Below are 576716 nucleotides of genomic sequence, written 5' to 3'. Positions count from 1 at the left end.
TGTGATTCCTCTCCTTTAGGTTTCTTGGTAACAAGATCCGAGCGATTGTTTTTCTTGATGAACAGTAAACTCACAGACACTTGAATATTGAGGAGATCAAATTCCTACCGCTTTCAGATTGAGTTCAGACAATAGTTTAGGCTAGAAACTGATCAGCATATGGAAAAGATGAAATGTTTTAAAAGAAGTATTTGGGGATTTGGGGTTTGGGTTTTTGTTGAAAACAACTCAAAGTGTAAACAAAGCTTTAAATCAGGGCAAAATATTTCTTATTAGGGCTAATTGGAAGCTTCATAAGGACCACAAACAATTCTTCTTCCCACTCTTATCCCCAAAATAAGGTGTCAATTTGACTGGACCCTGTTTTGACGGGGAAGGTGCCGTATATCAAAGCAAACCAGGAAAGTCATCTGTGCTTGTAATTCCTGTTCGCCAGGTAGTGTAGCTGGGGAGAGGAGGAGGGTTTGCTTTATGCCTCAAAGTGCCTCCTTAGCCTGCCGTTGCCTGGTGGGGTATTGCCCAGAGGGAGCTGGCATTGCATCAGCTCTCGTGCATGGTCATTGCCCTCTGCCTTTCCAGTTATTTTTCCAACCCAGCAAGCAGCTCTTGTTCTTTCACACATAATACTCGTGTCACTTTAATTTTGAGCAACGTATTTATGAGTATACATACCTGTCGTAATGTCTGATGGATTTTTTGTCTCTCAATATCGTGTTGCACAATATGCTATACTAGTTGTCAGCAGTTTTTTATGTTTGAAGATGTTTACATTGGAAAAAAAATCAGGATAAAATGAAAGTAAGACTGTTAAATTGCTCAGTGTTTTAGTCTTTCTCTCTGGGTGAAGATCCTTAGTGGTGTAATGTGTCTGCAATCCATTAGAGGCCAGCTACTTGGCTATTATGTTAAAGTATATTGAAGCCAGTGGAGTGATGCTGCCATGCTCTGGTGGAGGATCTCGTCTGCTTTTTGCCATCATTTGCTCTGCTGAGCTGAGTAAATATGGCAATTTCTTTGATTGTCAGTAAGAAGGTCACTTTTACTCCTCAGTTCCTCCTCGTCCAGTCTAATTCAATCATCAGTTCTAACTTTCAAACTTTTTCTCTTTAGATTTGACTCTTTGGCCAACGAAAGGAAAAAAAAAAGGTCAGCAGTACATATAAAATGTGTACATTGGCCCATGGGAAACAAAGGCACTGCTTTTTCTGCTGCCAGTAGCAAACAAGGGATGCTGCTGCTGCCTTTGACTTGCTAATCCAGATGCCTGTGGCCCATGTATAGTCCTATGAAGAGCTGCCTTAAATCAAGACACAACTTGTAGACAAGGCCAAAACCGATGTCTCTACATGGAGAGCCACATTGTCTCTCCAGGGTTCCTTGTAAGAGATTCAGTTGCCTAAATATAGGTTTCCAGTGTTGTTTTATGAGCCCTAGATGGAGTTGTTTGGCCTTCAACTCTCATCCCAGAAATGTGGGGATTTCCCCTGGGTCTCGTGCCATATCTGCTAGCTATATCCAGATGTTTCGAATGCTCTAAGACACTTTTATTTTGGTTGGTGGTTTTTGGTTTTGTTTTGGGTTTTTTTTCTCCTTGAATATTAAGTCTTATGTTTTTGCAGGTTTTGATACAATGGTCCCTCACCTGTGTGTAATATTCCTATAATCTTCACAGGTGCCTACAATCATTCTTGCCCCTGACTTCAAAGCCCATGTGCTCTGCAGCTGTCCCTCTGCGTCTTCTCTGACTCCCTTTGCGTTCTATATAGAGGCATATTCCATACAGCATTGCAGGATGCTTTGCAGTCTGCATCTGGTGAGCACAGAGGAGGCGAGCGTGGCAAGGTTAATCCTTTTCCTGCGCTCCTTATTGAGCAATTAGGCCACTAAAAAAGATCTTGTTTACAGATACGGAAAGAGGCTGTAACTTTCTAGGTCTCCTAATAAATTTCTATCCATCAGGAGACAGCCGGAGGCAAGTCTGGAGTTTTAGCAGTGGCTAATTTGTAGCTTCACTCTTGGGATAGGAACAGAATTCTAAAAGTTCTCAATACCAAAGCAATTTGTTTAAATCCCTAGTCCCCAAAAATGAACACTTGCTTTAAAAAGCTGTCTGAAAATGAAATCCCTCTCTATAGCATCCATCCTTGATAGAATTGGAATTCTTGACAGAACTGGTAAAATTTACCCAGCATGCCTCTCTGTGGGTGTGGATTTAAATTTGGCAAAGAGAGGCAGCTGTGGTTCTCAAAGGGCTGTTACAAAGCTGGCTTCAACACTGCTGCACCTTTTTGGTAAGACTTTTTAGCTCTTAATGTGAAATTTTCTATATTTGGGCTGAAAGTTGATCCATTTTCACGTGGTATTCCTATAAAGACTCGGCATACTGGGTAGTAATTAATGAATGAGTTGTAACATTCTGTGTACTTTTTACAGGACGTAAAAGCAATACTTTGTTATCCTGTCTATAAATTTTCATCTCGTAAGGTGGTGTTCCCTAGAATGATTATTTTGAATATCTTCTAGCAAATGCTGAGTACATACGGTGTGTTCTAATCCTGCGCACTTTCAGTGGAGGACCTCAAATTGATCTGTTGACTAGAAAGTGGATTTAGTGTCTGATTTGAAGCAGCTGCGTATTTAACTCCGGAGGAAGAACAGTAATGACTAAGGGTTGTTATCAGCTGATTGTTAGCGAGTGGTTTAAGGGAAATGAGGTTTTGGAGTGCCAGTCACTTTTTCTGTGGGCTGCTTTCCATGTAGCATTTGGCACTCTTGCTGGCCTTTGCTACCGAGGTGTTCCATGTACAGCTGGTGTCAGGTGTGAGGTATGTTGGCAAGATGGGGGGTACCTTCTATTTTATGTGTTGTTTCTATGCCTAAAGTCCTTTAGCAACCTCAAAGCAGCACTCTCGCAGAGTATGTTAATATAAGGTATTTATAAACTGATTAAACCCTGCTTCCAAAGTTGTTTTAGAAGCGTTATCAATGGTGATATGTAAATAAGGAAGCGACCAGAAGAACAAGAAGCCCAGCTGATTTCAGTTTAGTATGAAAGTACTACTAGAAACGAGGAGGGGGCATAGTTATTGCTGGGAAAAGGACAAAATGGTTAAGAAAAATAATGGTAGCTATATGTGCTGTGAAACACAGACTAAAAAAAAAAAATTGCTTTTATATTTTGGGTTTTTTTGTTGATGGTTTATTGGTTTTATAATGAATCATGCAGAAATACAAGAGAGAAAATAACAGCAAAGACCTGCAGTGAAATACTGTGGAGATTTATAATGCTGTGGAAATGCACAAGTGCTCAAATATAATGCATTGTCCTGTTTTGATTGGAGGTTCATGGCTACAACCTGGTTTATCTCCTTACATTTCACACCATACTCTGCAGAGTATAAAAATGACTGTGCGTTTTGCTCGAGCACATTTGCAATCCATCTTGTAAAATATAAAATAAAACCCAAACCAACCTCTCTCAGCTATGGGAATACTCAACAGTCTCATTAATTTTCAGAAGTCTCCATTGGGACATCATTTTCTTTTATCTTCTAACAAATAGCCTATAGAATCATATGCATCTTGTGCTGGTTTGGTATTGAGTGTGCTATACTTATATATTATTTAACATTTTGGCCAAGTTTTGGTTTTATGAACAATTCATCTTCTTCTGTGCATTTCTGCCCTTGTGATTAATGAAGGTTACCAGCCTATGACTGCAAAGTGCCCTGGGTTCTCTGCCTTACCTAATCCTGTTTAAGTGCATTTTGGTATAATTTTTTCTAGTCTTTCCTTTGAGCTAATAACTCAGAGGTACTGAATGATGTCTTCACGTTACATATTGCTATGCCAGTGTCCATAGGGAAGCTACAAAGCTCATTGATGCTGTCACACCCTGTATTTATTGTCAGAAATTCTGGTAATGCAAAGAGCCTGGGGTCAAAGGGGCTACAGCTTTTAGTTTCTATTTACAGGGATTCTACTAGATTTTCTGATTTATTGACTTTTGTGATCAGTTTGACAAATGAAGACATACTGGAGCCATACAAGAAAAAATACCATCAGTTTTATCCTGAACCTTTGCTGGTGTTAAGGTGTTGTGTAATAGTCTGCTCTTCAGCTATTCCCTAGTTTCAACAGGAGAAAATAATTAGTGTTTTGAGACTAACCTCCTTAGGCTCTTTTTTTAATGGACTATGAGAAGTATATTTGCCTAACTTTCATAGCTCAGAATTTTCAAAGGATTAGTCAAAATAAAATAGACTATGCCTGTATAAAATAACATCTCCAGTGAGTACTTTGAGTACTGCTGAACCTTTCAAGAATGGTGATTATGGGGGGCTTTTTTTTTCCTAAGTGCAGATGTGGTTTTTAGGGTGGTGGGTGGGTTGTTTTTGCTCCCTTTGAGAGAGTTCGGCAGTCCCTTCAGTCCCAATATGTTTGCTGCTGAGTAGGAGATGTCCACGAGTTCCTTGTCTGTGTTTCTCCCCTTCCAGAATGAACTATCAGGCTGGTGCTAAACTGTAAAATAGTGTGTAAGCCCAATTAGGATAGATTTCAGCTAGGGCTTATTGGTTAAATAGCGGGAGAGACAGGTCCAGATTGTACTTCTCTTGAGTGAGCTTGTGCATCTCACTTAAAATGGATGCAACTAATTGATCTGTGCATATTGAGAACTGGCTCTGTGCTTTAGCTTGACAGCTTCACAGGTCTGGAGGAGCTGGATGGTCTTTGTGAATCAGCTGCAGAGAGTGGGGAGGGGTTCATTTTGATATCGTTAGCTGTCGGTGTTGCTTTGCGGAATACTAAAATGACAGGGAGTAATCCATTGGCCATTGCATACAACACGATGGCCATGCAAAGCGTAGCACTTTGCCACTGCATGGTTTTGCTTTCCGTTCCTTGTTTTTTGTATCACCAAAACACATGCGAGCACGCACCCCCCCACTCGTGCACACACATGAGGTCTGTGCCTGTTTTATGAAGCTGTAGGAAAATGGCTCAGTAGTGGTTCAAGAGTAGGTGGAAATGCATACATCCACAGAAGCATCTGGTAGGAAGATGGGAGTTGCAGCCTTTTCATTTTATAGGTAAATTCTTACACTCTCACTTTTTTTGATCAGTTAAAAATAAATAAAAATAATAAACTCACGCCACTGTGTGAGATGATGTTCAGAGCAGCATAGACTGTTCTAATGACTGATTTCAATAATAAAAGACAACAGGAGACTAAAAGGTGCAGTGCAGGAAGCTGGGAAACACGTTGCTTTCCCCAGAGGGTGTGCTTAGCTTTGTGCCTTTGATCACTTGAGAAGTATCATTAGAGTGCAAAATGGCAGGCACTGGGGAACATTGCGGCAATTATCATGTGATAGTTAAAAAAAATATCAAAAGAAGTCTGAACTTCTTTGGGAGTTTTCTCCCATGAAGGACTGATCTGAGCTGAAGGGTAAGATGCTCTAATAGATAAAATACAGAAGCTCCAGTGGGACTGTTCTTCAGATATTGACTCCCAAGTTAGCTCTGGTACAGAACAGTCTGTACAAAACAGACTATATTTACAAGTTCAATAAATCTAATCTGTGTACGCACTTTATCATTACTTTCTATTTGTACTGCAGCAGCACCTGCAAGCCCTTGTTGCTCAACTAGATCCCACTGTGCTAAGAACTGTACAAACAGGGAACAAAAAGACAGCCCATGGAACAAGAAAAGGCCAAGAAAGCCTTTAGACAATGAGGCTGCAACATAGTTGTTGGCACTTGGAAAATAAAGTATTTGTCTAATGCCTCGCAAATCACTATACAAATATTGTCACAGCTTATTATTACATGCTGTTATGGAGTGGGTTTGTATTTTTATTTCTTAGTTCTTCAAGAACAGAGGAATTTAAATGGCAGCGTTTTTCAGTAGCGCTGTGGCAATACAGAGCCAGCATTTCCTTTGCTGTGACCTCAAAGGAAACCACCTTTTCAGTCAGAGAAAATGCTGTTGGTTGGCACAGCAGGCCAGATGAGTTAACATTTGTATACATTTCTGGTGTGTCCAAACGCCTGAATGTAAAGCTGGCAGTGAAGACAATTTCCATATTTCTTCTCTAGACAGCCAAAATCTCCGTGGTGAATCATGCCAATTCTAGCAAGTAGAGGTATGTGTGTTTGTAGGTGTGAATAGGCGCATGAGCTAGAGATTTTCACCCAACTTCAAGCCTTAACTTCAGTGTTCTGAAAGCATATTGTATGGCGTTGAGTAAAAAGGCGAGGTTGCTAATAGAGCAAAATGCGAGCCTTCAATGTAAGACAAGAAGACTGCTGACTCAGAGCTGCTTTATGTATAAACTGTCTAGATAAAACCGGTGTGAGTACCTAACTAAAGTGGCAATCTTGTGGCACCTATATTGTCTTTGTACTGCATGAATTCCAGTCATAAGCACAGCTTTTAAATATGCCTTTTACTGTCTTACCAGAAGCTGCATCAATTGTGCTTACATGCAACATCCTTAACATAAAAGAGAGCAGCTAAAAAGAGAAAAGTAACCTGATTTGTGTGTGTGTGTGTATGTGTGGTTTTAAAGTTCCGGTTGGACATGTATGGAACACATCGTGTTGTAATGTAGCAAAATAAAGCATTTCAAGCAAATCATCATCATCAACCACAAGAGGCTGCCCGCACAGCCTTGGCATTTCCATTTTCTGCTCATTTTCTTTTGTTTGTATTGGATGTGTTGCCTGTTTTCCTTAGTTCGTAGATGTCTCGCTGTGATAGGAGCTTGGAGAGCAGCAAGCACAGCCCATTTTCAGAAATATTGATTATAATGAAAGAGGAAAATGTAATAAAATGATCTAGTTGCCACAGGCTCTGCAAATGATTCCATCAGACCTCAGAATTGTTTCTTCTTTCACTAGTCCTCCACTATATCCCTTTCTTTTGGTAGCCACTTAAACATTATGGGGTTGGTGGCATATGTAGCCACATAACACTTGCCTCCTGGCTTACTTTGCTTGACTGAGGAGACATCCTGCTGTAGAAACAGCATTTCATAGGGAAGAACTGGAATCTCTTTAAGCAGTGATACTGTGTTTAGGTTGAAAGGCCAGAGGGGTTTGTGCCGACACCAAGGACTATTTCCACTTCATTTTTGTTTTTCTTGACACTTCTAAATGGCAAATACATGCAGTTGGTTGATATATAATGAACTTTAAAAAAGCACGCTCCAGTGAACAGAAGAAAAATAGGGATTGTTAGTTATGGAGGTATCGTGCATGTCTTATAAGCACCCAGGGGAGAGGCAGAAGACTACCGTGTTTTCCAGACCTCAATTGTAATAGCAAGTCACTTGATTCTCTTGGCTTCGCTGCTGCCTTCTGGCAATGGGATGTGATTCCTTTCTTTGCTTTTGGTAGTGGGAAGATACATGTGCCCTAGATTGGGAGTTTCTCTTCTTAATTTATTCCCGTGCTTGTTCCTATTACCCACAACTTTTGAATTTTTGCATTTTACACATGAACTGGCTGAAATCTGCAGAGGTCTTTAAACACTGAGCTTCTATTTTGTTGTCTAACTTACCATATCTTTCAAGGGGGAATTAATTGCTGCAGTATCTTTATGGACATGGTACTAAACAATTTGCCCAAAGAGACATAGGAAAATATAGTGAGCTTTCTCCAAGCTATTATCTCCTAACTGAAGGACTCGATCACATTTCACCACTCACAGTGTTCTAATAAGTCTTAAGTCATTAATGTTTTTGAAAGATCTTGTAAACCTCTTAGGAGCAGAGCTTTGCGAGTAGAAAATGCTTTTTTATTCATGAACTTCTGAAACCTTTTCTGCTTCGAATTTATTTTATTTATTTTTAAAGAGACACAGAGAATGCAACAGAAGGTGAAGCTGGGTATTTACAATCTTGGGATTTCAGTGTAATCAAGGAAAGGAAAGAAATAGTAAAACACAGTATCTTTCATGTGACAGAGGGTAACAGTGAAACTAAACTGAGTCAAAAAGGTAAAGAAAAGCCCCCCCAAAATTCCAGGTTCTTTCAATCTGAAGTATTTTCATGTGAATTCACTTTCCCCTGCCAGCTTGTTATGGCTGTAAGACCCACGTTTGATAGTTTCCTTCAATCCAGAAAACATAGCCTTTGCCATTTTGCACCTTCTACATTGGAACAGTTGAAAGAAAAGGGGATAGAAGCTTGGGACTGCTGGTTTTGGAGGATCTGATGAGAGCAAAATAAAGGAGACTGTGAGAAAAGCCTGCAAACCCAGAGTTTATAGTAAAACAGGAACCAACACAAACATACCCACAATCTTTGGAAGGTGGAGAGGACATAATCCTAAATCTTGGGAAAGCTGTTTTTCCTCAGCATTTCTTACTTTGGTGCAGTTTGCTATAACCTGTGCTTTTAAAACAGTTTCAGTGTTTCAAAAATGAACTCCAGGATGCCTTCTGTAACACAAAAGGAGACTATAAGAGCAGCAGCAGCCCAGAGTACAGTGAGTGGCTGCCCTTCCTCAGCCATGGCAGCCTGCAATGGAAAGAATTCATAGGAAAACATGGTAGGTGCGATTGGTACTACCTTGGTTCTTTAAAGATATTTTTTTCTTTAAGCCTGTTGGGTTATTCTTCAGTGTATGAAGTGGTGAGATGCAGACTGCTGCAGATTCTCATTTGGTGTAAATCAACACTGATTTCATGTGGGAATGCTCATTTGCAGTAACTGCAGGTAGGGGTTTCACTGTGCAGAGATGAAATTATGGGATGAAATTCAACTCCACAGTAATATTTTTCAACACTTACATTTTGGGAGCCATCAAAAGAGAGTGAACAGTCAGAGAAAGAAAAGCCAATTAGAAAAATTGGATTCAGGTGTGAATGCCTCCACCTCATACCCCAGTATTGGCTCATTCCCATTTATTGCTCTAAGGCAAACCAAGTGACTTCAAGGTCACTTCAGCGTGTGTAATATACAGACTCCAGATCAAATGCTGGATGGCAGTTTTGGACAGATTGGAGAATGTACCAATCTGCCAATTGAGCTTTGTCCTTTCCCAAGTTTGTCATTGAGAACAGATTAGCATCATTTATTAAAGGCTTTGAAATAGATCACATTGCAGTTAACTTCCAAAGTTCCAGCACCTGCCTGGAGTGAGCTTTGTGCTGATGCTTGCCTGTTGGATTGATTTGTGCCAGCAAAGTCAAAGTTAATGTTGTCAGCATCATCATAAAATAAAAAGTAGTGGCAACCCTCCTTCACGGTACTTTGTAATTTAAACTTGGATGTCTATAACTCCCTACATCACTAATCAAAGAACAAAAATATGTTCCCGGTATTACATGTTAGTTGTGGCTGCTTTGACTAATAGCCATAATGGTGGAAAGAATTCTGACTGTGAAACGAGGTGCTTGTTGTGGGAACTCTGCCAATGTACCAAATCAAGCGGGAGGTCTGAGTGTGATATAGACTGGTGTTCCATATGCTCAAGAGACTTTTGGAAGCAGCCCAGCCTACATATGCTTCTGTTGGCAAGCTCTTGAATAGAAAGGAAGATATTGTCCTCACCCTACCTAACATACCTCCCACTCATTTGAAATGCTCATTTGGGAATGAAGAGCATGGAAATCTGGGAATGATAATGGCACAAACCCAATCTTGCTACAGCTGGATAGGAGAAAAAAAGAATAATAATGGAACGTATTTTCAACCAGAAAAGGTATTAATTTAAGACATTGGTTAAAAAAGCATCTGAGGTGTTCTCCTATTCATGATCTATGGAGTAGTAGAATAACTTTTGCTATTGTACTGATGTGCACAGACTTCACTGTCCAGTCCATGGAGCTCTAGCTTGCTGGAAGATGCTCTGGTGAACAAAACATTCAAAACAATATCATCTTCCCCTGCCTATCTGTGATTGCACTGAAAAAGCTTTAGTAGAAAATGGTCCGAGTTAAGATGAGAAAGAGGATAAAGCAGAGAGCAAATGGACAGAACGGATCCCTGGATAGAAGGATTTGGAGAGATTTAGAAGCAGGGTGGTGGGTAGGGGGAGAAATGATGGATCGAGGTTATTAAGTTTATAGGTTCTCCACCAGGCTGCTGTAGCTTTCCATCTACATCGTGAAGAAGGTATAAATATTCTGTTCTCCTCCCGTTTGAAATGAGTTCTCATGTCTCCCAATACTATTCTTCCTTTTTCTTCATTGTCACTGTCCTCAGCTTTTTCAGTTATTTGAATGCCATGTATACATCGATGTGTGCTCTGGCCTTGCTCTGAAACTCCTTGCTTTCCCCTTCACAGAGTCCGCATGTCCAAGAGCTGTGGGGACAATGGTGGGTAGAGCTTTAACGAATAATACTATCTTGGCACAAGTGGCACTGATTAGCCACACAAATGTCCTAGATTAAATATCTGGCAAAGCAAGAGCTGAGCTGGAATGGCATTTGCTCTGTATCAGTTCCTAGACAGTCCCCACTGGATGCTTTTGCTCTTTCAAATGTTTCTGAAATATTAGGTTGCGGCAAGTGACAGTTCTTCTGTGGGCCTGGCCCACCACACACCTCTCTGACACTCATGGTACAGGTGTCTAGGAAAGAATTGATGGCTATCAACTCGTTCCGCAGATACTCTTATCACTGATATGCACCAAGAACTTGATCACTGCTTCTTCCCCTTCTGCTGCCCTAGTGCCTTGCTGATTTGCAGGGGCACGGTAGGAAGCTGTTCCAATATATCTGATTTGCAGCATAAACCTTTCTGCTCTTACAAATATGTTCTCTGAGGCCTTTCAGCACTGACCTCAAGACAGTCAATGCAGCTGGTTTTCCACTTTCAGCAATGGTGTTCCCTGCCACAGAAAACTTCCACTATATTATCTTGCCCCTGCTTAGGCTTGTACCTTGTACCCATCAGAAAGCCCATTTCCCTTGCCTTACTTACTTGGGTGCAATTGCTATTTACCAGGAGTTTGACAGGGTAAAGTTTGAAGAGTTTGGCTCCTAGTTCTCCTTGGTGACCCTTCTCAAACATTTAATTACCCACCTCTTCTTTCATACATGTCCTTGCTACTGAAACCCCAACAGAGGGCAATCCCCATTATGAAAGGACTTAAAACACTGCTGTTATTACAGGTCTAGTGAAACCTGAATGTTTGATACATCTTCAAAACTCATGTGACCCTCCACATCAGTTTCTTGGGCGTCATGGTCGCTCAGCTGTGTATTATTGCAGCTCTCCTATGGAATGCAGTTATCACTGTAGCATGAGTGGCAATATAAGGCACAAAAAGATAAAGGAGAGGTCTGTAAATTTGATGTGGTTCGTTTAAATTTGGTTGGGTCATATTTGGTAGCTGGTGCAATTAAAATGGCTCTAGGAAAGCAGAGAGCTATTTCTGTGAGTTCACTGCAACCAGCAGTCAATCTGGCTTTCAACCATCTTTAGTGAAATTGCCGTCATTTTTTAACATTTAGGAGTTGGAGAAATCTTGGGTTTTTGAGACTGGCCTCTTACTCATAAGATGAGAGTGTGTATACATCTATGCATATAACCATGCACATACAGACTTATAAAGTCCTCCTATTTACCGCTGTCTCTTCTCTCTTTATACTTTGCCCTTGTTTATCTTTTTCTTCAGAGGAATAAAAACCATTTGGAGCTTCGTAACTCTTTTTTTTCCACCCAAAAGCAGTGGAAAAGCTGCTCCTCCTCCTCCCCTCTGCCTGAGACTTCCTATTCTGAGTGAGACATCCAAACATATGTCACACAAAAGTGGTATCAATACTATATGCAAACAGATTATCCTCTGTGGGTGTCAAGTACAAAACTCAGCTTCTGGCACCAAAACACCCCAATTCTAAGGAAGAAAAATTGCACCATGTGAGGGTAGCACCCAATAAAATGCAGCTCTGTCAGTTTTGCATCCTGAGTAGAACTGAGAGATTCCTGTGGAGTCTGGGGATTCTCAGACCTCTGGAACCATTGCTGGGTCTGCAAAACCTGTTCAAATCCATGCTCTATTTTTCTTCCTCTTTCCCTGAACTTATAAACCCTTGTGGTTTCCAAGGACAATTCAATGTAAAAGGAACATTGTCTAGGTGAACCTGCTTTAGCAGCGCGGTTGGACTACATGATCTCCAGAAGTCCCTTCCAACCCCAACCATTCTGTGATTCTGTGAAAACAACCCTAGCTAATGGGAGAGCTTCAGCAAATTGTGATAGAAGGGCAAACGGAAAGAAAAGCAAAAAAAAGTTGGCATGATTTTATGGCCTATGTATACATGGCTTTCATACTGACAAGCAGACTCATCCCCGCTGGCGTGAATCCCAGAAACCACGGTGGCTGACAAGTCTGCCCAGAAATGGATTGTACCGATAGTGTGAAATGCCTGTTCCCCCATCTCCTGGGGAGAGCCTGAAACATGATAACTGCTGAGTAATGGGATTTGGCTGAAGAAATTAAAAATGACGCCCTCCCAAGGAAGAGAGATGGGGGATATTTGCAGTAGCAGGCTCGGACTTGTCTGTCTTCATTTGAAAGTGGGTTTTATTGTTGTTTTGTTGTTGGTTGGTTGGTTGTTCTCTTACCCAGCTCTCTCCAGTGCCCTCCTAACCCTGACAACAGCCCTGCTGGCCGTCAACTCTGTACCCCACAATAGCAGCAGGTTTAAAATGGACCAGCCTTGTTGGGAGCAAAAAACTTTAGCGTGAGAGATTCCAGGGTGTTTTTTTCCTCCTTTCCATGTCAAAATGTACCCTCTGGGTCTGGGTTTCTAGCTTCAAATTCTCTGATGATTTCTCAGGGTTTAAGTTAAAAACAAAAAATAGCTGTTGTACCAAACACTACGATGGTTGCTAAATTTTTATTTGATTGTCCTCTTTTCAATGAGACCAGGAAAAAATCTACATGAACTGCGGATCAAGCTGCTTAGGTGTGTAGTTAGAGACTGTGAAGATTTTAGCAAAAGAGAAAGTTCAATTGCAGGCGACGTTTTTCTTTTTCCTCTTCCTTCCCTCACGCTCTTCTTGTTGCCACAGGTGTAACATTTCAAGTATTTTTTCATTCAATAACATGTTGTTCTTTCTTCTGTTTAGACTGAGGGGAAGTAGTGGGAGGTCTCATGTCTTTGCTAGATTTTCAGTACTCAGTGATATTTCCAAAGTTCAGCAGATAACAGGAAGGTACAATTAATTCTTCAGGAATCTGGACAGCTCGGAAATCTCCTGCTGGCCTCTGTCAAGCGCAGCGCTATGTGTTCTGTCTTTCTCACCGCCCTCTGTTTCAGCCCTATCACAACTGCCTGCCAGCTCCTCTACAACTACATGGAGCAACTAAGAGTTATATGTTGCACAGGTGACAATCATCTTTATTTACAAGCTTCCAAGCCAGAGCACAGATGACATTTATTTGAAGGATATTAAAAAAATATCTCAGAATTGGAGCAGAGAATGAAGGGTAAGTCAGTCTCATCTCACATGCATTAAGAGACCTTGCGAATCAAGGGGTGGCCCACAGAATGAAAAATGCTATGTGGAGAAAAACCAAAACCAAACCAAAAACCTGTTAACACTATCTAGGCTGTGTTCCAGATTCTGTTCCTTTCCCTTGGTGTGTACATACGGGCCTTTCAGCAGCATTGTGACTCTGAATCTTCAGTCTGTGACCAGTCATATGTATATGGAAAATACTGGGGTTTTGTTTATTCTCACCTGTCTGTTCTCCTGGTGCTCTTTGAACTTACTTATCACTGAAAGACAATAAATTCTTTATTTGTGAGCTTTATGTATGCTGAAGTGAAAGGCATCTACACACAGAAAGTATCTCAGAGTAGAGATTTTCAGAAGAGATAAAACACTTTTGTCAGCTGCAACCGTTCTTGATCCCATTTTAAATGATAAAGGAGAGCTTAAACTATGGTGAGAGATGCCTGCTTCCTGGAAATACTCATTTCATTCACAAGATTTTACAGAAGGCCTGAGCAAAGGAAATAAAAAGAGCTCTATTATTATTATTATTCTATTATTTCTACCTTGTGGGTTTTTTTTTTCATCCATATATCATTATAGGTTTTGATTATTTTTATTTTTTTCCAAACTAATCTGTGCCTTGACTTTATTTTCACCTTTTTGCTTATTTTCTTAAATGATGTTCTGTATGTGAGAACTGGTTTAGTCACCTATGCATTCTTTTGAATTAGATTACTCTGGCTCTTTGAATTTCTAATATGATTCCAAGTTCACTTTGGTTCCAAGGGCCTTTGCTCATAAAGTTCCTACTCTGGTGAGTTTTTAAACAAGCAAAGTAATTCAAATCTAGTGGACAAACAAACAAAAGGTCAATTTAGGTATTTAATAATTTCTCCTATGAGAGAATATTCCTGCCTGTGCGGACATGAATGACAAGATCCGTGGAGCTGCATTCCTCTGAAATTGGGGTAACTTCTCCAAGAGCAATGGCTGGGTGATAGCTTTGTTGGGATTCGCCTTTTTGTCTTTAGTAATGCAGCCAGGGATGTCTGGAGGAACTTGGTGTGTGAGCGGGGTGTTCCAAAGCTCCAAGTCTCACTTAGAGCTGTGAAAATACCAGAAGGAAGAGCCTCCTTCTCCCATTGAATTTTCATTGAGTTTTCAGATATTCTTATGCCCTTTTTGCTTAAGTTATGTCTTTCAAAAATCGTGTTTTTCTTGATTTTGCTCTCACTAGTTCAACATTTGTTCCATTGTAGACCTTAATGGTTGGAATGAGGTACAAGCCAGGTTTGCTGGTGAACTCAGATTTGGAAACTGTGAGACTCGAGAGGGCAGGTTGCTGTGTAGAGGTGAGGTGGCATTCCCCAATGGCACCTGTTGGTCTTTAACCTGTGCAGGGATCCAGGAAAGCAAACTGAGAAAGCACTGAGAAACTGGGAGACTGGGTTTTGTTTGGGGAATTATTTTTCTTCCTCCCTTCTTGTGACTTTTTCTGATCACCAGTTTGGTGGGAACAGTAACATTTCCCCAACAGGACTGTTTTGTTTTATGTAGCCACAGGTTATTTCATGTCCCAGTCCTTATTAGGAAGCTGATACCATAAAATTCTTACACAAGTTTAGCTATGCATGCCCCTTTTTGGTTGGTTTAAGTTTCAGTGCAGTTTAGTTTTTGATGCTTGCTCTTACAACAAATAACAGAACAAAGTCCTTGCAGTTTCAGCTGTTGAATCTTTAGTCTTCCGTTTCTGGACCAAAACTACTTTGCTCCCTTGGTTAGAATCTAGACTGCTTAATGTTCAAGCTCCTTATCTTAACAGCAGCCTTCCTAGGAGATGTATGTATTTCTCTTTAAACATATGGATCAGTTTACTTTTGTCAATATTGGATTACATAATGTCAGCTTTCCCAAGAACATTACTCCCAATTGTCCAGCACATTATTTATTACGCTTACTGCGACTAAGAAACCTCAAGAATAAAATCTCATTGTTAAGCACTGTGCAAATAGAGAGTAGTGGATGGTTCTTACCCCAGAGACGTTACTGTCTGTGTGTGCTGGGTGGCCAATTCATTGCCCAATATCGGCACTGAAAGGCATTCATGCCTTGGGGTACCTTGGGAGGGCAAGATTACCGCCTGCATTGACTCTGCTAGGCTGGATCTTCTTAGGAAAATGTCTTCCTTTTATCAGGCATGAATAGCTTAGCTGTCAGTATTAATTAGCTGCCAAGGGTTTCTTCCTATGTTCCACAGACCATGGATAGGGCAAGATTAAGGAATATTTGTTTCTCTGTTGCTTTGAAGGATTCTGTATCTAAACTCACCATACTTTGGTGGTAGGATTTCTACGTGTAAGTGCTTCATCAGCAGCAGTTCTTCTAGCGCTCTGTACGTGGTTCAGCAAGTTAGGGAGTTGTGGGGGCTTTTGTTTGGTTTTGTAACAGATACCCTGAGTTGCTCCAGCAGTGCCTGCGCTTTGATGGGTAACACTTTGCATCCAAGATGACTAAAGGGAGCTAGGCGGTGGAAGGGGCAGTTTATTTGTTACAGTGGTGAGTCAGAGACACTTTTCCAACAAATCTTATCTACAGTCAAATTTATATGCTTTTGAATACTGCTTAATTTCACTTTTTCTTCTGTCTTATTCTTATGTACTTATACCTCTACATCCGTGTTGTTTTACTTGGCGCTGTTTCTTGCTTTTGAAAAAGTATTTTTTTTGTCCTGGAATTATTATTTAGCGCTTTGCATGCCTGAAAGAAAACAGATTGTGAATCTATTCCTATTCATATAAATTACATTTGGATTATAGCATGCACAATGTTTGAAAACTTGTGGAATTTAGAAACCGTTAGGCTTAGTTTGAATACACTGCACACATAAAACAAAAAGCCTATTTAATGCTTGCTTCAAGTCAGTGTCAGATTTACTACTGCTCTCAAGAGGAGCAGGAGCAAGAATTTAAATGCAATAATTTTTGGAGATAGATTAGGATAGACTATAGAACAGAAGACAGGGCTGCCATCGAGTCATTGCTCAGCTTAATTTTCCAGTGAGAAAATACCTCAGAAAAGCTGTTGCAAGTCTGAAATAATAGTGGTGGTGGTTGATACTTGGTTTGGGTGTTGTTTTTTCACTTGTGTGGTTTGTTGTATTGTTTTTGTTTGTTTGTGGGGTGTTTGCCTTTTTTTTTTTCTTTAATAAAGATCCTTGTGATTAAAGCTGGTCTATGAGTGCATTATTGCATCTCCTGCAAATGGGCTGACACAGCAGAGCTCCCTGCTGACCTCCCAGCGCTGGCTGATTGACTTTGCAAGGATTTTTCATTTCAGAAACATTTGCAATTTCCTGAAATGACTCCAAAGAATCACATCATCTTATTTCCTATACACGTTTGCTTGCATCAGTTATTTTGGGGCTAGGAGAGGAGGGGATGAAATTGTTTCATATAAATAAGTTGGATGTATTTCGTAACAAGCAATGTTCTGACCCTAGCACTATTGTCTCTCTACACACCTATATTGGAATAAGATTTCATTGTGCTCGGATATGACGACTCTACCCATCATCCCACATATTTTGTTTTGCTATGAAGAAGTATCATTATAACTCACTTTATGTCTATTACTAAGTAATAGTTCAGCTGAAGATCAGAAATGTGTGAATGTTCAGAAGACAAACGATTGCAGGTATTACCAGGAGTCGTCCATCCATAGGCTCAGCACGTTCTGGAGCGATCGGCAAGGAAACGCAGTATTTCTGGTGTACAATCTGCAGATGTTTTGGTTCTTTAGTTTAATTAGAAACTTGTTCAGAAAAGACATACAGTAAAAGGAATTTGTTGAGCCCCAACCTGTTATAATCCGTGAAAGACCTTAGAATTTCCCAAATCATGACCAATATATACTTTCTTTCCTCTTTTTTCCTAAATAGTACAAGACCATGAAAAACCCTTCGTAATCTGCAGTGGGCTTGCGCACAGAGGAATCCAGTTCGTGTCACTGCTGTCTCTTTCTAAGAGCTTCCAGGGGAAAATCTGAAGCACAAGCAAATCCATGGGTGATTTTTCTTTATAGGGCAAACTCTGTTCACCTCTTGTTCTCTTCATTGATTCAAATTCTTTTTCAAGGTGTGGTTTTGTCCCATACCACAGCTATAATCTCAAAGATTGGTCAGTTTGATTAAGGTATATTGAAAGAAAACCCGACATCACCGTTTCAGGAGGTATGAGAATCAAATAGTTGTGAGTGCTCCTTCTACATCAGACAGCGATTTCTGTTCTCCTTTCCCGCAGCAGGGCCACCAATGTGATCCTGGGAGATTGTAGCTTGCTTGCATACATTGGATGGAAAAGAACATGAGAGACCATGGTTGGGAAAGGACTTTTTTCTTCTCCCTAGTGACTCTCAAAACTGAGGCATCCTTGAGGATGTTTTCTCCTGTTCATCACTGCTGGCAGTGAATCTTTTTTTCTGTTCTACCTATCTTTCCTTGGGTGACAAGTGACCTGTCAATTTAAGGTGCATTTTCTAGCTAGATGGACCTGTCATCTGACAAGAATTTCTCATGTTGGACGTGGCCTTTCAACCTGAATTTCTGAGCTCCAATAATAGATGTGTCATAGTTATGAAATATGGTTGGGACACCTCAGTTTCTGTAGATCTGAGTGCTGCTGGTAGCCTGGACTTAAATGCTTCTTGCTGCAGAAATTCTAGAGGGCTGAAAAGTAGGATTCCCTCCTTCATTTGTGGAACTCAACATTTCTTGATGCCCTGTATCATATCATTCCATGTAAAGTACTTGCCATTTGCAAAGCTGACAGAAAGTTGGCCCCACACAATTATGGCAGTAAGGAGATCGCAATGTCCACGTTGATGGGTTTGGCGCAGAATAACGGAGGTCAGACCGCAGCCCTGGAGCAGGAATGAAACCCCGTGGCTTACTCTAAGGATAGAATGAGAATTACTGCTTGGAGAGGAAATGAATCTGCAGTATGACTGCTTTGAGAGAGGGGGTTAAAGAAGCTACAAGATGAAAGGGAGATTTGTGCACTGGGTGGCACAAGCTGTTAATTTTCCTTTCACCAAACCCTAGTATGCAGCAGAGGAGAGAATGTTTGTCCTAACCAAGGACTTCATTGCGGGAGAGAAGTGATTTAGTTCAGATAAAATACAACAATGCCTTGCTTCTCTGTAGCAACTTTCACTAAAAGCTCTCAGAATGCACTACCCTGGTAACTCAGAGAGAGGTGACATTTTCTCCCTGTCTAATCTATTGCTACCAACTAATATCGGTACTCCAGTTTGCTCCTACGGGTGAAGGTTTCTCCCTCCAGCCACAGTCTTGGTTTCCACGCATACTGGCCTGCAAACCTATTGTGCTCTGGGCCCATCAGAGGAATGATGTGTTCTTGCTTATGCTTTGCAAGCTTTCTACAGGGATCAGTGGTAATCAAGATAAATGTCAAAAATGCTACCTTAACTGATTACTTATTTGTGCAAGATTCTTCACCAGCTGGATTTGCAAAACAGGTAGTGCCATCAGTGCAGCTCCCATTTTTCATCAGTGTTTTTACTGGCCAGAAATATGGATATTAAGGAGTAGAAGCCAGATTTATTAAGCTATTTAGGTATCTATTTTTAGACATTTAGTGAGATTTACAACAGCAGTTCTTCAGGTTAGATGTCTAATTCATCGGGACTCAACTATAAATCGCACAAGGAACCTGTTTTGAAACTCAAATGTTTTAGAAATAGTGTCTCATCCACTTAAATGAGGACTTAAACTGAAATGTCTTGGGGTAAAGAAACACGGCTGTTTATTAATTTAGACCCCAGCACAATAAACTCCTGCTGTGTACTTTCCTTAGACCTGGACTACAACACATTATATTTTAGGCTCGATTAAAATCTGCTGTATTGCAATTTAGTCGAAAACAATGAAATAACCTAAAACCAGGGGGTTGATTCAGTTTTACTGAAGTAGAGTAACCGGATAAAATCTTGATAAGTTAATGGTAATGGCAAAAGTACTGAATTAATAGCTAGGTAATGAGATCTGCCTGCCAGGACACGTACAAGATCTGGGGTCAGAGGATGAGTGAGAACTTGGTAAGGGAGAAAAACACTGAAATGTTAACAATAAGAAGACCTTTTTATCAGCGGGAATAGAAATGCAGAGTGTGTTGCAAATGGCGCGATCCTGAGTGCTGCAGTCACCCAAGTTCTAAAAGTGTAATAATTTCTGCGGCCAATTCTAACCACACTCAGAATCCTGCATGCACACGTACAGTGAAGCTCCAAGTGAGCAGAAGCTGTGTTTCCACTCAACAGCAGGCCAGAGAGACTTCTGAAAGTTTAGGATGAGTTTTGGGGACATCTTCCTGTACATGACTGGCAAAAGGACTGGGCGCATGGCGGGGGTAGTTTTACAGGTGAGGAGAATACAACCCACTGGTTATTCAGATTTTGTGACATCTGGCAAGGATGGAGTGTGAAGAGCTGAGCCGCATCCTGAGGGAGTGAACTGCTGAGAAGCAAAAGATAGAACATGGTCTATCCCTTTTGACCGACATGGTCCTGAGTCCCTTCAGGCTGAAACCAAGTCTCCTGTATCTTGGCAAGTGCTCTGACCACCGTGCCACTGAATGGAAAAGGAGCAGAACCATCTCCTCCTCTGACTTTTACTCCGTCTTTTTAGACGGGCTGGTTTGTGTGCAAGAGGATTCAGGGCTTAGACTGCCGGTTTGACACCAGTACAGGCTGCACACACGGCATGGCTCAGGTCTTTGTGCTACACCAGGGTCTAAACCCATCCAAGTGTTAGGTATTGCCACAGCTGAGTCTGACCCAGCTCTGTGGGAGTGTTCCTGCACCTATCGTACAGTATCCCAGAACCACAAATAGCGGCCACAGCAAAAGAAAGTCTGATCTGAAAGAAATAAATTGGCCGGTAATTATTTATAGAAAAGGCCAGCTGAATATTAATTGGAATCGATGGCAATTACTGCGCTAGGAAGAAACAAATTAAGATTAAATCAATTAAAGGTAATGCCTTGAAGGAAGGACAAGGATGTTTAATTTAAATTGTTTTAAAGGGTATTTCACACTTTTAAGTTGTTATTTCCATTAAGCTATTTTAAACATTTTACATTAAAAAATGAATTTAATTTTCTTGTCAAATGTAAAGAGCAAAAAGGAACATTGGCAGCTTTTTGTTCCACAAGTTAGGTCAGGAATTACACAGAAACCACTTTATCTTACAGTTCTTTGCAAGTTTAAAAAAAACCTAAGTAGTTGTGGTTGTGGGTGGTAAATAACACGCACCATTTTTTAATGGAAATGTTTGATATTCTGGACACCCTTTATTTTGTTTTTCTTTCCTTAAAATGGCAATCGAAGAAAAAACCTCAAAGGCCTGTTTGTGGTTTAGTGGGGTTTGCTTGTATTGGGGGTTGTGGTGTTGGTGTTGGTTGGTTGGTTGGTTGGTTGGTTTTGGTTGGTTGGTTTCGTTGTTGGTTGGGTTTGGTTTGGTTTTGAATCACAAATGGTCTCTTTGGGTACAGTATGTGCCAAGATCTATAGAGTCCCTGTATTTTTAATTCATTGTACTTAGAGCTGGAGTTTATAAAGTTACATCAATTTCTTGTTGTTGTTGTTGTTTAGTTTCTGCACATGGAAACCTGGAATACAAATAGACAGAAATATTTCTCTACTATGAGGGGTGAGGAAAGCAAATGATGAAATAAGTTTTTGAGGAGGTTTGTAGAATGTCCTGGAAGAGACCCATATCTTCAAAATGTGTTAACAACTACCATCCCGAGGTTCCTTTGCAGAGTTTTTAACATAAGCAGTATAGCATATCCATCTAGTGTGTATACACACATAATATGATCTTCTTTGCTGAGCTTTCTGCTTGTGCAGATTGAAGGACTGGTCTTGGAGCAATGATTTCAAAGGAAATGTTTCCTGCATGGTATGGGGTGCATGTTGCTTAATATTTGGGGTTCTTTCTCTTTTAATGACGAAGCTCCACCCTTATTCTGTGAGGGACTATAAAACCAACCTCCTGTTCTCTTACCCATGGTTTAAAACTCTTTCACACGTGTGAGCATGCAGCAGTACTTTCTGCAGCCCCTGTGCTGAGGATGAACACGTAGTTTGGCAGAATCTCTAGGGGCTGTGTTCCTGTGAACCGTGCTGCTTGCGGTGGTTTGACATTGCCTGAAATTCTGATGGGGGTGGGAAGGGGTGAAACTCCCATGGTGTGGCAATGAGACCAGGATTTGCAGCAGCTCAGCCTTCCCTCTGTGTTCGGTGAGTGCACCCCATGCTGCCCAGGGCTGTGCCAGACACGGCGTTACATGGAGAAGGTCGGAATCCGTTGTCCTGAGGCATCTCAAGTGCACCGATCTTCAGTAAAGAAGTCAGAGCAACCATTTCACAGAAAAACTATCATTGCAGATACCCCTTTTTTCTGAAGCTTTGCGGATTCTCTGAGGGACGTGCATTCTGAATGTGTCAGGCCATCTGCTTGGGGGATCCCAGCAGCTCAAGCTGCCTCATGGCTTGCGTTGCTTGGAGTTATTATTCATAATTTGCAACTGTCTTGATGTCAGTGCCACACGAGAGAGGTTTAAAGTTGTGTTTTTAGTGAGTGTTGTCTTTCCAACGTTTCCTTCCTTTGCTAGCACCTTTCTCGATGGGTCCCTCCTCTCCCTGCCCCTGTTTCTCTCCTTAAACCCAAGCAGCCTTCAGCCAAGCAGGACGGCAGGGCCAGAGGAGCACTGCCCATCCAGGACTGACAGTCGCCTTGCCTAATGCAGATAAACTGGTGTTTGGGCTATTCGATCGGCTTCAAGATACAGACTGTGCAGATTAGTACTTTGTAATTAGCTGTTTACAGCAGTGCAGCAGCATTGTGTTGGGTTTGGCTGCATTCAGGAAAATGAGACTGGGGAGGTGAGGGGAAAGCTTGTCAGATTTTCTTTTTGCTTTTCTCATTTTAGGTGAGCTTCGAAAAGATGCTACTTTTCATTTATTTTCCATAGACAGCTTCCATCTAGCTCTGTTAACATATGAAGAAATTAATTTTGAAAGTTTGAAGGCAATGCCTTTCTTAATTCATGAGATAGAAATGCCAGGAATACAGTTGGGGAAGTGACTTCCAATTCTGTTGTTCCTGGAGGCAAAATCTGTAGAATATCCAAATAAACAATTCGGACTTAAAGAGAGAATGTGGGCTACTCCTGGAGCTCAGAGCGGATTTCGTTGTGGTGCAATCTGTGAGAGCTTCACCGGGGTCTCCAGGAGCACTAAGAAATCTGGTCTTTGTGTAACATGGTGTAGTTGCAGGTTTTCCGTTTCACTTACACTGGATTTTCAGGGATGGAGTTGCCTAAACTTCATTGTTATTGCTGACTTAAGCATTGCTTAAATGCAGACGTAGTATGGTATGAAGTCTGCGTGAAAATTGCACTGACCTTTCTTCTAATAGGTTCAGCAAGGTGTTTATCAAACTTTCGCAGTAAAGCAGCAATTAGATCACAACCCATTTCACAGAATAATTCATAAAGCTCTTATAGCTATGGGTATTGAAGATTTCCCCACACCTTTGGTGCAACATTTGCAATAGACTTGAATGGGGTTTGCTTTTACTGTGTATAAGAAAAGTGATGTTTGCTGTCTGCACAAGCCCCCAGAGAGACATTCTGTGTAGCTCTAATTCAAACTCGACCAGCTGGGCAGATAAATCATAATGTAAAAATACATAATTTCTATTAGAATATTTTACAGAAATGAACAAAACTAGGTATGCTTGCCTTCACGAGTTTCCCCTAAAAATGCCGAATTCACTATAATTAGTTTTGTTCTCTACAGAAACCATCATTTAGTGGTAACACTATTAAACAAGTGAAATACAAATTACAAGTGACATTTATATGATCATAATCACTCCTTCCTGGCTGCCAGGAATATTTTTTCAGAGAGGAACCTGCATTTTTGCAGATGGCCTGAAAAAAATGAAGCTTGCAGAGCACACCATTATTCCTGCGAGGCCGTCAGTTCATTAGTTAAAGCAGCCAAGTCTTGACGAGCTGCAACTGATCAGCAAATGGGAAATGAGCAGGAGTATAAATTCCCAGCAAACCGAATCATTAACATTTGCTGCCTGCATCCTGGAAACACAGTAAATCAAAAGTGTCATGATATATCAAGACAAAATATCATTACTAATGGGGATTAATTTGCTGCTGCGGGATTGGCGACCTTTGCTGGAAGAAAAAAAAAAGAAAAAACTGCTTGTTAAGTCTTGTTACTTAATTTCTCTTTTTTTCTTTTTCTTTGAGGATATAGTAAGATTTCAGGATACAGGTTCTTATAAGAAGTACTATTCTTCTTGCATTTTTCGGTTTTGATGCCCAAACACGGTATTTTCATTTAAGAAATAACCTTCCGATGGACGTGTGAGTACAGAGCGAGTATTAGATAACAAAGAAGAGATTTTGTATAACCTCAGATTGTCTGACATTGTGTTAGATTGACTTTGTTTTCTTCAGTTGTGCAATGGAGGAAGATCAGTGTGAGCTCCATTGAGCACTTGGTAGTGTTTCCCAAAATGCTCGCTGATATTTTCCGAAGACTCTGAAATGCTCTGCTCTCCAAGCAGAGATCGAACAGGCACAAAATCAACTGATATCCCCAGGTTCTTGCGTTGCTGTGAGACGATACAACAGTTCTAGTAATATTGGCTGCAATAATCCAAACATCCACACCGAGACTTTAAAGGGAAAAGGACAATGATTTAAATAATTAAGAGGGAAAAAAAAAATCATTTGTTCTCTGTTTAATACTCAGAGATAAGCTCCCATTTCAGCTTGAGACACATTACTGCCAAAATTGATAGGCCAAGGTCAGTTTGAGTTTTGCACAGAGCTCTCCTTGTTCAGGGAAGGGGACTAAGCTCAAGTTCAGAGTAAAGCTCGTGCCACAGCCAGAGGGGCTGTGTTAGCTAATGCCTGCCTAGGCTCTGCCCTGCAGTGCTGTGCATCTGGTTGTGTCCTCACTTAGATGTGTCCACAGGACAGAAAAGAAATGTTAGGCTGGAAAAAGTTGTCCCGTGGCAGAAATCAGATTGGGCTGGTGTACGTGTGCTATGGTTTCTTCAAAGCACTATAGAGGGAGGTGGTTGGCTAGAAAGACAGATGAGAAATATGAGAAGGTACTGTGACAATTTGAGGCCACTTATAGAATTGACTTCTTATTAGGAGTTAGGAAAGTAAAAGTCCACAAATTAAGTAGTGTGTTGCATTATTTGACTGTGGTGTGTACGGTGTGTTGGATACGGTGTGTGTTTGGATGATGTTGCTGTTCACAGAGGGCACTGAGCTTATCAAAAAGGAAGACAAATATTGAGAAATCTTGTGCTTCTATCAAGGACTAAATGATAACAAAACAAAACAAAATCCCCTCATTATGAAGTACTGCATTAAACTTATGGTCCAGATCTTGTGGATCATTTGTTTAATATGTGTACAGTATGGCTTCAGATGCATGATAAACTACCAGCTTGCCTGCTGAGCTCAGGCTGACTTTATTAACACCATCATTAAAAGCACATATACAGTGTTCCATGAATTTAAAAGAAGCTTCTTTAATTAGTTCCCAGTACCTAACTTCAGATTCAGTCACCTGAAGTGTAACAGTGCATCAAGAACTGTAAACTGGCTTGTCAGAGATACACAGTCAACCCCCAGTGTGCCCTGTTGTGCTTTTGGGTTCTGATTCATGTAAACAGACAGTTATGGAGTTAAGAGTTTAAGTCACCTCAACTAAAGTTTAGCTGAGCTGATGGTGCTTCATTGGATGTAACACAGTTTAAGATGGATGATTTATACCATGGTTGTAACTTCCAGTTTTTGCCCTGGATCACTTCAAATATATAAGAATGTATGCATATATTCACATTATTATGATGAAGTAGGCTATTTAAAATCCTCGTCTGCCATGGACATTCTTCTTCCTTTCACCCAAGAATAGCTGTTGACACAAATAATTACTTTTCAATAGATTTTTACCATATCGAACAATGGCAGATGACGGCAGCCGAAAACTGCTCTGGGCTGGGAAGGATTCTGCGTGGCACAGCCTTATCTGTCTGCTTGGCCATACTTCAACTTTCAAAAGCTTATGCTGAAGAGGGAATTTATCCATTCCTAATGTAGCCACCTTTGTACACGTTGCCATATTGCACCTTGTGTGTTGAGACTACTTGTTTGCAGAGTAATTCTACTTGCACCCCATCAGTCTGTATGATACCTGGAGATTCTGGTCTTCAGACTCTGCTTTTGCACCATCTTTCCTGTTGACCTCACCGGCCTCTTGCAACTACCATGTTAATCTCAGGCCTGGGTTTTTAAAGTTGGAAATTAAGAATTTATGAATAATCTTTCATGTGTTCATTTAATGCATCTTCCTTTTCTAACTTGAAACAGTGCAAACCTTTATATTGACACCATTCCTGCAAGTTTCCTCTCTCAAGGTGAACTGTCTGCTTCATTTCTTTTTTCATAAATAGCTAAAAATGGATCAAGAAGTCCTGAGCACTCTTAGTGTTCCATGCAGATGTCTGGCTGGTTTTAATCGGGAATAACAACCACTGAGAACACGCCATGGGAAAGTGAGGGAGAATCACAGGGATGAATTCAGACAGAGCTTTAACCATCTAGGAAATGTGTCTGCTTATATTCTTCATAAATGAAGATGAACTCTACTTCGTCATTATGACCTCTGTTATTTAGGAAAAGACCCCTATAAAAACATGGGAATCCAGCTGAATAAACTGAAAATAGCAATGAAAATGGAAGTATTGATGACTCTATAAGATAAACTGAAACATAGAAACCATGGAGTTTTTTTTCCCTGATCCTTTGTTGTTACTAAACTTTTGTGTTTCTACCTATAATAAGCTTTGTTAATTAGTTTTACCATCAAAATAGAAAGATTTAAAAATCATTAGTGTTTTAACAAAATAACCAGCATAAGCAAATCCAAAAGGGAAGTGTTTCAGACATGATGGAGTGTGTACAGGCGTTAGAGCATACGGACAGCAGCCTCCTGGAAACGGGGTGAGTCCCCATTTGGGACTGTGAATGTGGTTCTCTATGGTGCGAGTTAATTGGTGCCATACCCAGCACACATCTCGTCCCCCAGCAGAAGGGGGAAAGTCAGTGTTTTTTCTCCCTGACTCAATGCAGAGGAAGCCATGCACATTTTCATGAGTTTTCCTGGGCACCACAGTGAGTGCAGCACTGAGTTCCCCAGCTTGCTTAAAGATGATGGAATAATTAGCTGAGTGCAAAGACTCCCCCATTTATTACATTCACTAAGCAGTCAGCAGAAAATGCTTTTGATTTTTCTTGGAATGTTTCCTGCAAAATCTCTCTGAAAAGCGAGAAAGAATTCAATTTCCTGCGTAAGAGTTTTTTCTTTGGTTTTGTGCAGATGAAGCAATGTCTGCTTCCTTCGGAAGATTGGGGTTCGCCCTGCCCTCTGTTTCTGGGTTGCATATGGCTCCCTTTGTAAATTGCATTCAAAGGGAGGATTCTCCTGGCAAGCATTTTGCACCTCCAGCTGTCACCACAAATACTGTGGAGTCATTCATAAACCAGTTCATGAATGAATATAGGGGGATATTTTCTATCCCCACATTCATAGCAGATGAGCACCAGGAAATGAAAGCAGGTTCGTCTACTGCAGCTTCCCACAGCTTCCCCATGGTGGCACATTCCCTCGGTTAGAAAAGAACTTCCCCCTCGCTCCCTTTATTTGCATAAGATGTTCGTCCATTGAGGATATGAAGTTAGGGACAAAACGAGTGTCCGTGTCTCAGAGTTGATCACATGTCTGTAAATTAATAATTTTTAGTATATTTCAATAGCTTTTAAGATTACTTCTGAACACAAGATTGCATTGCTGCACTCAGAAGCCGCATCTGAAAAGTACTGACTGCAAATGCCTACTAAACCCACAGGGACTGAGTGTTTGTCAGACGAGGCTCCTGGATCCTGGAGTTGCCCTTGTAGATTGATTTTTGCACATTCTCAGCCAAACAAGTGGCTTGACCTTTCTAAGAGCATCTTCCTTCGTCTTGTCCATTTGGCATGCTGTACAAACATATATATACCACTACATTTATACTTATGTACACATATAGATGTGTACATATAGATGTATGTGTATATGCATTTCTACACAGTACTTATCTGTATCTGAGTTGTCATATAATTTCATTTGCAGTGTATCCTTACAGTCTTAAAAGATACTTCATTGAACTAGCTGAAACTCACCTGAAACCTCGATTTCTTCCTTTGAAAATACAGAGTTGCCATTCGTTTTTCAATTGCTTTAGGTCAAAGCTACAACGAAGGAAAAGAGGGCAGGTGTTAACAAGAAGGAACATGCTACAGAACAAGCGTTTTTTTAACAATATCTTGTCAGAATGCTTTCAGCAGAGCTATTGTTTCAAGCACAAAGCATTGCCAGGAAGATGCAAGAGAGCTGATAATACGCTTTTGGTAGCACTTTTGTTCCTGCAGCTGTATCCCAATTGAGGGGTTTAAACATTACCATCAGAGGTAAAAGGATTCATTTTCTCTAAAGTAATGAGAGTTAGGGGGGGTGGTTTTTTAACTATTTAAGGAGTGAGCAAACTTGAAGACGTATTAGTGATTGCTGGCCTTTAAAGCAAACTTCTAAGGTTTTGGCACTAGGTTGACTTTGCTTGTTGGGGAAGTGTGTGTTTGGTTAGCTTAGTAACCAGGGTAGTTCCAAGCCCATAGACAGTCAGCTTTATTAGATGAAACTCTTTGAAAAAAATCAACTTATTGTTCAGCCCCAACAGCAAATGCATTTCAGTTCCATGTCTTCCTGACTTCGACTAGCAGTTGGTTGACGGGCTGAATTACTTTACTGATGTTTAATCCATAACCTATTAGTCTTTTTTTGGCATTTTGAAAGCTTTGTCTGGAATTTACACTCAAATCCTAATGCACAAGGACTTTGTCACCAAGTTCCTGTTACAGTCAGTGTTAACCATGTGGTTAAGCCTTACACAACGAAGTGCGAGCTTATACTATTTTTTCAACATTGCTATGTGACAAACTGATGTTTCTAATGACTCGTTTGGTGCAACAAGGTCAGGTAATTCTGCTGATTGGGTAATACATACCACTCTGTTTCCAAAGGGAAAAGATCGGATATCGCGTGTTCTTAATGGAGCTTTAGTGTCTCTAAGTGCTGTGGCTTATCCTGGTAAAGCTGTTGCTGTTTTAGGACCTGCTGCTACTTTTGCTATGGGCCCTCCATTGGCTTTTTAAGTTTCTCTTTCCCACTACGTACTGGGGTGAATAGCAGGGTCAGTCAAGTCACAGAATTTTTACTGTTATTTTGAGTGAATTTCATTTCAAAAAGTGTGTCTCCTTTGGTTTAACGAGACAGGAAGATTAGACTACGCAATCTCTTTGCAAGACATAAAAGGAAAAAACAAAGTTATTTCACGTTTCCTAAATTGTCAGTGCTGTTAATGCAGAGATGGTTGCTCTTCAGGCTTTGTAGCACATAAATCATGTATTATTTATAAAATAGATTTATTTTTAATTTGTTAGAACATGGGGTTTGTGCGCTGGTGTGCTTTTCATTCACTGTGTTAATTTTTCATATCACTACATATGTAGCTCTGTACCAACCAGGAGTATTTTCTACTGTGATTTGTGAGCAAATGAGAATGGGTGATGATGCTACTGTTAGTAAATGTGATGTTAAGGTTCAGGGTTCCTGAAAGACGATGTCATTAGTGGTGAATTCTCAATGGGTACAAAGGTGACTTGGACAATGCCCTTGAACAGGTGAGGGTTGTGGTCAGCGCTGCTGGCGCTGGATCCCGCACGCTCCTGGCTGATGTGAACAGATCTGCCTCTATCACCCACTCTCCCAGCAGCAGAGGATGTTGGATACTTAGGAGTCTTTTACATTTCCCTGGTTAAATACTCATGAGCCAGTATCTTAAAGTTGTGTTCCTTCCTAATATTGTTTAATTTTTCAACATCTTGCTCACCATGTGGAAGCTGATATTCCTTTGTATCCCATTTATCACTATTACAAAGTGGTTCCTTCAGCTCCTCTGTTCTCTGAGATAAATATTTTAAGATGTTGACTTCCTCTTACATTTTGGCTTATTGGTTGACTTTGATTTCCTGGGAGTCAGACTAAAACCTCAGAGCTTTATGCAAACTCACAGTTGAGCTTAATAGTTTGGCAAATGCTGGAGTATGTTTTTAAGGGTTTTGGGGAAATATGTTTGGAAGAAAAGAGTTTCCTAAAGCCTACCAAGGAATGCAGCTAATGCTAAGCCACAAGTGTGTGTTAGGTCAGCTCTGTAGTAACAATGCCTGTTCTCACTCATTTCTCACCATATTCTTTGTTGTATTTTGTGTGAAAAATGTACCAGAGCTCCAAATGGAACCCACTTGGAACAGTCATCATCAGTGGCCTTGCACTTAACTGAGAGTTGCAGTGGAGAACTCTGAGCATTTTAGATCTGTGTTGCTATGCATTTAAAACTTGTATTTAGCTCCTGTAATTCCCTGAGCTCAGATTTCCTAATGAACTTACATTTAATGTAAGGATAAATTCTTGTCACAAAGCACAGCTCATAACTGCTGAAGTTCACTTTATGGTCTGTTGATTGGCTAAGGCTGACTTAATTGAAAGTAATTATAAATAGACAATTTGTAAACTGTGAAAAAGAAAATCACAGTGAAAAATGAAGCCTCCATGGTACAATTCACCGAGTCTTACGGTTGGAGAAAAGAAACTATAATGCAAACATAATTCCTTAGCTACCATGTTCTTCCCACTATTATTATTATTATTTGAAAAATAAATGCAAACAGATACAGCACATTCTACTGAAAAACAGGTCCTGTTGCACTAAATCTCTCTGTCTTCCTTCCTAGACTTGGTCTAAAAGGGGTACCACACTCTGCACCCAAAGCTACCACTGGAAAAGCACAGATGGTAAAAAAAGTATTTGTTTCAATGTAATTGCATTAATATTACCTGGGGCTCATGTCCTTGTTTATATAAGGTAGCTTTTTGGCATTGCTTATTGAAGTCTGTTTGGATTAGGAAGGGTGATGAGCACTTATCTCCCAGTGCAAACAGGCTCTGGGTTGCTCCTGGAGACGTTTTAATCCGTTCTGGATTGAGCCATGGAGAGGGAGCGGAGCTGAGTGGCGGCTGTGCCTTGGCACTGCCCATTGCGCAGCCTGGGAGACGTTAGGGTCTGTGGCTACAGGGTGAGACCTTTTGGGGACTGCGTATTTCTCATTCTTTCTCCTTATCTTGATCCAAAAGCTTTGATTTTTAAACTCTTGATGAATGGCGTTTCTTCTGTCTGTTGCTATGATATTCAGATACCCATGGCTTGGATTTGGTTGGAGTCTCTGGGAATTGTGTAAAGTAAATAATGGTGCTGGAGAAGAAAATGACTCTTGTCATTTTCTTGTTGTTTATAAAGCTACAGACAGAACCTTAGTGTGATTAAAAAAATTAAAATAATTATAAAGGTATGGGGCAAGTAAATGGCATAAAGTCCTATCTAGACTCCAATACTCACTACAGAAAACAGTTCCTTATATATATATACTTCCTCTACAAAGTGATTTTAAAAGAGCTTTATACCTACTCAGCTTTCATGTTGACTATCAAAACTTTAATATGGATTTTAAGTACATGAGACTCGCATGAAATCTCTTGAGCACTTGTCTTACTGCTTTCATCAAAAGTCATCATAAACAGAGAGATTTTATTAACAGTGACCAGCTACATGGGTGTCTACAGCACTGCACAGTGTCATCCTTTACCACCAACAAGGATACCTTGCCAATTAATCTGTTGGCTTTGATTTCACACAGATCCCAAAGCACTGGCTCACTTCCATGGCTGTTCCCAGAAACATTGCTTTTCCCAAAAGAATCACTATTATTCTACAAGAATAATATAACTATCTAGGAACATCTCTTTAGCTGCTAGCTTATCAATCTGACCTTAAAGAAAACAACCTTACATTCAGGAGAACTCACTCGGTGGATTCTGTGTATCTGGAATTGATAGAGACTGAAAAACAAAACAAAAAATAGAAACAAAACAACAAGCAAACACAAAAAGAACGACAAAAAAACCAACCAAACAAATAAGCCCCACACATTTTGCAGGTTATAAGACAGGGGTTTTTGCAGATGCATTTGGCTCAGATCAGCAGTGAGCCCAGGGCCACGGATATTCTGTAGGTCAGATCGGACCTTTAGTTGTAACTGTGGAATATTAATGGAAATCTTCAGGAAGATTTGCAGCAGATCTTGAGTATATCTGAAATATGGGTATGAAGTATGCGTTTCCGCAACTGAGGGCTTTGCATTGCCTTTCCCTTTGAGATGTATCCCTGTGTTGCTGCCTCACAATCTTCCCTGTGCTGTCCTCACAGGCAAACAAATACAAACTTCCCAGAAAAAAGAATTTCCAACTTTATAGACCCTAATCGAGTTGTATGTATAGCTTTAGAATGCTATTTCTTTTCATCTTTCCTCCTCCTTGCAGCCAGTAGAGGATATCTATAGCCCCTGTGTCAGCGAGTCATTTAAAGGCAAAAATCCAAACAGTGCACTTCTGAATGTTTCAAAAGCTTTGTGCTATGGGCTTTGTAAAAATTAATCTTACCAGTAAATTACATGGTTTGAGGAAATCATGTAATTGCTGGAGTGTACCAGGGCTGATTTTCAGAAGTGCAGATAATATTCGAGAGCAGGATCTGCCTGGCTGTGCTCGGTCCTATGAACGTGGCATCTCGTACTAGCAACCAAAGTGTGGCCAAGAATACACAGCTCACTCCTCATGTCAAGTCAGATGTTCGTCAAAGTCTGTGAGGATGTTTGTATAAATAAAAATAGCTGAAGGAATCTCTTATAGGCGATTATTTCATCAATATATTTACCATCTTTTCCTCTTTATGCAATAACAATTGTAAATTATTTCATTCATGCTGGTAGAATTTAGTCTTCTGTTTCATCAAAGCTGAGCTGTATTTTTTATCTTCTGTTAAATATTGTGGCAAGTTTCTCTTTAATAAAGTTTCCTTGGGCAGCTGAAGTTCATGAGGAATGCAAAGCTTAAACCTACCTATGTTTGTAACCATAGAATCATTTTGGTTGGAAAAGACCCTCAAGACATCAAGTCCAGCCATAACCTAACGCTGGCACTAAACCATGTTCTTAAGAACCTCTTCTCTCCAACTTTTAGACACCTCCAGGGATGGTGACTCAACCACTTCCGTGGGAAGAACGTAGCATATTCAGTCATTATAGGTAGACATTGTCAAAATGATTTTGGACAGAAGAAAGACTTTCTGCAAAACGTAAGATTTGCAACTTTCTTTTTTTTTTCCTTGTTTCTTTGCTTGTTGCCAAGAACCTTCTACCCAAGAAAAATGTAGATATTTGATCATTCTACCCAATTCAAGAGAAAAAACAAATTAGAATGTTGAAATATCCCTAAATGCATAAATTCTTAGTTTCACCAAATTCTGTAATGTGTCTAAAACACATATTGTTGAGCAAGAAATCTGGCCATCTTTGGTATTAGTTTGCACCAAAACATACACGTTCCAAGATAAAACCTTTATTGTTATGAGAACTAAATGAGGACTTTGACAATAGCTCACCTTTGGGAAAGTATATAGTGATGTACATTAAGGGATGGTAGGAGGCATTTTATACCATCTAGAGATTAAAAATATGGGTTTAAAGCATCAGTCTGCAAATAAAGCCATCTAATAGCAAGTAAAATGAGGAATGTGATAAGAGTGTCATGATTCATGGCATGAGCCAACTGCATTATGAATGATCAATGAACATTATCATCAGAACAATGTCATATTCTTACAATTATGGTGCATCGTAAATGCAAATATAATTGCTTTGTATATAATGAAATACAAAAGCCACATTTAAATAATAATGTAAGGTTGTGATCCGAACTGGCAAAACCTTGAATAGTCAAGCTGACATGATCTCACTCTTAACCTTTTCATTGCTGTCAGAACAGAAATGGGCTTGGAGAAGGTGTGTTTATGAAGCGCCACGATTTGCTGATGATGTTGGAAATGTGTGTTTGTTCTTAGTAGATGAGAGGCCAAAGCAAATAGATATAATTTCTTCTCCTCTATTTTGAGGTCACCGTATTGATTTTTGCAGTTGCTTCTGTGTAGCTGAGAGAAGAGGTGAGCCAAGTTATAGTACGGTTGATTATGTGGAAGGTAGAAGAGACTGCAAGAATTACAGTGCACTAACAGAACTAACCCAGAAACGGTAGCAGACACCAAAAATCACAGTGGACATTCAGTGAGTTTCCTTGTTTGATTCTTCACACCAATGTAGACATCAGACTGCTAGAAACAGGTAAGGTGATAGTTCAGTTGTTAATCTCTCTCTTGCTCAAAACATGCAGTGGTAGAGGGGAGCACATATACTCCGTAATTCATTTGGATCTGCCACGTTACTCCAGTGGGGAGGCAGCAAGGCCTGGAGTGTTCTTGCCACTTCTTTAAAAGCCATTGTGTGTTTCTAATATTAACCAGTGTAAATAAACCACAGCATGGAGAGGGAGCTGCAGTCAGTTACTCAGGGGCCATATGAGTCCCACTTCTTTTGCTTAAGGAGCATAAAGGAATAAGGAAAATGCAGATGAAGTCTTGGCATCAGTGTAATCAGCAGCAAAGCTTATTTTAAGGGGTCAGGAATTCGTCTCAACAACCGTTCCCGAATGGTACTCTCTTGTGATGGAGTCCTAACGTAACCTGGCAAATGTTGATACTGTAGCTCTTTGCATTCCTCAAGTCATTGTGCATTGCTCTTTCCTGCTTTACCCTGGTATTTTGATATAAGCATGAAGTAATATCCCATTTGAAGGTAGAAGCACATATTTTAGGAGCTCTGGATACTCTAATGGCTTACAGTTCCCTGGTTTCTTGACATAGCCAGCTATTAAAAAAGGTCAGATTGCCTCAGCTGGTTGCAAACTGGCAGCTGCTATATTCATACCATTCAGCAGCACAATAATGATGTCATATTTCAAAACATGTATTTTGACAGATTGTCCAGGAACGGTGGTATTGCAAGGTTCCTATCTGCCATAAGTGACTCCAAATACATACATATCATAAGTTAGTCTCTACTCGTTGCCATGGATTTTAATAGGAATGTTGTATCAAAATATTACTCTACATGTAAATATGTAAAAACCTAGTGAAGGGCTAAACCGCCAAATTTATCAAGGATTCTCTTCTGTGCATAAGGGTCTTTAAAAATGAACAAGGTCTATTATCACCTCCTGCCATAAGAGGAGACATCAGTGTAATTTTCATGTGCAGTCAGAAGCCGGTAGAACGGTGCTAGTTAGAAATATGGTTAATAAAAAAGCAGAGCTGTGATGGCTGAGCTGCCTTTCATGGCATCATTGCAGGATGTTAAATTGTCTAAAAGTCTCCATTAAACTCTGCACGAAAACACTTGACCCTTTATTATTGTTAAAACTTATTGGATTTTCAGCATGTCAATGGCTGAGCTGGAAAAAGCATTTAAGTTAGAACAAGGCCTTGCATGAAGATAATACCTCTATCTATAAAGTACAAGGAACATTAAAACTGTGCACGGTAATGAAGTGCTTGACCCTTTTAGTCCTACAGTTTCCCTAAGTTTATAGTTCTAACATTAATAAAAGATTTGTCATTACTAAGAATATTTTATTTCTAGGTAACTTTAGTTTAGTTTAGAACGTAGGCATAAAACATTAGCGTTTTCATTGCTATAACTACGCTCTAATAATGTGATTTACATATCCCTTAATATGCAATTCCTGTAAATAACACTTCCTTAAATTTGCAAGTTGTGATTCAAAATTAGTTGTCTGTGACAGCAATGTGGTATGAAGAAAATTCCATAAATGCCTCAGTTACATATCTCAAAAAGATTGTTGGCTCTAATTAATAGGTATTTAAAAACCTGATGTGGATTAAGATTTTTTGGTGGCCCAAAGGCACTAGTTTCTGTATCAGAGTGTTCTAGGGGAAACAGATTCTTCTAGAATGAAACCATTGAGAGACAGAGATGAGTGTCAAGAGTTACACCTAAAGACTTAATAACTCACAGGGAATATAGTCAAAGTGTCCATGAAAAGCAACTGCTGCTGATAAATGAAAAATAATAAGTGTCAGCGTGTTGAATCATCCGATCTACAAGATGCAAAGCAGGGGACTCCAAAGACCTCCTGCATTTTCAGGTCTTGCCCACTGCTCAGTTATGTCATGAAACCTGTATATACACCAAGCTCTACCATAAAACTAACGAGGTTTGCGTAGTCCGAAAGAACAACCGTGGTAGAATTATGTTCGGCTTTCAGAAGTTACATGACTAAGTGAAAACAAAAGTTCTTTGTTCATACATAATATATGTCATATGCAATCATATGGGATCCTTTTCACTCCTAATTGGTAGCAGACAGACGTGTGTGTGTCTGCATATTGGTTTTGATCAGTTCTGTTGGGCAGTGGCTGATCCGCAGGCCTCCATCAGGCAACCTCTGTTCCTTTTTTTCCATCAACACCTGTTCCTCTCTACTCTCTCTTGCCTTCCAAGACGAAAACTTATATAGAAAAAGGAGAAGTTAGATAGAATTCAATCAACTCAGTAATTCCCAGTAGCAATAAAACATGTTGTGGTTGTTCTCTCTCTGATATGTACTTCACTTAACGAAGATTTTTGCCTGGGAACTTGCGTATATTTAATAACAGGGAGGAGGCGGCAGACCCATCCCCTTCACACCCACCAGTTTTCAGTGGCCCTCGGGGCTGAGCTCTGTGCAGCTCCCTGGACTCATAGGGAAAGCTCAGCTTCCCATGGAAACACCAGACTGGCAAGACTGGGCTTAGAGTTGCAGGGAGCGTAAGCTGCCGGAGGTGCGCGTCTCTTACTCTTGAGATTTTGCACCTTGTGACCAAAAGCCCCATATTTCTGTATGGTTTAGAAACTTATCTGAAACCCACTTGAAAGAGCTGAGGACATCTCACTGTACAAAGTTCCTCTAGTCACTGGCAGGTCGTCTACACTTTGCAGCAATTCATGCCATGTTATTTGTACAATGTGGAATTGATCCTTGCTACATTTATCTGGGAAAAGTTTATATGATAGCGCTCTTTTCTTCCCTTTGACTTAAAGCGCAAACCCACACGAAGGAAGCATGAAGCAATATTTTTTTTTAATTTTTCTAGCGAATGCATGGCCAACAAGGAAACATATTGGCTGAATTTACCGTATGCATCTTGGGAACACAAAGCAATTTGCAAAGACTGTAGAAATGAGCTTGTATTTAGGATGTAACTTCTGGGGATGCATCCAAGTGCAAGCTCACAGCAGCCATTCCATGTCCCTTTTCACTGCTTCCAGCAGAGCAGTGCAGCAAACGTGTCTGACACCTTCCCACCTACCCCAGAGAAAGATATTGCTGAGAGGTTTGTGGGTTCTTTGGTTTTTATGTGTTGGTTTGGGGTTTTATTGGTTTTTGTTTGTTTGCGTTTTTTGGGTTTGTTATTTTGTTTGGTTGGGTTTTGTTTTGTGGTGGTTATTTGTGATTTTTTCCCTACTCACATATTTTATGTGTATCATGCTTTATAGTATATCCTCATGCCTATGGAAGAATCAGTGCAGACAGCATTTAAATTATGTATAAACTGCAAAATTGATCTACACAGAAAAAAAAGTGCACAAAGGGAGATGTTTGTCCTTGAGTTCACAAAGCTTTTTTTTGGGGGGTGTGTGTGTATGTGGTGGTTTGGGGGGTGATTTGTTTGGTTTTGTGGTTTTTTGTTTGGGTTTTGGTTTGGGTTTGGATTTGGGTTGGTTTGGTTTTGGCTGGTGCTGAACAGGAGGTTTAGCAAGGTGAGCCTGAAATGCCCCTGAAACAGAAAACCCATTTCAAATTGTGTGGCTTGAAGGAAGCGCATATTGACATATATTCTTCAGGAACATGCACATTGTTCTCCTATCACCTATCTCCTATCCTTCTTGCTGCTTTTTTTGGCTTCACCAGGATAACTTGGCTAGACTCAAGATAAGCTGGCAATCTCTGGGGCTGGAGAATCCCAAACAGCAAAATGCTTCAAGGTGAACTATTTGTGGGTCATCATAGTGTCTACCTTACCGTTCTCTGAACCTATTATCTCCCACACAAAGGCAGATATTGAAAATTGCCTGTTAGTTATCCCTTCATCGTTTCATATGATACAAGAAGCATTGAGATATTCTTATTCATCAGATGTTCCAGAACTAGAAATGTCCTTTCTCCTCAGGGCTGCAGGGAGAAAGGTTTTGATGTCCATAGCGCGATGTGTGTAAGCACCTGAGAGAGGTAGACAGGTTGTTCCTCACTGTCAAATACTAAGGAGAAATAAATGTTTTTAACCATTTAAAATTCCGTGTCACAGAAGTACTGTGGCACTTCCACAGGAACCTGCGAGTCAGATCGTAAATCTGTAGTACCTCTTTATAAATCATTCACAAAATACGCACTGTGATTCATTCCTTTCCTTATGGAGACTATTATGGGAGAATATGAAATAAATGCATGTTTAATAAGGTGTGATAGCAGGAGCGTTGTCTCTTCAGGAGAGACCAGAGTACCAAAATAAACCTCTGCTTGCCCATGTGTTAATTAAACTGGCCTACCTGCTTTGTCTCTACTTCCCTTCTGCTCGTTACACTGATAATCGTCTGCTGGCAGTTGAAAATGAAACTGGAAGCTGGTGGAAGTTGTGAGGGATAGAAGAAACCATGTGTTCATGCATATTGAAGTTAGTGGGGGAGAGAGAGAAAGAGATGCCATGTTTTTGGTATAGTCTCTTATGAATTTTTTCTTCCTTTGTTTTCCTTTTTTCTTCTTTGTTACTATTCTGTAGTGCTATGAGACAGGCTAATCTCCCGCTGTTCTGCCTTCTGCTAAAGGCCAGAATTTTCACAAAGAAGCTGGATTTTTAGACTAGAGAGATTTGGGTGACTTTAAGTAAATCTGACCTAGAAGTATTTAAAAGATGTTTATCTAACCTCAGTCTGTAAATCTCTCCAGCTTTTACCTATTGCTACCCGAGCTTGTATTTTGATCTGCTACACAGACTATACCTTCTGCTTCATCTGTCTGCCTTGGGGAGTTGGAATCATAAGGGTCATAGTTCTGTGCATGTGCCTGGGTGGTCTAAATGCAATAAGTTGCACCCACAGCTATTTATGCCCAAAGTTTCCATGGTTTCAGTAATTCAGGCCCCAAAACCCGGGTCAGAGTCTAAAGGGCTCTGTTCATGGTCCTGAATCCCCTCGTGTGTCACAGTTGTTTAAACTGTGATAAATTTCAGGTCATGAATCTGTACAGTCGTTCCATGACAGAGTGAGTGTCTCTTATTCTTGGTATTGCTATTCATCAGATACAAGGGCTGTATCTAAACAGCCATCATTTTGTGTAATAGAACCGAAGTCAGTAAAGTAGTGAATTATCAAATTATCAGAGCCTTTACCTCTCAAAACCAGCTGTCTTTAGCATGTATCTAGAAACACAAAAATATTATCTACTGACGGTATTCTGTTATTGCTAATTGTTAATTATTTCAATCAGCATCTCTATTACTCCATCAGATTACTATATACCTGACTCTTTTATTGCATGTTTTTATTATCACCTTTTTTCAAAGTATTGAACGTCCAGGAAAAGAGAGATTAAATTTTCCCATCGTGTTATGTTATTTGTGACTTCCGTCCAACATTAACCAGCATTTTATGTCCTGACACAGTCCCAAATCTGTACATTTAGTGCCTGATCTAAAGCCTGTTCAAACCCATGAAAGTCTCTGTGGAACTTGGATTCATGTAAGGCCTTTAATGCTGCTAAAATATACTACCTGATTGAAGATGTCTCTGAATGGTAATTACAGAGGAGGATTTGCAGTGACTGAAGACTGGGTAGAAACACCTGGGGTTCATTTGGAGCTACTGGAACATTCATTACTTATTGTGGGGAAGGTCTGTACTCCCCAAGATACAGACAGACTTCATTGTTTGATGCAGTCTTCAGAATTGTATAGCAGATTATGTAAATGGATGAAGTTCTTAATTAAATGAGGAGAGGTGTACTGCAACTGGCACAGTGCCTGCTGTGCTATTTTGTGAGCTGGTGGATAGAACTGGTTTTATCCTTCCCCGTTTTTGCTGCCGGTGCGTCTCAGGCATTTGCAAATAATTTTTCTTTCGCAAAAGTTGCTGAGAAGGAGAGAGAGGAGGATGAGTGAGGTGAGGAGGCTGGGGTCTGAGGGGATGGCAAGTTCTCATAGAACTGCAAGCAAGCACATAGACCAAATGTTTTCTCAAAATACTCAGCACTGAAATAGTTAACGGTGTGGGAAGGGGCAACCTCAGTTAACAAACACTTGAGACAAATAGGCTATTTTCTACTTCCCAGGGCTACCATTGCAAGCAGTGGGCAGGCTATGGAAGAGAAAGCTGAATGAATGTACAAGCAATTCATGGGTTTGAGGCTGCTCCTAGAGCTACACGATCTGGAATGTGCCTAAAACAAGCAGTATCATAGAATGATTCTGTGGCAAGGAATGAACTTTGCCACAAATCCCGGATGGATAGAATGAAGCACTACAGCATGGTTAATCCTGGTTTCATTTGCAGTGTTGTTTCCTTAGGTCCTGGGATTATGCGACAGGGAGTACAAAAGATATTCTTCCATAGTACCAAGTTTTCTTCATAGCTGGAAGATTCTGGGTTTTATTGTCCTATACCCTGTGGCTTACAAATTAGCTCAAGGAAATAGCTATGTAAACCTTACATTTGGGTGCTAGGAATGAAGGACAACCTTCTCAACCCTCTGTGAAGGATTTGGGGAGCAAACCTTCACTCCTGTCTGTGAGAGAGACTGCGAGACTGAATCAGGCATTGCAACAGCAAAAACCCACCTTTGGTGTCATCCAAATACTTCACTCCTTTGGATAAAGCAAATATTTTGCATGCTTGTCTTGAATTTGTCTCATCAGCTTCGCAGAATCTGAATCATCCAAGTTTTTCCTAATGCTGAACAGATTGGTTGGAAAAGCCAAGTAAATCTAAATAGTAAGTAATGTAAATAAAATAAGTAAATAGTAATTAAATGTAAGGGAAGTCCAGCACGAATTCTCTGATTGCTACAGCCATTGCTTTCTAATACAATCTCTTTACCTGGCTGACAAACCTGCCGTTGGTTTCACCCTAAAGAATTCTAAAACAAGTTATAAGAAATGGGTGAAAGACCTGTGAAACCATTTTTAATTCCAAAATGGATGAAGAGCTACTGATTAAACTCTATTAGCAAACTGATGAAGCAGCTACTTTGCACAACAACAGGAATGAATAAGTTGAGAAGATGAGCAGTATAGGAGAAAGCAAACAATTATCTTATTTTAATCCTGCAGTCTGTTTACCCAAAGTAATTTAAAAACACTAGTTTTTCAAAACTGAACAATCACCGGGAAGTATCAGTGAGTCCATTTTATGGAAGTTACGTCAAGAAGGAGCTAAGGAATTGTTGTGCCGTTCTGTCAGTAAATAGAATTAACTGCCACCCGAATTTAAGAGGAGCTGTTTTACAGACACTGATTTAATTCCTTAAAGTTACTTCTCACTGATACATCTATGTAGGTGTGGAGAGCTTCAGTTGTTTTGTTTGTTTTGTTAAAGCTGACTAGTTTTGGAGAAAATATTTCTTTTCACCTTATTTTTTTGTTTGAGGGTGGTTTTATTTTGTTTTGTTTCTTTTTGAGGTCTCTTTGTTTGCTTTGTTAGTTTTTAAACCTCTCCAAAACTTTTGGAATCTCCCGCTAAATTTTCCATAAGTGGTTTTGTGATGGTTGTTTGGTTTAAAGAGGTTTTGTGTTTTCTTCTATCTGACTTCTCAATGTCACTGAGATGTAAAGTCAAAAATAAAGCTTTTCTCTTTTTAAGCACTTCCTGGTTTGTATCTTTGCATAAAATCAAAGGCAAAGATAATAAAATTAGAGTAGAAGCATGTTCTACCCAGCCTCCCCTAATGCAATTAATAATTAAGATCAAATGGCTTGTAAAATACCTACCAGTATGATTAAAATGCTATGAAAAGGTTGCTGTAAGAATAATTGCTTTTTTGTTTAATGTAACCAAAAAACAAATCCATGGTTCAGTATCTTTTGTGTTGTATGTTTTCTGGTTTTGAAATTAATGTGACATAAGGCATTCTTTATGCTAATGTTATAGCTCCTCGGATGGGTTTAGCACCATTATCTTCTTTAATGAATAATTCATTCCCTGTTGAAAACTTAACTATATCATTTTTACAGTGTGTAAATGAAACTTTGAAGTGCAATTTAAGTTTAAAGAACTTCATGTTGTAGAGGATTCTCGTAAAGCACCCAAAAGTGCTGTGCTGGTAATACTGTCTTGGGCTGAGGTGGAAGCACATTCTGGTGAGCATCTTTGCAAGTTTTAATTTTGCTGCTGCTTTTAAAAAATCTTGGGAGGAATTCCTGCTTGGTTTTACTTTATTGGCATTTTTATACACTTTTAGTTATGTCTTTTAAATAGAAGTAAACGCAGCAGAGCTCATCTCCTTGTTGTCCTTTAATGACTGAGGGAGAACCTCTGTGAGAAGGTGGGAAAATGGGAGCAATACTGTTTTTCCCACACCAAATCCCGATCTTTTAGTAAGAAAACCTCTGACAGTCAGAGCCTGATGAATCCTGGGAACTTTTCAGGCTCTTTGGGTTTTTTTTTTTTTTTTCGTTTGATGGGGCTTTTTTTGTTGTTTTCTTTAGGTTTTTGGTGTCCAATATTTTTTCCTACTTGAGCAGGCGAGGGCTGCAGTTTCACGTGGGATTATTTGTCTTTTTGTAGTGATCCCTACATGTTAAGTGGAGTATTGGGATTTGTGGTTCTGTGCAAGTTCCCCATGTTCAGGAAATCTGGGCTCTGATTCTGAGCTGCTTTTCTTCCCTAAAAATGAGACCATTGCTTTTCAGTTAACGTGGGTATGGGAGAACCAAAACGAGATGTGATGTCGCTGGTTAATTACGATCTCATGTTCACTCTTAGGTTGATCACAGTACCTGATAATCTACTTCAAGGTTTAGGAGGAACATTTGGTTACTAGTTCGGTTGCAAACTGCCTTCTTAACATTGGAATATAGTTGTTTATATTTTTGCATCGCGCATTTTAATTACAGCTCTTGTGGATTTTATTGCATGGAAGTAAGTTCATATAAACTTTGCAATTCTGGTATCTGATGAAGAATTTTACTGGGCAATTTGGCTCCTTTTTTTTGAGGTTGTTAGATAACTGTATCTAAGGACAGACAGGTAGCTGGAATATGTATTTATATCTATGAAACTACTTGCTTCCTGATGCTTGTTGAGTGTCACCTGTAGTGAGACACGTTTGATTGCTGTGCTTTGATAACAATGTGACTGAATGGGGCACTGCAGGGCTGGTGGAGTCAGATATGAGCCCTCCTGGGTGAGGAGGTAAATGATAAAACAGGGGACTGTTTCAATAGAGGCATTTTCCTTGCACTAATTACATGCTAAGCCATGCTTATTTTGAAAGTTTCCTGATATCTCTAAATCAACTCTGGAAGCTGAGGCTTCATCTTACTGCGTAAGTTGTTTTTATTCTCAGTGGAAATAATGGCTTCTGGGTACCAGGGAGCAGCATGTGCTCCTTCTTCCTAGGGGAGCGCATTAGCAGCTTTATTTTTATTATGTCCTTGCAGCAGATTTTCATTTCAGACATTTTAAGACTGAGAGCTGCAATATTTTATAAAACCCCACTTAGCAAGTGTGCTTATGCTGACTCTTTCTCTCTTTCCTCCCCTTCTTTCCTTCTTTCCAGTGTCTCAGAGCTTGCAAGTCAAAGGCATCTAAGGGGTATCTCTCAAGTCAGGAGAGGAAGGGGCCAAAAAGAAAACAGCTGTATTTAATGATTTAATTTATTGATTGTATTTCTTTTCCCTGTGTTAAGGTTTTCTGTATCTTTAACTGATGATATCCCCAGAGAAAATGGGCGCACATCCAGATCTGTATTGCTTTGCTGCCCTGCACACAATTCCCGAGGCAGGGAGTTCCTCGATGCTTCTTTCCAGGACTCTGAACATTACAAATATGAGGCCCTGTTGCTCTCAGCTAGAGCTAAATCATTTCTCAGATGCATTATCCACAGCAAAGAGCGAGACTGGGGCAGGAGGAGGTATGAATCATAGCATTTTGCATAATAAGCTATCTCTCTGAACATACCTGGCTGTGGACAGAAAACAGTATTTCTTCAAATGAAAAATAAATCCTGTAGTATTATAGGCTACTAACAATGGCAATTCAACAGCTTTGACTCGGCGTCTGGGTTTGTGGTGTATTTTTGTTATATTTCCGTGAGCTATCATTACTGAAAGCCTCGCACTTTTCCATCTGCACATTGTGAAACGTGTGCATTTTCATTTTCCTCTCAAATCAGTCATTTAATATAAGAAATGCTTTATGTTTTTTCTAACAACTTTAGATTGTACAAAACATTGAAATAATCAGAGTTTATCCTCCTTTTCAATCCAGAGTTCATGCTCTTGTCTCCTCCTTTGTGTTTCTTTCTCTTTTAGTCAAATGAACTCCTTTAGTCAAATGAAATCCTTTGAAGTTGAGCGCACAGAAAAATTAATTTTTACTTTGAATAACACAAGCAGCGATCACCACCAACTATTACATAGGAGATTAGCTTTGTCATTAAGAGGCATTATCCCTATAATACTCCTATTCATCAGGTAACATTTAAATGAAGAAAATGTGTGCAATTTAGTCCACAGTCCTGGCAATCGTTGTTACGATGTTATACAGAACCCAGGTAGGCGCAGTGAAAAAAATAATTAGCACGCCGTTTTTCCCATTGGCGTTATTTAGCTTAAGGTGCTCAAATATCGTTCACGACTGCTCTTCAATAGCTGCATTTGCCGGTCTCTAAATTCTATTTGGCGCTCCCTATTCAGTAGATTTATTCATCTGTGATGAGCTAAGGCAGTAGAAATTTATGATTATAATCGATCATTATATTATGAGCTTCGTCTTCATGAGGAACATCCCGGCCGAGGCCACCGCTGGACGGGGCTCTGAGCAACCTGAGCTGGTGAAGACGTCCCTGCTCATGGCAGGGGGGTGGAATAGATGAGCTTTGAGGGTCCCTCCAACCCAAACTGTTCTATGTTTCTATTCTATGCCAGGCATTGTTTTGATACCAAAAATACGCATTCACTCAAAAATAAAGATGACTTCTTTGCTTTCTGCCAAAGAACTCTGCTTTAATCATAGAGGCTGTATGATCTTCTCCAGAGATAACGGAACCGGTGGTATTCAGTGAGTCGAGGTAAATGCGTGTTGATGAAACACACGCACAGAAGACAGGTTAACATGTGCTACAGCAGCCAAACAGCAAGACTATATAGAAATTGTTCAGAACCAGATCTGAAGTGAGGCACTGTGTAGCCTAGATAGAAAAGACACTTTTGTGTGCATGCTGTCCATCTGTCCTGATAACTTCTGAATTTGCTGGTCGGTTTTAACCAGCTCTGAAGGAAGAGTCAAGGTCTTAAGGCTCTTACATAGGCCCTGAAAATCAGCAGCAAACTAGAAAATGGAGATCGGAGTTTTCCTGCAGAAGTGGCTGGCAGATTTCAGACCCCGTTGGTTCTGTTTGGCAGCGGTCAGGCAGCAACCACCTGGCACATACACAGCCAAGAGAGGCTCCAGAATGTTCTGCTCTTTGGCTGGGGCAGATGCTCCAGAAAACAGTGGAAAACCGCAGGGGAAGAGGGATGCAAGAGAGCATGGAGGGTACAAATCCACAGGGAAACTGGGAATGCTATTCCTACTGCTTATTTGTTTTATTGTATGCTCTGCACTCTGTGTATTGACAAAAGTCTTGAGCAAGATTGAATTCAGACCTCAATAACAGCAAAACAGTGTAGGGCTGTATGCTGCACATAAGCAATGTGATAGTTTCACAAGGAATTTCACCCAGCTCAAATTACCCTGAAGTTCCAATTAAGTGTGAAAGAATTATACCTAAGGCAGAATTAGTGCAACAATAATAATTATTGTGACTGAAAATCGAGCTGGTTGAATCAAAACTGAGCTTTGCTGATTTAGACATAAGAGGGTTCTATATAAGATATGAATTTGAGACTGATCTGAAGAACAGAGGGGAGGGATCATATAATTTCGTAAACACAGGTAAGCGAAAGTTGAGGAGACACATTTCAACCATGTGCTTTAGAGAAGTGATCGTCCTGAAGTAGGAAGGGCAGGCAGGAGGCGCACCTATTAAAATGGAAATATAATATAATGTGGTACAGTCCCAGGACTGGAGGAGAGAGTAGAAGTTTCATATCTGCTGAGCAGGGAAAAAAGTGTCAGTGTTGCTATTTTCCTCGTATTTTTGTCTTATGGCTGCTGATGGTATATTGCTCTTTGAATACCTTCTAGCTGAAAAGTGATCTTTCACTGTTGATTTATAAGGAGGAAACTAATTGAAAAGAAGTTGGCAAGGTGACTCAGTGGCTGGGGAAAGATTCATCTGTTATGCTCTGATGCAAGTCCTGGCAGAACTAGTTATATTATCATTATGTTTCTGGTGTCAAACAGCCAGTTTTCGGATTTTCTGACCTTACTGGTATTTTTTATTTGTGGAGAGTTATGTATGGCTTGTTGACTGAGTTAAACAGCAGGAAGGCAGCCGAGATCAGTTTTGCCCTAACTGAGAATTGCTGCAGTCAATGGGAATTTCTGTAAGAGGTTTCCAGGGACAATCTGCCAGCCAAAAGGCAAAGGCAGAACTGAATTATCATAGAAAATTGCAGCAAACCTAATTAAGCTAGGTTTGTGGAGAGAGATACTGGTTCTAACCACATGAATATCTATTATCTTCAGTCACTAAAGATGCTTACAACACAGCCCTCTAGCAAATCATGCAGTACCTAGCTAAAATCTATAAGGACCCTCTCTCATGTGCCTCCATATGCTACAAGGTGTTTAATATTAATCCTTAAGATGGCAAGTTTTTGTGACATTTGAAAAATGCTCACATATGCTCACGGTGAGGACCAATATGGCTACAAATGGTTTGTGCGGTGTGGATGACGCAGCAATCTGCTCTCTCAAACGCTGGGTTTGCAACACGGGAAGATCAGAGAAGCATTTCCTGAGCAAATGCAGAATGCAGAACGTTGTTCCTCCAGGAACCGGCACATAGTGCACATGGAGAATCCCATGTACCGTTCATCACAGGCTCTCCCTGCTAGGATGAGAATACGGTAAAATCCCTTTGTGATATTTTCATCAAGGCAGTTGACCGAAAGGACAATGTGACCTCTTGCCGGTTAGAGAAGGCTCTACTGGTGTTGCATAGTCCCAACCAGACTCTTCACTGGTGAAGAACTCATTCTCTTCTGCCTCTTTCCCCCCTGGCTAGGACTGCTATCATTATTGATTAATTATCATTATGAAAACACTGTCCAGAGACCCCACTGAGGGTCAGAGCCCCATTGCTATGGGCTTTTTAGTCCTGAGGATTTTACAGATATTGTAAAACCTGATCCATTTTTATTATTATATGAGCTGCTCTATATACTATTGTGCACAGCCAGGAGTCCTTCAAAGAGTGGTTGTCAGCCATTCTTGTGGTGTTTTTCCTAATATATTTATACAGATCTAGACGATTACAATCCTGTAGCATCTGCCAGTTGACAGGATTCTGACATGCTGATAGTGTAATGCGGTTAAAGTTGGTCACTTGGGAAACTCTGCCGCAGCCTAAGTAACACTAAAGATGGAGACTGAGGGCAATAAAAGCAAAATCTAAAGACCTAAGGATTCATTTTTGACATCTGTTTTGCGTAGTGCATTTGGAAAAGGAGAGAGAGAAGAGCAGGAAAAGATAAATCAACATCACTTTGACCTCCTGTTTTATTGTTTTTCGCATGCATCTGTATTAATGGCTCTGAAAGCCATTTTACCTGTCTGGGATTTACTGGGGGGTAATAGAGTCTGGTCCGGCTCCGTCAGATTTGCTATGCTGAGAAGTAGGAAGGACAGGTACTAAAGTTACCTAGGACTAAAGCACTAATACGACTTGCACAGGTTTCATAGGAGGATGTGTTGGGCTTTTGACATCAGTAACATTTTCTAGGGTGATTGTTTTCTCCTTTTTATGTCACACACAACTCTTGGAGATGAGGCTCTAAGTCATTCCCAAAGCTACCACTCTTGACTCACAAAAAGCAACGAAATCTTGTGGGCCTAGGCTCAAGAAATGTGTTTACTGAGTGGTAATTACTGCTGTATGGTGAAGGAGCTGAAGTTGGCCATTGTGTCACATAACAAAAATCCTTCTCTGCCGTGTAACTGTGCAAATCAGGTAACAGGTCAGCAGAGCCCTCTAAAAACTTGTGCTGTCTTGAAGAGAGGCAGTTTGGGTCAAAATATGCACAATATGCTGACCAAACAAAAGACCTACATTTTTTACCTTCTCCTAAATACTTCATTGATGCATTCTAAAGATTGCTACCGTATCTTCATCTTTGTCTTCAGACATAAATTCCTATCAAAGACTCACTGAATTTTAATAGGAATATATTTTGCAGTATAGCATTGGAGTTCACAGTGCAGTTTACAGTATGATACAGTTCTGGTAATGTCGAATTAGTTATTTTATTTTTTTTTAAATGAACAGTCACATTAAACAAATTAGCCTCTTAGTATGAAATCAGAGTATATATCTTTGGGAATCTAAATGCTCGGTATTGTATCTGCAGATAAATATATTTGTACAAGAGAGGAAGAAGGAGAGGTGTTTTATAGTCTGCAGAGAGCACTGAGCTGGGCCCTCAGCCGCCTGTTCTCCAAACAAGAGAAAACATAAATACACTGGGTTATTTCAATATAGGAGGGGCAAACAGCCGATGGGACGGGGCAGTGGGGGGCCCATTATGAGCAGAACCAAAGGGCTTTGCTGAGGGCAGATCTGTCCTGCAGTGCTCAGGCTGAATGATGAGATAAGGTGATTGTAGCTTCCTGGAGGATTTTATCTCAGCTGAACTCCACCATCTCTGTTAGGAGTTTGCCTTAAATATGAGGCCAGTATAAACAGTCACTGTCACATTGAAGACAATAGCTGTTAAAAACTAATCAAAGACCAACTTATTTATTTATTTTATTATTTTTTTTTTTAAAGGGACTCGTGTTATTTTATCTGTATTTGCCAAGTAGGAGACTGGTATCACAATCCAAGCAACTTATGGGGACACATGTAAAGGGCAGTAATAATACATCAGTTTGCCAAAGACTATCAGGAAAATACATAAAGTGCATGGCAAGCATAATGTTACAGAACATTAGAGACTTCTTCAAAGATGAGGTTTTCTACTAAAAAAAAAAAGACCCACAACAAACCTCTCAGATTTTAAGGCTAAAGTCTGTGGAGTACAGAGGGAAAGTGATGACCTTTTCGAGGTATATAAAATTCCTAAGGGGTTTGAGAGGATAGATGATACAAGATGATTTGAACTTCTGTCAAACACATGAACAAGAGGCAAGAACTAAAGCCAAGAAAGGGTCAAATCCTAAAGGAAAATGGGTAGAGTGTCTGCACACAGAGAATAGCTATACTGTATTAAATATAAGGCAATGATACAAACAGTCGTTGCACGAAATAGGATTAGGCAAATGTCTAGGGGAAAAACATAATTGTGGGATGTAGCAATTAGCTCCAGACAATGTGGTGATGCTAAGAGGATCTGATGGCTACTTCTGATTTCATAATTCCCTTGCAGTTTGTGTATTTAGATTATATTTCTGTGAAGCAAGAAGTGCTCTTTCTGCCAGGAGACATTGCCATATGTGCAATACTGGGAGCAGCAATAATATGTGTTTGTGCTCCTTAATAAAATATGAACCTTCATATGCATGCTACTGTTTGATAGAACCTATGTATGTATGAGCAAAGTCTGCATGCAGAATGTGTTCACAATACCCACTCCTCGGATGCATTAATTGCTGCATTAGATTTCTTTATTGCATATTATTTAGCTGAGGTTGAAAACCCCTGCACGTTCTCTACCCCTCCCATGTTATGCTGAATGCAGGAAAGAAAACCTGGTAACTCCCTGGATAACTAAGGAGCTCTTTATGAAGAGCTCATTTCCAGTAGACTTCCAGTGACCTTAGACTCCTTAAACTTATAATAAGATGACTGTCTCCAGCGCCACTCCCACTTCCTTCCTCAGTGTCGTGGGACACACCAGAGTTCAGCTGAACTTGGCCTTGTTTGCTGTCCCCAGCTATGAAGTTCGATTCCTTCTCCTCTTGAGATGTGCAAGGGTGAGCTGACAGGCTGCAGTCCGGTTGAGTGCTTTGTGGATTACAACCTCTGCAACAAATTCTTTATAACATTTATAGCCAGTTACTTCAAGGTAATTATGATGATCTTCCAAGAAACACTGTAATTTCCAAAGACTGACTGTGCTAATAAAAACACTCCGCAAAACAAATTTATTTTTGAGGCGTAGACTGTCCAGTTTAATGATTAATTTGCACGAAGCATCTCATTAATAGCGCAGATAGTTTTGCCAGTGCTTCTGAACAAATATAATTGGAAGATTCATCAAAAATCCCTTAATTTATTTAGTGCTGCAAAAGACAAAATAGAGAAATTAATAGCAATATCTAATGATTTATTTGCATGTTATAGTTTATTCTTTTGTGGTTGGGATCAGAGCTATAGATCTGTATAGCTTGCCAGTTCCAGCAGTGGCTTTTCTCCTAGCAATGTTGTACTATATCCCACACCTCTGTGTGATAGAAGGCTTGAAATCAGCCTTAGAACTAAAAGAAGTTGGAACTTAGAACCTTAGAACTCCCTTTATCTCAAGGAACGCATAAGTGAGCTAAGCAAAGTGAACTTTCCTCCGAGTGTGAGATGGGGAGCACGGGGCTCACTGGAGTGTCCCAGGATGCGATCGCTGTGCTCACCTGAAAGCAGAGGCGTGCCTGCATCGGTCCATTTATAGGTAACCAAGAGGGATGACAATGCTGCCACTTCGCTTGTTTGTCATTGTTTCCAGCGTGCAACTTCAGGAGAGCAGAACTGTCATTCCCTGCGTGAACAAATGTGTTCTTTTTCTGCTTTGTACATTACATATAAATAGGCAGCAATGTCTTTGGACTGATTATATTCATTACTCTAATGTTTCAAGTTTCTTGAGATATTTAGATCTCTGGTACCTTGCTGGGTTCGTTTTTTTTGGGGGAGAGGAGGTAGAAGTAGAGGATGGATAAAGAAGGGGCTGCTTCTTTTTGTTCATTTGTGTTTTCTAACTTGGAGCGGTTTTGTGAGTGTTCAGTAGTGCCTCCTCAGCCTGTAGTGTTCATATATCCTGAACCAGCAATAAATATTCTTCCCAGATTGCAGAAATTTCAAGATTATTCCATCACAATCTCTGTCTTGCTTTAGCTGGACGTGTGGTTCCCATGAACACTTTTACCTGGAACTTTCAACCCTTTTTCAGTGTCTTTGCGTGAAAATAACGTGTAGTTGCTGTTCTAAAGGGACAAACCAAATACAGAAGTAGCATGGACGCAGCTGAGGAGAACTGTTAGCTGTCACTGTACAACAGCTGTGCCAGCTGCTTTGGTAGATACCTCGGTGGCTGAATGTGCTTTATTCTTCTGTTTTTAAAGAACCAAACTTTTCAAGGCAATCAACTCCATAGTAATAGTGTCATTTCAAGTTTTAAAGATGGGCAATTCCAAACCTTCTATGCCAGGTGTGAAACACATATTAATAAGATAATCCTATGTATGAATGTATATGCACTCACGCAAACAAATATATACATCTATATATTTATAGACATCAAGAGAAATACGAACTGTCACTACCAATAAAATTTAAAATGTGTCTTAGAAACAGAGGAGTCCCTTTTAATTCTTCCAAAGACTTATAAACAATGCTTACAGCTCCTTCAGAGGCCCTGGTAACCGAGATGGATGTTTTCATGTCTGCGTTTCAGATGCATACGTTCCTCACTTCAGTAACCAATGGTGCTTGTTGACTGTTAAAATTGCGTTTTTTGGTGCCAGCCTAGAACATCCATGCCAATTTTAACAGCAACTTAATACTACCATTTGATTTTATTTATTTATTTTCGGAAGCTAGAATTAAGGTTTAGGTAAGGTCTCTTACAGCCTACTTTGTACAGCTGAATAGCGCACTGAAGTTTAATGTGGGAAGAGTGATTTCTATGCCCTAATTTGTATGCCCATCTTAGTGCTGGAATATTTTACCTCTAGCTCAGGTGCAGCATCGCTGGCTTTTCTGTTTTATGTGTTTTAAGTTCTGTGGGGTAGGGCTGGCCTCTTGGTATATAGTGTACAGAACCCCCCCGAACAGCTGTCCAACTTGAGGTCACCGGCTGCTATAGTAGGATGCATAATTTTACTCAGTAATATACTTACTAGAAAAAAGTAATATTAAGACTTTTGCTGATTGTAGCTTTGGGGAAACATTCTAGAAACAGTGCAGCACTGACTGCACCAGTTAATCAAGTTATAGGTTAGTGTATCCCACTGGAAGTTCAGAGGTTCCACTGCTGAAGTGACATCAGTGTGAACAGAGGTGGACGCTTTGGGCTTACATTAACTGTGATTTTTAACTCAGGGGTAGACAATGTGATTAGTACGGATTCAAGGACCTTTCTTCTGGAGATATTTAAGATCTGATGTTAATCTTCAGATGACATAAATCTTATCCAGTAAGTTAGTCAGAATGTCATTTGCTCTTTGCAGCCAGTATTAGAAATGTAGGAGGTACCTGATAAATTTTCTACGTCTGTAACCAGATAGAGGAATAGGATCTCAGCTGCTATATTGACTATTGCAGGGAGCTTTACTAGTTACAAACATATTATTTTAGGCTCCTGTTTGGCAACCAGTGCACCTATGCAATTTTCAGATCTCATCTTCTTGTTGACTAGCATTCCACATTGTCCTTGACCTGCTAGACAGAGGCTTAGGTATAGAAAATGAAGATTGTAAGTTGATAGCAATCTCTTCAGCTCCTTTAAAATCAATGGGCTATCTAAGCTGACACATGCCAATGGAAGATCTAGCCTTGATGCATTTTCTGACACGGTTTTGACACGTTGTCATTGGGCAAATTTTCCAAGTAATTATATTTCAGCATTATATTGTGCCATAAAGGCACCGATGATTTTACAAAATAGCTTTTGAAGTTCAGACATGATCAAAGCAACACTTGAATGACTTTGGCAAATTTATGGTGCTTTATGAAGAAGCCAGCCTTTCCTCTTCAGCTGGAGTTTATGAGACCTTATATTGTGCACTACAGAAAGTTTATCATTAAATCTGCTTCTCCCAGGAGCAGATTATTCCAGTTTATGGGTGGGTATATAACTAACTAGCATCTCTTCGTCAGGTTAAGGGTCAGAGATTGTCATAGTGGAATGGCACAGTTGCAACATATGATTTAAGTAGAACCCTCTATCCTCTATCTCAATAGTGAACTTATCACATGGCTGCTTGCAAGGAGAAGGGACCTCTTGAGAACAGCAGCCACTAAATCGGCAGGTCCAGGCTGACCCGTGGTATGAGGACAGTGAGCACCCCTTTTTCCTCAAGAAAGTCAGGCAGAAGCACAGAGAGGCCTCTGGTTTTGTTAACAATTCATTGAATACTGAACATCCTCTACCAAAGACTTGTCCGCAAAGTACATTCATCACTCAGGGTGCAGAACAAATAATAACAATAAGCTCCTTTCCTTGCTACTTCTAAGTAGCAGTATCAGATTTAAAAAAACCCCAAACAATCCCTGTCTCTTGAAAATCATAAATATACAGAAGAAGACCGTTATCTCCGAATTGGAGAGAGATTTTTCAGCCTTATCTTTGCTGGTATTTCTCCAAGTCCTTCAGATGATTTGCCCCTCTCTGCAAAAACTATAACCAAGAGGTGGAGAAAATTCATACTGAAAAAGGCACTTCCGTTTAATTAGAAAAGAGAGAATAATTTTAACCCCAAAAGGAGCAGGTGCCTGGGTTTTCTTTAGTTTCATTGCACCACATTCCATGTGTTGATTCTGCTCATTATAAAGTTAAGACTGAAGTAAGAATTCAGTGCTGACATTTTAGAGATGGACTTTAGTTCTACTTTTGCAGTCAGGCTGTGTTTGCAAGGATGAAATTCAATTTGCCTTGCATTTCCTAATGCTATAGGAAAAGGAATGGGAATTGTGCGTTTTAAAAAACAGGGGATCTTGAAATTAATGGAAATAGAGCTCTATGGGGACTGGCTGCATCTTCCTCCAGCTTTTGGTGCTGTGACTGCTGGTTTTGCACAGTTAATTGTTCACAGGTGAGTTGCGAGGATGGATGGTCCTTTCAGGAGGAATAGATGGACTTGTTGACCCTATTAATGCTGTGCAGTGAAGTGCATGGCTTGTCATGTGTCTCTGGAGGCTTGTGCTGGTGCCCTCGTTCATTATAGCAACTGCACCAATCCCAGTTGTGCCTGCAGTTGTTTCCAGATGTTGCTCTGGGAATATAGGAAATGAGAGAAATACAAACGTACCTAATGTTATACCACACGGTGGTGGAACTGAATGGTATTATTAATGGCTAATTCAGGAAAAAAACAATTAAAAAACAATTAAAAAATTTAAAAAGCTGTGCATCATCAAGACCTACAATTTAGGCTTTCCAGAGAGACTGCAGAATTACTTCTTTATTTATGTATCTGAAAGTGTCTCTTTCCAGTTGACCAATATACACCTTTCATGTCCATCCTTACCAACCTTCTCATTCTTTCTTTTAATGAAATGCACTCATTAAATCTTTACTTCAAGTGATTCTTTGAACTTATAGCATGAGGGGAAAGACACAGTATTTCACAGTGGTGGTTTATCACCCTTGTTCCTTAAAATGTTCAAGCCTCTAATATTGTTCAGCCCTCAGGTATAGAACATGAACTCCTGAGGTTGAACAGAATGATTCACTTGTTTCACTATGAATTCAAAGTGGATATGAAGCATAAATCCCCTTTTTCCCTCTGTAATATAGTAGCCATGAATCACAATGTCACGCTGAGTCGATCATAATCTAACACTTCACGCCTCAGCCAACAACTTGATTTGTCAGGAGAACAGGCCTGCAAGCTGCCAATAGCATTGATTCCCATTGGAGAAGAAAGGATAATTAAGCCCTCAGTGAGCTAATTTCTTCTTTTATAAAAAATAACATTTCCTTTTCTCTTTTAAGTAAACAGAAATGAAGAAATATTATGCATGTATAGAATAACTTAAGTGTTTACTTTCCCTAAGTCACTAGTATGACCTTTTTTCCCATTTCCACCTGATAAAACATGTCCGGGATCATTTTATTTCACCGTACAATAACACACTGTGCTACATCTCAATTAGGAAAGTGAAGCTAAATTAATAAGTCACAATCTGCCGGCTAACTGGCCTGTGACAGGGTGCCACCATTGCCGGGTGGGAGCGTGAAGCTGTCTGAATAATCCTTGTGTTCTGCTGGAATTCCAGTCCGTTGCACCGAGGTCACGAATCAAATGTGCTTCGAGTCCTAAATATGGCTTGTGAGTCTTGAGCATATATGAAGGTCAGCACCCATATTTCTAATATACGGCCATCTGTTTCCCATATGGAGATGTGGTATATGAAGAGATTGGTCTGTTATGAGCAAAAATTCCTATTGTCTCCTGAAGAGGAGGGACGCCTTGATTCTTTGTTTCCACTGCTCATGAATAGAGCCAACAAGTGGAGGGCTCTTTTCCATACAGGGAAATACCAATACAAATAAATATTATTTGACTATGCTTATGAATATTTACATTAAAATTAGATTTGGTTCTTGCATTTGTATCCCCAGGGTGCTTGGGAATTTATGAAACACCTAATAGTCCATGCAGAGCCTGGATAAAGCCATTGATCAGGCTGTAATAGATCCTTCAACTATTTTTCCTTTTCGTTGTAGAAGAGAACAGCCAGTATTCTTCATCCATCAGGGCCAAATCACTCCATCCTTCTTGCTAAGTTTCTCGTTTGGCAGCAAAACAGAGAAAGAGAAATACAGACTTTCCAGGCGTAAGGTTGGAACGTTCAATCTTGTCATCAATTCTGATTTCCTATAATCATAAGTAATATTGCAGAAGGTTCCTAGACTACCGGAGTCCCTGCTTGCTGTAGCTACAAAGTATGCCCCAGCATCGTGGAACAAACTCTGCCCTTGCAATAAATGGTCAGGCTAGCTGTCAAGATGGAAAACCGTCTCTTGCCTTCAGTAATACAGAGCAATCTGCATCTCTTTCTTCCACGGCTGAAATACTCTCTGCTACACTGCTGTATGACTTTTCAGGGACAGGCATTTACAAAAGGTTGCTGTGTTAGAGGGAAGGAACCGTTTGTATCGTTGTCATCTCTGGGTATCGTGTAGTCCTAAGAGAAGAGAGGTAAAGCGTTCTTCGTGTATCTCCTTGCTAGGAGCAAGCAAACACGGACTGAGAAAGCACCCTCATTTACAACCTTAGAGCAAATCCTGACTTCTTCAGTTTGGCAAGGTCATTAAAAAATTTCTGGTGATTAAAGCCCTAATCCTTTACTTCCTACTAGACTGAAATTGAATATAGTTACAATATCATGTAAATGAATAAGCTTTTGTTCTGCTAGTCATTTCTTGTTTCTTCCTACTGCCGTATATCCTAAGAAGCACTACCTGGTTTTCCTGTTATATATTCTATAGTTGCTGGGATGTGCACCATTCATACGTCTCCTGAAACAGACTCTCTTGTCTTGGCATTGATGAAGCTCGGTGTGGTCCAATTGCACTTGTCTTTTTCCAAGTATTTGCTTGGGTTGAATTGCTGAGACACCACAGCTCCGTGCCCCCTGCTCCACTGGAACAGGAGGGAAATGACCCCTTTGAATGTGGCTGCTTTTTCACTAATACCTTATCTGTATTTCTAATGTGTTATCTGTATTTCCTTCTTTAAAAAGAAGAGTTTTCCTCAGCAACCCAGCTGCTATTCAAATTAAGTTGTATGTAAATCATGCTCGGGAAGGGAATTTAAGTGGAAATTACTTTTGACATCTGTTGAAATTTTCTCAGATTTTGTTTGCGGCTAATAACATTTTAGAAGTCTGAAACAAAAAATCTCGCTCTTTAAGTATCTGTGTTACTGAGGAAAAGCAACATAAGTTAGAGAAGATTAATGAACTGTGACCACCATGTTTGGTTGGCGTTTGGAAGCTATGAAGTTTATTTGTAAATGCTATCTACCTGTTGGCAAGTTAGGATCACTTCATCCTTGCAAGGTAAATTGTTTCTAGCACCGTGTCCTTAATCTTTTTACCCATCTGTGTGATGAATGTGCTGTTTTGGGGAGGGCACCCTCTTTAATACATACTTATATAGTACGTAAGACAGTCTGGCGCTGATTTCTGAGTGGTCCTCGACGTGCTAGTGCATATATTGTATATGCATCTCCAGCACTAGAGCTTCGTTCCCTGCTGGAAGTGGCTAGATAATTTTGCATTACTGATAAATGATAATAATATGGGATTGAGGGATTTCTCTTAGTCATCTACATAGAACATACAGTACATAAGTCATAGACTTTTGTCATTTTTACAGTTATGTATAACATTATCTAAAGATTGCATATACCACAGAGTGGGAGAAGTCAAAATCCAAACGTCTTAATTGTTCCTGGTTCTATTAAAGCCTCCCTGGCAAACTCAAATTTATCCCTGTCTTCCAATAATTCTTGTAAGATCTTTCCAGTTCCCTCAACAACTACGGAAATTAACTCCTCTGTAATATTTGTCATTTTCTCCAGATTGTGTAGTTACTACTGTAACTGAATAAATGCAAATGTAAAAATGCAAATATTTGATGGTAACCCGTGACTGCAAATATGCTGGTAATTTTGTTTTAGAAACAGGATTTGTTTTAAGCCTCCTGCAACATTCAGAGCATGTTTCCCTCTTCATTCTCACATGACACATTCAAGCATGAAAGTCCTTGAGAACTGGGAAGTCTTCACTTTTCTTGTTTGTCAGGTTTGATTGTGTTGTGCCAATAAAGACCGTGTTGTCTGGTGGTGTTCCACGACAGCAGACTCTTACAAAAATATGATTTCAAGCCACGTGGTGGTTAGCATGCGCCATACAGGATCTGTGGGACTGATACTGCAGGTTTCTCTGCAGTTCTGCATGCGGGGGGCTGGGTGGCAAACAGCAGCAGGTAATTTTGCGGCTGTTCATGGGAAGCGAGCGGCAGCTTAAGAGGAGCTGCGGTTCCCATTTTGAATCACTCTACAAAGAATCTGAACATCATGGTGGAAAATCTGACCCTTAGCAACTTTTAGAAGGTATTTTCAAGCAATATATGCACAGTATTTTGCACCAAACCCATCTTTTATGTATTAGTTGACAACTGCAACTGTTGGTGTTGTTTTTCATTTAGCTAGCTCTGAATTTTAACTAAGGCAGAGATCAAAACACGAGTGAGTACTCCGTAACTCTGGCAAAACAGCACTTAATAATAATCAAGCTCACATCTTGCATAAAGACATTTTTGTTCCAATAATTCGTCCATCTCTCCATAGAAAACAACAGGAACTTGCAGAGAGATGTGTTAGGGTGGGGACAGAGGATTCTTATCTAATGTGTTTCATGGCTTCATTTAGTGTTTGTGTAATATCACAGACATTTTTAGGTTTCATCTTCTGGGAAAAACCAAAAGTTTGTTCCTTTCAAAAGTTCAATAAACGTTAGTGTGAAAGAACAAATTTGAATTACACACAAGTTACTTTTTGGCATCTTTGCTTGTTTAATGGGGTTTTAGGTTATGAAAATATCCACAATTGCTCCAAGTATCATTTTTCCTAAAATAATATCTCTTATAGTTCCCCTCAGCAAGACCACCAGCGTTTTGTCACTTAGGCAAACAACATCATGGCATTCTAGAACACAACGTAACAGTAGAGTATGCATCTATGACACCATATTAATTCCCTTGACATAAATTTATAGTATTATTTATACTTATTTTCGTCTGGGAAAACTACTCTTATCTCACATAAAGTCCTCCCAATAGGCAAAGTAAATTTGTAAAAACTAAATATACTAGAAACCTGAACAATGCATTTTAAATAATAAGCTAACTTATTTGTAGTTTACATCAGTTAGAAGTGGATTTAATCACCAAGGAAAGTAAAAGAGCACAGATCCTGGGAATCCCTCCGCTTGGACTCTTCCTGGATGTCCCTTGGTAAGCAGGGATATACTTGGGCAGATGGCTAAGTGGGTTTGTCTGAAAGATTGGGGAAATGCTGTAACTCCAGCTATCATGTGAACTTGGACAAGAGGTTCTTTGGCCAGGAATATCGTGTCTTTGAGTGAGCTCCAGAGGAAAAATAACAGAAGACACCACATACCTGAAAAAGTAGCAGGAAGAGTTGAAGCTGGGCATCTGTGATGGGACACAGAGCTCCTAGGATTTTCACCATTTTATTTCAATTGCATTTGACTGTTGTTTTATGAAGCCTTGGGCAGGTATTGGGATATCAGCTAAAAGTACTTCACAAAAAGCCCAAAAGCTGAGGACATTAAGCCTTGGATTGCAGGACTTGAACACAAAATGTGAATAGCAAATTACTCTGCAATGACCAAAGCGGCTAAAGTCTTGATTCTGGCTGAGCATTCTGGCCTTCATACAGCAAGGCACTTAAACTCATGCTTATCTTTAGGCACGGGAGGAGTCCCATCGAGTTTAAGCAGTCACACGCTTGAATGCTTTGCTGGTTTGAGGCCAGAGTGCTCTGAACCTTGCACGATTAAGCCCTAAACCAACGGCTTCTCTGTCAAAACTTTAATTCATTTCTAAAGGCTTTCATCAATTCTTGCAATTCGGTATGCAATTGGATTTGGGGGACATCTGCTTGAAGTAAGAATGAGTAAGAATTTGTAGGGCTGAGCTGTCCAAGAAGAGGCAGCAGAATGTTTAAATATACAAACGATGCTGCACAACCGGTAATGGTTACAATTTTTCTTCAAACAATTCCTGCTGTCACCATTGCTTGTAGGCTTTGTTATTCACAACTATGATAGAAACATTCAAGAGAATACATATAAAAAAAAAATACACGAAAAGAGGGTTACTGCTGTTTGTTTGCAAGACAACATGCGTGCTGTTACTTATTCTTTGGGCTCCTATAAACTTGATTTTAATGCTGTTCATTTATTTCAGTATTGAATCAGAGGGAAGCTAGGTCATATTCCGTTTTGGAATATGATAGTCAGCAGTGCTATTTATGGTGAGTCTTTGATCAGCTTTGATCCCACTGGCCAGGTTTCACTGTTGATTTCAGTAGGGTTAGGATTTCCATACAAGGTTCATTCTATAGGTTTCTGAAATCCGAGCACAGTATATGCATGGAATACCTAGCTAGATTCTTTAGGAGGTTCCATTTGCAGTCCCTTCATTGTCTCTACAATTTTATTTACCTCGAGGAAGCTGGTTTTGCCCCTTAACATGCCTGTGTTCTTTCTCTAAGGGGATGATGTGACTTAATGGGGAAGCTTCAACCCTGTGAAATCAGTGAACACCATTTCTGAAGTCCCCACAGTACTTTCTGATCTTCTCATGCAGCATCCATGAAGTCACTTTGTCTCAACAGCGGTGTGTCAGTATTAATGCACGTGTAGAAGAGGAGGAAAAGATGCCAGGGCGAGTCACACCTGGACATGAGAAGCAGATTTGAGATATGGGACTGATCATTAATGAGGTGTGCTCGCAAAGCTTATTTATGCCAGGATTATGGCCTGCAGAGGCTGATGTTTGCTCCTCAAAAATCTACCAGCCACCTAAGCTCCTGAGCACTACTGAGACCCTATACAATACCATTTCCCAGCATATTTTCATGATATTAATACCATGGAGTCAGTGTCTCTGAAAATAAGTCTTGTGGGCCCCTTTCCCATAAAAAGAGTCAAGATGATTTAATTCTGTTCAAAGTTCTGCAGAGGACAAGGAAGACATAAAAGTCGGACATGGCTTATTTCCTAAACTTTGGAGTAGAAGGGGAGAGACTTTAAATTCGGCAAATTAAAGTGTTCCCGGTTCCTCTTTTAAATCTTGGTTTATTCCATAGATTCTGATATCTGTGTTTGGATTTCCATTGGCATAATTGATAACCAAATATATAATACACGTGAATGAAGACTAAAAGGAATGTGAAAGATGATTCTTAAACCTCTTTTAATAGGCTTCTAATGGAAAGGGATTTTCTGAACCTAGAAATATGAGCACATTCTGTCACAGTATAGCTTCAGTATGGCAAAGACACTGATTCTGGAAGTTATAAATCACTTTAGTCCTTCAGCTCCTGTTTATGTGGCTATTCTTCATTTACACCGCATGTGGAGATTTTCATCTGTTTCATTGCTCACGTGCAGGAGTGCATCCGGTGCCAGATCTGCATCCATACATGTGGGAGAGAACTCGTACAGCCATAGGAGTCAACTGCGGTTTGTTTCTCTGTAATTACATAGATAAGTATTGGTAGTAAGCGGTGGTTTTGTTCAGTGTCAAAAAGTGAAGAGACTTCATTTTCAGCAAGGTGAATTATGGTATTAATTCAATTAAAAGGACGTTGTGAACAGCTATAGACAATTTTTTCCTCTCTCACTATTAAATATGCTTGAATGGTAAGCCAGATTCTGCTCTCAAACCAGCCAACAAGATCAAAAAAGATTAAAAGTTCTCTTAGTATCAGTTCTATCCTGTATTTGGTGAGCTTATTATTTTATTATGGCTCTATTATAGTAAGCTTGTTGCCTATTCTATTTTGGTTTGTGCGCTACAGAGCTAGGGCCACCTCCTGTTTGTGTCTCTTGGAACAACACCAGCACTGCCCAAGTCCTCCTCCAGACTTGCTCCTGGCAGCAAATTTGCCTGATGAAGTTTTGCCATCAGAAAGCACAAATGGAGGTCCTAAAATTGATCACAGTCTCCATAATGACTGCTAATGGTGTAAGGAAAAAGATTACTTGAATAAATAAGGCACACGTCTCCTAGACTGCACCAGGGCTCTTTTAATTTCCCCTCAGAAACTTTTATCAAAACATATATGAACATGAAAGTGAGCAAGTTTGACAAGAGTAAGTTTGCCCAATAAAATCTCTTCTGGTGGTTCAAAAGCTCAGGCGGTTTGAAGTTTGTTGTGTTGTGTGTACACAACAATCTCCCAGAGGATGTTTAGATATTCCTGGTGATGGTCAAGTGGCCGAAATGCGATTAATATTGTTTTTCATGATGAATGACTGAGAGTTTGCATGGGTTTAACTGAAAGGGCAGCTTATATTCTTGTACTTCTATCCAAAAGCTCCATGAGTTCTTGTAACGCCATTATTTTTGTCAGACTATTTTCTGGTTTGATGCAATGAATTATTACTTTTTAAAGTTCATTGGGGAAAATACATGTTTTTCTTTCACAGTTAAACATATTATATCATTTTCGTCAGACCAGGCACCTCCTTTAATCACATTTTAGAGACAACAGTATTCAAACCAGACCATCCGTATTGATGTTATGCCAACAGATATGTAAAGAAGTTCATCCGATTATCCTACTCTGATTATCACAATAAGATATTACAGGCTACATAGTGTCTTTTTGTTTTTCTAGGCAACGTAAAGAATGGAGTATAAATATCCATGAGTAAACAGAACTCACAATTGCTAATTTTGTTGGGAGAAAAAAAACCCAAACAACTGTAATTTAATGTCTTTTGAGCACTGCATCCAGTCAGGTCTGGAAACTGATTGAGAAGAAAACAGCTGGAAGAGAGAAGAAAATGAAGCCAGACTTCAGTGAGGGGATGCAGTTCTGCAGAGAGTGATAGTTCATAGACTGGACAAAATCTTGGACAGAATGAGCCAAGGGTCTTAGTTGTACAATTAAGAGGGGGAAATTATGAAAATAACTACACTTTTTTGTCCTAGATGACCAAATATAAGTTGTGTTTCCATTGAAAGACAGACCCCTACTTTGTTGGGCATAATGTGCTTGTATGAGTTTACCTGAATCTTTCAAAAAATGCAGTTTTGTTCAACACTCGCGTAGCAGCCAAAAATTATTTTGAATGTTTCTATTCCTAGTATGCGTAGCACTTCACTGAATAGAATAATCCTAACAGGTATCGCTGAAATAAATCAAGAACTTTGATCTAATGCTAAAGTTCAAAATCATCTATGTCCAGTCTCTACTTGTAGGCATCATTGCTGTCCATTCGAGTGAGGCAATATGATTTAGAGATGATACTGGCATCTTCTCAGTACATCATCTGATTTAGAACAGGTCCTTGAGGTTACAGTGCTGTTGATGTTACATTTTCACTGATGTCTAATCTAATAGAAAGATCCATCCTCCCATGTTTTTTTATGGGAGCTGCAGCTGGTGCCCGCACCCAGTGTCATGTTCTTGAGAGAGACTCATGGATCTACCAGACCATTCTAAATTAAAATTCACTCATAAATCTCTCCAGGACCATGAGGAAAGAAACAAAAATCCATATAGAATGGGATGATCTTTTTTAAACAAAGAAAATAAAGCTGATCTACCAGAGTCTGCACTTGGCAGCAAAAGTGCAGAAGTGTATGCTGACCTTAAGACCGCGACACACAGCATCAATTTTACATTTGTATAAAAGAGGTCAGCGTCAGGTCCTGGTATATAACAGTGACATAGATTCATGTATGCAAGTTAAAGTAGGGTCTACTCTAAAATTGTCACGGGGCCAAACTGAATAAAGAGGAACCTGGGGAGATATTTATTTGATAGGATGTCAAATATAAATTCATCACCATTGATACCAGTGTAGGAGAGGAACAAGAAGCTGCTGTTTCTTCTCTACCCCGCAGCCCTGAGCCAGGAGCGCTCTAACCCAGTGTCTGCAATGGGGAGAGATCAGGCTTTGCACGTAGTTAACTTCATGATGTTTTGATTGTCTAAAGGAAACAGCTTGTTTTGGAAACAGCCTCCAAGAGGCTATTAGCAATTTTAATTACACAGATTCTGTTTAATGCCACCCTATTTCCTCTTCCCATTCTTCTCATCGTCTTTATTCCCTTGTGTGGAAATAGCATCTCCTTCCGCTCAGATTTCTTGCTTGCACATTGTTAACTCTCCTGCTACTGCCCAGAATTAGTCTCTGTCTTTGCTCTAAATCTCTTTTTGTTTCTGCCAGGTTTTGTTATACAAATACAAATGCACTTATTTCATCAAAATGATCTCAAAATTCAGCCGTGTACATATAGACGCGCTTATTTTCACTTTCTGCGCCGTTGTCATTTGCTGTCAAGCTACCATGTTCTCTCAGGGAGGAAAATAAAACTCCTGGTGCACTTGTTTTATTCTAAGCTTTTGGCCTGCTGTTTGTCATGGTTCTCCACTTTCTGCCTTTGTGTAGCCTGCCATTCATGTCCCGTCATCGTGATACCTCGTTAGAATTAATTTTTTCAAGCACCGCAATGACATTGCAAAGCAGAAAGCAAGGAAGAGTCGTTCAGCTGGTATGGCTGATAAAGCTGCACTAGTGATGTCACTGACAACTTACTGAATCATTCTAAGAGAAAGGGCAAAAGATTAGGAAAAAATTGTATGGGCTTTCTTCTGTCTTCTCAGCTGGATTTGTGACTGGTTATCTGGGAGGTGTTTACTGCTGTGGAGGTGTGTTATAAAGAGGGATATACCAAATGCTTCGGTACCTGGCAGGGAGGGAGTTTGCTATACATGCCCTGTGCTGTTCTGCGTTGGGAAGGGGGGAGCAGCTCTGCGGTTGGGAGCACAGCACATGAGAGCACAGCTTCTTGTCCTCTCCGTTTCCTCTCCAGGCACATTCTGCCCCAAGCACTGGGTGCTGGATTCCTCGCAGCGCACAAGCACAGCTTCCTGAGCTCTTGGTAGAGCTTTATCGACTCTTCTCTTTCAACAGGCTGCATTCTTTGGGGTTCAGATCGTGAGAGAAGACATGTTCCCAAAGTACCACTGATAGAGGCAGTTGGTTCTGAACAATGGGGAGAGATTTAAAAACAAACAAAACAAAAAAACACTGTTGTTATCCTGTCTCAGTTGTGATAAATCTTTACTTGCATGAGTTGGTTATTAGAAATGTAAATAGTTGGTTGTTTCCCCAGTGTTTAAGATGCCAGCTCTTGATGAAAGGCATTTTAAGGAAGGGGGCTAACAAAAGAGCTGAAAAGAGATCAAAGTGGTTAGATGTCAAGAGACAGACTAGAGATGTTGAGACTGTCCTGGGACACAGGTTCGTAGAAGTCTCTAAGCATTTAGAAACTGTTGGCATCCTTGGGAATTAGCAGTGTAAGTACCCAAACTCCTAATCCCATGCTGAAGGAGTTCTTTGAACATTTTGGGAGACTGTTTTTCGTGGGATGATCCTTTTCTCAAAGATTTCTACAGAAGTACTTGTGCTTCTCATGCTTTCTGTTCACCAGCCTCGTCAACAGAAGCTGTGAGAGGTGCCAAACTGGGCAAATGGGCAGATGTGACTTAAACTGCCTATTCTGTGAGCGACCTTGTCAGAGTCCCCGTGCCAGCTGCTCCCCAGAAGTGCACCCCAGTGGCACTGTGAGCTCGAGCGTTAATAACAGTCAAAGGAGACGCCTTTGTTAGTGCCATAGCTGGGAACAGATGTTAGCCGCAGACAGACACCAGAGAAAATAAGCAAGAAGAATTGCTCTGCAAGCTGATAATTTGAAAGCGTAGCTTGCTATGGGCATTCATCTGTGCATTGCTGGTGATCATTGATTCCAGTCCAATGTTTTACTTGGTTCCTGACAATGCAAGGAGAATATATCAGCATCTGAAAGTGCTTCCAAGCAGTCTTCCAGATGTGGAAATAAATTATGATTAAAATGTCCTGATTTAGCGCTGCAGAAAGCACCTCAGGCCATCCTTCATTTCATAAAGACTTTATTCTTTCTGAATCTGCCAATGGATGCAACATGAGGAAGGAAAAGAAAGGGAGACAACTCCATGAAATATTGAGGATAATGGAATGAGATACCTGTAGTCACATCTGAAAGAAAACATGTAAATGAGTGCCAGCCTTCAGGAGTCTATTGTTTACAGTTCGTGCCTTATATTTAAAAGGTTCATTTAGATGCAGAATAGGCCTGTTTGCTGGGTCTGTCTCAAGATGGCAGAGTAAGAGTAATTACTCACTTCAAGAAAACAAATGCTATGCAAGAAGATTTCTAGAAGCAAAGGACAAGAATAATAGAAACAGCAGTTTGCCAGGATAAAAACAAACTTGTTCATCTGTATCTAATAAGATTGGTTTAAAATTATACTGTTTCAAATTATAAGGAACTCAAGTGAATATGTGCATACATCTGTTTTCTTTAAGGGGAAATTTATGGTATAAAATATTCAAAATGCTTTCCAAATCTGGATCCCAGGAGTCACTGGCACGACTCACAGAGCATTAGGAAATAGTAATGGGCAAGACTTGCAAGGCTTTCAGTTGGGTTTCAGTTCAGATAAGCCTGCGAAAGTCTGGAGACTTGCAGCTGGTGCTGTTAAAAAGTGTTTGTGAAAGCTCTGATTCAGCAAAACACTTTATTTAGCAAAGTACTTCAAGTTAAGCGCTGTTTTAATCATTTTGCTAGAAAGGACTAGGCTTAATCAGGTATTCAAGAGCTTTTCTCCGCTGCTGCCCAGGTTACTATGCAATACAATCTGAAATATTTCTATTTCCCTCTCATCTATATCAGGAAAGAAATGCAGCTCAATAAAATTTATGGATTTTATCCATTTTATTTTGAGGAAAAAACAAATGCATTCGCGGTTGAATTTTGAAGGCAACTTGTATAGTGACGATGCTCTGCGATATTGTATGGGACCTGTCAAATATCACTGGGTTGAAGGATCTGGGCCAGTGTTTTCTCCCTTCTTCGGTGTGATTCTTATTCTTATTGAAATGTTTTGTCTCTCTCCACTCAAATCCACCTTCTGCATGGCGCGGTGCCGGTGTAATGAATGGGGTGCTGCTGAGATATGCTCTGTTCTTCGCTGTTGTCAGTCTTTTGAAAGAAATCTGCTGATAACGGTGGTCCAAATACATCTGAAAAGGTAATAAAATTGTGCCCATAGGCTATCCTGCTTTTCTAACCTCAGGAATTAAATTGTCAGTCAAATCATTGGGATATATTTTTGGCTATAGCTAAGAGTTGAATTTTCCTTCTCTTATGTTTTGAATGTTGCGTAGCTCTATTAAACCTTGAGACTTCAGCTCTTTCAATGTTGCTCTCTTCTGTTTAGTGGTGTTGGTTTGGTTTGGTTTGGGGTTTTGTTTGTTTGTTGGTTTTGGTTTTTGTTTGCTTGGGGTTTTTTTGTTTTTCTTGTTTTTTCCTTGTGATTAATATCCTCAAAAATAAGTCGCGCAACATGCGTGTCATAACAATTACGTCTTCCCAGTTGTCATCTCAGTATAAAAACGTTGCTGCATCTGGGCAAAATTTAGTTCAATAAGCAAGTAATTTCTAAAGCCTTCAAAGCGACTTAGCTCCCGACTTAAAGAGCACAAAGTATTCTCAGCGTTTGGGCCTGCATAGCTTTTAAAAACCTTTATTAACAGTCAGGAGGGGTCTCTCTCTTGGAGTCAATGTATTTTTGTTGTACAATAAATATGTATTCATCAACCCTCCTTTAATAGTAAATCTTTTAATCAGATTGTTTATTGAGTATCATTTCCCATTATTTTCTTTCTGAGATTAAATTGTTTAAATATTTAAGTTATTCTTCATCAGCATAAGAAAAACAAAAATCACCATTTAAATTCAGCTGCATCATTAGAAGAAAAATACTTCGTGATACTGGAAAATATCCTACACCCACAGGAACAATGTCTGCTTAATTACTAAGGAATAATCTCCATCCAGTAAATGTGTCTTCCCACTTCATTCTAAAATAAGTCTCCAGATAATCTGTGAAACAACCGCCTTAAACACACTGAGGTTTCTCTGGTTATTAGTAGTAATTGTGTTGCACAACCAGGGGAATTTTATTTAGCATGGTGGAGGAAGCAATGTCATCATTAGTTGATTACTGTGAACGATCTTCGACAATATGTAGTACCAGCTCCGGTTTCAGCCACTGACACCTCATTATTCTGATTGCAGTTTGATTTGCAATGTTAAGAGGCAACAGGAAAAAAGCAGTCATCCAAATCTACCTCTACCAGGCATGAACAATGTGGGGAGTGTGTGCGTTCTTCACGGTATTCTAGAAATTTCCTTCCCACAAGAAAATAAAACCCGCTAATTGACAAACAACTGGCATGGCTTAGTAATTAGCACCCGTGCCACAATATTTCTCACACACCTGGTTGTATATGTGCTTTGCTGTATTGGGAATTGATAACAAGGTTAGAAGTGGATATGTTGTATTGTCCTGAAGGTATGTATTATTTAAAGCAAAGGGGATGGATCTCAAGATGTTACAAATCATTCATTCTTTGATTTGGATTTAGCATTAAATTAAAGCTCAAATCTTTTGGGCCAAGCTCAGCACTCTGCATAGAAATGTGAGCGGTACAGACCCTGCCAGCACCAACCCTGACCTGGCAGTGGTGGGGAGCACAGCACTGACAGTATGGATGGGATTCCGTAGGGTAAATGGAAGGTACTTTAGTTTGCTGGTGTTCCTGCCAGTACATTCCCAGGAGTGATTCGCAGGTTATCATTTCTATTAGTGGGACATGATAAAAAAGCTACTTGTATCTGCTCTCTGGAGGGAAACTGTCCCCCAGCAAGCCTGTGTAGAGTCTTGCATCTGGGCAGGAACAACCCCAGGTTCCAGTATAAGTTGGGGAACGACCTATTAGAGAGCAGTGTAGGGGAAAGGGACCTGGGGGTCCTGGGGACAGCAGGGTGACCATGAGCCAGCACTGGGCCCTTGTGGCCAGGAAGCCAATGGTACCTGGGGTGGGTTAGAAGGGGGTGGTCAGTAGGTCAGAGAGGTTCTCCTGCCCCTCTACTCTGCCCTGGGGAGACCACACCTGGAATATTGTGTCCAGTTGTGGCCCCTCAGTTCCAGAAGGACAGGGAACTGCTGGAGAGAGTCCAGCGCAGCCACCAAGATGCTGAAGGGAGTGGAGCATCTCCCGTGTGAGGAAAGGCTGAGGGAGCTGGGGCTCTGGAGCTGGAGAAGAGGAGACTGAGGGGGGACTCATTCATGTTTACAGATCTAGAAAGGGGGAGTGTCAGGAGGATGGAGCCAGGCTCTTCTCGGTGACAACCAATGGTAGGACAAGGGGTAATGGGTGCAAACTGAAACACAAGAGATTCCACTTAAATTTGAGAAGAAACTTCTTCCCGGTGAGGGTGGCAGAGCCTGGCCCAGGCTGCCCAGGGAGGCTGTGGAGTCTCCTTCTCTGCAGACATTCAAACCCGCCTGGACCCCTTCCTGTGGAACCTCAGCTGGGTGTTCCTGCTCCATGGGGGATTGCACTGGGTGAGCTTTCCAGGTCCCTCCAACCCCTGACATTCTGTGTTTCTGTGCAGCCTGGCCGCAGGTGTGCTCCTGCAGCTCCGCAGCTCCTGGCCGTGCTCCTGCAGCTGGGCTCACCTGCCCGCACCGCTGCACTCTTGCAAACCCACGTGCACGTTGTCTCAATGTGGTTTCTTGGCTATTTGGGATGAGGCTTTAGTCCTGTGGCATCTATGTATTTGATGTAGTCATGTTGTGTGGCACTGCTGTATTTCACCATGTTGTCTGAAAAAAGTAGTATATGAGTTTACGTTGGATACTTATCCGTGTCCTTATGTGTAAGCCCAGGGGGATCTATGTTTTTCTCAGTTCATTGTAGGCAACACTTCTCACGTTAGCTTTCCCCTTAGAAACCCCAGACTGTAGGGGATGTCAACTGCCCTGTTTAGAGCTCAGTCTTCTAAAAGCTGTTCTGGGGTTTTATTACAACCCAGGATGACATTTTTGCAAAATGAAAATTCTCAAAAGTCACGCTAATTTTAGGACTAATTTGGTGTTTAATAAATGCCTCCAATGCTTGTCTTTCTGTCTTCAAAGAGCACTGATTTAAATGCTGTTTAATACTTGTTTAATGTGTTTGCCATCATTTAAACAAGTAATTAGAGCACGTGGTTCAATCAGTAGCCAAGCAATTGACTCTTTATTAGTAATCTTGGGGGAAAAGGGGAATGAGGACAAGGTAGTTGTATGACTGTCTGTACTCATTTGGAGATAGGAAAATTAGCATCTGTTCAACCTATACGTATTGGCAGGAGCTACAACTGAGCCGGGAAACAGAATGGTGGTTTAGCATGCGAAGAGATGCAGGATCTTTGTCTTCCACTAAGGACAAGGAGACTGTTAAAAGACATAATGTTAAAAAGATAAAGCGTGCCTTTCAACCTTGGAAATTGTTTACTGGGGTAAATTCCTCTCTCTGTTGTGTAGCAGGAATATCAATGGACTCTGTTAAATTAAACAGGCTCCCTATGCCCTGAACTGCCAAAGTAAGTAACCACATCATTTGGACACATCTCTAAATCAGGTAGACCAAAGGTCCTGTTCTCATAAGTGTCTCCTGGATTTGTAGGACACCTGTAGGCTGGGGCTGTGCTTTCAACACACCTAGAGAAGGTTCTTGCACTGGGATTGGACTGTCGGTAGTAATAGCAACAAATAGAGGGTTTTAGACAATCAATTGAGTTAGGTTAGTTATTCTTTCTCTGAATTCTATTGATTAGAAGGTACTTAGTGTGCTTAAGAAGACAGCATCCTGGTTCTGCAAGTCTCAGCCAACACTGCAAAATGAATGTTTATTAATTTGATTGCTGTACCATTAATAAAATAAGTCGCACCAGGGGGCATTTTTAGAATTATAAACGAAATGGGAAGAACTGGGTTTTTTTAATTTGCCTCATATGGTGCAGAAGACAAGGAAAGCTGTTGCAGCAGCCGCCTGCCACTAGGCTGAAAACCAATGGTGGTTTTGCATATCCATTGTTGTTATAGGACTGTGACGAGTAGAGAAGGAAAAGAGCCTAAATATCTATTCCTGGTAGTCAGCTACGTATTCTAGAAGCATTGCAGAGTCTCTTTTGTTTTAATCCCCGTCTCTCCTCTGGTCTGTTTTCTCCAGTACCAGGATGGTTTGATGATCTTTCTGTCAAAGGGACACTGTGTGACTGCATTAGTTTTTATTAATAAAGTGGTTTGAGTTCCACTAACAAGCTTCGTACAATAACGCAGGTCTCGTAATTGTTTTGACTTATTTGTATATTGTGAAGATTTCTTAAGAGTAGCATTTCTGACTGGCTGGCAGTGACCTTATCCATATCAAGTGTTTCCTGCTTCTTCTATTTATGATGATAAATCCTGTTTTAGAAGAAGATACCCCACTCTGTGCATTTCTACAGGATTACCGCACTTCTCAGGCGGCAGAGTGCTCTGGCCTCCAGCTTCATACTGCATAACGACACCTGAGGAGCTCAGTAATCGCTCATTCACCACCGCCTGGCGTAGCTTAGCGCTTAAATGCAGCGTGTGGGTTTGGAAGAATGGAGAAAACAAAACCCAAGTGTGTCTGGGTCCAAACACATCATGCAGTTTACTGGCTAAATGGATTCAGCAGGCTCAGATGATGGCCCTTGAAAGGCAGCAGAAGGAGGCTCGCATCAGTTTGACGGGCAGGAAAGCGAGTGAGCGTGGCGGCCCCTGAACCCGAGCTGTGCGGCGGGAGCGCCGGCACGCAACCGGTATCCTGGGACACTCGTGTTCCCTTGGAGTGCTGCGGAGCCCCGTGTACTCAACCCTGGAGTTTAAGTGCCAGCCTTGTAACAATCCTGGCTCTTTTTATTATGTTTGAAGAGCAGAAGTGTAGATTTATTTTCTTTTCTTTCTTTAAATGACATTGAATCCACTTGGGGTCATGCATCCCTTCTTGAAAGCTGTTTTTTCTTTGTCAGTGCAACTTTGCTAACATTTTTTAGATTTTTACAGTGTTGTGGGCTTTAGGGACTCTGGGATTTTGCGAGTGCGTACTGCTGGCTGCTGAAGACAAGAGGGTTGATCAGAAAGGGTTTGCTCGGGCTGCTCAGGCCTTGTAGAGTGACTTGAAGTGGTCAAGTCAATGGCAATTAGGGACGCTGACACCCGGAGTAGTGCAGTAAATACGTTTAAAAAGAAAGAAGGAAAGAAAACAAAACCAAACCAAAACACAAAAAAAGAACACGCTTCTCCCCCACCCCTCAAAAAAAGAGAACAGCAACAACAAACACCTCAAAGCTCTCGGCCAAATTTCAAGTCAACCTGAGCTCATTTATTGGTTTGAGCAGACCTAGAAATTATGCCAAAGTCTTTGGTTTGGGTTGAAACTAAGCCGTACTTAAGGCTTTGCTGTAACTCTGGGAGTTGGAAAAAATACATATAGAGACAAACCTCCCATTGTGAGGCCACACAGACCACCCCCCCTCAAAAAAACAAGCCTAACCCAAACCAAAAGGAAGCTGTATTTGGCTAAAGGCAAGAGCATGATTTGCCATCATTCCTCCCTTCCCTTGGCCCGTTACTGAGTGTTTGGGTCTCTCAGCAGCTTCACTCTGCATCTCGCCCCGGCCCCATCTCAGCAACTTTCGAGGAAGAGGCCACATCAGCCCCAGCCCAAGCTCTGACCCCCTGTGTTCGCTTCCAGCGCTTCTGCTGCTCTCAGCGTGCGTGGAGGCACCGTAAGGGTTGAGGAGGTGTCACAAACCACCGTCCTGTTCATCCTCAGGCAGCCCCAGTCAGGCACAGGGAGCACCCACTGGTTTACACCCTGGGAGCGTGAGCAGGATTTGGGATGGGCATTAATTTGTGCTGGCTTTGAGCATCAGTCAACTTCCACTGCCTGCCGGATTTACTTTTTATTCTGTGCACGTTTTATTACTACAACAGAAGTCTGGGCATGTAGTTGTATGTTTGGTTGAATCAGGGGCATGCGCTCCCAGAAACCTGGTAATCAAAGCAACGTGGATTTGGGAGTACAGAACAACAGAAGCACCAAACATGCCCTGGAACAGACAAGAGCTTACTGTATTGGTACATGGTTTATTGCTGTTGTTTTTTAAAAAAAAACCTACCCTTTTGTTCCGCTATAGAGTTAGTTAATCAAAATAAGGGCAAAAGGTAAAGCATTGATCACACCTTACTGATCATGTCATCTGCTGGTGTTTCCTGAGAATTTAATTCTGCCTCCTAATAAAGCCCACTCGCTATTAGCATGCTGGAGAGGATGCGAAAAAAGGTTCGGCACATTCATGTTATGAAAGAATAACAAAATGTCTTATTGTCAGGAAAGCCCACGCTGTGGAGCAGGAGTCAGAGAATGCTACATTTGCTATTCTGTATGTATAATAAATAGCTGGTTAGGTATGTTACAGCTGAAATGTGAAATGTCAGGTTTTATTAATAAAGCGGTGCAGAAGGAGTGATGAAGACTGACTGGCGGGGCTGTGGGTACCGCTTCTCAGAACAACCGTGATCCCATCGAGGGATGTGCGCTGTCGGCAGAATTGGTGATTTGGGTGAAAACATGGATTTTAATCCTTGCGATAAAGCAAGGGAAGAACAAAATAAAAAGAGCTCTTAAGTCGGAAATAAAAGGTATAATTCACAGCTCATTGAAATCAGTGGGCATTATCTCATCTCAGTGGGGACTGGATTAGACCTCAAAAGGGTTGAAGCAACATAATGTTATTCAAGCAAATTTCCATTAGTACCAGAGCATGGGAGCTGCGGCGTTCAAAATGAGAGTGTTTTGGAGTGAGCCAAAGCACAGCCACGGGATCCTGGTCAGGGTCTCCTTCAGTTCATCTCGGCTTGCTCGGAGTTCAGAAGAAACCATGGCAGTGTGACGGGACCCAGCACGGCCGGAGCACCGAGGTGGTCCTGCCCAACTGTTTCTTGGAAGTGAGACTGTCCAAAAGGATTCTCAGCCTTTAAAACTGCATTTTATTAGAAAACCAAAGTGATACATGGCAACGGGGGAATTCTTTAAACAGGCAGCACTCGGATGTGCTTGGTGAGACAGATTCAATCACTTACAGGCGAATTTACCCCTCTGTCCTTGCTGAGGACAAAAGAGTGAGCCCTTTCCTCCAGCTTTGTTTTTTAGTCTATCAACTTTCATTTTGTTTCTGGATTGCAAATAATTCTGCGTCTTTTTCAGAGACCTTTGCAGACCTTTGGATCCCTCAGGAAGTTTTCGTCTACCAGTGACTTTTCCAGGCACTTTTGGGGCTGTGTCCGGCAGTCCCTGCTGCATTTCCCAGTCGCAGTCTTAGTCTGTACTCCTGCCTAAGGTTTATTTCATATCGGTTCTTTCCTTTTCGCAGCCTGCCCTGGTCTCTACCCCAGAAGGATGTCCAAATGCGTGTATTCTTAATTGTTCTTCAGGAAGGTTTACTGTCATCCACTCCTGCAGACAGCTCCTCTTGACCCGGACTGCATCACGGGGCAAAATGTAAATTGTTTGGTGTTTTTCTCCTCAACCAGTCTTTTTAGCAGAATATACTTTGTACAGTGACTAACTGTAGCTTGTGGACAAACAAAACGCATCATAAGCCTCAGAATAAATTTTCCGGTAGATACATGTGCGAAGCATCTGTTAGGTGACACATATTAATAATATACATGGCAGGCAGTGGAGAAGTAGAATACTGTGTTTCTGTGTGCTTCTCCATATGACAAACCCTAAGAGCACCGGCATTAGGAGAAAACACAGTAATGCAGTTTTCCTGTATTACAAATTACCTCGGTATTATGATGGGAAACATAGAGCCATTCCCAGCTTAGTGCTAATCCCACTTGATGGTTTCATTTCTGTAGTGCAAGTGCTAATAGATTCCACACCCAGCTGTGCCATTACCAGGGTGTCATTCATGTGGAAGTGTCTTGCCACAGGTGATAGATGCTGTTGATCCTAATGTCTTTCAAATGTTGAAGCTAGGGAAATGGAATATCTATGAGAAATGAACTGTGATGAGATTCCATTTGTCACAAGCTAGATTGTTTCCTTTTCTGCTCTGGGTAAGTTTATGATGGTTGCCATGTGTCTTTTGTGCATCCTGGATGTACAAGCATATATGCAGCATGGATACTGACCAACAGGTTATTGTTAAGCAATAAGAAAATGCAGTTTTTCATAGATCCGTTGTATCTATGCCAGATTTGCCTGCAAGTCTCGTGTAGCCAAACGCCACCACAAGGTAACGTGGTGTCACTGTGTACCATTGTCCTTGGAGTCAGCAGAGCAGACTTGTATTTACTTCTCACTGTTCCCATTTCAAAAGCAGTATTTCTGTGATTGACACTGAAATAACCAAAGCACAAATGCTTGCCGATCTCTAGACAGCACTCTTAGAACCAGCACTATGACGAGACAGCAGTCTGAGGAAAGAGAAGGTCAACGTGTTTGTTGGATCAGAGACCGGGCCAGCTCAGGGAGTGAAATACTGCTCCTAATTACAACCTGTGCCACTTTTTGATGAGTTACGAAGTTGTCCAGTCTTGAATGTGTCATCATATAGGGCATGTATGGCACACAGCTAAGATATTAAACATGGTACGCTTCTATAGCTGGCACTAAAATCCGAGGCGCACTTTGCTTATGTCAACTTGTAGATTTTCTTCCAGCTCAGATAGAAACAAATGAGAAACGATCTTTTGAGGATCTGGGGTGGGAGAAATGAGTCTCACTAGGCTGCATCGCTTTCTAAGAGAAAGGAAATAATGAGCTTAAACTGAAATAAATGATTTTTACAACTATTCAGGAGAAACTGTTCAGCTCTGCAGAGGGTGCATAGAGTCAGAGCTGCCAGCACTGTCAGGGCTCTGACAGCTAATGTGAGTAAATGAGATCAGCTCCCACCTATCAGAGCATCAGGAAGGGTTCAGAGATCGCTTGAGATAAAACGACTGGCAAAAAAAATGAAGTACAGGAGCTTTCTTCTTTTGAGGTACAGTAGGCACACAAATCCCATTATTTTTCTAATAGCATTTTACACACACGTCTCCCTCACCACTTCAAAACTCATTTGAGCTGCTCATACAGTTTGAAAAATGCCCTCCTTGGTTGTCCTGTGTGGGACATCCATCTGATTTACTTTGGTGCATGCAAGTTAGTCAAAAGAATCAGGAAAAACGGCTTTTGGTATTTTCAGCAGATTATTTGGTTTCTTCTCTGCACCTGATGCTATATTTCTTTTAAAGGAGTTTTTTAAAAAAATAAAATTAAAAAGGTCTCAGGTCTAAAAGTCTGAGAAGAGAATCCACAGGTTCCTCTGGCTTTAATCATTCCGTGTGCTCATGAATTTGTCACTGAAAAATAGGGAGAAATTAATATTGTTTCTCAGATGGGTTCAAGTATGTGTTAAGTATTCAAGAAGGTTGAAATGCGATATAATACATTGAAATGCAATTTTACCCATGCCTTTCTGGGCTGCACTGTACGGCACGTTGTCCTGTTCTTCATATGGCCTTGTAGGTGAACTAACAACCATAGGATAAATCCATTTGAAAAGGTGAACTTATGAGATCCTAGGCAAACAGAGTTGTATTTCAGTAAGTTTTACAGGTTGTCTCATACACAGAAACTTCCAGTTGTGAGTCTCGGTGTATTTTTAGGGCTTGAAAACCCTAGGTTACAGCTCAGATTTCCCTTGAAGTGGCAAAATGAGTGCAGCGCATTCCGGTTGCCTGGATCGGCTCCTTTCTTGGAGGACGTAACCTTGTCCTACAGCTCTTCTCTGCTTGCCAGGCCCAGACAAGGTGGCTCTGCTGAAAAGCTGTCACTACAAATTGTCATTGACTTCAGTGGAGGGATGACTTCTTTTTTTCCACCTTGTCATTTCCATAATGGGATTAGAAAGCTTTACAAGGTTGCACTGTTTTAACAGACCAAATAGCTGGACTAGTGTCAGGTCCTTCCATGGCTATGCTCTGAGCTTTGTCACAGTTTTAGTCATTGACATTGAATTAGGACAGAGCACCATATTCCTGTGAAACCATAGAAAACATCTTGAGGGTCTAATGTATTTTGGCTTATGCCTGCTGGTTATTCTGATTCAAATCCTTCCAGACTGGGAAGGAAGATTTGCAGAGGATTGTGGCATCAGCCAGCTTTACAGAGCTAGAAGATCGCTGTGTAAGAAATTAATGATTTTTATTAACAAGAGTTACTTAATGTCAATTTATTTTCATTTTTCTTTTTGTGAGGGAAAGTGTGAACAGTCCACAGAGCCAACTGTAGGTGCTCCAAATGGTTGGCTATTTTGACCTCGCTTAACTGCGTATGGGTGAGAAACAAGTGGAGGCAGCACATCCAGCGTTTGGTTTGTTCTGCTGCTTCTTTTAGGGCTCTTGACTGTTTTGCAGAGAAAAGGTCCCTTGCTGACAAAGGTCTTTAGTTGCCAAAAGGCTTAGCGTAGGAACTGAAGAGCTGGATGGCATAGCTGCTCCTGTGCGATGGGCTGGTCCCCCAGGAGCAATGGTGTAACTCAGCCTTCTTCCCCTGGGAACATGACATGGCATGGGACCTTCGGGGCTCAGTGTGGGACAAGCCTTTCCTCTTTCCTCCCCTGCTATAGCACAGCACAAGGCCCACATGTCCCCAGGGAAAATGTACTTTTTTCTTTCAGTAATGCCGCTTTGAAGTGCGAAGCCTCTTTTCAAGGCAGTGCTATCTCTGAGTTCTTTAGGACTGCCTGGCTTGGGGACACGGGGCAGAAATCCTGTGTTTTCAGCAATCCCATGAGTACTGCACTGAGATGAAGGGTCTGGCTGATTTTGGGATGTGAGGTTGATATGATTGTTTAACTGAACTTTTGAGGGAAAAGCAGCCAATATAGTGTATGTCTGACGTACTCTGAGTGTCCAGGCCTACTCTGTACCAAAGTCGGCACCGACTATATGATAAAATGGTGAAAACCTACAGCCATAGGGCACCTGTCCATCTGCAGGACAGAAAAAAAGATGCTCACAATAACTGTTATCCTCATTTAGCAGAAAAGGACACTGTTCCTGTCTATTTGAATGCAATGCAAAGGCACCCTTTGTCTCACAACACACACAGATGTGCTCCATCTGAAATCAGAGGATGAGTTACCTCAGTAAAAATGAGGCGTGTAAGCGTTGCCAGTTCCAGGACAGGAGCCTTTCGGAAATGCCTCATTATCTGTAGCCATTGCCACTTGGTCTGGATGTGGACAGAGCTGTCAAAAGCCTCAGAGCAGGCTCTATCAGCATCCTACTGGTGGTGCCTCCAGATTTCAGTGCTATCGGCTTCCTGAAATGCTTTCCTACCCAAAGTAATAAACACAGGTAGATGTTCTGCACTTTCTTGTCAAGAACAAAAAAATCTGTGAAATACAAGTCCGCCTTTTAAATAGAGAACCTGTAAAATAGCTCTGCTTCACGAGTATTTTTTAATGGTAATGAAGAGAGCATAAGATGAGCTATATTGGAAAAGCAATAAAGGCCAAGTTGCTGTACATGACATCTAATTTCTGTATCAATTGATTTACCTGCTATTGATATACTACAGTATTTATGTACCCTGCCCTCAAAAATGAAACATTAGGTATGGCAAACTGCTCCTCCTTGTGAACACCACTGTAGTTAGAGCCTGTGCTCATTTTTTATTACCTTGCTAATAGGATAGTCTAAGTAGCATTTTTCCCCCTTAATCTGGGAATACCTATAAATAATTAGGGTCATCTGCACAGCCAGCTAAAGAGCCGGGAAGACCATGACAGTAGCTTTTGTGGAGAAGCTGTGATAAACCTTGTAATAGCCCTCACTGAGGGTGCTGGAAGTTGTTAGGTCACCACTGAAAAAACCCCAGCAAAATATCTTTCTATCTTTCATCCTATGGCAGACAGGGAACTGCATGGCTGAGGGGACTTGGGATCCTGGTTCACTGGTGAAAACGTGATTCTGATCCTTTGGAACTGACAAGTCATTGCTGTGCAACGGCCCTCCAGTGGCTTTCAATCCCATTCTTGTATCTGCTGGCTAGTAAAAGTAGACAAGGAACCCTGTCAAGTGTTCTTCAGACAGGTTCTCCTCTTGGCAATCACAGCAAACCAGCAGAGGTTGAAAAGGAGTGAAGGAGCATGAAGGTGAAATCTGTCTCTCTCTGGTAGGTTTTCATGAAGGTGAAGCTAAGGCACATTAGTGAGCAGCCTGGCTTACCGATGAATCTGCTTTGCAAATAAACAGGGACATCTACTTGTCACACTGTCCCGCTGATACCCCTCACACATACCAGGGTTCCTTGCTTTCTAAATGTAAGAAACGTATTTGTTTTTCTCTCACGTATTCCCACCTCTGTGTTACAACAGTACCCAAAGTCAGGAGGCCACTCAACCAAGTTCACTTCAAAAACTTCTCCTCTGGCTTTCTGAATCAGCCTGCGAAATGGCTGATCAAACACTGTTATACCGGATCGCACTCCCTTCACGTGATACTAAACCTTAAAAACTTAGTTTTGGCTAGTCCAGAACTTCAAGCTGCAGTAATGAGGGCTTTGTTACAAAAGGACAGGTGGCTTTTAGCGCTGCCTCTTCAGCCTGTTGTGTTTAGACGTGTAGATGCTGTGCAGGGGTTCAAAGCTTACTAAGGTTATTTGTTTCCTCGGTTCAGGAGAGCAAACAGCTTACATTGGCTTGTTTTATCCAATTCAAGCTGGCACAGTCACTCCATAAGAAACATCCCTATTTCCAATATACTTATGACCAAATGTTTCGAACACCACAACCAAAATATGCAAAATAATTCACTTAAAAGACAACACAAGTGGGAGGTGATCCAGCTCTGTTCTGGCAAAGGTTACTGGAGATTATGTATGGACATGCACAGCTAACAGTGCTGCTGTTTTCACACAAGGGTAAGAAAGAGCCTTTAAATAGCCTGGAATATTTGGATAACCTAAAAAGCTATTAAAAATATTTAGAAAACAATGCATTGAAAATATCAAAGTGAAACACGTCGCTGGTCCTGTGTGGAGTCCAAGGCTGGGCACAAGGAATACAAAGCAGCTTTGAGAGTGGCATTCAGCAATTCTCATGCAGATTATTTTCCTTATCTGGTGTAAGAATTGCAGACCTTGTCTGCTGTTCCCGTCCATCCTTCATTTCCTTCCCAGGTACCAGGCAGGTCTCACCATGCCTTTACGCACACCTTTCCTGCTCACTGCTGCACCGAATTACTGCCCCCGTGCCTTCATTAGGTACGCTGAAAAATATCACTGATTTCCAATTTTTTATTTAAAAAACAAAGCAAACCTACCCTATAAACTCAAAGCCCATCTGGACAATTTTAAATTGATCAAATTGTCTTTAATTACAGCTGTGTTTTCTAAGAGAATATTTATTTTAATATACTACTTACTCTGGGTTCTGTTCTATTAGCGTAGGTTTAATCTTTAACCCTATAGGAACAAACAGCAGTACTATATATGTATAATTTTTTAAAAAATATACCAATAGAGGGAGATATATAACTCTGACTGTAGGGATGTATTGAGGCAGCCCATTTTGTGTGTGTGTATAAGGCTGAGATCCACAAAGGCAACTAAACAAGGTTGATTTCAATAAAAGGCCAGTGCCTGAATGCTGTGGCAGCATCTAAACCGTCTATAAATGCTTCTCATCTTGTCCAGCACCTGAAAACTTGTGAAAATCACCATAAGTGAGAAAGAATGGGAGTTTGTGACAGTTTCAGAAATTGTTACAAAGACGCTTTACATATCCTTTTGCTATCAACAGCACACATGCATTGTGCTCTGCAGCATGTCATCAAATGCTTCAGTTAATTACTCACTAATTATAACACTGTTGAATGGCTACACTGTGGCAACCATATAATTATGGAGCATAAAGTACTGAGCAGTTGCAAGGCTGAGCATATTGACTGATTACAATAAATCCCCTGCTTATTGTTGGTATTTTTCACCTGCTTAACAATTGTAATGTTTGCGTATCATACCCTCAAACTCCGAGCAATATATGAAGTGTTAGTAGTAGAAGTTAATTAAAGATAAAAGCAGGTAAGCTGGACTGAAATGGTAGTGTACGATGACAAATGGGTGTTGAAACACAAACCTGGAAGTGGCCCCTCAGAGCTGCCAGGGCCAGCGTTCCTCATCGCCACGGTGTAACTGGAACAGGAGGAAAGGGGCACTGATGTTGTACAAATACAGCCGGTTGAGGCAAAATCTCAGGGCAGCTCACAGGGATGGGGAGGGCGTTTAGCTCTCGTGTGCTTCCAGGCTTCCAGCATCACCAGGGCGAGAAGCCATTGAAGGAGCTTGAAGGAAACGTTGCCAGCTAATGAGCCCTATGGGGACTGTCCTGGCACGTCAGGGGTGGCTGGAGCACCACGGGTTCCCCATCTCTGGCTGGCAGGAAGCAGATGAAGCACAGCTGGCTTGGGTTGTACTTCCCAAACTGCTTCTTACATCACAGGAAATGTCAAATAACTATCTTATGCTTTATGCTTGCTGGTACAAAGTATAACTAAAGATCTGCATCTACCCTTTTTTATGTAAACAAACCAAAAAATCCGGTCCGGGAACAAGATATTTTTCTCCTTGTGCTTTCTGCAAATCGTCTTTTTGTGGCCCCTCCGAGTACGCTGATGTTCAGCTGTCACTGCCGTTCGTATCTTACCCTGTGGTGAAGAACAAGATAGAAAGCTGTTCAGCAAAACATGCTAATTCATTAAACCCAATGAAAGCCTTGCTTCCGCACGCTGCTACAAGCGGTTCTTACTTTGTTCTCAGAGTGGAATGACGAAGCAGGAAATGTCGGATCAAAGAGTTTTCAACTTCATATTTAGGAAAAGTGAGTCACTCAGCACTTGTGCGGTTCTTCATTCACCAACAATGCCACCTGCCACATCAATACAAGCTCGGAGGAAGGCTCAGTGATTGTCATGTGCATAATATCTAAGTGGTACATAATAAACTTTTCGCTTCCGAGTAAATGTGAAGTTCTTTCCACAAAGACAAACCTTCCTTATAATGTACTGCTAGTTCCTTCCTTGTGAATAGAGGGTGACTCTTGGAGTGGCCTTGCCTTTTCTCTGTGTTTAAGAGCTCTGGAAGTTGACAGGAAGCCTACAGAGCCTGTGAGCTATTAGTGTAAAAGCACTGACAGTACACTTTGAAGCGTCTGTCTTTATTGCTGGTGTTCATTATCAAAAAGAATAAAATGTTTTAGCAAGATGTGATAAATTAATGCCATATGGAAGGCTGCAACAATTGGTGGGTCTGGATTTGGACTCCACTAGGAAGAAGATAATTGCTGGTGTAATTACAGACCGATCCAGACAGTGGTGTATCTGACCCACGGTCATTTTTATGCCCATGCTAAAATGACAATAATAATCCAGCGATACAATGTCACCCCGTTCTCCTCTCCGAACCCTCTTAGCACTGTTACAGCTGATAATGCATCTCTGTAGTCTGTATGTTTTTCTCAGAGCGCTGGGTTTGTTTTGGAAACGTTCCATTCCTCAACCGTCGTATAAACTTCAGTGTAAGTGATAGCGCAGACCTGGAAGAGTTTCAGGACACAGCAAGGGAAGACATGTACTGCTTTTCAATGCCTGTTGAGAATGTTGGACTGCTAGACTCAGCTGTGGATGATATATGTAAAGTGCATGGATGTTTGCCAGTATATTCAGTATATTTTACAGAGCAGGTTACTAAAAAGGGGACCCTAGAGTGACAGCAAGGCTCTTCACTCTTTGTACTTTATCCTACCATAGTCCTGGTCCCTCCTTTACTTATGTCTTTTGTATAGTTGTAACTGAAACTGATTTGGGCCAATCTGCTATGAATTCTCTGAGATATTTGTGCATCTTTGAGCTTTTTTCTCACCCAAGGCAGCACTTCCTCTGGAATTTCGAAACAATTCTTCCTTAGCGTGATTGTCTTACATTTGTTTCCTTCACATCCACGAGTTGCACCAGGGAAAAGTTCAATCCCGTTCTCCGCAGTGTTGTCTCCTAGGAAAATATGACTCGTGGCTTTTAAAACTCCTTTTGTTTTGGGAAGATGTGACCTTCAGAACATCGTCAAGACGAGGCCAGGTTATCAGCTGGGAGGAAAACAGAATGAACAGGTTTCCCTTTACCATTCTCGTATCTTCAGATTTTGAGCATTTTTGAAAGGCTAATACGAATCTTGCGTCTCCTCTTTCCAAACTCTTTTTGGTCCCTAAAAACTCTTGCAAACACAAGTCTTGGACAGTTTCCCTAGTTTTGGGAGTTGGGATTTCTAGGCAAAAAACCTCCAGGCTTTGATTTTGCAGAATGAGGTGCAGGGAAATGTGTCTCAGATCATGGGACTCAGGGGAAGCTGCTGCATTGCCACCCTGCACAGACCCGTGTGGGGCACTGGAGATAGGGGCTCTGTCACACTTAGAAAGCATCACGGAATAGAACAGGGACAATCCAGTGCTGCTGTAACAAATAGGAGCTTTGTAATTTACTCCCATGTCTTAGCCTCACAGCATGCAGAAGTAATAACATTAGACCAAAACACTGTTTTTGACTCCTATTCCATGAAATGTGGATATTAGTCACATGTTGTTAAGAGCTCCGAGAAGTTCAGTAGTCTGATCTTTTACTAATTGTACAATTCAGAGAAGGCTGTTCTGGTCTAGAAAGGAGCCAGAGGCATATGTGGTGTGAACCTGCAGTTTCGTTGATTTCAGCAGAACCAAACAAGCTTGTACTACATCAAGAAATATGATGGGAAATGATCAACAAATGATGGGAAATGAACCATTTTAACCCTAAAAAGCCGAATCAGCCTACAGAAATCTCAGTGAAATATACACGAGCCATAAGCGCATAGATTTGAGCACATAGCTTAGGGTACTTGTGATGTAGCTTAGACTCTGAATTAATTAGAAAATGAGCGCATAAGTGTAAGGAAGGTGATGGGTAGTTCTGCTGGGAGTTCAGCAGGGCCCTGCTCTTCCCTCGGGTCCTTTTCACACTGAGGGTGCAGTTTTAGGGAAGGAGAGCTGCTGGTACAGAGGAATGCGGCTCTTTTCAGGTCGTGGAGAGGACTGATTTTCTTTGTAAAGACTTTTTCCTTTAACCGTGCCAAGGATCATTTGCTGATTTAAAAGAACATTTTCCTCTTTGAAAGGGAACAAACAGCAGCTCTGTTTCATCTATATCAAGAGGTACAGCAGTGTGCAAGGGTAGCCAGGTGACAAATAGGCAGCCTGTGCCTCCGCACTCCCTTTGTTAGATGCGCACGCGGAGCTGAACCCGTGTCAGGAGCTGCAGAAAGCAAATGTTTGTTGCACATGCTCCGTTAGTCCCCATATCAGCTTTGTAATGAACAAGCGAAAAGGAGCTGGTTTGTGACAAAGCTACTAACACTAACACCCAGCGTCGTTCATGAAGGAAATTTAATCTCGTGCTTGCAATTGAATTCGGAATTGACTGTTAATCATTTTTTCCTCCCCAGATATTGCCTTTGTAGCTACTGCGACTGTAGGCGCTGGGCTGAGCGGGGCTCACGGGCACAGGCAGCGGCGAGGGGCAGCGGGTGGTGCTGAGCCCCTGCGCGCTGGGCTCCGTCTGCACAGAGCTCTGCCGGCAGACCCAGCTTCTGTTATTCTTAACGCACTCGTCTGTCAAAAGAGCTGATGGTGCTGCAGGAAACCAGAGCCCTCCCGAGTCCCTACCAAATGAGAATTAACCTGCAGCCTTTCCCTGGGGACGGCGTCTGGCTCCCGACCGCTGGCGCTGCGCAGCATCAGGCAGGGGGCTCAGTCAGCCAAGGGCGCACAGTGTTAGCGAGCACAGAGATATGAGCAGAGATAGTTCTCCCAGGGTAGCACAGGTAAAGGCTGTACTAGGGAAAAGCAGTTTTATGATCTTCCGTGTCGCAGGCAGCGACATTAGGGGTTGGTCTCTGTCTGAGCTGGCGCAGCCCGGCCCTGGCGCAGGGGCGCAATGGCCCCCGAAGCTGCAGGAGCTGGCTGGGGCTCCCGCTGAACATCACCAAGGGTGCACTGGGTCCAGCGGGGGAATTCAGAGCCCAGCTTCCCCTGCTGGGAGCCGTGTGCAGCGTGGACTCCAACCTACAGGGTTTTTCCAGCTTCCGCCCCCTTGTCGATGGCTGACTGAGGGGGTATAATGTTACAGAGGGTGGATTTTCATTTATTTCGGTGATGAACGGAGTTTCCGAGGAATAAAAGTAAAACGGGGGACAATATGAGGATTTTTTTTATTTCCCAAAGAAAACTTTTCATCTTTCTTTTTTGGTGAAATACTTTTTATAAGGATACAAACCGCCGTTAACAAAAGAATAGGTAAGCTGCCTGGGTTAGATGAAGTAAATCATCTTTTCTTGCCTCAAACCAAATGTTCTTTTGATTTACCTGGAGTCTTAAATTTTTTCATTGAAGAAATGGCATAAAAGGAAATCTCAAATTGTCTTGGTTTGACCTGATCACATTTTTCTCAGCTTTTCCTTTATTTTGGTTTTTGGTTCACGTGCTTCCCTCTGCAGTGACTCTTCTCTTTCCTCACAATCACTCTGTGTTTGCGTTAAGCTCGTTCTTGGGGTTGGCACGGAGCAAGCAGAGCTGGTTTTTGACCTGCACGGAGACTTTTGATGCCCAGGGTATTCTTTAATGAGCCTTATGTGTACCCGCTGACCCATCTGTGCGCTCACTGAGCTGGTACAACGGGCCTGGGGGCAGTGATGAAATAGGCACAGTGCGCTAATCCACATCCTTGGCGACTTTCCACCATGTGCACCTCAGCTCCCCGCTACCCTGAAATTCAGACAAGAGAGCTACGCTGCAATCACGTCATTCTGGTTTTGCGTTTTCCTTTCTAACAAAGCAGGAATGGGAGGCATGCTTCCCTTTAAACCTGTCTGCACTTTGTCACTCTGAAAATACTATTTGCTAACTTACAATAAAAGCTCTGGATTTGGTTCTATCGGGAGGATCCGGGCTACCTAACAACTAAAAGAGAGAGAAATTGCTGTTATTCTGTGCAGGTTTCCTTTTGTTCTTGAAATGTGCAAAATTATTTTTCATATTTCTACTAATGAAAACAGTCTCCAGCTGGTTGAGACACAACTGTGTAAAGAACAGAGCCTCTTACAATAGGAAAGGGGGGAAAAAACATAATAGATGACTGGGCTGCCTTCTTTCATTTTTTGACCTTTAATTGAAAGATTGAAGATAAGTAGTTCCTGGGAGAAAGCAAAAGGCTGATTCACTTACCCTGTAGCTTTGAGTCAAAAAGCTTCCTGGAAGCCGTACTATATATTATGAATCATCCTCTTGTCATTCCAAGAAGTTCATTGCCAAGTAAAATGTTAGAAATGGATTGATAGTGGAGTGACGGGCAGTAGGGCCTATGTGAGAGGTGAAAGGTCTCGAGATAATACATTCAGGCATCCCTCAGGACATTTTTGTAAAGCTGATGTTCCTGACCTCAGGAATCCTTGTCTCGCTGTGTTAGGATTCACTGCTCTCTTAGAATAATGTCATTTTGAAAAGTTCACTTCTTTTATATGAAGTTTCAAAAATGAAGGCTGTTTCAGGTTTCTTTCAAGGAAATCAGATGGAGTTGTTGTTGCTTTATGCTTATAGGACTGTAGAGTATGTGGGCTTGACTAATTAACGTAGTGCCATTTCAAACCCTGAAACATAGGCGCGAGTAGCTGTAAAATAGTAGCCACAGGGAATCAAGTATGAAATCCTTGGAGGTGGTACAGTGTACTACGGGTATAAGAGAAAAAGCTTTTGCAATTTTGAGGAGATAGAACAGGGGTAAGAAGAGTAGCAGTTCCTCTGCTTGGGGAGGTGATCAAATGTTTCACAGTATGGCAAGAATTCAATTGACCTTGGAAGCACTTGAGCCTCTTATGCTTTTTCAGAACCACGTCCTCTCAAGATGCTCGTCAGGACATGCAATCCGCACTGTTGACATATGGGTTTGTCCTATATCCTTAATGGTAACTACCTCCCTTTTTTAAGACCTATTTTTAACCAAGAATGATAACTCAGTGATCATTTCTTAAGCTGACTACCAAAAAAGTGAGTGTCAGAGAACCAATGTTCCTATAGATTAATACGATATTTTTATGGCGTCATGTAAGTGTGAATTGAGGAATGCTACTCTTTCTATAGTTGTTCGCTTTGGACTAAAGGTGAGGACAGGGGATGAAGGCACCTTTCGCTCCCTGTGATCTCTTCCATCATAAACAAATCTCCATATGGACAGTCCCTCTAGCCCTAGTACTCTGCAATGAATAAGAACTAGTATGTGGTTACCAGTTTATTCAAAGGGCAAAAATCCCCAGATGTTTTAATGCCTTTTTTAAAGACTTGCTTCTTAGGAGTGTCATAATGGTACAACTTCATTGACTTGTTCCCAATTTACCTGAGAACTGAAACAGACTGCGAGACTGAGCAGTAGCATTTAAAAATATTGCAGCTTGAATTTCAAATGAGCGCTTTGCTGGGCTGAATACAGAACTGAAGAGTGAAGGCTTCTGTGCCGTTTTCTGCTGATATTGTTGAGCTGGAGACAGCTTTCTGCAAGACTGGATTACCAGGCCAAGAGTGCATTGATTTACATTCTGAAGGTTATCTTTCCAGTGGAAAAAAGGCACAACAGTGTGCGGGGTTGCTTTAAAGTAAAGATTTTGAGGAAAAATATATGCTACAATAACGCTAGAGTTGAGGAGGAATAGCGCTGTGTGGATTTCTAAACAGCGAACTTTAATACTGGAGGAGTGAGGGGTTTATATTCTGGTTGAATTTTCGTTGCTCCTACTTGTGTGCTCGTATGCACCACAATAATGTATTTTCACCCTTGCTTTTTGCTTTAGCCATTGATTCATTGACTTGTTTGTTGATAAAAGATAGTCAGCTGAATCAATCCCAGGAGGGGACGACCAGATTTTTGATCACTAATGGTATGGTACCTCAGACTCCTCTATATGGAATGTCATCTGATTTGATTTATATAGAGAACAGTTAATATAATATTATCTAAAGTGCTTTTTAGGATTGATTTATATACTCCTACTTTAACATTAATTGGAAAGTATCTATTGTTATCTCTCTAAAGGTCAGCTTCTCCTCTGCTTACTCACATGAGTAATGTAATTGATTGCAGTGCATCCGTTCATGACAATAAGGAGAGCCTGATTTGATTCCGTGTTGAATGGGAATAGTTCCAATAAGTCTGTATGTAGATGTTGAACAACTTCAGCTCAATACACCTTATTTCTTGCATATCTTAGCGTTGCTTCCTTTCATATTTTGTTTAGCTAGAACACTGTTGAGAAAAAATTTAGGCCCTTTGACAAATAATTTCCAAGTCTACTTGTAAGGAGATAATCCTGGACAGCCTCAAATCCTTCGCCATATGTTGTGTTGCTTGGTCACCATCTGCTTAGAGCGGAGCTGGACAAGTCGCTGGTTGGGTTTTTTCCCAGCTCTGGGTGCTTCCTTTGCGGTGCCAGTTGTGCTGTCACACCAAGATAACATGGAAATTGCCATTTCCCTGTTGCTCAGCATATTATGCGTGTTGTGTTGTCAAGCCTCGGAATTTCAGCTCAATACAGAAGGAAAATTGACTTGTAAATTTTAAATATAAAAATATGAAGAAGTACGAAAGCTATTGTTTATTTGAACTAGGTCTTTACCTGTATCCGTGCTTTTGAAAATCACTCCTGTAATTCTGCCTTCCCATCATTTTTCTGAAGTGAATGATGTCCATATGCTTGGTTTTGCTCAATTATTTTCGACAGTGTTTATTTCTGACACATTAACCAATTGCTTGTAGTCACAATTATCTCAAAGGGCTGGAATTAACATTTTAATAAGATATAATCTGCTTCCATTCATAACTTCTGAGTTTTAAATTATAACACATATAATACTTTACTGCTGAATCATTTGAGGGATTCTACAAAATGTGGAGATAATTGAAATGAGGATTTAAACTTGGATTATGGAAAGGAGGATTAAATTCAATCTGTGAACAGCTTGAAATATTTTATGTTAATACAAACACAAAAATTCTGACAGATTTAGAGCGTAGAGCCCGCTGTTCATTGGGAAGCAAGAAACAGATATCTTTTCGTCTGTATTGAAAAACGGTAGAGCTGTAAAGGGGAAAAAGCGGATTTTATTCACAGATGTGGAACAGTAGGAAAAATAAAGTTTATAGCTTTATGAAATCTTGTGTCCATTAATAGAGTTACTTCAATTATAGAAAGATAAGGCTAAAAGGTACCTCTTCTAGCCCATCTTCCTTCTCCAAAGCAGGATGCACGGGATGCTTTTGCCGGTGCTGACAGATGTTAATGTAACCTCATCCTACACACCTACAGACTTGTGGTAGCAAGGTATTTCCAGTCTCCCCAGACAAGCTCCTCCCAAACTTTGCTATCTTTCATATTAGGAAAAAATTCCCTTCCTATAATTACCCACAATTACACACCCGGTTCATCTGGACTCAAACTTTATTTTGTCCCTCCTGCTAACTGTTGTTTGTGTGCTTCAGGGCCATGCTATTCCTCAAACACCCTGTCCCCCCATCATTTCTGCCCTTGGGCTAGTTCACCCAAATTCCTTCTCAGAGCTTTTGTTCTCTACAGGGTTTTCTGGTATAATCCAGGTAGCGGTTGCTTTTGTCTCTTTTGGCTACGTGGTACCATTCACTCACTATGTGGCTTTTTTGCCCTCCCCAGTCAGTCATTTCTGCCTGTGACTGTTCCTGCGTAAGCGGGAACAACTCCTTATCTTTGGCCTTCATTTGTTTTATATTTTGTTTTCCCCACAACAGTGCTTTCGTTAGTCAAAATCCTGTTGATTTCTGTTCCTGTTCTCTGACATATCCGCATTGAAGGAAATTAGATTTTTTTTTTACACAATTGGTTCTTACAAAATCCATGTCAGCTGTTACCAACCTGTTACCAACCTTCTTGTCATCTTCCAGGTGCTTACAAATCATTTTATTCCTAGGTTTTTTTTTTCCCAATAGTCAAAGTTTAGCTGTCTATCTGGTCAAAATTTCCAGCTACTCCTCCTCTCCCATTTTTTAACGTTAGGACTGGATTTATCCTTCTAGCAAGCCCTTCTGTCTCCAAGTTCCCATAGATAATCGTGCCTGAGGTTTCTTCAGCTTGTTCTCTGCATATTTTCTGATTAAAATTATCATCTTAATTACCTAAATATTCTCTAACCTATTCATTCCTCCTCCTCCTCTGAGATCTTATCCTCTTTTTTTGTGTGTTTAACGTAACAGAGTCCTACTTATAGTTGACTTATCCTATTTGTTAAGAAGGTGTAGATGCCTCTGCTGGGTCCCTGTGCGTAGTACACTCGATGTCATTTCACTGCAATGAAATTGAGGAGGTTATAAAGATTCTGCAGCAGAAATCCTATGGAAGCGTTTACGGCAAGTGTTTGCCTTATCTGTTCTTAAAAGCTCTGCAACCCTTCTAAGTAATTATTTCAACATCTGACTGTCCTAATAGCTAAAAAGTGTTTGCCTTTGTGGTTTAAATAATTCTCGTTGCATTGTAAAGCTTTTTCCTGTCCTCTCCTACTGGAAAAGCGGAGAAGTTCATTATCTTTCCCTCCATGGCAGTGGTGTCTGTACTGACAGATCGCTGTCTCATGGCCAGGCAAGGTGCTTCTTCAATATTTACACCATTTCCCTTGAAATGTGTTTTAAACGTGTTGGGGACAGAGAATAGCTTGTTCAATTTCAGAGCTGACAGAATGTGAAATCATGTATTGATTCTGTTATTAACCTAAAATATGTTTGATCAGCTTTTCTCACTTTTCACTGCACAATCCTCTGTAATCCTACATTTTATTTTTATTGCATCTTTATATTGTCACAGTTACAAGTTTAAACAGGATGAAAACAGAACTTATGGAAGAATCAAATATCAAAGCAAATATTTGATTTTCGTATAGTTTTCAGACAGCAAAATTTCTCCCTATAGCGAGCAGACACAATTACTTGGACTTAACGGGGATATGTAGAATTATCATGAGACTGAACTGGCTTTTCGCTGGTTGTGTAAGTGCAGCAGTCACAACTCTCCTGCCAGTAGTTTTCAATGCAAATACAAAGCACATGAGGACACATATATATGGTTCCACACTAATGTTATTATAATAGAAATTAAACTGAGGCTGCTAGAGTAATATTAGGTACCAGACTTCCGTTTGCACAATTAATGAAACAAACTATATTTGTAAACCAATTTGTAGGGCATCGGCGTTGCAGGATTTTCCAGAATGTGGGTTAGATAAACTGTTTCATGTTTAACAAGACGCGTGTGAAGGTTTCAAGCTGTGACTGCGAGACATAAGGTCAACCCCTTGTGGAACCAAAAAGAAATACAGGATAAACAGAGTCACTTCTTGAAATTTATAAACTGATGGAGTGACTTGGGGGAGGAAGAGAGGAAGCACAGTATCAGACAAGAGTATTATTCAGAAGAAGCAATGGAAAATAATAACAGGAAAGCAGATTTGACACCTTCACATATTGATCACATATTGATCCTTCAGCCTGTGAAGGGTGAAACCTGAGTCCAGAGGGCTGAGCCAGAGGAGCTGAGGGGATGCAGCGTGGGATTTGCATCCAGTTTCATCATCCCAGCGGTATAAAGTGGGGTGTTCTCAGTAGTGTCAGTGCCTTGCAGAAACCAGTGTGTCTCCGAGACAGAAAGAGGAGGAACAGATAACAAAGGAGACAATGGTGGAATAGACTACATCAGCATCTAATTTAATAAGGCGTTGCATTTCATTTGACATGAATTCTGTTTGGTGGCCAGATTTACTTAGAGAGCAGGTTTCTTCTCAGATACAACAGGCAGAGTGGAGCAATACACAACTGTTATTTGTGTTTGCATAATATCTCTACAAATATACTTTATGTTCTGTGTGACTTAACTGCGTGACAATCTGGATATGGCAGTGACCACAGGCACAGAGTACCCTGATGGTTACTGCCCGGGCACAGTGTCTGAGGTGGCTTCTAATAAAACCCCGTAACTCTCATGCATTGGGTGGAATCACACACATTCCAAGGTCTTAAGGCTTAGGAGTGATGTTGGAATTAAAAATGAAAGGTATAAGAAAAAAAAAAGTAGGTTTTGTGTATAATTAAAGTGAAAGTGGAGCTCATTGAAATACTTTTGTCAAGAGTCAGCATTTGACTCTTGACATCACCTCATGGAGTGATTAGAATGTCTATACTTTCCTGTTATTCTCAGTTCTCAGTTTTCTTTCCTATGTTTTCTCTCTGAGTAGCATCAACCAGACTACAGGATGTGAATTGGATATTGCTCTTAAAATACGGCATCTCAGGCAGATGCAAGAGGTGGCACAAAAGATCTTAACTACCGTATGTAAACTCTGCTGGACCTGAATAGCAGGAGAAACTTCTCATTTGTGTGATACTGCGCATATAAGAGCATCCCCAAAAGCTTGCACATGGGAGAAGATCCTCGTGGGGAAGAGGATGCAGCCATTGGCGTATTTGAGGTGATTGAAACCAATGACCAAATGCTTGTTAAAAGTTAGTTATTAATATTTATGCTGAGATTTTCAAAGGAGCCTAAGGGAAACGTATGCTCTCGACTCATTGAAATTCAGAGGGAGCCGAGTGCCTAACTCCCTTAGCTTCTGCTGCAAATCCCAGCCTTAATCTCTGTGTGACAATCTGATTTTGATGTTCTACAAGCCGTACTCCCAATCATAAAGATATGCTCAAGAAACTGGGAGAATTGTGAGTGCTTGTATTTAGTGCCTTTATTTTGACATAATTGGTTAAAGGACTTTAGATGAAAATTTGTAAAATGAAGCAATTTCCAGCTGAAAGCCTCATAATACAGGCTTCAGTCTGAATTAGTCATGTAAACATATGCATTAAACTTTGTAACGGAATTTATGAAACTTAATGAGCAAATTTTTATTGTGCTGTAACACCGTGTTGAAGCTGTTCTTCCTTCTTCATTTTTCTTTGCCTACAGCTACAAATAAATTTGACATGCCACATTATTATGTTGTCCTAGTTCACTGTAAGTTTATAATGTTACCTAAAACCAGAGTTTTTATTTGAAATTCCTGGCAAAAGTGATTTTGCATCGTGTCTTTCACTCAGAGTGATATACAAAATGCACCCAATCATTTTAAAAATAAGTTGATAGCATTTTTTTATCGTATTTCTTTCTCATGTTATAGCAACCGTGAAGCTTCAACCAACCAAGACAGCCCAGTCAGCTTATTTCTTCAAAGCCTCGCTGTAGCATTGTGAACAAGTACAAACTTGTAATGGTAATTTAGACTATCAAATAGCTGCTTTTGTTCAAAGACACTAAGATCTATGTGACTATGCAAATTCAGTCCTTGGTTATACTCTACAATCCCACTGTCATCAAGCTGATTGCACGAGTGTAACCAGACGAAAAAGTTTTCCTCCTACTCGTATATCTATGACCCGACTCCATAATCCCGAACTATTTTACTTATAAGGTACCCACGGGTGGAAATAATTTAGTATTGCAGCATGTGTTTCAGCTAATTGCCTTCCCAAAGGTGAAGTGGCCCACGAAGTCCAGTTCTTTCTGCAGAACTGGGAATTTTGCAGAAGTCTTTGCTGTTGGAACAGGTGGAGGATTCCCTGCTGCACCAGCAACCTCCACCTTTAGGAGCCCACTTCTTCCACACTATTGTTAGTGTAAGCTGTCCGCTTAAACCACGAGTCAAATGTGCGTATGGACTCGTAGAAGCAGACCATAAAAACTAGACTGCTTGCTAATCAGTGACCTATTGTAGTTAGGCTATAATACTGCAACACGATCATTTCAGGCTTTTGAATGACAACCGGTATTTTCACAATGATGTTCTTCTAGCTGAAAGCCGTACTTTGAACCCCAAGAGCTGTAGCAAAGCAGAAGCAAAATATGTACAATTCACATTAACGTTCTGTTAATGTTCAAAGGTGTAAATAGTAAGGTAACTATATAGACATAAACATTACACCTGGTGAGTGATGAACCACTCGATCGCTCCTCTTGTATGTGCTGCATTAGAACAATGGGCCCCGACTCAGGCCCACTGACTCATGGACTGTTTGGCTTTGGTGCCACATATATGATAAAGAATAGCAGTAATACTCAGCAATATCACGCCTCATTGTCCAGCCAAAACCGGAGGATTCATTACTCACTTATAGAAATATTTACTGAAATAGACCTTAAAGTTAATCTTACTGTATGGTTGAAAGGCTCAATACCTCTCCCCCAGTGTTCTTCTGGAGTATGTGCACTGAAGGCAATATGTTACTGGCAGAGCTTGTGGTCCACTTAGCTCAGACTTTCCAGGCATCCCAACCAAGGTTTTGTTTAAATGAGAAAGAATGCTGTGTTCTGGGGCTCAGAGCTTAATTAGCTGTGGGGTTTTAATATTCTTATGCCTGATTAGGCGTCCAGGTATCAAGCAGAGCTGGTTGAACTTCTTTCCATATGAAAATGTAGGAAAAAATAATGCCAACTTTTTTTGTTAATGCTTCTCCCCTACCTTCTTTAGTTAATTATGAAGCTCCCCTTTTTCAAATGTGAAAGATTTAAAAAAAAAAAAAATCCACAATTTCATAGTTGTTCTTCCATCTTTCTCTTAAACAGCTCTAGAAATTGACCTTTTTCTTCCTACTGTGATTGAAGTTTCTCTGCCCACGGCATGGGAACACAAGATTTGATAGTGAACACAGATGAAAACATTGGTTAACTTGGCTTCAGAAGCTTCTTTCAGCTCCTTCTGTTAAGAGAAAATCTTTGGAACTCAAAGTTCACATAGTGAAATCCCACTGAAGGCTCCAGGAAACTCAGTTGCACTTAGTGGTAACAGAGTTCAGGATCTATTTTTATGGTAAATATGCCCCAAAACTGTATCTGTGCAGGTTTTCTTTAAAAACTTTAGAAAATCTAACCATTCAACGAGATATTATCCAAGTTGTAAAGACGTGTTAAGCATTGCCAATCCTGTTAACATCATTGTGATGAGGACAAGTGCAGTAGGAGTTATCTGACAACAGCAACAGGGCAAATCCTTCTCTTCCTAAGCAATTCACAAAAGTGTAAAACAATCTTTTCATCTTTGTTTTGCAAGTGAAATGGCACCTTTGTCTTCAGAAACGTGTAAACTGTCACTGCCTGAAACGTCAAGCTGAGCCTTGTCATGCCTGTTTATATGAGACCGATTGTGTAGTACTAATCTACAGGCTTTGAAACTGCTTCGCTTGCTAAATCCAGCTGAAGACCGAAAAGTGCTTGATAAATCCTTAGAGTGCTTCAACTTTGAAGAATTCTTTTGCAACTGAGACAAACAGGATTAGTACATGTGGCTTCCCATAGGGGAGCTCAGGGTTTCCCTGTTGCTGGCAGAGCACTCTTACCATTTTTCCTCCCATTGGCACCCCTTTGTCAGAAAGGTAAAGAGATCTATAGGTTTGTAACAGCATCTTTTTAGCCTAATAAAATATCTGTTGAGCTCACTGCATTACAAGACTGCGATTCAGAGCTTTCTAATTTAGCTGTAATGCATGTTCTGGGCAACGTTTTCTGATAGGAAAGTGTGCTGAAGTCACTAAAGTGCTTTCTAATAAATTCCAGTGGATCTGGATGGAGTGGTCCCTTTGCAGGTACTTTCACCTATATGCACAAATGGCTTTTAGACTTTTCTCCCTTTACTGAGAGTACTGGCAACTCCCTGCCCTTGTATTGGGAGGAAAAGCAGCTGGGAGGTGCGAGCAGGATGGAAAGCAAAGCCTTTTACTCAGCACTCCTTCCAAAAGTACATGTCATTGCCATCCAGTTTGTAAAAGCAATGGAGACCTATCCTGTATGCTGAGCACTGTCTGCAGAGCTGAGAGGGATTTTGCTGCCAGGGAAAATGCCTGGCAGGTTCAGTGCCTGGAAATTTAGCTCATTCATTTTGGAAGTATTTGAAGTCCATCAAAAAGAATTCTGTACTAGGACATGAAAGCACGAGTGACTGATCGCACAAAAGCCCTGCTCTGCCTCTTCAATGCCGAGGGAGCTTTGGCACTTTTGAAAGGCAATCTTCCCATTTTGGGTGAGCTGAGCACTCGCTTCCCCCCGCAGCCATTCTGGAAAGACAGACAAGGTGTTCTTGCACTTGACAGTCCAAAATGAGCATGCACCGGCAATACTGAGTTCAACTAGTGAGAGCCGCTGGTGTGCAAAGGTTGCTCTGGTATTAGTATGGCTGCTTCCAACCTTTATGTAGCAATTAAGCAGCTAAAATCATTGCCCTAGGAGGTGTGAGATTATTCCCTATGCCCTCTGCAGGCTGAGGAAGATGAAAGCCACATTGTCAAAGGAACTGCCACCACCATCCCTGTCCAAAGTTGAGGTGCCCTTCACCCCCCAGATGGGATCGGGCCAGACTATGGAAATGTTTCATAAGATTAGGCCCAGGGAGAAGTGAAGTGGGTCTACCTGAGCAGAACACTGACCACACTGGCAATAGCTCTAGTACCAAACGTAGCACAGCGTTGACGCTTCTCGGCAGGGTGGCCGTCAAGGTCAAAACCAGGACAGCAGTTTAATGCAGGGGAAGCCACGCACTGAAGACCCACAGGGAATGAGCTCAGGTAGCCCTTTCTGGTACCATGCTGTATGGAATAGATACTCAAAGAGAAACTCAAGACTTCAGAAACAATTCTCTATTTAGCATTCCCTATTCCTTCGCTTGGGTGTCTTGCACCTCAGTTATTCTTCTGCCTCCAGTAAGTTCCTTTTGTAACTGTGATTAGTGAATTCTGCTACCAGGAGTGCTTTTGTATACGAGCCTTGGTCTTCTGCTTGTCTGTATGGTCTCTAGCACACAATGCTTTGTAAATAACAGCAAAGGCTTTGGCTTGCAATGATTTTCAAATCATGTTTAGGACAAAGTGTGTTTGACAGCTCTGCAGACTCAACCTTGAGATACACGAGACTTTTACACTGCTGTAGTTGGAAAAGTTAATAGGACACAGTTTAAAAATTGCCTAGCTAGATAGTAACATGACAGATTTTAAGCAGCTCTAAGCATCTCTAATACAAGCAGTACTAATACTAAAAACTTGTTATTTCAATCTCTTTTTTTCTTTCCTTCCTGAGGGGAAACCCTGCAACGGTGGCAAATGTGTATCTTTACCATCACTTCATAGAAAAGCAGGAAAACATACAGAAGAAAAGCCTTCCTCTCTGGCTGATTTCCCAAATGTACTTTGAGTTACCAACTACATTTGCGAGGCTGCTGGAGCCTCTTTGTACAGCGAGAAAGTGCTGAAACAGAAAACGCATTGAGCAGAATCCGCAATGACTTTGTCATGATGATGGGCATCAAACACAGGGTTTTCAGACAAAATCCTTTATCCTGCAGATGTTTCAGCTCAGCGTGTTGATCAGCACATTGCCCCAGGAAATTGCCTCGCTGATCAAAAAGTGTCTGTGTGTGCTCCCCTTGCACATATCCAGCATAGTCCTGTCAGGACAACTATGAATCTGGATATGCAGGAGCCAGCAAAACTGCGGAGGAGCAGTTGAAACGTTCCACTGGTGTGCCTTGTCTCATTAGAAAAGTAGAGTAAGCAAAAATATTCTCCATCACAAGTAACATTCAGCACTTACAATATGCGTTGGAATGTAACCTTTGCCTCTTTGCTTAATGCTCTCCTTTGGGAACAAATGCCTTTTGAGATATCAGGAAATGCAAGCTCACTCATGGTAACATTTAGTTTTCCTTTCACCTTGCTCTGTACAAAACCTGCTAGTGAGTGAGCATTTTTTTGGTGCTGTAGACATGAGGCCAGATCCTGCCCCAGTATTCTTTCTTTCACTTAGCTAAGTGACGTCAGGAGAAAACTGAGTTTTATCTCTGCATTAACTTTTTTTGCTAAAACCGTATAAAACAATGTATAAAGTTGACTAAGTGTTGTTTGTTTATGTGCCAGGAAATATTTTTCCTTCTTCGCCAAGATGATGAGTGAATTTGTGCCTTTTCTTTGTCAGGTGACCGCCTCGGGGTGTTTTGCATCTGAGTTTTGAAGACACCAAAGACCAAATGCTCCGGTGAACTTCACTGATGGCTGGAAGGACTCGACAATGAGAATCCATCTTATGGGTGAGCACTCAAAAATTGAGTTTCCATTATGTCCTTATAGTGATAAGATTTCAAACAACAGTCTGCCTCTCCCATCAGTCTAATGGTTAAGGGCTGAACATCTGGATCTGAGTTCACCCACTTACCTCTCTGGGTATTTACCCAAGACGTTAGGTTGGTCGTTCAATGCCAGAAAGTCACTTCTATAGGGAAGGTTAGTTAGTGGCAGGCAGAATTGTCTATCAGAAGTACCTCTCTGCCCCATTCCCAACTCTTCGCCATGTTGGCATCTCCCCCTAGGGCCTAACATTGGTGAGAAGACTATTTTCATAGTGTGCCAGGGAAAACAGATCTGCGGCAAGGAAACACAAGGCAGTACGCAGGTTAGACTACCGCTTGTGGACAGGGGAACAGCGGGTCTGTACTTGTATCTTGAGAGGCAGAGGAGAACGAGGAAGGACTGAATCCTTCTCTCCAGTGTCCTCACCTAATGTTCTTCCAACCCAGCTAAGCCAAACCAGAGGGAAAAATAAGGGAGCGGAGTATTTCTATACCTTGCAAAAAGGAAGAACAAAGTGCAATTCTTCAGCCCACTGTTTCATAGAGAAGCAACATGTGGCTATGATTCAGTATAGTGCTCACTCATTAATTCTACAAAGCATCTGCACTTTTATTTAGAATTTGGATTGGGTAAATCTGATGTGTTCTACTATGGACCAGAAGGGAAGTTCATTAGAGAAATTGCAAGGCTAAGGCCCTTTTACTTCAGAACAAGACTTTGGATTTTGTTGATCAGGTGCATTTGTCATTTACACCGATGATAAACATTTGACAAGTAATCAGCTCTGGAAGGAATATGATTTACTGCTGCAATCTGGGTTTGTGCTATTAATAACAATAATAATGGCTGGCACCAGTGTAGCCGGTGTAAGCAAAGGATAGAGCAGATTGCCCCAGCTCTGGCTGGCTGAATGTGGTTTTCCATGTCCTGCTGAGAAGGGTTCGCCAGGGACAGGCCTGTTGGGATCAAAAGGACATGGAAAATGAGAGCAGAGTCTTGGTGCAAGTTTGTCATTGTGTTTAAGGATGGATTACTGCGTTTGGTAGTATTTCTCCCATTTTATTTCTCTCAGATGGATTTAATTTAAGACTGAGCTTTTCAATGCAGCGCTGTGAAAGGATTTAATTTTTGAAGAGAAATTTGAGTAGGATTCTGAATAAACTGTGTTGAAAACTTTGTCTTCAGCGTTTTCTTGCAGAAAATTAAGCATTTGTTGAGGTGATGGTTGGATTTGGGGTGTTTTTTCCTTCCATAGAAGGCGTTTGTTTTCCTTCAAAAGTAAAGGAAATCTGTTTTCATTAAAAGAACGAAAACCTGCAAATGTAAAACATTTGTTTTGGTTGGCCAATTGCGTCCTCTCCCCTAATAATCCAAGTTTACTTGTTCAAACTTCCAGTATTTTCAGGGAGGTGGGAAGGAAGATCCAAGAAATGAATTTCCAGAAACATCTGGTATTTGTGCACATTTTGAGAATGTTGCCCTGTCTGGGATCTGTACGTGTTTTCCTCAATTGCAAAAATGTCTTTGGTCCGGATATATAACTGTTTACCGTGAAAATCATTCCTGCCAGGTCCATTTCTGCACTTGTGGGTAGCTGTTAACTTCCTGCAGTCAGTATGCACAGAATCAATAGTTTCCTTCCTAACTCAGTTATTATGCAAAGGGTCCAGACAAGATTAAGAGCTGTCTGACTGACAGCAGAGCGACTTTGCTGTTAGACGCTCGTGAATCGCCCACAAACACCAGAGCCCTCACATTGCTGAGCAGGAGCAGGTATCCACCCGCTTGCGCATTGGCACCGCGTTTCTGTTTTATGGCTGGTTGCTTAAGTAGCGCAGCCGAGGGGTGCGTGGCCCTGCTGGTGGATGTGATAGGTCTCCGAGGGCAGCAAAGGTTACGTGCCATTTGGATGATTCTATTCGGTTTGATCCCTGGCTCTTCAAAGCTGCAGCACAGCCCTTTTTCTGAAATCGTTCTGATAGCTGTGTCGTCTCCAAGAGCTGTCACCAACATTTTAGTCGTGTATTTACTTCTTTATTGAAAAACTGGTTTTCTATCAGGTATACCTGTTTGGAATGAGAATACCGTTTTTCTAATGCACTTCGGTGTTTTTCATTTTGTGTGAATACAAAGTTTGGACGCTCCTTTCATCCTTCCTATTGCAACCTTTGTAATATATTTGATTGATAGATTTTATTACTATGGCTACTCCGATTTCCTACAGTAGATTTCATTTGTGAGAGTGGTATCACGTTCTGCCCTCATTCAGCCTACTTTGTTTATTATTGTTTATTGTGGGTTTTTTCCACGGCTTTCCTTGGAAACGAGCTTCCTGCAAAAGAAGGAGCTTCTCATGTCTTTAGATCCACTATGGCCTGCACTGCTGACTTACAGAGAGAAACATCTTCTGTACTGAAGTACCAAGAAATCTTGCTGGCTGCAAAATCAAAATCATACAGAGAACTTCCATCTTATTACATGGCTTTTTTTCCTTTTTTTTTTTTTTTTCCCCTTTTCCTTTGTTTTTTATTTGAATAAATATTTTGCAGGGCAAGCCACAGTGATTTGCTTGCATGCCGCAGGCTGACTGAGGATGCTTATTCAATCCATCTGCTTCTAATGACACTAGAAATACCGTAATGGATGGAACATTCGTGGCCTGCTCTAAATTGGATTAGATGGTTTACTAATGTAATACCAGCAAGCCAAATCAGCCTGTGATGCCATGGGGATTAATCTGTAGGGAATATTTGATCTCTAATGCCCATGTGCTCATTGAAGTGCAGTCATATCTTTTGATTTAATAAACCATTTTTATATTTCCCAATGGTATGTGCGTATTTGAGCAGGATGAGCTAATTGGTAGAATTACCATTTTTAAATCAAACTTCATAACTTACTGCTAAATGGAAGAATACTAAGTACTTCAGTCTTAGAAGATCTAACTGTTGTTTATCCAATCTCTTCTCGATAGCTTAAATGCTAAGGACCACACAAGCATTGGGTATTCTCTGTTAAAAGGCAAAACTAACGATACCGATATAACTTGTGAAATAATCGTTCATTACTGAACTGGGTTGTCACAAAAGCTACATATCCCTGTAATTCAAATATGTTAGATCTGTCTTATTCTGCTCATCACATGATTCCTTTAAAAACTAACCCTTGATATAGGGACATTTACAGATTGATGATCAAATAAGTTATTAGGAAATGGGTTGAGAAACAAGGAAAAATAACACAGTGACAAGTGCTCGGGTGTCACTTGTTAGCACTGGACTGTTTTCAAAGGACGTACCACAGGGAAGCCTGTGTTTCTAACCTTGGCCATTCACAGATATCAGACCCTAAAGTAATTGCATACTAGTATATAAGAACAAGATTTTTAGATCTTTTTAATTGTTTAAATAATGTTTTATTACTAATACTTCTGTCATTCCAAGTCTTTTCACAGTAAGTTCATAAATCTATTTGAAAAGTGTTTTGAGAAACAGTACCGTAAAAACAAAGAGGTTCCTACAATTTTGTCGGAAACCCTTTTCCAAGAAGCAGTGCAGACAGAAATCGTGAGAGTATTTGCTAGTCCGTGTCAGATGTTTTGGATGACTTATGCAACTTCTTTACAGCTAGGAATCAAAAAGTCAGTCAGCACAGTCACCAGTCCATCGTTCTGCATTAGAGATTTTCTGTTCATCCACCGGTTTGATGCTAATTAGAGTGGGCATTGAGGTATTTTGCTTCAAATGATAATCTATCAAATATATCAAACAAAATAATCAGACCATATGTTTAGCTTTCCAGCTGTTTCGGGTGGCAAGAGACGTTTGATCTTTTGAGTGCCACTGAAACACGTCCTTCCAAAGAAATCTCCAGATGCTGCTATACCAGCTGAAGTCTTCTCGCTTGCTGGAGTTGTCTTATCCTTCATTAGACCAGTTGTCTTCAGCTGACATCTCTAGAATAGCATCTTTCTCACTAGCGCTGAGTCATCATGAATTGTATACCTCGTTCCTTTAGGTTTCCGTGGAAGTCTTGTCTCTCTATAACGTTCCATATCTCACTGAGTCTTGGTATGAAGGCCACAATCTCACTATGTGAAATTCTGGGTGTATGAGGAGGCATAATGTTAAAGAAACAATTGTAGAGAATATTTCCTGTGGTTAAGTTGGTTAGTCATCACTTTTTGTTTCCAGCAGGGAGTTTTCTGATAGACGTGGACAGCTGTTCTTTGACTTATGCTACTAGCTATAAAACTTTTCCAGCAATGGTAAGGCATTTGTGGTAATAAATCAAGTTTAGGAGAACCAGCATGCATTATTTATTGTGTTTGCATGCTGGTGACGTGAAGTGACACCTTTTCAAATACAATTGCTTGAACTGTGCACAAGTATTTCTGTGCAAGACCGGAGCCCGAGTTTTGCATTTGCCCAGAGCTTTGCATTTGTTTGTGCTGACGCTTCGGACTTGAGGAACTACATCGGAGATGTTGATATACTGGAAATTTGACACTGAAGGTCATATATCATACCTGACACGTGAGTGTTGCTGTTATGCTGTAGATTTCAGTAGAGTTAGTCAATTTAAAAGAGACGTATCATTAGAAATAAAGTTACTACTTAACACTCGGGAAGCATGCCAAGTGCACTCATGAAATAGGTATGTTGGACTTAATTTTTTAAATAGTGAAGAATAGCCTAAGTAATAGAAATGGAGAGATGTTACACGTTGAAGTGTCTAAAAATATTTTTGCCAGTTGGCGTACCACTGTAGTGCAAACATTCCTGATACTGTGAGAGAGAGGAGGGTACCGAGCTTTTGTATCATAACTATATGGAGCCCCAGGAGTCTGGCTGGTGCTTGATACTTAAAATCTGCTGAAGAAAATCCCAAACACATCTATAGAACTATTTATCCCATGTGCAGTGTTTGTAAACGTTCAATGAATGCATTTATTCTGCTTGTCATGGAGTCATTTGCAAGTAATAATGACTTTGAATAGAACTGAAAATAACAGGGACAAGTGCTACAGTAATTCCAAATGGCCCAATAACGTCGAGACCCTGTGGAGTCAATTCAGTGACTGGGACACTTCGGTCTGTATGTAGTAACTCCAAAAAGCTGTTACTTTGAGGGCATGTTTTACAATAACTTGAACTTCTGATCTTCTGGGCTATGTCAAGCTCAAAATGAAAGATCACCATGTTTTGGACAGTGACAGAGACTTCTTACATTTCTGATTTGAAATAATAATCATGGCAGTAGAAATAAAGATGTAACCATTACACAGCTACATGTATATAGAAGCTATTTATTTTCCACAGCTGTGGAAAGTAATGAGAAAATGGGGTTTGAGACCCTTGCTCACCAGTGTATGCGTGCAAGCTGTCTGAAATCTCTTCTGAGTTTTCCCGCTGCCGAGCCATAGCGCTGCTTCCGAAGACTCCCCACTTCACTGATGAAGAGCTAGGATGAATTGTTCCAGTAGGCATTTCTAGGAATGTTCTGATGACACTCAGAGCCACATACGGGTAGAGTCAGTGAAGAGTGACAAACAAGCAGTGTCACTGTGATGCCAGCAAGGTAAGCACGCTGCTCCTGAGAACCCTACAGTATGTGTATGTTACCACGCACACCCTGCCTTGGGCAAGAGAAGAACAACTGTAGGATGATGATGATGACTTGGAACAACAAAATAATAACGTTCTGGTTTTGTATTCCACCACTTCGTACTCCTTGACTTTCAGAAGCGACCATTTCATAAAAGTCATATTTGCTTGCCTTTGATTTACAATTATTGAAATTTTAATAAGGATTGTGCAGTGACTCCAGACATCACATATTGTCAGTGAGAAATTATAACTTTATTGCAGCACACACTGACAGCCAACTCATAAAAATGAATGACATTCTATATCGTAACATCTCGTAGGCTGTTCAGCATGTTAATAGCTCACTTCATCTTTCTTTAGCATAATGAGGCAGACAGTGTACCAATATTCAATGTGAAAATGAAGATTAAGAAAATTTGAATTGAAGCAAGAAAGCAGCATTTAGCAGAGTTTCAGGCAACGTTCAGATAGAAAGTTTCAATTAAAGTACTGTTAGGGAGCCTTTTATCACCGGAGCAAGGCTTTGTTACCAAAGACCAATACTTACTACAAAAAATGTCTGTTTCCAGCTGTACTTGGCTTTTGAAATGCTACTTCTGAAAGGATCTATAATCTTCCTCTTATCCCATAAAGCACTTTTTTCCGTAGACTCAGTTGTATGAGGTTAGATTGATTTATAAGCTATTTTTCCATTGTAGATCAAACTAAAAAACTGAAGTGATATTTAGGAAAGGGAGCAGATATTTTTAGGACTAAGATAACACTTTGTGCTATGCTATTCTAGAAACAGATACAAATATTTAGGAGCCCACCTACAACCTATTGCCAGATAAGGCATTGATTACAACATGTGTCTCTGAAAAGGATGCTCATAGATCTACTTCAACTCCAAGAGATGCAGTTACAACAGCAATATTTATGATACAGAAGCACTACCTAAAACCGCATTTAAAGACATGTAAAACAAAACATCATGGCTGATAACCTGTCACGTTGCACTACATATTGATTTTTGCTATGTTAATAAGCCGTTCCCAATGTACCTGCCTAAGCACGGATGAAACTGTCCATTTACTGTCCCGAATCTGGGAGCATTACTAATCAGAAACTCTGTAGTCACTGGTTAAGATACCACGGCAGACTCACTACAGTCAACTATGAACATGTTTCTGCATAGTGTGAGCCTGAATCAACCAACTGTAACTACTTTGATGAGTAAAATTACCCAGTAAAATGCTGCGGCTGAAGTTGCTGCAGCTTGCTTTAATTTTGGTGATGATCAATGACTAACCCTCATTTTAGCTTTGTCAGGACTCCTCCTCCAGTTCTAAGCATAATCGAATAAATAGAAAGTTTTTGAAAAATCCTAAACCAAAATATTTAGTGTTTCTTTTTCAAAAAACAAGTTCTTTTGAGACAGTTTTATAAATCTGCATTGTGTAGTGCAGTGCCGGAGCCAAATGTCGTTCCCTTGACGTGAAAATGTGTATCCGTTGGAAGGGAATGTGTCCCATGATCTGCATAGAGCAGGATAGATTGATACTCTTCTTGGGACAGGATGGCAGATTGGGTCCTTTATCACTCTGGAGGGGTCTTTCAGTGGAAAATGTCAGATCAGTGCAATATTTCATCCATCTCCGAAATATTTGTGATCAACCAACTTACTTGGGGGTCTACGGTCACCAGTGGTGAAGGCTGCAGGTGCTCCAGGGCACCGTTCCCAGCCAGAGCGCTTCCCACAGAGAGCCCTCTGCTGTTGGAAGTGGCCACAGGTCCAGGACTAAAGGCATTTTAGGTTTTTTTTTCCAAATCCCGTGCTAAAGAGGATAACTTAATCTTCACACTTGTTTTATGCCATCGTTCGAACCAAAAAGTGATTTCACCTAAGCGCTCTCATAACGTCTGACACGTACAATGGTGCCAACTGCGGTAAATGAAATAACAGTAAGGTCCTGAAAGCACAACTAAAGACACATCCAATTTGCAGCCAATATAATTGAATTCTTTATCCTCTTTCCAAGTACAAAGAAATTAGTACTGTATGTTCCAGCTAAAGAAAAACCGCACTCCTAGTGATGTACGCTCTCTGTGGAGATCTGTCTGCCCAAATTTAATGGTCTTCCGTTTGTCTGAACTGCTTTGGCTACTGCTTTTTTTACCCTTTGGATTTCAAACTGTTATTCCTTCAGCGTGCTTTTCAGTTCATGCCATTTGCATTTCCTATCACCAACCAAATATTCGTTCTGATTTGTTACCTAATGGCCTAAGCTGACTCCTGATTTGATTCTTCACTCATTAAGACTTTTCATTATGGGTGATTTTGAAATTTATGCTGATGCTTCGGAACATCCACTCTTACAAAGGTTTAATGATTTGTTGAGTCTCCTCAGTTTATCACATTATGTTAATTTTCCTTCTTGCAAAATGGGCCATACATTAGAATTGGGTATGTTACTTAATCTTCATCACGGTAATATACTACTCCTTTTTTCCTTCGTATTGGTTTCTTCTTGTAGCCCAACTCCAGATTTCTCCCCTTATTTCTCTAAACGAAAGAGATTGGGCTACTTCACTGCTTTTGGTGGTTTGCCTTTTTTATGTACACTGTACTCATTCCTAAGACTACTCAACCTTCTGAATATTTCTTTTCACTCAAGGTCATCTCCTGGCTTGCTAGAATATACTTGTAATTACTTTTAGAATTAAGAAAGCTTGGCGAGTCTACCTAAACTTAGTGAGTTTTAATCCAATCTATACCATTCTTTTTATTTCACTGGCAGCTGAGAAGGTGGTAGTGAAATAGCTTTTCCAGCAGCTTCATATATTTGATTTTATCGGAAAGTCTTAGTTCCCAGATCTGATTGCTCATTGGAAAAACTCCGAAGTAATTCTCTGAAGCCAGTGAGTTTAATTTATCCCTATGTCATAAGTGAGTTCAGCTTAAGACTGGAGGTCTGACGCAGATAAGTTCGACTTTAAAGGTTATCTGGCTTTCTTTAGGAAGTATAGCTGCAGTGAGGAGGTACCAGAACGTAACCACTGCCTGGCAATGTCATGGGCACCAACACATTTATGGCAGGGAGTGCAGAGCGAGCCGTGTACATCAGCTGGTGACAGGTAGGGATTGTCACCCGGGTTGGTGGACTCACTTCTCACATCTGCAATATGAAAGTACCGTACGCTTCAGCCAGGGACAGGAAGAGACTCTTGGTTGGTGATATCAGCTCTCACTCTTGCAATACAAATATACCGTAAAGCAGAAATTATGTGGTCAAAACTTATATACATGGGAGGGCTTCGTGTGCCATGTCACTTCGTTTGAGGATGATTGCCTTGAATTCATCAGAGTTCAGTGTTGTAAATCTGGAGCAATCTGGGTAAAATTATATGGATTGCCTCATTTTGCACCAATTCATAGAGTTCAAAGTTTTCAACTGGTCGTGTGCGGCCAAACAATCGCTTGAGCTGATGTCTCTGTCTTCCCATCTACCCAACTTCTTTTTTCATGATCCAAGTATCTTTTCCTCTTTTATGGAGATTTGGACTGGTTTATCAAATTTTGATTTTCTCTGTTTGGTTATTATTTAGCTAATGCCATTTGTCCAAGAAATCATCATTGTAACTACTGAATACCTTTTGCGGTCAAAACACAACGGTGACATTATTCATATACATTGTTTGTGGTGTCACTGGTATAGAGAAAATACCTAGATATACTTTCCAGTCTACACAGATCGTGAAAATCAGTTGCTGTTTTGCGTATTTATCTGAGGGATACCTACAGATAAATGGCTTCGCATTCCTTTAAAGCTGATGCGTAAAGTATGGTCAAGCTGCTGTTGAATTTCTGATTTCTGAAGGAACATTTTGGGTAAAAAGAGGAGCTTTCTGCCCTTTATATTTTTTCCCAATTAAACATATACTACACTTATTAGTAAAGCTATTTGCAGGGGATATGGGCTTTTTAATTTGGTCTTACATTTCAGTGTGCAGGTACCTTATTTACAGGTTTTATCCTACCTTTTCTAGAAGAAAATCCTCCAACTTTTATACATATCTATATAGACATGATTTCACAAAGAAATGCCTGAGTTCTTGTAAAACTCATGTGGTCTGTTGATGATTACTTGGGGTTAGTGCTATACTGTTTCCAGGCTGTTTTCTTCTTTGATTCAACTTCTCAGGCAAATCGAGATTGACAAAGTATAGGAGAAATTAAACGGACTTTTTATTAACAAAGCTTTTCCAGCACAGCCCCTGCTCTCTGCAGCTCCTCTCAGAAAACAGAGAGTAGGAACCGATTTTCTACAGAGACTTCATGTGCGTCTCTTAAAGAACCCGTACCCCCAACAAACTTTTGAAGAATCCTCTGCAAAGCAGTGGAAATCTATACACATAATTAGTGGTATTCTTCTGTAATATCGGCTTTGAGAATGTACAGCACGTGAGGGGGAGGAAGCAGCTGAGCCATCTGGGATTGGATCGCCTGCTGGTAGCTGGTAGAGAAGAACTGAAGTATTTAGGTAATACATCCTGCTCAAATAGATGGGATATAGTGGTGCACCTGACACCCGAATTCAAAATGTCCACACTAATACCTGGCATAAGTGGTAGTGCCCCATGTATGAAATGCATTCAGCACTGGAGTAGATGGTCCTAGGAGTGAAATCTCCAGCACTGTTGGCCTCAGAAGGGCATTCCTAGCACCATTTTATGTATTATTTCCATGGATGTGTTCATTGAAGTATGTAACTGACTTTCAGGACCAGTAAAGATTGTCATTACCTTTCCTAGCAGTTAGTGATACTGTAGTTTTAGGTTAGGGGAGCGCTTCTTCATCCAGAAGTTAATGATATCTTTTGCCATGTAGCTTATAAAAGCTGATAATCCACATCCGTCTTCAAGTACAGTGAAAGATTTTTCAAGCTACATGCAACAGAATATAGGAATATCTCAAACTAGCCAGCCCCTTACATTTTAATTATTTTTAGTGATCCGCCAGGTTATTGCATTCATGGTTGAGGTGTGTATAAGCACAGTGAATGATCTATACCAGTTGGAGTTATAGCGCTGAACCATTAGCAAGGGTAATGTATGGTACAGTACGTCACTTATTTAACCCTCATATTCAAAAAAGGAAAGAAAGCATCTAATACAGCTATTTCACAAACACTCCTTCATTTTGTCTGTAACCCTTCTTCCATCCATTCAAGGATATATTTCTAACACGTATTTTAGATACCCAGTATTGTACCTGAAAGAACTTGAGAGTAATTTTCCTCATTTTAAAACAGCTGGAATGGAACTGAGACCAACTCAGTGAACATCCTTGTCTGTTCATGTCTGTTTCCTCATGTGGAAAACAGAAATAATAATATTTTCCTCCCCAATATGGTGTTACAAATCTCAATTAACATGCTTTCATTGCCTCAGCGATAAAATGTTTTGTTCCATTGGTCTAAATCCAATGTAAAAGCTACACATGGGCAACAACAGAATTGGACCCTATGGTATTATTAGACTCCTAATAATCATAACTCCAATCATAGTTAATTTCACTTAGGGATTTAAATTTACAAAATAAAAACATGAACCCACGGTTGTCCACAATCTGAGAAGGGACAGTGGGATAAATGTGAGATTAAACACTTACTGAATTATTATCAATTAACAAATGCAAACTCCGTCATGTTGACAAAGCATTAGAGTAGCCTGGGACTATTTAATTATAGCCTTCAAAATGTTTGATAGATAAACCGAAAAAAAAGGCTTTTGTGGGTTAATGCAAAGGAATCTTCGGCTGCCCTTTCTAAGATCAACACAGCGAGCACAGGGAGAGAATAAACTGATCCTAGTTCTGCAGGCAGGAGTGTTGTTGTAAGTCTAGTGTTGTAAAATACGTGCTTTTGATTCATGGCACATATTCAGTGTTTCTTCCATATATTTCTGGAGGTAATTTGATTTAAATCACTGTTATCTGAATGGAGTATGTCCCACAAACCAGAACACAATAGATGCTAAATATTGACTTTTCAACTGGAAGACCGTATTCATTATCCAACTGGAATTATCCTATCTTAAATGTGCGTAAGAAAATAGAATCTAAAGGCTATAGAATTCCTCTTGAAAATTAATGTTTATTGCATCAGCAATGCTCTTTTGACTCTGCTCTTTGTCACTTCTGCTGCTATCAACTATCTGATGTTAGATGCTCTCTTCCCATGATGGCTTACATAATGTTATAATCTCATTTAAAACCGTTGTGCGCAATAGACAGTTCTGACAATTGCTCTCACACGTTTTCTAGAGGTAGCATCACAATTTCTAATTTTCTGATACCAAAAGATGGCCTTGAAAATATTTCTCTCTTTATTTAAAACTTTATAGATTATGTGGAACCTGCATTACATCAGTAATGAAAGCACTAATCTTTTTTCTTCTTCATTTAAGGCAAGTTTTCGTATGGGCCACTTTCAAAACTTTTTAGGCTGGTTCTTTGTATCTATTAAATTCCTGCTTGGCACAGCACACAGAATAGAAAAGGGGAGTGTAAGCCAGTGTTACGACTCCTCACACCCCAGACAAACGTGTATGTTTAGGTTTGCTCCAGTTCTGGTTATCTTTGGCAGTTCTGTTCCAACAGGAAAGTTTGTATTTAGTTCTGACTGGAGAGAAAAATAATGTCTGAGACCAGGGTTTGGCTGGAGTTGGATCTGATTCCCAGACTCACTTCTACTCCAGCCACCAAGCTATTGCATCCGTCTTCTTTTCCTGAACTAATAAATATTTATAAAGTAAAAGATTGGCAGCTGCCTCATTTGGCCGATTAGGGTACTTACTTTGAATATTATCCCTTTTGTACATAATCCAAAACAGAGGCACAGTCTGGGTCTCATCTGAGTCTCTCAGCCATTCAGCTATTTACTTTTCGAGTCTTTCTGGCTATTTTTTCCAGGACATATATTCCATACCCAACTTCAGAAATTGCTCTTGTGAAAATATAACCTAGCAAATATCCTTGACCAGGTTTAAATGTCAGTCCCGACAGTGACTGCGTATTCAGAAACGGGTCTGCCATTGCAAACTGCTGAGGACAGGTGTGTCTTACATGATGAGAATAACTGCTGCACTTGATAAATCCCTCCAGAAGTGCTTCCTTAAACTCATTATTTCTGTCTTACCTTGAGTGGGCCCGAGGCAGTGGCCTTCTGTTCAGAACCTTTTCTGGAAGGAATTAAAGACTGAAAAATGTAGATGTGATCAGAAGATGCGGAGCTGAGCCACCTCAGCAAACTGATCATGCTCCTGCACCTCCGTTGGCACCGTATCAGCTGTAGTTGAGTTGCTCTGGGATGAGGGGCAAGAACCCTCTGGGAGGATGAGTTTTTTAGTGATGTGAACCAGAAGCTATATTTCCGATATCTTAGATATCAGTTTTCAGTTTAGTGGAGCTGAAAGTTTTTATTTTTACAGCTTTCCACTCTGCTTAGCTTCTCGCCAAGTCATAAAATCTAAGGTACCGCAATATTTAGTCTATTCGTGTCCATATAGAGAGCTTATATCTGCAATATCCAATATAAAGGTGGCTTTGCATGACTCCTATTTAAGCAGGCACTTGAGGATCCCCGCAATAAAGCAAGTGTGAGACGTATCATCCATCCTGTAACTACTTGAGAAGGTGTAATGCATTTCTCTCCTACATCCAGGCATCTTTAAATGCTGATTATTCCTGACTGTCAGCTCGGCCTGTTGTAGCCACAGGTATTGGAAATAATTGAGAACATCCATCAGATACCTTTGAATTCTAGCACAGTACTATGCCTGTTCAAAATTAAAACTGGTAAAGGAAGAAAAACGTGGTGGAGCAGTTCCACAATAGAAAATGCAGATTTAAACTTATCAGAGCATTTCAGAGTAATCTGTTTGCTTTATCAATATTTTTAATGGTGGTAGCAAAATTTAGCGTTAAAAATAATATAAGCCATTTCATTTTTAGTTTGTGTAATAGAATATAATCCATTAAAAGTATGATCCAAACAATAATGAAATGAAAAGCATTATTGAGATGAATGGTTTATTTGAAATTATTTGTCATTTCTCTGAGACGTTCTTCTATAATTTTTTAATTCATGGGAAGATAGATATTTTTGACCTTTTCGGGTTCAGCAAGAAGGGGAATTTCATAATAGTGATAGATATTTTGCAGAAATTGTAGTTAAAATTCTACGGCAAAGAGCTTTGCTAATATGTTTTGAATGACAGCGGAAATTGTGGTGGAATTATCACAAGAAGAGCGGAGCTGTTCAGCACAGTTTGTGATTTCAGTGAGAGCGCCTGCTTGGAGACCTGCTCAGATTCCCTAGGGATTTCGCAGCTCTAAGGACGGATATCAGGTTGGGCACAGGGACCGCAGGACTAAGCCAGAGGCAGGAGCGGGAGCCAGGAGTCAGAGGCTGAACGGGCAGGAGCGGGAATACGAGATGGATGCAAGAACTAACGTACAGCTGTGTTACAGCCTGAGCGAAAGGCGAGAACGGGGATGGATTTGAGCAGGTTTCGTTCTTGCGTGGTGTCAAGAGTTGGGCGCTGCAGGACCTTCCATGGCAAGAGAGCCCGTATTCTGGCCCCTGCAGCAGCATGAGACAGCCTCTGAGTGGATGTATGTTAATTCTGCTGACCCCCAGTACATGGTCATAGGGAAGCGTCCCTTTTTAGCACGTGTGCTTGCAGCAAAAACTACTACGATACACATGAAATAAACCAAAGGAATTAATAGGCAGAGTTCCTAGACTGAGTTACTCGTGATCTCTGAAAGGAAAAGGACAAGTTCTTATTCCAGTAGTACTGGAAATAAATTACAGCAAACAGCAGCTATGGAAAAAAACCAACCAAACAAAAAATTCCTATAAGTTCACCTGACACTAAATAACACTATCATAAAAACCCCCATATTTGTGAATAGTGACTCTGTGTCCTGGGTTCAGCTGGATAGAGTTGACGTTCACAGGAGCCTGGGAGGGGACACAGCCAGGACAGCTGACCCAAAGGGGTATTCCATACCATATAATGTCGTGCTCATTGTATAACTGAGGGAGCTGGCCAGGGGAGGGCATCGCTGCTCAGGAGTGGGCTGGGCATCACTCTTCTGTGTGGTGCACAATTTAATTGTGTATCCCTCACTTCCTATGTTCTTTTATTGTTACTATCATTACTGTTAATCTCTTCCCTTTGCTGTCTTGTTAAACCGTTTTTATCCCAACCCATGTTGTTGGGTTTTGTTGGTTTTGCCCTATTTTCCTCCCCATCCCCCTGGTTGGGGAAGAAGTGGGCAAGCGGCCATGTGATCCTAGTTGCCCGCTGGGACTAAACCATGTCACTCTGAAAAACTTGGCTTTCCTATTCAGAAAGAGCAAGCACAAGGAAAAGAATGGTTCAAAATACCTGCATCTGTACAATTACTTGCAAAATGGTAAAGGATAATCTCAATACTATTCATTTTGGTACTTTTGCCTTTTTACTGTATTCAGCTGGTTTAAATAAGCTCAGGAGAAGGCAGTCATTAATATAAACTCCTTGGTTTTTATACAGTATTTAATCCTAAGTGCTTTGGTACTATTGCTAAAATAAGCTGTGCTTTAAGAAGGCATCTGATCTCCACAACTGACCACAGAGGTCCAGAGAGAAGAATTACAGTATGTTTTACTTAAAATCCAATAAGACGTTTAACTTTGTAATCCAGTTTATATCTGCATTACCCGGGATACTCATAGTGTTTTTCTTTAACGATTTTTACTAAGTAATATAGATACTTCCAGCACCATAGCCAGGAGACCAGGGGATTAACGTAATTTGGGATAAGGGGAGACAGAATCACACCCAGAGAGACTGTGAGACAGGAGCGGGTTCTTCAGGGACCGTGGAGAGAGGACAAGACTTGTACAGTGGTTGGGGCAGTTCTCTCTGAAACCCAAAAACCCCAAACACATTGCTGTATTTCGGTCTCTGTAAAGCAGAACACTTTCTTTTCGAAGTAGCTGCAGAAACTTTAATCTTGATTTGATTGTGCCTGGGTTTTTTATTTGTGAATATTCCAACATCCCGCCTTTGATGTTACCTTTGAGCGTAGCCTTATCAGGGCCTGAAAACAGCTTCACAGATGATTTTTGGTTTTCTATCGTATTAGCCTGGTTTGAAATGAACCTAATTGACCTGCTCTAATAATAGGTTTGACTTTAAAGTTTGATCCCAGCTTACAACGGTTTGCATCTCTTGGTTCTGTCTTTTCAACAGAGATATTTTTCAGCTTCTAAAAGGCTTTTAGCTCGTCCACATGCACAGACAGTGCCTAATAGACCCTACCCATTTATTCACTACTCTCCACAACTGTGAAATGTGATTCTTTTATGTTTTACAACTTTCAAATGCTTTCTATTTCTAGGTCCGAAAGAAAAATCGATTTTTCTTATTTAACTTTAAAAAATACTTATTTTATGGTATTTTACATTCTTTGTGCTTCTGGCCTGGGGCATTTGTACCAAACATGTTTTAAAATGTGCGCGTGATTGATTTGATTTTTGAGGCTGGCAGCAGGAGGGAGGTTTCACGCCCGCTGAAACTGCAGGAAAGTGGTGGGGGCTTATTAGAGAGAAGGACTATGGTGTTTGCCTTGCAAGGAAGAAGCAAAGTGATATTGAAAAGGATGAACATGACGGCCTTTGAAAAGAATGGGCTGGATTCTTTTCTGTATTCGTGCTGGCCCTGCCAGGTGAGAATCTGGCCCAATATTTCTTCTGTAGTCTGTAACTTGAGTGAGCCGTGAAAAGTCAAGCCAACAACACTTTATTGTCCATACATCTTACTGCGTTGATGGGGAAATATGATGATTTATTACTGGGAGGCAGAAATAGATTCTGTATTTGAGTTGTCTCTCCATTTCCACTCCATGGGCCAGCGTAATCGAACATGTCAGGTCAAAGGATGGAAAATTTGCCTTCCATGGGAAGGCACTGATTGAACTGTTGAAGTCCGATTCCGCACGCTGCACTCAGGTGCACTGGGTCTTGCTCACTGAAACGGGTCTATTGATGAGAACTGGAGCTCTGCGCTTTACAGACACTGGGCTGGATCTGAACAACCAGACGCCGTGTTTATGCAGTCAAAATTCTCACATCAGTTAATGGGAATTGTGTGAGAACAAGAACTGAGTAAAAAGGGAGGATGGAAGGGTTTGGACCTGTCCCAAATGCCTCAGAGAAGGCTCCGCTTCCTGCCCTCTCTGGTAGAAGTTGGGTGTTGTGAAACAGCCGGTGATGCCAAGACGGTTGGCAAGTGAGCAAGACAGAAATAATAGAATTAAAGGGTAGAAGGACTTTTTGCAATTAAAATTGCATGTACTGGCGTTTCTAATATGTGGCAGAGATCCTGCACATTTTACTCCTGAGTAACAAAGAACAGAGCTGTGTATGTCACCATGGAAATGTAAATGGAGCTCCTTTGACAAACAGAGAAATGTATGCCATTCCGTTATGCTCAAATGAACTGTTAGTAGTGGGATGCAAGAGAAGAATGGGATGTCTGTTACAGAAAAGACATGAAGGTGCAATTGTAGTACCTTGTTCTCCATTCTGTTATGGTTTTTTAGGAGTCTAAAACATAGAGGGAAAAAATAAAGAGAGGTGTTTTGCTTGGTGGTTGGTTTTCTTTTCCTAATTAATTGATACAGTGTTTATAGCAGGCAATATAAAATAGCAGTGATCAAACATGTTGCAAAGAGCACAGAGAAGAAAGTATAGATTCATGGTCTATGCTACTTCTGCTTGGGCTATCTGCTTAATTGAAACCAAAAAAGGATGGATATTTATAAATGCAATTTTAAAAGGAGTGGACAGCTGTGTTACAACATCATGAAGTGGAGATTTTTTTGTTTAGTTTCTATGATCAACAGATGTTTGATAATTTATCTTCTAATTCTGACTGCACCATTCTTTTCTGTCTTGGGGCACAGTTATGTGTAGAGTACCAAGAAAAAATGGTGAACAGCAGCTTGTATTGAGCTCAATAACTCGTAACTCTTCTAATATTCAGAATATGTCCACTTCAATTTTTGCTATGTGCCGTTTGGAACAGGGAGCTAGGTAAATGATATAAAACCTTTTCTGTTTTCTGTGTTGCTGCTGTAACATATGCTTGTGCTCGATTCCACCAAATACAGTGAGAAGTGAGTGTCCAGCTCAAACATTTGGATGTTTGAACTAGAAATGTTTTAGGAGATAAGCAAGGGAGATGGAGTTGCCAAGCCAGTTACTCCGGAGTCAAAGCATAAAGGCAAAGAAAACAGGGAAAGATTTAAATCCCAGCTCTTTATTTACCTTTTTATTCCCTCTGGAGTTACGTTTTATGACTGTCATAAGATGAAATAACTTTAAACTCTGCAGAAAGCCAATAAACTTTACAGTATCCTGTTTTCCTCTTAGGAATAAGGTTGGACAAGGTTTCTGCAGTTCAGAAAGGAAAACTTTTAATGGTATCTATTGTTCGCTTAATTTTGCTTGTTTTCATTTCTTTCTAACAGAAACCACCCAGTAGCTTATTTAACTCCTCTTCCTGATTTAAATTAATTAATTTAGAGCAGCTATGATGCTCCACCCAGCTCATGTTTTGAATGTGAAACCTTAAACATTCTGAAGGCAGTTTGTCACCAAGATGTAAGGTGCTTTTTGTAAGTTACAGAAGAGATTTTTGGGTAAAATCAATTGACAGAGTAATGCAAATCATGAGCAACCTGAAGTTCTTCCAGTAACAGAAAAGGCCAGTAAATTAGTAATTGTCTCTGAAATATAACCATAGAGGCTGCCTAGTGACTAAATCGGCTTATTTAAACATACTCGGGAGTGACCATTACCATATTCTTTATACATTATTAAGTTTATTTTTTAATCATCATTTCTGTAGACTTTCCCCCCCACAAAGCAAGCTAAGATGATGATCTTTTTTTCCTTGGTACTCAAGTGCAACTGATTTTGAAATAAAAATGATACCAGGCAGCAATATTTCATGGTCACTTGGAACAGAAAGTTCCAGCTGACAATGCAGGGACACTTTAGGGAGACAGAATATTGCATGGCCAGAGTGAACACAGCGCTGGGGAAAGGACTGTGGTAGATTGTGCCATCACTTTTGACAAGTAATCTATTTTTGCTTTAAAAGTTAGTGTTTTCTCTAAAAGTTAACACTCCGCACCTAGGATAACAGTCCTTTAGGATAACTTCAAGGTGGTTGTTTCCCAAGTACCTTCTGAAGGATCTAATAGTACATCTCCTTCTGACCAATGCATCTTACAGCCTAGATTTTGTCTTAATTCCTGATCAATAACAGGATTTTGTATGACTTGATGTTCTAAGGGACTGCAGCATCCTCTTCCCCTGCCATACCTATGTACTACTTTATGCTCCTTGCTCTTGTCCTTTGGGTTGGTTCTGATGGAGAAGCTGCGTGAGGTTGGCTTGTTACCTTTTCATGGGATGTTAATGGTACAGAAAGTGCAATATTGTGCTATCTTCTCATATTGACTTCAGGACACTGCTTGCCAATCAGTGCAGACTTCTGCGCTGAGCTTCATCTTCTGGGAGATGTCTCATGATGCAGCTTTTCTGGTCTGCTCCATGTTGTGTTTTTCAGGGGTGATACTGCTGGTGGTTTTCCCCACAGCATATTGTGATGTGCTTATGGGGAAGACGAGAAATTCTAGAATGAGGCAGAATCAAACTAATAAGTGATTTCCCTCGCACAATCCAGTAGTAGTTATGAGGTGGGTTTGGGGCTGCTATCCGGTAGCGGAGGGAAGCTCTCTGACCATGATGGTTCTTGTGTGAGTGGTGCTTGGAGTCTCATGCCCAGCTGGATTGGTGTTGCAGCTCTGTGGGAATGAGAATTCTGTGGGGCTGTGGTTGTAGCACATAAGTACATTTGAAGAGGTACGTTTGCAGGCCTTCATATGGAGCCGCTTTTAGAGTAAGTACACCGTAGTTATACTGTCATCCCAAGGGAGCTGCTGTGCCTTGCGTTGTGCATGCCAAAATAAAGTATGCTCTTCATCTCAAGTTATTTTTTTATGATACCTACAGTTCAGCATAAAGCACGCTACAAAATTAACACCATTTTGCAGTAATTGTTCTCAACCCAAGGGGTATAAACAACCCTGGATACATATAACACCTTAAAATCTCCATGCTGTTTAAAGGGTCTCTGTAGCCTAATTTGGGCTACTTATCTCATAAAACGCCATCTTAACCCAAAACTGAATGAGTAGATGAAACAGAGAGTTCTAACGTTGTTTTTCCTGTATGTGCGGCTGCAATAAACATGTTTGCTTCGCAGTATAGTTGAATTTTGCACCCATCTGCCCCTACCTTGTGCTGACTTTTATGATAGGAAGGTGAAGAGAGCTGGCATGTGGTTAGGGACAGGGACACAGGCTGGGGAAACAGCTCACCAAGAGGGATGTATAAGCAACAAGTGTGCCTTCTGCCTTTAGGATTTGTTACTGCAAGGACATAAAACAGCAGCACTTTTATGGCACTTTCGTGCTGTAGTGAGTGACTTGAGAATGAAAGGATTAAAACACAACAGGCAGAAGGAGAGCTGTGGTTTCTAACTCCTCCCAAAGCTGTAATGAAGAGCTGGATGCAGAAAAATAAGATTTAAATTCCTCCCTGAGCAGTTCATAAGATAATGCGGTTCATTCTATTTAATAATAGATTTTTCTCCTGTTGCATAGACTTTTACAAAAGGACTTGGTGAACGCAGTAAATCCACATTAGCACACCGGTTTTCCCTGCCTGTGTTTCTAATACCTCTTGCTGTGACCTGGTGAAGAAGAGTTTTAGCACAGCTCCTCTTGTCTTCAGCTCTATTTTTTTTGCCAAAGCTTTTCTGCCTTGCCTCACTACTGAGGTCACATTTGGATGTCTGACTTTTCATTTATTTTTACTGAATCTCATAGGTGCCTTCATTCTTTGGAAAGGACTGGTTGTGCAGTTCGCCAAAGAGATAAATTAGATCTAGGGCCTATCGTGCACACAGAAGCACCTGAAAAACACCAGTTTGAAAGGGGACGTGACACTGGTTATATGAACTCAGTTCTGCCTGGAGTCTAAAAAGAACTTATGGCTGTCGAACAGCCTTTGAGGAGAGAACAAGAAAATTAATCCATATGAGCCCAGAATTGCTGTGGGTTTGTGCTCTATTGCTGTGAATGGATTTGTGATATAATATAGTGAGAGCAGCATCACAATAGAATAGGGATGTGGTTTTTGGCCACCTAGAACAATGAGATGTTAAATGGTGTTACTCGTGTTCCAGAAGGGTTACTCGCATAGAAATGATATGCCAAAGATAGGGATAAGATTGAAGGGATTTTAGGGATAACAAAGAAAATCCATCCCCAACTCTCTGTGAAATAAACTGGTCGTTTCAACATAGTTGCTGCGATACTGATGTCATATCACAAAAGTTAATGGAATTTGTACTAGTTGCATTTTAGCTGTCGGATTCATCAGGGAGGAAGTAGTTCTCAAGCTTAACCAGTGCCCGATCAGAAGGGGAGGGCTGCGCTGAAGCAGCGTGGGCACGGGCGCGGGTCGCTGTGAGCCCTCGCACGCTGCAAACCTTCACTCTGAATTCGCTCTCTATAAAGGAAGACGGAGCTTTCAGGGCTCTCAGTCAGGCACTATTCACAAGGAAAGGCTTCGTTTCAGAAAAGGAGAAGGGAACTCGCCTAGAAAAGCCTAGTGTGGAGACACAAAAAGAGCCGCCAATTTTGTGCATTGTCTGTTAGGCAAGGATATAATAAACGAATCAATGGCATGGCTTTCTGTTAATTGTGGGGAAGGCAGCATTACAACATGAGTCTTAGCAAGTTTTGTGTTGGCTCTTTTTTAAAAAATGATTTCCTGTAATGATGGTATTCAAAAGAAATAGCAAGATTGTTCCCTATACTTCAAAGCACCATTTTCAGCTGAATCTCACTCTAGGCAGAGTAGGAAAAGGACACAGTGATGAAGAGGAAATTACAGGAATGGACAAACTCAAGCTATCTCAAAGACTTTATATAATAAGAATGAAAATATGAAAGCTGTCTGTATCATTTTTGATAATGTGGCTCGCATGGACCTCCAAAGCCTCACAGCAGAAAACAGTAGCGTGAAATATATGAGGGTCCGGAACAGTAAAGTCCAGGAGAAAAGCTGCACAGCGGATTTCTCTAGCAAGAACTAAAGAACAATTCTAACATCCTCTTCCTAATTTTCTAAAGATGACAGTTTTTGCCATCTTGGTAACCTGGACAGCTACGCTTGCAGGAGACCTGCTGTGTGTACAATTGTTGCTATCCTAAATAATAATACAATTATTAATATTAACAATAATATGTACCAGAACATCAGGTACAGACCTGAATTAATAGCGCTGCTGAAGCTAGACAGAAATGTTATACTCTGATGAATTACATTTTACCTGATATTTTTAGAACATCAGAAAAAGCTCGTGGATCAGATAAAGATTTTAATTCTCAAAACACCGTGTTCCTTCAAAAATAGACCACAAGCAATTTTCCCTTTGATCTGTTCTCTGAATGGGAGTTTCCTCCCTGTTGTCTGCCCATGGGCAGGGTGAGATGCAACAGGCGGCACGCAGCTTATTTCCCAACTTTTTCTGTCTTAATATCAGAAATGTGGTGTTAGGCACTAGGTTTGCAGGTGCAGAGACATCTGTGAATGACAACCTGTTCTGTATTTGGAAAGCTAGAAAATTCTCATTGAACTAGACAGCGAGAGAACTTTTCGCAGAGTAATTATATGAAAAGGTTCCAATTCACTGAGTCTTTCTTTCCTATGTGCTTGAACACCAGGAATACAGAAGAGCTTTTTATATGTGTACATTTGTAGCTAGACAAAACGTTATACTGACTTCTACCCGCTAGAAATTAGTATCTCATTTGTTCTGTTTAACTGCCCAAAGGATCCACTACAGTCAGGAGCTGACAGATACCAAGAATCTACAAAGATTTGTTGAGAAGAGCTGAGCAAATGCTTGAAAATCATGGAAAAAAAGAAGGAAGAGGGAAGTAAGAACAAACTTGGGACAATTACGCTGTTCAAATGAAGCAAGGTTGAGAGACATGGCATAGTCAGTAGATTGTGTTATACCAGTAGAGCACAATCAGCTGATTCTGTTCTGATTTACATCTGTATACATCTGAGGTAATTTATGGCAATCGCAGAAAAATTCTGGGTTGCATTTTGAGCAAGTTAGATCAGTATCTGCTGCACTAATCACACTATAAAGTTCTAAACCTTCCTAAAGCAAGTTATTAAAAAATATTTTTATACTGTTATTTACAAACCGATGATAAAGTTGCTGCCTTTCACAGGCTTTTTAACTGATTTTCCCATATGAAAACACTAGTATACTGATCACAGAGAAACACTAACAAAAAATAGAGCACAATAGTCTTTCTTGGTGCCAGAGCTGCATAGCAGGACTCTTCACAAGGAAGTGTTCTTATCTGATACAAGATTCCACGACTAAATTCATTCATAAAATGAAGATTAAACAATTTTCTTGTATCTCCTCTTCTTTCTAGAAGGATCATGACAACACTAATGAATGTTAAGTAGACTGAGAAATGATTTGTAGAATATCTGTGGGAGATCTCAGATACATGTGGCTTATAGAAAAAGCATCGTAGCACCCACCACTTCATGTGTCGTGTCAGATGAAAAAAATCTTCCTTCAATTCCCCAGGCATTTCAAATAGAATTACTCTAAACACAATGGGTGAAGCATCCTATTAGCTACAAGTCAAGTGTTCAAACCCCTTCTTTTATCTCCTTCTGTTTCACGATATTTGGCGAAAGTGCGATTGTTTTGAGTCCTATATTGAAATAATAATTCAAACTGAAGCCGTAGGAACATGTGAGACACGCGGTGCCCCAAACCAGTTGGGTCTGCTTGAGCGGGACAGCAGACAAGGAGCCTTCCTCTGCTGGATTTGTGATCCAGGCTCAATCCCATCCTTTAGTGTTCAGACCAAGGCAGTGCTAGGGCTCTCTTAGCAGACAAAAAGAGGTAAAAAGCTTTGACTTGTCCCTGTGTGCTTTCATGGACTTGCCCAAACACGGAACTGAGGAAGGACATGTGGATTGTAAAAGGATTTTGATAGATTTGGAGAATTTATGAGGCTGGGCATGTTGACCTTATTATGAACTGTATACGGAGTACAGTTAGCTTAGTAGTGAAATGTCTGCAATACCCACAGGAGGGAAAACAATAGCTCATGATAGGCATCTTTTTGCAAAGACTTGAGTTAAAGGGTAATACCAAAACTATTAATTTTGCCATTTTCGCTGTTACTGTGAACCTACAAAACTTGTCCCATAATGGAAAAATATCCCATGATGGAGACTAACAAAGACTTGACTGTGGCTGAAGGGGAGAGATTTACTTATTATAGAAGAACAGCTACCAGGGAAGAAACTAAAACATGAAGCTTGTTTGAATGTGCCTGGAAAAGTTGGTCTTGCTTGTGTTGCCATCAAGCTGGAGAGGTGTAAGTACACTAGGCGAGCACATATAGTGCTTGGCAGTCTCAGGAACCTGTGATATACACTTCATTTCCACTGCTAATGTATATGGTATTTTGTTGTTTAAATGGATTTTCTGACCAGCATACACATCTCTCAAATGGGAAAATACAAGTGTTTGAATTAAGGTGAATAGACCGCGTAGTTGTATGCAGACTTTGACGATTTCTCAGCAGTTCTGACATTTCTTCCCAAAAGAGATAAACTGTCTGACAGCTGGGGATGAATGCTATCTGAAAACTCACAAAGGCAGCACGTCCACCTAACTGCAGACCCATAATAGAGATGCATCTGTTTGATGAGCTCTCTGTAGTGTGTGCTCAGCCCCCATCCTGAGTGCTTGTCTCCAAGCCCTGAATGGAGAAGGAGGACTAGTTTTTGTTACATATGAGCTTTTCATTAGGTTAAATTAATATTAAATTAAAGCAAATATTTCTTTTGCCCAGAGCAGGACTTCAACTCCAGAAACGGCAAACCCAAACTCCTAAGAGACTGACGTCTGTTCTTTTCACTGTTGCGAAGAAGAAAGTCAGAGGCGCTACACCAATATCAACTCTTAGGTCAATTTGTGAAGGAAGACACGCAAAACCAGTCAAAAAGGGCAGTCAAGTGAATTAAAATCACTGATGCCAAAACAAAATCCTTCAAGGTCAGATGCTAGGCAAAATAGTCACATTGGAAGGCAACATAGCATAGCACTTGTACTAGCTAGCAGAGAATTCAAGAGGAATCATATTAGAAAAGAGGAAAGAAGAAAATAGAAATGTAGCAAAATAAAAGGAAAAGAAAGCCATATAGCACTACAACAAGAGCGAGAGTTTTAAACTCCAGTGCAGTCTTAGTGCTAACATATGGCTGCGAGAACTGGAGCTACCCAAAGTGTAAAATCAGACACCCTAAAAAGCAAATGTGTATAATTCTATACAATTCTGATTTCAGATAAATATACTTTTAACCAGCGTGGAGAGACAAGAAAACACAATCACCAGCAAGCAGCTTATCTCAGCATGAAGAGCACACTCGGTAGGTGCTTCGGATGCCAGCGCACAGATGCTCACCCAGAGCTGTCAGATGCAAACTTTCCTGCGTCACAAAAAGAGGCTGTGCAGGAAAAGCCCTCGGCAAAGCCATTAGCAAGCAGGATGCATTAGCAAGGCAGTCACAGCTCTGCAGGGCGCTTGGAAACAGCAGCAAATGGCAGGGGTAGAGAAGACTGGTTTCTGACCCATTCACTTAGGTTGGCAAGGAGTTATTAAGCCAAATACGATCATGAAGATGGCCACATCGCTCGATCAAAATAGCCGATTTCTTAGTTAATTCAAGTTAACAGAATCTTCTGCTAAAACTTTGAATGCTCTGGCACTTGCAGTTACTCAAAGCTATCTAATAACAGCTGCATCATTTGTATAGTTATTTTCTACAGAGAACAGAACTTACCAGAAATGTCAAGACGCTTTAATAGTATATAGGAGATCAGCAGGTAAGGGCCACGGGTTCAGTGTATCCCCGTTTACTTGCTGCGTGTAGTGTGAAATGCATCCCCCCATGGCTTTGAGGGACCAGCAATCTGTATGAATTTGAGCCCCCTTCATCTCTATAATCCAAAGTATTTCCAGTTTCTTCGTTCGATGTACATGAAGGTGTCAGTACCAGGCTCAGTTGCTTTTAGGAGCTGTGCTAAGCAGTTCTGCTTTGGCAGGATTTATTCTGTGAAGTAAATAAATAATTAAACCTGACAAACGTGGGGTGTTTTTTTTCAGAACTCCGAGGAGCTGCACATCGCCCGCTGGCACTTCTGAATTCTGAGAGCTGCATATCGAATTGTTTCTGCTCTCCTGTATTTTGCTTCCCTTTCAAAGCTTTTTCTACTGCAATTTGTAAAACATCTTGTGAGCAATTCCTCTGCTTGCAGTCTTGCCTGTCACATTGCTTTTCCTTCACAAATAGTATAAGGAAATAGAGAATGACTGTCTGGGATGATATAGGTTCTTTCGTTGCTATTACATATATGGACAGACTTCTGTTGTAAACTGGTTACCACCTGTTTTCTTGTGAAAATGGAAAAGCAGTTTTCTTCTTTCTTACAAAATGCATGAAACATCTAATTAATTTTGCTCATATCCACTCATTTACATAACAAATCCTCATAGGACCACATGCTGAAATCTTAGTCAAAATTCTCAGTAATCCATTAAGACTTTGCATGTGTTTAATAGTAGTGTTATAATGATTTGGAAAGGGGGGTTTGGGGAGGGGGTGGGTAGTGTCACGTTGTGAAAATAAATCCAAGAAATCCTCTGAGATCAAGTCTTCCAGAACATTTGCTTCTCAGATCTTATGGCTGGAATGTCTCGTACCACCGAGTTGTTCCTCTTGCAGATGGGTTGGACACAATTGCTTCCAATCTTTGTACATTTGTTTCTCCTGGGTAATTTGGAGCCTGCCGCAGGTTGCCCCGTAGAGCCTGGGAAGGTGTATTCTACCTCCAGCTCTGCAAAATCAATGAGAACTGTTGTGGAGGGACTGAAGCCTTGTTGATAACTTTTGAAATCTGGAGTTTTCACTCTTTACTCTTTTACCTTTTATCTCCCAGCAATGCACAAAGGATGAGTAAATAAATACACTTCCTTCTGCCCCATCAAAACGTTACAAACTCTTTCCGTGCTGTGTCAATGAATTATTTGTCATATTGAGAGCTATAAGACGTTGGTGCCACAAACACCATTCTTCCTGTGTTTGTCCTTTGATCAGGGAAGTATCAAGTCAACAACATTCCTATTTTGGCTCTGCTGGAACATTGAACAGAACGGCACTGGTGAGCAATTTAGCCCCAAAAGAAGCTGGGGCTTAATTATAGCTAAATTCAAACATTTCAAACTTTGCATCCTTTCCCAAATCCTTGGCTTTTCCTTTAGATCCATCAGTCGGTCCTTCACTGGGTATGTTCTATTTTCCAGCATCTTGTCATTTATGATATTAAAATACACGGTCATGAATCTGCCTAGAGGAGGCTTTTGAATAAATCTGTGCACATTTATAAATTCAGGTGAACATATAAGTCTTAATATCCTGCGTGGTTATGTGATAAGTAATCATCATTGACTTGCCTCATTTTTAATTTCAGTGACACAAGACTTGTTGCCGTACATTTGAATAGCAGAAAGAGGAACAAGACACAGCAGAATACAGTTGTTTGTTGGGGTTTGTGGGGTTTCTTTTATGGTGGATATCAAATAATTTTTTACACCTTGCTAAGAGCATTTCTCCATAGAACTTTTAAGGGGAAAATGGAGTGTAGTTGTGTAAAATATGGTGTTTAATTACTCTCTTTAGTCAGTGGCAAGCTGGGAATATGGGTGTGAGGAGCGACAGCCGGGTAGCGCAGCCTTGAGGAAAGCTCTGAATGGCTGCACTTTTTCATGCTCAAGGAAACCAACCATGTGGTGTTGGGAGCAGAGTGGACTGTCCCTGTCACCATTTGCCTGGGGCTGATAATGCGGGGAGGTGACCACCCCTTGGACAGGGGCTCTGTTGTCGGTTCTTGGGACTTCAGGTGGAACGGGCAGTGCTTGGCACCTTGGAATGGCCAAACAGTAGCCTAGGAACTGGAAAGCAGACAATTTAGTCAATCATTGGTCACAAACGAAGAAAGAAATATGGGAGAAAAGCAGTGTGGCGGTCACGGCTGAGCACAGGTAGGTGGATTTTAACCATTTATAGGAGCCTCCCTACGGACTGTGATGGATTTTAGAGCAGGCCATATGTGACTGTTAAATTGGCTTCTACAAACCAAAATTACCTGTAGCAAAATTTGATTTTTCATTGAAAATCTATTTTTTTTAATCTAAAGCACTTGAATTCTTTCAGATAAAACAAGTGCAAAAAGAACTGTCAGTTCCAGAACAAATAGCCGATCTTTTTCACAGAAAGTAACTGCATCCTACGTTTTTTTTTTTTCTGAAACTATTATTCTCCAATTAAAAAGACTGTCAATAATGAAATACAATCTAACAATTATGACAAATTCTCTTGTTCATTTAGATTCTGAAGTGTTGCGGTATTGTACTGACTGAGTCTTACACCTCTTCAAAAAACTGCTTTGCAAAGAGCAGATGAGTTTGGTTCTTGGCAAGTGACTTTTCATTACATCAATTTACAAGCCATTTGGAGATAAAATGGCTTGTGGTTTTTAGACTTTTAGCTCTAGTGGCTAATTTCTTGAGTTTTCCAGCCCCTCTGCTCTCTCTCCTTCAGTGAGATTCTAGATCTCAGCACTCAGTTTGGTGAACTGATATTATTAATACTCAAACTAAGAAAAAGGGCTGTATTGAAACAGGCTGTATAGTGACAACTACCAAGACAGTACATGTCCCAGAGCCAGTGTGGTCTAAACAGTCTGTCTGAGGAACAGGCAGGGAAACACACACGTATGGGAGTAGTTCAGTGCCAGAGATGCTTGGTAGATCAGTTTGACTCCACTTGGGAGCAAATCACAGTCCAGCTCACTGAGTCCCACCGTGTCCCGCCAGGAGAATCTGCACAGATCAATACTTGGGTACTATGGTATCTGAGTGCAAGTAAAGGCCTTTAATATCCCATAATATGTCGCTTCCCTAAAGTAATTCCAACCAGGTAACCGGTTGATTGCATATTTCTAACTAAATACTTGTGTAATTTTGAAGGAGTATTTTTCCCAAGGTGGTCATAAATTGTGAAGATAGATAGACTTAGGCAATTACCATTTGGAAGGGTAGATGTTGTCACCATTAAAAGTGGGTACTTAGGACATATAATAGCTGTGTCACGTTCATCACAGCGTCTCAGGGACAGGACGCTGAAATGCAGTGAGGCTATTAATGCAGAAGGGTTTTAAAACTGCCATCAGATCTCTTGTAGTGAGCGCTGGTGCTTTACATAAGAATTGTGTGCACTGCTGATAAGGTAACTTGTCTGAGCTCAAATCATTGGAGAACAATGAAATATGATAAATGATTGCCAGGTGCTGCCATTTTCAAAGTAGAGACACAAACTTAATGTAACAGAGCTAAGACAATTCATAGGAACTTCAAGGGGGGGACCCCTTCAAGTATTGTGTAATTCTGACACTCAGTCAATGCAAATGATACCTGATTTTTATAGACAATAACAGGTTTATTTTCCATACATCCAAAACCATCTATATGTGGAACATAGAGTCTATACTGAAAAATAACATTATATATCTAACTTATCCATGATTATTATTTAGAACAGCTCCACCCATTACAGAGACTCCCACGAAACAATACCAGACCATCAGTACTGAGCAATTGCAGTTGTTATTAACTTGGTTCATGGTCGAGGATGCACAGCACTATTGAAAATGACGCCTGAGTGAAGTTCAAATTGAACGCATCAGCAGAGTAGGCATTTAGAGTGAAGTATAATTTTGATTTTAGAATAGAAAAATGTTATGGATATTGTATACTTCTATGTTCAGGAAATTTCCATGAGCTCACATGCAGCAGGGTGAAAATACACCTGATTTTTTTCAAAAAGAAAGGGAACACCTGTTTGGGGACCAATTATGAACTTCGTAGAACTATCAGTCCTAATTACTAAATAGCTACAGGATTCTCATTTAAGCAAAATCAACCATACTTGAAAACTAAACTTAGGATGTAAATGATGCAATCATTCATAATTCATGCTGCCACGGTGCACAAAAGCAGAGCCTACAGTAGGCTGGTTTTAAATCTTTTGTGCAAATTAATACAGCCAATACTAGATTTTAAAAAGCCGCTAGGGCAAAATAGATCTTTTAAGGTTACTATTTTTTATCCAGCATTTAAAAAACAATCTTAAAGTTGAGTTCATCTGCTTTAAAAGAAAGACATAGCAGAAAAGGCAATGTTATAAGCAGTCTGTCTTGGAGGAGAGTGATCTACGTTTGCTGCTGAACAGAAATATTAGCCCCTAATTAAAAGATGTTGTATTACCATTTGCAACACCCATACTTACTTGTAACTGGTAAGTTAAATCTTAAATCTGGCAGTAGATAATATCTACTGCCCATACATTAGTGGAATCAATGATCCAAGGTAATCCAAGGGTAATTTCTCAGGCTTGCTAACGGAGGGCAAGACCTCGGGTTCTCAAATACCGTGCAGCTCTCCTGGGGAGGGGAAGACTCTCGATATCAATCCTTGATTTGCAGGTCTCAGCCTTTTTGCAGGCTAGAATGACCACACAAATGAGTTGTCCAAGCTCAGGCGGAGGTTTGTCGCTGTTACCCTTGTCGATGGAAACTGATTATAACAACTGAATATCAATTCATGTTACATGTCATTTTTGTGTGAAATTACTTTCTGAGCTCAAATAAATGCCACCCTATGCGTACGTAAATATTAACCCCACTGAGAGTTGGTTACTTGCTGCAATACTTTCAAAAGTAGCAATTTTATGGTTTATAGTGTTATTCACTTATCATGTGCAAAGTTTAGCTTAGCTGAGAAGTTTAAAGTCTATGGTATTTCTGTGTACCAGTGCTAAATACTTCATAAGCCACTGTTAATCCTTTGAGTAGCTTGAGAGAGTATTTGCAGTAAAAAATATATTAATCATATTTAGTCCTTTTTTTCTGTTTGCAAATTGCTCGAACAGATTGTGAGATCTTCTTATTTGTTTGACATCCGTTATTCTTTGTCAAATATTATGGTGAGGAAAACTTCGCCTACTGTTTGATCGCAAATTGCTAGCTGATGTTGTAAATATATATATATAAATATAATGTACTCCTATACATATGATTTCATATGCCATCTGTGTGATCCATCCCTTCAGAAAATATTCTGTTCCCCGTGCCTCAACCTTTTTTCAGCACAAAACGCTACATTTCTCCACAATCTCTTTCCATGGTGTGCAGGTTTGACTGAAAGCACGTAAATGCTGTCCTGCGTTTAAAAACTGCATGGTGTTTGTTTGGATTTAGTTTGAGAAGAAGAAGATAGCACCCTGGGACAGAATTAATGTTTTTCTCCAAGCAACTTTTCCGTGGTTTTGAGTTGAAACCAAGAGAATGTAAGAACTTATGGCTATCTTAGGTGTTGTCTGGGAGCCAAGGTCTTTCTGGGCTCTCGGTCTGCAGGTGTGAGGAATTGCATTAAATATCTGTTCTTTTATATTTTATTTTCCATTTTACATACATAGTAGTAGTAGTAGTATATTAGTATTATTTTGTGATTTTATTAAACTATGTTTACCTCAGTCCATGTGTTTGTCTCTTCCCTTTCAATTCTGTCCCTATATAGAACGAGCGAGTGGCTATTGTGGTGTTGATTGCTAACTGGGATTAAACCACCACACACAGACATTCCTAGCAAGAAAACTGGTTTTCCTGTGGATTCTGCACCATGTAACCACTTGGAGTCTGGTAATGTCATGGTGACAGCGTCCAATCTGGTGTCGATCAGATCCATGCTGGGCCGGCAGTCTCAGTGGTCCATATGTATATAGCGCTCACAGGATGACTGATACACACTATCCCGAAAAATCTCTTTGGCATTAAAGCTGATTTAGGAACTCCTGGTTACTCTTGTTTACTCCTGATTGTACAAATTAAGTCTAGTAATATCATGTATTGCTTCCATCTTTGTATTCACACCGGCAAACCCCGTTAAATGGGGCCTTCTTGCAGATGGTCCCTGTATAACTACGTCTTTGGCTGATGATAAATGGTAACAAAGGAAGTTCCAGATCGCAGCAAACCACGGGTTCTTGTCCTTCCTGTCATATTGAATACCTATATACTCATTCAGCCTTTTACTTGAAGTTTGCAAAGATGGGAATTGCCTAAAGGATGTGCTGAGGTTTTTAATTTAACTCCGATTACTTCAACAAACACAATGCATTTGCATTTTCAGGGCAGGAAAAACGATGCTTAAATGAAACTCAGGCCTATATTTTGCGAATCTGCAAATTATTTGAACTGTTATTGGTTGTTTGGGATTTCATTAAAGAATAATGGGATTAAAAAACAGCAAGCCACAGTATTCCTTCGTAATTTGAAAATATAATATTACAGATAATCAAATGTAATTGTCCAGAGGTTTAAGGAAATGTTTCAACAGACAATAATTTATATAACAAGAAAGAAAACCTCATTGTCCACTTAGAAGGGTTAAAGGTGAGGAAGTGGGAACATAAACTATGCTATGCAATCAAATTCTTGACATGATTGCATTTGGTTTTGTGTGCAAAAGCCGCATAAGATAATGTGTTCTAAGAGTAGTATTTACTTTAAAAAAATCTCTCTGCATATGTATTAGTAAAGATGAAAGAAGCTACGTAAAAGTTCAAACATTCAGCATGTTTAACCATTTATGAGTTGTTTATTAATATTTTATTAACTATTGCTTAAAAGAACAGGAAAAATGCTGCTCACTAATTCAGAGAATGTAAGTGATCTTTAGTTTAATGATTTAACACATAACCTTTAGAAAATTATGAAACATGCCGGTTGCTATGGTAGACACGGATTTCTCTGATGGGATACATGGGAAAGTAATATAATACACATCACATTCTCTTGCGTGAAGAATATCATTCCCTTTACATGCCAACTTTTTTCTTCTACAGACTTAATTTCGTATCTTTGCTCTTTCTTACTCTGGATAGTATTGTGTGCTCGTGCTGAGAATGAACCCAGCAATTGAGTGGCCCCGTTTTGAACGCGGACAACCTTGTGATGCACTTTTTAAAAGTATCTCTTGCATTTACAGCAGTTGAACTGTGACAGATTTTGAAAGATTGTGAACAAATATTGCTATTTCTGCCAGCAGGAAGAGTTTCGTGAATGCAAAAGCAGCGCAGAAAACAGAGTTCAAATTCATACCGTGCGGGGTGTTTTTACCACCTTGTATATAACACACTATACATCATAATCTCACCCTGATTTCTGGTTTACTCTACAGGATATACATTTTCATGCACCATTCGTAATAACAATAACTAAAACAAATAGTTGTTGTTATGTTGACTGTGATTGTTTTTAAAATGCCAGGTAAGCATAACAGATTGTGCTTTGTCTGTGTAGACTCTGAAACAAATTCTCATTAAAGGGGGTACAACTGAAGTTACTGAAACACATCCAATAATTTGTGTGACTGGAACACTAAGATCTGCTTGTAATCTAAAAGATATGAAGCTGGTATAAACGTATAGACAACCTAAAGAAGAGATGAGCATAACCTTTGCGCATAAGTGAAGAAGACAAATAAGGGTTGTATGGGTGAATGAGTTGGGAGAATAATGCTGGAAGTAGCATGAAAACAGTAACAAGAGATCATTAAGCTTCCGGATAGTTCTATATTGAAAGGCTGGTTTTCCCAAAATTGGACATTCCTCATTTTTACCTGAAATGTGTAGCGTGCACAGGTGTGAGAATCCCAACAGTTACCTTTCAAAAGGGGCAAAAGTTTCACAGCTGGAAAATCTCAGGAAGACCAAAGAAAATTACAGTGTGTGAATGAAAATTCATCATCAAATGAGGATACTGCCAGTGAGTTTTGGGAGGGTTAAAGGGGAAACCTCAATCTTTTCTATAAACGTGTAGATCTATGTACCAAATACATACCTTAAAACTCATGGGTGAGCTGAAGACTGAGAAAACAGCAGTGAAGGCAGAATGTCCACATGGAAAGAATGTAAATAGCCTACAGAGCTGCCTTAAAGTCCTTTAAGACAAGCAGATGCGAAGTTACTTATTCTGGGATGCAGAAACCTGGGCAAAACACGTAAGACAAGGTCACCTATTGAGAAGACAGCAAACACATTTCTCCTTCAGGCCAACGTGTGTCTTGTCTGGAGTTATCCAAACAGGCTGTGGATAAGCCGGCTCCTCGCTGTGTAGACCAGAGCTATGGCAAAACACAGGCCTAAACAAGCTAATTTATCCTGCAAGAAGTTAAATCTAAGCTATGCACAGTACCTCTGTGTTGCACTGCAGTACATGATACCGGTGTTCTCATATATTTGCAGATACAACTTTGATATCTAGAAGAGGTATATTTTAATGATGAGCTGTTTCTGATTGCTAACTCGACTTTGCTGAAGTTCCGTACGAGCTCCTCTCTTCCTCTAGGCGAGAAGATTGAAATCAGTAATTTTCATCTTCCGAATCTACCCCAGTTTTCTGCTTCTGTCAAAAATTTGTACGAGGCCTGGAATCTATATTGGGATTGTGAATTTATCCCTTTGCTTTGTACATGCAAAATAGTCCACATGCAGCCACAGAAAAGGGCAACTTTAACAGCGTAGCCTAAGATATATTTGCTGCTATTTACTCCAGTCTCTGTGTATGCTCAGGGTAGAACTATTGGCCTCCAGTTATAATGCTAAGCACCCAAGGTCTAATTCAGGGCTTCAGTTGTCTAACTTGCCAAAAGTGGGTGTTGCACCTTACATAGTGGATAATCTTTCTTCTGAGATCTTAGCTGCCACTTCTCTCATGGTTTTCATCAAATAATATTAATGCTTGGTGGGTTTATTTAGATTACACGAATCAGTTCATGTCTGTGCTCATTTGGGTTTGCAGTAACAATTGTAGAAGGAAACGTGTTTGTAGGCTCATTTACCTTTCAAATATCTCTCTGTTCTTACATGTGTCAATTTTTTTTAACTTCACGGCTAGGCAGGTTTCTTGTAAAACTGGACATATGTCAGCATTTACTGTCCAGATTATTATTAACTAACAGTGTCTCTTAAAACAAGAGAGAATACTTAGTTGCCCTTTTACAGGTATTTTATGCCCTGAATATGAAATGAGTTTTGACTTCCAGTTTTGCACCCTTTTTAATCTGAAGTATTATCACAAGAATAACCAGCTTGGAAACAAGTCTGACGTTAATTGATGTCTGGTTGTATTCTGCAATCTGAAGCAATTTCATGTGGATTCACTGAGCCTGGTTCTCTAGGACTCTGAGTTTGATATAAGCAAAACAATATTTCATGACTTAGTTAAAGTCATTGGTAGTTAACGGTAAGTAAAATATACATTAGGAAAGAGTCAGACCTTTCAGTTTTCTTTGCAAAACTTGGTTGTACTCCCTTTTTCACAGATATTCTGTCTTCTGCTTACTTTACATATTTGGGTAAATGTTGCAACTCTAAGAACCTCACAGTTCAGATTTTTTTAAATGAAAGCTGAAATTTCCGAGCGTTATTCTGTAAAAAAATCAATGTGTTTTTCCATTATATCAGTGCACATATAGATTAACTTACACGCTATTTTAAATGTAAATATTGTTCCGCCATGACAAGGAATGATATTTGAGGCAATGAAATGGCCACCACAGCTGGAACGTTCAAGAGAATGTGACTCTTTATTTCCTCTTACCATCAAGGAGAAGTAATGAGGGAATAGATATTTAGATTATAGGCTTAATAATTCTACCATCCCCACTTAAAATACGGAGATACTAACGTTTTCTAGCTAGAGATAAGCTCATCTGTGGGACATGTGTTTCCTGGTTAAAGTAGAGGGGGGTTTGGTTGGTTTGGAGTGTTATTGAGTCTAACACGTAAGTCCCAAGCAATGCAAGTACAAGGTCAGCTACATTTTGCAGGAAAAAGATAACATCAAAACCAACATGCAGCGCAGCAAAGATAAACAGTGCCATACAAAGAGGGTCAGGTAGGGGGACAGGGACAGAGACACAAAGCCTGAACCAGTGTAGAGAGAAACGAAGAATAAAGGTGCTTACAGGAGATGAGGAGCCATGGGGCAAAACCAAGGACTTCGCATCCCACTGCAGTACCCAGCCAAGAACAAGGGAAAACCAGCAGCACCTACAGTGCTTAAGAATACTGGGATTTCCAAGGAACAAGAGGATATCTGCCATACGACCTTAACTGCTTCAAAACTCTTGATTTAAATGCTCTGCAGGAGAAAAAAAGAAAATAAATAAATAAGTAAAAGCTGCTATATTTGCGATTGAGCTATGAGATCACAAACTAACTCAATTGCAGCTGAATCACAGGACCAGCTGCAATATGAGCCCCAGAAATATTGATAATATTACAAAAATTACACTAGAGAAATGTAGCTGAAAGCTGGTGATGTACAGTATATGTTCTCTGAGTCCTGTAAGCAAAACCAACCTGTTAATAAGAAATCTGTGAAACAAGCAGCGTTATCTCTTGGAGTCTGCAAGAGCTGACAGGCAGGAATACCTTGCTGAGCACAAAGAGGAGCAATTTGCTCACTAAGTGCCGTCAAAACCACTCCAAACTCAAAGAGGGAGGACAAGAGCATCCCAGTGTGATGGGGATCACCCACTCCTTCACCTTCTGAAACAAGCACGGGGTGGATCTGCCTCCGAACAGCGCTGATGGAGTTTTTGGTAAACTAGAGGTTGGCATTGGCTCAGAAACACAGAATAGTGAAGAATAATACTGGTCATAAGCAGCCCCCGAGGGGCTTTGCTAACATTTGGGGGTGACCATTTCATATGAAGTTCTACCAGCTCTACCGTCACCTGGCAGTTCTCTTCATCCTGTGCTAAATACCTCTGAAAACAAGTAACTATGGATGCTTCCAGAAAGCATTCTAGTTTACACCGAACTTAGAATAAATGGAATGAGGCACTTTCCAGGTGTTAAGATCAGAGCAGATAATAGTTTTATTTAAGAAGTAGAAAGGGCAAGGAAAAAAATATGCAGTGTTATGCCATCAAGTCACAGTGACTTCTAATGAAGAAAAGAAAGAGCACAAGGCTGGGTGGAGAAAAGCTGGTAAGTTTCCCTGCCTTGGACAGTTATTTTCTTTATCCATCCAAACCCTAATAAAGGTACCTGTAGTATCACTACAAGAGTTGAAAGCTCCTTAACACTGTGGGCTCAGTTCACTCCTTTGTCAGTGATTTGCATCCATATTCCTATAGCCAGGGCAAGCAGCATCCACGACGCTGCAAAATTCCTGCTCCAGTTGATGTTATTTGTACGTACTGAATTAGTATTGTCAGGTGAATAATCTTCTCTTCCCTCCTCTTACACCCCTGAATAACTTACAGCTTAGCAGATCAACACTGAGGGTTCAAATCCACTCAGGCAGAGAACAGAACTCGACCTGGATCTCCCACATCCTTCAACATCTACCCAGCCTTTAAGATACTCGGAGAAGAAAGATTGATGAACACAACTCTGGCCCATTTGTGAACCTGATCCCGAAAAAAAAAAACCAAAAGAAAGGAAAGATAATCCAAATCTGTAACTATGTGATGGTGCTAAGTGAAACTGCATCTTTTTTCAATTTAGTACATGGGAAAAAAATAATTTACTCAGTTTTATCAATGATTTTGTTTAAAGGGAACTAAGCATAAATTCCAGACAATTGAATCACTGATATTAGAAGACAGACACATGCTGACAACTTGAACCAGAGATATTCTCTAGAAACAGCAAGAGAGGGGGGAGCATTCTATTTTCCAGTAATGGATGTTCAGTTGAGATAGTTTATGGGACTGTAAGGGATGTGCAAAGCATATAGTGACTGACAGTAATACGAGATTTCTGCCCCATGTGGTCATGGTGTAATTCTGCAAATGGGACTACAGGCTACAAATTCACCAGCTGACCTGGCTGCAGTACAGTCAGACAAGAATTGTGATCAGAAAACGGAAGGTACTACAGTCTATTGAAATGCTGTGTTCAGACAGTGTTACACTGCAGTGAAACACAAATGATTTGTTGCCAAATGGGAGTTTCAGCAAAAGGTATCTTCTCAGTACCCTCAATGTCTGCAGAGTCAGCGGGAATGGCAGCCGAGAGATGGGTGGTGATGGCAGAACGGACAGGAAAGGACCCCACTCCAGGGACCCCGTTCTGGTGGTGCTGGACCATCACAACACACAGAAATGTTTGTGCTGAAACTGATGTGCTCCGAACAGGATTCTGTTTCCTCTTGGCTGACTGTAGCCCTTGTGGGTTGATCTTGTCCAGCCCCCAGCTGCCCTCCCAGTCGCTCTCTTGCTCCCCTCTTCAACGGACAGGGGACAAAAGAGGATGGACAAAGAAATCCAATGCAATTGCAAAATACTGGCCAGCAGTGAGTCCGTTCTCAGAAGCAGAGGCAGAGCAGAGAGCCTTAGTGCTTCAGCTCGTTTGGAAGGCTAGGAAGAAATTTGGCTTGGAAACTTGCAAGACGCCACCAAGAAAAACTAAAGCAGCGAAAATGCTGAGGTCAATCCCCCACCACAAGTAATAAATAACACAGTGACAGACTGAACATGGTTTTACAGGAGAGGATGCCCAAACAGAGCGAGGGGGGCTGTGGAAAGACTTGTCCTCAGGGGGCTCTGGGCTGGCACGCAGAGCTCGGCCAGTGGCAAAGGCTGAGGGGCTGGACCCACATGGGCTGCTGATGGAAAAGGAAGGGGAGAAGATTTTGGAGAACATACCAGGTAGGCAGCCCCCCGCTGATGGCTTGAAGCCAAGCTGCTGTTCCAGAATCTGAGAAACACCATTGTCACCAGAGGACTTCCAGCAGGAAAAACAAAAATGAGTATATCTTAGCATGCTCAGCCCCAAACAAGTATCCCTTTCCTCTTAGCAATTCCCTTCTTTATTTGTAGAGGAACCTCTACCTGGAGGTGGGTGTGATGATTTCCTTAATAGATTATGCTTGAAGATAAGCTGCAAAATAATTTCTTTTCTATATGCTTTAGCTTTATTCCAAAGGGAATGTCTAGATTCTGAACTAGGGTTAGAACTACCCAGATCAACAATTTAATGCCTTTTTTTTTTTCTTCAGTGAAAAGGATTGTAAACCGAAGCGATCGAGACTGGACATTATATTGCAACTCTCCGAATATGAGATTTTAATGAACAATAGCAGCAAAACAGAAGCTGCAAAAAGTGAGCTTAAATTTTATATTTAAGCTTCAAATTGGGAGACAACTCTGTCTGGTGTTGGCTGAGAAAGAAAGCAGTCTGAGAAGTCATTGTTGCAAAATCTGCAATGACACAAAACCAAACCAAAAGATTTCAAGCAAAAACTAGGGCTGTTGTGGATGAACTGGGACCCCACTGGGGGTGAACCTGACTTGTCTGCTCTGACGCTGTTGCAGGGGTTGCGGTGGCGCTTTCCGAACGGCGGTTCCACGCTGGGACAGGACCTGCCGCTCCTCGGGAGACAGGTGAGTGGAGCAGAAACACCCGTGCTCACAGGTAACGGGACAGTTCGCCAGGATACAATGCAGGAGAAGTAAAACGATTTACTTTCCAGAGAGAAATCTCTGCTTGATACCTTTCCCCGCAGCTAAGCCGAATGATTTCTTTATTGATTGCTGAAGAGCATTTGCAGTGTCGGCTGGAGCCGGGGCGGGAGGTGGCTCGGGCGGCTGCCGGATTCCCCGAGACGCGGCCGAGCAGCCCGACAGGTCACCCCGTTACAGTCGCCGCCCCCCAAGCCTCGGGAGAATCGCCACCGGAGCAGCGGGGCTGCGCTACAGCCGGGGGGGCTGCAAGGGACAAAGGCGAGGGGAGAGGCTCGGAGGAAGGAGAATAAGGAAAGGGGACACGGAGGGGAGCGGGGACGCGAAAATAAACAGCCGGAAAAACGCCGAGCAGCGAGTGGGGCGGGGGGGACAGGCCCGCAAGTGGGGTGGGGGGGGACAGACCCGCGGGTGGGGCGGAGGCGCGGGGGCGGGCCGGGGAGGGCGGGCAGGTGCGCGGGGGCGGGCGGGGCCGCCGGGCGGACAATGGGGCGGGGGCGGGCGCAGGTGCGGGGCGGGCCGCGCGGGGCGGGGCGGGGTGTGAAGCGCACCCGCGGGGCGGGCCGGGCCGGGCCGCCCGCCGCTCGCAGCGCCGCGGAGTTTGTTGCGCCGCCAGCCGCGCCAGGAGCCGCGCTCTGCCCTGCCGCAGCCCCCTGTAAGTCTGTTCGTCCGGCCTGTCCGTCGTTCCTGCTCCCGGCGCCGCGGAGTTGGCTCCAGCCGCCTCCTCCCGCGGTGCCGCTGCCCGGCGCGCAGCCGGGATGCCGGGCGCTGCGCGGGGATGCGCGGGGCGGGTCTCGCCTCACGCCCATTGTTCGCGGCACCCCCAGGCTGGGGTGGGTGCTGGGGGGTGAGCTGGGGCCGAGCTGGGCGGGGGGGGGAAGCGGTTGCCAGCGTCTTGGTGGGTGTTGCGGCGAACCCCGAGCCGAGGCCGCCACCGGTACGTGTCTCTGCCGGGCACTTCGGGCATTTTGGAGCTCGGCTGCTGTGGCTGTTAATTCTTCTCAGATGTTTCTACTTTCCAATTATTTGCTCAGCTGGGGGGCTCAGCCCTTTCGACAGGATGGACTGAGGAGATATTTATTTATTTATTTATTTATGTATTTAGAATGCTGCTATCTTCTCCTCGGTTGTCTCGGAGCACAAGCGGACATGCTGTTAAAGGTCTCTCTCCGCAGCATTCGTGAATTCCCTTTGCCATCATGAGGCATGTGCATCTAGAGCAGAGTAAATCGGCGAGATGTACGAGGCAAATGTGCGCTCTGTGGCTGACACCTGTGAGCGCCCTTTCCCCTTACAAGTCCGTGTCCTGATCACTTTGTTCGCTGCCCCCACAAAGGAGCGTTTCTGTAGCTGTGCCAGGTGGCAGCGATTCGAAATGTGCCTCGTATCAGAGCAGGTGCGACTCGCGACCCTGAGCTGCTCGCGTGCATCAAGTGGTGCTGGGTGTTAATCTCGGCGGACCCGACCCACCTGAGTACCTTGAATGCTTTTGGTTTGATGGTCCTTGATGGACTTACTAAGTGCATTAGTCTGCCGAGGCTTGGAGTTTTTAGACCTCGAGAGCAACAAGCACATTCTGTGAACACCTCTGTCTGACCAGAGTTTGATTTCAAAGGGAAAATCCATGATATGGAACTGGTGTTGTGACTATGGAAAGTGATATAGAATTTATTTGAAGATAGAAAAAAATCTTGAAGGGGTTTATAAAATGGACTACGAGATTTTTGCAGGCATAGAATGTTTGTATTATCTATCTTCAATATAGCCATTTAATCCATCTCTGCTGTAGCAGAAATTTGTTTTCCTTTTCCATTTTTATTGCCCTTTCCATAATGATTTTCTATTGATCGAATTCCTTTTCTTTGCTATTACTGTGGTTGTTGGTCCCTAATCCAATTCTTAACAGCATTTGTAACTACAGTTCAGTTTATGCCTTCATCTTAAGAAAAAATCATATAGGCGGTGAGTGCCCTTATTAATTTCACAACTTTGAATTGATAGGATTCACACAATATTGATCCCTTTATTGTTCGTTTGTGTTCTCTTTCAAATGTTAGCGTAACTTGGCCCATTTCAGACGGGTCTTGGTTGAGAAAGTGAAATAAAAATGCATTGGCTGCCTTTGATTGTTTTTCTACTCCCATTGTGTGTTCTCCAGTTACGATCTGATGGGAGTTGTAAGTCTGTGTGTGTCTTCTTTCCCCTCACTGCCCTCCCGCTCTTAATATCCTTCCTCTTCACCAAAATATTTAGTAATCAGCGAGCCTATTTTTTACATAACTCAAATTTGGTTAAATAAGGTGCTAAAATACACAGGATTGCTCGATTGTTTTTCCTTCCCTAAGGGGGGGCGGGGAAAGAGTTAAGATGTGTATAAGGAAAGGTTTAATAGACAGTGGAGAACCAGAGATTTCTTTCTTTTGGAAAAGAACCCTTAGCAATGTTTATTGAATTTGCTCGTCTGCATGAAGAAAAGAACTGTTGTTTTGTTATCTAGCAGCTGTAGGAAGATTGACAGCTACAAATTGCAAATCTATGAAGGATCCGTCCATGACACAATTTGTAGTTCATTTAGATAGTTATCCTGCACATCTTGTCATTTGCAAAATTATATAAACAAGATCAGTAATTTTGTGGAGAAGATATAAATGCAGTGAAAATACTGTAAAGATTTTGAAGCTCTTTGGGATAATTAGCAGAGCATGGTCTTGCCTGAAATATGGCATTAATACAGTTGATTTAAATTCAAATATGAACACAGCATTGCAAACAGTATACTGTACAAAAGAAACACATATTTTGAAACATGCTACTTCTGTCAGAAGAACATTAAGTGCAATAGTCTTTTTCTCAAGAGAAAGAGAACATCATTGATGTCGTGGCGTGCTTTGCATTTTTAAACAGAATCTAATGAATTACAAACATTCATTATGCTACAAGCAATTGCTGAAACTTCTCGGGACCCCAAAATAGAGAGTTATTTGTATACCGATGCTCGCGTGTTTTCTGATTATGGTTTCACTGGAAAAACGGAAATAAATTTAAAACCCCCCTATTGTTCTGAAATGAACTCTCTGCTAGCTCCGGATCTCTTGCTGATCTATTTCCATCTTGTAAATTTATGTTGAAATACCTCAGCGTGTTTAGGTTACAGAAGTTTGTTGGGAAGTGTGGGAAAGCCACAGGAGGGGGCTGGGAGCCGTCTTTGTTGGCTCTTGGAATAGTTCAGAGCATCTAATCTGCTGGGGAAGGTCAGGCTTAGCAAATGTCCGAGAGAGAAGATAGCTGAGATTTTCTAAGGTCAAAAAGAGAGATGTGCTAATTTTAAAGGACGTCTTGTATAAATAGTGCTTATCTTAACATGCCAAGATGCAAGAAAAAGAAATTGCTCTGCGTTTTTATTTAAATGTTTACTTTAGTAATTCACCCTTTCTTAAATGTATTTGTAACGCAGTTTCTGTTCTTCTGGTGTTATTTCCATCCTCTGTGGACTCAAGAGCAGTCCAGTGGCAATGGGCTGTATTTATAGGCCCAAGCCAACTTAGAACTTCTGAATGCCTCAGTTCTTGGCTATTCTTGGTGCTGCACGTTGTGGGCTGTGCCTTCCAAAAATGGATTTCTTTGAAACATGTGTGTCTTTGGAGTTCAGTCTCATTTTACCTCCTCTTGGCTAAATGCCAGGAGACCCTCGTATAAATGAGAATGTTAATGACAGATGACAAAATACAGGGGCTGGAGAATACATCCCAGTTTATCTGTTGGTGTGTCGTACTTCCTATGCCATCCTACAGCTGCATTGATGACCCCCGATACTCCAGGTGCTTCTCCTTGAATGAATTGCAACAGAGTACACATCTGCAGGATCCCTAGGTCATAAAACGAGTCCTAGCTTTGATATGAAGTAATCAAGTATTGTTGGTCCTCCAAGGAAGCGCTTAATGCTCATCTCTTTTCCAGAGGTCGGTAAGGGTGTCTGTTACGTGGGGAGTGAAGTTTTAATGGAGAAGAGTCTGTGGCTAAAATTATGGTGATGTTGTGGGTGGTTTAATTGTGAATTAAAGTAAGTGGTGTCTAGAAAACCAGACAAACCTTCAAAATGTAATTATAAATCAAAATAAGAGGAAAGAAAGATGCAGTATTTTTGGAGGCTGATACCTGGCAGTGTTTCAGGGCAGGAAACAGACGTTGATCTAGGAAATAACTAGGAAGTTCTTTTTTCTGATGGTACAAAACACCTATTTTTTTTTTCCTTTGTAAGCTGAAGATCACTTGACTTTATCATACAGTTCAGATGTTCGAGACAAGCTTTCTTTGGCAAGGAAGAGCCATTGTATTTCCCAGTGTGTTCTGCTCCTGGGGCAGGCCTGTGAATGCTCTAAGTGCTTGTGATGCTATTAACCAAGGGACTGTTCCTTTAGCTCAAGTAGGAAAGATCTTCACTTGGAAGAGAGGCTTTTGAGCCCTTTCTTCCAGAGTAGGAGGAGGTCCTATCGGTTTTGCAGTAGTATTTTTAAACAGCTTCAATTACGTATTCTTAGCGTTGTTTCAGTAATGGGAGTTCACCTTTCAGTCTCTCTGACCTTTTCCAGTGAGGTTAGCTTCCACCGAAGCCACCCTGCCTCTTTTGTTAGGTTGTCATTCCCTTTACAGAGTCGGCTTTTGCCTTTCTTTATTCTGTCACTTCTGGTTTTGATCATCTTCCTTCAGTTCTCAGGAATATTTCGTATTCATTAATCCTTACCCTTCCCACTGATACACCACTTTTGTCTCCCTTAGTCTATCCAAAGAAACCAATTCCTTCTACTCCAGCTGTCTGGTTTGCTCAGCATCTCTAAGATCTCTTTACACCTACAACTTTTCCTCCCGTTTCAAAGGCAGTCACAACAGTGTCACAGCACACGTTTTCCTTCTCCAGCCGTAGCCTGTATCTGTAACTCTAGTGTTACGTTTCTGAACTTGAATATTCACAGCACTAACGCTGCACGTGAAGTTGTCCCTGTGAAGAGTTCATCCTGGCAAGAGGTATTACCATGGAAATTGGTGATCCATCCATGTTCTTGAAAGCCAGCGGAACTGATGCTGAAGGACTCGCGTTCTGTGTGCGTGAGAGAGCGCAGAACCATTGCACGGATCATCTAACACAATTATGCAATCCTAATTTTGTGTGTTAAAAAGTTAACTGACAAACTGCTGCTGATGGCTTCTGTTTGCTCCTACAACAAAAGGAAGCAGTCACCTTGCGTCAACGGCCTGTGCCCCCTTTCCTTGCCAGTCTTCCAAGGCTCAGAATTCTCTCTTGAGATCTATTCCCTTCTACAGAGCTTAGTTTTTGTCTGCAAAATGTGTTAGAAGGCTCTTTGTGAGACCCTGAAGTACAGAATTCTGCTTTATTGCAGCTGCTGTAGGAAGGAGTAGCGCAGCCCTGCATTTTCTTCATGGGTGGTAGCTTCTTACAAGCTCATAACAGGAAACATTATTGTATTTCCAATACTAGCCAAACTTACAAAATCTACTTTATAAAATGCTTTAACCTCATTTATTTGTTGGTGCGGGGCAAGGAAGAGAGTGAGTTCTTCTCATATAGCGAAAATGTGCGTTACTGAGCCAGGTGTGGCCAACCTGAAAATGTCAGATCACAAAGTTCAGCGTTTCAGAATTGGGGTTGAGGTGGGGGAGACTGATTTATACTTTGCCATTTCAACAAGTATTACTTGGTTTGCTTTCCCATAGTTGAAAGAACAAGTGTACAAACTTGTCTGAACGTGTAAAATTAAAAAGAAAAATCACCTTTAGGAGGAAGGGAAAGCAACCATTTCGCAAAGAAAAACATCACGATGGGACGTTTCAGCTATAAATGAGAAATGACATGGATGTTGTTAACATGAGAATGCGGGTTTATAGGGCAAAGTCCCTTTTTTGTTTCATACACATATAAAAAGTGAAAAATTCCAGGAAATGAACAGTAGTCACAAAGTCAAGTATCCGAAACTTTTTGAAACTAGAGTGTACATTTTCTAGACAGTCTCCAATTAGACCTCTCAATTGCATTATATTTTTAAAAACATATATTTTTGAAGTACCCAGATAAAGAGGTCTTTGATTTATCCAATATCCATCCTGTTCTGTATCTCACCCCTCATTTACTGAATATTATTGTGACCCTGCTATGAGGGCAGAAGTTTTAATAGTCAAATCTTTTTTACTTGCTGTACTTCAGAGCTTTTGAATGAATTTTGCAGAGTAGCAGCACCACTGGGGCTCCTATTGATACCCTATAGCAGGAACAGTATTAAAGCCTCTGCAGATCGGATCCTGGGCTGTCCTACTGGTCACTAAGAACTGAGGAATATTCCAGTTATTGGTCAAGTTTGTTAAGGACCATTCTTTGCATTTGTATTGTAGAGATGGGATTTGAATCGGTTCCCTGGAGCAACTTCTGATTGCGTTTATCAGTGAAATCTTCCTTCAGTTTCCATCGCTTTCACTACAAACCTCTCAGCTTTTATTATAGCGAAAGGTTGGGGATTATATATAAACTTCTTTTTCCACTGAGATGCTGTGTCCTTAGTCTGTGAGCAGTGTTTGAACCTTTGGATCACCAGGCAGGTTTATGCCACCAGAACTAATGAAGCTGGTTCTGCTTGCACAATGCTGGTGCGGAACATGGTACAGGCTTTGCCAGATCTACCATTATTCTATAATTTTCCCTGGCAATCTTGAATCCCATTCAGATCTGGAAGAGTATTCCAATTAATTCATCTGAATTCACACTGGATATCTCTTTTTGCCCATGTTCTTTGCTCTAGTGCCTCACAGAAATCTGACCCAGTTTCTCTTTCCAGACTTTTCCACTCCCACCTTCATCATCCAAGTTGTGTTTTTCATTCCCAGGTGGCTTCTCCAGACATCTCGTCCAGTCACTGATTTCTTTTAACATCTCACTCCCCACCTCCTATGCAGGTTCATTGATCTGGGTATTTCTTATCGCTCTCGTCTTCACTTCCCACACAAACTCGCTTTGTCTGATCTATGGTCTCCTTACTCCCATTCTACTCTGGTAGTAAATCAACTCTTTTTCCCATTTGAAAACTATCAAAAACCCACTTTTTCTCCGAATCGCTTGAAGTTGTGAGGAGAGAAGCTCTACCTTTGCATTGCTTAGGTAGCCAAAGTTGTGCTGGCTCCACCAAATATATATGTGGAGAGAGTTTTGCCATGTCCCTGAACACGTAAGATAAAATACATTGAACACACGCTGAATTTCCAGTAAACACAGCTGTTAAGCTCTAAAACCCTACAGAGAATTTCACACACTTCTAAAGTAGACAAGCTTCTCTTCTTCCAGGCAAATAATTTCTCTCTGTCATTAGAACATGTTAGAAATGTTATTGTTTCAACCCAATGTCAAGTCTTTCCACCAATGCAGGAAGGCCTTCAGGTTTTCTCAGGAAAACATGGCTTGTCCATGTTAAAGCATTCCCATTTTCTTCTAGCAAACGAGATATAACAACCAGAGAAAGTGTGATGAAGCATTTACTGAAAAAGGATCAGAAAAAGGCTTTTTCTTCCCCCTGTGTAAAATGTCAGCATAAAGACATTTGCACAAACCCATACCTGGCTGTGCTTGTAATGGCATCCTGTAGTAGGGAATGTTGGGCAGCCTGTCCCGGTTTTGTTAAAAACAAGTTTCTCTTTTAGTGAATTTGCCTGTCAGCTAAAGCTTCATATTAGCTGCATTTTCCTGAGAAGCCAGATACACGTTTTGGTAGACATAGCAATGTCATGACAAGAATGGATGCGCATCTCGTGAGAGGGGCAACGAGAAACAGGTGACCAAAAAGTGACCAACTGAGTATATCATCCCTTTCACGTGAATACTTCATATATAAGTGGAAGATCACAAGGATCTCACCCCTTTTTCCTCATGGCTGACATTAGGAGAGGACCGTGTGAGTCGTCCCTGTGAGCTGAGGCCCAGTGACAGACTGAATCCAGCTCCGGTTGGCTGCAGAGTCCGCTCCAGGACTTTGGGTGCTGGCTCTGCAGTTGCCGGGATTTTCAAGATCAGTTTTGAATATTTTGTATTATTTTCTCTATTTTATTAGCAGCATTAGTAAAACATTTTTAATTTTTTCCAACTCTCTTCTCTCTGTCCTCCTTTCCCTCCCCATCACCTGTGCTTAGTGGGAAGGGGAAGAGAAGGGGCTAACAATACATCTGCAATCAAACTTCGCCGCAGCCTTAGGTGGGCACACAGCTCCCACCTACCTGTGGCACATTGTGGGCAGTCTGGAATATTTGTCCGTGTGTGGATCCTCAGACCTGCTGGGCTGTGCCTGTGCTGCACTGCACTGGAAGGGAAGCCAGTTCAGTAAGAAAAGCCATGTGAATTACCACAGGCAGAGTGCTTTACTACTAGGAGGAGTTCAAGAGTTCCCGCAGAATACTTCCATACACAGTATCCCTTTAAGTGTCTTGGAGGATGAAGCTATACGCTGAAAAGCAATTACATCTGTGGGTATACAACTAACATGTCTACAAGTGTATGGGTGAGAATGATAAAATATGTGATAACGCTGGCACTGGAAGCTTCGGTAGCAATCCAGCTTGACTGCATTGCTCACCATTGGAAGAGATATAGATATATATCGATGGATAGATGCAGAGAGCAAAAGAGATCGGTATGTGTGTAGGTATTTATCTGCTTGAAAATGAGATGGAGTGAAGATAAGATGCAGTTAAATCTTAAAGCACAGCAATCTGAGAAGTAGCGCTGTTCTGTAAACATTCCACCCTATGGAAGTGTTCACGTATATGGTTCAGCTCATTATCTGTGAATATGGAGTTTCTGAAGATGGCAATTAATTGCCAAATGGGAACTGACCTCGTTGGGCTTTCAATTGTTAAAAAATTTAAAAGTTTTAAGATTTAATTTTGTGTGCAGTGAGAGGAAATGCACAGTTTTCAGGAGACTTTTTGTTTTATTTGAACGGCAGAGGCAGAGCTTTTCGTACCTGGGCATTATTTCAGTGCGCGGTGAGCGCTAACAGACACACTCCTTGAGAAATTGCTGAAAGCATTGTTAGCGCTTTGCTTTCTGGCAGAGTCTGTAATCCAGTTTGTCAAATGAATTTTCTTGATTGCCTTCAGCATATGCAAAGTACTTAAAATGTCATAATTACCTCTCTGAAGAGTTGGAAGGGGGGGGGGAAGAGAAAGGCACAAAAGAAAACAGGCAAAAATTCAACTTTCTATTCTTATGTGAGGATAAAGAAAACGGTACCGTATAAAGGCAGCACAAAAGACATAGCAGAAATGTTATAATGAGAGCAATCAAACCCTTTAAAATTCTGGATAGTGGTTGTACCATCGGGGAAACAACCTCTACAAATTGCTGTGCAAGACATTGAACATGTATTTGGTTTTGGTGGGGGGTTTTTGGGTTTTTTTTGGTTTCTTTTTCAGCAAGCTAAACTTAAAGCTTTCAAACGCACTTGCTGTCCGGCTTTCACTTCAAGTATTTGAGTTGTCAGCTCTGCAGGACTGTTGAATGTGGGATGCTTGCTCTACTTTGTGGGTCTCTCTCTGCCCCTAAGTCCGCTGTTCAAAATTGCTATGAGGACCAAAAAAGAACTTGTTTCATTTCTACTACTGTGATATTTAATGTCTTTTAGAATGCCTGTAAAAAATTGTCATTTTTGGCTTTCTACAGGATTTACAAGTTACAGTGACTTTGTTAATTACACCAAAGCGGGGAAAAATGTTTTTCCAATGTCTCATTACATTTGGGTTATAGCTAGTTTTAAGCTATTGTTTCTTCTATGCTAACTTTTATTCTTATTACCAAAGTCAAGCCTACAATACTTGTCAGGAATCTGTGGAGGGTAAAGATATCAACTCTTATCAAACAGAGCGGGTTTCACAGAGAAGTGGTGCGAATTCATGGTGTGAATTAAGCTGCTGGTTGATTAGCTTTTGCAGCTGTTTTCCCTGCTGCTCAAGAAAGGCCGATGTCTTGCACAATAAACCTGGAGATCTTAGAGGCTGATATTCCGGTATCTTAGCCCCTCAATTTCTACGATGTCAGTAGTGCTTGTAAAGCAGAAGGTTCTGCTTGGTATTCCGGGCAGTTTGCGGTCGAAGCCGGGCTGGAGGGAGCCCCAGGATTGTTGCCTTTTGGCTGAAACCCACAAGAACTGTGTGGAGAAAAAAATTCTCTTACTTGGGAAAAGACCTTCTCGGTCTGTTGCCAGGAGGTGTCACTACAGCTTAGGAGTAACTGTTTTGTCCCTTGAGACAGACTTCAATAGTTTTAAGGTCTCATATAAGCGCTGGCGTCATCAGGTGGAATAATTTACTGCCTTTTATCGTGTGCCTGAAGGAGGAACACTGAAATTGTCCAGCCTGCTAATTAATAGATAGACAAACAGATGATGCTAATGCGTGACCCTCAAAAATACCCTTACTCCATCGACACTGAAATAGGCACGCAATGTGAGATGTGTACATCCTTCCCTCGGGGAATTAGTGCCCGCACAGAGCTGTCTGATGCACCATTTGTAGCCTCTTGGTCCTATTCCCCTCTCAGGGTTTTAGCAGAATCACAGCAATCGCTGATCAAACATATTATGCTAGAATTAGCATGGCGAGATATCTGTTGAAAAGCAGGAGGGTGAAGTGTCAGTCTGAAGGAGATGGAGCCATGAGTTTGGGCATCATATCCTTAAATGTTACCGATACCACTCTTTCCAAACAATTTAAATCACTTATTTTGATGCATGAGAAGGTTTTTATTCTCAATCACTTTTTGCACAGCATATTATATGTATTTTATACAGCCTGCTAATGAGCTGAAGACTTGTTAATTATATGTGCGTGGAATGGCGTAGCTGTTGAATTATGCACATCACTTTGCTTTAAAACGAAGCCTTCTTTACAGCATCCTGGTTGAAAATGCACAACTCGGGTTGCTGTTACTACCAATTCGTCTACTGTCACTTCATTATCATCAGTCTGAGGGTTTTGGTGCTAGGGAGAGTCCGTCTGAAAGCTCGAAGGGTTGACTAGGCAGGAAAATTAGGCTGTTTAAAAGCAGCTTTCTGTGTCACATAAAACAGCTGTTGGGAATTTTACTTCCCCTGAAATAAAAGAAAAAAAAGTTTAATAAAGAAGTGTAAAATCTGTAATGATTCACTTCGTTTTCTTACTTTGCCTGTCTGGTTTGTAATTCATCACAGTTTTCCCATTTAAAATTGTCCTCTTGAAAACCAAACACAAACTAACAAAAACCCGATAACCAATACTGAAGTTACACATGTTATTCACAGCAAAATATTAATGTTCTGATACCAAGTCAGTGTTGTGAGAATTGGAAACTGACGTATAGATAGGTGTGCCTTTCCTGAATTTATTACCCCTACAAAGAGTGTAATGGTAAAGCTGATGAGCTGTTTCTTACCTTGAATTATTCCAGAAAGCTACAGAAATTTGCAATGCTGGTGATACTGGTTACTTACTAACCAGCATCTTTGTATGTGAACTCGGTGGCTAGTGGGGAATTGAAATCAGTACGCGGAAATAAGATTTGCCAAATCCCTGTGTCTTTTGCTATGAATTATTCATGCCAATGAATACTGATCTCCAGAATGGGATGATGGTTGATTTGCATGTGTTGGAGGTCGTTCTCACAGATCCGGGGAAACACGGCTGGTGAAGGTGCAGTGGTACCTTTGCTTCTGTCGAGAGCTCTGAGCTCCGTTTGTATTTACACTGTTAAACTCTGGCCATGTAGTGCTGTTTAGTGAATGTGTGTGATCAGAGCAGTGTCAGCGTATCTTTTAAGCCTCTGTTGGTGAAAGATGTGCAAAAAAAAAGGTGAAAACCTATATGGAAAACTTGCAAAATCGTATCAGTTGGTTGTTAGGCATCTCTGTCCCTTCTTAATCTTCCCTTGGTACTTTCAAGTTTCCTTCTGATGTTTCAAGTGATGGTTTTAATTTGGGAACCATAAGAGGATGGAGATGAGCTTATGTTAGCAGTTCTCTCAAGGCAGTGTTGCGCTGCCTATGTCGAAAGCTTTGGATGTTTTGGGGCTCTGTCCTTAAAGGGCATTTTGATTTGGGGTGCTCCATCCTCTTCCCAAGCTGGAGGCTCTGGGGTCTGCCCCAGGTCGAGGAAACTCCACCGCATTTCCACAGGTGCTGTTGGAAGGCAGAGGTCGTTTAAACCAGGATTTCTTGTCCGTTTAAATGTATGAACTTTAGCAACATCATGATTGCAGCAGTGCTGGTGGGCTGAACGTCTGAACTGCTCTTCAGTGACAAACACCAATTCTTCAGAGAGAGGGGAAAACCAAAACCAAACCAAGCCAAACCACCTCCACACCCGAACAACCAAAAGAAAAAGCAAATGCCGAAAACATCCCAACAAAACCCCCTCGGTTTAAAGTTTAGAAAAAGTTAGGCGCTTTTATTATTTTCTGAGAGTAATAGTGTTGTAAAAAGTGAAAGATTTATGGAAAGTGGAAATAGGTAGTGAAAAGGCATTTTGCTGAAGATTTCTGGAACTTTGTGGGGGAGGGAGAAGGTAATAAAAGCAAAGCTTTAATAGTAATATCACACATGTAGTAAAAGGAACCAGAGCTTGATATCTTCTATTTTTGAGTTTATCAGTTTAGATGATGGAGTTGCATGTGGCTAAAATAAGCAGAAGAAAGTCATTGGACCATCTTGATCCCAGGCCCTGGCTACGTAAATCAGTATTGTGACCACCGAAACATTTGTAACACCGTCACTTGAAACCCCATCAGAAACTCTGTCTGTGTGTGTCTGTGTGTGTCTGTGTGTGTCTGTGTGTGTCTGTGTGTGTCTGTGTGTGTCTGTGTGTGTGTGTGTGTGTGTGTGTGTGTGTGTGTGTGTGTGTGTGAGTGTTCACACTCAGAGCCGCATTAGTGAACCTCACACTGAGGATCTTCTACAATTTTCTCTAGTTCTGGGTGGTTTTTTGCTATTCATAAGCAACTTAAAAAGAGCTGCAGTGTGTCGGAGTTATGTGTGTATAGGACACGTACTCATGGGTAAAGGAACAGGTCCAAAGAAAAAAGAAATCCTAAATTAGTTTGAAGGCTTCTTCGGTTTTGTTTATGCAGAGAGCACTCAGGAGATCCCATTTGTTGTGCTAACATCAGCTGGTTTCAAATAAGCCATGAAATGACTATTAGACAGATTATCGGCCTTAAAGGATTATATGCATCTTTCATCTGAGGTGCTGCTGCAGCATGAACACAATAACAATAATCAGCTTAGTTAAGTTCAAGCAGGTGGTCTAAAGGGAAAAGTGCGTTTTCACTCCATCTTCAGAGCAGAACAGTTTAATTATTGTAGACAATAATTAGGGAAACCGCTCAGAGGCATTTTGAAGTCTTAGGGTTGTTTTGTTTTTCTGGATATTCTTTTAACCTACAGATTTCATGATGTGATGTGGATATGGAGAACTTCGTTTTCCTTATCTGCTTTGTAAAGGAGAGTGGTATAACATAGCAATGTAGTGGGTGGATATCCCTTCCTAGCCGGTCGATAGCCACTCAAGTTTTGTTATGAAAGCCAATTCTACTTGTTTTCCTTTCCCATACACAGTACTGATTCTTCTCTTCCTGCATTTGAAATGTCGAAACTTCACACCTAAAGAGGCTCTGTGACCGTTTCCTTCCACGGTGTGGAAACTGGTAGTAGCCATAGAGCTGAGCTGGTTTCTTTGAAATAAACTACTTGCTTTACTGGCTATTTGTAGTAGTAACTATATATGCCAAGTTCTTAATGGGGTATTGATACTATACAAAATATTTTTATGCTTGGAAATAACTGTAAAACCAAAAAAGGAAAATGGAGCTGTACGGTTACTTATGGGGATTCAGGGACTGAATGAGTTATTGTTCAGTGTTTCATTATAGGGCTTAATTAACTGCTTGCCAGACTTTGTGGATTAACGTCAATTGTTCATAAACAATTTGGAGTACAATTTATTGTACTGTCTTGGAGAAAACCCATCTGACCGAGAAGGTGTCTGGGGTAAGCAATGACTGCTGTTGTCATTTAAAAATACTTTCCTTTCTACAGAATTCCTTTGGGTGTTTGCTATGACTGGTATAAAACCATGATAGCTTTAATTTTGTCTAAAGGTATTGTTAAGAACATTTATGGCAAAATGCTATAATATATGACTACAGAAGGAAATGGGAAAGAGGCATAGTTTTAAGATAAAGCCATGGGAGCTATGGTTAAATGGAGATTTACAAAAAGACTTTTTCTTGGTGGCTTAGTTTGTTTCGGGTTTGTGTGTGTGTGTGTGTTTGTTCGGATTGGTCGGTTTGTTTGTTTTAATAATAGCTTAAGACTGGCTTAGAAAATGACATGGAAATCCCTTGATCTAGAGATCAAAGGAATAGGAGGGATGAGATTGTGTGGTAGTGAACTCCACTACAAGTGAACAGACCGGTGTTCTGGGGCAGGGAATGGAGAAGGGAACCAGGAGACGGTGGCCTAAGAGGCTCTTGCACAATTTCCATTTAAAGTGGGCTTTCCTGCATATGGCTAAAAATTTCCTCTTTACCCCACGTGTTCAAAGAAAAACCTGTGCAGTTGGGATTTCTTAACCGCTCGCTCTTCCTGATTTATGTCCAGACAATTCGTTGCCACGTTGTTGGGCTTAGTTTGGGACAACACTTAGAAGACTGTTGAAGTCTAAATATTAACCTCGCCGCAAAGTAAGTTTGAAATTAGGAACCTAGGCAGAACGAATAGTCTGTTATAAAAAGCCCCTTCATGTGCCTGAAGTCTCTATATATGGCAACACGATTATTTATGACAATATCATGAGCTAATTGGCCAAATAAGAAGGGTGATACAACTCGTCTGACTGAGATGAAAGCGCATTTAGGACAGTGCGTTTTCAGACTTTTTGGCACGACCTTGGTTTTTATTATTCTTTATGGGTTGTCCAGCTAGAACTGCATGGTGATGTATTGCAGAGAGCACCAATATTTAAGAAATGCAGAGGAAAGAAATACATATACATTTATTATTATTATGATTATGATTATTATTATTATTATTATTATTATTAGGTTGTGGGTTTTTTTCCCATGCTGTGCCACAGATAAATTGCAAGCGGAATGAGCAAGAGACTGACTCCTCTTGAGCTGTGGTTGAAGGGGGGCGTTCCATCCTTTTGTCTCTTGTAAATCCAGTTGGACTTTTCAGAAGTGAGATGCTATGTACCCTCATTAAAAAACCCCTTTACCAGCTTTCCCCATTGCAGTAGGTTTTGCTTATAATGATGCGCAACAGAACTGTATACTTTGCCACAGATTGATCTGCTGGGAACGGAGTGGAAACATACATTAGTGAGACAACGTAAAGATTTCATGCTTCTGCTGTTTCTGTGGTGCTTGTGTTTGAGACAAATGACAGACTCCAGGACACCGATTCTCCTCCTCGTTTGCACTTTCTCTAGGCAGCAAGGAGAAGATTTGGAAGCCTAAACATAGACATCTCATGCCATTTTAGATGCTTTGGGTACCTAAGACATCTGTCAGGGCCAGCGGGTGTGACAGATGACTTAATGCCTTCTTTAGCAGCAGTTGAAAGCCATGTGGGATGGCCTCAGGCATCCAATATAAAGTAGCACTAGGTGCCTGTGTTTAGGTACCTGCATTGCTCCTTAATGCTCTGTTGTAAAGTGAAGTAGATGAGGTAAAGATGATTTAAACAGTTGTATAGGTATGTTTGTATGGGTTTGAGAAATCACCTGGGGTAGTTCAGTAGAGGAAGTTAGTGATAAATGAGAATTAAGCTAAATTTCCTTTTGTATGGGTTTAAATTGTGCTAAAAATTTTGTAGTACGATGTCTATGCAAATTTGCAGTTGTATAACAAGTAAGGTGGGGTCTTTATCCTTTAAGTGCTCAGTTACAAAGCTCTAGGTATTCACTCATGTTGAACTTGGTGTACATCGAACTGCTGAAGGTGCTGCTCGTAAGCTATGGTGTCAAACTTGCATCGCTGGATTGGCAGAGATTGCCAGCAGTTGGAGTAGAAAAACACTGTTTCCATGTGACTGCTGCCGTTGTGGAGAAAAGAGGGGCGTTATAAGAGTAACCTGCTCCGATCCCCCCCATACCTGCTCCGATCCCCCCCATACCTGCTCCGATCCCCCCCTAACCTGCTCCGATCCCCCCCTAACCTGCTCCGGTCCCCCCCTAACCTGCTCCGGTCCCCCCCTAACCTGCTCCGGTCCCCCCCTAACCTGCTCCGATCCCCCCCTAACCTGCCCTGGTCCTTCAGCTTTTATCACAGACAAAACGCAGGGACTGGGAGAACATGGATTCAAGTTCTCTCTTGCAGCAGATGAGGGATAAGAAACCCGTCTGCCACCTCAGACTGAGCCCTGGACACGCTGTTAGTGTAGAAGTAACGGCAGCATTTCTATTTTGAGGCATTTGGTAGCCAGATAATGTAGATATTTAAATATATTCAATAAATTCTAAATAACAGTGTTCTGGAAGTAGTAGTTACCCATTGAGCTCTGTGATCAAAAAGAACTTTGAGTATTCCAGTATTATATTATGTATTTACAATCTCTGTAGTCGATGTATAGTTAAACAATAAGGCACAACAGGCATTAATCTGTTTGAAATATACTCCTGATGCTGGAGGTATTGCTGGGAATGAGCTGAAGCATGTGTACTTTAACTACCTGACTGGTACAGTAATCTTTTATGAATTCATTACCTGGGGCGTCTCGTTGCTATTATGAAATGGTAATTTAAATAAATAAATAAAATCTGCAGGGAGTTGCTCTTCAATTTACAGGGGATTTTAACAGGAGTTTGTCATCGCTGGTTGCCGGTAAGGGAAACTGTATTTACGTCATTCCTATGAAGTGTGGTGGATGGCACGGTCATAGCTACCAGAGCTCTCAAAACTTCAGAGCCCATGCACAACTTTGTCAGTAGTCCAAGTAACTTTTCCTTTACATGCTCTGCGTAATTTATTCTAAGCAAAGGCAGAAGTAATTTGTGCTTTAAAAACAGCTGGAGTGGTGAAAACCTTAATGCAGGATGTGCCAGATTTTTTTTTTTTTTTGTAGAGAGATGGAAAAACAAATTACATGAACGATTTATTTAATAGCACTTGATGCTTTCCAGTATGGAACATCTAGTTAAACAGTGTGTTATTGCAAAGTACAGGAGGGGCGAACGAAAGTGGGAGCAGACTTCTTGTTTCTTCTTTTTTTGTGTGTGTGTGTCTAATATGCAAGCACAACTAGTACAAGATGTTTTATTTTAAAATATGGACGTGTAGATATTCATAGATTGTAACATCTGCTCTCTTCCGATTGTTTCCTTACCAGCTATTCTTAAATATTTCAGAGAAAGCCCAAGAGCTTATTAAAATTTTACTAAGAAAACTTATTTTTTCAGGGCACACAAGGTGTTACCTCTAAAGAAATATTAGTGAATTACCTCTTTCCCTTGGCTGTAATGATTTTACAATTATACTTTGTCACGAAGGAAATCCACATAGGTTCATTATTTTTCACCTTTTTGAGTAAAAGCTAATCCTGCACTGGCATGCGGACAGATGGGAATAACCACTGTAAGCGTTAGTTATGACCATTTCTGTGCAAAAATTAGTCTTGTTTTTTTATCTTGATCTTCTTTCGGTAAGGGGGGGAAAATGCGTGCACATCCCACCGTGTTTTGGTTGCTCTCTGCAACGCGATAAACTGGAGAGCAATGACACACAGAGCTTTCATGGGCTGGAAGCGAAGACCGCAAAACTGACATGGGAAAAGCAGGCTGTATTATGAGATTTCACAATTAACAAACAGGCAAGAATGTATTCTTCTGATATATGTTCGTTTTCGTATGGGGTAATATCTCATCAGACTTGGGGAAGAGTCTTTTCTATTGGGATCTTTTCCTTGTCATCTGTATTGTGGGGTGTGATCGGTACTCTAGAGCTGTTTGGAATATTTCATTTAACTGGTTATTTGCACATTAATATAAAAACCAGACAAAGCCCTTTGTTTCTTCCATATGGTGTTGTTTCTGACGTTTTGCCTCTTAGCACTGAACATTTCCTATTTGCTTTAGGCCTGAGTTCTCTGTGTTTGGTGGGAGGCAGAGCCTGTGGAAGGGGGTCCCCTTGTGGACCTGGCTTGATAATGTGTCACAAGCTGTGTGCAACCCTATGAATTCAGTTATTTCTTGTCCTGCTTTTGTACTCCAGGGCTCCAGCATTTCATAAACATGATTTAAAAATCACATAAAGTCAAAGTAGCCTGTGGTTCTTGGAAGCGTGAAGAATGTAAGATAGAAATTTTCATATTAAAGCTGATGGCAAACAAATGGCTAAAAATTTGCAATGTCTCCTAGTGCATGGCTAATCAAAAAATAATTAAAATAGAACAAAATGCATTCCTTACCATTGTCAGTAAACAGCTGGCTGAAGTGTAAGGATTTATATATCATCCTGTGATGTATTTATTTAAGCTCAGCTAGACAGCCAATACTGTCATATTATTTATATATTTATTTGAATAACTAATCCTCTCTGAGTCCTTCTAAGCTCTAAGCTGCAAGTTTTTCCTGTACTGAAGTCCCCAAGTTAGTAACGCACTGCGTAAAACTGCTGACTTCCCTCAATTTTGCATTTTTGCCTTCCAGTTTTGTTGTATCGCATCTGTACTGTGGGAGAAATGCCTCACTTGGTTTCTCTGGGCAATTTATTGTTCTGCGTAGCTTGCTATGTTGGATCTCGTGTGTTCCTCTCTTACGGAACTGGATATTCCTGGTCTTTAAAGCTCTCCTTCATGTCTCTGATGATTTTCATTGTCCATCCCTGGATTGCCTCCATGTTTTCTAGTGTTGAGTCATGTAATTGCATTATTGTAGTCTCAATGTTTATTCCATTTCTCTACGTACTAATACATTCCGTGCATGTTTGCAGTTCAGATCGAAGCTAATGTGTAAGCAAGACTATGCAGGAAATAGTTCTAGCAAACGGCACTGAACCTTCCTTAAAAAATGGGTTTAAAACCCATCTGTAGAAGTTCTGCCTTTCAGATCTTCCTCGTTCCGTCTTCCTTCTGAGTTTAGCCAGGGCACAAAGCGCTTATCTCCAGTGCAGAAGGAGGGACCTAATTCTTGATTCCTGCCTCCAAGACCTTGGGGGCGTCCCTGGCACGTCCACCTGGGTGCACTACGGCAGCTGCAAGGAAACTGGTGTGATGTCCATAGGAATTTTCCCAGTCTGGCTTCTCTGCTTCCTTCTGCTCATAAACCCATTATGAGCTACTTCAATGACCTAAAAGTATGAAAAAGAAAGACTATTTATATATATATATATATATATTCTAAATGTTCCTATCACTCAACTGACTTAACTGCAGAGGTCATGCCAGGGGAGGGCTGAATAACCCTATTGATGAGAGCTAGTTCGTAAAGCTTGCTTGTATTGTCCAGCTGCACCCGAAGAGTGGTCCATGTTGTTCCTTCTGGAGTGCTTTGCCCTGTGTTTGAGCTTATTAATTTGCTATACTGGCTTGTGTTACAATTGACCGTGTGTTCTACAGAGGCAGGGCCATTCCTTCTGTCACTGCCTTCATCTCTTTCTGCCCTGGTAACCAGTGTCTGGGATTCTTGAGCAGGACAAGATCCAGTAGCCCATTTACTGAGGGTCTGATAGTAAACCAGAGAACTGGTTAAATGATGAAAACTGGTGAACCTCAAAATCTGCACGCTTCTCCCCATTGACTCAGTTCACCGGTGCGGTATTTTTGAGTTTTGTTTTGTTTTTTCCTTCCCGTTTTGCTCTTCCCAGAACAAGAACGTAACATCAGTTGGTCCTGCTCCTTGGGTGCCGTTTAGACCTTTCAAATCCTCTCTGAGCTGCATAAGTAACAGAATCAATGCTTGTAAAACTTAAAATACTTTGTCTTTCAGGATGAGGGAAACCAGATAAGTGGCAAATTTCATTATGAGCTCTACGTGAGATCTGATTAAAGCCAACCAAATCTGTGGCTGCAGAAACTCTTTGGGAGGGTAAGCAGCCCAATCAGTTTTATGTGAACCTTAAACCCCACATTTCAGTAAACCAAAAGTACTTTTCTGTAGCTGCTGTGTGTTCAAAATAATTACCAAAAAAGGGGCTATTGTAGCATTTATACTGACACATGTCAAATTAATCCTTTAAACTGGTTGAGGGCTATTAAAGTTGTTCTCCACTTTCCAAATCAGATATTTCTTTCAGGGAGAAAAAACATAAAGTGCTGAAATTTATTGAATGTAATTAGCCATAGCTTGCAGTGCTGCCTATTTGCTTTTCTTCAGCAAGCTCTAATTCATTTACCTGACACTTGATGATCTTACAGATGCTGAAGGAACTTACAGGGAAATCGCACGTTATTAAGTGCTTGAGTGGTGAGAGGTTTTGAAGCATTAAAAAAAAAGGAAGAGAAATAAATTCCTGAGGATTTTTACAAATACGTGGGTATGAGCATCCTACACAATCTATCTTGTAGTGTTGTGATGTTTTTGAAGTATGGAGTGGATACCTTGGCACACTACCTGAGAGATGTGAGAAATAATTCTTCCTCTGACATGATGCTACCCTTTCTAAAACTGAGTTTATGGTGCAAGATACTATATAGTGCTCCTACTCTAAATGTAAAATTATTAACTGTTTGATCTTCATATTTTGACACATACAGCTATTCAGCACTTTCTTTATACTAAGTATATGTGTATGTACGAACAATAAAAAAGTCAATAATAATTGCGAATAACCTGCTAGAGGCTTTCTTTTGATTTTGTCATTGCAATATTTATTGGAGTAGGGGACATACAAAAGTTCTTTCATCCTTTGAGTACGAATCTCCCAAATCATGAGCATCAACTGTGTTTTATTTTGCACACGTACGTATAGGTAGTACCAATCTCATGGAGAAAAGGATGAAGGCCTTATTTTTAGCACGGAATAAAGTCATGCTTCTTCCATATGGCACGAATGGATGCTAAGAGAAAAAGGAGGCGTATTTGAAATAGGGGAATAAATATTCTGTTCTTCTAAGTGCACAGAACTGACCTTTCTCATGACTGCTTGACTCACTGCAGAAATGGCTTATATGGTCTGTAACAGATGCACTTTGGTAACTGAGGCTCAAAATTCAATGACCAACAGGTGACACCACGGGCTGCTTAGAAATGCAACGATTTTCACACATCTTGAATATTTTTTTCACTCTTTCATAATACTTACCAATCTACTAAAGAACTAATAAAATGAACTTAGATCCTAGACTAAAACATGGCAATTGTAGTCATACGGTTTGCATGCAATCAATAGGTGCCTTTCAACACTTTTCCTATTGCTTGAAAGCAAGTGCAGTATAACACGTTTCTAACCCCCCTGCTTGAGATGATGTTCAGTACAAACTGGTAAGGAAACATGTTTATAGAGGAAGGGAGCTGAATGTAAAGAGGTTATAGGTGCATTAGAGGGCCAGTGGTTATCTGCGCAAAGCTCTGCTTAGCGTCTGGACTATTGCACGCTTCACGTCCTCCCGTAGGAGGAATTTATACAGTAAACATGTAGGTAATGCCTGAAAACAGCGCATCAGAGTCGTTATTGGTGTAAACAGATACAACAGCGCTGACATGTCCGTTGTGGTCTGTAGTTTCGAAGCTTGGTGTTAGCTCTAAAATGAGCCAATAAAGCCAGTCGAGCAGAAAGCAGGGTAGTGCGTGAAATTGTGACTTGGAAACATCCAACTATTATCGGAAATCTACGACCAAATGTGTCCTGTTCTAAGGAAATGTTCAGCAGTGTGAATTTCGGCAAACTTTAGGTCTTCGTTGAAAAAACACTTCACATGCCATAAATCACTTTGGCTGTGTTTGCTAAATAAATTCTACGCTACGGAATAGCATAGAATAAAAAAAATCAAAGTTGACATCTTACCTTTAAGGAGAATGGCAAAACTTACTTCAATTGGGTCATTTTTCATGCCGAATCTCCGGGGTGCTAGAAAGGGAGAAAAATAGTTTCTAGGGGGAAAAAAAGCCAATACCCAGAGGCAATGCTGAGTTTGGAGCTGATGATGATCCAGCCTTGCTGGTTTAACAATTGCTAGAGTTCTCCGATACATTTTCTTCTGTGCTTTCTAGAGATTGCGGAGTATGTTAAATTATTAGAATAGAAACATATATATTTTTAATCAAGAAGTAGCTTTATCTCCTGGCTCTCCCCTATTTGTCAGTTTTCCTCATGCTCCCACTGTCGGTCATCGTGTGCATAATCTATGGGCTCCATTATGGAAGCAAATTGTTAGGTTCAAGGGACAAAATGAACTGGTTAATATTGCCAAAACATTTGTCAATTTTTCACATTAGGTGCAAATTAAAAGAGATATTTTGCTAAGCAGAGCTACTAATAGGAGCTATATTAATAATGAAAGATAATTTAACGGCACGGCTGCACAAGCAGAACAAGCCTTTGAAAAGGACCGAACTTATGACTATGACTGAATAAACCCATTAATTCCTTATGCATTTCCATTTTCATTCCAGGCAATCAAAATGGAAATATGCAACTCTTTATTACAGGTACAGAAGATGTGCAGTATTCAAACTATCACAGTGCATGTATATATATATGGTTGCCTATAAGAAGTCATGCAGCCTGGGAACACTATATATTTAGATCAGAAAAAAATGTATTCTGTGGTGGATGTTTTGCTTGCAGAACTCCCCATATTGATCACTCCCCATATTGATCGCTCCCCATATTGATCACTCCCCATATTGAAAACATTTAAGAAATCAAAGTAAATAATTAAAAATTAAGAAAAGCATACCATCCTGCTGATTTCTGATGTGCAATGGGGAAACAAATAAAACTACTGAAGTGTTACAGCTTTTGTTCTCCTCTTGATCAAACTCCTCTTGCATGTTTTAAAATATGCCAGTATAACACTGAAGGAGTCACTCAAATATATACATACATATACATATACTTGAGAGGTGCTGCTGTGGTATGTTGATACGTCATTTTTTAAAGAAAAGTATTTGTAGAGAAATTCTCTCATTGAACAGGAGGCGAGAAAAGGTGGATCTTGCCTAAAATCAAAAGAGCTAATAAATTGCTGGGACTGGATTTGCAATGAAAGAACAGAGGTAGATACAGGCACCTATAACCATTTCCCAAACTTTTTGTTGTCCTTTTCTGACCTGCTTTAACTGAACCAAGGTCCTAAATGAGTTAAAAACTCTGCTTAATTGGGATCCATGTTGCTATTTTCTTGCAGGGGAAAAAGTCTAGTACAGCTTTTCCTTATTGCTGCTTATTGCAATTTTACAAATGAACGGGAATTCTTCCCTTGAGCTCCCCTGCCACGCCAGTACTGAAATATCTGATAGACGGGGTTGCCTATATACTTGGTAGACATCAATAAATTTGATATGATCGGAAAAGAAAATAGAGAACCAGAAGGATTATTTTAAGGGGAGAAATGAGATATAGGGGAGCAAAGGAGACATAAGCAAATGATAAGAGGTTACAACCGAGGAAGAAAAGAGAAGGTGATAATGGGAGGAGATGCGCTTTTTAAAGAGATACAGGAAGAATTCTGTGCAGAAAGCTCTAAAGTGAAGGAAGGCAAGAAAAAAAAAAAGAGAAATTATAAGAGGATCATCATTTCAGTCTCTTAAACAAATAACTTCCAAACCTCTTCCTTTAAAGCTTCCTTTTAATGTCAAGGACGTTAGAAAATACATCAAGACTGGCTGTGGAAGTGGCCGACAGCAATGAGGACATTCAGAGTTAATGCTCACCCTCTCCCTACTGGCTATTGTACTGCTGTGTTATTGGGGTGGCTTGTGCTTGTTGTCCTAATGTTAAATACAAGATGTATTGTGCTTCCTATCAGCAATAGGACACGGTAGCCAAATTGGTACACCAATTACTTCTGTCATTCCTGTTCGGACTTTGCTTCAGGTACTTTTAAATGAGAATTTCTGAAATCTTGAAATTAAACCTCTAGTTATTAGATATGATCCGTCAGACCTTGTGCAGGGAGTAACTCCTTTGCATTCTGTGTTTGATAGCTACTTCCCTGCATATACAATAGAGTGGCCCTGAATGAATTCATATAGGCTTTCACCTCGGGGAGAACAGCGTTAGGTAGATGACCCTGAGTACGATCCTTTGTCTGTTGACATTATGTTTAAACTTTTCCTCCTTAGACTGTGTCAAGTAGCTATATTGCTGGTCTTTAGGTCCTGCCACAGCAATTTGTCCTGGAAAAACATAAGACTGGAAATGGTAAAAGCACTAATTTCTTCTCTGATCAAACAGGTATGGTAACTGATGAAATACTCTTCCAGAAACCAGTTTCATTGCTTGCTTCCAATAAACAGAAAATAAAAATAAATAGTCGAGGACATAACCATGTATAGCAAACTTTTTTGAAATTAATGAAGCGGTTTGATTCTAGCTTAAACTGTAAGGGGAGTATTATCTATATGCATGATGTAGGTGTCCTTATTTTTCTATGGATGCCAAAGCAACTAATATAATTTGCTCACTTGCTGGTTTTAGAGCAAAAGAGAAGTGTCAGATGAAACAGTGGTAGCTGTTGTCCTCAACTCTGAAGCTGATCCACCGAGCTGAGAAAGCCTGTCGGGAGGGTCACTTGGAGCAAGGAAGCACATTGACCAGTTCAGGCTTAGGATATTTGGAGCACTAGATAGGACGATGGAGCAGCTTATCATCGATGAAATTAATCTGGGTCCAAGAGGATTGATTATTCCACAGACTACGCCTTCTAGGTTTTATGTTTTCTGCTGTAAATATTTATTGCTTTCACATTTTGTTTGTTGTTTCTTAACATAATGAGTTTGTGTAGCGTAAGCAACCTGCCTGCTCTGCCAGCCCAGAAAGAGACCGCGAGTGCAAGAGAAGTGTCAGGAGAAACCCAGCGCGCCTGTGATGTGACGCTTTGTCTAATACATCGCCGTGTTATTCCTGCCAAAGTTTGCTAATTAGGCATTAAACTAAAGTTATCCCGACAATCTGGTCCAAAATGTCACATGAATAACATTCATTCAGAACCAAGAGACAAAGATGATACCTTTTTTTCAAGCCGTCTGCATAATCTTGCGTTGTTTTATGTGGTGCCTTTCAATCTCTGCGCACAGTACGTGCGCTTTTTAGCAAGTGGATCTTAAGAGGGGGAAGCAGCCCTAGGACTGAAGTGCTAGAATGGAAGATCCACGTGTGGGCAGGGTTGCTGTGTGAGTACGTGTCTGTTTTACCGTCCTCACTAGATTGACGCAAGATTTGTGTGGGGAGGTGACTGAGGCGATGCTCTGGGTCAAGAACTCCGCTCTGGGATGCATAGGTTAGAAAGAGACCGCACACATTTCTCTCTGCCTTTTGCTGTGCCTTTAAAAAATGTTACTCAATTATTTTATGCGGCACTGTAAACAAGCACTGCTTAGGAGCAAGGGGGATCTATGTGCCAGCCTCGTGACCTCGCTGCAGAGAGACTCAGGCTGCGTGAGATTCGGTAGCGGACGCATGGTGTCTACACTTAATGGAATTTCTCTCTTTCTGTTTTTTAGTGCTATTTTTAACTGAACTAATAGCCAGTTAACTTGCTGGAAGCTCCATTTGTAGCCTGCCCTAGGGAACAGACATTTGGAGAGTGCCTAGCATAACCTTTAGAGAGATGTTAACTATTCTTAATTGTTTGGCTGTTAGTTTAAAATGTAAGACTCCCTAGACCACTGGGAACCAGCGAACGCCTCCTTGCGACCGGGCGTGCAGGGGCTCTTGTGGCCAGGAGCTGCTCCCAACAGGCTTGTGGCCAAACCTCCTCCAGTGTGAACCAGCTCCAGGGCCACCGTCAAAGAGCACAGACCCACCTCATCCATCTCAACAAAGTATTCTATTTGGCACAGCTTTGTGTACTTTTTTCTTCCTGTGAGAAATTACGTTTGAAGTTCCCAGTGCAAAGTTCAGCTCGTCCCTTGTTGAGCCTTCACAGTGCTTCTCTGGGTTGCTATATTTGATGGGTTGGGTATGGAATAACGACTAGCTTCTGTTCTTTGTGCTTTTTTGTTGTTTAAACGAAGCACATCACAACAAAAGAAAAACAAAACAAAGCAAACAAAACACACACACAAAAATCCCCCCCTCAGTTTTTAATGGGGGTTCTGTACTGTATAGCAGCAAGCAGTTACTGTGTGTATATCCATTCTTTAGTTTTCAAAAATGTTGGATAATGTTGAATGGTACAGGGAAGAACGATAGATGTATTTGAGAAGTGGGGAAAATACCTGCAGTGAGAGATTTGATGAGCCAAGCCAGTGCATTTTATCGAAAGTTTGTTAGGATATAACTTGATTAGATGTCTAGCTCTGTAGTCAGGAAGAGTACCTTAATTCAATGAAAAAGGACAAAAAATGGTCACATCTGAAAGAGGACTATGTGGTGGGGTTTTTTCTGTGTTTTGTTGGGGTTTTTTTTGCTTTTTTTTATAGTGGATCCAACTATCTATTGAAACGAGATATTGAAAGATGCAGTGAGTTTTTTATGTTGTGATGTTGTTGATTTGGAAGCACATGTTTGAGTAAGTTCCCAAGCTTCTAAAGTGAGTATGCTGCTGTCAATACTTTTTAATTCTTAGGGGTGACCCTTTCCTTCAAACTTGTAATTGAAAATACTGAAAGGATGTTATAATTAAAAAGGAAATGCTAGACTTTATATGCTACCTAATGATCACTTGTCAGGGCCTTGTAGATCACAGATGAAGAGTCATTGTGTTACTCAGAATAAGACCTAGTTTAATCGGAAAGTAGCTACTTTGGTTATTGGACTCATAATTGAATTAAACGAAGGTCAGATTTAAATAGCTGGTGGTCCTTCTGACTTTAAGCTCTTGTCGGATGAGTAGTAGTACCTCTCTTAAATCAAAAAAGCCATGAGAATGTTAAAATCCTTAAATCTGGGAAGGTCTAAGTGGAATGATTATATAAACTATTTGATGTTCTCTTGGCTTTAGTTATTGAGCAATTGAGAAGCAAGTTGGTAGCAGCCAGGAACTCTTACAGTAGAATGGATGTGACTGAGATCATGCCAGGGATGAAGATGGAAACATCAGCTGCTGTTGAGTAGATGTGGAAGTGATCAACTTTATATGGGAAATGTTAATGTGGATGAAATTTTGGTTTTGAACCTAGTTTGTCCTTTCGGTTCTGTTTGACCAGCACTCAGGTGGGATACTGGCCTCTTCATTGGATTTGACCTAAGGGGCAGATGTAACACTCATTTTAAGACAAGCTGGATCCTAAAAACTGCTTATGTGGATGCTTGGCCGTTGTGGTTGGCAGGAACTTTATAGAGGTTTTGAGATCTGCTACTGTGGAAAAAATGTGCATTTAATGTGTAGTAATATGTGATAAAGTCAATATTGCTCAGTGCTCTCTGTATGCTAAATGTGGTGTCTGACAGATGGACGTTGGAGCTCCAGCATCACCTTCAGCAAGAGCAGGATCAGGTCTTTTGTGCATAATCGCTTCACTATTTATCAGAAGACCTGAGCAGGCATTTGGGCCTCTGGCTCCAGCAAATGGTTCTGGAACTAGAAGCTTGCAATGCATTTCCAATATTTCTTTCAAAGGCAGAGTCAATTTATCGTTAAGTGACGTACTATGCTTTTTATACAATTACTTTTGGGCCTCAACCAACAGCCATTAAGTATGTGGAAAAGCTCCCATTGACTTTAATTAGGGCTGGCTTAGTTGCACGCAGAAGACTTAATTGCTGTCTGAAGCTAAGACGTAACAGTGAGAGGTACTTTATAACTACCAGAGATAAGCAGATACTATTAGAGTGATTTTATTTATATGCAAGTACGAAATACAGTTGCCTGTGTAATTCTACCTGGTTTTATTACCTGTTATTTACTAACACATAGAATAAACTTCCATTTTAACTACTGAGTAACTACACCCTGATGGTACTTCAGCAAAACATGAGAGCCGTCTGCTTGGTTGGAGGGATCTGGAGCAGGGTAGTGTATTTGTGATTGATTGGGGCAGGTATGGTAACCTCACCCCCAAGGGCAGAGGTAACCATTCAGAGATGAGATCTGGAAGAAAGAGATCCAAAGGTTGAACCGTAAGGTTCTTGTGAAGAGCATCCTGAAGAGAATGAGAGAGAATAGGGAGAAAACAGGGCCAAGGGAGGGGAGGATATTGAACAGTGTATGATCAGTGCTTTTAAGCCAGGTCTGAGAGTGAAACAGGAGGTTGGAATATTGATTGATACGAAGCTTTCTGCTAGGAATTGTGTTATACTTCCAGGAAGAGCTGGGAGACAACAGAGCAGGACAGATGTGACCTATTGGGGAAAACGGTATGAGGATGGCAGCGAGACTGAGGAGGAAAAGGTCCTGGAGCAAATGAAGGATAGAGTATGAAGAGTGAAGAAACACTTACGTCTTGTTGATAGGAAAGGGGTGGAAAGCAACAAAGGTTGACACAAGGAAAACCAACTTGTATTTTGCATATATCCTCTGAAGGAATCATTAGATGCACAGATAAAAGAGGAGGAAAAGGTTACAAAAGAGAAAGAAAAGGTTTCAAAAGAAAAAAAAAGACAAAAATAGCGTGAAGAAGCCTAGGATTACAAGCATAGCATCCAGCCAGGGCAGAGAATTAAAGTATTTTAGCTAAAAAGATGTCAGAGCTGAAAGGCAAAAACATTTATAGAAAAAGATGTGAAGCTGGTCAGTTCTCCCCTGCCAGGAATGCCCACAGCAACACAAAACAGTGGAGAAAGCAGATGTTGTGGCTGAGCTGGGCTGGTGCGCTGGCAAACCCGGCATCGCTCTTGTAGAGGGAGCCGTGGTGAGGAGCACAGCCTGCAGAAAATAGAGCTTCACAGAAACAGACCTGAAGAACAAGAGGAAAGAGACGTTCTGGAGCAGCAGAGGAGGCACCATGGTGCAGAAGCTGGAAGTCATTGCACGGATACGTATGAAACGGGCAACTGGGGAACGTTTTGGATGTTGAGAAAGACTTGGTAATTTAGTTAGAGCCCTTCCAATCTGGGGATGTGTTGCATGTTAACACACACCCCCCCAAAAAAAAGCAATGTTAAATATGAGCCACTTCTATGAGACCCAAGAATTAGTTGTGTTTTATAGTGAAGGTATATTTATTTAGTTCCTTTTGGCTATATAAAATTGCTTTTGGACTGTTTTTAGGATTCTTTATAAAACAAAGACATATTAAATTTACTTGGCAGCTGTGGGGTAAAGTAAAAATGAAATCAGCTGTGCTTGCTTGGTGTGGGGTTTTTCTGGTTTTGTTTGTTTGTTTTCTTCTTGCCTTTTAAACAGATTTTGACCGTTCTCCTTTTATTTTAAGCGGTTAGACTCAAAAAGAGTGATTACATTGGAAACTTTTGATCCTATTTGGCTGGCATGAATTGTTATGGGAGGTGTCCTGGAGTCTAGTTTGTACCTAATTCAATGGGGATGTAGCAGCTGAGGGCTGCTGTATGGGTTGGATGTGGCTGCTGTGGGTTGGATGTGGCTGCTGTGGGTTGGATGTGGCTGCTGTGGGTTGGATGTGGCTGCAGTGTGGGTTGGATGTGGCTGCAGTGTGGGTTGGATGTGGCTGCAGTGTGGGTTAGATGTGGCTGCAGTGTGGGTTAGATGTGGCTGCTGTGTGGGTTAGATGTGGCTGCTGTGTGGGTTGGATGTGGCTGCTGTGTGGGTTGGATGTGGCTGCTGTGTGGGTTGGATGTGGCTGCTGTGCGGGTTGGATGTGGCTGCTGTGCGGGTTAGATGTGGCTGCTGTGCGGGTTAGATGTGGCTGCTGTGCGGGTTAGATGTGGCTGCAGTGGGTTAGATGTGGCTGCTGTGGGTTAGATGTGGCTGCTGTGTGGGTTGGATGTGGCTGCTGTGTGGGTTGGATGTGGCTGCTGTGTGGGTTGGATGTGGCTGCTGTGTGGGTTGGATGTGGCTGCTGTGTGGGTTGGATGTGGCTGCTGTGCGGGTTGGATGTGGCTGCTGTGCGGGTTGGATGTGGCTGCTGTGCGGGTTGGATGTGGCTGCAGTGCGGGTTGGATGTGGCTGCAGTGCGGGTTGGATGTGGCTGCAGTGGGTTGGATGTGGCTGCAGTGGGTTGGATGTGGCTGCAGTGGGTTGGATGTGGCTGCAGTGGGTTGGATGTGGCTGCTGCGGGTTGGATGTGGCTGCTGTGCGGGTTGGATGTGGCTGCTGTGCGGGTTGGATGTGGCTGCTGTGCGGGTTGGATGTGGCTGCTGTGCGGGTTGGATGTGGCTGCTGTGCGGGTTGGATGTGGCTGCAGTGGGTTGGATGTGGCTGCTGCGGGTTGGATGTGGCTGCTGCGGGTTGGATGTGGCTGCTGCGGGTTGGATGTGGCTGCTGTGCGGGTTGGATGTGGCTGCAGTGCGGGTTGGATGTGGCTGCAGTGCGGGTTGGATGTGGCTGCAGTGCGGGTTGGATGTGGCTGCAGTGGGTTGGATGTGGCTGCAGTGGGTTGGATGTGGCTGCAGTGGGTTGGATGTGGCTGCTGTGGGTTGGATGTGGCTGCTGTGGGTTGGATGTGGCTGCTGTGGGTTGGATGTGGCTGCTGTGGGTTGGATGTGGCTGCTGTGGTAATTAAAGCACCGAGAGGTGACACCGGTTCTCTCTTATTTCGTGACACGGAGAGCGTGCCGTACTGCGGAGCGTTAATGAGAAGGGAACTGTGCTGCCTGAATTACTGCTGTTGACCCTTGCAAACTAAAATAATAGAATTCTGAATAACAGTTAAGTTTTCAAAATGTCACTGTACCGGGATTTTAAACATGAATGTCTGCATTGACTCGACTTTTTTTTTTTTTGTACTGTGGTATCTCAAATTTCCCTTTTTCCTTCTTTGTCCCTTTTTCAGTCGTCGCAGATTCTTTTTCTCTACTCAAAGCAGTTGGCAAAACTATAAACCGTGGCTTATGCACAGGGAACATACCACTATTTTTTTTTATTTTGTTGAGGGAAAAAAATTGATTTCCTTTCATTTGTTTCATCAGCTCCTTAATTCAGTTCAGCTTTATTTGCTGCCAGCAGCTCTGCTCTCTGCTGCTCAGTGGGACGCAGCGGCTCAGTTAAGCTGGTCCTTGCTGAGGACGGTGGTTGCTGGTTCCCGTGCCCACCTGTGGGGCAGCATCGCTCCAGACGGTGTAACCAGCCTCTGCCAGTGGTACCCGCACGGTCCTCTTCATCCTCCTTTCTTTGCATCTCGAATAACCACATCTTCTGTTTTCTCATCACTTGCAATAACTTCTCGTATTATGAATTTGTTTGGACTATGCTTAGTTTTTCTTCCTGAGACTGCTGTCCATTTGTCCTAATGTAGGATGTTAGATAAAATATTGTCTGGCTGTCAATTACAGGCATTGTTTTTCTAGAGTAGTGACCAGATTAGTCCCTCCAATATCTGAAAGCACTGTACAACCAGTGGAGCGGTTTTTTTCCTGAACTGTTTTTTAGTCATTTCCGCCCATTAATGAAGAAGTTAAGACTTAAAGAGCATTTGTTCAATTGCTGTGACTGACAAAGCAGTTTTCTATATACAGTATTTAAAATAATATATTACCGTTTCCAATAGGTATCATGTTCAATAAATAAAAAGGTTCATATGTTGATGTGCCATCCTTGATGTTAAAACTGGAAAAATAGAGCAAATACTACCTTATAAATATGGAACAGTGTTTTCAGAGGAATAAAAGTAGTAGGCAAATATGCACTAAAGAGGAATTATCTGAAACAAGATGCTTGGTTGGTACTTCTCAAGATTGCTACCTGTGTAAAAGTATCCTTTTCTATAGAGTTGTGGATTCCTTACTGAATTTTGAACGATGAAATAGTTTCCATCCTTACTAGACTTTTTTCTAGGGCTATGACTTTCTGGAAAACTTTTACCATTTCAGCATAGCTTAATTTCGGATACCTATGAGATTCTCCTGAAAATTTCCATTTCAGTCTCTTCTTTAATTAGAGTCTTAGCTCAAACCTCGGATCAGTTACACATTCTTGTGTTTCATTTGTCATCTTTCCCGTTTGACTAAAACCAAATATTTTATCTGTTTTGTGGTGCTGGTTGTCGGGTGGTGGGGTTGGGTTGGGTTGGTGGTGGGGTGGGGTTGGGGTGGTGGTGGTGGTGGGGTTGGGTTGGGTTGGTGGTGGGGGTGGGGTGGGATTGGGTTGGGGGTTGGCTTGGGTTGGTGGTGGGGTTGGGTTGGTGGTGAGGTTGGGTTGGGGGTTGGGTTGGTGGTGGGGTTGGGTTGAGTTGGTGGCGGGGTTGGGTTTGGTGGGTTGGATGGGTGGGTTGGTTGGGTGCAAGCTACCTGCAAGAAGACAGTGGGTATAATCAAAACAAAAAGACTTCTACGTTGCTAGAACATTTAAATAAAATTGCACCAAGTCTGCTGTGTTGTATTCGTTATGTCCTGAACCTTTAAATAATTGTGCCTGTAAGTAACTGTTTATTTGAGTAAGGGTTCCCATTTCTTGTATATTGGCAAGAAAAAATTATTGGATGTTACAAAAGCTTTACAGAATTGTGGTGCAGATCTTGTTACCTTTATCTAAAAACTTCAGTTCATGAAGTAGTATGTGGTCTAGCTCAACGTGTGCTAATTGTTTTGCGTTTTTAAGGGATAATCTCTTCCAGATATGAGTGAGCATCCCTCACCCTGAAAAAGATCTATCACGGGACAAGTTCAAAACTTTACGCACTTTCTGTATGCTTGGCTATTTCATCCTACACGCTTAAAATGCAAGGGGCAAATGTAAAGGCAAGCTCACTGAAGAATGACCCTCCTGAAGGAAATAATTCTGAATACTATCTAAAACAAGAATGGGATTTTAAGACTGATTGAACACTTCAGACAACATATAATTCAGAAAGGGCACCTGTGAGGAGGGAACAGATGTCATGCAAGGGAGGTGAAAATAACCCCCAAGTTGTTGTGGGAATGTGCCACCGAGAAGCTGGGAGAGTGATGAAGTACTTGATTATACCGAAACATTTGAAGATAGAGCTGTAGTATACCTTAGTAGCATAATGTCTCTATATGTATGCAGCCTTCATACTAAATATTATGTATGACCTATTAAAAGCAAGTAAGCTTATAGAATACCCAGCAGAAATCCATCTAGAAATTCAGGCGGTGAAGAAACAATCATCTGGAAATTGCCTGATCTAAGGGAGATTAAAGAAAAATGTTTTTTCAAAGGAGTCAGGATTTGTTTTTCTCTTTACGTAGGCCCATTATGCAGGAGAAGCAGTGAACCTTCGCTCCAATAAAGAGTATTAGTCAAGAAGGCTCACACTGGGCTCTTTCTCCCCACCCATTTATCAGCTGGCTGTAACCAACTGAGCAATGGGTACACAACCAACCCAAATGTTATCTCCTGGGCCTCTGGATGTTCCGAAAGACTGACACATTTATTTAAAAATGGAGAAAAGCACTGTTCTTGCAAGCATACCAGGTACCTCTGGCCTTTGGAGTTTAACAGGATGAACTGAACTCCTGCCAGTATTGATGGCTGGCTCACGTGCCCCTTGAAATGCAAAACCTGAAGATTGTGTTAGCTGTGTCAGTCAGTGCGCTGTTCTGCCAACACAGGGTAAAAAGCACTGAAAACATGTGCAAATAGCAGATTTCTGCTCAACAAGTCTCCCCGGCTATAGGTGTATTTCTTACTCCCCTGCTTTGGAGGGATGGGCAGGGGGAGACTGTTATGTATAGTTGTCGTTATGCCAGGACATACTGGGCATGTACGGTAGGCCAGTAATAAATATAACTAAATATAATTTATAATATACTAAGTAATATATAAAATACATAAATATATATAAATAGGATAAATATATATATATAAAATATATACTAAATAATATACTAAATATAATTTATAATAAATCAGACTCGCAGGGCAGTTGTTGGAAGCTGCTTTGCCTTTCCAGGATCACCTGTAAAGCTTCTCAGTCCAAGCCTTTAGTGACTTTGAAGACAATGGGGTTTTAATTGTGTCATTCGAGGCTGAAGCAGCAGCTCTGAGTAACTGAGGGCCCCGTGGGTCTGAAAAATTTGATATTGATGAGTTGGAAGAAACTAAATTGACTTCCCTGGTTCAGTTTCATTTTGAGAGCTGGCAATTAGTGGATGGGGAAGGAGGCAGGGGAGCAGTTAGGGCAGGGAGAAATCACCTCATTATGATAGCTGGTTACATCTGAACCTTTTTGAGGGACAGTAGGTGTGGAACCATATGTGGCTGTCCTTAAACAAGTTTATTTCTACATGGAAAAATACTTGAGTGGTATTCACCATTGAAATTACTGTCTGGATATGCAGACCTGGATTTCCACAGAGGCTCTGCTCTGTTTTGTATGACATTAGAATTAGTTTTATTTGTATTATATAAATGGTAATAAACTAAACTAGAAGTAATGACAAGAATGGATGGTAGGGAATATAATACAGTAGCAGTTTGGAAAGCTGACATTACTACTGGTGTTTAATGTACAGTTTTATCATTGCATTTACATAGTTGACTCTGAAAGAGCAGGAAAAAGTTGCCTATGCATGTTAATGTAAATTAAGATAAATATTAAATGTTCCCAATTGAAATGGTAGCTGAAGTACGGTGTGTTCCACTGAAATCCAGCCATAGTTTTCCATGGAGAGTATTCATTTATGTGGGGAACCAGGGCTGGCGGTGCCACCTGTTTTAAGGAGTAGTGTCTTTTTTTCTTCTTTTTTCGCACTATTTGGGTAGGTAACAGCAATAAGATGAGCTTGAAAAACAGGTATGTAAACACATCAAACAATGCTGTATTCATTTCCCTTCACAACATTCCAAACAGGTCAAAATTGATCTTGCTTCTGTATCCCAAACTCATATCAGTGGATCTTGGATGCTTGAAGTATTCAGGGTCCCTATTTCAGTATACAGCTAAATACAAACATATCAGTTATAATAGCCCTGACACTAATGAGTGCAAAACTGTAAAAGAACACAAGTTTTCCTTCAGCCTTTGATTATATTCTAATTCTTTTAAATACTATGACTTCTTTACAGGTTATTGAGACATTGAAAATTATGATTGGCATCTGTCTTTCTATTTTATTGCTACTCAAGTTCGATTTGAAACAGTTTACGTTTTAAACTAGGTATGTTTTATGAACAGAAAACTAAATGTATGTAGGCTTTTGGCTCTACGGGAAGACCAAGAGGGATCCCAAGAAAACTTATTTTCCTTTTCATAGCATAGAAGGCCTAGTAGATGCATAGCCACACAGTACATAAGTGTAATTCATTGAAACTTGAGTAGGTGAGTAGAAAATAATCTGAGAGGAAACTGTTAATTGAAAAATAATTTGTGTGTCTCTATACAGTTTACAGCAACATATGAAATCCAGAGCTGCATGTGGTGTTTTAATGAGTATGTTCTTTTAGAACATAATAATGTATTACTGTGGTAGCGTTTGATCAAAATGCAAGACTTACGAGAAGAAATAATCGCTTTTGTTTAACAGATGAGTAAATAGTAAAGGCCTACGGAAACTGTCATCAAGTATAACTTAACCTGTGGCAAACAATTATCCTTACAGGTTTTTTCAGCATCTTCCTTTTTCTGTTAACACACATGAATCTAATAAACTACAAAGAAGTTGAACTGTGAGGAAGGGGGAGGAAGCTGAAAATATTAACGTTCTTTTTTTTTTTTTTTTTTAATATTTTTCGGCCTCCAAGTAGTAATGAGAAGTCTGATAAAGGAACGGGAGACACTGTAGTAGTGTAATCAAGCTTCATGAGTCATCTCAAAATGTCAAACACGTTGATAGAAAGCTTTATTCTTCAGACTTCTTCAGTCTACACAATTTTTAAAGTGATTTTTGACGTGGTAGGGGACGGCTGCCTGTCACTGCGTGTCTGTGCAAGGCCAGGAGGGAACGCAGGACACCCTGTCCTCTAGTCTTATGGCAGTTACTTAACCAAAGGTACTCAAGTAAGCTTGCAATGAGTGAGACCTGACCAGCGAGGAGCTCCCTTACAAGGGGACGTGACCCTTTCCGAGCTGCCCATCACCTGCTGGGGAGACCAGGGCTGTCCTGCCTGTCCACGTGCTCTGTGGGGACTGTAACGGGTGCCCAGGCTGGGGACGCCGTGTGTGACACCACGAGTGGTGTCAGGACCCCGACTTTCCAGCCCTATTCTGCTATATGTAACCACAGAAGTAAAGCTTGACTGTGGATGGAAACTTGTATTAGTTCATGCCCTCATTTTTGTACTAATTCACTGCAATGTGTCCTACATTAAGATTCCCAGCTAAATAACATTCATAAATACTGTTGGAAATGGTTCAGGGCAGAATTGGTTGAGCAGTCAACAGTGAAAGGAACCACGAGGGATAAAACGAACTGAAATGGTCCCTCGGGTCCCCAGCATATGAACCGAATTACAGAAGACTCCAAACAATATTTTTTCAATGTAATTATTTTATTTACATACAGAGCGTAGATTTCTAAGCAAAACTGAATTTAGACAAAATTGTTTTTCTTTCTGTGGAACCAGAGCTGTATTTTAATTTACAAGAAAGTCAAATGTATACTGGTATTGTGGAAACTTAAAGGGTACTTTTATAAACTACCCCTAACACATGGGTTTGTAATCTTTGAGGGCTGTATTTACTGAAATTAAAGAACAAATAATGTACATCCAGAATGTCATTCAGTGCGGTTTTGATTGCTTTGGGATATTTATCTTTGGCAATAAGAGTAAAGTTGATTAGCACAGCCAAGAAACAACAGGCTTTTCAGTTTTATCAGCAGGGGAGCTTTGTTATGGGCAACAACTTTAAAAGTTATCTCAGGAGGGTGGAATTAATCTGGGGAAATGAAACTGGTTAAACTGAGATTTAATGAGGTTCAGGTAAATCAAAGACAGGAAATTATATTATTCTTTCAGATTATGCAGGAGTCTTGTTCTTGTAATATAGAACTGGAAAGAACCATGACTCCTCATCTGAATACCATTGTATTCTCTAAAAAGGTCTGCTTTTATATTGTGACGTATTAGTTAACAAAAGCAATCATGCAAAAAATAGAGTACATTAAAGCTAGCCAGATAACTTCTTATTGTGTACAGCTGTACAGGAAACAAACACAAAGTTAATGTTTAAATTTATCAGATATTTTCCATTAACTCTCTATTTAACAAATGATCAGCTATTGTACGTAATATCCAATCTCCAGAAGTCTTAATGATCATGGATTTGCACAGTGAGAGATTAGCATAAAATTAGCACTGATGCAGCTATTAAAGAATCTCAAAAGATTCTGGTATCGTGGAGCATCAATGGGGCGGCTGAGCACACGTGAGCGTCGTCAGCCCCCCGGGCAGGCTGAGCTCAAGCGTTCTGCTGTTGCAGTCCCCATGTTCCTACCCACCCTTTATTACTTCGTACTCATCTTGAAATTCAACAAAATCATTTCTAAAGCTGCAGGGGATGTGCTCCCAACTGGTGCATCTTTTAGGATCAAACCTCCGAAAGGATGCAAGTTGCCGAATGAGTCCTGGGGAGGGAGTACTGAGTGTTTCCGTGTCTGTTTGCTTTTTTGGCACAACGCTGGAGGCGAGGGGAGAGGGCGAGATGGGAGTTGGGAGGCGCCCTTGTTGGGTTTGGTTGTTGTTTGGTTGGTTTTTTGAACTTTGAGTTTGTACTTCTTGGGAAGGCATGCAATGGTCACATTGTGTATCATGTCAGGGTATCTAAGTGTATTATGGCTTGATGTTGTCCGGTACCTACCGGAAATCAATCTTTTTAATATAAAAAGCAAATTCACTATTTGGTGATAATGTCCTGTTTCCAGTGATTTCCTCCACCCTGCTCTTGTTGGAGGGTCACACTGAATTGCAGCTCTTTTCCCTATTTCATACCTCTACTGAACACTTCAGTTTTTAAGATATCTAGCAGGACTCTCGAGGAGCCAAGCGTATTTTTCAAAAGAATCTGTTAGCCCTGTAGGGAATATCGTCACCAAAATGAAATATTTCCAAGATGAAGCAAACTCTTTAAATAGCCTCAAATTAATTCTGAATCTTTTCAGCACCAGTGTTTGGGATGATGTGTTTTCTTTCATATTCCTCCCCCGTCTCTTCAAACTGGCTTGTTTGTCCCTACTGGATACAACTTCCTGCTACTTGCAAAGCAGTAATTATCCTAATTATGCTTCAGCATTGAAAGCCATCTTCTGGAAGATGATTTACAAGAATTACATAAAAGAGATCTATATACAATGACACACTTGCTTGTTTGGCCTAAAGCATTTTATGTTTTCCAGCTTAATCAGAATTCTTATGATGAACAGAGAAGTTCTAATGAGTTTCTGCATGAGTCTGTGCCTGAAGATACGTTTGGATTTGTACTTGGCCAGTTTTTTCTCTATGAACAGCTGAGATGGTAAAGCAATCCTTTACTACTCGGACTCGCTTTGAGGTGTTTATTGTGACCACATGAAATCACAGTTGTCACCAGTGTAAGTTAGCACTAGTTGAAAAGTTAGAAATGGGAAAATACTGGATGAAAGCTACAGACAGTATCAAGAACAACAAGGCAGATTGATACGGTGGTTTGAAACAACACGCGTGGACAACTCGAAGAAAATAGGAAAATGAGATAATCTAAAAAACAAACAAAACCACCAAACCCCTAAGGTTTCGATAGCTTCCAGGTGATACTTGGGACACAGGTTCAGACCTTGGCGTGGTGGGAAGGGAAAACACCTGTCTGTTGGTTTGGGGGTTTGTTTGTTTTACAACAAAGACACATTTGGTGGTGGTTCTATCAGATACAGTTATCAGAACAGCTGAAAATGAGTGGTGGGGCAAGACATGGCAGTAATTTGGTTTATGCCTATTTGGAGTTTTGTAGTCATACCCCAAATTAGTCTCAACTTTGTTCTTTGTAGATCTCTCGGAAAGTTGGACACTGACACGTGGACAACGTGCACAGTAAACTGATATTCCAAAATAATGAGAGTTATGATTCAGTGAGGTTCAATCAATCCTGAAAAGCCCACAGGAACATAACAATATGCCTCATGATTTCTATTAGGAGCCCATTTCAAAACACTCCAGTTGTAGATAGAATGTTTTCAATGCAAAACATTTTCTGAGTAATTTTCTAAGCTCCCGAGCTTACTGCGGCGCTAAAAGAAAAGGACAATCTTTAAAAGCTGATTACTCTTCACTCTTTAGAAGTCTCATGCAAAAATCTAGAATGCATCCCAATGCCATTTTACTTATTTCTATATATGCTACGGAGACTAAGCAGCACTAACATACAGCAGACTAATATACATATAGGATTTGTTATAGAATCATTCAGGAGCTTTGCTTCTCATAGGTTCCGCCTCTGACTCTAAAATAGTGATGGAAAAGTGGTTCAGTACAGAAAAATCTGGTGGCTTCTTGTGGCAAGACTGTTATAACAGAGGTGGTTGTGATGAAGAGGAAAGTAATTGAATCATCTACCATAACGTTCTGCTTTCAAAATGTTGAGGCTCTGATGATATGCAGTCTAGTTCTATAAAACCATTAAGTATTTTCTTTAGATGGAACAGGATATGCAAAGCTGTTCTATTAAGTGCGATGCCCTCCTTACTATGTGTTGCTGCTGGCACTGGGGAACAGCTCATTAAAAAATTTGGCTGATGCTTTCTTAAAATATAACCTTCAAGCACATAATGCCTCAGTATTTTTTCTCATTGCCTTTAATAGTCAAAAGGGTATTGCGTCTAGTTTTTCACATGGTGCTTATCGTCAAATATTAAACCTTTCTTACCGGGCAGATTTTTGAACAGGCAGTTTTAACTGAATGTATAGAACTACAAAAATACTTCAGCTGCTGACCAAGCAACTGGAAACTTTCACCTATATTCAGTATTGGTTCAAATCCTCTTCTTCCTGACTGACTGTGACCTACGGTTGACTGTGACCTACGGTTGACTGTGACCTACGGTTGACTGTGACCTACGGTTACTGGATGTGGATACTTCAGAAACCTTTATGTGGTCTTGACTGAGTTTGAGGGCTAGATATTCCCACACCGGGAAAGGATGATACTGCTAATTCTTTAATCATATTAATGCCTCTTAATAAAGACTGCAAAGTAGTTGAGATGTGAGCACGGAGCTTCCATGGATATGGATTGCATAGGGACACGCGTCTCATGTTTTGAGACACAAAATGTAAAAGGAGCACTTCTGTCTATAGGAAAACTTAGGACCATTAAATCAGTTTGGAAATGGATTAGATCATCTGATTAGTGTGCGATATTTTTCAAGTCAAATTTGACCTCAGAAACTTAGCAACCAAATTGCTTTCCAGTTTCTTGCTTTTAAGCTTGCTTTGATGCTCATGCATATTATTTGCCTCCAGCGGGTCAAAGTGTCTTGTATTGTGGAAATAAAATAGGCAAAAAGTAATGAATTTTCAGATTAGGCATTTATTTAGGAAAATCACAACTGAAGAAGATTGCATGGCGTAAAGCTTAGCTAGTGGTCAGCATAATGGAAGGTGAAACGTGATACCGACTAATGCAAAGTAATGCGCATTAAAATAACTTCAACTGCTCATAGAGATTACAGGCATGTAATTAACTGTAATCACTCCGGAAAAAGGCCTAGGTATCTTTGTGGAAAGGTTAAATAGATATCCCTTTGAAGTAGAACGTGGTGGTCAGGAAAGTTCATAAAGTTGGATAAGCCTAGAGAATGGTATTTTAGAAAATAAACCTGAAAATATTGTAATTCTCTGTTTGGAAGAGATCGTTTACCACAGTCTAAAATGTTGTATTAGTATTAGGTTCTGATCAGCCATTCTAAAAATGATCTTGCAAAGAAGGTAGGGAATGGTGGCTTGGTATTCACTGCTGTGGGATAGCATTGTAGCAAAAAGCTTAGCAGGATTCAAAAAGGGATTAGACGTTTCCTTTTAGAATGAGAACACCCACGTTTACACAAAAAATGGGATAAAAACATTTGTAAGAAAGATACCCTCAAGCTGCAAGACTGAGAAAACACCCACTGAGCAAAGGGAAATAGAAAGCAATTTCTCTTAGGACAGTTGGTTGCAGGATTTCTCTGCGTTTCCTGGAGCTGCTCTAGGACGTAGCATCGTGGACAAAATATCAGTGTTGTTCAGCACAGCAAAGGTGGTGTGAAACTCTCCCTCCAGTGTAGGAAAGATGTACATCTGTGACAATATTCATTGTGATGAGAAATATATTACCCTGACTGCAGATATATGTTTACATTTAAAACCCAGACAAATCCAGTCTTCATTGCAGGGATTATCAGCACAAAGGAGCTCACACGGGAACTCATGTTACCCAGTGTGTTTTCAGGGCTCTTGCCAAGGGTTTCGGTGTTACTGGCACTATAGTTGGACATAAATTTTAGCAAAGAAAATTTAACAAAAAGTAGTGCCAACATGAAATCATACAGCCTAGATCCGAGTAGGGGGGTTTTTTATAAAATTACACCTCTCATTTCTGTAAAGTTTTCCAGAAAATCTTTCCCCTTGTTTCTGTGCATTGCAAACAATTTTATTTTTGTTAGATTTACTTTAAATTTTTATATTCAGAAAATGCGCATTTAAAAAAATTTTGACGGCAGCAAAAGTAGAGACAAACACTGTCTTGATATTTTTAATTTATTTTTCTCTACTCGGAGCTTTCAGAAACGTTCATGCACTCGATTATTCTTTTTGAACAAACTATCAAGAGGCAACGTTATAACATTTCTTTCTTTCTCCTATTTTTTTCCCCTCATCTTTGAAAAGACACTTGTGAGCGTGTTTAGTGGTGCATGGTTCAGCTGCCTGGGTGTGTAATGTTGGACCACAGAGCATCCCACTTGGTACCCCAGGTCTGTCTCTGTCACCATGGCAGAGCAGTTAAACCACAAGATTTGTTTGAGCTGGAAGTTCCGTCGGCATCGAGGGTCCTCAAACCCTCCCTGGAGGTGCCAACCCCAATGCAAAGAGAGCAGGGGAGGGCTCAGGGAGAGGTGCATCAGCCCAGATGTGGATGTTCCCTATGTGCTCTACAGTCCGCACAGGAACCTGATGCATTCAAACAACTTCAGGGTTCAGACCCAGGCCAAAAAAGCCGCTCACTTGCCTTTTGCTGCTGCCCTAGCACGTTTGGCCTAGAAGGTTCCTGCTGTAAAAGTGAGCTTGTATTCCCTACCTAGCGTTTTCCTCCCCTTTTACAATAGCTTTAGCTGTGTGTGGCACCAAAAGGTAGGAAAGAGTGGCATCAGTGAACAGACTCTTTCTGCTTGAGGCTGTGAACTCATTAAAAACTGAGCCTCAGCAAAGAAAGTGGAGATACTTTATTTGCTTGCACTTTTCCTATTTTCTTTCTTTGGCGAACTACCTGTATCAAAGTAGAGATTTTCTCACTTAGCATTGCATATGGAGGGAGGGTGACTGCTTTGAACGATCTTCTATAGTGTTTTAGTTTATTGTATTCATTCCTATTCAGGGAGACCCCTTTTTTGCTGAATTAGCTCTCCTGGAAACAATAAGCAATACTTTCTGTCAATCACCTGGCAGGCGATGTTGTTTCCGAGAGTGCTGATTAAGCGGCACATGGAACCAGAGCCTATAGGAATCACTTAGAACAACATTTTATGGAAATTCTTTTAGTGGGTTTGAGTTTTGAAATGAAACACGAGGCGGGGACACAAAAGAAGGCAAAGCTTGAAAGCATACAAGAAATAAGATAGGGATGGAGAGAGCTGATGTTAATTTTTCTCTCCAATTTACTCTTACATTGTGCAAGTCATTTTGTCTCAGAAGTTGAAATTTCTCGTTTCCCCTAGAAAGCTGTTATGGATTCATATTGTTGATTTTCCTTTTTACAATATTGTCAGCTTTCTGGAAGCCTATCAGCATCCTGATAACATCACAGCTTGACACCCTACCAGAAATCAATGATGCAGAATTTTTGTAACTTATTTTATTACATGCAAATTCCCAAGCCATGGAAAAAAGAGGCAGCTGCAAACACTACACGGGCACTCCTGTCTTCCAGAAATCTCAGTTCCCAACATCCATTTCCCAGGTATTGCTTCCAAATATAGAGAATTATACAGAGAATAACTCTTCTGTCTGCCACCAATTTTATATTAATAATAATAATAATAATTTAAAAAACAAACCAAACCAGCCATTTGTCTTTGTGGAAACTAAAGAATTGCTTGCACTGTGGAAGAACTCATAGACCCCTGTATAATATTATTTTTTTTAATTCCTTAAGACTGAAATTATGCTCAATGTGATGTTAAATAAGGACAGTTGTATGGAGCCCTGCTGGGAAATTGCAGCTAAATTATTCAATATTGTAGCCATGCTTATTTTCTTTCAAACAGACAGGTAAGATCCTGATCTTACAAATTGCTCACTGTTTTGTGCCAACTACCTTTGCCTCCTTACCTTGAAAAACACATCCATATGCTTTCGTGTCGCCCTCAAATTACACTCATCAGACATATACCCACTTCAGGCATTTTAGCACTTGGATTTTGGCTTTGTGCCATAGCTGCTCAAATAGTCTGAATCTATAGGACCTGGTGAGATGCATCCCAGAGTCCTGAGGGAATTGGCTGATGCAGTTGGCAAGCCACCCTCCACGATATTTGAGAAGTTAGAGCAGTCAGGTGAAATCCCTGGTGATCGGAAGAAGTGAAGCGTTGCACCCACTTTTTAAAAGGGTAGAAAGGAGGACCCTGGGATCTACTGACCTGCCAGCCTCACCTCTGTGCCTGGGAAGACCATGGAACAGATCCTCCTAGAAGCTGTGCTAAGGCACCTGGAGGACAGGGTGCTGATTGGAGACAACTAGCACGGCTTCACCAAGTGCAAGTCATGCCTGACCAGCCTAGTGGCCTATGATGGAGAGACTACATCAGTGGACGAGGGAATGGCTACTGATGTCGTCCATCTGGTCTTCTGTGAAGCCTTTGACATGGTCCCCCACGTTTTTCTCCTCTCAAAATTGAAGAGATATGGATTTTACGGGTGGAATGTTTGGCGGATGAGGAACTGGCTGGACAGTTGCATCCAGAGGGTAGTGGTCAACAACTCAATATCTAGATGGACACCAGTGACAAGTGGTGTCCCTCAGGGGTCTGTAATGGGACCGGTACTATTTAATATCTTCAGCTGGACCTGATGGGGGTGTAATTTATTTTGTGTGAGTAGGCTAAGAACTTGTCACAATCCACAGCAGATATTTATTTAACAGTTGAATGGAGTGGGACATAAGACTTGCCGGAGCAGGGATGGAAGTAGGAACTCTAGGAACTCGCTTTAGCATCATGTTGCAGAGGCTTATTGTAAAGAAAAATGTTGGACCCTTTGAGGCTTGTGAAATGAAGTGTGGTGAGGGCTTTTCTGAAGCTGAAGGGTTTGGAAAATACCGTATTTCTGAAGGTTTTATTTGGACATGGAAATCTTCCACTAAGTAGAGCCTTTAGTAGGCAAGAGGGTCACTTCTGTGGAACTCTTTAAGTTCAAATTCTTTAAGTTCTGTAGCTGAACTGCAGAGGGGCTCGATACCGACTGTGTTGTGAAGCACGAGGGCTTTAGAATGCCGATCTGTGAAACATCGTGCAGCAGAGCTCCACACAATGCAAATCCACAGGCCACAGCCTCACCTGCTATTCACTCAAGGTGTAATTAATAGGAGTTTGGAAAATCAGCAGTGTCTTAGACCTCAAAATGAGGTTGATAGGGAGTATTGTCTACCTACAAAATCAGAGGAATCAAGGAGCATCTTGCTGAATAAACATCTGAGGCTTTCATTTTCTGCCCTTGTTACAAAGCTAATGCCTTTTCCAGGTTTAAATTTACAATATCAAATAAGTTGCAGTTGCCACAAGTCCAGGCTGTTAAGTAAGTATTCAATAAAATCCTGTAAAATTACTAGTGTGAACAGGATTTTTTTTTAAGTGGTTTATATATAAAGGCTATGTTATTTAGCCTTGCACAGGGAGACTTACTCTTTATGTAGATCAATCATTTCTTTTTGTTTCCTGAGGGGAGAAGAATCATGGTTGTTTGGGTTTTTTTGTAAAAAAATCAGAACTGTTTCTCCCTCCTTGGGTAGAGAAGAGCTGATGCCGGGTTCGTGACAGGTCTGGCTTTAAATGGATAAGGACCCTTGGCTTTTTATTGGGAACTGAGGGAGCCCAGAACTTGCCTCCAAACTAGGTCCTGATACTGAATGATAGATGATTCTGTCTGAGCTGCCTGCAGCTTCTCCTGTGCTTTCCCTGCAGTGACAGAGAGAACATTAATTTTCTGTAAGTGTATTGCTGCAAATATGACTTTAATACTATTCTCAGATGTTTGAGTAAAACTCTAATGTCTTCCAGTAATTCTCTTCTATAATCATGTGTCACTGATGGTTGTAGACAGTGACAAATGCCAGACCACATCTGATTGCCGTTTTCTTTGTCTCCTGCCTCCAGTTACCTTACTGGTTTGGATAACGCAATGTTCCTTGTTAGGCTATTCTAAGTTGATTATCCTTCATATAAAAGCAGTGCAGGCACTTGATGGATCGGCACGTCCAAGGGTGGATCTAGAGAGCTGCCAGCCACTGGGGAGGCTGGAGACGAAGCTGGAGGCAGTGACCACTGCAGCTGAAGCTGTAAATGAACGTGTGCTTGTGGCTTATTATGTGCGGGTTTTATCCCCAGAACCATTACTTTGCAAAAGTTAACCTCTTTTTTCCATTCCTTTCTCCTTCACATATTTACTACACAGATATCTCCGTATTGCTCTTCTGATGCATCATTAGGATTCACTTCCTTCATTTACACTTGCCCTTACTGAAATCCAAATCATGACCCGTATTGCTTTGTAGAGTCTCGATGTCTCCTTGGCAATCCAAACTTGCTCTTGCATTTGTTCCTTCCTGTACATGTGTTTCAGCCTCTGCTTTGCCTCTCTTTTGTTCAGTGTCTGTCACTGGCAAAATAAATGTAGAGGAGGGGGAGATTTGCAGTAAGGAAGTTTATCTGCTGTGATTCTCCCATCTTTTTAGCATCCCCGCTGGAGAAAATTACCCAAAGTGTTGCATTTCTGGCTTTAAACAGCGTCCCAGATAGCGAAAGAACACTCACGTAGTTGCTGATTAGTCTCTACTAGTATAATAGAATTTGGATTTGTAGGAAATTTTGAAGGCTTCCAGGAATGGTAGTTGGCATTAAATTATTTTGAACATTAGGACTACAAGTGCAGCTGACCATTTGCCATTATAAAAAGCCTACATAAGCAGTAGAGCATCTGAGAGGCACTACTTTGTGAAAAAAACAGACTTTTCAAATGAAGTTGCCACTAATTTCTTAGCTGCTGGGCAGAAGAAGAACTGCAACTGAATTTCTAGACGATTATACTTAAAATTTGAAGTCAGCAGCCACTGTGAGCTTATTACTTCAGAGAGAGAATTTAATAATAAATGCTGTCTTGATTTTGACCAAAGAAAAAAATTATCTGGCTTAGTAAAGCAAGCTGTGCATTTTGCTCTCTGTGAAGAGGAAGGAAACACCATTTAGTTACTGGCTTGTGAAAATTGACTGGGTTTCTTTAATTATTAAACCAGTTTTGCTGTTGGCCTGTAGAATTATCTGAATCTTCCGTGTGCAGACTGAGTTATCTAAAACAAATTGTTAATGTTTGGGGTTGTTCTCTGCTGGGTGGACTTGCACATTGCCCCATCTTTTTATTTCACATCCTGCCATAGTTGTGTGATGACAGAGACAAGAGGGGAGGTGTGTTGTCCAATGGGCTAGGGGATGTATATGGAACATAAAGAGCTGAGTCCCCGTATTGCTGAAATAAAGTAGAGCTCACCAATAAAGTTGCTTCTAGTTTTTGTAGCAACTGTTTATTTAACCTCTCTTCAGAAGACTAGAGGTGGGCAAAGGGAAATTCAGACCAACGATGGAACCGAAGGCATGGCTGCGGTACAAGGAAAGATGTGGCAAGAAGAGAACATAAGAGAATACATAGAGGGGCAAATGCTCTCTAAAGAGAATGGGATTCATGCTATTTGGAGACATCTGTTGATGGCAATCTCTCTCAAATACACACATACATGGAGAAAGAGTCAGAGTACGTGGGCCCCAGCAGGCAGAAGTGGGAGCAGCTCTGAGAACCTGACAGGTGTCCCAGTGCTTTGTGTTGATAACCTGTTCATAGCTCAGAGTGCAGGGAAGGCTGCAGTTCATTAAGAAAATGAATATTTAGAAAGAATGAAACAGCTAGTTGAATTTCTAGCAAAGGAGTGTTCCCTTACCACCTGCTAGCACTGACAAAAGAGGATACTGTCTTTCCTTCCCAGAATTCTTATGAGTATTTCTAGTTTTATGCCTTCATATTTTAGGGTTAGGTAGGGCTTTTATCTAGATAACACTGGCTTTTTGATTTTGGAGCAGTAGAATTGCAACTTTCTTTAAATTTATCTGAAAGGGTGTTGTCTTTTCTGTCCATGTGATGTTTCTCTTGCCATGGTTTTTGACCGCAGTGTCATGAATTTAAAAAAGTCCATCAACTTGCTGTTTACTGTTATCCTAACACAGGTCTTGGTATCTCCGGGTGCCTTATAGCCATAATTTTCTTGGCACAGAATGGCTCCCAGAGAGGCTGAACAGTCATGCCATGGTTGAATACAGGTTCGAGTCCTTTAGTTGCCATGAGCTAGCAAACAAATAGCCCTTTCCAAACTGAGATGCATAATTTAATTCAAAACATATCTTCTGTAGAATTGACGTGTGCCGTGTAAGTACTGCAGCTGATAATCTTTCAGAAGGCAATTCCAGTGACTCTATGGATATGTGTGTGTGTGTTAACACTGTCACCATTCTTCTGCTGAATAGCGTCATTTTATGCATGTAGTCCTATTGCTTTTAATTGAATAATTTGATGAATGGAAAAGGAAAGAGCTTTCTCCAGGAGGACTAAGATGGTAACATCAAGCACATAGATTAAGGAATGGTGCTTCAGGGAGGAGCGTTAAACCTTAATATCCATGTTATTGCCACTGAGATAAGTATCTTAAGCTAAATTCTCAAAGGTTTGCAAAGGGTTTAACCACACATGCCATTCAAATGGAGGGGAGTCACAGAGCTAAAACCCCATGTAATGTTTTGAGAATGTATCTCCTGGGTGTTGATTTCATCATCTAAAATATATAGCATAATGGATAGTTGCTGCATGAATACCAAGTTTTAAGTCCCTCTAGGGGCTCTGCTAACAGCACAAACCATGAGAGTGTATCTGAGTTGTTTATGAACAGAAGCAGAGTCCCAAGAGTGATACACAGTTATAAATTCACTCCAGTCTGTGCCTATCGTTATTTATAATAACAGAGAGAGCAGTTTTCCTCCAAACCAACTCCCTTTAAGAGCTGTAACTGAGGAGCTCTGCTTGAGAATCGGTTCTGGTGGCTGAGGAGGTTGCTGGAGAAAAGACTCCATTTTCTCAATGGGCGTTGTGTGCCTTTTCACACTTTCATTTTGTACTTAACGTTGTTCTTTAGTCAATTCATGTGACTGTGCCATTTATTTGCAAATAACTTTAAGAAGGCGTTTTATTTACTGGACCTTATCCAATAATAGATATTCTATTAGGCCACATTGTTTCTGTATTTGGTTAGTAAGAGATTCTGATATTTGTTCTTACCCTGCACTGGTTTTGGCTGCTACCTGGAAAAACTTACCACTTCTTGCATTTTACAGTATTTTGGGCGAGCTGTGGTTCTGCTGGCCTGTTTTACTTGATGTATATACAACACTGTGGGCACAGTCTTGTCCAGCATAATTCTTCTGATAAAGTATTTGTTACACCAGCAGCATGGTGCTTGGCCTCTTGCCTTTATCAAACCCCCAAAATTTCATGGACTTGTAGAAATCACATGATATTTGAAAGTAGTACTTATTTTCAGCTGTGTGGTGTTTGTGGATACTCACAGCGTTACTGGTCTGCAGGGCTTCAGGAGGCGGCAGCGCTTGCCCAAACCTGCGCCTGGGCCGTTCAGTATGGAATGGGGTGTAGCCGGCGTGTTCTGTTCTTTTACAGAACTGTGAAAAGCAGTTTTGTCTTTCTTCATTAGAAAAAAGGCATTTCAGCATCTTCGGGGTGTGAAGGATAAAGCGTCTGCTTGGTCCCTCCTGTAAAGTTCGGGAACGGGACAAAGCAAAGAAATTGGATTCTGGGGTTGATGACTGTAAGACCTCTGTGTGACGGGGAGAGTTCATCCCCAAACCATTGCATTCAGATTTACTTCTGTTAATTTAGGTCATCAGCATGGTGAGAAAGGCTAAGCTGACTACTATGAATAGCCAGTCTCAAAAACACGCGTTCCAAAGGCTTTTTGAAAGTCTACAAAATGAGGCTTAAAGGGGCTAATTCATAAAATATTATTTGGTCTGTTTCCATGGGATTCTTGAAGCATTTCCCACTGATAACCATGCTCTGTTTGCAGTTTCTAAGACAGTTTTCACTCTCTCGGAGCTCTTCCACACTCCTTTGGGCTCCTATTTTGGGCATCTCTCAGCATGCAGCGACTTGTGACCTTAAAAATATATATATCATGATTACTTTTAATTATTTTTTTTTTCAAATTCTGCTGCCTATTTAATGATAACCTTTGTTTTTCACCAAAAAAAAATTGCAGTTGAGCTGATTAACGAAAGCTTCCAATAGTATTCAGTACAGCGGTTGGTGTGAAGCAGGAAATGAGCCTAAAACGTGGCGCAGCATTTGCCAATATTCAGTCTTTTGGTTCATCAGAGTTAGAAAAACTATCGTTCTGCTCTACTGCCCATTTCTTCCACATGACGCTAAATTCTGGAGGAAGGTAAATAACTCTTCATGGATTTTATTTTGTCTTGAACAGACATAGTTGTCCCCAGCATTAATAATGCTAAGCTGGTATCTAGATGGATGTATAAACAAAATGACAGAAAGAGGATTTTTGAGAAATTTAATTATGGGAGCTCATTTCTGCAACAGGAACTTGTTCTAGAAGTAAACAGACTAAGGTATTTCTGTATTTTGGTAACTGAATAGAGAAGTTACATTTTAGGAAAGTTACAGGGTTTGTTCAGCAATATATAAATATCAACTCAACATTGCACGTAGAATAGGCAAAAAATTGCACCTCTAAATAGTATGGTTTTTAAAGAGCTTTCTTGCTTTTTTTTTTTTTTAAACTCTTAATTTTTACCAAAAGGACACAGAAAAATGTGCCCGAAATATCTTATTTCCTCCTTGAGTGTTGACTATTAGGACTTAATGTTATTTGCCCAGGAGACGTCTTGCATGGTTGTCATCGGATATAAGGGCAGACAGTAGTTATAGTTAGAAATGGCTGGCTGCCATTCTGTTGAAAAGAAGGACTTCTGTGGTTTTTCTAAAGGGCTTAAATTCCACATTGAGCCGACCTCTAAGGCTGGCAGCATCAGCACAGGAAAGAAAAAGCAAGCAGGTTCATTTAACAGTTTAATCTGTCTGAAATGCGTGTGTCCAACTGTCCATCCCCTCGGAAAGAAAATGCTCAGAGAACGGGTTCTGAATTCATTCTGAGTTTATCACTGAGATTCCGCACATCCCTTAAAGCCTATTTAGGCTAAGAAATGTGAATAAAACCAAAATTTGATCTGATCAAAAATGGCAAAGGTTTTTATTTTCCCATGAAGACTACTGGAGTCTACCCTGATTTGCTAACCAGTGTTCTAAATTCTCCTCTTTAATGCAGAAGTTATCTCAAATATGTGTAAGAGGTGATAAAAAGTTTGTGATAAAGTAGACATCTGAAGAGGACTAAATTTTGAGGTTCTTAGTATTAATATTTATACGGAATTAAGTCTCCCGTGCAATTTCTATCAATTTTAAGATTTGCCGCTCTCTTTTTATTCCCTCCCTGGTACTCCTGGAACAAAAGTAAAATCATCTTATTTGTCAGTGATGGTTTTCCCACATTGAGCAGTATCTCAGTCTGTGAAATTGTCATATTGAAATGAGAATCTAGCCTGAAAAATATGCAGTGAGAGTAAGCCTGGGAAAATCTATTTTTCTACTTGCTCTAATCAGTTAAAGAAGTATGACTTAATCTGGGATCCATTGAGCACAGGCAGCCCAGTCCATAAGGAACGAATTCACTGGATGATTGTGCTTGCAAAAATTAACCCCGGCTCTGCAAACAAGCAAACTGTGGTGGAAATAGAATTAATAAATGAATAGTCAACGCTTATGCTCATCTTCACTTGGCTGTAAATGAAAATCATTCTATAAAATGGTCCAAAGATTTTCTTATACTTTGGGTCACTGTTTTTGTATCTATATGCCCACTGCTGACACGTCTAGATGTTGCAATATTAGTTAAGAATAAGAAAGGTCTTAAAAGGCTTAAAAAATTTCCTCATTCTTACAGGACAGTATTTGACTGAATTCTGACTTTCCTTTTCTCATGAATACTTTTGATCCATAAGTTTTGATTAAAGTGCTGTATTGGCGTAGTAGGTTGGATGCCTCAGGATGCCGCTAGGTTAGCGTTTCGGTCCAGAACAACGCTTTGGAAATGAATCTGCCAACCGTTCTCCATGTGCTTTGCTTTGCTGATGGAGCAGCTGTGAAAGGCAAACTGAATTATTTGTGCACATCACTGATTAAAGGATGCACTGCAGGAACAGACCTTGTGCCTTCTGGCTGGCCTTTGGTCCATGGGACAGCTCAAGTAAAACAAACCAAAACGTACAATGTGTAGATATCAGGTTCTCACCACAAACTTCAGTGTCTGTAGGCCTGGTTTCCATGATTTTCTGTGAATTGAATACTTAGGGTCTCTTGTTTCTCTACAGTTTAAGGAATAAAAAGGCAGAAAGTTGACTTGTACCAGAACATATTTTGTTTTGCTGAAAATTCAGCTTAATAAACAGTTTTACTGGATCTTTTTTAGCCCTCTGTCAAGTTAAATGGTACTCAGATACTGTGGTTTCATACTCATTGCGCTAACAATAATAGACAGAACTTGTGTAGAGTCTCCTTTAACTACCCAAGCCTTACTGTGAAGACAGTGATTTGCATGAATTGTCCTGATTTAGTCAGTTCCCTGGCTTTCATAATGGGGGCATATTTGGTTGCCTGGTTACCCATTTGAGATGACTGTATTTTAGATAATCATTGATGGAAACATTACCCAGAAGGTGAGCGAGCAGCATGATGCAGATTTTCAACAGGCCACAAATGTAAAAATAGATCTGTGCAAGCAGAAGAGAAATTGTAATAGATATGTGTAATTTACATATTTGCTCACACTTATTGAACAAACATACACGCTGTTTGTATATGCCACTTTGTTGTTGTTCTTGCATCCTAAAGCTAAAAGAAAGTCGAAATTACGGAAGTGTGTGCTTTAGATCAGCAGGAATGCTGATAATGAATATCCTATAAGATGCCGAGAGCAGAAATAGAGAAGGTGCGTAGAGACATCAGACTCTTGTAGCTGATTAGAAATCTATTTATTCTGGAGACTGCAACAGCTCAACCGATCTTTATTTTGTAAGGAAAAGTTAATTTGTTTATAAAACAAGAAGTGCAATCTTGAGTATGTGAAATAAAAGATTCATTAACATGTTGTTTCTGACGAGAGGTGCCAGCTGTCTGACATGACATGGGGCAGCAGTTTAACATTAAGCCTGCTTAGAAGTGAACTCATGCTGTACAATACAGTGACATGGAGCCTTTAAATGTCTCACATCTGCTTAATTCTTTTGATTTTACTTAAAAAAAAAATAGTCCAAATTCGCTTAACACAGCTGCTAATTTTGCTGTTACAACAGAGAGCAATGGGGCTGATTTTTTGTTGGTGGTCCTTGGGTAGTTTGTGTCCACATCCCGTTTCAGGAAGGGATGAAAACAGAGGGTGGTCTAAGTTGGGGTGGAATATAGCCAGGCACAATTCATCATCCTCAAATACACCTGAACTTTTTCTAACCTACTTCTTTTTCTTTCTTAATTAAAAACACGCAATAATCTACTCTTAACCAGCATGTGATACCTTGCTTTCCTTTCAGGCTGTACCAAGGTAGGAAGAGATTTCTGATAAAAACCCCTCTCTCTAGTCATTAGAAACCCTACTGCCATATAGCAGCTATTTAGTGTTTCAACTGCAATAGTACTTCTGCCTTATGGATCTTGGTATTGATTTTCCTCGTGGAAAATTTAACCCCATCATTCACCAGTAAATAGTGTAACCAGCTCTCTACAGAGTTAAAGAGCGACTTGTCTAACATTAGGAAGGGCAGCACACATTGTGGCTGGCGTCCTGCTGGTCTTACCGAGACACTTTTAGAGAGCGGTGCCTTTTATGTGCAGCAAATAAAATGACTTTGCAAGCACATCTGGCATGCACTTTGCATCATTATGTGACCTGCAGGACAGATCCTGTGCTGGGTGGTGCAGGTGACAGCCTTACTCCTAGGAGAGAGTTTGGTTACAACTGTGTGTGTATGGACAGAGGTAGTGTGTTCATCTTTACTCTTATTTATGATGCAAACTTCTGATGTATAATTTTTAATTAGTTCTTGTTATTTTATTACCGCTTCGTAGCTAATCCAGCTCCACAAGTCAGATTTATTTTATTTTATTTTAATTTAATTTCAAAATGTTCCTTATGGGGTCTCCTCTATTTCCAATAACAGCACTAAAACCCCCTTTGACCTTAGTGGAAGAAAAAGTGAACCAATGTCAACTGTGTTCTCTTTTCTAAATATACTGCCTTTGTGAATCAGTGGAGTGCTATAACAGTGATAACGTGTTTGCCAAATGAGGAGTTGGAGCAGTCAGCAAGTCTGAAATCACACTATCCAAATTCTAGTCCTGTGGCAAGATTCCTGGTTTTTTGGCAACTGTTTTTTTTTTTTAAAGGGGTCCTGAAGCTTTTAATTCAGCAAATTCCCACTGATTATGGTAGAGCTGCACTTTACTGACCCTTCATAGAATCAGGTTGCTCTTATTTTGGTATTTATGTGTTGGATATTCCAAATTTTAAATATTTTGCCTCTTTGTCTCACAGCAGAACTTTTAACAGAAGTAGTTTGCTTTCCATACCAGTGTTGTAACCAACATATGCCATCGGTTTTGAGCAAGGGAATATTAGTATTTTTAAATGTGTGATATTAGATGGAGCGGTTTTGTTTTGGCAAAAGCACACTTCACTTTTGCCTTAAACTCTCATGTGGTTTTTAAAACCTGAATTTACCCATCATTCAAGTGGTCACCAAAGAGACTTTACCTGGGATTTGAGTCCTCTGAGCTGTATAAAAATAGGATTATAGAACATCTGGCTGCACAGTAGGAATATTTCACTCGGAAGTACAAAAATAAAACCACAAAAGATAAAGCAAAACACATTCCTGGCAAGAAATTATCCTTTCTTTATGTTTCTTCTATCCGTCAAGCACTGGCATCTTAGAGAAGGAAGGCAAGGAGACAAGAGAAGAAAAATGGAGGGAATTAAAGAGCCACATGGTATCGTTAATACTTCGGCAGTTTTGACAGCCCTGAGCAGCAATGGAAAACGTTGCTGGTTCACAGCCCGTGATCAATAGGGAACTCGGCAGGTTCTCTAAGTCGGGTCCTCGGTTCAAATTCTCACAAGATGAGCATCCCACACTGTTGCTGGATGATGATGATGTACTTACGAGCAGAAAATGAGAACGATCAAATGTATTTACGAAATACAATAATCTCCAAATAATGTATTTTGGAGAGTCTACGCCTAGACCTGAGAGGTTTTTGAAATACTTCTTTTTCTTTTTAAAGAAAGAGTCTGACTTCCAGGAGTCATTTGTTCACATCACGTCGTCTTTAGTAATTTTCTGTGTCTCAGTTAAAAACCCAAAGGGAGCAGATACTGAAGCTGAACAAATGTTTTTACCCTCTCATTTCTACCTTTTGCTAATCATAAAGATATCGCAAAGATCTGTGGTCTGCTGTATTTTCATTAACAATTCATCAATCCAAGAGCAACTTGTCATGACAGTTGTTGATAGCATTAAATAGTAGCAAATGTCTCAGGTACTACTTAAATATTAGGTATAGGGCAATGGAGCGAATGTTATTGCTGAAGTTCAAGATAAAAAGCACTATAAAATTGTGAAATATTTTGAAACTTTTAATTAAAGCCTTGATATGCCCATTTGAATTAAATGGGTGATTTTTTTATATCATGAATAAGAAGTCTTTCTCAGCCGGTGTATTAGATACACAGAGAGATAGCTGGATAATATATTGCATAACGAGGGCGGTATCTTGTGCTTCAGAGTTGCGCAGAAGTCTGGTCAAGAAAGATGAGCTTGCAAATGAGATGTACTTATGATATCATAGCCTAGCAATATCATGTACAAAACCATTGAACATACCATGATTTAAATACCTTAAATAATGGGCTGACTCGGGTGAGGGGAACACACCCACTCAAGTACCCGTTTTACTCCTGTCTGTGAAGCTGAGCTCAACAGCCCAAGCTGAAGACGTGTTGGCTTGAGACGTGACAGCGCCGCGGGGATTATCTCCCCTGTTCATTTAATTGCCTGGAGGGGTGACATTCACCACCTTTAGCCGGTGCTTGTCTTTAAACTTCACGTTTTGAGGCGTCACTCGCAGACAGGCCGCTGCTCGTGCTCTTGCCCTCAGTTGGTTTTCTGGCTGCTTCTGCTGTCCACGTAGCAAAGAGGAAGAAATGCTGTAACTCAGTCTGATAACATTGGCAGCTCTTTTGCTTGTAGAAGTCGGTATATTCTATGTTAAGGTACTGCAAAAGTACAGTATCAGTTGACCATTTGCTTTGAGTTTGCTCATAACCCAGAGGTTATTATCAGTTATTATTTCTGTTTTTAAAGCAAATTCTTCTAGAATCAGGTCCTCTCAGCATTTTTGCCTGTACAGTGCTGGCTGGTTTTACTGATTGTCTACTTTGAATGGACACTAGAAGCTATTGGCAGGTGTCTATGTGGTGTTCTTCGGTGCCTTCGTGTTTGGTGAGTAGGAAGCCGAAGCTGGCGTCTGTCACGTTCCTCTCTTGTTTAATGTCTGCTGTCTTCAGGAAAGGAGGAATGTGCTCCCCAGTTCTGTGTTGGAAGCACCAACACCTATTAAACACTTCAGTTAAATAAGCTGAAGCAGTCCCGTGTTTATCTCTTCTGCTGATGACAAGCTTTGGCTCACAACCACTTCCATCAGACAAAATGAGACCCACCACTCTGAAGAGTGGGAATCTCCGGTAGTTTGATGTTCAGCTTTCCTGTGCTGTTACGTTTGCTGCCTGGCAGCGATCACTTGGGCATCATTCAGCCTCATAGGAAGGTTGCAGGAAACCAGCGCACAGAGTGAGACTTAAGCAAAGTGTCTTGCTCTTGCTCATTTTAGGCAAGCCACCGTTGTTCTTAGAATAGATAGGCTCTTTTAGAATCGTGACTTCTTTCAAATTGTTTGACACCTTTACAATATATTAAATACTTGTTAAAGACAGACAATAATAATTTGTAATAGATGTAATACCTCCTTAGCAGGTTTCCTTGCCATATATTTTAATTTTCTATCATGTTTCACCCACACTACTTAGAGAGCAAAATCTGAAACTGCCTTTGTGATTTTAAGTTCTTTTCAATTGAAGTTGAAAAAGTAGATTTTTCTTCAATACTGAAAGATAGCAATTATCTTGAAACGAGGTTCAGACGGTATCTTGCTGATTATTACAGTGATCAAACTGCATTTTAATGCAAGTATAAAAGTTAGCTGGTTGTGTGTGTAGATATGTATCACACGATACAGCAATACAGTGATGAGAAAAATGGCTGTTTCTTCACCTATTCTCTCTATATTAATTGTTTTCTAGATTAAATATCGTTAAAATCTTACCTGTTCTATCACTAAGGGATTGCGTGGGATAGGTGGGAGAATGGTCATTTCCCAGCTGAATTGTGCTGTGAAGCTGCTCTGTATGAACAATATTTACTGTAGACAGAGATTATTACATGGGGGTTTTGTGCAAGGTGGTAACTTACAGTGCATGAAAAATTATTCATTCTGCATTAACTATTAGCTACTTAATATAGACAAGCTTTGGATTATTTTGAACTATTTTTATTACAATAGGTCACAGAAGTCCAACTGGGATTGGTGTCCAAATGGCCTCGATAGCTGTGTAAAATTGTAGTAAACTGTGATCCTCGCTCATAATTGCATAAAAGGTAAATGAGTCGTAAAGATAGATGAGATAGAAAGATAGCAAATGATCTGTTCAGAGTTATACTGGAACCATGTGAAATATCATTTGGGTTCCTGTACTATAGTCCAGTGCTGCAGATGGCTCCTCTTTGCCCGAGTTACAGACAGCGGAGCGTTGGCTTCTGCTGTGCACCCACAGCTTCTTGCAGCGATCTGTCCCTCCTACCCCAGTAACTTCTGAACCAATGGGCCAATTTCTGTGAAATTAAGCAAAGTAGTAGAGAGTTCTTCAGATGGATAAGAGACTCTGTTGAAAGGCTGTGGAAGGAATTCCTACTCAAAAGACAGATCTCTGCTTTGTATTGAACTTATGGGAGGGATCAGTCAGCAGTTGCACCTGACCAGGCAGATAAATTTGAAGACGCAAATCCGAAGAAAAATGGATTTCCGTAGCTGAAATGCTCAAAACTTCATTTTTAAACAAATTGAAGCAGTCAGTTACGTGGAGCCAGATCCTTTTGCAGCAGCAGAAAGGAATCCTGGGCAAAGATTTATTTCAGGTGATGCAGGTCCAGCTCTCCTTTCTCCTGGGGCAGTGACCAGGGCACGGGCTGTACCATCAGAATGTTGCATGCAAGGAGAAGTTTCATCTTTTGGACTATATGATGACTCTAAGAAGATAAATGTGAAAACACATAGCATGGAATAAAAAGGAAAGGACACATGGACTTTATAAATTACTCAAAAGCCAGGTAGCCCACCCAAAATGACCAGTCCGGAAGCTCCCATTAAAGCAGACATACGTAGCCTTCTAGAATGGAGATGCTCTTTCGTGTTCCTAAAGAGAGGAAAAATTCCAGTGATGAGCTTGTATTAGTGAAGTGATCAGTATGGTGGTAAAATGGCCCTGGGACAAATTCTCACCAACATGCTGGAGTGCACTGGATTTGAATGAACATTTTCCAGGAGAGGATCTGTCATGTAATTTAGAGAACTATAAATTGGAACTGCTCAGTAGAGTAACCAAGGAGACTCTTAATGCCTAACTTGTGTTCCTGTACTCATTTTTTCCAGTTTCTCTATTAATCTAGTTAAGTGAATATCCCAAAGAACTACTTTACTCACTTAGAGAAGTAATATTAATAGGGAAAATGTGTGTGACTAATCAGGTAATAAAAACATGGACTCCGAATTAGCTTCTTCAGGACAACCATCTGAATTATCATTAACAGCTCCACCGTTTCTGTTTTAAGTACTTGTCAAGAAAGGCTTTAGCATCCTATAACTGTTCAATTTATTTATTTTTATCCTCTGCTGTTATTTGCAATTAAATTCTAAAGAGAACAGACGTTACTGTTGAAGGGCTGAGTGCTAATCTTGTATGTAAAAGGGCTTTTTTCCTTGGCAGTTGAGTAAGTTCAGCCAGCCGTAGGATGCTGTAAAATTTCTAAACCATCTACTCTATGCCATGGTTTTTATATAACTCTGCTGTTACGGTTTTTAAACCTAGAAATGACATGTTTTACATCAAAGAAATTGCACAATTCAGGGATATACAGAATGCTAAAAAGAACTTTCTGCAAAGTTGAATACATGTTGCAGTACGTACACCGCAAGTTTGCTAAGCGTTGAGAAAAAGATCTCTTTATGTGTGAAGTGGATATCTCAGTCTCTTGCGTTGTTCTTTCTAATCTCTTCATCAGATCTTTTTGTAGTCATATCAGTGCAATGTTTCCAGCCTGGCTGCGACAGCCAGCACATCATGGTATACGTGTTTTCCACTGGGCATGTCAGAATCGGATTATAAATATAGTCACTTTAGCCTTCTCTTTTCTGTAGAGGCACTATGCTATTTCATCTGTGGCCATCCATAATTAAGCTGCTGTTTCTAGCTTGGTTGAAGTATCATTAGCAGATATTTTGGTTATGCCTAAAAAGCAGTAAATAAGATGATTCAGTCTTTCCTGAAGACCCTTTACAGTTATAGACTCTCAATCTAACATGGACCTGAGTGGAAAATTTGGAGGGAATTGAGTTGCTGCCAAGAAAGAGTTTTTTTGCTCCCCCCCCCATTTCTACTGGACTTAGATCTGCTAATTTTACAAGCATTCGGTGGTATTTGTGTCTGTCTTTTTCTTGAGGCTTTGGATCTGCAGGAGGTTACTCAAGAACAACCATTTCTGACTGCAATCTAAACGTATTGGTTAACTTGGGATATCTCTGAAAGAGTAGGAACAGGCCATAGGCATCATTTACAGAGGGAGAGGAGACGGTGGTACCATCTTTTATTCTCTGCAGAAGAGAAAGGATGGCCTGGTAGCTGAGAAGTGATGACAGCAATTCCTCACAACATCTGGACTTCGACATCTGATTCTGTGACTGTTCAAATGTTTTGTGTGGACACAAGCGCCTTTCAGAGGACAGCTGGGGAATGGGAGGGGGGAAAAACAAAATAAAACAAAAAAAAACACCACCTCTGTTCCTCTGTATTGTCGTAACACAAGGTCTTGGTTTGTTTCTAAGCCCTGTCCCAAGTCAGGAAAGAAGGGACTTAAAGATGAGGATGATTTCCCTAAGCAGTAGCCTAAAGAAAATACTGGAAGGGGCCCTGTCTGTGGCTCCAGTCTTATAAATGGCACTTAGGCTGTCATGGGAGGCTAGCAAGGCTGCCTGAGAAGTCGCACTCTACCCATCACACAGTGGAAAGACACTTCTGGGAAGCCTGTTTCAATGTCAGTGCCTCTGGACTGATCCATACTGGGACAATCCCAGCACAACTCGACCAGTCCATGGGCTCCGGTGGTTGCTCTGACCCTGCTGTTCCTCCTGGCCTGAGGGACATTGGAAAGCAGGTGGCACGTCAGCAGCTCCAGCCAGTGGTAGGACAAGGGGTAATGGGTTCGAACTGGAACACAAGAGGTTCCACTTAAATTTGAGAAGAAACTTGTTCCTGGTGAGGGTGGCAGAGCCTGGCCCAGGCTGCCCAGGGAGGCTGTGGAGTCTCCTTCTCTGCAGACATTCAAACCCGCCTGGACCCCTTCCTGTGGAACCTCAGCTGGGTGTTCCTGCTCCATGGGGGATTGCACTGGATGAGCTTTCCAGGTCCCTTCAACCCCTGACATCCCGTGATTCTGTAATTCTGTGATTCATAAACATAACTCTAAAGTTGTGAGGGTAGGAATGTGAGCTGATAGAGCCCTCAGCTGAACATGTTTAGGTTGCAAGCAAACTTTTCCTCGTGAAGAGGTCCGAGATGCAGTGATGCTGTTGTTTCAGAAGTGATGCCAGATCCCTCGATAATGTCTGCCCACATGAAATGCAAGATGCGTCTAAGCAGGAAAACAGCAAAGTGCAGCAGAGATAAAGAACTGATGTTTGAAAGGGATATCCAGTATCATTTTCTAAAAGACTAGGTAACATTAACTTCAAGCAAACATGAAAGATTGCAATCTTCTCCAAAAGAGGTGACTGTGTGTTTTAACAGCTGATCAATTCACTACAACAAAAAGAATTAGTAGGAGGAAATTAGGAAAAGTAGAGAAGCTTTGTTGGCTAATCCATGTTCCTTTTGTGTGCCTTTCTAATTCAGATCTCCCTTTTATATTACTCTTTATTTCCAATTTGCTGCTTTTTACTGTGCTTTATTTCAATATCATTAATTCATTTTGATCTTGAGCACAGTTGGTTGCAAACTGCTGTCTTTCTGTTACAAATTGATTTGTCCTTTAAAAGAAAGGGAGACAGACAGAAATGTCAAACTTGTTTCACAACGGAAATGTTGAACATAAGAGTTGGCTCCAACGCAGTGTCCACCCAGTGGTTCTATGAATAAGTGTTTATAGATTGTACTGAGCTTTCCAGCCAACTCCTAGTGTCTCCTATAATTGCTACTGTAGGAAACAAAAATGTTTGTCTGAAAGAGCAAACTCTTCATTTGAGCTGTGTAAAGCTACTATTCTACTTTACATGTAAAGGGCAATAAATTTATGTGTTTAAAGAATACCGAAACATGAGATTGACTCACCACAGATTTCCTTCCAACTCCAGTAATGGTTGACAGTAGCGCTCTAGTTTGCTTGATTTCTTTTACGGCCTTTTCTGTTTTGATACTTTGGTGGGGGTTGGAAAGAGTGGTCTGTGTATCTGTTGTGGTGTTTTGTGGGTTTGAGGTCATATTTTTCCTTTTTGTTATGTTCTGGGCTTTCTGGTGTAGTTCTTTGTTTTACTCAAAAGCGTTGTATCATCCTCTCTGTCTGCATGCATTCTTTCCACCGTTTCTCCTGTTGGTTAAAAACGTAGAGGAGATTAGTTTAGAAGAAACGGAAAAAGTAATCAGAGGAAAATCATAACGATATTGACAAAAGAAAGCGTTTGCAGCAGGAAAAGTAGCCAGGAATAGCTATAAAAGTCCATCTGATGAGCAAAAGCACGCGCTTGTGTCTAGCATACAGGATCATGCAAGTGACAACATATCTTAAATATTTCTTCGTCGTTCTCATTAAGCGGCTGCACATGAATTAGTCCATATTGCTTTAGTTGATTGACATTGGTAGTTGCCCTTTGAATGTATTAATATGGGACATATGCTGAATTTTTCACTATCTCAAAGTTATCATCTTTATAAGTAAAACAGTTGCTAAATGGTACACAGAGTCATTAAAAACTCCAAAATACGCGCTGTAGAAACTGGCATTGTTCTGCAGTGCCACTCTGCTGCTGCCTTTTAAATAAGATGTGTCCTATCTAAGCACACAAAATGCTCTGCAGTATAAAACGAGGGGAGAAAATAAGGAAAAATTGTATACCACCTGCTGATGTGTGAATTGGATAGCGATGCAGGAAACGACATGTGTTAAATTACTCTGATAATAGAAGGAGGAAAAGTTTAAAAGTAAATGATTTATTTTAAAACACTGAATTAGAACATCGCATGTGTTCAACTGGAAATACAAAAGATGAATTCAGTATAATATTGGCCACTGACGTTTAAAGTTTGAACAAATGCAGTGGGTCTAAAATTTAGACATGAAGTCATACTCAGAACATACCTCCGTAATCTATGCAAAGGATTAAAGATGATAAGTTATTGAATTTGAATCGCAAGTCTGAAAACCTTTTAGCTGTAAATTCCATTTGTGTAGGAGTACGTGTGCACGGCTGAGTGTACTCGTGCAGATGAAATACAGTCAGGTTTTTCTAGAGCTCCATGGACAATGCACTTGCGGTTTCATATGCCAGGCGTCAGATACAGATTTTTGTGCTATATTTTTTATACATAGGAAAGGCAGATTTTTAACTTTACCATTTGTAGGAGTTATTCAGCACAAAAACTGGAAGGAGAATTCCAGAAGTGAATCTACTCATTCACGTAACGGGATTCCCTCAATTTATACGATCCTTTAATTGAGGCATATTGCTGCGTATCCAAAATGTCCAACTGTTATTTTATATCAGAAATGTTAATCGCAAAACTTGGCAGCTTCTGATATCACATCACTAAAGGAGGTAGGTCTTGGTCATAGAAAAAGCTTTCTTCAAAGTCTGTTTTCTAAGAACTTATTATGGTGAAATTTGGGGGGAATAGGGGTGGTAGGACAACCCATGACAGAACCAGAAGGTTAAACTGGGACTTGCTTAGGCAGAATGCATTTAATGTCCAAAAAGCCCCAAATGTTCTTTCAAGAATGAGGGAAGCTTTGGCTTAAAGGCTGCTCTGACTCAGCTCTGAGCCGAAGACTGGAACTGATAAGAAATTAATAAGAAACCTTGCAACAATGGGGAGAAAAATATAGTAATCCATATAAATAAGTCACGAAACAGAAAATTGAAATGGAAATGTAGCGCTATCAGAAGAAATGTTGGTGTAGCTACAAAAATAGGTAAATTACAAACAGATCACATCCCGGTGATAGTTTTGACCTGTTAGTCGACAGAGGCGGCAAGATCACCAATAAAAAGACAAAGTAATGACTGAAGTGTGCATTTACTATTTATTTTCTGTACTGGGAAGGATGCAGGATAATGGACTTGGATTACATAGAGAAAGGAAATAGTTTGAAGTCAGTTACCAAGGAAAATATTAACCATCATTTAGGTCTGAACAATTTGTGCATCATCTGTGGATCTGCTATTTGAATTCTCTGTCTGGTTCAGAGGCCCAAATTTTTAAGCGATGCTGATAAATCAAGGAAGGTGCCGAAAAGAAAAGATGAGGTGATTACAGTGTTTCCTCTCCATGAGAAAGACTCTTTATTCTTGTGTAGTTATTTCATCCAGGAGGTAAAATCACAACAAGAACCATCAGTTGGAAATTGAAACATAATAAATTCAAATGAGAAATCAAACAGAAAGTGAAGAGTGGCGCTGATTAACCTTGAACAAACCCGAGGGAGTGCGGAGCTTTTCCAGCTCTCGATAAACCAAGGTCAGGACCGGGTGCCTTTTTGGAAGGTCGCACGCAAGATTTTAAGCTCAGTCCCAGGGCAACTGATGGAACGTGGGGACCTGTGGTTGAGGTGTGATCTTCAGAAACCTTTCTCCTAGTGGCTGTCCCTTGGGCTTCCCCTGCCCTCCACCAAGTGCAGCTCCCGGCGTGCCGAGCTCATCTCCTTACGCACAGTCAGAGCCGTGTAAACTCGCAAGCAAACATCTGCCGGTGACACATCGTTTCCTGAGCTTGGCCCAGCCATGCATTTTTCACATCGTTCTGCCTTCCCTTTTGCACACTGCTAATCTCTGATCACGCTTCTTTCCCCCCCCCTCTTACTCACTGGAGTCCAGCTTAGCTTTAGTATAGAGACCAGTTTGCACTGCTGATCGCTCTGCCTTTTTTTATTCTTTTTTTTCGCTTCTTTTCTTTTTCGCTTGAACTCTATGGGAAGACTCGCTCGAGTTGTTAGTCCTGCGCTGGCTGGTTACGCTCAGTATGTGACATTGCTCTACAGCTGTTCAGATTATGCCACGTCCTACTTCATTCCTCAGACTGTGTGCGGAGCCAGGTCTGCAAGTCTCATTTTCCTGTGCCTTGTTGCATTCAGGCAGCTCTCTCGATGGTAAGTACTGACATATCTAGAGCACTAGTAATATAGGGCTTCTGGCTGCTGCCAGCAGCTGGGGTCATCTGACGCTGTGCTGTGAACCCAGCAATAAGAAAACAGGGAAACCACAGAAATACAGCTGTGTTCCAAGTAACTCTTGATTACTAGCGTGTATAAACAAGCGTGGCTTTTCTATTTAGATATGCTGTCTATCCCTCCAGTATTCTGGTAGTTTCTACAACAGGTCACAGGAAGAACACTTTGACTTGCGTAAATAAAACTGGTTTTTTAGTTCTGGCGCATGGAATGATCCAAAGTGAAGATTATTTCTGATAAATCAATATGTATGTAAATATATTTTTGCAGGAGGTCTTAGCTCAAAATTAAATGTTTTGAGGCATTTGCACTGAAAAAAAATAGTTGGAAATCAACAGGAATCTTTGACTGGATTCCAGTCCTTCTGGTAAAGTGGTAAAGAAGGTGCTCTCCACCCCGTTGAGCTCAGTGATTTGATGCTTAACCCACAAAACAGGAGGAAAATACAGTCAGAGAATGAGAAATTCCATTGCCATAGATACTGGGAGCAAGTCTGGAGGAAGAATGACTTTTGGTATCTGAGAAGGAAAGATGGTTTACAGTGAGAGAACGGTGTACTGGGGAATGTGTAACCCTCTGAACTATTGTACTCCTAGCATGAGAAGGTGTAAATGCTGCTCGATAAACAGGGGGAAATGGGAAACACATATAAAGGACTAAACAATGGAGAAGCAGGTGTACCAAACCAGTGACGATAACAGTGCTGTCCCAGCGAGCTGGAAAAGCAAATGCTTATTTTGGATACTAACACAACATTGTTGAAATATTGGCTCCAGAAACAGTAGTGGGTTTGGTGGGGGTTTTTTATTTGTTTGTTTATTTTTGACGTTTTTTTTGGTTGGTTGGTTGGTTTGAGGGAGGGAGGGGATGCAGAAAATATGAGCAGTTTGTTGACGCTCAAAGGTTAATGTTAGTCCTTTACTTGTACTCACGGTTTGAAAAAGGTAATGTGTGTGCAGGACTTTATTGAAAAGGTGATGAAGCTGTTGCTTCCTACAAAACGTTGGTGTTTCCTTCTGTTAGTGGCAGAACGCTGGGTCCTGCACCACAGAACTCGGCTCGGGAGGGGGCCCGTGCATCTGTAATTGTATTTAGCACTGTAATGATAGAGCGTGAGAGAGCAATTCGTGTTTAGCAATTCTGATTTAATTTACAACTCAGCTAGAATATAATTATTTTCTGATTATGCTTTAGATTTTGTGATAAAAAAGCAGATTGTTTTTGAAGTTTGTAGGAAGAGGAAAGGCTCATCACCTTTCATAGTCAACATTTATTCCAAGAAAACTGATTTTTCTGCTAATGCAGAGTAAGTGATGAATTTTTCTCGGTTTATTTATCCTAATGTCAGAATTGATTCCGAGCTGAAGATAAGTAAGGGTTAATGCATTTCTTTATTACAAATTTTAAATCCTAATGCCTGCACAGCAGAGTCCTGTTAATATGTACTGATGACTGAAAGATTTTCAAATTAGCTTGCAAATGTGATTAGAAAAAAAAATGAAAACGATGCATCATAAGGTTCAGTGCATTCTTTGGCAGACACCGCATAGGATTTGTCTATTTATTATAAAGCTACTGTATTAGCAAGCAATGAAATTGAAGACTTTTGGGGCATCAGTTTGGCACCGTGTTTCTACTTCAAGCAGTTGTTCTATTCCCGTACCTCTACCAGCGTGTATGTTGTGGGGTTTTTCTCTTGAACACTTGCCAGCAGTATTCCTGAGGGACACATTCAGCCTTTTGGACCTTCTGTATCATATGGGAAATGCAGAAGACCAAGAGTGCCCGTTGCGTGTTGGCAGCTCTCACCTGCCTCCTTGTGCAGCCCTTTGCCTGTGTCGGGACTCCTGAAACTCTGTTGCTCTACCATACAACTTCTCTTGGTTCCTTTTTTCCCCCCCTTTGTAAATCTAATTGGATCTATGATAGTATTATCAAGGCCACAAGCCTTACGCTTTCAAAATGGCTGTACCGATTCAAAGCAGAAGAGCAACCACGTTTATGTTCACTGACATCATATCTTCTCCATGAATTGGTGCTGAGGAAGGCTTGCAAGACACACTGATGTCTTCTTCTAGCACTCTCTCTTTCTTGGTCCAGCTGAGGAATAACAACTTCACAGATAATAACTTTGATTTTTCAGACCATACCGTTGTTACAGGGAAGCAAAGTAGTTAGAAACTGAGGGATAAAAACCACGAAGCTACGGGCAGGGCTATTACTTTAAAAAGCGGTTAATAGTGTTGCTACGTACATGACGTACAACTTCCTGATGGCTCAATAACATAATCCCATAATGAATTTATAAATATTTTGAAGACTATTACGATGTTGTTTGTCACTTATAGGCTTCTAATGGCTCCCTAGGGATTGGACGGCTAGTTAGATGAGCAAATTTTCCTCAATTAGGCCACAATTCCACATCAGTATTAGAGCTTCTGTGTTGCAGATATTACATATGCAATTTGATCCATGTAAGGGGGAAATGCATAGTCTGCATGTGCTTCCTGTTGATTTGCATGGAAAAAATGTAAGGATTAGAGAGAGAACTTGTAGAAATACCTAACTTTACCATTCATGCAAGCATCTCAAATTTCTTAATTTATGTGTCCTTGATAGATAAACTTGATTAAAATTTTCAATGTATGACTTTCAATCATATAAACAAGCTGATTTATTAAGTACATATTTACGTATTTTAATGAAATTAATGTCATTGGGCAAAAAAATATTGTCACCTACATTTGAATATGTTACTCTTTAGAAATAATGTTAGTTTTTGAAAAAAAGAAGTGGAGTAGGAAGAGACATGGTGTTAGAAGTTGGTAAATACTAGAATACCTTTCATTTCAGTAATGCTAGCCTTTTCCTGCTCCCCTACTTAAAAGGGTAGAATTAGATTACTGATGTCCCTCAAAGGATACTTAAACTAATCAGGAAATATCTGAAAGAGCTTGTCTCCTCCCGAAAGGACCTGATACGGTTGTCCCATCTGCCATGTATTATTAGTGATAGCAAAAAGCTTCTAGGGCTACTTAACGAGAAGGGATAATGGAATCACATATATTGATGGTCAAAGCCTGAGTAAGAGCTGATGTCCCCTAAAACAGGTTCTGAGTATGTCCTTTGGGAATCGTTTCCTGCACAGATGGGTTTTTTTATATGTATGAGGAAAAAGTACCAGGCATCACCACTTCCAACATTACAGGGCTCACATGCACCTGTCAGGTAGTGAAGGACAAATCCGGAGACCTGTAGGATCCACAGCCTGCAGCTTGGACCAGTTTCATTCGAGACAGAAGGTTTGATTTCAGATAACCGGATCCAATCTCCTTGTACATCATAAATCACTGCATTCCACTTGGTTACAGCAACATGAGTTTAAAAGGGTTCTTAAGCTGGAACAAATTGCTAAACCGTACCCAGTCCGATTTGCTATTGAACTTGCCACTCCTCCTTACAGTTTCTAATGGTTAATTTAAGGAAAAGGGAGCTGTATTCTTAACTTTAATTTGCCTTGTGTCAGCTTGTAGCAATTAGTTCTTGGTATCCCTTTCTCAAAGAACGTCTTTGTCACAAGTATTCTCTCAGTTATGGTCACTTCTTAGTCGTCTTTTGTATAAGATTCACAGCTAGAGCTCTTGGACTGTTGGAGGCTCACGACCTTCTCTCCAGTCACCGAAACACTGCTCTGATTCTCTTTTGCACTTCTTGATGAGTTAGGATTTCCTAACAATGGGTTCCTCCTCTTCAAGAGAAAAAATATCTGTTTATTTAAATACACTTTGTTTTGAAAGCAGTAATCTCAGACTCCCACAGTGTAGACTTAACAAAACTGATTATCATTTATGTTTGTGAAACATAAATAAATTTTCACCAGGTAACAGGGTATCTAAACCAAGAATAATCATTCTCATAGTGGATGTTTCATGAGGTTGGTTCAGTTCTGTTTTTTTAAATACATTTTTTGTGCAGCAAAAGAACATCAAGGTTGCAAAATTAAACACTCAAAAAGTAATAGATGCTGAAGCAAAGGTCGACTTATCCTGCTCCTCTTCATCTCCTCACCCTGTGCATGTTTAAACCCGGCTGCTTCTCTTGGCACCAGCTGCCAGCACTACCCTGGATGTAGGTCTGGCACCCACTTTTACCCAGGACCTGTGCAGAGGGTCCCCAAGAAAGCCTTTCAAGACATGCTCAGTGTAGTAATCTTCAGATTATTTAGGTTCCAGAAATATCTCCAATGATATTATACGAATAAGATCTTTCAGAGGTTTTTCCATGTAGCCAAACTTGCGTTTTCTTAGGTATGATGAAAGGTACAGACTTAAACACAGTTGTATGTTGTATGTTCCTCACACAAAAGCTCTTAATTCAATATTTATTTGAAACTGTATTATATTGTGACATATTGAGGTGAAGGATTTTCAAAAAAATTCAGCTATGGGCATGAGCATGGAAAATTTCTCCTGCTTTCCTAAATAGAAGGAGTAATGAGTCAAAGTCCTCACTCACTTGGCCATCCCAAACTAAGAACCAGCTGCATATTATCAGACACAGAACCATAAACACCAAGAGAAGTTCAACATTTTCCAAGTGAACTGATACCTAAATGGTGTTTTTCAGACTTGTGTTTTGGGTGCTGACATCAAAATCCTTTACAGATTTTGTCATAAGTGTCCTGAAAAACATCTAAAAAATTCCCAGAATCAGGCTTGTAATGGAATTTTAGCTGATAAAGTCTGGATGATTCAAGGTTTTCACAAACCACTTGGCTTCCCACAGCTCCTTAATCATTCATTGTAATTTCATAGGACAGAAAAAGAATATTCTTCACAAGGGAAACAGTTGATGAAGTCCCAGGTGAAATACATAATTAGAACACCTGTAACATATACAGCCTGCTGCTCCTTCACCGTTTGTCCGCTTCCAAATTGCAATTGGTTAGTAATTTTATCTTCATTTTTTAAACTTGTTTTCTACGTTGTGGCTGTTGATTTGATTTTCCTCTTTCTTTCTGGTAGGTTTTAATACACTTCAGCTCTGACAGTTAGCACAGAACATTTTAGTCTTGATACCCAAACAACTTCAGTTGCAGAGCAATGGTCAGGTTCACAGTACCGCATCGAAAATGATGCAAGAATGTCAAGGTTTACACAAAGATGTTTTTATTAATTCTATCAATAATTTACTCAGTAATTTACATAACAGATAGGACTCTTTGTTAAAGAATTCCAAAGTTTATTTAAAAGATATATAGACAATCAAAAGCATTTATTTGTCCCCTTACTGAAGGTAACAACTGAGTATCCTCTTACAGAGGAAGTCAAGGAAAAGCAATTCCTGGCATCAGAAATTGGGAAAGAATGGAACTGTGTGGAATGGTTCCATTGTGCTGAGCCCTCCCTGGTGTGGGTGTTAGACCGCCCTGTGTGGGAAGTCCTGTGATGATGAACAGAATTGTGAGGTGCGTCCAACACCACGCTGCTGCTCTGCCTTCGTAGTTTGCAGTAGTTGCCAAGATTTCTTTTCGTAATTTGTCCTCCAGCCCTTCAATGATGATCTAGATGATACATCACGGAATCACAGAGTGTCAGGGGTTGAAGGGCCCTGGAAAGCTCATCCGGTGCAATCCCCCCATGGAGCAGGAACACCCAGCTGAGGTTCCACAGGAAGGTGTCCAGGCGGGTTTGAATGTCTGCAGAGAAGGAGACTCCACAACCTCCCTGGGCAGCCTGGGCCAGGCTCTGACACCCTCACCAGGAAGAAGTTTCTTCTCAAATTTAAGCGGAACCTCCTGTGTTCCAGTTTGAACCCATTGCCCCTTGTCCTACCATTGGTTGTCACCGAGAAGAGCCTGGCTCCATCCTCCTGACACTGCCCCTTTCTATATCTGTAAACATGAATGAGGTCACCCCTCAGTCTCCTCTTCTCCAGCTCCAGAGCCCCAGCTCCCTCAGCCTTTCCTCACACGGGAGATGCTCCGCTCCCTTCAGCATCTTGGTGGCTGCGCTGGACTCTCTCCAGCAGTTCCCTGTCCTTCTGGAACTGAGGGGCCACAACTGGACACAAGATTCCAGGTGTGGTCTCCCCAGGGCAGAGCAGAGGGGCAGGAGAACCTCTCTGACCCACTGACCACCCCCTTCTAACCCACCCCAGGTACCATTGGCTTCCTGGCCACAAGGGCCCAGTGCTGGCTCATGGTCACCCTGCTGTCCCCAGGACCCCCAGGTCCCTTTCCCCTACACTGCTCTCTAATAGCTCATTCCCCAACTTACACTGGAACCTGGGGTTGTTCCTGCCCAGATTCAAGACTCTACAAACTCTGGCAATGCTTTTTGGTTTGCTTTGCTTTTTTTTGAGTTTCGTTTTCCAGGCTGGCATGTGACACTTCATTTTCACTGTCTTGCAAATGTCCCATACAACTGTTTCTTTGTGTAGCAAATCTCAAGATTTACATAAGTAAATAGCTTTCGGCATTCTTGAAGCCACAACAACGTACAAACGTGTTGGAAACTGGTGAAATAAAAATTATATTTGACTGCCCTGTTGAGAATAAAGATTTTTAAAGGACTGGAAATATTAATGATTTCAGCTTAAAGTCTTCATGCTGAGATGATTAGGATGGCAGGTTGACCTGGTATATTTAAGTTTTGGCTTCTTATTTTTAGTATGAGCTTCTACTGAAGACGTTTGAATTAGGAAGAGTAGGATGAAGCAGAGATGTAGTTTGCATCCTGAATTTGCCCAGCAGGTAGTTCAAAGGTTTTCAGGAGAAAACTTGAATATGTATGGAGTCAAGAGAAGGTGAAGGCTTTTCCTTAGAGCAAAACCTAAGTGTCAGCAGAGTTTTAGAAAATGTATATTTATTTTCCCCTCCATTTTTTGTCTTATGTTCTGCCATCTTTTGTACAATTGCCACCAAACTGTGTTTTATTTTGGTAAGAAAGGTAGTTTGGGATCCAGCCTGATTGCAAATATTTTCATAAAGGGGTTGCTCAAGATTTTTGCTCAAAACCTGTTGTGATTGTATTTGGCGATGTCTATATATCTGCATATTTGCACATGGAGCCGCACATGTAGGGATACAGTATAGCTACTGACAGAGCTTTCTTTTTGGGAGAAGTATCTGCTGCTACCTGATCATGGCATTTGTCTGCTTTCCTCCTGCCCTTCCAGCATATATCTGATGATCTGCATCTGATCTGGTTTTCTTGTCTCTTCTTTAGAAGGCGATTTAAGACATGATGCCTTTAATGGTGCTCAGAAGGCACCTGCGACATAAGGGACACTATTGGTTGTAACACATGATGATGATAATCAGCCCCAGAACTTGAAATCATGTGGTAGTAAATGTGAAGCCTCTAGATTCACTGTTCCTCTAAAACCTGTCAGTTGTCTTTAATCCGTAAGTAGAAGAGCTGAATTGTGAAAAGAGCTTCGTGTGGAAGCTGCAGAATGGAAATGAATGCCTGGCTATTAAAATGAACAGGGGTCTAATTTCCAAACTATTTCAAGGATACGAAAAAAAGATCCGGGAAAAGAAAAAAAGCCAACCTGTTTACACGTTCATTTAGCAAGACTCTGTTATTTAGACTCGTTGTACTTTATCAGTGCGATATACATACTAAAACACATGCGAATGTGCCCCATATTATGATTTGCTGGTAGTTATTTTGAGTTAATTTTAGTTACACGTAGCCCTCTGCTTAAGCTCTTTGTAAAAACAGAGATCTTTGGAAAACCTGGAAAGGTGTCAGAAGGAATAAATATATTGTTCCGCAAGTTCAGCCTTTAAAATAATGTGCAAACCATTGGATTTAAAGCAGTAGGTATCACAGGTCAACTGCACTCACTAATCAGTGCCGCAACAACAGAGATTGACTTTGTTGCCAGCTGGCTGCAGTGAGAATAGTAAATCACTTCATAGACTTTATATTTATTCAGTTCGCAGCTTGATCACTACTGTTTCACCTTTCCTCTGGAAAACAGTAATGCTCCTTGCTTTGTCCAGGAAATAGGAATTGCTCATGGAGTCTCCTGTTTGTTCTAAGTGAATGAGCAATACAGCTTATGGCCACTGGTTCATGAAGTGAAGCGCTATTGTAGCATGGTGGTTGCAATGAGTATTTATATTGAAAATTGGGGGGGAAGGGGAGTAAATTTTTGGGTTTGGTTTGCGTTTTCTTGTCGTCGCAATTGTTGGTTTGGGTTCTTTTGGCAACGCCTGACAGATGATTGTGCTGCTTTACGGATTATAGTTTCTGTGCTTCATTATCTGTGAAGGCTGCCTTAATGTAACTTTGCAGGTAGAGCTGCAGGCAGGCATCTTGTGAAAGAGGAGCCTCCTGGGATACTGATGGCATTACCACGCTAAATAAAAGTGCTATAACAAAAATGTTTAGCCAAATCTCCACAGAAAAGGGTAACATTTGTTCAAATGCCTTTTCAAAGGGAATCTTCTGAAATGGAAGGAGTGCCTAAATATGCCTTTGAAACAACTAAGTATGCAGACAGAAGATGCTTTCAAGCTGCACAGTTGTGATTTTATTAAGACTTAAAGTGATGCTCTAAACACTTATTGCCACCAATGACTCTGTGCCATAAAGAAAAGCCTTTCTGACTAGAGCCAGGTTTGGAAAGATAGAATTGGAGGAAAGCTTGGGCCTGAAGCAAAGAAGTGCCATGCTGGGACAGCCAGTTTCTGCGGGATGCAGGCATCTTGGTAGAGCAAATGCCCAGCTCCATTGGCTTCATGTGTTTGAGCTCGTGTCCTACAAAAGGAAAACACTGCCTAAGATGTGAGCCACAGACGTTTAGGTCTGTAACACCAAGTTTTCTAGGTGCTATTGCATCCTTTTGTAGCCAGTCACTAGCTAAAAATAAGTTTAAATGATTTGCTTTGGTTGTGGGTGTTGCTATTCTAGGTCTTAACCTAGTAACTTCAGAGTTATAATTGTAATGTGATTATTATCATTTAGTTATGTGATCTATCTTGTAAAGAGGAAGAAACAACTTTAATTCAAAAGTATGCCATCTCACAAAATAGGTTTGGGAAGGTGCTGAATCCTTACCTGCATCAGTGTTTCAGATCCTGTTAATGGAGTAACATACTGCTATTAAAAATGAAACCAAAGGTTTATGATAGTCCTGTGTAAATTAGTGGTAAGAAAATACTAAAGTACAACGAACACGCTGCTAATTTAAGCCAGAGTTTCCAAAACTGTCACACATAGAGTTGCATTTAAATGAGGATGTTCTAGACACGCAGTTAAGTCGGTTGTGTAGTGCGGCTAATGAAATACAAGCTTTTGTTTTCATACGCGTCCTCCTGAGCATTCAGACCTTAATATATTACTGTGCTCAAGGCAGGGTCTTGAAATATGGGGGAGGAGTTGTTATTGCCTGTTAGTCTCAAATGTAGGAAAGTATAACATTACTATAAAATGCTAAGGATATCTTGATACAGAGGTGATAAAAGAAAAGCTGTTCAATAAGCTATTACTTTAAATGATAAATTATAGCATATCGCTCTTCCAAAATAAGCAAGTAATAGCTAGTCATAAAAGTGTCATGTGTCATTTTTATTCAGTTTTTTCAGGTTTTTTGTAATCAGCACACTGATTAATTCTCTCCACTCGTTTTTTTGAGCCCCACCCCTTCAAATTTAGGGTTTGGTGTTACAAAACACCTTCTCGGGAGTTTTCCTTCGAAAGAGGTTTCTCTGCCTTGATATTTTATTGTGCTTCCAGGGCACTGATCGATTGGCCTATGGGTCACACTAAATTCATGCCCTTGGTAGTCAGAAGGTCTGAACTTGCATCCTTTTGGAATAGAGGCTGGATTATCTTGGAAAGGGATAATTTTTGGAGACCTGGTGCCAGTTATGTTGGAGAAGAGGCTCTTAATACTTGAATGGAGAAGAATGCAGCTTCCAGTAGGTTCAGCTGTACCTGGCCTGGGGTATCAGCTGCTTCAGGCTGGCAGAGACAGCATAGCCTAGAACTTGGGCATTGGACCACATGCGCATGAACTAAATGCTGCAATCATTTTATGTGGCAATGAATAAGCATATCATTATTTATATATCTCTTTATATTTATATATCTATTTGTATTTATATATCTCTTTATATTTATATATCTTTGTATATTTATATATCTTTATATATCTCTTCATAGATATATAGAGATAAATATGCTTATATTTAAATGGTTTAAAATAATAATGTGGGACACAAGTGCACAGGATGTTTACAGGTGTGTTATAATGTATATTTAGACTGTGATTTCTACAGTTTCTCAGGGATCCTGAATAAGTCCAGCCTAATAAAAGCATTCCCAAGCAGAGAAAAGCATCCTTGGACAAAGGCAGAGCTGCCCATTCCTCTGGTGCAGTAGGGTGTAGGGGTGCCGAGGCACGGAAGAGTTGCTGTGTGACATCTGATACATCGCTGATGCTTTCCAGAGGAGTCCAGATGTTCTTCTCTAAAGTCTGTCTCTGAAAACCACCCCTTTTCCCTAGAGGGGTGATAACCATAGCCATTAAAAAGCTTTGTCTAAAGGGAAATGACGGACTTACTACTGTCTAGGTGGGAAGAAAAGGTAATCTATAAAATGTTTCCATGGTAGTGGTTTCCTATCTCTCTTCTAGGCTTTCAGAATATTTCAGCTTAGTAATATCTATTACCTGCCTCTACTTCTTCCTTTCTTCAGCTAATGTGTGTTGAAAATGTTCGCTTATCCACCTGGGCTCAGTGGAGCTTTATACACCATATGTATTCCTGTTAAAGGCTGAAGTTATTTTATATTACCTGGAGCTTTCAATTAACCCTGCTTCTGTGTAACTTGTGGTATTAAGAGCAGTTTAGTGTTGAACAGGATTCACGTCTCCTCGCACCCCCTCTCCTCCTCCTATAAAACTTTAAAATGAAGCTTTTCTATGCTGTATGAAACCTTGTGATATCTGAGTTACATAACCAATTTGATACTGGATTTGCGTTATTTCTAGGAAATAGCACCAGTGGTAGTTTTCCAGTGTTTTACTCCGCTGTTAGATGTTGCTACACTGAGCTGCGTTCCTTCTTAGCAAAGCATGGACATCACAAGCAATGATAAACCCATTCTAAAGTGTTGTATTTGTGCTACTGGACTTTTCTGTTATGTCACACAAATATTTTACACGGGCTAATCTAATCTAATATTGCTTTCTGACCATAGCAGGTGTTATGTGACTCTTGCTTTTTTGTTTTAGGCAGTTCCTTGCCCTTTCTCTGCCCTGTCTCATCTCGTAGGCAGCATGAAAGCAGCAGCTTCACCCCGAGTTTGAGTCACAGTGTCCATTTCCTCCTCAATGTTCACTTTCAAACCAGCGCCTTCGTGCTTTCTCCCGTCACAAATCTTCAGGACACTTCTGCAAAATTGGTTCTTCAAATCTCTCCTCAAAACGTGTCTTTGCCAGGCTGCCTGCAAGAAATACTGCTTGTCGTAATGGCTATTATATATATGTATTTTTTTTCTCTTCTTCATGCTGACCTATTGCCTTTTGTCCTTAATCCACTGTATAAATTCTCAGAAGTGTTTTTCCGCTGTGCATTTAGTTGGTGCTTATGCTGTGAAGTCCTGGTCCGTGAGTAGAACTCAGAGGTGCTATGGTGGAGAGCACAGGAGGAGCTGAAGTCATGGCTACATCCCTGAGAACGGGCCTGGCGCACTATTCGAACAGTTAATATTTTTGGCAAAAACACAGATATGGAAACTATGTCCACGGCCAGATGTGCACGCGGAGAGCTGCCAAAACAGAGTAGTATGTGCTGTAAGCTTTGCTGTTTTCCCCAAAAACGTACACAGTGATGCTCGTCCTTACCTTGGAAAAAGTGAAATGCTGTGTAAACTCTGGATCTGCAGCTATGGTTTGGGGGTCATTTAAAGTATTGCACGCTGGTGCTTAACCAGCTAAGTAATTCCCTCCAGCACCCTTTTGTTGTAATCTCCCTCCAAAGATATTAAAAACACAGAAACCTTGGCCAGGTTGTAGTTGATCTAATTTATAAAAACATTTTCTGGATATTAAAAGCTAGGCCAATGCACTAGTAGTGTTTAAATTGTCTTAACTATACTGTAAACCCTCAGAAAGAACCTTTCATTGGAGATTATTGTATGAAGATTCGAAGATTAAAGTGTCTAGATTAAAGATTAATGTGAAGTGCGCTGGGAAATTGTTTGATGTATAAGGAGCTATATAGTATATTAATCGTGCACTTTTCAAAACTGCCTGAGGGAATTAGACACCCAGTTCTCTCACATGCCTTTGAAAAACCTCACTCCAAGGAATTTGTTGCTGTACAGGGGAAATGGGAATATTTTCATTGGGAGCTTGAGTCAAAAAGGAAAGGAGAGATATGGAGACTCTCTAGGGCTTGGTGTTTGCTCCTGACAGGTTTTCCCTGATTTGAATTTGCTTTGTTACTGTATAGAGGCAACTGGGATTGGAGTGCCACGAGTTTATAAAACTGATCTGACCCCAGAACACCCTCCACCTGCCTGTGTATTTCTTGCTTCAATTCCATTTTGTCTTTGCTTTCACTCCAAGATCGTTTTCATGCTCTTCTAAACAAAAGTTATTTGAATAATATTTAAAATAACCGCGTAAACCTTAATGAAACAAATGTATACATACGCATATTTGTATTTACAGTATAATGTGCATTCATTATAAGTAAATAACAAAAATAATTGTTATGCCTGTATTTTGCAAAATAATCCTTTTGCAGGAGTTTTTCCTCAGTCGTGCTTTTTTCTGTAGAAGTTCTAATGATCCACATATGGTAGAAATTATAAGTTTGCTTGTCCCTGAAGTGCCGCAACGTAAATAAGCTGTTAAGTGCCAACTCTGAATGTTATTTTTTAGATGCTAAGAGAGATAATCCTGTACTAAAACTATTAGGAGGTAAATTTGTTTGAACTTCAAAACCTCTTTGGCCTGGAATGAAAATGAACTGTGCATGAGTGTATGCTTCATTAATTTGGGGTTAGCCAGTTGAGGCCATTTTTGTTTGTTTGCCTTTTTTTTCCATGAGGCGTCTTTCTAATGCAGTTTATTAAAACTATTCATGCAATACACTGGGGTTTTTTTGCCTGGTAAAACCTGTTTCATTACTTTCATGAAAGAACAGTTGCTCTATAGCAAGTACCCTGTGGGAATCAATATTGGGGTTCACAGCCACTCAAAGTCGATGTGCGGGTGGGTGTGTTGCATTCAGGTCTATTTTAGTGGTCTTACCATTAATCCTACAGTAGGTATTTGTACACGAAGGCTTCCTTGAGTACTGGGAAAGTGTGATTAAAACTAATCATCTGTCTGATGAAAATTTTCCTCTGTCTTTTGGCAGGATCGCGCACCTGAATTTGTGCCAGACTCTACAGGAACACTGATGCCAGCAATTTGAGGATCTCCACTTTCGGTCCCAGTGGTGAGTTCTAAAGATGCCACAGTAAACCACAATAGAATCCGAGTGTTTTCTGCTCTGTGCCACTGAGACCGAGTCTGTGTGAAAAATGAAGTATTTCCCCTTGAACAATGCAAGGATACAGAGATATAAGAACGTATATTGATCTGCAAGAGATGGAGCTCAGGACACGAGTTCTGAGCAATTTTCATCAGACTAAAATCAGAAAGGTTGGTTTTATTGTCCTGTCATCTAATGTAACTGCTCTCTAAACGTTTGGCATTGTACATTTTGGAGAATGTAACCATTTACAGAAGGATGGTAGGCAGGCTCCAAAGATAAAGTAAAATGCACAAAAAGGAAATTCAGTGGTTTCCCCTTGCTGAAAACTGAGCAACGACTTGTAAAGTTACAAATTATTTTCCCCTCTAATGTTCTTTGTAACTATTCTGTTTGCTCAGACCTTGGGTCAGGTTCAAAGGGAGAGGGAACAGCCGAGTCCCGCTGCCCTTTTGTGTCGATTTAGAATATGTTCCCTAGAACACTGCAGTTGGGTAGCGTGGAGTCGTTCTTTAACAGGAAATCATGTTGGGATGTAAACATGCAGGTTTTAGGGGGAGAAAAACCAACTGTTTTAGATTATAATATTGTGTATTACCATATTGGGTCAAAATTATTATCTACTTAGCGTTGAGTAGCGGTCACTGTTAGAGGGAGGATACAGACAGCCCTTTGTCCTCCCCGTCTGGTTGTGCTCGTGCTTGGTTTAGACCTCTATGATACAGATGTGAAATACCACCACCTCCAAGTCCTGCCAGTTCCAGGTTATTGAGGTGTATAGATATAGATAGATATATATATATATCTATATCTATCTATCTATCTATCTATCTATCTATCTATCTATCTATCTATCTATCTATCTATGTGTGTTCTGAATTAGATTACACCACAAAACCTAGCACTCTTCTGACACGGAAACAAAACCTATATTCAGCGTTCCTCTAGCAATTTATTGTCGTTAACCAAGTACTTCAATAAAACCTCTGCGTCAGTTAAAAGATGTATTCAACAACAATAGCATTACTACCCAATCATACTTTTTTTCATTAACAAAAGAGCATAATAATGTGTTTTCATGAATCCTCAAGACAGATGACATTTCATTATTGCTGGGTAACTTTTTAGTGTTGGATCGTGTTCCTAGTAGAGGACGGTATCTCCCTCAGAGCGTACCGTACTAGTAATGCTCATTATTAGAAATAAAGGAATGCAGCATTCATATGGTATTACTTGATCACATAGCCAAGGTGCAGGACTACAAAATCAAAGCTGTTCTGACAGAGAGAATTCATGGAAGCTAGAAGTGGCTGCTAGTGAACTACAGAAGACACTAATGACCTAGTAAAGGAAAGCAGGAGGGCCTCATCTGTTGTGTCTTCACTAAGGCAAATGAAAATCCATTGTAAGTCATCCAAGGGCCAACTCTGTGACAAAACTCCCATCCACTTCAGTAGGAGCGATTCGGGTAATGAACATTCAATCACTAAGAAATATAACTGAGTTTAGATAAACTTGTTTAGGATCTAGGAGAAAAAATTGACCAACTATAAATACGTACAGGGAGAGAGAGAGAAAGTTCGATATTCATGTGATCAGTGAATATGTAGCATATGCCTTGGAAGGATTAATGACCTTCAGGGCATACAGATGACCAGTTCACTTGTTCCACTGTTACAGAGATGAAAAACAGTTCAGTATTCTGTGCAATTAAAGGAAAAGTGTGTGTATATGCAAATGTGTGTTAAAATGAGGAAAAAATAGCGTGTTCCTTCTTACTGCGTTTTTTTATTTGACCATCCCCTTCACACTTCATTTTAGCCTTTATGTGGGTTTTGTCTTCACACTTTATTATATTTTCCTGAGGCAGAAAGTTTTTCAATGAGAAGTTAATGAATGTCCATATTAAATTGGATCCCATTTTTAATTAAGTTCATCTAAATTTAATTTTGCAATTTTACTTCAGTAAACTCATCCGAGTCCAGGTGTTGAATGTGCTTTTCCTATTCCTGCTCTCAAATAATTGTGCGTGTAGAAGATTTATGCGTTAGAGAGGCATTTCTGAACACTTTTGAGTGTTTTCACCAAATGTTTCATAGAGGGCGAATAACATGGGCAATTAGCATCCAATAATACTGCGCTGAACCCCGGCTTTCTTATAATAGGGTGTTACTTTTATTAACTTGAACTTTAAGCAAATAATCCATTTAAAAGAAACATTATCAAAGCATTTCAAATGATAGAGGGATATTGTGTCCTACCGAAATTCTAAAAGTGAGGTCTTGAGAAGCTACAGGATGCCATAAGAAAGAATACACCTAAGAATTGCGCACTTTGATTAAAGAAAACCTCAAATAACTTGTGGGTTTTGGGGCCCCTTCCTTTCGTTCCAGCTGTGGTGGTGAACTGTTTGGTGTTATCAGCATGTTACTTGGACTTTGTAAACATGGGGAATGTACTGAAGTGCTTATCGGTCTTAAACATTTCTAAATGCTTTTACTAATTTTGCTAAAAGGAGCAGTGACTTTGCAGGTTAACTATCACCACATGCTTTTCGTATTCTGTCATGGCTTCTGGATTGGTGTGAATGGCTCTTGTTTTCAGAATTACCCAGAATTAGCTCCTTAAATCTGGACGTGTCTAATAACATTGCATGTGACACATATGAGGCATTGTATCATGTAGGCTCTGGTTCTCGTCAAAGAAACAGACACCCCAATTAAATTTGCAGATAATTTACAAAAGAGAATTGTCCAATTGCAAAGGAAAAGATGGTTGTGTTATTTCTTTCCAAAACAAAATAATTTTCCTTGACTTTTTTGCTGATGTAAGCACTTTTGATCTATACATTCGAACTATTTAGCCATGAAGTAAACAAATCCAGTTTGGAACGTTTGTGTCGATTCGAGGCTCATAGGATGCAAACTGCTCTGGGCGTGCTTGGCAATCTGTCAGTCCAGCTTTGTTTGCAGATTTCTTCAGAACAAGTGGAATTACCAGTTTCGAGCATCGGTAACGCTAGTATTAATCAACTTCTATGTTTCTTCTTATATATATCTCCAAACTTCCTCAGTCAGAGTAAGCCCATAAGCTCTGGAAATCTGGCTCTTCTTTTGTGCTCAGATCATGTATTTCTAGTGAAAGATGAGTTTACTCATAACACCTTTTGCTACCTGTATTCTGGTTCATCTGTTTCCTAAAAGCACTTTTCTCCGTTCATCTTTAGAGGGTGGGATTTTGCATCATTTTCATTTCCCCCAGAATTCTTGATGATGCTGGGTTAGAGTAAATGAAATACATAATGCCAAGCAAGTATATGCTTATTAAAGTTTTAACAAAGAGACTCAAGTAACTTGTTGAATTCCTAGCAAAAGAAAGAAAGACAACAGTCTTCCATTGGGTGAAATGCTTCTGAGTTCGAAAGGCTTTATGTGGGAGTCTGGATGGGACCCAAAGAAGGAACCACTTCAAAATTACAAAATGACATAGTTTATGTTATTGTTAAATTGTCGAGATTTGCTATGTATTTGCTGAGATGGTAACCATACAGAGTGTTTTCAAAGACGCTAGCTGGAGAAGGGTATGTTAAACCTCTGAAGTCTTCAGAATGCCTAATGACTGGCTGCCAATACAGCTGGATCCTGCTGAGTAATGGGGGAATGCCTACCATGTAAATAGGAAAGGAGTAATTTAGGAGACCCAGTGAGCTGTAAATTATTGCCTAGGTTGTCACACCAAAAAAGAAAAAAAAAAAAGGAAAATGAGTTGTGAAGAAGGAGGAACGTGTACTGAGTTCTGAATAGCTTTGTGAGACTCCTTTTGAGATAGATAGGGAAACGTATACTCTCTGTAAAAAGAGATACCTGTTTTGTCAGATTGAAGATGCACCAGCCACCTAGATTACTGCGAAAAACATATTAAAGAAACAAAACCGGGTTATTTCTATGCCTGACAAATGCATGAATCAGAAGAAAATATTTGTCCGATAACTGAATTTAAGATCTGCCTTGTTCAGGCTTCTGCTGATGGGAATGTTTCCATTGGTTTTAATGGGACTTGGGCTGGACTTCGAGAGCTAAGAGCTGGATGGACAGGAGAGGTAGTAAGGGAAATACCTTCCAAGCCTGGTTGTATTGTGCGTTGTTAGGATGAAGTAATGGAAATCAGAAACTTGGAAACACTTTTTAAAGAATTGTCACTTTGCTGAAGCTCATAATTTGAATCTCAAATGAATGGTCTGAAAATCTATACTGTGTGCTTCTATAAGGTTCCATACATACAAACAAATTATTTTAAATGGGAAAAATTTCCCCTGAATTCTGAAGCTCATCTTTCCGTTCCCCTCAGGAACTTCATCACAGACTGAGGCAAAAAATACCAAGGTGGTGGGATCTAAACAGCACATTGTTTCCACTATATTAAACTCGTACAATCTCTGTATTTTGTGTTCCATTATATAGTAACAGGAACTTACTCTTCTTATATCTTTAAGTGGAGTCTGTGAGTTTATAAGTCCAGTGTCAGAAAGAGCATGGGAAATGGAAGTGATTTATGTCAGCTGTGTTAATTTTTTACAGATAGTTCCTTCAAGCACATCTAGCTAGAAATGTCTTGGTTTTCAAATTGTAAATGACTTTTCAAATTAAAGTTTTGGTTTTTTTTAATCCTGCTTTCAGCAGAATAAATAAAATTTTATACAAGGACTGGATAAAAGGGGAAGACTAAGAGCACAGGACTGGTAAGACCACAGGAAAGCGTGGGTTTCAAGGGGTTGGCCTTATGTGCCAGTAAAAAAAGTTAGAGATTTTATTGCTGAAAATGAACAGCTGACACTAACGGAAAAAGTAAATGGGGTTTTTTTGTCCATATTTGGAGGTGGAATAGAATTCTTCAGATCTCTCTGTAATTGTTGGTAAGGACTTTCTCTTCTGAGCTGAGTGGTTTTAAATTAAATGATTTGTTTTGCAATATGAATAAGATTTTCTTATCAGTCAGCTTACGTGTAATCACCTTAAATGCAGTTTTAGAAAGAGATGAACCATGTCAATGTAATTCCCAAGGTGAGAAATGAATACCTGATGAACTTCATTCTTCTAAGATAAAAAATAATACATTACTTTAGCATTTTTTTCCTGGTGATTCTGTTAAGTAGCGGTTATGAGACGGGTTCTTGTTACACAGAGAATATTCTCTGTATGATATATAAACATACTTTTCCTGTGCCATGATTCCATTGCTAGTGAAATATCCCCGAATATGTTAAAGATTTTATCAGTTGAACTGTTTAAGAGCACTGGAAACATAGAATCATAGAATGTCCTGAGTTGGAAGGGACCCACAGGATCATGGAGTCCAACTCCTGTCCCTGCACAGGGCACCCCACAGGTCACCCCGTGTGTCTGAGGACATTGTCCATTCTCTTCTTGAATGCTGTCAATTTGGGGCTGTGACACCTCCCTGTGGAGCCTGTGTCCAGCACCTCTGGGTGAAGAACCTTTTGCTCATGTCCCACTGACCCTCCCCAGCACATCTTCTGCCATTCCCTGGGTTATGTCATTGGTCACTAAAGAGAAGAGTTTGGTGCCCACCCTTCCTGTTCCCCTTGTGATGAAGCTGTAGAACATGATGAGGTCTCCTCTGTCTTCTCTTCTCCATCTGAACAAACCAAGTGACTTTAGCCCCTCCTCATACATCTTCCTCTCCAAACCCTTCACCAGCTTCGTAGCCTCTTCTGGGCAATCTCTAGCAGCTTAATATCTTTTTAATAGAAATTAAAGTTGAAAAAATAGGCCACTCAAAAAGGAAGATTGGATTTCGAACAAAAACAATGGTAGTCAAGTGTGAGCCATTGTCTTATTTTAGTTACGTTTCGCCTGAAAAGGTGAATGTAAAACAATAGTCTGAAAGTAAACTTGGGCCCCAGAGAGGAGGGAGGTATTTATGGTAGTAAGACAGAGTAAGGTCGTACGGAAGATTTGGTGTTGAGTTGAAATTCCTTCAAACAGACTGTGAGATGACAGCAGAGGGATCTTGGAAGGGACTGGAAGCACTTGTTTGGGTGCCTTCCATGCTTTGTGGGTTAGTCCGTCACTGTAGTGTTAAAAGAAATATAAGAAATAGTGTTTTAGAAAGAGTATAATGCAAAGGTAGGTCAGTAAGAAATCTTATATGACACTATGGGGCTTCATGAGCATATGTCACGTGCAGGAAGGACCGCTTCAAAAACTCTTCCCCTTTTTACCAAGGTCCGCATTAATGGCCCACTGGATCTCTGTGTTACAGAGTGGTGGCGTGGTACTGTATCCCATAAAAATGGAGTAATTCTTTATTCATGAGAATTAATAATACACAGTACAACAAACTCAGTTACTAATTTCTTTTTTTTTTCTAAATGTTCGTAGTTATAGTGCAAACAATAAATAGTAATTTAAGGGGAAAAAAGAACCCCACACAGCCCTGCTGGTCCTGCAATTGTGTCTGCTACATGCTAGTTCAGTATTACTAATGAGAACATATTTAGGTATAAATAAATCTTTTATCCTCATTGTAACTCCGCTGTGTTCCTACAGTGAAGTCATCCACACAGAGCTGCTTATGGCTTGAAAGCCTCAATAGCCTCTTTTCTTTATAATAAATATTGCATACTAATGTTAACAATGTCATTGTGTGATGTCTCAATAGAGGATTATGACTTCATGTAATCACTTAGCTTGATGTCTCTTCTCAGCTGTAATGGAGTCAATTTTCCTTACAAAGGAGATGAGGATCACTTATTCACAAACGTTGTAGCAAATATTCCATGTACACACTATGCCAACCAAATATTAAGGTGGCACAGTGAAGCTCAAAGCTGGGAAATACGGAGTTAAAGTTCAGTGCTTAATCTTGGTTTACCCCCATTGAGTGTGCTGAAATATATTTTGAAGTTAGAAATCCAAAATCGTGTTTGAAGCGTGTATTTTCAGGTGTAATTCCACATACAGGTATATGGAATATTCCTGAAATGTGCATGATTATAAATAACACAATCATCAGAAGGTAGTGCAGAGAGAGGATAAAATGTGTTGGTATTAATGAGCAAAGAGTAAAGCAATCTTCCATCATCTACCAGAGACAAATGGCACATTGAGGAACATTGGGGCCCATCTCAAACAGCACTTATGCACATGCTTAACCTCAATTACGGCATCAACGGGGCTTCAGTGCAATCTTAAACACCAGAGGGAAAAAGGAACTAATGCATTGACGTGAAGACTCGTATTTATATAATAATGCAAAATATTAAGTAAACTATAGCACAGTCATTTGTGATGCATGAATATAGATATCCTGCAATATTAACATAATAAAATTGGATGCTTAGCTCCTGAATGTCTTCAAAATAATTCATCTGAATGCTCATGAGAGAAGTTCAGGCTAAGATGAAAAGCATAAATCCACCTAACAGCTAACAAATAATTCACATAACTGTCTGCAGACATGTTCAGAATACAGGATTTTACGATAACTAAAGGGCCAGGGTATTCCAGCTCTTGTGAAGATACCAACTCTTATTATTGCACAACTTAACTCTTGTTTAATTTTATTTTTCATGTTATCCTAAACCAGAACGCAAATAGAAACTGAATCCTTTTTAGAGGAATAGGACACCTATGGTAGGAAACAGTTTCAGAACCAATGTTAGAATCAAGCCCAGTTTTTCACATCTCTACAAAAAAATAGAAGTAACATATTATAGACCACTGCAGGTACCGAAAATACGTGGATGATTCTTACAGATAAAAGAATGTGTGATACTTGAGAAGGAATTATTTCTCACTCAAACTAAACCCATGTCTATATTCTTATGAGAATATCACTTCTAACTGCGGTGTAATCCTGCCTGATTTTTCTTGAGATCTGCTACGTGCTAATATTATCTGTTACAAATATTATTTGAGAGCTGTTATTTCATTTAATAATTTTAGGAACGGTTAGCTAGATTGGCTTTGTTCTGCCAATGTAAATTTGGAGATGCCGTGCCAGCAGTCAGCTTTACATTCACACCAATGTATCTGTACAGAATTATGTGTTTGCCCTCTAGTCTATGTTTTCTAAGTTTAACTGCATATTTGTAACTTTATTTGGAGTTTCCTTTGATTTTCATTAGAGTATGTACTAATTAGGAGTCATTTAAGATATAAAATTATGTGGATTGTGTTGGAATGAACAAACCAGGGGATGTATACATGACGTGCTCTGGCTGAAGGAGGTGATCGGTTCCTGTGAGCACAAAGGACATCGGTTGGGAATCTCCTGATATTTTGGCTGGTGTAGACGTGTTTCCCTGTGAAACTTGTTATCTCTGTAGTGATAGTTCAGCGAGAGTAATCTAGGCTTAGTTCAATTAACTCTAAAGAGACTGGCCTCTCCGTCTGTGCAGGGCTTATTGTAGGATTCATGGAGTCTTAATAATTTCCATTCCCTCTGACTCAATTTTGTGTTCTTTTAGCGCAGTGTAAGCTCACCCGCTCGCAGTGTTGTAAACGTCTGCAGATCAGAGCGTTTGATGGCAGCTCTTGGGGACACAACACTGTGCCCAACGCACGAGGCTCAGGCATAACTGTGCCTTCAAGTTTCAGCGTGGTGTACAGAAAGAGGAATGTGAGGCTCTAAGCTTCAGCCAGCTTTTTGAATTGTCTTAAATGCATTTTGAAGAACGAAAAAAACACCGTTTTGATCTCATTTTCATAACATAAAATCTAAAGGGACTTTCCTTTGAACTTTACAAATACCTGCTGAAATCATCCAACAGCCCAGCACAAAAGCCGCAGGTTTTGAGACTTAAAAAAATGAGTGAAAACAGGGATTTATTTTTTGCTGAGACCACATTTCTAGTTCATGGGATGCATTTCTAACTGGACTTCAGCAAGCAAAGGGTGAAACCTCCCCATCTGTGGGGAAATTTCCCATTTGTGTGGGTTCATTCTGGTCATCTCGGTGGCCATGAAAGGAAGAGCCTTGATGGGAAGGCCCGGAGCTCTCATTGCTGGGGTCTTGTGTCTGCTCTGCCCCGTTGGGGTTTGTCCCTGTGGGGACAGGAGCTGCTCTGACAGATGACAGCTGCCTGCACAGCCTCCCTGCACTGAAAGCCACGCATTGAAAGAGCCCTTGTAAACAGATAATTAACTTCATGTGTAATTATATGTCCAAAAATCGTTAGAAAATGATGTTAGAAAAATTAAAAATTAAAAACTAATTCAATTTTTTTTTTTAGCTGCTCTCACCACGCTCATTAGGAAAACCCTCCAAAAACGGGCTCTCAAATAAATAAGCCTCCACTTACATAAATAAAGGAGGCAGATTGAGATCCCAGTTCAACATGCAGGAGAAATTCGCCAAATCTAATGTTTTCAAATGGATTGGTACGTGTTATGAGAATAATGTTAACGGAAATGGTTTCTCTTTCTTTAAAAATGTAAAGGAGAAGGGAGAAGGTTGGTTTTGATAAACAGGCTGTGCTTTAAATAGCGAGAGCGGTGATAAGGCAGAGAGCTTCTAAATAAATATGAAGCATGAAGGTTTTTTCCAAACTCCAAGAGAAAATTGTGTATTCACCAGAACAGCTTTAAATTCTGTGAAACAGGACAGCAATATATTTTACAGTTTGGAGCAAGGAAGCAGAGTCTTGCCATAATAGGATATGTACTACATCTCAGCGAAGAAGACAAATAACAGTATCTAAAATGCTTTCACCTTGACCAAAGAAATTCTGTAAGACAGAAGTAATTTTGATTTTGCCACAATAAAAGAACATCAGAATTTGGAGTTTGATAAAACTGTTCTGTTGGCCGGGAACTTTGCCTTTCAACTGCGTTTGATGTGATATTCGGTTCGTTTTGCCAAAATATTTTATGCCAAGTATTGCTATTAAATCTTTTATGTTGCAGAGCTTTTTGTCAACAGACGCACAAGGACTGGATTTTAAGTGGAGTTAATCATTGAACTTGGAGAACAGAAACACTGGGGGAGTGCTTCACTTACACAAACAAACCACCCCGCAAGCTTCAGCCATTTCTATAATTATTACCCTGTTTTCAGAATAGTGTAGGTAAAACAGAAAATCTGGCTCCCCGTCTGGGCTCTATTCATGTTTAATTCTTGTAGAACCTATTAGAAGAAGCGGATAATTAAAAGAGAAAAAGCCATGTATTTGCTGCAGCTGCTGGTGTATCAAATCTTTTGAAGTCTACTTTAAGCAATTATAGCTGAGCACTTCTTTTGGAAGCCTAGGGAATAACATAGAACTTTCTAAGATGTCGGTGTTTTCTGGCTCGTTCAGTTCTCTGTAAATACTACGTATCAATATAATTATAATGATAGCTGAAATGTTAATCCATTTTGCTTTCAAAAAGCGAACCCCAAAAGCAAAAAGGATCCCCTAGAATAAAGTAGTATTCTGCACTTATTCCCTGCACCCTCCAGCGTGTGCAGAACAGTCACATTTTTAAATAGTATTTTTAATTAGCATCTGTGGTTTCATTTTACTATTTGATTTACATTGTAAATTTGGGCATCTCTTAAATGCAAAGGTTAAAATGTGTAGCGAAGGTGTGGTTCGGTGCTTTTGTTATTACTGTGCACTCGGGGCTATGGAATCACTGAGCGTAGATTAGCCCTATAATGGGAGCTGCTAATAATTGTAGCCATTTGGCAGGTGATCCTTTGCCACACCAGAGAGGAGAAGTAAGGGCACACTTGTACATGGATAATACTCTGAGTAACGTTTAGCAGGTATTACTGTGGTATTAGTGAAACTCTAGCTTATAGTTCTTAAAGCAAGCTCTACCCTCCATCCCCAAAAGCAGTGAGGTGTGGTAGTCAATTGTGAGTGGGATGGGGGAGAGAAAATCCATGGCACCATGCTAGATAAGAAATAGATCATAGCCTGACAACAGGGCAGCACTTGCTACCTAATGAAGCTATAGTTCCTAATGAGCTTGTCCTCCTGAACTGTAGAGAATAATGGATCTGTGCGATTCTGGACCCCTTTCTCCATTTCACAGAGCCCAGCTCCAACTGGGAGGCACCGTGGCATAAAAGGATGTCTGCCATTTTCCATTGCCGACTCTTCAGTTAAAACGATTTGTCCTGTGTTTCTTATTTTCCACAGTAATCACTACCATAACTCTGTGTCCGGTGGCATTTGACTGTGAAAGTGACACCCCCGCTAGGGAATATGTCTGGAAAAGGAGCAGACAACATGACAACTGTTGCTCAAGTAGCATCATCCCTAATGGGTTTGTAGCACTGTATCCCAAATAGAGACAAAAACGTGCAACATGAACCAAAAAGTCGACATGTTCAGGCTCTGCAGTTTAGCAGGGTCGGCTGCAGGCCAGCTCTGGTATGGATTTTGAATACGGCGGTAGGCAGGAGTTCTGACCTTGACACCTGTCTGATCAGGAGGATGGTGGAGGGTTGAAGTGCAAGGTGTAATGCCAGGTATTGTTTAGGAACTGGTGGCAGGGTACCGCTTCATGCTGGTGTTCATTTGGCATGTTAATGGCTCCTTGATCAAGCTGGCGTGCATTAGAGGTGGCTTGGCAGTGCAGCACAGAAATCCCGCTATGGATGCCATGAGTAATGCTCCCAGATGATGAAGGTTTTCCAGGAACTGCCCAAGTCTGGCCTGGCAGCACCCAGAAATAGTAGTTTTTTCTCACTTTAGCTGCTGCTGTTCCTGCTTCAGCTTTAAACCAGCATCTCAGACAGACCCTGCGCCACTGGGCTCACCATTCAGCCACAGACAAAGCCAGGTGAAGAGTAATTCCAGTAAGATGTTGGTTAAGAAATTTCGGTGCCGCTTGTGCAGCTCTCTTGAGATGACAGAAGAGACGTAACAGTGACTCTTCCAAAACATACGATTCCGTTTCTTGTTATTCTGAGGAAGGTGGTGTGTCTACCTTAAACTTTTTGAGTGTGTATAGAAGGGGATAAATAACAGCTCTCCTGGCTGTCTTAAACCTTTTAAAAGTTGTCTTAATCACAAAGAATTTATGGGGGGAAAAAGAATCCTCCTGCAGAGACATGTCTCTTGCAAGCCCTTGAAAATTTCAGTTCAGGGATCTATTTTTAAATTCGAAGGTTTATTTCAAAATAAAGCGTTGTAGCACACGTTTTTCCTGCGGAAGGTGATGAATTAGACCGCCTGCTACCCCGTTTCTGCTGCAAGGTGTGGGAAGGTGGTTCTTCCCATGCAGCGAGCGGCTCCAGGAGATGGAGCTGAAGAGCAGCAGGAGGAAGGGACGGACCCCGACTCCTCTGCCCACCCACCGACAGGATCTGTGGCTTGTGCAAGCCCTGGGGCTTTCGTTTAAAGAGGGAGCTGCCCATGGACTCCTGCATCCTACATCACTTTGTTGTGCACAGAACGGCTGTTTGTGTGGCCCGTGTTAAACAGCAGAGCACAAGTATTTTTAAAATAAAGGAGAAAACCAATCCAGTTTACTACTCAGTCCCACAGGCAGCTGTTTTGGGGACAGTACAGGGGTGGAAATAAGGGGGATGATGTAGAAAATACCTGGTTTCCCTCCAGGTACATGATGTGGTATTCAAACCCTTACTTTAGCCTTGCTGGGGGGAATATTGGGGTACAGGGGTGCACGGTGTGTGGCCAAGGCTCCTTGAGCTGTCGCTGCTGGGGAAAGGGACACTTGTGAATGTAAATCCCTGGGTTCAAGCCTTGAGGAGCCCAAACAGTCCAGGAGCGGCTGGGTCTTGCACCCGTGTGGGTCCACAGAAATCAAGGCTTAAGTCCATCACCAAGACCCATTGCTGTTATTTTCATTTTTGCCTCTGTTGTAACATTCAGATGTGCAGCAGATAGAGCAATGCCGTGCTGCCATAGATAGGTAAGGAATATCGTTCTGAACAGAAGTGGAAGCAGCTGCTCTATAAAGGCTCTGAGTTACCTCGAAACAAGAGCCAGAGAAAATGCAATGTGTCCCTTGCCTGTAAAGCGCCTCCGAGGCTTTAACTTTGTGCACATCAAAAGGTTTTACTCTCCCAAAATTACTCCTCAGTTAAAAAGAGGGAAGATGCCCTTTGCTACTTTTGCCTGGAGCCCAATATCTTCTGACATTCCATAGCAGCTGTGGCGACGCTCTGCTTAATGCACGGAACATCTGGGCTGCCTGCAATTCTGGGAGAGAAGTGTCAAAAGTGTCATCCTTGAGCAAAGAAGGATCTTCACTTTTATTACACAGAAGTGTCAAAAACAGCATTATTGAACATCAGGTTGCAGTTTGGCACGCAGAATATGTCTGCATAGACGTGACAAAACCCCTTCTAGGAAATTGCTGCTTAACGTTGCTTTTTTTCGTAGTTTCAAATTAGCATTTAAAGAAAAAGAACAAATGGGGAGCAGCTAGGTAACCCTGACAATGAAATATCCTAGTATTCTTCTTTTTTGGTGCTTACTTCACACCTCATTGCTGTGCACAGAGTGACTGAGATTGATTAAATCATTGTCATCATCAGTGAAATGCGCTGCATCGATCCAGCCCCGCTCACAAAGCCGGCCTACGGGATGCAGCTAATTTGGCGTAATTGAAAGTTCCAGCTCCAGAAGGTCACTGAGCTGGACTCAGGACACCAGTTATCATTTTATCCTTGGAACAGGGTCAGCTCTCCTGATTAAACACGATGGCTTTGTGTCACACTCTTAATTGCTTTGTCATGGTTTGCGTGGGATAAACCCAGGCTTTCATATTTTGATTGAATTTTTATGGCAGACAGGAGATAATTATCACTTCTTTATGCTAATTTTGTTTTAAACTCTGATCAGGCCAAAACATGGGATTGAGCTCTTGTTTCTTAACTCAAGTACAATTCTACTAAGAAAAGCTTCAGATGGAGACAGCAAATGTCTTTAGATAAGGATGGCAGCGTGATACACATCACTAAGTAAATTACAAAGGAAAATCGCATGCTAGTTAAGAGTTTGTTGGGACAGCGTTGAAGTCGATGTTGGCCTTTTCTGTTATGCATCTCCGCTTCCCATCTTCGTCCATTTTCTGCTGAGCTCTCCTGCACTCAAAATCTCAGGCTGAACCAAGTTGGTGACCATGGAGTTAAATAAACTCCAAGATCAGAGGACTCCCAAAAAGACGTGCAGACAGGCATCAAGACTGGGTTGTCAACTCCTTAGTAATGCCAAGTGTTCCAGCTGAAACGGCTCTGAACAGAGTCCAATTTCCTGATGAAAGGTTGTGCCTTGAGGAAAACGGCCATCAAGCCGTTCGCTTCTGGCTTGAAGATGGCCGCAAAAATCCCACACCGCTTTCAAGACCCGTGGTTTGTGTAAGCAGTGCGCTGTGGGTGTGCACGTGTCAAAACTGTTTCACGTAAAGAAAAACAGTCGTACGCTGAAGGGTTTGGAAAAATGCGTTTCTTTGTACCGGGGGCAAAGCCGGGACTTTGGTAGGTCTGGCTTTGTTGGGCTCACAGTGAAATTAGCAGCGTACCTTTTCTTTCTTTCCCTGTGTTTGCTGTTAAAAAGTCAGCATATTCCAACAGCTCCCATTTCTTCCCGTTCCACGTGCAGGTCACATTGCCAGCTTTCTCATGGTGAATGTCATGTATAATTTAGTAGAGAAAAAAGTACTTGATAAAATCTCTGCAGTAGTTTCCTCTTACTTTGTGTTTAGGGGCTTCATTGGCTGGTTGGGTTTTTTTTGGGAGCGTGCCTTCTCTCAGCCAGAAAGCAAGCAAAAAAGGCACTAAAATGCTAATGTAGTGGTAAATAAGGCCAGCTGTGGTACTCTTGTGGGGGACCGGTTTGATGCAAACTTTCTGTAGTGGATTAATATACCTTAATTTCGGAGTTGTTCAAAAGTGATTTGTGGGGAAGGATTTTTACAAAGCAAGAAACAGACTTGCTATGAGTTAATTTTTTATGATGAACACAGCAGTGAGTTAAGATAGTTAACACTGAAAAGAGTGTAAGGCATAAAAAGCAAATCAATCTTTCTATAAAGTTTTTAAAAAAATCTAGGTTTTGGGCATATGCATAGGAATGGGAGGTAGATCTCTATTGAATGCAAAACTCTTCAAAAATAAAGGTCTAATCTAGGCTAAAGGGGAATGACAAGCCGTAATGCAATAGTTGGGGTTGTCTCATGTTTTGTAAGTCTTTCAAAAGTTTCATCCCAGCAGCTTTTAAACCAAATCTTGCAATCGGCAAATCCTACCGGGCTCCTATTTATAGCATCCTAATTTTCAAAGCAAGCAACTCGGGCAAGTGTTTTTAACATGAATAATATTGCTCCCAGCATTCTGCCTGCAGCCCACACGTTGTGTTTTTTGGCATGATCTTGGCAATTAAAAAAAATAAACAGCTCTTCTTAAGTTTTTTTTTTTAATCCATAAGCTATTACAGCCAAGGCTGACACAGCTGGCAAAGAAACTCAGCGAAAGGTAAACATTCTGCTGAAAATGGAATGTAACATATTGTTGGGTTTGCTTGTTAGAATGTAATCTTCCTGGAAGAATAGTTTTAAAGTTGGGTTTTTTTCCTCCATAATTCCTAGTATGGCTATCTGATTTAAAAATGTAACCTTGTACAGAAATGATGCTTGGGATACTGGGTATTTCAGTCAACAGCTTATTGAATTTTAAAGAATATCCTTACCAAAAATCAGGATAGAAAACAAAGCGTGATGTTTTATCCTCCAGCAGAATGTAATAGTCTGAGCCAGATAAATCAATTTCTTTTAATAAAATTCTGTCAAAAGCAGGAAGTTCAATAATAAATGTCTTCAACTATTTAAAAGGAAGAAAACTTGCAGTAGAATTAGGAGTAGTTTGTGACTTGCTTCAGCAACAACAAAAGATTGTGTAGTGCCTTGACCTAATTCCGATGAGCACGTGTGAAGTGAGACAGCGGAACGATACGCATTTCACTGGGAAAAACACACCAAGATGTTTCCTTTAGGTAAGGGCCGTGCGCAAATGATCATCAGTCACGTGTGGTTAGAATTTCTCAAGGTACTTTTCTTTTTTAAACCCATGACTTTGTGCGATCGCTTAGGATGCCGAACTTCCAACGTTTCGTTCCCCATTGGAGGCAAAGCCACCTTTGCCGTGGTGCAGCATTGTGGGCGGTGTGCGTCAATAAACAACTGCAGAAAGCGCCTCACGTAACCCTTGTGGAGACTTGTGGACCTGTTATAGCTACTTGCACTCCATATTTCCTGACAGCTCAGCAGTTGTTGAAAATCCTGGTTGATGTTTGCTGGCCGGACAAATAAGGTTACTAACGTACCCAGGATGGACAGCAGGCTCTGCACTGCCAGTCTAGGCAAAGGCAATAGGGAAGGAAGTACTATGCTGGGAAAGGATTTGTCTTCTGCGATATACAACACTATGGTTATTATTATAGACTCGGTATTAGGCTCATGTCAAATGAACCTGTTGATGTTAAACACAAAAATATCTCAGATAATTTTATGTCTGCTTGAAACAAAAGGGATGGAGGGGGAAGAAAAAGAGGCAAAATGCAAGGGATCAATGTTTGCTTAATAGAAAAAGACAGCATCTGTAAGGAGAAAATTGTCGTTCCAGGTTTTTTAAGATGGTTGCAAAGAATAGAGAATAAAAATAGAGAGGTGGAAAAAGCAATAAAATCTATAAACATTAATTCATAGCATGCTTTTTTTTTGAAGTATATGACATTTTTTTCCACAAACCCACTAATAGGGTTCTAAATAAGCCTGAGAATAGCAAATTGCTTTTTCCATCTCTGGGATCTATAGCTTCACCTTTACACTTGAATAGAAACATTAACCAAGAGGCAGATACTTATTTCTTTTGTTTATGCTCAAGCTCAGGAATTTTTCAGCTGAAATCAATAATTAAAATGTTTATTAGCCCTTGTAAGTGTTACACATGCAACTTTGTTGAATACAGATGTATACATATCTCAGATAGCCGAGGTATTTATGTCCAGTTTTTTTTAGCCAAGTAACAGAATTTGGGAGGAGAGACAATGTATAACTTCATATTTTTACTTGGTAGATATTGCATTCACTAAGGAGGTTCAGACGATTTGCCAACTTTTCATTTTCTTTGCATAATAGAAAGTCGTAGTTGGTTCTTAGGCAGAAACAGAGTCACAAAGGGTTTATTTCAAATGTTATGGCAAGCGTGGAACTATAGGTAAAAGCTTCTAAGAGATCACAGAAGAAATGTACGAAGTGATTGTAGACAGTAGAACTCCTGCTGCGACCAGAACTTCAGACACTATTCTGAATGAATATGTCTCTGATTAATCGAAAATACTTATAATACCTACCCGAGGTTATATATGTTATTTTATATATGCGTATGGAGCGAGGTAATCTGGGTGTATATTCGAAAAGTGGACATGAGACCTTAGCATGACAATATGTATCTTGGTTTGTAATATCACTACTACTGTCTCCCTATTTCTTTACTGTTGTCTGCTACCTCTATCACTGGTGTTTGTTAGGCTCTTCAGACTATAATGTTGAATATAGTGAAACAAACCTAAACCTTTTGGAAGCTGGGAGGCCTTGCTTTACATATCCGCAGAATTATCTGTTGGTTTGTTTTGTTTCATTTGTTTCAAATTTCCCTTAGGAATTCCACAACATCAATTACTTTGCCCTGATGGAGCGAAATGCAGTTTCCTCTTTTTGCTCTGAAGTGCAGTTGCACATCCGCAAAGCAAAATAGTTCAAAATCCTATGTTGCCCCCTTGCTCTTCTCCTTGTGCCAGCGGTGCTAGCTTGCAGTACTTCCTTCCCACATCCATCTCTGGCTTGCACTTCATCGCTTTTCCAATAAAATGCTTTAGTTTCATGAACATGCAAAATGTTCTTGTTCTCTCAATCTCTCCCCAAAGCAACGTCTGCTGTGATACCACAAGGAGCCGCTTACACCTCAGGACAGCAGGGGTTCTGTGATAGCCAGAACGAGAGGTGGAGATTTCGTTAAAAACTTTCAGATTACTTGGGAACCATTAAACTGTGAAATAGCTATTTTTTTTTTTTTTAGCTTACAGTTTTTTCCACGCGTAACCTTTATTCCTCTCCATCATCCCCTGTTTTTGCTTCTCGCAGCTGTTTGCTGCATCTTGCTTCAGACGGAGGCATCAGCTCTGAGTAAGACTCATCTCTTGTTGCTCACTGACCTGGCGCAGCAAAGCCAATGGCAACATCCACGGCACTGCAAATAATAGTCAGCTCCCTCAAAGAATGCATAAGCAAGCAATACCCTTCTCAGTGTGAACAGTCACCAGGCATAGGTATGGTTCACATTGCAGTCCAGTGTATTTCTTAGGAATTATGTTCTGTGAACTGTACTTTAATATGCGTTTCTTAGGATAAAGCTATTATCTTATAGACAGAATTAATATGTCCACATTTTAAAAGGAAACTAATCATTTGGATTTAAACGCTCTGTCTTGCGTTTGCAAGAGTAGAGGAAATTGCGTCTAATAGGAAACCCATTATTATATATCCAGTGTAATAAGCACTAACAACAAATTTCTAAAGGCTATCTGGAACTTCCAGTAATGTGCCCTCCATTTCATTGTCATTTATGTGATAATGCAAACAAAATCCTTACAAGTCCATGAGTTTGCTCTGACTTGTCATCACAACCGGGCCTTTTGTTTGTATTGATGCTGCCCTGCCCACGGGTCCGACTGACAAGAAGCTCCTTCAAGTCTCGCAAAGGACTGGAGGACTGAACGCTCGCTGTGCTTCTGCAGTCAAAGGCACTTTGTAGTCAATGGCTCCTTGTAGCCAGCAGTGACGGTTTGAATTTTGGCTTTTGGAGGGATAAGTTTGAAATTACGTGTATTTTGTTAGAAGCTGAGCATGCCAAAATCTGCCCTTCTCTTTGCTTCTTCGCTGTTGCAATTTGGAAATGAGTAGCGCAGCTAAACCGTCAGCTATTTTGAGACCGATAAAGGATAAGTATCATGGAATAAGGTTATTATTTCTGTGTGGGTTTAATTGCCAAAAAGTTTGGTCAGAATGAAGAAGAAATATTCATACTGTATGGAGGCGCTGAGATTAGTGTCATTTTAAATACTCATCCCCTCTTTTTCATCTTAGCTGTAAAAACAGGTTTAGTGTTGCAAAGGAAATTGCAAGGCTGGTAGACTCAGCTGTATTTTCAGAATACTAGATATGTTGTATGCAACCTGACATACAAGCAAAAACATTGCAAAAACAAAATGAAAAGTAACCAGACACTCTAGCAATAATTAATAATTCATAATTCTCGGCTAAAGGAAGAAAGCATATCTGGTAAAACCACGAGATAGGAAGGATATTGAGCTCCGGCTCTGCCAGATGGAAGATGGGTTTTGGATCTACCACAGCTTTCTACACTTGGCCTGGAAAGAGCAATGCTGCATGTGCATCAGCCCGTTTGCTGGTGCATTCCCATGCCAGAGTCTCTCTTGACACTGCTTTAAAAGGAAGATATTTATTTAAATGAGAATAAGAAGATATGAACCCTAAAATACGGTTAAATCTCCCTATATGTTAGTCTAAGTATATCATAAATTCTTCAGGATAATTTTTATTATTTTCTCCCTCTGCACAAACCCTGGTGAGGTGAAAGAAGGTGAATCCTGAACACCGATGCCCAGTTTGGATACCACGGCAGGGCGGAGCTTCTTCCAGCCTAATTGTGCCTAGATTAGCCCACAAGGACCCCTGTGCCCGTGGAGCCAGGCTGCTTCTCATCCAGCACAACTCAGTTGAGTCTGCGGATCGTACGGGGGAGAAACTCCTCATGGAGCATTGGTCAGGACTGGGACTTTTCAGTATTTCAGTAATACAAATGATACATTATGTTAGGAGGCTTTGAAAGAGAATGTTTGACTTTATTGAGCAAGTGGTGATGTTTGATGTACCTCCAAGGTGGCAGTCAGTGGGTGAGCCTTGCAGAACTCAGCTGCTCCTCTCTCAGCAAGTTTCCGCCTGGTAAACAGTGCCTTTGTTTTCTGTCTATGTGGGCTCTGATGCCTTAGATTTCCCTTTGATGTATGAATGAATCCAGTGCTTCAAAACAAAACTCAAATTAGAGCTGGAAAAGCGAAAAGGGAGGCAAGAAAGGAGGGGAAAGGAAAATGCGGTTTTGAATATCCACATTAGCAAAGCTGGTGAAATGATCTGTGCGCAGACAGCATGATTGCGTACTTGCTGTTTGTGACAGTTGTGGTAGCTGAGGTTTGCGGATATGCTTGAGGCTGCATGGGATTTTATTTCTGTTCACTAGCACCTACTTGTATCTGAGCAGTGGCAACGTAAAACAGTAAAAATCACGATCGCTGACCAGAAATGGTGTGGTTTGCATTGGCTGTTTGAAGCGTGCGGCTGTGCAGACGGTGCGGGAACGGTGACAGCGAGCTGGCTGTGAAGAGCTCGGAGGCAGAGCTTTCTCTATGCAGAGCATCTATCAAATCACTCAATGCAGCAACTAATTCAGGTAAAACCAGTAATCTGGTCTTGGACAAACTGCGAGCAGGCAAACGGGCCAAAGACCAGGCTGCTGTGGCCTGGGAGCAGGGGCAGAGCAACCTGGCTTCGCCTTTGGGGAAGGGAAGAGGCTTCTGCCATTGCACCTGTCCATCCCGTGGCTTTTGGCCTCTAAGGATCCTTTGACTCAGTGGTTAACCCACAAGGAAATGGAAAGCAGGGGATGTGCCCTCCCTTGCTATGCACACGTGTGTTTCCTGGGTTGAGAGTCTGGTGGGGACACACGGGGCAGCGAGCGGGACGGGCTGCCCTTCCCCTTTATGTCTCAGAGTTGTGAAACAGAGCTCAGCTCTGCTGGCCCTCGGTTTGTCTAATAAAGTTGTGTACTATAAATGGATCAGCCAGTTGGGACAGGAACTGCAGTCCTCAGGGAACCTTTCAACGAATCTGGTCTGAGTTTCAAGTTGCAGTGAAATACGAAACGAGGCGGGTTTCATGCAGTTCCAGGTTTTGTTGAAAACCTTTCAACCAGTTCTCGTCAGCCGCTGACACTTTTTCATTCTCCTCTCTCTGATGTGTCCCTGGTATTTCTAGTTGAATGTACCTCAAATTAAAGGCAGTTAGGAGAAGCAGTGGAAATAAAAGTCCCTAAGCAGGACTTAACACACTGGGAACTGAGAAAGAGTAAGGGGGATGCTCTTTCCTTGTTAAATTCTTTTTTTCCCCCCCTTCTTTTGGAGTTTTACCAAAGCTTCATTTATCTGCATGCAGATTTTTGAGCTGTTGAGTTAGCTGTGATAATAGCACTGCAGATCCCCTCCTAGCTGGCTGGGGCCAGTGGAAAAGGAGCCCTGCGGACTCTGTTTGGCAAGTGGACAGGAGACCTGGAGAAGCAGTTGGATTCCCAGCTGGCCCGTGGCGCTCGCAGCCGGGAAAGCAGCCGGGAAAGCAGCCGGGAAAGCAGCCTGCACGCCGCGAGGAGAGGAGGAGGATGGAGAGGAAGGAGGAGGAGAGCAGGAGGTGCTCGACTTCCCAGCTGGCAAGGGGAGCGCGAGGCCTGGAGAACTGGGCCGCTTTCTATTTGGCTTCACAGGTTGAGCGAGAGGCCAAGAAATGAGGTTCAGTTCCCATTAGCCTGTCTGGTTCTTGATTTGCTTCCTTTAGTTGAAAGAGGCAGAGAATACTGATGTTGTTTTGCCAGGCACAGGATTGAAGCTGAGTGGCATGGAAGAATAGAGGCTTAAATAAGCACAGCTCGCTGTCTCCACTTGTTTTTGTCACTTCGTGTAACAACCTTGCTGCCAGCAACCTTCCTTACTAAACAGAGGGAAAAACAGGGGTCACTGGGAGGTGATTGTGCAGTTCTACATTCAGAACTTAGGGTTGGTTTCAATTATTGCAGAACCATTTATATCAGTAAAAACCCATTGTTAGTCTAGGCGGTGTATTGATGGCTTAAATATTTAGGAAAAGATTAGTATTTAGTGATTCCTTCCCGGGTATATTGGAAAACATATTTAATAGTTTGCCTATTAAAAGATTATTTAAACACATCACAGGTATTTTATGTGCAGACAATTCAAGCTTCATCTCCCCTGAAAGCATATTTGTAGTATATTTCTTCTTCTTAATGCGCAGTAGTTATGAGAAGGACAACAATAAATCTTCTGTTAATAAGTATCTAGCTCCATTGTAAAACCTGGTTTGTTCGGTTTTTTTTCCCCCCCTCTCATCGCCTGTAGTTATTCCTTTGGAATTTGTGGCCTGTTCTTAAAAATCATTCCTGATTTCTTTGCTAGTCTTCACTGGAGTTCGTAATAACACACCGGAATTGAGGCAGCTCTCTGAAGTCCCATGTGTAAAGTTATCTGTGTAGCGCTTGCATGATCAGAATCCAAGACAGCCCCGTTCGCACTGAGCGCAAGATATTAACATTTTAAAATGACTTCAGCTCCATGGTTTGGTAAAAGCCAGCGGAACCTGAACTTCGGGGCTCTCCGCGCTGCAGGCGGTAGCACATCTGTTACCTCACTTGTAACACTGTGCTAATGGCCAAGACTGTGGCAGCACATACATCAGCCGAAAAGCACCCAAAGCTTTTGGAAGGCGTGAGCAGCCTGGGCTGGAGTTTGTGCTGATGCATCTCCCATCATCCAGTCTCATCCAGCGCACCCACAGGTGCAGCTTTCAGTACACATTTGGTGCCAGTGTAGAGACAGCATGGGTTGTGTTTGAGTTTCACTATAGATTTTTAGCAGATAACATCTATACATTTACATAGGCAGGGCTCTTTTCATACTTGAATGCCCTTTATGGCGGGCATGCTTTGAAACCAGTCTTCCAGCCACATCCAGGGCTGTGAATGAACTCACAAATGCAGTGAATTAGTGGGGCACTCCTGATCTATCAGCACATCTTGAGAGCCATGTGGATCTCAGGACTTATCTCCAGGGCACAACATGGGCTTTCAGGAAGATAATCCAAGCTATCTAAGGCACTACTAGTATGACCAGCTGGCAGCCCCCCTGGACTCATTCATCGGGTTGTATCATGTTATACTGGTCTGTAGGTCCTGAGTGAGCCACTGGGCCTTCATCTTGGGGGATGAGTCACTGGTGAGGAGCTGTGAGTTTATTCATCAAACCCCAGTGTCTTTAAGCAGTTTATGATGGAAAGCTACTCAACTAGCCAGCATCTTCTGAGCCATGGGGTGGTATTGCAGAGGGCCTCAAAATTTAACACTGCATGTGGCTAAGCAGAAGCAAATGAAAGGGAATGTATACTCATGGCTAAGTTATGGATAGAAGGCTTAGTCATGAGGATAAATCACAGTCCAAAACAGGCACTCTCGAGTCTTCACTGAGCCTCATCAATATTTTTTTATAGAAACACGTAAGAACCATGAGGTGCATGAGCAACCTGCCCTTTGAAAGCACTTGTGGTCACCTTTCTTCAGGAAGCCAGTTCCGATGGCATTTGAGAAGAATGCATTGCCCTGTGTTTGCTCCACTGGGGAACCAGTGTCCTTGCAACACAAATACAATGCAAGAAATTCCAGAGCAATTTATTTACCAGGCTCCCACTTTGCACTCCAAGCTGGATTCCCCCATCCATTTGGGGAAAATGGGTTTGCATAACTCAGCATGTTCTCAGTTCACAGCTCACCTGCATAAAGACAGACATATTTGGCCTGCCTTTGCTGTCACAAAATTCCACTTTTTTCATAATCAGTTTTAATCATAGTATTTATAAGTTGGTTCATTTTACCTTTTTTTTTTTTAATAACGGCTGATTGCCACATTATAAAGGCAATAACCTGTAAACTGGAATTGTTTTACACCCATAAAGACTTAAAATAGCAAGTCTAATGTGTTTATAAGAAAGTGATAAAAAAAAGGCAGTGCCCCATGCTGAGACTTAGTACACCACCTTTCATTCTGTAGTGCATCTTTATAGCTGTGTTATAAACCTCTCGTAAATGGGTTTTGTGGTAAAAGTGCTGACACAACTTTAACTATAGAATCTTGAACAGCAGTAATGCAATAAAAGATCAAACTGTAATGCTAGAATAGAAAGAAAGAACCGTGATATGCAAAAAGAGAGCAAAAGGTTTTCAGAAGTAATGGGTCTTAATAAAAAGATCCTAGATATGGACAAAAGAAATAATCTGACGAAGCCTTAAATCAGCCCTTGGAACAATTATCATTTACTTGGCTTCCAGAGTGCCTGCCCAGGAGGTGCACGGTGCTCAGGTCCAGGGAGCTGCTGAAGCTCAGCTCACTCTAATAGTTCCTTTTGTCCCCTTCTGCCACGAACAGCTGACTGTTCATGAACAACATTCGGTTTGCACTGCACCGAGCAACCGGTAAACCGGGGACCCGAGAGAAATGTGCTTCTGTAAGGGGTCTTTAGTGAGACAAACCCAGCGTAAGACCTTCCCGCTGCAGTGCGAGGTGCGTGCTGTGCATCCCTGGTTTTGACAGCCGCTGAAACAGTGTTCAAGTCCATAGCAGCTGTCTGCGTTATGAGAATCTTTCTAGGGTGCCATACACCAAATAAATTTTTGCTATTGCTTCGAGTTTTCTGTTTGAATTAGTGAAGATCATGAGGAAAATTATGAGTTTAGCCAAAGAAAGATATATAGCAATTGTGTGCTGTAATTGAAATGGCTGGGGGGCCTTTTTGGAAGCGGTCTGACTACGTCAAGTTGCTTTGTTGTTGTTCAGCTTGGATGTACCTGTAATGTAGTGTACCTCATGCAACTGAAAATCAATTTGTTCTCTCTCGATGCTAAGCTACCTCTCAAATTAAGCCCTATAAAACATTTCAAACAGAACAAAGAAAGCTGGCTGAAATAATATTTCATTTTCTGAAATAAGGATTTGTCAAAGCCAGTTGCATTATGTGTGGCCAAGGAGGACACTGCTCATTTGAAAGGCTGTTGAGAATCCGAGAGCTCATAAGTTCAAGTCCATCTGCTGCAGACTTCATGCACTAGTAGCTATTACAGTAGCTTGACAATAATCTCAGATTCATCTTTTATTCCAGTCACAAAGGGCTGTCAAAAACCAAATAGTAAGAATTACTATAAACAGCAATGATTTAGTCTCGATGGCAATGGCTCTCTATATTCTAGCAATGTAATCTACTGCTCTGCCCTTAAATTGGATATAGCAGATGAAGTCCGTCAGCCATGCAGAAAGTGAGAATGTATATTGTCAAGGCCTTTGCTGTCTGCAAAACTGCTGATGAAGAGTCACAAAAGGAGTTTTAAATGCCCTAGAAGAAATTCCAAGTAATATTAAAGTCACAAGTAGCAAATTTGACAACTCCCTCTGGACTAAAAAACCGCCTTCAAAAGTTTTATATTAGCTTCATGCATCATTGTTATAATTTATTAATGTACAATTTTTAGGTTTTTCAGACTATGTGGCTGGGGAATGGTAACTGTAACTTCTTTTTCATGATAAACAGCTGTTGAAAGATTTGCCAATATTCCTCCTTCTTATAATTCAAAAATGCATGTGTTGCTTTTCATATTTCCATTTCCCCAAAAGCACAATAAGATACTATATTTATGATTTAATCAATGAGACCGGTTCTCTGTGGATATTACTACATTGTTTAGTTTGCTAATGTGCATATTTGCACCTAATCTATTAAAAATCAGATAACGTGGCTTCAGTAGGGCATATACTGGGTGAAAGCCATCTTTAACCCTTTGGCTTCTTATTTAGTGATTCTCCAGCAATTCCTATTCATCTTTGACTACGATCTCAGGAGCCTGGAAGAAAGAGAAAAAAATGATAGGCAGTAAAAATATAGAATTTTGAAAAGGTCACCTGCTAGCGGGTTTAAAACTTTGATTCCACCTGCTCACGACCAAGAACGCACCACACGTGAAATGGCGTAACTTGGATTAGTTCTTGAGGCAGCGATTGGTTTCTATGACTAGCAAAGGCCATCAGCTGTCCTTCTGGCAGTCTGTGTGCACAGAATAGCCTGGCTGGGTGCTGAGTGCCCCAGCAGCCGATGCACGTGCTGTTCTAAGGAAGGATGGGTTAGATTGTCCAGCCCGTGGAGCTGCTGCCGTTCACAACGCGGGTCTGTTCCCACCCCCTGCAAGTGCGGTCCCTGCCTTGCTGCTTCGCATTGAGCTTCTCCGTGACCCCTCAAACGCTATTTCCAGTGCCCGTAGGTGCATGTGCTTGATCTTTTGTTCATTTCTGTGTAGCATGACAACCCAAAGGCCGTGGCGTTGCTTCTATGAGATATGTTTGAATTATAGGATCCTTAATTTAACCGTACAGTGAAACTCAGCACTGATGGTATTTGCTACATTCCTTCAAAAGGAAGGCATTGTTCAGTTAGGAGCCTGTCTAAAATACTTTTTAAGTTAATTAAATGTAGTATCTTAATATTTATTGTAGGCAAATCCTTGATTTCATCTCAAGCAACTCTCAGGGTAGATTCAGATAAGGGGAAGAGAGAATTCATTAAGAAAGACTCTACAATTTTCTATTAAACTCCATCCAAAGAATTGTAAAGGATAAATACTGCATGTGTCAGATTATTCCCACTAAACTCAACGGCAAAATTCTTTATTTTATTTCATCTTTTGTGTACCGGTTATTAGGAACAATCTTCTTCTTGGTAATAGTTATTCGAACTCCTTATCTCTGTTCGTGAAATGGAGTGCTGTAACGGGCAGCGGCGGATCCATGGTGTAGTGTGATTTAGCTACTGATACAGAAATGTAACACTTTTCTGCTTCCCTGCATCACTGCACATAGCACTTTCTGCTGCCTCTTGTGCCTCCCTCAAGGATGGATTCTTGTTATATTCCTGCAACCTCTCACTCGTGTAAGGAAGCTCGGGAGATAGCCCTGAGGATTCTGCATTACAAGCCCGGTTGTTCGTATACAAGCTGACATTGCCCTTAAATATGGAGTGAAATGTATCTGTATCAGAGAACTGCTAGAGAAGGAGGCTTCAAAAGATAATCGAAGGAGGAATGGAGTCACTGCATAAGGAACTATGCAGTGGGAATGTGTGTGAAATACGAAGAGGGTGGCAAATATACTTCATGATTTATGTGCTTGTCTTTAAACGGCTTTCATTTCATGATGTCATTACGAAGAAGGAAAGGTGGAGCAACGCTCACTTTTGGGGTTTGACACTAAGTCATTGTTCTGTAAAAGCAGTTAACTAATTTTCCCATCCCCGGGCTGTTCCAGCACATCTCGTTACAATGATACCAGAGAACGAAGATAGAAGTCATTTTGGCTTCTGTTCTGCCAAAAATGAAACAACTTAAAATGTTTCAAAATGCTTGCCCAGTACCTTAGATCAGCATAGTAACAGCAACTATCTTAATAATTACCCAGGGACGGATAAACTGGTGGTATAAGCAAATGTTTGCTGTGTAGGCATTTAGGCAATGGTGCTAGTAAGTTCCAAGAAAATGAAGCAATATTGTATTTTGTTTTCATGGCGCTGCCTCAGGAATTGCTGAGCACCCTGTCACTCCGTCCTCTGTCTGCTCACTCACCCTTGTGCACCAGGTCCGCTCATTTGGCCTATACAGCCAAGACATACCGACATTTCTGGCTCTATTTACACCAACTCAAATTTGAGGTAATGCCATGGATTTCTGTGGCCCAACAGGTGTTTAAACTAAATGAATCTTCCAGAAGTTTATCTTCAGATCAAGGCGATGTTGTAAAAAATCCCTAAGATTTATATGGTTGCATCCGTTAACACTGCCTCTGGGACCCAGCGAGTTTTGGTTTTACTGGGAGACTGAAGTGAGTAAGTGGGAAAGACACCAGTTCAGTTGTATTAGGAGTTCGTACAGACTGTGTCTTGAGTGGGGACTACCCAAACCTGAACATAGCATGGAGATACGGAGATCGTAGAGTTTTAATTACGTCGCTGTAAAACATCCCATTCAGAAATGGGATTCTCCTGACACACCAGCTATGTAAGAAACTAGTAGTTTTGTTTTCTGGAGGATATGGGTAAATCACAGAGAAGCCGGTAGAGATGCACGACTGAATTAGGACAGTTTAGCATTTTGTTTGCCACATGTTCTGGCTGTTTATTGTCTTGGACCTCATCATTTCCTTTCTTTCTAGCATATGTTACCACTTTAGAGGGGCAGGAAGCACAGTCTGCTTTGATATGAGCTCCATTCTGTCTTTATTTTAGAAATTGCTACATCACCAGTGGATACAAAAGAAATGAAGGCCATAATCTGTTCACAATTGCAAGTTAGGAAAAATGACTGAAATTATTCATATAAAAGAAGGTGGCTTTGGTCCTATAATGAAGTAATAGAAAAGTTAAATGAAGTGATAGGGAGACTCCAATAGTTAGATGACTATCTAGAATTTTTATCTGTGGGAGTAAAGAAAAAAAAAGTCTCATCAGATCTATTTTAGTGAAAATAAGATGAGAATCTGAGCTCAACTGCCATGAATTCTGTAATCTGTAAACTACGTTATTCCTTTATTGTCAAAGGAGCACCTGACTCTGCCTCCTTATTTCGCCTCCCACCACCCTCCGCTCGCTTCCCAAGTCAGACACTGCGTAGCTCACACCTCCACGTAACTGGAGGTACAGAACATGTCAGGACTACCCTCAGTGCATTCCTGAAACCCTTTTGTAAGTATCTTTAATACGAGTATCCTTCCCTTATGATGCAGGACAAATAAGAGCAGTAATTGACATTGTGACAATGCTTTGATTTAAATATTTTTCAAAGTAATAAGTAGTGCTTTAAAGTTCTCCTTTGGTACACACCATTCGCCCTCTCGTTAAAATCACTTCTGCTGCTTTACTCTTCATTTATTTTCTTCTACTCCGGCCCCCGTAGTGTCCTTGTCAGGTCTCCATCCAGCTCGCTGGTGGTTCCCGTGCTGCTGTGTTTTGGCAGTGGGAGGGTGCACTGGGCACCTTTTGATCCAGGGCATTTGGAAGCAGAGGAAAGCTTTACATCAAACACGCAGGCGCTCTCAAAATAATGCTGGTTTGCCCTAGAACTGTCTATCTCAGACACTTCCTTCTTCCATTCAGCTTCTCAGTCCTGACCGATTAAGTCTGGCCACCCATATGGTACGAAGATGCCCGGCTGGGCATAGTCGCGCACAGCTGGAAATTGGTTCATCTTTTCTCACCTTCTTTCTGGAAGTTTCATACTGATAATGAACAAGCGGGGAAGAATCCTGGACCAGGTGAGGGCTTTGAAGGCCAAGAAGCAGATGCTCAGGAGGAACACTCATTAAATACAAACGGAGCAAAACTTTTTGATGAATTAAATTGGAAGCCCACATAAACATCAGGGACTAATTAATGGTGCCAGAAACACAATAACCGCCTCTTTGCACATGTGACGCAGAGTATAACCACACAGCTCACAGCATTGTGGCCAAGATCCTGCTCAATTAATCCAGTGTTCAGTAAGAAACCTTAGAATAATCCCTGCTCTTAGCTTTCCACATAAAGAATTCTATTTTTTCGAAGTGGGCAGCTGAACCTATACAAATCTTTGGGCCCTTTTTTAAGCTTTGTATCAATGCTACAGACAGATAGAGACTGAGCATGCCACAGGGAGGAGGTTTGGACAGTGACTCACTGTTTTATTTCTAATTTGGTAACGCAGCATTTTTCCCCCACCTGCCCTAGGGTTGCCATTGCAAGCAGCTGAAATGGATGAGCAGGTTGATGTCAGATTTCCAGAGCTAATTCATGGAAATCTGCAGCGTAGTCTTGATTTTGGAGCACGGATCACGTGGAGAGAACATGGTCTCTCTCTTCACTGAAAGATTTTCCTTAGAACCATGATCCAGAAAAGAATTATGACCCAGTGGCCCAGCAATAGGTCTTTGGTTACATCTCATGGTCCCCCCACCATCGAAGGAAAAAGCTGTGAGCCAGTAAGTGTGGGTTCAAAAGCTGTTTCATTTTAGAGCACTTTGTTCCTTTCCTTATGGTTTTATTCTAGGTGAGTGCACATGAGCAATTACAATTCTTTCTGCAGATAATTGGCATTAATGGTGTTCTTAGTTGTAATTAGGAAACAGCACTTTGACTGCTCGTACAATGGCGGTAGGTACAGTAGTGTCAAGAATCCTCTAATCTGGCTCTAAAGTGATTATTTCAAGCTAAGCTTTTGTGATCGCTGTGTCTGTACATTGTTTTCCCATCTTCTACCCTGTAACAGAAAAGGAATCGTCCACTGGCCTGTGGCATTAGTCATTCACAGAGCGAAAACTATTTGTTCATCTTAAATGAATGTAGTTCTCATATTGGTTTACAGTATACATTACTCTGACTGTAACCACTTTACTACATTTCAAATGCCTATTCCAGGAGGTATGAATCACATAAAGTACCGACAACTTTTTAAAATTTGGCCTATAAACAATGCTTTGGTTTCAAACAGGCCTTTGGAGGAGAAGATACAAATAATACAAAGTGAACACCCCGTATACTTCTTTCTCAACGTACCCTGAATAATGCCCAAACTAATATCACTTCTTATTATTTCCAGTTGTTTTACACAAAGGCTGTTATATTTAAGGCCAGAGTATGTGCAGCATATGTTAAGCTATTTATAGATTTACAATTACCTCATCAGACAGAATCAGGCAGATGGTAAACATTACTACTAGGCATAAGTACATTTAGAATCAGACATTTAAATAAATTCAGATCTGTCTCAAGCTTATTTAAAGGGTTTTATCTCTTAAGCCATTTGAGGTGTCTGGTTCTGCTGAATATATTTCTATTACATTCAGTTATCAGGCTGCATGACCAGCAGCCTATAGATAGCTGTAGAAATTGGATGGCATTAATTCTTGTTTCTTGAACCTGACACAAGCGATTGAACTAGTAAGCCAAATTAATTTGAGAATAAAGAAAATAAAACTTTTAGATTGAAAATGACAATGGCTGACTTCTTTTATGGTGTTGAAAGAACATACATGCTTCAGGGAACATCAATTGGTCTTTCTCTAAAGCTGAAAGACTTCATATAGAGATTTAAAAACTGACAAAGATACATGCCAGAAGGCCAAATTATAATCTTTCAACTTCAAAACCCCAGGCTATGGTGGATTTTCACATGAATCTTACAGAAGAACAAAAATAAGACTTCAACCTAGATCTGAGAACTGAGTGAGCACTTCAGTTGAATGCGATTAAAGTTCCCCCGGACTTCTTAAACACATCTTTGGCTTCTTCACAGCTGTTATTTTTAGGCAATTTAAAAATATGTCTACAGCGAAATGGTGTTGATAAATGAAACCAAACAGTCAGGAAAACAGAGTTTGTCATTTCAATTGGGCTCCCTGGCCTTTGGGGTTCTTTTTTTAACCACCAGAGCTCATTTTCTGAGTTTCTCCATAACCCCTCACCTGATGCGCTGTGATACAAACCCCTTAACCTGCTTTTTCTCTGGATGGCAGGGGAAGAATGCAGTGATCCAAATCCTACCCTTTGTTACCACAGTGCTAATCCAGAGCAACACAAGGGAAGTCAAAGCAATTCCTTCCGAGCAGCTGCGTTGGAGCTGAAAACAGAACGTGGCCTGACGGCTGTTCGAGACACGGTCTGGCCCAGGGGCCCTAAAAAATGCAAACCAGAGGAAATATGAAGTGATGTATCTAGAAATCCACTCTTAAGGTAGATAGCATCCCCCAAGTGCTGGCTGGGGGAGGAGAAGCGTGACTTTCCACATCAGCACTGCTGTAATATCCACCCAAATGAACATTTAAATCTCCTGGCCTTCCAAGATGCCTGCTGTTTCTTTTCAATGTCGGACATCACTGTTAAATTCGGGATGCACTTTCTGTTTGGGTGGTAATGCTTATACATGGCTTACTTTTCTTCAGGTATTTTCTGGGACTTTAGTTAGTCTTTGAAAGTTCTCATTGGCCTCTCAGAATTATTAATACAGGGGCTGGTTTGAGAAGGGTGATGAGGAAGAAGAGCATGAGTGGGGCCACCGCTCTGCGATGCAGCAGCCTGTGAATCTCTGCACCTTACTGTGGATACCTGCAGATCATTATCGTTAACAATCATATAGAATAATAGAACAGCCCAGGTTGGAAGGGACCTTGAAAGGTCATTTGGTCCAACCTTTTGTGGGAAGGGGAGCCTCAGTAAGATTTTCTAGCACCCTGTCCAATCACATCTTGAAAACCTTCAGTGACACCTCCTGGGGAGGTTGTTCCCATGAATGTTTGCTCTCTTTGTAAAAAATTTATATCTTATATCAAGATTAAATGTATTTTTATCCTGTATTGGTACAAACTGCACAGGACACAAAGCCATCCTAGACACACTGTGGACTTACACATTCAGCATCAGATACACACTACCTTGACTCTTTCTGCACATTATGAGATGGCAAACAAGATATCTTTATTTGGCCCATGAGTGTGTCAAATCCTAGACAAAATTGAGTCTGAATACAAATAATCTTCATACTGCAGCAAGTGATAAATATAAATTGCTTGTCCAGTACTGTCATATTTATCAAACTCTATTGTTAAAAGTACAAAGTAGAGTTAGTATGGAATGCACTCACGTTTAGATATTCTGCTTGGTTTCATTAAAGGACTCGCAGGTCTGTCTTTGGATGTACAGAATCGTCTGGGAGCTTTAAACCATTTCATTCCATACTGCATTAACATGCCAAATGTAATCTCTGCTGCCAAAGATGAAGGGTGAACAAACCTCTCTTATTGCAGGTGGCACAGTCCTCATTTCTCGTTATTTGAAATTCACTCTGGTCTTGTATTGCTGCACTTTGAAACTTCTCCTTCCTCCATTGCCTCTTTAATAACTGAAACCATATCAGGAGGGGCAAAAAACCAAATTAATGAAACTTCTACAGATAAAAAGAAGTAATAATAAGCTTAGCTTCAAAAAGCTACCTGATAGTACAGATAAATAATGGAGCAACAGAAAGCATAGTGTGGCCCAGCTAATTATAAATGAATTAGTACTGCATGTAGTCAAACCCTAAATATTTGCCTGTATGATCACAGTAAAATGCAATTACTTCTGCTGCAGTTTGTGACTATAGAATCTGCAGGATCACTGTGCTGATATGCAGAAAGCTTTGAGAGATGTTGTTCAGAGTCATGTTTTGTAGTGGTCGAAGTATTTCCGATAAGAATGCTGCTTTTTCCTTGCTGGGAAGGAAGATCTTGCTAAAGAACTAAACCATAATTTCTTTCTTCATGTAAATATAATAACTAATTTAGAAAAAATGGCCAGTAATATGCAGTCTTGCCTTAGTAAGTTGTCAAAATAATTGCTAAATGTAAGTTAATCATTTAGGTCCTTGATGTGTTGAGGCTGTTTCTTATTAGTTGCTTTAATTTGTTTTTATGTAGTTAAGAGCAGGCTACTTTGATCTGAGGTTGTTCTATTTCGTTCAGTATCTTTAACTTCTAATGAGTGTAATTTGAGTGATAAAAGTGGTTCCTAGCCAAAGTGTGGCATCAAAGCCTTTATAAGGAAATAAAGGAATTCACTGTTTATGAAGCGAGCTAATCTTAGGGGTTTTTTATGAATCTGGAATAGAAAGAGGGGGAGCTACTCTAGTCGTCAGTTAACTGGCAAGGGCCATTTTATCTGAGCTTTTGAATAAGAGCTCTGAAGAGTACAGAAAAGAAACTTTCTGTTTCTAGATTGGGAAGTTTCCTGAGGAATGCAGAAAAACTATTCATGGAGAAATTGAAGGAAACATTTGTATTTTATCAAGTAATTATAACTGCTTAAGAGTAGTGTGGTGTCTGGACTATGTCCAATACAATATCGTTTTGAAGCATCCAGAACCAATAACTGTTTTCAAAGGAGTTCAGTTCACTTCTAGGTCCTTAGTGAGTGGAAAGTTTGGAAGTCTGGCCAGGGGTGTCACACTGAGAACTTCAAGTGGCTCAATGCTTTGAGAAGTTTGCCCTTCATCTTGTGCCAAACGGGAGGTGAGCTTTTGGATCATTTGGCCCAGGGTTTTGTAGTTTAAAGTTTGGGTGCAAGTCCACTTGGAAAAGGGGCTTTAATCAACTTCCTAAAGTTACTTCCTAAGTTTTCTCTATTACCAAATGCAGTGGTGGGCACAGGAAATCTTCTCTAATGTTAAGATTTAAAACTAGGGACGCTGGAAAAAAAAGCTGTGTCTCTTTTCAGTTGTTCTTACAAGACACACACTGTAAATGAACCGTGCCAGGGGGAGCGGCAGTGAGATGCTGTGGAATCCTTCTCAGTGTACATTACTTTCTGAACTTCAAGGAAAACTACTTTTTATGCCACAATTCCACTGGCTCCATGCAGAGCATAAAGCATAATTCAGGAGAAGAGTTTGCATATTTCGTATGTCAGCTGTAGACATGTGCAAGAACAATTTATGGAAATTCTGGGACATGAAGCCAGAAAAATATACCTTTTGCCTCCAGCAAAAGTGTTTGATTCTAAATGAAAATTAGTGAGAAAAGATGAAGGAACAAAAGAGCTACAAGCAATCTCTTCACACACTGCCACGGAATCTAGGGAAAGTCTCTGGAGATACAAGAAGATATTGCACATCTTTGTACTCTGCACAGCCTTCCGGTGGCTGCTGCTGAAATTCTTGGTGCCATCTTTTTGCCAAAAAAAGGTCTTGTATGATAAAGGTTACTGAGTGCTCCCCTGCTCACCAAGAGTAAGACTGCTTGATGTAGGCAGAAGAAAGCTGGTGCTGTGCCATATAGGTACATCTCATATGAATTATGTTGTATGTGTATGGTACGACATAGATGACACAATGCTAGCCGTGTGCTGAAAAATGTAACATGGCATACGCATCAATTTTTTGGCATAAAAAGCCCGATGCTGTTTCATTTTCAGATGTAATAAATCATTGTGCAGGTGCAAACCAAATGTTTTTAGCGATAAGCAAACCCGCCCTAGTTTTCAAGGCTCAATGGTAACTTTAAGATTAACGGCAAGGATATCTCCTGAATATATTTCTGTTTATCTGGATATTTTACTGATGATATTGGAGTCATCAAAACAGGGATATTCAGCCTGCCGGAAGGGAAGATATGTGACAGGAACATGTCTTGCAAGAGGGAGATTTCACAGCTGAGGAAAGTTGAGAGCAGTTCCCAGAGGCCTGTAGACTGCAGGACTACGGCTTCATGTCCCAGTGAGCTGCACATGCAGCAATAAATTCAGCCCTAGGATGGGTGATTCTGTTAATTAGGATTGGCAGGCACCATGGGGCCATGAGCAGTCGCATTAAAATGATGCACACTGACTGGGCTGAAAAAACACCCACATGAGGACAACCCTCTAGTGACATTCCCTATTTTTAAGGATATCTGAGAGGACACGGGTAAATGTGTTCCTACGTTTCCATCGCAATTACTAAATAAGCTAATTAGAAATATGAAATGTAGGCTGTTTGATTTCTAGGGAAGTAACAGCACCTGCAAATAGGTGTATGAATAGAGGCGTGTGTTAGCTTGCCATATGTGTGCAGTAAACAGCAACCAGGAGCTTCGCATGCAATATGCAATCCCTGAATTTTGACTGGATAAGGGATTAACGGCTATATTTAAAATGGTCATCAAGGAAAACAGACTAGATTATCAGCCCATTTTCATGTACTTTGTTCCATGAGGTAACCTGAAGCGTCCTGTTTGTTAGAATAGGCTTCTGGATGAGAGTTTTTCCGATGCATTTTCGTTTAAAACTGGAGTTAGTGGGTAACAGGCACGAATCTCTAGAATTTCTGAAAGGGTGAAAATTGCAACACCAAGGGCAGAAGTGTGTGGTGGTTCAGGAGCGGGGGCTGTGGAAATCCCCAAGGCTGGCCTTGCCCCTGGAAACACTGTTGGATGAGGCTTAAAGCAAACTACAATTTCACACTTGAAAAATGCGTGTTTTGCTAAACAGAAATCCAAACTCTTTACTAATACGTACTGCATGAAGAAATATGAATTGCAGAAAAAATTACAGATAAATTACAGTGTGTATATATATATATATATACAGACAAATTACAATAAAATTGCAGGTCATTTATTTGCAATGTGAAGTAAAAACAGTTAATGTATCGTGATCTTTAGATAATGATCGTCAGACTAGTTAGTTGTGGGTCTGCACAGTATGGCTGCGTTATAGGTTTTCTCTACGGGAAAAAGGCATTTTATAAATAGAAAGGTACCATTTCAGCATTATTACTTGACAAGTGCAGAAATTTGCAGGGCAAGTGGTAAATTCTCAAGGGATGGCAAGTTCTGCCGCCCCGGGAATGTGCGTTACAGCGGTTCCCGTGCTGCGTGGTCACACAGTGACTCAACCTACTGCGCAATACTTGTTCTTACTGGTACTCCACTCTTTAAGGGAAAGGGCCTTCTGCAACTCTCTGTTATCCATCAACTTAGTATTAGATGACTGTGGTAGCACCCAGAGCTTCGTGAACGATCCACCACATCTGAGTCTTCACGCCATGTGATGAGTTGGCCACAAGACGGTCCCAATGTCAGCTGGTACTTGCAGGTACCCACAGCTGCTCAAACCTGTGTACACGGTCACAGCCAAGGGACAGCTGTCATGCTGGGCAGAAAGATGCCCAGAGATGGGTCAAGGAAACAAGGCTGGTGGCTTGGATATGTGTACATAGGCTCAGAGGCCATTGCCAGCAAAGCCGTGTGGCGTCTGGGAGGCTTCTGCAGGTTCTCTGTCAAGCCTGGGCACCTACAGCTCCTTCCACTCCAACATGGTCACAAGCAGGGAAGGACCTTGTCTGCTGTAACACAACATGAATGCACTGATGTGCATTCTGCGCTACAGAATAAATTAGACTGCATCGTAAATTAATCTCATGCCTAATTTCAAGCACATGGGTAATCCTGGTGAAGTGCTTTGCAGAACCGGGGTCTTAAAATGTTTGTTTTCCTGGGAAAGTTTCCAGTGTTTCATCACTAAACTTCGCTAGATTCACTGATGTGAGAACAATGGAGCAACTATCGCTTATTCCAAGAAAGGACAGCAGTGCATAGTCCACAATCGCAGTGTGATTTTTAAACACCCAAGTGATGATATCAGGGGCTAAAAATCAAGATGTTCCCATCTCTCCCACTCTGAAAGAAGGTAATTCCAAAGAAGCCCAAATGTTTTTGCTTCTGCCTTTCTCCAGGCTATGGCCAAGCATGAAAAATATCAGCATATAAGCTTTTTGAAGGTGTTTTAGAGTGTGTGAGGTGACAAGGGAGAATGAAAGCATCATCTCAGCCTTAACTCTCAAGTCTTTATTAAGTTACGTCTTAATTTCCTTTTTAATTCCTGTTAACTGTAAGGTGTCAATGTTAGAGTTTAAAATCGTAAATAAAATGTTTGGTTTGACATATTTAATACAATCTCATATCAACAGCCTGTCTGAATTGTTAATAGTTACCATAGTAACTTCACAATTCCTCTCTCAGTCGTTCTTCGCAGCCTTTGGTCCCATCATTTAAGAAGTTAAGTTTCTGTGGTGGCACAGCTTACTTGCAAATTTATTCATACCATTCTATTTTTTTAAAGGGCTACCCGTTTCTGTCTCCCTGCAGAAGTGGCAAAGCTTCTAGCAGTTAAAAGCACATTTGCTGTCACTCGTACAGCGTTGCACAGGCAGCGGCTGAAATAGTGGTTTGGGACTAAGCAAGAAACAAGCTGAGTCTGTGGCTGATAACCAGCGCTTGGTTAACTTTGATAACCTTGGGAAATGTCCCAAGTGTGAACGGGGTGATTACAAGGCTTAGGCTTTGATGTCTGTGGATTTCAGTTTTCCCTCTTATAAATATTTAAAGAAACTGATAACTCTTTGCTATTTTTTTTTAATCTGATCTCACTGTTTGGTACACTAAACTGGATATTTCATAGAAAAAAAAAACTACCTTACATATGTAGGTACAGCCCACCCACTTCAGGTGGTCCTCACTTCATCCTTCTCTCTGGGTCTCTCTCTGGGTTCTTCATCTTTCAGTCCAAGGTCCAACTCTCCAAGATAAGATTTTCTTTTATTTTATTTTCCAATGATGTTTCATGGCAGTTGAGATCATTTGGATACTCAGGACTAATTGTCGTAGGTGATTGAAGACAGGAAATTTTGCTCTAATTAAAATCCACACTTGAAGTGGTTTTGCTGCACTACTTTTGTCTCAGGATAGTTTTTTCTTGTCATCTGAGAGACTTCCAGGTACTTCACCTTTAGGGAATGTGTCATAGTCAAGATCATCTGGGTCGTGGTTTTTCTTTTGACAAGTAGGTAAAGACGGTGGTTCTTTTGTTTTGATTCCTTTTGTGTGGGGGGGATATTATGGTAATTATGATGCATTGATTGAATAAAGAAGGATTTAATAATTAATCTGTGAGATTCACAAATTTTTCTTTGGTCACACGCCAACTGTGAATGGATGGCTGTAACTAAAAGAAAATATGTGAAGGAAATAAATGGCACAGTCAGTAAGCTATGCTTGTTATTTCACCTCAAACGATCCTTCCTTTGGCTCTGTTCCACTCCTTTGGGTGACAGCACACTCAATCCCTTTAGTCCTTATATTTTTCAAAACCTACACACCCCCAAATGTGTTAGTACTTAGATGTAAGTAATACAGTTCGCTATACACACTGCTTCTAGCATCTCCCACAAAGTCCCTCTGCATTAATTTACTCTTGCCTTTTATTCTGTGTCCTTTCATCTGTGCCTGCCATCTTCAATAATGACCTCAACAGCCATCCACCTCTTATCTGCTCCGTTCACTTCTCTCCCAAATATTGTTGTGCTTTTAGACGAAATGATCACAACATGGAAATCTAAAGTCTTCAACTCAGCCACGTGGGCAATCTTATTCGAATGATCCCAGATTTTAAAGCTTTGGCTTAGCAATGTTCAACCATTTTTATAAGTAGCAATGTGTGAAATCCATACAGAGATGTAAATGCATCATATTATCTTTGATTTTTTTCCTCTACACATTTGTCTACACAGCAATGTCTTGTTTGTGAGTCTTAAGGTAGAATTAAATCTTTTAATAAGCAGCAATTGCCTGGCACGTTGTGTCTTCCCTAAGACACAGAAATAATAAGAAATATAAATACTTTCAAGATACCTTCTCCGCGATATACAATAGCAAATTTTCTTTTGGTTTTAAACACTCCTAGGAGCATTTGAAGGCAACTCAAATGTCCTGCATTAAATGTCAGACCTGTTAGCACATGTCACAATAAACTTTCATTGCTTAGCTGGTTTTTATTGGGCTCCCGCTGACACGTTAGATAAAACAAAAACCAGAATGAGTCCCACTTTACCAACATTACCATGATTGAAGGAATAGTCAGGTACTGCTTCTAGAAGGGTACGGTGCTGGAGGGAAAAACCCCAGAACGACCTTGAACTGCATTGCCTGTTGCTCAGTCATTCTGTTCCTCCCCTGGCAAAAGTCCATCTCAGCATCATTGCAATCTGCCAGTGGGTGCTGCTATGGACACGGCCGTAGGGAACCAAGCGTGAGGTAGAGAAAGGGCAAAGACGGAAAATGGGAAACCCTTGACTGCCACAAAGAGCAAAAATGTGATGGGTGCTATGGGTACTAATGGAACAGCTCTACAATTTCAGTTTAAGTCCTGCCACAAACAACATTTTCTACTGCTCTTCCAAAAGTGTTGAAAAAAAACTGCAGACTTTAAATAGCTCAATGTTACATCTGCAAATCATCTGTGGAAATAATCCCTCTGTATTTTAAAATGGTGTATTACCCTTGTATGTTTAAAGAGCTCAGGCTTTCAACTGTTTTACTCTACAGCTGTATTCTCCCAGCCCTCTGAAAGAACAGCCCAGAGTTAAATGAGACAAATGAACCCAAGTTTGGTTTGCGTCTGTTTTGCAGAGTGCTGCTCTGAGTATAGACACGAAAGAGTGTCTGAGTATTTTAACAGACCTCTTCTTCCTGAAAATCTTCATTCTTACAGCTGCCTTGACTTTAAAACCCTCACAGAGGAAATACTTTCCATCTCCTTTGAAATCTGTTCCTTTCTGCACCCTCACTCACAAGCCCTTTATGGGATTTGTTGGTTAAAAGACTATGCAGTAATTTCTTTTGTTACTACAATACTATGATGGATGGGACAGTGTGTATCTCCCATACAGATTCACCACAGAAAAGTACTGTTCATATTTGAGGACATTTTGAAGATTGTTTTCCAAGCGTAAAATCCCACAGAGCTCCATGTATCAAGTCTCGTAATTTTGTGTCTTAAAATAACTTTGGCAGAAAAAAATGGACATAGATCAGCTGGCCTGCACCACACAGGAGAGGAATATCAAAGAATCCCAGAGTGTCAGGGACTGGAAGGGCCCTGGAAAGCTCATCCAGTGCAATCCCCCCATGGAGCAGGAACACCCAGCTGAGGTTCCACAGGAAGGGGTCCAGGCGGGTTTGAATGTCTGCAGAGAAGGAGACTCCACAACCTCCCTGGGCAGCCTGGGCCAGGCTCTGCCACCCTCACTGAGATTAAGTTCCTTCTCAAATTTAAGTGGAACCTCCTGTGTTCCAGTTTGCACCCATTACCCCTTGTCCTACCATTGGTTGTCACCCAGAAGAGCCTGGCTCCATCCTCCTGACACTGCCCCTTTATATATCTGTAAACATGAATGAGGTCACCCCTCAGTCTCCTCTTCTCCAGCTCCAGAGCCCCAGCTCCCTCAGCCTTTCCTCACACGGGAGATGCTCCACTCCCTTCAGCATCTTTGTTGCCCTGCACTGGACTCTCTCCAGCACTTCCCTGTCCCTATCAGCAGTTGTTGATAGGCCTGGGAGCCACCACGTCCCCTCGGCTGTCGGTGCCCGTGACCCAGGCGCGGTGCGGCAGGCAGGGCCTCGGGGCCCGCTCGGCCCGCTGCCCTTTTCCCAGAGCTGCTGGGTCACACCAGCCCTGTTGTCCTGCACAGTGTCACTGGCCAGACGTGACATTTTTCACATGAGGTCACAACAAATTGCTGTGAGAACCTAAGGGCAGTGGGATGGGTTTGTGGGGGTGGGCAGGAGGGCTAGGGGTAGCCTGCGGGTTGTCTCTGGTTCTGCATTGCCGTCATTTCTTTGAGCAATAAAGAGAAGCAAGTTCACGTTGCAATTCCAACTCATCCGTATATCCAGACTCCTCCAGTGCCAGGCAGCATCCAGGGCTTCCCAAAGATGAATTTGCAGGCAACAGTCATTTAAATGCCAGCATCTTGCTGGTGCTAGTGCTGCTTTTGGGAAATATCTCACAGCTGTAGGGTCTCCACCATGCAGGTGGGGCTGGCGGTTCCCACTGTGCTTCAGTCTATTTTGATCTGAAATTGATTAGTGGGTGTTTTTTTCCAAAAAATACGTAGGAAATTGATTTGCAGATTAAGGTAAATCAAGCTGGCCTGCAACTTTATCCATCATTTTGTGAATAAAGTGGACATATATTGATTTACATTGTGTCTTCCGGTAGCTCTTCGTAACTCAAACGCTATGCGTGACTGGATGCTTGGTGTCCTGTTCTTGAGGACCTGAGTTCTTTAGGCTTTTTGTATCTTGTGTTGTTGACCGCCTTCTGTCACATCCCTTCAGGTTACATCAATTCCTGTGCCAATGTGACTGAAGGTCAGTAAAATAATATTACACAGTGGTAAAACTAGAAGGCAAATACGCCTGTCTTTGGATGAAATATTGTACCTACTATCAGCTCAGATAGTGAACAGTCAATCCCAGTTTAAGGCAAATAGTTAGGATTCTGTTATCTGCTAAAAGTGGGTAATTTTCTCTAACCTTGAACCATCTATGGAGACTGAATACCTGTCCTCTCTATCTCTAATTGGTACGCTGCAGATGTCGCCAGTAGTTTTGTATATTTTTCCCCCCATCAGAAAAGATAAAGGAAAAATAGTTATTGCATAACAATAATCATTTTACCTCTTATCCTCAGCTTCCCAGGAAGGGACTGAGCACATGTGCAGTGTGAAGAAGCCTTGGTGTAAAGAAGGGGAATCTGTCCCTTTCTGCCACTGAAAGAACAGGAAATTGGGCAGAATGGTTCTCATAAGTGCATGCTGGAAATGGAAAACAGTTTGCAATGATGCTTCCACCATTAGGCCTCATTCAGGAGCAATCTATAACACAAAAGTCATTTTGGATGATTGCTTACTTATTTCTCTGCTGTGTGTACATTAGCCAGAATTTTTAATGTTTGCGCGGTGGGTTCTTTGGGGTTGGGTTGCTTTCTTTGTGCTCTTGCTTTTTGTTTTGTTTGCTTGTGGGTTTTGTTGCTGGTTGGTTTTGTTTGTTTGGATTTTGGTTGGTTGGTTTGGGGTTTTTTTTTGGGGGGGTAGAGGTGCTTCATTGTCTGCTGTGGGCAGGACTTGCTGGTGTTCCACACAGATCCCCCAGAGCAGGGCCTGTGGGCAGCCCCCTAGCCCAACAACATCGAACACCACACCTGCAGGAATCAGATTATTATTCAAACTTGGTAATATCTGGTTTCAGCCCTTTTTTCCCTCAGCCAAAACAGCCTTCACAGAAACCTCCCATCCCATGAGCCTTTTTAGGAACCACTAGACCACTTCCCACCTGGACCTGATAATTGAAAAGAGCTGGCTGGCCCCAAGCCCCGTGGCTCTTTATGGAGCAGACCACCCCTAATCCACATGCCTTTTTCTCAAAACAACATCCATTTTTTTTGGAGAGGGAAGAAACTTTTAAATGAAAGATGGCAGACAACATAAAAATACTAAGTTTCAAAAGCATTTATAGATTTTTAGAAGTTGTAAGATGTTCACAAATATTTTTTGGAAAGTAGACATACGTAACATCTGTGCATATGTATCCAGGCACAACAGCTTGACTGCACTGGTCAGGTTCCCATGATGTATCCATGAGGATACATCAGGTAAAAAAAGCAAATATTGTATAATCTCCCTGGTGTTTCAGACTTATATATGTGAAACTGCTCATCTCTTCCCATTTTGTACTTCTCTAATACAATGTATGGAAAGGATTCAGAGAGATGGAGTTAAAATGATGAAAATTTGATGACTTGTCCCACTCATTCCCTCTGTTTCTGACTCTTCTTAGCACTATCTTTCATGGCACCAATATGGATTGGGAATGCTGGTTTTAGGTACTCAGAGCACAACGTCACCTTCCTTTTTGTAGCATAGTGAATTTCCATTTCAGCCTTAGCGTTCTCCTCTTCAGATGGACTTTCATACCCATGAGGAAAAGAACGCACAAACCAAACTATCATTTCTATATATAATTTTAAAAAAGGAAAATACACAGTTAGAAAACTCTCAGAGGAGTTCTGATCCTGGGAATACTCTGCTAAAATACCTAGGAATCCTAGAAAAGGACAGGTTTAACAAGGCCCTTTGCTAAGTCCAAGAAGAAATAAAAAGCATCTAAAAGAGAGCACCCAAAAGTCACTTAAAATCACTCCCAAAGTGCAAAGAAGACAGGAGGTCAGTCGTCAACAAAATGACATTTTGGCTGTAAAGTCTTTATTGCACCTTGTTCCTGTATCGCATGATAAGGGCTCTTTTCATCGGGAATGTCAGCTTTGCTCCTCTCTCTCCGTGTTTCCCTGTGTTTTAAGTGCCTCTCTGCTGTGATTCTTCCATGGAGGGGCCTTGAGTTGCCCCTGATTGCTACCTGATATAACTTTGCCTCACGTGATTTCCCTTCTGGACTGCGAATCCAGAACAACCTTGAGGCTGTGGGTGAAGATTAAAAGATTTTTTTTCCCATCTTTGTTCCCCTTTTCCAATAATCTAATATTGCATAAGGTATTATGCAGGTATCACAGAGCAGCCTTCATGGAGGTGTCTCTGTAACAGCAGCATTTGCTAAGAACAAACTGGTAAGAGAGCAAGCAGGAATGTGACGGAGATCCCTAGATAACCCTTAATGGGACATCTTGGTTCTCTTTGCTGGCCAAGTCAACAATAGCCAGTTGTCCCTTTTTCTTTTTCATTTGTTTTTTGGGGGGGTTGTTTTGTTTTGATGTGTTGTTTGTTTGTTTGTTTGTTTCCTAAAGGAAATTGAATGTAAAAGCTAAGTTAGTCCTGACTTAAAGCTGATATTTAGACATGATTTTCAGTATTACGATTCCCACAGCAATTGTAATTCAGCTTCACTGTACATTCCACTGTAAGGCATAAAAATTAACATCACACTGTATACAGTAGAATATATTACCATAGCATGCTGTGAAATACTCCAGCAATTTGAGAACAGCAATAGGTTGTATCTGCTCCAAGCTCTTGAATGAGTGCATAACATTAAGCATTAATGTAGAAGTTCTTTGGGTTTGGCTTATGTTTACGGTCCACACTCCTAGGTTAGTGAGATTTTGTACTTACATGTAACCCCGCTCAGGGGTTATTTGGGCAGCTGCTTATATGTTTTGAATCTTTCACTTTGCAAGCAAAAGTTTCCTGTCCTCGGCGACTCTTTTGCATTACATTTAAAAATTAATTTTCATAAAGCTTGAGAAAAAAAAGATGTTCATTGTTTTTGAGAAGGAGGTGAAACCAAAAAGGTCATTTTTCCCATTATAAAAATTGCATGTGATTGTTATTGAACGACTCAAAAGCCACGGCAGTTGGGTCAGGAAGCTTATGTTTGGCAGGAGGATGGGTGTTTGGCGGAATAGGTGTCTTCAAGTCTTCCGGTAAAAATTTCTTTGCTGGGCACTTGGAAATGGTTGCTCGCTCCCAGTTGGTAGCTCTAACAGCAGCCTACCTTCTCTGCTCATGTTCCAAAAGCAAATGGGCTCCATGGCCAGTGAACAGCAAGTCAATTAATGACTTAGGGACAATATGATAAATTTATGTAGTGGAAGAAGTAGAGATTCATGTCATTGCACCTACTTCACCTCTCCCTTCCACTCTCAATCTACTGTGGCATCAGACCTTATACTAAGTATGATTTTACTACATAACCATACATAGCAAGTTGCTCCCACTAAAAGCGCAAAAAATCTTGTGAAGTAAAAGTTTCTTGAGCTTTAAATCCACCGCTGTACTGCTCTAACAGACTAAACTTGAAAGTTGTGTTTTATTCTGCATCAGTAAACTGTGTAGTAACTGGGAAACAGGGATACGGTTGTAGGCAGTTTGTAGACCTCAGTGGCTCTGAGGACATGGGGAGGGCACAGGCGCCGTGAAACGCGCTGCCATGTTCTGTGGTCATCACCACACATGGGCCTCGTTGGGAAGACCAAAGATGAATAAACAACCATGAGGGTTTCTACAGAGAATCTCTTGTTACGGTAGATTCGGGACCTCAACCCTGAAAGCACAAGACGCAGGAATTGTTTGGTCTTGGTACAAGATGCCATTTACAAAAGCAGCTTTCTCTAAAATGATCATTGGCAAGCAAATAATTCAAGTATTTCTTCATGTTTAGCAAACTAGAGTATTTAATATAAAAATGATGAAGCGAAAAGAATAACAGTTTTCACTTAGATTTCTCCGCAAAAATGAGGAGGAACGGGCAAAGGATTTCAGCAGTATTTGAGTCTCCCGGTGAACCTACAGACTGCAGAGTTCATGAGCAGATGAACAAATAGTGTGTTTCCACAGTGGAATACAATGGGTTTGGAATGACAATAGCATATGAATTTAATATCGCTAAGAATAACACATTTTCATTATTGGCTGCATATAGAAAATCTGGATTTTTCAGAAAGGGCTGAGAAAACGACACAGTATAAAAGGGCAGGCTCAGGAGGAGGTTTGTAGAGCTACAAGCAGTTTCCTCTGGAGACTCCTCTGAGTTTGGTCCTGACAACAGCAGCAGATATGATGCGGTTAAATAGATGCCAGTTTGAACCCTGTTGAGGCTGATAAAGGTAAATAACGATTGCGATTTGGGTTGTTCGCAGTCTTATCTGCAGCAGGCAACCCCCGGCCTCGTGTGCCAAACATCTGTTCAGAGAGCCAGGTGCTCCAAGGGCTCCCAGCGCTCGTTCCTGGGGATGGGCTGAGCATGTGAGAAAAGCTTTCCAAGGAAGCTCTCATTGTGGCGCCCATACAGCAAAGACAGGAAGGCTCTGGATGCCACCCAGCTTTCCAGGGGACAAAATCAGAAGAGATAATTATAGTCAGGCAAAATAGCTCTGGGTCCAGATGAGAATAGTTGACAGCTGTAAACTCATTTTTTCCAACTATTCTGCAATCTCTTATCTCTGCATTGGCTGACAGAAAATTGGTCAATCACGTCATCCTAGATGAGATTAGTAATCCGGTTCTGAAGTTGAGCAAGGAGTTGCCACATCATCTAAGAAAAAAAAAAGAACTTGTGATATTTATACTTTTATGATGGATTTTTGCACGTTTCTGATGTCGAAATTACTGTTCCTCTCTCCAAACCGGTATCGGGAAATCATGACCAATAACATTGTTAAAAAGTCATGAGGGGTTAAAATGGCATCTTCACCATGTCTCGATGAAAGCTGATGAACCAGAGCCCTTTGCCCGTGTGTATCAGTTCTGTTACAAACCAGAGGACTTGCAGGCATCTACTATTAATGTAGTTCTGTGGGTTAGGCATTAAATTTAAGTAGTACCCCTGCATTGCAGGTTTGAGTCTTTTCCTTACAAGCTTTTTGGATATCACTTGTGTTTTGAGGGGATTCCATCTGAAAGGTTTCTCCTAGCAGCATTTATATGGTCAGTGTTTATTCCGTGGTTCTCTAAAATGAATTAGTATGTACAGATTTTTCAAATTTGTATTTCTTATTAGTGTTGGAAGTGCAGTGAGTGGGGCAGACTCGGAATCATTAGATTTAGGGAGTCTTCAATATTCAGACCCCTGAATAAACAGCTGCACTCTTCAGAAGATTATTATAATAATAAATACAGTTTTATGGAACATCTGTGCCCAAAGGCCTCTTCAAAAGCACATTTTAAATGTTAGCGTATTGCAATCTCTTCTGCTTCTCATCACATCGCTTTAGCTGAATTGGGAAAGAAATGCCCACAAAACAGTCCTGCCAAAATGTCAAAATAATCGGAGTTTACAGGGAAAATGGTAAGGTAAAAGAATAATGGATGAAATGTGACTACAGAAAGTTCTTCGTTTCCATATAAACAAAGCTTTATCAATATCAACTGCCCAAAAATATTGCTAATGTAGGCTTAAGGTTGCAATGTGATGCGCTTGCCCTGCTTGAGAAGAGGACAGCTGGCTGGAGAGCAAGCAGGACAAGGGAACTGCTCTGCACCTGGAATACTGCAGCCAGTGTTGGATGCCTGAGGACAGCAGAAGAGCCGCTGAGATAGGGCCTGGAGCCAGGTTTGTTTAAGCTGGAGAAGAGAAGGCTCAGGGGGATACAATCAGTCACTGCCTCAAGAGGAGGTTACAGAAAAGATAGAGCCCGATCCTTCTCGGAAGTGCGTAGTGAAAAGACAAGAAGCTATAAACACAAGTTACAAGATAAATTTTATTTGGACATAAGGAACTCATTTTTCACAGTGAGAGCAGGGAGCAGGCTGCCCAGGGAGGCTGTAGGATCTCAGTGCTTGGAGGTCTTTAAAACACAGCCGGACAAATCCTTGAGAAACGTGATCCAACTTCAAAGCTGGACTTGCTTTGGACAAGAGCTTGGACCAGACAGTGATCTGCAGTGGTCCCTTCTAACCTCAGTTTTTCTTTGCTATAGTTCAATTCTGTTAAGGTACAAACTGACCCCCTGTACACTGTCTGACATTCCCTCAAGTCGTGAGACTCCCCACAAATTGGTCAATAAATGAAGCATCAAAAATTACAGAGAAGGGAACACCACGAATGATCACCATTGCATGTGTTGTCTTGAATCTGCGTTACCTGCACACAGTCCAGGGTTTTGTGTAGCTAGTTGGGAGCTGTGTGACCGAAATAAGACTGAGTTATTCCTGTTTTGAAGGAGTGCACTTCAAGCTCGAGTCCACAGTGTCAGTAGGAAAGCCATGCTGGAGAATGGTTTCTCTTGGGCTTGGCAAAGGGGAAGGTGGAAGGCAGGGGGAGACTGATGAAAGGATAACAGCTTGTGAGTCCAGGGAGATGTGTATGCATGTAAGGACATAAATACTTGCTTTTCACTGAGATTTTGCTACGGGTGACTACCTACCAGCTAATTTGTTTGAGTCTTGACTTCTAAAAATCTTTTATGGCAAGAATAGCTTGGTGGAATAGTGCAACCTATCAACATTTTTGGTTCATAGCAGCATTTACAGGCTTTTCATTACTATTGTGCTATACCCATGTTAGTAGCATAATCACAGAGTAAGCTTACCATGTTATCACTAGAATAAACTATGCCAACTATCATACTTGAGCCTGAGAATTGAAGAAGAATGCGTATAATAAGAAGTGATTTTCTAGCAGTCAGGTTTGACTGACAGTAAGGGAAGTTTCTTGCTTTCAAACGTCATGTCCAACAATGAAGTATCACTTCAAAATACTGTGAAACAGTTATTGCTAAAAGAAAGTATTTCTGATCAGCAGTGAAAGGTGCACCCGCACTTCAAGATGCATGTGCTCAAGCTAGGATAAGGTGACCAGATATGATGTAAACCCAAAAGGGGCTCCAAACCCACCCAGGGATTTGTTCCACTGTTAAATATCCCCCTAACTTGCCAAAACGCTGCAGTTGGAAATGCGTGTACCCTAAGCAATCTCATATGTGGTTTGTTACATTAGGACCAGTTTATACAGTTTCTGTCAGGAAAAATAAAGATAAATATGCTATCATAATGCATCTACATTGCCAACAGTTTTAATTTAGTGAGCAATGTTGGTTTTAATCAAAATATTCTTGATTTGCGGAGTCTTGGGGGTAAAAAAGGTAATTATAATTAAGGGCGGATGGGCCAGCCTTCATCAACATGCAGATCCCAACTCATCATAACAGTATACCTTGTAATCTTACTGAAATAAATGCACAGGGCTCTCATTCCGCTCTGGTAACCTTTGCCACTGGCCTTGCACTGGCATAAATAGCTGCAATGGCAGGGGAGTGATGGCTTAGTCTCCCAGTAGTTTTTGATGGACCATTAAATCAGTTAGCTCACGAGCCTCTAATTCACTGGAACACCCTTCATAGCATCGCTAGGTGAAACTGTTGCTTAAAATTTTTAGTGTTCACTTTTCTACTTAATCCAGTAAATCCCTAATAAAGTGAACGCAATGTTTATAGGCACAAGGAGGAAAAGCGCTGCCTCCATCAACACAGCAGAGAAAGAAGCAAGATATCTAAAACTATTGAAACTACTACTCTGTGAAAGGCTTAGGGATTGTTTCTTGTGGTTTTGTTTGTTTCATTGATTGATTTGTTTTCTTAAGAAAGAAGAAACCAAAACACACAGCAGGTTCCGTGTGGCATCCTGGCTTTTAGGAAGCAATATTATACCTTCCACTGCAGGTCACAATCTTTTCCAATGTTCAGATGAAAGCAAACAGGGTCTGAGGACCTGCTGCCTCGCAAAATCAGCTATAGACGTGTAGATAAGCTTTTGCTTAAAAATGAAGGCATGCCTGCTGCCTCATTAACTATAGCGAGTATAAGCTCTGCATTAACTGCCTAATGCGCAGCAGAATGCCAAATGGAGTCTAATCAGACTGGATTCCAATTTATAGAAGAGATGAGCCAGTAACTTGAGGTTGCCCTCATCAAAGAGTGCTGATATTGTTGTTAAATCTTATTTACTCATCTCTGGCATTAAATTATAATCTGAACTATGTTGTTTTCTCTGTTTTTGTGAAGGGAATCAGATACGGTTTGAAGGTCCCAGTTATAATTGTGCTTCCTCGCTGAAAACTGAGCTTGTGAACCTCAAATCATAAACCAGAAATCAGTGGCTCTAGGAACTAGTAAAGGCTTTCACTGCATAGTTAGTGCACTATATTGCAATTAATCCAAAGTGCATGTATGTGTGCACACTGTGTCGGTACATAAAAGAGTATGAATGAAAGTGAAATGTCTATAAGCAGCGTGCTGGAAAGGACCAGAAGTGTGACACCCATCTCAGACTTTATTTTTGTCCCGGTGTAGTATTACCAGTCACCCAAGTTTGTCAGTTCAGAAATGGTCCCTGTAGCCACAAATATTGAGAGCACAGACTATCTCCTAATGGCTCAGGACAGCCCGTCAGTTCTCCAGTCGGAAAACTTTATTAATCTCATTTTACATGGCACATTATGTTTGCATTTGCATGAGCTGTTAGGCAGGCTATGTTGTTATTGCCCTCTTGAGCTATTACTCAACGATATATTTAGTGCACCTTACATGCAAACTTCCACAACTCGAGCTTTACCTTTCGTTGAAAAGGTCAGGAGTTCATTTCCCAGTGAGAATGACTTTTCAACCCACTTACCTGAAATACATTTTTAGCTGCACTGCCATGTTCGTTCCGCTGAAGAGAAAAACATCTTGGAAAAGCGCTTAGAAATAAAACAAAGAGCTGACCTTATCATATTCTGCTTTGTAGGGGCTTACCTGGTCTCTGTGCAAATGGTCCCCATAGCCACAGCTATTGAGAGCACAGAATACCTCCTAATGGGTCGCGACAGGCTGTCAGGTTTCCAGTAGGATGCTAATTGATTCTACAGCTTTGAGACGCACAATATGTTCATCCAAAGCCCAGCATCCCACCTTTTTGGGTTGAACGCTTTTCAGCCACACCGTGCTGGTTTTTATGGTTTCAGAGCCAGAAAGTGGAAGGAGGTGCATTTCAGGATATTTTTTTTAAGTATATACTATTTGGACCTAAATTACGTGTTTTTACAGTCAGCTGCTGTGAAACTAATTATAAGGAGTCTATGCGCATTCAGTTCTGCTTCTATAAACATGCAAATAGTTCCCTTGTCATTATTATGGTTCAGTGAATAGGAACAGGGGTAAGGAGGGAGTTTAGCTATTGATTTTTATGGGGCAGGAACTTCACTACACAGCTCTTACTTTTCTGACTTGGGTGGAAATTGTGTAAGACCATGACAGTAATTATTCTCATCTCTGCTGCTTCAGCAATGTTTAAACCTGGGCTTCAGGTTCCCTAATTGCAAAATGGGAACGGTGATCTTCACATCCTGCTGAGGAGAGGTTAGGAATGGGGTGATTTTTGCGTACGTGCCAGTGGTTACTACTCAGGAGAACAAGGTGAGCAGGATATGTAATTACTCAACACGAAATGGGAGACTCTTGGTAGTGTGGCGCCAGTGCTACCCCTCACCATATACAGTCAAAAGATGCTGCAAATTAAATACGATCACTGCAGCAGCAACAATTAACTGAATTCAATTTGCGTGTTTCTCTGAGAATCTGTTCTGGTAACTTCTATTTTCAGCAGCAGCTAGCTTTACCATTAATTCCACAAACCTGGCTTGGACCAGAGTGTGTGCAGAATTTAGTGGTCGCTAATAGGGGAGCAGGCGATAGGAACTAAACCCGTCCCTGGCTGAGATCCCACACTGCGGGTCTGCTCCCTCGGCTGACCTCTTGTATTTCTGAACTGCTGGGTTTTCCAGTGTGAATTTGTTCACACCAGAATGGGAGCTACTGACCCAGTAACACCCATTATTGGAAATGAATTGAGAAGCTTCAGACATGCTGGAAGGAGAACTGCTGCTGCAAAATGCCCTGGTTTGCCCACCTGGAGAAAGCCTTTCATAAAAAATGCATATATTTTAAAACCTCTCTCATAAACTATGCATTTGTAGCATCGATGGTCACATTTCTTGCGCAGGGAGGCAGAGAGCACTGCAGCCCCCCGGTCAGGGCTCCTCGGTACCAGAACCAGCTGCCGTAGCACAGGGAAGCTGTCGAGTGCATCTCCTTGCAGGCCATCCTGGAAATTAAGGATTTGGAACCGGCTTCTTGCTGGCTAACTAGCAAGGTGTATGAGCACAGGATGAGTTCTGCTTCGATATAGTATAAAAATACTGTACGCACACTTAAGGGCTAGATTTCTTGGTGACCGCTTTTTCTGTGCACCAAGCTAAAGGAAAGTGAAAGCCTTGTGATAAATACATAATATATAACAGCTGTTAAACCTGAATAATAAGATCGCATGGTCTTTCTTTGAGTCCATATTACTAAACGTTCGGAGCTTTGTCTTTTGCATCTGTTTATGTCAGCTCTAAGCTGTAGCCTGAAGGAAGCCTGATGTGACGTGACACAACGCAATGTTCATGTCACCTGGTAATGCACTCTGAAAGGGACCCTGTTTTTCTGAATGTGTTAAACTTGGATATTATTAATTGTGATGCTTAGCTGCTGTATTGTTTTACTGCTAGTCACAGCTGTAACAAAAGCATCCAAGATTTTAGGACTAGTACAGTTCAGCTTTGAATTTATACATTCTATAAATGCCATAACGTTGTTATTTTAATCTGTAAATCAGGTTTGTCATGGGCTATGCGTTAAGAAAGGCTCTTGTGTCCAGTATAACTCTTAGCAGCCTCAATTTTGGTGGATAAGTGTTGATTTTAAAAGGACTCTTATGCCCCGAGCTCATCATGCTCCTGACTGCCGCAGAGCAGCCGCGCTATAGAAGATCAAGAGGGAAAAATATTTCTGTTAGTGAAACATTTGTTCTTGGCAGGCATTGAGACTTAGCTGGGTTTTCAGTTCTGCCATTCCCCAGAAACAAGTCATCTTTTCTAAAGCTGAACCAAGGCGGGGTGGTGGGACCAGCCCAAGCAGTTCTGCGCTGTTTCATGGAGCTCCCCAAGGAACATGCCACGAGCACCCCCCGTGCTGGCCCGTTGCAATCCAGCTTCACTCTGAAAGCTAAGCTTAGCTAAGCAGAGTGCTAAGCCCAGGGAAATTTGCTTTATTCTAAGGCTGGTGGCGGTACCTCAGCATTGCATTGACATTGGTACGAAGCCTCAAGACCAGAGCTGGCTTGAGTGCAGCCAGCCTACAGCACAGAGAGTGCTGGTCTAGCAGAGTGACATTCAACGGCAAAAGGAAAGAGCACCCGCGGTAATTTTCGGTGAACATGGGGCAGAGGAGGGTCAAAAAGGGCTGTATAGGAGCCAGATGACACAGGAACCTCCTGTGGCAGAGCTTACAGGCAGAGGGTGAAAACTCCCCCTCCACTTGCAGGAGCAAGGCCAAGGAGAAGAGACCTGGATGGCGAAAGCGGGGAAGGAGCCAGGGAACACAGGCAGCCCAGATTGCACACGCTGCCTTTAAGCCTTGGCACACGCGGCGCAGCCGCAGGTGGCTGCCCAGCCACAGCAGTCAGTGGGTGAGCGCGTTGGCTGTGTGCTGGGAGATGGGACCTGACAAACGATGGCACTGAGACCTGCACCAGAGGAGGCTGGCAGGAAAAACAGCAAATGGGCAGGTGCAGTGTGAGGATGCATGCTGGCTGGGGTTTGTGTTGCCTGTCCTTAGAGAGACTGACATCCAGGCCTTGCTGATAATACTTCCTCTTGGTTCCTTGTTTTGGTCCATCATTTGCTTGATGCTGAGGTCAAGCTAAAGAGCAGTATCACAGAATCACAGCATGTCAGGAGTTGGAAGGGACCTGGAAAGCTCATCCAGTGCAATCCCCCATGGAGCAGGAACACCCAGCTGAGGTTCCACAGGAAGGGGTCCAGGCGGGTTTGAATGTCTGCAGAGAAGGAGACTCCACAACCTCCCTGGGCAGCCTGGGCCAGGCTCTGACACCCTCACCAGGAACAAGTTTCTTCTCAAATTTAACTGGAACCTCTTGTGTTCCAGTTTGAACCCATTACCCCTTGTCCTACCATTGGTTGTCACTGAGAAGAGCCTGGCTCCATCCTCCTGACACTCCCCCTTTCCATATTGATCCCCAGGAATGAGTCCCCCCTCAGTCTCCTCTTCTCCAGCTCCAGAGCCCCAGCGCCCTCAGCCTTTCCTCACACGGGAGATGCTCCACTCCCTTCAGCATCTTGGTGGCTGCGCTGGACTCTCTCCAGCAGTTCCCTGTCCTTCTGGAGCTGAGGGGCCCAGAACTGGACACAACTTAGATGTGAGTATATCTGAGAAAGGGAATGGGAAACATATCCTCTGAGGGATCAGTGCTGCCAGAGCTGAGCAAGCGGCTGTGTTCCTTTCCACCGTCAGATCTAGGTGAACACGTCAACACTTGTTGAGTTTCCTTCAGTTGCCTCCATGAGGATTTTAAGATGCTCCCGAATGAATTTTGCATCCTATCTGTTCACAAGAGAAGATTACTTATGGAAACAGGCTGGTTTGGTGTGAATCAAGAGTAGTATTGTTGCTCGCAGCTATGAGCTGATCGTATATTTTCAAAGCTTTCAGGGAGCCATGAATTTTGAAAACTTTACTCTGTCTTTTTCTGTTACTGATGCTACTCCCCTTCCCATCTGTCATTAAACAGCAGTTCCACCTGGTTGGACCAGCAGGTTTCCTTTCTTATTTTTTTAAAGGAAAATTTAAAAAATCCTTTCCAGCCGTTGTTTTCTCAGATAAGAGTTATGGAAGTGGAAATGCCCTCACTCCCCTGCAAAAGGTAATACTGGGAAACAAAAATTAGTGTAATTTTCCTTCAATTTCCCAAGTTGAGCATGGCCGTAGTTACTAGGGAAAAGTTCTGCTTAGTCTCATAGTTTCCTTCCCTACAAGGACAAAGAAGGTGTTTTGCAGTTGCTGATGAATGTTGCTCTGGTCACAGCTGAATAGAGCAGGACACCATTCATTTGAGCAGTGAAGCTAATCGTGTTATTCCGGACAAGGGCCCTTCATCACCCGGGCTGAAGGAAGATTCCCCAGACCTTAGTTCCTCTCCCACATCTCCTCACAAAGCTGGGGCAGCGGCAGCACCGGGGCTCCCTGGCAAGGGCTGGCACCAGTGCCCTGTGCCCACAAGTGATTCAGCGAGAAGCAGTGGGAACGGGACCACCTTCCTCTCTGCAGCTCTTATTAGTTATTTCCCATTCAGGCACTGTTTTCCTGGCTAAACACAAAAGCAGCTATCTCCTCCTATATGATTTCATCAGTTTTCCAATTTATAAATAAATTCAGTGGCATTGAATGCAAAAAAAGTAGCACCTTTGGGGCAGCCCGTTACTGGGAAGGAAACAAAATGTTTCCTGTTCCTAATGCAAGGCAGCTTTTAGATGCTTCCAACTAGAAAAGAACCTGAGTTACCCCTTTGTAACACGCTGAAAAGTAAAAATCTGTGTGTTTGCAGCAGCCTGCATTTGCACAGATTTTGATCGTAAAATGTGGTGGTAATAAAACAGATTGTGCCCTGCCTGTGCACCCGGTTCTCAAATGCTTTATGATTGTTTTGCCTTCTGATGCCAGCGTTCCTTAACCTAGAAATCATTCTCCTTCATCCAGATTTCAGAGCAGGATGCAAGACGTGGTAGGTACGCTATTAACTGTATGTACACGGTGATTTCTCCTTGAATGTCTGAGTAAGAAACATGCAGATCTATTGTGTGCTAGTTGGAGGAAAATCCTGAATGGGCACATGTGGTGTTTGGCCAGAGAAGAGACTGAGAGGCAGAGTGGAGGTGCCAAAACCCCCAATGTGTGCACGCTGGCTCCCAGTGTGAGGAACCATGTAACCTGCATTGCTCTGCTCTGGAGTCATTATGGTCAAATCTTGTTCCCTTTGACTTAGGTATAATTAACAAGAGCAAAGTTTGGCCTCTGAACTGCAGAAATGCATGTGTGGCAGGCTTTTTAAAAACCACCTTGTGTCTGTGTTTGTGGATAATTCTGATATTTTAACACTGTGCTCCATTACTGGAAGATGTGTCTGACCTTAGCCCTCTAATTGTGCAGTAATTAGCATCTAAATACCAGGCAGAACTCCCTGCAAATCAGCCAATCGGAATATTAATTCTTAATCTAAATATATCCTAAAAAAACCTGTCGAAATGCAAATTCAGTCCGTAGAAAACGGTTTTCTCTGCCTCTGGTATTTCTGTGCAATGAGGTGGTTTGTATTTTGAGTGTATCCATAGACACAGGAAGGTGCCTCTGTAGCTGAGTGTGAGAGATCTGAGTCTCGTGGGTTCAGGCCCAGAGCCCCAAATAGTGTTATTCTGTATATACACTCCGAGCGAGAAAATAAAAATACGCGTCAAGTCAGATCTTAAATGTCGTTATCATTGACCACAACCACATGGGATATCACAAGTCTTTTTTTGATTTAGTATGATGATGTTTGTGGTCGTACCACGCTTTATCTAGGCAGCTTTGTGACAAGTTATAGTCATGAGTACCAATCTCCCAGGATGTATCTGAGTAATGAATAATTAAAACTAGGACTCCTCATCTCACAGATCATGGAAAGGTTGGTGTGTCCTTCCCCTACCTACCCCCGAGCGAGAAAAGCTCACCTGGTGGGTGCCCTGGCTCTTCATGGAGTCTGGATTCAAAGAAGACCACGTCTGCTTTGGTTTAGCACTGGAAAGGCAAAATTTAATCGAATAATTTTACGAGCAGAGAATTTGAATTCTGCATTTTAGTTTTGATTTTTAAAAAGACAGACTTTTCAAATGTTCAGACTAAAAGTATCAAAGGTAATGGAAAGGCAAGGACATGGGGAATACGAAATAACCACAAAGGTGAGTCAGCCTCAGAACAGATAGTGCCTAAGGGAATTTTCCTCATCGAATGCAAGGTTAATTCAAAAATCTACACTTGAAAATTGAGAGAAAAAAAACCCACAAATGTCAAACTGTAAATAAGAATATTCTTTTCTACTTTGGGCACATGTTGCTATTTTATCAGGAGACACACCTAATATTCATTGCCACGTACATAACCTTCCCCAAAGCTGTGCAAATACGTTGATCTATAGATGCGCACAATGATAATCGTCAAGGCTTGGGAACTTGGGTCACTGTAATAATGCGATTGTATTTAATATATGCAAGACTGAAAGCTTTGTGTCGGCAGTAGCAAAACATGAAATACTGTATGAATTAGGAAAAATCCAATAACAAACAGCAGGATGCTCCATGCATACATATCACTGTTGTGGTTATGAGCAAATACAAGACTGTACATGATTAACCATGATTTATTCTTACTATAAACTTAGCAGACGGATGCAGAAGACATACTATAATTGCATGCGCATTTCCTCCCAGAGCTTAGAACCAATAAAAATATGGTAATTTTGTATAACTTAAGACAAATTCTTTACCATTTTTTAATAAATAATAGGGCTTTAACATCCTTCCATTGTTCTGCTTTTTCAGTTTTTGAAATAAACTGTGTTCTGAATGCTGACGTGTAATGAATTAGAAATAATATTACCTACAGGGACACTGATATTGTTGTAGAGAAAGACTTTCTAAATTAAGCTTAGCAATGTATAGAGTTTTTATTACATGCGGTCCCGGCTATTTTAACATTTTCTGGTTTATCCAGTATTCAGAGTTTTGACTGAAATGGGTTTTTTACATCACATTTTGCTGTCTCCAGAAGGGATATTTTCAATTGCACAAAGTGTCTCTGAATAAAGACAAAACAAATATACAAGCCAAATCAGCCTCCAGAGCTCAGAAAGTGGATACGAATTTTGACAGTAATTAAAACTACGGAAACATCAATTGTCTCAGTGTTATTTTAAACTAAACATTTCTACACAGAGTCCAAAAGTATAATAAGAGTATATCTAAATATACAGTTAATTGCATCAAAATAGCACATCCATCTGCGAGCTTTGTTCTGAGCTTGCTGAGCGAGTTGAAAATACAGAATGTGATCTGCAAACCAAGCAAGTTACTGAGGAGCTGTGGAAAACTTCCCGAAAGAAGTTGGAGTGCTGAAGTTTCCCAGTGCAGCTCTCGCCGCAGCCGCAATGAAGCGCCTTCAGGACCCTCGCAACAAATTCAACCTCTACAACACAAGTTATTCTCTGAACTTGACCCTCTTCTCCCTTCCAATTTCCTTGAAGATTTGTCCGCTGGGTCAGGTGAGAACCTCTTGAATATTCATTGCCTCGGACCGGTGCAGATGAGAAACTTTACCAGCCACCCATGTCTTTCCGCTGTGACACAAAGGATCTCTCCCCAAGGCTTTAGTGCGAGTCTTCTGGAGTCCACAAAGTTACTCATTTGTTTGTGTTTGTGAGCTGCGAATCCAAACAAATAACATGGAATGTAGTTGCTGAATACTCAGATCTTTAGCTGGAGAAAGCCAGGTTTTGTCTTTGGCTTTGCAGCCTGATTAATCCCTTTATGAACCCGAAAGCTGCGAAGCTCTGTAGCTTATCCCAGGGCAGCGCTCTTTTGTGTGCACCTTCAGGAGAGCGGGTTCTGGGGGCAGGGGGAGAGCCCGGTGCCTCCACACATCACTCACGTGTTATTTTTTAATTATGCTTTGCAGTGCACTTCAGCCACTCCAGCAGGACTGCCTAATTAACAAGGCTGTTCAGCTTTCACATAGTATCAATCAACTGGTTGCTGAAAATGTCTTGATCTCATTTTCTGAGATTAAAGTATAAGCGAAGGACACTTTGCTCCATTGTTACTAAACTAAGGCACTACCATCTGTTTTGCAAATGTGATATTAAAATCTCTGGAAATGTCTGAGGCCCCAACTCAACAAAGCAGTAAGCACATGCTTACCTTTGAATATGTAAGCAGAACCTTTTATTTCAAAGGAATCACATGCTTAAGGTTGAATGTATGCCTAGGCTGCTTCTTTTAATCAGAATTTCATAGGCTCTGTTTGATATGCAATACCAAACTTTTCAAAATAGACAACAGCGAACTCACCTATTTGTAACATTAGGGAAATCATAGCTTAAATAAATTGAATATCCCCAATAGCTTGTATCATATAAGGCTCAGTAACAGCACCTGATAAGATAATGTAATTTTAATTTAAAAATCTTCCACAATGTTCTATAGTTAGAGTCAAACTGTTAAAGAAGGTAATTGCAAGTTATACACAGAGAAATGAGTGAAAGAGAATGGCTATAATTAGAAATCATTTTTATTCAGAATATACGATATCCAAACATTTACTTTTAATATCTATTTGAAACAGTGAAATTGCGTTGAGGGATGTTATTACGCTAACTTTTTGAGTAGAGTTGAACTATAAAACCTACATCTCCCTTTTCCCCTCCCAATTTGCTACACTCTTTGGAAAATTCTTACTGGTGAAATTAAAAAAAAAAAAGATTATTTCCCCAAAATCTGGGAACAGCGTGTGGATTTGCCGCTGGCCCCAAGAGGCAGTGCGCTGGATCCGAGGATGTGCGATGATGCAGGAAACCAGTTTAGTCCTCGACACTCTGTTGCTGCAATGGGGAGTTAACGTGCACCTGCCCTTGTCCTGGCTCGGGTCTCCCTCCGCAATGGAGCTCGCTGCAGCGAGGCTGTGTCCAGTGCAGTGCCCCGAGGGTCAGAACTGGCGCCGGTATTATTCAATATATTCATCAATGATTTGGATGAGGGAATAGAGTGACTGGCAGCAAGTTTGCTGGTGACACCAAGCTGGGAGGAGTGGTGACACTGGAAGCTGTGCTGCCATCAGAGACCTGGACAGGCTGGAGAGCTGGGCAGGGAAAAACTTAATGAAATAGAACAAGGGCAAGTGTAGAGTCTTGAATCTGGGCAGGAACAACCCCAGGTTCCAGTATAAGTTGGGGAATGAGCTATTAGAGAGCAGTGTAGGGGAAAGGGACCTGGGGGTCCTGGGGACAGCAGGGTGACCATGAGCCAGCACTGGGCCCTTGTGGCCAGGAAGCCAATGGTACCTGGGGTGGGTTAGAAGGGGGTGGTCAGTAGGTCAGAGAGGTTCTCCTGCCCCTCTGCTCTGCCCTGGGGAGACCACACCTGGAATCTTGTGTCCAGTTGTGGCCCCTCAGTTCCAGAAGGACAGGGAACTGCTGGAGAGAGTCCAGCGCAGCCACCAAGATGCTGAAGGGAGTGGAGCATCTCCCGTGTGAGGAAAGGCTGAGGGAGCTGGGGCTCTGGAGCTGGAGAAGAGGAGACTGAGGGGTGACCTCATTCATGGTTACAGATCTATAAAGGGGCAGTGTCAGGAGGATGGAGCCAGGCTCTTCTGGGTGACAACCAATGGTAGGACAAGGGGCAATGGGTGCAAACTGGAACACAGGAGGTTCCACTTAGACTTGAGAAGAAACTTCTTCCTGGTGAGGGTGTCAGAGCCTGGCCCAGGCTGCCCAGGGAGGCTGTGGAGTCTCCTTCTCTGCAGACATTCAAACCCGCCTGGACACCTTCCTGTGGAACCTCAGCTGGGTGTTCCTGCTCCATGGGGGGATTGCACTGGATGAGCTTTCCAGGTCCCTTCCAACCCCTGACACTCTGGGATTCTGTGTAAAGCTTTGCTGCTCTCCCCCAGCTGCTGCTCCACACCGTGCGGGCCAGGAGGGGACTTGCAGAGGCAGTGGCAAGAGTAGCAGCCTCCCGCAAAGACCGCTCATCCCTCCCACTGTAGAACATGGCATGCAAAGCACACACAGTGGAGACAGATGGTGCTTGCTTTCTCTGCAGTGCCATCACTTGGCACTTGCAAAGGAGAGCGTGATGGATGCATGAATGCAAAACTGTGGATTTCAGTACTAGAAGCTCAAATTCAGCCCTCTGCAAGGAGCAGGAGCGAGACCTCTTCCTCACCGACATACCACTTCGGTTCTGTTGTGATGGCATGTGTGAGCTTCAGTGGTGCCCAGGGACAGATTTTACTCATAAAATCATAAACGGATTTCATTAAACCTACGTGGTCTTTAATATATCAGACATAGTTGAGCCTCGGGGGGTAAAAAAAAATAAGAGAAAATAAAAAGATGCATTAGTTCATTCTCCTCTCCCCCAGCCATGAATCACAGACACTTCTAAATCAGCACTGAAAAATAAGCAGAATAGAGTAAGAGCTGCATAAAAACAAAGCAAAGTGGCCTTCCTGGGATAGAGAAATTGTTAATATGTGTATATAGATGTGTTCTCAAATCAGAGGTAACATTTTTAAACCTAATTAGAGAAATATATAATCCTCCCTCTTTGGAGCCCTCAAGAAAAGCCAAAACAAGAGTCCATGACCACAGAAGGCTGAGTATTCAGTGAAGCAGAATAGAATATTGTCGTTACTAGTTTCACTGGTTTTGAAAATAAATGTTTCAGTGTCTTTTACCTTCAAACACACTTTTTTCCTTTAAATTCCATTCATTGTTGATGTCTTGCAAACCTAAAGCAAAGGCTAAATGCAGGTAGTTTCCTTATTCTTTGAACACGTTTTTATAGGCGTAGTATATGTTTCCATTTTATGTTGGACTTGAAAAAAATTTAAAGAATTATTCCTATATTTAATGCATGGTCTCGAAAGGAGAACTTTTTCTTGTAAACACTGATAATTTATTAGTGTTCTGCACAGGAGTATTGGAGCAAGTACTGGCAGTTGTAATGTGCTGAGTAGCTAAGTCACTGTTCAGGTTAAAAACCCTTCTGTGTTATTATGTAGTGGTTACCTTGAAAAACCATGTAGCAGTGAAGCTTTGTGGGTTAATGCCTTTGAATCAGCAAAGCTGCTTCAGATTAACAATTTTTTTAGCTGGTGCCATACTTTTTTATTCTATATAATAACAGACATGATTACACAGAAGTACTGTGCTCTCCATAACCTGTTCGTAATTGGGAGAATCTGCACTATGTATTCTACAGTCCAGCTCACATTGAAGATTGAAGTGTAATTACAGTACAGGCAATCTCATCTCTGGTAATTACAGCTGTCACCATCGATCCAATTAACCAGGATAACTAACTCTGCTGAGCCAGAGTTGACAAAGCTTTCTGGCTGAACCTGGATTGCTGTATAAGGCATTTTGTTGCATTTTTGAGACTTTTTGATTGCTGAAACACTGGTCCTTGAAAAAAGTAAATATTGCAGATAGCAAATATTGTAGATTAGGGATTACAAAACTGAAAGCAAAATCTAATTTCAGCCCTCAGAGAAGACGTCCGTGCCTGTTGGATGCTACTCCAACATGGAATCCTTCCAGCCTTGCTGTGCTGTGACTGAGAGCAGAGTCTGGTCCAACCCATGGGCAGATGCTACCTCTCTCCACACACTGATTTCTTAGAGATGCTCTTAGGTGCTCATCATTGATGCCACAGTCTTAAGTTGTGTAAGGAGGAAGGCAGACCTCAACATGCAGGGTGGATGTGAGGGATGGAAAATAAAACCCAGAACACTCCCCAGTTCTGCCCAGAAAAGGAAATATTCAGATGCCACTTCAAAAGCAAATTATATTTTACGGAAGTTTGGTAATGAGTACAACTTCCTCCACTGTACCACAGTAGAATTGTTTGCTTTTCATGCCACGACCCAAAGACGCCTGAAAACTTCCCTATATGCAGCTTGATGAAGACGCTACTATAGATTCTGTTGTATAACAAACTGTTGCCTTGCCACCTTCTTGGGTGGTTAGGACACGACTGTGAAATCTCGTGTGACTGGGTAACACTTCCTTCACAGGTGTCCATAGTGAGGTCACTGGGACCACTTGAGGTACAAAGTACTCTTCTGTGGGTTTAGACCAGATTGTCAGTGACAGAGAAGATTTACACATTCTTTGTGTCAGGCACTTTTCCAAACCCAAGCTGGACTGTTAAATATGATGTAACTTAGGCTGCCTGAGTCTTTGGAAAAACAAATCATGAGAATGTAAGCGAGCAACAAGATTTGATACTTGCTTCTTTCAGGAGACTTCACGGCATCACTATGGTAGGCTAAAGGCTTCAGTCTTGCATTTCTGTGCCTCTGGCTTTTTAGGAAAAAATACAGGTTTTGATGGGGTTTTCTGTTTTCGGAATTTTTCCCGGTTTCCAAGAACGCAACTTGACAGAAGGTTTTGAACAAACCACCCATTTACTGTTCTTCCTACGCAGTTTTGTCTGGATCTTCCTTGACCTTAGCAACACTCTAAATTATGCAAAATGGCCATTATGCCGGTGTTAGCAATAAGAGTGACAACTGTAAACTGTGAAGCTGGAAAGTTCCAAAATAGTTCACCATCGGGCTTAACACATATCAGGAAACTTCCTTCTAAAATGCCACCAGGAAGAAAATGGCAGATCTTGCTGAAATTTGTCTTAACCGCATCCCAGGCCATAGTGATAGCCGAGGCAAAAAGTGCCATAGGTAGGCGCTTGTAATTGATGCCTTTGAGAAATTTTTTGACACACTGGCCTGGAGAAATTCACCTTTCCATGAACAGACAAAGATATCAATTTATTCAGTGTGCTGTGAGAATGAATCCACACAACCAAAACCCACAGCATCTTTCATGCCTTACTAAAGCAATATATAGGTACCTTATGTGCAGTACTTTGCTTTTACTTGTATTTATAGCCCCATTGAAGAAAAAAGTCTATTGGATGTACTCACCACGGGACCATATATACTCCAGCATCTGAGCAGGATATAAAATTATCCACCAGCTGCAGGGACTGGCTGTGCACTACACATTCCTCTCTGGGTAATGTCAGAAAAAGTAAAATATAAAAAAAAGAATTGTGAAGCCGTGTCCCATCAATAATACAAGGTATTGTAAAAGGGCCATAAATTGAGAGGACAGCTTGTTGGTTTGGGCTTTGGTTTTGTTTTGTTTTGTTTCTTCGGTGAACGTGTTTGTCCAAGAAAAACCTTGCAGTGAATCAGTGTCGGCGAGGTAGCTGGTTTTTAAGAAATGTTTTCTAGCTTTTCTCTGAGCAGTGAAATTAGCAACCGGGTTTAGTGAGTTTTAACATCCATTCGAGTCTTTTTGGTTTTCTACATTTGCATATAGAACACTTCTCATAAGAAGGACAACTGAGCGCTGTGTTCTCTATCAACTATAACCCATGTAGTCTTTCCTTGCCCTGCTCAGCGCTTTGTTGTATCACTGCAGCATCAACCAGTGGGTCTTGAAGAGTTTGGGGAGCGTGGATTAATCCCACCAGAGGAGAAGTCCGGCAGCTGCTGACTTATAGGAGGTAGTTCTGCTCCCATGGAAGGGAATGGTAAAAGTCCCATTGGCTTAGGCAGAAACTGAGGCATGTTTAGCACAACAGAACAACCTCTTCCAAGTAGGAAAACAACAACAACAAGAAAGATGCAGGAACTTAGTCCCTTTCTCAAATGACTGTACACAGCACAGTGACAGATTGGCTTGAAAAGTCACATGTGAAGGATGCGACAACACAGAGCTGGACCGGTGCTAATGCCGTACGTCAACAACCATCGCTTAAACCACCATCTCCAGAACAGGTCAATTCTAACTGGCTTTATTTCCTCTGCTTTAGGTTCCCTTTGTTTTACATGGGCTAATGCTTGAGTTTCTCCATATGCACTTGCACCTTTACCGTTCTACATAACGTTAGTGCAGCACAACTAGCACACTAAACTGCCTCTGCGATACCGTGCTCCACTGGGCATCTGAACGACGTGTTTTCTGGCTGTACAGCTTAGTATGCATGTTTTATTAACATTCAGAATTAGACCTGTAAGCATCTTAACAAATTCTGGAGAAAAAAAGTGTGATCCAATATCTCTTTGTTCAGGTTTTCATTAGAGAAAAATTATTTGACTTTCCTTTCTCCCAAAATGTAGATCCATAGCCCCTGTGAAAAAATACTGTGTTTGCCTGTTCTGCACAGCTCATTAGCACTTCCCTCCATACACTTATTTCTGGTGCCATTTATTTTTTCTGATATCATATTATGCAAATGTAATACACAGCCTTGCTGTATAAATAAGAAGCCTTCCTTAGCACTTATTTCTTTTTTCAGGCTCTACAAACTGCATTTCACAAGCACAGTTGCCCCGAAACAATTGCACGAATTGGGTAGCGGATTAAAAATATGTGTGAGAAGAAAATCCCCAAACAGTTAATCTTAAAGGTCACAGACTAAAGTAGTTTAAGTTCATAAAACAGGAGCCAGTGTCCTGAAGGCTGGCCAGGAGAACCTGGGAACGTCTCGTGAGGAGAGGTGAAAATCTTTGCGTGTCTAATGGCAGATTTAGGGCTAGACAAGCTTTGGAAGCCTGTGGTTGCTTTTTTGTAATCCCAAACACAGCTGTTTTGTTAATTGGAAAGACCTTTTAATAAAACTGAATGGTGGGTGCTTTTCAAGTAACCCAATTCAACAACCACATCCTTGCTTGAAAGCCGAAGCAACAATGCTGCTTTTCTCAATAGTGTGTATATTTTGAAACAATTGTTTGGTTTTATACATTTACCAAGACGTGTCAAGGTTAGACATGGATTTTTCTGCTTGTGTCTAGCCTGGAAAAAATATATTTACATGTCAGTCCCAGCTGACACAAACCATTTTGCCTGACCTGAAACAAAGAACTTTATTTTGTAAGAGGGTTATTTACCTTTTCATCATCCCCAAACCCAAATGGGTCTGTCAGTTTCAAAATGCAATGTCATTTTGGAACAAAAAGTCAAAATATTTCACCTAGAAAATGTCAATGAATAACATTTATACTTCTCCAATCTTAGTCTTTTTGGCCAAACTATTTTACAGCTTGATCTGACCTTCTGAGTAGTTTAACTCCCTCCGGAACTGCCTATCTGTAAACTTTATGTACCCTGAAAACATTTTCAGCCTATTCTAGTTAACAGGCAGCACTGCCAGGATTTGCATTAACTTCAGGATCGCTCTCCAAAGGCTCATCTTAAGTGGTAAGGCCTGGCCTAGGCTGCCGCGGGGCTGTGCCGAGGGCAGTGGCTGGGTCAGCTTGCCCTGAGACCCTGATCCTCCTGTCTCCAGCCAAAGTTTTCATTTCACTCATATCTACACATTTCTAGGGTCTTATCCTGGAAATTCTTGCTCATACCAGTAAATTTCATTGCCAGGAGATGCCCTTTGAAGGGAAGACAACTGTTTCCAGTAAGCCCAGAAGTAGGTGCAGACAGGATCAGGCCTACAATCCATGCACAAACACTTGTGCAGACAAACGTGGTGTTTGTGCGTGTTAATCTTTTGCAGTGTTGAGGAAGTTGTGCTAAAAAAGCTCATTTTCCCTGAAGATCGTCAGCCTTAATAAGAGCTAAGAAACTAGAACAAAGTCATGGTGAATTCTAATGTATCTGAACATACGGCCCTAGGACCTGTTACTACCATATCAGTCAGATAAAGGAGTGGGAGAGTGGTTGCAACAGCACAGAAGGAAAAATGTTAACACAGCAAAAGGACTCTTAATTTTAAAGAAATACTCAGTCTGTGAATTTATTTTCCAACTTTAAGAAAGTCTTGTGGATAGTACAAAGTTGTTATAATTCTTGTCGTTATTGCTGAAGCATCCCTTTTCTGTCTAAAATGGAGATACTTGTGTGAATCTACCTTTAGAGAGAATGAGGGTGTTTGAAATACTGTATTTGCTGGTTGTTCGTGGTAGGCTAGGAGAGTAAGTAAAAGAATCTCAAACAGAGGGGAGTGAATCAGGTCAGAGTCCATTTGCACGGCACATCTGAAAACCTAATCAGTTCATTTAGTCTCTGTCCTCCAGCTCTCAAACGTGTATCAGCATAGGCAAACGTGCGCTTCCCAGGTCCCCAAACAGCAATCAGCTGATGCTGCCAGTGGCGTATGTGTGTGTGAGAGAGACGGGAGCGTGTGAAAACGTTTAATTATATGTATCTGGAGCAAGAACTGGACCTGGGGTTGCTAGGAGCATAATGCAAGGTTTAATCAGCTCTACCTGTAGCTCAAGATCATCTAGAATTCAGACCATCTTAAACACAGAGAGTGTGACTTTTTGCTGTTAGTTCATTGTAGGCATTATGGTATTTACAGAACTTTTTGAGGAGGCAAAAAAGGTTTTCTAAATGCGTTTGATAATTCCATACAATTTGCTGTAAGCTCGGATGCCTGGCAGCAGGTTAGTGAGTCAGGATAAGAGGTCTGGTTGAGTTTCATGAATGCAGATGGTGCAGAGCCAGGATGGATGGCAGTGTCTCGTGATGAACTACTACCACCATGTTCCAAAGCATATTGCACCATCTGGATTGTGATCGTTTGAAAATTTCTTGGTTTATATGTCATTAAAACAGTTCTAAAGATTTACTTGAGTTTTGTACCAATCTTCCTGCTAACTTTACGGCTGAGCAAATATAGAAACATTTGGATAATTGCTTTTAATACTTGTGTTTGCTTCCATCAGCTTTTTTAAAAGAAGCATTTTTCTTTGACAGTGTTCCAGTGTCTCCTGCCTCTCCTTCCACAGATATCCAGATAAATGAGTTTCCTGAACATAGGTAGAATTTGTCCTGTACAGAGGACCATCAAAGTCTGTATCATTAAATACCATATTTGTCTTTGAAATACACCAGAAATAGCATCTTAATACAGCTTAAGAGGTGCGTAGGCTTCGAGATGGCCTTCTACACCCAGCTGTATTTCATCCAGCGTGTTGCTTAAGTAAAATTCAGGTAGAGCAGAGCAAAGAGTGGATTATTCCCTGATGCACTGATCAAACTGAGAAACTTGGGGTAATCATTTTGCCCAACAACCAGGCTCTTTACATAAAGGATACAGGAATAATTAAGAGGGTTGTACCTATTTGGGAAGCGTTCATTTAGGGTATTAATATTAGTAAATTAATATTAATAAAGCCTAGAGATAAGACAATAACTGCATCGTACAGCCAAGAGCAGGCAGCAAGCTGTGTGGTTGTGGTTGTTATCCTGCTGTGACACTTTTTAAGCCTTTACTAAGCAAAAGGAAGGAGAGGATGAGGCAGGAGCCTGGAAAGAGCTGAAATAGTCCTTGTGTTCGAGCTGCTTGTCCAGCAGCCACAGCGGGAAGGAGAAGTGATGGGGGGTCTGGTTCTGGGTTTGCTGGGGACTGGTGTCCGGTGTCCCCCTGACTTTTCCACTGGAGCCACATCTGTCACTAGAGAACGGAACTTTTGCGCTGAAATACGCTTGCCCAGTCAGTCCTAGCCGTTGCCAATAGGATTTTCAGTCCGATATTTTGTCAGTGGAATTTAGGTGTATGTAGTAAGGAATGTGATTTTAGCTTGGGATGGAAAATATGAGTTATTTTCTAATATACCGAGGATTACACTGCACTAAGCACTTTCTGCTGTTAAGATTTAGTCCAATAGGATTCACCACAGGCTGAAACCTCACTTTAGGAAAGACCTCTAGGCTACAAGCTTGTGAGTCAATTTTGCCATTAAGTCTTAGCACAACGGCCATTGGTTTTGTTGTGCCTTTTTTTTTGGTGGCTGCTTCTGTAATGTACATTTTTGCCTTCATAATGTTTTGAGGAAAAATTTCTAATTACCCCACAAACAAATAAAAAGACAGGCAGAAACTTCTGTGGAATGTTAAATAGGAGTAAGCTTAATACTAATTATCACCTAGTCAAAAAAAAGGTATAGAAGCCCATGCTTCCATGAAAATTTAACGCCTTTTGAGACCTGAATATCCCAAAGACCTGCTAAAAACTCACCACACACAAGTATAGGACTATTTGTTGAAATCCTTTGCTAAGAGATTTTGAATTATGAATGAAGCAAAACAAACTGCAAACTGTTCGCTGTCAGATCACAAACAGAATGAGAGGCTAAATTTGTGCACTATCAGTTCACTATAATTTGTTTACTCGGCTTCAGCCAGTTTATAGCTTGTGCTGGAAGTCTGCCCGGTCCTCGTATGGCCAAGGGTGGGTAATTCAAGAAGAAACCTTGGTACCGCTTATGATAAGAGGTTCTCAGTATTCCTCATGATGGAAAGTCAAATGAAATGAAAGGAGATCTTGATATACTCCATGCTGAATTCCAATACTACCTGTGGGCAATTAGGTCAAACCATGGTCACTGGATGTGTGCCGACAATACAGCCTGCAGGCCGGGCTGAAGGGGTAGGATCATGTGTCGAACACTAATGTCCACGGAAGAACCATGATACCCACACAGAAGCCACAGAAGCAAGAGCCTGATAAACAGGGAATGGACTGGGATGTTTCCTAGAACATTATTATGGAGCCCCATGACTCCAAGAAAACTGCGACCACAAACTGTTGGGAAATTTCTCTTTATGCCCTTGAATCACGCCTGGATTCTGCTCATGCTGGAGAACAGATTGCTGATAATTCAGCAGAGGGCAGCAATGGAAAATGACCCTTTGAGACTCCACACTCCGTGTATTTTGCAAACAATAAAAAGGCACAGGGTAAATAAAACATAAAAAGACCAGACCAGAATCAACCCTAAATAGATCCTCTAGGAGTAATCCTACAAAAGCAGAACATTCGGGCAATGGTACAACTTGGAAAATGTCAGTGTAAATATCATCCTTTCCTCCTTATTCTCCGCCTTAAGCAAATCTGCTAAAAGAGTGAGGTTTTTTGCTACAGACATCAGGAAAAGGGGTGCCACAAATCAAAATGCCTCCGGGGCACTTGGAAGCCCAGCAGTTCAGTATCTTGCTATTGCATGAAAAATACCTTGTGGAAAAGACAGTTCATTTTCCATTGTCTCAGCAAGAGGAATGAAGAAAGCAATGAGAAGCAGAAATCCAGTATTTAATCCTCTCGCACGGTAATAATTGAAGAGGGTGTTAATGCAGATGACCAGCTGATGCAGCCTCTGTAGCTCTGGTGGGTTTAGTGTCCTCTTGCTGAGGAGCTACTCCAGGGCTGTTGACGTGCCCTTAAAAATCCATTCTTTTTAATCAGACAATGTCCCTCGGTTAATGAAGAGGAATTAAGTTTATTCTAACGATCTGAAAATTTAAATCTGATAAAGTTTCAAAACCACTCCTGTGTCTAAAACCCAGTTTTTTAGGGTTAAACAATTTTCTGTGAGTCAGCTAAGAGTAATCTCCTGCTACAATCAGAGCTCTGGATAATGGCGACATTTCAGACATACATTATGTGCACTTTAAGCAGATAAGTGTTAGAAAACGAAGTTGAAATATCCTTCTGTGAACTCTGCTAATACAGAATTAGAAGGACGGTCTAACTGTGAAACTTGAACAAAGGGGAAAAAGATCATTGGAAAAAACTTAATTCTGAAATGGCGTGTGCGAGGGACACAGGAAGACAGAATTATCACTACGTCCGAGCACTTCACGCCCTGCAGAAGCAAAGAGGGTAATTTGGATCCATTTTCATTTACCAATCATGCCTTTTGAAGCGATAGAGTTTGGCAAGGATGTTTATGACTTGTTTAGCAATTACTAAATGAGCCTTTCTGTTAAAAAAAACCTCAAGCTGAGTGTGCAACGGCCTCACCTTTCTCTCAGACATGACTGCTGGTTGATTGTATTGGATTAAATGATGTCTTGAGACCAGCATAGCCCTCCGAGAACTGCCATTTACAGTATTTAACATCTATTCAATGAGCAAAGATTATGCTGATCTAGAAAACAGTAAGCAAAATAAGCCATCCTGGGTGATTATAAAGATAAGTGTAGCGGTATTTGATGCGGAGAGCCCTGGTCCGTCTGCTCTGACACACAGTGGAGATTGACACCCCGTTCCCAAGTGTTCTTTCGGTGCTATTTACTGTACCTAAAGCGGGCTTTGCTGAACCTGCATTCTGCGATTAGAAGTCAATACGATAACTCCAGTGCTTCATTTTAAAGACGAAACATTACGCATTTTAAACAAATTCTAAGTTAAAACACATGCTCCCAATATCGTGCAAATTGTTCCCCAGTTTCATCTTGATTGGATGGCAACTTGTTAGCATCAGCGTTTCACAACCCGTTTGTTTCATAACCATATGAATGACAGAGGCAAATGATGCTTGTTAAATATATACATTGATATTTTTTACCTTCTGTTGCTACTTGAGGTAATTTTAAAATATATGCCTCACCTTCAAATGTGACAGCTGTTTCGTTTGGTTTCTTTTTAGGAGCTTCAACCCAAATTAGATTAGTCAGTCTTCGGTGCTATGTATTCCAGGCTGCTAAAACAAAGAGTATTTTGTATTTAGCATATTAAAGTCAGCATATTAAAGAAATCAAACACAGTATCTTTATCTTTACAACATAAAACGTGTCAATCACACCTTTTTTCCTGTCGAGTGATGTTTGACAATCATCATATGATAATGAAATGTATAATTAATAATAAAAATGCCAACATCTGTTAGCTTGCTGCTACAGATTGTTTCTAAGTGTCCTACTTGGAATATGTCATCATTAACTTAATTAATATTAAAATCCTTTAAATACAATTTGTTTTCATTAGTTGCTCGTTTAGGTGGGTACAAGGCATACAGAGGAGGTTCTATTTTTTCCCTTTGCCGCTAACCAAATTTCAGAAATGCTTTTAAAACCGTTAAATTAGGGTAAACGTCTTATTATCAGATGAATGCAGTGAGATGAACGTGTTGTGTTCTGCTGGGGTCAGGTGCCCCTGGAGGCCTTATCAGCAATAGGTTTCTTCACTGAACGAAAAAGATCTCCCCGTGAATTTATCCATACCTATATATACACATACAGCTACATCTATACATACACGTGCATATTTAGTACGTTAACACTTACCAAGAGAAATACTGGCCGCTTGGAAAATGGGATAGTGGATAAACAGTGGCTGTTGTAGAGCAGAAATTCCCATTTCTTGTATCACAGCATCTGCAGGGAAGGTCTTATCTCTGGGGCAAACCGGGGCTGCAGAAATTCAAGCTGCAAAGCGAGCCCACCTGTCTTTTCACACTCAAATTGAAGTCATCCTCCAGTAGCCTGAAAATGCCCTGCGGATTTGGAGAGGCCATCTGAAAGTGGATAAGCTTCTCAATAATGGGGATACAAACATCTGGCCATGGGTGAAGATCTCCCAGAAACATCCCGTTCTTCCCACCACAGCTGAACTGGGAGGCACTTGGTCATTTTTGTGCTTGGAGTCTGGTGGCGGTGTGCGTCCCTATGGTGTTTCTCTAGAAAGACATTAAGTCTATTCAAAACAGCAGAACCGGCAGCTTAGCACATAGATGCGCTTCATTTTGCTTTATGAAACTGTTATCTAAATATTTGCCGTAAATGATGATTGTTTTTAAACAACCCCTACATTTTTGCAAGAAGAGATGTTGCAGATTTTCATAGGGAGAATGCATCCGGCAGAGATTGATTACGTTCTTCTTGTCATGCAATTAAAGCTCAACACAAAAAGTGCCCAGTTCTCCATTTTCCGCCTGGAAAGGGCTTTGGCTAAAATAGTGAGAAGCCACATTTTTTCACACAGTTTTTCTCTTCATTACATTCTCCATCTACCATCCTCAGCAGCTCTGCTTGGCTGAATGCAAGAGAAAGCAGCTATTGCTGGGTTTGTGGAGTTACAACATCAAATTCACAAGTCAGAATTAACGGATTGTAAAAATACACTAATTATAAAAATGAAGAAAAGCAGGAAATCCGGTGTTTGTGCTGACCACAGAGATAAGACAGCTTTCTTCAGTTCATGGTGTTTATAAGGAAATTGCAATAATCAGTGAGGTTTTGTATGTAACTTAATAAGAGCGCTGCCTTATTTCAGTACGATCTGTAATAGTTCAGTCTCCTAGAGTATCTTTTCTGTACTCTTCTTCCGTCTGCAGCAGAAAGTGCTGATATCTTTAAATACAAAACTTCACGTGAAGAGTCACTAATTTCTGGGAGCTGCATGTACACGGGCAAAATAAGCTTAAGAGCCAAATAATCTGTGATAGCTTTGGTGAACATTAAAACAAGAAAAACCCAGCACTAAAAAGAAACTAAAGACATGGATGCAACAAGCAGGTTGCTCCTTCAGTTTTCACATGTACAGCTTCTTCGTTGCATGATTTGTACGTGGTGGTAGGATGGGGTGATATTTGCTTAGCAGCAGGCCAGAGGTTTGGACTCGGTTCCACTCCAGAAATGTTTAATTCTGGATGGTAATTCAGTCCTGCATATACAGCCTGCCTGATTCAATGATTATTGAAGCTGTTTACTTTAATCAACTTTGGAGTAGATTTTTTTTTTCATATGAAAATATGAAGAATGAATATTTTTTTTCCATTTAGTTTGGTTTTTTTTCCATCCCAAACCAGAAATGGAACAGACCAGAGATGCGCTAAGGAATGCGATTCTCCCTATGCCAAATCCCCTTAGTCCCTTTTCCCTCAATCTCCTCCCTTCACTTCATTCAAGTGGGAGCAGCTCAGTGTGCAGCAGTTGGTGTTGGGGTTGCTACTGTTCCAGCACATGTGTGCTTCAAAATAATGGAGAAACGAGGGCTAGGATTTGTAAAATCTCTGGTATTGCTAAATATACTTCCGTCAAATTTGATATATCACCTTTTAAACAGTTTAGCCATTTCTAATGGAGGTGAGCACCCTTTAGCTGAGCACATACTTTATACGGAGGAGATCAATAGTGTTTACTGAATTGCAAGAACTAGATAAATACAGTATAAACTATATAAATACAGTATCGTGCTGGGAGTGCACCCTGGTACCACTGAAGTCAAAATCAAAATAACACTGATTTTAATGGGAACAAGTTCTGACCCTTGAGAAAAAGAACGAAGGACAAAGCCTAATCTTTTAGGTATTCTTCACATAATAAGTATTAAAAATGTAATAATGTAAAAGGAAAAGAGGCAGTAATATTCATACCATAACTGTATTCTATAGCAAGTAGAATAGACTAATGCAATTACAGTATTTCCACTGGCCCATGCTTTCACTTTATCTTGCACATACAAGAACTGCATATACCTAATAATCTGTGCTTTCTTAGTATGAGAAAAACCATGTATGGTCTGGCTTGTTTCTTGCAGAAGAGAATCTATCCGCTGCACTTCTGCCACTATCATTATTACTTGTCTGCCTGAAGCTTCCATCATGAAAAATGCAAGCAAAAGGGCTTTTTATTTCTGCATTCTGTATACAGAACTCTGCATCCTCCACCCTTCCCCTAGTCCAGTTGAGATCGTTACATTAGATGCTATTGTTTAATCAGTGATTGTTATATTAGACGCTATTGTTTAATCAGTGATTGAAACGCAAACAAATCGCGCTTTCCGGTTGTGCTGTTAATGGTTATAGTGCGTCTTCGCAGAGAGTTTTAGCACTTCAGAAGCCCATTAATAGTTTCTGTGCAGAAAGTGAAGCGTTGCACTTTGAGGATGTATGGCGAGCAGTTTGAGGTATGCTATAAAGTGTCCATGAGGTCTCCAGTAGAAAGCCCGTCACAGGAGTGACTGTAACCAATATATCAGGTTTCATTTCACCTCAGATCTCCAGGTTCCAGTGTGCTGGCAGTTCCACAGTATTTGTGTGATTGTTCTTCTTTTCTACTGCCTCAGACTCCCCTAAGATTTGTTATTCTCTCTGTATATTCTCATAGAACGAGAACAGTTCGGTGTTCAGATGGAATCAACCAGAAGCATGCATTTACTAAGAATTCTCCCATTTCTCAAGAGTTTTGCTAAGGAGGCAGACGTTCAAGTGAGAAGGGCAAAGCGGACAGCCATGCCACTAAGAAATATGCACTGGCTATTTAATACCACATTTTACCAGTGTTCGTAAAATACAAACCATATGTAGCTCTATAGCTCTTCCCTGGACATAGTTTCTAGTGCTAGAAACTAGGCAATATTAAAATAAAGGGACCCCGAAATGACTTACTCCCACCCTCAGAAAGCCCCATCCCCTTCTCTCTCTCCCAAAGTAGATGTAGCTCATCTATTTCTAATGCGGAACGTGTTCAAATCGAAGATACCCATTTTCTAGGGCTTTTAGGATCTCTCTCTGCTCTGAAAGGAGTCAGATCACACGGTTAAGGTTCAGCTGTTTTGAGAGACGACACCAGGTCCTACAGAGAGGTGGATGTGAACACCATCAGGCCAAGAACAGGTACATCAGTGAGATATTAATGCCAGGCAAAGTTTCTGTCTGGCATCAGCAACGTGTGTTGCCCCTCAGTATCTGCACTCAAGGGATGAATCTTAATTCATCTGGTAACTGGAAGACCTCCCTCTGATCAAATTGTGAAACCCACGATCCAGTAATAGCTGTGTGGGCAGATGAGAGGTTGGACGTGCGTTTAAATAAGATTTCCTGGGTGTTTTTGATGTTTCATAACAGAAGCAGCAAGTGTAGCAAACCACATCAAACTTGTACAGCTGAACCAATTAAAAACATCAGCAAGTCATCTGTGCACTGAAGTCTGTAAAGGTTAATGGGGTGAATTATTTCCTCCTGGGCCTTAAGGACCACCCTGAGTTGGAGGAAACTGGGGAACCTGCATAAACAGGACACAAACCAAGAGTATTTTCTGTACATCTGAGCTGGCATGGCAGCATGGAGCTGAAAGCAGAGGCAGAAATAAGGAGTAAAGACTGCCAGTATTCATCATCATGGATTTATTTATTGCTTTGCTAGGCCAATGCTCGCCCTTTGCATGAAAGTGCTATTAACTGAGGGAAGTATTCATCATCTCCTTCGTTTGACATAAGAATATGAATCTGGTCTAAGGACTACTTAAAGGAAATTATTTTTGAGGATTAAGTAAAAAAGACGTTGGTTTGATTTTCTTCAAGGCTGCAGTTCTGGCCTCAAAGAGCTGAGCAGCACGGGGTTTAACTGGGCTGTGACTGACAGCGCGTTATATTCCCCCAGATCCAAAGCCACGTCTTGGGCTACTCGCTTCTCATTTAGTCACACGAATCAAGCTTATGATGGCTATTCACACATTGGATAAAGTAGTTAGCATTACTATATTTTTTTAAGTCTAAACTTTGTGATCACAGTTTTCCTGAGAGAGCAGTATTTTCTATGTAAAGCATACTTTACAATGTATTGGAATTTAACACCAAGATATACACCTTCGTAAGTACGGGCTATTAAAACAATTTACTAGTATGTCAACAAGCACTGATCTGTACATAAAACCAGAATAATTTGGTTTGTTTGGATGCACTGAGCCAATCCAGCAGCGTGAACGTGCTGTCAAGTGCTATTGAGAATTACTTTGCACTAACGGGACGACACGGCCGGAATCGCACTCACCGCACATCTTAGTTCTGCTGAATGATCCAGAGTTGAAATGAATGACTGACACACTGTGAATAAAAGAATAAAACGATTGTGCCATCACAATGTGCCGAGGGTGAACATTTACTTTCATTCTGCTGGGTATTAAGATTCACTATATTTGAGTTCATTAAAGTAGGTGGGGGAATGGGACTCAGCGAATAATTAACAATAAGTCCTTTATCAGGGAAATTTAGTTTTAACTTGTGCTTGTAGAAAATCCATAAGCAGATCACAGCTGCTTCAGAAGTGGTTGCTATTCAAGCCCATTTTAGAAACAGATTTGTTTTTTCCCAATTCTTAGCGGTTTGATTGTAATTTGTCTTTGAGGCTCTTAGGTATTTGTTAGTCGTGTAGCATTGATTAGCTATGGTTTGTCATACAGGTATCTGATTTTCTGTTTCCCTCCTACTTGCATGTGTTTGCCTACTTTCCCAGAGCAAATATCAGCGTGTACACAGGCAAATGTAAATCCATTCTTCACCAAAATCTCTCCAATGACACTTTGAAGGCAATTTACCATGAACGCTGGTGCCAAAACAAATGAGGTTCCTTGAATTTCTATGAAGCATAAAAAAAAAAATCTAGTGTACATGTAAATCCGTTTGAAATGATGACAATATTTGCCGAGGATTTTTGCAATATTTGACTTTCTTTACTTGGTTGTATCAATGAATATTCACATTTGAAAGAAATTAGATGGACAAAGAAGCCCAGTAGTCATCAACAATAAGCCTGACATGCAAGATAGGCAAAAGATAGCAACATCTGCATCGCAGTTTGCAGTGCTCTGCTACAAAAGGCATATTTTGAATACAGGGACCATGACAATATTTTTCACAAGACTTTTCTGTGTTTATGGCTCAACCGAAGTCGTTTTGCCATTAAGTGCAGTGAGATCAGTATGTTACCCAATACAATTGACCATTGCCCCTTGTACCAGCCCAGCGCACGGCATTCTGCAGCCTTCCTCCTTCAAATGATAGGATCCCTCATGCCATATATTTAGCTTTCCTCTGGTAGTAAGTGCCAGTATCTGGTTTGGGATCAGTGGATTAAAAGCTTTACAGGAGTGCTGAGAATTATTATTATCTTAGTTATCACTATATTTCAGAAGTATTTCCCAGGAGTGCAGAAACTCTGGGCTTCTAGATTGCAGGGTCAGACAATGCTGAGTGCCTGGCACTGTAATAACAACAGAATTCATTCAAATAGAAATGGTGCTTGCCTTCTACTAGTTCTGATAGCACTCAGGTAAAGGAAGGATGGCAGAGGATGCCTCTGGGAAGAGAGCCATCCCTAATCAAAAGCCATCGGAAAAGTCAATAAAATTAATTTCTTATCCGCAGCTGATAGAGGAAAACGGTGCATTTCACAGTAAAATAGAGATACTGAATCCAATTAGCAAAACGGCACACACCTTATACTTAAAACCAGATCTCTTTGGATGCCTTTTCGGAGCTCACGTTGCCAGCAGTGCCAGCTCAGCTCTCTGGCGGGACACGGAGCGGCTGCGCTGGGTGACGGGGAGGGCGCAGTGCCACGGAACTCTCAGCGGGGATCTCTGAATTATGTTTTAAGAAGAAACGCTTCGAATGGGAGGTGTAACCCGATGCTTTCTAAATGTGGAGGCAAGCTTAAAGAGCAGGGCTATTTGGTTTCTCTCTACTTTAGAGAAATTTAAATCCTCGGTAAATAAATCCTGCTTTCCAAGTACTGAACCAGTGAAAATTGTCTGATCAAAATGTAGAGAAGCTCCCGCTGCACTTCCCAAGAGCAGGAGGAATGGGGAAAGAGCCAAACCAGCTGAAGGAGAGCTAAAGCTCAGCCTCCAGCACCACAGGAGCTAAATTCCGTTCTTGGGTTAAACTCAGTGGAGCCGGGATAGGCTGGGCCTAAGCTGAGAGCAGAGCCTCACCTTCCTGGATGGAGATCAAACCCAGGCGAGTGCACTTTCCCGGAGCAGAAACAGCTGCTTTCACAATAAGAGTCTTTCTCACTTTGAATCCTACACGCGCGACATAGGCTCAGCAAGAACAGACAAGGAGAGAAAGCCGGGAAAACGGAAAACGGTTGTAACATTTTTAAAACGCCTAATGTAGGCGGAAAAGTTGTCCCGTGTTCTGGTGCAGTTGTGATCTCCAGGCACAGGTGTGGGCACAAACACGTTCCCTGCAGGGGACAGAGTCAAACCGTTGCGCTGATGAAACGCTCTTATAAAGCACTGCTGGCTGGGACACGTTCTTATGATCTTTTTGCTTGGCTGTGAGCAGGTCTGTGGTCAGGGCTCGTGCAGAGCTGCTCAGGCCTCTTTCAGCAAGCAGTTTGGTTTAGGGTTTCTTTTATTTTCTGGAAGATGTCAGTCAAGCCAAAGCAACCCCAGTCCAATGATTCAGCTGTGCCTGTTTGCTCTGAGGAGTCACCAGAGCAGAGACTCAAACCTGTACCAGCGACATCGAAGGGGAGCGCTCAGACTTGCTGGACTGTAGAATCCACCTCTCATTAAGTTTAATGAATATTTAATTGTTTCTACATACTGGAACAGCTCAGGAGTGGCAGGGAAACCCTCCTTTCGAGTGACCGGTTCCTAGTAGTTAGAACACATACGTGGGATGTAAAAGCTCAGGTTTTGAGCCCTTGCTTTGACACCTTCTGGGCAGACTCGAGACTTTGAGACGCGAAGCTCACCGCCTAATTCATGGTCAGGCCTTGTCTCGGCTCTTAGAAAACAAAAGCAGAAGATGTAGTTTCTCCTCATACAGTAGAGGTTCATTTGGCATCTCCCAAATATCTGATAGACAGAAAATCTTTTAGGATCCCTTTGTTCTACGCAGAAGCACAAGTACGTATTCTTACTAAGCACGAGCACATGGTTCAGGTGCAGGGCGGGCAGGACAAATGCAAAGTCCCATCTTGCAAAAACCACACTTTATCTGGGATAAACTCAGCCAGGTGTAGGGGGCTCAGAAAATGGCTTCTATACTATTTACTTCATGGTTAAATCCAAATAGGGGTTTAACTTTGTCACAGCAACATCGTTTCCCCACATCCAATGCTCCATTTTACCTTCCATAGCAATTCTCTTCATTATTTTATGTGCTGTCACTGTTCAAGCTGAAAGTAGTTGATGAATAAAACCAGAAAAGATGCAGAGGTATATAATAGCGCTACATGGCACACACGAACTGAACTTATTCTGCATCATCTTATGGCCCTTGGAGACTATTGAAAGAGAGCCAGAAGAGGTCCCACAAGAGTTAAGGGGCCTTTGGTGTATTCTTCATGTTTCTCCCAGAGATAATTTGGAAGAAATACAGTATACTTTTGTATGCCCCCAAAGTAAAATTACAACCAGCTGATGGAACTATCTCAGCAGCAACAAGAGTCAACTCAGAAAGGCAGGATTTGTTGCCAAATAACACAGATTGTTTATAATGAATATAAACAATTATACTGTTGACCAGATTCCCAGTACACTTCCATCCACAAAATATACAGAATACTGCTCTGGCACTGGTCTCCCAAATATTTGCCATATATTGAGTGTTTTCAATGAATGAAATTCAGTGCAAATGCATCAGAGGGAAATCCACACCACACTGTTCTCATTGCCCAGCACTTTTTGTTCCAAACGCTTATTTCTGCCTTTCATGTTATAGTCCTACATAAGCAAATTTCTTCTTGATCCACCATGATCTCTCCCTAATTCCTTGATCTCACGTTGATTATCTTTGTGTCCTCACAAGTTGAACATTGAGCACAGGCAAGAAGACGAGGGGAGATGTGCGGCCGCAGATACCGCGACATTGCAGCTTCCTCGGCCACAAGTCTTGCCATTCTTCTCCTTACCTCCTTCTCTGTGACATCTCGGTGCAGATCTTGACAACGTGACCCATCTTCCCAGGGCTGTCAGGCCAAATGGAAACTGGTGACAGTATAGAAGGACAGGTTTCCTCTGCAACATCCACCCAAGTGGACTGAGCCTCCGCACCACCGAGCAATTCATCCGAAAGCAGAAATTTAACAGGTTTCTAGTGCATTGTAAAACTTGAACCCTCCTGTGGGACAGTATGGAGGAAACCAAAGTACCCACACCAAACAAGAAGAATCTTGCAAAAGAAAACTCCTTTCAAAGGCCTAGTGATAGAAATATATGATGTATGATGTTAACACAGGTAATTTGCAAGAAGAATCCATAAATCATCATTTCAGTGGGTCATGAACTTCAAACTGTGCATTCAGCTCAGCAATTTCATTAGAGCAGAATAACCCTGTTTCCATACGAAGAGCAGTCACTGTGCTAATTGTAAAGCAACAAATTGTTCCTTTGTTTCAAAACTTATCAGCACTATCACTGACAGATACAAGGAACAAAACCCAAGCAATGTTACCCACAGCGGGGGAAGATGAAGAATGATGAAGATGATTGCCCACTCGCTGAAATTTGCTGTTGGCATCAAAGGAATGTGTTTTGCTGGCAGAAGATTTGTTGCATTAGTTACTGCTGGAGTCAAAGGCAAACTCTGTTTATACCGGTTTGGAGCGCAACTTCTATCAGCTGCTTACAGATTTCAGAACTGTAGTTCCTGAGTCACACTGAGATGCAGACACTTTTCAGTCGGTACAAGTCCACACAATGCCAACTTGCAAAAATAGTATTCTTTGCCCATAAACGCCTCTGATACAGTTTTATAAATAATAAACAAGTTGATGTTTCCCAGTTGCCCCCTATATAAAATAATCGTAGAATCATGCAGAATAGCTGAGGTTGAAAGGCACCTCTGGACATGACTTATTCCACCCCCCTGCTCAGACCTGGATCAGCCAGAACAGGCTGCCAAAGGACTGTGTCCGCTTGGGTTTTGAGCACCTCCAAGGATGGAGACTCCACAACCTCTCTAAACAACCTGTTCCAGTGTTCAGCCACACTCACTGAAAAGGAAAAAAATGGGTTTTTCTTACGTTCAAATAGAATTTCTTGTATTTCTTTTTGTGCCCATTGCCTCTTCTCCTCAGGCACTGCTGAGAGGTGTAGACTGGCTCTGTTTCCTTTCATCCCCTCCAACAGGTAATATATACACACCAGTAAGACCCTCCTGGATCTTCTCTTCTTGAGGCTGAACAGTTTCAGCTCTCTTGTCCAGCAGGTGCTCTGAGACCTTCATCATCTCCTCACTCCTCCACTGGACTCAGTCCAGTACGTCGTCTTTGTACCGGGGATGCCAGCACTGGATACAGCACTCCAGATGTGATCTGGTTAGTAAAATACGTTTGTTAACTACTGTGTCCTTACACTGCAGTCACATATAGTCCCACATATCATCCTTTGTTTTGCTCTTAGAAAGCTGCTCTCATCTCCTGAATGTTTTTCTTGTAAGACACAAGAATTAGTGTAGCACAATTATGCAAAAGAGAGCTTTTTTCTGTGGTTTCCTCAAACCACTCCCACCAACTTTATCACCGGTGTTAGGAAGATATCTGATGGGTGAGTTGTTGAGTAAAGCCGCATCTGCCTTTCTAGAAAGCTGTATTTCTGATGCTGCCCCATCACCTTTCCTTGCACATTTCTACCTGCCATCCCATTGGGGTGGAGCAGTCAACAACAGGCCCTGAAGTTCTGACCCTCATCTCACCTAAACTCACCCTTAATATTGAAGAAGCGTCCCAGTTTTCAGTGTTATTGAGTGCAGATCCAGCTGTGCACTTGCCAAAGCCGATGACATTGACTTTCTCAAAAACAGGACTGGGTCAGTGATGCTGTGATTAAAGTTTCAGGTGAAGATACAAACTCTCTGGAAAACAACGAACTGTCATACAATATTGAGCGGCAACCGGTCAGTCGTTCGCTGCTTTCCCTGTAAAACACTGTTTGGCCTTGGGTATAGCAAATACAAAAAAACAAACGATAAAGTGTGATACGTTTGGGTCTGGCCTTGAAAATCTGCGGCTCCTGCAGCTGGGGGTGCCCTACGCTAACTGCATCCTGTTTATAAACAGCACTAAAATGCCACCCTTCTCATTTGAAGCCATTTGCTGTTAGCCAAATATGTATTTCGCAATAACAAACGTGTCTTAGCCAGTTAGAATTCATTTCTCTCCCGCTGCAGACGAACAGGAGTCAGCTCACCCGTTGGCGGCAGTTGCTGGGTTTGTATATGCAGCTCTGTCTCCCTCCTGCTATGAATATGCAGATCTGTCCACTCTCATGAGTTTCTGAAGTGTCTCTGCTCGCCCTGCACTCTGTTTGGGTGACAATACCACAGCTTATCACCATCTGATGAAGGCAAGGAAAGCTTTAAATTCTATAGAAAAGCTAAAAAAAAAACCCACAACAACAACCATACCATGCCACAAATCAGAGCTGACCGTTGAATTTTGTGTCATAGCAATGGATTTTCAGTGGCAAGAAAACACCTCTAGCAGATGGGTGGCTCTCACCTGTAAGGACGGGATCAGACTGTAACTTTGTCCCATGCCAATAAGCCTGGTGAAGTGTGTCTGACTGAGGCACGGTATCAGAAAATAGGTTTGTTCAATGTATACGCACAGGCTCTTGATAATCACTGGCCTTCCCAGCACCAGCTGGTGCTATGCCTTCTGTGTTGTTCTGGTTTATTTTTTAATGGAAGATAGTTTAGCAGGCTGCATTGAGTTCCAAAAAATCTATTTGTGTTATTAAGAAAAGCGTGTATGAACAACTCCTTGTAGGCTTATACGCAGGCTGCACGAGCAGGTTTGGGAAGGGTGTGTACGTGCTGATCTTGCAGAGATTTACATCTGAGTGTAACCTCTCTCTCTCCTCTGGTACTCCCAGAGAAGTGGTTGTGAACCCACAGTATCAGTTAATAAATCATTACTGCGGTTTAAGACATCGCTGCTTTACTTTCCCCAGTTACCAGTCCACATTTATCCAACAGTACGGCCTCCAAGACTTCTCCCTGTTTTTCCTCTGGGCTGTCACAGATTTAAAACGACATTAGGTTTAAATAGTGGAAGCAGGTGGCTGAGCTGGCTTTGCCCGCAGAGCACAGGGAAGAGACACACGATCCGCTCTGCCGGCAGACTTGGGGGCAGCAACAGTTGGCAGAGGGGCGGTAAAAAGCAGCTGGGGCTGGTGATGAGCGTCAGGACGCGGGAGGGATGCGCGGTGCTGGCAGAACCCAGCCTGTGCCGGGGACAGCTTTGGGAGCCCTTTGGCACATCTCATCAAAGCACTGGAAACTCTGGTCTCCATCAGGAAAACCGCTCGGTTTATTATTAATTCCAGTCTACGGCAGCGGGCCTTAAATGCGTGTTCGAGGCTTAGCCGTCTGCAGATGGAAGGGAACATGGCCAGGGAGTTTAACTAAGCCACGGGACCTCGCGCCGAAGCGGCTCCCGCGGTCTGCCCCATCCGCTCCTCGGCGTCTGACAGCAGGCGGTAACAAACAGCTTGAGGAAATTGCTGCATCTGCTTTGTTAAGTGAGCATTTGTCTGAGCCTTGGATCCGTCTTTCAATCAAGCTTTTAATAGGAAAATGTAATCCTGAAAATGGTATTTCTGAATGGGACCCGGTAAGGAATAAATGGGGACGTAGGCGTGGTTTAGAGTGAAATCAAAAGCAAAAATCAGTCAAAGCGCTGTAAAAAAGTCACACGGTGCTGAAGGCAATCATAATTGCACCAGGCAATTATGAAACTGTCAAGTGAAGTTTGAAACTGGCCAATCTCCTGTCTGGTTTCGCTTGTGAGGCTGAATCTAACTGAACAAAGAAAATCCACAATAAACCAAAGAAGAGCCGTGGGGACACATGGACCCAGTGTTGGCACTGCCACCCCCTTCACTGGGCTATGGCAACAGAGGGACTGGAGATGAACAACTACGATCTTATTTTGCTGTTCCTCTTTCAGGATTGATGAGCAATAGAAGCAATTAGCCAGAGATGTTTTTAAAACTTGTCAAATACATTATTTGACAAATACATTCATAAATCATGTGTCTAGTCACAAACTGCGCGAGCTCTGAAAACTACCTCATCATTTTAAAGGAACTTGAAAATCTCTTTTCATCCATTGATGAATCACCTGCCTGCGTTACCAATAAACCGGCATAAGGAAGACGAGACATTTCTATCCTCCACATCATGCGAAGTGCATTTCAGGACACTTTGAGCAAAGGCGAAAAGGTCAGGTGTGTGTTTTGAGGCACTGGATGCACGCACGTGGGTTTGGGGCCGCTCTCTGTATCTGCGCGAGGTCCCACTCTGGTTTGGAGTGATTCCCCAGCCAACCTGCAGCTTCTGAACCGGGAAAAGACCCACTTGGTCCTTTAGGCACCCAGAAAATGAAATAATTAGAGGTCAGACTTCACATTCTTATAAACAGCAGCTTTAACCTAAGTGGTCAGGTAGGTCTATGCAGATGGCTCACGCAAAGAACTGCGTGACCTCCGGTAACCCAAATGTCCTTTAGAAGAGGGCCCTTCGTCCATCCACCCAGCTGGCACTCTTTGAGGTTGAGAAGCTCATTGCCCTTTAAGTCACCTCCCTCTTGCTGTAGGCCCTGACAACAGCCAAATTTGATAAAAGTGGGAAGAACTTTACAATCCCTATTTATTTAACTGTTTGTGTCATTGCAAGAGTGCTTGTCCTGTACAGTTCACTGCCAGTGGCTTTCAGACCCGGCGGATGCTTCATCTTGCAACTGGGTTTTGCCTTGTATACCGCTCGTGACCATGCATTGTCACTTAATTAGGCTGAAATGAAAAAGAAAATTTAAAAAAAGAAAAAAGAACAGATCCAAAGCAGTTCTCCAAGGTTATGGACTCATATGTGTGTGCTGGACTGTAGTAACTGGTTGCTTTGCACTGCCAGGGGACGTAAATCGTGTGCTTGGTTTGGTACCTACACAGTGCGTAGTGAACTCCTGCGTGCTCCTCGGGGAGTCCCCAAACCCCTGGCCAGACCCAGCCTCACCAAAATTAAATTCTCCGCTTCTTGCAGTCTAAAATACAGCCATTGATGACACATTTCTGAATCATGGGCAGTTAATTGGGCTTCTATTATCCATTATCCGATTATACTTTTGTGGGGTTTTTTTTTGCCATATACTTCGTGACATTTGCAGATGAGCTGAGTGGGGACCCACTGTTGAGTCTCAGAAATTGCGGCACAAATGGAAGTATCACCTGCTAGATAATTTTGTCCATTTCACAGGCTGAGAATGTCAGCTCTGAGCTGAAAACGGAACCCAAGTCTTCCCATCTTGAAGTCAAGGTAGACGCTCTCTCTTGCTTTCTCCTAAGCACTGTTCTGGCTCATATCTATTAATTTACAAGGAGCCATACCGTATATTAATAGACAACTTGGCTTTGGAATTTATTTTGCAGGAGATTTTGTTATTGCCTCATAAGCATAGAGCTCCCTTAAATTGTTATCAGAATACATCACCATAAAATTACCAAAGAAACAGATGAAAAAACCTATAGGGCTGCTACAGCAACTTCTGCTTCAGGCATTATGCTGCTCTTCTGTGAAATTCATTGTACTTGCAGGGCTCTAACAGCTTTGCCGTATTCTTTCACTGATACGGGTAACCCAAAGGAAGGAATCACACTTTCAGCAAATGATGATTTAATTTCCATGGGACTGCGGGCTCCAATGTAGTAGGACCGTCTTAACTCTTCCTATACGCAGCCAGCACTAACTGCTGTTCTGCACCACTCCGCACCTCAGATAGACATTTCTGTTTGAGTAAAGCAGCTGTAATTGATATCAGAGCGAAGCGGAGCTCTTGGTTTGGAAGCACTTTCCATGGAGGTAAATGACAAGACCAAGGCAAATCCAGCCCAGGAGATCCAACCAGGACATTTCAGGGAAGAGGGGAAATGAGGCTGTGGTGGTTGTGGTCTGTAGATGCTAAAGGCTGCAGGACACTTTGCGGGAGAGGGGTCTCTTGGTTTTGCTGAGCTGTTGGTCTCGTTGGCGTGCAACACGTGCACAAGCAGGGACCCCCGCCCGCACCACGGGTGGAACCGTCCCCACGAGCCTTCCTGCACCTCCCTTTGTGCAGGGTTTTGTGCAGACACAGATGATGTTGTGATACCAGCGCCGCAGTTCTCGGTAAATAAACTCTGGGACAACGGCAGCGCCAAATTAAATGGCAATAAAGCTTTTTGTTGTTTCGGTTTTATGCGGGTTTTAAGACAGAATCTGTGATGAAGTGCATGGTGTATGCTTGCACCAAAATAAAGAGGGTAGTGTGGCATGTAAATAAGTTTAGCATTAGACTGGTATCTTTTGCAAATTACGGCTCACAAACAGAGTTTTACCGAAATCTGATTACAGTCTTACAGCATGGAGAACTCTTTTGCATCTGTTTCACAGATATCCACCTTTTAAATTTTATTTAATTTGTATTGATTTTTCCTGCACTTTCATAAGCAGGCATCACACATCTGAGCACACACAAAAATGATTACTTAAGTGATGATTTAAAAATAATGGCTGTACATTAGCACATGAATGATTAATTCCTTTTTGTGAGTACAAGCATTCAGGCTATGGCTGAGTAAAATATTGATGGTACAAAGGAAATGAGCTGTTTCTTAATTTAGTTTTGTTCTGGTAATGTGTAACTAATGTTGTTTCCTTCTAGCAGTATGCATTTAGTGACCCTTTTAAATTTTAATACCTAGCGATAGCTAAACTAATAGCTTCATGGGACATATAAGAGGGGATTTTGAAAAGACTCAAGATAAAGTTTACATGCATTGACTTGAGACTCTCTGTAGCACATTTAACACAAATAGGTACTACAGAAGAACCTAGATAAAGTCTCCACGCACAGGCTGGCATTGCACTAGAAAGCTGAGGCTTTTTGTGCACAAGACGCATTGAAAGGTGGAGATTTCATTGTCTTATGTGGTGTATGAATCCCAGTTTGATGAGGCCTGATGCTCTTGTTTGGGAGCGCAGGGACTTGTGAGACCACTATGAAATGAGAGCCTGACTGCTCCTACCACCTGATACTTGGGCATACGTTTACACTAAATGTAGGTGTTACTAACATAGGGGGACCTGAGCGCTGAGTTTAACCCTGTGCAGGGCTCCTGCAGCCTGAATCAGAGACACCTACGCGGTGGTTTCTCACTGTTCTCACAGCTGTTGAGGTGTTTCTGGAAGTTCGTGCCACGAACTACAGCATTTTGAAGTGTTTTCCCATGTATTGGCTGGGAAATGCCACAGTACGGAGAAAGGCACTGAAAGACAAGCACCACTCACATGGTCCTGCCCACGCTTTGGTTGCGGAGCTGAGCGCACCCATGCAAACCTTAAACCCGGTGCCCGGTCGAGAAGAGCAGAACGGGCTCAAAATCAAACAGAAACGATCTGAACGCTCTAGATGTGCCTGGACAGCAGCACACGTAAGGACGCAGGTGATGGTAGAGCACAGCTACAGGCTTTGACGTTCTCGGATGGGAATGCAACCTCGTTACTCCAGGTTGATATACAGACCGAATCGCTGGCGCTGCCTGCCCACCGCCCATCTGCCAGGGTGGCACCGTGCCCACCGACGTGGTGACGTGCCAGGTTCCAGCTGAAGTAGGTGCCTTCTAACAGTGGGTTTAGAAAGCAGCCTGTTGAAGACAGCAACTGACACTTCGTTTTCAATAGGCTATTTCTGGAGTGGGGACACTTGCTGGCAGCAAGTGCAAAGGGCCTAAATCGGCTTCTGTTAGTCGGCTGCAAAAAAAAACCCTCATTTGCTACAGGAACAGAGGTTTGGGCTAAAAAGTAAAGGGATTACTTCCATTTGCATGTGCTAGTCTTGCATGTGTATGTTTGTTGTGGCTCCTTAATCCCATTTACCAAACTGCATGGCAGTTCACAGGTGAGAAAGGAAAGGAGGAAGAGGTGCAGTGTATTGCTTTTGAGGCAAGAAAGGGTGCTTTTTTTGTTTAACATTAAACCATGATCCTTTGATATTTTCCACTGCTGCAATGGATATTATATGGTAATCCTGCCAGGACATTTCATATGTGAGGAAGAGTTTGAGGGTTGGCTCCCAAGGATGACATTTGAAAAATATAGTTCACATTTTTTTTCCTTTGGCAAGGGAGAGAAAAGAGGGATCTTCATGCAGTCCCAGCAAAAATCAACACGCTTTCTGTCATCGGGTCTTTTTGAAAGGGTTTTGTAGATCCTAGGGAAAACATAGACTTTGGCTCTGTCAAAAGTCCATGAAGGAGCGCAGATCAGAGAGCAAGTGAGCGCACGCACTTCTCCCTGGTGACGCTCTGGATACAGGATGCCTGAAACGTGGGCAGAGTGTAAAACCACACGGCTTTAAGAGCAGCCCAGATGGCCAGCAACCCCAGGAACACAAGCACATGTGCTATCCCGATCCTTCTAGGAAGGATTTTGAACCTAAATTGTCAGCTTGACATCAGCGCCATGACATTACTGATGGGCAGGAGTGATATATGATCCACTTCGCAGACAGCTACTCGCTTGGGTCAGTAGTAAAGAGTACTATGGGCTAACATCCCTCTTCTTCCGAGCCCAAAGCTCACCTGAGCGTGAGTGCTGGCAATGGGACAAGATGGGATTCTGAGCCTGACCATGGCTCTGACCTGCTCTCAAAAGCTCCCGTCACCTGGCTACACGAGGACATGGAGACCTCTCCATCCCTCTCTGGTTTTGGGTTGAGCTCTTGGCCTGTCACACATACATGGCTAATGGTGACAGGGAGAAAAAACACCAGCGCGGCATTGTCAGCCAGCATGCAAAGTACATCCGAACAAAAGCAGCGATCATTGAGATCCTTCTGAACACAGGAAGTTATTCAGGCAGCAGCTGAAGTGCTCAGATAAAATATCCGACTCTGAAACAGCTTTTGATAGGAAAGCTTAGAGTAACCTGTCTTTGGCTACGGGACAGTAGAGACTTTATTATGAAATGATTTATTTGCTATAACATGGCTGGTAAAATCCCAGCACCTTGTTATGCAACTAATTAAAAAAAAATAAGCCAAATCTATAAAAGAAGCTGGAGAACTTCAGCTAGAGCCACAAATACTGTTTTTTCCATTGCTTCCCAGACAGAGAACCACTTTTCGTGCCCTCCTCTTATCCAGAGAGACACAGAAAGGCCTGTAGCTGACAGCCACAGCAGCCACGAGTGCACCTCTCCAGGCAGCAGAGGGAACGGAGTGCCCGCAGCAGTCCCTGTGCTTCGCCGGGAACTGAGACGTCGTGGCTCACTTTACTTTTGAGCCACGTCAGATAACAGCGGGGACGTTCCTACCTGAGCCTGTTTTTCCAAGCCGAGCACCATCCGGAGGATTTAGTAATAACTTGATTATCACTAGTTGCTTCTTTGCTGTATATTTTTGCTACGTTAGTTCTTCCAATATGTGCTGCAAATAGAAGATTTTGTGGGATAGAATAGGTGCCACTGCTAATGTGTATTGCCTTGGATCTAAAGTGCTTCCTACACTTTTGACCCCACACACCCCCCTCTTTTAAACCCAGCCCCCTCCCTGACAGCTCCTTTGCGTGGCTGTTTCCTGCATGACTTGTCACAGACAATGGTGTTTCCCCAGGCTCCGTGGAGCTTTGCGTCACCCAAGAGCCGTGAGCTGACATGCACAGCCGTACAAGCAGCTGGCGGACTGTGGTCGGTGAAACAACATGGGACAATATGGGCCACCTAGCTCATCGTCACCTCTTGTCACCTCAAAGGTGAAAATACGTCATCTTGCACCCACCAAAGAAAAGCAGCGAGATGTGTCAGTAACACGACAGTGGCGCTCGGACACGGTGCATCATTTCAAGTGTTAATGGGGGCAGAGAGGGGGAAGAAGCAGCAGTAACTCCAAATGATCAAAGCCACCTGCACTCAGTTTCACCTCTTAGTTTTGATAATGTGATATATAGGGAATAGGGCTGTTTGTGCTCACCTTCTATAAGGGGAGGTTTTTCTTCTGCCCTGGCATGGAGCAGAGCAAGGCGAACCCTTCGTGGATGGAGCTGTTATGGCCGCTCAGCAGAAAGGATTTTGCAGCCCACAGCTGGCGCACAGAGAGCACTGAGGTTTACCAAAGCTAGAAGACACTTTTTCAAACAAACTGTAACACTAGATAAGGCCATAAGCGTTGAAAAAATAATTAAAGATATCCACCTATGCCTCAAGAACAAAATATCCTAGGCCTAAGTCAGATACTGAGATGTCAAGGGGCACACACTAAACAGAAACTCAAGCTAACACGCCAAAGGCAGCAGCTCCTGTCGTTACTGATTGTGTGTGGGCTGTGAACTTTCTGTATGTGTCACAGAGGTAAAAGTAAATAGTTTGATCATCTTTCCTCAAAGCTAGAATGGGAAGCTACCCTCTTGCTGGGTAGGCATGCACTGCAGACATGTGGTAAGGCTTTATTTCGCAGTGCGAGCAGATAAAAACTTACGAGCAGTTTGTTTACCTTTCTATTCTTAGCGATCGCTGGTATTAACTATTTTCTGAGCACCCTCCCTACATCCACCGTGAATAATGTCTGTCTGATCCTTCACAACTGTTTCCCTGTCACCCAAATGAGGCAGGGTTTTGGCTCCTGGGCCAGTGTGGGGCTGGACAGCTGCAGAGCGGCTCTGACAGCCCAAGGAGCTACTCACGCTTGCCCAAGGGAGATTCAGGCTGTGCTAAACGGCATTCTCAGAGTCATATTTAAGGCCTTAATCCATGGAGTTATATTTGGTGGGACAGTGAAGGAACACGGTTTATATGTGTCTGTGGATGTCTGTGTGAGTCTGTACATGCACGCATGCCCAACTGCTTGTTTTCTGTACTACCAAAACCTCCACGACTATAAAATGTCCTCAGCTGGTACCTGTGGACTCACCTTTGTGTAGGATGTGGTTGTTGGTATATGAAGCCAAGCTGCTTCATGTTGGATTTTATGGACTTTGGAATGAGTAACATGATACTCATCTATAGATAAACTAATCTGCTGGTATTTATAACCAGTGAGCAATTGCCTCACCCCTTAGCTGCAAGTTTTGGGATCTGACAATTACAACAAATAATAGCTTTACTGTAGCTCTGACCTGTTTGGGAACCTGTGTGATTGGCTACATTTCTAAGGGAATATTTGATTTACCTTCAAGAAAACATCAGCCTTGTCTTCGGTCATTCGTACTAATAGGGAGTAATTTTTCTTCTGGGACAGGACAGAAAACACTGAAGTCTGAGCCCAGTGAATAAATTATCTTGTAATTTACACATAAATAACAGTGAAATAATAGAATGTTTTCAGGCCTGTTCCTGTTCTGAAGGTCACTGGGTCTCCATAGGACAAGAGGGACTCATCACACAGAATCAATTACAGGATTAGGTAATCCCCTAAAATGGGACCGAAAAGTGATTTTGTGGAACACAAGTTGCTATATATAAACACATAACATTAAGTATCTTGTCATCTTGTGATTATATGCCATGAACATAGATTTGTTACTAATATGCCCGTCTTTTCATCCGTCTGCGCCTGGAAAACGCAGCCCATTTTACTAGTGAGGAAAAGCGTACGCAGAGGCTGCGGATGGTGAATTTGTACTGAGCACAAGTATGACAAACGAAATTCTCAAAATTAAAATTGTAGGCTGTGAGGAAGATCACCTATTAATCTTGGAAGTATGCCATTAAACCTAATTACGGTATTTTGTTGATATTACCTTAGATGTTTGAAATCAATTCCCCATCAAATGATAGGTGATGCAATACGCCTAACCGAAAAGCTAATCATGGTACAGAGAGTGGAATTTTCTTGCTTTCAGCGATTTCTGAAGGTGTTTAAAGTGCTGAGGGCAGCTAGCAACACCTACCGCCCTGTACCTGGCCCCAAAGGGCACCACGGCAATGCCTTGAGCCCGGCTTTTCTGATCCCAGCTCTCTCCCAGCCCCACAGCTGTGGCTCACTGGGATATTTTTTACAAGATTATTCTTTCGCAAGCACCTGGGATTAATCGCATTTTACTGCTGCAATGATCTCCGCAGGAAAGGGCCATGGCTAGAACTGCTGGCCTGAGAGCGTTGGGTTTTCAAAGTGAATTCTGCTGGTGAGCCCGCAGGCAGGAAAGACCAGTTGCACAAGACCCTGCCCAGTTACGTTTATTGCTTGAATCCCTTTTATTAGCTCTGACACACAGTCATCCAGATTTCACTCTGAGCACATTTCAAGTCATAAAATACACAGGACAACACACTACAAACATTGTGTCTGTGTCTTTTCCGTCTCTGCTGACCTGGGGTTCTCTTTGCCAGCCCCACAGCCTCGGCAGAGGAGGAAATCCCGGCCTCCCATTGCCTCCGGTTCCTCTGTGCAGATCCCACACGATCCCCGCTGGCCGACCCATGGAATACACTGCAAAGCATTAAAAAACTGTTTGTTTTCCAGTTATTTTTATTAATTACTGGCGCATCTCCTCTACCTCCCCATGGGTAGATGGGGGAAGAACTAGAGAGCCAGCATACTGCCTTTCCACCTGACTGTTGCCTAAGGAAGAACTGAGAACAGCTATTAGATTCACCACTTAAATACTCAATATAGGGATAGTATTCTGTATGCTTCTCGAGGTAAACTGCTGTCGGTGATCGTGGGTGGGCAGGGAATAGCAGTATGGACCCATTCCTTAGACCAGCCGGGAAGATAAGCAACAAGTGCAATATGCGGATGCTGATCCTGTACGGAGCCAGGGGGAAGCTGCCAAGTGCGGGTGCTCAGCCCACCAGCGCCAGCAGAACATTGTCACTATACGCCTCCAAGTGACAGGCTCAACCTGAGATTTCCGCACACCCCTCTAGATGAGGAGGCAGATCAGAAAGACAAAACAATGACGTTCAATTGAAGTTTTGACAGTCAGGAATACTTCAAAACCAACTCTCGCTGCGCTACCCAGGAAGATGCTAAAAGAAAGTGTTGAAACTCTTTCTGTATCTTCCTATATTTTACAAAACGCTAATTGCTTAAAAGCGCCTCCTATAATTCACTGACAAGGGAGAAAAGGGGGGTTTCACATCATTTGGAAAACACAAGAAAGTTATTTTCTTCCCTTTAAGCAATATAAAGAACTACATTTATGTGCTGCTACCTGAATTGCATACTATTTACAGGTATAAAATTACGATGTCTTTTCTTAAAGTTACCACCGTTTATACAGTACATGACTTATAACCAATTATTTGTCTGTATCAATAGAGCACAGGCCTGTTATATTAGCAAGCTGCTATTTTTAGCCCGTTGGTGTAAATGATGAGCGACAGTGTTCTGAAATGTCTCACTTCTGACTTGCGCTGATAGTGCCACGAGCTCAGGACCCAGGAGGAGAACGGTTGGGTCGGTTTTATTGCTTTGCCAGCCAAACACTGGGATTTTCACCTACATTTCTTCAGGCAATAAGGTTTAGGGTGATTGAAGGGGGATAGGATCTAAATGCACTCCAGGCAGATTAAAGAGCCATCTTCTTGGAATCTAAACCATGGGGGATGGGGGTGAGTAAGTGGCTACAAATAGGGCAATAACTGCTGTAAAGGTTCAGGGAGACCGGCTGCTAAAGCCAGGAACAGTAGCATCCATCTAACAGAGGCGAGCGTTAGGAAACACTAATTCTGCATTGTGCAGCCTAACAGTGGAAAACTGTACCTAGCGAGCTATCAGTTTCACCTTATGTGGCTTTAAACCTGTTGTGGTGATGAGCTGTGAAGCATTACAGCTTCAACTTCCTATTGTCTACATTTATGTTCTTAAAAATATCCAAAAGAGAGAATTCTTCACCAATCGATAGGGATGAAACGCCTGTTTTTCTTGGAGACTGTTCTACATTTATTCACATACTCCCCAGATGTTGAGAAGGCACATAGAGCCAGAGCTGTATGAAAATAACTTTCCTAGGTTGTTAACAGAAACCAATCTTATCAGGCAGGCTAATATTTACCCCTGCTATGGGAGCATTACTCATTGAATAGCACCTTAAATTGTCCAGCTAATTTTATGCACTCATAATAAATTGATTCGGTTCTCTTTTATTATCAAATTTAATTACAGACAAGGTAAGTCATAACATCCGCACTTTGCAACTTGGATTTAAGGACAGCGAATATAAAAATGGTGCATGCCTACTTCATTGGTAATTATGTATCTGATCCATACTAAACCAGCTACCAATTCCTCTGTACCATTCCATGCGGCAATTCCATGTAATCCCATGCCGTAGGCAGATGTCTGTACACACTGGTGAAATGTGGTGCATCTGGAGGAAAATCAAGAGAAAGGAGCTAAAATATAATGATTCATAGGATATAACATCATCACGTCGTGGCACTAGTGTGATTTGACCATCCTTCTGTAACTGATGTTTGCTGTTTTTATCGAAAATGACGAAGCTTAAATGGACATGTCCTCAAAATCTACATTTCGGGTTTCATTTGGAAGCCACCGTGCCCATGTGCTCGTGTGCTGGGTCACCGACCCAGCTCTGGCTCAGGCAGAGGGGAACCATCGACACCATCTCCCTCAGCACTTGGTGTTTCCCAGGGATGCACCACTGGAGCAAATTCCAGCGGTGGCCGAGCTCCGAAGGTGGTTTCCCCGCCATACAAACTGCCCCGCACTCTGCGCACTCGCGTTTTCCTACCAAATCACCGCCTAGCTCAGGCGCTGATTTTAATGAACGGTTGTGTTTGCTGAAATCAATTCAGCCTTGCTTATAAACTCAATGGAGGCATTCAAGCAGAACGAAATGCCTGCTTTAAACACATATTAGTTTAGTATTATCTGTATTTTAATGAAGCAAAAACTCAATTTGTTGTTCTAACAGATGGCGGTTCTTTTATCTGCATGTAAATTTTGAATATTTTGCTTACATTTTCAAATTCGTTGCTGAAGTCTGTAAAACACTTAGAGGGTGAAAAGTCCTTTAGACAACGGGAATAATCCATAAGCTATACCTATGAGATGGGGTGAGTAGGCGCTCTCATTACCGGAGCAGCCCCATCGGAGCCAGAGCTGCTCCCCGGGCATTCCCAGCCCTTCCTTGTACTGACGCTCAGGCCCTTTTATTGCGCCTCTGTACTTTCAGATTCTGCTGATGTGCTTCTTTTACAAATCAATCATTCTAAGGGTAATTAACATTTAAAAGCCAGGTTTCCTTTAATTCCACTAGTATATTTGTGACAAGAAATGTGTTGGCAGAATCCAAAGGTTAAGAGTTACAATGAAGAACAAGTTTTAGGATAAACGAAAGTTAAGGCCTAAAATAGCCTGGCAATACCCCATTAACCTGCACACTATTGACACAATAGTGGTCTGTCCTGTCAATGAGGATTTAAGAAGCTTTACAGCACATGTTACTGATAGTTTATCATATCAATAGGAACTTGCATACATTTGTGTTTAAAAACCTGTGGCTGTGTTAATTCCCTGAGTGCACACATATAAAGTGCACATACTTTAAATCCTTATAAAAAGTGGTGGGTAGCCATGCAGGAAGTTTTGAAACTATAATTAAACTACCATATTTAAGTGTAGACACAAGATTCTAGTCTTGGCTACACCAAAATGCTCCGAAATTATGTACTTCAAGCTGAAATCCTTGGCCCTACAGGAATGTGACCGGATTCTCAACATTGTGTCACCTGTCTCCTTGAAGCAGAGGGAGATTTAAAGCACATTCACCTCCCATCCTGGTCTGTGAAAGCCTTGAGTCAGCTTGTGGGGAAGAAAGGTCCCTTCCCTCTGCTCTGCTTCCCACACCCCACTGCAGGGATAACCGCGCAGCATCGCTGACTAAATCCTACGTGCCAGTCACAAAAAGGAGTTAATCGCATGAAAATATGGGTGGCTGTCTACAGGTTTTTCTGGCTGGCACCACCATCAGCCATTTAAAAATCCAAGAAGCAAAGCCCGCACTTGTAACGCCCGGTGCGGGTGACGTGCACCTGGGGACCCGCACCCTCTATAAACCCACACAACGCCGGGGCTGCTCCAAGGGTTTGACTCCTAGTGAAAAAGCCACAGAGCTGTTTTGTGAACCGAATCCTTCTTTTGAGGCACTCTAAGCTGTTCTGTCCTCATGCAATCCGATGCCTAAGCCAGCGAGTAGCCCCTGTCGCGGCATTTTCGCGCACCGTGCAAATTTTGATGGTTTTCAGATTAGGGCTGTTCCTGAGAAAGAAAAAATAATGTCCTTACACCTCTAACCAGGCAGCAGCTCCTGGGGTGCAACACAGCCATGCTGTGTTTGCTGTGAGGAAGCCCATAATGATCTCGCCTTTACCCTGTCACCACCAGGAAACATCAGAGAGAGGCAGCCAAGGCACTGAGTTGCCAAAAACGTCCTATTCCCATGGCTGAGAGATTTTGTTGGCACCATCTCTAAAGAGAATTTACTATGGGCCAAATCCTGGCGCCCTGGCTTAGATGAATCAGTTCTCAAGAGGCAACGCTCCCACTGCGAGTGGTGCATGCGCAAAAACCTGCGGGATCAGCCCCAAACATTGCCTGGGAGTTATCAAGAGCTCTTCTTCCACAGGGGCAGGAGGGCTGTGGGAAGCACCCAGCCCCAGGGCTTGCTGGGGAGGCTGCGCACAGCTGAGGAGCAGGAGTTGGGGAATTGCATGTGAATGACACAGATGTTCCCTCCGCAAAAATCTCTACATTAGTTTTACTCTGAATTCTTCTGCTTTCCCATAAAACAAACACAGATGATAAGCGTTGGTCTTAGGAGCTGGGGGAGGGGGTTGTTGTTGTTTTGTTGCTTTGTGTGCATGTGTTTTGGTTTTTTTTGCTTGTTTGTTTCTTCAGGGGCATCCAAAATATTTTGTGGCACTTTAAGCCTTAAATTAATTTATCTTTCATGTGAAGATAAATGAAATTAGTGACAGCTATTTCCTGGACTACATTTCTGGGATTAAACCCTTTGTTTCTGGACTATCTGAGGGGATTTTGGACAGGCACTTAAAGAGATGTCATTTCAAGGACGCTCCCCCCCGCCGCCCCCACCACCACCACCACCACTACACGCAAAGTACTCGTCCGCAAAATTGCCTCTCATTAGCCTGCAGAATTGCCTTGCTCGCAATGACTTTTTGCTTTCGAAGTAGAAATTAAAATTTCTGTATTGAGAAGGGAAGGCAGCGTCGCCGATTAACAAAACGCCTTCTTGATGGCTGCGCCCCAGCTTTTCACCTCCGCGGAGCCGCGGCGGGCGGGGGGGGGGCTGGAGGGACGGGGTGAAAGTAGATGGGAAGTTTGCGGGCTCTCCGCGCCGCAGCTGCGCTCGGCTCCGCTCGGTAGCGGGTGCGGAGCCGCGCCCGGCGCTGCCCGCCGCGGGGAGGGCGGAGGCGGGGGAGCGCGGCCGGGCGGTGCCGGTGCCGCCCCCGCCCCGCCATGGCGCGGATGGCCGCGGAGCTCCGCGCCGCTCGGGGGCCGCGCTGTCGCCTCCTGCGGGCCGCGCTCCCGGGTGCGGTGAGAGCCGCGCAGGGGCCGGGCGGGGGAAACGGGAAAGTTGGCCGCGCTGGTGGTGCGGTGCGGCCCGGGTGCCGCCGCGGGCGCGGTGTTTGCGCGGAGGCGGAGGGCGGAGCGAGGCCGGGCGCGGCGGGACAGCGCGGCGTGGCGAGGGGCGGGCGAGAATAAATGCATTAAGGGGAGGTGGAAGGCGGTGCGGGGGGGAGAGGCAGGCGGGAAGGGGTGGGCTCTGCGGGGCGCGCCTCCCCCGCGCTGGCTCGGCACCGAGCGGAGCGCCGGGATGGGGCGCCCGGTGGGGGACAGCGGGCGGAGGAGGCGGCAGCCCCGCCGGCGGGCGGCGGCCGTGGGCAGCGGCGCGGCGGCAGGTACGCGGGGCCGCGGCGGGTGCGCGGCGGCGCTGCCGAGCGGAGCGGGCGGCCGCTGTGCGAGGCGGCGCTGGCCGGAGCGGGGGGAGCCGAAGCGGAGCTGTTTGGTTTGTCCCCAGCGCCATCGCCCCGGGGCGCTTAGGGTGAGTTTGGGCTGGCGCTGGGTCGGGGGCTGCGCCGGCCCGGCCCCGGGGGTTCGGCGGGGCGGCGGCGCGGGCGTTCAGCGAGCCGTGATTTACGGGCTCCCCGGCAGGAGCCGGGCGCTGGGAGGCAGAGGGAGCTGTGTTTCAAGCTCCCCATCAATTATGGATGGAAACAAATACTAGAGTCAGTTCTGAATTATCCCCGTGCAGGAGTAGCTCCGCTCCAGCCGCCTCGCCTCCCCTGAAAACAATGATCTGCTCAGGTGTGGAGCGGTGAAACTTTTCTCTTTTTTTTTTTTGGGGGGGGTGGGGTGTTTCATCGCTGCAGAAACCGATACAGCAGCTTTCAGGGAGTAATTAGAAAGGGTTTAAAGCCGCCTTTATTATTTATAAGCGCTGGATAGAAATGGAAGGTCACGCAGATATTTCTAGATGGATATGATGCCTGTCTTTTAAAGGGTTGTGGGGTTGTTGCGTTGGGGTTTTTGTGATTGTCATTGTGTTTTATCTAGCGAGTTGAAAAACGTGATTAAGTATGCTTTGGGTTCATGTTTTGAAAATATCGTAGTGTCGGTGGATATCCCACTTGTTAGCATGAATATAGTTAGTCTTAAATTAGTGGTTTTCTTGCAGTCTGTGAGTTGTTCCTTACTTCTGGTCAAGATCATGTTTGTATCACAGCTGTTAGCCTGTGAGTAATTTGGACAGAATTCGGCCCTCGGTGTGTAAAGTCATTTGTATTTATGTATGTGTGTGGCTTAGAATACATTTACTTTTGAGCATAGCAGCAGCTATGATGGTTCATAATGCTCACATATGTGGCACTTGCTGTGCAGATGGTATTGTAGCTTATCCATGTACACACACACACACGCTTGACACATAATGTGCAGGAATTACAGCAAACTTCCTCCAAAATGCTGTTCAGGGCTCTGTAAATGTGTGGCAGTTTTTCCCTTGGTTATTTCCTTTGAGGCAAAAACGTGCATCTGTATTGGGATACCTTTGTATTCCAAGTGGTTAGTCTTTCTTTCATAATGTTTATTAATTCACTTAAATATTATCTGAAGGAACAGCTTCCTACTGTCTTAGAGGCATTTGCTGCTGATCTATTGCTCTCACATACAAATACTTTCACTGAGAATTTTCCAAGGTTCTCTGCTTTTTCCAAGTCCAACAGGAAGCTCATTGTAAAGCTTTGCAATCACTTTTGTGGCAAAAAAGAATAGATGTTTTTCCTGCTTTATTCACACTGTAAAATTCTATGCACCTCTGAAATCCACTTAAGTTACTATTCAGTAAATTAAGCTGCACGTAATCATGTTTAATGTAGTAAGTGACAGGCATATTTTGTTATGTTGGCAGATATTGTATAAATATTTACTCTGGCTTAGATAAATACAAATTGCCAGTTGAGTGCTCTGATTTCTTTTCTATGTAATCATGAACTTCAACACTTTTTATATTAACTAATACGCAGCTCAGTTGTTTTAAAAACAGGAAGGAAAAGTTTGTAGCAAGAATTTATTAGCATTCTGAATTATGTAGCTCAGATCGGTTTTCAAAAGGATGGCCAAAGAAAGTATAACCCAGAGGCTCTAAATGGGTTTATTTAACAAGCTTCTGCCTTTCATCTGCATCTTTAGTTACAGTGAGCAGCTCTACCTTCCTCCCTCGTATCCTGCAGTCTGTCACTACCTGTTCTCGTTTATGGTGGAGATGCAACGAAGATACCATCATTTTCTAAACGTGCTTTGTGTGATGCAGGAGTGTGTGCCAGGAATACAGCGCTGGCCCTGTCGGAGCCGCACGGACCAGCTGGATGGCTGCGGGCTTTTCCCCCCCAGCCTCTCGCGCCCTTTGCGCTGGACCATCTGAACCTTTCTGCCTCTTTTGTACGGCTGATCTGAGCTGACCATCAGAGCAGATACTTTACCCCTCGGAGCCGCCGTAACTTTGATGTGGACTTACGAAGAGCGCGCGTTTAGATGGAATGCTTAATTGTATATGCAATTAATTCTGACTAAATTGGTCTTCGATCTGATCAGTCCTGTCGTATGTGAAGGTAAAGGCAAGTATGTCACAGAGGCTCACTTCAAAGCACATATTGGGTATTTGTAATACCATCTTCTGCTTTTACTACAGTTGGTTGCACGCAGATTGCAGCACTTGATTTTTATGGGTTTTAAATTCTTTGAAAAACATTATTGCACTTAACGCAGGATCCAGCACCCCGTGGAGTGGGGTAAAGCCAGCTAGCTGGACAGAGCCCCTATAGAAATGGTGGAGTGCTTTGGTTATGAAAAAGACCCTTGCAATCTGAAGCCAAGAGCGTGAATACGGTCAGTTTTCAGCAAGGGTCACACAAGTGATATGAACACTGGTTCTAGTAAGTCTTTGTAAGACAAAGGAAGCAGTTACCTCGACAGCTTCTGTGCTCGTATAAGCTTACGTTGAGCTGACTTACATTGCAGTCTCTGCTGCTTTTCAAGGAATATGCTGTGTGGTTGCTTTGCTTTCTGAAAGGAGGGGGTGGTGGTTGATTACATACCTGTGTGTCGAACATCCCTATAACTCCAGTTTGAAAAAGATCAGAAGTCGCTCCATTGGATAAAGTAATAATTTACTTGGCGAGTAATTAAGAAAAGATGGAAAGTGTTTTACTTGCATCGGGTAGTACAAGTTATTTTAAGTCTTAGCAGCTCTGTATGTAATTAAAACAGTTCAAATGTTGCTTTCGTCAGAACTGCTGTTAGAACAGATGATCTCTTATGCATCAGATAAGCTACTGCAGTTACCGTTAAAATCCATCTAAGCCATTTTATTAAGTTGTTAGTTGCTCTGTGAATAGCTGCCAGCCTCCAGTTCAACAGAAAGTAGGTTCTGATTTGTTCCCACGTCACATGGAAGAGGTGTGCGGTGAAAATCGCGTTACTGCCCTTCCGATGCTGTTTTCCGGAGCCCTGTGTGTTGTCTGCCGTAGCCCACTTTCCCTCCTCGTGGCTTGACAGTAATCAGAGTTCAGCTAATATCAGAGCTTGATTTTTGTTTATGCAAACAGGAGGAATGTCGAATTGTCCCGCTTCCAAAGTCAAATGTTTGCGTTAACCACAGAGATCACATCTGTAGTGCACATATATAACATATGAGTAGTGCTTATTTCCCTAACTTTGCTATTCTATTCGGCTTTTGTTAACTAACCCAGATTAGCATTTTAACAACCCTGAAGTGAACTTCTGCCATTCTCCGCGCTTGGACAGTGTGTGTAGGCCATCCATCATCCTGTCCTTGGCCACAACAGGCTACTGGCTCCATAACCATTCGGAGCTACGCAGAAACCATCCGACTGTGAACAGCACAGCTGGCTACAGCAATTTTTTCTTCCACACCACTGGCAGCATTGTCTGGCTATGGTAACTAAAGTTAACATCCAGAACGTGGAGTTTCTTTGGTTCTGGCGCCCCGGTGCAGAGGAGCGAGGCGACCGCTGGACTCTTCAAGGTTTGGAGACAGCAACCTGTTGTTCGGTGAGATCCCATTAACTCCATACTCAGGATGGAGCTCGCTAGCTCATCCTGGGCTCTTTCAATGTGTGGGTCAGGCTGCGCTTTGAAAGACCCCAGCGAAGGAAATAGAATTTGCTGCTTTAACTCAGCCACGCAAACTGGCAGAGAGCACAGAAAGAAATGGAGAATTTCGGCTGTGTATTTCACACATTCTTGTAGAAGCCTTTTTAGTTCCACAACGGAAACCATGTGATCTCGCAGGATCTGTGCCCAGACACTAATACTCGCTACAGATGCTTTCCTTGGTTTGGTTTGCAGATCTATGAATGCAATAGGAAGAAAAGTTGTTATGGGATGTATTGTTTTAATTCTGACGCGTTCGGTGAATGGCAGGTAACCGGCAGGTGGATGTACGCGTGGCTCTGTGCTAATTTCACTTGAGATTTTTGCGTGATTTAAATGAATTGGCCTAGCGTGGCTGGCTGTTGTGTATCAGCCACAGCTTTCTTGCTGGAAGAGCAGCCTTGCTTTCCAAAGCAGAGCAGGTCAAGAGGTGTTACCAGGCAGAGAGGGGCTGGCTGGACCTGGAGGAGCAAAGAAGTGGTGGTGGAAGAGGAGGAACAAGGAGCTCCAGCAAGCAAGCGACGTTTGTTCCGTCCAGAATGGTTACAAACCTTGTAAATGAAATCAGTCCCTGGACAGCTTTGATTTATATTCTCACACAGTAGATTGGCCTTGGTCTGTCTGACCTTGGTAACATTACAGAGGTCATATTTGCACACAAATACTCTTCTTGCAAACAGGTTTGTTGTTGCTGTTTGGGTTTGTTTGGTTTGGTTTTGTTTTTTTTAACCGTTGCATCTAAGAGCCAACTTGCAGCCCAGGTTTCTAATTTGATAGGCGCTGGATAAACGCCGAATAAAAAGGATGTATTCAGTTCCCCACAGCGGATGGTTTAGGAGAAGAGGCGGCAGATGGGTACGGTCGGGCGGTGGCCTGGAGAAGCCGCATTGGCCTGCATAATCAGCAGCCGTGTGAGCACACAAGCTGCCGAAACAGCGGAGCTGCGTGTGCCGGGGAAAGGGGGCATAGGCATCAGAGGCAGAGGAGAGCTGTGAAGAGGGCCTGGGGTGGGGATGAGTTAATTGGCAGATGCGTGCTGGGGGGCTCTTCAAGGGCGTGAGGGGCAGTGGGGAAGCAAACACAGAGGTGCTGGTCTGGAAAGGTAACGAGTGAGCAGCAGGGCCAGCGTCACAGCCCAGCTGCCCGCCGGAGGTGGGAGTGAAACCTCAGAAGAGAAGAGAGGCGATCAGCTGGGCACCCAGCTCAGCTATTACTGCAATAATAGGCTTTTCTTAACGTGAGCCGCATAGTTCATCTCTCTTATGCCAAATGGTCATGACAGCTGGGCCTCTGCTTTCCCAGCAGCAGTAAGGGACCAGCTCACACCTCTGGTCAGGAGGACTATCTTTGGTTTTATTGTGGTACGAAACAAAAGGTGTTTTCCCCAAAGTGCTACTGCCGTGCTTCCCTGGCGTGTTTGTAGGTGCTGGGCAGGGGCTGCAGCAGCTACAGCACCAGCAGAAGGTGTTGCTGCCGTTTCTGTGTGTGTCTGTCAGGACAGATGCACTTCAGAGTCCAAAGAGAATTCTCATGCTTGTATTTCAAGCGCTTGTTTATATATCCTTCCACTTGAGTACCCCCTTCCTGTGTTGTGTGAACACTTACTTGTCCTGTTTTGAGAGACTACAGAGAAGAAAAGTCTGCATTTAACTTACGAAAGCTGTAGCGCATAGTTAAGGCTGCAGTATTAAAGTTTGAGGTGGTGTCTGAGCGTAGTCCGGCGTTACGAGGGATCTGTGACTCTGCCCACAAACATAATGGTAGTTAAACCAAGACAGGGCTGCAAGGGCTCTGCACCCAGGTGCTAAGGCTCCAGGAGCTGCCTGGTGGGCCAGGGAGGTTCAGTGCCCCGTGGAAGCAACCTGAACCAAGCGAGCAGCAGGGCAGGACAGGGCCCTCTGGCTTTCCAACAGCTGCCCAAGAGCCGGCGTTCGCACATCTGGCACAGGCAGCTCCTGTATTGCCACCTGGAGACAAGTGCCAAGGAGAGCGGTAAGGATAATAGGGGAAGAGCAGTGGTGTGAAAGCTGTCAGCAGAGTGTGAACAATGTCCCCAGGTGTCTCATGAAAGGAATAATAAGGGGGAAGGGGGGGGATCGTCTTGCAGAGATGAATGGTTTCTTTCCATTTGTAAACTTCTGCTCTCCGTGAGTTTCTTTAACCCAGCACATGTTTACCAAAGATTAACGCTGAAAAAACTAAAACTTGTTTTTGCACGGTAAATCATATTTTCTTCACAAAGTAAATGCAATGTGGGTATTTTTAGCATTAGGTAGGGGGTTTTTTTTCCTTAATTATAACCTCAGACAAAAAATCCAATCCCATGCTTTGGGGATTAACCTGATTCCCTCCAAGGGTATGGATAGGTTTGTGGGTTGTTGGTTTTTATTTGTCTTGTGTACTGCTGCACAGGTTTTACTGTGAGAGTGGATTATGGCTTTTCCTCCCCCCGAAGCATCAGGTTTTGATCCTGGCCAAAGCCGTAACAAGCACGGCTCGTGACTGAACGGTGGTCTTGCATGGCAACCTATGCCAACACTAACGAAAATGTATTTGGTGCAGCTGTAGAGGAAAAATAGACCTGCAGGTACATACAGTGTGTGGTTCGGATGTGATTAGTTAGTCACATTCTTACATTGGAGAAATATTACTGGTGATAACACAAGGATTTAGGGGAAGCACTGCAGTTGTACTGGGGATCTTGGGAGGCTGCTGTGGAGGGGAGAATGGGGCAGGCTGTAATGTAGAGCCTTAAAGTCTCATTCCCTGATTTGCCATGGATTTCCTTGTGACCTTGATTCAAGCACTTGCAGTCCATGTGTTACTGTTTGGGGCTTTTTTTTTTTACTTTTAAAAGTCTGATCTGTGGCTTCTCTGTGGCTCACTGGTCAAAATGGCAAAGCAGTGTGATACAAGCACCCCCTGCCTCACCAGGTGAATATTGCACTGAGGTGATGTACCCCAAGTGAAAGACTGAGGGGAGGGAGAGCTGGTGGCCAGTGGTGTCGATACAGCTATAATTTACCTGTATTTACATCAGTTTAATAACTATAGCAGACTGTAGGGCAAGGAATCAGCTGGATCAAATCCTGCACCAATACCTCTGATTTTTAAATAAATAAAAATGAATCTCTCATCGCTACCCTTCTGCATTGTTGCTAAGCCAATACGGGCATCCCTCGACATACCTGTGCCCCTCTGACTGTCCCCAGGGTCTCCCAGCATGAGCACCGAGGTCCCCCCATCTCCTCGTGGATATGCGTATACATACGTTTACAAATACACACTCGGAGGCTACAAAGGCAGCAAGTGTAATAATGTGATCCAACTGTTCAGTGCTAGGCTAGAAAGAAGTGTTTTTCTGCCATTATGTGAAAATTTAGCGTGACTGGAACAGAGTCTGCATTTGATTAGGCAATTTAAGAAATGTAAGAGACTTCATACTGTAGGGCAGTGCTGCAAACAATTGCTTGGAACATGTTCTAAAATTGGTTTGCCTTCACCACATTTCCATGTGTTTCTGCACGACATCTCAAATGAAAATATGAGCAGTCACGTGGCAAGTGACTACGTTTTGATATTATGGTAAATAAAAGTACCACTTTAAGTGATCATTCCAAATGCCGAGTAGCCTTTGAGGAGAGAAAAAAAAACCCACAGAACTCTGCCTCTATTTACTTTCCAGCCTGGGAAAGACATTTCATAACACATCCTTTCACTGGCATAGTTAATCTTTTATTCTTAACAAGATAATAGTAATCGTTAACTTGGAGCTCAGGCTTCCTCCAGGTTTTCATGCCTGTGTTTTGTACACGTAATTGATTGTGCCCAGGAAAGTGGCAGAGCACATGCTCTGCATATACAAACAGGTAACTGGGTGGCCAGCTACCAGATCTGTCCCTGCAGAAGAACCAAGAATAGTGAAATACACGTCGTTCCCCAGTCTCTAGAGGTGATATTCCCGTGGCCAAGGCTGGCTGACTGCTCCAGCTCTGAGAGTGGCATACTGATAATACCGGCGCGGTGCTTGGGCTGCTCTGGTGTGTCTTTCACCAGTTGACAGGCTTCTCCTGTCGCTCCCCTTGCAGTTTTTCAGCAGCCATTTACTCTCTCTTTAAATGAGAGCAGTGCCACGCAGCAGCCCTGCTCCCCAGCAGCAGCTCTAGCAGACCCCGAGCTCCAGCAGACCCCATGTTCCAGCAAACCCCGTGTTCCAGCAGACCCCAAGCTCCAGCAAACCCCGTGTTCCAGCAAACCCCGTGTTCCAGCAGACCCCGAGCTCCAGCAGACCCCATGTTCCAGCAAGACCCCAAGCTCCAGCAGACCCCATGTTCCAGCAGACCCTATGTTCCAGCAGACTCCGAGCTCCAGCAAACCCCATGTTCCAGCAAACCCCACACTGAGCTGCTAGAAGGGCATTTAAACAGGGAGAGCAGTGGGTGGGAGGAAGCGATGCTTTCTGGAGCGAGGTTGACAGCAGCGTTGTCTGGGGCACAGCCTGTTGAACAGCAGATTTGCCCTTTCTGCAGCACAAATCGCTTTTTTCCTTCAGCTGTCCTGCTTGTTGGGGCCGTATTCTTTCTCCCAGACCTCCGTTTCAAAACATCCTATTTGCTTCATCCTGTAGGCAAACCCTGACCCTCCTGGGTTCAAGCCAGGTCTAAACTGGGCAGTGCTTATCTGGAGGATCAGGGCTGGAGCCCTGCAGGAGGTGCAGGCTGCTTTCTGCGCTGCTGGGAGCAGCAGGACTCACAGACAGGACTCACAGACAGGACACCCGTCAGGAGGCCCCGGGTGCTGCCAGCAGCTCCCGATGGCCGTGGCGCCAGCCAGATTTGTGCAGGTTGTGCCCAAGACCTTCATTATGTCCTCACCTGCAAATACTGGTTTATACCCGTCCCAGGGCTGCCTTATCAGATGATGCCTAATCATGCTGAAATGAGTGGCAGTTTTACTATGTAAATCACGTACTGTGGGCTTGCAGGAAAGAATACTTATTTCACCTATGGCACTCACCCACATTTGTAGCCAGCCCTCATACAGGGAGGAAAAGGTAGGACTTGTAGGCTTTAGGCTTTTGTTTGTGGCTGGGAGGGGGCAATTTGGTTGTTTCCAAACCTATATCCAAGCCTCTATGCATACTACTGTAAGTCATTAGATCTTGGCCATTGTGATATAGGAGTTCTGTCTAGTTTTCAGGATAGAAGTATTTCAGACTAAAAAACACTATGGAAAAGCACCATGTACCTGTGACACAGGTGAGGGCTGGAGGGACAGAGGAGGTGACCCCACAGCTGCTCTCCCCAGCAGGTGACATCGCTTCCTTGGGCTGGGGTCAGGACAGGAGCTGCTGCCTGTGTGCCCATGGCCAGGAATTAAAGCAGGATCGGTGCTGGGAGCACAGAACAAGCCCTGAGCATCGCTGCATTGGCATTCTCTGCACCAATCCTCGGACGCTTTCGCGAATAAACTTTGTATTTCCTAGGGCAGGCTCAGCTGGGCACAAGCAGTTTGAATTAATGAAATGCAAGCCTGCTGAAATGGTGAATCCAGAGCACTGCTGAGGTTAAAGTACCTTGGACTTTATCACCGATAGCTCAGCCCTGGCAAACTTTCAAGGGGAGCGTGTCCTGCAGGGACTTTGTAAAACAGAACAGATTTGGCCATAGATGTGAGCTGAAATCAAAGGTTGGTTTCAGCTGGAGAACTTTTGTATCACTCCGGTAGAGGAAGGTAGTTAACATTCACGCTCAAAAATTAACTTAAAATAAACATCATTGAAGCCATCGCTTAGAGTTTGCTCAGCATTTCCCTTCCTGCTGGAGCTACCTTGCGTTCGAGTAAAGTTTTGATCACAGGACAATTTAGCCCTCAAAGAGCATCAAATCAACCACTAAACACTTGCATCATTAAAAGTCATCCTATCCATTCTGTCAGCTCGTTCTGGAGCAAGAGGGGTGCGCTTTCTGTGATGTTAAAAGCCTGCAAACAACTGAAGTGTAACTAGCAGTACCATAAGCCAATTAAGATGAAAGCTGTGATACTCACTGGTAGGGTTTCATCACTTAAATATTAAACTATCTTTTCTTTTTTTACTTAGGCATAGATCAAGAGGTGTTACTGCAGAATCCTTAGAAGAAGTCAAGTATTATCTTAAAACAACAGACTTGTTATTTGCGCTTTCATGCTCAATTAATATCGCTGCTCCAAATAGCCTAATTTCTTCTCCAGAGCAGCAGATTTTGAAACTGTTATAGAAAATAAGGATGGCTGCATACCGCAATTTAAAATCGAGTGTTCCCTTATAGGACAGAAACAGTTTTTCTTATTTATTCCTACAAAGTCATGCTGTAAGTTTCTGAGAGGAACTACAATAATACTTTAAATATGTTTATGATAAGCGCAAATATTTTCCCGTGTTATTGGATCATTAGCTGAAGTGATCTGTCACCAAACTGCACAATATGGATGTATCGCATCGCAATCTCTGAGATTTGAATGTATAATGAACCCCTGTGTCAGGCATTGCCATGAGGAACTTTACTCAAGTCAGGCTTCATTAGAAGAAACACATTGATACTGGAATGCCATTTAAAAAGCACATTGATACTGGAATGCCATTTAAAAAAGCACATACCGGAATGCCATTTAGAAAAAATGCATAGGTGCTGGCTGTTGTACCCTTGGTTTGGGTGGATTTACCACACTATAAATTAATTGCATCATTCAAAAACCTACGTATAGATACAACTGAAAATGGGAATCTAATCCCCTGCTTCTCATACGGTAGATACTGAAACAGATTTTTAAGGCAAGTGTTGCATTCTATGTGGAATACTTTTTGGCTTGTAAGCAAATGACTCGTTATACCAATTTCACACAGTGAGACATGGAAATAAAAAGGACTAAGACCGAAAAATAGCGGTAGCACACAGAATTGTTTGCTTCCTCTCGAGAGTTCAAGTCACCAGACCCTGGGCTATGTTGGTCTTGCATTTTGGCTTGGATGATATAAAAATGCTGCATTTTCCTCCTTTGATGACCAAAACACGCTTTGGTCTGGCTCCCACGGTGTGTAGCTCTGTTGGATAGCTCTTTTATTCCACGCACAGCAGGGATAAGGTGCTATTCTGAGTGAATGTTCTGGCGCATCCATGGTTGCCAGTGCATCCGTTTCTGCAGCAGGTCTGGGGCACCACAGAAGGCAGCTTGTACCACGTTCATATATTTTGTTCTAAAGGTTTTATCCTCTGGAAATATTGGCCTGCTTGACAAACAATAATTCAACAACAACCTAGACCTTGTGGCAAGCTCTTCCCTCTGCAGCTGGCTCAAGCAGTTGAGTTCTCCCACCTGCTCACAGTTACCATCAGCAGGTAAATGCATCTGCAAACCCTGAGATCCCTAAAGCAGAGTCACTGCCAGCAGCCCTTTTAACTTCATGAAGCCCAGAATCTGAACCATACCCTTTTCAACTGGGGTTCTTCAGCCTGCAGTTAGGGGACCGTAAGTTGTTTGTACATCAAGAGATAATCCTTTGCGTCCAAAAAAGTGCGTATGGGGTGGTGCTAAACACAAGTAGGTTCCTGTTCAGGCATTGTATTAATTTCAGTTTTCTGCGCCTTTATATATGGTCAAAGTGACCAGCCAGCTAGAGCTTAAAGAAATAGTGATTTGTTAATTTAATACCGTGTATTTTAGTACCGTTGCACTGCCTTGATTTGGTTGCAAGTGGAGTCTGCTGGGACTTGCTGTAGCCTGGCCAACAGATCTTTGTTGTTTGGATGGTCTTCTGGTTAAAAAGCTTCGAAGCACTGATCTGGACAACTGTTCGGTGCCCTGAGCATCCAGGGATGCTCTGTGACCCTCACTGGGGGGCTGTCTCGAGGGCAGAAGTGAGTGGAAGTCACTGAGCGTTGCGCAGGATCTGCTTTGCCATTGGAAAGAGGAACCGAATTCTCAGCTGTAGGTGCCGAGAAACTTGTTGAGCGTCTGTGAACAAGCAGAAGTATTTTGGAAGCTTTTATTATATTCTTAGAGTGGTTTCATGCTCAAAATTTCAGAAGGTACCATCTCAGAAATGCAGTCGTTAGTGCATTTGCACTAATTAGTGCCCTTGGGGAGCCGTTTGCATGCAGGAAAGAACAGAGGACAACAGGGATTTCCCGATCTGTCGAAGCCCAGTCACTTGAGATTGTGGGAAACCACATCACATATATTAACTACTAAGCTCAGCATATTACTAATCAATTCTGCCCCATGGTTGACGCATTCCTCCGAGCACACAGGAGATCCTTGCTCTCACCCCACAGCCTGATTTTACCCCGAGTCTGGTGCAGAAGGAAGAGGATGTCACTTAAGCCTTTTCAGGTTACGTACCTGTTTTTCAGTTTTTATTATTGCAACCCTTTCCTCCTTGCCAAAAATTCTCAAGTGAACTAACTTTTAGGAAATAACGTTTTGTTCTGACCTGTCTTGAACCTCAGCCTGGATTTGCCATACCGCCCTCTTGTCTGCGTTGAGCATTTTGAGAAGCACTTATTGTGTTAAGGAACTTTTTTAAAGCATTTTTTCTTTTTTTAATGAGCAGAAGATATTGCATCAGCCTGGTTTGAAGCTATTTTATGTGTTGCCTCCCTCCAGCTGGCTGAATGCCCTTTCCCTTCCCCCCTCATCTTTTACATGACAGCACCCAGAAAGATGATTGATGGAGTGTCACCGGTGCGTTGTCAAAGGCTGGAGTAGATTAATGGGCAAGAAACACCAGCCTGTTCCCCTTCAAGTGTGATTGTTTGAAGGAGGGCTCATATTTTAACAGAAATTATATCACGCTTCTCTGGATTCTCCCAATCAGGAATTGAAGGATGGGATTCATATCTGAGATTGAAAGGTGCCAGCCACAAAGAGCCAGTTTATTACTTGGGACAACTGCTTGGGTTCCACTTGACCCACAGCTCTCACCCTGAGGCCTGTTTCGCTCAGGCTGCTGTTCTCTTTACCAGTGTGGATTTGTGCCACCAGTTAACATTTTTACCTCTGTTTCTTTGCATTTGCAGACATTTCTGGTGAGACCTGGGCAGGCAGGAAAAATTTAAAGAGTTGGGCGGGCAAAAATTTAATGAAATATAACAAGAGCAAGTGTAGAGTCTTGTGTCTGGGTAGGAACAACCGCAGGTTCCAGTGTAAGTTGGGGAATGAGCTATTAGAGAGCAGTGTAGGGGAAAGGGACCTGGGGGTCCTGGGGACAGCAGGGTGACCATGAGCCAGCACTGGGCCCTTGTGGCCAGGAAGCCAATGGTACCTGGGGTGGGTTAGAAGGGGGTGGTCAGTAGGTCAGAGAGGTTCTCCTGCCCCTCTGCTCTGCCCTGGGGAGACCACACCTGGAATATTGTGTCCAGTTGTGGCCCCTCAGCTCCAGAAGGACAGGGAAGTGCTGGAGAGAGTCCAGCGCAGCCACCAAGATGCTGAAGGGAGTGGAGCATCTCCCGTGTGAGGAAAGGCTGAGGGAGCTGGGGCTCTGGAGCTGGAGAAGAGGAGACTGAGGGGTGACCTCATTCATGTTTACAGATATAGAAAGGGTGAGTGTCAGGAGGATGGAGCCAGGCTCTTCTGGGTGACAACCAATGGTAGGACAAGGGGTAATGAGTTCAAACTGGAACACAAGAGGTTCCACTTAAATTTGAGAAGAAACTTGTTGGGGGTGAGGGTGGCAGAGCCTGGCCCAGGCTGCCCAGGGAGGCTGTGGAGTCTCCTTCTCTGCAGACATTCAAACCCGCCTGGACACCTTCCTGTGGAACCTCAGCTGGGTGTTCCTGCTCCATGGGGGATTGCACTGGATGAGCTTTCCAGGTCCCTTCCAACCCCTGACACTCTGGGATTCTGTGATAACCAGTTATGGCACAGAGCAAAGGTCTCTGATCTCTTCCTAGCTTTTCCACCTGGGTGGCAGTGGCCAACTTGCCTGTGCTGCAGGGAATGACCGTGAATGACCCAGAGCAGCTCAGATCCTTGAAAAGGCTTTTTTGGTGGTTGACCTTGGCCAGAAATTCAGCCTAGATCTGTGCCTCAATTCCCCAGCTGCAAAACAGGCATAGCAGTATGGTAATTGCTAAACTTTGTGCTCGCCGGGAATTGTTTCCTGGCAGAAATGATAGGAATACGATTTATAAGAGAAATTAATCAAAGACTGGTCTGAATCCTGGCTGGGGAAAAATAATCCGACCCAGAGCATGATTGTTTTCTGCATTTTCTTGAAGGTAGACGTTGCCACCATTTCATAATCAGCTATTCTGGTCCAAACAGATACTTCAGCCTTTTTATTTATAGTCCCCAGTAATGGCCTCCGTTAAAAGGGTTGAATGTGGCAAGAATTACGTGTTTCACACCAGCTATCTGTGTCTACCAGAGCACACACCTGGTGCCATACAGCCCTGTTCCAAGGCCTAGATGGAGCCCATTTTTCCGATTATCCAGGGAACAGCTGTTCTTCTATAGCTTATTCTCTTTTCAATGGCTCTGATCTCAAGCCTGTGTCAAACCAGCTCAAAGGTGCATTTAGATGCCTCTTTTAGCAGGTCCACTTTCTTTTTGTACATTGCTAGAAACCAGAGCTACCGTTCATTTTCTTGTAATATTTTAACAAGCAAAATAATAAATCGGTCCTTGTTTCCTGGCTGGTAAGAGGTGATTACCTGTGGTTTGCTGACCCAGTTCAGCGCTCTGCCTGCTTTTCTCTGTTTTCATGGCAAAGCTCTGTGCTCCATGCAGATGTGGACGTTTTCTTTGGTAGGCACTTGTGACAGGTGATGTTTAGTTAAGCAGATGCTGAACATCATAGCTATTCCCACCTTTTGTGTGCTGAGAGTTCACGTCTGGATATGTTCAGAGGTTTGGAGTCTTTTTGAGGAAGACATGAACATGAGTTGGTTTCAGCTTGGGTGCAAACTCTGGGGAGACACATCCTGCGGGTTTACATTTACAAAACTTTGCCTCGTGGTGTTTTTTTTTGTTGTTGTTTTGAAATTTGAATTTAATTGAGAGAACTGATACTCTGTTTACCTGGCATTTTGGTCGTTTCCGTTTTGGTTTTGTGGCTGGTTTTAGGCCAGTACACAGCAAATTGCTCATTCGTTCTCTGCGGCCTTTTCCAGAAGGCAGAGGACAGACAGCATCCGCCTTTGTGAGGCCGGTTACGTTCAAGTTTTGTAGTTAATTCTTCCTAGATGGATATACTGGAAGGAACGAGAGGAAAACAGAAGCTCTCGCTAACACACGCCCATGCTCGATGCTGCAGAACCCGCACAGTTTGCAGCCAGACCAGGGTCTCCGAGTCGTGTGTGGGCCATGAACAGCCTCATCTTCTATGCTAACTAAAGCCTCCATGGCTGGGAGAGCTTCTTGCTCTCCGGCAATTTGTATTCATTTGTTCTCCAAGAAAACGAGGCTTCGGGGAGGGTTTTTGCTAAGCACCTTACAGATGTTCCTGCGCGCTGTCTCAAAGCACAGTTTATGTGCCTCCCCTTCCTCTTTGCTGGGACAGCCATCGGTTGGGTATTTAGGGCCTGCTTGTCTCGGGGAAAAAAAATATTGTGTAACCATTAATGATTTGTTATTGTCTGGGAGCCACTGTGCTGCAGGACTCTGCTCTAATGGTGCTTTCACAAGAAAGAACTAATTTGGCTAACTTTATTAATTCCAGTTTGTTTTAAGTTTGCTCATTAGTAATTTAACGCAAGATGCTTCAGCTGAAGAGGCCGTGTCAGGACAAGGAAGAGCAGAGGGAAAGTGCCAGGAATCATTAGTGTTTATTAACCACTGCGCTCATCAATCTTGACTAAGAGCACAGCCCATTCGTTCTGGACTGGTGGACTGAGATGCAGAAATATCATTAACAGTGGAAAATGCTTCTTTTCAGGTCAGTCCGTAATGGACGGGCATTCAGACACCACCCGCACCCCAGCACATCCCCAAATACTATCGCCCCTTAGGTTGGTCTCCTTGCAGCCCAACATGAACAGAGCCTTTGATGAAGGAAGAAGCCATAGTATCAGTTAACAAATATGGTATTTTCATCCCCAGTAAACATTACTGGAAGGTTAAGTGTTGTTATGAAGGGGCTTTTTAATTGCTTTTCAAATTATTGAATGATTAATACTTGTGTGCTGCGCTGGATCAGGCCTGTCAACATGTGCGTCTCACAGCAATTCTCTGAACATTGAAATGGAAAGGCTTCTTTTATTCTGTTTAGGCAAAGGGTTTAATAACCAGCGTCAGCAACTGCAGGACATTGAGCCGCTGACTCGAAGCCCTGACCTGTGAGCCGGGGCTGAATGAATGCCTCCAAAGGCTGGAGGAGGGAATAGTACCACATTGCCAGGTTTCTAATGAGAAATATGACCCCTGCCCAGACCACTTGTGGTCATGAAGGATCGCCTTTCGCTTTGAGATGCCTTTTCTTGAATCCTACCCAAACTGCAACTTGAGTAGTTGCATTCTGCTCACTTAAATATCCCTGCGGTTTCATTGGAGATGTTTCCCTTCCCCTCTTAGAAGCTTTGTTGTATAATGTCGTGGTGCTATCATAATATGTGCTGTATAATCTATAGAGCACGCACACATATACACACATAAAAGCCCACTGTGAAAGTCTGTGTGAACTTGCTAGTTTTCCATAATAACAAATAGAATTAGGGGGAAAGCAGCATCTTGGGAACCCAGTTGGGCATTGTGTCCCCATTTTTCTTGCCACCGTTGCAGAGCGCGTGGCAATCACCATTGTTATGCTGCAGAGGCAGCATTTTTGCATTCACTTTGCTTGTGTGTAAATGGCTGCACAAGGCGAAGCATCAAGTGTCTGGTTCTAGATATAAGGTCTTTTGCAGTGAGCATGGTAGGCTTGGTATTATGATGGCACAGCCTGGAAACAAGCAATAATTTTAAAACATGGCATGGATGTTCAGACAGATTGTGTGTGTCATGACTTTTCGTGGATAAGATTTAGGTATTTTATGGGGAGAGGGTTTTATTGGATGACATTCGGTGATAGAGGGGATGGAAAGAGATTGCAGTTTAATTAAAATTCTAATCCCAAGTTTGACAATTTTTCTTGCCAGGTCAGCAGCCTGCATGTTCTGTTTGTGATTCCTGTGAATTAAATGGGCTGACAGTCGTCAGCTTCTTTGGAAATGCCTGTAAATCCAGCTAAAAATTAGCAAGCATCAATATGTTTCAGAGCAGCTTGGAGCAGGGTTATGTCACGCAGCAGTTTTTCCGTCGATGTGCGTGCCTTTTGTAAGCGCCGATTTAGGCCACCGCTGCTGAAATGCAAACAAACCCCTGCTTCTGCAGCGGGCGGTGGGGTTTAGCGTCCCGTGCTATGGGAATCTTAGTGGTGTGTCGTGTTTTCCAGGTAGTTAAGCAGTGTTGCCACAAAGGTACCGCTCATCTCTCACCAGCCATGAGGCTTCCTCTGCTTTGTGCCTCCGTGGTGCTCATGAGCCTGTCCCAGTGCCGCGCCGTCAGCTTCCCCGAAGACGAGGACCCCATCAACGTCGTCGACTACCACTGTGAGTCATCCGCACCGACCGCTGGGGAAACGTTTTACTCTTCTTTTTTTATATATTTATTTTTGTTTTTCCTTGGGAGGTTAAAGAATCTGTTTCCTTTCAAACTGAAATGTGTTTACTGGCTTTGTATCTTTAATAGGACGCTTAATCATTTTCTTAAAAAAGCAATCAGAAGTACAGCAATAACTTAAGGAAAAGGAACATTTGCTGACATTAGCCATCTTTTTCTCATTTATATTCAAGACGTTACTCAAGGAATTTAGTTTAAACCCTTCTACACCTAGTATATACAGCTAATCAATGCCATATATTGATTCTTTAGCTCTATAATCCTGAGTGATGGTGTAGCCCATTTTTACTTGCAGATTCAAGGCAATATCCAGTATTTAGAGGACGCCCTTCAGGCAATGAATCTCAGCACAGACTGGACTTCCAACTGATGTTGAAAATTCGAGACACACTTTATATCGCTGGCAGGTAATTTTCCTTCGCTCGGTTCATTAGATTAAAATTCCTTTCTCTTCTGGTTTTGCATTTATGTGTAAAATTCATTTAGAAAAAAATCTGCGGAATATGATAAAAATGAGAATTGGAGGAGGACTTCCCAGAGAAATACACCGTATCTCTGGCCAGCGCATGGAAATTGGATTTGAAGGCTGCAGTTACTGTAGTTATGCTAAAACCAGTGATCAAATACTCTTTTCCCTCTTTTATATTCCTGCCCGGATAAAAACCTCTCCTGATCATTTTAAACTTGGATTGACACATCAGGGCTGTAGGAAGCAAGGATAACACACTTGAATATTTACAGTCTGGATTAGTCTTCAGCAGAATGGAAGAACAGCGGTGGGCAGCTGGACTCCATAGGAGCATCTATGGACCACAGCAATAAAAACCAAACCCACCCCCTGTTGCCCATGAGCAACCCTCTCTGGTTTGGATTAGGCACAGAAACTCCTTGAGCATTTCGTAGCATTTCTGGTCTAACAAAGCACTCTAAAAATTGATTTCACTAATAAGAAAATTAAGGCAAATGAATTAACAAATTTAGTTGTGTCTTCTTACTCTTTGCAAACAGGGATCAAGTTTACACTGTAAACTTAAATGAAGTTCCAAAGTCAGAAGTTACTCCAAGCAAGGTGAGTAGATAGAGCTGTTGGCAAGGGAGAGGTATTTCCTTTGGGTTTAATTTTTGTAAGATTTTTGTTGTGTGTGTGGAAAAGAAATCACATGTTCTTTTCTGGTTGGATTTAACAGAAATTAACATGGTTCTGGTTTGATTTAACAGAGATTAACATGGAGGTCAAGGCAGCAGGACAGAGAGAACTGCGCTATGAAAGGCAAACATAAAGTAAGTTTAGCACATGCGTTATAGACAAACACCACTAATATTTATTGTGTATGTGAAGCCTGTGATTAATACATCTCACTCTTTTTTTTTTCAGGATGAATGCCATAATTTCATTAAAGTCTTTGTTCCAAGAAATGATGAGATGGTGTTTGTGTGTGGAACAAACGCGTTTAACCCTATGTGCAGGTACTACCAGGTAAGAATATTGAAAATGGCATCAGCTTTACTGGGTTTGCTTGCACTGAGTGTGCTATGGCCAGCGTGACCGGACAGTGCTTCAAGGTGAACTGAAAACAGACAGAAGCCAATGTGCTGAATGAAGTTTTCTGGAAAGACAACGTTATGCTTTAATGGCAGCGCACAAAACAGAAATGACACCATCACCCATTTCTTTTTCTTCTCTAGCTGAATACCTTAGAGTACGATGGGGAAGAAATTAGTGGCTTGGCAAGATGCCCTTTTGATGCCAGACAAACCAATGTCGCCCTCTTTGCTGGTAAGAACTTTTGCTTGTAATGAGTCTAAATGATTAATGACACCAAAGGAGCCAGAGAGCTTTTAAAGCAAGCGCAGGAAAGCTAAAGGTGTCGTGGTGTCCCTGCTCTTAGATTTTTTCTAAAGGGCCTCCAAAGGATTAGAAGCTGACCTGTTAATAAATAGGTTACAGCCATTTGAGGAAGAGCAGCAGTAAAGAAATGGGGAAAAATACAGGCTAGTCAGAATTCTGTAGATTATTAAAGGCCTCTTAATACCATGTTTTCAACTTCTGTTTTAGATGGAAAATTGTATTCGGCAACTGTAGCAGATTTCCTGGCAAGTGATGCTGTTATTTATCGCAGCATGGGGGATGGATCTGCCCTGAGAACAATAAAGTATGATTCCAAATGGATAAAAGGTAATTTGGGGGAGTGTTTTCCCATACCCATGGCAAATGTAATTTCGGCGGCGCAGAGGGTCAGGTAATTCACATCCAGTGTGCTTTACACGTGTCCTATAACATCAGAATCTATGCAGCTTTCTGTACAGTATGATTACGATTGGAAAGCAGTTTAATGGGAATAGAGCAAAATTTTTGTTTAATACATCAGTGAATGATCTGCAGTAACAAAATACCTCAGCTGAAATGCAATTCCTCCGAGGCCTTTTTACAGTCCGTTAGCCAACATTTAAGACTTCAGGTTCATTTAAGCTCCCGCGCACCCATATCTGGACATCCTAAAGCCTGGAGCTCATGTGCGCTGGTACGAACCTCCAGGTCGCACAGTGCAGTGTTGTATACTCACCGAGTAGTTCTTTGCAGTAACCTTTGGCTCTTTCTTACAGAACCGCACTTCCTCCATGCTATAGAATACGGGAACTACGTTTATTTCTTCTTCCGAGAAATCGCTGTAGAGCACAATAATTTAGGCAAGGTGGGTATGGTCACAACGAGCTGTCAGGTGCCACAAGCGGCAGCAGAGTGAGATGGTCCTACAGCAGCATCAGGAACAAGCACAGTTTGCACTGTGGAGTAGGGATTAGTACAAATTTCACACAGGTTTCCCATCATTGTAATTTATGGAGCGGGGGGGCAGAGAAAGCGAACAGTGCGTTCTTCAACCAAAAAGTTGCTTGTGTTCTTTATGCCTTGCTGTCAGGCGAGCTCGCTACAGGTATCTCCTAGTGTTGCTGTTGCCTTAACGCTTGTGGCAAGTAATGGAAAATCTGAGGGTTTTTTCATGCTTGTTAAAGAAACAAAAGAAAACAACACAAAAGAAGAGTTTCAAAGAAGTTTCTCTAATGTCCCTGGATATTGAATAATTCAGTCATGCCAGTGCAGAGTATAATACTCATGCTTCACCATGAAAGGACATTCTATAATAAATTATTAAATCCTTTTTAATTAAAGTCTTTAAATCTCACTAACAATATGATTTTGAAGGCGAAAAAGGTGGGGACAAGCTGCAGAGTTAAGATGCCTGTGCATTACTAGCTGAACACTGTTTGCTTTCATCCTTGCTGTGCAGATAAATGGCAGCTTCCTGTTAAGAAAATTATCTGTGGTGTTCTATTAACAGCTCAGAAACAAGGACTGTTTGCCTTGCATCTCTCAAGCCTTTCTCACTTACTTTTCCCTTCTTTTTCCCCTTGACAGGCTGTGTATTCCCGGGTGGCACGCATATGCAAAAATGACATGGGGGGGTCCCAAAGAGTCCTGGAAAAACATTGGACGTCCTTTCTGAAAGCTCGGCTCAACTGCTCAGTTCCTGGGGATTCATTCTTCTACTTTGATGTTCTGCAGTCTATCACAGACATAATAGAGATCAATGGAGTCCCCACGGTTGTCGGTGTGTTCACGACACAGCTTAACAGGTGAGAGATGAGCAACCTTACATCAAAGGTGGTTCTCTGGTTCTTTCTTGCACCGAGATTGGTGCCATTGTAGTCTGAGTTCTTGCAACTATTTCTCTAATTTTGCAGCATCCCTGGTTCAGCAGTGTGTGCGTTCAGCATGGATGACATTGAGAAAGTCTTCAAAGGGAGGTTTAAAGAACAAAAGACTCCTGACTCTGTTTGGACAGCTGTACCTGAAGACAAAGTACCAAAGCCAAGGTAAAAGGTCCTTACGCATGATGCCATCATATTGTCCTTGTAAAGAGCCGCCTTAAATCAGCTGCACTCTTGAGTGTCTTGGGTAAAAACCAAAGCAGAGCTTTACGCTTTCAGCCATAAGGATGCTCATTAGCAGGCGGCTGTCTTTCATTAACTAAAATACCAAGAGAAAAACAATGTTGTTCTCCTTTCAGACCTGGCTGCTGTGCAAAACACGGCCTAGCAGAGGCTTACAAAACTTCCATTGATTTCCCAGACGAAACACTCTCCTTCATCAAATCTCACCCTCTGATGGATTCAGCTGTTCCCTCAGTCATTGAGGAGCCCTGGTTTACCAAAACACGTGTCAGGTATGAGACGCCGTTCAAAAATAATGGATGTGAAAAGGAAAACAAGAAAACAAGCCATAAATAATGTGCCTTTTGGTCTTGATGATAGATACAGATTGACAGCAATTGCCGTGGACCACGCTGCTGGACCGTACCAGAACTACACAGTCCTATTTGTTGGCTCCGAAGCGGGAGTAGTACTTAAAATCTTGGCAAAAACCAGGCCTTTTTCTTTGAATGACAGCGTATTACTGGAAGAGATTGAAGCATATAATCATGCGAAGTAAGTATTACCAGAACACCAAAGCACCTCGCCTAGTCCTTGGTACCCAGCTAAGAAACATTATGGTGAACAAACCCCAACTCGTTATCACCAGCATCACCACTTGTTTTTCATTTCACGGTGTTCCTTATGTTGAATAGCCTGAAAATATTTGGTCTCTTGCCATTTTGCATGGGTTGAGCGAACAACCTAGTTTCACTGCAGTGACGTCAATGATACCATCTAATTCTTCCGCAAATAGATGCACTTCTTCTTTCTGAATATGAAACGTCAGACCTATCTGCTGCTGTTAAGAAGAAATAATTTGAGCTTATCTTGAGGGTTTATAAAGTGTGACCAATAACGTATAAACTACAACCAGTAATTTTAAAGTTGTTTATTCTGGTGCAAAGAATTTGGGAATGGAAGTGCGCCAATTAGACTCTACAGGCACCCAGTGCAGGACTTCTGTTCCGCTCTATTGAGCTATTTATGCCAACTAAGAACGAAGAAAATGGATTTGGGTTTGGTTTTTTTATTCCTGCATAGTTCAGTGAACTTGTCACCTAGCTGTAAACAAGAACCAGAAGCTGGCATTTGATAACACATAGTTTTGTTTAGAAATCCCTCAGCAAAGGTAAGTTACATTTGTATTTCAGTATCTACACAGACAGTAACTAAATAAAATGTTAGCAGTGTAGGTGCTGCACAAAGTACTACAGTTACTAAAATAATGGCCTCCCCCTGTTTTTGCTGAACAGGTGTAATGGTGAGAGCGAGGAGGACAGAAGAGTCATTTCCCTTCAGCTGGACCGAGACCACCATGCCCTGTTCGTTGCCTTCTCCAGCTGCGTCATTAGAATCCCTCTGAGTCGGTGCGAGCGTCACGCATCGTGTAAAAAGTACGGCCCTGTACCCGAACTCCCCTTAACGGACGGGCACCAGCATCTCTTGGGAAGCGAAAGGAAAAAAAAAATGTATGATTTTTGGGGTATTTTTTTCTCTTGTAAGGTCGTGTATTGCTTCACGGGACCCATACTGTGGCTGGCTAGACCATGAGGCGTGTGGAAGGGTGACACCAGGCATGCTGTAAGTACCGCTTTGCAGATTAACCCAGCAGGTCTGCACATACATGCGTTATAGACCACATGAGCTCATATTCCTCCGCCTTGTTCCCTTGCATTCAATTAATACATCTCCATTATTTTAGGGATGACTTTTCAGCGTACTGTGTATGTAAGAGAGCAGAGTGGTAAAGTCTGACCTAATTGTGCAGTCTCTAGGTGAAGACTTGTTTTCGGGGGGAGTTTTCCATGTGTGTAAGAGGACACGCGGAGCTGTAGGAAGTGCGGTTGGAAGCAGGAAGGTGAGAAGGTGCTGCCTGCAAACCTGAGCAGCTCCCAGAGGCCAGTGCTCGGCATCCCGTCCCAGGCGTGCTCACAGGGCACAGGCCATTGCAAATAGAAAAGCACAGGATTCACTGAGAAGAGAGTGAGATTTTTTGTCTCCACACAGAAGCTTGGGTGATATATATGCATACCAAAGGCATTTTTGCACAAATCAAGCCTGTAATGTACAGCTGTAGCTTAAAAAGAGGCCTTTGTAGTAGGCCAGTGCAAACTTTAACTAGTATAATGGATGGTTGTATCTAAAACCAGGAGCGCACCCAATGTAGAAGACATGATGAAGTTGCAGAAAAAGGGAATTTTTTGGAGGGCCGTACACTAGCTCTTCTGTACGTTTCCATTTGCTGCTTCCAGAAAAAAGAAATCCCCATTTGTCTCCCTACTAATACTGTTAATTGCAGGTTCTCTTTGTTTGTTTCATACAACCACAGCAGCGGAGGATACGTCCAAGATGTCGAATTCGGCAACACAGCGCAGCTTGGGGACTGCCACGGTAAGGCGTAGTCATTGCCGCCCGTTCAGGATGTCTCAGTGCCACACCTCGCTCTGGATGTTAAATTGACGATGAGCTTTTCAGTAACATGATGGACACATCACCTGGTGTTACTGTGAATGTTCACAAGGCTGAGCTTTTTGGTCCTGGGTGGCAGAGTTTTGTCTTTGTCTTTCCTTCACCAGTTTGCAACTATTTGGGGTCTACAGCGAAGTATTGAAGAATTTTTTTTGTAAGCAGTAATACTTTAGTTTTTATTTTCCATTACTCAGGTTTGAGATCTTTTGCTTTCTTTTTGTTACTTTTTACTGATTACTTGTTCCTTTAATTCTTTTAGAAATTTTGCCTACTACAGCTACACCAGATTACAAAATATTTGGCGACCCAACATCTGGTTAGTTTTTTTTAATTTTTTTGAATTAATGACCTTTACTTTCCTTCAGTTCAGCATTTTCAGCCCTTTTTTCCTTCCTTTTGCACAGTTGGCAATCCTCCATTTTTGTGCTTTTACTCATGTTCCCACTGATGGTAAAGATAGTCAGACTCTTCTCACTCAGCACTTCACCCTGTGTAGCCGCATGTTAACAGCTCATTATTTATTGAGACATCTGTTATTAAAGAGCCTGATTAACATAGATGACATCTTCACTGCACGAAAGTCCACTAAGCTTTACTCTTTATCCCCAGCCATGCATTTGTGATTGCCCCTATTGGTCATCACTAGTAGATGAATGGCAGAATTCCATCATCTTCCTCCTTACCGCTCCTTTCCTCTTTTCCTTCTTTCCCAGCAAGCTTTTTGCACAAATACACATTTCCTAAAATGTGTATTTCTATATTTTTGAAATGTTTTAAGTAGTTTATGCTGATGGGGAAAAATTTAACATCATGAACTGTGTAGCTGAATGAGGACTTTTGACTGACTTGACTTGCGTAGACAAAGGTGGCTTAGAAAAGAAAACTCACGCGTTGTTGTCAGGTGCACTGTCACATCCTTTTCTCCTTCAGTGGTTTTTCCTGTAGTGTTTTCACCATCAGCCCCTGGTGTTCAAGGAGACGGGACCCCCTGCTCCTCTCTTGAACTCCAAAGCAGAACCTGCGTTGACTTCAACAGGAGCAAGACCCAACCTTTATTTTCCAGTCTTTGCTCCCAGAACTCGGTCTCTGCTTTTAAACCAAGGGCACCTTTCTGACCCGGAAATATGAAAAATACTGTGTTTGTGTGTTAAATTTGTAAGAGTGCATCAAGAACAAGAATATTACTTTGTGTTTCGGTTTCTGATTATATTTGCGCTTCTGTAGCTTGACAAGAAGTCGTGTTTGAGACAAATATTTTCCAGATCTATTTACACACTCACTTTGGAAAGCAAAACGAAACCAAACCATGTTACATGGAAATGCTACCTTGCTTGCATGAGTATTTACTTTATAAATTGAATCTTCCAAGTGATATTTTGGGGCGCAGATACACACGAGCCTTATTTTCCAGTCCTGAATGAATGTGCTTTTGAAGTGCATTTCTCAGCCAGATCTCAAACCACAGACATTCATGCCTAAAACTACTGGGCCAGGGAACACACGATGACCTGTGTGCAAAGTCGACTTTGGATTGTAAACCTTATTGGACGTGTTTCCTCCTCACGTGCATTTTCACGGAGGCCGTGGTGGTTCTGTTCAGCAAATGTGCTACAGAGGAGCCCGAATCTGTGCAGCGTTGTTCCTTAGGAACCATTACAAAATACAGGTTAAAAACATTCCTTTCATCCCCACCTGCAGAAACAGCTCATTCAGCAGTTCCTGGTATACCATAATAGCACTAATGGAGCTCATCTGGTTTCTCAGGCGTAACCTGTCATGAGTGTGTATCTGTCCAAGTGACTTTTTGTTTTAAGATGTTTAAAAGGCAGCCAAGTCTGTTGTCTCCAGTGCAGAAAATAGCAATTAAGTAGAATAAATTGTGCTTTTCACGTCCACCAGTTGCTCACTTTAACTTTTGCACCGCTTTCATGTTCGACTTCTCTGGCTTTTTGGCTAGCAGCTGTTGATGTTGTAATGTGGGTATTTTTCATACTTATTTTGAACCAATTGATTTTAATCAGCCCTTCTGCAGAGTGTAGGGGGTCACGTTTTGCTCTGACGTAACTCCCGTTAAATACTGTCTGCAGCTATAGCTTAGATGTGCCATGATTCAGTGAGGAAAGCCTGACTGTAATACACATTAATAAAAATCTGTTTGCCACCACAGACATGGAGTTCTCCTCAGCTTCCATTACCACAATGGCAAGTATCCCAGTTATATCACCTAAAGTGATTGGTTCCTGGAAACCTAAAGTGACTGGCTCTCGGAAATTTGTAGTTCAAGATGACCCAAACACTTCTGATTATTCTGATCCATTATCAGGTGTCCCAAAGGGTAAGGCCTTACCAGGGAATACATTGCAGCTGAATGGAAACCTGATAGTCTCAGCGTTCTCTAAGGCTTAAAAGTAACAGCCATGATTGTTGGGCCGTATTTTACACCCATTTCCTGTGAATATACAGACGGTGCAATCATGTTTTTCATACCTACTTATCCGGTGTACAAAGTGCTGCTTAGAGCTTATAATGGGAAACGCAGATAATAAGCTCAGGCTTTTATTCCGGGGGTGCTCCAAAGCTCCCATTAAAGCCAGTGGGAGCTCTGGATGCATTAAAACACATTACAGTCAAGACTTACCTGCACCTCTGGTGGTTGTTTTCAAACTAGTTGAGTTTGAGTAATACTGTTAGTCTTTATGAATGGTTACTTACAGGAGCTTAATAGTTTTGTTTGGTTTGGGCGGGGAGGCAGGGAAGAAAACAAAGCACAGCTCTATGACATATTCATGCGTTACATGGGGCATGTTCCAAACTCTACTTGCCTGCAGCGTGTTTCTGAAGAACGTAGGTCAGGGCTGAGTAAGGATGTGCTGAATTTTTATTCCCTGGGTACAAGCGTTGGTTCACAGACGATCTCAGTGCGTAAGAGAGAGAAACACACACAAATTTAAAGCTGGACACAGACCGAAGCGTGTTCTGCATGTGGTTGATCTTTCTGTAGCCATTCTTTGAGCTGAGTGAACCTTTCATTAGGCTCTTACAGCAGCAAAGACTTGAATTCAGTAGGCCTATGGCAGTCAACCAAAGAATCGAGACGCTTCCAATCCCGTAACCACAACCTACCAGGGGTCTCCATCGCTATAGAGAACAGCCAGGTGACAGACATGTTTGCACAATTCTGTATTTACTGAAAAACAAAATCTCACCAGCCAAAATCCATTTGTGTTTTCTTACCATTCACCAAAACATATCAGGTTTCCTATCAGCCATTATGGCAGTGCATTTGTCATTTTAATTTGTTGCAGTTATTTTCTGTTTTGCTTTAAGTTTTTGTTACCATCTGCTCTTGGTCTGAATCGTATTTTGTGCCATAGCTGTTAGTGAACTTCATTCATCTTTTCTTTCTGCACAGTGCCATTAAAACCCATAACCCTGAACATGAACAATGTTCAAAGGCCTTGCCTCTAACAAAAGTGAACCTGTTCCTTCCCTCTTGCTCTTTCATTTTAACATCCCTTGGGATAGTTAACAGAAATACTTTCATTAAAAAACTAACATTGTTTTAGCTACGAGATGTCTGTGGTTGCTTGAAAAATCTCAAAAAGCAAAGGGATCTTGTTAATACACAAATAAAAAACTAATCCAGTATTCAACTTCTTGATCTAAGCTGAAAGATCTCTAAATTTTAACGTAGTCTAATTACTTAACCTTGCAAGTTGTTCTTTTTAACGTTATGCAAGTATTTATGTTAATTATTGAGTAAAGAAAAGAACAATTAATTAATGCTCTAATAGAACGACATAATCTTGAGCTTCAAAAATTATTATATAACAAAAGGCGTGCCACTCCAAGTCTAGCGACCGATGGATGTATTAGTTTACAAGCTTTGTACTATACTACATTAATGTGGTTATATCAATGTAGTATGTACATTATACAGATTTACAGAACATTTGCCTAATCCCATCTCTCTTTTGGTACTGATTTATGAGTTGGGCAGAAAATTGAGGGAGAAACCCATCCATGAGCTATTAATTGCTTTCTGGCCCCGTAGCACCTTGTAACCTCAATTTTCCAGCATAAATCATTAATGTTAATAACATACAGGCCCCTATTTGTGAGCCTTTAAGGAAATTTGAGGACAAGCTAAACCGAACAGAATATGAGAATTTTTTGACAAGCATTCCTCATTATCAAAGAAAAATCTTAATTTAGACTGATGGATGCTCACACAGTCGTTTTGATTTATAAAACTATTTGCATTCACCGGTGCTGCGGATTGCAGGATCCAACTGAGTTACACTAACCCTGGACACTTACAAACTCTTAATAGACGCTTTCCGGAGGGAGGCTGTGATGTTCTTCTGAAATGTATCAGCGTGAAGTACGTGTAGATTTACGATATACTGCATGTCTTTTGCAGGTGTGAGGTGGGAAGTACAATCAGGAGAGTCCAACCAAATGGTACATATGAATGTCCTAATCACTTGTGTCTTTGCCGCTTTTGTCCTGGGAGCCTTTATCGCGGGAGTGGCCGTTTACTGTTACCGGGATATATTTGTACGGAAATCCAGGAAGATACACAAAGATGCAGAATCGGCTCAGTCCTGTACGGACTCCAGCGGGAGCTTCGCGAAACTGAACGGGCTGTTTGATAGTCCCGTCAAGGAGTATCAGCAAAACATCGATTCACCCAAGCTTTACACGAACCTGTTGACCAGCAGAAAGGACTTGCCTCCAAACGGTGACACCAAGTCCATGATGATGGACCACAGGGGCCAGCCTCCGGAATTAGCTGCGCTTCCAACTCCCGAGTCCACGCCGGTTCTTCAGCAAAAGACCCTGCAGGCTATGAAGGGTCAGCCAGACAAAGCGCACAGCAACCTCAACGCCTCACGAAAGGAAACCCCGCTAAAAAGCCCTCAGTTTTTCCCATCCAGCCCTCCACCCCACTCTCCTCTAAGTCACGGACATATTCCCAGTGCTATCGTTCTTCCCAACGCCACCCACGATTACAATACGTCTTTCTCAAATTCCAATGCGCACAAGGCAGACAAGAAGGTGCAGCACAGTGATCACCCGCTTACAAAACCGTCCAGCAAAAGAGACCACAGGAGATCTGTTGATTCCAGGAACACCCTGAATGATTTTCTGAAACACTTAAATGAAACTACTAGTAATCCCAAAGCGATTATGGGAGATCTTCAAGTGGCCCACCAGACTTTAATGCTGGATCCAATGGGAAATATGTCTGAGATCCCACCTAAGGTCCCCAACAGGGAGGCGTCTTTATACTCCCCTCCATCAACGCTTCCGAGGAACAGCCCCACAAAGCGAGTGGACGTTCCCACCACTCCTGCAGTACCCATGACCTCTTTGGAAAGGCAGAGGGGTTATCACAAAAATTCTTCACAAAGGCATTCAATATCTGCCCTTCCTAAAAACTTAAACTCACCAAACGGTGTTTTGTTATCCAGACAGCCTAGTATTAACCGCGGGGGGTACATGGCTCCCACGGCAGGCACAAAGATGGACTACATGCAAGGGACGCCCGTCAGCGTTCACCTCCAGCCTTCCTTGTCCAGGCAGAGCAGTTACACGAGCAACGGCACCCTTCCCCGCACAGGAGTAAAGAGGACACCCTCCCTAAAACCCGACGTGCCACCAAAACCCTCCTTTGTTCCTCAGACAACTTCAGTCAGACCACTGAACAAGTACAGTTACTAGGACATGTCTGTGGTTGAAAACAAAATGCGTGTGGCGTTGACCTGTACAGGTTGTGAGTTGATGTTGTGGTAGGCACAAAAGGCAGAGACTTGCTTGTTATTACAGAGAACAAAGTGGCCAAAGAAACTGTCTTTACTTCAGCAACATCTGTGTCTTGCCACATGTAGCTATAGCAAGACCTTGTGTACTTGCTAAAAGCAAACAAACACACACAAAAAAAAACAAAGGAAAGTGCTGGTCATTACATTTCTTTTGTTTGGAGCTAAGGAGACATGTAGCACAATGGGGTGGGGGCTACTCTACTGTTCTAAATAGCGAAAAAAAGAGTTCTTGGGGAAAAAAGAATCGGCAAACAAATACTTGAAAAATGGGTTCCATTTTAGACTGCCATTAAGTGTGGTCCTTCCCATTAAATGTGAACATTTTAATATGTATGCATTCACCTTGCCTCTTGCACAAATGTCAGAAAATGGTAATGTCTCAATGAATATCTGGTTAATAATCAATTTGCTGGAATTCAGTCTCTGGCCCAACTGTAGCATTATTCTTTTTTCTCTCCGTGCGTGGCATTTTGGTGGTGCCACAGGTAAAGCTGTGTGTGTGTGCGTGGATGTGCGTGTGTACTGTACACGCTAGGATGTACTTAGATTCCCATCGCATCTCCTATGCTGTGGAATTGTTTACATTGAGCATGACTGAACAAACACATCGCTCTGCCTTCTGCAGCCCCCTTGGGCTCAGTTTGGAGACGGCCAAGGCCGACCTGCGCATCTCCTTCCGAAGGACAAAGCCTTGACGAAATACCCCGTGAAAGAGTGCAGATACGTTTAATTCTTCATAACTGTTGTGCTGCTATTGATTCAGAGCCGTGCTTTTCAAACCCAGTGTTTGGGGCTGGAACGGGGGAGTTTTACTGTGTTTCCACAGTGCCCCCATCCAATACCTGGCCACTGTGAACTCGAGCCCCTGTTCTTCTCATTGAGGGCAGCTAATTATCAATTAATTCACTTCACAAGAGCCTGTGTAACTAGAGAAGGTTACGGTTGTGTTGCGTTTAATAATGCCCTACACGCTGATAGACTCGTGTCAGTAACGAAAGAAGAAGCATTAGTTGGCCTGGCAGAAGCAGTCTGTGAAACTCAACAGTAGTGCAATCAATTTGTTTTTGTTGTGTAATGTAAGGTTTGGTTTTTTTTCCTCCAAAGTCATGCAGGTAATGACAATATTCTGTAAATATTATGTGTGAGTTTACCTGAATCTGTGCATTTTGTGCCTTATTCATGCAAATGATAAAAGTACTAAAAAAGAAAAAAAATATATATAAATCTGTCAAGTGTTCTCACTATAGCACATATCTCCCCAGCGCCTGTTGTAAAACCTCTCAACAGCACCCAAAATAAAAGATAAAAAGCAGGAATAATTAATGGTAACTAAAGGCAGCCTACAATCCAAGAAGACAGCAGCGTTAAATCACCTTACCGTGATAAACATTCCACTCCAGCTCTCCCAAGGATCAAACAGTTATAATGTGAAATCAAATGAGGTTTCGAGGGTAATGGAACACCTGCTAAAGTTGTGTAAGCTATTTAGTAGGGTTTACAGTATCCACTTGCAGCTGATGTTCAACACAGATGGCTATTTTAGCTTGCAAACTACACACTAGCGCACTGTTTATTGAACATAACTATAGAAATAACCGTGGCAGAGGAATATTCATGAATTAGCAGGACAAATCACTGCGATGGGTTTCAGAGACGGTGGAGATTTATAGGATGTGTTCAAAGGGGAGGAAAGGTTAGCAACTGAGAACGGGGTCTCTGTTACACGGCAAAGGATAAAGGATAGAAGTGGTCATTTTTTCTCGTAAGGCTGTAAGGGACATTTATTTCCTGAGACCTCTGGATCCAAAAATCAATGATCTCTCTTCCTAAACACTTCAGTCTTGCAACTAAAACACTACAGATTAATAACTATTAAAAAAATTATTCAGTGGTCAAAAGACACAAACTGATCCGAATTCACTTTACAAATATTAATTAATACAGACTTGCGTGAAACGGAAAGATAAATGTATGTGAACCCTGATAACCTCCTGTAACATTGTGCTGCCTTGTAGATGGTAATGTGAGTTCTCTCAGTATTTATGTTGAAATTTCTAACATTCAACCTAGTCCTTATTCTGTTAATTTAATAATAAAAGATGCTTTATCCATTTGTGCAAAGGTAAACGCAGATTGTATCTTTTTTAATGGTACGGCATAAAAAAGTAACCCTTAAATGAAGCTGCTCTATACTATAGAGTACTTTAACATGTATAGATATCTTGTAAACTTGTATTGTGGATGTGTAAATAATACATTCTTTGGGTTTTTAACACCGCATGTAAAGTCTAAATAAAATATTCCAATGTACTGAGTGTCTGATGTCATCATTTTGGGCAAATTCTGTGCAAATCCAGTACGGTTTTGGAAGGAGATGGTGTGTTCCTTCCGAAATGTAGGCTGCAAAAAGATGGAGCTCGTTCCTGGCAAAACCAATTGCAGCCCCTACATGGTGGGACATTCCTAAGTAATGGAAATTCCCATTTCAGGCAGACAGTAAAGCCCAACAGAACTAGACACGCTGTAGATTCAGCATGTGCCAACATCAGATGTAATTTTTAAATAATCAAGGTAATTTAGTACCAGAAAACATCTATAACATTATTTTAATTAAAACTTGATTTCAGATAATGGATAAAAACAATTTGTTATGAGGTCGTGTTGCCAAGGTATTACTCATTTGAAACTACTGTGCGTGTTATAACAATGCAAGGGCACCTAGTTGTATCTTACTTAAAATAGATATATTTTAAAGGGAAAAGAATCACAGTGCTGAAAAACGAACAAACCCAAACCTATAATGGCTCGATATTTTTGTTTCTAATGCAGAAGCAAATTTAAATTTAAACTTATTTATGTGCTTTTTTTCCCATTGGATGTCTTGATATAAGAAATGGAAGAGATAAACCTACTTGAATCATTTTCAGTCAGGCGCCAAGTGTCGTAACGAGAAATTACGAATAGCTATTTTAACGACATACAAAAGTGCATCTGCAACACAAATGATGGAATTTTGTTGTTCGGAAATTAGCTGTATTCTATCTACAAGGTGTCAAATGACCGTTTTCCGCAGTTATTGTTTTAGTCTATAATGAACCAGCTCTCACTTACCCAGAGTACGTGGCTGGTGGGTCTGACCAGATGGTGGCCTCTCCCGACGTGCTGGGCTACATGGTGGGTGCAGGCACCACGGGACCCTATGACAACAAATATTCACTGTTCATTAGATAAATAAGTTCAAGAAAAAAATCTCCTTTTACTAAAAACAAAGGAAACATGGCAGCCAAAGGCTAATCAGCCATAACAGCACCTCTTAAACTGTCTTTAATGATGGTGCCAAAGCAGCCACCTACTTTCCCCCTTCTCAATGTAATAAGGAAAAGCTTAGCAAGGAAAGAAATGGAAGCAATTTTGAATACAACATAAATGAGTAAAAAAGACAACTGAGAAGGGCTGCAGGCCCACAGTAGTGAGATGACTGCAAGCAAGCCAATGTGTAAAGCCACGCGTAGTTATCTGTATGCCAGTGCTGCCAGCACAAACCTACGGCCTTTTAAATTGGGGTCTTGGAGTAATCAGAGCAGTTACAAAAATCAGGATGGCTCTGTCTTAGTGCCGTCTTGCTAACGACGCGCTCTGTGATCCCGGGAAGATGATACCGGGTTTATTCAGTATAATGGATGCTCAGAAGGCAGCACTCTTAGTCGGAGTATGTGCCATTTTACACTTATGAAGGTTTTCTTACTTTTCCTTCTCCCTCTGTGTACCAGCAAGGACATCTTGCAGGTAAATAAAGGGAAAAAGAAATCCCTTCCCATCTGGGAAAGGTGAGTATTTGCAGGGCGGGGGGAGCTGGCTGGTATTTCCCCAGGTGCCCATTAATTTCATGGGATGAAAAATCTTTTTTAGAAATTGATCACGACCAAATAGCTCATAAATGCAGCATCTGGACTTCAGCTGGGGTGTGCAAGCTTTTCATATTAAAAAGCAGTACCAGGAGACCAAGCTACCAGGACTGCATTTGTTGTTCAAATGTCATCTTAGCACAATATGAAAGAGCAAAAAAACAAAGGATTTGGGAGGAATAAAAAAATTAGATTCAGCTTTGCTCAGAGAACTCGAAATTCTTGCCTTTTTATTCAATCGTAGCGAAGTGCAACTGGTGTGAGGGCCTGACTGCACATGTTGTTGTAGACGTATTGCATTGGCCTGATGCACATCTGAAATTATCATCTGTGCTGAACTCTCGGCTGAGAAACCATTTCTACTCTGCCCGAAATGAAATTTATTGGAAGCTCTGATTTTATTAGTGCATTCCGAATTCATCCAATGACTTGATTTATGGTCTGCTTGCTTGCTTTTTTCCTACCAACTAATTTTCTGAGCTCTGCTCTTTAAAATCCTAACTAGACCCAAGCCCGTGTCCTGCAGTGAAGGCTGCTGAGCAGAGCGGAGATGCCAGAGGGTCACCGTGTGTAATTAAACCTTGAGAACTCCTCGGGTTGCAATGGTGACGCTGCCACTCGTGTCAACCAGGAGAGTTTCGCTGAAGCTCCTGTAATTCCTTAAGGGCGGGGAAGAAGAAAATCTACCACATGGACAAGGTGTCCTGACCATTTTCTGGTCAACAAAAAAGGGGGTTTACTAAAGGAAAGCTTGAATGGCCAAAAAAACCCCACAGCACAACCCCAAAACTGACCTTGTTCTGCAAATCACAGTTTTTCCAGGGCAGAGTCCCGCTGACTCGCACAAAAATGAGCAAAGACAAACTGTTCTCAATAAAAGCCCTTCATACCTGGCTCTAGGAGCTGTTTGGTAACTTTTTCCAGTAGCTGACCTTAAACACTGGCAACGGCGGCCCATGAGCTAAGCGGTTTGCCTCTAACAGCCTCAAACATGGGTCTGCTCCTGCCCAGAAAGGGACAGCTGCCCGGGGAGAGAACAACAGTGGCAATTGCCTTTCAATTTGGGACACTTCAAGCACAGGCTTATTTCTCAAATCTTTGATTTACAATACTGGCCCCACATGAGGAAAAATAATCAGGAGTAGATCAGAGCAGATGAATCATGAAAGCAAGGCACAAGCTGGCTGTACTTTCCCTTTCTCTGCAATGAATATCTATCTGATTAGTCCCATCTCCTCAGGAATACGTGTTGTCAATTAACAGCTTAAGATTTTATTGTTACAGACTAATGGCAAATTTTTCTAATCAGGCCGTGCTGTATAACCATGAACAGCTATTAGTCACAGGTTATTGTGCCTGGCCAATGACCAGGTGAGCGGGCAGCACTTCCAATATTAATGCTGTGTGTGAGAATTGATTTCTGCGGGAGCTCGTGCGTGCGGCTCTGCCATTCCGTTCCGTCTCTGTCACTGTTAGCGCGGGTGAAATACGGACTCGATGGAACGAGATGGCAGAGCCGCGCGGGGCCAGGCCTTCGCCCTCCATCACCCAGACGCTCCCAGAAAGCAAATGCGAAGGAGGTGCGAGCAAGAACAAAGCCAAATGGATGCACGGCTGCAGGAAAGCTTTTGCTGTCACAGGATGAAGCCCCAACATCATCTCTGGCCGTGTTTATTTGATAAGGAGATCACAGAATCACAGAGTGTGAGGGGTTGAAGGGCCCTGGAAAGCTCATCCAGTGCAATCCCCCCATGGAGCAGGAACACCCAGCTGAGGTTCCACAGGAAGGTGTCCAGGCGGGTTTGAATGTCTGCAGAGAAGGAGACTCCACAACCTCCCTGGGCAGCCTGGGCCAGGCTCTGACACCCTCACTGAGATTAAGTTCCTTCTCAAATTTAAGTGGAACCTCCTGTGTTCCAGTTTGAACCCATTCCCCCTTGTCCTACCATTGGTTGTCACCCAGAAGAGCCTGGCTCCATCCTCCTGACACTCACCCTTTATATATCTGTAAACATTAATGAGGTCACCCCTCAGTCTCCTCTTCTCCCCAGCTCCCTCAGCCTTTCCTCACACAGGAGATGCTCATGGCTCCAGCGTAAGAAAAATGCCCCTGTGGGAGCTGTTTTTCTCTGGGTTTTGCAGGGTTTTCCATCAGCGGGAGCTGAACAGGCTTGCCTAGGCCAGCTGGCATTTTGTGTATGGAGTCCTCTTGCCGCCCCCAGACCACAATGTGTGTGGTTGTAAGTTTGCCTGGTTTAAATTCACTAGGAAAGCCCATCACATATTGCCCTCCACTGAGACATAAAGCACCAAGCTCCAGGCTCACAGACACGGGAGAAAAGCTACGTAAAGGCACCCACTGAGCACACAGAGGGGGGTCCTGTGGGGAGCTGCTTGTGCCAACAGAAGCAGAAGAGGGGTTTTGTGGTGTTTGTTTGTAACAGTCCCGTGAGGGGTATCAAAATATCAAAATCACAGAGTGTCTGAGGTGGGAAGGGACCTCTGGAGAGCATCTGGTCCAACCCCCTTGCCCAGGCAGGGCCATCTAGAGCTACTCAAGCATTCAGGATGTCACTGAGCTGAATTAGGACCCTGAACTGAAAGACGGCAAAAATGATCACTCCATTCTAGGAGAGCTTTCAGATGAAGCAGGTCTTTCTGCTTGAAGGTGAAGCCTTCCTTCTACCCAGACTAAGGTGAGTCTGGATATCCGACTACTATTTTTATTGCAGCACTCATTTCTCTTTAGGCAGCACAGAGTGCACGTCTCAAATAGCCCTTCGCTGTTCAGATCCCAGAGGATACTCGGCTGATCCTAACGCACAACTCTCCATGCAAGTCTTTCATCTGAAGTGACACCATGATCAAAGGCAAGGCTATGCGGAGTGCAGCACGCCGTGAGAAAGCCACGTGCTTCATTACTGGGATGGATGGTTCAGAAAGCACTTGAAAATGACATTTTACTATACACGATATGTTCCGTATCACAAGCATTCTTCGCTAGTTCCTGCTGCTTCAGTTAAACTGCAGTACTTGGTAAAAGGCTGGATTTTCTCTTCCACAAGAACACAACTCCAGGTGGAATTTCTCCTCATCCTCTGAGAGAGGGGAATGTGCCTGGAAAGGCTCTAACTACATAAGATATTCCAGGCCGGGAGGGACAAAACATCACATAGGGCACAAAGCAAGATTAGTTGCCAAAAATACACTTTTTGTCACATTTCAGACTAAAACCACCTAGAAACTTGTCATCTCAATTTGATGTGGGGGAGGAGAAAATGCCCTGAAGCTGGTTGACAGAATGGACAGCTTTATGATGTTGGCTTTTAACAAAATCTTGCACAAATGCCACACAGCTAACAATGTCAGCAGTTTCTGTCTAAATCCAGTGCTGGATTTTTTAGACTCCTCCTTGTGTCCTCTAAAACACAGCTTCACTTGTCCTGCACAGGGTAAAAACTCACCTGTCTTGAAGCCTCACCTTGGTATTTTAGTTTTTAGTATTTTTTTTCAATAAGTCCTTCCAATGAAGGCTTCTCCTCTCTCTAGCTGCTGCTTCACTGGATATTCTACCCCACTCTGCTTCAGATACAAGATCAAGTCAGCACCAGATGAGCTCAGCTTCAGAAGGTCAGACTGCACCTTTGTTATGCGACCCAATCTCACCTCCACCGTCACAGCATGAATGGCGAGACGGAACCATCTCCAGTATGGTTCTGTATTACCTGGGCTCCTCCAGCCCATCGCTGTAACCTGGGTGTTCACACTGGTACTTCTGCAGCTTCCCCCACATCTCCATCAAACACCCACAAGCAGCTTGTCCATGACAGGGCCAGCGGGGAGACAAACCCGCACCACACCAGGAATCTCCAAGCAAGCCTGGAAAACCAGTAGAAACCAGCAGGAGATACATGTCTAAATACCACTCATGCCTTTGGAAATCCCATCAGCTGCTGGGCCCGTTTAATCCTCGCTCTCTGTTCAGACATTGGTGGAGACGCCAGCCACGGTTGTGCATCACTCACCCTGTGGGCACGGGGAAGAACCGTGGCACCTCTGGAAAGCAAACCAAATCCCTTAATTCCAACCCAAAGCAGCTACAGACACCAACCAGCTGATACCTCGTGATGAAAACAGGGTTTCAACCAATAATAACAAACCCATGAAGTTCCTTATACCCCATTTGAGTATTTCTGGACTACCCAAAGTTGCAGAATGTGTTCTCTTTTGGGGGGTTATTTTCCTAGTTGGGTTGCTTTGCTGTTATGGCTGTTGTTTTAAAATAAAGCAATTCTGGAATACTAATAAGTCTATGTGGATTTTTTTCCCCAAGAATATTACAAAAGCTGACATTAAATGTACCAGCCTGAACTCAGTTTCTGTCTGATTTAATAAATTTATGCCAGCCAACCAGCATTTTTTTTTTTTTTTAAATTAACCCTGGAGGTTAAATGGAAGTTTACTAAAATCATAATATGTTAAATGAATAATTTTTCTTGGCTTCTTACAAGAAGTCTTTCTCTTACCCCAATAATCAGCTCAGCTGCAAAGAGATCAATAAGGTCTTTCAATTCAATGGGTAGATAGCATACATTAGAAAGTCAGTAACAAACCTGATAGACTGGAGAAGATATTACAGCCTATTATGGGTTTTTTTGGACACTAAATCTATCTGCTAAAAATTCTTGAGAAAAGGTTACTGCCCATACACTAACATTGCCAAATGGAATAATTTGTTAGTGTTGCTTGAGAAGGTTTCCTGGCATTTACCCACAAACACAAATCTTGTCTGTTCAAGCCTTATTACAGCAGAAACCAGGCTTTTAACCCTGAAACCGAAAAGAGTTTAGGAAGCCGATGGTGGTCGGGTATTCCCGTCCCATAAGCGGCCAAAGCAGGTTATCATTTCCTAGAATACAAAATCCCACTTAAGAATCTCCTTCCCCATGGATTCCCTTCTCCCTGGATTTAAACCCTCAGAGAGAAATGTCTTGGATTATTCTCATGATACTTCTGTAGAACAGAAATCACCTGGCAAATTATTTCTGGTCATGTTTGGCAGGGATTTACCAGCAGTGCTTCGGTTCTCATCACAGCCCCAGAGTTTTCCTCGGTGGCTCCATTTTGTTCTTGTTACATAAACAAGACCAGCGCTCAGAAAAGTGCTCAAAGTAAAACGCTCTATATTAGGTGCCTGGCTGAAATAAGCATTTCAATTAGATTCATTAAGGAAGTTATTACTTGTTAATTGAATAGCAACAGACTGCTAAGGATCACTTATTGAGGTCTAATAAGTACGTAAGAGCGAAATCTACTCTTCATGTAATTCCATCAGCAATAAACTAGTGTAATTAGCTTCTTACTAACAAACTTAAATTGTGGGGAATGTTGAGGCAGATAATTGGCACTTAGGAAGATACCTATAGTAAGTTAGTGCAGTATCAATTAACATACTTATGAAATGTCAGTTTAAACTCTGAACAATAGTTGATACCAATGGGCCGTGGGTTACTTGGTTAAATGCTATTTAAATGCTTAAACTGCCATATTCAGAAAAAATTAAAACAAGTCCTCTCGCTGCTCTCTTTAAAAATTATTACATCTGCCTAATTTCCAGGTGTGCAACCTATGGATTACCAGCAATAACCATCAGTCAGGGCTCTGGGGTGCTGGCTATGCACTCCCGCTCATTGTGTGCAGGTTATTTAGCGACTTACTTTCACGGATCTGTACTTCTAAAGGGGTGTGAGTCATCTGAGGACCAGCTAATCCCCGCTCCTCGCGCTTCAGCAGGCAGCCACCACAGGATCTCCATCCACCCCCTCTTCCAGTTTGTTCGAATTCAGGTTCATACCTCATGACTGTGAAGTCTCATTTCATACATGAAGGATCCGAGGCACCAAAGCAGTAACTTTTGCCCAAAGGTGACTCAGGAAGATCACAGCATCTCTGGGATCAATTCCTTCCCCAGGAGCTAGTACATACGGTACCTTGATATGCCATTTGGGCTCCATAACCAACCCGAGCTGACGGAACAAAGTAAACAACAGTGATTATCTGGTGGGGACAAGCAGCAACAGAACCGACCTTCATGCCTCCAGCCCTGCGATCTTATCACAGCTCTATCTCTTCCTCCAAATATTCTCCAGATGTTCTGGCAAGGCTCTGCCTCCCTGTTTGAAATGGAAATCCCTCTGTTCACTCTTCGACTCAACATGGAGTTTGACTGCAGGAAATGAAACATTTTGCAATGGCACAGAGTTTACGGAGGACTTCTGTTTGTATGCAAAGCCTGAGCCTTCGCAGAATCACACAGAATCCCAGAATGTCAAGGGTTGAAGGGCCCTGGAAAGCTCATCCAGTGCAATCCCCCATGGAGCAGGAACACCCAGCTGAGGTTCCACAGGAAGGGGTCCAGGCGGGTTTGAATGGCTGCAGAGAAGGAGACTCCACAACCTCCCTGGGCAGCCCGGGCCAGGCTCTGCCACCCTCACCATGAAGAAGTTTCTTCTCAAATTTAACTGGAACCTCCTGTGTTCCAGTTTGAACCCATTGCCCCTTGTCCTACCATTGGTTGTCACCGAGAAGAGCCTGGCTCCATCCTCCTGACACCCACCCTTTATATATCTGTAAACACGAATGAGGTCACCCCTCAGTCGCACCCAACAGACGCCTTGGGAGCAGCAGCAGGAGATGGAGGCAAGAAACCCACACTTGAAGGAGCAGAACCAGCCCTTGGTGGCACAGGGGATGGGCTGGAGCCTCAGTGCAGGGGTTTGGAGGGGAGGCAGAGGCACGAGGTGGACGCTGCCAGGGCAGGAAGCAGGAGGACTGAGGACAGCAGGCAGGGGTCCCCACTCCCGGGCGTGGGACAGACAAGGCGGAAGGGAAGGTGGATCCAGGGCTGGGGTCTGAGCCTGGGCGAGAAGGACACGGGCGTCAAGAAGCGGGAAGCTGTTGGCAAGGGCACTACTTGCCAGTTTAAGGGTATCTGTGCAAACCAAGTTTAGAAACTTCTATTTTAGAATAGATTCACCCCTCCCCCTTCCCCACAGACAGAAACACACACTGATCCATCATGTGGAAATACTTCAGACTCATCTGTTTAAAAAAATTGACAGCATATCCCTGTCAGCTAGGAGGGTGGTTTTTTTTTTCAGCTATGCCAGCAAAAGCCCTGATGTAGACACACTGCAATATGAGCAAAATGGAAGGAAAAAAAGTCTCATTTTGCCAATACAGCTTCTTTTGCTCAGGCAACAAGCTTTATTTTCTGTGGGCTTTTTCCTAATGTAAGCTTCTGCTCCCTGAGTGACTGAACTGCCAGCGCACCTATGCACTAGGTTCAAAAAGCATGTCCACAAGGCCTTTAAATTGTGTTGGAGAAAGGACAGCACCTGTGATACCTGGCAGTGCCTGGAGCTTGCAGGTAAGGATGCAATAAAAACACAAAATAATAATGAATTGCAAACCTGGCTTTCCCAAGCTCCAGAGTAACAGCAGCCAAGTCCTTCTCTCTTCCACAACCTTTCTAACAAGCGGCTCCAAGCCACTGCAGCATTGCAGGTAATCAATGTCTGCTTAGAGTAAATCATATCTCAACACTTAGAGCTGGCGCAGTGTCCAGAAAGCCCTAGGAAAGTTGAGACGTATGGCAAGGACTTTTCTGCTCTGTATGAATGGAACAAAACTTGAACGTTCGGGGGAAAAGGCAATCTCAAATAATAAATAATGCAGAAACTCCAACATACCTTTTAAAGCTTCAGTCTCCTTATAATTTAATATTTGAAATGCTATGCTATTCCTTTGGAAGCTTTTTCCTCTCTCCACTGCTGCTGATGGTCTGTCTTCTTAGACAGTTGAATAATGTCTCTCTTCCTCTTGTAACATCTTCTTTGACTACTCCTCATGCATAGTAATGCTAATAATCTTGCAGCTTTCAGCGACATTTTTCTTCCTTTAAATGAATGCCTGGTTTTATGCAAGGCTGTTTCGTTCAGCACCTTGTCTCCCGCATGCCTCTTTCGCTGCACGGTGTACCTGTATACATACAAATGCGTATTTACTGCTGCCCATTACGAGCTGTTCATGTTCCATTTAGCAGTACGCAGAAGAATTACACTAATTGATTACCTATATTGTATAAACTGTAGCACAGCATAAACGATGCAGTCGAGATTAGCTTGTTATTATGTGGAATTTGTACAAATGTATTTGTAAGCATAATTCCTCCCAAAAGAACTTACACCACCATTAACTGAGGACCTTTTGCATGTGAAATGGACTTGATACCTGGCAAATTATACAGTGGATAATACTATACGCAGTCATGTAGAAGGATATATTTTATATCACCTGACAACCACAGAGTTTTAGAGTTCTTTCCTCGGAGAAGATGAATCCAGATTCTATCACCTCCTAAATGTAATAATCTAAATATGGACAATAGATAAGTATTAGACTCATTTATCAAGGGGAACTAGGCAATTCATCTCAGGTCACGAAGCAAGAAAGGACGAGAAATGCAAATAGAATCCAAAATTTAACTGTTAGTCCAGTCCTGTAACCAGTAGGGAGAACACTGATGTGCTTTGTGCTTCTAAGTTATTTTTAAGCACCTTCTCAGTCATCATTAAATGTTAAAAGGATCCTGTATCTTCTGGAAAGGGTGGCATTGAAGATCCTGGCTGTTTCCAAAGCTTCCTGAAATAGAAATCCTCACGTGTAAATGGCCAATATAGGATTTCAAATGCATTTTATATAAATAATTCTGGTAGGAACCCTGGACTAAAATCATTCTGATGGCTTTGATACAAGCGCACAGTTGGTCTATGAACTTGCAGCCACTGCAAAGAGTAATTACATTCATGTGAACACCATTCCAATGGCAGCTGACAAAGAAATGAACACCAAACTAGTCAGCTCAGGCCCCTCCTGCTTATTTAACTGCTGCACTTCATATTATCACTATAAAACACAGAGGGAACCTTCTGCTTAAATACAGTCTTGAGATGAAGTTGTACATTGCATTCTCAGAAACAGCGTCACACGCTATTAAGCATAAGAAGCAAATTATAAGCAAGAGCTTAGAATAGAGGTGAAACACGCAGACACCTTCAGAACATCGAACACGATTACAGCAAATGCCATCATTCGCTTTCTCTTTGAATTGATGGTAACAAGTAAAGTATTTTACTTCTCTTTGTTTACTGGGAGAACATAAATACTGCATAAACTACATCTTCTTGCCAACTAAGCTTTGTCTACAGGATGGCAGCTTGTTCTAACTACGTTTATACTTTCAAAGAGTTGAAAGCTCAGTGGCTGGGCAGGAGCAATGTGGGATGCTTGTGAAACGTGCTTTGCATTAAATAAGTATTTGAGAAAACCCTAAACGTCTCAGCCTGAGATTGCCCAAAGATCTGCAGCACCATTCAACAGGATCTACCTCCAACAAGCGTTTGATGAAGCACCTGAAGTGCTGTGGGAGCCTACATCCTCGTCTAAAGAGCTGCTTCCTAAGGGATTTAGAGTTGCATTTCCCCTGGCAAAGAAAGATGGTAATAGACACCGAGGAAAAGGATTGTAAAAGTACTCAGGTCTTCCTGAGATGCTGATGCACTACTGGACAACCCAGCAATGCCCTGCCTAGGCCTTCTGCGTGTCCCAGCTTCCCTCATTTTGCCCATAGACTCGAGGAAATACAGCGTGGACAGGCAGAGCTATATTAACACTGCGAGTGCCTGAGGGCTTCCCAAGGCCACACATCTTATAGGCAAAATCTTCAAGATGCCTTCGAATGGCAGCACGGCTACAGCACCGGTTGGGCTCCTTGTGGAGGTTCTTGCAGAGCAAACACAGAGTGATGTTGCAGTATTGTGCGCTATTTAGCAGGGATAGGAAAAATCCCTGCCCTAACTCTCTTACCAGGCAAGCATAAGGACTTGTGCCAATTCATCAGGAGCTGACCTAAACTCCACTGTTTCAATCTGCCTATGATGGGCTGGTTCTGCCTCCAGAGCTGCAAGCTGGCTGGAGACGTGTTCTTAGGACCTATGGATCGAGAGGAAACGGGAACAGTTTCCACTGCTTTTGTGCAAAGCCGGAGCTTTGTGAAAGAAATGACAGCATAATATCAGAATGTATCATTCAGTCAGCCCAAGGATGAAATGCTCTGGGTGCTTCTGGCTTGCTTGAACACCCCAATTCTAATTTCCCATTTCACGTGGAAGCAAAACAAGAAAATTATATACCTAAGCATGGCTGCTCTATCTAATACAAACTGGGCTGCGCTCCATAGGTTACTGAATGAAATATTAGTATCAAGTGCCGCCACGCAGTGTGCAACATCTGGGAAAAAAAAAAGTTATAGAGCAATTTTCATTATTTTTACAGGAGAAGAGAAAACTGCAAATGGCGGAAGGTATAAGAGGGGATTCTAACAGACCGTACGTTGTCAGGGGCTCTCTTTCCAGCTGTGGCGAAGCTGGTAATAAAACACACAATCACCTCAAAGCTCCAACATCAGCAGAAACAAGGCGGCCCCCATGGAGAGCTTCCATGGGACACGGGCTTTCAAAAGGGCAGCTCCCCACAGGAAAGCAGCAGCCTGGATGCTTTGGAGAAGGTCTGAAAGCACTTAAAAGATCAAGGTATAGCCTTTAACGAGCTATTCCTCTTTTTGTTTCTTTGGGGGAGGTTTTCCTTGGTTTGCGCGTTACATAAAGAGCAGACACTTATAAGAATATCTTCGATAAACATAAATTCTCTGGAGATAAAAGCCAAGATGATCAGAAAGCAAAAACAAAGGAGACAGGAGGAATTCTAGGGACAAAATGTTCTTGACTGGCTATGGAGGGGAAAGAAATAAAACGAGCTGCAAAACAGCAGCCCCTGTTATTTGCAAACACGTACCAAGGAGGCTGAGAATAGATCCAATGACAGCTGCAGCCTAATTGATAGGAGACTCGCCTAACAGGTTGTCAGGCTGCTGCGTGGCTCCCGTCCAGGCCACGTTGCTGGAGGCGCAATGTTAGAAATACTGACAAACGTTTACTAAAAATAAATAAAATATTCCAGGGCAAAGGGAAATATGGCTCCAAGTGACTACTTGCAAAATTGCGTTAGATCTCTAGGAAAGAGGGAAGCAAGCAGCAAAACGCGTGAGAGGCCCCCCAGGGCCGGCAGGACAGGCGCAGGCAGCCTGCCAAGGCACTCCAGGATTGCGCTGCCTGTCAGGAGTGCTGCTCGGGGTGTGCTGAGAACAGACCTCTGCGGAGCACCGAAAATAACTACCAGATCAGCAAAGAGCACGACCAAGAGAGGTGACAGAAAGAAAGAAAATGATATTTGATGTGTAGAGGTGGATTTGCTTAATGGTAGGAAGGAAACCACGGGGGCAAGGCTTTGAACTCTTCTTCTGCTCAACCAGGAAAGGGATGTACAGCTTCCTTGGCCAGTGGGGAGGGGAAGCAATGGGAGAGAGCTGGAAGTGCAGCCCTCAGCCCAGCCCGTCCAACACACAGCCACAGTCACATCTGGGGTTCTTCCAATATATTCAGTACATGCTAGGACAGAAAGCTCGAAAGAATCTTTGGTCTTGAGCTCCCAAGTCAGCAATGCACGCAAGCAAGCTGCGGAGCTGCCAGGTGAACAAGAGAGAGCTCAAGCAGAGGGAGGGAAAAGAAAAAGAAAAGGGAGAGAAGCCGTATGGATAAAAGCCTGTTAGGGCTGTGAAGGCTGCTGTCTTTGAAGGAGATCCAGCCTTGGTTGGAACTGAGACTATGTGGGAGGGAAACAATCTTCTGAAGGTAACACCTCAGTGGCACCTAGGGCAGGAATTTCAGTGTGCGTGCATGCACAAAAGGACCTCAAGCCATGGGCACACCGGTCCTCCGGATTTACTGGCACCACCAAACAGATGAGTGAAGTCCACACCTGAAGAGAGCGAGGGGAACAGAGCAGAACAAAGCAGCGCTGGCTGGGCAGTCTGGCTTTAGCTGCTCTGCAGCTCCCTGCCTTGGCTTGGGGTTACGGCACTGGACACTTCTCTGTCAATCTCTGGTTAATAGTGAAAACGATCAACAAATTAACACATTCAAACTCCATTCCTAAAAATTCTTGATTAATTTCTATAGAAAAGAACTTCAGAACAAGCACTTTCTTTGCTTGGTCAAACCATGACACCATGATACGCATTGCCGTCTCTGAGAATGTCCAAAGTGGTCATGAAATACCTGTAAACAACATCTTGCAGAACTGTCCAAGTGATTTTACATAATATACAAACTCGTAAACCTCTCTGTCTTTGCATGCTGCAAAACAAAGGCAAAATGCACCAAGGAATCATTTGCTGCTGCCTCCTTTACAGAAAAGCGACATTAGGTCTTTATGATCCCTGAATTAAAACTCAGAAGGCCCTTTTTTTTTTCCACAGCAACATACTGAGGTCTAGCACAGGGCCACCATGAAAATTAATGGAGCGGACATATGGCTAACAACTCTCTGGGGTACTTTCAATATATGTTCCCCAGCACGTAGCAAATCCATGGGTAGCTACAGGAGAACAAGAAAATCACGCACAAGCCAGGGCAGGCTGGATGAGGGGAGTTCCCCGCAGCCGAGGTGCTGCCATAGGAGCGGGACACTGTCAGCAATGCCTCTCAAAGCATGCTCTGAAATCCCAGCCTGCTCATCACAGTCTCCCCCTGAAAAGCAACTATTAGCAGGCACTTTGCCTTCGTTAGGCGAGTTCAGCAGCACAGTTTCCAGCATGGGAAATGAGGAATAACAAACAAATTCAGAGCAAGGATCATGAAACAAAACGTTACCAACAAAGGGAGCCAAAATCCTCCCGAGTCTTGTGCCTGGTGGGTGCGTGTGTACATACAAATACCCAGTTTATGCGTGCAGGCAGATCAGAAGTCTTTCTGATAATTACAGTAGGAGGTGAGCCTATTTCCAAGCTTTACAACCAAGCACTTCTGCATTGTGCACATTCTGAGAGTATCAGATTCAGCAAATTAAATTACTCAAAACTCTGCCACATATTCACAGCCCTAGATCTGGCTTAAAATGTTGGCTACCCCATCTCCTATGAACTTTAATGAAAGCCCAGTCCCTGGAGTATGGGGAGTGCAAAATCCTGTTGAAGGTTCGCCTTCTGCTTCGTCAGGTCCCGTACTCAGTACAGTCCGAGGTGCTGTGTGGGAGAAAAGGCTGTAGACAGAACAACTACTTTTGTATTGTTTATGAAATAAACTCCCTGAAGAGCACACTTGCATTGCATTACGGCAAGAGTAGAATTACTGCTTGTGTTGGAAACCAAGCGCCTCAGTTCTTCATACAGAAATCTTTTGCCCCCTGTAAAAGACCCCGGCACTGATTGGGTGAAATTTAGAAGCGTGATCCCCTTATTGACTTTAATAGAAACAGGATTGAGCTCTATAATCAGTTTTTATTTAAGGCAGACATGATCTTTTGTACTGTGTTTTTGTAACTTCACTAGACCTTAGAAAGCATTAACCTGTTTTGAATTCACAACACTACTCCTTAAATAGTGGATTCTCACCCCAGAGACTAAGGACACTGCAACACTGACCTCCTGCATCCAGTGATTTTGATCATGAGTTTGCATCCCCAGAACTGCAGGTCAGGTTTAGATCTCAGCTCTCTATATAAGCACATAGTGGGAGTGAGGAGTTATTTTCTAGGGCACATGAGTCAAATGCTCCATGCTGATAGAGGAAATGGTATGGTTACTGAATGTAAAGGAGTTGCTGCTTCTATACAGCCAGGCCACTTCAGAAGAAAACTCTGTAGGAAATAATGTAGAATCACTTTCTTGCTAGCAAACCGCTGGAAGATTTTGCTTATTGACAGGGAGGAAGAGATGGGAGATAGCAGAGAACTGGAATATTCAAACGCAGCTGGGGGTTTTTACAATAAAAACAACTTTCTGCTTCTAGATGTAACACACTGTAGTGAGCCCATTTCCCCAGAGAGCAACATCAGAATTTTTGAAATGCTGTAAGTTATTCATAGGTTGCGTCTCTGTCACTCCAAGAAGCCCCATCTAGCCAATCTAGCTAATTTAGGAATGGGTTAAGCATCTCAGAAGGCGATCCAAAGCACACCAAACTACCACAATGAATGTCAGCAAAGCAGTGCACATTTAAAGCTTCATCCCTTGCCGAAGCATAAATCCTAGACAAAGGCTGCAGGCACCTTCGGCAGGGCTGCAGCATCAAAATGGCACAGCCACCTTCTGTGTAGTTACTTGAACTTCGAGGCACTCACTCGGGCTCCAGCTACGCTGCAACCCACCAGCAGTGATTCACCTTTTGGCTGAAGAAAAGTAGTTCCTACGCTGGTCTCAGTACTACAGTTTATAATTCATTTATAACTCAGATTTAACTGATTGGAGTTTCAGTTACCATTATGCAAGGCTGACATACAGCAGGCATTGGGACCATAGGTCAAGGCCATTTGTTGATCATTCCCGATGCTCTCCAACATAGCAACAGAATTGCTCAAGAACATCCTCAGTGCAATTTCAGAGCTGCAATCACCAACTGTGTTCCTCCAGCAGGGTCACACTTTCCTTCTGCTGCAACAGTCAAATTCATCTCTGCAGGACACTATCCAGGGCAAGACTGTGCAAAGAAGTCCCCAGAGCCACAGCGCCTCACATCCCCATCGTCCGTGCCAAGCATATTTCTAGCATTAAAACCAAATCCCAGCACAGATGACAAGAGCAACAAAACCCACCAATTCCCAACACTACGCAGCCCTCTGTAGTCTGACTGTTGTGGGGAGGTGATACATGATACAATTAACTCTTTAGGACGGGTAATGATTTCAGGCATTACTTGGATGTATATGGAGGAAGGGCAAAAAAATGATAGAGCAGAGCAGTGCTGCCATACCCTACAACATCACTAGCACAACGCTCTACCTCTGTCCTTCAGCATTTTTCAGGATCAACCTCTCAGGATTTACTAAAGCAAAATGATCGCAAAAAATCAAGTCCCCACTCACCATCATAAACACTTCCAGGCACACACACTTTCTTCCACCAAAGAGGAAGAAGTTCTGTACTACACAACACCAAACCCAGGCACCCCGACCACCAAGCTCTTCACACCACTGCAGTGGCCTCAAAGAAGACACTGGGCAGCGCTGGATCACAGCCTTTCTCCATCCATCTACAGTCCTGTATGCGATGATTAAAAACTGCATATTGCCCATCGATGTTCTGGCACCGACTGCAGGTCTTCAGTCAAAGAGCTCGTTTGGCTGCTGTTCTCCACTCCCCGGTTAGTGGTTTTGCTAATCACGTGAATAACGGTTGTTCTGTCAAGAAACATTCCGTAATCTCTGTCAATTCAAAAAATGACTTTGCTAATCCTCAAAGCCATGGAAAACAGGCAGGTCGCAACCATTTTCAGGGGAACCTTTTATACTTTAATGCCATCGGGAAGTAATGCTTTACCTGAATTAGCTGCTGTTGGAACTCGTACTGTTCAACGTGTTCAGTTAGGAACTATCTGGCTCACAGGTGCTGCAAAACCAGAGATTATAGGTTGGTTGCAAAATCTCAAGTGCCGCATAGGACGATCTGTATTAAGCATGGATGCTAAACACCCTTTTGTACAACCTGGGTCTTAAATGACACACCTTAACAGCCCATTAATGAACAAGTTGTTACTATTATTATTTACTGAGAGCAACCACTGTGATATGACTCAAAGGGAGATAAGATGTACTCCTTGCTCCAGTAAGTCACAAAGATTCAATAATTTGGCTTCACTGAGTAACTCAAAGGGGCTAATCAAAAACCAACTGACTCTTGCTGGAGACCACGCATGGAAAAATTCAGTGGCAAAGCGTGCCTTGGGAAGCTGTAAAACCAGAGACGTAAAAATGGTATTTCTGCTGCAACCTTCGATGCATAGTAATTGTAACCACTTAGACTTAATGCGATAAGAAATACAAGGCACTGACAACTAAAAAAAACCTGAAACTTTGTGAGAAGACAGCCAAACCGTTGCCAACCTGCCTCGTCCAGCTTCCTACCATTCTACCATTTAACCCCCACACTTGTAGGCATTTGCAATGGCCCAGGTTGACTGACATTGAGAAGAGCGCTCACGAGTTAAGCAGACACTAGATTGTGGAAGAGCAGAACCGCCTGGTTCCCAACAGGATCACTGGCTATTGCTTTTGCTTGGCCCTGTTTCAGCAGGATCATTATCTAGAGGAGCACAGAGGGTTAGAAAAGGAAAAGGTGACCACGAAATTGAGGTCCTTTCTGCATGGCTGTGGCAAAATTCTCTGCCCCTATGTGTGTTTTAGTCTCTCACTGGTAAACAAGGGCCAGCCAGCAGAAGAAGTGCTGTGTGATAGCCGAGTAAGCACACCATCATTCTGAAGGGGTCCTGCAGAGGGAAGCATATGGTGACATACCCACTTTAACACATGAAGTTTTGTTTCAACTGTTTATGTTTTTTCACTGTTCAGCAATACAATATGATTATGGATCGCCAGCTTTACCACACAAATGCGTCCCGTCATTCTAAATTACAGCAGTAACTTATTATGTATAGTGTGACAACTCAGTCATAAGTCTCTGAAAATTATGACTATATTTCCCAGAAAGATTCCCAAAGAACAAAAACCTGGTTATTATTGAAATTATTTTCTCCACATGTGTCAATTCACTTAATCCTGTGTACAATTCAGCAAGCTTTAATCCTTCTGCATATTTCCAATTCAGCAATATCACCCTTTTAGCTACTGCATTTGCTCTTAATAGAAATTTTCCCTTGTGGTTCATTTATATTCAAGAGACTATTCGGGTCACCCAGTGCAAATATTTTTGGATCATTGGCGATGTCATTGTCCAGAATCATATTCACTCTATTTCCTCCATTCCCAGAATGAATTTACTAGGTATGGAATGCTGAAAAAAAGCCCTTGTTCTCATTCATCTCATATTTAACTGAAGAAGCAAAACAGAAAATAAATGAGGTCTGATTTGCATGAAATTGTGCATTCTGTATCCTAATGTTGAACAAGAGCACAGACATTCTTTGAGTTCCGTCTTGTCTGGTTTCTATATTTAATTTGTCTCCGTGTCACCTTCTGTTGAATTAAGGGAACGATATAGTAAGTTTTCCATAACTGAGTATTTGCCACTTTATCTGGATTGTAACCCCACCCTACCAATACTACCTTCCCTCTACCTGCAGATGCTGCATCTGTCTCTCTCAGTACTTACAATCCCCAACGATCAAATCCAACCTAACCTGTTGAAAAATACACAGCAAGAGGGAAAGGAGGAAAAAGTCCTCCCTGTTGGCTTCCCAGCTGAGAGCAGCACTGCGTCTGTATTCTGCAGCTCCTGCTTCAAGCAGAGGACGCGGTGCCCCTTTGCTTTGGGGGCACCTGGATCCCCCCAGCTGAGCAGCGTCTTGCTCAGCCCCTTCCGAACTCTGCTACAGAGATAGCACCGGAGGAGCCTGTCCCCAGGGTCTGCCCAGTGACAGATCAAAGCCAGAAAATCGCCCTTGTTTCTAAGGCTCTTCCTGCATTTGCTGCATTTAACACTTTGCGTTCTCCCCTGCAGGCACCGAGAGGCCTCTCCGGCTCCTCCAAGTAAAACCTGGAGCCTGAAGATCTGTCGGTGGAAGAGGCAGCACCAAACAGACCCCCGAGGGCCCAACGATCAGACCACGCGCCAAGTTATATGAAATTATCTCCTTTGTTTCTCTTAAAAGAGACAAAGGAAATGAAAGACGAGCTCAAAGCAAGGCCATGTGTAGCCCCTATTCCTTATCCGGCCCCTTCTAGACATTATTTACAGCAGCACTGGAAGCGCTGGAGCCTTTTAGAGCTCACTGAAGGAGTCAGCGGGAACCTTTCCAACAACTCCATGGCCTTGCTGAAAATCGCTGAGGTTTGGTCTGTGCTCCTTTAAGGCTGCAGCGAGAGGGTGAGTGGTGGGACACAAGCTAAACCGAAGCTGCTGTTAAAGGAGGTGGTGTCGGGGGGGGGGACACATGACGCTGAACTATTCTCAAAGCTGAGAAAATAGTAATTTAAAAAGAAAAAACCATTTCCAAGCTTCAACTTCACAGAGCAGCTGCAGCTGGAGCGGTGCCAGCCGTGCAGACTCACTCAGCAGACACAGCCTGAACATCACAATAGCTTCGGGTATTGATGGTTTTAAGACCCGAGGAGTTGGAGGGTAGTCAGTGTTGCCTTTTCCAGCCCTTTAACCCTCAAGGTGCTGCTGTATTTTCAGAGCCCTGGTTTCGGGATTGTTTCATGGTCTGAGGTTTAATGCTAGTACAGCCAGCTCAGCTCTTCATCTTGCACAGGCAGGTAACTCGAACACCACACAATTCACTGTCTGTCCAGACACAGCATTGAAAATGGAGTGCAAGGGCTATACAGCATTTTTCTAAGTGTAGCGATTTGCTGTAGCGGTCCTGGGCTGGACATCCCCCTTCTTTCTGCGCCTTTGTAACACGCTGGATCAGACAGTTGCTGCTACTGCCATGTGGCAAATTCCTGTGACCTAACAGGATGAAAACAGCTGTGTAAAGGTAAAATGACAGATAATCACAAATGCCTGCAATCTTCAGATAAAGGCTGCACACAGAATAACTTGCTTAAATAATGATTGTGATTTTAAAATGCAGCTTCTTTTCGTCTGACACTGCTATTCAGATGGACAGACCTTATTCAAAGCAAATCTGTTCTTTGTGGGCCCGCTTGTGTCCGTGTTTTTATTTAAAAAAATACCTTGCTGTGCTCGAATGCACTGATTTCACATCTCCTGGACGGAAAGGGGTGCCTGGTGCCACTGTCACCCTGGTGTGAGTGAGAACCCCCAAAAATGGCTGTATGGGAATAGCAGCACGGCAAGTCCCGCAGTGAGCGTGGCCTTTGGCCGCATACAGATTTCAAACGCACATTAATTTAGCCACTCCAAGCAAGGATAGAGTGACATGATGCTGTGCTGTCACCCAAAGCCTCTTCCACCCTAGCAAACCAGGTATCGCTAGCACAAGTGCTGCTGGGCTGGTGTGGGCTTCAGCAAAGAGTTTGATAGATGCTTTCCTACTGCAGTCAGGCAAACAGGAATAGTGTTTCCTGTATCATTTCCTCTTCTTGGAAGACAGTGTGGAAACTTCAGCTGCTTTTTCCTGATATGTGGGGAGGAGAGAGGCAAGGAGGAGAATATCTAGAGACCTGGCAAAAGTATAGTAAGAGAAAACAAAAGGAAGAGTTGAGAAATGAAAGCAGGCGTCCAGGCCAAAAGAAGACTGAATGGCACCAACTTGCCAAGATAACAGTCAGTAAACTGAATCAGATACTGTAAGAGTCGCTGAAAGGGGAGTGGAAATGTGTTTTAAAACAGCACTGTGTGGTTAACATACGCAATGCAAGGCCCTAAAAGAAGAGAGTCTTCTACAGGTGGTTTTATCTCCTGATTCCAAGGGAACCACCAGAGCTCTGCTGGATGGGCAGCAAGGAAGCAGAGATTAGGAGAGATCGAACAAAGCAAAAAGGCGGGGGGTGGAGGAGAAGTAGATGGATGAGGAAGGGAATATTATTTTGCAGAGCAACCCAGTACTTTGCTGGGTCACAGCCAGCCTCTGAATGCACCTTAAACTCTTATTTCCCATTTTCTCCCAGCTGGATAGATAATTGCCTGACTATAGTATTATATTAATCATTTTTATGTCTGTGATCTCCAGTGCCAGCACAAGGAGTGCTGTTAGACAAAGCTGCGTCTCACCATAGGCTACAAGAGCAGAACAGGGCTCCCTTCCCCTCCTGTATTTGAGATCAGTCTCTAAGAAAAGCACAGGAAACATCAGGAATTCCCAAGGATCGATGGGGCAAGATATTCCTATGGTTTCAGGCATATATATTGTATTCTTTCCCCAAGCCTTTCGTACACAGTCTGACTTATTAGCCTTAGTCAGCATTCTTTCATGTAGAGCTGCCAGAAAAGCACAGTGGGATGAAACATCTGGTAAATTTGCTCGAATTCTATTATGAAATATCTTCAATTCAAGTTGCAATGAAAAGTTAACAAGTCATTGTCTTTCAAAAGTGATTCACTCCGCTGTCAGAAAACACTGGCAATCAGCAGTAGGCATCAGCCCTCTTTCTGTCAAGGGAGAATAACACCAGTTGTGAACCACCCTGTGCCAGTCGGAAGATCATTGCTGGCTCCATGAAATTCAGCTTCTTCACCAATGTCTGCTGTCTCATTGCCGTGCATACGTTTTAAGAGCACCCAGGGGATGCACAGGACACAGCAGGGTGCATCTCCCCTGCAAGGCAGGGTGCTGCGGACACTCCCGGTTTAGCCAGCACTGAACTGATGCCATATCTGCATGCAATTCAGCAATGGAGGGGTACAAGGCTTCTCAGAGCCAGCCTGGGGATTTCTAACATAGTACAGCGCCGTGCCTTGCAGATACTACCAAGTGAGAATATGCAAACTGTGGTGGTAAACAGGTAGAGCCTGTCGAGCTACAGTTGAGAAAAGGAGGTACTTAACAAATGCGCTGTATTGTATTTCTCTGTGCTGCCTCCACACTTATGCAAATCTGTTGGCCCAAAATTCCCACATTATCCTTCCATGTAGGGCAAGGGCGAGAGGCCATTATTTCAGCCTCTAAATTGGAACAACACCTACGGAGAAGCTGCTCTTAGCTTCTGCAGGTGATTCCAGCCCTCTTCAATCTCTTGGGCTGTTTGTGGAGAGAGGTGAACGTCCCCCACCAAAGGACTCTTCAGCGGTAGTTTAATTTCTACAGAAAGGCATTCCTCTCTTGCAATCAGGAGCTTTGATAAGTGGATGTGCTGCAGGAAAAGAACCTATTGGTGGGTCAAACTACAGCACTTGACTACATTCATCCACAGGGGATATTTTTTAATTGGCGAGGAGCCCTTATAGAGCCATCTGACTTTCCTATATACCTGTGGTGCATGGTATATTTGAGACAGATTCAGCCAGAAAAGGACAGATCAAAAAGCCAGGGAACACATTATAGATCATTACAGAAAACAGAACTGCGCTAAGAACTAGTCCATCTGTAAAGGAGCAGATACACGCATTCAGGGCAGGTTGTGCACTGAATGATGGTATAGCAGAGAATATGCTTATCTGTGCAATGCACACAACACACTGTCTGCAGTCAACACATTCCTACATGCGTTGGCATGAGCCATTTGAAACCGATTTTCCATTTACGCCAATTCTCATTTTACACGATGCCAGGCCGCTGGAGCTCGGACACCGAACGAGGCAAATCCCTGCCGCCCTTTTTGGCTCAGGGTGACTCGAGGACAACGCAAAGCACTTGCAGTAAAACAAGATAAGACAGACAGTGAAAAAAACAAGCCAATTAGAAGTGCCGTCAGAGGTGGAATTTCTCTGGGAATGTGTGATACAAGCGGAGAAGGTTTAAAATGTGCTGCAGACAGCAATGTGGCTGCCAAAAGGAGAGCAACTGTCAAAGTGGGGAACATTTTCGGGGCCAGGGCTGGTCCTGGAGATGATGACATTTTTCACAGTTCTCATTTAATCTGGGCAAAGAAGGCTGAGAGGGGAGAAGTAAAGCAGAGACAGGAGCAGACCTGCAACAACAAAAGACTAAAATATCTCACGGGCATGTTTAGAAACAGAATCTGCAACAGACGCTTCTGGCAACGGAGAGAAATTTTGGACCGATCTAAGATCAGGGCACCAGTCTCAGTTGTAAGGGGCCCTTCTGAGAAAGCCATTTGAACCTGCCAAGCCAGTCAGTCCAGCCCAGAACTGATGGGGAGAGGACAGTCGTCTTCTTTTGCAGGCAGGAGAGAGAATATAAACTACCATGATAAAAGGGCACTGGAAGTGGAAAGCTGCAAGGAACTCATAGCTGGAGCTGACTGAAAAACAAGGCATCAAGCTATGGACAATGCCTATCATTTGAAGAAGAGGCACAAGAATGTCAAGGAGCTCATTTGAATGAGATCACAGCATGGAAATCACAGCAGTGCCAGAAACAGTGACTTCAGCAATGAAAGAACCACCACAGATAAAAAGCAAATGCATAAAAACCCTTCCCGTTTACCGAGCAGGACCCCCTCCTCTAATTCGCACTGTGGGAGGATGTGAACTGCATGCTTGAATAAAAACGAACTGGGAAAGAAAGAATACGTGATAAATAGTGCCGTGGAGAAAAGTACGCACCCCAGGGTAAAACACACACCAAGGGCCTGGTCTCAACAGGGTGAACAAAGCGTGGAGGTAGGGGAGCAGAGCGGCTGGGGAGCTGCGTGGGGCAGGGTCCCCACCGGGCTGGCAGGAAACACGGGGTCCCCCTCTGCTGGAAACACAGACGGAAGCTGGGAGGAGGAGGAAGAGGAGGGATGAGCCGGTTAGCAAAGCCATGGCAGAGTGTCTCCATGTGGAAGAGCCAGGACTGGAGGCACGCTGGTCAGCCAGTACGCAAACCAGATGGAATCTCCTCCAGTGAAGCGTGTAACCAAAGTCAGCATAAATTGGGATTAAAATATTGCCCATTTCACATTCTAGAGAACTGTGTTTCAAATGAAGTTTGGGTTGTGTTTTTTTTTCCACCACCACAACAACAAAATCTTGTTTTCTGTAAGAAAATATATAGCAACTGCTGCACCTGCCACCCCACTGCACTCGAATAATGCGTCCTGATCCCCACGTTTGGAGGAGGCAGGGCTCTGCGTGAGCACACGCTAGCTCCCAGCAAACGCCTAACAGAGAGAGAGAGCACGCCTTTGAGATGTTAAAATTAAACGAAGGGTTATTGCCTTGTTCAAGATAACAGAATTCCCCTCTGCCGAGCAGCGCTAGCAGGGCAGGTCAGGTCTGTCACCTGCGTGCCCATCGTGACGCGGCCAGAGACGGCTGCAATGGCACTGCCCCAGGCAGTCTGCAGGAGCCTCCCTCCCTCCGTCCTCCTTCCTCACCTTCCTGCCCTGTTAGGAAGAAAAGGCCACGAGGTAAACCAGCAGAAAGAACACAAGTTACCAGAGGTCTCCCGCTCAGGGATCCCGGAGCTCACCCTGATCCAACCTCTTCCCGGCTCAGAGACTCCGGGAAAGGGCAGCAGGGAGGAGATGGACACAGGGAGGGCAGCGAGGAACTGAGAAGGTTCGGAGCACTGGTGCGGAACAGCTTTCTCCATGTCTCCTGTCGATGTGGGAGCCGCCTCCTCACTCCAGTTGTCACACCGGGCTCTTGCAAGCTCCTTTTTATATTGCTTTCTCTACCTGCTATCTCGACAGAACATTGCTTTCACGACTTTCCCTATAATGACTGCTTATTCTAATCAATGAAGCTAGTGATGAATGATCAAGAAAATGCAGTGGATAAGAGAGGGGAAAGCTCTTTTCTAGTCTGATGGGGCTTTGGCCATCACTGGCAGCCCAGCCCCAGCCATGAGAAAGGAACCCCAGCCATCCCACACCTTCTATCCTCCGCTCTCCTCTTCCCTTTGCCACCCTCAGCTTGTACAAGCCTCTGGCATTGGGCTGCCATAAAGAACAACAAAATAAGCAGGAGGCAGGATCGAGAACAGAAAGATGGGCATGCTGTGTTTACTCTCCCCTATTCCTTGTGAAGCTATCATTGCCTTGCTCTTCCTCATTCTCCCTCCTTTCCTCTGTGACTTAGAAGCAGCAAGATTTGAACGAGAGGGAAAAAAATATTCTAAAATGCTTTAGGGATGTAATCAATATAAATTAATGGCATTTTTTTCTTTTCCTCCAGGGATGCCCAGGCTCCACACTTCCTTCTGTCTTTTCTTGCAGCCCCAGGCCTTTTGTTCTCCGGCAAAAGCTCCCTGTTGAAGTGCATGGCATTTTCTGGGCACTATATCTTCAGTATATTCTTTGCAGCAGTGTAATTTTTTTTGATAGTTGCTTGAATAATCAGCGGTCAATGTTAAAACACAGCATTGTACATTGACACCCCTAACCCCCAGGAAGCAGCAGAAGATGAAGAGGGAAGCCTGCAGTACTTACTGGCCTCGTTTTCTTTCTTTGAGAACTAGCTCTTTCTTTCCTGCATACAAGTGTCCCACACAGTTAAAGCCAGCCCTAGTTATCTACAGCCAGCTCTTGTTCCCATTCCTAATATCACACAACTGGAGTACGGGGGCTGTTTAGGCTAGTAAGGGAGTAACGCGGGCTTCTGAAGTTGTCCCAAAACAAGTTGTTTGCACAACAGTTCTCTGTGTTCTTAACCTGAACACCTCCTCAATATTTGGCAGTGCATAAAAAGAACTGTCGAAATTTTTCATTTGCACATGTAAGTTAATTTGTTAAACGTTGACCACAAGGCTAATAAAGAAGCTGGCTGCTTTATGTCCCACCTTTTCAATACCAGGATGCATTTCATAAATAATTTAACTAGACAGAAGAAATTAAGGAAGGAAACACAGAGCCAAGTCTGAAGGAAGGAAAGACTGTTCTCTTATCACAGCCAAAACCATTCACTTTTGTTACATGTCGTTCTATTATTTTTTAAGTACTCAGCTTTTTTAATGCTAATTCCAGCTTGCTGTTTCTTGCTGACAGGCAGCCATACGTGACCCCCCGTTCTTTATAAACATTACACACCGTGCAGGAAGATTGTGTGGTCGCACACAATTGTGTTTCCTTCCTATAAAACTCAATTCTCTCAGCCTGAACCACTGGTTTGCTGTCTTCTCTCTCCTCTCCTGCCCTGAACTTGCAGAGTCAGACGCTGACATGTAAAGGACTTTTCGGTCATGAGTGTCTCACTGGAGGCTCCTTGTGCTTTCCTGTAATTTCAGGCTGTTGTTCCATCCTGTCCTCTTCCAGGAGCACAGCTGCTGCCACCAAAAGTGAAAATGAAACCCAGGAGAGGTGGCAGACTCACCTGAGATCATGTAATGGCTTTCAGAGGGCTTGTGGAAGTGCTACCGTCCTCCGTTAGACTTTCCTACCTAGTAAGCTGGAGAAGTTTTGAAGTCTTCGAACCACGCTTAATTAGCTGCGTTGCTGGAAAGCGTGCCTGTGGCCCTCTTTGAAAGCTTTTAAGCGAATACAGTCACAGAAAGAAGCCATAGTGGCATTTTTAACTCAGGAATTTCCAGCTTTGCTTTTGGGCAGAGTGCTGCAGTTAAGTGATGGCTCTGCAAGCGCATATTGAGGCCTGATCAGGAGCGACACTGAAGGACCCAGCAGCACAGTGAATCAGGATGCTTAGAACTTCAGGCGAAACGCTGCATACCAAGCAGAAGCTGACCCAGAAATCACAGGCGTAAGGCTTAGGCTGAATCAGAGTGGTGAAATGAGGCCAAATGGAAGCTCTGTCTTACCATAGCCAATAGGTGCACCCTCAGACTCGAAGCAGAACATCTCAGGAGACAGAAAGATGGAGGAGAAGCAGGTTTTGTGAAATCAAACTCTAAAGGCAAATTGTGGGTTTGCCATGAAAGAATCTGGGGAGTGACTCACATAATTACACTGCTCCTGTTTCATTCACAGAGCAGCCAACCTTTAGGAACAAGGGCCACCATATGTCCTTAGGAGTAAGAGCTGTAGTTCAGCTTCACCGAGGACAAGTACCAGCGAGGGTCATCTGCCTGCTCAGACACTGCCAATCCTGCTGAAGGTGCTGCCTTCTGATACACAACACACGCCAAGCCTTCGCTATCTTCTTTCTGTTAGGTTTTCTACTTGGCCTTGGAAAAGCCAAAAACAGACTGGAGTATTTTGTGATTCAGCAGTTTTAGGAGAATGAAGGCAATCCAGTGAGGTAAATCACTGCGAGAAAGGGCACGAGAAGAGAAATGAATGACTGTGCAACTAAAAGGTATGAAACAGGTATTTGAGATGAAAGGTGGACAAAGAAGTGCAGGAATAAATCTAAAAGTACAAAACTTAGCTAGGAAAGGCTGAAAGGAAGAGTGGAAAAAATATTTTCAATTAATAAAGACAAATAAGTATTTTTCAAGTATATAAGAAGCAAAATGTCAGCAGGGCATCTAAGAGTGCCAGGGTTATTTGGTAACAGAAGAAAAGATTGCAGAAAACTGAAATGAAATCTTTGCCAAGTGTTCATAAGAAAGGTTGTGGGACTGAGGCAGCAGAGAGAATTGCTTCTCCATGAGAGGGGAAAAATACTCAAAGAACTCCAGGTCACACATAGGAAGAATAAATAAATTACAGCTGTGTGTAGTGCAGACAGTCCACCCCACAGTCACACACGAGGCGGGGAGGTCTCCTAAGAGTGAATTTTAAATATATTGTGAGAACCAGTATCAGGAGAAAAATGGGTTCCCATTGCAATCATTTGTTCTACATGAAGCAGAAATCTGTATAACCTCCCAGTCGCAGGTTCTGTGAGAGCAGAGATCATCCTCAAGCAACCTTTCTTAGGCTATTTTAGTCTCTCTGCTGTAAGGGTCTCAGAGGGAAAGGCAGGTTTTGTGTGCACACAACAGCGCACAGCTGGCCCTGCTTCATACCCTGGAGCTGCTGCGGGAACAATAACCAACAGCTGAATCCCTTCCCGGTGTTAGTCATTCAGAAATGGATTTCTGGATGGTACAAGGTGGACCGAGCTCACCTGTGAGCACAGTCGGTGACTTGCACTGCAAGCGTTCGCCAGACAAATAATGAGCAGAGTTGAGCTGCAAACAGAAAACCATGAGGAGCAAAGTGAGAAAGGGAGAAGCATCTCAGAGAGGAGAGGCTTCAGGCAAAAAGGATTGCAACCTCACAGTCAAAGTCTACCCACTGTTCTCACTTATTAAAATAAAAAAAAGGACAGAATATTCACAAGGCACATAAGCACATGTCAAGAAAAGAACCTCCTCATGGATTCTCTCCTTGAGAGAGGTTGATCTGATGCGCTTTGAACAACCTCATCTGGATGCTTGTCCCAAACGTTGCCAATGGCTGTCAGCAGCGTGCACTCTGAGCTGCCAAGCTCTTACCTTGTATTCAATCTCGTACTTGATGTAGCTTTTGAAAACAAAATGCATGGACACAGAGTAGGAACCAAGGTACTGTAGCAGCTTGGGAAACGCTGAAGAAATAGAAAATATTGTCAGACACTGATGCTTTCTCCTGGAAATATTTTCACTGCTTGGTTTTTCTCTCTGCTTGCTCTCCATGCTTCTTGTTAGAACACAAGGTGACCTTTCCATGCTTAATTACCCGAACAAAATCCACAGAACATTAATGCCAAAAATGCCCCTTGTGCCTTTGACTACATTTGCAGATGTTTGAAATCATCTAACCTAATCTCTTCCTTTTCAGGTTAGGATGAATGTAGTGTGAAGTAAACAAGAGAAAGGAGGATGGACAAACACATGTTGACAAGTAGAAGCTAAGAGCTGGGCGCTGTGCATGTATGCACAGTACAGTGTTCCCCAGCAGAGTCTGACTCTATTCTGAAACAGACACTTGATGATAGCACTTTGCCTTTATATAGCAATGTTCATGCAAGCATCTCAAGGCATCCCTCAAACAGTCACACGCAGCACAGCGTGGCGATCAGAAACTACCAGTATCATCATTTTACACAGGACTAAACTGGTTCATATGGTCTGGATGATTTATCCGCATTCACCACAAAAAATCAGTGGAGAAGCTGGGAGTAAAACAGGAGAACCACCAGCCATGAGGCTCCAGTTACCAGCCCTGCTCTGCGGTGTGCACCCCTGCAGGCTGCCAGCACACTGCGCGGGGGGAATCGCCCCCTGCGCACCCGGGGGGACGCGCTGGCTTCAGCAGGAGCGACATCTGCCCGAGCGCTGCCTGGGGCACGCGGGCACCGGCGCATCTGCCAGAAGGGACTGGAGCACCGGCTGCTCACCTCCCTACCTGGAACCTGTGGCCCATTCAGCCAGCCTCTGATATCTGATAATGCTATTCCACATGACTGGCAGTTCAGCTGTGCTGGTGCAGGGACAAATGGGGCTCCCAATCCATTCTTGCAGGAAGAAGTGAGACTGTAGGTACCCTAAAACCTAGCTGGACCCAATCTGCCTTCATGGCACATTAGAACAGGAGAAATAGGAGCTGCTGCCATGTCCCATCCACAGAGTACTTCCAGTGCTCCCCCGTGGCCTTGGGGACCACAGATAGATGAAGTGTAAGGTCACACAGCTCAACACATCCTGCAGATCTTCAAGCAGAGGCCTAAGAAAACTCCTCAATAGGCTGGGAGTACAGTAAATCTCAGGCACGCTTTGGAGGAGCTAAGCTGTGGCAAAGAAAATGTTAAAAACCATTTCTATATGATGAGGCACTTAAGTAGTTCGGCCAATTACACTGCTTGATTGGCTGACATTCCTAACACTATCATTTTGCACACAGGGTGCCTCATGCATGAGTGAAGATGGTGTTTGAAGGCTTTGCTTTTTGTCAAAGCTTTTATGTTTCTTTCTGGAATGAGCAAGTTCATATTAATTTCCCTAGCATTTTGACTATAAATGCTCTGGGCACTTAATAAATTAAGTTACCATTTGTTTGGTTACTGTTTGGTTATTTAAGAACTTAATAACAAACATACGTAGTGACCTGAACTTGAATTACAGAATTCCTCATTTGCAGTTCAGATATCGAGATAGAATAGCTCAGCTTCACTTCACAGCCCTCCAGCCTGGCGCCCAAATGGACACATAAGCAATTGAGATCATTCAAATGGAGATACCCCCAGGGTGCCATACGCATCTAGAGAGAACAATTGAGAAATAAGAGGAATATTTAATACAGGAGAAAAATGTCCCTTAGGCAAAGATTTCACTAGGCGCTAGAGACTTGTGGGATAGTCCCTTTCCTGCACAAATGACACGATTCAGTCTTCAGCTCCCTGTTGTGCAAGCAGCCCTAGAAGCATTTCTAAACCTGCCCTCTGTCCCGCATGCTGTAATTACACAGATAACTTTCCTTGTCTTTCGCTAAAACACTAGTAAGCATTTATACAACATCCCTCACTGAACACACTCATGACACATCCACAGGTAGGCAACACCACCTCTCCTTCCTGCACTGCAAGAGCTGGATTAGGAGTTACCTTTAGAGGTTTTTATCCTGAGTTCAAAACATTAAGGCCATCTTTTCATTCCTAATGCAAACAAAGAGGTCTGCATGTACTTAAATCTCAGCTGTTTGGCCTAAGTAAGGTACCCAAATTCCCGGAGAAGTTCTTCGGTACACTTCTACTCACACGGGTATATGGAGACCACCTTATTTCTGCTCTGCGTTGGCTGCGCAGGAGCCTGATGCAATGTGGACACCAGTTCACAGTAGTTTGATCTATTATGCTTTGCCCTGCAGCAGCACTAGTTCTGTGAACCTCCAAGAGTGTGATGTACCAGCTACTGGCTCAGCAACCCCCGCGAACCCCAGCTTTCCTCTGTGATTGGAATAACAGTCTTGAAAAACTCAGTTGTTTCCTGAGAAGATAAACACAGTCCTCGACATATTCACTGGAGCAATACAGGTCCTAAAGGCGGTGATAAATATCTCCTGATCAACCTATTTCAGATTATCTTCAGAAGCCTGATTGACCTTTGAGACAGTCCATTGCAATGTTGGTAAAAAGCCACTGGTTCCAGCACCGCTGCCATCTCAGAGCTGGAACAAGGCATAAATCTGGAATAATGTGGCATCTGGGGAGGACCACTAAGGAAAAACAAGTGAGGCCAGGATTTACATCGTCCTTGGTTGGGTGTCGTGCTTTTTGGAAGGTCAGAACCTCGCAGAAAGGCAGAGAGGAGCTCCAGAAGCCACCCAGTGCCCCCCTACACAGCAGGGACCAATGCACCCATGAGACTCCTGACGTATGTTTGTCCAAGCGCCTTAAGGCAGCTGAGGACTTGGTCTTTGACTTCATCTCAATCCCCAAGACAAGTGAAAAATCAGGCGTGTTTTCTGTTCCCACCAACGTGTCAGATAAATTAAAAACGCAATGGATTATCATATCAGACTGTTGAGGACTAATTACAACAGTGCTTTCCAGCAAACCAGTGATTGTAGGCTAATTTTCTGTTATGAAACAGAAACCAGGGTTAATGAGGCTAATTGTGTTTACCCGTGTTTCGAACAAAAAGGAAGCCAACTCAATTTTGAAGCGAGGTCTTTGTCAGGAACAAATTGAGGAAAATTGCTACAGTTGTATCAGCATTTCCTAAAATTGCTTAGTACCATGCTTGGGAAACTAACACCATACAACACGAGCTAGTGGTACAGAAAATGAAGCTTATTAGACAGTAACTGCATTAAGTTTCAAATGCATGGCTGTGTGACATGCAGTGATGCTCGAGATGTTGAAAGCAATGCAATAGGGAGTCATTAATAAAGCGAGTGACCCTCATTCCAGCTCTATTGAGGTACTACCAAGAGGAAAAAATTAGGAAATCAAGGTATGTAGCAATACCTGTCAGACAAATGAAAGCTTCAAGTTCTATGTCTCATCCATGACCGATTAATGAATTACGCAAGCTGGACCAGTGACAAATGAACACATGACTGCAAATCAAAATTTACAAGCAGTTAAAAGTCCTTCAGAAATAAAAAAGTCAAGTTTAGGCTCTCTTGCTACAAGCTGATAATTCTAATAATTACTCAAAAGAGCTGAGTGACAAAACACATAAGCAATATCTGCAGCATAATAGAAGCAGCTGCTGCTGGGGAAGCCTCATCCCTGCCAAATATTAATACACCTCAGCATTAGTGCCCCTGCTATTCCCTTCCCAGCCGCTGCTGAATCCGCAGCCAGGCCGAGCAGCGATGCTTTGGTTTTGCGATGTAACCAACTGGAACTAAAATGCAGCCACATTCATTTGCACTCCAGACTGGTGCCCAAATCAAGCCGGCGTGTGCTAGGAAGACTCTGAAGGCTTTCGGCTGCAAAACACACGGGCGCGACGGCTGCGGTTTGACCTTACTGCAAGATCCAGGCTGTCTTCCCATTCTATGTGCCCAAGGCAGAAGCATCCTGGGATTTGCAGGAGGGCCTTGCTCTGCTGCACGGGAGAGCTTATGTGAGAGAGATGTAGCGAAAATATACATCCATACATACGACTGTCCAAAGAGGAGCTCCTTAGGAGGACTGTGAGTAGGAAAAAAATGATAGCATGCCAGACAGCAAAGACAGCAAGCAAGAAAACAGACAAGTGGAAGAGGTCCTGTGGGGAAAACCGTGGAGCTAAGGAAGGAAAGGAATTAATGTGGTAATACATCAACATAAGGGAGAATAAAAAACACGTGGAAGAAAGGGGGAATCTATAGATTAAGCACAAATAGGGAGACATACTGGTTAAAAATGGCAACAAAAGCGTGCATAACATTAAGGTCAGTAAAGGTCACCAAGTCCTCAGCCTACATTTCCTATCAGAAAATCAGTTCTGGGAGAAAGAGGGTGAGGGAAAGCAAAGAGTCTCAAGAGTGGGGAGCACCTGGCTGGGTTCTCAACTTCTATAGCGAAAAGCACATTTGATGTCTTTCAGTTTAAAGCTACAGCCAGCGGCTATCCAGCTCCAGCGGCCCTGCTGATCTGGGGCCCTTTGCAGGCTGTGTTCACTGGAATCGAAGCTTCCCTTTACAAAAATGATGTCTGTGGCCCTTCTGGTTTGCCAAGATACAGCCTTCGCTGCGTAAATCAATGCTCTGCTGTCCTGTTGAATCTACAGCCTGAGGTATGAACATCTCCAATTCATCTTAATGGGATGTTAACCTCAAAGCCTCATTGTGACTCTCCGAATGCTAATACTGTATTAAACAAGTTGTTTAACACACAAATGCTGGGTTTAAGTCACTCACATAGGTACAGAAAAATAGCCTGAACAACACAAATACCTGAATTTCCAGTCACACACTGGTCATCTTTGCAAATCAGTTTTAATTTGGTTTAGAGATGCAGGAGGGGCTTAGGTTTGAATGAACGCTGGTTTTCCTTATTTATGATCTCCAGGTAGTGACTCTTGTGTCTGCTTTCAGAATTTCAATTCCCTCTCCCAAAGCTGGTGTCAGTACTACTTGGGTTTACAAACCTTTTGATTCGCTTTCCTGGGCCACCCTTCTGCCTTCTTTATTCACGGTCTCTGCTCTTGAGAAGACCTCAACAGGGACATGGAAGAAAGACCTCCATGGTGAGGCCCAGTGGGACCATCAGAAGGCATCAAGCGCCCTTTGCTCTCACATGCATGGGCAGAAAGAGATCCGACGTTGCAAGACGTATGTCAGAACAAGGCAAGCGCTCCTTCCCGGAGTGAGCCCAGGAGGTGGAAAATCCGGGCTTCCAGAAGTGGTTGGTGGTTGCCAACGCTTCCATTGTTCAGCTCTTAAGGTGAAGCAACGGTAAGTTCGGACATCGCTAATACCCTCCCTGACAAACCTTTGGAAGTCTCACAACTAAATAATGGACATCTTTGGTCCTCAAGTTCCCCAGTAATTCTGGGAAATCATAGGTAAGAGCCTTAGAAGTGGCAGTCAAGCCCCCACACTTTGGCCGTGAATAAAGATTTCAGTACTGGGCTTACTACCAGAAACGAACGCACATCCGTCAAAAAACAGATCAAAAGACAAATGAAACTGCCTGCTCAGATAAAGCCCTTTTCAAAAAGTTACAAGGGGGAGGGAGGACCGTGTGAGAGGATTTAAAGAAATGTCTGTTGAAGGACAAAATAAGCAAGATACTGTGATGAAGAAAGCAAACAATGAAACAGAATCCAGCACAGACAGAGCAAGTGAAAGAAAACCACATTACTATTTACAGTAAAGATCACTTGTCTAACATGTATAATTAGAAATTCACACACACAAAGATAAAAGTGACCAGTGAATGCTGCTGTAATCAAAAATAATACAGCATTGTATATATCTTTAAAAAAATCTAACACTCTCCAAAAATAGGGATAATGGGGCTCATTAATAGAGTCTTCATCTGAACTGAACAAGTTCCCTTTATTCACATCGTAATTTTTCCTGGCCTGCCACAAGAAACCCTCACGAGAAGTCATCACAGTGCAGCCCCCTGCCCCACACATCTGTGCCTCGCTCAAGTTTGGTTGCAGACAAGACAATGGGACCCAAAGAAACCCGTTCACATTTCAAAGACCTCCGTTTTCACACGAGCTTGTGTTGCTTGGGCTGCATCTGGAAATACAGCAGAGCACCTGGGTTCTTCTATTTGTTCAAAGCACTGGCTCACAACACTCCTTGCACTCCATTCAGCGAGCACGCAAATCTTTGTCTGAAGCACAAATGTTCAGAGAACGTGGGGGACAACACGCCACGGTGTTAAATCTTGATATGTGAGGAGTAGTGAGAGGAGGGATTAACATTTCAGTAAAATTTGGAAGGCTTAAAATACCTACTTAAGAAAGTCCCTTTTAATTTTCTCTTATTTTTTTTAAGTGCTCACAAAAACAAACAAACAAAACAACCCGAAACAAAACCAACAATATTACAGCTTCCAGCAATGGAAGCAAGTTATTTTCCCTTGATTATAATCTGTTATTATTTGCATGCTAGTATCCCAAGCAGACACGCAGTCAGAGGCGGTTGCTATTTTAAACTTGTAATTGGTTAGAGAACCAGACTTCCAGGCAGGTGCCAAGGGAGGGGGTTTGTACATAGCCAGGGTCCCAGGAGAGTCACCGAAAACTCAGCCAACAAATCTAAAGGGCATGATCAGGTTGCAGCTATATTATCATCCCGCCAGAAAATTACAACTTGTTATGTTATTCACTACTATTTACAAAACTGATAACATACTAAAAGGACCTTGTCCTCAATAATGTACCCCCAAGGGTATTCGCGACTGCTGATATTGCACCGTTCAGTCTCTATAGAGTGAAATTATTCTGGAAGGGCATAATCAACTGAGCAGGATTGTTCGTGGTCCTTCTGGACTGTAACCTACCGGAGACAGTGTGCTCTGGAAATCTGGCTCTGAGCAACCACCAACTCTTCCTGTTGTGTTATAAAGAATCATAAATACTGTTACACTGCCCTAGATTCATCCTTATTCTGTCTCTTAGGTACCATTTTATGCCATATGGAAAAACACTCATTGAGAAAAAGGATGAGAAACGGAGACGAGTGATATGATAAACAACCTAGCCTATGGATTTTAGTTTGACATTACCCTCTCTGCAGGGTTTGCAGGGGTTTTTCTAACATAAGGAGCCAAGTGTCCTGCAGATCCATGTGTGGGGCAAAGAGAGATGTAAGTGCTCTGGAAAGCTGACTTGGGAAGCTGGTTCAAGTTTAATATTTCAGACATATTACCAAAAAAAAATAAAGTGTCAATGAGTGTTGTCGTCTTCTTCTTAAGACAATACTAATTTGAAACTAAACATTTATCTATTCCCCCAAAGTGGTAATGGATAATAGCATAATTAGTGCAAAACAGAGGGAAACATGAGACAGGAGTTAAGTCCAAAACTCTCCAAATATTATATTTACATATTATTTGTCTCTTATTAAATGTACACTACACCCCAGGCACACTCTTTCTTTACTATTCACAAACAACCAGCCTAATGAATATTCACCAAATTCACAGCCTAACAAAAAAAAAGAAGAAGAGAGGAGAGGGGCAGACAGACAGACAGACAGACTGTATCAGGGGGTCAGGAAACAGCTATCGAATCTGCAATCAAACTTTTCTACCGGAACCAAGAAAAGGAGTTCTTACTTCCCGGAACTGTTCACACCATGCCAGTGATTGCCAGCAACCTTCCTGCACAATAAGCTGTTACAAGCGTTTTCTTCACCGCTGAAATTCTGTGACCCATCTGTGCTGAAGAAATTACGAGGACAAAGGATGACTAGCAGTATAGGAAGAAGGGGATGGTGGGTCTAGACACTCTCCTAATGGAAAGGTTCTACAAAACTGAGCAGGAAACACCTGAAGTTGCATATATGCTCCAATAAATATCATCAAATCTGAATGAGACTCGTACTTTTCTTGCTGAAGTCAACAACAGTTTTACCACTGACAGCAGTAGGAGCAGGACTGGGTCAATAAATTACTGTAGACACTTCCGAGAGAAACGTTCTCAGCAGTTGTCTGTAGTGGTTTGGATGAGGAGCTCCAAAAGAGGACGTTATTCGTGCAAGTAACCTGCCCTATGAAGTCAAATCCAGTACTTGAGTGGGACAGGAGAAAAGCTCTAAGTCATTAAAATACCTGTCTCCAAACAACAAAAATCAGATTCTCTTTACATTCTTCAGGCTTGAAAAAAAACATATCTTTTACCAGAAAAATATTTCGGTCAAATTCACTTGTTAAAATGTTTTCATCATCATGCTGGAACGTCTCCCCGTGTTATTCTGAATTGACACATACAACGCGAGTTTAAATTAGCGTAGGATCAGTCGCCAAAGATGTCAAGTGCATTATCAAGATTAGTCAGGTATGAAATACTACAGAGGGATATTTCAAAGCAGATGTAAACTGACCTAGTTTCACAGCCCCTTCTTCCAAATTATCAGGATTTCATTAATGATTGTATTTGTTTCATCTTGTCAGAATGGCTTGCAGCCTATGAAGTGCATTGATCTACTGTTGAGGATTAATTGTAGAGCTCAGTGATTTCTGTCAAACCAATATACTTAGTTAAACCTTTCTGCTGTTCGTCTCTTTTTGGTGTCTCCAAAATTTAAATTCAAAACTCAATAAAACCAGAACTCCCTAGGAATCCCAAAGCACCAACTGGAACTTAACAGTTCTCTCTCATTGTGTAGTCCCCACTAAACCCAAGGTCAGTTAACAAAATATATTCTCTGAATAAAAGCATAATTATTGGTGTAATTTGCAGTGCAAATGAAAGAAAATCACTACTGCCTAATTAACAGTGCATATGTCAAGAATTCAGAAAGAAAAATAGACTTAGAAATAAAATAATAATTATTTTAAAATCTTGAAGCTTTTTATCTTCTGCTCTGAACAGAGACCACGAGTGTTGCCTGGTTTCTTTTATAAATAATTCACCCCAAATTGTGGACATTTTCCATAGCAGACATCTCATTCTCAAGAAGCCTTAGTGCACTAAATAAGAGGAACTTCATTAAACATTCTCTGCTCCTTGAAGCTGATTTTTAACTATGGCTTCTTGCTCAAGAAAACATTCTTCTTTCTTAACTTTAAAGTTCTGTATAAGCACCTTCAATAACATCCACTCTAGGATGTCTGGGTTTGTTTTAGAATATTCTCTTTTTAAAAAATGGCTGCTTTTTAACAGAAGATGTTTAAAAAAACTCTTTAAACATCAAGGCAATTCAAATCATTGGCTTTTTCAAAACAAAACCAACAAAAACACAGCTGGAAGCTCCTGACACAAAGGACTGGTGCAGGATATGGCCCTGTAAACTCTAGGATAAAGAAAGAAGATCTGTCGATAATCTTCCCACAACACTAATAGTGTATTGGGGGGTAAAACACACAAATCCTAATTTACAGGACCTGTCCTGCTACTGATATACTTAAAAATAAAAACAAAGTATAGTTTTCCAGTACAGAAAAAGAGCTGTGCAGCTGATTTCCCTGACAACTTCTGAAAAATCGTGTTTTCATCAATTGTTTCGCTCTAAGTATCAGAAAGGTTGTTTATACGTAGAGATGCACAATTTGAAACCGAAGATTTCCCAGACAGCCTCACAAACAACGTGAAGTTCTAGGCTAAGTTGATCTAATAAAACCCAGAACTTCAACTAAGTTACAACAGACGTGTATCAGCCAGCAGGTGCTTTCAAAGCCAGTTTATTCCTGGCAGTGAACACGTTGGCTAAGGCTTGATTTCCTATCCCATGTCCTAGGAACTCCACTGATACTGAGCACCATGGGGACCTCAACACCATTATCGACTACCCCGTGTAAGTAAATGTTTGCGATATTTTTCTGGTTTTAGGTTCTGCACTAAACACTGTCTAAAGCTTATACACAGAGAGTGATGAAACCAGACACAATACAAAGCACAATACAACTATCAGTAGCAAAACAAAGACAATCTAGAACTGAGTTGTACCCTGACAGGTGTGACAGGCCACAAAGCACGGGGACTGAGGGACAGGTCGTCACGGACTGGTCTGAGGAGGCAATATTCCCTGCGTGAGACCACAAGGTGGCTGTGGATCATTAAAACCACGTCGAGGCATATTGAACCCTTCAGAGGACAGACACAGCATCAGGAATCATTAACCACATTAACATTCGCTACACTGCCAAGCATTGTTCATCCCCCAGTAAAATGAACTTTGGGTTTTGCCTTGATTAGCGGCCACAATCAAGGAAAACATGTCTGAAATTTGCAGACAACTTTCATGCTTGAGGAGAGAGCACTGTCTCATTCTGCAGCACAAGTGCTGTATTATCCTTCACTTCTACAGAAGAAGATGTCAGTATGAGACACACTATATGTGACAATTTAAATGCATGCCCTAGGGCTCAAATCAGCACAGTGCCAAAGTCTAGTGATACTCGCAATCACAGACAGGCTGACCTCAACTGCAAGACTCAGAAAAGAGGCTACATTTCCTAAATTCTGAGCTGGACAAGGCCTCTTTATAAAAGGTCCTGGGAAGAAGCTCATTTCTTTTTTTACATTGCGTAGTCTGTCAATAATTTCCCAAAAGCTTGAAAGTAAACAAAATTCTCTTGCCTAAATCGGTTGGTTTTCTTCTGATAAAAATGATGCTGTTTAATAATTTTGGGTTTTTTTCTGCTCAAACAAGGTATATTATATTATCACATATTATGTGATAATGCACAGGTGACATGTCAGATACCACGGAGCAGAGCAGGCACAAGAAGGGAAGCCAACTACTGCCCACCGTTCAACCTTCTCTAACGGGCTTTGGGGAGCGGGGATGGGTAGGGACGTGTAGGTGAGGCCACCTGAGCAGTTCGGGGTGACCATTACTGGTGTTAACAGCAAACTCCCTGCGATCTCAGCAGAAGCCAGGGCTGCAATCACAGCACAAAGTGCAGAGGGACGGAGCCCCCTGAGCAGCCATCCAGCCCACCGGTGCTCACCACTGGTGCAGAGCCACTTTTCACACGGGGTGTTGGCTTGGGCTGCTCTATCAGCTATTGCAGTTAGGTATGCAATTTGGAGCAGTGGCATAACAATGTCTCCCAACACAGAAATAGCGCTATATTGACCAGAAAATGGCCTTAAACCATCATCACAGCTCATTCTCCTCAAGTGAGCTCTTTAAGAGCAGGATCACCATAGACGCACGGTGTTGTAGAGGTGGTCCAAGCCTCTTAGCACACTCGCAGCCATGTAGTTATTGCAATATGCTCCAGCTATTCTTACTCCAGAACCAGGTGCTGTCTTTCCAAAGCAAAGCCTTCCTACCTCAGCCAGCCAGCCATGTCGCGCTGTCAGATGGCTGTAATCAAACACTGCTCGTTTTGCCCTGCATTTTGAATGGAGCTTGGATAAACTCTCCCCTGCGTTTTCCTCACGTCTGTACTTGCCTGGACCTCAAAGAGGGGATCTGCAGCCACCCACATTATTTCTGTCAGGGGCATCACGTCGCTTCCAACATGCCAGTGAATGTGCCGATATCCGAATCCCATGGCCGTTCCCACCGCGGGCTTTCCCTTTGCTGCCATTTCGTGGGTATTTGTGAACGCTTGTTAAGCAACATGATCTGGGGCCAGCAGAAGAGAATTTCTCGTCGTTAATCTGCCATTGTCAGCTCCTCGTCTATGAAATATGCACAATAAAGGGAACCACAATGGAGAAGGGCTCTTTGCCTTGAAAACAACAGTTCTGGACACAAAACATACAGGCATGAAAAAATCTGTGGACATATTTCAACACAGAGATGAAATCCATTTAGAACTGCCCTTCAACAAGGTCTTTGAAGGGTTTGGAAATCAGAACTCAGCAACTGGAGCTTTCTGACTGCATTCTGCTCTCACATTCCCCCAGAGCTGTTTCTCACACGTGTGCCCATCACACCAGGCACTGCAGGGACCCACACGCGGTCCCGTGTTCTGTAAGTTCCTCCCATCCAAACTTCTACCATGGACCACGCTTGCCTTTGGCTGCACAGCTACGTGAAATGGATGTTACCGAGGGCTGGGTCCTGCACAGCGCAGTGATGCTGTGCAGCCAAAGTGCTCAGCACCTTCCAGAAGAGAGGCATTACTATTCCATTATTTCAAGACACTGTCACTGACAGGCTTGGCCCCTTCCACAGGCAAGCGTATCAGCTACTCCGAGACAAACAGGCTGCCTGCACCGCATTCCTCCTGCTCTTGCCAGCCTCTGTCTATCATCTGTTTTCCATTTTGTTCCTTTACCTCCCATTCTTTAAAAGTATCTGTAAGGTTGAGAAGTATCTGCTGGCTTGCTGGTCTCTGCTGCTGGAAGCAGAGTCGTTTTTGTTACTTGTTCCAGGGAGCAAGCCAGAAGCCGCCAGCCAGGGGGAGCATCAAGCCAAGAGGTGGGGTTTTCAGGGGTTCGTGGGTTGGTTTTTAGCTTGTTGTAATCTCTGCCTCTTGCCTTGCGATTTTCCAAGCATACCTATAGCCCGTGGGCCTGGCCGTGACGTGCGCTCATGGCTGGGCCACAGTGGTCACGGTCACTGGCCACTACGAGTCACTGAGCTGGGAATGACTCCCTCCTTCCTGCACTCACCGTTGCCCTGAATTCAGTTAAGCAATTTAATTGATTTTAATTAAAATAGTGCAAAGTCCTACACGATGCTCTCAGTTTAGTCTAAGAATAGCTTATTTAGTGTTGCTTTACACTCACGCCTAATTGATTAAACCAAAATAAGCCACCTTTGTGCCAGCATCGGTGCATAGGTTTAACTAACCCAGAGCCAGTTTGTCCTTCCAAACGCGTGCAATAACAAAGAGCATACGAAAGCATGCGGTGAGTATTAGGTTGGACTGTGAAACACAACATTAATCTGGCACCTCCTGACCCCGCGCTCTGTTGCCAATACGTCAAACACCCTCACTCCGCTTCGCCCAAGCACATTCCCTGCGCTCTGCTCTTTGTCAATAGCCGTTCGAATGTTTCTCTGCTAGTAAAAGTCACAGCATTTTCCTGCCCCCTCCAGCGTCAGCAGAGTTCCTCAGCTCTTCATGAAAATTCAAATGAAAAATATCGACAAGTTTTCATTGCTTTTAAGCGCACACAAAAAGCAACTCCATCTGCTTTCCCCCTTCTTTGCAAGGGGAACGCAGTGCCTGTGGATTTTTAATTCCACGTTCATCTTCAAGTCAGGCTTGAAAAACTGAGAACATGGGTGTTTTTTGTGGGCTTTAGGAGAACAATTTCAGAGCTTCTCAGGAACAGCTCGTGAAAAGGTTTGGGATCCTTCAGCAGAGAAGATGCTCTGCAAATGGACACTATTTATCATATGCACAATGTACACACAAGCACAAAACTTATCTCTAAGACAGAACACGCTCCATTCGTGAAGCACAAAGGGAAGTATGAGAATATCATCAGAGTAAATTATTTGGGAAAAGGACTTTTAATGAGCCTTTCGCTAGTTTTCTTGTTTTGGGGAAAGGAGAGGGAACACGTCCAACCCTTTTTGGAAGTGCAGAGAAACTCCTCATTCTCCACAGCCTCTTCCAAATGTAGTCCTATGTTATTTCTGGAACATTCTTCCAGAGGTATTTGGTTTTATTCCTATTCTAGACCCAGACCCATGACAGATGTCTGCAAAGTCATGCTGACTTCAGTGGGACATGGCAAGGCTGTGGGGGATGTGTGCTATTGCATTTTGTGCTGGGACAAAGATTCCAGTGAATTATTTGTTCTTTTGACACTATATATAATTTCTAAATCAATCACGTGAATTATTCTGTTCCACAAAGGATTTGCAATTGTATGGTTCTATAAATTTCCTTAGACCTTTAACACTCCCCTTGTAAAGGGACTGTTTCTTGAACCCTCTCAATACCGACTGCACTCAGCCTTACAGTATCCTCATGGCATTACTAACTTCAAAGAGGAGGGAATAAAGTAATGAGGGAAAAACCACAAGTTATGTTTCCCTGCACCCCTTGAGTTTTTAATCAAGCTCCCTTAACTCCTGCATCCTATTTCTCTCAGGAAGCTTCTTTTTGTACTTTTTTCCCCCAATACAAGAACCCCTCCCAGCAGCTCAAGCGACTCTGCCTCGCACGCTGCCCTAGAGCTTCCAGCCCTGGAATAACTTCTGACTAGCCGTGATTTATCTGGCTGGTCAGAGGTTACTGTACACAGAATTGCAATTTCCTCCTTGCGCTCGCTCTGTCCTCCTTTGGCAAGTGCAGGTGTCACCAACAATCTGCTGCATGCCATTTTGTGCCCTTTCCCCCAGTATTTTATTCATCTGATGTCCCTTTCGCTGAGCAATGCTGCCTAGAAATGGCTAGAGGCCTTCTCTTTATATATATTTAATTAGTGTAACCGCTGATTTATGTACTAAAAAGCTGAAAATTCATTTGCAATAGTTCTGTCCTTGCAATGCTGTTGGTGTGTTGCTTCGGCTTGACATTTGAAGAAAATGTCTTTTGATTCCTGGCTGCAGTCGGGTCTGGGATGATGGAAATTAGTGTTCAAAATTACCTGCTCTCTCCATGGTTTCCCAATGTTGAGTTACATTAAATACCACTAAGTTTTTGCATTGAGCTTTCCGAGTTCTAGGCTTTGATGACCCATCTGAGCCTGGCAACCAACAATCTCAAAGTCTCCTTAATTCTGATAAAAGAAATTCATTTCCCCGTGCTCCTGATACTGTTCTAAACAGAAGGCAGGAAATCTGTATGAAAGAAGCTTTTGCTCCCTTTGCAAATCTGTTGCTCTGCTGCTTCATCTCTTCTCCTGCTTTTTGATCAAGACCCCACAATAATCTACAGCAAAACACTCAGATCAGGTCATAACCGATTTCTGCTGCTTGCTAGCTAAACCTGCTTGGGGAAAAGTCTGCAACACTGGTCCAGAGCCAGAGAAAATACACTGAAATTTCTTTATTTTAGATTAATTTTTTAGAATATAGGCAGTGACAAGGACAAATTTTCATATTTTGCTTCATTTTATTAGGTAATGGCAGTGCTACTCTTTCTGCTGTAAACTTGAAAATATTACTATTGTCAGTCCATAGTTTCTAAAAGGACGTAAGTGACAAAGTAGTTTTTATTAAATAATTGTAATGAGGAAAGCCTTGAGGATTTACAGTTTATAGACAAGGAATTTTCACCCACGAACGCTGCTACTACGCTGGCTACGGTCCAGACCTGGAGAGAATGGGGATTTTTGGTTATCTCCAGTGTAAGCAGGATCAGGCTCAGTAAAGCCAGGAATCCAGCACTGATCTATGATCAAAAGGGCGGTTCGGAGTACGGAAAGGCATTTCCTCCAAAGGAAGAAGGTACAGCTTCCATTTTTCTTCCTAGCTGCTCTAAGGTACTCCAAGGCCTGATCTACAGCACTCAAGATTTACAGCATACCAAAAATCCTGTGAACCCAGCTACTTTTTCCCCCCTACCCCCTCTTTGAAATAAAACTGATATTTGATTATCATCTGCAGCAAGTATACACGCCAACATTCATCAAATTAGGCTGCTGGGTACACCGTTAATTCATTTTTAAAATGCTTCCAGCTTGGGTTGCTGGACATGCACAAATGCACCATTATGGCTTTATAAGGCTAATTTTTAAGCACCAGTTGGCCTAACAAGAAGTCAAGAATAATATCCCCTGTTAGTCAGCGCTGACTGCGTAAGAATGAAGGTGGCACAACAAAGTCATCACATTAAAGAACGTGATCCTGTGACAGGAGCACACGGTGGGAGAAACACAACCAGGCTCTGAGCACTGCTAAACCACTGAAGAAACAACAGACCACTCGAACACTAAGTACTATGTATTTTAAATATTTAAATTCAAGCAATTACTTTGCAGGCATGCTTTAATCTGACGCCTGACTTACAAAATATCTTCCAAGAACACACACGGAGTTTTCTCTGCCTCGTCCTCGGAAAACACCACAAATCAACGCACACGTTAATGGTATTGAGCGCAGTTTTGCAGTGGGTCAAAAGATCAAGCAAGAACACGAACAAAGGAAAGGTTATAATATTGATTAACTTCATAAGGTCCAACATTTACATTAACTATTTTAGCTAAAGTCATATCAATAAATACATTCAGCAATACCTTCAACAACAAATCTACCCAAAAATGAACGGCTTTCCATGCCAAAACCTCCAAAGAGCGCAATTAATGGACAGCCAGCGCTCCAATGGCATGGTCACACTTCCACTGTGGCTATTGCAGAGTCAAGGGGGGCACAATGTCTTTTGGTGCATCAGCTGCAGACCCATAGTGAACTGAGCAGCATCTTCATTTCCAGCTGCCACAGAAACCCTTGTGTACAGCTCTTGCCCCTCTTCTTCCTCTCTTGTTTTTGGTTGTGAGCTTGGACACATGCGGCTCAGGCTGCCTGAGGAGCAGGGGGAAGATCCATGCACTGCACTATCCCAACCTTTTGCTATGTTCACAGATAGTAACTTCGGATTAACATTAAGCACGTGATACACTGGCTCGCGTTTCGTTACTTCAACTGTAGCATGTCACGTTATGTCAGCCAAGGTCAACATTCAATGTGACATGATATGATCTAACACGATGCAGGGTTATTGCCTCCTGTGTTAGGAATCTCAGGCTACGAAACAGAAATAGAACAAGCAGATGCACATAACAGATCGCTTTATAATACTCCTGGGAAAAAGAATCATTATTGCAAATTGTGCCAGTATCCTCCTTACTGGATTCAGCTGGGCCTTCAAGCTACCACACGTCTTTTTGGTTTTTCTCCTTTTTTTTTTACAGTAAGACCCAAGGCTTGGTAAGTCGGTCACATTGGTACTTGGACATCACCACAGGAGGAATTTCGAATAATTCAGCGCACTTCACAAACTGTGAGCGCTCTACTAACACCTCCTGCTCCCCTAGACTCCAGTGACCTCTGTTGTTCTGAATTAAGGCTGAATAATGTGAGTACCAGAGTGAAAGTCCCAGCGGACCCTGACTCCACTGCGCAGTGTGGGGCTTGGGCCATAGGAAGGAAATGTTTAGCTGCTCTATGGGCTCAATATGTATCAGAGAAGGACAGAACTTTAAAAGAACTGATAAATCTTCTGGAGTCGTAATTTGTTTTCACACACTGTATAGCTTCCAAGTTACAAGCTCTGTTCCCTCCACAGCTACACCCACAGAACTACATCTGTGCTTTGAGGACAGAGCAGAACCAAAGTTAAACTCAGCTCTATGAGCTGACTCAAAGGAGCTGGTTATGTTCATGCGAATCTGCTGTGTGGCTGTAACCTCCCTGATTTTGTCCTTTGTGCCTACTACAAGCATAGCCAATATATGCAGTGTAAGATTCTAAGTACTCAGCTTTACGCAGGCAAAAACCAGACAGATTCCTAGAGAAAGACAGGAAATTCTCCTATTAGGTTAAACCTTTAGTTTTACATCAGAAGTAATAAACTCTCGTAAACCACAACAGAGTTATGAGTGGCCACTGAGACCATTTAATATGTGGCAAAACCAAACAGCAGTGCTGCAAGAGGCCATCCTGTCTCTGATACAGCACAAGGATGTCTCATTTTTAGAACAAAGGCTAAGCTAATCGAAGCTGACTTCACATTTCTCCATTTTCTGTTCACCTTTGTCAACATGAAGGTAATGTTTTTCTTTTTAGTATTCTGTGACAACACAAAACACAAGCATTATTTTATTAACCTTTAAATGCAATTTGGTTTTCCCCTTCCATTTCAGCTCTGGAGCTTTGATGTCTCAGTGACATTGGATATACCTTAAGGGCTTAAGAAAAAATAAAAAAGTTCAATAGGTTTCATAGCCTCAGCATAAAATACAGAATAGGGAAAGAAAATAATAAAAAAAAAAAAGTACATACACACATATTTCCCTCTTTTATGACTTTGAAAAGCCACAGCTGTCATTTGGTTCCTCGCTCTTTCCTCGGGGTAAAGATCATCCGATGAGATAGGAATGAGCATGGTAGAGTGCTTGGACTGGATGTGGAGAAGCTGATATTTTTACCTAGTCAGCTAGCATGAAAATATATATATATATGTATTAAAAAACAAGGTCTACCTCTGGAGCCCTTCCCATATCCTCAGAAAACTGTTCCCCAAACCCAGGGAAGGTTGACAACAGCACCCACCTGCACCAGCCACCTCCTGGTTCTGTGTGCTCCCCAGAAACCAGCGAAAGAGGGGAACCTTGACTTTCCAAAATTGGGACAATTTGCGACAAAATTGACCCAGAGCCAAGCAAACACTAATTCAGGCCAGGAAAATCAACCCTTGGAGTAAAACATAAGGCACTGAGATTCCTTTGGCATCACAGTACCAAACCTTAATCCTCAATCTAACCCTATAATTACATCGAAATGACGTACCAGCACAGAAAACAGAGCACAGGTTTAGACCCCGATTGACCGCAGCCTTTTCCAACACTGCAAGCAATAACTGGATTCTTGACCCTTTCACTGTTTAAGTCCCTAACAGAAATGCTAAAAAAACATCCCAAAATTTACAAGTCAGAAGTGGGATTGACCACGTCACAAAAGTCAATGAGACACTGATCTCTACTAACAGCGGTTTTCCCAAATCCTGTGACCTATGCCTTGAAGGATAAAATGAGCTTTGCTACCAAACCCTCAGCATAGCTCCTCATATAGGTAACAGACCTATTACTTCTGCAAAAAACAGTATCAGACATACCATCCCCTGCCCTTTTAACACATCCCCTCCTTCTAGAAGCTCTCTCTGAAGGGTTCTTTGCACTGTGGGCTCCTTACATAGTCAGTCTAGCAAAGATAAAAATGTCATTTATTTTGCTCAACTAGCGGATCTGAGCACCTGCCCAAGGTTCTGAACAAACATAAGATGGCTCGGTATTGCTCTGAGTTAAGGCTTGACTAGCAGGACTGTGGAGGTGCCTCTTTGATCTTACTACGGTTGGGAGCTTTGTTTTGTTGCCTACGTTCCCGATATTCAAAAGAGAACCTATATTTAGGGCATACTATTGCATCCGCCACTAGAGAAAACATGTCAATAATAAACCTGGATCATGTCCTGACTGCAGTAACTCAGTTCATGTTCACGAACAGCACAAGCTCCTGATATGGGAAGAGCAGAACAGCATAAGCCAGGATGGCAGGGGTCACTACAGAAGTGGCAAATCTCCACCTCTTGATCTTTAAAACAAGGTTGCATCACTTAGAGTACAAGATATGAAACACTTCAAATGAGCTTAAACCTTCATTCAGAAATGATCTTGCACCAGATTACTTGATTGCACTGACCCTTCTTTTCTTCGTTTGGATTGTGTTGAAAAACAATTTTCACTCAGATCCTGCCCTTATCAAAACAAATGGAGCCGAGCTACATATTGCATGCACCACTCTGTCATTTGTCAGGGAGCAAAGCAGCAGGGTGATGTAGTGACTATAACTAATGCTGCTGAATATCACAACTCTTTTAGCAAGTCTGGCTTCTCTCTTCAGTAAACAAGAGGCAGTCACTGATCTTGGTGACAATGCAGAAAAAGCTGCTTCTTTGTGGAGGTGGGTGTATTTCACTGCCAGAATTATGGAAAATCCCGTATCAGTGAGGTATTTTGATTTAAGCTAAAGGCAATTCTCTCCTGAGAGGTGGTAAATTCCAAAGTACTGTATACCCAGGCAAAGCTAATGTAAAGGACAGTTCTATTTCTTGCAAGGGTTTATAGAGAGGAAACAGACATTTGCATTTCAATCCCACAAAGATATTCACTGCAAGTCTTTGCTATCTTGAAAATAAACCTGAAAAACACCTTTCTTTTTTTTTTATTCCACCAGCTCTGAGCAGACTTTGGTTTTTAAAGAGCACAATGAACATCTAGAAGCACTTTGTAAAATTCCAGACTTGGAAATACTGTTCAGGAAAACCACAGAGCCAAAAGAACTCAGATCAAAGCGTTAATGGGGAAAGATCCAGTAAAGAAAAGCTAAAACGAAATAAGGAAGCCAAATGGCCATCCAAAAGGGAAAAATCCCACTGGTCGTATTACCCGCACTGTTAATGGGATGGGGCAGCGTCAGTGCAGAAGCGAACAGGAACACCAATGTCAAGTGCCTGCCTGAACAACTTAGCATGCTGAAAACATTAAAAATCCATTTCACTTTGAATTAAGAGCATTTTTTAACCTACAGAAGGTCTCAAGAAGGAATGAATAATCACGGTACACTTTGCCTGCAAATAGAATTTCTTGGCTCATATACCGCGTATCCTAAATCTCTGTGTTTTCGCATCTGTCAATCTTTATTATAAAAATTCCCATTCAGGCTAAATAGCTGTGTCCCAAGACCTCATCTGCTCATGGCATTGATTCCCCAATTGAAGCGAGGTGTCTGCTGGAGATGCCATCATCATCTGCACGCTGAACCGCAATGTCATATGCAAAGGACTGCAACTTCAGGTAGGAGACTAGAAGATGGTATAGATGTGCTTTTAAGGAACAAAAAGATTCTTTCCATGTAAATGCCCCAGGCGAATGAACAGTAAGTATAGGGAGATAGAGATCATATAAGCTACTACATGCAGAAGGATTTCAAAATAAATTTGTTTTTCAAAACTACCACGGAGAATAAGCAATCTTTAAATAAAGTGCTTGGTGTAATAGACCTCACTGCAGGCAAAATTTAAATTTGCGTTTTTAGGTTGCAGGGAGAGAAAATAGAAGGAAAATAAGAGGTGAAGTGTGATTCAGATGGAGCCACTCCCGATGTCAATTTGAATGAGATTATTGGCCAAAACCATAAAGATGTTTTAGTGTGTGGAAGTGGGGCTCCTGTGCTGCCTTTCCAGTCACCGACTGCGCTAAGAAATTTTGATACTGTTTTGACTGATATTTGGTATAATGACCTTCAAAGCGGTAAAAATCATTCTTAACCAAAGCTACTTGAGTAAAGGCAGCGTTGTCAGAGGATATGCTGCAATGCAGCAACAACCTCTGGGTTATTTCGCCTAGTGAGGAGCATCCTGTAGCGGTAACCAGCCCGGGTATGTCAAGAGAACCATCTTGCTGGCCTTGAAGCAGAAAAAGCGAAGCAGCGCCGTGAACAAGCACTATATTGGTGAAGGGGGGGAGAGATAGGGCAATCCAAGAACTGGATTAGCTTTTACTGGAATCCTCTCATATCACTCGGATAGATGTATAAGCAGAAAACCAGAAATTGGGTAAACTCTGCCAAATAGCATCCTGCCCTAGTAGCAATCTGCACAGTAAACCTGACGCTCCTGCTTCATCATACATTTTCCAATTCCACTATCATTAAATAGTAATTGTTCTGCTCTACTTCCTGTTTTGAAAAATGCTGCTTTTTCCTCTGCCTTCGTAACAGGCTCTTAAGTCATTTAGGTTTTAATACTCTCACAGTGAATGGCTATGGGAGGGAACCTCGCTGAACTGTGTACATTTATTTCAGGACTTTGAAGACGCCATCATTTATATTAGTTCATAATTATTGTAGCTGTCACTTCCAACTGCCTCGTAACGCCTCTGTGGAAAAGGGGATTATTAAAAGGAAGATTTTCAAAAGGATTCAAAGCTCCTATTGCGGTTGCAGGGAACAGCCAGCTACCGCATTTAAGTGGCTACAGAAATAGCAGAGAGCTCTTTAAAGAGTGTGACCATGAACGACGTTCCCGTGGATGTCTGTGCCATAACTAAGAACAGACGGCGCATCCACACCAGTGAAAGGACCACCTTTAAAACTCCACTTACAACGCCAATAAGGTAGGGAACAGCAATAACAGCCTATAACATCCCAACATTTTACCTCTGCAGGATACAGGTTCCTTATCCAAGTCCAAAAATGTCAAGTGAGCGCTTGCAAATTCAGGTGAGAGCGATGCTTCAGTTTATAGAAAACAAAATGTGACATATTCAGAAGTGGGACAGGGTAAGAAAGTGACCCGCTAAAAGTGAGACTGAGCAAGCAAGAGATAATTCTGACATGAGAAAAAGTAACCAGATGAGCAAGCGAACTTTGACAGCCACCTTAGCATTCAAATGCTTTCTAAATGCTGTGTGGTTTGTACGCTTTGGTGCTATAAAGCAGGCTCCCTAATCTACAGTACATACACTTTCCTGCTGAACTCCATCGTGTATATGAAGGTGTGCGCTTGGTGAAACAACATTTTCAATAAATTGAATGCGGAAAAAAAAAAAAATCAAGGAATCAGTCACTGAAATGGGACGGAAAATGCACCATTATGCCCCCAGTACCCCTCTGGTTGCTCAACCAACATTTCAGAAACATAACCAGAGCAGAAACAAGCATACCAAAAAAGTTCTTCACTGTCATCGCATTCAGGAGGTTCATAACTACCTTGTGGAGATGCTTTGTTCACAGCTACGCTGCTTTGTAGTTGTTTTCTCCAAGCAGCATTGGGCAACGAGCACACGTCAGCGTGGCTCAGCTCCAGCAAGGGAGCGACCATCGGTCCGCTCAGAGCAAGCCCTGGTGACACATTTACTGCCGACCTCGCCAGCAGTTGGAGCCCCACTCACGAGTCCAACCACCTCAAGCTGGACCTGATGCCGAGAGGGCTGAGCCACCCGCTCCAGCGGTGATTGCTGGACCGACCACACGTGTTTGACAGATAGCTGCGGTGCTCATTCCCGTCTACTCCTGACTGGAGACTTTGCGGCATCTTAACCTGGAGGTTTGAATAAAAAGGCAGAAAGCCCCAAAGCCCTCCTTGGTGTGCTGAGCCCCCAGCTCGTCAGTGCTGGGTCTGGAACACCAAGGGAGTTCACAAGCTGCAGAGGAAGGTGAAAGATCTCCTATCACAGCTGCCATACAGGCAGCAGTGGTGGTGAAAACTGCAAAAGAGGACCCAAGGGTAGGACCTAAGGCTGCACAGCCTGGAATAAGATGTGGATATTTATTTGCAAGAACCTATGGACTAAAGGAAAGTGTAAGTTCAGATTGCTACAGGTATTGCTTCAGAAACCCTCTGAAGACTGTGGATGCACGTGATAAATCCCTCAGGATCTACCAGAACCTGGTAATTACCTCAAAAATTGGGAAACCCTGTCTTCAGCATGAAGGTCACTGACGTTGTGCCACCTTATTTTCTGCTGAGTGTTTTAAAGAGCCTTTAGTAAGACTAAAAATCTTCATCGCACATTCTCACATCGGCGTGTTCACGCTCACTGAGACAAGGAAGAGCTGCTAAAAGCCTGCATGGTGAAAACCTCTCTGCCAAGGGGACTTTTCCCCAGAGGTCCCATACAAGGGGTCTCTGCACCCTTCAATCAGCCCATCTTGCCCTTAGCTCCCCAGTGCTGGGTTTAGTTGGCTACAAGCAGGAGTTCTGGGAGGTGGGTATGAAGGCCAGATTTCCATGGATGTAAGCAGCTGTCCCCAAACCAAACTTAGTTTATTGACCCGAAACCTCCAGAGTTTGGCATTCTGCAGTTTTGGACACATTTCTCCAGCGTTGTCAAGTGTCCATACCCAGGTTTTGGTAGCTGGGCGGCTGCGGGACAGACGCTGTGGGGAAAAGACAGGGCTGTCCCATGGACACAGCTGGTTCCCAATGGCCCCACTCCAGGGGGTGGGGTGAAGCTCATGGAGGTTGGTTTCTCACCAACCAAGTGTATTTTAATTTGCGATACATTAAATTAACTTCCCCCAAGTCAAATGTGTTCTGCCTCTGAGGATAATTGGTAAGAGATCTCCCTGTCTTTAGCTCAACCCATGAGCTCTTCCAGCTTATTATTGAGGAGGGGAGTGAGAGAGCGGCTGCGTGAGCGGCTGGCAGCCCGGCAGGGCAGCCCACCACACCACGTTTAGTAATCCCAGGGAAACAGTTCATACGTTCCCGAGAGGAAAACGCGGAGGTGTCATTATTCCCACCCAGAAATACAATGAATTCTAATCAGTTATTCCTGGAAAAGCCAGCTTTGGCAGTGGCATTACAGCAAACACAGCCTCCCTGCATCTCTATGTTTCTTGATAAAAGGAAAATACCAAACTATAAAAAAAGGAGCCCCTAAGCAGAGAGTTAGGTGCAGAGATAAAGGTGCGAGGAAATCCGTTACCCTAATAATGAGACCTACGACGAATTCAATATTCATTTTGTTCTAACTTCTAATTGCTCATAGTGTGTTTTTTCACCAGTATCTCGAGTTGTTTCAAATATAATCTCAAGCCTCGTTTTACGACAGAAGACTGCCCTAGTAAACAATTTTACACTCAGAGTTGACTTGGACAACAGACATTCATTTCCAACAACAAGTCAAATTTAACCGCTAGAGACAAGCCAGAAGAACAACATAACTGTGAAAAACATAGTTTTGTTCAGAAGATAAGAGCGCTGAGATGGGCAAGACTTTTGTAGGGTGCTTCACCCCCTTTCTTGGGTCACCGGGGATGAGAGGAGGTGATGAGACCCCTGACCTTACAGGACAGAAGGGCAAGGGAAGGGCTTGGGCTGCAGAGCAGCTCTAAGGAGAAGGGCTCTCCCTGCCATTGCTGCAGTGAAACAGCTCCCCGCCTCGCCACTCCTTCCATCCCTCCCTGCACAGCCAGGAAGGGCTGCACAAGCCAAACCAGCCCATCATCATCTCCTTGTCCCCAGGCGCACCTGACAGGCAGCTGCAGGCTGATGAAGTAGGCAGTGACCTGTTCTCCCAAGGCCTGGAGCTGGCTCTGCTGTTTGCCTCTTGGAAAGCAAGCGCAGACGCCTGAGTGTTAGCAATTAAAATGATGCAATACGTGACACGTATGGGTCAGAAATAACCTAGCAGTTGGATGCTTGCACACTGTACTGCAGATAAGCCAGTACTGACAACACTTGAACTTTCATGTCTCTTACTGAGATACTTGCCACAACGCCTATTTTGTTCTCTGCTCTTACAATCTGTATGTTGAGTTAGTCTTAGTGCTGATAGCACTGACAGACAGAGGGGATTTGCCAAACCCAGGAATATTGCAATTTGCATTTGAAGATGTATTTTTCTGTTTTGTTTTGGTTTTTTTAATTAATCTTGGAAGTTATTCAATAGCAAACACTGAGCCATCCCAAACAGCACGGTAAGGTAGACTAGATGAACAGACACAGCCTGGGTAACCCCCTTCACAAGCTGTTTTGAGAACTTGGCTGCAAAGAACATTAGCACGACATCTAAATACAATTTGGGGTTCTGACGGAAAGCAAGACGCTGGGTGGAACACCCACCACAATGTGGTTGTGTTAAACTGCACTGGTGGAGAGGAGAACGGGCACAGCACCTGGCTGAAGAGGAGAGCCAGGTGCTCTCTCAGGTGAGTCTGTGCTGTGCGATGCAGGGCAGGCAGCTCTTCCTTGCAATACAATACCAGGCACGTCTGCACAGCACGAGGTGAAGCCAAGCCGAGAAACATGACTCAATGTCTGCACGACCCGTTCACAGCTATCTTAAATCCTAAAAACAACAGTCATGTTAACGTGATGCTCCTGCCCGGGCACGACTGATCAGCCTTCCCAAATATTGTGCAAGGTAGCTGTTCCACTGCTGGTTCCACAAGAACCAGTCATACAAACAGATCTTCCCATTTCCTTATTCTTCCTTGTCGGTTTAGGTCTAAAGCACCTCCAGAGAAGGTCCCGGTCTCAGGACTCACAGCTGGGTACGCCAAACTAAATCACAGCCAGGGCTCCAGCAGCACTGCGGGCAGAAGAGGCTGAATGAAGGTTTCTCAGTCTGAGCATGGTTAAAGTTACCTGACCCAGAATTTGCAAAGAAGTCGAAAATTACACAATTGTAAAAAAGCATGAAAACCCTCAGATCTGCACATGAATAGACAATTATGCATCAGAGAAGCAGGTGGCTGAAGAGGTTTCTGTGTACTATATAACAAATGCTTAATTTCTCCTGGAGTAGCCCACATAAAAGTAGATATAAATTCCCTCGGGTCGTATTTACTAGTGTTTCGGCTTCAAATAAAACACCCACAACAGGTATTTTTGGAAACAAGTTATCTGTGTGTATTTGGTGTCCTACCAGTACTCCACACTTAAAACTCTTGGCAATACCTCCCGGTCAGACACAGTTACAGCTCCTCCCCAGGAAAATCATGCACATAAGGCTTACTCATGGTCAGTAGTCACTTGGATTCGAACGACATATTTGTGTGAGTTAAGGTTTGCAAGAAAGGACCTTAAGTGTGGTGATGGAGTCGTCAGTATTTTCATACCTAATTCAATTAATTTGGAAAGGCATATTTCTAGACAGGATTACACTATTATTAATACAGCAGATTAGCAATGGAAGCGTATCTCTCCATTAACAAGGAACTTTTGGATAGGATTTAGTCACCGTAGAAATTGTGTACTTTGATATATCGCATGCTGTCAGGATGGTTTTTGATTTTTCCTTGCCTAGGTCAACCAACTCCGTACCATGCCTCTGGCAAGAAGTAGCCATTGAACTGATCACTCTTCAAATTTCAATTCCTAGTCACACTTAATAACTGTCTGTCCCCAAATCCCTCCAAGGGACAGGAAAGTATCGCAGTGATACAGAGCTCACATCAATTTCTGTGACACTGACTTGGGTCCTGCCGGCATTAGAAACGCTGCACTTTCAGACGCTGTGCTACAAGCCCAGAGTACAGTTTAGGGAATATAAGATTAATTAAGGGAAATCTAGGGAAATGGAACTCTGCTTCTGACTCAGACACTTTCTGCTGCTTCCTTTATTTTTTTTTAATCTGACTTTGCACACAAGTGTCTGTTCTTTTTAAAGATCCAGATAACAAGAAACCCAGAAAAGGGCATTATTGCTGGATGCTCTCAATGCTTCAGGTGTTTCCTCAAATTCTACGAAACAGGTTTTGATTAATCTAGTCACACGCATGCACAACTTACATTCAGCTGTTTCCAAAAGGCAGCAAATCCAACACTACGCTACACACAGGCTTTAATGCATCTTAGCAAGCCTGCTTATTAGGAAAAGTGAGCGATCCTTTCACAGTCCTGGGCAGTGGAGAGCACACTTTGGTAAAGAGAAAGAGGTGGCTTCAAACTGAATTTTCTCCCTACTTGTTTATAATAAATCATACTTTAACTATTTACAAATACCTATCAATTAAGTAGAAACTACTGAACATATTCTTCTAACATCATAACAGTGACTTTGCTACTAAAAGGAACAGTGAGTCAAGTGTGTCCAGGGAGCACTGGACCGTCTTCAAACAAGTTTGTTGGCAGTTTAAAGGCTCCCGAATATGATGATGTTAATACATCTGTATTAGCTTGTTCACATTAATAAGCACGTGTGTGGGAAGGTTTAACTCTCTCTATGGCAAAGGAGTTTTGCCTCTGGTTTCCAATGGGACATTGTTTTAGGCTCGGCTCTGAAAGGAGATCAAAGTTGGTGAAAGCCTCCGAGTAGGCGTTCAGTGCCTGCTGCTGGGCTGTGCTTCCAGCTGCTGCCGCAGGGTAAAGGCATCTTGCAAATAATTGACACTGTATTTCATTGATGTCATTCATAATCCTTTTTAACAGATTAAAATTATGGGCTGTCTGGTTTTCAAACACAGCATCATCCAATTTGCATGGTCCGGGTCCTCTTCCGCAATGAGTGATGGGCTCGGTAAGTGATATTTACCAGTCCGTCATGGCACTGCACTGCAGCTAATATGCACTGAACCTTCAGAAAGGCAGTGTGGAATTAGTTCTCATAAGCAATCAGCACTCATTTGACTCTTTTCCCATTTTACCTCTGCATCTCCGACTCCAGCGATTTCACATCAGGAGAAATGGGCAAACCCTTGAGCACTCTCAGCAAACATCAGCATGTGAACTGCTAGAAATCTATAGGGAGACTGCCAAAGGCAGCAAAAGGCAGCAAAAGGCAGCAAATGGCAGCCAGGAATTTAACTTTTACTGATAATCCAGAAGTCAGCAAGCACGGGATGACTTCGCTGGCATTTTTATTATTTAAAATCTCCCCTTGTGGCCACTTACACGTGTCTATGGTTTCGCATTGTAAAACCGAACGCCATTCTGAAGTGTGCACCCGGACAAAGGCACACACTTGCACACATTACACAGACTCACAACGTAGATCAAATGGCTGGGTTTGCCCTCCAGCAGCCTCAAAGGCCTTCAACTACTGAAATTAACTCTTGTCTTTCGGTGTGCTCAAGCCTGTAGTTTTACAGCATCTAAGACAACATGATGATTTAGGTTCCTTAAAATACTGAGGTTTTAGAAAGCCTACTTCAGAATCCACATCATAACCACTCCTCATGACAACAAGAGCGTATCAGGAACACACGCAATACATAACAAAGAAACCGTCACTACTCGTCTGATGTTGATATCTGCCTGGAGGATCTGTAGATCCTATATTGTGCTGAAGGTGACATCAATATAGATAAACCCATCTCTTTAAGTTTTGCTTGTTTGTACACACGCAAGTAATGTATGCACAGTACTCCCACGTAAAGACTTCCTTTTGGAACCAAAATATTATGAAAATAACTGCAATTTGAACGTCAGTAGATCCAGTTGCTTCCCTGTGATATGTAATAATAGCCTGAATGTAGTCCCAGGCATCGCCTGCAGCAGTTGCCCCCAGTACCTGCAGCACAGCCCGTGGTCTGGGAGCCACCAGGTGGTTGCCATCCCGTCCATGGTCATTGCCCAGGCAGCAGATGGAGGAGACAGGCAGTGGGCTACCCCGTGCCATACAGATACTGACATTTCCCACGGAAGAGAACATTTTAAGCAATCTCTTAGAAATAATCAGTGCTCCATTTATGTAATTTCAGAACACAGTTGAGCCCGAAAGCGCTGGCTCCCCAGCTCCAAGGCTCAGCACTGGCTCCAAGCGCTGCTGGGCTCCCCCTGTCACATCAACCCCAGTGAACCAACAAAGCCCTGGGAGCCATAAGACAGCAAGAAACCACAGCGCTTGGGAATCGTGGCTCCTACGCTCCCAGTTGCGTGGCCTCAAAGCACCCGTGGCATATGGCAGGTCTTGGGGGATGGCCAGAGGCACCTAGCATGTCAAAGGGTCTCCTAGAGCCACAGACCTCCCAGCTTGCCAGGAGCCATGAAATCGGGCATGAAGGCTGTCAGAACCCATCCCATGTCTTTGCAGAATGTCTCTAAAACCGATGCTTTTGCTAAATATTTTGCTGTCAATGAATTTGCCTTTTCAGATGGAAAACCGTTTTGTCAGAAAGTCCCCAGCTAGCTCCAGTCTATAGATCCCTCAGGCAGGTTAAAAATCAGCAGAGCTGCTACACAAATGCCCAAAGTTCTTGTAAAAAATTATTTAGAGAATTAAACTTTGGGGGTGGGGAGGGAAATACTTCTACCAAAACATTCAGAAGACACAGCTGCCCTGTGCATGAGGTGCTAGAATGGACCTGCATTTCATTCTCCACTGCATGATCTTATTTGTGTGTTAATGGCAGCATCTCTACACTCTATTTTTCCTCATTTTCTTTATCCTGACATTAAGTTCTTTGGGGCCTTTCCTGGTTTGCTCCTGATGAGCAGCTTGTGCAACCATGTAAGCAACAAGCTGGTATCAGCAGCAACCCCGGCACTTTCTGTTTCAGAGAAGCGACCTCAGTTATGTTTCCACAGTGACTTCGTCCTGCAGTGCCAAACAGTTGCAAGAAAATAACATTGCCTACACATTTAAGAGTATTTTGCATAGAAAATATTCTCCCTTTAAGTTTCACGTAGAAATTTTCTCCTATAAGGTTCTGGGCTCTTTTAAGGTACACTTAGAACAGGATTCATTATAAAATGAATTCCACCAATACAATATTTCCCACTAAAGCAAGGTGCTGCTTACTAAACATGAAATAAACGGTTTCCTGCTGTCACCATTGCACTCTCATTGACCATATTTTGTGTTTTACATGGGTATTCAAGCAACATGAGGTAGGAACCCCCTAAAATGTGTAAGTACGAGCGGGGAAGGACATTATAGTTTTGTTCCAGTGAAAGCTTTTTATTATTAAAAGGTCTAAGCAATGTTTTCCAAGCCCTGATTTTTCCATACAAAAAGCATCTAATGCTTTAAGGGTATTATTGCAAAGCTTACCTAGCAAGTCCAAGCTACACAAACAAGCTGTAAAGCTTTTAATTTGTCTAAAGAGGTAATTAAACTGGATCAAGCATACTCAGGTGTTACAACTCAAAGGAGTTTGGCAATTACTCCTTTGAGAAAATAAGAACTGCACTAATTAGTATTGCTTTTGTCTCAATCGATCCAAAGTGTAGTACCGACTGCAGCAATCATTAATTCAGCCGTTTTTAGAATTATTAGAATTTTAGAATAGACTAACTACATTTTTAGAATTATATTATTATTCTATTTTTAGAATAATTTGTCCTGTTTTACCTGAATTGCACGCAACAAGTGTTTGCCATGAACTCAAATCCACTGACGTAATTACTGATCTTTTTTTGTACTCAACTCGTTCCTGCGCGTTACCTGAAATTTGACCTCTGTTTGCAACTTCCTGCTGAATTAAACTGGAATAATTTCGTTCTTTACGATAAAATATTCACAGTTCAAAAAGTGAGATTAGTTGGTATTTTATAGCCTCAGTCATCCCCTTCAGACAATTACCGAGCTAATAAAAGCAGACAGAGCTGGAAACATACTGCAGGGTCTGAGCCGAAATCCACTGACACCAGGTGCAGAAAATCCATTCGGCTCTCAGACCTTCAGGTCTGGATTCAATAAATGACCTGGTAAAGATACCGATGTATAACCATAGCTTCCTATTCTTTTTAAATGTCACATTAACAGCTGGATGCAGTTTCCCGAGGTTTATTTCAATAACAATATTTCTCAGTCCCTTGGGACACAAAAGAACAGGGAATGTGTATCTGGCAGAATGGGATCCCACCTGTTTGGGATGCTCTGTGAATTCAGCTGAAGTCTCAGCAAGACCTGAACAGCCAGATTCTTGCTGCCATCTGACAGATACTTCTCGCTTGACATACACCTACAAGCGTTGCTCCTTGTTCTACAGTTCAAAATAGGCTCTATATTATTTATTGTAAAGAGCTGACAACATACTAACCAGAACCTTTAAATTACATGCACCATGTGCTTTACCACAGGCAGTAAAAGCTGCTTCAGAGTCCATCCTAACTGACTCAATCAGCATCTGCAGAAAGCTACCATCTTTATATTTTCTTCCTCTTCCAACTTGATAAGGAATTTTGTTTCTACGTTACATTTCAACCCCTGATCTAAACACATTTGAAAGACAGCTAGTGCCGATATATTACACACCATCTTATTACACTACCTATATGTTTAAGCACCAACTAGCTCCTCTTCTTGTCGCCTTAATATCAAAAGATTCGCAGCTGGAACCACGGTTAAAAACCTGGGCTCATCCACCACCCAACACTGGGGTTATGGTCAGGAGTAAGGGCTCTTTGTTACCACTAGACTGCAGAATAATTGAATGCATGATATCAGATTGATGTACGAGCTTTATATGGAAAAGGATTTATAGTTGGTTGCTATTTTCATTTTAGGCTGGTTGGTAGCATTTTTGTCAACTGAAAGATCTTCTTAGGAAGCAACAGCTCAATGAAATGCGGAGTTGATTACTCATTAGAAACCACAGAATGCCATTTGGTGTGAAAAGAATACTTTTATGGATGCAAATAAGAGGATCCTTCAAACCTTGGACATCAAGAGAAACCTGGCCCTGTCGTGAGCTGCATCAAAGCAGTTATTTGTTAAGTATATTAGGGTCATAGTGTAAGTAAACACTGATTCAAAAATCATACTTTACAAATACTTCAACTGACCAAGTATTCCAAAGAGTAAGACAAAACATGCAGCTACATTGCTATTGGAAAATGACATAAAACTCCAATCATTGTCGGTAAAGCCAGCAAAAAAAAAAGCCACTACTTGTGGTAGCACATAATGAAAGGAAAAGATTATACTGTGTTAGAAGAATTAGGCTTCTTAATGATTCTGAAATCTATACAGCAGCACAGGTCACACAGAGCTTTCCACTGAATTTAGCGACTGGAAAATTTGATCCCCCATTTAATTTGATTTAAAGCTCTGGAACCAAAGCATTTGTGTGTGCAACTATTTCCATCCTTTTATTTTGATCAGTTTTCAGCACTTGTTTCAACTGTATCTACTTCACAATTGCAATTCAGTCACTGACTTGTAAAAGGAAGACATTTAATTAAAAATGCCAATACTGAAAGAGTACAAAAACAGTCCATTGAAAGTTACATTATTTGGGTCATTGGTGCCATTACAGATACTTTCCTGTTGTTATATAGGTTGCATGGATCCACTTCATGCCTATACACGGAAAACACAAATCAGCTACTTCTACTGATCAATGAAACAGGAGCAGATGTTTCCAAAGCAGCAGAAAATACAAAGGTACACATAAAAATTGAGTTCTCAGAGCCTACTGAGATCTATTCCTGAGCTGCATGGGTTTGTTTTCGGAGAATTTGACAGCTGTTATAGTGGCCAATACACATTCACTGCTGCAGTGTCCTGGATCTGTTTTCCCGAGTGAGAATTTGACAGCTGTACAATTATTTCTAGTGCAGAACAAGGAAACACACTGATTGTTGCCTTCATCCCGCTTTATGAAATTCAGTCTCTATATGATGCAACGTGGCTGCTACGCTTCCACATCACCTACTGCTGGAACTCAAATTTGGCAATGAGAACACAAAAGAAGTTTGGCCTTCCTTATATTAACAGGGAAAAAGGTGGAGGGGGGGGGGGAAGAATCTTGTTAATTATCTCAACTTCCTTCTCTTTTAATCCAGGCAGAATGACCTCAAAATGAGCTGCTTTTCTGGAAACGATGCTGATGGGACCTCAGCGTGGTGGATTTCTCAGTGGTCTTAACTTGCCAATTAATTTTCTGATTTCCAACTCTTTACTGGTAATGCCCCTCAGAGAGTGTTTGACCAAGAAATGCCTGTTTCCTATTCCCCATAAATTGCTTTGCACCAATTCTTGGAACAACTACTGAAGTATCTCAACCTCACACTCCTTCACCTCTCTTCCTTCCATTTATTCTCCTCCATTTTCTTCATTTATTTAAAAAATAATAATAATAAAGAAGAGGACAGGGTAAGATTTTTGTGCTGTTTTGTTATTAGTTTTCTGTCCTCTGTTCCTCCCCACCACCTCCTTGGACCTTCCTCTCACTCCAGCTCCAGAGGAGCTGCGTGTCGCAACTGGTGAAGCTCTGGTGTGGTGAATGGCAGCGCCAAGGGCTCCGGAGAACAGAATAGAAGCTGAGACTGGCAGGAAGAGGGAAGCTGGATGGTTTTCAAGAGGCTGACTACCATTTTATTTGTAACAGTGAAGAACTGATTGCAGAGTAATCACCAGCTCCGTGGCTTTTTTTTTGCAGGTCCAAAACTCCACACAAAAAATAGAGCTGGATATTTGCGTAGTGTTTCTAATGCACAGGTCTCAGGGAACACCGTCACCAAACAAAATCCAAGTCGCAGAAAGATGAGATGTTTTTCCCTTAGTGCAAGGGGAGGGCAGAGCCCTGGCTGGGATCTTCTCCTTCCCAGAGTCACAGTGACTCCACAAGGTCCCCAGAAGGCTCCTCTGCTCACGACAGCTCAGAACAAATGAACAGATTTCCCTGTGCACCAGGGCGACTCTTTTCTAAAGGATTATTCAGGATCTGTCATCAATTTACTGCCTTCTTCTATCCGCCTTAAAATGTGCATGATTACTTTGTTTAGTTTTGCTGACATTTGTGTTTTGTTTAAGGGTCTCTTTGTGCAATTCTTTTGCGTCTGCTTTAAATAAACACTCTTCCTGTGCTTGTAGCAGCATGCTCGGGTTCAGCAAGATGTCTATCACTTAATAACCAAATGAAAAGTTTAATCACCCAAAAGCTAGCTTTCAATCTGCAGTGAACAAAACAGAAAAGCTGAGGGTGTTCCATATGCAGTTTTCTCTCTATTTCTTATGTTATCGCATTTGCTAGTCCAGGCAAGTTCGGTGTTGTGTATTTAGTTCTGTAAATATCAGCTTAGCGTGTAGAAACAGGCAGCGTTTATTCTTACGTGCAGTCAGAATCAGTCCAATAAAGAAAAACAATTACTCATTGCAATCCTTCAAGAAATAGATGGTTTTTGTTACTAATCACTAAGAATGTGCCGAACAGAAAGGATATGCACTAATGGCCTGCTGAGCACATCGACTGCAGAAAATCGGGTGGGTACATCTGAGCAAAACATGACACGGGAACCAAACAGGAAATAAATGACTCATGCCAAGGTGTCATTTTTACAAAGTGACTTTTAAAAAGTAAAAAGAACAGAGAGACAAGTTAATATCCCAATATGGGACAATAAAGCTATGTTAAAAACACTTGCCATTAACAGCCATCTGCTCTCTGCAATTTGGGGGTAATTTTTATGTACAGCTGACAGCTTTGCATCATCTTTGCTCCTTCGTGAAGGATTGTCTCTGTCCCTAGTGCACAAAGCCTCTGAGAAGCAGGATCTGTCCATTGCGTCGTGGCTCTCAATAGGCTTGTGTTGCTAATAAACACGTAGCACTGGATTTCCAAACAGAAATCAAATATAAGATTGGGAAATACATATATCTTTATATGCTAATAATATTCCAGTTCTCTCTAATAATATTCTGCTCATGTCGGCATTGCCTGTAAAAATCAAGAGGCAAAGTGTGCTCGCTGCCCTTGACATATTGTGACGGCAAGAAAAATCAAGACTGCTTCTCGGTGTTCTCCGAGTACGAGGATAGATCTCTGCCTAAGCCTGGCTTTCTTGATCAGAATGTCTCTGGTGTCCTTACGCCTCTTCCTCCTGTTTGAACTTGTCTCTTCAGAATATTTGGTAAATACAATTCATGTTCACATCCAAAGCAAAGCTACCTTCTTTTGTTTTGTTACACGTTAGAAGTCTTGAAATACACACGCACAACAAACAGCAGGGTCACGCTTCCCTCATTTGCAATCCTTGCGAAGAGCACTTACGCAAGTGCAGAGAAACCTAAAATTCTATTAACATTCAAATCATACTCTACCATTTCCATTCTTCAGATCTGATATAATTTTAATACACATTAGGAATAAGACCAGAAAAAAAGAGACTGAAGCAGCTAAAACTGATTTGGCTATTGCGTCAAGATATTTCCTTCGATACACAAGAGATGGTGGTCAGATTCTTCCACCAAATCCAGATCAACCCAATGACTGTACCCCACCACTCCTTAAACCTTAGGCACATCTATAGAGTATCGAACACTGGACTACACAAAGCAGTCAAAACCTCTTTGCTACAGTCACAAGCCATTGGTGGAGCAACACTCAACTTGATCCTATTCCATGTTTCAAACATCTCTAAGGGGTTGGTTTTCACACACTTGTACTAAAAAAAGGACAATTTTAATGATTATCATCCAAGGTCAGGTTACTGACATCTTCAGCTACCAAAGACAAGCCTGGAGCATTGGGTCATCTGGACCCTGTGCTGCTTCTCCTCAAAAAACCCACATCTGCTTTAATAAGTCCCTTGAGTAGGAATTTAGACTGGTAGATACACTTTCTATGTCTATTTTTAAACTGAATTTTCTTCAGCTTGTAGTGAACTACAAAATGAGATCCACGTCACCATGCTGGTTTGTTTCATGCCCTCAGCTTCCTTACGCTTGGGCCTGGTCCAAGCCCAGCAGTATAACAATGGAAAGACGTGCAAATTTAACTTGAACTGGCTCCAAATCAGTGTCAGGATCTAGTATTTTTCTTGTGTGTCATACCTGAACCTTGGTGCAGCCGACCTAAGAGGAGGTTTCAGGAAATAATTCTCCATGCAAACTCGGAGCTTGGTGTTCAAAAACTGTGAAGTAGACACAGTACTACTCCCTGTCACATCACGGAGAAGATACATAGCAGAACAATGGCACACACCTTAGAGGTGAACTATTCTTCAGGTAGGTTTTTTGTTTCGCTGTAAAAGCAGCCATTCCTGTGGTACAATCCATCACACATCTCACCTCTGGATGGCATCACAGAAGTACTGCAAATGCTTCTGAATCACGACACCACTTCATGAAATCCTCTTCATCAATATTTTACACTCCTAACGCTACATTCTGCTTATAAGAAACAGCTTTACCAAGGTTCAGTCATTTCAGGTAAGCCCTTATTCCCTTACCCTTTGCTAATGGCTCTGCAGTAGCCATTTTCACGAGGTGAGATTGTCAGCATGTTGCTGCCTCTCGGCACGACATTCTGCAGCTCCCATGTGCTCCTAAACCACATCCATCACCGCGTCTCCATGCTGCATTCCCTTAGCTCCTGCACTGTACACAATCACACGCTTCCCAGCACCCCCGCGTTCACTCTGAAGTCTACCGATGTCTTCCTCATATGGCCGAGCCCCACATGAATTCAGTTAATGTAATTTCTCCATGCTCTCGCATGGCAGGCAGGGACCTACAGCATTTTCCGTTCAAGAACTGCAGGTGGTTTCAGCCCTGGTGCTTCCCCCACCTCAGCACCAGCAGAACATCGGCCTGTTGGGCTGATCCCACAGCCAGCGCTCCCCTCCGCACCAACGGGCTGAACGCTGATTAACGCTCATCTGAATCTCACCTCTGTATTGCTGTGCTTGGGGTATCTACCACAGCTACTGAAGGACAAATGGCATAATTGAAGTTTCAATTTCTCCTGTCTCCTCCCCAACTCTTTGGTTTTTCTCCAAATAGCTACTAAGCTTACCTTAAGACCACATTTCTTCATCTCATTTCCCCACCTATCTTGGCTTTCCTAAATGTTATAACTCACTTCCTGTAGTTTTGTTTCCTTTGAAATATTTTCATTCAGAACAAAAGGAAATTTGTGCTTTGCATATCTGTAAGCACAGAATACATAAGAATCATGCATGTGTTTCACATTAGACTGCGATGAATATTTATTTAGTCATCCATTCTAGCAATCCATATATCTTACTTCCTTAGGGCTCTTATTAACTATCCACTAGAACTGAAGGACTCGCTACTTTGCACTGATGAAAATTACACATTGTGTTTTACTGTACCATTTAGTTCCTGTCTCCCACTCAAATCAGAAACATCAGAAACTATGGGGGTTTTTTTACCAGATTTGCAGCACATGGAAAATTTCCAATGTCTTTGCAAAGCCTAAGATGAGGAGTACAGCTGGTACAGGTAAACCATTTAGATTTTGCAAAGAGCTTATCAGCTAAGCTGTGATTCTGCAGACTAAACCAGATCTGAAGTCCGGTGAATCTAAACAGAATACCCTCTGCAGCTTCAGATAACTGACTCCTATTTAGCCCCTTCCTAGATAGAATGATAAGTGTATGAATGACTAAATTGGGTTAAAAAACTAACCTCAACCCACGTCTTCCCCCAGAATTAATCTCAAAGTTTACATGTCTATTTTTCCTGAGATTTTCTTACTGTTCTCATCAGCGTCTTCCTGTGGGGCCAGCAAACACACTCCAGGAAAGAAGCTTGCCAGGATATAAGAGAAATCTCACGAGAAATTCTGTTGTTGGTTCGTTTCCAGGAAAATTGTGCAGACTCAAGACATTCAAGTAAATTTCTCCGAAGTGGGGAGACAATACCTGTGATATCTCCAACAGCAACAGCCATCACTTCCTGAAAGTTGTTCTTAATGGTCTCATTTGTCAGACCCTGCTTGAATGCGAAAATGTCATTTCCAGCCTGAACAGCACAGTCATAACCAAAACTTAATCTAAAATAATGAATTTGTTTTGAGTCCTACAGAGGACTGCAGATAGCTCACTCGTAATTTAAAGAAAATCAGATGAAAAAAAGCCTTTACTGTTCCTCCTTCCCTTATTTTCTTGGGCATAAGACCCGGGTGTTTGCGGGTGTAGCAGAAACAAGTTGTTCTGCTTGTGCCCCAATCTGCGGTTCTATGAGCATTTCTTCAGCAACACCATTAACCTAATTAGCTGCTGCCCTAAGAAGAAGAGTCATATTACCTGAGACTGCGTATGGGGACAAACAAGGGTCTCAGAAGAACCACCACACCGAACAGGGAGCACTTCAGCATAATCAACCAGAAACTCCACAGCACCAGCAAAAGGAAATGGAAAGGACAGGAAGGGACCTGAAATCCCGGAAAGCTTTTCTCGGGACTGAAACTGAAGTTAAATAACTCTGTCTGCTTGTGATGCACAGCTCAGAATGATCTTACACCACCACACCACCACCTTGCATCTCAACAAGACCACCAACATTAATTCGGGTCGTTAGGTAAAATCCTCAAGTAGGCACCACAACTGACATTTCCCTAATCCTGATACCAAGACACCATCCACCTCCTCATGCTCTGTTGCTTTGACAAACCAGATGATACACAGACACCCTTTTCTGGATGCAGCTACATCAGGGGTGAGGTTACTGCCCTCTTCGCTATCTCCACCGCGATTCAGCTAACATTGCACATTATACCCGAGACCAATTAGAAAAAGCTCCCACCAACAGCTCTCTTACCCTGATCACGAACTCTACTGAACTCCCGAGCATGTTCACCAGAGACCCAGCGCTCTTGCCACACGTGCTACAAACATCGGCCAAAATAGGCTGCTCAAGGGAGACAGATGGAGGAATTCCACCATCCGCTCCTGATGGTGTTTGGATAAGTCCAGGGCAGCACATTGCTCTGATTTGGAGCTTTCGAGCTGTTTACAGTGCATTTTATGCAGCTCGGGAATGTCAGGACTAAAAACATATTCATGGAGTTGAGGCAGCTCTAGGGCCAGGTGGCAACTGAGCTGGATCTGAGCTTTTTATTTGAACCCAACCGTAGGCACTGACAACCGTTATAAAATCTAGTTCCAAATCACACGCCTTATCTGCTATACCTGGGTGAGAGAAATGCTTCTTTGCTCAGTATGCTTAAGCTATTTGCATAAAACACATGCTAAATAATTCAGGAAACTGATTTGTAAAGGGTGATGTCTTTACAAATAAGAAAGGCTAGAACCAGAATTCATGGAAAACACTCCAGGGTCCCCAAGCTGTTCTGCTGCTGAGCCTCAAGTACCCTTTTTTTAATTATTACTATTCAAGGAAGCAAGAGCTTTGCAATTCTGAGACAGGTACTAATCTTTCAGAACACGTCCCTTGGACACACGCGCCCCTCAGTACAACATCAGGCAAACAAACTCAAATTTTTCTATATAGGAAACGTTTTTTTTGCCTTTAGTTGGTCATTTTGGCCCAGTTGCTAGCCCTAAGTGTAATCCATTTTTCTACTTTCACTGGTCATAATACAGCATTCCCACTCAGAGTAAAATTAACATCTGACCTAATGGTCACTGAAGCAAAGACATCATCCAATTTCAGTGGGATCGGGAGCCAAGCAGGTAGCAGCTATTTCGTAACTAAATCCTAGCAGTTTGAACTACATCCAGTTTACTTCAGGGGTTAATTTCATACTGAATTATAGAAGGTTAGGTCTTTGACACAATCAAAGAAATGCAGCACATCCAGATCAACCCAATCACACAAAAGTCCTGATTTACAAACCAGCGCGGCCAAGGAGTTTGCCAAATAAAGACAAAACCGCCAGCTTTTTACGGTCTCTTTAAACTCCTCTAAAATGACTTTTTGTTGTTTTATAGTGGGATAACTATTAAGTTCACCGGGTCAGAGAAGCATATGAAGTTGCCAATCTAACCCTAACTACTGTAGCCCACGGTCACAACCACGGAGTCTCAGCAACCGAAAGCAGTTTGTGTGCGAGTCCCGGCGAGAAATTCCCCCCTGCTCTTGGGGGGCTGTTTGTAACCTGGGTCTTTGCAGAGGGTGGTAATCACATTTCAACAATAAAACTTCTAGAGGTAATTTGATTTTACACCGCCAGCCAGCACTTCATTGCTAATACTTATGATGCATTGAGTATTTTGTCTGAGAACATTAGCACTCAGATAATTAACTCTTCTGCTGGGCGGCCGGTTTATGCTCTTCAGTGAAAACACGCTGCTCCCACAGAGACATGACTCGCATATAAGCAAATCTAATCCCTAAATCTCTTATGTGGTCAGTAAATTAAAACCTAGGTTGTAGCAGTTAAATGAATTCCCCTTTCCCTTTTTCTTCCTCTTTTTTTGGCACTTTCTAGCAAAACAGTTCACATACAGTCACTGAACGGCTGGAACGGAGGCTTGGCAGAGGGAGCCGAGGCTCAGCATGGCTCCAGTCAAGACAAATGGCTGAATTATTGTGACGTTAGTAAACAGGTAATTAGTTTTGCATGTCATTGTTCACTACCCCAAGCTCATTACCAAAGTCTTACAACACTCTCTTTAAAAATTCAGACCTGTTTGACCTGCTACCAGCTATAGTGCATTTCAAGCACTCGTGGATAAAGTGCAATCTTGTCAAACCGAAGACACCTGCTCCCAGCAGGAACACTACTGATGAACTGCCAAGTCTTTTGTTACACTACCTTGAGATGCACTGATCTTTCCATCTGGAATAACCAGCATCGACTTGGCTGCAACCACTGGAAAGCAATCTTTGAATATTTATTACCACATGAAGTACATACAGGTATAAAAGCAGGATATACACAGATGTAAGAGGGGAGAAGACTACTCATGATAACTTCTGCTTCTTGCCACACAAGCTTTTGAAATTCATTTTCTTTGGAAACTGGCTCCAGGCAACAACTTTCAATTCTTCCCTCTCTCCAACCAGGTCTGTCAGAGTAAAGCTCACCCCTGTCTCTATGTGGCTTATTCCATGGGCAACATATCTCCCCTTTTTGCTACTCTCGTGCTCAAATTTTGCCAACTGTTGCTGGCGTGTGGGTGGCTAATTCATTTCATTAATTAATCAAGCTCTGCCCCAAGCCCCTGCCACAGCCCAGTGCGCCACCTGCTTTAGGTCCCACTCCGCCAATGCTATTTAAAGCTGTCCTTAATCCCTTCTTCACAAGCTTTACAGGGGAGTGTATACCGAACTATTTCTCCTTGCTTGGGTTTTTGCTTAATCTCATCTCTTCAGTGTTTCACTCTCCTGGATAGTGGACCACGTTCCTCAGTTTACCTCTAGATCAACAGCAGTGTTGAATCAATTTTGTTCCAAGAACAGCAGTAGCACTGGATAATTCTTCCCTTCTCATCTTTATTTTGTGAAAGTGGTAATTTAAGCTAATTACATTTTAGAAGTGGTCATTAAAAGTCTAGGAAATGCACAGTCCAGGCTTTGGGTGAAGGTATCATAGAATTTAGGTTTATTTCCAGCGTTCTCTTTGCTTCAACGCCAGCTACAAAGGCAATGAAATCCTGATCGGGAGCTCAGTGCTCCTCACACTTCCAAAGGAAGCTTCGTTCAACAACGCGTTCCTTGCTACCTTCTCTGCCCTTAAGAGACCTCAATGAGCAAAGTCCATGCTGCAGCACTTAATCATATATATGCAAATGTTGCATTTAGAATTTAGAGCCCACTATGAGCCTATTTGTCTTGAGCTGTTATTTTAAAATGCGCTTTAAATCAATTTTTCAGTAAACATGGCGTATGTTTCGGTAACAACCATTTTTCTCCTGATTAGTAAATTACTGTTGTTTCCAATGTTTCATTCTAACTACTACTTGATCAGAGTCACAGGAAAACAGAGCACTTAGTCAAGACAAACTTCCCTTTATTTCCATCTCAGCAAACCAAGATCTAGATTACTTTGGGAAAAACAGTTTTCAGCTGACAAAGTGAAAAATGTTGCATAACGGCAAACTTATAACATGGTAAGAAAGTTTTAATAGAAGGATTACCACTTTCTGTTGTAACTAGTTTAAAAGTCCTTTAAGACTTTCTGCTAAGAACAGATGATTGTATTTGCAGTATTTATGTAATTTCTATTGGCTGACTGTGTAATAATTTATGAAAGTTGTGACAGCACAGTGCTTTAATAGATTAAACTATATTGAGAGAAGAAAATAGAGCAAAATGCCAGTGTGCTACGCAGAATACCAAACCCAGGATCATCTGAAATTTTAAAACAATTCGGTTTGAAAATACAAATTGTGTTTTTCCAACCATCGGACCATCTCTCTCAAGCACACGTTTTACTGTGCAGGCATGTATTACTTCTTTACATGATCTCATCTCTATTTCAGACCCCCATTATGTAGATTTAGGAAGACACAAGCAAGTCGTTCATATCATCCTCATCCAGAGACAGCACGTACCCTTGATGTTATATCACTGTGCATTCAGCGTGGGGCATGTGTCTTGACAGTGTTATCAGTGCTAGCTGTATGAATTTCTATTCGTAAAGCTAGACAATCAGAATGCAAATTTTAGAGGAAGACGAAAGTTTTTACTCTCTAGTTCATGGCAGAACTGTCCAAAATATCTTCAAACTGTGACTGTATCAGTAAAAAACCAAAACAGTGAGGTCTATCCTATTGGATAGCTAGATTGTGTATCTTTTCAATGACACGGCTCTCATCTACAAGTCTGATAGATACTGGAAATAGGTTTCTCACGGAGAATTTGTATTTAGGCCACTAATGAGAAAATAAGTCAGGTTTTACTTTAGTTTGGGGCTGGTCAAGAATTTTGGTGTCCAGAAGATCCGTAGGCAGGTCAGTACATTGATCAGAAGTGAAACATAAATGCAGCTGATGACAAAGATTTCATATTTGTGTGCCTGCAGATGAAAATGCACATGCAAGCACATAAAACCTGTAGATCAGCCTTTTGCATTTGCAAAGTCTTCATTTTAATTAACATCAACTATAATCGGATGGTAAACTAGGCATAATAACTGTAATTAAGACCGTGGCCTCTTAAAACACACCAGACACACACACAAAGGCAAAATCCAATTTGGAGAAATATATAGAGCACTCAAAGGTCAGTATTGAGATTCTATCTAGGATACCTAAATAAACGGGCAAATCAACCCTATTTAACAATGAAAGTGTTTTTCTTTAGCTCTCAAGAGGATTTCCAATTATTCACAAATGGCTAACCGTGCGCTCCTTTCCCGGAATTACAAACGAGTCACCAGAAAATAGCAAGTTTGACAAAATTGTCCAACAGCCCATTAACTGTACAACTGTGCTAAATAGCCAGAGACAAGTCCAAACCTGCCAGAACCAGTGTCTCTCGAGCCTGCCAAGGGGATAGATATTTCAGCTGCAGAAATGGCCATTTGCAGCTTGTCACCATCTGGACCTTGTGAACAAAGCACTGAAGTGATGGGCTGGCACCATCCAGCTCAAGAGTGGCCCTCTGGTTCTTAGGAAAATCCTCAGAGTTGAAGATGATCACACTGGAAGGGAGTCAGGCTTGCTTGAGTGAGATAGATATTTGTATTCACACAAAAAAACCCCAATTTAATTACCTGTATTCGTTCAAAGTCTATTTGGGATGTAATTCTAAAGATTAACTCCACAGACTGACAGTTTGAGTTATTTTCTGCTCAAATTTCTAAGGCCCAACAACTGGGATTCTTCGTATGTACAGGCTTGCAAATAAATTCACCTCACCCCAAGTGATTTTAATTTCATTCACCCAAATTACACAACATATAGATCCAAATGGATAATCTGGAAGGAGGCGGTGAACAGCTACATGGAGTCAGACTGGGCACACGGGGACGGCCGGAACACAATGAACAAGGACGTGACACACTGGGGCAGCAAACTTCTCCTTGGGTTTCAAAACAGCTGGCACACCCATTGGTGCTGTAACTCATGTAAAAGTGATCAGGGTAGATCCAGTCTGTGACGTGTTCCAGCTACTAAACCAAATGAGCACGTTTTCCAAAGTAAAAAATTCAAAATTCCACTGAAACTTTTAAAAAAAATAACAACAAATCGGTCAAGTAGTCTCTGCTTCTTGAAGCATTTGTTTTCTACAAGTGAGGAACAGCTTGTTCTGAGGTAAAGTGATAAATGGGAGTGAAAAAAGGGGGGACAATGACTACGGTCTACATTAAGAAATGTTCCTATAAAGAACTTTTTACAAAATAGAAGCAAAAATAAACATGTTAATGGATGTTTTTAGCAATACACTTTGCTTTACTACTAAGACGACGGGATTACGAGAGCATGTTTACCTCCTTTTTGTACGGGGTGAATACAAATACTTCCTTAGATCAGTGTTGCACCCTTCAAGCACAGAGTTCTCTGAAGCTGCTTCTTTTTGTAATACCCCTAGAGAAAACTAACAGATACTGTTTTGAGGTTATGTTGCAGCAACAGGACACACTTTGACTTGTGAGTCTGCGAATTGTTTTTTGTTCGTCTAATGTGATTCATAATCAATTATGGATCTCATATCAAAGGCTTTCGGTTGTCTTCAAACCATCAGAGAAAGAGCCATTACCATCAGCAGCAGGCGTGTTTAGAGTTCTTCTTTTAAGTCTTACGAAATCAACCTATTTCTACTTGTTATCTCCTAGAAGACAGCATGTTCAGCCTCCTTTGAGGCTCATGTTTAAGCCTGACAGCAAGGAAACAAGAAGAATCAGTTACACCTGAAGTTTCTTCTCAAGCCGTCAGACAAGTCCTACATAGTCTCTCCAGAGCTGAATATTATCAAACAATACCATTTATCTCTGCTCTGGAGGAGGCACACACAAAACCGTGGGTCAGGCTTGCAAATTCAGGTTGTTAGCTACAGGAATATCATCCCAGGTTTACTTCCTTGAGTACCACAGGTCTTAAGAATTGCTTTTGGAGTTCTAGGGGTGCTTCTGCATTTGCATTCACTTATTTACAAACTTGGGCTATGGAGCATTCTTTGATCACCCCAATTCATTAACCGCGTCTCTGATGGTGCCTTTCTAGCTCACTAACAAAATCTGAGATTCGTAGAGTTCTTAGCAACCAAGTTCCAGATAAATCCACAGGACTTTAAACTTTTGGAAGTGGGCCATGGCCTTAAGGGCTAAGCACAAGGTGCTATGCCAGATGATAGGGGCTCTCACAATGGCCACTATACGTAGATTAATCCTTTTCCTGACTTCAAGAAGCATTTCCTTCTTTATTGGCAAATGCCAAGCAGTGATTGAAAAGAACAGATACTGCCCTTTAGGGCCCTTTGGCCTTCCTCTGAAGACATATTATCAATTTCTTTAATTATCACACTGACAGGAAAACTTGGTGAAATATTTAGAAGGGGGAGGGAGGAAAACATGTGTTTATGTTCATTTAGGACCACTTGAAAACAGATTATTCTGAAGATGGAAAGAGAATCATTGGATATTTAAATAATTGATGTCAGCAAATCCATTAAATGGGGAGCGGTGTAACATTTTGACTTATTCAGCACAACCGGCTTGCACTGATCAGCTTCTAAATGGCGATGTCTAAATTGCCACTTGCAGGAATTCCAGCACAGCACAGTGTAAATCACTCATCACTCATGTGCCCCGTGTACCGGAGAACAAAGATACAAACAGCCTGGTGGCAGCCTGGCTAGGATAATTAGATACAAATTATGCAAACGAACACAGAATTCCTATCATTTCCATCCCTGCAAGCCGCTCCACTATTTATAAAATATTAAACCCTGGACGTTTGTTTTAGATAGTTAAGAGATTTACAGCAAATCTTCTGACATATTGTTGAGCGCTAATAGGTTTCTGTAGTCGAAAAGCAGAAAACATAATTTCTCAAGCGTCGTCGTTTTGCTAGAAGATGGGAAAATTAGAAGAACTAGTCCGGTTGAGACTGCTCTTAGCAGTGTCTCTATCAGAGCAACGAGGCAGCATGAGAAGCAGCTTTTGCTGGTTCAGATGGGCTGCATCAGTTCTCTGCTGCAGAGAACATAAAGAGCCAAAAGCAGGCAGTTGCACAAGGTCAAAAGTAAAAGCAGCGACTTCTTAAAAACTAATTGACATTTCTCCATGCTTGATATTTTTTTTTAGATGAAATATATTTGTAAAACATCTATTTTTATTTTCCTAAATGTAAGCGATATCAGACTTGTACTGCAATCTCAGCTCAGTCAAGCTGAGTAAGGTTGAAAAAGGGAGCACCTTCCAAAGACGTTGCTGCTCTAAGTGCTCCACGCAATCTGGTAAGCGGCGCTTTTTTGTCAGCGATGTAACAGTTTAAAATGCATGGGGTTTTGCGATGTTACGCTGACAAACAGGCAGTTGTGATCCTTCTATAGGAAACATTATTTAACCTGCATCCCAGTAAATTGCTTGTCCCTGGAGTTGCAATTTTTCACACAAGCCATAAAAGCATTTTGGAGCCTCGAAGTTCAGACCCCAATTCACATGGTATATTGTGTGGGAAAAGAAGCTACACCTCCCAATTCCCTACCAAGTGCAAGCTGACGATTACTTTCTCTCTGACTACATTCTCCCAGCATTTGGAGTTAAACATTGTGTTTTTTCTGTTTTGATTTCCTTTCCGTGTTGTTTTGTTTCACCGTGTTCTGCCGAGCAGTGACCTAACTTGACAGAGCTGCTATAATCTATATATAGTTTGCATATTGATTCCTGCAGTACTTTGAGATCCTTCAGATAGGAGGTTATCACAATATAAGGTTCCTTCATTTGTCATTCAGGGTAACCTTTAAAAGAGATGGAGTCCAGATGTTTATTCAAAACTTCTAATACTCGGGTGTCTGGAAATGCAGAAGGAACAGGTTTTTTGAGAGACTTTCAGTACCACTTAATATCCATTCAGACAAACTACCACATCATCCTGTCACCGTAATCACACGGGATGCTAATAACGCCTTCCATTGCTGTACAACTTTATAAAGATGAATCACCACAACACAGTCCTTTGCAGTATTATCCCCTTTTTATTGTTGAGGAAACAGCGTGTCTGATATCCCATTATACCATTAGGTGACCTGCTCTTTCAATCTCGAAAGAACAGCAGTGAAAGATGCAGAAACTATTACTGTAACTTTCCCAGCTTTTGTTTGGTGAAATGCTGTTTAAATATTTAGATCCCACCAATTCTTTTAGCATCATAGCACATGGTTACAAAAGCAGGCCACTGAATAATCGAAGTGACACTCGGTTTTGTCTGTGCTGTGACTTCGCAGCAATGGTTCAATTTATTGCAATTTTCATCAAGGTAGAAAAGTCAGCTGAAGGCAAAAATAAAGACACATGGCACTGTTCGCTAGTTTCCCATGTGGCCTCGAAAGTGCAAATGCTATCATTTAAATAAGGCACCATCATCTTGAAATCAGAAAAAATGCCCCAAATTTCAATGTATGTATGCGCCATATACGTATTACAGAGTGTAATATAGTCCTATTATTTAATCTATGGAAATACTCTCAAGTCCCTGGTTTCCATGAAAGTCCGGTGGTGTTGGAAAATGCGGGGTTTCTTTTGTGGCTTTGACTAAGCCCACGGGTACTAAAGAACCTCGTGGAAAGCGCTGTGTGAAAAACAGTTTGTACCTCTATCAGAAATCTCGAGGACCTAAACCCAGAAGATGCGATGTTGACTTCACCAACCACACAAGCCAGAAAGAACAAACAAAACAACTGTTCCGCACCATTTTGGACTCACTTCCAAGAGAACATTGTGTCATATAAACCGAACTGTGTACAATCCAAAAAAAAAAAAAAGGATTTCTACGAGAAAAGAGGCTCCTCAGAATTAATTGAGTGCCAGTTTGGCACTGTTTCGCATTCAGCAGAGTCATCTAAGGAGAAACTGTTGAAGAAGAACCTTCCACAATGCTACTTGGGACTCCTAAGAGGCACAACATGGGATTTACCCCAAAATATTCTTGTATTGGTTTCATATTAACTACACTCGAAATGGTGAAAGACACCAATGTTCGCTTATCAACAAAGCATCATGTCCTGCCAAACACTGATGGAGCCATCATGGGTCCATGGTTATCATTGCCATGTTGGGACTTTCTGGTTAAAACTCTTCAGCCAAAACCACATTGAGATTTTACTTTCTGGAAGAAAACAACTCACATGAATTCAACCCATGAATTCACAATCCGCACACAGCTCTTCCGCTTAGTTCTCTTCTTTTTTGGCTTCTTCCTTGAAAGAAGCCAAATGGGAACATCCCAGTTCTGCACTCTGCAGCACACTGGACTTTCATTGTACTAGTTCTGTAAAAATTAGTGTCATGGGTTACACACCTAAATGTGAGTGAATAAGAATTGTGCATTCATCTGGATTTTATCAAGGAATCATAATTCGGAATTAATTCATGTGACAGCTGATCAATAACAATAACTAAATTACTGAATACTGTATCGCACTGTGTTAAAAAAAGAAATATATAGAAGCATAATTAGTAAAGAAGTAAATAATATGAGATTTGCCAAAAGAAGCTTCTATTTCAAATATATTCACCACTTTTGTAGCAGTAGCTCAGAGACCAAAACGCAGCAAAGGCAGGACAGCTTCAGCTTCATTAACGGGCCAGGCCCCTCCTTACATCTCAGTAGTCAGAGCAAGAATAGGGGGTTTTTGTTCCCTTTCACTTGAATCTGTGGAAGATAGACCTTATCAAAATTGGGCACTCCCACAGTAAAACCTGTGTTTTGTGTGTTCTCTGTACATGCAGAGATTTTGCTGTGCATAATCAGCAAATGAAGGCTAGGTAAATCCTAGACATTAAAAGAGGAGCAGAGAAGTCCAAAGTGGCAATGTGGGCAAAGACAGAACTTGCCAGCTCTGTTGGCAGAATTACACGACATGAGGGCCTGTGGTAGCCAAGGACCAGACTCCATCAAGGAGCCTGGTCTAGGAGGTCCTACTTTGCATCCCCGTGACAAAACACTGATACCAAGAGACCAGATTATGGAAGGGGCTGAAAACACCTGAGAGGGGAAGAGCAGAGGACACCTAAGTATTATTCTACCCAAACTTCTATTCTTTTCACCGCCAAGCAGCTGCATCTTCTGCTCTCTGCAGTGTGATGCAAGGTAACTAGATATAAACAGTGATGTTCAAATAACCACAGCCAACAACTGCGTTCATCCTTCAAGACTCATTGGCGCACATGCGGACTGCTGATCCAGGGGGCTATCGGGAGCTTTGAAGAATCAAGATAGAGCGGCTGAAGATAAACCTTGCAGATTCTCCAGTTCTAGTAGGCAGATAATTATTGATTTTGCATGTTAAAGACAACTAGGAATTAATCCATAGTTATGTTTGTTCCTGCTTCCTAGCCTTAATCAAATCATGACAAACTGTAGCTAACCCTATGGAATCCCGCTATTGGGCATCTTCGCATGGTTGCACCGTGAACAGATGCATTGTGGAAATATTACTACAAGACCAAGGAGCAGACCGGGCTCTCCAGCTCCATTTCCATTAGGGAATCATTAAGGTGCCTAGAGGACCTGGCTTTTGACAAGTGTACTAACATGACAGGAGAGCGTTTCATCTTGTCAAGCACCTTCACACTCACCTCACCAAACAGGAAAATGAGCACCTCTCAGTTTCTTTCCTGTTCTGGAAGAGATACCAACAATCAGCCTATGCACGAGAGAAAAAGCGCCTTGCAAACACAGAGCAAAGCAAACCCTCAAATGCTGCGTGTGCAGTATTGTGTTCACTTTGATGCCAATTCTTTGTGGCAAGACACATCCCCATTTTTAATGTACTTTCTAGGCACAACACTAAAACTGGCCAGGGGTATTATTTCCATTTCTAGAGGGGGCAGTTGATATAGATCAGAGTCAGTGCTGTTAGTAGAGCAGACAGCAGCACTGACCCACACATTTTGACAAGGATGTGTGCACACGCAGAGTAATTCTGGTAATTCACATCAAAGTTACATGCAGGAGAAGTGTGGAACTGGGCAGGTGACGGTAATTGAACACGAAGACTACAGCAGAACGTTTTCATAGTGTGTTTGAAGACATTAGAATAAGAGGCTTTAAATACATGGATAGTGAGGGAGCTCCTATTTTAATCACCCTTCCAAGGATCCTACATGTCTGAAGCCAAATTTCAAACCTGTTACAGCCTAGATTGAGTTGCATTAGACAAAAATGCCTTCTATCCACAACTAGTGGGTTTTTGTGTACCATTCAGCTTCCTAGCAGGCCTGGCACTTGAATTTTACAGGCTGAACATGTGTCACTGTCACAAATGTCCTACTATTTCCTTATAGAATGAACAATGTATTTTGAATGTTCATCTTCCACACTGTTATGAAGATGAGTTAGACATCCAAAATCATGGCATTTCTCACTTGCATCTAACATAAGATGAGATGTAGAGGAGCATTAGGGATCCTTTGCACAAGAAAAGGGTACTGTTCGCGTTTCTTTTGACAAAAGATTTAGTGCGTATGATACAATCCCTCATACAGGTATAGAAAACATACATGGGCCTCATTTTCCAATGCAACCGGCAAATCTAAAGATGCAGTCTGATAACATTGCCAAGATAAGCGGGAGTTACTGGACAGCAGCCAGGCAGATAAAGCTACAGTGTTATCCAGAGCAATCCTGGTAGTGTCCTTCTGCAACAGTGACTCTACCTACCACCAGTAGAGAAACACAGTAGATTGAATTGCTCTCCATTGCTTCCTGCACTGGAAGGTCGCTCTAACTGTGTAGCCATGAATTCTCCATGAAAATGGAATCCCTGAGCAGAGAAAACCAATACAACAGATACTAGACACCTGCTTCCACTTCTTCCTTGGCTGACTGGTCCCATTGTGAGTGGTCATGGGAGCATCTCTGCATCCCCTCTGTCTCCAGCCAGTGCCTACACTCAGTCCTCTTGTAGACCCATTAAACACCCAGCGATGAGGCGCAGCAGCATTTAACCCATGTTTCCACCTGAAAGTCATCTTTATGAGAGTGTGCCCTGATGGGAAAAGCATTATGGACTCTCCCACAAGATGTTTTAATTAAAAAGAAGCCCAAGTTTAAAAGCAGTTAATGAAGTTAGACTTTTTAAAATATCATTTTAAAAAAAAACTTCCCTCATCTTCAGTGTTTTCTAGAACTAGTTATCCTACCATTCTAATTTCTTCCACTGTTTTTCTGTTGCTCTGATGGCTTTTTATCTTGCTGGAACAAATTTAAGACTTTTTATTTAATTGGTCTTATTAATGCTCACATATTAATGCAACACTTTTATTATTCAAGATGATAACAATGTCTCTCTTCCAACACCCTTAATTCAGAGAATGAAATTCCTAAGGAAATCCAAAGGACACTGTTGTCAAAAGTCACAATATTCCTTGAGTTGTTTCTGGCTATTTTGGACCTTTTTCGGAGTCCAACAACATTACATCTCTTTGAACAGCAGTAGAAATGATTCATTGCTTTCCCAATAGCTTTTAACTGCTCTTCCTCACCAAGGGGCCAGCGTGGCATCTCAGAGAGCCCTTCTCTAAGTCCCTGCTCCTGCCTTCAAACAGACCTTAGACCTTGGAAGTCTGAGAACATGGTGGATTAAAACACAAGGAGAAAAAGCAGACCCAGAACCAAAGGAGAAGCCATGTTTAAAGCGAATGGACAAAGAACAAGCCCGTCTGGCAGAGGTGTCAAACAGCCCAGCCGCACAGTTACAGCGTACAAAAGGAGAATGTTTACCTGAAAAAAGAGGGTGGGATTATCTCGCTTTTAGTGTTCGGTTTCCCAGCGGCACAGGAGAGCCGGGAACCGGCCGCCACGTCCCATAGAGCAGGAAGGTGCTGCCACCTACAGGTGCCGGTCCCAGGTCGGCACCGAATCCCGCCCGCTGGGTCCCCACGGCGGGTGGACAGCCCAGAAACCACAGCTGCACGGCACCTGCACCTACACTTCAGCCTATTTCTAACCTTCTCTCATTATTCCTATTGTTCAGAGAGTGATACATGCACAGAAACCAATGCCTTCTATACACACACACACACACACACACAAGAAAACCAGACACCTTGCTTTGTAGCCTTCAGCGTGCAAGGATCCACTGCAGGAAACGCTCGCTCTGAGTCCTCACAGCCCAACAGCTTCCACTCACTCCCATAGGCAACAATTCAAGTTATCCTTGCAAATAAATCCACGAACCCAGATCTAAGAGCACCAATTCAACATTCAGAGAGGCCAAAATACCTCACGCAACTCTGCTTTTGGCTTGCAAGTTATGGAAATTTGCATTGTTAGCTTTATGATGCTTATTCTTAGTTCCATGGCAGGTTTATAAGCGTAGTTCTTTATAACAAGAGCTCAAATGAGGGTAAACTGAGAAAATGTTTTAGAAGAGGCTTGAAACAATACAAGAGAGCTTGGCACGATGGAGGAGGAAAGCAGTCCATGGTTCACACAGAACCCGAGGTTTGGCACATAGGTACCACAACTCAGGGAACGCATTTGGACGGACCCCGCTTTACAGAGCTCTCTGTGAAATACGGAAAGTCTCACCTCCTGGGTAAAAGAGTTTACAAGGTTATATTCCCATGGTTATGCAATACCAGTAGTAAAAACAAACCCAAACAAACCAGGAAGTCTTAGTGGGGAAAACAAAAAAGAAAACAAACAACAAAAAAACCCAAACCACCAGCACCACTACACAGCGCATTTTACCAGAGCCTTTTTCTTTGAACGGTGTATTTGACTTTTACAAAAAAAGAGTGCAAACACTGTATTATGTTTATTCAATAATACTCCCATCAGCATGCCAGCCAGCACAACTTTTTGACTAGGGACACAGTAAACCTACAACGCCTGCCAAACTTCGCTCCCTTAGGGCCTTAGGGTGTCTCTTGCAAGTAGCTGTGCTTTGAACTTCCCTGACTCCTGTGGGTTCTGCCTGATTAATTGATATTTTACATAACACTGGCGACCATCACCATAGCGAAAGAAAATAAAACAAGTAATCTGCAAATGCGGAGGGCACCTTCTTCTCGCATTGCCCGTTTCGAACAAACACAGCCAAATTACTCCATTCTGTGTAAACAGCGATTGAGCGAGCACAGCCAGCGGAGCTTGTTCTGCTACAACAGCCACATCTTGTGCGCTGAGTCTTCATTTTAAAAAGCAAACAAACTCAGACCTCCTTCCTAATTTTTACGGGGGCAGAGAGGCTCCTAAGGTTGAATGAGACCTACCTGCAAAGGCAACCTGGCCTTACAAGCGCTCAGGAGATGAAGAGCATTCCCAGCACTCGTGCAGGGAGATGGACACTGGGACAGCTCGTCTGCCCGCACGCTGAGCTGGACAAGCAGCAGCGAACTCTACGCCGAGTCCTGCAGATGCTTAGAGCACCCTGTAGATGTTCCCCAGGGGTGTCTCTCTGGGACAGTCCACACAAACGCCAGGACATCAGTTGGGTATCAGTTTGCAACATGCTCGTCTTGTGTTTGAGTTCACGACTGTAAAAGCTGAAGTAACATTCAATAGAAAACTTCTCTTGTCCCACACTCCAGCATACTCCTCTGTACATTGCTTATAAAAACATCTGACATCAACAGACAACTGCCACCCACGTGCAGCACACTAAGGTTCTCCATAGCTACAAGCATGTCATGCACCAACGTGAATAAAGCACTAAGGCCATAATAATTCACACCTTCTGCAACAGACACAGACAATTACCTAAAATACATTAATGCCAGCGGGCTACGCATGCAAATTGTACCTTGCTGCGCAAAAAGATTAAGTCTACAAGCAGTTGTTGGGTTTTTCTACTCGTATAAAACCTTTATCTCACTGCACTGATGAAGATCCAGACAAATTCATCAGTGCTACTAATACACTAGCAAGGTGAATATGTGCATTGTAGTAGTGGAAAAACAGATACTCCATTGATTCTCATCAAACTGATTACTGATGAGTGAACTCTGGATTGAGTGAAGCTGCCAGTTACATTGCGCGAAGTCAGGGCTTGATGCATAGACATATAGCATGTTAAATTTAAGATAACAAATTTTATCTTTAAAAATTCGGTGATAGTTTTCTTTAAATTAAATTCACCTATACTGTGTTGGAACAGAACAGCAGCTTGCACATCAGCAATGCTGAAACCGGCTTACAGATTTGGGTAAAAATATTCCTGCCTGGATGCCATTCTCCTCATCTTGTCCCGCTGAGCAGAGCTGGAAAGCAGCTCTGCAAATGAAATGCAAGGGAGTGAATCAATTCATCTCAGCAAATATAAAAATACAACACTATTATGTTGGTCAGATTTTCCCCCATCTGCAACAAGCAATACATTCTATTTTCATTCTAGAGGATTTCTTTCCAATTACGGAAGACAAAATGAAAAAACACAGGTCCTGATACCTCACACAGCTCCATGCAGACGGACCACTGCGTCTGCATGAGTCTCCTGCCAGAATTACACCCAAAAAGTCTGACAAGAAGAGTAAAACCAGCTTCAGCTTATTCTCAGCCTGAGCTGGGATGCCTGGACAAGACTGTCTCAAAAGACACCCCTGTAATTCCCCTGGGTTTAGATCTGCAGCAAAACAAAACAACCCCACAAAACCTCAGCCCCTCCCGTCTTCCCTAAATCAAGAGATCATCTTTTGCTCCCATTTCTACACACGCCACAGATTCAGAGAGACATAAGGATTCATCACCAGTCCAATTCATTGCTGTATATCACTGAGTGCATCCATCATTTATAACCAGTTGCGGAAAGAAAACATCCTTGCTTGCTTCTGATGACACCTCCTATAGCCAAAAATCAATTCCTCTTGATCCCAACAGCCAGACAGTGTGTGATCTAAACCTCCAAAGAGCTTAGCCATTCTTGCTTTGCAAGTTCAGTGAGAGACACTAAAATATCAAAACTTCTTTCTGCTGTCTATCATCTAGCGCCAGTTAATACCATGGGACCATCTAAGCCTTGTTGTTGTACTGAAAGATGGCATCAGCATTTTTCCATGTTGTGATGCCCCATCACACCATTCATCTCCAGCTGAGCAGCAAACTGGATGCCTGATCATGACTGTCCAAGGTTCAGTCTCCTCCTTACAGTTCGGCATCTTCTGAAGTACAAGGGGGACCAACATTTCAAATAAAATCAGAAAACCTCCATTCGTCCAGACTTGAAAAGTGTAGTTGGGAAGTCTCAGCAAATAGTGAAGTTATTCTGAGAAGCAAAACCCCGTGCAACCCTAAATTTAATGGAAGTAAGAGGCTGCTGGAGTTGGGCAAGATCCACATGCAGAGACCGCCCTGGACTTCACAAGTGCTGCAACAGCCCGCAACACACAGCAATGTGCACTAACCTGGCACCTGTGGGGAGAGGCACACGTGACAAAGTGGCCTTGCAGGAGCTAGGTCGGCTCTGAAGATTATCGAGATGCATTCAGGGAAGCTGCATCCAAGCTGAACAGCAGCATCTCAGAGCTACTGGTGCTGTCCTTGGACGGCCTGCACAGATGCCAAGGACCTGCTACTGCTGCTGAAGGGTCAGGTCTTTAGTAACTACAAAGCACAGGAAGTGATGCTGTCTTGATCAGTAGCAATTGGCCTTAAAAAATCTCATAGATAAATAGCCAGAATCTGAAAGCTTTGGAGTTTAAGCTTTGGATGCATCTGGGGATTGAGAGAAGTATTCCTACATTCTTTGTCTCCATACTATCGGCTGCTAAATTTGAGCATTCCTTGCCACTCACACACAATGTGTTTCTACTCATCCCTCTCCACTGTACAATCATGTCAAAAATAACCTATCTGAATTATCCCATAATTGTAATGGGCAATCTCTGTTCTGTGTGTGCATTTTGCAATGTGACCCCAAGAATCAATTAAATTGCCCATAGCGCCCGTGTGAGCTGATAAATGATTGAGTGCTTGGGAGAGCAGTGGCGTGAAGAGGGAGACTCACTGCTTTAATACTGGGATTGTCTTGGGGCTTATATTGTCTGAAAGAGCTTTCATTTTGGCAACACAAACAAAGTTAAAACACTACCTTGCCACATTTTTCAGCGGCCAGAACTAACACAGCAGATGAAGTCACAGCAACACAAAGCACTTCTGCAGTGCCAAAAGTGAAACCGTATTATTCACTTCACTGCTATGTCAGTAGAATGGGGTAAACCAGCCCCTAATCTGCCCTTGGCTAAAAGGCAGGGAAGTGATACTGAGAAGTCTCCAGTCGGATCTAATAGGTCCCCAGGGGAAGTAATCTCAGTCTTATCTTTAACTCAGTTGAACCATAAAATGGGATGAAAGCGAACGTGAACAGGAGACAGGTTCTGGATCTACGTTGCTTCCTATGAAATTACGAAATTCCAATCTCAATTTGCGTGCCAATATTTTACAAAATAAAAGGAGCTAGAAGGAGGCAAGACATACAAATCACTTTGGATCAGAGAAAATCAGCTGCTAGTAATGAAATATTCTTCACTCGTTCATTTCTTCATTAAAGATTTTTTTTAAAGTTTAAGATTGCAAAAATCAAGTTCAGGTATATAATTATCAGTAGCTCTGCACTGATTAAAATCCTACTGATAGAATCATTTTGGTTGGGAGAGACCCTCAGCATCATCGAGTCCAACCATTAACCTAACTCTAGCACCAAACCATGTCCCTAAGAACCTCATCTACACATCTTTTAAGGGCCTCCAGGGATGGTGACTCCACCACTTCCTTGGGCAGCCTGTTCCAGCGCTTGGTAACCCTAGGTTAGATGTTGGATACGTCTTGCAGGTTAGTTCAAGGATACACTATGTCTCCTTCCATCTAAAAGGCAGAGTTGGGCTTTTTTGGTGAAAGCTCCATAGTGGTTTCCCTGCCAGGTGCCCTTCACACCAGCCATTAAGTGATCTTATTTTCCAATGTGCCTAAGTCATGTCAACTTCGCATAAAGAACTTAAATGAAACGAAGCTGTCTAGCCCAGAATTTTTAATAACATCACTTTAGAGATCCTCCCACCCAAGACACAGAAGAATACTCTTTATCCAGTTATCCCTTTGAGGCAATACCTGGTGATGCTCTAATGAAGACTATTACTCTGTTGACAAATTACCTATATATTGTACAACCCACATTAAGTTTTTCACTTTTTGTTCCTCCTGTTGAAAAGAAAAACTCTTCCGATGCACACAAATGTGAAACAGAAGAATAAGCTCGCACAAACTCTGTCAATAAATACTCACTTTGAGAAATGACTTCCTAGTTCATAGCAGATTTATAGTTCTTATCTCAAGTTTCCAAAGTTCATCTGAATCTCCAATACAGGGAATTTCAATGTATCAGTAAATCTTTTAAGCCATGAAGAAAACTCACTCAAAGAAGCAATGTCCCTTATCAGTGGAAAAAGTGATAAATCTGAAATAATATATAATTCATGATGACACATATCAAGACATTACGGCAAACACTGACACAAGACCTATTTATGGCATTGCTTTGCTAAGTGTATTCCCTATAGAACCATCTCCTCTCTCATTCTGAACCCAACACCTGCTTTGATACTGCACCTCTCTTCAGGGCTGCGAAAAGAAGCAAATCTAATTCAGTAACCATTTCTCATGATGGAAAACTCGTGGCACTCAGCCAGAAACATATAAAAGTAAATGAAAATTTAAGTGCAGACCGAGAAGAAATGTGACACAGTATGGCTACTTTAAAAAATTTATGACCTCAGACATTAAGCTACCCATTGTCTAAAACACACTAATATGAACATCAAACTGCCCTTGGCTGGGAAACAAAGTTTTAGGTTGGGTCCTTCACAACAGCATCCTCAGACCTCATGGTTTAATGCATACATGGGTTCACAAGCTCTGCAGAAGCGAAGAGTCTCACCAAATCTAACTTGGCCCATGGAGTCAAGGGTCACAGATACCCTGTTCAGGAGCCGTTAACGTTGCCCCTCCGCAATTCAGAACCTGGAAATACTCTGCAAATATTAACTAGGACTTGCGATACCCTTGGGAGCAAGGCCGCTACGAGGCAAATTTGGGGAGTGCGTTAAATGTAGTGACTGCAGGCGCCATGACTGGCATATCATGAGTCACTATCACAATCCTTGAATAGCAGAAAATAAATAACTTGAATGATTAAAATATGACTCAACAAAACAGGGATAACGTGGAGTTTAAAAAAAGAAAAAAGCATAGATATATTTGGAAAAAAAACCCAACTATTTCCTTGCCAAGGCAAACACTGCAGTTCACCTTTGAATCAAAAATCAAGTCAAATCAATCAAAAAATCACAAAAAAAAAACAAAAGTAGTTTTGCTTGCACAAATGTTTCACCAAGAACCCTGCAGGAGTGACCCCATCAGCTCAAGACAGAGAATAAGGAAGCGCATATTCCTCTAATCCTCCCCACACTGTTGAACTTTGCCTGGGGCATTAGCCAAACGTACCTATGGCGGTTGGAAAATCAGAGTTTAACTGAGAAGAAAAGCAAGCAGAAGTTGGCACAGATGGTGCACAGGAGTTCCGTGATGTTTCACCCGTGATGGTTTTCGCCCTCATCTTTTTAGGGGAGTCATACAGAATAACTTCGAATGTTAATATATTTGGTCTGAAGAGAGAAAATCATTCCAAGCTTTCAAAGCCCCTTCAGACCAACCTGTGAGATACGCGGGCATTGGAACAACAGGCAGGGCATTTACAGGTTGGACAGGATTACATTTTAATGAAATGGTTTCCAATATATTTCTCATTAAAGGACAAAGAAAGTGCCGGGATGGGTGTAGGATGATGGAAGAAAGAAACAGACATGCAGACTAAAAAGGTTTACAGAGAAGAAGTCACACAAGGGGAAGAATTAAACCAATAATACATACACTTAGGTAAACGCTGCAGTAGTTATATTGAAGTGATGCGGCAGAAAGCTCCATGATGTCTACAAACAGGAGCGGAACAATAATTATATACATTTCATATATACATACACACACATATATACTTGTCCAGTTTAGTTCGGTTAAGGACTGATGGAGTCTGACAATGCTTCTCATCCCTTCCACCCCACAGGGGAAAAAAAGAAGAATGCATAAAAAGATGAAAAGCTGCAAACACAACAAGCAGTCCAGTAATTCTGCATCGAACTGCTGCTACGAAGGTGAATTTTCACCCATATTCTTCCTGAAGATACAGGTTAATTAGGAAATCTGCATTCATGGAGCATTTCTGTTCCCCAGTGCCCTGGGCTGCTTTGGTTGCCTTTTGCAATGAGGAACCAAAAGCTCTGTTACATCCACTGTAATCCAGTCCAGTTTCCCCTTAATCTTAGTGAAAGCCTGGTCATTCCAGGCTCTTCTGAAACACCTCTGACTAGTATGGGCCACACTGATGGTTTTTTCTATAATTAAAAAAGTTATTTGCAATCCTAATATATCAACCTGCCATTTTGGGGAGACCTAGAGAAAAACCTCAGCATGAAGTTTCAATGACAATATGGAAGACCATAATGCATGCATATCGCTACATTAAGAACCACTCCGCGCCTTGTTAGGGTGATATAACCAGACAACCCCGTTCTTCTGTTCAATATTACAAACTGAAGCTGGATGTGAAGGGTCCATAATGGAGAAGATGGCTACTCCGACTCTCACAGACGTACTGGGGTTCGAGCGCCTGCTCCATCAGGAGATGAAGTGGCCGAGGCTCATGCCATGCACTGGAGGTTTCTCCCTCAACCTTGCACCTGGGACCACCAGACCTTGGCTTCCCAGATTGCTACCTGCCCACAGGCCACCTAGGGCTGGCAGCTGCAATCACTTCCCTGCCTTTAAATTCAGTATTAATTGGCATACCTAAACTAGACACAGCTATTAGGGGATCCAAACATGGCCCTTAACCAGTCAAGTGGTCTTGTTTTCCATCTTCATAATGGCCTTGCAGACAAACGGTAAAAACAGTCCATTAGTAAGTGTGCATCACTTAGATTCTGTGATAATGGAGGTTGTATAATAAAGCTCAGAAGAGGCTGAGACATATGGCAGCAATGAAACTGTCTGCTTCATTCAGAAACAGAAACATCTCTCAGCTAAACATATCTGATAACTCTCACTGAAACAAACACATTTTCTGGTGCGATTTTAACAGATTGCAACTCATCCCCTTCCATTCCCAGGTGTTCACAGTTTTAAACTGGCACAAAATTACCTGTATCAGTATAACCCATTTTATTTCTGTCCACAAGCCATGAATAAAGGAGAACCTTAAACTGTAAAACTAAAAAATCAGGTCAGTAAAACTTGTGTAAATCAGCTCAAAACGGGGAAGGGGAAGGGGAAGGGGAAGGGGAAGGGGAAGGGGAAGGGGAAGGGGAAGGGGAAGGGGAAGGGGAAGGGGAAGGGGAAGGGGAAGGGGAAGGGGAAGGGGAAGGGGAAGGGGAAGGGGAAGGGGAAGGGGAAGGGGAAGGGGAAGGGGAAGGGGAAGGGGAAGGGGAAGGGGAAGGGGAAGGGGAAGGGGAAGGGGAAGGGGAAGGGGAAGGGGAAGGGGAAGGGGAAGGGGAAGGGGAAGGGGAAGGGACCTGCCTGCATCTCCAGCTAATCTAATGTGTCCCTGGGGAAATCCACCTTAGCGTCTTCTTCCTTAATCAGCTGAACAAGAAAGGAAAACAAAGTTTCTCCTGAATAAGGTGTATTCTGTATTCAAGCTGCTTTATGTCGTATTAGGAATTTTAAATATGAAACTATGCATCAGCGTATTACAGAACAAGAAGAGCTAGAAAAGGGGGAAGAAATATTCATCTGGCTTCTATAGGAACAGAGGAACGAGTGACAGATAGAAAGGGGAATCAGCTCCAAACAGGGGGTAACCTTGTTTGTCACCAGCCTCAGCAGCACAGCCTGCGATCACAGGTTCCAAACAGGAGGGGGGAAAAAGAGAGGCACTAACAAATACAGTTTCATGGGCAGCAATAATTTCAAGATAAGGACAAATTTTACTGTTTCTGTTCTTTGGATGCTTTGTTCTATTCCTTCCCCCTCTTTCTTTACAGAATAAACAGAGCCCAGAGAATTACCCCATAAATTACTCTTGTTTGAGAGAAAAAATAGCACCTGTTCTCTTGACTTTCAGCAACAGAGGGCTGCTGTGGGTACATCTGGTTTATTCAGTATGCATTTATGGATTGAAACTTCAGAGACCTCTATTTTCTAAACCAGTTAAACATCATAAAGAATGATTACTTAATGCCTTGCTTTTTATCAACACTTCCATTTTCAGGTTCTGATAACAAACGACTGTTCCAGAATGTCCAAGAAAAGCTGGGCAGGGCTGAAGTGCAAAGTGTCGAGCAGGAACAGCCTGACAATGGGACACGTGAAGTGTTGCCCACCAGTGTCTTTAAAAACCAGGTAGGTTGTGTAAGACAATAACCTCACTGAGTTTCAGACTGGGTGTTCTAAAGGACTTTGTCAAGAGGTGGCATCCCCTATCTTTTCTCTCTAAACAAACAAACAAACCAACAATGACAAAAGCCCCATAAAAACCTCAGAATAGTTTGGTTAAAATAAAAGAATGTCACCGCTGAAATCACAGCAACAGATTTTGAAATACAACGCTCTAAACCGGCTTAATTTTCAGTAAACATTGTGCAGATGCTACAAAGATGACACATTTTTTACACCTTCATAAAAATGATAGAAGGCCCACAATGGAGGCATTCGAACAACCCATAACAAGAGATCACCTTCACTAAACATGCAAGGGAATGAACTAAGAACTAAACTGACATGAAATTGTTTTAAGTTTTGAGGTAATTACCAGACTAAACAGCACAAAGCCATTCAAGCCATTTTCCTATAGTTTAACAAATGTGGGGTGCTTCTCTTTTTCTTATTGACCTGCTTGTCCCTCCAATACAATAGAGCTGCACTAATTCACGACTGGGCACCCAATCACAAATTGCCAGACTTTGTAAATTAGCAAGTAAGCAAACAAACACTATTAAAAATCCCGGTCAAGGGTACCACAGCACATCTTCTGCTTTGTTCATTCCACACCAAACCAATGAGAGTGGCAGGCAGAACAAGGACAAAAGGACATTTTCTTGCTGGGTTTTGCAATCTTTCTCCACTCGGCCTGTTTGAAGAGCTAAGGCTGTGGTCCTGGAGACATATGGGAGAATTAAATCATGATGGCACCACTATTGTGTGCTGGAATCTGCACATCGGTGGTGCAGCCACACTGAATATCTGCAGCTGAGTAAGGTGCCTTCCAGCCCACAAGCAGGCATCTGGTGACCTGTTCAACCCACAGCAATCAGTATTTGCCACAAGCAATTAATTATTTGTAAACAGAAGCCACCGCAAACGGTTTACAACAAACCATAACTTATCTCTTGATTAATTCTGATGGTGACCAAGTCTATAAAAAGATTAAAAGGCCATTTGCAGATAAACTGGAGCAAGATAAACAGGGTAGGTTCACAGTATCGATAGCTGCACGTCTGCTGTTCCGACGGCAGCACAACCATAAGGATAACTATGAACGCTATTAAACGTTATTAAAACCGCAGAGAATTGGGGCAATACAATCTTAGGGGAGATCTGTGATAGATCTTGTTCAGCCATTCCTGCAAAGATCCCGGGTGTTGTTACACAGCCGGACTCGCTGAGAGCTGCCTGTTGATGTCCCCTTGGAAGAAGCTGTGTTGCAAAGAGAAGCTCAGGATGCACAGCACCTTCTGGCCCCTCAGCCCCACAGCCAAGGCGGGACAGTGGAGGTGCAGAGGGCACAACTTCATCCAGCTCGCACAGTAAATCGAGCCAGGTTTAAGAAGTGGGGTGGTTATTTCTGGAGCAGATGCTGGGATGATAGGGCAAGTCCTGCCCGTATGTTAAAGCCTGACCTATGGGTCTGCCTTTGCAGCAGTATATTCATCCGACATGATAACAATACCGAAGTCAACCAAGGAAAGTTTTTTAAATATATATTGGATTCCTGATATCCTTGAGGAAATTATTTTGACCTTATATTGCTGAAAGTTCTCCCACAGTTACACTGCCAGAGTTCCTTTGTGGCATATAAGTTTATTAAAAAAAAAACCCATGCCTGTTGCAGATTTTCTGATCAGAACCTCGTAATGCAAGTCAGAGGCTTCTGTTCAGCTGATTCAGTGATAGTCTCTTCAGCAGGGAGAAATTACTTTTGTGTAAGAAGCAATACCCAGCTTGTTTCAAACCTCAGCCTCTGGCAAATCTGTCATAGCAGGAGACATTCCCTGTTTCTTTGACAGATTGGCCTGCGGCTGAAAGTTAATCTAACATGTCAGAAAAAGTACACAGTAGGTAAAGAAAAAAGGCAAAGCTAACCCTCTCAGCATTTTACATCAGGGCGTATTTGAAAGAAACGCTCACTTATAGACAGTAAAAATATTGCTCTAAGTCTTCAAATTAAAAGGAGGCATAAAGATATGCTAGCAATAAAAAATAAGCTTGAAGAAGGAATGGACAGGAATCTGTAATCTCCATCAGGGATTAAAAAAATACCACCAGCAGCTAAGATCCGAGACTGCTCGTTTGTGCTGCTGCGGATCAATTTTCCTTCTCCCTATCAGAGTGCCAAATTAATAACTGGCTTCAACTATCATGATGCATAAAACCATTAATTTTTGCTACTCAACCCAATTAAAAAAGAAAAAAGATCACACTTGTCAATGTTATCAATAGGTAATTTTGCTGTTGCCGTTGTTCTATACATCACTCGGCTGAGCAGCACCAACTCGCTTCAGCTTCTCTATTCTTTCCTGCTGATAAGGTCCCTGAAGTTATATAAAGCATCATTCTCAGAAACACACAAACATGTAAACACACCGAAGCTTTTGCTTTAAACTAGAGCCCAGATCTTAAGCAAAGTCAATAGGATTGCTGCTGGCTAGCACCAGTCTTACAAAGCCAACGTGAGCCAGAGCTGCATTCTCTGTGGGAAATGGAGTTTTATCAAAAGTCGAAACATTTTGCAAGAATAGTTCAACGACTGAACTCCCTTGGCGAGAATTGAAGCAAGATATGTTTATGTTATTTTGCTCCGCTGATTTGATTTTTCAGTTCTACCAAAACTGCAAGATTACATTTATGATTTTACATTAGTAAAATGAAAACACTGAATGTCCCCAAAATTACTTTCCATTCAATGAAAAACCTTAGAACGGGGGAGAAAGGGTCTGATACAGAATGAAAACACATTTAGCAGCGTGAGGTGTTCCCAGGGGGCTGTATTTCCAGGCAGCCACATCCAGACCATTAAAGCAGGATGAAATACTCCGTGCTTATTGCTATTCTAAACATGGAAGGGAAATTTCATAAAAACTTCTCATGTTGCCAACTTTGAGGCAAACCAACACTCCTGATTCGTCTGTGAAGTGTTTCTATTAAATGGCTAAAACTGGGAGAAAGGAGTGGAATAATCTTTAATCTCTGTATCATTTTATAAGGTGAAAAGAATACAAAGAATGAAGCAACTCACCAACCAGTCTAAAAGTTGCATAAGGCTCTGAATGCCCTTTCTCATTGTCACCTGAAGAATCATTTCCCACTTTTGAGGTCTTTAGCTTCCTATTCCAATACCCTGAGAGGTTTCTCCTAATCCACTAATGCTAAAATAAGGGCAATTGTTAAAGCAAAGTGTGTTTTGTACCAGACATCATTTGACATAGCTGGGTTATTTTCCACCCCGCTGTGTGCTGCACTGGAAGGTGCAATGGAAGGTCAGCGCAGCTCTGCTGGCCGCTCGTGCAGTTGTGCACAAGCACGGCTCACGTGCAGTTGGTGTTTGCAGCGCACACCGTTATGGTGAAACAACAGAAGCAGAGGCCTGGGCTGTATCTGGAAGGAGGCAGCGGAGCCAAGCCTGGAGATGCAGCAGCCGAGAAGGCCAAAGGCAGCACCAGGAACATCGCGAGGGGAAGGCACAACCTCAAGTCCCTTTACTGCGTTTTCTACTCATGCACCTCCTGGCTCGGTGGGACGCCACGTCCCTCCCGACCTCAATGGACAGAGCGGCTGCCTGTCCTGCAACCCCTCCCTGCTCCTTAGTCCTACGTGGAAATAAAAATTCAAAATAAAATCAAAATTAAATTTAAAATTAAAAATCAAATATTAAAAAGTCAAAATCATCAACCAACTCAAAATCATCAACCAACTCAAAATCATCAACCAACTCAAAATCATCAACCAACTCAAAATCATCAACCAACTCAAAATCATCAACCAACTCAAAATCATCAACCAACTCAAAATCATCAACCAACTCAAAATCATCAACCAACTCAAAATCATCAACCAACTCAAAATCATCAACCAACTCAAAATCATCAACCAACTCAAAATCATCAACCAACTCAAAATCATCAACCAACTCAAAATCAACTCAGAAAATTAAGAAAGCGAGAGAGTCTAAAGCCAGAGCACCAACAGAGCACTTTGGCTTGGGCAAGCTTGGGAGGCCACTCCAGACAGCCCAGACGGGGAATGAGGCCAGGCTGGATGAAGAGCAGCACCCAGGACGAGCACACAACATCCCTCCTCTGCAGGGCACCTTAGCTCCCAGCCACTCCTATCAACCTCAACCCTCTGCCCTGCCACCTTCTCCTGGTGCTTCTGCACCAGTGGCCCAGCTGGGCACCTCCCGTTGTGTTGACAAGTCTCAATTAAGGATGCCAGTAGGGGCAAGGAGGAGGGGACGAAGTTAAAAATGCTTGAGAACCGGCATCTTATTGATTTCTACAATGAATGAATTCCAAATTAAACGCTTTCCAAGCACTGCTGAAGCACATCTTTAGGATCCCTGAGAATGATTTCTTGAATGGCTGAAAGCCCCTTGAAAACGTAACACACTGGGCATTGTTCTGTTTATAATGTATGTTCTGAAAAATTGGCCAGGCTCATATTAAGCTAATAAATGGCAGCTTTCCAGCCCGAGAGCTTCATAATGGGTATCTTGGCCTTTCAAGAGCCTTTTTTTTAATCCCACAGAGAGTATATGTGTGCAATTGCACGTGAACTATCGGCCTCAGGAAGGAGGAGGTTCCCCATCATGTTTTGCTGCTAGCAAGCTGCTTCACCTAACGAACGCACCAATCTTCATCCTTCCCATTATGATTTTTCAGGGGAGTATTTGTGATGGCAGGCACGAGGAATCACATCTGCCTTTGTGTGTCTTTTGTTTTACCTTCATTTTTGGGACAAGCTGCAAAACAAAATGTGAGATTACTTCTTCAGATAAAGAGAAAAGTTAGTGTTACAGTTACCCGTCAGTGTAGTTGCCATAATAGTCATGGAATGAATTCCACTTGCGTATCATAAGAAACAACTTTCACGAGCTAAGTCCAGACTTCAAGAGACAAAATTTCACAGGTTTCAATAGTAATGAAAGTCACCTTCAGTTCCTCTTTTAGCTGAGTTCTCCTGTGGTGCACTTGTAGCGCTGCGCTGACAGATGATTTGAATGAGCCTATATCGTAGAGATTAGGGATTTCTCAACTTTCATTTTATATTATTTTTAAAAATTCACTAAATATTTAATTCATACTCCAAGCATGGCAGTCAATAATTTTGACAGTCATCAGCAAGCAACAGGATCATATTATCAGGTAATTGTCCCTGCCAAACTTCAGCATCACACAAGTGAAAACGCAGGTGTTCATATGGAGAGGACCAGACACGTCACACTCAGCCGAAGCCTTTGCTGATCTGCACACACATCCCTCACTGCAGTATACTGCAGTAATCTAGGTGGAAGTCACTGCAGGGACAGGCATGAAAGCTGCCTGAAGAACAGAGGTTTGCTTTCATAAAAGCTTCTGAGCTTTCAAACCTCCCACTTTCTGCCAAATCTGAATGGAAATGTATGAAACTTTTTCCTGTAAAATTATTACAACTCAATCTAAATGTCTGATTTTCACTTCAGTTATATGCTTGAGATATATGAGGAAAAAAAAAACCTCTAAAATGAAAATCTGCTTCCAATTTAGAACAGAAGAAGAAGAAGAAAAATTCAAATAAATAATAATCACTAAAAAAACACCAAATGCCACACTTTCAATTCCCAAAAGGTGAAACAGGAATGACATCACTACAATTTTTTTCTAATTTTCTTTCAAAACAATGTCCCTAATGAACCTCACTTGGCAAGACATTCTGGTTCATATGAAGCACTTAGCCTGGGAAAACACACTTGTGCCAGAGTTTTGGAGCGGCTTTGGGAGGCCTGTTCCTCCCCAAAAAGAAGGGCTGATACGCTACTTTACTGAGCATGGCGGCTGTTGGTTAGATAAAGGGTGAGTGTCAGGAGGATGGAGCCAGGCTCTTCTCGGTGACAACCAATGGTAGACAAGGGGTAATGGGTTCAAACTGGAACACAAGAGGTTCCACTTAGATTTGAGAAGAAACTTCTTCATGGTGAGGGTGGCAGAGCCTGGCCCAGGCTGCCCAGGGAGGTTGTGGAGTCTCCTTCTCTGCAGACATTCAAACCCGCCTGGACCCCTTCCTGTGGAACCTCAGCTGGGTGTTCCTGCTCCATGGGGGGATTGCACTGGATGAGCTTTCCAGGGCCCTTCAACCCCTGACACTCTGGGATTCTGTGAAATCAGAGAACAGCAAAGCTGTTGGCCAGCGAGCTACACCTACACCTTGTTCACAAACGCTGTAACGTACCACTGAGCACAACCTCCAAACCTGGTATTTTTAAGCGCTAATCTTCTACTTAGGAACAGGCTACGGCCGCTGGCACTTTATGAGCAAGCTGTTATCGTTTTATACATCAGATAGATAACAGGCACAATCTTCTCACTGTGTCCCACTTCTGAATGTGAGGCAAAGGGTCCAAAACAAACTTCACAAAGGTCTTTGTCCTTTCACTTAGAAATATCAGCTTTATAAAAACCGTTGCCAGCTACAAAAGCAAGTCCAACTGGCACCAACAGAAGGAAAAAAATACTTCCCCTTAGGGTACTGCTCCCAAACACTCACACCAAAAACCTTTTTCTTCTAAAGGTTTCCTCTCGGGACAGAACAAGTCCAGAGCTTTGTCCTCTGTGGGCTGGCATTTACAGCAAGAGCAGAGGAGCTCATATGAGGAGCCCTTTGATTCCAGGAACAGCCGTAGCGCTGTGAGCACAGCACATGTGACTTCGCATGTGTCCGAGTGAGAAGGGAGCAGACGTGAAGAACAAATCACTGCAGCAGGGAAAGGATCCCATTTCTAGTCTGAACGCGGAGAAGGTGTCACAGTGCAGCTTGCCCTCTCTCAACACTCCTTGATTTTGGTTTCTAACATCACGGGCTAAATCAATTTCCCCTTCTGGATCAGAGTTGGAAGAAAACCTTAACTAAAATGTCTTTGTCATAAAGGATATTACTCCCCTGCAGTGCCAGATGGGTCCGCAGACATGCAATTTATCCAATATCAGGAGGTGAATATGGGGTTAGCAAAACCATTTTCTCACTACTCTCTTAAGGCTTCTTTGCTTTTGCTATCCCAGGCTAAGGTTCATGATTTCAGGCTTTCCTATATTGCAAGAATTGAAATCCTGAGCAAGCATACAGGACAGGAGGGGAACACCACCACATGCTGGAGAACATTAACTTGAATTAGCTTTCAAAACTGAAGCATTAAACACAGCCCCTCTGCAAACACTCCCAGTCAAAAGTAAAGTATTAACATACTTGCTAAGGGAACTCAGTCAAATTATAACCACTTTAATTCTGAATAAGTAATTAACTAGATTTGCATGAGCTGAACAGCCCATAACTGGCAGCAGACAAGTGGGGGAGGCCTCTCTGCACCCAGAGAAGGAGACTTTAGGACACTCTATGGATCCACACGTAAGGGGTCTGCATCGCTCAGAACCTGGAAGCTTTGGGATCACAGCCATATGGCTCCAGAGAGAGCAGAGCAGATGCTGACTGCAAACTGTCCCCTAAGACGCTGGCAGCCAGCAGCTTGGGCTCAGACAGGGAATAGGCACCGTTTCATCAGCTATGCGGGGAAGAAAAGAAATAATCATCAGACGGCTTAAGCCAGCTAACATTACAGACTTGTGACTCAGTCTTCAAGGCACACGAGCTGGCTGTAGCCTCCACTTCAGGCAATTTAGAAAGAGAGACTTTGCAGAACTTCATGACAGTCAGGAACAAGTAATTTAAGACTAGACCTCTGATTAAGTGTGACCTCTTCCTTTAGCTGCACAATTCCCTCTCTATAGATAGAAGCAGACAATTCCTTTCCTGAAGTTTGTTTTGTCCAACTCAAAGGCTTATTATTTTCCAGAAGACAGAACACCAATACCTGTGGAAAGGTGAAGTCTCAGCAGTACCAAAGAAGCTGCGCTCTCATCTGCACACAGGAAGAAACTGCACTGAATGCTTGACGGCAGCAAGAACCAGAGAGAAGAAGAGAGAAGAGACTTTCCCCAGGCTCCCACTACTGCAACAGGAACCCATCACCTATTCTGCTCCTGCCCCAGCTCACCTTTCTGGCTCCTCAGAGACAAGCAGCTTAACACCTTTCCCAAGCAGGAAGGTAACAGTCTTTGTTGTCTAGTGAGTCTAGAAAATTAAGGGGCTAAAGTTAAACTCTTCTTTGGTTTGAAAACTGCCACACCTAGGGAAAAAACCAGTAGAGAGATCCTGAGAAAACACAGCTGGATCAGGCTTAGATTCTGTTCACCCCGACAGGCGATTCTGCATGTCTAAGGAGCAGATGTGTTGCTGTTAAACACACATCCTGTGTAGGTAAATAGCATTAATCTGAATAAACCTCCTATTCCACAGTGGCGGACAAAATGCATTTACCCCGGTTATATTTTTCACTGGTTTACTGCAATTTTGGAGGAGCAGCAAAGATTTGGTGCATGTCCCGTTTAAGCCCCATTGCTTGCAAGTAATCGGAAAAACATCAGAAGTCTCCTGGCTAACGCAGCCCAGTTTTGCCCAGCCATTACATGTCACTAGTTAAATGCAGGGGGACATGCTTCAGCTTTCCCTCCCCCATCACAAACAAATATCCTGCTCACACACAATAACATGATAAGGGGGAAGGACAGCAGAAGGAAGATAGCTGGGAACAGGCTACCCCAATAAAGGGGCCTGCAGACCTCTTCCAAACGATCCTGGGAAACCGGCCAGATTAATTACCCTGGTAGACCACACACAGCCCATGGGTACGCAGCCTTTGCCTTGAAAAACTGACTTGAATTATGAAACTCTTGTCTCTTGAAGCATTGTCAGAGGTGCCAGGGTTGAAAAATAATGCTGCGCCCCTCTACCTTCGTTCAGCTGCTGTTCTGAGTGGTGCTGGTCGAGGATGCAGCCTGTTGCACCGCGCTAGCGCAGAGCTGCGGGAGGGGAATGACAAAACTCCCCAGACCCCAGCCTGCCGGCTGGATGACTTCCAGGATACAGCGTCTGTTCTAATCACAGACACATGTATGCATTTCCCACCATACTATGAATGTCCCTGCCAGGTCCACTTTTTATGAATGAGTAAGGTATTGAAAGCAGCAGGACTCCTGCTTTCACAGCATCCAGAACTGGGGAAACTCATGCGAATCTCAAATCCTGCCAGGTAAGAGAAGCCAAGGGACCACACAGTGCACACTGGACGGGGGCTGAGATCACTGTTAACAGCCTCCTGGGGAGCCAGGATTTTGTCAGCCACACACTTCAGTGTCCATTTCTGGAAGTATCTTTTGAATATCACGCAGAAAGGGCTATCATTCAACTGCAATGCAAAGTTGTGCTTTCTTTGGGTACCCAAAGTGCTAAATGTCCTCGGAGGCATCCAAAGCAGCACAGCCCTACCACTAGTGCCTCGCTATGGCTGTGATCCTGTTTCCCTACAACCACACAGCCTATGGGGCACCATCTGATTTGGTGTGGTTTGGAGCCGCTTTAAAGTGGATCTCGCAGCTCCGATTGTGTTTCTTCATAGAACTTCACACACACCCCTGCGTGAAAACACACGGATGTAGGTTAGTTTGATCTAAAAAGGAACTGTTGGAAGGTGCTGGACTGTGGAATGGGGCGGCTGTGCTCTGGTACAGCAGCTCTGCTGCAGAAAGGCAACTCCTAGGAGAGGGACAGCAGTAAATCACTGCAGGGCAGTGACTTCCAAATCACTGCAGCTGCTTGCTCCGGGGACACAGAAGCCACAGCAGCCAGCTTTGTGTCAGACAGCTACAGGTTTGATGACTCAGCAGCGGGCAGTGCAGCCCAAAGAGGGAGGCTGATGTCCATCCGAATTAATTTTCACAAAGTACTGGAGAGTCTAGCATAAATTTGATATACTTGGTGTAGTTCTTGCTAATTGCATAGCACCTAGCAATTGATTGTCAAATAAATCCAGAAGGGAGTTATCTCAGTAAGAAATTGTTTGCAGCAAACCAATGAGTAAAACTTTAAATCAACGTTCGCAATACTTTGCTCGCTGCTGGTGAGATTGCAGGCTACTTCATTACGACTATCTTGTTAAAAGCTGAGTAAAATCCTCTGCCAGAAAGGAGGCTTGAAGGTAGAACAAAGAATATAACAAACAAAATACAGTAAGTACTACCAAATAAATTGCCACGTGCTTGTAGTGCTCAGTGTGCAGTGTTTCACAGGAACAATTTGAAACATGCGAGGGAAAACAGAGCAACATTCACATTTCGAGTTACCAAGCGTGCATGGGTTGCATGGGTTCTTCAAACTCACTAAGACCTTGTAACAGAGACTGTTTCCTCAAACACAAACTATGAGTGTAACTACATGCACTGGTATCATTTTGACAAAGCAATGAAATTAGTCCATATGTCTACTGTAAATATTTACATATGATGCACATTCTGTAGGCAACAAGAAGCCAAATAAGTTAATTCTGCAACATGCAAGTCCCCAAGGCTGCACACACTGCAAAGCAGGATCTAGAATACGTTTTTGTTAGATTTGAATATATCAATAGCCATTCAACTGTTACAATTTACATAACAAGTGAAAATACATGCAAACAAAGCAAATTAATTACTTACCAATTCTATTGACTGCTTCTGCCTTACAAATTAATTACCTTTAGGATCCAGAAAGGGCATTAGGTGGGTTTTGGCACATATTTGCTGCGTTGGCCAAAAGCAGAATGTTGGGTTTGTTGGGTTTTTTTTGTAGTGGTTCGGTTTCTTTTGTTTGTAAGGTAAAACCCACCATTTAAACAACCTACAGTCACATTTTAGATAACAGTACTGCTGCTGCTATTCCTACCGCGAGTTCTTAATCAGTTCTGAGCCACTTACACCTATAAGGAATCCATAAGGTGATAGCAAGCAATACTCTCCTGGAAATGTAATTAACAAAGCCCCAGTCCATCTAAGTTACAAATACAGATCGTACAGAGCAAAGGAGGAGAGTGGTATGAGAGAGAAGGAGGGAGGGAATGAGTTATAAATGCATCTAATTTGGCTATATTACAAGCTGCACATGTGGACTGAGGAGAGTCTATGGCCCACAGTGTGTAAGCTGTCACCAAATTGCATTTTGCTAATAACTCATATGTGTAGCCAGCAAATGAAGCCAGCCAAAGTGCCACCTACCCAGGTAGCTATGCTGACTGTGTTCAGATATCAGTTACACAGCTACAGCTTGGTTGTGCTTAATAGGGTTTCTCTGAAAATGTTGACAGCTGGCTGAATGCTCTAGTAGTTTTTAGCCAAATTATTGCAAGGTTTCAATTTTCATCTTAAACCTGCAGATAGGCGTGTAATCATATTACGCTAATAAATAACCGGTGCTTTCAAGCTCTGAGGGAAAGCATCAAAAAATCATACAAATCAAAAAATACAAAGAAAAGTCTTAAGCAGACACACGTTCTGATTTATTTCACATTGATGCTTAAGACTGTTGGTCAAATAAATGCTGGTTTGCTTCCATTTCTGCCATTCATTTTGGTGTCCTGAGGTATTGTCACCAGCAGGAGGAAAACATCAGTTGTGAAGGAACATTTGTTTTCTGAGAGCTTTTAAATTCTCCATATGTCCTCACTGCATATTTGGGTGTGCAGGAGTAGAGAGATACCTGGGGCAAACAGAAACCTCACAAAAACATCATCTGCTTTACATGCACAACCTTACTGTCTGTTCAAACAAGCTGGTTACCCGAGAACAGAACATTTAGCAGTATCTGGTTGTGATCATTTCTCTTTCAAACAGAGTATTATGGTACTAAGTATCATTTACACACACAGATAAATTGCTAGACCTACAATGACCTAGAAACCTAAGTATTTTATTGATTATGTCCCTCCAGAACTCAACATGATGTCAGATCATGGTTCGTTCTGCTGCATATGCACAACACCTATCACTTCAGTTAAAGGTGGATGTTCCCATAATATCAGAGTCTGATATACGCATGTAGTATAAGATTCCAAGCAACAGGAGCAATATTCTCACACTGGCCAGTTTATAAATCATATTATTGTCTAGACTCTAAAAAACCCCACAAACAAGACCAACAACAACCAACAAACCACTTTGCTATCTCTATTAAATTTAAGCGGTTAAAAAGTCCGGGGTTTTTACTACTTAGGCAAAAAACGGAATAGCTACAAGTGCTCATAAGCACAGCTGTGGATTCATAACCTCTCTGCTCGCACCTGAGCTTTTCCTACATTTGGATAGGGCTCCCAGGCATCTGGATCTGTCTTGGCAGCTCTGAGATTAAGAACGAAAGGTTGCCAGGATTTGGTTAGCAAAATTTTCTCTCATGAAATATTTTAATTCTATAGCATATCAAATCCAGTGCAGCAGAAGAAAATCAAAGTACGGCACTTGAACGCATTAATCTGATCATGTGATAATCTTTTTTATTCACTATATTCTATCTCTATAGAAATAAGCATGTACAAGTGTCTCTGTCTATATATCTATCATCAACATTGGTATGGAATTAGGAAGTTATATTTTTTCTTTTGAGCTGTTAAAAATAATTAACTATCATTTGCAGGCTGCACTTGTATGCGCTCCAGTAGGGAACAGACTGAGGCAGCATGTGACAGCAACAAGCTCTAGGGAGACAGGGTTACTCCACTAATAAATCCACCTGGACTCCAACAGATGCCACCTCCTGTCAACGCCATTAGAAAACACTTGTTCGTTTGCCCCTGTTTTGTTTGCCATGTACAGCATAATCAAGAAAATGACTTCTCAAGTAACACTTATCTTTAGACATGGCAATTTTTTACCCCTCCACAGAACATTGGCACTGTCCCCATTTTAAAGGCCACATGTATGGGAGGGAATTGCTAAACTCATCCAGCTGGGCATTAGCAGAGCCAACCCACTATGTGTCTGGGTCCCATCCAGCCACGGTGCCTTTGTTCACTGCTCTCTGCTTTGCCCGGTCACTGTCTCCAGTAGCTGTGAAGCATCCAGACTCAACACAGATCTGTGTAGCAGTTGTAAAACAAAACACACAAGGAAACAGTAGGGTAAGCTGCCGAAAGGCAAAGAGAAAACAGATCTGCTAAGGAACAAACAAGATAATCCACGTGCGCCTGGAGCAAACACCAAAGGGTCACTACACATCACCGCTTCAGAGACCCACTTCCCCCATTCACCTGCCAAGGGAAGGCTGCTGACAGCACAAACCCCAGAAATCACAGCAGATGTGGAAGAGGCACAAGAAATAGGAATTATTATTTCCACACCTCCAAGTCCCATCTTATGAAAGTCAAAGCACGTTAATTACGGTCACAGAAACGCACACCATATACTGTTGCTTTACCTGTCGCACAGATGTGCTTGGCACGACTGCTCAACGAGGTCTGGCAGAGGACCTTAACGCACCCATTCTGCACAATACCAGCTGGACAGAAATCACAGCCACAGCACTCAGCCAACCGCGAGTCGTGCCCGTCACAACCAGAGCTCCGCGTGTTGAAAAAGACAAGCCCGCAAGAACCTCGGGCCGTTAAGACAACAAATACTAATCACCAGCTGACACCAGCAAGTCCTGATTTCTAGCAAATTGCTTTTATTTTTGTACATGTCATCTCAAGAATCATCACGTTTTAATTGCTTCATACGCTGCAATGATGCTGCCAAGGCCCCTTATCTTGAACTTGTAAATCACTGGTCTTGCTACACAATAACATCAGAGAGGTGTTGCTAACCATGGCTAAACGCTGCCCACAGTACACCTGTCAGACAGGGAAAAATCATTGCATTTTTTTATATAGAGCAAGAATAAAGTTTTGAGGAAAAAAATGAAACTGTAGAATTTTATTGCTTCCATAATCTGTGATCATTTTCCATTATCTGATTCTTTCCTATTTGACTGCACACACAACAGCCTGATAACATCAATGGGAAATATATGACAACGACTTGGGGAAGGGGGGAAAACAACCTTCAAGGACATTAAAAACAAATTCTAAAACATCCTTTTTTTCCTCCCCTTAATTTTAGATAATCGACGTGGACATAAGGTATCTGAAAACAGTTCTAGCCTTTTCAGTCTCAAAATGTAAGCTGGTATTGCTTCCTCCTAGCAAAAGATACTACCTCATTTAACTAGGTTTAAGATCAACATACCTTGATGCCAATAAATATTTCAAAAGAGGGCAGAGGATGCAGTCAGTGACATTAATGAGCATCAGGGAATTGCACAACATAAGGAAAGCACAAGTGCTCTATGATCATCAATTTGCACTTAACCACAAACACCGGGATAACAGAATCTCTTAACCTCTTAATACCCGCCACACACACCAAAACAGCACAGAACAGTGCAGCTGTTCTACATAGCATTAGTCTCAGCTTGATTTGCCACAATATACCAGAGGAAGGTGGCATAAGAAACGTGTAAAAACATGGTCATGAATGGAAGAAGGTGGTTGGCGTGTGTTCCACAGGTGCACAAGGTGTCGTGCACCAGCTCTGCAAGATAAGAACATGCACAGGACACTCTGAGCGAGCCCGCAGCTCACAGATGATACGCTAAGAACATCCACATCACTGGGAAAATTATTCCCCAGTAGGTAGCGTCTCAGATTTATAACACAACCAACTATAAACCTCTCTCAGCACTGTATCTTTTCTTTCTCAGTTCCAAAACAAATAAAAATTACACTGTTTTCTATGCCTATGACTGATGCGGTTTTCACATAGGTCCAAGGCTCTACGAGATGTGACAAAGTGGGAAATATCTGTGTCATTGTACAAATATTTTGCATAGCTCTGCTTGACTGTTTGAGACAGATAGCTTGCTGTAGGTGAGATCAGAGAGGGACGTGGGAGGAATCTGACAAGAAAGAAAAACTATGACCTAGATAAGGAGCATCCCAACAAACATTCAAAGTGTAACAGACAGGCTATTAGCTGTGAAGAAACAACCTGCCTGCAGCCAGCAGTTACACGGCTGCTTTTCCAAAGCTAAAGGAAGAGATACAAGAGAAAAACAAACAAACATAAGGAAACGTTGGTCTGTTAAAGACAGGGATGAGCAGGGCCAGCACACTGACACTTAGAGAGCATGCAGCACTCAGCAAGCAATCCAACCTGCACGAGCTGGAGGCAGCTGGCGTGCAAACACCACAAAGGTCAAAGATGTAGTAGATACATAGAGGCTTTTCCTTTGGCTTCTTTTTACTATTGGGTAAGAAATAAATTAATATTTTAGGGTTTGCATGGATAAATCACTTTGCTTGCCCTACAGGGAACAACCATTTTAGCAACAGAAGGCAACGCACCTAGGCAGATGAGAAAGATGGTCCTTGATTCAATGCAAGAGCAGATTAGCACTACAGACAGCATCAAAATGGAACATTGGCAACCAGGCCTGAGACCCAGAGGCAGCCCAGCCTTAGAGCAGAGCTCAGGCACAGCTGAGGTCAGGAACCAAGGCACCCAGTGAAGTCCTTGCAGCTCTCTCCAAACAAGCTGCCTCAGAAATGAGAGAGCACCATTAATCTTATTTCTTACTCACTTTGAAGGAGGTGCAAGAAGCATACGGGTATTAACTGCTCTCTTCCCTACCCGCTTGCCTTCATGCAGCGACCAACACTTCACGCCTCCCTTGGCACAGAAGCAACATGATGAACCTTATCTGACAAACAGGATCAAATCATCCTAGAAACCTCCAGAGTACTTCTCAATGCAGCGCACATTGATGCTGCCCAGGACAGTCGAATGTTTAGCCAGTTTTATTCATATGCAAGCTTACATAAATACAAATTTCATAAAATGAAGTGTTCTTTTTTCCCCCCCAAAAGATAGATATGAAGTTCTATTGGAATGAGCTTCCTTGTCATGTATCTCTCTTACCACGCTGGGCCCAGGGCCAGAACCGTTCTGCTTTCCAGATTCCAATCTTGCTTTTCTCTGGATGAATATCAGAGCGAGCAGATTGACAAAGGACAGCGCGGTGAAAGCTCTCCAGGAGGAACGAAGGTCAAAGCGTTGCGTGGCAGCGAGTTTTCGCTTCTGCCAGCAGCAGTAGAAACGCTGTGCCATGTTCTGCATAGATAACGATTGCAGTTCGTATTGACATACATTCGCAAACACCGTCCTGCTACTGTGGTGAACCACACCGTGTGGTTTGTCTCAATGAACCACGCTTTGAAAGCTGTCTTCTCTGAACAGCTGGAGGAACGCTGGTGTCCCTGTCCTCGGGCAGGCCATTAAACATAAGACTTACTGACAGCCTAAAAAAGGCTCTGTTGTGGCGCTACACAGCAGAGCCAGCTTCTTACAAACCATCGCCAGCCCCACGTTGCAGAGACATTTTTATGCTGTCAACTTAATAATGCAATAAAAGGCAGAGGAGAGCTTTAGTTATAAGTATCAAAATATAAAATCCTACCAGAGATAGTGCTGGGAAGATAAACTCCCTTCTCACAGACTAGAAGTGACAGCTTTGCATTAGAAAGCAGCAGTAGATATTCAAAAGCTCCAGGAAAACCTGTAGTAAAAGCACCAAAAATCAAAGTGCAGCTGCTCTTTTTACTGTTTAAATCATTATATATTAGCAACAAATCTTGTTGTTGGCCAACACTCAGAAATGGCATATGGCCAATAAAAGGTTCAGTGGAGTTTTCCATCTGTCACTGAAATCAGCTATGGCTCCAGCTCATACATAGTGAGTTTAGTGTCATAATTATTTGTGTACTAGACGTCCAACCATTCAGTCTAACATAATCATTTGACGACACAATTTGCTAAATATACTGCCCAAGCAAAGCACTACATAACCGTAACTGCAATGCATGAGAGGCATTAGTATAACACTGGCACTAACAAGAGGGAAGCTTGTGAACAGAGGCTGCTGTCTTGCCACAACGCATTGTGCAAATAGAAACACACTCATGTGTTCTCTTGATATGCAACAGACAATAAGAGGTAACCACGGTCTTATTAAAATCAAAGTCAAATGCATGCGAGATCGCAAGGTGAGTGGCCACCACACCTCTTTTGTAACCCTGCGTGTCCATTACAAATACTAAACATATGGATTCACTTTGCTGTCTTGGCTGTGCTGCCAGCACAAGAAGCCTGACAGACTAAGCTTTAAACTATTTTCTTTCCCTACAAATTCAGGAAATACCTTAGTAAGTGCATTGTCTGAGGTTTTTTAAGAATTCTTTCTACAGCATTTTCCATTAGTTTTCAGCAACTGTGGAAACAACAAGGATATTTTGTCGCCCTCCTCCCACAGCACTCTGGTGCTACAAATGCTGTATTTAGATCTGGATTTTCCAGACGCCAGGATTTATATTTCAATCAGCCAAGAGTCACAGTCTGCTTGGCCCCAGATTTGGGCGCAGGCACAAGCATATTTCTATTTTCTAGTTCAGTCAGAAAAAACGTGTAACATTCCCAAGTGCAGAACTTGAACAAAGGAGGAGGAGGAGGAGGAGAAAAAAAGCGTTCTAAACTGTGCTGGAAGTCAAAAGCAAGAACATTTTTGTTCTGCAAGTTTGCAAGAGTACTCTTTCACCTCCCGAGGCCTCACTGCTCCACATCTGCTCCAAGACAGCTGCCAAAGCACTTTAGAGCTACTGGATCTGAGCTGTCGCTGGCTTTCAGCATAAGGAACCTTGGACACTGGGAGCACAGTAAAGAGGGATGCAGGAATCCACCGAAACTTTTTGTGACATTTAATAATCCCTCTGTGGTTTGGTCAGGGCTGGCAAAACTTCACAGCAATAAACTGATTTGAACAGAAATAGGCTCACGGCTCCAACAGATGATAGCAGTTTACAGCAACAATTTTTTGCTGCAAACGAGGTCCTATCCATAGGGCTGGTTTGCTCATCAGAACAGGGAGGGAAGTAAAAGCAGGTTATCTTTAAAAAACACAACCAAAAAAACCCACCGAAAGTAATGACAATAACTTATCATCTCAGATGCCTAAATCTGAGTTATCTTGATTAGCAGTGGATTCCTAGAGCACCCGAGACACCCACACGGGGCTGGCAGACACAGCAGGACCTGCTTCAGGGCAGCAGATGGAAAGCAGGTGGGAAACCCTCGAGTACCCACAGTTACAGAACTGGACCGGATTCTATAACCTTCAATTCTTGGACAGCAGATACTCCATTAAGCAGGTCCAGTATTCAATACCTCAAGGACAACTAAATTGAACATATTTAAAGCCTGTTTAAATTTGCATAATTTTCTTTATTGCTTCCGTAAAAAAAATGAAAGAAATCTTTAAATCTGAAACCATATGAAAAAAACACTTCCCAGAAGGGCTTTTGAAAGCCTTGAATCTTATATTGCCCATTGTTTGCCCTGTCTTGAAGGTTGGAGATCATGCGAGGTATCTCACCAAGAGCATCAACAGGCAGGGGATTCAACTCAATAAAAAGTTCAAGAAGCCCTTGAGGAAGAGCCAGTTTCAAACAGGTCCCAGAAAGGAGCAGGAGAATACACAGGTCATGTTGTTAGTGTTAGAGGGGCCTTCAAAACTAGGAGCTGTTGAATGGAGTAGAAGAATCAGAGTGGGCACACTCCATGGTCACTCCAAGAGAAAGACGGTGGGGGGAAGACCAGATACTGTATTTGCATAAAATATACATAAATACACCACCCCCCCACAGAATCAAAATAAGCATAGTAGGGAAAACCAAAAAGTATAGCTGTTTTCACCACCGAGAAAACAACCAGTTCTGGGACAGCTGAACATTGCCAAATACTCTACCACATTTCATTCGTCAGCAGAATTCAGGTCAGTGTCCCTAAACTCCAAGGGAGCACAAATATACAGCATTCAACTGTTTTCTAGGAGACGCTGCTTCCTGCTTCATGTTGACCAGAGGATTTCACAGGAAAACACAAGAACCCACCTAAAGCCACTCTTTGATTCCAGTGATTGTGCCTTGGCTTCAGCAGGCATAAGCACCACAAGAGCACAAGAGGCTCCACACAGCCTTAGTCCAGCCCAGCCCAAGCTCTTCAAACGCTAACAAATAGAAACGTATTTCTGTTAGTGGAAATTATACAGCTGGGGAAAGTGTGGAGTTCGCTCACAAAACTGAAACTGTCACCACTGCTTCTCCTCAAACTGATGGGAAAATACAGCGGAAAAAAAAAAAAACCCATCCTGTTTATTGAACTATAGATTTCTAAGCGTGGCAGATGAAATTCAGCAGCAACAGACTTGAAGAAGGAAAATACTTGCTTGACATTTATTCAAGTTGAGAATGGAGAAGGGCAGGGTGGACATCACGGATTAAAACCAAAGCATCTGCAAGCAGATCCACTGGATTCACCAATTGTCATTAGAGCATCTTTTCCATTCCTAGCTGACCCACTTCCTCACCTCCCCACCATTTGTCAATCCCTGCTGGTGGCTCCCAGCCTGCTATGCTGAACCAGCTATTGATTCATCCAAACTCTGGGAAATCTGTGGTGACGGATGGGAATGTCTAAAAATGCTCCAGGAAAAGGTAAGCCAGTCACTGTGTGTAAATATGTTTAGTGGTAAACGAGTCGGTACTGAAACAGCTTTCTGGGAAAGCAGGAACGGGGCAGCAGCTGGAGACCTGGCTGCTATTTCCAGCCCTGCTTCCAGAGAGAATGGTCCATGGGAGAACCCACGTGAACTTGCATATACAATGCACATTGTCTCCATGGTTGCCAATTATGTTTATTAGTGACAACTGACTACAACAAAATGATGCTTCGAGTGGCCAGGGAACAGATGCGTAAGCTATAAACTTTTAAAATGGATGAGAAAACCCTAAATCATAGATAGCTCATGATATGTGAGAATATGAGAAACCAGTTTTAGTGACATAAGGATACAATAATTGTTCTGTCCTGAGGGAAAAAAGTTCCAGCTCTATCACATCAGTTCCTCTGTCAGCACAACATGTTTCCTCTGAAAGATACAGTATTATCTATATATTCTGTGCTAGCAATTAAGACGTCAATATGTTCAGTTTTTAAGGTCTGATAAAAAACTTTGAAGTTGCTTTAAAATATTAAAAACATTATGTTCCAGCATATACAGCAATGACAGAATTACTATTAAATGTGTGATGTTTTAAATATCCTCCATTACACACCGGAGACTTTAAAGTTAGCATTGTGAAGGAATAATCAGTAGTAACTCACCAGCAGTTTATGCGGGCTTGGGAGAATCTCTAAGTCCTCTGACCAAAGCCAAAGCGCGTTCCTGGTGCTGAGATTGCGTCTCACGAGGAAGCAGGGGAGGCCGCACCAAAGCTCTCTAGAGACACGTTCCCAGAGTTTGCAGGAATTTTACGCTTCGGTGGTTTGCACTGCTCAGTTGGAGCTGTAATGGCTCTGTCATCTCCTCACCAGAAGCACAGAACCGATTCTGTTCCTTCTCCTGTAAAGCTAACAGCGTTTCCAGAAGAAAGGCAGGCACCTGCACCCCTGTAGAAGTTGCCTGTTAGCCTGGGTATCATTTACATGAACTCTCCCCAAAGCACAAACTAGGAGGATCAATCTGCTAACAAGTTCCAGCTGAATCTCAGCCAGTTTTCCAAAACTCTGTTCACAGAGCTATCTATCCAGACCATCTCTTCAGCTGCATTTTACCAGAAGTCAATGCTCCTCACTTTGTTCCTTCCCAGCCCCTCATTGCAGAAGACACAAGAGGCTTGTGCTCCACATCCTACCCCGGCTGCCACAAGGTCCCTGCTCCATCTCCCCTGTTATCCATTCCCTGCTTTTCCCATCCTCAGCAAACACATCCAGAAAGCAACCACGCTGGTGTTGTCCTTGCTGGCCTCACCCCTAGGGCTGCACAGGCCTGAGGGAAGAGAGAATCTCCAGGAGCACATCACAACCTGCGCTAGGTCACAAAAAGCATCACAGACACTGCACCAAAACCTGAAGGTTTTCAAATCCCCTCTGGACTGACGCACAGTAACATAACCCAACACGCTCCAGCAGTATTTGACAACACGCTGTCTTTTAGCGATCAATTTCTGAAAAAGAGAAACATCCTCAAATCAACACCACCTATTACATTGTAAATAACATCAGCATGTGCTAATGTTATCTGGTGAAACAACTTGGTAGCCTATAAGATTGAATTCAATGTGTCTCTTCTCTAGTATGTCAATAATAATTCTTTTTCTAACGCTTGTTCAGTTATAGGGATACATGAAAAGAAGCAATCACATTGGAGAAAACATGATTTGATGTTGTTTATAGACAGACACTTAAGCACTGAGAGTTTGTTTTATCTCCCAAGACATCACTGAGGTTACAGAACTTGCAAGCAATAACCATAATATTATAACCATAAGAACAATAATTTCCATATTATTTATGTAGAATGTAAATTCTTAAGTATGGCAAACTCAAGGTCAGCTGAAAGGTGCCAGAGCAGCCAGGCTGTTTCATTAGGGACACAACGAAAAACAACAGCAAAACTTCGACAAACCCAGCAGACCCACTGAAACCTGCGACACACGACCTTCAACACACGTCTTGAGCTCCAAAATGGGTCACGAGAGGGCATGGGAAGGATGGCAGTGGATGAACCAGGCCTAAAGACAGCCAGAGTGAGAGCTGACGTAAGAACATCCGAAAAAACACACATTGACAAGAGTGGAAAAGAATAAGTGTATCCTCCAGCGTAAGTATAAGCACAAGTGTTTGTTGAAGTGTCTGTGTGAACAGGAAGAGGAAAGAAAACAAGTGGAAGCAAATGTCACTGAGAAGGACCAGAACTCCTTGGTGCACAGAATCGGCAGGAAAAGACGAGCTTAGAAATCACAGGCAAGGAAGCAGTTTTCTGCTCCTCGGTTCTCCTGTGTCCACAGCAACACGACCTCGCACAGCTGAGAGGAAACAACAAATAAACCTCACAATGACTCACTCATTGCCAATATCCACTCTCCCCTGCGTTCTGTGATGCATTTACCTGCCCCACAGACATAACAGCGTATTAGAAACAGAAGAAGTGATTTTGTATCTGGTCTATACACAAACTGCTAGAGGGATGGGACAGAGAAACCTGAAGTGATTATGGTGCAGTGCTATTAACCACAGGACTCCCCTCACAAACCTCAGGATCTGCTCCATTCTTTGGCCATGCTGCATGCAAACACTCGACATTCGTGCTCGAGGCGAGCTGGCTCTATTTGCAGACCATCCACAATCTCCTATCCTTTTTAGACAATGTGCAGCCTTCCGAGTTCCACAACCATAAGATATTCTGAAGGCACTGGGTATGTTGAGATATCAAACAAGAACTATACAAAGGAGCTTCTCCACAGCATTATTATTGACTAACAACAGCCATGATCTCCTGGTATATGCAGGCAGATGTAGCCTTTGCAGTGAGATTTTCTGATGTGTTCAGTCTAGGCAGTCAGCCACCATCACACAACCGGTTTTGTGATACCACACGCACTGACATTTACAATACATTCTAATTGTCTTAATGAGGACTTTTAGCCAAAGGAAAGCAGTGAACATGGAGGAACATTCAAATAGTACTAGAGAAGTGCTTACCGATTTAAATCTTCAAAACATTAAATCTGGCATGTGTTTCATTTTCAGAGATTCCTTCGATGTCCTGAACAGATGATCAAACCACCCCATGAGCAAGTTCAGGTCACGAGAACTACTGTAAAGCTTCACCAAAGAGACAGCAGATGAAGTGAGAGAAGGGTCTGGGTCTGAAGGTGGGAGGTGCAATTTTGTACACCTGAATTGCAGGGAAAATAACAATCCTCAGGCACCCAGACAGATCCAATCCTCTCCAACTAACAATAGTACGCTCTCTTTCCAGCACTCATTCCCCTGATGACAAGCAAGCAAAAAATCCTGTTGAGGAGTTCCCAGCCTTTTTGACCCTGTGGGCAGCCCTAAGCCAAGCTTTGCCTTTGTCAGCCTACGATCCACACTATCACAGGGAGCAATGTTACTCCACAGCTTACATGAAGAGAAGAGAAGCAGCCTCAAACAACTCCCCACCCTCACCTACCTCCCCTTGACTACATAAACCGAATGCTTCCATGGTCCGCCTGCCGAAAACAACCTCCTTGCTCACTCCTACCGGCTGGAATACAGCTGGAGGCAGCCAGACAGCACAACTGAGGAACTGGAGGCTTCCTGCCTTCAGATGCATTAGCACTGAAGTCTAATTACAGACCACCTGAAAACATACACGGTTCACAACTTCATAGCTCGGAGTCAATAAAAACCATTTGCCACACATAAAAGGTCAGAACATGAAGGCCAAGGGTCTGAGAATAAATTTGAGTCAGGCCTGTGCTGGTCACCAAATGCCATTCCTTCACAGCTCTACAGCTTTCCTGGTTGTCACCAGGGGCTGCAATCGGGTTGTACCTTCCAGTGATCTTCAAGGTAGTCACAGCGAGAGCGCTTGGCTCTTCTGTGCTGCAGGGAGCCAAGGGTCAGAAATCAAACCTTTCCCTTTGGCATTGTGCTAAAGCCATCGATTAACCCGGTACCCCTTCCTCAAGTCAGGAGATCAGCTTGAAAATAACACTGTGATGTGTTCATTTACCTCCAGTTTTAGGTGTTCAGATTCCCATGTATGTATTTGAGAGAAAGCAACCTAATAGTCTTGTGTGGCTAATGTACATTAAGGTGATGCTTTAGAGAAACAGCAGCCATCATGAGGGTTGGCAACTCTCAAATCGCTGGTTATGGAGGAAAGAATATTAAACAGCTATCATCAATCTATCTAGATCCACGAAGTGAGCCATGAAATGCTGACAAAGGGGAATATCTGGTCTGACAATGACAGTATATTTATCTTTTAAATGAAGAATAATGGAGTTACACTGAAGAGACTCATTTGAACTCTGCAACAGTAAAGTACGCATCTCATCACCTGAGGGTGATATCGGAGCACCTCGGGGTAAGAGAACTTATTCTACCAGCTCTTTTAGAGATGACCATTTAACACAGATGGCACTCGAGCCTCCAAAGCAGCCACACAAGCAGCACAAACAGAAGAAAAGGAGTGTGGAAACCAACCTCAACAGCACGGGCAGCGCCTCCCGTCGCAGCAGTAGGCCAGGTAGTCAGCTCCCTTTCCATCCTCAGCTTCTCTTCTGCCAAACAGGAATAGCACAAGATTATCACAAGAATGTGGGGGTCTGGAGGATGAAAACATCTTCACTTATTTTGTTTCCCAGCACATCAGGCCTTGTGACTGGGAGCATGAAAGGTGCATATGTGCGCAGACACAGAAGTACAGCTGTGCACGGGGTCACGTACAGACAGTGGCTGTAATGCTGGGGCACAGCGAACACCGAGCTGCACTCCTACCATCCCAACCCAGACCGGGCTGGTCTTCTACAGACCACTACAATAAAATAACCAAACAAACAACCTGCCCAAAACCCCAAGGAAAGGATAACACAGGAATTGAACTGTGATTGAAACAGTAGGCAATTGAAACTAAGGAAGCCAAAGGAACTCAGCACTCTCGTACAGGTACATACAACCACACATACTTAAAATAGCTGCACAGCCCTTACCAGGATCTCTACTTCCTTTTTATTCCTCCAGAAAGATTGGAACCCAGGCAGCACAAAGCTTCTCTGTTGTTGTTCTAAGCTAGCCATGGACTCATTCTGCCATCCCCATATCTTCGCTGTCTGAGGACCGGGTCCTCCCAACAAGGACACACACTCCCCTTGAGTTCTCATAAACTCATCTGCTTTTTTCCTTACTATCCGTGTCCTGTCTGCTGACCTCATGAAGGAAGCAGGAGAGAAAAATCTCAAAGAGCACTAAGCGAATCCACTGCTTGTAGAAAAGCTCCTTCTGGGAGTCACACAGAGATACTGAGGTTTCACCTCCCTCACAAGAAAATGAGTCCGTGCTGGGTGCAGACTCAACAGCTGATCCCAATTCACCTTTTCTCCCACCTGCCCCCTAAATAGCACACAGCTGGGGTCAGACCTCTGGACAGCCCAACCTCCTTTGGCTTGAAACGCCTGTCCTCAATTGAGCAGGGGTGGTAGAGCGTTGTTACCAACGTGACTGGCAAACAGCTGCTCTTCTCTCTTCTTCAGAAACTCTAAGAAACTTATTTATCCATTCTTTTTGGTATTAAGGAGAGCAGGGCTTTATCTTAACAGCAGCCACAAAACTGCAGTAGCACACATGGAATCTGTGCTGTTAGCTGACCCACCCCAGCTTTGCAGAACGCCCTCTTAGGCTGAAGCGGCCCAGGCAGCCGTGCTGAGGCCAAAGGACACCCTGGCTGTCGGATTTTTGTGCAGGGTCAAACATGCAGCTACACACAGCTTGGTTCCCCATGCTGGGAGAATAAGGTGCTTTGTTTTGTTTCTGTTTGTTGCTTTTTCCAGACATGCGCTTGCCAAGGAGGGCATGAGCACGGCAACCTCACTCACAGCTTCCCCACAAACCAGGTGGGCTTCAGGCTTTGCTAAAATCAAAGCTCCGGCTTTGCTTCAGCTGTGTGCAGGGAGGGGGTGCCTATGGAAGGGAATTAGAGCTTGAGCACAGATCAGAACCAGAGCATAACAAAGCCTCCAAATCCTGAAATCATATGACTGAACTCTTCTAACTACACAGCGAGCACATTGCTGTACCGGGGAACACATTCCCATCAGAACGGCAGGCTCGTAAGTAATGAAAAGCAGCAACAAAAGAGCACACCATCAAAAAAATCCAAATTGAAATGAAGTAGCTGGTATTAGAAAACTATGCTGAGACTTTTTAAGAGTGGGTGGTGATAAGCTGTGAGGAAGAGGCAGTGGTAAGGAAGCTGCTTACCTTGCTAATGAAACCCTTTCTGCTGACCTATGTAAGGAAAGAGCCACCAGTAACTTAGACAGGAAACTTCATACTGGTCTACGCTGGTGCAAAGTGGGATTTGGAAGAAAATCCTTCATTTTTTTAAGACTAAAATGATGTATTTTCTCCTGTAAAGCAGGAGAAGCAGCAGCTGACGTAACTCAGGTTTTCAGAGAGCACGGAGAACTCATTTCTGGAAGTTAGTTGTCACCCTGACAAATCTTGACCATTAAACCCATTCTTGCTCTGCTAAAAAGCACTCTGGGCCACAAAAGGGTCAGAAACAAACAGCAATTGCTGTAGAATTTGTTGCTCCAGAAAACATTTCTCTGAGAGCCAGTGTTCATATTCTAATGGTGGCTGTACGGTTCTGTTTGCTTAAATCCAAAAGAAAAACGTTCACTTTTTCACCTTATCCCAGAGGGGCTGATCGTGTATTTGCCAAACACCACGGACACAAGGAACATGAAGTTTAGAGGGATTAGATGCAATGAAGCGAAACAATATTTTCCACTTCACATTCCTTTCTCACAAATGTGAGCATCAGCCCTGCACCTAAAAAACTATTAGTAACAACACGGGCACCTAAAAATGTCATTTGGCATAACGGGTTTGAAAATGTTTATGGAAACGCGTCTACAAGTGATTCGATGGAAACACAACTCCTGAGAAACCAGTGACTGGGGAGGAGCGGGGGGAACCACTTCACAAAACCATCTTGCTAAAAGACTGTATTTTACTACTTAATCCTCGATCACACACATGACTTCATTGTGGAAAGGTCACCAGACAAAGCAGCGCAGTGAGCCGGGTCTGAAGGGAGGGATTGTGTGCTGGGTCTCGGCTTTGCTCCCCCTGAATCGTCCATCTGAACAGCGTGAACTTGCCCTGGCCCAGCGAGGACGAGCCCGGGAATTTTGGTAGATCGGTGGGAATAAACAGGAGTTGTCACAGCACAAAGCAGACACAGGGAAGAAGCTTAAATTCACCTTCTCGCTGTGCAAACACACGGCACCCATGGCACCCAAGCAAGGCGCTCAGCAGCTCGCACCAAAGCTGCACTGCTGAGTTTTTTGTTTGGGGTTTTTGTTTTAACCTGGTATTTTCCAATAGATTTAGTGCAATGTTTCTCCCCAATTTTTTTTTTAATTAAAATTTTAGGAAGGTGGGTATCAAATATTTTAAAATATCCTCTTTAATTTTTAAGGAATAGTAGGATAAGAATTCTTCATTTAACCTCCTGGTTGCCCTTACACCTTAGGGAGACACAAGAGACGCTGCTCAGTTTGTTGTCAGTGTTGGGCTCATTCTGGCAAACAACGCCCTGCGTTCTCCCACGAACACAGAGTGGGGGACGGCGACAGTCGGGGCGCGGGACCCCCCAGAGCCCCCAGGAGCCTGAAGTGGGAGCTCCCGTCCCAGGTGTCGCAGGAAGCCTGCGGAGCCCAGCGCGGCGGGACCGCGGGAAGGGGTGGGGGGTGTCCCGGGAAGGGGTGGGGGGTGTCCCGGGAAGGACACCAGGGGGTGTCCCGGGGGGAGCGGCCGGTGCGCGGGGGGGTGGATGTGGGGACGGACAGGGCGTGGCCCTCACGTGACCCTCCCGGGCCTCGCGCCGGCCACCGCCTCCCGCGCTCAGAGCGGCCGGGATGCGAGCGGGAGCGCGGCGGGCGCTGCTGGTGCTGCTGGCGCTGGGGGCCGGGGCTGCAGGTACGGGGATGAGGGGCGGGATGGGGCCGGGGCTGCAGGTACGGGGATGAGGGGCGGGATGGGGCCGGGGCTGCAGGTACGGGGATGAGGGGCGGGATGGGGCCGGGGATGCCCGCACGGCGCCGATGCCCGTACGGCGCCGCCCGCACCTACAGCGGTGAGATGCGCGATTGGCCGATCCCCCTTCCCGAGCGTGCAACACTCCCGCACTTTTATCAGCGCTGCCGCAGCTGCACTTGCGCCTAAATGAAAACCAGACCTATTGGAAAGGCAGACATCCACTACTCCATTTGTAGTTCTAAGCCACAGAACTCCAGCCTGAAAAACAGAAAGGTGTCAGGATGTGTAACGCCTTTGTATTGAATTTCCAGAAAACCGGACGGGCTGTGTCCTGCCTTCTTCCGAGTTCCCTGAAGGATTTTTTACACCGCAGGAGAGAAGGGATGGAGGAATTGTTATCTATGTCATAATTATACTTTACATGTTTTTGGCCGTGTCCATTGTGTGCGATGATTACTTCCTGCCTTCTCTAGAGATCATCAGTGAATGTAAGTGAACATCCTCATCTTTTTCCTGTGTAACTGAGCAGTTTGGTGTAGAACATTCTCTTTAAAAAAGCGTCAGAGTGCTCTGGAGACAAAACTAAAGAAATTTCAGAATCTCAGTGCATAGTTAGACTTATCAGTTCAATATGGAATTTGACACAATATATCAGTTATATTGAAAAAAAAGTACTCTGACTGCACAGGCATTCATTTAAAATTTGTTTTCCTCAGGTCTGAAGGAAAATCTTAAAACTCGCTCAGTATTAACTGAACTGACAACGTAACTTTGTGGTCAGGATGTGCAGATTACTGGCAAAAAACCAAAAGAGGGTATGGGGGAAACACGAAGCCAAAACTCTCCCCATATGAAATCATAGGAGTGAAGCACCTTGCTCAGGTTTCTGTTTTTGTCCCAAAGTAGCGAACAAGTATCAGAACGAGCTACTGTTTGCATGTGGAAGGTATAACACAGGAGGGAAAGGAGTGCAGCACGGTCACAGCAGTTCTGTGAAATCTAATCAACCTGTAATAATTCCCGGGGCTTCAGCAGACCACTGAATTACAGAGATGGTCTTGGCTGAGAGTTCAGCTTTTAATTGCCAGGAATTATAAAAATGCCCCAGGGAAACTCATTCCTGAGCACTGGAAAACATTCTCCAAAGCAGAACACTTAGAGAAAATGTAACCTTAAACGTTGCTGTAGAACTATTTTTTGATTGTTGATAATAAATATGCATCTGTCAGGCTTCTCCCACCGTCAGCCATATGTCCGTGTTCTTAGCGTGGAGAACTTGATCCACAGTTACATTTCAGGAACAGTCAGCTTACCAGAACAGAAATCTCATTTCATTCAAGCACGACACCAACTCCCAACTCCTACACTGTCCATGCAAAGTGAAAATCTGATTAAGATCCCAGCACTGGTTTGAATTCAGTGCTTCTGGTACGAGCAGACACGGTAGCATGGATTTCCCTGGAAGACAGACAGACTTGACAGGGATCATGTAGCAACATCACGCTAACATCCAAGGAACGTTACTTAATTACTTAAGTTAGTTTCTGTAATAAAGTTAGAAATAAATTATCCCCAAAACTGAGGCCATGTTTTCAATACATTATTTTACCAATTTCAAATAAATGCATTAACTGTATGAAAGGAAGCAAAGTTCGTTCTATTAAACTGTAGTAGCTTCTAATGTTATATACTAATGCAGGTAAAGGGTACAGACTACTGAAGTATCCATTTTTAAGCAATGTTTTTCTCTATCCTCAGGCCTTGGCCTCTCTCAAGATGTTGCTGGAGCAACGTTTATGGCAGCTGGAAGCTCTGCTCCAGAGCTCGTCACCGCTTTTCTAGGTAAGAGACACACTTTTGACTCCTCAGAATCCACAATTCCTTTCCGAACCAAAACGTACCGGAGTGGTTTTCCTTACAGGAGTCTTTGTGACAAAGGGAGATATCGGCATCAGCACCATCCTTGGATCAGCAATCTATAATCTTCTTGGTATTTGTGCAGCGTGTGGGCTGCTTTCCAGCGTGGTACGTATCAGCTTCCGTAGTTCTGCTCCTAAGAGCCAGTTACCCCTTCTGATTCGACAACAAAAGCCAAGAGAGACTTCCTATGACAACTGCCAAGTTTATTATTTAGTAGCAAAACCTGCAAGTAATCAGTTTTAAGACAACTTGCTATGAAAGTTTTTAAAAACACTAACTTGTTAAATATCATACTTAAGTCATTCCTAAGAATCTTAAATTTTTACATAATATAGAAACAACATATCGATGCAGCATTTACAGCACTTAGTGAAAGTATTACAGACAAGTTTAAGGGAAGTAAATGACTGTGGTCTGCAGGTTTCGAGGCTATCCTGTTGGCCGCTGTTCAGAGACTGTCTGGCGTACACCATCAGTGTGGCGGCGGTCCTCGCCATGATAGCCGACAACACCATTTACTGGTAAGAGCACAGGTAGTGTTGAACTCACGTTGACTGGAGATCAGAGAGACAGTATCTTGAAAAACAAGCAAACCAACCCAAACTTCAAGTGGCCCGAACTGCCATTCACTAACAGAAATAAACATCCTGTTGGCTTTAAAAAACGTAGAAAGTCACAATGCTTGTAAAGATTATTACCTAAACAAGCAAAACCTGCACATTTGGAAAGTTTGATCTGCATAGGTTTGTCTGTACACCATTTCTATCATCACTGTTTAGCATAGCAATTAGTCTTCTTGGTTTACTCCTTTTGAGCCTTGCCTTTGATAGCATCACCATTAAGAAAACCATGTCTGCCAGAAGCAGAGCATGAGCTTCTGATGTTTTAACTCTTTCCTGTTAACACCGACTCTCCTGTTGCCTCAACAAGTCGGCCAGGTCCAGCATGAGCTCCCTGAACTTTCTAACTCAAAGCAGCACATATGATCCCCTCTTGAACCACAACGGGAAGATGCTCAGTCAGTAAGATCCCCTGGAAAACATGCAGCTATACGACACACAAACGAGAACCTGCGGGGAGGGGAATTAATCAAAGTGCTGAAAGACATGGGGACACCAGCCACGCAACTGCAAAGAGCTGCTTTTGTGTTTTCCTTTTGCTACTCATGCAAATTTTCTCTCTCGCCTTATGGCAGCCAGCTTAATGAGTTAAAGAGTAGGGCTTTTTTTTATATTACACATTATGTAAAATCTATTTTTCATTCTAGGTATGAAAGTGCATCCTTATTATTGATATATGGGTGTTATATTCTGGTACTATGTTTTGACATTAAAATCAACCAATACCTCATGAAAAAGTTCAGTCCCTGCTGTACATGTTTTACAAAAGCTATGGAAGCGAACGGCGAGCAGCAGCCGCTGGTTGGATGGAGGGAGGAGAGTGGACCCCTAATTCATCAACGGTCAAGGACAGACAGTGGGATTTTTCAAGATGAGCAGGACTACCCTCAACTTTCAACAAGCCTGCACGGGCTCCATGAAATCTCAGAAGGTACAGTATTATTACAGTTGTCTCTAGCACTCTGCATGCCCGTCTGCATCAGTTCTAACAAGGGGGAGGTTCTGGGATATTATTAAGATTTTGCTCACAAAGGAACTCCAGCATAGTATTTAAGTAAATCATTCTTCTTCCCAGCAATACAGCATTAAGGAAAAGCAGAGTAGTGGCATTTATAGGAAGTTAGCTGCTACGATAGCTGCTCATTTGTGTAATATTAGAACAGCAGACTTCCATCAATCGGTCTGTGCTGGGCATGTTTTTAACTTCCCAGCAACACTGCTTGTAAAATGCAGTATTGGCCCAAAGACACAATGGTACTGTACTAATATACACTGGTTTGTTATGACAGCGGCAGGTTCATAGTCCATAAAGGAACAGCTATGGTGTGGCCGCAGATCATGAGTTTCCTCTCCACTTAAGTAAGAACCAGCAGTTGGTGCTTACTCTTGGTAAAAGTTTTGTGTAAATCGTTATAGAAAAGTTCACTTTTCATCCGCTTTGGTTCTCTCCCAGTGACATGGTAATAACATTGACCTCAGAGTTTTGTCCGGTCTGATGTAGGTACTGGGTAAGACACAAGTAGAGGCCAGTAATACGACTGTATGCTATGGATTCAAACTTAATGCTACCATTTAAAATAGATACTTTTCCTTCAACAGATCATCCCAGTGTCTTCACCATGCCGGAGGCAGATATGAAGAGAATTTTGTGGGTGTTATCCCTTCCCATTATTACACTACTCTATTTGACTGTACCAGATTGCAGAAGACAGTTTTGGAGGAACTGGTTCATGGTGACATTTTTAGTTTCAGCAGCATGGATTTCTGCGATAACTTACGTTCTTGTATGGATGGTAACAATAGTAGGTAGGTACCAAAACTGCCGCTGCTATACAGAATCAACCAATCGAGAATCACTGTGAGTTTTCTCCCTGTGAAACGTTTTCATTTCCACAATTAACAGTCAGTTTAGCAACACATACTTTGCTGTAAGAAAACAACTAACAAAACCAACAAAAGCTTATGTTTGACTGCTTAGTTTACCACTTTCTTCCATCTAATGAAAACCACTTCAGATTTCAGCTGCTTCAGACTGCTTACCGTCACCTGAATTACCATTTGTTCACATAGCTGTAAAAGATCCATTATCTCTATACCTGCATTTTTTCCTGAACACTATAATGAGAGGTTTGGCCATAAATTAATTGCCCCCCCCAATTTTTATACTATTGCAACTATAGCATCACACATTAATTAAACATTCAGGGGGAGTATGTGGGTATGTATACCTCTTAGAAACCTGCATCATAAAGTGAACTAGTAGAAGAATTGCATTTAAGTGAGAGAAGGGATATGAACCTGTGGGTAAAACGTTCTTTTAATAATATCTTATGGTATTAATAAGTCCTATTTCACTGTTTCTCCAGTCAGCTTGAGAAAAACCCATTTTTTCATCTTAGGAACGAGCATAAAACAAACCTCTGAACAAGAAAGAAAGGTTACAAAGCCTGCCATTTCCACATTATAGCTCACTAATCCTACTCAAGTATTCTGCTAGTTCAGCATCCTAAACTTGTTTTCAACTTAAGTTCAATGAATAACTCCTTGTTCAGTGCAGAAACAGATAAATTAGTAGTAATCGCTGGATACAACACCCACCACGTTTACTCCACGGCCGATTCGTTTTCCACTTGTACCTAAGGGTTTACTGTCTGGATGCTGGAAGCCTTTGAAACGGGATTCAAAGGAGTTACTGCTGTTCTGCTACACGGAGCATAATTCATATGAAGGCAGGGACGCTGGGGATTCAAACAGTGTAGCAGTTACTCCACCTTGAAGAGCCATCCCCCACTACTTCTAGGTCTAACGTGTTCTATTTACATGTCAAACCACTAAACATTACATACATTATATTTAAGTCCCAGTTCTTCCACGAAGGGTGACTCATCTATCAGCACATAAACAGCCTGTCAGAATGTCACACAGGAGGCAGAGCTGGGGACTCAATTTTGATGGTCAAGAACAAACCTAACTTAGTACACCTTTCTGGTACTTAGTAAAGAATATTTGACTACTTAGAGCAAGATATTGCTACTGAGACACAGAATTATCTAAAGTCTAGAAAAATAAGATCATTCTCTCTTTATGGTCAGTTGCCAGAAAAAAAACCAAACACCCTATACATTAAATAGAGGATAAATCTATCTAATAAAACAAAAAATTTAGATTCACCTGAGTTTAGATTCTATCCTATAACCTTCAGAGGGCTAGAAACTATCGTTCAGTACCTAAGGCTGGTTCATTCCTATTTCATCTTGGTTTGCTTGGCAGGAACCATTACTTTCCAGCATGGGTGGTTTATAAAAGCTGAACTCCTTGGTCCCTCATCCTACAGATCTCTTACATTAGGAGTGACTGAAGAATAAATACCAGTACAAATTCTGCACCAGGATCACGTTAGTCCCTCTGAACCAGCAAATAGTTCCCCACATAAATGTAGTGGGCTGCTGCAGACTAAGCTGGAACCTACTAAGCCAACACTGCTTACCTCCCTTACCTCTTCTTTTAAGACTGTTCCCATTCATGTCCAAATATTGCAAATGCAGGTTTCAAACGAACAAACGAAAAAATACTTTTTAGTGAACAAAAATTTCAAGAAAAACGAATTACTTAATAATTTGAATAGATGTATCAAATAGTTCATCATATTGATGCTCATGAATTGTACACTGCTGAAACAGTTTTGAAGAGCTGAATCCTTGTATTTTAAGTGAGATATTAATATGTTTAGAGGATATGCGGGGCCAACAAAGAAAAGTGGGGGAAAAATAAGGTGCTGCTTTAGTAACAATTTAAAGCTTCTCTTAATTTACAGCAGCATCTACCTAAAGAAACTCACACTTCTAAAGGATTCCTTGCACCTTCAAGTCACTTATAAATTCTGCATTTTGATTCTTCTGACTCAAATAAAAGAACTTTCTAACTGGAGTGAAATACTAAAGCCATGCAGTGGAGTAGTGTAATGAGCTTAATGATGCTCTTCCCCAAGAAATACAGGTGCTTTTTTCCCCCTCCCACTTTAAAGAGGGTGATTATAAGAGTTATTGCTTCACGAGACTTTCGAGCACTAACCATGAGATGCCTAAAAACACAGAAGACTATAATATTTTCTAGAAGTTGAGGAAAATAAAAGGAGTAAATTGTTAGATATTTAAAATCCTACTGTATCTGAAAGAAAAAAGCCTGTAATTGGTGTTGTCCTGGTCACTGGAGACATTCCACTCAGGTCCTTGAGAAACTCGTTAAGTGAGATGGTTACTATACTACAACTCCTTTTTAATTCGATTGAAGACCAAAGACAAGGTGATATTTCGTTGTTACTGTTTTTAACAGCTTCATGGTTCGGTTACTTCATATTCAGTCGTCTGATGGATTCCTTTTGAAATTACCGTAGGATTACTTAATCCTTTCTCCAGCAAACAAAGCCCAAAGCAATTTCTTTGGATGAAACTTAAACTAACACCACACTTGCATTTTCTACCGTTATTTATCAACTGCAGGTGAAACGCTGGGAATTCCAGAATCAGTAATGGGTCTCACGTTACTAGCAGCAGGAACAAGCGTACCAGATACAGTTGCAAGCGTGCTGGTGGCTCGGAAAGGTAAAGATTTTAGGATTCGGGCTCATTCCAAGGTACTAACAAAAGAATTCTAGTCAACATTTCCAGAAATTCAAGGAGGAGCTTCAAATTTTTTGCTCCAGATTCTAGAGCTGAAGTTTACTACTAATAAATAAATAGCTTACCTGAAGAAGCTGTGGCTCAGGCATTTAAAAAGCCCTCAGTATTTCAGAGAGGTGTTCTAGATTGGTTTGATCTGTTGTTGACCAAGCGTTAACAGTTCTACCGCAACACACAACTGTAGGTCTTGGTATTTTAAACACGACTGGAACTGGTAATAGCCTGTCTAGCTTATTTTAAGTGCAACTACGCAGATGCTGGTGACGTAGGGACTTATTTTTATGCTTGTGATACCCAAAAGCATGTTCTGTAGAACCACAACTATAGTTCTTTCAATGAAAAGAGTGCTCTGTGAGAAACTGAGGGCTCACATTTTGTTCCTCCAAAACAGTTTGGCAATTTCATACAACACAATTAAGCAGACTGATTTGTATTTCTTCTTTTCCAGGAAACGGAGATATGGCTATGTCTAACATTGTGGGATCCAACGTATTTGATATGCTGTGTTTGGGAATACCCTGGTTTATAAAAACCGCCTTCATGAATACGTCGGCACCCATAGAAGTGAACAGCAGTGGTTTGACATACACAGCCATTTCTCTCGTCTGTTCTGTCGTTTTTATTTTGCTGGCAGTTCACCTCAACGGCTGGAAAATAGATCAAAAACTGGGAGCAATTTGCCTTGTACTGTACTTAGTATTTACTACATTATCAATTTTATATGAACTTGGCATCATAGGGAACAATCCTACGAGGGTCTGCGGTAACTAGTTTTAATCGGTGATTATACTGGTGAAAAGAATAAAAGCAGGAGAGAAAGATCAGTTTCTTCATTTAGTCAAAATAAAACAAAATCATTCAAAACTCCCATTGGGCTCTAAATCTTATTTACAGAACTAAGTCATGTCATCAAAGTAATATTAAGTAGAACAAAAACATCACAGCTAATCGGAGCCCTTTCTGTTAGAGTCAGGAATTACAGTATGACTACAACTCACATGGAAAACAGAAATGCTGCAAAAAAGACATCTAGTGTTTCCATTACAACGCTGGTACACGCTGGGGGGAAATAAAAATCAGAAACCGCTAAACAAATCCCACTATGCAATCTTGAGATTAACAGAGAAAATGGCTTATTTTATTAAAAACAGTATAACCATTCATTTAAACTGAATGACTAGAGACACTTGGCCTAATTTTCCAAAGGCGCTGAGCATCCCAAGCTTCCACGGTCCACAGCGACCTGCAGGTGCTCAGTACCTCTAAAAAAACAACAAAAATCAGGCAAATTGTCTTTAAAAACCAAACATAGTAAGATTCCGTTAACAAGTATCACAGTATATTAAACACTATACTGTTAAAGGCTGGTGGGATTTAAAAGTTCTTTTTACAGCTTTGATAAGCATACAATGTTACTAAAAATGACTTACTAGGATAGAGAAGCTAAACAGACATAGGAATGTTCCTGAACATACAGTTTTAAATTATGCATTGCGATCCAAGCGTACATCAATTTCTCTGCCACTGATTTTTATGCCGTTCATCATCCTACAGGCCTTTTCAGCAGATTCTGGTGAGTCAAATCTGACTGTTCCACAGCCCTTTGATTTTCCATTCTCCATTTTTATTTCTGCAAACATTACATGACCTGAATAAATAAGTTAAAAAGCAGTTATTTCAAGTTTTCAGTGCCCTAATAACTTAAAGAAGCGTTAAAAAAGCATTTGAATATCTCATCTAGGGGTACACGTGAAATTAGCACTTTCAGAGTGATGGTACATTCGCTCATTCAGGGAAGGTGACACAGCTCAAAACAGCAGTGAAGAAGCCAAATTAATACCCACTGTTTCAAATCCTTCCTTCACACCAGCACAAGATGAACTACGCCTGTATTTGACCTCAAGTTTGAAAAAGGTGCCCTAGAAGCTAAGGGAAGGTTTTGTGTTTGATGTACAGACACTGCCCGATGCACAACTACTGCCAGGCATTAACTGAACCACAGTTCAATGCACCGTGCTCATCACGGCAACATATCAAGCAAACACAAAGATCAAGCAATCACAATGATCAAGCAACGTTACTGAGAAGCCACAGAGCAAAATTAGAGGCTTGGTGGAACGCTAGCACGGGATATTCAGTTCCTGCAGTGTTTTCTTAAGGTTGGACGCGCTCAACTCGTGAGGCAACATTCGTATATAGATGTCTTGGTACCTCAGGGAACGTTCAACACCTGGAGCTCACGAGTTTTTGCTTATGGTGTTATAGCCCCCAAATGTCACTAGGAACAAGAAACATTGCCCTAAAAGACATACTACTTATTTTTAAATATCATATAATAGAGGACTGGCCTTTCACCGAAAGAAATGAAACTTACAGAGACATGGTCCTAACATTTCCTTAGGATAATGGCATGAATAAAATCTGTTGCTTATATTTGTGCTTGTGATTTTTAAAAAATCTGAAAGTTGCTGAGGCAGTTAAGACTTTAAAAAGAAAGAAGAACCTGTCTTGCTATATCCTCCAGCTACAAACATGTGAACACCTGAAAACTGTTCATAGCTGAACTGCAAGTTCTAATCTATATCAAAACTGTAAGCAGCTGCACGCAGATTGTCTTAGGGATCAGCAGTATGTTTTAAATTGTCTTTTCTGTCTCTCCAAGATAAGAAAAGCCACCCTGTAATTCAGTTAAAGCTTTCCGCTCTGAAAGTGCGTTTTCAAAACAAAACAATCATATATTTCTACAGCCCAGCTTCATTTTTCATTCACTTCTGTGAAAAGACAAAAGAATTATTGGATATTTGTAGCAATCCTTCATCTTACATAAAAAGAGCCTTTCTTTCTTAACAGAAAGGGGAAGCAACACAGCCTGCAAATGTGCTCATCAGGATCAACTATTTGCATAAAAAATAATCTGCCACTTTGGCAAAATTTTTAACTCTGATTTCATGCAGCACAGTTTCTGGCAGTAATGCATAACCTGGACGCATTTGTCTCAAAATAAACACTACGCTATAGACGCTGTGTTGGGCAGAGGACACATTATACCTCCTTCAAAAAAGTTCAAACAGTCCTTTCATCAATGGAATGAGTTGAAGTTTATAGCAGCTGAGCACTCAGAACCAACACAGCCCATGCTCTACTTTGGTCTCATGTGTTTTGTCGTGCTAAAAAATGATCTCTCCAACTCAGGAAAGCTCGGGGAAGTAAGGAAGATGAGGCCAGCCAGACCCTTCTGGATAAAGCAGCAACCTCGTCTTCCTATCCATGTCTAACACACACCATATAAAACACGAAATGAGCAGGGATAAAATCCATATACATACCACACTGACTGAATTTCTCCTTTAGCTTCTGCCAGGTCAAGTCAAAAGGAAGCTAGAGTAAAACAGCATCAATAACAAAATGTTACAAAGAGAAAAAGAGCACGTAATCAACGAAATAAGCTCATGGTTTGTATGTATTCAAATGCTTACATTTCTCACAAATATCTGGTTGCCTTTAGAGCCTAATCTCTCTCTCATGCCTCCTCCCATCGGGCCAGGCACAAAGCCACGATCGATATCGATGTTCCTGTCCAGGCCTCCACCCATAGCTGGTCCCATGCGATCAAAACCAGAGCTCATCCGATCCATCCCCATCCCCATTCCTCCAGCCATACTGTTCATACCACCCATTCCACCACCTGCGCAGAGAAAGGAAAGGAGGAGAAAATAAAAGTCTCTTTCTAGTAATAAACACACAAGTATTTTGTAAATAATAATAATAATTATTATTATTTTGTATCAGGAGAAAAATAACTTCAATAAAACTGCTGTAACATAAATCATTGCTTCATACACGCACAGTGGTTTATCTAGCAGCATGGCTAATAATTTAAGGGAAAGTATTAGGAGATACAAAGAGTCAGTTCTAAAATAAAAGTAAACTGCATCAAGCTATTAGTCACACTGTCTAACGTAGTAAAATGTTGAGCATGAGTGAAGAATTAAGATGTAAAGGCCGTCCAGTTTAATTAATAAAAATCTGATACTATGTACCAAGAAGAGATCAATACTGCGGCAATGTCAAGATATATGTAATTTGACTGTATATGCTATAGTTTATTTTGCTTCCTGCATTCACATTCAGCTTTACTTAGTGCAGCCATACCCACATTTAATGACATAATCTTGTAGAGAAAGGGGATTTTGCAGAGAACAGATGTTACTGCAAGTGCTCTGAAGAGCATGGATTTGCCTATGATATGTGCAATGAACAATATTACATAAAGAACTAAGATCAATGGCACTCAAATATCCTATTATAATCGTTCTGAATTCATAATTAAAAATTAATGTAAAGCAAAACTATCAAGATCATTCACGAGGGATGCTCTTTTAAGCCTTCCACCTCTCCAGATCCCCACAAGCAGGATTTGCGTTTCTCATCTGCTCCAGCCTGGGGATCTCAGACATTCGCTGTAATAAAAACTCAGTATTGGATTTTTTCGCAAGATTAAACTGAGTGATAATCTGAAATCCAAGGCTAATTTTTTATGTAAATGACGAGAGATTACTGAAGTTCAGCTTCATGAAGTTAACACAAAGAACTGTGCCTATTCATCTTTTTTTCTGGAACAAAAGTTTTCTTGAATCACTTCTCCTTCCAAACCAGAACTCATTTCAAAACTAAGATTAAGGGAAAGACAGTATTAGCAAGCTTTCCTCTGAACTTTTTACCTCAACAGAACAGCTTTAAAAACCATTAGACTTGCAGTCACATGCAACAGAATTCTACTTCTTCCAACGCTGGCAAGACAACACAAAATCCCCTGATACAGTTATATATTCACCATGTTACATTGCCTGTGCATTTACATTCCACTGAAACAAATGAACCTACTCATTCCAGATCTCAACGGGCCCATGCCAGGAGCTCCCATTCCTCCTGCAAACACCCCGATCATCGCCCCACCTAAACAGGAAAAACAATAAGGTGACATAGACTGAAACACCAGTGAGTGACAACAGCTGATCGCATGTTACCCGGCAGTTCTGCTCTACAGAGCGCTTTTACCTTTATTATTCAAACTAAATAGGAAACATTTAGTAAGTAACATTAGTTCCTCCTTCTCTATGATGGGATTTAAGCTACTAGGATTTCTTTCTGGCTTTTCTCCCCTGTGCCAGCAGCACAAACACCCTAAACTAAATTAGCCATTTCCCACATAGGGAAGAACAGCCTCAAAAGCGAAGGGTTCATCTTATTTGAACTTCGTGGTACAAAAATGCCCTGTTTTCTCCCCATTTTTAAGAAATGAATGGAAAAGCCATGAAGAGCTCTCCCAATGTCTTTCTTTACTGCATACGAAAAGTGAATTGTGGAATTTGCTAGGAAAATGGGAGAAAGGGAATCGAAACTTAATAAAAGCTATCTGGCAAAACCTGGCATCTCCACAACAGCAGAGACTGATTCTAGAGTGAGGTGAAAACCCTTCTTTTCATCTAAGTGTTAATATTCAGGAAAGTGATCCCAAGGGAGCTTGCAGAAGTGCAGAAACCCAAAAGAACTACATTCCTGTCACTGCAGAACGGAGCGGAACTGTCAGCTGCATGTATTTTGCTTGATTTTCATACCTAAAACAAGCAGTTCAGTTTTCACTTATGGCAAAAATAGATCAATAACCATCATCTTTAGGCCAGACATCATTGTTTTAATATCTAAAAAGGTCACCGCTGGGTATTCCATTAGATTAATTTTCTCCACACAGTTCAAAACAGCAACAATTGTTCCCTGCCAGTCTCTTGTGGGAAATATTTGTCTCCTCAGTCAACACGCTGTCATAGCCATAGCAAGACCTCAAAAATAAGGACTAGCCTCTTTAAAAACAATACAGCTTGTGAACACAAGGAGGATTAATCCCAGTACTTCAGCCAACAGTTTGCATATGAAGAAGATCTTTATATTTATTCATTAGGCCAGAGAAGGTCTCGCAATGAAACACCAAGCAGCCTCCCCAGCAGTCTAAGATGCACTTCAAAAAAACCACCAAAACCAACCTGAAAGCTCAATCTTAAGCAAGATTTCAGCTGTTTCTGCCCTCAGAGGCATCCTTTACCTGTATTTTTTCGCCCATTGCCTTGTCACCAACAAAAAATTATATGCTTGGAGATGCTCTATGACACAACCTTGGATTTTTTTGATACTTCAAAATGTTGCCAATTTAAACGGCAACTCCAACGATTCTGCTGCAAACCAAACATCCTCACTTTCACCAACCAATGCCCTCCTTAAAACTGGCAGGGTACTAAAGCCAAACGCACTCACAGCATCTTCTTCTAAGATACCATTAACCTAAATACATGGTGTTTCAAAAACATGGACCCAAGTTCAAAGTAGTAGATTTCACAATGGCAACATGTTACAATTGCACAAAAATTTACAAACGGTTTATTGAGTTATCAAAGAGTAATCATTTGAAACTCTATGCCCTGCCCTTTCCAGCGGTAAGAGTTTCAATCATGGGCAGTTTGTGGTTGCAGAGATACAGTGAAGTCAAATTCGGTCCATCTTTTTGGAACACCATGTATTGTAACAGGAGCTCACTAGAGCCTTGCCTGATTAAAAATTTTATCTATTAACTATTATATGTATAAATCCCTACAATATACAGTATGAAGCTAAATGCTCTCCTCAAATTGTTATTTATGTTTTACAGATTAAAAAAACCCCACACTTTAACCTCCATCCTAAGTGATGGCTTCAATAAACACTCAGATTACATCCTTGCAGTAATGACTGCGGGAAAGGGTACAGAGGAAGATGACCAAATGAAATCAAGCCTCCTCTTCTTCTAGTAAGGTTCTTCCAATACCACGTTGCAATTTGCCACAAGAGAGTTCACAGTTACCATACCCATCCTTCCAAAAGAATCTCCAAAACCACGGTTCAATGCCATTTCACTACGGCCAAAATCTCTGTCCATATTTCCTCCCATTCCACCACGGAACATTTCTGCAGAAAACAGAGCAAAAAACCAGAAATATTCTGTTATATACATCTCAGCTGATGTTCATACAATACTTGTTTCACAGCTGTTTGATTAAACAGAAGTGGGTTTAACGTACAATTCAGAAGCGTCTATTAAATACTTCACTCCCACGCTAGTTCCTATGTCTCCAGCCATGCCATTGACTGTATTTCCTCTAAACTCATGTACACTACCCATTCCTAAACGAAGGGCTTTTAACGAATAAATATTAGCAAACTAGTAAGTGGATGGGAACAGCATTCACCTACCTCCCATTCGGTTGACTCCAAATCCTCCCATATTAGGCACTCCTTCCATTCGACGAAATCCAGCAAGTCCTGTAAAATAACAACAAAAAAAGCATTTTCGACACAGCATTAAAAGAATACTTAATACAAATTAACTTTACTGCACGTACCGCCTCCCATCCTATTCATCCCGCCAAATCCTGGACCGTCTATTCCCATACCTTCAAACCAAAGAGACAAACACTGTTTAGAAGACGGGTAAGATCCTAATGAATTAAAGCAATGCAGAGACAATTAACATCTCGAAAGCACACTACACAAGGACACAAGGCTTGCTTTGTCAAAAGTATGTCATTTTTTCAAATACAGAAATGACAATTTTAAACATAAAGTTCTGTAAAACTTAAAAATGAAGAACACAGACTTACCTCCTGGACCCATGCTCCCCATTCCACCACCCATGCTCAACTGTGTTGCACTGATGGGCTGTCCACCTGGTCCGAGTCCCATGCCAATGCCACCAAGACCACCTTGGAAACAAAAATCAGTATCACCAGAAGAAAGATTTTCTTCTGTATCATAAAGAGACCACAGTAAGCAAAAGTACTACTAAACTGTTCCAAGGCTCTATAGCAACGTATACTTAAGGGCAAGGAGTAGAAGACAGAGCGTGCACTCACGAGGTAACTGTGAAGCTTTGCTGTCTGTCACACGGAAATCTTCGTGAGGAACTGATTTGTCATCCTGATAAAAAACAAGGATGTTATGTTACAATCCTTTCGGTGTTTTGGCAGAGATATGTAAGGTAGAAAGAAACATCAGTAACTTACCATTTTGACATGCATGGGTCTATCAAACAGGAATTGTCCATTGAACATAGCTGAAGAAATGCAAGTCAAGAAATCCAACCACAACAGACAATTTATTTCAGAATAATCACTGTAATAACTTATTTTATTTCTGTACCATTTTTATGAGTCTTATCTTTTCTTTCCTAATCTTGAGAACGCCAATTCAAAGGCTAGAAGAGACTACACAAGCTGTTAGGTATATAAAAGTTAGTTTCACACGTCACAGTCTCACGTATTTTAATCTTTTATAGACTTTTATAGACTTTAGCAGTAAACTCAGTCGCTATTCAAAACGTTATCTGCACAGTATGGCACTCCAGTCCTTATATACTAGCTACAAGGCAAATAAGCACCATCTGCAAAACTATGCTATCAGAAGTCATTAAAGACTAATCTGTATTTGATCGATTATTTCTCAACCTCAAGGATACAGATTGCTTGAACGGCTTCAATTGCTTGTTCAAAGGTAACTGTTCCCATTCCCCGACTCTTGCCGTCTTTATCTTCTTTGATGTCTGCACGCTTTACGGTTCCAGCAATGCTGAACACCTCCTTCAGCTTCTTCCAGCCAACTTTAAAGTCAAGCTTACACACAGAAATACACGTGTGATTTCAGTGCACATTTCTGCTCTCCCATTGCATTTGGAAGAGGTTTCCTGCATTAACTCTTCAGCTTCACAAAATGCTTGATATATGTAAATAAGCAGGATTTTGTAATATATACACACTGCAACCAAGCCCAAAAGTGTCAACTCAAAGCAATGATTTATACTACATACATGTATTTTACTTTAATTGACACACTAACATTGAGAAATGGTGGGTTCTTGTCAAGAGCGGCTGTACTCCCACATTCCCCTTGCACAGTCGTCTTTCGTGCAAAAGAAGAAACTATGAAGCTCCAACAAATGTAACAGCTGGAGTTACTCTAAGTAACCAGCCAGATAAACTGAAGTGTGTATTTAATTAAAAAATGCAATTGTAAATAGACATATGAAATATTTTTGTCAAATCAACAGATGACTGTGCAATAATTCAAAACGCGTGTCAGCCTCAAGAGTTTAATGTAACTTTCATGTCCAAAATATGAATACATATCCAGCAGTTTTAGTTGTGAACTCATTTCCAATTTCCTCTTGATCTTAAAACTGAACTATGCACGAATACGTTTTACAAAGATCAAATATCAGAGTTATAAAACAAACTTACATTAGCAACAAAAATAGTGGACCCAAGCCTGCCTGCTTGCAAGTTACTGATAACCTCAGGAGGAATGTTTGGATTATTGAGAATAGAGGGTGGTAAATTCATTATTCCAGGTGCCACATCAGGTCCATGTCCTCCTGGAAACTGCCCTCCTCCACGCTGCATTGCCCTGCGAGCGTGGTCACCTTCAGGATCCTGAAACACGGGCAAAAACAACGCCAACTTAATCGTCAGCAAGAGGACCAGCAACAAACAAAAAGGTGCTCTTTGAAATTCCACATAAACCCAGCAAAATTATCAACTAATATCCTTGTCCATGTCAGAGGGATCAAGAACTGAATTAGCACGGAGACCTAATTCCCTCACCTCTAGAGGTGGGTCCTTTCGGATGAGGGTTGAGGCATATTGGCAAAGCACTTGCTGAGGAAGCGTGCACTGCCACTTCACATGCTGTACCTAGCCTATGGACAAGTAGAAGAGATTTCAATCTATAGGACTGTCAGTCTGGCATCTTCTTCCAAGAACTGAATTAATTTAGGGTTCGGGGTGGTTTTTATTTGTTAATAGACATAAAGAACTGCATCACACACTGTCATATGCTAACAACACTACAACAGACATGTTCATATAAATTTCACTTTCCAGGCAGCACAAGTTCTCTACTTCCAGCTCCATTTTTGCACGTACATAGCAATCTGATACTCAGCTCATCCTGTGCCATATCTTGAAGTAATAAGCAATGTAAATATAGAATCATTTAGGTTGGAAAAGACCTGATGACGCTAAAGTAAGAATATGAAGTTAAAGTTGTTTTAAAGAAAAACAGCATTAGATTATTTTGACTTTAGGACACGTTTTTTGTCAGTTCGCTTGGCACAGCACCAAGACCTTCTGCAAGCCACCAGGTACATCAGCGCACCAAGAAAACAGCACAAAAAATTCAACCGGAAATCACACAGCTAAGATGTATTGTCATCTCATTACTTATAGCATCGTCACTATTTTGAATTAAAAACAGCAGCAATAACCATACCTCTTTAATATTCAGGGGTCTTCCACTAAGATCATATTTGTTCATAGTTTCTAATGCTTTCTTAACGAAATCTTCATCTTTGAATTCAACCACACTTTGAAGGAACAAAACATTCAGAGTATTAAAATCAAGTTTAAAATGTTAAAATTAGCAGAATGTTTGGATAGTAGTGTGTTTCTACACACGGAGAAAAAGAAACTTACCCACAACCCTACATCCATCATGGTTTGTCATCATATGTAAAGAGAAAAAAACAAATAACAAGTCAGTCAGCACATATGATAGAGCATTTAAGATTCTAGTTAAAGATCCCAGCTCACTGTTCAATAACTATTGGAGATATTCTCAGCTTCAAAATCCATAATATATGCTCTTTAGTGGTAGCCAATCCGAATTGCTCCTACTTTCCCAACATACATACCTTTCAAATGCAAGAGAATGCATCATCTTTTATTCTCTTTGAGCCAAACGAGAATTGGAAAAATGCCACACAGATCCATGTAAGGACAACTGGGGAGAGGAGGTGGGGAAAGGGTGGAAAGCAAAAAAGCCCCAAAACGTAACAAAAAAAACAATCAAGACACTCATTGTGTCCTTAAAAGCTTCACACTGACTACAGAAGTCAAATCTACCTACATGAAGCATACGAGTATGATGAACAAGGAGCCTGCATACCTCTGCAGTATTACAAGCGTAATTGAGAAATTACTTTGTAAGAAAATCACCTATTGACTGCACCAGAATCCTTCAAATAAAGCAAAGAGCTGAGGATTGCTTTGAGTAAAGCAAAGCTGACAGCATGTTTTAGTTTTAACAAGTGTTAAAGAAAGTCATTTACAACAATTGATACGACCTCAGTTAAGAGTCAAAACCTGCATTTCTCATGTTCTCTTTGCAGGTTCGGAGCTACTATTGGCCAAACTTTTGACTATTTTTAAGAAGACAAAGGAGCTTTAACAATCATCACTCTCGGTGCCTCATTGCTGGCACTCTGCTGGCTACAAACCATCTCCATCCATTTAGTTTTAAGAAAGCAAATACATTAATCCAGTGTTTAGGGTACCAACCCTGCAAAGCTGTCAAATCAGGCACTTCAAACAGTATTTTCTTAGCTAACATTTTATACTCATTGGCCTCAAGAAGAGAATTCTATGCTAACAAAATTTAAATAAAATCAGTGGTTTATTGAACATCCTTTGTATGCAACAGGTTTGTACCAAAACAAAGATGTTGGCTAAAAAGAATTAAGGAAATGCCATTTGTTAACATTTACAGAAGTATTTCGTCCTTTACAGCCAGCTAGCTTGAGTTGCATGGAAGTGTCAGACTACTTCTAAGACAAAATCCTCAAGGCTATCATAATGAAAATCAATGTAAAAATGAAACTTACTTTCCAATAACTGGTACAGGTATTATACAAAAATAAAACTGCTGAGGAACTTTTACACCTCTAGCAGATTGTTGCCCACGGCACTTACCCTTGATTTTCCTTCAGCATCCTTAAACAGCTCCACGTATGTAACCTCACCAACTACATAAGACATACAAAGGGAAAATACCAAGAGACAATGCATTTAAACACCAGTATCTTTCTTTACTGTGCCCCTGTGCACAACTCTACAGAGCAGCACCTATTATTCACCAACAATCAAAACCAGACCAACATACCTCCTGCCAATGGCTATAGAATTTAGCTAATTTTCAGAAATATGCAGCAGCCACATTCTCAAAAGCTAAAACCAAACAACTATATTTAACCTAATTCATACTACAGATCATATTTTGGCCAGTATGATATAGTTGGTGAACAAATTCAGATATACACAGTCCCTTAACCTCACAAATGAAACGTCAACGTTCACTAGAAAGTGTTACATTTATCATCCTACTCACAACACCTGTTTTAAGGTGACTTTCTACCTGAATGTCTTCAATAGTAAGTTTGCCTTCAATAATAACTAAATTTACTCATCAGATGTTTCACAGCAAGCCACTCACTTTCTAAAGTAGGAAGTTTCAGTAAATAAACCAATCGAATAGTCACGTCACCTTACAACAGATAAACCAGCAGTTACAGAAGGGGGGGTTGGCATTTTTCATAGCCTAAAAGCCAAGTGTGCTTTGCATTACTTTTGAAGAATCAATTTTTTCAAAGAAAACACAGAACTAACTTTTTACAGAATTCATATATTAGCATTGTTTTACACCAAACTTAAAATCAAATGTTTGGGGTAGTAAGATTACTCTATCGGAACTGCAACAATAGTAACAAGCTTTTAATACACATCTCCAGACAAACAGTCATGGCAGTAGTGACAATGCAGACAAAGATAATTCCACAGCCAGATTCCACCAAAGAAATACAAAACAACTTTTGAAAGACATCCTTTATTATTCATGTTAACACACTAAATCTGTTGCTTAAGTACAACAGCCCTTAAAAAAATAATCTACAAAGACTACAACTAGACGAAACACAATCTCTTTAAGAGTCATGAGGTCATGCATGTACTCTCTACTGTCACACTAGAATGGCAGAAGATCGTAAGCACTTCAGTTACCCATCCTACCCTATAATGCAATTGTCTCAGATGAAAGAGGGGGAAGGGAGATAGATGTACCAAGGCAAAAAAAAAAAAGAAGTCAAATCAAATCTGTGTGGCTCAAAGGACATATACATTCCATTTCAGCTCTACCCCTTTCTACGGGAAGTGGATTATAAGGAATAAGTTACCTTTCTCTCTCATCAGATCTTTAATAGCTTGCCATTTCATGTCATACGGGATGTTGCTAATAAAAACTCTATTACGATTAATAGTCTTCTTCTCTCCAGTGCCTGCATTCTTGTCCTTAGCGTAGGGGTGGAATCTATTCTTATTTCCAAGAGAAGGGATCGCCTTTGGTTTTGCAGCATACTTCTCTTTTGCAGGCGCTTTCTCTTCTTTTGCTGTCTCATCATTATCCCTACATTAAAAACAACAAAACCAAAAACGTGTTACTCTTGTGTTGGATCATTAGACTATTGTATCTCCTACAGATACAGCTGTATACTTCCTAGTATACTCCCTATGCTATTGGAACTCCCAGGGTGTCAAATCCTGCTTTCCAAATTAATAAAAATCAACTCATGCTACCGGTCTAATTCCAAAATACGCCGCTTTATCTAGAACAAAAAATGTTACCATAGATTTATTCACTACCGTAAGTAAAGCAAGCACATCTTGCTACTTCAGTCACATTCCATTTCCATTATGTATGCCAAGATCCAGCTATATGGTACTATGAAACTACTACAAATATCAAAATACCACAGTATAGCTGAAAAATAAGCTACAGCATCTGTTACTTTGGTGCTTCAATAATATTCACATCAGACCTGGCTACATTATACAATAGCCACCAGAGAAGTGAGAGTCGAAACGGTCTAACTTATGGAACAGCTTGGTACACTTCATTCAACATAATAATAATATCTAAAAAGCAACTCTTAATAGGTTGTAAATCAAATTACACTTTATTATGGAGATAGTTTTGATTCACAATTTGTGCCAGACCGTTTTTAGACAGAAACCAAAATTCAATAAAGGACAACAGATGCTCTTTCATGGTTTAACACTCGTAGAATTTGCAAACTTGCTAACCGCATAGGAAATAGGTACATTAAGGTATGCTCTGCATCTCAGACTAACCAAGTCACCAGGCGTTATCCGCTAGAAACAACACCATAACGGACTTCTGCTCCTCAGTCTTTCGACAATATAGCAATGGCAGCTGTTCTCCTTTTAAAGTCTTTTTGTTTTTACATGAAAATGCAGGAAAATTTCCTTCCTCTCTTTTAAAGCAGCACAAATCTCAACTTCGATAAAACCACACACTTCGAACAGAATTAGATGAAATATCCAAAACTCTTCAGCACTCTTGATAGTGTGACTGTCAAGAGGTGGTTTCGCATGCTAACAGAGGATCAAGGCGCCCGCATTGCTACTTTAAAAAAGGCAAACTGCTGAACTGAAAGAATCCAAACATAATCCACTAAACAGATGCTACTTAAAGATATACGTCAATGCCTGCTTCAAATCTCACACACCTAATGAGAAACTTCACAAGTATTGATTGTGAACCCTCCTTACATTACATCACTATCTTCACTTTTTTCTCCCCCATTTCAGAAAACTTAGGTTTTATCTCCTTTTGACACCCTGGAGAGTTTCCGGTGTAAAATTAGCCAAAACACACATTTCAGTTTTACAACCGCAACATATGGCAAGATCACCTATTTTGATTAATTGAAATGAGTTTTTCAGCTGTCTGCATAGTTATTAACAACACAGTAAGTGGCAGTCTTGCACTCCAGAGAACATGCAAGTAGCCTTTTATGAAGCTAAATGTATTATCTACTCAAGCTTGGGCACCTTTCTCGGGGGAATAAATTCAAATGCATCCATATTTCTCTCATGACTTCTTCCCAAATTCTAAAGCACTCATGATATGAACTTCACAGTCCTCGTGTTTACAAGTGGATTAAAAGAGGATAAGCAACTGAGAAATGTGTTGACACTCTGGGCTAAGTATTCATAAAATTTAAAGCATTCGAAGTCAACAACGTGTTATCTGGTTCAAGTATCCTCCAGCTTCCCTCTGTGTCATCCCTCCTCCACACCACCCTGTCTGGGTGGCAATATCATTCTTGTGTGGCTGTGTAATGAACTGAAATGGGGGGAACAACACAGAGCTGGAGACAGCGGGGAAGGGAAGAGCACAGTATCAGGTTTTCCAGTTTAAATCAGTTCCTTCCAATCCAGTCCCATTTGCAAATGCAAAACTTCTCCCCAGTGAGACCCCTGGTAAAACCCGAGTTCTTCCTTAACTTTTTAGGATTAGAGCAATGGATGCTCTGTAGCCTTTTAAGCTCTTGCCTGCTTAAAGGATTATGAAACAGCCCCTTGGTACTCAATCTAGTGCACAGGAAGAGCCAGGTCTCCAAATACGGACTCCACAGGCTCTACAAGACCTGTCTGTACAAACCTGTAGAGAGCACAGAGGATACGAGTTTGGCATAAACTCTTAAATCTGGGAAATGAGAAGACATTTCGCTCACTCTGGGGATCACAGCCGGGCTCGTGAAAACAGAGGATTAATTAAAGAAACCTCAATCCTTACAAAACTAAACTGCTGAAACCAACTGGCCAGTGAACAAGCTGGAGGCCAAGATCCTTCTATGGATGTAGCTCTTATCCTCCTCCTTCAATACTGAAAAAACGTCAAGCAAATAATACATTCAAAGTAATGCCATGTTAGTCACGCACAGACCACAGAAAAGGCAGTCTCAGAAACCACAAATTGACATTTTCTTGGGGGAAAACCAGTAATTTCTACTCTTTATCTTTCGAATGAACTAATAATTTTATACTTTTAATTATGATTTGCCTGTGAAATCACTAACAGATTTCTAGGGTTGGAAAAGATGTCTACATTAACTTCTTGAGGAAAAAAAAAACCCAAACACATCCTCCTAAAAGGGGCAATTTTTACCTTTTGAAAAGTAATACCTTTGAACTTCTGTGATTTCTTTGGAAACAAAAGACAAAGTTTCCATATATAAATACAAAACCAGAAGCCTACAAAATAATAAGCACAAGATAAATCAACATGAAAGCCTTAAAAGCTGTGGGGTTTTATTAAACCAACTTCTACTACTCTGCTCACAAGTGTCAATGTAAATATGATCAGACAGAAATGCAAGAAGTCCAAAGCATATGATTCTAAAGCACAGACATCAGTTTAGCTTATTGCTCTGAACAGTTCCACTGCTCAACACAACATATTTAGACAAGTGTGCAAGCTGAGACCAGGATTCCTCTCCAATTTAATCCAAGTGCTAAGCAAACCTGGTTACTGAAATACTTTTTAAAGTAGTACGTTGCACCTGCACACTGACAGCTTAATCCTTTGTACATGTGTTTTGGGGAAGACTGGAAACTATATGAGAAAAAAATACGATTTGAAACTCCATTACCAAGAACTTTGCATTCTTTTCAAACATGAAGTTGTAATTTCTACCACACAAAATGACTGGGATTTTTCACATGCTTAGTTTTGGAGGGAAAAGAAGAAAATTGCTGGTAGAACGAGAGATACAGAGAGTTTAAGTCATTATTTTAACAGCAGCAACCCCAAAAGTCAATAAAACGTTTTATGCCTCAAGGGTGCAAAAGGGTCACAATTCCTGTGAAAATTCAATGATAGTTTGTGTAGTTTGGAAGCTGAGGGCCACGCTCAGGGGAAAGAAAGAAAACAGAACCAAACCACCAACTGCTGTTCTATGGTAATGAGAAATCTCTAACTTGTAAACTATTTGAATTTCACAGGGAGTCAAGTAAAGGCATGAAGTACACCTTTATTCCTGCAGCTTTATATTGAGCTTGATCTCTTGTGCATGTTTTAAACACAACAGTATCAAACCTGGGCTGCTCAGAAGATGTCAGCTTCCCAGATCTCCACAGCTTTGATGCACTGCAACAGGGCCTGCTCTAAGTGTATCTCGCCTCCAAGCTGTGAACAAGATTAGAAGAGATCCTACAACTCCAATGGTGTGAGGCCAAAATCTGGTTCATGTAAAGAACAACAACCCTCCAAGCCTGGCATCCAGAACAACCAAACCCATTAAATGTAATTCACAGTATTTTTCTAGAGAGCTGATTCTTCTGGCTCTCATACACCTTTTAGATTTGCTATATAACACACAGTTCGCATATTTTGTATGTGATAACGTTACTATTCACAAGAAAAGTTTCTGCATGTATGTGGGGTTGTTTGTTTTTAAAAAGTAAATCACTATAGGGCTGTCTTACCATTCTCACGCAAACAAAGATTAGTTCAAAGGCTTCACAACACATACCGCTATGGTGAGAAGTGGAAACTGAACAAAACCAGGAATCACAGAACTCCAGAATGTCAGGGGTTGGAAGGGACCTGGAAATCTCATCCAGTGCAATCCCCCCATGGAGCAGGAACACCCAGCTGAGGTTCCACAGGAACAATGCAGAACCCTTCTAGGAACGGAGCCTGTGAGAACCGGCCTGGCCAGAGCCCGTTAGGACGGCCCGGGGCTCCCGCCGCTCGTTCCGCCCCGCCAGCACCGTTCCTCCCCTCACACCGCGGCCTCCTCAGTGCACCCGCCGGAGCTCAGCGGGGCAGAGCGGCCTCTCTCGCTGCCCAGCGCCTCAGTCTCGGCCCCCTCTGGCCGCCGCACACCGGGGGCTCGGCGCTGGGGCCGCGCAGCCCCGGAGCGGCTCCATCCCCTGGCGGGGGAGGAGCCCGGCGGGGGGGAGGAGGAGGCCGGCGCCGTTCCCCCGCCGCGGCCTAGGCGGGCCCGCCGCACCCCCGCGCTGTCCCGGCCGCGCTGCCCCGCTCCGCCCGCCCGGCCCGGCCCCGCACACACATTTTGACGCCATTAGCGCTGCCCCCGCCGCTCTCGGTCGCTGTCGCCTCCTCCTGTGGCGGCTGTTGTTTCGGCGGTGGCTGTTGCTGTTGCGGCGGCAGCTGGCTGGCGGCGGCGGCCTCCTCAGCTCCACGCTGCGGCGCAGCGGCCGCAGCCTCCGGCTTGTCGGTCTCCGCCATTTCGTGGCCGGGCCGCGGCCCCGCTACCGCCGTTTGAACAGGGCCCGGAGCGCCTCGGCCTCGCCGCGCCGGGCCGGACAAGTCTCGCGAGAACGCGGCTTGCGGCGCGGGGGAGGGGACGGGACGGGACGGGACGCGCCGGGCGGCTCTCCGGGTTGCCATGGCGACGGCTGGGGGCTGCCCAGCCGGGCCCGCGGCCGCCATGGCGGGCGCTGCCCCCGGGAGCCGCCGCTTGCGTGTGTGTGTCCGTGTGTGTGTGTGTCTGTCCCCGCGGCCCACGGGACCCGCCGCTCGCGTGTGTGTGTGCTGTGCAGCCCCCGCCCCGAGCCGTGCCTTACCCGCGGGTGCTGTGGCCCACTCTGCCCAAAACTCCGGCCTGCTCCGGGTATTCGGTCATTCCGCCCCCCCCGCAACGCCACAGCCTGGCGTGTGCAAACGGCCTCGATTTTAAACCGACCACCTCTTGAAGTGGCCAGCGGCCCCTACACACAGAACCACTGCAGCTTCACCGAGCCCTCGGTGGGCGCCCAGGTACCTCACAAAGCCAATGGGCCTGGCTCTGGAGGCCTAACACCATTTTCATGAGCTTGGGAATATCTGCCAAGCTGTAGGGTGCTAACAATGAATAAGCTATTGCACATTTTCAGCTCTTCACCTTTATGTTTCTAATAATACCGTGCACCCCAGCAAATGGCTGCTTGACCCTTAATTTAATGGAGGAGCATTGCGCCCGTTTGGGGATCATCTGTGTTGCAAAGCAAGTCACTGCGGTCACCGCTTCCTCTCCACTTCAGAAAACAGACTGTAACTTATTATTCAAATTTTATGCTAGGAATACTCAATGAATTGAAGTCATGATCTCTTAAAACAAAATTTGCCTTGCATTTTTCCCACATTTATAGTCAATGCAGCCACAAGTAAAGTACTCCTCCTGCCTGTAAGATTTTGTATGGGCTTTCTCCAAACACTTCAGCACCCCCAGCCTTAAGAAGATCCCACATGTGGAAATGAAGGCTCCTGAATTCTGTGCACTCAAATCACCTGTGGTTGAGACAGCTGGAGGACCAAACATGGGGACAACCCTTATACCCGGCCTCTCCTGGCTAAAAAGCTATCAGCTTACACTTAAATTCTCCTCCTACCGCAGATGTCTGATTGCTTATAAACATATAAAGATACTGGCCAGATTAAGCTGCAAGTTCAATTAGAGCATTGGAAGGGTGACATTTGGTTTATTCTTAAATATAAATTACAATTACATAAGTATCATTGTAATTCTGCTATAAAATTTTTAAATTACACAGGTCCACACACACAAACCACTGAACGTTTTGCATTCTCTTTCACTTATCCTGGAAGATGTTAATTTACTTACAAAGTGGAATCTATGAGACATTCCTCTCAGATTCCCTTGGCTTCTTCAATGTCATTTTCTCTCTATCACTTGGGGAAAAAATAGGTTTTAAGAGATATTTTCAAAATAAAGTAATAAATTCTATCATGTAGAGTTTAATCATTTCACTAAGCACAAGTACCAAAGTATTTCTGAAGGGGTCACCAAATGGCGTATCAACATCTGTTATGTAAGGAAAACCATTCCGTCCTCCGCTGTGAAATTTAGATCAGTGGCTTCTGGTTGCTGCCCCACAGGAATCCATGCACTTCTTTCAGGAAAACCATAGCTGAAGGTTAAGAAAAGCTGAGCTGTACAGAGGCTCCACACCTCTATGGGAGTGTGTTTCTGGCAAGAGATGGTTGAGAATCACTGACCTGGACAAACGTGGGTTTTTGAAGTCAACTCCTGATGAGCTGGTAGGACTCTCTTTTGTCTGTCTGTCCTCACGACTGTCACGCCAGGTATTGGTAACACCTGAGATTCTGGAGAAAGCCCAAAGATGCTATGAAACACCCTAATAAACTAATAACCTACATCCCAGGTGAAGGCAGAAGGGTACATCTAGAGCTCTGATAAGAGGTGTAATTCTGTTCACACATTAACCACAATTAGATAAATAACTTGGTATTTGTGATAATAATCATCACTGAAATAGTTAATGTTTACTCGAAACTGCTGTCATTACATTTTACAGCTCTCACTTTAAAGGATAAAAGGAGGAAATTTGCATGTGCAAATTACTAAACCCTGTTGCCAGATGCCTGTTCGATCTTGCTTTGTACAGAGCATCTCAAGTGTTGGAATCCTGCGCGCCGTAACCCAGCATAACAGCACCAAGCCTCTGATGCTGAATTCCTGCACCCACGGGCCGGTGCATGCTGGTAACGGGAACAATTATTGACCTTCTTACACATGGTTTGCCTACTTGTTCCAGATAATCTAGTGGCTATTGCAACTGCTGCCTTCTCAAGTTTGTGTGACTTTATGGCTCAGCATAGACACAGTTTTGCACCAGTTGTAACTCAATGTGTTTTGAAATAAATAGTGGTAACGTACACTCCATACGTGATGCACATCTATAAATGTAGAGTCGTTCTGTGTGACGGTTGCATAGGGACATTATTTAGCTTAAAGCCTGGAGGAGTGCTATGAGCTTTGCCCTGTCCCCCTCGCACTACAACTCCTATTTACAGAATTCTGTTTACCCCAGTTGCCAATTTCAGGATCTTTATGGGAGTCTTGCAGTCCTTTTCTAGAAGCCTCACACATAATCACTCAGTATTTCTGTCCTCAAAGAACAGTAATTAAAATGGCAGAGCAATGCCACAAGGAGCTGTTAGGGAACTGACAGGGGTGAATGGGCGAATTGGGATTAAAAGGTGGGATTTCTTTGGTCTACAAACTGTGTTGAAAACAGTTTAAGTTTTTCCCTAGGAAGATTTCCGCTTATGAAATGATTGAAATAAAAATTAACAAGTCTACTTGGCACAGCAAGTGCAAAAAGGAAAAAGAGAATATTTCTATGCTTGTGCTGAGAAAGCCTCCTTTGTCACACACTACTGATCCCTCCTGAGAATATTTTTAACTTATCTTTTGATACACGGACTTCCAACATCTCTTCTGGCTCTGTTCATGTCCTCACAGGAGACAGACGTGGTCTCTGAAGAATGTTCCTGCTACAAGGGGGTCCCTCATTCAGTACAAAACGGTTAGGAGTGTTATCTGCTGTCCTGACAAATTCCTCTTGTTGGCCCCTGATGTGAACAGAGTTTCTCAGCCCATTCCAGGCTATGGCGTTATGGTTGTGTAGTCTTGGCAAGCGGGGAGTTGACAGGACTATAATTTACACACCGAGTTGAGGATAGAAGGTAATGGAATATTATTAGTGTTCTTGCATATATACATAAATATAAACAATGTAAATGAACTAGTCTTGGAAGTCTCTTGTACAAGTAGTAGTTATGGAGCTAAAACACGTGTTTTAAGTATCTCCATTCTTTTCAGTACAGTAACTCTCCAGTAAATTCATGTCTCAAGTCCTCACCGAAAAACAAGTCATTGCTCTCAACTTGCTAATGACCAAATAAGTATAACCATCCTTTTAGAAAAATTCATTTTAATTGGTCTTTGCTTTATCTCAATATTATTTTTCATTTTGCTTCCAGGTAAATCATGATCAAAAGCAGTTCATCAACACTTTTAGCGGGTGGGACTTTGTAAAAAGATCTTCCTGAAAGTCAGTTTGCATGGAACTTGAGAGAATGGGACTTCTGAGCCTCATACATTTTAAACCCATTGACTTCTTTTTTGTAAATGACTGTTTTCAGTCAGACATTGTTCTCGCCTTTATGATACCTGCATAGTCAATGTGTTGCACGTACTTTGTTCTTGTTTTGTTTGCTATGGCACCTGAACATGCTCAGCATTTTCTAGGCCGTGTTCCTTCCCTAGAAAGCCCTGGGTCCAGCTGGAGAAGGGCTGCTTGAGCAGCTTCGCTTTGTAAATCATTCGACTTTTGTAGCTCATTTAAAGATGTCTTTTTGCACGGCCACAAGCATTTCCAAACCCAACTGCATTGTCTAAGGCTGCACCCAACCTACACTACTCTGTGCTAAAAAAAATTCAAAAAATAAAATAATCTGCAACTGACACCCTCTTTTGCAATACTGTAAAGGACCTCCAGTAAAGCAAATATTAAAATATTCTCTTCCCCAAACCTTCTCTTTGCAATTAAACATTATCTTTCCAGCCTGAGAAATGCATTGTTATTTTTTTAACTTTGGAATACAACACATTTTACACTTCAAAAGGGCAAACTATCAAATGCAACAGCCTGTCTGCCAGCAGGCGTCTTCCAGCCTCGCTGCAGCAGGGCACAAGCATTTCACAACCGGAGCCCACCGAGCGCACAGCCCTTCCCACCTGTAGCTGCGGTGCTGATTGCTTCTGCCGCTTGCTCCCATGCCCTCTCCACACCTTTCCAGTTTGCCTTCACTATCCTTCTTGCTCTCCCTCCCCCATCTTGAATGAGTCTTCAACTGCACTAACTGGCTCAGGACCACCCCACCACCCCCCAAGATCATAGAATCGTTTAGCTTGGAAAAGACCTTTAAGATCAAGTCCCACGGTTAACCTAGCACTACCAAGTCCACCACTAAACCATGTCCCTAAGCACCACATCTGCGTGTCTTTTAGATACCTCCAGGGATGGTGGCTCCACCACTCCCTGGGCAGCCTGTTCAGACCTGTTTAGACTTGCTTAAATTTACTTAGGAGGGGAATTTCAACTTGATCTGTTTCTTCTATGCACAACACTCTTCACTGACTCTATCCTATCAGCCCATTTTAAATTTCTAGCAACTGAAGGGAAAGTTTGTTTATTTGTGAAGGAAAGAACATTCAAAGAGCTTTCTAAAGCTAAACTGAAAAGCAAGTTGCAATGGAGTTAGTTATACCTCAAAATAGTTACATTTGATTGACACTAACGTTACTCCAATGATCCTTAAACATTGAAAAGTATTAACCTGCTAATAGCTCTAAAAATTCCCTATTGTCTTTCACTTACTGGTACCCACTTGGCTTTAAGTGTCTCGCCCAACCTCAAACTAGGCCAGTTGAATTTGCAAGGTCAATGTACCAAATTACTAGATGATTATAAAATCTCTGTTTCTGTTCAAGGGCTCTCCTTTGAGGACACACTTAGTACTCCCTAAAATATGGATCAAATCAATGGCAAATATGATTGAAGTCAGATGGAAGTAATAGTTCTTGTTCTGTTGAATACAAAGATGGAGCCTGATAAAGAAACGGAAAGTGAGGAGTATTCAGCACTCCATTTGTCCACGTATCCAGAACGGCAACACATGCAGTTATCCCACTTGCCTTACAAAAACATCACTGTTCGTATGCAAGAGCAACACTAGCGACTTTCATGTGGAAAAACAATGAAATACAGGAAAAGATGAAGTCATTCCATCACTTTTCCATTTTAAAAGAGAACATCTTGAACAGAAACAGTGTCACTTGTCTGCTGCCAGCCCGTAACTGAAGGAGGAGACTCATTCCCTGTCGCTGGCTGCCAGTTTCTTTACCAGCTTCATTCCCATGAAAAGTGGATCTGCAACACATAAAACCAAAAACGGGGTCTTTAAAATCGAACATAAGTATCAGATGCCTAGGAATAATCACATGATTTCAGTAACTTCTGCCACAACACAGTACAAGTATTTCACAGTTAGAAAAATAAAATCTCTTTAACATCACTCTTACAAGAATAATGAGAAGCAAGGATAATACAGCTATAGGGAGGAAGATCCCCCAAGTAAACCTTTCTCCAGGAAAAATGGTAGTGAATGACCCAGTGTCCATTCCCAAAATCTGCCAGAAGAGGCAAGATGCACCCACTCACAGGTTACGTATTCCTACTGTCAATGCTGCCTCGTTCCCAGCCAGAGCAGACGTAGTGGTCCTGGCTACTCCCAGGACCTACGTACAGTAACGTTCCCCAAGTATAATGTTGGAAAAGCCTGGATTTATGTCACTCTACCTAAATAGTTGTGCTAGGGTGGGGGGCACCATGAAATTGTGAGCCCTTGTGTGTTTGCTGATCCCCGAATCCCCCCAGCGAGAGAACTCCATGGGGCCCCAAGTAAATCAGGGACAGAGCTAAAAAAGAAAATTAGAGCTCCTTAGGAACAGAAGAGGCTCCTTATATACATATTCTGAAAGCACAATCTTACCCTATTTAAAACAATCTATTTATATAGCCTTCATGGATATTTAAATAGGAGAGGCACTTCAAAAATTAGCTTGATTTATAATTTCAGCAGCAGACATGACTGATGCTGCAACATTAGAAGATCAAACTAATAACCATTGGCGAGCACAGAGTTAACCATTAGTTTAACCATTAGTTGTCCTAGCATGTTTTTGAGAATACCTGGTGCCTAGAAACCCACTGCAGACACAGCAGAAGAATCAGACCTTAACAGGGCAAGCAACGCAAAACACTTTTCCCAGCTTGTATTAGGAAGAAAAAGGTTTAACCTCTCCTGGTGTTATTGCACGTAGCAAAAAAACCTGAAGAGGTTTTAAATTATTTTCTACAGAACAAATTCTGCTAGTAGCTCTACAGTAGCCTTCAAAAATCTCATGATGCATGGCACTATGATACGGTCCTGTTCCACTAGCTCACGTGCATCTCTGCAGGGGTGTATTCACTGGGGTAGCATACAAATCTGGAATCACTATCATTTAAAAATGATTTGCTGTTTATTAGTGCAATATACAGATCCAGCTTTGGGAAAAGAAATCCTCTTTCCTTATCCACCTTAAACACCTGCTGTTGTGGCAAATGAAAACCTCTTTAATATACAACCAGCATCAGCTAAACACAGCTAATGAAAGGATATAAAGCGAGGTCTAGGCTTCTGCACCAAGAGCAGCTCCCAGCCATATGTCGCCAGATATTCTGTGCTTTAACTGTTATTACTATTAAAGCTACTGGGAGGACTTGAGGCCACAGTGCAGATGCAGCCTAAGAGGGTTTTAGGTCACCACGCAAAGCAACTCAGCATCAGCATGTAAAACCCTGCTGGCCGAGGGCACGGCGGCCGTTTCCCGGCGAGCAGAACGGCCCCGCTGCACCCAGCGCGGCTCCACAGGTCCCGCACCGGGGCCCCGCCGGCCGCTCCCGGGCTCAGGGCTCCGGCAGCGCGGCAGCCCCGCTCCCGCGGGTACCGCAGCCCGGTGCTCCATCCCTGCAGGGACCACCCAGCCTTTGGAGCCCCGTTACCCGGCCAGAGCGGCACGGGAGCGGGAGGAGGAAAGCAGCTCCCGCACGGCTCCGCAGCGCCCGGGGCCGGGCCCTTACCCATGCAGCGCACGTAGTGTTTTGCAGGAACTTTCCACGCTCCTCAGTTTAATCCGTGCAAAGGGGGGTTGGAGAGGAGAGAGGAGCGCGGCTGAATGGCGATGGAAGGGGGCGGGCGGGGAGGAGGCGGTGGCAGCAGCGGCCGTGTTTAATTTTTTAATTAGGGCGGTTTGAGCATCTCCCGGCGGGGCCGCATCGCCGGGCGGCGAGGGGAGCCCGGGCGAGCCGCCCCCGCCGCCCGGGACCCCGTTCCCCGGGGCCGGAGCCGTCGGGGCTTCAGCCTGGGCTTTCGACCACTGGCGAACCGAGCCCGAAGCCGCGGAAAGCTCCGCGCTCCGCCACCATGGGCAGCGCGGGCGCGGAGGAGAAGGGTTCGTAGCGCGGCGCGGGGGGCGCGGCGGGGTTGATCTTGCGGCGCCGCCCGGCCCGGCCCGCACCTCCCTGCGGGTGGGGGGCGCCCCGGGCGGGGGGCGGGCGACCGAGGGAGGGTAAAGGCGGAAATCTGCCCTCCCAGGGAAGCGGGGCCGGTGGGAGCGATGTGATGGCTGTGCGTGCAATCCTACAGCAACAATTGCTTTGCAGGTGCTCGGTCTCTCACAGCCTCCATCCCCAGGGAAGCAGGCAACGCTTTTTCATGTTCACAAGTTAAGGATGATGCTAGCGAACGTTTTATTTTCCTGCCTCTCTATATTATCCAAACCTAGACCACATCTGTGAATTCACAGCACAGGGGCTCTTGTCCAGTGGAGGCTCTGGGGTTGTGTATTTGTTAAGGATAAAGTCTCATTTCTGCACAATTCATTGCTTCTCTAAAGGCTGGAAATGTCACTGCCTGGCTGCTTCTTCTTTCCAGGGGAATGCCATTTATGTGAAAAAGTGTCGCCTGCACTCTGAGTTAGAATGCTGCAAAAACACTGCCTGCTTTTGTGGGGCTTCGCTATCCTTGCAGAACAGTTTGCCGTGCTTTCATTTGCTCAGCATCCATGCCCAGGCCTTCTTACCTTACACCTCTCTGAATGTTCTCTTAGAAACTCTGCCCTGAAGAGACTGTCTTCTCCCCAGCAGTTTAGAGAATATAGACATGCAATGTGCACATGAGCATGACAGCTTGCAGCGTTTCTGGCCATGTCTTGAGAACTCAGATAGCTCAGAGCCTTTGGAGAATTCCGAATTAATGCTGAGTTCTATTTCATTAGGTCTTATCCATTGCTAATCCTTTCACCTTAGCACCTCCTGTGCCCAATTCCTGTAACAGCATTCCTGGAATACGGTTTGGTTTCCTTGACCAGATAGTTAAGTGCAAATGAGGCGCTTCTGAAACTCCCAGAGGATGCCTGTTTGTGTCCCTGTCCACACCAGCACCTTTGCAAGTCAGGTTTGCTGTCACTTAAACCCACAACTAAAGCTATTTGAAGTACCTTCAGAATGACCAGATCCATGAACCAGCAGCTGGGCTGCAGACACCCAAGGGGAGAGCAGATGGCGACTGATATAGTCCATTTTGTTACACACTGTGGTTTATGAAGTGAGTTTTCAGGCACCTCATATTTAATCATGCCAAGATGATGAATACTCCCAGCTTGAGCAGATGCTAAAGGTACGAACTTCCACTACTGAGCCATTACAAAACAAAACAAAACCAACTTATAGGGGCTTCTGTGAGGTAAGGACTGAAACCCAAAATACAGGGAAGATTTTTGAGGAAGTCTTTATTTACTAACTGGCTACTTCCTCAATCTTCTCAGTATCTCTGAAAACACAAGGGTGAAAGCTAGGTCTGAAAAGAAAATGACACCCAAATCACCCAAGAGCTGGGGTTAAGATCTTCAATCCATACCAAACATTGGCAGAGTTGGGCTGGTGATGCTGCTAGAATGTTAAGAATTGCAACATCTTTCTTTTAGCTGCCTCGCAATACTTAGTGTCCATGGTGTTCCCCTTCACCCTCCATAGGTGCAGCCAGCACGCCCAGCTCATACCTCCATTCTTACCTCAGTGGTCTATGTGCTAAGCTGTTTGCCTCATTCCTATTTTCTCTAGGACTCCAATTGTTTCTTCTGGCCTCACAAGGGCCTCCAGTGGCCTTTTATTTCACAGCTGGATGTTAAGGAGCCTTTCTGTATGCCAGTGTTTTTATGCAGGCAATGAATCAAAGATGAGTAGAGTCTTGACCTATAAAGAAAAGTCAAGAGAGGTCAGTCTGTGGCCAGCCCCTACAAAATGACTCTGCAGGTTCTAACTGATATAATGCCTGTCCCCATCGTACTGCCCTAAAGGTTATCTTCAAGGATTTTTGGATCCAGGCCATGTCAGTTAGTATTCAGAGTCTTCTGACTCACGACTTGACAGGTACACTGCAGCAAACGGAAGGATATGTGACTAACTGCGCTAGGACATCTAACCCGCATGCTGCACTACAATGTGAGAACCAGCCAAAGGCACCCAAGGTCAGTCTTGGTACCACAGTTTTGGGGATACATAATTAGAGCAAAATGTTCCGTGAACTTGAAGGCTTCAATTACAATTCCTGATATTCAGGACAAGGAAGAAAACACAAAGCTGCATAGTAGAGTTTCCCAGAACCAATTCCCTTCCCAAGCAAAATGCCCACTGTTTTCTCATGCAGCTGTTTCAGCCAAACTCTTGCTAAATAAGACTAAGGTATCAATTTCTTACCACTCCATGTTTCAGCATCAGTCAAGCTTTGCATAGGGATCTGTCCCATTATGTCTTCCGACAAGCAGATAATGTACAAACAGATCCCACTAATTCCAGTGTGTAACCTGCAAAATTAATAAGACTGGAAGTCATATTCTTGAAATATGATTCTCTATGGTGAAGAAATGTCACCTCAAACACATACATATTTCTCTGGACTTCGTACAAATGTAGGGTTCTCCATGGCCAGCCTATCCCTAAGATTTCTCTATGTGTCTTTCAGGATAGCAATCAGGATTTTGGGGTCTGGTTTCTCAGGTAGTGTCTACACATCGTTTTCTCATATAAGCCTTTAATTCAATTTTTATAATCCAGTGTCATAAGATTTTTGGAAGGTAATATTTTCCTTCACTGGCTCTTGTTCAAATTAGCTGATCTCTGACAAAAATTTGTGATATTGTATTTTATGTGATTATTTTTTTCCTACGTAAGGTGAAACTTAGTAGAAAATTGGGAATTATGCCCAATGAAAATCCATACAGCAGGTGGGCTTAATCAATAATATATTTTCAGAGAATAAATATTGATTATTGTTGACATTACTTCTAATTCCCACAGGCTATATCTAGATTTTTTTTTCTCTAATTTAACAGGAATTAAACCAGCGTGACCCAAAGAGCAGAGTATCATTCAAAGCAAGGAAGGATCTCATACACAGGTCTATAGAACAAGCACGACATTGGTTGTTATGCTCTGGCAAATGTGTAAAGATTGTAATAGGAAACCATATTATTTAATACTTACTATATTGAGAGTTATTGTGAAAAGAAAGAGACTTGTGCCTTGCCCTTTTAATCCTTGTTTTAAAATTTTCATTCCTTAGGATAATATTAAAAAATCCCAGAAACTCTGAAGTGAGAAAGGAGACACCAAGCAACGTAAAAGTTCTGCCCATTTCTGTCTTCTCAGGAATACCAAATCTTATTTTTACTTTTTCTGTGGTTATGAATTGTAGGCTGACTCAGGGTATGGCCACTCTCAGCCATGACTGCAGTCCAGAGCTCCTTTTGAGCTGGCTGAGAGCACAGGTACCTGAAGCCCTGTAGCCATGGCAGCACCGAGCTCTGAGTGGCCTAATTACTCTGCCAAGAAATAAAAGGATACTGGGAATTCTCTGGGGGGGAAAGACGGTTGAATTGTTAACAAAAAGAGTTTTCCCCTGAGGCACTTTAGTTAACAAGAGCCAAAAAACCTCCAGGTCCAACCTTAGAATAAAAATGCCTTTGTCCTTTAGCACCTCTGATGTCCCAGTCCTTCCAATTCTTCTGATGTCCCAGTCCTTCCAATTCTGCTGTCTATAGAGACAAAAGAAGGATGCGACTTCAATATCTGATGGAAAACCTAAAATAAAGCAAAACATTTCCCACCCCTAGCAAAGATCTCTATATCAGATCTCCTTAAAAAGACAAACACACAGAGCTCTCCTGGTGGCAATGGGGGGTGGAGATGCTTGAGCATCCTGCCTCCATAGGGCACACATCAGTGTCAGTCCCCTGAGCTCCATGAGGAGCACGTTCAGACCGGTGTTTACTATGCCTGTAAAATGGCAGGATATGTACGTATTTAAAGGGGAAGACCAAGAAGAAAATGAGCAAAATCCACATTATTTGGCTGAAATTGCCTTTGAGGTCAATGCGAGTTTAGCTAGTTCAAGGACTGACATGTAAAGCCATTTCAGAAAGCATACTGGTTTATCCAGGTGGAGACCTTGGTGAGCAATGCCCAATCAGAATCTATGGGCTTGTGCCCAGTCTGACAAAATGCTGTTTGCAACAGCCATGTGCTGAAGTTGCTCTGTTTTGAGGAGAAAAAAGGCCAGAAAATTGTGAGTTTGCTGTCTCATAACAGAGGCCGGTAAGTGGATGGTGTGCAGAGGCTAGAAGTTGCAATTTTATCACAATAATTTAAATGTGAAAAAAGAACAGGACATGACTAAAGCTCATACACTACAGCTCAGATATACACACCCCATTTAGACCTAACCAGACTGATTCTACTTTTCTATGCAGGCAAAGAAGCAACAGAGGTGAAAATCCCAGAGAGTCACCAGGATGTGATGCCCAATGATGAGCAGTAATTACTGCAGCAACACTTCAGCCAGCATGAGTGTCAACGAAATGTCTGCCTTCCCTCTGACTTTAGAGCAAAAAACTGGCTTTGCCTTTGTGGGCATTTTGTGTGTTTTCCTAGGACTTCTAATTATCAGATGCTTCAAAATCTTGCTAGACCCCTACAGCAGTATGCCCTCTTCTACGTGGGAAGATGAAGTTGAGGGGTTGGATAAAGGAACATTTGAATATGCTCTTGCATGAAAACTCACAGAATATCCTGCCTTAAATTTGATGTTGATTTCATTTTGGAAACCAACTGTTGTTACATTTGCTATACATACTTGCAGTTTGGAGATATGTTGGTGACATCCATTTTGTTAAATAAATATTTGTTGCAAACTCAACAGGCACTTCAAGTTGCTTTTATTTGAGGAACAGTGTAATAGTAGATAAATTGTTAACAGCAAAGAAATACTACAATAAGCAATTCACTAGAAAGTTATCACTGCCAAAAAGTATTTTAAGAATCACATGATGCTTGTCTCTTCAGAGGAGGATGATCTCATGTCTACTGTGTCTCGTGATAGGCTGGGGAGAAAACTGAAGGACAAAAAACAGGGTCATGAATGGTGAATGCTTAAGTGGTAACTCATTCCTCTCCCCATCTGACACAATTTGCTGAAGCTCGGAGACTGTACTTGTATATTGAGAATGCAAAAGTGGAGGACAGCAAATGGTTGTGGCTCAGAGGAGGTGCCTGCAAGAGGTGTGTGTCCACGTTGATGAGAGGAGCAAGGGTTGGTCCATGCGCTACCAATAACAAGGAACTAACAGAAAGCTAAAGATCACGTCAGTTGTTAACTCACCTCTCATCTCCCATGAAGAGCAGGTGCTGTGCTACTGACTGTTTATAAGGAAACCGTACATTGCTTCTGCTGTGTGAAACTTGACGTGGTCCTCTGCAAACAGTGTGTAGATCTATTCCTGCCTGCTCACATGTTGTTTTGATAGGCCTCCTTTCTCCTACTCTGCAGCAACAGAAAGTCAGACAGAATTAGTGGAAGGTCAACAAACATCATTAAATAGATTTTTCATACTACAAACATTCAACAATACAAAATATACTACCCGCTCAAAACTCCAGTCTGAACCACCACCACAGTCCCAGGCTACCAGTGGTGAAAAAGTCTAGCTGAACTGGTCAGGGCATGCCAATTTTTGACTCCACTTGGTTATGGAAAATGGTTCCATTTGAACTGGAGCTTAAACTGTCTGCTTAACAGCTCCCAGCAGTAATTACACCAGCTTGGCAAGGCCAAAGGAGAGACAGCTGTGCTGCAACCCATTTGTGCCCAGCCCCTGAAAGGGACAGAGGTGACTGGAGGTCTCTGCGCTCTCCAGCCTCTCTCCACAGCTGGTTCTTCTGTTTGTGCTCCTATAACTGTACACAGTGTATGATCTGGACTGTCAAAGTGAAGAATTAGTCATAGGAGCTCCTATCAAGGCAGAAGAACTAACGGTGAGCGCAGAGACACAAATCTGGCTATTCAAGGTCACCCTCATATACGCAGCTGTTTAGCAAGTGTGACAGTACTTGACAGAAATTCAATTCAGGCTTTAAGGTTGGCATCAGAATTTTAAGCACTGTCACTTTTGCTAAACAGCTCTGTTTGCAACGAGGAGCAAAGACAAGGAGATCAGTTACAGCGCTTGGTTTCTTTTGCATGTACTCTGAAAAATACATATTGTCCCTATTGCCCTATATGCAAGGCAGAGGCAGCCGGTAGAGCAGCAGACCTCAAATGCCATTTGGAACACGAAATACTTGATTGTACAAGGAAGAACATGAATCTCTTGTCTGAAGGATGTAAAAGAGGAACAGCCAACACTAATCTACACTTGTCCATTTTAATTATAAAACATAAACAATTTTGCAAATGTAAGAGCTTTTAAACTGCTTCAGATTCTACATAAGAAATATATGCCAGACTCTCAACGATTCAGTACATTGCATCTATCCTAAGTTAATTTAACCACGAAATCAAAGGTGGGTATCAGTACCCTGATTCATGTGATGTGTTATGGCTGGACAGGATTATCCACTGCAGAGACCTGACACTGCCATTCTGTTTACGTCCACCCAATCGGCACAGCTGAGCTCTGTGCTGTCGGGTTAGAGTGCTGAAGCTACTTCAGTTATCTGGGTTAAATATAGTTCAGTTATCTCTAAACTACAGAGCAAACATACCCAAAGCATCCCAATACTGTCTTACTATTTTTGTTCTTGACCTGACCTGTTGCTGTAAGCAATTATTAAATTCCCTTACAATTACCAAGCTTCATCACTTCCTGACCAACCTCCTCTGCACCCCCAAAAGAAAAGAGAGGGATTTGGCCCTCCTAGCAAGAATACACAGAACATAATTTTTCAAAGGTTTTCCTTCAATATTCAGAGTAAAGCTTTGAACAGGGTTAGGAGCAAATGGTTCAAAAACGCATGTAGGACATGGGGAGCCATCAATGACCAATCCCACTGACTTCATTGGAATCTCTTCTGCATAAAATGCGCTGAAGCCCGAACTCTTGTTATCTCCGTTACTATAGATGCAGAACTCAAAACCAGAGAGATCATGATCTGTGCACAGAATCGGCCATAGCTGAGAGGGAAACGGAGATAACAGAAGTATTTCAGGCCCCCTTAGAAATTGTGCAATACCATAAAGCCAGTAGTTGTAATGGATAGGTACATTTTGTGGTTAATAGTTAACAAGCTAGAATGCTTCTCTAAATCACCATCTAGAATGTTTTGAAAGAGAGGGATTGGATGGTCTATTCAGTATATTAAGCAGGAGAAAAATCTGGCCAATAAGGCAGGGTCTGTAATGCCTCAAAGAGAGGGACGCACTATACGCGTGCATCAAAGAGGCAGATCGTCCTTCCCTAAGAAGACAGGACTGAATGGTGAGTTAAACTATCCTGAATAAGGTAAACTTGATTTTTTATGCCTAATGCTAGAATACTAAACACAAAATTAATGGCAAACAACAGCTGAGAGACCTCTGGAAATACAGGGTGAAAATCAAAGTATTATTTTCAAGAATAGCAGAAAGGTAAGAGACGTTTATTTTCCTAGCAAAACAGTAATATTATGGGAATAAGACTGTGAAATTACAGACTCATTTTACTTGCTAGCAAAACTCTCATTGTCATCAAAGACTCAGGATTTCATTCAGTCATGGAGGTGGAAACACACCTACTTTCATTGACTTTAATGACGAAAGATTTGGTTTTGCTCCTTCATGCCTGAAGATGAGACACTTTCTTCCAACTTTAAAAGGCCGAAGGAAGCTGAATGCTACTTATGACCAGAAATGTATAGGAGTAATAATAATAATAATACTGATCATCCAAACCCAGTAGAAGTAAAATAAACTAAATAAACGTAACATGTTGCTGTGAGACTTACAAAACAGTAAGCGGGAGAACCAACATGAATATGAGGGGATTATAAAGTGGCATCATAGCAGAGAGGTCACAGCAGAATATTATCTAGAGCTGATGGAAGAAGTGAGAAAATAAGCTTTAGCTGTATCTCATACCAACGATGGAGGACATTTGATTATCAGCTCTTCAAATTATAATTTTGATATGTGACTTCTGAGAAAATTTGCATTGCCAGGGTATAAATATTGATGCAGTATTTTACCTTTCAGTGCCAAAGGGCCAGACGCATTTCACAAAATCATTGAGAAATTTAAATTGGAAAAAAACCTCTGGAGGTCATCTAGTCCAACCTCTCATGAAAGCACAGAACTTTAAAAAATGCACCTAATGGGCTTATTTACCCACATTTTCAGTTCATATATTCTTTTATACAGGTATATTTTGTTTCTAAAACTTTCTGCTTTCACACACGCTGGCAGCGTTTCAATGTCTGAGCGTGGTCTGTTTTAGTGAGTTCGAACAGACCTGAACTCCTACTAAATCACACAGGTCTGTATAATCACGTCCATAGAAGTATATTTCAAGGCATAAGGATTGCCATTGCTTCAATAGCTCATTTCAGGGCCATCTAGGCAGTTTTGTAAGTTGCTGCAAAGGTACTTAACCCACTAAAGGCCTTAAAAATAGGCACCCCTTCTGCTCTCAGGGATTTCATTTGTTGGTTTGGGTTTTTCGAGGGGTTCTGTGTGGGAAAGCGGTGCAGGAAGCAGATTGTACAGCTGTCATATGTTCACCTCTCGATGGGCTGCCACTCAGAGGGATCTGGTCAGGCTGGAGCAATGGGCCAACAGAAATCTCATGACGTTCAACAAGGACAAATGCAAATCCTGCACCTTGGAGAGATGAAACCTGAACAGGCTGGGCCCTCACTGGCAGGGAGCAGCTCTCCTGGAAGGGCCCTGCTGAGAAATTGGCTCCAGAGGAATCAGCATCATGCTCCGAGAGCAGTGAGGGTGAACGGTGCCCTGGGCTGCGTTACCAGGCCCACAGATCAAGTAAAGTGATCATGCAAGTGAAGTGCACTCGTCAGACTGCACCTGGAACCCAGTTTCTCAGTTTGTCTACCTGTCCCCCCGATTGCCCACGTAAGAAAGATGTTGATAAAGTTGTGCGTGTCTGATGGAGGGACACCAAGATGGGTGGCGTAGGAGCATTTGCCCTGCAGGGCAAATGGGTCTTGCTTAATAAGAAGAACAAAAGGCATGAAGGGGATGCTAAGCAGCCACCCCCCAGTACTTACCAAGAGGTTCCTGGCAAGGCAGAGGGCTGCTCTTTACTCAGATGCACAGCAGGAGAGTGAGATGATGGTCACAGTGACACATGGAAGGTTCCCACTGGATATACAGAAAAAAATGACTATGAGAACAATTAAGTATTACAATAGGCGGAGAAGGCAGGTTGTGGAATCTGTTCTTGGAGGGTGTCAAGACCGACTGGTGAAAGCCCCGAGTGACCTGATTTACATTGAATGTTCCCTCTGCTTTGAGTAGGAGGTTGGGCTAGATACGCTCCCACGGTCCCTTCCAACCTTTGTGATTCTATGGCTTGCTACAATTTATTTGAAAACATCTTAAAGGGCGTTTTGAGTTTACAAATGTAAAATTGTGTGTAAAATTCTATGAAACTTCCACTGCCTAGGACTGTTGGTATTTCTCAATAATTCTTTTCCACAGTCATTTATTTCCTCCATTACAATTTAGGAAACCAAACCCTATTTTTGGATCTGTTTCAGTCATCTATTTATTCCTTCATATTGCATTAATTTTATTCACATAAAAAATTAATGTTCTGCTGCATCTTAATTGCCTGCTCATAAATAGTTGCCATCCTGGAATTACTGAAAACTTCAAGCCTATATTATGTAGCTAATTTAAAATCAACTATTTGATTTAAGCTTTTCATGCAAATATAATTCCAGACTATGAGAGAAACATACACGGTATCGTAAGATTTAAGTGGAACATAAACAGTAAACACACCGCATGGAATCTTGTGTCGCAGTCCTTGTACTGCCTACACTTTCACTGGCTTTTATTAAACATTACATTATTAAAAGAAATACTATATTTGAAAATCAATTTTAGGTACTTAGAATCTGATCCAAAGCTCATTTTACATAGATGGTGTCGTGAATCCTGATTTAGAATCCTGCCAATTTGTCAGAAATGGGTGATTCGGATCTCTTGAAGAATCGCCATCAAAGATATTACCAAAAGTGGTTTTCATACCATGTTGTAGATGTGCGACTTAACAAAGCTCAGCAGCAGAGTTCACTCAGTTACCGCACGGCACAATCATTTGAACAATGATTCAAAACTACCAAAGGCACAAATCAGAGTTACCACACTACCAAGTTTTGCACTATTTCAGTCACTTACCCAAGATCTGCCGCTGATAAAAGGTGTTTCTGCCTCAAGGAGCAACCTGGAGAGGTGCCCAGGGAGATCGCCACATCACAGCCAGGCTGCTCAGCTGGGAGAGCTCAACGACAACTCACTTTTGCTGTCATATTTATGGGATAAAGCGCTTGTTTGTAGTCAGATTATATGTGATGGAAACCATGCGTGAGACTCCTTGTACCCACAACATACTTTGTTACATGACAAAGCAGTCTTGGAAAAGCCACCATGTGTTAATCGCATGATCAGTGTTCCAAGCTCATATTTATTGATGTTCTCCATGTCACTCTGCTCCTTCATGGGTTTTCAGAGAAGAGATTGAAACTAAAGGAGTTCTTGGCCCATTTAGAACTCAGGTCTTTACCTCCTTTGGAGCCTGTACCAAACTACCACGAGTTTGGTTAAGGGGTTGGATGCGTCCATCACAGCTGGAAACATCCCCACAAACTCCATCTTTGACTCAACCACTTTTACTCAATAAGTCACAGGAAGACAGCCTCATGGATACTTGGAGAGGTGGGGGAAAGCATATGGTGGAAAATTTAACTATGCAAGTTAATAGAAATGTTTTGTTTATATCTTTTTATGGCAGAAACACAGCAGACAACATTAGGAAGACTGCTTAGAGGTTTCAAGAACCATTTCTTGGAGCTTCATTACTCTAAGAGCAAAGATTTCATATGCGACAGCACTAAAGCCTTTGCTGCAGCTGCCACTAACTCGCTGCAGGTACAGAAGTGCCCGCGGATCAGCGACCTGAATCCACAGCATCCCTCAAGATGTCCATGAATAATGCGCCGAATGTATTCTTGGATCCAAATGCAAATCGCTTTCAAGTTAACATAATTAATGAAAGCCGTGACAACAATGAAACGCCCCAAGAGGACGTGGGCTCTGACCCACCGCAATATGAAGAAACATCTTTTACTGACGAAGCACATAACAGACTGAGAATCAGTTACAGACCAGGAAAAAGAGAATTATTTGACAATTTCCTTCAAAATGGGGAGAGAACAGAAGCGAGTTTACACCCCTACGATACTCACACTAAAATGTACTATTTGCAGACTTTCGGCCATAACACAGTGGACCCAGTTCCCAAAATTGATTATTATAGAAACACTGGCAGTGTCAGTGGGAATAAGCTCAGCAGGCCGAGCTTATTAGAAATTCATGAACAACTGGCAAAGGTAAGTGGAAAGATACAAATTTTCTCTATTCCATTTCCAGGCTGTTAATTCTCTTTATTAATAAGAGAAAGTCCTTAAATTCATAGACCTTGCCCAAGAGAAGAAGTACAAGTAATCTCTTAGCATATTTCCTTTAGTAGTTGCAATACGGTTTTTGCCATGTACCCTGCTCAAAGCAAAGATTTTTATTGAAAGGTGATAGTAATGTTCTTGATTAGCCAAAAAAAACAAACATAGCTTAATCTTGTCTAGAAGTAGAAAACTACTGAATCTCTTCTGTTCCACTTAAGAGATAGGATGGCAGATTATGAATATCAATTCATAATTTAACCAAGCTGCACAATTCACATTTATTCTAAACTTAAATGTAACACCAATGCATAACTAAGTTTCATGGATTCCTCTGTTGTATTCATTAATATATGAATATAAAAGTATTATTAAAAAAATGTATAATAAATACAATTTCAACTAATCAGAAATCCAAAGCACTACCTGTTTATTGCTGTAACAAACCATTCAAAAAGCAAGAAAGAATCCAGAACAAGGGTGTGAGGTTGAAAGTGTTGGCTCGGTAGAGGAGGAGCAGACAACAGTTTTCAGGTACTGATTCAGCGAATGAATCTAGGCCTTCATGCTCATTATACCAATGACTTTGGGGAGAATCTGAAGATCCTCTTTAATGACTACATAGCAAGCATTTACGGAGGAATAATTTGGCTGAATTCCTCCTAATCTATCACATAGAAGAGCTGCTCAGACGTTGCTCATGTAATAGATAGGACTATATCCATGTAAAATACACTTACATAGAAAACTACTGAACAGGATACAACTGGCTAACCTGCCTTTGAAGGGTTTTCTAGGGCTGTTCCTCCTCTCCCCTTCTGAGTGGACCTACTTTTGGTTAACACAATTGAGCAGTTTACTCTTTATACATATGCCCAATGGATTTTATGGAAAAAGCTTCCCCTTAGCAGACTCATCGTGTTTGCTCCATTTTTTTTTCCACCTAGGCAGCACAGTAAGTGAATAATGAAATACCAAAACCTGCCCTTTATTGTGATAATCCTCACTTTTGTCTCCCTCTGTGGCTAGTTGCCAGAATATACATTGTTCAGGTATAATCTTGAGGGGTTTGCACATTCAAAACTTCCACAGGAAAGAATTTAAGAAGTTGGTGATATTCAGTCTCAAATACCAAATTTTCAGTAACTTGTGTGTTACCGCCTCAGGCAGACAGGTGAATTTTGCTGATTATTCACCTACCTAGATCTTTTGAGGCTTGATTTCCCTATGTGGAAGAATCACTTCCATGCAAAATAAGTAAGCTGTAACGAGAATCTCCAGCGACAAGAACAACTAGATTAAGCACTTTGAAATAGTTAAGCTATTAAAAAACCTACTGCTAAACAGTGGAATAATCTAATACTCCATTGATTTCAGCAAAATTAGACTCTTCCCCCTTAAGCCACAATACCAAGTTCTCTGTAAAAAGCAGGGGAGAGATACAGGATACACCTACTCACAGAATTAAAATCAAACCCTTTTTGAGGTTCTTAATTGTGCGCTTGTCAGGGCAGAGCTGGAAAGAGAGAGATCACCTTTATAGTCAAACTCAGACTAAAAGCATCTATACACAGCAAAACCCCCTGTTCTTTTTCTGCATTGGGCAATAGTGACAAGAGCAATGTCCCAAGGAAACGTGTTCTCCTCACCATTCCACTCAGTTTTACGTACTTCTGGGGTCTGAGTAATTTCAACAAGCATCTGACTTTTGGATGCTGGTCCAGATCTTGGTCAAACTCTCTTTCTCTGGAGATTCACCTGCCTCAAGAGGATTAATAAAAAGTAATGAAATCAAGGCAAAAAATAGCCATTAGGAAATTAGGACTTGATTCTTTAGGATCTTATTAGGACACCTTCCTAGTGTGGGCCTGACTTATTTAAACTAAGGTCTCCACAGACCTGCATAAAATGGCTTACACAGAAAGGAGAAACAGGTTACCTGGGTCACCATCTATTTCCAAAAATGAAGGCAAAATGGATGTGAAAAGGGAATAATATGAATCTGGTATCCCTACTCATTGGCAGATGTGTGAGCTGCTACTCAAGGGGCTAAACACATTTCCATGCCCAAAAGAAACTTCCTCTTATAGATAATTTACTTCAGGAGTGGCCAGAGGAGACAAAACCAGTGTATTGGCTTTGGACGTAATGCTAAATTAACATGTACTGAACATTAGCATGTTAAGAGATTTTCAGTTTTGACTTTTACCAGAAAATTCAGGGTTATTTGCTGCTGCATCTCTCAATGATTTATTTTAAACAAAATTAGATACATTTGTTTAAGATATTTTAAGGCTTTCACTTAGAGAAGATTAAAAAGAAGGTAGATTCCATCCCTGAATAAAACGAAGGGAAAACTGCTTCCCAGGTTGGGGCTGTTAGGGAAAAGAAAAGAGCATCATCCAGCTTGGTAGTTTCCAGACTTTTTTCCAGTATCCAGTTTACAGAAGGATAATCTTATGCCTCTCGAAATAGGAAGGTGAATGTCAGAGGTAACGAGATTTTTGTTACACTGGCAACCTGCTGTGCCCTTATGTGAGTTGTGGCCCTGGTCTGGGAGCCACTAACCACAGCCCTGGAACAAACGACCCACCATTAGCGTGGCTGGACTCTATTCCTGGCTGTCCCGTGGACTCGCTTGGTGACCTTGGACAAATCACTTCGGTCTGCAGAGCTTAGTCTGAAGAATAAACAAACACAAGGTCACCGCATTAGTAGGGAAGGGAATTAAGATGGAATGAAGAGGCTGAGTTCCTATCAGGAGGCAGGAGCGGTACGTGCAGCTGGATGGGGTGCCCGTCCAGCAGCCCCAGCGTACAGCAGGCTCTCCGGCCACCACTAAGGGCAGGATGAAATGCCTCGCTGAGTGTGTACCGGGTTAGAGTAATAGCCCGAGACGCAGGAGAAGATGCTTTATTCCTTTTTCCTTTAGCAGTAAAATCTAGGCTTACCACACCGTACCGCAGGGCAATCCCACCGCCCTCGCTCCCAGCTTTTTGAAACTCAAGGCAACTGTCCTGTCAAAGCCCATTGCCACATTCCAATAAGAACTGAAGTAGGCTTGACTTCAGATCTCTAAACATCACATAAGCATTCCTATTGTGCGTTGATGCTGGGCTTAACATCAGAAGAGAAATACTAATGTTTAATACACTTTTTTAAAAATGTAATTTTTCAACTGCTGAAAGGAACTTCAAATATCTAGTTCCCACACTGCTGGAGCCAAATGTGTGTCATCTTTTAGCAAGATGTGTCAGTTTTTGCACACATTAAGCCACAAAGCGCCAATTAAATCCCTAAAAAATAGCCTAAGTGCTATTTCACAGCTGATGGCTGGTGATAATTACTTGGGCTTAATATTTACCCTACATAAGAAATCATCTAACCTTTCTTCATCTTGGCTACTCTCCACTCTTGTTACAGGGACTTGATGAGCTCCTCATCCTTAGCCTCAGGAGAGATGAAGAATAAACTGTTCTGAAACAAGGAAAGGAAAACATTTCTTCTTTTAAAAAAGCAGCAAACTTTTTGTTTGGTTTGGTAGCTTTTCAAAATGTTGTGTCACTTTCATTCCACATCCTTAATGCACGAGTAGCGCAGGTACAGCTGCTGGGTAAATAACCAATCATTCACTAAAGCACTCCAATTTAAAATGCATTTATGGAAGGTTTAAGGCCATAATTTATGATAATGGCATAGAAAACACAAATTAATTCAAAGTACATAGGAAACAACTTGTTTCAAGTACAAAGACCAAACCCCTTTGAAATTCTAACTGCTGCAGCAAACCCCCCTCATTTTGTTCTGCTAATCTTCCTCAACTCACTTTAATAATTTACTGTATTTTCAGCAAACACAGCCATTATTATTTTAGGGTAAGAATTGTCAAAATTACCTAAGCAGCTCAGGAGTTCAGTCACAGGCTTTCAATAGATCTTGTATTCCCATTTCACGTAGGGCCAAAAGGGCCGGGACACCAAGTTTAATCCATGCCAAAACGTATCATCCAGTCACTTATTTCTCATTTGTGAGCATGATCTGGGATTTACTGCGTCAAAGGCATTCTACAACCCTGCAGCATAGTGGCTGGAGCCCCCACCCATGGGGGGAGAGCCCAAACATTAGCCTGAGTATCATATACAGTTGGTCTTTATGTCTGTTTTGTTCTCATTTGTTGTGGTTTTTTAAGTCCACGGATAAAATATAGGAACAGCCTCGAAGCTTAAGCAAGATGAAAAAAACTTTATATATTTCACAGAAACACAGATGTTTCCCCTCCTTGGCCTGTTTAGTTAATCTGGAAGTATCTTTATCCCTTTATCCCCCTCCAAACCCTAAAAGCATCTTGATTCCTCTCCGGAAGGGATACACACTCGTGACCCTTTGCCAGGCTATGGTGAGGTAAATGGTCCTTCCTAAAGGTCTTTGCAGAAGATCCAGACAATACCTGGCAATAGTCAACCTAATGCCAGCTCCTCACAAAACCAGTCAGAACTTTGTATAGAAATAAAACTAAAAGAAACAAAGCAGCAATGACAACGAGTAGAAACCCCAGTACTGTGAGTGATTCCTATTCAAGCAACAAGAAATGTATCATGATGTTAAATTGCCTCGAAGGGCAGAAGAGCTAAAGAGGTAAAACGGATATATGTCTGTAACTGGATGTGAACAATCTAAAATTCTGGGCTACTTATTCTGGTTACACCACAAAAGTGGCAATTTCTAATCCTATCTACTATGGCTATACCAGAGACGGCTAAACCACAGAAAGGATTATTCATTTACTGCATTATTTACTACATTTCACTGGTATTTCTCTGTTTTCGAGAGTGTGTTACCCATTTGCTGCTGCAGTTACGTTTGTACTTTATCCAACAGAAAACACCAGAGTTCTTCACATAACTTTGCCATGCAGCACTCAGCCAGGTCTCTTCACCACTCAGCAATCATCCCTGTTTCTACACTTAGCATTATCCATATATTTTCACAGCAGCATGTGGAGGCCAACCTCATTACTTCAGATGCTTTACTAACATATCAACACGACATATATGATGAGTACAGTTTACAATAAAAACGATTTAGCATCAGATAATAATGTATTTACTCCGCCTAAGGAATTCTTTCCTATTTCTCACTGTTAGCAAGCCCACCTGCTGATGCTCGGTAGGAGCAGAATATTGCCCTCTATTCCAGAGCCAGCAAAAGCTGATCTTTGAAATTCCTTCATTCCATGTGTCTCTTAGGCAGCCAGGTGTCCTCTGCTGGGCACCACAACGTCTTTGTTTTCTGTGTGATCCTTAGAACATAGCCGTGAGCACCGGCTCCGTCGAGAGAGTGGCTAACGGAGAAAGCACCGCTGGAGAGGAGGCAGCAGACAGCAAGGAAGAAGAAAACAAAACAGGATTTGTCAAGTTTGGATGGGTGAAGGGGGTGCTGGTGAGAAACTTACCTGTGCTTCTAAAACAAATTCAACTTAAGATTAATTCTGCAACACTAAGGTCTTCTAAGAAGAGCGGGAGGTGGACTCGAGGGCTGTTTGGGGTGCTTCTTCAAAGCCTGCAATGCACACTGTCACCCTACTTTTAACGTTGCACTAATGCAGTATTTTTTGTTTAAAACCTAGGTAAGATGTATGCTTAATATTTGGGGCGTGATGCTTTTTATTCGACTTTCCTGGATTGTAGGTCAAGCAGGAATTGGTATGTATCTTATTTAATATCATTTTCAACAGTGAAAGGGATAAAGGGGATAAACTATACATGATCATGATTAATATATAATCCGAGATGTGCATTTGCATGTTGAACTAAATAATGTTTTCAAATGCTTGCCAGAGTAAAAGATGTTAATCCTCCAAACTATTGGAATTTTCCAGACTCGCGGCCAAATTACTGCTTAGAGGCACAGATCTGTTAACTATGCATATGATCATCACATTTGAATATTTCTAAGCTTTAGTGAAATTTGTATTTAGATCCTGTAACAGATGTAAACTTCATGACTCGGGCCAATTTCTAATATGTGCGTACAGAGTTAACCTTTAAGAGTTCACACTTCGCTTATCTGTGAATCCCAAACCTTGCCATCTACATATTAAAAACAACGCTTCTTCACACTTCTCTACAAAGATGAAAACAGAAGTGGAAGGAGGTCTCATCTCATCAGGATTTTGTTATTTTTAACTATAGCACAGCATTAGATACTACTGTACTTTGAAACACTAAGTTAACTGAGTACACTTCATTGTGTGCTGTATCTTTACTTCTTCATTGTGCAATTTAGTTAATCCAAATCGCAGATCTCAGCCCCTGGAGACTGGGCTCTGAGACCTCCAGCCAGCACTTTGCGGAGTGTTCAATGAAATCAGTAAGAAAGTGCTCACAGCTCTGCAAGATCTGCAGCAGCTAGAGGAGCAGCTCAGGAAGGTGCAGTGAATCAGCAGTTGGTATGGGGTACAAGTTCCTTTTCAAAGCTGCTGCTCCAGGGAAGCACAGAACGTGAACTGCGAAGGCACCGTCGCCCTGCATTGCATGATCACAGAATCCCAGAGAGTCAGGGGTTGAAGGGACCTGGAAAGCTCATCCAGTGCAATCCCCCCATGGAGCAGGAACACCCAGCTGAGGTTCCACAGGAAGGTGTCCAGGCGGGTTTGAATGTCTGCAGAGAAGGAGACTCCACAACCTCCCTGGGCAGCCTGGGCCAGGCTCTGACACCCTCACCATGAAGAAGTTTCTTCTCAAATCTAAGCGGAATCTCTTGTGTTCCAGTTTGGACCCATTACCCTTTGTCCTACCATTGATTTTCACCAAGAAGAGCCTGGCTCCATCCTCCTGACACTCCCCCTTTCTATATCTGTAATCATTAATGAGGTCACCCCTCAGTCTCCTCTTCTCCAGCTCCAGAGCTCCAGCTCCCTCAGCCTTTCCTCACACGGGAGATGCTCCACTCCCTTCAGCATCTTGGTGGCTGCGCTGGACTCTCTCCAGCAGTTCCCTGTCCTTCTGGAACTGAGGGGCCACAACTGGACACAATATTCCAGGTGTGGTCTCCCCAGGGCAGAGCAGAGGGGCAGGAGAACCTCTCTGACCTACTGACCACCCCCTTCTAACCCACCCCAGGTACCATTGGCCTTCCTGGCCACAAGAGCCCAGTGCTGGCTCATGCTCATCATACAGGCTACAACAATGCAGCCCCAGTCTTCAACTTGGGACCCAGCTGTAATCTAAATCAGCAATCCAAAGGGTGGGTGACAAGTTTTCCAGTTTGCATTCTCACAGAATGGAAATATTAAGCAGACATGAGCTGGAGTCCAAACTCTGGCCTCAGGGCATCAACTCTCCTGGTCTGGGATAAAACTCAGTGCTCAAATTCGGACTAAATATAAATATAATTCACTTCCCCGTTAATGGAAGTAAAATAAAACACCGAATTGAAGCATCTCCAAAATTTTGCATGGTTGAAGTGTCGCCTCCAACAAAATACAGTAACTTCAGCAAAGTTTCACTGGGGCTTTAAGAATAATAATTAAAAAAAAAAAATGCAAATGAAATACTCGTTAAGAAAAAAAATTCAGCCAGAAACTTAGAGAGACACAAAGAGGGAATAGAAGTAAGCGGAAGAACTTTACCCACTTTCGCAGCGCTCCGTGCACGGCTCCAGCGCCGTGCCTGACAAAGGGGTGCTTGCTGGCTTTATGATGCATACCAAATGAGAGCGTACAGCCCAGGGCACTCATAAGTATATGCCTTGCCATGAAAATTCTGCATCTTAATATTGCCAAGACTTTGCTCTGGGGTTTCATGCAAAATTAGTTTTTAAGGGCAGTTTAGTAACTTATTGAGATCATCAAGAAGTATTACTTTGTTTTGAGGTGTGAGAATAGCCACAGGCAAGAGTAATTCATTTTAGAACAACTTACTTAGCAGCCATATGCCTGGGTTTCCATCTAAACTTTAATCAGATTTTAACATTAATTTGCACCAACATCAGTTACAGCCTTTCTGCTTTCACATTTAATTTTACCTTTTTAATTCACTGATAAGCAGACCCTCCTTTCTTATGGTTTATTGCTCTGCTGTTGCTTTTTAAAATTGCATGCCTTATGTAAGGAAGGTTCGTTTTACTTCTGAAAATGAGACATCAAATTCCATTTCAATAATTTCTCGATGCATTTTCTGAATGTCTTATAGGCAATGAGCTTTGAGTCCCTAGCCAAGCTGCTTAAGGAGAACAGTGAGGGAAGCTCATCATCACCAAGGCTCGGGGATTTCACTGGGTACTGCTACTAGCATCGAAATTAAATGAGTCCATTAAACCACCATCTGGGCACCATTTATATCCCCATCATTAGAGGGCCAAAGAGGCAAAACTCAATTATTTCCATATCCTGATAGGTTGTCTTGGGCAAAAGCTCCTACAGGGGAAAAAAAACAATGTTCCAACAAAGTTCTCTGTTTCTCATCAGCTGGGAAAAAGGGACAGTGTGGTCCTGACAAGGTTCCAGGTCCAAAACCAGGCTGCTATTTCCAAAGTCTGTATTGGTAGCTACACGTGGAATGGTCAGCCTAAGGCAGGGAAAAACACCAAGTTAATGAAAGCCTGCCATCAAATATTACATAACATTATATTGCAGTGATATTTTGGTTGAGTCACTTTATTTTATACACTTTTCTTCTTAAATGTTTATGGTGGGGTTTTTTTAATTAACATGGAAGCCTTCCCAAGCAGGTATTACTCATTGTATAAATATCTGACTCTATTTATCATATACATATTAACAACATGGATTGTGAAATGCAATAGAAAATCCTGGAAAATTACTCCTTAGGATGCACATGCACTTACCAAATAATTTGAAAACTATTTCAAGAATAACGTGTCTATCTTATCCAATTTAAGAGTTAATAGCTGATTAAAAGTCATATTCAGCCACTTCTCATGCACAATATTTGCATGGTTTAAAAAATACCCTTCTGTGTAACAGTACCTGACCAAAAGGAATGACTGTTTTGATTTTTTTTATATAGACCTACAGACAAAATAGGTGCATTAGTTATACAGTAAGAGTTCAAAAATCAACAGGAAAAATGTGATTTATTAGAGGCTCAAATCACTTTAAATATCCTATGTTATCCACTCTGTTATGTATCATTTATATCTCACACATTACATTGCTCTGTCTTAAAGGATTGCGATAACATGGCTATAATGTGAGCAGCAAAGAACATTTATTCAGGGATTGGATGTCTATAACCATCCAGTATGAACTGAAGTCAGGAATCTGATCTGGAAGCCAGAAGGTAGAAATACAGCAGATAAATCAGTATGTTTGCAGCACTCGTAGCTGGATGTCGGCTGTAGGATCCAGGTTTCAATTTGGATGAGCCCTGGTCAATAAATATCACAACAACAACAACAAGATTCCAAGCTTTCTAAAATTACACATTACAGATCGCCTATTAAAGCAAATGGCATCTGATAAGCAGCTTCCATTTTCAAATGTTTGTCGTGTGTTAGAGTAAAACTACTTTTTGCAGGGAAAGCAGGAGATGAGGAGGGAGTGGGGAAGCGCAGCACGTGGCAGCTTGGCAAGTAAGGACAACCAGGGTTCGCACTCAGGTCTTGTCTCTACCTGATGGACTCTTTGTCCTGGTGCACTGTGAAACTGTACCAACAGTCTTTCTCCAATTCAATATTAATTAACTGATGGAAGACAGTAGCACTTTTACAAGACGCCCTGGTTAATTTGTTGATTTCTTCACTTAAATAGCCGGGATGTTTATTAAAGGCAGATACAAGCATTCATGGCCAGGGACAGTTCTTTGCTCATTTCCTCCAGCCTTTGAAAAATCATGAGAGCTTCTGGCTAGGGTACCCCCAGCAGGAAGAATCACTGTCTGAAGACTGATGGGAATAAATTACTCCTATGACATGGACTCCTTGGAAACGTGCTGCAAACTGCAAGTGGTCAACAAACCGTCTTTTCGGTTTATTGCTCTGATTCTGGCCTGAAAATTCAATTTAAAGAGAGAATGATTTGTAGGAATCACGGAACATGAGTAAAATATTTTATCTTCTCATTACTGACAGGTCTTGGAGTAATCATAATTCTTCTCGCCACGATGGTAACCTCAATTACTGGGTTGTCAACTTCTGCAATAGCAACTAATGGGTTTGTCCGTGGAGGTAAAAATCTTAGGGTTACTAAAGCTTTCAATCCCAAAAAGGCCTTTATGTAGTATTTTCACATGAGGCAAACCAGCAGGACGATAAACCAAGTGGTACCTTGAAAGGAACTGGAAGGTAATGATTCTAGCCACCTCTAATCACAATTTATGGCACATTTGAGTTGCCAGTTTAATAAATCCCAGATTTCAGTTCAGTTTGTGAAGTACGTTGCAGATGATCCTGCCTAACACCGAGTGAGGGACGGCTTCTGGCTTTTCATGGAGATCTTCTGTTACCTTTCAGCAGGTCTTTCTTATTGAGAACATTCCAGGTTGGACATCGTTGGACAAACTAAGCACGAGGCACCTCCTCCTCTCATTTTTAAAGGCTGATAGAGATCAGTGGATGTCTTCAATTTAATACCTTCTTTATAAAACTCCTTACATTTCAGCCACTCCTTGAAAGATGAGTAAATAATTTCGCTGGAAAAGTGCATGTCAGGTATTTTATGAAACAAAGTTCTAGTGCGTTTCAGAGCCTTAAAGTTATAACCGGCCTGCTCTAACCTCTGCTGAAAATGGGGAGTTCCTACTACGTCATTTAATCAGAACAGGTATTTGAATACACTTGAATATACTTTCTTTTTTGGATCTTTCAGGTCTTGGAATCATAGTTATTGGTCTGAGTGTAGTAGTAACAACATTAACAGGTATCTCCATGTCTGCCATTTGCACTAATGGAGTAGTAAGAGGAGGTAAGTGAATATGATCTCATGACAAATACAAAAATGTGTAGATTTGGATTATCAAAAGAATGGAATCAAGATAACTGTGTTATAAGCAGAGCAATAATAAACAAATGTATTCGGAGTGATCTCTCTCAAAGGATCAAGAGTAAATTAAAATGTATATAAACACTTCCTGACAATAAATATTAAGCGCCAGTAAGATGAAGTGAATTAATTAACTGTCAAAGTAATATGCTCCATTTATGGTAATATGCCAAAAGGATTAAAGATTCACTGCATCGCTGTGCAGGAGCTTTAACAATGTACTACAGACTATGATATTTCACGCTAACATTGGGATGGATCCAGGTAAGTCAGAACCTGTCTGGAACGAGGTTCTTTCTGCTGTGTTTCTATATTATGTAACATGAAAAAATTATGTGAAGGTCCAGTTGTGCATGTTAACACGCACTAAAAAGATTTCTGCAAGAGAAAGACATACAGAAAAGTCTGAAGGCAGAATCAGTACAAAGCACATTCCTTTCTTTATGAGTGTACTCTAAATATAGGGCAAATATCCATTATGTTTGTTAGGCTAAAAGTAGAGATTCCTGTTGTATTATTTATGAGAGAAAAATAGCAAAAACTGAGCATTAGTTGTGCTGAAATAACAAACATTTCTGTCTGCAGGTGGAGCGTACTATCTTATCTCAAGAAGTCTGGGCCCAGAGTTTGGTGGATCTATAGGACTTATCTTTGCTTTTGCGAATGCAGTGGCGGTTGCTATGTATGTAGTTGGATTTGCCGAAACAGTTGTAGAACTTCTTAAGGTAAACGTAGATGTTTCATATCTATTATTGAATGGGCGTGGGTTTTTTGTTTGTTTGTTGTTTTGCTTTGGTTGGTTGGTTGATTGGTGTAAGGTTTATTTGGTTTATGTGTTCTATTTGTTTAAGTGGTGATAGTTCTTAGCTGAGGTTTGAGGGGCACCTTTAGCAGGGAAGAAGCTGGTCAGTCTAAACATGCCATAGGGGGCCTCACCATTATTTCTACTTAACAAATATATTTCATACATTTCTCAACAAGAATCTCAAAATAAGAAAAGGAAAAGACATCTAATTAGACAGCCAAATAACCACAACTACAAAGATCCAGCTGGAACATGAAATACAAACACATGGTCTCACAAATCCCCGAAACTTTGACAGCTCGCTGCTTTCTATTTTACCTTGTTACCCAGCCCCACCAGTTGTGGCTGGTTCTGATAACATTTCTTACTGCTTTCAGGAGAGCGATACCCTGATGGTCGATGAGTCCAATGACATCAGAATAATAGGCACCATAACTGTTATATGTCTTCTCGGCATCTCTGTTGCTGGCATGGAATGGGAAGCAAAGGTAAACCTCTAAAAGAACATAAAAGCAAGCAGCATATTAGGTTACCCTACAGCATTTGTGTGTGAGGAATGCTCTACAACAGTTTCAGTTTAGGCTTAATCTTTCTAAAAGCAATAGCAGCTTAATCATTACACTCCATTAAAGCCCAATTACTCCATGCTTTTCCCTGAACATAAATTTAAAAGGGAAGAGGAAGTTTGTGTTCTGCAGACAGCTTGATTCTATTGATTTTCATCATTCAGGCCATCATTTAGAGCCTTGGGTAAGTGCCCTTTTTGCTCTTAGTTTTGATGTAGCTTGACAGAATAAACAGTAGTAAAAACAATATATAGTTTCATCACTGTACTCTCTCAAGCCCTACTCAGCAGAAGAGCTCTGTTTGCTATCCATTCTTAATCTCTAATGATTTCTGCTATTCCTTCGCTCGTGAAAAAAGTTCGAAACGGAAATTCAAATGGAAGTACTTCAGAGGGTGGAATACAGGATCGAAATGTGGTCTAGAACAGCACCCTTATTTTTACATTCTGCTCTGATGGAGACTAGAACTACTTATAAAAGAGATCAGAAAAACAATTAGATATTAGAGCCCTCCAAGTGACACCCCACTGCAACTAAACCAATTTTATAACAATATAAAAATGTCTTACACTTGATATTAATGCATACGCTGTTTTGTTTTGCCTTTTCTTGTAAAGAAACTACCATAAAATTAAATGATAACTATATATATCATAATCCCCTTAGTAAAAACCGTCTGCAGTTGTCATTGGCTGATTCAGCTATCTTGATTCCTGGTATTTTCGAAAACTACAGAAATCAATAATCTGTCATAGGGAACGCATACAGATAACTTACTATACAGCCATCTCCACAGTCGATGCAAATTAAAATCAGGAAAATATTTTTCTTTCTTTTAATAGGCTCAAGTTATTCTTCTAGTTGTTCTCCTTGTTGCCATTGCAAACTTCTTTATTGGGACAGTCATTCCTACCAACAACGAGAAGAAGGCAAGAGGCTTTTTTAATTACCAAGGCAAGTAACCTCGCTACCTATCATAAAATAGTAATTTTGCATTCCTTTTGGCTTCATACTGAGTTAAGGATGCCACTGGAAAAGGCCACAAGATCAGGAGCTTCTGCCTGAGTTTAAGTAAGCTTGCAAACCAAGGGAATTTATTTCATCTTTAATTTTGAGCCTGTCTCTGTGCTGCGGAAGCTGACAGCACCGTTAGCTGCAGCTCGAGTCTTTTCTATATCAGCACAGCACAGACCAACTTTTCCACAGAGCTAAGTGCAAGTGCTGTAGTGACACTCCTGTCACTTCAATATGGATGCGTAGCTCTGAGATGCAGACACGCACATCCTACTGGGGACCAGACTAAGGAAATCAAACTCACTTTGCTTATGACATGAGACAGATTCAAACCCAATCGTCCAGAAGTGAAAGACTAGCTTATTCACCTCCTTCATTAAGTGACTTTGGAATCAAATCCTGGCGGTGTGTTTCATTCTCATCTATATTTGCAGCATCAATATTTGCAGAAAACTTTGGACCGAATTTCAGAAGCGGAGAAGGATTTTTCTCGGTGTTTGCCATTTTTTTCCCAGCTGCCACTGGCATTCTTGCAGGAGCCAATATCTCAGGAGATCTGAAAGTATGTATTTCATTAACTTCATACGACTATCTGCAGACTGACAAAAGAACAAGAAAACAAATTATGAATCAACATTGTATTTAATTTCAAATCATGTCTATTTTGCGAAGCGAAACTCTCATTTTTAAGTACCTACTTTATTATTTAGCAACATCAGTTCACATTTTCCCTCATAATGCATTATGGCTATTTGCATAAATTACTTGGGTTGCTATATCATTTAACAGCATGTTTCAATAACCTGTAGCACTATATCATTAATGGTCCATTAGCAGCACGAGACATAAATTACATGTGTATCTCTTGACACTCTTCTTTTACAAACTCATCCCAAAAAGCACACCTGTAAAGCTCATTTTTGTACTCACAAGAATCAGTGCAGACTGGTTTTTTCTATCCAGGGTCATAGCAAGGGCAGAGCCAACAGAGCATTTAATGAAAGTGACTGTGTCCCAGTCCCATGTCATTACTGCTCCTCGAAGGAAAAGCTGCAGGTTTGCAGCTGTGACAAAAGAGTGGAGTCTGAAGAGAAAGGGAAGGGAGGTCCAAAGGTGCCCAACTGTCTTGCTGTGCCCATTCTGTCAGGTCCCTGCTCTCCTCTTGCACTATAGCAGTTGTACAAGATGATATGTCCAGTATCGAAACATAATTAGAGATAGGAATTTAGAGTGCCCTTTAGTTCTGATGGCTTTGCATGGTGTCTTTAATGCAAAGACTGAAGTAATTCAAAGCTCAGCAAAGCCTTTAGTAAAACATCTCTAGTAAGTGTGGAGCAACGCAATACAAGTTATTTGGCTTGATCATATAGACACACTGTCTGTTACACCCTAAGGAATCAACCAAAGGTCTGTTATTCCTGTATTGGCACAGTAGTCACGAGTTCATAGATCCCACCAACCCTGACAGAGAGTTCTGCTTCCCTTCCTCACACCGACTTGCATGCCTCATCTCCTTTGTTTTCTGCTTTTGAAGCCAAGCACGGAGAGCAATATGTAGAAACCGAGCCACTAATAGCATCTATGAGATTCCATTTTTAATTAAAAAACCAAAAATCATTGTACTTCCGTCCACTGAGACTGAATCAGCCTCACACAATCTCCATCCTTTCATCAAACAAAAATAATGCTTTCGCCATATATGGTGCTCTCTATAGATGGCAAGCTCCCAAAGCAGCAGCACTCCTTTCAGAAGCTGTTTGAGAGAGCCTGAGCAGACCAAGGGAAGCGGTTCTCCCGTTGGCTCTCTGCGGTTGTTCCAGTCTGGCAATAAGTGGATTTCTATAACCAAGTCCTCCAGGCTGCAGATTCCCCACTGAGATGTTTAGATGCATTAGACAGTTCTAATTAAATTAAGCAGCCTCTCCAGAAACCTAAAAAGACAAGCTAAGAAGTATTTAAAAAAAGTGTAAAATTGACCAGTCAAACTTTCCTTGGAACTTGTTGCAAACACCTACATACACGTTTCTGTTGTAAAGCTGTAAGAAGCTTTAATCCTAAAATTGTTTACAGTGTTGAAGATTGCAGCATGAGACTCCACAAAAGCAGCGACCTAAGACACGCACATCACAACTGCATCAATTAAAGTTACCATGATCTCAGGGCAAAAGCTCTTATGCTGCTGGAGTGACTTTGCAATTATTTTTCAGCTCGATAAATCCTTCCCTTGTTTAAAATTTATGATAATTATTAACGCAATTAAATCATTCATCTGTGTTTCATGAGACTCCAAATTCGTGGGTTTTTTCCCATGCAACAAGCATAGATATAAAAGTACAAAAGTCTGTGAGTTAAAAGGTATTCCATACATATTTGACTTTAAAAAAACCCACAAAACCAAACTCGCTAAACCAACTTAAGACGATTCATTAAGCGGGGTTCCTAGCATCAACTAACATACTCAATTGTAAGGTGGGCTAGTATTAAAATTCCCTTTAAAATTACAATAGATAATGCAGATCGTTGGACCCTTACTTCCAGTTGCATGATCAAAGCTGATATTGCAGTCTGTAAACACTATAATTCAGCCTGATTAAATTAATTAAATCAAAAGTCAAAACAATGAAAGGAAGTAGTTCTGTTATGAAGACACAGCTAACAATTCCTGGTGGCCAGTCACAGAAGTACTGTGCTCTGTACAGGGTGACTATCTGCATCTATCTTACTGATTAACCAAAAATGGGCCTGTCTCATCATCCACAGGAGTTTGATGGTTAGTGACTGTTTACCCGTTCTATCATTAACCATTAAAATAAAGCCCATTGCCATGTAAAGAGAGTTTAGAGCTCCTGGAAAGGCAGAGCTCGGGCTTCTCCTGCTGCTATAAACGTGCCCTCTGCTCATGCAGAACACCCTTCCCTGTGTCCAGGGTAGGAGCCCTGCCCCTCAGGACCACTTCACCACCTACACGCTGGGACAGGAAAGGTTGGCGCAGGTCTCAATGATAAAAATCCGTCCCCTCGAGGTATCTTCATAAGCACAGTGTGGCAGGACTCCCTGGCACGCAAACGCTATCAGGGTGCAGCGCACAAACTCACAGTGTTTTTTGGGTCACTGCTTTGTTTCAAGGATCCACAAGGCGCAATACCCAAAGGAACAATGCTGGCCATTCTGATTACAACCGTGGCTTACATTGGCGTTGCAATATGTGCAGGTAAGTACAGAACCTTTGCTTCGTGTCTTAATGTACACAGTTAAAACATTTGAAAGCCTGGCATGCAAATGAATGATTAACCTCACTGATTTTTCATCCTGTGGATTTACTATGTAGACAGAGAGAGTTGTTTTGATTTTACTATATGTAAAAACAGTAGGAGGGAAAGCAGCAATTAGCTGGATTTTTGTACAACTTGTACGGTTACTTTTGCATTTAATTCAGTGACAAAGACCACTAGCATGTTCCTCATTCACACTGAAATTTCATATGGCTTCTACTTGCTCTCCCTGGTTTTACTGAGCACTCATGAGTAACAGGGTAACACACACGTTTTGTACGTTACGTGTCAAAGACAGAAATCAATTGCCTGTCTTAAAGAAGATGCACTGCCTGACTAGGTGCTCTACAATATTGGAATGTGAGGTAACAAAAGGGACACAAGAGTAAGAAGACGACCTGTATTGAAGCCATGAACTGTGCTGGTGAAATATGCAATTAAATTCTCATTACAAGGGTACAATAAATCTCTGTTCCAGAAAAGACTTTTCTTTTTCTATTTTAATACTACTGTAAGAAAGAGTGTTGTAAGTGACACTCTTCCTTATGAGCAAATACCTCAATACTGCATGGGAGCCCTGTGGGTACTCCCTTTGCTGCAAGATGAATCTCACATCTTCTTGACTTCTGTGGTTCTTGTACTTTATGCAAAAGCAGAATACTCAATTCGAGCTGCAGCTCAGGCTATTTCATTATCTGGATCTAAATTTCCCCTGCAATTAAAGTAGAAGCAGTAGTTCTTCACTTTCTGTTATAAATCTGTGCTAATACATGGTTGTCTTCTCACAAGCAATAGCTGTATTTCAGCCTCAGAGCTGTCTGCTTTTCAGTACAATACTTTTTTTCCTGTCTGTTTGCATATTGCGTTGCTAAATAGATAATGGTTGCTTTGGGACTCCCAATAACAACATTTTTTACATATTTGAAGATACCATATAAACTTACATTTTGGCCACTAAAGAAGTTGAGATCAGCACTCTCAGTTAATTCCATCTGTTTCCTCCCCCTTCTGGCGGTGAAGAGAACACAGCATAAATATTAATAAAACCAAACCAAATGTAGGTAATTTCTCCTGTTTAAACTTTGTCTCACTATACTGGTATCAGTCAGGCTATGACAATTTGAACAGCTGAGGATCTGGGTCTCTAAAGCAATTGCGTGCCCTTGTTAAACAACAAAAAGCGTGTGCCTAGACCCGCGACCCTCACTGACCTGTTTGCTTTGGACACTGGCACTTATAAAAGTAGTCACAGGCAAACAACACACTTCTAAGTGAGTTCATTTATTGTTGATCTCTGCCTGCTTCTCTACTCTCAGAAATATGCTAGTCCTCATTAGTCAACTGGCTGATTATTTTAGAAGTAACAGAAGTAAATGTTTGCTTATAGACAACACGAGAAACTAAGCCACAATATGGGGAAGCAATCTCTGCCCAACATGAAATGTTGCTCTTTGGGATGAGACTAAGGCGGCAGTTGAACCAAATGTGTGCAGATGAAGAGTCAAAGTGTGGCAAGAACATTCTTCCAGTGTCACAACGAAGGAAAATAATCATATATCATTGTTTCCACAGCCTCCTGTGTTGTACGAGATGCTACTGGGAACATCAATGATACAGTTGTACCTGGAATGAGCTGCAATGGATCATCTGCCTGCAGCCTAGGCTATGACTTTTCCAGATGTGCAAGTCAGCCATGTGATTATGGGCTGATGAATAATTTTCAGGTTTTAATGAGATAATATGTATAATCCTAAGCAATATACAAATACATAAGCACAAACATGCAAAACCATTATTTGCTGACAACTAACTGCAACAGTAAATTCACTTTTATCTAAAAAAGTAAAAAGCTATAGGAATAATCAAAAGGAAGGGTCCCCTGTATTCCACGTTGCCTTAATACCGCCCATCGCTAACCTTCCCAGCACTCCAGTAAGGTCTTCATCTCCTCTTTCAACAAGTCCCATGCAGCAGTATGTGCTGTAACATCTTCAAACTCAAACCCTAGACTTAACAGAGACCTCAGGAACTTCTGTCAGATGAAGAAGTCATCTCATTGCTCTTTACGCACAGATGTGATTTTACTTCAGGGGTGCTGTGGTCACTGTTGAAGGTTTGTGCCACAGTACAAAAAGAAAAAACGGAGTTCTGATTTCTTAAAAGAAAAGTATCCATAAATAGTCAAGTGTAGTATTAAGTGAGAAGCAATGGGGTCTTTCTCCTAGGCCAGAGACTGTCTGCCATTTTTATTCTTCAAAATAAAGCTTAGGCAAAGCATCAAAGTCGAGCAGTTCTTGTGCAGCCTGACGCTGTCTGTTCGGCCCCAGTGCTCCAGGGCCTGCAGAGGAGCTCGCCACCCACCTGCACTCGCCTTTCAATGGCCATTTGTAGCTTTTAAAGTCACTTGCTTTTTTCCCAGCTGGCTCTGCTAAATGTCAGGGCTGGATAACCACCTTAAAAGGGATAAGCTGTCCCTGTCACAGACTCTTTCTCCCTCCTTTTCTTGATCATTTGCCATCTGCACTCCTACCTGAGCTCAGCTGCCCGGACCCAGAGCAACCCTTAAAATCAGTGACTTCCCCACAGCCATAAACAGAGTTTCACTCCTTGCATTTATCTTTGCCAGACAAAAGCCGTTTAAAAAGTGTCTTCATCTGACAAATCTCCGGAATTAACTGGTTTCTTTCCTGCAGAACTTCCTCCGCACTAAAAAGCATCTGGCAATCACATCTGTCCGCTTCATTTTGCTTCAGTGGTGGCAGAGGCCAGCGCAGCCCCTCTGGGAGGCTGCGGGAGCCCTGACGTTGACCATCACTGCTGTCTGTTAGGCCAGCACAATCAGGCATTTTCTCTCTTTTTAACCCATATTAAATAATTAAAATTACAAAGAAGCACCCCCACACAAAAAAATCAAACAGAAACAAACACCCACGCCATCCCCCCAAAAAACAAACCAAACCAAAACCCCAAAACAAACCCTCCCTCCTGCTCCCCCACCAACAACAAGAAGCCAAACCAAAGTGCCTCTAACCACATTTTGTACTCCGGTGCTTTTTCCTGCGGTATTCATTTGCACTTCTTGCTACAAGCTGACTATTTACCCATCAAGTAGAGACTGTTACTTATAGCAACCAGTTAGTAAAGGAGGTGAGAAAAGCTCACGGAGTACTCATCCGCCTGAGCAGACAGCTGCACACTTGTATAAAATTTAGCTATAACTCTGTTGCTCTTTACTAAAACAGGAATAATAGTATTTCGCTACTTCACAGTTGGTTTGTAGTATATTGAATTTAGAACTGTGAAAAGCAAAGACATGTAGAAATAGGGTGCTTAAATGGGTCTGTGATCAAAAAGTGTGTCCAAATGCGAACCTGACGGTTCTTCTTCCCTTTTTCTCCTAAAGGTGATGAGCATGGTGTCTGGCTTCGGTCCTCTCATCACAGCCGGCATCTTTTCTGCTACTCTGTCATCAGCTCTGGCGTCTCTTGTCAGCGCACCCAAAGTTTTCCAGGTAAAATTAAACTATCCATAAAGGGTCTGGGCAGCAGCAACATGGACACAACACAACCGAGGGTACGGGACAGAACGATAACCCGCACAACTCACACCAAGCACTAAATAAGTATTAAATGCCTGTGATTCCACTTTCCCACTATATAATAATATAGTAGGACATTGGCTTATCGCCTTATTTGAATGTTTACATGCCATAGCAGTAGATGTATTTGAAATACTAAGACAATTTTTGCTTAGCAAATGCCTAGCAAGCTGTCACTTGTAGAAAATGAACTTCCAATGCAAGAAAGCACCGCTTAACAGAATTAAGTTCTGATTTGTCTCCCAGGCTCTTTGCAAGGACAACATCTACAAAGGGCTCCACTTCTTTGCCAAAGGATACGGAAAAAACAACGAGCCCATCAGGGGATATGTTCTCACTTTCGTGATTGCCATGGCATTCATTTTGATCGGTTGGTATCTCATTACACAACTAATTCTGAGATAATTAGGGAGCCTACTCTCCAAGCCTTCCCCCCAGTCAGCCCCAAAGCAAATCCCAGGTAGAAAACCCCAGCCACCATATTTAGGGGTGCAGGGATTGTTAAATCAGTTTTTCCAAGATTTGAAGTTAAAACTGTGTGACACTAAGTAAACGGGAAGTTTAGTAGAGAGAATTCAGGTTACCATTTAAAGCAAAACAATACACTTTAATGATAAGTCCTTTGTAAAACGCATATGTTCTCTCATTATGTATTTAAAATTTTGAAATTTACATCAGATTTCCATCATTAAGAGCCAGTCTATATAATCAGAGTATCAAGTATAATCTTGCATAGCACGTATTATTAAAATCAACATCAGCAGGCACTACTTAATATGAATGAAGAGACATCAAGGTGGGCCTAGACTAGAACACAGGAAAATACCCAAGCTCTCCCTGGGCAACAAATTTAGACAGTGTCCAGATTTAATGCATCATCAGGAAAAGCTATTCAGCAATCTAGGAAACTGGTGCCTGTGTCTGACTTGTGTGTGTGTGTCTTGCAGCTGAACTGAATACCATCGCTCCCATCATCTCCAATTTCTTCCTGGCTTCATATGCTTTGATTAACTTCTCCTGCTTTCACGCTTCATACGCAAAATCTCCAGGTGAGTCTGCACCCACCAGTGATTTAAATGGAGGTTTCATAGCCCCATCTCTGCAAGTTATTGACTGTATGTCAGAGTAAGCTGCAGTACCTGTAAAATATCTATTCCATGTGACCTGAGGTTTTACTGCTCTCATTGAATACGATGACATTTTATTTATCTCCAAAAGATAAAAATAATGGCTCTAGCCTTCACATTCCCTACAGTTGTAAAGGATGAAAAAGACTTTGGTGGATCCCACTGGAGCAGAAAATCTCCTCCTCGGGGTGTCTTTTTCCCCTCACTATTACACAACATGGGTGGATAAATACTTATGCCAACTCTAGCCACATAAAGTCAACAAGGTATAGTGCCCTTCTCCACATCTACAGTGAAATTTACAGTCAAGTTCCTAAGAACAGTGACTGTGCTAGAAGTGCTGCTTCCTGAAAGGGAACACGTACAACGAGAACAGGTCCGGCAAACAGCACCAGCACAGCTCTGCAGTGGCTTGGGGCAGAACTGTAGGGTGAAGCGCAGTGAGGTCCTGCTCAAGGGTAACTTGGGACCCCTCTCTACATGTGTGCAGCACAGGAACACACTGGCTTTCAGGCTTGTGCATCACCACAGCAGAACAATTATCATCTCCATGAACAAAGGGGTGACACCTTCAGGACTGAACTCAGTCAGCTGAGCAACACTGGCTTTGGCACAGAGGAAAGACAATTTCCTGCTGCTGGGAATCAATTATTCAATCCAAGGAGCGAGGAATACATTTTTGATTTCCAGTGTGACGAAACTGCATAGTGACAGAAATGCCTACATCAACTTCCTTCCTATAGATCTGCATGGTGCCGTTTGTTCAGAGGCCAGAAAAGATGAGCACTTCTGCTAATTACCTGCACAGCTGAACAAACGCAGATCTGCTCTACACAGCCTTGGAGCTGAGTAAAACTTGCTCTCCAGACTTCACGTGCGTGAATCTGACTCAACTCTGCCACTACTCGACATTTCAGACAAAACTGCCGCTATTTTGTTTTCTCATTTCCTCCGGTTAATTTCTGCCAATTCACAGCGATAGACCATAATAATTGCAAGGCTTCAGGACAGGAAATTTCTGCACAGCAAGACCTTCCCATTCCCTCATTACAGAGATGAGCCAAGACAGGGTTGCTCAGCCTCTCCTTGTATCGCCCGTGTTTTTTACCTCTCCAAAGAGCCTGCTCCACAGAACATCTGGCAGAGACCTGCAAACCATGGAAGCTCACTGTTTGCCTCATTTTAATTGCCAGCAGGGGATGGATTCAGCACTGCAGCTGAAGAGCAGCAGCAATAATATCTTTTTAAAGTCAATCGCAAATTATTTCATTTTTCTGCAGTGAGGCCAGGCAATTTCGATGCTTAAGACAGGTGCACATACAGTATCGGGATAAACTCTCCTCTCAGCAAGTGTTTTGCTCCCAATAATAAGTTCTATGTATAGGCATCAAAAGGACACAGAAACCAATTACCTGGATTTACAGGAAAATCTATTTTCAGTTCTGAACCACTGAGTTTTAATTTGGCAAATATATATATATAAACAGAATGGTGACTCCAAGACATGCTGGACAAAGCAGAAGGAAAAGGTTTGTAGTAAAAGGCCTGTAAAGACCCCATACTCTATACATACAGAAATCTAAGTCAACCAACACCTGGGAGTTTCTGCTGCCTAAGAATTTGCACCTATCACTTCCATCCCTTCCGACAGAGCCTGAAACACATTGCACAGGGCTACATACGCACAAAAATCAATGGATCGCCATTTGATCGCTATATTTTATGCTCTTCCAATTTCATCAATTCTCTTTAAACAGGTTGGAGACCTGCATTCAGATATTATAACATGTGGGTGTCACTTTTTGGAGCCCTGTTGTGCTGCGGCGTCATGTTTGTCATCAACTGGTGGGCAGCTCTCATCACTTATGCCATTGAGCTCTTTCTATATATTTATGTAACGTATAAGAAACCAGGTAAGTCCACAAAACACCATTATTTTGTGCATATTATACAGCCAGACTGGATTTTAGAAGAATTATTTCTGCTTGCAGAATTTGACATTACTTTTTCTCTGATACCTTTCTTTAGAGGGAAGATTGGAGGATCCCATTAAATCCCACTGTATATAATATAGATTAAGATGATAGTCTGGTGAATTTTTGCCCATTTAACAAACACTCCAAGTACGGCTTAGGGCTTTCTGTAATGATTCCATCACACCAGTTTATTCCTACTAAGTCTTTACTACATTTGAGCTTTTACTTGAGTATCGCTCATCATAACTTTCCATCCACACACAAAACCTCACCTGAATGTTGCTGTGCTCTTAGCGGACTCATCTGGGGTCTTCACCCAAAATGTAAACGTGCTGCCCGTTACACAACAAAAGCGCGAGCTGAATTACTTATGAACTGATCACCTCCCTACAATTCCTCAGTAAATCAAGAAAGATGGGTGCACTTCACTGCTGGAAAAACTGCTTAGTAGCTCAACAAATCACAGCAGCTGTCCTCAGAAATCTGCGCGCTAATACAATACAGCACCAGTATGAGACTGCACAGTCTCGTTATTTATATCCAAGACAAAACGCACCCAGGTCCAGATTTCAGTGCTAACCATCCAAATTACTTCTGTAGTAGGAAAAATACACAAATAAAAGAGGCAAGTTTCCCAGCAGAAGATGTGCTCCCATTGCAGCCAGTTTGGGATAGCAACACCTGCTCTAAGCCTGCATTATTCTTTCCTGTGTATATTGCTGCACTGATGTGTGTCCTCCCTGTCTGTGCTCTCACACCCACTGGGATGGTCCGTGGTTCTCTTCCTGGAAGCATCATCAGCTGTAGGAGAATGCACCTGGCACAAGACACTTCTCAAAAGCATTTGAGGATTGTTACCCTTTCCTGGTATATCACCCGTGTCCTAGCAGCTTAAAGCTTGCTTAAATTCACTGAAAACACTATATAAAATCTGTCTATCTCCTGCAGTCTAACAGAGTGACTTTTGTTCACCACCAGCAACCGAAGGGTTCAGAAAAGACTGATATTCCTTAGATAAAAGGACCTCTACACAAACCTCCACATGGCTGCACAAAGTATCAGCTTTGTTTCTTGCCGTAACAGGACTTGATTTGTATTCATGTAGATCTCAAAGTGCGGAAAGCTGTTTCTTATTTGTCTCCATTCAAACAGCTGCACAATAATAAGAAAATATGTATATGACAAAATCGGTTTTGGAGAATGATTTTTGACCTATATAGTAGAATAGGGCTAATTGGATCTAGCAATGCTGCTTCTCAATGGTTTAATTTGAACTTCCTGCAATTGCGCACCAAATACGTGACACAGGGCTGTCCGTTTTATACATGCCAGAAGGATACAAAGTTAATAGAACAGGTAAGAAAAAAGCTTTTAAGCAGAGGAAGGCCATTCCCTACAGTTTTTCTATAAAGAATGGGACAACTAATTTGCATGCTTGATTTTGCATCACACAAGCAAGACCTGTTCTATGAAGGACAAAGAACGGCAGGTCTGTATCTGTGAAGCACGGGAGAATACACCCTGCTTTGGCTCATAGATAACATGATCGCTGACCTTTGCAATAGAACGCAGGGAAAAGCCCATCGTTTAATACGCATTCTTTATCTTTATTATATGCAGAAGTAAACTGGGGATCTTCTACACAGGCTCTTTACTATGTTAATGCCTTAGACAGCGCGCTGGCTTTGACTACAGTGGAAGACCATGTGAAAAACTTCAGGTAAGATTTCCACTGAATAGCAGAACGGCTTCGTCTGAGTAAGCACATCACCCAATTAAATACAATCTCTTTTTTTCCTCCCAACAGACCCCAGTGCATAGCATTAACAGGAGCTCCTATGATCAGGCCTGCTCTGCTAGACATCACACACACTTTCACAAAGAACAACGGGCTGTGCATCTGTTGTGAAGTGTACACGGTAAGGTCAACTCATATAAAGCTGAAAATCAGCACCAGCGGATGCTGCAGGTCTCCATTACACATTCCTCTCTCACTCGGCACACAATGTTCCCGTTGGCGCTGACGGGCGCCTGTGCAGACCATGAAAGAGATTCGCACCCAGAGTGAATTTTGCCATCAGTCTTGACAAGAAAGCTATCGGCTGATGCAGAGCCTGCTGGTGAACGCCTCATTGAGATGCATTTCAGAGTTCATCGTAGATGGACCAAGAAATTGTTTGAAAATATAAAGCATTACAACAAAAGGTATTTTTTTAAATGGACGCAGCAAGGCTTAAAAAACACCCCAAACCATCAACAACAAAATAAACACAAAACCCAGACCTTGAAGGATTATAGTAGAAGAGTAAAGTTACCAAGGCTCTGTTTTCAGCTTTCTCACTGATTTGCAGTGTTTGGCTTGGCAAGTGATCCCACCCTCTTTGCAGTGGTTTCTCCAAAACCGTAACAATGCTAATTTTGAGGATAAACATGCTCTTCTGAGATCTAGAAAGAAGCAAAGTATAATTCTAGTTATAAATACACAGGAAACGATGTATCTTAAAGGATGATGATCTAGTCTCTCATTAGGACAGAAAAAAATAGATGGGTTTGTAGTGTAGGGGATAAAAACGTATTTTAAATATTACAATGACCTTTTAATTTTGAGAGGAAAAAAGCAGCTCATGGCAGCAAATGGGGCTGCAGAATCTAAGAAATAGAGTCAGTCCAGGCAAGATAATGTATTCCTCTACAGGAGGGCAGGAATAATTCATTTGATGCTGCCAGATTGCAGAAGGGGAGTACAGAAGATCTACGTGCGATTCTTCCCAAAGGAAATGAATCTATAAAGCGTGAATGGTCCTAATTCCTCTCTACTGTAATTACCTGTAGCTTTCCCACTGCATTCACTAAGTGTAGATTCAATCCCAACTAGATCCTTAGACTATGCGGCTTCCTAAATTTGAGTTTCAGCAAGTTTTCTGAATTATTAGGCATGTTTCTCTCACGTTAACGCTATTTCATTCCTTTCTATGCAAAACACCAAGTCTATTTTGCTAGTGTAACAATTTTCACTTTCTTTTTTAATTATTATTTCTTCAGCAACGTAAGCTGAACTTAATTTGGTTGGCAACGTAAATGTGACATAACCTTTGCGATTTGTGAAATTGTGGTAAAAAACGGATGATAAAACCCCTAGGGACTATGTTGAAGAGCAGCCTGCAATATATATCATAACAAATACAGCAAGACTACTCAGCCATCAATGTAACGCCCATCATACTTTGCCTCAAAAGCCGCTAGCTGCTAGCTCTGAATAAATGTTAAGACACCATACCAGGGAGATCTTCCATCCCTGTTCCCCAAAGGGCAGCAAGAAACTTAAAATAAATATGGCAACTGAACATAAAGAATATTTAAAAGCTATTTGTCTTTGAGGTTGTAGCCGCTGTAGCTGTAACTGTTTTGAACAGTTTGAGTTTCTAGTCAAATGGGCTATTCTGCTTTTACTCCCTGACTTTATGCAAAAATACTTTGGTAAGTAAATTCACTGGACTCCTTGTGCAATTGCACAAACTAACACTGACAGGAAGGAAAGGAAAGAAGGACACAGGCAGGCTATCAACTGATAGAAGGGTGGGACTGTCCCTTTGGCGCACAGACACATACCATGCAAGCCATTTGTGGAACTATCTTCAGGTACTCAGATTGGGAAGAAGGGTAAGATGTTTCTCCTCTCCTTACTATTAGTAGATAGGAGCTTAGCCATGTATATTTAGATCTGCTGAGACTTGTTTACATCATCAAGTCAGGGAGGGGCTTTATTCACTCCGAGACGCTTCATCATACCTAGGACATTTCTCTAAGATGTTACAATCTGGAGTAGTCCTTCTTTCTGTCAGAATCACTATATTTAAGTAGCGTTAACAGCCTGAGCCCTCTTGAGCAGCATGTGAATTACGTTAGCAGCACAGTTCTTTGCAAAGGGCTGAATCTCTGTGGACCCTTTTTGGAAACGTATTTTTTCTGAGTGTGTCTCTGTGCTCCCACAGCAGACCAGGTAACTCCTTCAATATCACTGTGTGATGTATAATACAAAGCCTTCCTAACAATATTTTATTGTATCATGCAGGGACCACGCAAGCTGTGTGTTAAGGAGATGAACAGTGGCATGGCAAAAAAGCAGGCCTGGCTCACAAAGAACAAAAGAAAAGCCTTTTATGCAGCAGTGGCAGCTGACAGCTTCAGAGATGGAGTCAAAAGTCTCCTTCAAGTAAGCTTTTTGTTTACAGAACACATAGGAGAGTGTTAGATCAAAGCAGCCTTTTATGTAAAGCATTGCTGTTTACTTGTTAAGAACTCCTATGTATATATGGATAACGTTATAAACAGAAAGGGCATTCTGGGGGTACGTGTATTTGTATTACAGGTTATTTCATAAAGAGATCCAGTCCTTGGCTACAGAATGATGAGACTAGGCAGACTGATACTTCTTTAAATGAACAAGACACGACTATAAAAAAGAGAGAGGCAGCTACAGGGAAATATGAATGTCTGTGCAGCCAACACTTGATACACATCAAGTCTATCATTTGGTATTACACAGAACATTGAATATCTGAGAATATTTTTGCATTCATTGAAAACTGAAAATGTGTAATACACATTTTCTGCAAACGGAGAGAAATCCATTTAAATAAAAGTCTGCAATATTTTTCCATCGCTCTAAGAACACAGCAGATCATTTTCAACAGTCCATTTAAAATGGGCTTAATGAAGGCACAGAGGCACTGTTTTCATATTTCTCAACTCCCTCTCTCTCACATATATGAATATTTAAACATACAGGTACTGAGGCAAAATTGAGAGAAAATTCACATCCTTTGCACAAAATACACTGCTGAAAAGACATCAGTGCACACTGAGACAGTAGGGAATCAACTCAAATACTCCTGGGTAGCAGTCACCCGCTGGTAGCCTACCAGGGCTCTTTGTATGCTCGCTGAATGGACAGTGCAATTGAGCAAGATGAAATGTTATTAATAAAGATCCCTTTGCTCTGTCAAAGTCTCACAAGGACGCTTCATCTTGGGTTTATGCATTGTCTCAGTAGGAGATGCTTCTGATGTGTTTGAGAACTGTTACAGCCTGATGATCTCCTCCTTTCCATTACTACTTGAACACTATTGCCAAAGTCAACTGCTGGACCGCAAACAGCTCCTTCCCAGCAAACAGAAGGATAACCATGTCACCACCACTGTCATCTAAGGACATCTGCATTGCTTTGTCAACCAATTACTCATTTCAATGTAAATATTGCAACCCCACCAAGGTTGCAAGGGGTTTTATCTATTTTCTTTTTGCGAGCAGTAAAAATTGGCAGGCGTAACAACTTGACAAGCTGGTGTATTTATGGGTCTTCTCCTGAAGGTTCCTAATACACTGAATATCTAGATTTCTATAAACTCAAGTTAGCTGGATCTATACCTGACAACCCTTACTTGCTTGGGTTTCAGCATCCAGGCTCATTTTTTTCAGGCAATCTAATATCTTGACAAACTATGTCTTCTTCCTGTTTATAAACTGTAATTTTATCTATAAAGCATGCTCAGCTAATTTTGGATAATCTTTTGGAAAGAACATGGCAAACAGAACAGCAACAGTTTCTAAGTTCAAGGCAAAACATTATTCTTACGAGGATATGCCTTCTCTGCATATCTGAGGTGTTTTAAGAGACTTCAGACCCAGTTCATCTATTAAGTATTCCAAATCTGATAAAAGCTTTATGCTATTATGTTAAAATGAGCATGCAAACAGTGCTTGAACTCTCTTGATTCCAAGTTATTGAACCATTTTAATGAGAGCATGTCAGAAGAAATGCAAATGAATGCTAATTTAGCAAAACTACATTTCTGTCATCTAAAATCATTTATAGTTGCAATGATTTAGAGCTAATCTTTCTGCTTTCTGCATGGGTATGAGCATGAAGGACATTTATGAAATGCAATCTAGTTGTAAGTGTCTCCAGAACATTACTTCAGTTATCTTTTGCCATTACTTTTCATTTACGGTAAAAGCATGCGTGTGTACCTTCTCAAGCAGTGTTTTAATATTGCTAGGCCTCAGGCTTGGGTAGAATGAAGCCGAATACCTTGGTGATCGGATTTAAGAAGGACTGGAGAAATGCCACTGCCACACAGGTTGAAAACTATGTGGGTGTTATACAGTAAGTCACAGTTCAGCATCTCCTTTTTTCTCCTCTTAACACTAGATTAACATGGCATTTCCGCACAGAATTTGACCTGTAGGAACAACGCAAGAAAACACCTACAAATCTGGGTTTGCATGTGCTAGCTCTCTAACTGAAGTTTTGGCCATTATAAAGGTTCCTGGCTTCACACAATTAGCAAGATCTGCTTAGCAAACAGCTGGTACCATGAGAGCTGATATGGCTTGACAATGCTACGTAAAGAAGGCGCACCGCTGTCAGCAGTGCTTTTGCAGAACTGTATTTTCCATTTTTAGTGGGCAGGAGCTCTGAGAAAAACATCTCTAATGCACATACTTAGGGAATAAGAGAACATCATGGAATTCTTCTTGTAAGCCTGGGAGACAGAGGAAGAGCTTTGCTTCAAATCTCGTGTGTGCCTAAGGCTCAGCAGCTCTGTGGGTTGGGATTCAGCTAGGAAACAATCCTTTAGAATCAGGTTTCTCATAGATTCCTGCTCAAAATCCACCTGTAAAGCTGAAGCAAGCTAAAGAACAACAAAACCCACCACATATTTGTTATTTCCTCAGAGAAGGGAGAAAAATATTACGTAGTGGGAACCTAGTTACTCAAAAGTGTTGTCAGAAAGACCCATTTCAGGAATAGCCCATCTGTTCCCATGCCAAATAATACCCTTTCTTAAAAAGAGGGAAGAAAGTTGATAGTACTTTATTTAATCTGCAGTTTTACCCAGAGCAGCCCAGTACACAGCTGTAACACCGCCCTGTGAGCACTAACACTTCCTGATCTGCTCAGAGTAGCTTTCCTCTTTGACATGTATGATGTGAAAGGAAATTTATTCTTCTTTTTCTTTCTTTCTTTTCAGTGATGCCTTTGATTTTGAGCTCGGCATGATTATTGTCAGAATTAGCCAAGGATTTGATATATCTCAGGCCCTCCAGGTTCAAGGTATGTGGTGACTCAATACCTCAATGTCTATGTTGGTTACATGCTCAGCACAAGAAGAAATACAAGCAATAGTCTTAGAGTCGCTATCTTGTTTCTAGAATAGTTCCTATACCTGTAACTTCTACAGTTTCTCCTGGCTTCTGCAGTGTCAGTTGTGCCCGAAATCCTTGCCGAAGCCCTGGCAGTGGGAGAAGGAGGCCAAGCCTCCCACATGAAGGGGCTCTGCACACCAGAGAACTCAACCCCCAAAGCACTTCCAGCACAGGCACAGACTAAAGCAGTAAAATCACGTAGTGCCACAGCAAGCAGTCGCTCTGTGGCATGTTTCCTTCAGCTCCTGGCACATCTTCCTCCCTCAGCATACCTGAGGTTTCTGGGACTGGCAGGAACTAGGAAGCTGCAGTTCTGGTGCCACCTCTGTGTAACACCTGGGCACACAAAGTTCCCACCCATCCAAAAACCTGGAACCCATAGGAAACACTGGTTCTATTTTTTGTTCATTGTTCCTTAGGTTAGTGGTGCATATCTCAGGGGAAAAGGGAAAACTTCCCACCACCCCACAAGGTTGGGGAGACATGCCATCTGGGTGGAAAAGGTAGAGAGAGACAGGGTGTGCAGGCAGCTGCACCAACATGATGGGCTTCCAAGAGCCACATGCAATGGTGGCCTTCATTGTTCCTTTTCTTCCTCAGGACACAGAGGTCTTACTGGTTCCTCTGGTACCCTGGGGAGGGAATGACTCCAAATAAAACCCCACCAGCACAATTCTCTAGGTTTTCAATATGGTAATTTTCTCACTTCTTGTAAGTTTGTCCACTTGAGCAGACAGGTACAGCCTAAACCTGGACATGACTTTAACATCCTTATCTTCCCCAGCAGGTAAATGTTTTGTGTTATAAATGAATTAGATAAAACCTACAGAGAAGGAACAGGCAGGCATGAGAAGGCTGGTGACTCTTTGCTGCCGCCTGCTGTAAATCTGCCTCCAGCTTCTTCTGGCTGCTGGGGAGAACACCCAGAAAGGAAAGAAGTACCTTAGCTAATTAAAACCAAAATTAACTCCCCGTTTACGAGGATGGCTTCTAGGAGGAGGCAACCCCCAAAAGCAAATTGCCTCTCAGAATTAAAAGGCACCAGAGATTCATTGAAGAAACAAGAGTAGATGAATACTCACGCAGCAGACTCTGGCAGCTTGATGTGTATGGAGAGCTACCGGGCAAAATTATGGAGAGTTAAGAAAAAATTCCAAATTAATTATGCTTCTTTTTTTCTCCCTCTTCCCTGTTGAGAGCACAAAGACATCTGCCTGTCTTTGCTTGCTCTAAGTCAGAAACTGCTCAGAAGACACAGTCATTACAGTGAAATTACAAACTTTGCATTCTTACAAACTAGCGCGCGTTCTCCAGGTGTTGAGACACGGCAATCAGAAAGAATAAGGAACACAAGGTGAAAAAAATGAAACCCCTCAAATATACAGATAGTTTTGAAGCAGATACAAAGTCTATGTAGTGGAAAAAAAGACATCATTGTATTCTATTATACTTGCTACAGAGTTCTGTTTGATAGAGAAACTGAAATGTTCATTTTGGGTAACCACTAAGTTAGTGGCTATCATCATGTCTAATAATCAGAAGTACGTGGCTTTCTTTCTAAACTGAAAGAAAGTTTATTATTTTCTGTTGGCAACTGAGAGTGCCAACAGACGTAATAATGTCCAGCTAGTGAGGGCTTGGGGTTTTATTAAACACGTTATCTTAAATGAATTTACCTCACTGTTAGTCTAGGTATTACTCAAATAGAAGTTTTCCTTATGAAAAAAGCTTTCTGGAGGCAAATGCCTCTATCATATTAATTAGTGTCTCACCGTAACATATTCCACAATAACAAGTGATACCTTTTTCTCAGCAAGTGCAATATTGCTAAGACAAAATTGTTCTTTTCTATTGCTGAATTTACAGAACGGTAAGCTAAAGCTTACATCTTGGCAGCAAATACTGAAAAAATTAAAACATTAGAAATATTGCCACATAGAAATGATCACTTATTCAGGATCCTTACATATTTCTGAGAAAGTCCAAAGCCATGTGACCTTGTTCTTAGAATAGGGACCCAAGGGCTAGAACTACATACATCAGCTTTCTTACTTTAGGAAAACAGCTTTCCTAATGTGTTTTCAAATTCTTGGGGAAAGAAATCAGCCAAACAAACCCACAACCATAACTCAATAAATAGTATTTCATGTAACTATACTACTGAATTTGAACTGGAAGACTAAACCTGCCACTTCACCACACACCACTGCCATAGGCGTGAGCGCCCTAAGGTTGGGCTTCCAGAGGCGAATTCAGCTTTCTCCTCCCTGTTGGCTTGCAAGGAAAACACATTCTAAACGAGGTTTTTCTGCCCAGCAGCTTTCCATTGTGTACAAAGTACCACAACAGCAATTTTATCACTGCCACTATTTCAGTAAGTGATTTAAATTAAACCAGAAAGTGATGTGCTACCAGTTCCCTTACTTTTCCCAATATACAGAGGAATTAGAGAAGCTGGAGCAGGAGAGATTGGCACTGGAAGCTACCATTAAAGAAAATGATTTCGAGGAAGGAAAAAGCGGCATCTGTGGGTTCTTCAGAAAAGTCGGCACGCTCAATATCTCGAAACATGAAACAAAAAAGGGTAAGTTCCAAACCGATAGCTTCTTCTCAACTCTTCAATGCACCACATTGTCACCAACTGGCCAAAACTCCTGCGCCACACTCCTGGACAGGCCCTGCCCTGTGCAAACCTGCCCTGGTGGCCACAACCTTGCAATGCAGAATAGAGCGAGTGTCCTCTGCTGGTGGGACACGCTGCTTCCTACAACACAACCAACTGGTTTTCCCTCATGAGTTTCTCAGCTCACCTTATGCTGATTTCTATTCGTCAAAAATAGTGCACGGTTATTAAAAGTTTGAGGAATACAGAATATGTTGGGGTGGGTTATTTTGGTTTGGTTTGTTTTTTCATAGGGTATTTTCAGTTATTAAACAGAGACCTTTCTCTCCTTAAAGAAAACAAGAACATATGCACAATACTCAGGTAACAAGCAACCTTGCTTTACTCAACATACACACACAAATCCAGCACGCAGCTGAAAACCAGGTAAAAATAACCCTACTGCTGTGTACTCCAAGCATAATTTCATAAAACTGCACAAATGAAGGTGGTAAAAATACTCAAAGTACATACACATCATGCTGTCAGATAACTAACAAACACATAACTTCAATGTATTGGTGATGAAACCAAAATTACATTTCAGGATATAGTCAAATGATACAGAAATGCAAGCAGAATTAGAGGTCTCCTTTCACAATTGCTAGGCTGTAATGATAATGACCCACCTGAAGCCACACTGGTAGGCAGACAAGTATTTTCAGGATTTTCACCTGCCGAGACTATTACATCTGGCTGTGCACGCGGCTCCCACGGGTACCGAGAAGATCTACAGACTGAAAACATAAAATGTCGTTACTCTTTACTTGGCAGACCTCAAGTTCATTTTGCAAGCTTCAGTAGACCATATTTTTATAACAAATACCACACGAATGTGCACCTCTGTTTCAACTACCCTTTTCGATTTAGTTCAGAAAGGCATAAAGGAAATACATATTACCCACTTTGGCTCTATATATGAGACAGATGATGTTAATAAATATCCCTGCCTCTCCGTTTTGCTTAGACATTCATCCTCCCCAGAGCTGTTGCACCTTCCAGCATAGATGCTAGAACTGTAGAGGAAAGCCAATAACTGCTTTAGAACTATCCTGTCCACAATACAGAAATACAGAAAACCAAACAAAGCATTTTCAGAACCCGGCAGATCAGAGTAAAACCTCTAAAGATGCCTGTCCGCTCCATTTAAAACACCGCTCTGACACAGTCTCTTTGAAATCATTGAAAGAGAAGCAGTAATAAAGCCACAGGCTTCAAAAGATGGAATGAGAGAAGATATTGTTCGTACCTAGGCAAGACTGTACCTTTTACAGCCAGCCAAGCAAACAGCAAGAATCAAAGTTTATTTTCAATTAACAACCACCTTCTCAAGCCCAGGGAAGCTGCCACGTGTGCCTATGTTTTCTGCCTTCCATTCTTAGCCTCACCTGTGCCGCCGCTGTACCCTGGCAGCTCTTTGTCCCCCATTACTGTGCATTTCAGGGAGCTCCGCATTTTACAGCAGACAGTTGAGCTTGTAAATGATGCAAAATGATGCCATTTACTTCTAAAACCTGTCACATATTTCACAATTGCTTTTTGAGGCCCCAGTGAATTTTAGGTTAACTAAAAAGATCCAGGGAACAAATAATCTGATAACCCTTTTCAAGGTGTTATAATCTAGTGACAAAGCATTGCACAAGCTTTGGTTCCTGTGTGTATTGGTATATTAAAAGTCCACCGCAGCTGTGCTGTAATTTTTTTCAGATTTAAAGTATAAAAATTATGTCAGAAACAGTTCATTTTCCCAAAGCTTTCTCTCCGCTTGGCTCCCTAAAGCTACTCATTGCCTCACTTGTCAGAAATCCTTCCACGTTTTTTCTCTCTCATTACAGAGAGCACCATTAACACAATACAGTCAATGCATGTGGGAGAATTCAATCAGAAGCTGCTAGAAGCCAGCACTCAATTTAAAAAGAAGCAAGGAAAAGGTACAATTGACATTTGGTGGCTGTTCGATGATGGAGGTAAGGAATTCCACTCAGAACCACAGGGAGAGAGACTTCTCTGTTACCAAATACAAAAAACAGACTCGGGAACTTGCACAAAACTGTTTTCTTTTAAAGATTACATAGTCGATTTTCTGCCATTTCTTAAATGTTTTAAGATTAACTTATGTGCAACACTGCCAAAGCGAAGGATGGCATTTTTACCACACGATGCACTAACCTGATCTTCTCGCAATTTTATACATGTTTTTCCAGGTCTAACAATCCTAATTCCTTACATTCTAACTATGAGGAAGAAGTGGAAAAATTGCAAATTAAGGATCTTCACTGGAGGAAAGGTCAACAGGATTGAAGAAGAAAAATTAGTGTAAGTATATTTGTCTCACTGTTGAAAGAGTTTGAATTGATGCTGAATGTAATGCATACCCAGCAGGAAGCTGGGAATTTCTCAGTACAACTGGTTTGTTTTACTGTGGGCAGCGTGAAAAAAAAAATCATGTACTTGATAGGAAGGTCCTGAGCTTATGGCATAGATCTCAAGGCTCAGTGTAAATGGTGATTACCAAAGGAAAGTCACATCAGGCAATTTTTTCCCATTAATAGCTCATATTCCCTTCTCTAAGAAGAGTAGTTTGCACTCTGTAATGAGAATATAATTAGTTTTATAGGATTTAAATGAGATCGTCCGGTGAAATTGCATATGAAGCTTCTCATATGCAAATACCAAAGACAGATGTGATTAACTGTGGTAAAATGTAAAGAAGTTAAAGAGTAAGTTCATCAACTTTAGTACCAAATTGATTTGACTTAGCTTTTTTTAAAAAGACTAGCTTTCATAATCATCATTGGCCTTCAAGCAAACGAGAGGTACTAATATAAACTTATTTTCATCATCACTGTACATAGGACCTTTCCTTCCAAAGCACTTTACACACTAGAGGCACAGCCGTGTTACCACCGGGAGAAGCAGTAACAGCTTAACTAAGAGCAGCAGCACCATGTCGTGAGTTAAAAACAACATATCCAACCAAAACTCCAGTGGAAAACAAGTGAGATTGATGCAAGGACAGGAGTTAAAATTCAGCCAGCATCGCTAGGATCACGACACAGTGCATCTGAAAGACAGCTGCCACACGGATGGTCTCTTTAGCTTCTGCTTTCACATAAAGCAAACTTTACTCCGCTGTGGTTGTCAGTTGTAAGGATTACCCTAAAGTTAACATACTTCCATAGAAGAGATTCACAAGTGTTTGTACAAACTATTACTGAGTTTAAAAAAAGCCTTAGAGCTGCTCAAGGACGCGCAGGGCCGTGTTCTCTGCTCCCTGTCCAGAGTCTGTCCAAACCTGGCTCTTCGGGACCCCAAACCACTCCTGGATCCAGCCACTCCACTCACCCAGTTTCATTGCGAGGAAGTAGGAGGTTTTGCCATCAAATGGAGTTTGGCAAACCACGACAGCTCTTTGCAGAGGCAGTTCTGGCACTGTATACACTGCTTGTCCTGCAAAAGCCAGAGTGAACAGCATGGTCAGTACAGTTGACAATGCCCCAGTTTGGCTCCAGGAAAACAATGTGTATGTTTTTCTACCTAAACACAAGCTTTCCTCAACAGCATATTCCACCCACCACACACAGAAGCCTTCAATGAGCCCAGTCCGAAGGCAGGGTGGCTAATCCGCCCCCTAGGTAGATCCAATACAACTTCAAGTGCAATTTCATCCATTATATTTCCAATTCAGAAATCAAATTTACCTGGACTTTTGCTAACATGTAATTCCCCAAATATTAAAACCCTCGCACAGAAGCTCAGATGTGGCTCTTTTTGGCTTTCAAAACAAGGATTGCCCCGAGGGACATCGAGATTTATATAAGCAGCATGTTCTTATTATATAAAAAAAGAACAAGTAAATTCTGAGGTCGTGAGCAAATATGTATTTCTATCATGGTTTGCTCCTAGGAACTTTCTGACCTTTTCAAATTCCAAAGCTTACATACCCAAAAAAAGAGCAGAGCAAAAGTGAGGGAAAAAAATATATATTTTTTATATATATATATATATATAGATAGATAGATAGATAGATAGATATAGATAGATATAGATAGATATAAGATACAGGTTGTCAACCACAGTTTAACCAAAGGCACAACTGATCTAACTAAACTTCACCAACCTCAGCACAAACACACACAAAACTCTAAACTATTCCTGCTGGAAACTGGGGCAAAACCATCAAAGTATTTTCTTTTATGAAAATATCTAAAGACAACATGTGAGTAGATCAATATAAATTTAGAAGTGAAAAAGACTTTTCAAGTATTGCACATCAACCTTCTGGACCAAATTTTCACTGACATACATACTACCAGTGTTATACATACTACCAGTGTTGTACATATTCCACACATAGAATTCTGATGATAATATAATAACAGAAGCCTTCTCTAAGTATTAGAGAATATATCTTCCTGTATTTTGAACATTTTCCTTTATCATTCAAGCCTTTGCAAATACTTAGAGTACCATTTTTTCCCCCAAATGTAAACGCCCTCCCTCTGTCTGCTATTCATTTCCAGTTTTTGTGAATTTCATTGATCATCAGTTAAATGAATTATACTACAGCAATCACATCAATCTAGTTCTGTAATTGGGAAGTGAAACACTAAAGCATTTAAAGTAATTTGTCATATAGTTAAAGATAATGAGACAACTGCGTTTGACATCTTAACTCATTTATGAGTGCTCTTTGATGCAAGGCACTCAGAAATAGAGTGATAAAATGTTCTCTGTTTTGTTTTCAGGATGGCTTCACTTCTAAGCAAATTCAGAATAAAATTTGCTGATATTAATATCATTTGTGATATCAATATAAAGCCCAACAAAGAGAGGTAAGAAGCATTACCAAAATCCATTATCTAGCTGCAGGCCTTTATCAGGAGCTTCCTTCTTTTATGTTGAGCATTAAATACAACACACACACACCACAAAGGATAACACTGTCGCTTTATTGCAATCATTTTCCATGTAAGTAGAGCAAGAAAAAAAGAAAAGAATGTTTTAATAGTCACAACTCAGAGGGTCAAAACTCAAGCAGCCTTTTTCTTTATGTTGTAATGATAAGACTCAATTTTAATAAGGACTAATTAGACACCATACTTATGAGCCACTAAATTTAACAGGCATTTTATGGTGGCTTTTTGTATCTATTTAGGTTGGCATAGACTTCACTTCATCGTATTATTCAGTCAGTCACAGTTCTCTCGTAAACTCACCATCTCTGCCAAGTCAGCCTTCTGCATTCTACCATGAATTCAGAAACTTAACATTTTTGTGCCCAAACATAAGCATACTTCTCCTTCCCCAGGAGGACAAGGTTACAATACTCACCTATCACTCGAATATAATGAAGGTCCAATGCTGTTAAAAATTACCTTATCTACAGAATTAATGGAATAACTGAATCCTAACTCAATTCACAACATTGCTCTTGGTCTTAAAGACCCTCTAAAAATGCTCTCACCCTGCTATGCCTTCTTCCACCCCAGCCGTACACCCCTCTGGACAGGTCCGTAGCTATTTCATAGGCAAAGGTCCACCCAAAGACTTCCCTCCGAGTGCAAGTGCAATCTCAGGTTGGTCTCTTCATCCTCCTGTGTCCCATTTCTCCACACACACAGAACTTTGCAAAAGCAATATTAAACTCACCAGAGTTTCTGCCGTGCACTGGAGAGCTTGACTTGGGAAATACGATTAAAGAATATAAAGATTTTATTACTAGATGGCTAAAGTCACTTATTAGTGCCCCCTTGATCTCTCAGTTAATAGTTTGTAACTATACAAAGAACTGTGCAGAATACTTCTCTTTTTTTTCCAGTACTACGCAGTGATTTTTTACATAAATAAAAGCTAACAAGAAGAATTAATATCTGGCACTAACATAAAAATCAAATACATTTGCTGCATCAGAACTCTGTGAACAGAACAAGTGAATGTTGTGCCAGACACTTGCTAGACCACTCTATCTCCCTCTCAGCTGGCATCCCATTTATTTCACTAATAATAAGAGGATTATCACTATTTTATCTACTGAAACAGACACTAAGCATGTTGACAAACTCTTTGGCAACTTAGCAACATTAAATGCTGCATGTCATGGTCTTTAACCCATCTCTTGACTTTGTGGCCATATAGCAAAGGCCAACCTCCTATTTCGCTTCACAGGGAGGCCTGGCAGCAGAAAGTGCATATAAAAGAAACTCCCTGAGGTCTCTGAGGGATGATAGAAACTTTCAATAAAGGGGCAAGCAGGGAAGTACAGAAGGATAAGTTTCTCCAGATGGCGACAGTCAAAAGCTCCAAGAAACAAGCTGAAATTGAGAGAGGACATCTGTGGAAAAGTTGGGAAATTAACACAAATCTGAGCCCACACATAGCGAGAAAACCTACAGCATTTCCCTCAGCCACAAGAGATTTATATCACCTGTTTCTCCATTTCATTAAAACTGTACCAGTAAAACTGTATCAGCCAGGTGATAGCTCCAGATAATGCTAAAACAATAATAAAAGCTCAGTAATTATTAGGAGACCCATATTCATTGTTAACATTAGTGACCACTATACTGCAGTTTGGAGTCACTGTAGAACTCATTTCGGTGTTTTTGCTACAACCAGGAAAATGCAGAAAATTCTCTGTAACTACAATAGGCCAATGCAGTGCTTAATGATCCCCAAATAATCTTTTAATTATCCTCAAATAACCCCGACATATTGAAGTGGCACAGAAGTAACTTGGGGCACAATGTAGCAAAGAATAGCTAAAAGATTTTGCACATTTTTCAGCTCCAATTATAGTCAGTGGGGTCTGCAATACACAGTGTCTATGAAATAAGTTAGTGAGTTCATACCCTGCAGCAAGGCCTCCTTTGTAATTCCTGTTTCAGCTGGAAATTCTTTGAAGAGATGATTGAACCATATCGCCTCCACGAAAGCTGCAAAGATATAACAACTGCTGAGAAATTAAAGCGGGAGACTCCATGGAAAATTACAGATACAGAGCTGGAAGCATTCAAGGAGAAGGTAAAGCCTTGCCTACCTTTTTATAGCAGTAGCTTTTCTTACACTCCAGATTTTTGAAGCGATTAGCAAGAAAATGTGAAAATACCAGATATGGAATTAGCAACATGACATGTACAAACCCAAACCTGTATCTGATATTCCCAAATTGGATTTATATTGTAAACACTGTGGAGGTGTGTTAGGATTGTGTTATTCAGCATTCCCTGAGACCTTGGCACATGTACACAGTACTCTGCAAGCTGATGAGAAGCTCTGCCCACATCAGAGCCACACAGATGAAAACCACCCCTGAACCCAAAGCCACACAGCACTGTGCTAAGCCTGAGCTGAGCAGTTCATTAAATAGCTCCACTGTTTTAGGGCTTGAACCTCTTAGAAAGAGCACAGTTCCAAATATTCGCCACTTTGGGAAATTCAGAACTGAATCCAGACTCTACCTAGGAATTTGTCCAAAGGCAAAATTTAACAGGGATTCTTACCTCGGTGGTAGTGTGAAGACTCATCTGCCCATGCTGCAAGAGCTTTCCCGCAGCTGAGGGCCCCTCTGATGCTGATGTTGCCTGATCCACTGGGCAAGTTAGAGCCTGGGTTCTTTAATTTTGCTGGAACACACCTTTTTGGCACTAAGTGGCCAGGCTTCATCAGGCCAGTGTCAAAAGGACACTACAAACTCTTCCACCCTCAGGAGACACGTTCTCCTGTAACTCACAGAGCATTAATCCAGCAATTTTATTTATGGTTCCTGTTGGATTAACCTGAGTGCACTGCGAGTTTAGTTATCTCCACTTTATGGTGCTAGTAACTTCCTCAGCGGAGCAAGGATTGTGAGCCTGAGCTCAGAGCTGCCAGAGGTCACAGGCTGACACATTAACATAAGCTGAAATCAATGGTGATTTAAGATAACACACTATACTACCGACCGCAGCAGCTGGGAAGCAGACTGACTGCTCACTGTATTACCCTTCTGATAGACTTGATAACAAGTTACGGTAGTCAGCTGTGGGCAGAAAACTTTTGAAGTATTCTCAGCATAAATCATCAAAACTTGGGAGCAGAGCCCTTAGAATATCTCCGTATGAGAAATAAAAGGAATACAACCCCAGATATACATGCATGCATGCAGAAACAGTGAGGATAAAACAGGAAAAAAATACATGCTTAAGCTTGACCTTGCCCAGGAAAATATCCCGTAGGTTGAAAGCAGTCAACAATATGAAAGTGTCAAATCTGTCTATAAAATAAGAACAGCAACAGAAAGTTTAGCTTACACACCTGGAAAGACAAGTCCTTTATCTTCTGAGAATGTTATGGAGGACATTAGAACATATTTATAATTCAAGAGAGAAAAAGCCTGGCCGCACGGGGTGATGTTATAGGATGACTCTCATGAGATAACAACTGGCTAAATTATGAGGATTCTTACTTATCTAGCATGTAAAAGAACAGCAGAATTTCTGTAGAGAAGGAAAATTTAAGGCCTGAATGGAGAAAAACTAGTTTTTTTACATTCTCCAGGGAAAGAGAGACTAATTTATAAGCCCGGTTAAGATATCTCCCATTCTGCAGTCTCCCTGTACACAAACCTGCCCTGGTCTCTTGTTCCCTATGACTTGTGTTAAGCTATAAAAACTTTGAGAGACCGAGTGTGACCACAAAGTAACCTTGGCTGAATCTCAAAGTAGCGGCCATTTATGCAATTTGCAGAAGTCCATACATATATACAATACATAAAGCAGCCAGGTCTTACTCCAGACTCATGGTGTTCTGTTTAAGAGGTTACCCCCTAGGTAGCCATATGAATCAAGGCTTTGCCTCATATTTTGCCATCTCCATCAGCAGGCCACAGAGCAGACCTGGCTTTCAGTGTTGCCAAAGCAACAGTAGAAAATCTAGTGGGTAGTGTGGTATTCCATAAGGCACCAGAATTGAGGGTCGCTTACCTAACCGATTTTTTTATTTCCCTGTTTTGTTTTAATCAGAGTTACCGCCAAGTTCGTCTGAATGAACTCTTACAGGAACATTCAAGGGCAGCTAACCTCATTGTCCTGTGAGTGGCAAGATCTTGGTTCTAACTTAGAGAATAATCTCGTGTGTAAAGGGGTCCTGGGCAGAAACAGTTCTGTTAATTCATCAAGGGTGAAAATAATCTTTTAAGTACCCTTTGAAGGACTTGCATCCGGACTGATGGTTCTATGGGACCACACTGAATATGAATCTTCCCTAGTAGTTATATCTTAGTAGTCATATCTTAAAACAACGTTCTACTCACGAAAATGTGTCAAAAATTTAATCCTCACACCCAAATCTGCATGGTGTTACACCCGCTTACTCACCTGCAGAAAATACACATTTGCGTTTCTTTTCCCCCAACTACTAACAACTCTAAGTTAGGGAAAGGATTCTTTTCATTTGCACATAATTAGTGGAGTTGTTGGCCATGATGTAGTTTGAGCTCCATGAAACTGAGTGAAAATGATGCAATTGCATCAAGTCCACCAATAAAATTTTTAAAAGCCATTTTTCAGAATCAATTTTTAGTCAATCACATTTTATACACAGCTTCAGTACACTACTTAGTATTTGTGATGCACAAATAAAGCTCTTTAGCTCTACTAGTTTAGTCCCAAAAAAGGGGTGATCAGGTAATGTTTACCATAAATTTACCCATAATTTAAAAATTAAAGATCAGAAAACAAGTGGATGGAACACAAAACTGTGCATGCATTGTATTTTTATCCTTTTTAAAAAACATTATGCGTGGGTCTTATGGCCCTGAAAATGCTGCTTTACCAGTTTAAATTTCTAATCACCAGCAGCCCATGTTACAGTACAATTGGCTGTATTAATGACACTAAGCAGCCGAGTTTGCAAGATTAAGGCCTAACAGTAGCTTTGTGCTTTATAAGACTAAAAGAGTCATGTAGTCTAATTATGAACATTCAGAGTTGTGTATGAACAGTTGATGTTTTCTACTTAATATTTAGTGAGATACATGTTATCAGAGCTACTCCTGTCTTCATAACACCAATTCTATTTTCTGTCTAAACAGGAGCCTCCCCGTGGCAAGAAAAGGAGCAGTGTCTGATTACCTGTATATGGCTTGGCTAGAAATTCTCTCCAAGAACCTTCCTCCAGTCTTAATGGTCAGAGGCAACCACAAAAACGTACTGACTTTCTATTCGTAGCAAAACATCAGTGCCTAGAATATCCCTTGCTTGATTTCAACACCTGCATTTTTAATACAGCGATTAAAGACAAGCTTATGTAACTTAAATAATTGACAGAATTGTTTTCAAAACTCCAAAGCAACGCAGTGAAGAATTAGACAAAAAAATGTAAATGGTCTTTGCTGGTGTTACTCTCCAGCAGAGACAAAAGAAGGAAAATCTACCTATATATATATATATATATATATATACACACACACATATGCATACCTATATATAGGTATCACATGAGACAGCAAATATTCCATTAACTTTATAAGGCATTGAAAATGCTTTTGATATTTATCCCAGAAAGCCAAAATTAATTGCTACAACACAAAAAGCATTAAATCTAGAAGTAAGTTTTTCAAATTGCACTGCCATAGTTGCTAATGCACATACAGGAGGATTACAATCAAATGCACCAGTGTGGGAGGCAGAAAAGAAACCTGTGTGGTATCCAGCAGGTCGAAGTCACAAACTGATATATACAGGGAGTTTCAAGAAGATGGATCAAATATGTTACAATCACACAAAAACTTACAAATGGTAAGATAAGAGCTGATCGCTCGTGGTTGCAGAGATGCAGTGATTTCAAACTGGGTCCATCTTTTTGAAACACCCTGTAAAACACAAGTAGAATACTTGTGATGCTGTTTAGTTACCATATTGCCAAATTAAGAGCTATACCAACAGTAGATGCTTGTACCTAAATTGTTGTGCTAATTTATATTAACTCAAATGCTTCTAATTAACTGACAAACAAGTTACATATACAAAAATATGGCCTCTATATGACAAGACTTGATAATCAATTTTCAAGCTCTAGTATAGAATGGAGTGTATGATTGCATTAATTAAATGTGGTAAATTTCACAAATAAATTAGTGAAATACTAAATATTCCGACAATTTTTGATATGAATGTTACAGGTTAATACAATCTGACATTAAACTTTAGGATAATATGTACAGTGATTTATGTGATTAGAAAACAAAATAAATTCCATAAGCTGAGTTGAATGCCTTAATTTTTGATTTATGTAAAATATTTATCTTATTTTTAGACTTTCTAAATAATATTAATTATGTACCAACTTGAAATAAAGGAAACCCATTAAGTTGTGTAGTTTTTCTATTATCTCTTCTGCAACATTACAGTACTTCATAATTTCAGCTGTCAATAAAAGTGGCTTCTATTTTTAATGGCGAAAGCTATATCCTGTGTGTAAGCATTATTTAAACCAAAGACCATTAAGGAGTGCAGCTAACTTAATTACTGTAGTTCTGCAACTCCTTTGCGGAGATGAACCAAAATCTACACCCCAGGAAAGCCAGGAACCCTGAATTTCACAAAATGGTTATTTTAAAGCAGGTCTCACATTCCATCTTCGCTTGCGGAGGATCTAGCACTCCATCTCCAAAAATGACAAATATTGGATATTCATATTTTTCCAAGTTCAACAGCAGCAATTCAGCAGAACATGGTAATGTGGCCCAATAATCCATGGTTTATTTTCTCCACCTATTGAAGGCAGGATATGAAATACTGACATTTTCTCATAATGTTCTTCCTTCGCTCCTTCTTACACATTTACAACCCGGCTGAAGGATCATTTTGCAGCTTAACTGCATGACAGAGATGTACGAGTTTCCTAGATATACCAGGCTTCCTGCACAGCTCTGAGCAAACCAAACACCGCACTCTGCACCTGCAAAACAGTGAGATGATTCTCACCTTTTGCAGCGTTAGCACTGAGACAGGAGCTTGTTACATGATGTCAGGTCCTTCCACCTTTGTAGAATTGCAGTGGCCACCACCCTTTTTGCCTCACTTTAGACACCAAACGGGTACAAATCTGCACGTGGTACCCAGTCAATGGGAAGAAAAGGAGCTTTTACAGAGGCTCCACTTAGGCCTTTCCTGGGGGAATTACCTGTATTGAGACCTTCAACTACCTACATGAGTGAGGATTCTTTGCTAAATATTCCCAAATACTGTAATTCTCAGTCTACAGGGAACATCAACTCAAACTGATTTGAGGGACCTAAGCAGATCCAAAAAGGGAAGGAGTGCAACACCAGCAATGGCTCTTTCAATACTATTCACACTTCTCTCTCACAAACACATCACTGTGGGCATTACAACAATAAATACCAAGAGGTATGATTCTAAATGAACAACCATCAAAACTTAAGTATTAACATACACATCCCTGTAAAACTCCTTGCCCAGACTACCGTGATTAATTAGATGATGGATCCACACAACAACGTTATGGGATGAGCAGCACAAACTCTGGACACAACAGTGTTTACCCGAAAGCGTTATTTCCACAAATTCAGAAGTAATTTCAACACAGCAGTTTCCTAGGAGCTTCTATTTCTTGTTCCTCACCATGACTTCTGAAGCGTGTGCATGACAAATTTGGTGAGCACGCTAATTACGAACTCCCTTAAATTGCAACTTCAATTGCAAAATTTCGCTAGTCCACCTACCTCTTTTCCTACTCGGTAACAGACATTTCCTCTTTTACATACATTATGCATAAAACAACTGCTGAATTTTAATCACCATGTTAATAACTGAATGCTAATTACAAGTTTGACATCTCTCGAAGAGGGCTCTAAAGCCATCTAGCACATTTTGAGCTTATATCACACTACCAGCTCTGCAGGTTTATCTAATCTAGGGTTGATTTGATCAGCCACAACAAAAGCAAGCACAGATAAGGTGACCGAGGGCATTAAAGTGTGAAAATACCACTGCTATAAGCAAGAACAAAGAATTCTTCTTTGAAGAATTGAAGAGTCTTCTTCAAATGTCTAGGCATCCTGCACAGCTAAGCTTGTGCCTAAGGGCCTGTTAAAATGATCCACTACCTCTCCTCTCATCAGTGAATCTTACTTTTCCCTCCTAATGTTAGTGGTGCTCCAACAGGTATCACAGAAGGCATTCCACCATAGGTCAGAGGATACATTTTCCTTAAATCTTTTTACAACCACTGGCAAGTTATCCATCCATCTTGATCACATAGCCCTAGGGCATAGCGCTTAGGAATGGTAATAGGTGTCCCCATGTATCCCTCCAGAACAATGTTCTTCCGAAGCACCTTTCATTAGATTTTCAGTCCTCAACAGAGATTAGTTTTGGGCAGGTTTTTTTGTTTATTTTATTTTTAAATCAGCAACCCAATAGCGCAAGTAGAAAACCTACCTAACCAAAAAGGCATCACATTCTAAAGATAAACAGCTGCAACTGCAAAGGCCACATAGTGCAAAAAGCATGCTGCTATATTTCACACCCAAAGGAGTTCTCTGCTTAATCATCGTAATCATAAAGTACAAAGCTCCTGCCACTTGCATAGCAAATTTCACCAGTCTTAAACTTCTGCAATTTTCATTACATCTTTGAAAAGTCCTGCCAAAAGCCTTCCTGGCTACGCAAAGTATGACAAGCTGCCCTTCATTCTCAGGAAACCTGGACATTTCTCATCTTTTCCCTCTTTTTCTACAATTCCACATGATCTGTAAAGCAAAAGCAGTTTCAGCAACTGATGTGTAGTTTACAAGTAAAAGACAAGGCAACAAATAACATGAATTGGCCCTGAAGTTGTAGATATGGGGCAAAGAGCTATTGAATTTTAGCTGTTGCTGACTCCTCTAACTCCCCACACCCGTTTGTCACCTCCCTTTGAGGTGCCCAGCTTACCAGCGAGGCTGGGAGAACAGAATTGGAGCAAACCTCAGCCTTTTCAACTTGGAAGTTCAGTGTCCCTCTCAAGTTATTTGACGGTCACTGGACTCCAATGAAGTGACTTGAGGATCACTCCACAGTCCTGCCCTCTCACCCCTACAACCCAACTGTAACTTCTGTCAGAAGGGCAATAAAACCTTAAAATACTGCAGCTGTTTGCCAAATGAGTAACTCAGCTCTCAAGTTACAGGTGAGGAAAAGGGTTTGTAACAATGCAGCTTAGCATACATCAGATCATTGTTCAAACATCTATTTGTTCTGGTGCTTGGCTGGCACGGCCCCTTGGCAGGTGCGTAGCTCATCGAGGCTGCGTGGTAACACCTCACACTGGCCTTCGCTCTGCTAGGAAAAACAAGAAATGGAGCTGTGCAAGTGCAACAACAAATAGAGCAACTTTTAGCTCGCATTCTCCACAAATAACAAGAGTGATAACCCACAGTCATGCCATTGCTGGAATTTCATCAGAGGAAATTCAGCTTCAAACAAAATAAGGCATTAAGGTTGTTCTGGAACAGAGTAAAAAGCAATGGCAAAATTCCACAGCCCCCCACACTGTACAGCAAAGCACACAATCAAAAGTAGAGGTTAATTATACATAAACACCCTCACAGCAGCCTTTTAAATTACAGACCTTAATCAGTGTGAGAGAGACAGCTGTTCTAAGGGAGACTGGGGTGGGGCATCTCTCTTTTACAGCCACAATTTTCTTCTAATAAAAATGCTCATTTTAACACCAAACCTTCAGTGGGGAGAATTTTATGGATTATTACCCCTGAAATAAGCTCTGTGTTTCTTTCTGTGTACAACAAATTACTCTCCACTCCTACTCTCAATCTAGGTAAAAGGCAGATAATTTCAGTTTATCTCGCTACTGTTTTTCAAAGTCAGGAGGAAATGCGCAATAGAGAGCGGCACAAATCAGCAATCAAGAATGCAGGAATGTTGAGCCAGTGACATCTACAGAGCAAACAGCGTATTCCCAGGACCAAGGCAAACTTGCTCAGACTCTAAGCACAGGTTTTTTTGTAAAGATCTGGGGAAAAAACGTGTCACTCGATTGAGACCTTTCTCCTTGATAGTATATTTAGATGAGTCCTCCTATCTATTATTCATGGACTTTCAGCCTACCTTAGAGCTAGTGTGGAACCCAGCCTGCCTCACCAAGCCAGGCCATTTATAAAATTAGTCCTTTTCTACACCATAGTGTAGGACACATTTGCAACCTCTATAAAGTTCTGATTGTATAAGTAACCATTTATAATTAGATATTCATTGGATACAACTTAAATTCTTATCACTTCAATTTCCGGATAGCTTATATCAGAAGTTGTTAAATATTCTGAGTAGCTTTTTCACATAGGTCTGTGATACATACATATTCTCATTCAAACAGTGCATACTATTAAGACTGGAAGTGCTGAACGGCAATAAAAGAAACCTCTGATTTGGATATTGTTCAAAATCTTTCTCATAACTGGACTGCAATGGTTTCACTGCCACCTGGCCGAATGTAAAAAATGTAACATAGCAAGGAGACAGTCACATACACTTTGATCTGTAAAAAAACCCCAAAAGTGACAGAGTTCTTTGACAAAATTTGGACCAGCAAACAGAACAGTCTGCAGCTATTTTGCATAAAGAAAATTACATCCATCGGAGTGGTCAAGCACAAGTTTTGCAACCATGAGCCCACTGGGCAGCCTTAGCCCACTGCACAGACAACTAAGGGGGAATTGAGGGAAAGCTTTTATAGACAGGGTGGCAGAAGAGGGCAGTGAATATCAAAATCAGAGATGGCAAAATCATACAATTATTTTGTTCTGAGACGGGAAAACAAGACAAGTGGAGCATTTACAGGTTTGCCTATCTACAACCTCGACAAGGAGGGGAAGCAGTTGTTTCCCTTTCAGAAGGCAAATATTTCTGTCATTGCCTGGCAGTTTCTAAAGGAAGGTTGTGTGCAGCAGGCTGCAAGGCAGAACAGCCATGTCTGCTGAGCGACTGGGAAACGAAAGGACGGACGGACCCGGGCGGGGGGGCCCTCTGAGCAGTCGTAAGAGCCGAGCTCCCCCCGGGCTCCGGCCCCGCTCCCCCGGTGGGCCTCGGCTCCGCCCGCCGCCCGTGCAGCCGCAATCGCGTCCCCCGGCAACACTGCGCGCCCCGCGAGGTCCGCCCGCCGCTCCCCGGCACCGCCACCGCCGGGTCCCGCGGAGGCGCCCGGCGCCGGCCCGCTGGCGGAGGGGCTGAGCGGCCTCGCATGGCAGGTACACCCCGGGCAGGGCGAGAAAGGGGCGCCGCTGCCTTCCGCCTGCGCCCCACCAGCCTGCTACCGCCGGACAGCGGCGGGGAGCGCCGGGCGGCCTCACAGTGGCACGGTCCCCACACGGCGACAGCGTTATGCTAGCCCAGGGCCTCAGGCGGCTCCTGCACCCCCATGGGCGCAGTAAGGGGGCGGTGGGGGCATCGGGGGAACCATACACGGCCCAGCCGCACTGCGGCCCAGCTCGGCCGCGGCCAAGGGGGGGGCTACGGAGCGTCCCGACACCCGGACGGGAAAAAGAGCCCCTCGGTGCGGCCCGGGGAGTTGGGTGCTGAGGAGGAGCTGGACGAGGCCATTCTCACCGGGGAGGGGTGGCGAGGGCGCACCGCACAGAGAGCGGCCGGGGATGGAGCAACTTCCCCCTCTGTTTCCACCTTCAGTGGGTCGGGCCGGTTTTGGCGGACTTTTCCATCTCCCCCACAGCCGCTCTCTCTCGCCTTCCCGTCCCTGTACAGCGATGCCCGCATCCGACGCCGTCCTGCAGCCGTCCCCCAGCAAGAGGCAAAAAGGCTCGGTGCCCGAGGAGCCCACCGCGCGGCTCCGCTTCGCTAAGCTCTCCGAGAACGCCTTCGCCCCCTCCAAGGGCTCTGCTCGGGCTGCAGGCTACGATCTGTACAGGTGAGGGTGCCCCACGCAGGGGAGGAGCCCACGGCACGACCTGGCCCCTGTCCTCTCAGGCAGAGGCGCTGCGGGGCGCTCGGCGGGTCCCTCCCGAGGAAGGGCCTCTTGCCGAGCGGAGCCCCCGGCCCTGCAGAAGGGGAGGCCAGAGCTGGCCTGTTCATCAGCTCCCTGGCTTCTCCATCCCGCTCCATTTCCAGATATCTGTGGTCCAATCATGCTGCAGCACCCGTTTCATCTGGAATCGAAACAGACGTTGGCCAAAAGTCAGGCTTGACACATCAGCCTGAACTGGTGGTTTGCACCAGCATGGTCTTGGTGCCTTCCTTTTGAAACAAACGGTAGCACATGTGGGCCCTCCCTGCAGCACTCATGCCTTTCTGCTTTCCACTTGGCTGGTGGATGCTGCCTGACAGAGGAAGCTGTGGCAGATTTTCACTGTGTTCAGGAATATCTGCAGCTAAGCTTGTGGTTGTTTGCACAGTGCTTTGGTGATTAAATACAATCTAGCTTCCCTTTTTGAGTATCAGAATAATAAGCCTGTCTTTTCCTGCCTTCGCTTATCTGACTTCATTCCCGAAGCTTCACCCAACTACACTTGACACTTTTCCCTTGTATTCCTTTTGTCTTACCAGGTTTGGTTATTTCTTGTTCCAGTGGTGCACTGTGCTCCTCAAAAAAGTCTGTTTCATAAAAAAAACCTTTCCATGCATCCCAGTGCTTAAAAATAAGTTCTTCGTCAAGGCCAAGACATGCTTGCCTTAAATAAGTAGAACAGTCTCGCTGTGGTATGGTTACCACTGCCTTTCATTAAGCCTCCAGTTGGGTAGCTTCAGAAAGTTCTTAAGTTATGGAGAAGAAAAATTTCAAAATTTTCTATATAAATTAGTTTTTCTTTCTTTAATATAGTGCCTATGACTGTGTGATACCACCCATGGAAAAGGCTGTCGTGAAAACAGACATTCAAATTGCGCTTCCTTCAGGATGCTATGGCCGAGTAGGTAAGTAAACAGGTTATAAAAATGCTGCAGAGTCATTACAGAACAGGTTTGATGCCATCTTCACATTTAGATTCTGCCTAAAGCTTTCAGAATTAGTCTATACATAAAAGAGGTGTCATGTGGCTTTGTGATTTATTAAGCTTTGTAACAGAAGTTTCTTGTGAAATACATTTGAGGTTTGGTGGATGTCAAAAAGGTTATTAGCAAAGTTTTTGTATCTAAATACCACTTTATAGGCTATGCAATAGTTCATTATTTCTCTGCAGTTTCAGATTTCAAGTCACAAATAGCAATAGGTAATGGACATACAGAAAATATACTCCTGGATGTTCAAAAGTTAACCCTAAAGTAAGAGTACTAGTCTAGGAGAATTTGACTACTTTCTGTGACAGAATACTTGAGAGAACCTGTACAAAAATATTTTATTATGTTTTATGCATTTATTTTCTGAGTTATGCGTCACTTCTTAAAGTAAAAAAAGCAATAGGTACTCCAGTGGAAGAGCATGGTCAGAGTTTGCCATGTCCTTTCAGCTAGAAGGAGAATGCGAGTGCATTTCTCTTATCCCAGACAAAATTTTTAGAATAAAACATTTTAGCACCTCGAAGTAGGGTGAGGTAAGTAGAAAAAAAAAAGCCTGCACATAATTTATCTGTGTATAACATTTCTTAGTGAATTGCTTGCCAAATATTGCCTTCCATTGTAACTTAAATGGATTGACCTAACAGTTTTTTGAGATTATTCTGAAGCAGTGGCCTCGCATGGCCAAAAATAAACCAAGATTAGATAATAGTTGTCTGCTCCAGCCGCCTTCCTTGGAGAAACGTATTCTGCAACTGGTGGTCTAAACAATTGTGTGTTTATAGCGCTAAAGATTGCAATTGTATTGTAGCCCTTTGCAGCTGTTATTTTGTTTAATATATACGTTAACACTTACAGTAGTTCCTGTAAAGTCATGTTTATTTTAGAAAGACTGTGAACACAGTTCTTGCTGCCGTGACTGTGCAAACACGCTATCTAAGCTATAAATATTGTGTAAGAGTTTTAAAATAAAGACATTATTATACTTATGAAAAAATTCTTGTTTTCCAGCACCACGTTCTGGTTTAGCAGCAAAGCACTTCATAGATGTTGGTGGTAAGATTTTTATTCCTTATAATAAAATCTTGATTGCAGAAGTGCCTTAATTTCACATTGCAATATGTTTAAATAAATAATGCTAGCTTCACTGGTAGTCTGGCAAAAGGAGATAACTGGGAAATACCTCCAAGAGCCAGGGCATTGTAATTATTTTAAAACTTGCTGAATTATAAAAATATTGCTGATTTTTGAAAATAATAATCATATGGCACTTTTGTAGGCAATGCCTAGCATTGAAGTTATCTTTTTGGATTAGGCTTTAAAGATGACTTTTTACATTCTGCTTGCTCCATTTTGAGTAAACGTCTCTGTGTGTTTCTTTTCAGTCCAGTGTAAAATCCGAATGAATTAAATCAATAACATACAGATATTCTTTTATGCAGAGAATATATAGTAGTGATATTCAAAAAGAATGATAGAAAGCACTGGAATACACCATTATTGTAGGTAGTTCTTCACTTACGGAAAATTGCCTATTAGGATGAAAAGAGCTTTAGTTCACGCTGACTGATGAAAATGTAACAACTCATGTAAACCACATAAAATTTAAACTCATAGCTTTATGCATTATTTTGCTTAAAAATTGAAAGTCTTTTGAAACAGAAATAAACCAAAATCCCACTTTATACAGGTCTTTAGAGGTGTGGGGTTTTGTTGTTCAGTACTAGCAACAGATTTGTTTTGAACAGGGTGGGTTTTTTTAGAAGTATTTTGAGCTTTTCTTCTATCTTGATTAGAAATTCACTGATACCTCTCCAAAAACAATTATTATAGGCATATCTATAATCAGAAGCCTTCATGAAAGCCTCACTATCCTTTTCCCATATCCCTATAACTGCAGCATAAAGTAAATGATGTTGAAAGTTCAATTCCAGTTTTACTGTGGGGCTGATTCTCTTAAGTATTGTGTTATAAAATGGCATCTACATGTCACAGAAGTTCTCACTGCTAACATTATTGTGGAGCTATTCTGAGCACAGCCGTAATCACAGCAATTCAACCAGCACTAAATGTGTATTACATTATTCTAATTGTACAAGAATACAGTTCTAAGTTAAATAAGATGTTTTCTGCCTCCTGAAGTCCCAAGCAATTCTTTTTTTTCTGGCAAGAGATTGTGGTAAAAGAACCAAAAACTACATTTCTGATGTAATGACATAAAGAAGATGAATCTAATGGATCTGTTCAAAAGTGCTGGGTGGCCAAGAGCACATTTTTTGCAAGCACATTATAATGTGAGCCATAATGGAAACTGACAAGAAAAGTGTGCTGAAAAGTTGAGGCCTTTTCCTCTTCTCTAGTGTTTTTTTGTGTGTTCTTGTTGTTGGTTTGTTGTTTGGTTCTGCCTTATCCCCCCCAATGTTAAACAAGAGACACTACTTAGCACAGTGGTACTCAGCCTTTACATGCTTATAGGCTCAGCTCTGGAGGCAAGGAAGGGTGACTCTTGGCATCTTTCACTTTTTGATGCCAAGACAGCCAAAAAGCAAAGCAATTCCAAGTATAATTAAGAGCTTCTGCAGCACTATTTTATTCTGTGTCCTTACGGCATATCAAAGTCTGGCTGTGCCTGTGATACAGCTCTGACATCAAGGTTAAAGGGGAGTGTCTGTGCCAGCTTTGTGTCATTCAGACTTCATCTTAAATAAGAATTGATTCTTGCGTGTCTGTTACTCTGAGGGTTTTAAGTGTTGCTGGGCAACACACACAAGAGCACTAAGATGGGAATGAAAGATTCTCCACGCCCCTATGACTCTCCGTAGTATACGTGGTCTACTATATCTACTATAGTGTGGTTCTTTAAAACAACACTTCTAAACCAATTTTTTTGTATGAAAAAATATATATGGTCTGTAACAGTCTTTTCAATTTGAAAGTTAAACTAAGAAATACCAGAAGGCAACCAGAAGTGCTTAGCAGGATGACCTATTTTCAGATCTATAAAAAGCTGACAGTTGACAAAACATGAGTAAAAACTATTATTGACAGTTAGCAGAGGACTCAAAACAAAACCAACCAAACAAAAAACACCAAAACAATTGTTACATAATTTAACTTGTCTTGCAGAAGTACTTTTGTCATTATGAGGGCATTATCTATTTAAGTAAAAATACCTTGCCAGAAGTCCTAAGGGTCAGGGAAAAATGGGGATCATGCAAGATATTCATGTTCAGAATTCAGACAGTTGCATTGTAAATCAGTATAGACAATTTTTGTCATTATGTAGAAATAAACTTGCTTTCTGTCAGATATCTGAAGGCAGAAAAGTTAATTTAGAATGACTTTAAGTAGCCCCAGTTATTCTGTTCTATAAATTTTCTTGAGATAATTCCAGCAAAAGTGTGACATGCAAGGGTTTCTTGCACGTATAAATCTCACCATACTACTTCAGTTGGTACATTTTCTATGTATAAAAGCATAATCTCAATTTAAATAGAATGAGTAATCTGTAATAAATTTTGAGTATTGTGTTATATCAGAGCAGAATACCATATTATAATAGAAATAAAAATAGCCCCTGTTATGTTAAATTAGCAAATTCCATTATCAATCTCTAACACATAGCAATATCTGTCCCAGCAAATGGTCTAGAAAAATGTTGTGTTAGCTGTACAGAAATACTTGAGAATAGTTTGTCAAATTAAGAATTTATCCAAAGGTCTAATGATCTTTTTATATGCATATATGAACATATGTACAAAAATTTATGTACCCAATATGAATTCTGGCTTTCAGCTCTCAAGCTGACTCATGTGAACAAATACACCAAATTAATGGGCAACTGGCTGCAGAACTCGAGTGATGCTTAAAATTATTTGTGCTGCCATTGCAAGTTTTTTGAATCTCTCTTTGTAGTGCATCTCTGCAGCATAGACTCGGTATTCACTATTGTATAAAACAAAGCAAATCATAGAATGGTTTGGGTTGGAAGGGACCTTTACAGGTCATCTATTCCACCCCCCCCTGCCGTAAGTAGGGACATCTTCACCCAGCTCATGTTGCTCAGAGCCCCGTCCAGCCTGGCCTTGAATGTCTCCAGGGATGGGGCATCCACCACCTCTCTGGCCAACCTGGGCCAGGCTCTCAGCACCCTCATTGGAAAAAAGTTTCTTCCTTATATGTAGTCTAAATCTCCCCTCTTTTAGTTTAAAACTATTAGCCCTTGCCCTATCGCTACATGCTCTGCTAAAAAGTCTGTCCCCATCTTTCTTATTGGCCCCTTCTAAGTACTGCAAGGCTGCAATAAGGTCTCCCCGGCCCCTTCTCTTCTCCAGGCTGAACACCCCAACCCTCAGCCTTTCCTCACAGGAGAGGAGTTTCATCCCTCTGATCATTTTTATGGCCTCTTCTGGACCCGCTTCAGCAGGTCTACTAATGTGAATCAGCATTATTTAATATACTGACAACATGTATTAACTGGATATGCCTCTTAATTCTTTCTTACGACAGCTGGTGTTATTGATGAGGATTACAGGGGAAATGTTGGTGTGGTACTCTTCAACTTTGGCAAGGAGACTTTTGAAGGTAAGTGTTAAGCATCGCAGAGCCTATTTTCAGCCATCTGACTCACAATGAAAAACTAATTTTTCCTTCAAGTCCACGAAGAGTTAGAATTAGCTGATAACATCTTTCTTCTTACTTATTAACACATTGCAGTATTTATGGATAATGACACTTAGGATGCCACCGTATGGCAGCAGGAGTGAGGGGAGATGCCTTGAGCTGGTACTGCTGCTGAAACTTGGCTTTAAAAGGACTAAGCACAAGTTTATCAGCCTGTATTTTTTCTGGGACTATTAACATCTTCTTAACTAAGTTCCAAATAAATGTTTACAATTCAGTGCATTCTGATACTCTTGAATGAGGGTTGTCTAAACTTTATATTGATTGTTCACAGGCTTTTGAAGGAACTAATAATATTTTAATTTAATTGCAGTTAAAAAAGGGGATAGGATTGCCCAGCTCATCTGTGAACGCATTTGTTATCCTGAGCTAGAAGAAGTACAAGTAAGTAGCCAAAAGACAATGATTGTGCTGTTTTCAGTAATTAATAGTTTAAGATAGTTGTATATAAGCTGAAATTTCTGGAATAAATAAATACTTTGCTTTAAAACTACTTACAGTGTTAAAACTACATATTAGCATTGCTACCTGAATAAAAATCTTGATGCTTTGCCTGCATTTACATGGATTTTTTGGGGGGGTAGTTTTCAGCATTAACAGATGCTTGAGAAACTCTTCAGTATATACTAGAAACAGATTTCTCACGATGTGGGATTTGTTTAAGCTTGTACAAATGGTATTCTAAAATGTCTCTTTACATTGTTTTGGTTTGGTTTCTCAGTTATAGCTATTGTTATGAGCAAATATACCTTTCTCTATGATAAGCAATATCTGTTGTGTAGGAACAAAAGGCAAGTTACGACACTAAACCAACTTATAATTGATGTCTTTCAGGCTCTAGATGATACAGAACGTGGCGAAGGTGGCTTTGGTTCTACTGGAAAGAACTGAAAATTATTTGAATATGCTTTTTTTGTTATTTTGCTATTTCTAAATTTTCATTAGAACGGGGATTTTAGAATACATGAGAAAAAACTGCAAGTTTTATTCAGTTTTCTGTATCTGTCCTCCTTTCTCTTTTTACAGGCAGCTAACTCATCTGCATTATGAGCAAAAGTGCATGACTGATTTCATTGATTAGTTGATGGATTATTTTTTCTTTTTAGATGTTCAGCCCTTAGGAATAAGAACTCACTGTTTATGTGCTGATTATACGCTAATAAATTTAAAAGCAACTTAATTATTTGATTTTGTTTTACTGACCTGAACAGAAATGGCTGATTGTTCCCTTGCCAGTTTGTGTTAGCATGCTGAAAGCTATCTGCCATGTAGCTCAGTATGTCATGCTGAGAGCCTATTTCGTACAGAATCAGTGATAACCCAGGTATTGATGTGACTTCCCACTCTGACCCCTTAATTGGAGTAAGACAAAGATATTAAATATTGCATCTTCTGCAACCTGCCAAAATACTTGGGTTTCTGTTCAAAGCTAAAGTTCTGTCTTTGATCCTTAGCTGATCCTCAGCCAATTTTTCATCTCTCTATTAAAAGGGCAGGCAAGACAGTGTTTGAGCTAAATAACAGAACTCGCATGGAAATAACTTCTACATAGTAAATAAATGGTATGGAATACATTGCTGAAATATTTGTTGACAAATTCATTAAGTTACTGTATGGAAGAAAGATTCTGAATTATTCAAGCAGCTGACATAGAACTCTTCTGGAACCTGTCCTCAACCCCATTACTTTTTTTCACACGTGATAATCTTTAAGTGACTCAAAAGCTTTCAGGTGAAAGAACATGGACACAAGAGAAGGGCCTTTTGTAGGCTAAGATGTTTCCAGCATTCTTCTCCGTGGTGTTCTCAGATGATAATAACACTATTGGAATTAGTTTCATGTCCTTGTCTAGGGCTAACCATTTCCGGTGAAGCAGGCCCAAAATATTGCAGATTTTATACATTTTACCCCTGCCTTCTTCCCTGAGGAGTTGGGAGATAAAGTGGAATAAGACAGCATTCGGATTCCTTCAACCATAGGGTAGTCATTACATTGACTTGGCAATGCTGAAACAGTAAGTACATTCATCGTTCACTAGGGCACAAGTCTTTCCTTCCGTGTGCATTACTTGCTTATCAGTCTTTTTTTTCCCCTCCCCATGCTCTTATCACAACACTGTACTTACAGCTGTATACCCAGACCTTCACAAGCAGGCTGAGCACGCAAAAGTCTATTGGAAGCAAGAAGCACATGATACCAATGAAGTGTTAAATTCATTGGAAAAGCTGATCTTGACGCTAAGTTTCTTCCATTTCAAAAAAGCACTTCAATTACCAAACACTATTTGAAGATCTTAAAATAACTATAATCCTTTTGTGTAAAGCTGTTTCTTTTTGCTGGACTGTAAGTTGAGAACAAGCTTGCTGCTTTTCTTCTGTCCCCACCCCCCAAAGCAAAAAACCAGCAGGGAATACACTGAGGCCAGTCCTGTTGGAAAGATACTACAAGATGGTCTCTTGGAAAAGCAAGCTGCAAGAAAAATGTTCTGTTGATACCTATCTTCTTCTGTACCTGTTGAAAACTCATCTAATTTCCATTTTTGAATGGAGATTCTGAGCTAGGGAATACTATTTGCTAGAAAAAGCGCTATGTTAGATGCATGAGGAAGACATACATATATTTACAAATCCATGCCTGCTGTAAGTTGTCAACATACAATTATCTAAGTGTCATTACCAAAAAAGGGTCAGTTATTTTGAAAGTGGGTATAATTGAGTTCCTTTTCATTGTTTCTCAATACTTATCTAGAGAAGCATGTAATTAGTTTAAGGTTACTGCAAGGCTTTGTCCCAGTAGGATTGTGGAAGGGTCTGACTCTGAAGTAACCGAAATGCTTTCAAGCTCACCTCTACACTAAACTCCTCCCTGTGCATCAAACCATTGCACTAGAGTAACAAATTCTGATAATTCCTTCTATAGTGTTGAGATGTTTCTTCATTATGAGTAGCAAGTCTACAGAAGACAATGACTTCTAACCAGGTGTCCTGGTTTCAACCAGAATAGAGTTAATTTTCTTCCTAGTGGCTGGTGTAGTGCTGTGGTTTGGTTTGAGTATGAGAATAATGTTGATAACACACGGATGGTTTAGTTGTTGCAAAGTAGTCCTTATACTAAGTTACGGACTTTTCGGCCTCCCACACTTTGCCAGCAAGGAGGTGCACAAGGAGCTGGGAGGGGACACAGCCAGGACAGCTGACCCAAACTGGCCAGAGGGATATTCCATACCATATGACATCATGCTCAGCATATAAACTGGAGGGGCAACCACTGCTCAGGAACTGGCTGGGTATCGGTTGATGGGTGGTGAGCAATTGCATTATGCATCACTTGTTTTACATATTCTTCTATTACTATTTTCCCTTTCTGTCCTATTAAACTGTCTTTATTAACCCACGAGGTTTACATTTTTTCTCTGATTCTCCCATCCCACCGGGGGAGGCGGTGAGTGAATGGCTGGGTGGTGTTTAGCTGCCCCCGGGTTAAACCACACCACAGAGTTACAGACCTGTGTACTGAAAGCTCTGATGCTCATACTCGCTACTGCAGACCAGGGCCCTTACTGAAACCTGTAGGAACTTTTTGTATTGGTAGTGAGCAGGGAATTCTAATAACAGAATTTACTACTTGCAGCTTCAAACTATGCTGCCTACATCGCTTCTCCCCTTAAAAAAAAAAAGTTCCACGAGGTCATTAATATGCAAAGTAATATCCTCCAAATTATTTTAATATTCTCTTTTTCCATTGTTACCACCTGTGCTACGAAAGTATTTTATCTTGGTATCTGGCAAACATACACAGAAGGTACAGAGCAGCATCTGTTTTCTTTCCCTATAAGCAAGGCGAAGAAGGTAGACTGGCACTTCTTCAGCAAGGTTTACATTTCCCTCTTTATAATGATATATTTTTAGCTATAATTAGCACATTTGAGCCTGTCTTAAGCAAAAATCATCATGTTTTAAAATGTTTATATTAGCAAAACGAAGAGAGGACTCGGAAACACATTGATCATGTTCATTACTTTATCTGAGATCTATCCTTCTGCCTAAATTAACTAGTTACAAAGTATTTTTGTAATTCAGTGACAAACTAGCTAAATGTGCCATTGACTGAACAACATGCTTGACCAAGGAACCTCATGGGAATTTAGACATTAACAGGCATAGATCTTCTATCTAGACAGATTCATGTCTCTAGAACCTGTCGCTGAGGTTTGATCCCCAGGGCTCGCTATAGGTATGAAACTGAAGAGATGTAAATCTCCAAAGCAAGCCCAAAGTATAAAGCTATTTGTAGAAGAATGAAAATTACATTAAATAAAAACTATGTTGGGCTACTCTCAGTTGTCACTGAACAGGTTGAGACAGAGCTGTTTAAGTTTAGCCTGTCAACCGCTGTTGTAGAAGGGACACATCTCAACAAGGAGCTACCTAAATCTTCAGGAATGATCTTGTGGAACGTCCTCCATGTAAACAGAACGTGGAGCTCTTATAAAGGAAAATAATTTGTTGTTATAGATGACATTCTAGAGCAGAAAACGGCTTTTTGCCTGCAGGGAAAGGAAAAGGACATTACTAACTAACAAATTGCCTCCTTTCTTTTAGAAATTGATTCGTCTTGTTACAAGTAGAGATAGATAAAATCTGGCCTTCAACTCCAGCTGAATTTGGAGGAGAATACTACCTTTTGAATTCTGATCTGATGCTTGGCTCCAGTTTCAACACCATGGTTTGGGTTCTATTTTGAAACCTGAAAGGGTTCTATTTTCTAGTTTGGACTGAGATACATAGGACAACTTGGATTTCCTTACCAAGGCAGAAGCTGATAAACTGACGAGGGTCTTGAAGGAACAGGTGATCACCAGACAATTCCTAACCTTCGAACTCTCCACTTACAGACAAAAATCTTAAATAATGGTAATGATACCATTGATCTTTAGTCCTTTTCTTGGTTCCACAAAGTATTAACCTGCTCTTTAGCGGTTGTGAATTTAAGTTCTGCTTCTTCAGTTCAGCTACAGTGACATTACTCTGTGGCATGTTAAGAATGTTTTTGATCTATTTAACGCTTTTTAGTTGATCAGCCACTAGATGGCACTTAAAGTTTGCGTTCTTTTCCACTTTTTTCCAGAGGTATTTTTCAAAGGTCTGTTCATCTATAATTAAGAGTTGATGACTCCCATTGGGACTGTGTTGGCGGAAAGCAAGATGCAGCAATATTTGAGTGAAAGCAGGCAAAAGTATAACCATTAAAGGGGGAACAATGACTGTAATTTAAATAAGATTTGGGTGGTTGCAGTGTTTGCATAATCCCTCCTGGCATGCAAGAGCATTAGAGAAGCCTGTGGCTTTGCTCTCCTGCTGCGTTTCAACAAAAAATGGAAAATTGTAATGAACAGCAACATTTTTCCTATCTTCCATATTCACTCTCTTCTTACTCCCCCTTCCTCCAGCTCCTTGAAGTGGAATGCAGTCTACTTAAGGATTGCGTTCTAATCAAAGTAGCGTATAGTTTGGTAAACTTTACATTGGATTCTCCAAATCAGATGCCTCTGGCTGCAAGTTCAGGACATAAATTAAAACTTATTTAATACATGTTAACCCAGTAAAGGCAGGTGACATATAGTAACCTGAATCATGTGAACTTCTATTAAGGCTCCCTAGTTTCTGTATGGGTTGCTACTCCTGTAATAGCACAGTCCAGTGTTCTTATATCTGTCTTCCCTCCCTGCCTGCTTCTAATTTTTTTTAAATACCTATCATTGTATTTTGGCTTAAAGATAGTTAACTAAGTTTCAGTATTAAGTAAACTTCTATGACCCTGCCTATTTCCTGTCCTGTCAAACCTTTCCTTGTAAGAATAACAGTGTCCTTTTATTTGGTGGAGTGTAGCATGATGTTTTTGGCAGGCCCAACATTTTTGACTTGCATAAATTTGTGACCTCAAGTGCAAGAAAAGTGAATGCTTGCTTCAGTGCCTCATGGTTTCTGCCTAAAAAGAAAAGAGTCCGCATCGCTAACCATTACCATTTCTGAAGGAAAATTATCAGCACGCTTATTCCACCTGATTGCACATGACTGCACTTGCAAAGAAAAGAACCAGAAAAAAATAATAGAAAAAAAAAAGTATTTTGCACCTATTTATGTAAGGTACCGAAAGTCTGAAAATATAGGGCAGCCTGTCCTGCCTTACTGGTTTCTGGAACTGGCACACATGGCACTTCCCACTCTAACAGCTCTTTGGCACTCTCCACCTCAGTAAGGATGTGATTCTGCAAAGTGTAAATTTGGGTCTGCTGCTGGGCAAAGAATGTTCAAGGGGGCAGGATCAGCTCTGAAGTGAATTAACGTAATTACTTTCCTAAACTTTTCCTCCGTTAACTGTGTGGTTATTTAGCTCTTTGCCACTGAAGTAATGCTTTTCCCCTACTCTGGTAGAGCACAGCAAGAAAGCCTTTTACCCTGCCAAGTCTGAAAACCTGACAGGTTAATTTTATAATTTGAGAGCCCTCATCCAGAAAGTAACTACTGTATTTTAATATGTAAAATATGCTTAAATAAACATATGTGAGCTGTATATGCACACTTTTTTCCCCTTAGACTTTGATGTTTTTTTCATTATGTCACAAAAAATGCAATATTAAGCATTGGCTTTTTAGGAAACATTTGTCTAGCAAATTTTGTAACAGAAATAAGTTTTGTATCAATTAATATTGCTTGTAGCCTTAATATTTAAAGCTGATATCCTTGAACTGAAGAAAGTTATCATTTTGCTACTATTGATTACAGCAAAGGAATTTGTTTGTTTCAGTTTTGTGAAAGGAAAAAGAAAAAAAACACAAACAGTCATGAGTGTGGTATCATTGGCCAGATTCTTTTAACATGAGTATTTTGTGGTTTATGGATTCCTAGTCTGAAAGGTTGTCTCCAAGTGTCCAAGACAAAATAACTATGTGTCCTAGTTGGAAGAAAACCTTCCCTTTCCTTTGCAGCTAATTGTGCCATGTCTAGCAAGCACATCAGTGTGTAGTATCCGGTTCTGCCTTGCTAACACACCTCAGTCCCGACCACAACCTTCCTGCTTGCACTCGCTTGCACTCTGGTCACTGCCAAATTACTGGCACCTTCTTCAAGGTGCAGGACCACAGCAAGGAACCCCACTTGTCAGGCTTTTGCAGCAGCAAACACGAACCACCGCTCTCGCTTTTATGCACTTCCATGTAAAAATTACTGCTGGCAGCGAGTCAAACTGTCAGCTTTATGGGTAATTCAAGCATTTAAATTCTGCAAGAGGTTTTGGGTTTTTCGTCTATCCTATCCTATGAAAGCGTATCGTACCAATACATAGACTGGCAGCAGTCAAAGAAAAGGAGGAGGTCTTCAATCCTGTTCTTACCTTTCTTCTCAACTTTCTTTAGGCATTAGCAATGTAAGAAAACCGGAAAAGGAGTTGTGACAATAACAGGAAATCATGGATCCAGCAACAGAGAACTCACTGACTACTCTGGATGAGAAGAAAAGAGACAGCTGAGTCAGAACGGACTGAGAGCTCCCACTTCATCATCTTGGTGAGTTTTTTTGCTTTTAGGATGGAGTTTTTTGTTCGGTTGGTTTTGTTTGTTTATTTTAATATTAATCATTATCATTTAAACTAATAAAAGTTCTCAAGGCAAAACTGTATCAACCTTACTGCCTAGAAGACTGCTACCAAATGAGAAGCCAAACTGCTGCTCCAGGGAGGCAGCAAGGTGTGGGTGTTTTTTGTCAGAACATCATCCCTCACCCAAGTGCAGCACTGTACATCTGGTTATCATCAGTTTCTATCTTCACGAGTAGCTTTAAAGAGGGCTTCACATTTCTGGAAGCATGACATATGTTGTGTCCCACCCTGGGTCACCTGCACAGAGCCTCCAGACTGCTGCTCATAACTTTCCCAAATGTCAGCTAAGACTTACAGTCAAAACAGGCAACCTTTCACTATCGTATCCTGAGCAGGTGTGGGAGAAGTAGCCTCTGCTGGCATTTACTTTTTGTTTGGATGACCTTCAGGATCCTTAGCAATTATGGGACAGCCTGGACTGAGCAGAAAAGCACAGCTCAGGCCCTTTTGAGGAGTTTGGTTCCTACAACAGGATTCTAGATTTTCCATTCCTGTCTGCTCCTGGGCACCTTTTTGCCAACAGGACCTACCTTATTATTTTTACATCATTATTTTCTGGTAATAAAGTTGATTTTAAAACTATGAGAACTTACATTAATAACCACAATAACAAATTGGACTCCACCTCTGTCACCTGCTCCTGAAGTTTGCTATTCAAATGTTCAGAGCATGTGTTGAAGGCATGGCTGTGTATATATTAAAGCATGCAAATGATCACTGATGCCAGAACTTCCTCTAAGCTAAATTAAAAAAATATTGCTCATTTGCAATCGTTCAAATAAATTTTGAGTAGCTGCCAAAATAATAGAACAGTTGGATGAGGAGAGGAATAGGCTGGCACTTGGGCAAAGCCACAGCTGTAGTTGTTTGAAAGAGGCAGCTTTGTCCCAGCATTGGGCTGGTGCATGGCATGCACTGATAAAGCCCAGCAAAGGGGTTACTCCTCCAGCTTCCATTATATTTGAACTGTTGGAGGACACACAGTGCCTCTAGAGCCACAAATCAGCAAAAATAATGCAACATTGAAACCAGAGCTGTCTGGCTGTGGTAGGATTCTTCAGCCTTACACTATGTTGTTGGTACTAACCCAGGTTAGGAATGAAACAGGTTTATTACAGATACTGTGACTGTGCAAATAGAGTAGATGTGGAGAAAACTAAGGCTTAACTCATGATCCCTTAGGGTCTCCCTGGATAGCATCTTTTCCTCTCATGCCTTTGCTCATTGATCTCTACCTTCTGCTTTGACAAACTTTCATTTTCCCAGTGTGCTAGCAGGCAATGGTAGGAACGGTTAAATAGCTGAACGAGTCGTGTGAAACTTGCTCACTTCTAATGAACAGTAGAGAAATAATTTAAGCTCTATTTAACTGATGTAAAGGAAAAGTGCTTACAAATTAGGCATTAGAACCAAAATTACACCTAAGAGCAAAACTCCTGGTTTAGTACTTCAAAGCATATGCCAGTAGCCCAGGGAAAACCCTTTTGTTACAACTTCATCGTAAGGCTATTAAGTTGCCTCTTCGGCTGCTCCCTGAAGATAAAGGGCATTACATGGTCTCACTGGCCTGTGCACGTTCCTACGGTCTGGTGCTGTAGCTGGCAAAGCTGTATTATATTCCTGCATTACACAGAGCGCTGCACAAAAGCTAAACAAAAGAAAATGACATCCAACTGCTAACAAAGACATGTTGGGTATTGAGATTCCCCCCCCTTCCTCACAGCCAAAGTGGCAGTCAGACAAAGGCTTCTTCTGAATCCTTGCTCATTGTGTGAAACACGACCCAGTCGCAAAACAGTACTAATCATGGCCTTCCATAGCTATACAGCTAAGATTTTGAAAGTCATCCTGCATGCTAAATACAATTTTCAGTGGCTAAGGACTGTGATACCAATACAGCCCAAGGTCAAACAGGGCATTCATATATTGGGCCAGAAGCATTTCCTTGGAAGAGATCAAGATGTCAGAAAGTTATGATTGACCAACAGTGGATGCCTGAGGGATTAGAATGAAAACATTTGGCAGTCTTAAATCAATAGTTGTGAAGAGTCCTCTATCTATAAATGCGGTTGCTTTTAGTAAACATCTGTTGAGTGTTTTTAGTTCACCTAAAGAAAACATGTTGCAATTAATTTTTATGGGTTTCTGGGACATCAGATCACTAATTGCCAAAGAACTTCAACACAATTAAAAGGAGCGAGAGTCAGCAGAACACTTCAAACACTAGTAAGGGCAAACTTGGAATGTTTGCCAAATGAAATAGAATTGTTCAGTGTTTGTGCGCTACTTACTACTGAAAAATGATAAAAACTGTGTAAGGAATAATTACGGAAAGAGACAACTGTGGGGTGGGACACACTGTTAGCCTCATGTGATCTGTATAGAAGAAGTGATTAATATAGAATTACATCTGAGATACAGTATAGCCTCAGGGTCTTTCTCTCAGAGTTGCTTTTCTCCATCAAAATGAAATTTAGAATTCTTCTGTTATTTCACAGACTCAAAGTTATTCCTAAGGGCAAGAACTAGTCAGCTATGTCGTAGTCTCCCCAGGGAAGCTGTGGAAACCCCTTTGGCTTGATGCAGACAAAGAAGGGAAAAAGCACACCACAGAGAACAATCCTGCATTGGCTGATGGGTTGAGCAGATGACCTAACGGGTCTTTTCCATCTATAATTTTATTCTGCGGCTTTGATGCTGAAGGCCCTGTTGACATCCACATTGCTGTTGCTTTCCTGGAAGCTTTAATAAAGATCTGGTTTGGAACTCAGAATAACTAACACCACTGAGCAAATAACTCTACTATGAGGTGACAGGCAACAAGAATGCCAATGGGAACATGCCCCATCGTGCGAGTTGGGTTTATTCCGGCCCTTAACACCAGAATTCCCTGAAACACTTGCATCAATATATAGTAACTGCAATGGATGTCAGCATGCTGCTTGCTTCAAAGCAGAAGAAATACAGTGGATAACCACTTATTGTACTGTTTACTCAAGATATTGTTTGGATTTATAAATTTCTATGTCTGGCCCGGTCTGAAGACTTTAGTTCATTAGGAGCTGCAGGAATTCATCTAGAAATCTTCAGACAGCAACACGTGTCAGTAGTTCTTCTCTATTCCTCACCTAGTCTGTTACCATCAGAAGCCTACTTCCTCTTCACTACAGCACATCCTTATGTTAAGATGGGTACAAGCTCACAAGAGCCACTTTGTCACATCTATTCTCCAGTTGAAACATCGGACTTTCTGCTTTACCCTGTTGCCACTGGAGTGACAAAGGCAAACACAACTACAGTTATTCCTCAAAGTACAACATGAAGGTTTGCAATCTCTCTTGTTATCCAGAACCTGGACAAAGCAAGAAGGCTTGATTCTCCACGTGAGATACACCACTAGTCCCTGGGACAGAACCGGTTTGTGAACAGTTTCTGTTGGTCCATAGAGCAGCGCTCCTCAGCTGGCAGCCAGGTTTCCAACAGGTTGCAAAGTCTAAAGATATTTTGCCAATACAGTAACTAAGTGAAACATGGTAGAATGTAGCCTGCAGCAACCCAGATCTGAATCTAGAATTCTAGCCTGCGGAGCCATGGTGGTACCAGAGGAGTATTCTGACTCAGCTGGAACAGCTTCTCACATCTGGAAGAAACTTTGCCCAGTGGGATCTCACAGCAGGTCACAGCTCTGTTTCTCATGAGGTTGGCTACATCTGTTCCCTTTTATGCAAGAGAAACACTTCATTAGGACCCTACGTAACCTTCTGTTGGGCAATCCTGGGCACTCCTGGTTTCATCAAATGATGAATCAGTGGGTCCCATTATTGCTTCATACCTCATACAGTAACGTTTTGGGTGGGTTCTTGGACAAGACTCCTGGCTCTGAAAGACATGTTTGATATGATAGCCTTGGATACAGCCATACAATAACTCAAACACTTATTACAAGATGCATGTGTTTACTTACACCAACAAGCATAAAATTAAAGCTATCTCTTTTGCTATTGTATTAAATAAAAAAAAAAAAAACAATGCTGTTATATCTCTTGGAATTCAGAGGACCCACACACACAAATGCACCCCACTGTGTGTTTTAGAAAGGTGTCTTAGACCTTCCCATCTGCTGCAGAATGGCTCTGTGGAGAAGCCTTGACTGGAGCTGAAAGCTGTAAGGGATCCACACAGGCCAGCATCCCTGGTACTTAGTAACTCAACCTGCACAGGTACACTAAGCACAGCAGAATCTGGCACTTTGTAACAGATCTTTCTGCATGTTTCTTACTATTTCAGCAGATTATTACTTGGCTCTATCACAATCCAGTTCTCTCTCTGATTTCCAGAGTAAATTTGAAGTCTTAATGCATCAGAAAGCATGAGGAAGCACTAGGCTGTTATGTAGGTACTGAAGGTAGCTGTGATTTTCAAAAGTACAGTGCCAGACTGATGGCTGAAATCAGTGGCATTCAGACTGGAATTTAACAACTATTTTTAGAGTGAATGAACAGAGAGAAACATTTTTAGTCTTAGGCCTTCAGGTGTCATCCCTCTCCTTTCTTCAGTCTGGACTGACATGGCAACATTGGGCTAAGATTCAGGTAGTTACCCTTGGTCCAGAAGTAGACTAAATCCAGCACAAGTGTAAGCAGAAACCAGGACTAAGACTTACTTCTGCCACAAGTCAGGATCAGTTTCTTTCACTCATTATCCCACAACAATGAAATAATCTTTCCCCGTGACCTGTACTGGGTCCTGTAACACTTTCAAGCATGGAGTTGAAGGTACAGACAGAACATGTGGTCAGCACAAATCCACTGTCAGACTTATCGTGTCTAAACCTAAAAGTCATTAGTATAACAGATAATTGAACATGGCATAGACTGAAATCCTGTTCAACCAATTAGTCTCTCAGTACAGAGAAGAGTTCTTGGTGTTCTGTTTGTTCCCATTCTTACCTTAATGTAATACTGCTGCTATATTTTGTCCTCCGGAAAGCACTAGAGACTGTGTCACCGCAGCGTTTTCTTTCCGCTAAGTGCCTCACACAGATGACACACCCCAGCGGTGCTGGGCCTGAGCTTGGGAACATCAGCCTGTTCCAAAAACCAGAGTTCCCACATAACCACATAACTCGCTGCTATCGAGTTACTGGGCTAGCCACAGATTGACTAATGTAATACTCACTGAGGATCAGGAGGCTGTAGCATGAGTATTTAATTTCCAGGACAGAGTGATTTGTCCTTTAATATCACAAACACTTTAATTATCAGCTCACAAATAAGTACTAAATCCCCATCTGGCAGCCTTGCACAGTACAAAAAGAAAAGGGAATCTGCAGTCTTTTACTTACAGTGATGTACCTGGACATTAGGGCTCTCTGCAATCTGTCGGTGAGGTTCATAGCACTGGTGCTTCCCCAGCTGTGGGGAATGAACCGAGGACAGGAGAGCAGCTGGGACTCAGCACTGCAGAGCATTGTTTGCCTTAGTGTGACTGAGGAATATAATTCTCAGGTTGGATATTACTCCT

At 41.9% G+C, this 576716-nt stretch overlaps 6 protein-coding genes and 3 long non-coding RNA genes across 26 annotated transcripts; 5 read left to right on the top strand and 4 right to left on the bottom strand.

Annotated features, from left to right (window-relative positions):
• Positions 1–97980: 97980 nt before the first annotated feature.
• On the top strand, positions 97981–345595 carry SEMA6D (semaphorin 6D). 13 transcript variants are annotated; one of them, XM_065847820.2, is made up of 21 exons: positions 97981–98061; positions 137456–137524; positions 215584–215664; positions 330790–330946; positions 331312–331423; positions 332025–332085; positions 332235–332297; positions 332392–332493; positions 332703–332793; positions 333073–333192; positions 333621–333709; positions 334432–334649; positions 334758–334889; positions 335084–335239; positions 335328–335501; positions 336242–336382; positions 336492–336569; positions 337288–337379; positions 337717–337773; positions 339625–339792; positions 341881–345595. In XM_065847820.2, the coding sequence occupies exons 4-21, from the start codon at positions 330838–330840 to the stop codon at positions 343182–343184; spliced, it is 3267 nt and encodes a 1088-aa protein (XP_065703892.2). In that variant the 5' UTR covers positions 97981–98061; positions 137456–137524; positions 215584–215664; positions 330790–330837; the 3' UTR covers positions 343185–345595. The 13 variants fall into 13 exon arrangements, with proteins under 13 accessions (XP_065703892.2, XP_065703895.2, XP_065703891.2 ...); XM_065847823.2 differs by lacking the exons at positions 97981–98061; positions 137456–137524 and adding an exon at positions 138161–138257; XM_065847819.2 differs by lacking the exons at positions 97981–98061; positions 137456–137524; positions 215584–215664 and adding an exon at positions 313482–313609.
• On the bottom strand, positions 343276–459738 carry LOC139828969 (uncharacterized). Of its 2 annotated transcripts, none has more exons than XR_011741137.1 (3): positions 459670–459738; positions 354942–355230; positions 343276–346482 (listed from the first exon to the last, which is right to left on the bottom strand). It is a non-coding gene; the product is annotated as an uncharacterized lncRNA (long non-coding RNA). The 2 variants fall into 2 exon arrangements; XR_011741138.1 differs by lacking the exon at positions 459670–459738 and adding an exon at positions 425894–425941.
• A 3348-nt stretch (positions 459739–463086) lies between these two features.
• Positions 463087–471220, top strand: SLC24A5 (solute carrier family 24 member 5). The gene is made up of 9 exons (XM_065847802.2): positions 463087–463170; positions 463542–463718; positions 464989–465072; positions 465152–465255; positions 465571–465671; positions 466418–466701; positions 467370–467576; positions 470270–470371; positions 470898–471220. The coding sequence occupies exons 1-9, from the start codon at positions 463110–463112 to the stop codon at positions 471218–471220; spliced, it is 1443 nt and encodes a 480-aa protein (XP_065703874.2). The 5' UTR covers positions 463087–463109.
• On the bottom strand, positions 465333–488511 carry MYEF2 (myelin expression factor 2). Its single transcript, XM_065847801.2, has 17 exons — positions 488241–488511; positions 483534–483763; positions 482278–482330; positions 481003–481010; positions 480800–480893; positions 479770–479961; positions 478992–479145; positions 478540–478589; positions 478390–478453; positions 478138–478239; positions 477880–477930; positions 477731–477799; positions 477347–477445; positions 475334–475405; positions 473926–474134; positions 473776–473827; positions 465333–472097 (listed from the first exon to the last, which is right to left on the bottom strand). Exons 1-17 carry the CDS (start codon positions 488417–488419, stop codon positions 471934–471936), a joined length of 1842 nt encoding a protein of 613 aa, XP_065703873.1. The 5' UTR covers positions 488420–488511; the 3' UTR covers positions 465333–471933.
• A 7307-nt stretch (positions 488512–495818) lies between these two features.
• On the top strand, positions 495819–500860 carry CTXN2 (cortexin 2). Of its 2 annotated transcripts, none has more exons than XM_065847579.2 (2): positions 495819–496058; positions 500415–500860. In XM_065847579.2, exon 2 carries the CDS (start codon positions 500469–500471, stop codon positions 500715–500717), a length of 249 nt encoding a protein of 82 aa, XP_065703651.1. In that variant the 5' UTR covers positions 495819–496058; positions 500415–500468; the 3' UTR covers positions 500718–500860. The 2 variants fall into 2 exon arrangements, with proteins under 2 accessions (XP_065703651.1, XP_071670201.1); XM_071814100.1 differs by lacking the exon at positions 495819–496058 and adding an exon at positions 496201–498134.
• A 2471-nt stretch (positions 500861–503331) lies between these two features.
• SLC12A1 (solute carrier family 12 member 1) lies at positions 503332–551313 on the top strand. 3 transcript variants are annotated; one of them, XM_065847206.2, is made up of 27 exons: positions 503332–503417; positions 506952–507549; positions 512923–513057; positions 513245–513320; positions 518447–518542; positions 519206–519345; positions 519803–519913; positions 520834–520945; positions 521440–521567; positions 524132–524216; positions 525850–526001; positions 527681–527788; positions 528122–528245; positions 528823–528924; positions 530760–530915; positions 532599–532698; positions 532786–532897; positions 535051–535191; positions 537038–537144; positions 538013–538095; positions 540628–540771; positions 542685–542816; positions 543054–543165; positions 545598–545684; positions 547737–547872; positions 549852–549919; positions 550922–551313. In XM_065847206.2, the coding sequence occupies exons 2-27, from the start codon at positions 507139–507141 to the stop codon at positions 551055–551057; spliced, it is 3294 nt and encodes a 1097-aa protein (XP_065703278.1). In that variant the 5' UTR covers positions 503332–503417; positions 506952–507138; the 3' UTR covers positions 551058–551313. The 3 variants fall into 3 exon arrangements, with proteins under 3 accessions (XP_065703278.1, XP_065703279.1, XP_071670199.1); XM_065847207.2 differs by lacking the exon at positions 518447–518542 and adding an exon at positions 517711–517806; XM_071814098.1 differs by lacking the exon at positions 518447–518542.
• LOC139828970 (uncharacterized) lies at positions 508044–513370 on the bottom strand. The gene is made up of 3 exons (XR_011741139.1): positions 512772–513370; positions 511005–511095; positions 508044–510298 (listed from the first exon to the last, which is right to left on the bottom strand). It is a non-coding gene; the product is annotated as an uncharacterized lncRNA (long non-coding RNA).
• On the bottom strand, positions 521506–551313 carry LOC139828968 (uncharacterized). Its single transcript, XR_011741136.1, has 4 exons — positions 547701–551313; positions 544195–544299; positions 541479–541586; positions 521506–521604 (listed from the first exon to the last, which is right to left on the bottom strand). It is a non-coding gene; the product is annotated as an uncharacterized lncRNA (long non-coding RNA).
• A 5656-nt stretch (positions 551314–556969) lies between these two features.
• On the top strand, positions 556970–564717 carry DUT (deoxyuridine triphosphatase). 2 transcript variants are annotated; one of them, XM_065847846.2, is made up of 7 exons: positions 556970–557098; positions 557610–557772; positions 558682–558773; positions 559866–559910; positions 563364–563438; positions 563851–563921; positions 564372–564717. In XM_065847846.2, exons 1-7 carry the CDS (start codon positions 557092–557094, stop codon positions 564426–564428), a joined length of 510 nt encoding a protein of 169 aa, XP_065703918.1. In that variant the 5' UTR covers positions 556970–557091; the 3' UTR covers positions 564429–564717. The 2 variants fall into 2 exon arrangements, with proteins under 2 accessions (XP_065703918.1, XP_065703917.1); XM_065847845.2 differs by having other exon boundaries at positions 557578–557772.
• Positions 564718–576716: the final 11999 nt, after the last annotated feature.

Source organism: Patagioenas fasciata, chromosome 12, assembly GCF_037038585.1.
Source record: "Patagioenas fasciata isolate bPatFas1 chromosome 12, bPatFas1.hap1, whole genome shotgun sequence".
NCBI lineage: Eukaryota > Metazoa > Chordata > Aves > Columbiformes > Columbidae > Patagioenas > Patagioenas fasciata.
This window is presented reverse-complemented; position numbering and strand designations above follow the sequence as displayed.

What these genes read in the sequence shown, in the direction of transcription:
- SEMA6D (XM_065847820.2), top strand. Translation starts at nt 330,838, where the DNA reads ATGAGGCTTCCTCTGCTTTGTGCCTCCGTGGTGCTCATGAGCCTGTCC. An exon ending in TGATTCCAAATGGATAAAAG is followed by an intron (nt 333,193 to 333,620) that starts GTAATTTGGGGG and finishes TCTTTCTTACAG; the next exon opens with AACCGCACTTCCTCCATGCT. An exon ending in CGTCACGCATCGTGTAAAAA is followed by an intron (nt 336,383 to 336,491) that starts GTACGGCCCTGT and finishes TTCTCTTGTAAG; the next exon opens with GTCGTGTATTGCTTCACGGG.
- SLC24A5 (XM_065847802.2), top strand. Translation starts at nt 463,110, where the DNA reads ATGCGAGCGGGAGCGCGGCGGGCGCTGCTGGTGCTGCTGGCGCTGGGG. An exon ending in GTGGGCTGCTTTCCAGCGTG is followed by an intron (nt 465,256 to 465,570) that starts GTACGTATCAGC and finishes TGTGGTCTGCAG; the next exon opens with GTTTCGAGGCTATCCTGTTG. An exon ending in GCTCCATGAAATCTCAGAAG is followed by an intron (nt 466,702 to 467,369) that starts GTACAGTATTAT and finishes TTCCTTCAACAG; the next exon opens with ATCATCCCAGTGTCTTCACC.
- MYEF2 (XM_065847801.2), bottom strand. Translation starts at nt 488,419, where the DNA reads ATGGCGGAGACCGACAAGCCGGAGGCTGCGGCCGCTGCGCCGCAGCGT. An exon ending in TGGAGTCAACCGAATGGGAG is followed by an intron (nt 477,446 to 477,730) that starts GTAGGTGAATGC and finishes TGTTTTCTGCAG; the next exon opens with AAATGTTCCGTGGTGGAATG. An exon ending in CCCGTTGAGATCTGGAATGA is followed by an intron (nt 474,135 to 475,333) that starts GTAGGTTCATTT and finishes TTCTCTGCGCAG; the next exon opens with GTGGTGGAATGGGTGGTATG.
- CTXN2 (XM_065847579.2), top strand. Translation starts at nt 500,469, where the DNA reads ATGATGAGCAGTAATTACTGCAGCAACACTTCAGCCAGCATGAGTGTC.
- SLC12A1 (XM_065847206.2), top strand. Translation starts at nt 507,139, where the DNA reads ATGTCCATGAATAATGCGCCGAATGTATTCTTGGATCCAAATGCAAAT. An exon ending in CATGGCATTCATTTTGATCG is followed by an intron (nt 528,246 to 528,822) that starts GTTGGTATCTCA and finishes TGTGTCTTGCAG; the next exon opens with CTGAACTGAATACCATCGCT. An exon ending in TGTAACGTATAAGAAACCAG is followed by an intron (nt 530,916 to 532,598) that starts GTAAGTCCACAA and finishes TATTATATGCAG; the next exon opens with AAGTAAACTGGGGATCTTCT.
- DUT (XM_065847846.2), top strand. An exon ending in TGGCAAGGAGACTTTTGAAG is followed by an intron (nt 563,439 to 563,850) that starts GTAAGTGTTAAG and finishes ATTTAATTGCAG; the next exon opens with TTAAAAAAGGGGATAGGATT. An exon ending in CTGAGCTAGAAGAAGTACAA is followed by an intron (nt 563,922 to 564,371) that starts GTAAGTAGCCAA and finishes GATGTCTTTCAG; the next exon opens with GCTCTAGATGATACAGAACG.